This window comes from Rhinoderma darwinii, chromosome 1 (genome assembly GCF_050947455.1).
Source record: "Rhinoderma darwinii isolate aRhiDar2 chromosome 1, aRhiDar2.hap1, whole genome shotgun sequence".
NCBI classification, from domain to species: Eukaryota; Metazoa; Chordata; class Amphibia; order Anura; family Rhinodermatidae; genus Rhinoderma; species Rhinoderma darwinii.
The window spans coordinates 395,825,053-396,325,152 of record NC_134687.1 but is presented as its reverse complement, the minus strand read 5'-3'; the positions used below and the strand labels follow the sequence as shown (position 1 = coordinate 396,325,152).

Below are 500,100 nucleotides of genomic sequence, written 5' to 3'. Positions count from 1 at the left end.
GTGAACAGACAAATGTCAGCCCATTGCTTTCAATGGGCAGATGTTTGTCAACGCTATCGAGGCGCATTTTTCGGACGTAATTCGGGGCAAAAACGTCCGTAATTAGTGCGTGTGAACATACCCTAAGAGTTTTAGAAGGCACCAATCTCGGCTAAACGGCAGGACATTTAGTTTGGATTAGGCCCAGTTTACATCACGTTTGTCATTTAAATTTTGCGTGTACTTGGTGAAAACTCCAGAGAAACACGCTATTCGCATCCATAGGGCTCCTTTGTCCGACAGAAGACAATAGTGTTCTTTTGGCCTCCGTTTAACTGGAATATGTCAAATATCAATTTGGTGCAGATTTAGACATTTTCCACAGCCATTCCGATACATGAGAACTGTTTACAACCCAAATATCTATATAGTGCCATTTACAGTACTTTGCTCCGGTTTCTATTTTCTATTTACACGAGCGTGTGCGTTTTGCGCACGCAAAAAACGCACCATATGATGCGTGGCTGCGTGATTTTCGCGCAGCCGCCATCATTATGATACTCCATTTAGATGTTTGTAAACAGAAAAGCATGTGGTGCTTTTCTGTTTACATTCATAGTTTTACAGCTGTTGCGCGAATCACGCGCGTCCCACGGAAGTGCTTCTGTGTGGTGCGCATGATTTTCACGCACCCATTGACTTCGATGGGTGCGTGATGCGTGAAATACGCACAAAGAACGGACATGTGAGTTTTACGCAGCGGACATACTCTGCGTAAAAATCACTGACAGTCTGCACTGCCCCATAGACTAATATAGGTCCGTGCGAGGTGTGTGAAAATCACGCACGTTGCACGGAGGTATATCACGTTTGTCTGAATAAGCCCTAAGGCTCAAGCTATAGCCTAGATAATTTAAAGAGGCGATGCGTGGCATAATATTCTCTGTTTGATTCTAGTGGAAAATATCCCTAAAAGATGCCATGTGATAAAACACGGCAAGAGTCTTTTTCTCACTGCGTCTTTATGAAATCCACACAGCTACGCAGATCCGTAATACGACCGTGTGCATGAGTTCTTACAGCTGAGAGTTCACTGCTATTGTATCCAGTCTAGGCAATACTCTGTGAGCTAAAGACGATCTGTCACTAGTTTATTAATTCCCTATCTCTTAACTAATCTAATAGGTGCGATGATGCTGATAACTACAGTGTAATTTTTTTTCAATAACATTTATGATTTGCAAAGTTATAATCATTTTTCTGAATATGCTAATTTGGCTACACTTGCCAAATAGGAGGTTACTCTCTTTTCACTCTGGGCGGTGTCATGTTTTCTGTATGACGCTGTCCAATAAGGGTCATACAGTCAGGGCCGCCATCAGGAATTTCAGGGCCCCATACAGCTAAATTTTCTGGGCCCCCCTTTTACTGCTCGCGGGAAAAAGACGCCGACGCCTCCCATTGAAATCAATGGGAGGCATTTTCAGGCCGTTTTTGACTAATTTTGCGACGTGGTTTCTGCGTCAAAAAACTTGTCAAAATACTCGGTGTGAACATAGCCTTACACGTATAAATTCCCTGCGAGTGGTGCAGCACCCCAGCCTACTGTATAATGACATTCTGCAGCTTTCTGTCTTCCTGCTTCAGTTCCTCATGATTTTCAAGATCTCTGCCTGCTGTCTGTGAATGAGAACATTAAAACCAGTCCTGGCTTATTACTTTCACAGCTGATGGTCTTGTTACAATGAATCAGTGTAGATAAGAGCCATCTGCCTGGAGTCCAGCACAGGAGAGGGGTTTGTGCTGTTGCTGCGTTTAGCTCACAGATGATTGACTGATATATTGTAACAAATTTTCTTATATACAACTTTAACGCCATACAGCCCCCACTGTAGAGAACGCCATACTGCCCCCCTTGTAGAGAACGCCATACAGCCCCCTCTGTAGATAACGCCATACAGCCCCCTCTGTAGAGAACTCCATACAGCCCCCCTTGTAGAGAACGCCTTACAGCCCCCTCTGTAGATAACGCCATACAGCCCCCTCTGTAGATAACGCCATACAGCCCCCTCTGTAGAGAACTCCATACAGCCCCCCTTGTAGAGAACGCCATACAGCCCCCTCTGTAGATAACGCCATACAGCCCCCTCTGTAGATATCGACAAAGGAGGACTGTATGGCGTTCTCTACAAGGGGGGTCTGTATGGAGTTCTCTACAGAGGGGACTGTATGGAGTTCTCTACAGGGGGGGCTGTATGGCATTCTCTACGGGGGGGCTGTAAAGCGTTACCCACATGGGGGGGGCTGTATAGCGTTACTTACAGGGGGTGCTGTATAGCGTTACCTACAGGGGGTGCTGTATAGCGTTACCTACAGGGGGCTGTATAGCGTTACCTACAGGGGGGCTGTATAGCGTTATCTAGAGGGGGGCTGTATCCTCGATCTATCCAAGTTCTTATGTTTGAGGGCCTAGGCCCCAGGAAGCAAAGAACCCTTTCCATCCATAAGAATGTGGCCAGCCTAATTGAATGGGAGTGGAAAAACCCTGACAGGAAGTTTGGTATCCCTAAAATCTTAGAAAGAAAATATCCTTTTGAGGAAGAAGTCTGCAAGGATTGGGACAGAATTCCTAGGCTAAATGCCCCACTAGCCAAGCTATCCAGGAAGAATGCACTACCATTTGAAGATCTAGGATCCCTTCCTAACCCAATGTAAAGACTTAGACAGGCATCAAGGCAAGGGTTTTATTGACGAAGGCTACGCGTTTCAACACCGGACTGGTGTCTTCATCAGGCCAATACAGAATGTGCGGTTCAGGCACATTTATATACACAGAAGGGAAGAAAAAACCGCCAAGGGGACAGGTCAAAGGTCAACCGCATTACAGAAGTAACATATATCATGTTTAGAATAAATACATAAATAACGTTTGGGAAACATTTGTGACATTATAATTGACATAAATACATAAAAACGAGAGTAACAAGAGTAACGGTGGTACGGCTTATAATGCCGTTTGTAAGTCGGTTTGTGACACAGATAAAAGTCATCTTATTACCAATGATCGCAGTTTAATAACGTAACGCTAGACGATGGATTCTGCATGTCTGTATAAAATTGCAAGGAAACGTAATTAAATTGATGTGACAACTAAAATGCAGAGACGCTAGATGAGCGTCCCTGGTTGCTAGGTGACCTGAAAAGTACGGTGGCCGAAGGCGACCAAAAAGACCAGGCGCTGGAGCGCATGGTGGAATGCTCCTAGCTGTAAGACAGCATTAGCGAATCAATGAAGGGAGGCGAGCGATGGACAGTGAGTGCCAATCGATCGATCAAAATAGGTATTTAAAAATAAGAATACATTGTTAGATAAAACTATGCTAGACAATTAGACATATTTGGGCAGCATAAAACATGTTTAGAAATAATTTCTTTAAAAAATGGCTTAGAATGAAAAAACATTTATAGTTGCGATCATAATAACCCCATAATCGTAATACAATAGTCATGGTGTTTTTTTCAAAACTAAAACATTGGTCTCCCTGGGTATTTGGGTGGCAAGAAGAATATAGTGGCCGAAAAAGTGAACCAAGTGTTGGAACACATGTAAATATAGTACGGGAAGGGGCAACGACCCGAACAACCAGGCGATGGGACACATAAGTACAACGAGCAGTGAGTATCAATCAATATATTAAAAATATATATATATAGAATGAGCTTACATTATCTATCAGACCTAAATAAAATGTTGTAAAAATGTTATGTACAATTATTAGTGACAGCATAAGACGATAAAAATTAAATATATACTAAAAATTGTATTAGACGAATTTCAAAAGAATTTTTTTCAAAAATAAAGGTTGCAGGTGTTATTACTGAAAGGGCAACAATCGGAAAAATCATTTATAATGTTAGTGGCCCTATGATGGCAATGGAAGGGGGATTGAAAGGGGGATTGCTATTTATTCCAGAGAGGATTCTGTAAGGTCATTCAACCCATTGGGATGTAGAGTTCCCAGTTTGTATATCCAGAAGTTTTCTCTCTGTTTGAGCCTGGTAAATCTATCAGACATGTCAACAGGTATTTGCTCAATAGGGGTGACCTTGATGTTCACAAAATTGCAATTATGTTTAAATGTGCAATGTTGTGACACACTTTGTTTAAAAAAACCTTTGCTTACATTGAACCTATGCTTATTGATACGGTTCCTCAAAGTTTGTGTGGTACGACCCACATATTGTAGATTACATGTGTATTGGAGCACATATACTACATAGGTACTCCCACAGTTGAGGTGGTTTTTGATCGGAAATCTTTCACCCGTTAATGTGGAAAAATATTCTGTACATTTGTTGGTGATATTATTACAGCAAAGGCATCTATTGCGACCACAGCGAAAAGAACCTTTCACATCTGTTGGTGTGTCTTGGTTTGTCCTTTTAGTACTACACATTTTACTGGGGGCTATTAAATTTTTTATTGTTTTAGCCCGTCTATATGTAATTGTAGAATTTTCAGTAATTAAAGGTTTCAGAAATGGGTCGTTGGTCAGAATGTGCCAATATTTCCTTAGGATAGACGTGATCAAATTGCTACCTTTATTGTATGACGTTATAAAGTTGATGTTTTGTTCAACATGGTTAGAGCTCTCATTGGTAGTAAGTGTTTTAATTTGAATGCATTCTTTTTGGGTCAAAGCCCTGGCTTTCAACTCTGTGCCCTTGATTAGACTCCTTGGAAAACCTTTTTCCAAGAATCTTTTGTTAAGGATCCCACATTCTTTATTGAAATTCGATTCATCGAAACAGTTTTTTCTGATCCTACGGTATTTGCCGAAGAGAACATTTTTAAGCCATGGAGAGTAGTGCGCACTTTTAAAATCAAGATAACTGTTCACATCTACCGTTTTGAAATGTGTCCTAGTCGAGAAACGGCCATCCTTTTTTTAAATTGTTAAATCTAAGAAATCAATGATATTATCTGAAAACGTATGCGTAAAAGACAGGCCAAAAACATTGTTGTTTAGATAATCGATGAAAGCATTTGCAGTAGATGAGTCTCTCTTCCAAAAAAAAACAGATCGTCGATATAGCGTCTGTAAAGTACAATTTTATCTCTGAAAATGTGTTTCCTTCAATATGAGGGATTCTTCAAAAGACCCCATATACAAATTGGCGTAGGAGGGGGCAAAACGCGACCCCATTGCACAACCTTTGATTTGTCTAGAGAAATTGCCATCAAAACTGAAAACATTATGGGTTAAAATGAACTCAACACAGTCCATAATAAAATTGAGTTGTAAATTGGAAAAACGTGGATCATTTATAAGAAAACTAGAGATAGCTTCTAGGCCTTGTGCATGTGGGATATTTGTATACAAGGAAGACACATCAGCGGGGAGGAAGCTGATGTCTGACATGTCATTAGCAGAGTGTAGTTCAAATAGATCTCTGATGAGTTGTGTAGAATCTTTCAGGAATTAAGGTAATTTTGAAACGAAGGGTTGGAGATGGATATCCACAAAATGCGATAGATTGCTGGTTAATGATCATATGCCCGAAATGATTGGTCGGCCGGGTGGGTTGGACAAAGCTTTATGTATCTTCGGAAGATGATACATAAATGGGATGGTTGGGAAGGGAACGGTCAGAAATGCCCTTTCTTTTTTACATAAGAGATTGTCATTGAATGCAGTCTCTATCAGAGATTTATACTCGATTTCGAATTTGGAAGTAGGGTTAAACTTCAGTTTCTCATAAAATAGCTCATCTGAAAGTAACCTAAAAGCTTCTTTATAGTATTCAGGTCTGTCTTGTATAACAATACCCCCCCCCCCTTTATCTGCTGACCGTATCACAATATCCTGCCTCTTTTGTAGGGCTTTTAAAGCTCTACGTTGGGGAATGGACAGGTTGTCCCTATTGGAGATGGGTAGTTTCATATTTTTGAACTCAGTGCTTACTAAATTGGAAAATGTTTCCAAAGCCGGGCCCCTATGGTGTAACGGGTAGAACAAGGATTTTGGTTGCAACTTGGTCCTAACTGGCGTGGAATTATCTGTAGCAATTTGATCAGGCAAAGCGAGTGGTGGAGACATAGCAAAATGGCGTAGGAGGGTCATTTTACGCATGAATTTGTTCAGATCCATGAAAAGTTCGAATCCATCAGGAGATGTAGTAGGATAGAATGAAAGCCCTTTAGATAATAAACTAATTTCATCGGCATTTAAGATATATTTGGACAGATTGAAGATTTTTACTATGTCAACTTGTATTTCTTTTTCAGTGATAGGGGCAGGATCTTTGGTATGATGTCTCCCCCCTCTACAGCCTCTGTATATGCCCCTAGTTTTCTTTTTGAGGGTAATTTTGGAATTGTCGAAAAATAGGAATTTATGGTCTGGGATGAGGGGCTTTGAGGTCCCCGAGACTGAGGGATTTGAAGGATGGGGGGGCGGTCTAAAAAAGAAGAACCAGTGGGAATAATGGGATCAGATGTGGAAAACGAATTGGCAGAATGGGCAGCCTGAGAATATGGGGAGGAGATGATGATAGGGGATGATGATGGATGGGTAGTTAGATCTAAAAGGGTGGGTGAAACAGCAGAAATAATGGTAGTATTGATGGAATCGTTGAACATTAAGGAATTGGAAAATTAACCTGAGGGTGTGTCAGGGATGAGGTTGAAAAGTCTAAGATGTGCATCTAGATCACAGGATTTGAAAGCAAATTGTGGAATAGGTCCTGGGAGCTTTGAGACATTAGATGGACTATCAGGAAAAATGTTGATGAGAGCGGGCACCTCAATTGGAGGAAAGAACACGTTGTTCGAAGCTGACTGACTGGATTTGGAAGTAGGAATGGGAATCATATTTGAGATGGAGGACACTTGGAATGGAGGAGGGATGGAAGGGTTACAGGAGTTACGATTGGGCCCTAGAATGAACAGGGGTGTGGGTTTGGATTTGGTTGATATTTTTGAGCGATGAATGGGAGTGAACATTTTTTTGTAATTATTAATGTTGGTGACTGGAGGGCGGGACACAGTCCAGTCACCAATTTTATTGTTGGCGTAATCCTTCCTATCACGTATGAGTTTGCGCATCTTTTTGGAGATAAGCATTTTTTCGAATCCTTTTAGCCGATCCAGGGTTGATTTTTCCAATTTTTTAAAATCAGGGTGAAGGGAATATGGGGCAAAGTGTTCAATGAGGACCTCAATGTGCGAGGGATAGAATCAACTCGGACCTTTTATATACTAGGCGATCTATAAAACCCAGACTGCAGTGTTCAATATAGTTGAACCAGTTGGAACTAAAACCAGAGTCAGCAGGATATGGGGATTTAAACAACAACCTGAGTCCCCTGGGGGCCATTTTCTCAGATAAATACACATTTAAAAAATGGCAATCTATGCTATGGAATGCTTCCTCTTTCAGGAAATCTTCCAAACGTAAAAAGAGTTCAGTCATAACCCTAGTCTGGTCTGTACTGAATGGATTATTGTTTGAAACAATCACATCATCATCCCCCGATTTCATATCAGTCATTTGTAATATGAGGGAATCCCGGGATTTAACCCTCTCTACCACGGATTCCATCATGATAAGACGTGGAGTAAGAACCAACATCCAGATAGTAGCTTGTGATCAGTGGTTTATGATCACTGGGTGTGAATAGTCAACAAAGTACAATCAAATCCTGAGTATAGGTTTAGAGATGTTGAGGCAGCCAATGTCCGAGGCTCATAAACAGTCGTAAGACTGTATCCAAATGTAGAGCTCCTCGAATACCAGGGACGAACACCCACAGGACCAGGTGTGGAACGCCCAGCGAATATGAACTAAAACGGGATAGAAAAAGAGACACGGCGCCACATAGTGCAAAATAAAGGCTGGGTGAAGCAAGAGAGCACACTTGTTTGGAATATGCTCACCTTGAACAGTGGACACTGGTATGTGTCAAAAACGCATTGGAGCTGCTGCCAGGTCCATAACACAGCAAACAAAGTTTGTTGTCCAAATTGAGACTTGATAAAATGAAAAAGATGGAACCACCGGCGCTGCTATGGTGAACAGTAATGTAAAGACTTAGACGGGCATCAAGGCAAGGGTTTTATTGACGAAGGCTACGCGTTTCAACACCGGACTGGTGTCTTCATCAGGCCATTACAGAATGTGCGGTTCAGGCACATTTATATACACAGAAGGGAAGAAAAAACCGCCAAGGGGACAGGTCAAAGGTCAACCGCATTACAGAAGTAACATATATCATGTTTAGAATAAATACATAAATAACGTTTGGGAAACATTTGTGACATTATAATTGACATAAATACATAAAAACGAGAGTAACAAGAGTAACGGTGGTACGGCTTATAATGCCGTTTGTAAGTCGGTTTGTGACACAGATAAAAGTCATCTTATTACCAATGATCGCAGTTTAATAACGTAACGCTAGACGATGGATTCTGCATGTCTGTATAAAATTGCAAGGAAACGTAATTAAATTGATGTGACAACTAAAATGCAGAGACGCTAGATGAGCGTCCCTGGTTGCTAGGTGACCTGAAAAGTACGGTGGCCGAAGGCGACCAAAAAGATGACTATTCCATTGCCCCCCCAAAAAAGTCATAATAAAAGTTAATTAATAAATCCCATGTATCCCAAAACAGTACCAATCAAAACTACATTTTTTCCCGCAAAAAACAACCCCAAAAACTCACTACATTGACGGAAAAATAAAAAAAATTACGGCTCTTGGAAAGAGACGATGCAAAAACAAATAATTTTAGTTCAAAAGTTAATAAAAGTTAATAAAAAAATTATATGTACCCCAAAATGGTGCCATTATAAAGTACAACTAATCCCGCAAAAAACAAGTCCTCATACAGCTATGTCGACAGAAAAATAACAAAAGTTATAGCTCTTTGAATGCAATTATAGAAAAACGAAAACAATTGCTTGGTCATTAGGGCCTAAAATAGACTGGTCACTAAGGGGTTAAAGGGAATGTGTCGCTAGAATTTTTTATTTTTTTTAGTTAAACAGTTAGTGTATAAGTGATTAAACATTGTTCTAATTTTTTTTCACGAGTCAGGAAATATTATAATTTAGATTCTAATTTATAACATTTCCCAGTGCTGGTCACTAGATGGAGCAATTCCCAAAATTGCAGCATTGGCATGTGGTAAAGCAACCACATTGCTTTATGCTGCAAAATTTGAGAAAACTCACTCGCTCTAGTGAGCTCACAGAATCCCCCCTCCTTTATCCTGGCTAGTGCCAGGAGAAAGGAGGGGATTGAACGGTCAAACCTCCTACACTGTGTGTCGCCACTTTTTGAGCTAACACACAGTGTAGTAGGTTAACATACAGTAGTAATCACACACTAAAACACGTACATACACAGACCTAACTTACCTGCTCCTGTATTCTAGCTGTAATGTGTGTGGGCGCAATTCAGATCCAAAACTCTTCAACTAGATATTTTGAGAAAGCGGGACAAAAGCACATTCTCTTTGGATCATCTACGGCCAGGCTCTCAGGTGTTGGATGATGAGTGAGAATCTCAAAAGCGGATTTCATGGGTAATATCACCTACAATCAACCTAGCCACAGATGGAAGCCCCTAGGGTTGGTGAGCCCACTGCAACTCCTACAGGGAGTTCAGTGTCCATAAGTGTCCATAAGATTATCAAACGTCTATGATGTCTTCAAATTTCAAGGAGCTAGCCACTATTTTACAGGCGCTGAAGAATCTCATACCTCTGGTCTCAGGACAAAATATAAAGATTTACTCGGACAATACAACAGCAGTGGAATAATTCAGGGAGAAACTAGATCGGACTCATTGATGGAACTATCCGTCAAGATATTTTCTCTAGCAGAGCTCTACTTGTTGTACTATTCAGCAGTCCACCTCAGGGAAAAGGACAATCAAATTGCAGATTTTCTAAACAGAAACTAGTTACATCAATTAAGTGGTCCCTAAACCCAGAGGTCTATTGGTTGATAGTATCCAAAAGGGGAGATCTCTCCGTAATCATCACTACCAAGGAGAATAGGAAGTTCAGGAGATTTTTTTCCCCAAGATCCTATGGTTTATACTGTAGCAGTAGACGTGCTTGCCAAATTATGGAGTCGGAACAGAGCTTATGCTTTCCCTCCCCTATGTCTGCGACTGAGGGTGATAAGGAAGGTCAGGTAAGACAAGACTTTAGTTATCCTAATTGTGCCCTTTTGGCCAAAATGACCCTGGTTTACTTGGTTGAGGAGGATGTTGTCTGATCAGCCGTAGATTCTCGTGGATTCTCCCAGACAGGTTGGATCTTCTGTCCCAGGGGCAAGTAGTTCACCCTAACATGTCCAGGCTACACCTAACAATCTAGAAACTGGGAGGATAATACTTAGGAAGATGGAGTTTTCAAAGTCAGTTATTTCTACCTTACTAGCCAGCAGGAAGAAGGTTACTTCTAATATCTATTTGAGGGTTCAGAGGGCCTTTATCTATTTTGTAGGTATAGATCAGGACCCCCTAACCAAGCCGGATATCTCATTGATTTTAGATTTTATCCAGCAAGGGCTGGATAAGAGTCTTAAACCAAACATTTTGAAAGTCCAGGTCTCCGCACTTTGCTAGTTTTTTTTAAATTATTTTAAGTTGGCAAAGCACCCCTGGTTCAGGAGATTCTTGATAGCTTCCTTTAGACTTATGACTCAAATTAGACCATCAGTACCCCCTTGGGATATAAATACTGTTTTGCCGCCCATGACAGGCTCTCCCTTTGAGCCCTTAGATTCTATATCTATCAAAACACTAACGCTCAAGATGACATTCCTACTAGCTGTTACTCCTGCCCGTAGAGTTGAGTGAGATACAAGCCCTTTCTGCTTCCCCTCCCAACACTTTAGTTCTGAATGATATACTTATCATGAAAACTCTACCAGGTTTTTAACCTAAAGTAGTCTCCCCCTTCTATCAGAAATCAGGAGATCATATCTTCCTCTCTTTAGGGTTCTTGAGAGAACTGCAAAGAGCAGCAGTTCAAATGCCAGGATGTATGGAGGTGCCTGGACCAATACTTAGAGGTCACCAAGGCTTGGAGATCCTCTGAGAATAATTTTATTCAATTCCAAGGACCTAATATGGGTTCGGCAGCTAGTAGACTTACTGTGGCTAGATGGATTAAACAGGCTATCCACATAGTTTATATAAATCAGATTGTTTCGCCTCCAGAATTCTACAAGGGCAGTATTCACTTTCTGGGCCAAAAGAGCTAATGCATGCCTATATCAAATTTGCAAGACTGGTACATGAAGTTAACCTCACACCTTCATTAACCCTTAATGACCGGGCATGTTTGTACCTTAATGACCAAGCCAGATTTGTCAAATCTGGTATGTCTGACTTTATCAGAGAATAACTCTGTGAAAGTTTTGAATATCCAAGTAATTCTGACATTGTTTTTTCGTCACATGTTGTACTTTATTTTAGTGGTAAAAGTAGACTGATACGATTTGCGGAAATTAATAAAAAAATAGAAAAATGGAAGAAATTTTGTAAAAATTACCATTTTCCCCTATTTTTAACTGCAATATGTCACATATGTACACACATACTGTAAAAAAATTTTAATTAAATATATATTTCTATCTCTTTACTCTATTTTGGCAGCACTTTTGAAAAAATAAAATAAATTTTCAGCAATTTAGAGGACTTACAAATTGAATAATAATTTTATAAATTTTGAAGTACATTTTGTTTTCCTGCACCAAGCCAGGTTTTCAGAGGCTCATAGGTCTCAGAGTGATGGAAACCCCCACAAATGACCCCATTTAGAAAACTAGACCCCTTAAGTTATTTACCTAAGGGTATAGTAAGTATTTTGACCCCACAGTTTTTTGCTAAATTTAATACATAGCAGGTGAAAAAAAAATAATTTTACTTTTTTTCATAAAAGTATCAGTTTGAAGACCAATTTCTTTGTAAAGCGACCATGAGAATGAAGAAACACACCACAAAATCTATCACCCTGTTTCTCCTGTTTTCAAAAATACCAACATTGTGGCCCTAATGCGCTGCCTGGACACACGGCAGGACCCAAAAGGAAGGGAGCACCCGGTGGCTTTCAGGACTCATATTTTGCTTGAAAATGTTTTAGGCCCCACTGTACATTTGGAGAGGCTTTGAGCTGCCAGAACGATAGAAACTCCCCATAAACGACCCCATTTAGAAAACTAGACCCCATAAGGTATTTATTTAGGGGTATAGTAATTATTTTGACCCCACAGTTCTTTGCTAAATTTAATGCATATCAGGTGAAAAAAAAAATAATTTCACTTTTTTCATAAAAGTATTTGTTTGAAGACCGATTTCTTTGTAAAGCGAACATGAAAATGAAGAAACACACCACAAAATCTATCACCCTCTTTCTCCTGTTTTCAAAAATACCCACATTGTGGCCCTAATGCGTTGTTTGGACACACGGCAGGGCCCCAAAGGAAGGGAACACCCGGAGGCTTTCAGGACTCGAAAATGTTTTAGGCCCCACTGTACATTTGGAGAAGCTTTGAGCTGCCAGAACGATAGAAACTCCCCATAAACGACCCCATTTCGAAAACTAGACCCCTTAAGGTATTTATCTAGGGGTATAGTTAGCATTTTGACCACACAGGTTTTTCGCTAAATATATTGGAATTAGTCTGTAAAAATTAAAATGTACTTTTTTTCTGAAACAACATAGAAATTTTTATTATTTACAAGGAATAATGAAGAAAATGCACCCCAAAATTTGTAAAGCAATGTCTCCCGATTACGACAATACCCCATATGTGGTAATAAACTGCTGTTTTGACCCACAGCAGGGCTCAGAAGGGAAGGAGCGCCATTTGGATTTATGATTTTGCTGGAATGGTTTTCGGTGCCATGTCGCATTTGCAATGCACTGGAGGGACCAAAACAGTGGAAACCCACCAAAAGTGACCCCATTTTGGAAAAACCTTCAAGGAATTTTTCTAGGGGTATAGTGAGCATTTACACCCAACGGGTCTTTTGCAGAGTTTATTGGAATTAGGGCGCGAAAATTAATATCAACATTTTTTCCACTAAAATGTTGCATTTTCTCATTTTCACAAGGGATAAAGGAGGAAAAAAACAACCATTTTTTATAAAGCAATTTCTCCCGAGTACGGAAATACCCCACATGTGGTCAAAAGTTTTTTCATTAGAAATGAATTAACCCTTTCAGGACTGATCCATTTTTTGCTTTCATATTTTAGATTTTCACTCCCCGCTTTCCAAGAGCCATAACTTTTTTATTTTTCCATCAATAGAGCGGTGTGAGGGCTTATTTCTTGTGGGAGGAGCTGCAGTTTTTATTGGTACCATTTTTTGGTACATAAAAAGTGATTCAAAAGTTGTATTACATTTTTTTTTTTAGAGCGAAGGAGACAAAAAAAAAAAAATAGCGATTTTGGCGGTTTCAATTATTAAATTTTTTTAAGGTGTTCACTGTGCAAATTAAATATTGGTATATTGTAATAGTTCAGACTTTTACGGACGTAGCGATACCAATTTTGTTCATTTTTTGACATTACTTTAGAAGAAAAATGCGAAAAGGTGTTTTGTTTTTTTAACTTTAAAAAAAAAATTCTCACTACTAATAACTATAATTCTTCTACACATTTTATTAATCAATCCCCTTAGGGGACTTGATCCAGCGATCATTGGATCGCTGGTACAATATACTGCAATACTAATGTATTGCAGTATATTGTTATTCTTACAGGCTTCTGTAACAGAGCGATCGCTGTACCTGTCCGTTAGTACCGAGGGGGCCTGCTGTAATACACAGCTGACACCCGCAGCGTATGGAGCGGGCTCAGCACGTGAGCCGGCTCCATACATCAACCGCTGCATCATGACGGGCAATTAAGTCATAGTGCGCAAAGGGGTCAATGCGCAGCGGATGGTTCAAAGTGAAAATTGCAATTTTCCACTGATACGCCATTTTAGTGCATAATATGTTGTGCCCAGTTTGTGCCACAGAAGACAAATACCTCATAAAACGTTAAGCGGGTTCTCTCAGGTATGGCGACGCCATATGTGTGGGCGCAAACTGCTGCTTGGGCATGCTGCAGACCTCAGAACGGAGGGACGCCATTTTGCTTTTGGAGCGCAGATTTTGCTTGGTAGGTTTCTGTTTTGGGTTTCGCTGGTATTTCAGTTTATAATGTGGGGGTATGTGTAATCTGTGCGGAGAACATCAGGGCATAATAAGAGGGTATAATAATGGGGTAAATAAATAATAATTCGCAGATATGTGGCAGGTGTCGCACTGATAAATGGTGCCCGATCTTATCCGCTTTTGGAACACTCTGCACATTTTGCATCGCCATATTCTGAGAGCCAGAACTTTTTTATTTTTTCACCACCGGAGCCCTGTGAGGGCTTATTTGTTGCGGGACAATCTGTAGGTTTTCATTGGTACCATTCTGGGGTACATGCGATTTTTTTTGATCACTTTTTATTCAATTTTTTTGCAATCCTGAGCAAAAAACAGGAATTCTGACACAGTTTTTTAGGTTTTCTTTTTGCGGCGCTCACCGTATGCTATAGGTGACATTTTTACTTTATTCTGCGTGTTTGTACGATTACGGCGATACCAGATGTATATAGGTTTGGTCCTTTTTTTTAGCATTTGCGCAATAAAATGTCTTATTTATAAAAAAAAAAAATTCTGTGTCACCATATTCTGAGAGCCGTAATTTTTTTATTTTTTTGTCAAAAAAGCTGTGTAAGGACTTGTTTTTTGCGGGATGGATAGAAGTTTTTATTGGTACTATTTTCGGGTACATGTGACTTTTTGATCACTTTTTATTCTTTATTTAGGGAGCGGTGGTGACCAAAAAAATTGCGATTCTGTCGTAGTTTTTTATTGATTTTTTTTGGGGTGTTCATCGTGCGGGAAAAATAACATTACAGTTTTATAGTTGGGGTCGTTACAAACGCGGTGATACCAAATATGTGTACTTTTTTAACGTGTTCATTTTTTTTCTTTAATAAAAGTCTTATTATAGGAAAAAAAGCATTTAGTGTTTATAGAACTTATAACTTTTATTTTTACACTTTTTTTAAAACATTTTTATTACTTTTTTTTACTTTTTTTACTTGTCCCACTAGGGGACATTTAGACTTGCAGCTTTGATCGCTGCTAGAGTACATTACACTACACACGTAGTGTAATGTACTCTAACTGTCATTGTGACGTGACTGTCACACTGACAGGAAGCAGAGGAGGAACGGCCGGAGGCTGTTCCTCCGAGGCTTCCGTACATGGCAACCCGGAGGTCATTATCTGACCTCGATTGCTGTGACAAGCATCGGTAGCCCCCACGATCACTTCGTGGGGGCTGCTGATGTGCTTCAAACCACTTAAATGCGGCGACGGCAATCCGTCGCCGCACTTAAGGGTTAACTGCCGAAAGCAGCGGCGATGGTCCGCTGTCCGGCGAGACTGATGTCTCAGCTGTCTAGGACAGCTGTCAGCGCGGGCCTTTCACTCTGTGTTTACACAGAGTGACAGTTTGAAATGCGGACGAAAATGAACGTCATGGTGCGGGAACTAGCAGCCGACCATGACGTTCATTTTCGTCCTTGGTCGTTAAGGGGTTAAGCATTTCTGTTTACAACTCTATACAGTCACTAACCTAGCATTTGGTAGGAAAGTCCTACAGGCTGTAGTCCCACCCTAAATTTACATTTCTAATCTACATCTCCAAGGATGCTGTCATGGGTGAGGAAGTAAAAGATTGATTACTTAGCAGTAATTCGTTTTTCCTGAATCCATATCAGCATCCCTAGTTTCCTTTTCAAGCCTTGTATTTTCTGTAGAATTCCGGAGGATGTGGAGATTAAAAATATTTAAATGGGTCTTTTGTATATATTGTAAATATTGAAGATGAGGGAACTGAAAAAAAATAAAAAAATAATATAAAGTTGAATATATATATATATATATATATATATATATATCATATAAACCAGACTATTTCTCATCCTGAGTTTTTGTTAAAGACTGGGTGTGGAAAGGTGTGTCCTTTTTAATCTCATGGGGCTTTCTGTCCAATGCATAGGATGTCTCTCTTTCATCGGTTTAAGGAAAAACAATTACCGGTAAGTAATCAATCTGTTCTTTCCTCCCTTTCTCTAGTTTTTCTTCCCTCATTTTCTGCTTCCTCTGAAATATGCAGTTGTACTATGTAAAAGGTACATTATGTGCAGTATGGCTGTTCTGCTGGTATTTTGATTTTGAGCTGCTTTGAGGCATTTTAGATGATTATGGTAGTGATGATTATGCGAAATGACATTTGATGTTTGCACATTGGGCTGTACCAGTCTATGCATTTCTAGTGCAAAAAAAAAAAAAAACTGTATAGAAAAAATAAAAACGTGAACAGGGCTTTAGTATCGGTTTTTAAGGGTTTTCTGAGATTGTAAATTCTGCTCAGACATGAATGTCAGTTCTTTTTGTTTACTTTAACTTTGGAATGTAGTCGTTGACTTTAAACTGCATGAGGATTGTATGGTCTAAATAAAGGTGCGGAACGCAGACATTGCTTTATTAGCATGTGATTAAATATCAATAGCTTTGAAACATACTATTTGCTTTAAGAACATTAATAACACTCGTTGACACAAGTATATTGTGTAGACATTAGCATATGCCAAAATATTTTATTTCTTTTCAGTTTTAAGTACCTGATCTGTAGGAGTAGTTTTTACAGACCATATTTAAGAGAAACGTTTGTTTGTATAGCATGTGTACAAGTAATTTACAGTACTCATTTGACCTTATACATACTTTTAAACCCACCCAGACATTTCTAGTACTTGATAAAAGGCCATTTTTTAATACATTTAAAAAAAAAACTGGTCTTAAAAGGAGTTTGGGCCAGGTGTACAAATTACTAAAAGACTAATTATAAAGTTACACTAAACACACTGACTAATCTATTTTTAAAAAAAATGCCCTCAAAGGGGTACATAGACTTTAAAAGTGTTTTTATTGTGCAAATATAGTAAAACATTTAAAATTTATACATACACTACCGTTCAAAAGTTTAGGGTCACTTAGAAATTTCCTTATTTTTGCAAGAAAAGCACAGATTTTTTTCAATGAAGATAACATTAAATTAATCAGAAATACACTCTATACATTGTTAATGTGCTAAATGACTATTCTAGCTGCAAACGTCTGGTTTTTAATGCAATATTTACATAGGTGTATAGAGGCCCATTTCCAGCAACCATCACGCCAGTGTTCTAATGGTACATTGTGTTTGCTAACCGTGTTAGAAGGCTAATGGATGATTAGAAAACACTTGAAAACCCTTGTGCAATTATGTTAGCACCGCTGTAAACAGTTTTGCTGTTTAGAGGAGCTATAAAACTGACCTTCCTTTCAGCTAGTTGAGAATCTGGAGCATTACATTTGTGGGTTCGATTAAACTCTCAAAATGGCTAGAAAAAGAGAGCTTTCATGTGAAACTCGACAGTCTATTCTTGTTCAAAGAAATGAAGGCTATTCCATGCGAGAAATTGCCAAGAAACTGAAGATTTCCTACAACGGTGTGTACTACTCCCTTCAGAGGACAGCACAAACAGGCTCTAACCAGAGTAGAAAGAGAAGTGGGAGGCCCCGCTGCACAATTGAGCAACAAGACAAGTACATTAGAGTCTCTAGTTTGAGAAATAGACGCCACACAGGTCCTCAACTGGCAGCTTCATTAAATAGTACCCGAAAAACGCCAGTGTCAACGTCTACAGTGAAGAGGCGACTCCGGGATGCTGGCCTTCATGGCAGAGTGGCAAAGAAAAAGCCATATCTGAGACTGGCTAATAAAAGGAAAAGGTTAATATGGGCAAAAGCACACAGACATTGGACAGAGGAAGATTGGATTAAAATGTTATGGACAGACGAATCGAAGTTGAGGTGTTTGGAACACACAGAAGAACATGTGTGAGACGCAGAACAACTGAAAAGATGCTGGAAGAGTGCCTGACGCCATCTGTCAAGCATGGTGGAGGTAATGTGATGGTCTGGGGTTGCTTTGGTGCTGGTAAAGTTGGAGATTTGTACAAGGTAAAAGGGATTTTGCATAAGGAAGGCTATCACTCCATTTTGCAACGCCATGCCATACCCTGTGGACAGCGCTTGATTGGAGCCAATTTCATCCTACAACAGGACAATGACCCAAAGCACACCTCCAAATGATGCAAGAACTATTTAGGGAAGAAGCAGGCAGCTGGTATTCTATCTGTAATGGAGTGGCCAGCGCAGTCACCAGATCTCAACCCCATAGAGCTGTTGTGGGAGCAGCGTGACCGTATGGTACGCAAGAAGTGCCCATCAAGCCAATCCAACTTGTGGGAGGGGCTTCTGGAAGCATGGGGTGAAATTTCTCCCGATTACCTCAGCAAATTAACAGCTAGAATGCCAAATGGCTGCAATGCTGTAATTGCTGCAAATGGAGCATTCTTTGACGAAAGCAAAGTTTGAAGGAGAAAATTATTATTTCAAATAAAAATCATTATTTCTAATCTTGTCAATGTCTTGACTATATTTTCTAGTCATTTTGCAACTCATTTGATAAATATAAGTGTGAGTTTTCATGGAAAACACAAAATTGTCTGGGTGACCCCAAACTTTTAAACGGTAGTGAATGTATGTACAGTATGGCCTCACGCACACAACCGTTTTTTCGCAGTCGTAATTTATCTGCATATTTGCGGATAAATTGCGGATCCATTCATTTATATGGCCCTATGCACATGACCGTGGTTTACATGGATCCGTGTGGGGGCCGCAAATCCGGACAGCAAAAACTCAAAACAAGTAATTTTACGGTCTGGATTTGCGGATTTACCAATAATGGTGAATTGTTGTGGATCCGTGAATCATAATGATACACAAATGCACAACTAACCAGTGCGGTCGTGTGCATGAGGCCATAGTGTGTGTAATTTATGTATGCGTCTGTGAGCATATATATATATATATATATATATATATATATACACACACACACACACACACACACACACACACACACACACACACACACACACACACACACACACCTGAGCACTTCTGCTGTTTCGTTTTAGCGATCAGGGGGTAATAAGTGCTCAGACCCCCAATGATCAAAACTTCTGACATTTTACTATGGCATGTCAAAGTTTTTTTTTAAAGTTTAATTACACTTTAAAGGAAAGTTGTTGTTTTTTAATGTGTTTTAAGTTATGAGCCTATTTTTTTCTAACTATTTTAATATGTTCCCTAATGTAACTGTATTTATTCATATATTTGTACTAATAAAGATGGGGCAGCCATCTTTATTAGCATCTGTGTATGTGTTTCTGCATGACACATACACAGGTGCTATATGGTGCACCCAGGGCATAGGGTCGGCTCCCATCCCTACTTTCCTATCTCCTGCTCGAGCCGTTCTAGCTTTGAACTGTGCATACTCTGTGGCATGTACGGTTCACAGGGACCCACAGTGACCCTTGCTTCTAGGGGGAAGACAGGTGCAATTTTATCGAAGAGCGACAACCACTGCAGTCATCACAGGAGTTGTCTGTCAATTGAAATGAATTGCCAGGCCCTGCCTGCTGTGAATGCAGGACCACCCGTCAATTCATTTGAATTGCCGCCTCCTCCTGCCTCACACCCTTAAGGCCTTATTCACACAACCGTGAAAAACGGCCGTGTGACGGACATTCTTTTAACGGCCGTCACGCGGCCATTTTCAGAACAATGATGTTCTATGGGTGTATTCACACTGCCATTTTTTTTAACAGCCCGTGAATAATGGCCGTCAAAAAATAGGACATGTCGGCCCCCATAGAAGTCAATGGATCAGTTTTTAATGGCTGTCAATACATGTAACAACCGTTAAAAATGGATCTGGGACATGGGGATTTGCAAGGGAACTACTAGTTTCCTTGCTGGCTATCGGCGATGACATGCTCACTGATGCAGACACTCACCGATGCAGCGCTGTCTACTTCTGGTGTGGTCGCTAGTCTGACAGGTTCTGCTATGGCATCATATATAGGGAGGTGCGTGGCATCATATACAGGGGGCTGTGTAGCGTCATAAACAGGGAGGCTGTGTGGCATCATATACAGGGGTCTGTGTGGCATCATATACAGGGAGGTGTGTGGCATCATATACAGGGGGGCTGTGTGGCATCATATATAGGGAGGTGCGTGGCATCATATACAGGGAGGTGTGTGGCATCATATACAGGGAGGTATGTGGCATCATATATAGGGATGCTGTAAATAGTGTCTAGGTGAACATGTGACCTTCTTTTGTGTGTTTTCAGTGGGTTGGGACAAAAAAAGCCTGACCAATGAAATTCATCAAGTTTTTTTTAACGGCCATGAAAAGCTGATGCAAAACGGATGTCAAACGGCCATTAAAAATAGACAGACTGACTGGAAATGGATGAAAATTTGGAGACACTGATGAAAAACGGCCAAGAAATACTGACAGTTAATCAGTTTTGATCATTTTTTTTCACAGTCGTGTGAATATAGCCTTACCTAACACTTCAATGTGACTGCTTGTAACCCCGGTCACGTAGCTAATACAGGGACTCTTCTGTCACTTTAGGAGTCCATGCATTAGCATTTTCTGCTGCATGGGACCTCCCAGATGCATCAGAATTATTAATAACAATTAATATTTCTGCCGGATCTCTAGTTCCTGTGTGCCACAATAGGAACTACAGATTATTGACCTCTAGTTTCTATTGCAGCGCAGGGGAGAAGAAATAAGACAGAAGACTGCAGTAGGTGAGTATAAGTATTTTTATTTTTCATACTGGTTTTGTTTTGCAGGTTCTGCTGGACCATTTGGACAAAGTCGTAGATTTGTTGGATTACTTCGATGATCTAAATTTTTTTTAAATAAAACGGTCAAAGGGTTATGTGAGGGAGTTTCTATTTAAATTAAAACAATAGTTTTTTGTGTCTTTTTTTAAATACTTTATTACCGTCTTTGTAATAGCCGCTGTCTGACAGCATTCATTACTAAGGCTCGGGCTTACTACAAGGCCAGTAAAAAGGCTAGCACCAACCTCCCATTATTACCCCAGTACCCACCACTATCAGGGGTACCAGGAAGAGCCGGGTACGATCCAGGACCCGACCATCTGAAGATGGTTCAGGTATTGGATCGTACCCGGCTCTTCCCGGTATCCCTGGCGCCGTTGGGTACCGGTGTAATAATGGGAGGTTGGTGCTAGCCTTTTTACTGGTTAACAGTAAGCCCCAGTCTTAGTAATGGATGCTGTCAATCAGATAGCAGCCATTACACTGGCGGTAATAATGTATTAAAAAAATAGATGGACATAAGAAACATTGTTTAATTGAAATAAAAACTCCCTCACACAACCCACTCTCACCATTTTATTTAAAAAATAGATTAAAAAAAACATAGATCCTGAAAGTAGCCCAATAAATCTACGGCATAGTCTAAACGGTCCATTGGAACCAAGCGGGGGAAAAAAAAAAAAGTGTATGAAAAATAAAAAAAATATACACTTTCCTTCTCCCCTGCAACGCACTAGAAACTATAGGTCAAAGAAAAATGATTCCCCATCATGTAAGTCTGCTATCTGTCAACTGAAAAGTCATTAGCCGGAGGGAAGAATGTTTCCACATGACTGCGTACCATGTCCTAGTCAAAGCTTTTTTTTAAGACTCCACCATTGGGAAACATTTTTTCCTCTTGTGGAATATTTTTCCATTGACATGTAGCAGTTCTATAGGGGTGGTGTTAGGGAGGACAAACTCAGCAATTGCACAGTGCCCCCAAAATGGTCCGCTACTCTTGGGCAAGTGCTGTGTGTTTGCTTCCAGGCTAAAATTTGCCAGCCAGCCCGGGCCGTTGGCTCCCTGCCCCACCGTTTTCTCTCGTATGCCACAGCATGGTTTAGGCCTGCGGTCTACAAAAGTCCAAGAGCACGCTATTGACGGCAGCGGCCTAGCGCGATCATGCCATCCGCCCTGGGCCGATGAACACAGCAGAATGTCAGAACGTTCGGCTGGGGTTACTCGGATAGATTTGAGGGGGGGGGGCGCCTTTCTATAGTTTGCCTCACTGAACAGTCACATCTTACACACAGGGTTCTGTCAAATCTGACTGTTCAGTGAGCAAATAACACAGACATTAGTACACGCAGAACAGTAAATCTGTGCAGGTACTGATCTGCAAGGACCTTCTAGCCATGCCCCCTCCTATGTACAGAGCAGCAAGAAGAGCAGATTCAACACAGTTAACTCCTGCGACTCAACTTCTCTGATGTCTGGTGAGTTCAGGGGATGGTGAGAGCAGTATAAATGCCAATATCTTGTATTTCTGTGTCTGACATTGTTATGGGGCACTATGACTGGCATTGTATTGGGGCACTGTGCTACCCTATTGTCTCAATATTACCCAGGAAATGTACAGTTAAAGGGAAAACCCTTTTTTTCTCCTCTTTTATGCTACAATTTATGGGTGAATCTTATGGTCCAGTGCGTCCTATAGTCCGTAAAATACGGTAATTATTTAAAATGCTACAAAAAAATGCTTTAATAAGATTTGACTTGTGCAGCACACAATAATAAAAGGAACACAAATTATGTTGTATTAAATGACATATTATTTATTTTTTAGTGATTCAGCAAAATCTTTTAATCTACAATGGAAAAAATACAGTAAACACATGTACCAGCACTACATTGCAAAGTAGGAACTTAACAAATATTTACACATCTAAACTGTATCATAAGCTTTTTTTAGTAAGTAAGAAATGTGCATTGATTTGTACAACAGTGAATTCAAGAAAACAGTAGTGAACAAGTAATAAAAATGTATTCCATACTTAGCAACATTATAATAATCTGCTTCGAAATCTATTTTTTTCTGGAACTATCCACTCTTGACAAACCCATTTTACATTATGTATTCTTTAAAACAAAGCTGATCACGTGGGGTCATGCTGCTGGACCCCTAAACAATCAACCATTAACTGCAAAGTTATTGGGCTTGTAATGTTTTATCATCAAAACACTAGTACTGTATGTCATCCAGGAACCTGGACTAGTGCAATGGAACGTAGAACCCATTAAAATGTCATGGTTTTCTGTTATAGAGGAGGTTGCATTCAGGGGACCCCTCTGATTCCTCAAAATACGCTATTGAGTCATATAAAGCGGGTATTCTACATCAGAATGTCTGAGAGCAATTAATTATAACTCTTGTATTAGCCGTTTTTTTATTGTTTAAAGGGAAGGTCTACCAATTTTTTTTTCATTGTTCTAGGGCATCTAAAATGGAACTTTGTGCAACTTTGTAAATAGTCTAATAATCTATTGTTTTGCGACTGCAGCTTCTCTGCAGACCTGTATGTCTCCATGGTAACAGACTACAAACAAACCCTGTGTGTAGTATAATCCTGCAGTAAATTTGACATTAATCCATCGCCTACTTCTTGCTAATCTACCAAACGTATACTATTGAGAAGTAGGGGCAGATAGAAGGGCGTGTGACTGCACGATTAGTCTACCGAGGGTTTGTTTGTATTAAGTTACCATGGTGATCCATAGGTATGTTTAGGAGTTGCAGACTAAACAATATAAGATTTTGAATTAGGACTCTTTGTAAAGTTTCTTAATTTTAGATGCACTGGTTGTGAAGTTTGAACTTCTCCTTAAACTTAATTCCATACTCCAAATCATAAAAAACAAAAACTGTTCTAATAAATATTACCAGAATTCTTTTATTAAAAAAATATATAAGTACCAAACACACATGCAGACCAGACGCACTTAAAGCATACTTAGAGCATATACTTCAAAAAGCCATAGAATTATTCATTAGTGGTGCTTAAGTGTTTTTTCTTGTTGCAATTACCACAACATTGCATAAAAAAATGCAGTTTTGTAGAACATTAGAAAATGTAATTTTTTTTCAAAACCACTGCCACGTGTGATGCATGTGAAAATACATCCTAACAGACAGAGGACTGGGACAAATAAAGTTGTCAGTCACCTTGTAAAGGTGCAATGGCTGTTAATGTATTACTAGACATCAAGAACATGTGAACGAAGTAGCAGAAGATTCTGCACATTAGGCGAATATATCTCTCTTAAAGCAAGTAACCTAATGAATAAAATAATGTTGCATAAAGGTTAACCCGTATTATGCAATCCTGTTTATCCGTAAATTATTTCATATATCAGTTTCTGAGGCATCCGAGGTGACCCTTTGCAGATACCATAAACACATTTTAAAGTACTTGGTTATTCAATTATTTTTTATAATAAAGTAGCTTATAAAGTGACATTATTTTAAAAATCTGTAGCTCTATTATCACTTTTTGCAGTTAAGCTTCACAAAATCTTGTCCCAAACTAATATGCACAATTCGTAGGACATTGTGCCCATAAATATAGCACTAGATGTGATGGACAGCTGTAGTGCCATAATGTTTGTTATGCTTGGCTTAAACAGATTGTTGAGTCAGTCCTTTCAATTTCTGCTTATGATGCACTCTTTGTATCTGATTTTAATTTGATCAAAATGACCTTCTGAATCCTCCCCAGCCAGGTCACTTAATGTTAAAGACAGGTACTCTAAAGTCTTAACTAGACTACTCAACTCACTCTGTTTAAATGTAAATGTTTAAGAGCCATTCTTATCATTTTTTTGTCTTTGTTTAATATTTCTTTTTTGGAACTACTTCTGTCTTCACCTGATATATTCATTGAATAACATGGGACTTGTTATATTGGTACTGACATCATAGAATATAATTTTTTTTATATGCTAAACTTAATACTTTATACATTGGAAGTAAACATCTACATAAATAATGACTGTAAAAAGGCAAATGTGCTACTGGTTCTGTCTCCAAAACACTGGTAATGTTAATAGTACTTAGATATCTTGTTGTTCATCAATCTTGTAAAAATCTTATTTAGCCTCTTTGAAGACAGCTGAAGCCAAATTTGAGCATTCAGGTTTGACTGCAACAAACTCCAATTTTCCACGCATCTCCCCAATATCCTAGTAACAAGTGTCCAGGAAGCCATACAGCTCTTGAGTGGGTCCTCACACTAGAAGGATAATTTATAATCTCACTGATATCATGGTTTCCATCAGCTTTCTTTAGTAGCTCCTGCTCGGTGAGAGAAATGGAAACCTGATAGATCCTATTACAGTGGTGCTCAAAGTTTGTGAACCCTTCAGAATTTTCTATATCTCTGCATAAATTTTACCTAAAACTACATCAGATTTTCACACAAGTCCTAAAAGTAGATAAAGAGAACCAAATTGAACAAATGAATCAAAAATATTAGATTTAGTAATTTATTTATTGAGGAAAATGATCCAATATCACATATCTGTAAGTGGCAAAAGTATGTGAACCTTTAGGATTAGCAAATAATTTAAAGGTGAAATTATAGTCAGGTGTTTTCATTCAATAGAATGACAATCGGGTGTGAGCGGGCGACTTGTTCTATTTAAAGAACAGGGATCTATCAAAGTCTGATCTTCACAACACATGTTTGTGGAAGTGTATCTGTAATGACGGGGTAGGGAGACAGACAGGTGAGCCCTAATCTACCCGCTACTCAGTCACTGCCTACTTGCACGACCCGTCCTAGGCGACGGCGTACAACTGGGCGACGGTCCCTACGCTCAGTATGTGCACGACAAACAAACAGACAAGGGTACACAGAAGCTAAGGGAAATGGGGCAGTTGCCCACGGCAACACCGTGCACAACAAGAGTAGAGAACGAGCCGAGTCAAACCAGGAGTGTACGAGGTACCAAATGCAGAGCAGGAGTGTAGTCAGTAAAGCCAGGGTCAAAATTAAGCAGAGGTCAATAGTAATAGCTGGAACAGCAGAGCCAGGAAACAAGAGAGAATCACAGGCAAAGACAAGAAGCAAATGAAGGTATAAATAGACCGAGGGCGGGAGCTAGAACTGTCTGGCCAGGGTGTGATAGGTTCTCCCACTCCTCAGCCTACCAGCCTGAGTGGTAGCAGATCGAGTCACTCTATCAGACCTAGGAGCTGATGTAGACTGATTAACCACAGGTGTCGACACAGAAGCTGTGTCTGGCAGATCCTTTACAGTATCATGGCAAGAACAAATGAGATTTCTGAGGACCTCAGAAGAATTGTTGATGCTCATCAGGCTGGAAAAGGTTACAAAACCATCTCTAAAGAGTTTGGACTCACCAATTCACAGTCAGACAGATTCTGTACAAATATAGGAAACTCAAGACCATTATTCGCCTCCCCAGGAGTGGTCGACCAACAAAGAGCGCTAAGAGCAAGGCGTATAATAGTCTGCAAGGTCACAAAGGAACCCAAGGTAACCTCTAAACAACTAAGGCCTTCTCATATTAGCTAATGTTAATGTTCATGAGTCCACCATCAGGAGGACATTGAACAACAAAGGTTTGCATGGCAAGACTGCAAGGAGAAAGTCGCTGCTCTCCAAAAAGAATATTGCTGCTCTTCTGCAGTTTGCTAAAGATCACGTGGACAAGCCAGAAGAATATTAAAACAATGCTTTGCTGACAGATGAGACCAAAATAGAGCTTTCTGGTTTATATGAGAAGACTTAGGTTTGGAGAAAGGAAAACACTGCGTCCCAGCATAAAAACCTCATACCATCTGTGAAACACGGTGGTGGTAGTATCGTTGTTTGGGCCTGCATCTGGGCCAGGACAGCTTGACATCGTTGATGGAACAATGAATTCTGAATTATACCAGCAGATTTGAAAGGAAAATGTTAGGACATCTGTCTATCCGCTGAATCTCCAGAGAACGTGGGTTATTCAGCAAGACAACGACCCTAAGCACACAAGTCGTTCCACCAAAGAATTGGTTAAAGAAGAATAAAGTTTTGCAATTGCCAAGCCAAAGTCCTGACCTTAATACAATAGAAATGTAGTGGAAGGACCTGAAGAGAGCAATTCATGCGAGGAAATCCTCCCACGTAACAGAGTTGAAGCTGATTCAGAGGAATGGTTTAAAATTCCTCCAAGCCGATGTGCAGGACTACTCAACAATTACCAGAAACGTTTAGATGCAGTTATTGTTGCACAAAGTGGTCACACCAGATACTGAAAGCAAAGGTTCACATACTTTTGCCACCCACAAGTATGCAATATTGGATAATTTTTCTTAATAAATAAATAAATGACCAAATCTAATATTTTTGACTCATTTGATTGATTTTGCTTTCTTTATCTTCTCTATATAGAAAATTCTGAAGGGTTCACAAACTTTCAAGCACCACTGCATAAGTCAATGGGATCTACTAGGAACCATTACAAAATGGATTAAGATGGATACGTCATATGATGGATCCTGTGAAACAGAACCCATGACACTAGTGTTAACAAAACCTTAGCTGTCCTTAATGCCTGCTGAACTGACAACAATGTGGTTACCGCTAAATAAATGTCCTTAAACTACAGGTTTTGTTGAAAGGAAAATAATATCATCCCTGTATCCATTCAGTGTTTTGTTAATGAAATTCACTGGTGCTTGCCTCGTCCTTTCCATGCCAGTTCTTTAAAGATAGGAACAGCTAAAGTAACTCCAGTTTGAGGATCCTACAAGAGAGCTCCCCAGATTCCTGTGAGCAGGAAATTGTTTTTTAATAACAATTAGAAAAGTATTAAAATACACCCTGATAAGTACTCATCTTATTTGTTACAGCAGTTTTTTTTAGAATACTTTCTTTTTTGAATTATATATTTTTTTAAAACCCACAAATATATCACCCGTCTGCATGACTCATGTGAAGTATGTTTATTATCGCATATCAGACATGTATATGATAGTTTTATAGAAAATGTAACTTTATACATATGATGTTCTTTTATACATTACAGAAGTTGTCCATTTTTTTCCAATTTATGTAAGTAATAGTAACAAAGTGATCATTACAACACAATATAACTTTACTACAGGTTTATGATACTAAATACAACAGTTTTTGGTGAAAAAGGTCAACACACCGTTTTTCATTGGGCTTCCGTTTTGTATCCCCTAAATCTGTAAATTAAGCGACACTTTTGTGGTATAACTGGGTGCACAATCTGAAAATAAAAATAACAACATTGACCTTATTGTGATTGAAGGAAACAGTAAAGGTATTCAAGAACACCTAGTAATAGATATAAAAGGTGACTGCACATTTTAAAAATACTGACTGCCTCACCTAAATACAGGGTCTTTCAGTGTGCGGAAGGTCCTGTAGAGTTGTCCAGTCAATACTGACTATGTTCCGCAAACTCTTATCACGAGTCTCAGCTTCCTGTGCCTATGTTTCAGACTCCAAATCCCAATACACAAAATAATCCTTTTTCAGGAAAGGCCCATATACAGCTCTGAGATGTTTGAGTCTATTTTGGATAGTGAAAATGGGAAGCTGCACATGTATAATCAAGATCAATACAAGGCACGTTTTATGGAGAACAATTATTATGTATGTCAATAAAGTAAGCAGGGACTGGTTGTGAAAAATATACATAACCTGTTTCATTCACATTGTTTTTTTCTGTAGACTTTGTGTTTTTTTCAAAAAATATTTGTAGTATCCCATAGTTGTAATGGACTAAACATATTGTACCTTTTTGCCATAAGTTTATGTGGAATAATTCATAAATACCTTTTCAGTATAAGGCAAATATATGGCATAAACTTGTTTGGAGCCTTTTAGATGCATTATGTAAGCATACATTTACAATGAATGCATTTTATTTTTGTCAAACATATTCCGTTTTAAAATATGGTCTGAGCTGACACCACGGAATGATCCCTGTCCCTCAATGAATCTTTTGTGTACTGGGTTTTTGAGCATTGTACTTGAATGCTGGTGGCATGTGTTCGCCCATATAGTAGGTGAAACACCAGATCGTCAAGATCCAACTGTGTTAAGATGCCCATACATTAGATAGCGGTTGGCCAAGCGGACGTTCGGCCGTCGGCTATTCCTCCAAACTCCACCATTAACAACCAAGCATTAATTTTATTTCAGAGGTAAGAGCGTGTAAGCTGCTGCCAGTCACCTCTGGCAGGAGTTTGTCTGCCAGGGGAAAAAAAGGATCAGGCCTGTTGAAATTCAACATACCCGATCTTCCATTTCCCTGACATCTGCCAACAGTGGAGAGGTGAAAGACCTCTATATAGGTTATATAGTCGTACAGTCCTGCCAAATTTAATCCAATATGTATGTATGTACCGGTTCCCTGTTCCATTTTATAACACCTTAAATAATACTTTCAGTGGGAAACAGTTTTTATCGTAGTGTACCTTTATTATCTTTTGGTGTAGTTCTTTTTAAACACTTTGATATCTTTGTTTTTGTAATATTAACCAATTAATTGAAACCAATACATTTGAATGTCTTGCCATTGTTTCTCTTCATCTGTGCTTGGCATGATTTGTTAAAGGAAATGTGTAATCAGAAAATGACCTATTTTTAAATAATGTTTTCTTGTTTAAAAAAATTAAGAATTTTTGGTGATTTTTTTTTTGTCATAGGCAGGATTGATAATAATAGGTAACACCTCTATATAGAAAACGCAAGATCCACCCTTGACAATAGGTGATGGACACAGCTCCCCTCCTATCCCTTCCTCCACAATGACCTCTGACCAAGTTACAGAGCATGCCTAGATAACTCTCCCATACAAGCCAATGGGTGTAACGGCCGCGGTTGCAGACCGCAGACCCCTTTCATCTTGCCGACGTCTTCCTCTCTGAGGATGCCAGCGTATGCGGCTGTCCCGTCCTGCAGTGACCACTAGGGTGCGCACACGAGCTCATTCCCAGCCTTAAAGGGTCTGCGTGCACACATGTTAAGAATTGACTAATTACTCAGAGATCACCCCTTGCCTGAGAGTTGTTAGTAATTCCCATGTTAGTCTTTGCAAATGGTCCATTAGTGTTTACCCTGTTCCAGTGTTCCCGTGCCTTGCTACCTGTATCATGTATCCCATGCTGTGTAATTATTCCTGAGCCTGTTAGTGATTGGAATCGTGTCCTGCTGCTCCTTTTGTCATCCGCCACATCTGGCACAACCTACTGCACCTGTTGTCGTCCGCCACGTCTGACACATCCTGCTGCAGTTGCTTTCTTCCGCCATTTCTGGCGCAACCTGCTGCACCCACCTCCATCCGTGCTAAAGCCTCTGCCACTGTCTGGACTATTCAGGTACCCTTGTGCTGGAGTTTGTATTGTTTGTGTGCTCTGTTGTGTGGCCAGCTGCCTCCCTGCTACGACGGTGCGGCCTAGTGGGTCCACATACCCACGGGCCGTGAAAATGGGTAATGCGTCTGAAATTCGGGCAAGGTCTCTTTGACTTGGAACTCCGTTATTCACCGTATTTTGCTTTGAAATCTCACATATTAAAATGTATATTATCAAACCTATTTTACAGCCACTAATAAATAATTTATCTGCATAGCTGTGTTTGTCATTGTCATTCCTAAATTTTAAACTCGCAAAGATCACATGTAATTTTGATTGTAAAGGTTCATTAACTGAAGCGGATACAAGCCATTACAGAGCAGGAGGACACCACTGTTGGATTGTGTTTCTGTGAGAGAGATTTACTAAAAATGGTGCAATGGAAAAATTGAGTAGTTGTCGACAGCAAACCGTAAGATTTTGCCTTAATTTTTTTCATAGGCCCTTTGAAAAAATAAAAAAAGTATCAACTTGATTGGTTGCCATGGACACTTACGCTACTTTTCCTTTGCTTTAGTTTTGATAAATATTTACGTATTTGTCTCTTTTTAAAATTTACTATGTATTTGATCACAGTAAAAAAATGCTTGAATTAAAAAAAAATAATGTAAGTAAATCTTGTGATTTATAAATATTTAGAAAACATCTTTCGTATACCCTATTTGGGTATATTGACATGCAGCAGAATTTTCGCAGAAATGTTTGTGATTGTCCCATTCATCTGAATCAATGAATTCATGGACATGCTGCAGAAACAGCTCCATTCTGATGAATGGACTGAAGTTTTCAGTCTCAATTTAATCTATTTGCATATGAATATACCCTTATCTTTGTTAAAAGAGGGGAATCCTTCGATTAGCTGGAGCACAGTGTGGCTAAAAAGATTGTCTCTTATTCTGGAGTACTTGTTATTTCCATGCATTGATTTCAATATGCACAATGTAATGCTTCATTTCAATTGTGGTGGTGTTGCATGGGAATTGAACACTTGCATCTGGGTTCTCTTGTAGATTACAGCTGATTGCCGAAGGTTCTAGCAGTGAGAACCTGTAAGCAATTTACTTTTGTGCGACCCTTCTAATTAAAAGGGATTGTAAAACGTGGACAAACCCTTTTAAGCAGCCATTTTTTTTCACCTTTGGATTATTTTTAGTGAGCTTGTTCTAAGAAATGTCAATGCACTTCTTATAAGCCTTTTATATGAAAATAAATAAATTAAAACAAACTGCTAAATGTATACTTATTTTATGTACTTTACCTCTTTCAACCAGATCTTTAATGTAGGATTTCATGAATTCTTTCTCAAACTGTTCACGGTCTTGATTATTTTCATTGTCATTCTGAATTTCTAAGCTTTCATTTCTTTCAATGGGATTATCAAGTAACTTGACATATCTAAGTAGAAAATGCAATAATTTTGATTTATCTAAACAATGATTATACATTACACAACATGTTTAACCTATAAAATACCCTAGTTAGTTCCTTTTTTGAATACATTTATTCACATTTACCAGCAATGTTCCCTCTAAGTCTTGGCAGCTCCAGAGCGGAGCAGTTAGAGAGCAGGGCAAGTCTCCACCAATGGTGGGCTATCTGATGACCAAAAGTAATACCCCCAGTAAATGCTAATACCCCCAGTCCCTGTAGATAGCGTCACACACAGCCCCTGTAGATAGCATCACACACAACCCTACCTATAAATAGCGCCACACACAGCCACCTGTAGATAGCGCCACACACAGCCCCCTGTAGATAGCGCCACACACAGCCCCATGTAGATAGCGCCACACAGACCCCCTGTGGATAGCGCCACACATCCGTCTCCTTTTTGTATATAGTGCCACACAGCCCCTCTCTTGTATATATTGCCACACAGCCCCCCTTGTATATAGTGCCACACAGCCCCCCTCTTGTATATATTGCCACACAGCCCCCCTTGTATATAGTGCCACAGTCCCCCCTTGTAGATAGTGCCATACAGCCCCCCTGTAGATAGCGCTACACAACCCGCCCTGTAGATAGCTCCACACAGACCCCCTGTGGATAGCGCCACACACAGCCCCCCTGTAGATAGCGCCACACAGCCCTCCCCCTTTTGTACATAGTTCCATACAGCCCCTTCTTGTATATAGTGCCACACAGCCCCCCTTGTACACAGTGCCACACAGCCCACCCTTGTATATAGTGCCACACAGCTCCCCTCTTGTATATATCTTGTAGTATCGGCTCTGCTCTGGGACTCTGTGGAATCCCCTGACATCGCTGTCCACATATGGACAGCAATGTCTTGGGCTTCCCCAGAGCGGAGTCCCGGGCAGAGCGCTAGTATAGGCTCTGCTCCGGGACTCTGTGGAATCCCCTGACATCGCTGTCCATATATGGACAGTGATGACAGGGGCTTTCCCAGAGCAGGAGTCCCTGATGTTAGTGATATCAGTGATATCACATTCCATTCCAGGAGGATCCCCTGACGTCACTGTGTATGGACACAACAGCGTCGGCAACGCTCTGGCTGGGGATTCCACTCCTAGAGGGAGCCCCAATGGAGCTATCTACTTTATGCGTGTGGCAGCGTCTGCGGAGGGCACTGTGGCAGCGTCTGCGGAGGGCACTGTGGCAGCGTCTGCAGAGGGCACTGTGGCAGCGTCTGCGGGGGGCACTGTGGCAGCGTCTACGGAGGGCACTGTGGCAGTGTCTACCGAGGGCACTGTGGCAGCGTCTACGGAGGGCACTGTGGCATTATCTACGGAGGGCACTATGGCATTATCTACGGAGGGCACTGTGTCATTATCTACAGAGGGCACTGTGGCACTATCTAAAAAGGGGCTGCCCAATCTTGACATGTGTGTCTGCCAAACACTGCCAACTAAGCCTCCGGACTGCATTTAGCGACACTTAAACTGAAAAACTGGATTGTTGAAATAAGCACGTGGAGAATTCTCTAAAATTTTAAACCTAGCTGTATTATTATAGTAATGTAGTCTTATAGTAGTTCAAATAACTAATTGATTAACAAGAATTTTGTATTGTATCAAATTTGAAAGTTAGGCGGCCCATCAACTTCCCATTTTTTCTATATGTGGCCCACTAACCCGGCCGAGTTTGAGACCCCTGATGTAGATGTTCATCTAAGACTTGTAAATCTAAAAATCATGGAAACCTTGAATGGCCGGATTGATTAGTATATTAGTTAGATATTGTGGTAATAATAAATGATGATACCATATTAAAGAGGTTGTCCAGAATTATAAAAAAACAGCCTGTTTTTTTTCCCAGAAACAGCGCCACGTCTAACTATTGTCTGTGCCTGGTATTGTAGCTCATCCCCATTCAAGTGAATGGAAATGGACTGCAGTGCCAAACAGCCTATGGACAGACGTGGGCCTGTAGTTCTGGAGAAGAAAAACAGATCTTTTTTTATAATCTTGAACAACCCCTTTTAGATATTTTATATTGCACTTTACATATAAATATGCATTATGAAGCAGTAAATGTATAGTTTTAATATCATTCCGGAACTATAATACGTACATTTTGTCGTCTTTAGTTTTCAGTCTATTTCATGTAAAGCGGGGATTAGAAGACGTGTTAAGTTAATTACACAAGAGAAAATCACAGGCAGTTTTCATATTTATGATTTCAATAAATATGGCAAGGAATTAATGCATAAATTAGAATTTGCATACATACATAAGCAATGTGTATACCCACAAGCCGTGAGTTAGGGTGCTTTACCATACTCACAACATTTTTCAGCATTTTTATTTCATTCTATTATCTGTAAGTGCTTATCAAAGACCCCCATGATCAAAATTCTGACATGTCAAAAGTTTTTTGAAAGTATAGGTACACATTAAAGTCATTTATGGAAATATGCATATTTTTGACAGTATACTAATAGATATTTATGTTCATTTAGGCAAGGGGCAATTACATGCAAATTGTGCAATCATCACTTCTCTTGTTCTTCCTCACCCCTGGAAGGTCCAGTAGATTGTTAATTTGGGGAGAGATCCATTGTTCTTTGATAAGTAAAAATGTAAAATGAACATGTATCTATTTTTTTCTATTATAACTGCACAACTTACTTCAGAGAGGGGGTTTCTACTAGCGCAGAGGGTATTTCAACTAAGTTGTCACCACTGACGACTAATAATTTCAAATGAGAAAGATTGGTAAGCTCAAGTGGCAAGTAGGTAATTCTATTCTTTTGCATCAGCAAGGTCTCAAGTTCTTCTAACCTGTAAAATAAAATACATTCTTACATCAATCTAACAAAAGCAACGATGCGGACAATGTGTCAGTTTTTACAGCATGAATAATCTGCAGATAATGATATATTAGTTGGTGGCCCTACTTTTCTACACTGATATTCTACTAAATCACCAAATACATAAAAGTAAAGCTGTTTTACTTTAACCACTGTAAATGACTCATTTTATTTAATTAAGCTCAGCTATACTACTAAAGTCCTAGAAAGGTGCATAAAGAGATTTAACCTGTTCCTAAGTGGGAAGTAAATTGAACGAAGGGCTGTGTAGGTGTGTGAATCACAGTTTCTTATTTTCACTATAAACTACTTTTAAGAATACAGTGGTGTGCAAAAGGGAGGTCAGGGTAATGGGGTCTAGCCCCCTTATTCTTATTCTTATTGCTATTTAAATCTGTTCCAGACTCTAATCTTGACCTTGCCCTTGTTCCTGGATTCCGCTCCTGTCTTTCCTTTTGGATTTGTCACTTCGTTCCTGTGGTTTCACTCCTGGTATCTACTCCTGGCCTAACTCCTGACTACGGGTCTGTCATCCTCCGCCTTGCTACTGCCTGACTATGTTCAGCAATCTGTGTCTTTTACTGGGATCGCGACCTGGGATTCTGACCTAAAAAGTCCATACCTCTTTACGGGGGGGGGGTTAGGGGTGAAGAATGTTAAGTCTCCTTAGACTGCCCACCCTTGTTTAGCTAACGCCAAACCGATTGTGGCTTAGTGGATACACTTCTCTGGAGAGAAATTTAACATTCTATACACTGCATGAAAAAACTGCCACACAGTTAAGTGGTTAAAGCAGATCTGTCATCAGCATAATATAGTGACCGATCTGCTGGGCTATTCTGCTAAAGAGCATAAAGAAATATAGTGCCCTTTTGGTTAGTAATCACAAAAAAAAAAAAGCATACAGTGGAATCATAGCTAGCTATACTCATAAGCCTGTTGCTCCCCCTGTCTCTTCCCATCCCAATTTGTGATTAAAATGTTAGGAGGTATTTGGTTAATGCCTTCTTCCTGGTCGTCTAGGGTAGTGAAGGGTAGTAAATGGCCTGTTGGTTAAGGGTAATATAGGTAATGCCTGTTTTCTTGGTGTTCTAACGTAGTGAACGGTTTTATTCTCATTACCATAGTGGTCAAGGGTAGTGGAAGGCTTAATGGTTGGTTTCCTGCAATTTTTATTACACAAAAAGTGGAATAAGAAGTGATCAAAAAGTCTCATGTACCTCAGAATATGGCGACAAAACTCAAATTTTATTTTTAACAATCCATTTTTTCCTTGTAAAAGTAGTAAAACATAAAAAAAAACAAATTGATATCACCATAATTGTATTGACTCGCAAAATAAAGTTAACATGCCGTTTTTTACCGCACGGTGAACGCCAAAAAAACAAGACCCCCAAAAGATTGGGGAATCGTTTTTAGTATTCCACCCCACAAATATTTTTTTTCCAGTTTCCCACTACATTATATGGTACAATAAATGGTGCCATGAAAATCTACACCTTGTCAAACAAAAGCCCTGATACGGCAATATTGATGGAAAAGTAAAAAAGTTATGGTTGCTGTGGGACAGGGTTAATAAAGTTTATAATAAACAAATAAAAATCCCAAGTAAAAAAAAAAAATGAAAATCCACTTTTTACCCTTACAAAATGCTTTATTATGAAAAAAAAAAAGTTTAAAAGTTACACATATTTGGTATCACCATGTCCGTAACAACCCAAACTATAAAACTATTACATTATTTAACCTGCACGGTGAACACCGTAAAAAAATAAAATAAAAATCAATGCCAGAATTGCTGTTTTCTGTTCATCCTGCCTTCAAAAATATTTGACAAATAGTGATAAAAAAGTCGCATGTACTCCAAAATGGTACCAATAAAAACTAAAAGTCATCCCGCAGAAAAAACCCTCATACAGCTATGTCAGCAGAAAAATAAAGTTATGGCTCTTAAAATATTGCGACAAAAGCAAATAATTTTACTAAAGTAGTAAAACATAAAAAAACAATATAAATTTGGTATCGCCACAATCTTAATGACCCACAGAATAAAGTGGTTATTTATACCACACGGTAAACAACGTAAATTTAAGATGAAAAAAAGAATGGCGAAATTTCGTTTTTTTTCCGTTACCCCACCAAAAAAGTTAATAAAATTGAATCAATAAATTATATGTACCCCAAAATGGTGCTATTAAAAAATACATTTTGTACTTCTCTGCATATGTGGTGGTCCTATATGGTTCCTCTGTGGATATATATATATATATATATATATATATATATATATATATCCCACTCACGCCTGCTTTAGCAGTACTCTGTTTAGGCCTAGATATTATTCCCCATAATGCAAGGGGGATCTGTGCACATATTTTTATGGCTTCTCGCAAGGTGATTGCTTACAATTTGAAGCTAGCTCTTACTCCTCAATTCTCGGAGGTCATAGCATTGGTAAAGCATTATATGCAGCATGACATTATATACGCATGTAACTTGCAATCCAGGACAAAACTGTACAGTCAATGGCGACCATGGCTGGAAAGTTCATATGTAATAAACTTACCTGTATCTGTATTATGATGCGTACTTATGATTAGAAAACTTGCTTACTTATCAATCTATGTATATATTTAAAATTATAAAGACCTGTTACTTGCACTGTGCTTTGGATAATAGCTTGCTGTATTATTATTATTATTATTATTATTATTATTATTTATTTGTTTAGTTAATATTTGTTTGGTATCCCTGGATATGCTTTGGATTGTGTTGTATATGCACTTATGGTATAGAAGTTATATATGACGTGAGTAAGAATGTACAGACTGAGGTCCATTGAATTTCTTACTTTCTATTCCCTATATTATTGTTGTATGTTTTAAAACAGGTTTTTTTCAAAATAAAAATGTATTGAAAGTAACTTCTTTTTCGTTTGAAGTTGTTTTTGCTTTTTGGGATTCGGCTGCTTTGTGTCCTGTTTGCGGAGCGGCTGTGTCTGGTTCTGAGACCTAGGTCCATCAGGGCTGGTGGGTTTGGTGGGGGCAGGTCCTGCGTGGTCTCTGGCGGCAGGTTCCACCTGTTGTTGATCACATCTGGGTTATGAACTTGTATATGGTTGGTCCTATGTGTATTGGCATGCTGGCGCTGGGCGGTCGATGGCGCTGGCCTGGCGGGTGCGGGTTTCAGCGCTGGATGCAGCTGATCTTTGTGCAGTGTGCGGTGCAGCTATGTCTCAAAAAGTTACGTAGTTAGTACTGCGAAAAAAAGACATATGTCCATAAAGTTCAACCAAGGGATGGGAAAAAGGGAAGAGATGAAACAAAATTTCTACACATTGACATAGAAGCTGATATGTTTTCGTTCTAGGACATTATCAAAAGCCTTTTTTAAAGCCATCTACTATTTCTGCTGTGACCAGCTCCTGTGGTAAGCCATTCCACAGATTTACAGTTCTCACAGTAAAGAAGGCTTGTCTCCTCTGCAGATTGAACCTGTTTTTCTCCAGACGGAGGGAGTGCCCCCTTGTCTTTTGAGGGGGTTTTACATGGAACAGGTTTTCCCTATATTTCTTGTATGGGTCATTCATATATTTATTTAAGTTAATCATGTCCCCCCTTAATCGTCTCTTTTCAAGGCTAAATAGGCTTAATATTTTAATCTTTCCTCATAACTTAGATTCTCCATTCCCCTTATTAGTTTAGTTGCTCTTCTTTGTATTTTTTCCAACTCCAGGGCATCCTTTCTATGAACTGGAGCCCAGAACTGAACTGCATTTTCTAGTTAAGGCCACACTAATGCTTTGTAAAGTGGTAATATTATATCCCTGTCCCGCGAGTCCATGACAATATCTTGCTGGCCTTAGAAGCAGCTGATTGACATTGCATGCTGTTATTTAGTCTATGGTTTACAAGTACATCCAGATCCTCCTAAACAAGTGACTCTACCAGTGTAGCTCCCTCTAAGACATATGATGCATGCAGATTGTTGGTACCCAGATGCAGAACTTTACATTTATCTACATTAAGTGGATGCCCAAACACTTAGTGTCCAAATCAGCTTGCAATTTATGAGCATCTTCCATAGACTGAATAATACTACATAGCTTGGTGTCATCTTCAAAAATAGAAATAGTTCTATTAATCCACATTCTATTTCATTAATAAATAAGTTGAATAATAGTGAAGATGATTTTTAATAAAAACTATTTAGAAGGTTGCACCAAAAATACAACTTGTCCCGTAAAAAACAAGCCCTTATACAGCTATGTCGACAGAAAAATAAAAAAGTTATACATCGTCACGATGGAAAAACGTAAAAAATTGCTTGGTCATTAAGGTTTAAAATACCTTCGGTATTAAGGGTTAATATAATGCATTCCACTTTTCTACTGCCTAGCACCGCCTATTTGGAGCAAAGGGACAACACAGTTCAAAAGTGGAGAGGAGCAGCCTGGGGAATTATTGATAAATCTGTCTCAATATATAATACAAATGTGCTTTAAATTTAACTTTATACATAGAATTAACCCCTTGCCACACCAGGACGCACCGCTACGTTCTGTATTGCAGTGCTTTAAGGCACTGGGACGTACCGGTGGGTCCTGGCTAACAACTGTCACCCTGTCGAAGAACAAGGTGGCAGAACTGTGCCATCAACTGTTTATGACAGTTGATCGGCACAGTAAGACGGCAGGGGACCAATCACAGCGGTCCCCTGCCGGCGATCGCTGTGATTGGTCAGTCACAGCAGACTGACCAATCACAGCTCCTAGAGAATGTGTATGTGATGGAGCTGGCTCAGCGCCATCTCCCCCGGGTGTCGACTGTATATTACAGCCGACACCCTGCTGTAACAGCCAGGAGCGGAGCTAGGCTCTTATCTGCCCGATTAACCCCTTAGATGCAGCGATCAAAAGTGAACTGCATCTAGGTGGCTTCTAGCCTGTCGGCACCCCTGATGGTTGCCATGGCCGCGAGTGTCAGCTGTTTGTCACAGCTGACATCCTGCTCTAATGACCAGGACCGAAGCTAGGCTCTGATGCAGCCGATTAACCCCTTAGATGCAGCGATCAAAAGCGATCACTGCATCTAGGTGGTTAGATCGCACCCTATGGTTTCTAATGGCAACCGGAGGCCTAACAATGGCCTCCTAGTACTGAAGCCTATTAGGCCCAGCCGGGAGGCGAAACATAATAGGCTTGCTGTTAGTGAATAGCTGACAGTTGTAATACACCGCACTATGTAGGTAGTGCAGTGTATTAGAATAGCAATCAGGGCTTCAAGCCTGTCCCCTAGTAGGACAAAAAAAAAGTTAATAAAAATGTAAAAAGTAAAAAAAATAAGTTTCACGTTAAAAAAACAATAACAGCCTTTTTTTTCCCCATACGCCTTTTTATTATATATATAAAAAAAAACAAAAAACATAAAAAAGGACACATATGTGGTATCACCGCATCCGTAACGACCCAAACTATAAAAATATCACGCTGTTTTACACGCACGGTGAACACCGTAAAAAAATTCCAGAACCGCTGTTTTTTAGTCACTACCCCTCCCAAAACAGAATAAAAGAATGTACCCCAAAATTATACAATTAAAATCTACAGCCCATGCTGCAAAAAACAAGCCCTCCCACAGCTATTTAGACGGAAAAATAAAAAAGTTATGGCTCTCAGAGTATTGCGACACAAAAAATAAATAATTTGAAACAAAAGGGATTTTATTGTGCAGACGCTGCAAAGCATAAAAAAACGATATACATATGGTATCGCCGTAATCTGACCTGCAGAATAAAGTAAAATTATCATATAATCGCATGTACCCCAAAATGGTACCAATGAAATCGACAGATTGTCCCGCAACAAATAAGCCCTCACACAGCTCTGGTGGCGAAAAAATATCAATGTTCTGGCTCTCAGAATATGGCGATGCAAAATGTGTTCCAAAAGCGGATAAGATTTTTTATTTATCAGTGCGACACTGGCCACACATCTGTGGATTATTATATCCCCTTAATATGCCCTGATGTACTCCGCACAGTTTACATATACCCCCACATTATAAACTGAAATAGCAGCAAAACCCCACACAGAACTGCCACTAAGCAAAATCTGCGCTCCAAAAGCCAAATGCCACTTCCTCCCTTCTGAGCCCTGCAGCGCACCCAAACATTAGTGTACGTTCACATATATTGCATCGCCATACCCGGGAAAGCCCACTTAACAACTTGAGATATTTTGTCTTCAGTGGTACGAACTGGGCACAACATATTGTGCACTAAATTGGCAGATACATGTGGAAAATTGCAATTTTTACTTTGCACCATCCACTGAGCGTTAGTTTCTAAAAAAAACCTGTGGGGTCAAAATGCTCATTACAACCATTAAAAAATGCCTTGAGGGGTGCAGTTTCCAAAATGGGGGTCACTACTTGGGGGTTTGTTTTACTATTTTGACCCCTGCAATTCTGGGCCAATGCTGCGAAAATCACCAAAATAGGCCTCACATGCGCACTTGCTCTTTCACTCCTAAGCCCTGTCATATTTCAGGCAAATGATAAATGCCTTGAGGGGTGTAGTTTACAAAATGGGGTCACTTCTCAGGGGTATCTAGTCTGGTACCTCAGGGGCTCTGCAAATGCGACATGGCGCCTGTACACCAGACCAGCAAAATCTGCGCTCTAAAAGCCAAATGGCGCTCCTCCCATTTTTAGCTCTGCCATGTGCCCAAACAGCCGTTTAGGGCCACAGATGGGGTATTGCCGTACTCGTGAGAAATTGGGTAACAAATTGTGTGTTGTTTTTTCTCCTATTACACCCTGTGAAATTAAAAAATTGGGCGCAAAACGACATATTTTTGGAAAAAAAAATGTTTCATTTTCACTGCCTAATTCTAATACAATCTATGAAACAACTGTGGGATAAAAATGCGCACTACACCCCTAGATAATGACCCGGAGGGGTATAGTTTCCAAAATGGAGTCCCTTCTCAGGGGTTTCTACGGTACCTCAGGGGCTCTGCAAATGCGACATGGCGCCCAAAAAACAATCAAGCAAAACCTGCCACACATGGGAGAAATTGCTTTATAATTGTTGGGGCACTTTTTCTCCTTTATTCCTTGTGAAAATGAAAAAAATTCAACATTTTAGTGGAAAAAATGTAGCTTTTCATTTTCACTGCCTAATTCCAATAAATTTAGCAAAAAAAACTGTGGGGTTAAAATGCTCACTATACCGCTAGATAAATTCCATGAGGGGTGTACTTTCCCAAATGGGGACACTTTTGCGGGGTTTGCACTGTTTAGGCCCCTCAGGGGCTTTGCAAATGTGACATGGTGCCGCAAAACATTCCAGCAAAACTTGAGCTCCAAAAGTCAAATGTCGCTCCTTCCTTTCTAAGCCCTGCCGTGTGTCCAAACAGCAGTTTATTACCACATATGGGGTATTGCTGTGCTCAGAAGAGTTTGCTTTACAAATGTTGGGCTGCTTTTTCTCCTTTATTGTAAAAATGAAAAAATATGAGCTAAAACTACATTTTATTATAAAAAAAATTAGATTTTCAATTTCACTGCAAAATTCCAATAAATTCTGCAAAAAACGTGTGGGGTCAAAATGCTAACTATACCCCTTGATACATTTCTTGAGGGGTGTAGTTTCCAAAATGGAGTCACTTTTGGGGGGTTTCCACTGTTTTGGCACCACAAGACCTCTTCAAACCTGACATGGTGCCTAAAATATATTCTAAAAAGAAAGGAGGCCCCAAAATCCAGTAGGTACTCCTTTGCTTCTGAGGCCTGTGTTTCAGTCCATTAGCACACTAGGGCCACATGTGTGATATCTCTAAAAAAAAAACTGCAGAATCGGGGCAATAAATATTGAGTTGCATTTCTTTGGTAAAACTTCTCTGTTAAAAAAAAAAATGATCACCAATAAATCTTGGCAAAAAAAATAAATGAAAATTGTAAATTTCACCTCTACTTTACTTTAATTCCTGTGAAACGCTTAAAGGGTTAAGAAACTTTCTGAATGTTGTTTTTTTTTTGTGCAAATTCTTTATTTCTCCAAATTTTTCACGTATAAACACATACAACAAAGCAATTAACATGCATATTTGTACCCAAAATCGTAGAGAAATATTACATATTGAAAGCATATATAAGTACAAATTACGTTATGAGTACAACAGTTCAGATTGCAATAATCTGTAGTTACACAGAAAAGAAAGGAAAGGAAAAGGTGACATGAACTATTTACATGAGAAAATTTTGTGCTCGTCTAGAGAGACCAATATAAGAGACGTCAACAGTCTACAACAATATCACATCTAGCATCCCTCCAGGGGCCCCAAATTCCAATAAATCTGGGATGCCTCCTATCCTCCAGCTGGCAAGCTCCTCCATCTTACATAGGTGGTCCATTTCGTCTGCCCACATTCGAACAGAAGGTGGATCAGTGGACTTCCATTTTACTGGGATGAGTAATTTTGCTTCAGTTATCATAACGGATGCCAAGTTGTTTTTTGGGGGATTAAAACCCAAGGTTGGTTTCCATAAGAGGACCAGAGCAGCATTGAGATCAATGGTAGTTTTGCAGATAGATGAGATAAAGGAGGAGATCGCCAGCCAGAAGGGCCGAACATGCAGGCAATCCCACCAAATATGCGACAGTGAGCCCGTATGCTTGTTGCAGCGCCAACACAGATCACTAGGGATGAGGCCTATCTTGAATAGAAACTCTGGGGTTCTATACCAACAGGTAAGAATTTTGTATGAATTCTCTTGGACCCTAACACATCTAGTGAATCTGTGTGAGTTATGTTGTATTTGAGAGATGTCCTGAGCCTCTAGAGATATATGGAGTTCTTTCTCCCATGCTAGTAAGAAGCGTGGTTTTGCAGGAGCTTTATTAAGTGTGAGATCAGAATATATTTTAGATAATAGTTTTAGCGGGGGGCAGGGAAAGCGAATTAGAATATCTAGCCAGGACGAGTCCGGAAGAGTTGTATACTTGGCTTTGAACTCCTTGCAGGAACTGCGGAAGCTTGATAAAAGCAAGAAATTAAGGTTGTTTGGCGGAAGAAAAGGAGTTGGGTCTAGTGTTTGAAGGTCATCAAAAACTTCCAAGAGGGGGCTTCCTTTAATAGTCTCCAAACTCCATCTAGTGGAGGTTTTGCTCCCAGAAGTATTGGTATAATGTTCAATCTAGAGTTTGGAGAAAACTGCTTAGGGGGGTCCAAGGACGAGAGAAAATTACGGAAAGCTAGGATTGTTCCCCTAGAAGGGGGGTTAATATCTTTTGTGACTGGTAAATGAGGAAGGAATCCCCAAAGTAACAGGTAGTGGGTATGGCCCAGTAAGTATCGTTCAACCTCTATATTTGGGGCGTTTTCAGTGTTCCTACATAGGGAAACCCACCTGCTCAGGTGAGTGGCCATATAGTTATCATACGGTTCTGGTAGGCCCATCCCCCCTTGCTGAGTTTTAAGAGCAAGTAGCGCATATACAGTGAAGGAAATAAGTATTTGATCCCTTGCTGATTTTGTAAGTTTGCCCACTGTCAAAGACATGAACAGTCTATTTTAGGCTAGGTTAATTTTACCAGTGAGACATAGATTATATTTAAAAAAAAACAGAAAATCACATTGTCAAAATTATATATATTTATTTGCATTGTGCACAGAGAAATAAGTATTTGATCCCTTTGGAAAACAAGACTTAATACTTGGTGGCAAAACCCTTGTTGGCAAGCACAGCAGTCGGACGTTTTTTGTAGTTGATGATGAGGTTTGCACACATGTTAGATGGAATTTTGGCCCACTCCTCTTTGCAGATCATCTGTAAATCATTAAGATTTTGAGGCTGTCGCTTGGCAACTCGGATCTTCAGCTCCCTCCATAAGTTTTCGATGGGATTAAGGTCTGGAGACTGGCTAGGCCACTCCATGACCTTAATGTGCTTCTTTTTGAGCCACTCCTTTGTTGCCTTGTATGTTTCGGGTCATTGTCATGCTGGAAGACCCAGCCACGAGCCATTTTTAATGTCCTGGTGGAGGGAAGGAGGTTGTCACTCAGGATTTGACGGTACATGGCTCCATCCATTCTCCCATTGATGCGGTGAAGTAGTCCTGTGCCCTTAGCAGAGAAACACCCCCAAAACATAATGTTTCCACCTCCATGCTTGACAGTGGGGACGGTGTTCTTTGGGTCATAGGCAGCATTTCTCTTCCTCCAAACACGGCGAGTTGAGTTAATGCCAAAGAGCTCAATTTTAGTCTCATCTGACCACAGCACCTTCTCCCAGTCACTCTCAGAATCATCCAGATGTTCATTTGCAAACTTCAGACGGGCCTGTACATGTGCCTTCTTGAGCAGGGGGACCTTGCGGGCACTGCAGGATTTTAATCCATTACGGCGTAATGTGTTACCAATGGTTTTCTTGGTGACTGTGGTCCCAGCTGCCTTGTGATCATTAATAAGTTCCCCCCTGTGTAGTTTTCGGCTGAGCTCTCACCTTCCTCAGGATGAGGTGAGATTTTGCATGGAGCCCCAGATCGATGTCGATTGACAGTCATTTTGTATGTCTTCCATTCTCTTACTATTGCACCAACAGTTGTCTCCTTCTCACCCAGGGTCTTACTTATGGTTTTGTAGCCCATTCCAGCCTTGTGCAGGTCTATGATCTTGTCCCTGACATCCTTAGAAAGCTCTTTGGTCTTGCCCATGTTGTAGAGGTTAGAGTCAGACTGATTAATTGAGTCTGTGGACAGGAGTCTTTTATACAGGTGACCATTTAAGACAGCTGTCTTTAATGCAGGCACCAAGTTGATTCGGAGCGTGTAACTGGTCTGGAGGAGGTTGAACCCTTTATGTTTGGTAGGGGATCAAATACTTATTTCTCTGTGCACAATGCAAATAAATATATATAATTTTGACTATGTGATCTTCTGTTTTTTTTTTAATATAATCTATCTCTCACTGGTAAATTTAACCTAGCATAAAAATTCTAGACTGTTCATGTCTTTGACAGTGGGCAAACTTACAAAATCAGCAAGGGATCAAATACTTATTTCCTTCACTGTATGAGCCTAGGGTGTTTTTTTGCCCAAAGGAACCAGGTAAAAAGACTTTTTAATTTCGTAAAGAAGGAATGAGGGAGGACGATAGGGACCGTCTGCAGAACGTATAAAATCTCGGGGAGGATATATGTTTTCAAGTAGTTTTTCCTACCTATCCAGGGTAAGAAAGGGAGATCTAAATCGGCTAATTGAGATTTAATCAGTTGAAGAAGCGGAGGGAAATTAAGGGGGTAAAGAAGAGATGGGTCTCCGGGCAGTATTTTATAGCTGTATCTGGCAATTTAAAATGGAAGTTCCTTTTTAGGGATTCTAAATCTTAGGGAGGGGCCGATACATTTAGGACTTCGGACTTACTGTAGGTGATCTTAAAATTTGATACAGAGCTATAGCCCTCAAAAATCTGCAAAATCTCCGGGAAGGCAGGACCAGGATTGGTGGTGAGAATCAACAGGTCGTCAGCAAAAGCCACAGTACGATGTAAAAAACCATAAACTCTTAATGGATGTTAAAGGAAGGTGATAGGGTGCCAGTTACCAAGTCCAGCCCTAGGAATGCAGTAAAGGTTAAAGATGGCTTGGATAAAACTAGAAGGGAAGCCAAATTTTTCTAATACCGCCCTCATGTAATCCCAGTTAACCCGATCAAATGCTTTTTCCGTGTCGGTACTTAGTAATACTAGGGGAATACTAGACTTCCGTTCGTGGTGAATGAGATGTACCAGGCGGGTAGTGTTGTGCCTGCCCTCCCTTCCCAGCACAAATCCCATTTTTTCAGGACCAATCAGAGTGCTCAAAGGGGGCTTTATTCTGTTGGCTAATAACTTGGCCCATAATTTTCCGTCTGAATTTAGTAATGAGATTGGCCGATAGCTACCACAATCCGCAAGGTCCTTCCCTTCTTTAGGGATAAGGGTAATATGAGCTTCTAGTGTTTGGGGAAGCAGGTGAGATCCCTGCAGAAGGTCATTGCAGAAGAACATTTGTGAGACGCAGAACAACTGAAAAGATGCTGGAAGAGTGCCTGACGCCATCTGTCAAGCATGGTGGAGGTAATGTGATGGTCTGGGGTTGCTTTGGTGCTGGTAAAGTGGGAGATTTGTACAAGGTAAAAGGGATTTTGAATAAGGAAGGCTAACACTCCATTTAGCAACGCCATGCCATACCCTGATTGGAGCCAATTTCATCCTACAACAGGACAATGACCCCAAGCACACCTCCAAATTATGCATGAACTATTTAGGGAAGAAGCAGGCAGCTGGTATTCTATCTGTAATGGAGTGGCCAGCGCAGTCACCAGATCTCAACCCCATAGAGCTGTTGTGGGAGCAGCTTGACCGTATGGTACGCAAGAAGTGCCCATCAAGCCAATCCACCTTGTGGGAGGGGCTTCTGGAAGCATGGAGTGAAATTTCTCCCGATTACCTCAGCAAATTAACAGCTAGAATGCCAAAGGTCTGCAATGCTGTAATTGCTGCAAATGGAGTATTCTTTGACGAAAGCAAAGTTTGAAGAAGAAAATTATTATTTGAAATAAAAATCATTATTTCTAACCTTGTCAATGTCTTGACTATATTTTCTAGTCATTTTGCAACTCATTTGATAAATATAAGTGTGCGTTTTGATGGAAAACACAAAATTGTCTGGGTCACCCCAAACTTTTGAACGGTAGTGTATACAGCACCAGAACAAAGCTCAGTACATATATACAGCACCAGAACAAAGCTCAGTACATAAATACGACACCAGCACAAATGCAACTCAATTTTCAACCCCTGCCGTATAGGTTTGCATTAAACTGTATGCAGCTCGCAGCATGGCCCAAACGATGGTAAGGATATGCTGGGAGATGCTGTTTCACTAAAAAAAATTCATACCACCCATCATCTCGCTGCACATCATACAGTGACTACAGTGCTGATTAGAGGCAGAATAAATGTTTACATTAAGTGACTCACAGGTAACGTCAGATTCTATTTTTTCTTTTTCTATTTTCTTCTTCATCCGGCCCAGACCTCTATGACGACTTCTCCCGGCCACAGCCCATTTCTGCAGTTTGCAACTCAGATGTCTTCAGCTTCTCACTTTTCAAACATTTCTGCACCTATAAACAAAGATAAAGTTCTCATGGTGCCAGACACTGTGCCCCTATATATAATAGCGCCATACACTGCACCTCTACTTATAATAGCACCATACACTGTGTCACACACACACACACACACACACACACACACACACACACACACACACACCGTGTCCCCTGTAGATAGTGCCCCCAGAGAGCCCCCTGTAGATAGTGGCCTACATAGATCACCCTTTAGATAGTGACCCCCATAGAGCCCCTGTAGATAGTGCCCCACATACAGCCCCCTGTAGATAGTGTCCCACATATAGCCCCCTGTATATAGTGCCCCACATATAGCCACCTCTGAAAATAGTGCCCCACACGTAGGCCCTCCTGTAGATAGTGCCCTACATATATCTCCCCCTATAAATAGAGCTCCACATCTAGCCCACCCCTGTATATAGTGCCTCACATATAGCTTCCCCTGTAGCATTCCATATATAGCCCACCCCTGTATTTAGCTCCCTTTGTAGATATAGCCCACCACTGTATATAGTGTCCAACATATAGCACACCCCTGTATATAGCCCCCATAGATTGAGCCGACCCCTGTAGATAGAGCCCCCCCTGTAGATAATGTCATTGACATTTTTATTAGGATAAAAAAAAAAAAGCTTTACATACTCACCTTAATCCCGTTCCCACGCCATCCGGTGGCAATGCAGACCTGCTCTTTTCTGAGCAGGTCTGCTGGGGTTGAATGACGCAAGCGGCGAGATGACCTCATTGCGCCGCTTGCGTCGTTGAAAGGCGATGATTGACAGGGCAAGTCATTCTGCCCTGCTAATCAGCGCCTTTCAAAGATGCGCGCCGCTTGCATCTATGAAAGGCGCTGATTGGCAGGGCACTATGACGTGCCCTGTCAATCAGTGCCTTTCAATGACGCAAGCGGCGCAAAGAAGTAAACGCGCCGCTTGAGTCTGTGAAAGGTGCTGAATGGCTGGGATTGCTCCGTCTATATTCATCGTCTATAGTGCAGGAGGGGGTGGCGGCGGCTGGTTTCAGTGATGCCATCGCCCCCTCAGAGAGGCAGCAGGCCACCGTCATGTACAGTGCAGCCCTGGCACCACCCAACTTCCCTCTTAGTTGCACCCGTGGCACGTGCCCCAACAGCCCCCCTCCCCTAGCTACACCCCATACTGGGGGCCTTCAATAGGCCTATACCTGCCATGGCAACCGATCTGCACCCCACAGTTTTTTCGCGGGCAGGGCCAATTGTGGGACAAAGGGAGCCGTGGCATCTGAGGGGTTAAACAGCCAGAATCATTTAGAATGCTTATTATATGAAAAATTTTACATATATCAATTGTTAGGATTTGAAGAAAAAGAGTTGTGTATTTTTAAAACATGTAGTAGTTTTAACAATATTTAATTGGTCGAGTTATGACTAAAATTCTTTTAGAATGTCTGCATATGTAAGACTTATTAGCTGTATCAACTCATTGCAATTTTAATAAAACTTAAATGAAATTTAGACCAAAAACTGACAGATTTACAGCTGAGGCCAGGGCTATACCTAGACTATTTGTAGTACTAAAGATTGATTTTAACTATTGAGTGACTGCTGCAGTCCAAGATTGCATTCAACTCAATGTACTCATTTGGACTTCAGCTGTAGCTCAATAGTTAAATCAATCAGTAGAACTACAAAAAGTCCAGATGTAGCCCTGGCGCAAATAGTAAGTCATAATTGAAACTTTTAAGTTACTATTACCTATAGAGATGTGGCCACAGTAAAGTAGCTAAGGAGTCTGTGAGATAATGCCATGTTTCCTATATAAATAATATTAATAATGCATCAAATTTAGATAAATCAATTATGAGGAATGTGATTTATCTTGGGAGATAAAAGAAGAATTAGTGTATGTTCTCAATCTATCCACTGGTACACATTGAAAACAATGAAAGGGGAACATAAATCCATTAATATAGTTATAAGTATTATTTACTAAATGAATGCTATAAAACTGTAAATATAGAAAAATGAAATCAGAAATTAAATTGTAAGCTTATAATCTTTTTTGTGTTTTCAGGAATTAGAGAAATTATGTTTTAGTGTAGACTAAGTATGAATCATAAACATTTCAAGTTCACCCACGGCAATAGGCAACAATATTAATATCTAACAATGTAACTTTTAATGTCAATTTTAAGAATAATAGTAGTGCTTCAGTCACTTTCCGATCTACCGTCACAATATGCCATGTTTGCAGACGTCTTCAGTAAGAAGGAGGCAGAGACGCTTCCCCCCATCGCATCTGTGACTGCCCTGTTGAATTACTTCCTGACGCCTCGCCACTTCGAGGTCGAGTTTATTCTCTCTCCCTGCCAGAGACTCTAGCCATGTCTGCCTACATTAAGGAGAACCTCAAGAGAGGGTTCATTCGGAAGTCATTCTCCCCTGCAAGAGCCGGATTCTTCTTCGTGAAAAAAAAGGATGAATCTCTTCGCCCATGTATCGACTACAGGGGTTTGAACCAAATTACGGTCAAGAATTGTCATGCCCATGGCCGTGGGCCGTCAGGCTCACTCACCTCCTGACGCCCGCAGCCATGGAACTGTGAGCGCTGGTCCCCATCTCCTCCTCAGGAGACTTCTTTGCCCACTTCCGCTTCTCCTGGCTGGGTCCTGTAGGAATTAAGTCAAAATTAGCCCATTATCCCCTGGACTATACGAGGGGCCCAGCCCCTTCCTCCCTTGCCTGAGCCTTGTCGTTACCCTAGTCTGTCTATGCAAATGGTCTCCTAAGTGTTTTTTAAGTTCCCAGTGTTTCCTGTTCCTGCTACCTGTAACCTGTATCCCGCGCTATCCTGGTCAAGTACCGTGTTGAGCTAAAGTCGTCCTGTGCTGTATACCACGCCTGTCCTGATAACCACGCCTGGCGCCTGCCTGCTGCCTAGTCCCAGCCGAGCCTGTCTTGCTACTGTCCGAGCTACCAAAGGTACACTATACGAACTATAGACTGTGACCTGTGTCCTGTTGGCCAGCTGCCATACTGTCAAGGCGGTATGGTCCAGTATGGTCCAGTGGGTCCAAAGACCATGATGACATCACAAGAGATGCGGGCGGATATGCTAGACCTCCGGTCTCAACAGGACCAACTCCTCCAGAGCTTGAACATTATTTCACGTCAGCCGGAGGTGCAAGCTGCCGAACCTCCTACTACACCTGCTGGCATTACTGATCCTCCAACTACACCTCCTGGCAGTGCAGATCCCCAATTTTCTTTGCCACTTCCTGACTGCTATGATGGAGACGCAAGGACCTGCCGTAGATTTTTGAACCAGCCAGATCCACTTTAGCCTGTATGCAAGGGCATTTTCGTCTGATGGCGCAAGGGACGCTTTTATCGTCTCTCTCCTCACTAGCAGGGCCCTTGCATTGGCGAACCCTATCTGGGAAAGACAAGGAACATAGATCGTGACTTCCAGGGGTTCCTACGGACATTTCACATGGTGTTTATGGAGCCTTGACGAGTCTTGTCTGCAGCCACTTCCTTGCTTAACCTACGCCAGGGAGACACCTACGTGGGCGAGTACGCCATCCACTTCTGCACCCTGGCAGGAGAACTGTTGTGGAACAATGAGGCCCCGGTGGCTACATTCTGGCAGGGACTGTCTTATTCCTATAAGGACGAGCTTGCCGCCCGGGATCTACCGTCTACGCTGGATGACCTCATCCTTCTGGCCGCCCGGATTGATATAAGGATCCGAGAACGGTTCCATGAAGCTCGTCGGGAGGGAAGACTCCCTATTCCGGTTCCTACTTTGCAGCAACCCCTGCTGTCCTCTGATGTTGATCCTCCTAAGGAGTCTGTGAGGACGGACCAGTTTAAGCTGTCTACCAAGGAGAGACAACACAGACGCACCTCGGGACTCTGTCTGTATTGTGGCCTCGGAGGCCATCTTGTGCGTCTGTGTCCCCAAAAGCCCCAGAGCCTAGGCTTGGTTGGAGAGACAACTGTTGGTAAAGAGGGATTTTCGTCTAACTTATTCATTCCCGTGACCATAGTGTCCGGTGAGAAAACGCATCGGGTCTCTGCATATCTGAACTCTGGATCTGCTGCTAATTTCATTCGTAGAAACCTGGTGGATCTTCTCCAATTGCCCACTACCCCTCTGGAGAGGCCGTTGATGGTTGCATCTGTGAATGGACTACCGCTGCCAGACTCAATTGTTGTTGTGACCAAACCACTGAGGCTCCAAGTGGGAGCCCTCCACTCCATTCTTTGTCCTGGCTAAAGCCGTCAATCCTGTGCTGCTGGGCCTGCCCTGGCTCAGGCTACATGCCCCAGTCCTGGACTGGAATTCTGGAGAGGTTCTCCAGTGGGGTCCCGAGTTTCAAAACCGTTGCCAGGTACAGATTCATTCGGCTCAGCCTCCTCTGCCTCGGTCCTTGGCAGGATTGCCCGGTCATTAGTCTGCATTTTCGGATGTCTTCAGCAAGAAAGAGGCGGAGATGCTGCCCCCACACCGGGCGTATGACAGTCCTATCGACCTAGTTCCTGGTGCATCCCTTCCCCGTGGTAGGGTATATCTTCTTTACCTGCCAGAGACTGTGTCCATATCCGCCTATGTTAAGGAGAACTTGGAGAGGCGCTTCATACGGAAGTCTTCCTCTACGGCAGGAGCCAGGTTCCTCCTCGTCAAGAAAAAGGATGGTTCTCTGCGTCCTTGCATCGACTACCGGGGTCTCAACCAGATCACGGTAAAAAATAGGTATCCATTGCCATTGATCTCTGAACTATTTGATCGCATATGTGGTGCCAAGATTTTTTCAAAGCTAGACCGGCATGGGGCTTACAACCTAATCCAAATTCGCCGGGGTGACGAATGGAAGACTGCATTTAACACCCGTGACGGATACTATGAATATCTAGTAATGCCCTTTGGCCAGTATAATGGTCCCACGGTCTTCCAGAAATTTGGTAATGACATCTTCCGTGACCTCCTCTATGTTTGTGTTTTGGTCTATCTTGATGACATCTTGATTTTTTTTCTCCAGATCCAATGACTCATCAGAGACATGTTTGTCAAGTTTTGCTGTGGTTAAGGGAGAATCGCCTGTACGCCAAGTTGGAGAAGTGCGTGTTTGAGAAAGATGCTCTACCCTTCCTGGATTACATCATCTCGAACCAAGGCCTTAAGATGTATCCTAAAAAAAGGTAAAGTCCGTCCTGGAATGGCCACGCCCTCAACGCTTGAGGGCCAAACAGCATTTCCTAGGATTCGCCAAATTCTACAGACAGTTCTCACTGACATCTCCTATCTGTACCCTCACCAAGAAAGGCATGAATGCCAAGGTGTGGACTCCCGAAGCAGAGGCCGCATTTAATAGCCTGAAGAGTGCCTTCATGTCAGCCTCTATCCTCCATCATCCAGATGTTTCTCTACAGTTCTCTTTGGAAGTGGACGCCTCCTCTGTCAGTGCTGGTGCACTCCTGTTCCAGAGAGGTTCCAAGGGCAAGTCAATGGTATGTGGCTATTATTCTAAGCTCTTCTTTTCCGCAGAATGCAACTACTCGATTGGGGATCAGGAGTTAGAGGCCATCAAATTGGCTCTGAAGAAGTGGAGACATCTATTAGAGGGTGCAGTTCATCCCATCTTGATATTTACGGACCACAACAACCTCACTTATCTCCAGACGGCCCAACGACTGAATCCTCGTCAGGCCAGGTGGTCGCTGTTCTTTGCCTGCTTTCAGTTTGCTCTCCACTACTGTCCGGTCGACAAGAATGTGAGGGCCGATGTCTTGTCCAGGTCATTCAAGACAGAGGACACTATGGAGTCTCCACAGAGTATCATTAACCCGTCCTGCATCATCCCTGTCAACCCTCTGCAAGTTAGAGACATTCCCCCGGGGAGGACTTTTGTGCGTCTGGCTGACAGAAGAAGAATTCTCCGCTGGGGACACAGTTCCAAATTGGCAGGTCACACGGGTGTCCGTAAGACCTGAGACCTGATTGCTCGTCAGTTCTGGTGGCCCACGCTGCCCAAAGACATCACAGACTTTGTCTCCTCCTGCACGGTGTGCGCAGCAAATAAAGTTGCCCACGCCAAACTGGCAGGCCTGCTCCAGCCGCTGCCTGTGCCCGATGCCCCCTGGCAACATATTGCTATGGACTTTGTCACGGACCTGCATCTCTCTGCTGGTTGCAGTATGGTCTGGGTGGTGGTGGACCGATTCTCCAAGATGGCTAATTTCGTTCCACTGACCGGCCTACTATCCGCTTCCCGACTGGCCAATCTCTTCGTCCAACACATCTTCCATCTGCACGGCTTGCCTCTACATATTGTGTCGGATCGGGGGGTTCAATTCACCTCAAAGTCCTGGAGAGCCCTCTGCGTACTCCTCGGTGTAAAGTTGGACTTCTCCTCTGCCTACCATCCCCAGTCCAATGGTCAATTTGAGAGAATAAACCAGATTATGGAGTACTATCTACGACAGTTTATCTCCAGGCAGCATGATGACTGGGTGCAGCTGCTTCCTTGAGCTGAGTTTTCCTACAACAACCACACCAGTGAGTCCACCGCTAAGAGTCCATTCCTCATTGTCTATGGCCAACACCCTCAAATAGCTCTTCCTGTTTCCACTACGTCCCATGTGCCTGCAGCTGACTCTGCATTGAGGGACTTTCTACAGATCTGGCAGCAGACGCGATCTTCTATTCTACTGGCGGTCGACCGCATGGATAGAAAGGCAGACACAAGAAGACGAGAGTCTCCCCAGTTCCTTCCAGGCACTAAGGTCTGACTGTCCTCTAGGAATATCCGGCTGAGGGTGCCATCATACAAGTTTGCTCCCAGGTTCCTTGGACCCTTCGAGATTTTGCAACAAATCATCCCTGTTTCCTACAAGCTTCGGCTGCCTCCTACCCTCAAGATCCCTAACTCCTTCCATGTCTCCCTGCTGAAGCCGGTGATCTTGAACCGCTACTCCAAGACTTCCACTCCTGCAGTGGCTCTCAGCAGTTCATCAGAGACTTTTGAGGTTAAGTAAATCCTGGACACCAAGAAAGTGGGTGAAATAACCTTTTATTTGGTGGATTGGAGGGGGTTTGTTCCTGAAGAGAGGTCCTGGGAGCCAGAAGAGAACCTCCATGCCCCTACCCTCCTGAAGAAGCTTCTCTCTAGTTCTGGCCCTAAGTGAAGGGGGCGTAAGATTGGGGATACTGTCATGCCCATGGCCGCGGGCCGTCAGGCTCACTCACCTCCTGACGCTCGCAGCCATGGAACTTTGAGCTCTGGTACCCATCTCCTCCTCAGGAGACGCCAGCGCTCACTTCCGCTTCTCCTGGCCGGGTATTGTAGTGTGCTCTTAAAGGGCCAGTGCGCGCACCTGAAATTAAGTCAAAATTAGCCCATTAGCCCCGGGACTATAAGAGGGGCCCAGCCCCTTCCTCCCTTGCCTGAGCCTTGTTGTCGTTACCCTAGTCTGTCTAAGCAAATGGTCTCCTAAGTATTTTTTCAGTTCCCAGTGTTTCCCGTTCCTGCTAGCTGTAACCTGTATCCCCGCGCTATCCTGATCAAGTACCATGTTGAGCTGAAGTCGTGCTGTGCTGTATACCATGCCTATCCTGCTACACCATGCCTGGTGCCTGCCTGCTGCCCAGTCCCAGCCGAGCCTGTCTTGCTACTGTCCGAGCTACCACTGGTACACTATACAAACTATAGACTGTTGGCCACTGTATCCTGTATCCTGTTGGCCAGCTGCCATACCGTCAAGGTGGTACGGTCCAGTGGGTCCACATACCCAACGTGACAAGAATAAGTACCCCCTACCAATCACCTCCGAACTTTTTGATAGAATTTGTGGGGCCAAGGTGTTCACAAAGCTGGATTTACGCGGAGCTTCTAACTTGATCCCTATCCGCAAGGGTGGCGAGTGGAAAATCGCGTTTAACACCCGAGATGACAATTATGAATACCTTGTGACGCCTTTTCGACTATGTAACGACCCAGCTGTGTTCCAGGAATTTGTGAATGACATTTTCTGAGACGTACTGTATGTCTGTGTGGTGGTCTATCTGGACGACATCCTGATTTACTTACCTGATTTGTTGACACATCGTAAGCACGTTCGCCAAGTCCTCCTGTGGTTAAGGGAGTACCGCCTATATGCTAAACTTGAGAAATGTGTATTCGAGAGGAACTCTTTGCCCTTCCTGGGCTACATCGTGTCTGACCATGGTCTCAAGATGGATCCAGAGAAGGTGAGATCCGTCTTAGAGTGGCGACCTCATGGTCTTCATTCCATACAACGATTTCTGGGATTTGCAAATTTCTAACGGCAGTTCATCCCGAACTTCTCATCTCTGACTGCCCTAATCTCTGCCTTCACTAAAAAGGGGGTGAACGCCAAGGGCTGGACTCCGGAGGCAGAAGCAGAGTTTACTGAGCTCAAGAGCGCTTTTACCTCAGCATCTGTTCTCCATCACCCTGATGCTTCTCGGCAATTTCTTCTGGAGGTTGATGCCTCTTCCGTAGGTGCTGGAGCACTATTGTGCCAAAAGAATTCCAAAGGCAAGATGGTGGCATGTGGCTTCTTCTCAAAATTATTCTCCCCAGCAGAGCGCAACTATTCCATCAGGGATCGGGAATTGCTGGCCATCAAGTTGGCCTTAGAGGAGTGGAGACACTTGCTGGAGGGTGATAGTCATTTGATTATCATTTACACTGTGTTCCAAATTATTATGCACATTGGATTTAAGTATCATAAACATTTAATTATTAGTTTTTCAATTAAACTCATGGATGGTATTGTGTCTTAGGGCTCTTTGGATCATTGTAATCAATCTCAGACACCTGTGATAATTAGTTTGCCAGGTGTGCCCAATCAAAGGAAAACAACTTAAGAAGGACGTTCCACATTATTAAGCAGGCCACAGGTTTCAAGCAATATGGGAAAGAAAAAGGATCTCTCTGCTGCCGAAAAGCGTGAAATATTGCAATACCTTGGACAAGGTATGAAAACATTGGATATTTCAAGAAAACTTAAGCGTGATCATCGAACTGTGAAAAGATTTGTGGCTGATTCAGAGCACAGACGGGTTCGTTCAGATAAAGGCATAATGAGGAAGGTTTCTGCCAGACAAATTAATAGGATTATTAGAGCATCTGCTAAAATGCCATTGCAAAGCAGCAAACAGGTATTTGAAGCCGCTGGTGCCTCGGGAGTCCCGCGAACTTCAATGTGTAGGATCCTCCAGAGGTTTGCAAGTGTGCATAAAGCTATTATTCGGCCACCCCTAAACAATGCTCACAAGCAGAAACGGTTGCAGTGGGCTCAGAAATACTTGAAGACTAATTTTCAAAACGTGTTGTTTACTGATGAGTGTCGTGCAACCCTGGATGGTACAGATGGATGTAGTGGATGGTTGGTGAATGGCCACCATGTCCCAACAAGGCTGCGATGTCAGCAAGGAAATGGGGGAGTCATGTTTTGGTCTGGAATCATGGGGAGAGAGGTGGTAGGCCCCTTTAGGGTCCCTGACGGTGTGAAAATTACCTCTGCAAAGTACGGAGAGTTTATGACTGACCACTTTCTTCCGTGGTACAAAAAGAAGAACCGTGCCTTCTGTAGCAAAATTATCTTCATGCATGACAATGCACCATCTCATGCTGCAAAGAATACCTCTGTGTCATTGGCTGCTATGGGCTTAAAAGGAGAGAAACTCATGGTGCGGCCCCCATGTTCCCCTGACCTCAACCCTATTGAGAACATTTGGAGCATCCTCAAGCAAAATATCTATGAGGGTGGGAGGCAGTTCACATCAAAACAGAAGCTCTGGGAGGCTATTTTGACATCCTGCAAAGATATTCAAGCAGAAACTGTCCAAATACTCACAAATTTAATGGACGCAAGAATTGTGAAGGTGATATTAAAGAAGGGGTCCTATGTTAACATGTAACTTGGCCTGCTAAGTTTTTTTTGATTGAAAGAGCTTTTGATTTCTGTAAATATGACCTCCTGATGCTGCAAATTCAACAAATTACCATTTTAGTTCTCTTTACAGCCTTTAACATGTTTTGATCTCTGTTGTGCAAAATAATTTGAAACAGTGCATTTTGAGTTTTTTACTTCTAAAAAAAAATCTGTTATCATTAGGAGATTTGTTCAATAAAATTTGCATTATACCCCAACGGGTGATGGCTTGAAGATTATACTGATTTTGTTCCATTGACTGGCCTTCCATCTGCCCCTCGCCTGGCAAATTTGTTTATTCTACACATCTTCCGCCTGCATGGTCTTCCCCTGCATATTGTCTCGGACCGGGGAGTACAGTTTACATTCAAGTTCTGTAGAGCTCTGTGCAACCTATCAGATGTAAGGCTGGACTTCTCCACTGCCTACCACCCACAGTCTAATAGTCAAGTGGAGAGGACCAATAAAATTTTGGGGAACTATCTCCGTCATTTCGTTTCTGCCCAACACGACAATTTGGTGCAACTTCTGCCTTTGGCGGAGTCTCATACAATAATCACACAAGTGAGTCTACTGCCCTTTTACATCGTTTATAGGCAGCATCCTCGAGTTCCTCTTCCTTTGCCAGCCATGACTCAGGTCCTTGTAGCCGATTCTTCTTTTGGGACGTTTATTCATATCTGGTAGGTAACTAAGTCTGCTATTCCCCAAGCAGTGGACCTCATTAAAAAAACATGCCGATAAAAGGAGAAAAGTTCCTCCTCAGTACTCTCCTGGAGTCAAGGCCTGGCTATCCTCGAAAAACATTAGTCTCAAGATGCCCTCCCACAAATTCGCTCCCAGGTTCCTCGGTCCTTTCGAAGTCCTACAACGGATTAACCCTGTGTCCTATAAAATTTGGTTGCCTCCCACACTCCCACAATCCCCAAGTCATTCCACCTATCCCTCCTTAAGCCTTTGGTCCTAAACCGCTTCAGTAATGCTCCTAGGTCTGCAGTTGCTCCCAGCGGATCGTCTGAGGTGTTTGAGGTAAAAGAGATTCTGGACTACAAGAAAATAGGAGGAAGAACCTTCTACTTAGTGGACTGGAGAGGGTTTGGTCCTGAGGAGAGGAGGGGGCATAAGGGGGGGGGGGGGGTACTGTCACGGCCTGCCGCCGTTCCTTACCTGGCGACGCCCACGACCACAGTTTGTTGTTCTCCTGCCGGCGTCTCCCTCCTAGGAGATGCAAGCACTCGCGGCCGGCTGGTGCTGCTCAGACTGTTATGGTGTGTGCGTGCATGAGGTCCCGGCCTTAAAGGGCCAGTGCGCGCACATGTTTAAAGTTCCCTTATCAACCTCTGCCCATCCTGGACTGTAAGAAGGGCTCTGCCCTTCCATTTCATGCCTGAGCGTTGTTGTAGTTTTCCCATGTCTGTATTGCAAACGGTCCCTTAGTGTTTTCCTGCTCCCAGTTTTCCCTTGTCCTGCCTCCTATATCCTGTATTCTGTGCTGTGCCTTGTTCCGAGCCTGTGTAGTACCTGAGCTGTACATTGCCTTGCCTGCTGGAATTCTCCATGTCGGCTGTTGTCTGTCCTTCTGGATATCATCCGCCTCGTCTAGTGCAACCCACTACCTCCAGCCCCATCTTTGCCAGAGCCCTTGCCGCCATCCGGACTATCCCACGTACCCGTGTGCTATGCTCCTACCATAGACTTTGTGCATAGACTGTGAGTTGGTCAGCTGCCTCTCCGCTATGGTGGAGCGGCTTAGTGGGTCCACATACCCCTGGATTGTGACAGCAGGTGAATCAGCTACCTTAAGTCCATCACCACTCTGGTCAGCAGAGTCTAAGGCTACTCTATGGTCTGCACCAGAGCCCACCGCAAGGCAGGTTGGATTTGGCTGCATAGAACCCAGGTTGCTTTTACAGTATACGGTGTTGAACAGGAGGTGCAATGCACTTAATACCAGAATGGATAAACAGACATGCCAGAGGGGTAATCAGCAAGCACAATACTAAACCAGGAGATACTAAAAGTCCAAATTGCAAAATAGAAGAATACCAGGAGTAGCAGAGGTCAAAATCAGCCGATAGCAGAATGTACAAATCAGTGAGCAGAGGGTAAATCCAAAAGACAAAGCCCAGTTCAAGTAGTCCAAACAGTCAAGGTGATAAAGAGTATAACCAGGAGCTTGATCTGACACATGTATACACAAGAAATCACAAGCAACAATGAGAAAACGCACCAGACTTAAATACTCCATCCTTGGCCCTGATAGGACGCAGACAGAGAAATGAGATTGGCTCTGCATCTCAAAATGGGGCCACCCAGAAGCATGGCTAGTAGTCATGACAACCGTAAAGTGACGGACGTTTCCTAATAGCAACTTCCCCAAAAGCATCCCTCAGCTAGCAGAAGGATACTTTGATCCATTGTTTTAGTTTTCTTCTATGACTTAAATGGTTACTTCTAAATAGATTAAATAAGGATACACTTGACGTGTACATTGGGAAGTGTTCCTGTTGTATACATCTAAAGCGATTATAGAGTTACAACAAACTATGTCTGATAACTAAACAGAAGTGAAAAGTGAGTTTCTGTGAATGATAAATGTCAATTAATAAATTAACATTTTGAAAAAAATATATGCATCTAGGCCATGGCGACTGTTCATTTACCTACCTGGCAGTGGCGTAACTACCGCTGTAGCAGCCGTAGCGGCTGCTACGGTGCCCGCGGCATGAGGGGGCCCATGTTGCCCGCCGGCACGGGCCCCCACCATGGCCTGAGGCTCCGCTAGCTGCCGCTATGGCTACTACAGCTCGACGCCACTTAACACTACGGCAGAGCAGGGAGGTATCTCCTCGCTCTGCCATTAAAGGGGTTGTTCCTACAAAAGACATGTATCCCCTATCCACAGGATAAGGGATACATGTGGGATCGCTGGCAGCGATAAGGAGAACAGGGGACCGAAAGTCCCCTGAAGTTCTCCATCACAAACCTCGTACTTCCGGGGTCTGTGTCGGCAGCTCCGTAGAAATGAATGGAGCACCGGTCGCGCTTGTGCGCATTCGTGACCAGCGCTCCTTTCATTTTTATTGAGCTGCGCAGATGCCGGAAGTCAGAGGTTAGTCATGGAGAACTTCGGGGGATTTTCGGTCCCCCATTCTCCCTATCGCTGCCAGCGATCACACATATATCCCCTATCCTGTGGATAAGGGATACATGTCTTTTGTAGGACAAACTATAGGTCGGATTTTTTTGGGGGGTTGGGGCTGTACGGCGTTACCTACAGGGGGGGCTGTATAGCGTTACCTACAGGGGGGGCTGTATAGCGTTACCTACAGGGGGGCTCTATGGCGCTATCTACAAGGGGGCTGTATGGTGTTACCTACAGGGGGGTTCTGTATGGCATTACCTACAGGGGGGGCTGTATAGCGTTACCTACAGGGGGGCTGTATGGCGTTATCTATGGGGGGGCTGTATAGCGTTACCTACAGGGGGGGCTATATGGCGTTACCTACAGGGGGGGCTGTATGGCGTTACCTACAGGGGGGGCTGTATGGCGCTATCTACAGGGGGGCTGTATGGTGTTACCTACAGTGGGGGCTGTAAGGCGTTACCTACAGGGGGGGCTGTATGGCGTTACCTACAGGGGGGGCTGTATGGCGCTATCTACAGGGGGGTCTGTATGGCGTTATCTACAGGGGGCTGTATGGCGTTATCTACAGGGGGGCTGTATGGCGTTACCTATAGGGGGGGCTGTATGGTGCTATTTACAGGGGCTGTATAGCGTTACCTACAGGGGGGCTGTATGGCGTTATCTACAGGGGGCTGTATAGCGTTACCTACAGGGGGGTCTGTATGGCGTTCTCTAAAGAGGGGGCTCTATGGCGTTCACTACAGGGGGGTCCATATGGCGTTATCTACAGGGGGGGTCTGTATGGTGTTATTTACAGGGGGGCTGTGTGGCGTTCTCTACAGGGGGGCTGTATGGCGTTATCTACAGGGGGGTTCTGTATGGCGTTATCTACAGGGGGGCTGTATGGCGTTATCTACAGGGGAGCTGTCTGGCGTTATCTACAGAGGGGGCTGTATGGCGTTATCTACAGAGGGGGCTGTATGGCGTTATCTACAGGGGGGTTCTGTATGGCGTTATCTACAGGGGGGCTGTATGGCGTTATCTACAGGGGGCTGTATGGCGTTATCTACAGGGGGGGCTGTATGGCATTATCTACAGAGGGGGCTGTATGGCGTTATCTACAGGGGGGGTCTGTATGGCGTTATCTACAGATGGGGCTGTATGGCATTATCTACAGAGGGGGCGTATGGCGTTATCTACATAGGGGTGTATGGCGTTATCTACAGAGGGGGTGTATGGCGTTATCTACAGAGGGGGCTGTATGGCGTTATCTACAGAGGGGGCTGTATGGCGTTATCTACAGAGGGGGCTGTATGGCGTTATCTACAGAGGGGGTGTATGGCGTTATCTACAGAAGGCGGTATGACGTTATCTACAGAGGGGGCTGTATGGCGTTATCTGCAGAGAGGGCTGTATGGCATTATCTACAGTGGGGGTCTGTATGGAGTTATCTACAGGGGGGGCTGTATGGCGTTATCGACAGGGGGGGCTGTAAAAAAGGCACTATCTACAAGGGGGGGGTTCGGCAACACCCAGGGGAGGGGGGAGGGCCCAAGTCAAAAGTTTGCTATGGGGCCCAGTCTTTCCTAGTTACGCCCCTGCTACCTGGCAAATGTCTTATGGGCGAGGAAACAAATGTATTTGGATAACTTGTAGTCTGTAATTAAAATGACAGAAATGCCAGGCAGTTTCTGTACTAGTTAAGATTCTGAGATGTAAAAAGCGACATATTTGCCATGAAATAAACATGCATTGGTGAGACCATGACTATAGTAATAATGATATACAAGTTTCTGCATATTTATATTGCTGAGTTTCTTGTCTTGTTCACTATAAACACAACTAGAATTGGTTGAATTTGACTTTGTAACTATGACATTATTCATTAGGTTAATGCCATAGTGTTCTTATTTGGTAGGCAGTCTCACTGTCATTTGACCTGTCATAGTAGAAAAAGTAGTTCAAATCATGGTGTCCATTTCTGTACATATTTCTCATTATACCTTCTATATGTCAGTAAATGATGTATGCAAGTCAATCACAAATATGAAGCTGAGTCTCATGACAGCATTGATTTTCAGCATGAATAACATTTACCTGTCTATATCCTGTGGAAGATCCTTTAAGTTGTTACTGCTGATGTCCAACCATTGCAAACTTGACATACGTAAGACACAAATTGGAATAGAAGGGAATTTGTTTGCCGACAAATCAACAAAAGTGACCTTTTTCAAATTACTCAACTGGAAAGGAAACCAGAAACATTCATGACAATGGAGATTGTGGAAATGGTACATCCCGTTAAAGAAGTGCACAAGTTATATAATCAAAGCAATAAAAAGTTTTATTACTTGTTATTATACTTTTGTTTAAAGAGGCTCTGTCACCAGATTAAAAATGCCCTATCTCCTACATCATTTTATCGACACTGGAATGTAGTTAACAGCGGTGTTTTTTATTTTGAGAAACGATCTTTTTTCAGCAAGTTATGACCTTTATTACATTTATGCAAATTAGTTTCTTAATGCCCTAGTGGGCATTTTTTTAACTTTTAACCAAGTGGGCGTATTACAAAGAAGTGTATGACGCTGACCAATCAGCATCATACACTTCTCTCCGTTACACCCAAGCTTGTTTCACTGAACAGCGTGATCTCGCGAGACCACGCTGTGACGTCACTTCCGCCCACAGGTCCTTCATCCCTGCGTCTGAAGACTGAACATAGATCGTCTCCAAGCGTATGAGAAGTTACAGTCGGATCTGCAGCAGCAGCGGAGGAGGCAGCATCACACAGTGCAGGTAAGCATATAGAACTCCCTAGAGACGAAGGACCTGTGGGCAGAAGTGACGTCACACGAGATCATGCTGTTTAGTGAAACAAGCTTCAGTGTAATGGAGAGAAGTGTATGATGCTGATTGGTCAGCGCCATACACTTCTTTGTAATACGCCCACTTGATTAAAAGTTAAAAAAGGCCCACTTGGGAATTGAGAAATGAATTTGCATAAATGTAATAAAGGTCATAACTTGCTGAAAAAAGATTGTTTCTCAAAATAAAAAACACTGCTGTTAACTACATTCCAGCGCCGATAAAATGATGTAGGACATAGGGCATTTTTAATCTGGTGACAGAGCCTCTTTAAACTGTGTAAATTTTTAGGCTGGTCAATTTTTTTATGTTTTCTAATATTCCATAGTACCACAAATTATATAATTCGGTTTATAATGCAATATCAAATAAATAACATTTCCAGCAAATTATACTTCAATTTTCCTTATAGAGTTTTGTGTTCACAAAACTGTTTACCATGCATTCAAAGTACAATACTTATCTACTGTAAGACAGCTTTCTTTATATTAGAGCAACTGTGTGATGCCCTAACAGAATTAGGCTCTATTCACACGACTGGGTCAGACTGTCGGTCGATAAAAACGGCCGCTTTGGTCCGTTTTTCTCGGCCGTTTTCATCTTTTTTGCAGCCGTTCCATTTCCTTTCCGGGCCGTGTTTCCGTTTTTAACGGCCGATTTTTAACCGTTTTGCATCCGTTTTTTCCCTGTCCGTTTTAAATACAGATGAATTTAATTCGTAATTTTTTTGACACACACTTCTCTCTGTAGATAATGCCACACACTACCCTCTGTAGATACTGAAGAAGTACTACCCCCGTACGAAGGCATCCGCCGAAACGCGCGTTGGGTTTGGCGTCTCCCCTATGCGGTGATATGAATTTGGGTACGTACTTTCATTTCCATCAGCAGACACTTTGGTTGTTATCCTTCTGGGCTATACCTTATGCCTATGAGCCTGGTCTTCTTTGCTGCTCATGCTCTGTACACTTGTACACATGTTATACTGCTATACCATTTAACCCGTTAGTGACCGCCAATACGCCTTTTCACGGCGGCCACTAACGGGCTTTATTCTGATGCACACGCCTTTTCACGGCACTGCATCAGAATAAAATTGCGGCGCCGTGAAAAGAGATAGCTCCCTGCTCTCAGCTACCGGAGGTAGCTGAGGGCTTGGAGCACAGTCTGGGGACCGTTGTTTGCGGTCCCCAAACCGGCGATCGCCGGTATTCAACGAATACCAGCGACCGCCGTTACAATGTATGCAGCGGTGGAAAAGTAACATTTTTATCTCCTCTCACCATGAATGTTTGGTGAAAGGAGATAAAAAACTAACCTGAAGGGCCTCCGATGCCCGCGATCGTGCCCCCCTTCTCTTCTCCCCCCGCAGCTGCCGGGAAGAGAAAAAAAATGGCGCCCGCGCATGCGCACACAATCTAATTAAGATTGCGGCGCCGTGCAGAGGGATAGCTCCCTGCCCTCAGCTACCAGAGGTAGCTGAGGGCTTGGAGCACAGTCTGGGGACCGTTGTTTGTGGTCCCCAAACCGGCGATCGCCGGTATTCACCCCAATCACCCCAATTCACCGTAATCACCCCAGATTACCCGTAATTACCCCAGATTACCCGTAATTACCCCAGATTACCTGTAATTAACCCAGATTACCTGTAATCACCCCAGATTACCAGTAATCACCCCAGATTACACGTAATCACCCCCGTTTTTTTGTTTATCTTCTAAATAAAAAAAAAAACAAAAAAAAAACAATTATTAGTGTAGTGAACATGAACCGCAGAAGCCGCATAATGTTCTCTGCAGAGCAGGCATACGCCATGCTGTGCTCTAGCGGTTCCGGCAGTGATACGGACACTGTGTCAGAAGCAGAACTTGGCTCAGAAAGCGACACAAGTTCTGCTTCGGCCTATGGTGCTGGATGCAGCGGTCAGCGGTGAAGCGTCAGGAGACGGGCCTAGTACTGCAGTCCCTTCCGCAATTTGGGATCCTGCAATTGCTTTCTCCCCCCAAGTTTTGCCATTTACAGCGACTCCAGGCATCAACGCAGATGTCTCAAATTTTAGTCCCTATAATTTTTTTCATTTGTTTATAGGCGATCAGGTCCTGGAACTAATCGTCCAGCAGACTAATTTATACGCCAGGCAATTTGGCACCCAAAACCCCAGGTCTTGCTATGCCAGAGGATGGATCCCCACAACAGTTTCTGAAATAAATTTTGGGGGGGAATTACCCTAAACATGGGCATAGTAAAAAAAACCTCTATCCGCTCCTATTGGGCTACCAGCGCTATCCATAGCACGCCTGTATTTGCAGCCGTTATGGCCCGAACGTGCTATGAGACTCTAATGCGTTTCATGCATTTTTCTGACAATACATAAATCCCCCCAAGAAGTGACCCAGCCTATGATCGCCTCAACAAGCTGAGACCCCTAATCTCTCTCCTATGTGACTCATTTTTCAATTTATACACCCCAGGCCAAAAACTATCGGTAGATTAGTCCCTTATGTCCTTCAAGGGCCGTCTATCGTTTCGCCAATACATCCCCTCCAAAAGAGCCCGATACGGAGTGAAACTCTATAAGGTGTGCGAGAGGACAACGGGCTACACCTGTGGCTTTTTCATTTATGAGGGCAGGGACCGCCACCTTAATCCCCCAGGATGCCCAGAGGATATTGGCATTAGTGGGAAAATTGTCTAGGAACTCATGGTGCCATTCCTACAAAAAGGGTACCATGTGTACACCGACAATTACTACACCAGTGTCCCCCTGTATAAGTCCCTCCATGCTGCGAATACAGGGGCCTGTGGGACGGTACGAAAACATAGAGTCGGCTTCCCTCAACGACTTGGGGTCCAGGCAACTAGTAAGGGGTGCGTCACTCTCATTTGCAAGTGACCAGTTGCTCGCTGTCAAATGGAGTGACAAAAAGGACGTGTACATGCTCTCCACCGTGCACGAGGACACCACAGTGGCAGTAAGAGAGACGGGCGCTACCTCTGATAAGAGGAAACCGGTCTGCGTGGTGGACTATAACAAGTTCATGGGGGGAGTCGATCTATCTGACCATGTCCTACAACCGTACGTGGTCAAGCGGAAAACTAGGGCCTGGTATAAAAAGGTAGCGATCTACCTTATCCAAATGGCCACTTACAACAGCTATGTGCTCTACAAGACCCAGGGAACGCTTAGTTTCCTCCAGTATCAGAAGAAAATTATAGAGCACCTCCTGTTTGACTCCCCCGCACCTAGAGACTCCTTCGAGTCAGAGGATGTCAAAAGGCTCACTGAGCGCCACTTCCTTCACACCGTCCCTGCCTCTGTGAACCAAAGATACCCCCAAAAGAGATGCCGGGTGTGCAGTAAACACGGAAGGAGGAGCGATTCCCGGTTTTACTGCCCCATGTGCCCTTCAAATCCAGGCCTGTGCAACTACCCCTGTTTTGAGACCTACCACACCGTTTCTAATTATTAATTTTATCTATAATTTAGGGAAAACCAAAAAGGGTGGGGTGGGGGGATTCTTTTTAGGGAGTCAATTTCATTTATGCATATTTTTTTGTTTAGTTTCTGGGTTTTCCAAGGGAGGGAGGGATTCTCATGGGGAGGTTTATTTATTTCAGACTGTAAAACTAAATTTCCCCTTTATGATTTTTTTTATACAATTCTTGGACAATTAAATCCTGGACTTGATCACTCACAAATGAATACAGTTTATTGTGCAGGAGCCCACATCTGTCTATTCAGAAAATGGACCCCACAAGTGTTCTTGAAATAAAAAATAAATGTGGGCATTGCATTTATTAGTAGATAAATCCAACACCTGCGACCCGTGCCGCCCCTGAATTAGTGGAAGTCGTGCATTTTAGCAATGGTTACAAGAATAAATTGGGGATGTATTTCCTTTTTCTTATGACTACGTCCTGCCACATACGGCTGTTACATTCCTAATTCTGTACCGTGATACGGGCATGATATTTTTTTTTTGGAGGATCTCTAATAATTGAGCTCTTCCTTATCAATACACCATGGGCTTTGTTACGGTTCTTATGGAAATACTGACATCATTTTGGGGATTAGTGATCCTTTACTGTTCCTATAGATGGTTTTGGACATTGCCTCTCTATATATTCTGTAGGTGATTGGTTGTTTTGTGCACATAGCGGTTCCTACCTTGCCGGGCAGGGGTCTGTTATGGTGTACCACGTCACTTGGCACGTTCGTCCCTCATATAAGGATTGATGGAGCTAAAGAGACGTTGTACAACCAGTCACTGAAAAAAAAAAACCTTGTCATGACAGCCCTGCAGGTGTTCTTCTATCTAGTGAACAGACTCGAGTTTGCAACATCGTTGGATACATTTTCCTCCATTTGTTTGAAGATATTGCCCGTCACTCCAGTACAGTTTATTTTTTCCTCTCTGACTGATTTTATATTAGGACAGAATTCTGTCCACAATGACATCATAATGGCACCAACTGCTTCTTCAGCAAGACATAGTCATAAGTACAAGCAAATACGTCTATAGCAACATGTATACACGGCTTCACTTCTCTTCACTTCTCTTCTGTATGCCGCACAAATTTATTAATGTGGCATATTTCTAACAAAATAACCTTCTACCACGTCTCCTCTATTTTATCTGGAAACGTAATAAAAATTTGAAGAAAACATTATATACCCATAGTGTCTGAAATAATACCCATTATTTCCTCCTTTAAAAAATGTTTGGTCCGCATGCCCACTACACCACTAGATGAATACCTTTAGGGGTTTCATTTTTAAAATGGGGTAATTTCTTCGTGGTGTTTTTTTTTGTTCAGGCTGCTCAATGCCTCTAAATGCATGATATGGGGCCGAGAATTGATTCAATTGTGCCCTGAAAGCCAAAGGGTGCTCCCTCTCTTTTTGGCCAAGCCACACGTCTAATAAGCAGATTTGGGCAACAATGAGAGTATTTTTGAAAACAGGAGAAACCGGGTGATAGATTTTGGGGTGTGTTTCTTCATTTTCATGTTCGCTTTACAAAGAAATCGGTCTTCAAAGTGATACTTTTATGAAAAAAGTGAAGTTTAATTTTTTTTCACCTGCTATGTATTAAAAAACTGTATGGTCAAAATACTTACTATACCCCTAGATAAATACCTTAAGGGGTCTAGTTTTCTAAATGGGGGCAATGCATTAGGGTCACAATGGGGGCATTTTTGAAAACCGGAGAAACAGGGTGATAGATTTTGGGGTGTGTTTCTTCATTCTTATGGTCGCTTTACACAGAAATCTGTCTTCAAAGTGATACTTTTATGAAAAAAGTGATTTTTTATTTTTTTTCACCTGCTATGCATTAAATTTAGCAAAAAACTGTGGGGTCAAAATACTCACTACACCCCTAGATAAATACCTTAAGGGGTCTAGTTTTCTAAATGGGGTTGTTTATGGGGAGTTTCTATCGTTATGGTAGTTCAAAACCTCTCCAAATATACAGTGGGGCCTAAAACATTTTCAAGCAAAATATGAGACCTGAAAGTCTCCGGGTGTTCCCTTCCTTTCGGGCCCTGCCGTGTGTCCAGGCAACGCATTAGGGTCACAATGGGGGCATTTTTGAAAACAGGAGAAATAGGGTGATAGATTTTGGCATGTGTTTCTTCATTCTTATGGTCGCTTTACACAGAAATCTGTCTTCAAAGTGATACTTTTATGAAAAAAGTGATTTTTTATTTTTTGTCACCTGCTATGCATTAAATTTAGCAAAAAATTGTGGGGTAAAGATACTCACTACACCCCTAGATAAATACCTTAAGGGGTCTAGATTTCTAAATGGGGTCGTTTATGGGGAGTTTCTATCGTTCTGGTAGTTCAAAACCTCTCCAAATATACAGTGGGGCCTAAAACATTTTCAAGCAAAATATGAGTCCTGAAAGCCTCCGGGTGCTCCCTTCCTTTCAAGCCCTGCTGTGTGTCCAGGCAATGCATTAGGGTCACAATGGGGGCATTTTTGAAAACAGGAGAAACAAGGTGATAGATTTTGTGGTGTGTTTCTTCATTCTTATGGTCGCTTTATACAGAAATCGGTCTTCAAAGTGATACTTTTATATAAAAAGTTTTTTGTTTTTTTTATTTCACCTGCTATGCATTAAATTTAGCAAAAAACTGTGGGGTCAAAATACTTACAACACCCCTTAATAAATACCTTAATGGGTTTCGTTTTCTAAATGGGGTCGTTTATGGGGAGTTTCTAGCATTCTGGTAGTTCAAAACCTCTCCAAATATACAGTGGGGCCTAAAACATTTTCAAGCAAAATCGGAGACCTGAAAGCCTCCGGGTGCTCCCTTTCTTTCGGGCCCTGCCGTGTGTCCAGGCAACGCATTAGGGTCACAATGGGGGCATTTTTGAAAACAGGAGAAATAGGGTGATAGATTTTGGCATGTGTTTCTTCATTCTTATGGTCGCTTTACACTGAAATCTGTCTTCAAAGTGATACTTTTATGAAAAAAGTGATTTTTTATTTTTTGTCACCTGCTATGCATTAAATTTAGCAAAAAATTGTGGGGTAAAGATACTCACTACACCCCTAGATAAATACCTTAAGGGGTCTAGATTTCTAAATGGGGTCGTTTATGGGGAGTTTCTATCGTTCTGGTAGTTCAAAACCTCTCCAAATATACAGTGGGGCCTAAAACATTTTCAAGCAAAATATGAGACCTGAAAGTCTCCGGGTGTTCCCTTCATTTCGGGCCCTGCCGTGTGTCCAGGCAATGCATTAGGGTCACAATGTGGGCATTTTTGAAAACAGAAGAAACAGGGTGATATATTTTGGGGTGTGTTTCTTCATTCTCATGGTCGCTTTACAAAGAAATCGGTCTTCAAAGTGATACTTTTATGAAAAAAGTGAGATTATATTTTTTTACGCCTGCTTTGCATGAATTCTTACAAAAAAACTGTGGGGTCAAAATACTTACAACACCCCTTAATAAATACCTTAAGGGGTGTAGTTTGCAAAATGGGGTCACTTGTGGGGGTTTCCACCATTCTGACACCTATGAGCCTCTGAAAACCTGGCTTGGTGCAGGAAAACCAAATGTACTTCAAAATGTATAAAATTATTACTAAACTTGTAAGTCTTCTAAATTGCTAAAAAAAAAAATTTTTTTTCAAAAGTGCTGCCAAAATAGAGTAAAGAGATAGAAATATATATTTAATAAAAAAAATTGTACAGTATGTATGTACATATGTGACATATTGCCGTTAAAAATAGGGAAAAATGATAATTTTTACAACATTTCTTCATTTTTTCTATTTTTTTCTATTTTTTATTAATTTCCGCAAATCGTATCAGTCTACTTTTACCACTAAAATAAAGTACAACATGTGACGAAAAAGAAATGTCAGAATTACTTGGATATTCAAAACTTTCGCAGAGTTATTCTCTGATAAAATCACACATACCAGATTTAACAAATCTGGCTTGGTCATTAAGGCCCAAACAGGCCCGGTCATTAAGGGGTTAAATGTGGTTGTTTACATAGAAAGCATTTTCTTCTGCACATTAGCACATTATTTATTACGTTTGGGTTAATTTTTGACCACTTCCTATAGGTTTCTCCCTCTGTAGATACTGCCACAGCCCTACTGCAGGTAGTGACACACAGCCCCCCTTGTAGGTAGTGCCACACAGCCAGTAGTGCCACACAGCCCCATGAAGGTAATGCCACACAGTCCCCTGTAAGTAGTGCCACACAGCCCCATGAAGGTAATGCCACACAGCGCCCTGTAGGTAATGCCACACAGCCCCCTGTAGGTAATACCACACAGCCCCCCTGTAGGTAATGCCACACAGCCCCCCTGTAGGTAATGGCACACAGCCCCCTGTAGGTAATGCCACACAGCCCCCTGTAGGTAGTTCTACACAGGACCCTTTTGCATAGCACCCCCCCATAAATGTCACCCCCTAACTTTCTGTAGATAGCGCCACCGTTCCAGGAGAAGTCCCTGACTTCAATGTCCATATATGGAGAGTGAAGTCAGGGACTTCTCTTGGAGCGGAAAAGCCGGCCACAGCACCGATGATTCCCCTTCAGAAGTCCCTGACGTCACTGTGTCCATATATGGCCAGTGAAGTCAGGGACTTCCCCTGGAGCGGAAACACAGGCCACAGCGCCGATGATTCCCCTTCAGAAGTCCCTGACGTCACTGTGTCCATAGATGGACAGTGAAGTCAGGGACTTCTCCTGGAGCAGAATCCCCAATCTCCGGCCACAGCGTTGCCGTAGCTGTGGCTGGGGATTGGGGATTCCGCTCCTACAGGGAGCAAAAAAATACCCTCCTCCTCCTCATCACGTGCACTTCGCACTGTGAGGAGGAGGAGAGAGCGAGCGACGGAAGACACGGTCACCACTCGGAATACATTCCAGACTTCTATGGGGCCAGGAGAACGGCCCAAAATAGGGCATGTCACATTTTTTGACGGCCCGGGCTGTCAAAAAGTCGGTCGTGTGAATAGCCCTATTTGGGGTCTATTGTTCCTACTGCAGCTGTTTGACGGACGTTTTTTGAATGGCCGTCACACGGCCGGGAAACCCTGTCGTGTGAATAGAGCCTAGCCATATATATAAGAAATCTGTCGGCCAACAGCTATCTCCCTCGACCTGATTATAAAGTGCAGCACTAACTGGTAATATTACATTTCCTGTAATTTTATTTACTCATACGTTTCTTCTAAATAAGCATTTTTCAAGCATACTGTAAATCTCAAGAGCACATTTAAATAGTCACATTAATCAAGTATCAACCAATAATATCTCAGTGTGTTAATAATTATATTGAGATACACATGTTGAAAAATATAACCCACTTCCTATATGGCCAAAGGTTTGTGGACACCTGACCATCATACCTATATGAGCTTATAGACATCCCATTAAAAAACCACGGACATTAATATGGATTTGGGCCCTCTTTTCTGGCTATAACAGCCCCCACTCTTCTGGGAAGGCTTTCCAAAAGACTTTGGAGTGTGTCTGTAGGAATTTGTGCCCATTTAGCTACAGATGTTGGATGAGAAAGTTTGACTTGCAAACAGCGTTCCAATTCAGGGTGAAGCAGGGCTCGAACTACTCAGCCCTTCTCCACCCACCTATTTTTTGGTGTAGCATCCATGGCCACGGACAGTCTGAATTACTCAGCCCCCTGCGGCCGCAGCCATAGATCTGTGCTGGCCCGCATCCCCTCCCCAGGAGACGCCAATGCTCACTTCCACTCCAGTCCGCTGTGACCCGTTGCGTGTGCGTGCACGCTCGAGCCCGGCTTTTAATTATTACTAACGTCCGTAAATAGGGTGTGTGAACCCAGCCTTAGTGTTATGTTTAACTAGGTGCAGTATTGACCGTGTGAGGCGGGATTGGCTCCACCAAGAGTCCAGTTGCAATGTGCTTTACACCACTCCACATGCTTAAGCACCCGCTCTGTGAGTTTACTTTGTCTTCAGCTTCATGGCTGAGCTGTTGTTACTTTTAGACAATTCCACAATAAAAGCTATGTTAGTTGACCGGGACAGATCTAGCAGAAATTTTACAAATTTACTTGTGGTAAATGTGGTATCCTATGACAGTGCCGCTTTTAAAGTCACTAAGCTTTTCAGTATGACCCATACTTCTAGCAATAATTGTATCTATAAATATTGCAAGGCTGTTTGCTTGATTTTATACACCTGTTTGTAATAATTAGGAGGGGTGTCCATATACCTTTGGATATATATTGTACATCACAACATTACAATTATATAAAAGTGTTTAATAGAGGGAATAAAAAGCCTATAATTATGGCTCTGTTTCTTATGTGCTGGCCAATTGATACCTTGACTGTCTGACAGCTTATGAAGTACAATGTATCAAAATTAATAACCATGTGTCCAAATGTTTTGCCACCTGTGATTTAGGATTCTCAAACCTACCTCTAATGTAACAAAAAAAACAAATCTTTCCAGTTAAGTTTACGTGTCTAAAAAATAACTGTGCAAAAAAATTACAATAAACACATTTTTTATAATACACTTTATTGAATAAACATCAGAAAACAGTAATTAACATAGACATATCTGGTATCTCAGAAACAATCTGTACAATGCAGTTAACATATTATATGTGGTGACTGGTATTTGCATAAAAAGAAATTTGGAATGCTTAGTTATCTTAATCAAAAAAATGTTGCCTAACAAAAATTTTCACTTGTTTCACATTAATCAATACCTCATCTATTTTGACAAAAAAAAGTTATGGCTGTTGTAATTTGGGATGGAAAAATGTTACATTTTTCCGGTCACTTGAACAAATATAGTAGCCAAATTTCTAACAGCAAGGCTTCTTTCACGCTACCGTTAGTATAGGTTTACCTCTCTTCCATCAGAGGAATAGAGGATTGATACATTAAACGGAAAGCAAGTTCTGCAGACTGCACTTTTGTTTCCGTTCAAAAAAACGGTAACCTAGCAAACGGAGACAAATGGAAAGCAACTGATACAAAATAATTACTATTGAAATCAATGGTAATTCTAACGGAACCGTTGCTTTCCGTTTAATGTATCGATCCTCTCTTCCTCTGATGGAAGAGAGGTAAACGTATAGGAACGGTAATGTGAACTAAGCCTTACAGGGTTAAACTATGCAACCTGCAATAGCCTCTCTCTCACTTAAGTTATTTTCATATGTGCCATTTTTACTGTGTTTTATGCAAATAGATTTTTTGCCGTTCTTTGGTAAAAATTACTAAAAAATAGCCATGTCCTTTTTTAAAAAATAAATAAAAATAATGCAAAAAAAATGCCACGTGTGAACAAACCTTTTGGGAAATTGAAACATAATGGGGCCGATTGTGTCTCAATAGCCCAAGGGCCAATGTAAAGCTGGAGCTGGACCTAGTTGGAACATACACTACCGTTCAAAAGTTTGCAGTCACCCAGACAATTTTGTGTTTTCCATGAAAACTCACACTTATATTTATCAAATGAGTTGCAAAATGACTAGAAAATATAGTCAAGACATTGACAAGGTTAGAAATAATGATTTTTATTTGAAATAATAATTTTCTCCTTCAAGCTTTGCTTTTGTCAAAGAATGCTCCATTCGCAGCAATTACAGCATTGCAGACCTTTGGCATTCTAGCTGTTAATTTGCTGAGGTAATCGGGAGAAATTTCACCCCATGCTTCCAGAAGCCCCTCCCACAAGTTTGATTGGCTTGATGGCCACTTCTTGCGTACCATACGGTCACGCTGCTCCCACAACAGCTCTATGGGGTTGAGATCTGGTGACTGCGCTGGCCACTCCATTACAGATAGAATACCAGCTGCCTGCTTCTTCCCTAAATAGTTCTTACATAATTTGGAGGTGTGCTTTGGGTCATTGTCCTGTTTTAGGATAAAATTGGCTCCAATCAAGCGCTGTCCACAGGGTATGGCATGGCGTTGCAAAATGGAGTGATAACCTTCCTTATTCAAAATCCCTTTTACCTTGTACAAATCTCCCACTTTACCAGCACCAAAACAACCCCAGACCATCACATTACCTCCACCATGCTTGACAGATGGCGTCAGGCACTCTTCCAGCATCTTTTCAGTTGTTCTACATCTCACAAATGTTCTTCTGTGTGATCCAAATACCTCAAACTTCGATTCGTCTGTCCATAACACTTTTTTCCAATCTTCCTCTGTCCAATATCTGTGTGCTTTTGCCCATATTAATCTTTTCCTTTTATTAGCAAGTCTCAGATATGTCTATTTCTTTGCCACTCTGCCCTGAAGGCCAGCATTCCGGAGTCACCTCTTCTTTGTAGACGTTGACACCTGGCATTTTGCGGGTACTATTTAATGAAGCTGCCAGTTGAGGACCTGTGAGGCGTCTATTTCTCAAACTAGAGACTGTAATGTACTTGTCTTGCTGTTCAGTTGTGCAGCCAGGCCTCCCACTTCTTCTTCTACTCTGGTTAGAGACTGTATGTGCGGTCCTCTGAAGGGAGTAGTACACACCGTTGTAGGAAATCTTCAATTTCTCGGCAATTTCTCGCATGGAATAGCCTTTTTTTTTTAAGAACAAGAATAGACTGTCGAGTTTCACATGAAAGCTCTCTTTTTCTAGCCATTTTTAGAGTTTAATCGAACCCACAAATGTAATGCTCCAGATTCTCAACTAGCTCAAAGGAAGGTCAGTTTTATAGCTCCTCTAAACAGCAAAACTGTTTACAGCGGTGCTAACATAATTGCACAAGGGTTTTCAAGTGTTTTCTAATCATCCATTAGCCTCCTAACACAGTTAGCAAACACAATGTACCATTAGAACACTGGAGTGATGGTTGCTGGAAATAGGCCTCTATACAACTATGTAGATGTTGCATTAAAAACCAGACGTTTGCAGCTAGAATAGTCATTTAGCACATTAACAATGTATAGAGTGTATTTCTGATTAATTTAACGTTATCTTCATTAAAAAAAACTGTGCTTTTCTTTCAAAAATAAGGAAATTTCTAAGTGACCCTAAACTTTTGAACGGTAGTGTATACCGTCTGGGATGAAAAAAAATAAAAAAATTAATATCACAATATAAAATATATACATATTAGCATACACAGCTATTCAAAAAGTTTTAGGGCTCATTCACGCGACCGTTGTCTTCTTCAGTGCCCTATCCATTTATTTTTTTTGCAGATAACATGCTAAACCATTCATTTCTATGGAGCCATGCACGCATCTGTTTTTTTTTTTTGCGGATACGTGTGTCTGTAAGGCAAAATTATAGAACATGTCAAATGGACGCCACTAGGATCCTTGTTTTGCGATATGCAAAACTGAAATGATTGTGTGCATGATGCATGATGCCTTACAAAAACCATAAGAAACCTAGATAAAGTGTCCTGTTTAGAATTTCAAATCTAACCACCGTGGATACATCCAGTTCAATAGATTTTCTCCATCACCTCCCTCTTGTAATTCAGGTATATGATCTATTATGATATAAGTGAGTGCAGCTGCTTTTTTCTTTTTTTGTGTGTATTCTACCCCGTTAGCAGCGTGTGCCGCTATATGATTGTCAATCAAGAGATAGCTCACATTATATAAATTCATTACTGGAACCAGACTTGTGCCAATTATAGTGGTTCATGTCATGTATATAGTGCTCTATGTTTGTTCTATACTACCTACTAACTTTTTGTTTCTGACTTACATTGGCCTAACCATGCTCAGGGCTGCTGGTACTACCGTCAGGGACCCTGCCTACAAAAGAAACAAGCGGGGCCCGCTGGCACTTTCCACCGCCGCAGCCCAACGTTAATTTGGAGAAGGGAACGGGCCCCATTATATTGCAGGGCGGCCTGTTCCCTTTTCCTAACTAACTAACTGGGCTCTACTTCACAGGACTGATGCCAGATAGCATCATGACTTTATATGCACATAAAGCGTCAGTCCTTTAACCCCTTCCCAACATCCGCCATATATATATGGCGTTGTCGGGCAGGGCATCCCGCAAAGCGGAGTACCATTACGTTGCGGTGATAGTGCGGGCTCAGGAGCTGAGCCCGCACCATCACTGCCGGGTGCCAGCCGTATGTTACAACTGGCACCCTTATGTAACAGCCAGGACTGGAGCAAGCCTCCGATCTGGCCAATTAACCCCTCAGATGCTGCGTTCAATAGAGATCGCAGCATGTGAGGGGTTTTTAGCGACGTGATCGCTGGGTTGCCGGTGGCTGCAATGGCAACCGGAGGCCTAATACTAGTATTAGGCCTCCTTGTCTGGCAGCAACGGAAGACTCCTATAACCCACTCGGAGGTGGGGTCTAAAAAGGCTTCCGGTGCCATCGGCAAGGTGGTGACGGCTCAGCTTCTGGCTCAGAAGCTGAGCCGGCATCATCAGCGGTGGGTGTCCACTGTATGTTACAGCGGACACCCCGCTGTAACGGAAGGAACCAGAGCTAACTCAGATTCCTGCAATTAACCCCTTAGATGCAGCGATCTAAAGCTACTATGGCAACAGGAGGCCTAACAATGGCCTCATGTCTGCCATTACGGAAGCCGATTAAGACTCTTACCGGAGGCGGAGCCTGATCGGTTTGCTATGAGTGAGTAACTGACAGTTGGACCCTCAAGTCCCCTAGTGGGACTAAAAAAAAAAAGAGTAAAAAAAAAAGTTAAAAAAGTTAAAATAAAAGTTGTAAAAACTAAAATAAATGTTTCAAGTTATAAAATAAAACACAATCGCCCTTTTTCCCTTGTAAGTCATTTATTATTCAAAAAATTATAAAACCATAAATATTTCATATCGCCGTGTCCGTAACAACCTGAACTATAAAGTATTATGTTATTTGTCCCCCGCAGTGAACGCCGTAAAAAAAAAACCTACAAATTACTTCCAGAATTGCTGTTTTTTTGGTCACTTTGTCTCCCAAAAATTGAAATAAGAAGTGATCAAAAAGTCGCCTGTATCCATATGGTACCTATAAAAACTATAGCTCGTCTTGCAAAAAACAAGCCTTCATACAGCTCTGTCGATGAAAAAATTCAAAAGTTATGGCGACATAAAAAATGCATTCTTTTTACAAATGTAATTTTATTGTGCAAAAAGTTGTAAAACATAAAAAAGTACTATAAATTTGGTATCGCCGGAATTGTACTGACCTGCAGAATAAAGTTAACATGTAATTTATGACGCGTCGTGAACGCTATATAAAAAAAACTAAAAAATCTATATCAGAATTGCTGTTTTTTTGGCACCTGGCCTCCCATAAAAAAGGATAAAGAGTGATCAAAAAGTCAAATGTACCCCAAAATGGTACCGATAAGAACTAAAGCTCGTCACGCAAAAATAAACAGCCCTCATACCACTACGTCTATCAAAAAATAAAATTAGTTAAGGCTCCAATAAGTCAGGAAACAAAAATATGCAGTTGTGCATGCCCGAGAGGAACGTTTCTTCTGTTTCAATAGGCAATTTATCAAGGCCCTAAAATTAGGGAAACAGGAAGGGTAGGGCCCAAACATATCTGCTGGAAGCGAGGGTACCCGTATTTTGTCAGGACAACACTTTCCCAGTACAATTCCCCAAACTGCAAAGCTGCAGAGTATGGACCAAAAGGGGAATATGTAAGGACCATTTATCAGTGCGACACCAGCCTGTGCATGAAGAATTGCTTCACAGCGTAATACACATCTATTGATTATTTTATTCTTTTTTTTACGCCATTATTATACAACCTGACTATGCCCCTGATGTACTCTGTCCAGCTTACATGTGCCCCCACATTATAAACTGAAATACCAGTAAAACTCCAAACAAAACTACTACCAATAAAAATCCACGCTCCAAAAGCCAAATGGTGTTCCCTCCCTTCTGAACCCTACAGCGTGCCCAAACAGCAGTTTACTTCCACATATATGGCATCGCCATACCCGGGAGAACCCTTTTAACAATTTTTGGGGTGTGTGTCTCTAGTGGCACAAGTTGGGCACGACATAAATTAACATTTTTACTTTGCACCATCCTCAGCACAATCATTTATGGAAAAGACCTGTAGGGTGAAAATGCTCACTACACCCCTTAATAAATGCCTTGAGGGGTTTAGTTCCCAAAATGGGGTCACTTCTAAGGGTTTGTTTTTATTATTTCACATCAGCGCACTGCAATTGTGAACCAATACTGTGTAAGTTGCCAATACTGTGTAAGTTGCATGGTACTCTTTCACTCCTGAGACTGGTCGAATGTCCAGGCAAAAGATTAGGGCCACATGAAGGGTGTTTCTAAAACCGGGAAACACAGCATAATAATTAGAGAGCTGTCTTGTTATGGTGGCACAAGCTGGGCGCCACATATTGGCATATCTATGGGGAAAAAAATCCCATTTTCACTCTGCAGTATCGAGTGCACACTAATTTCTGAAAAACACCTGCAGGGTTACCATGCACACTACACCCCTAGGTGAATACCTTGAGGTGTGTAGTTTACAAAATGGGGTCACTTCTGGAGGGTTTCCACTGTTTTGGTCCCACATGGGCTTTGCAAATGCGACATAACGCCCAGAAACCAATCCAGCAAAATCTGCACTCCTAAAGCCAAATGGTGCTCCTTCCCTTCTGAGCCCTGCTGTGTGCCCAAACAGCAGTTTATGACCACATATGGGGTATTTCCGTACTCGGGAGAAATTGCTTTACAAATGTTGTGGTTCTTTTTTTCCTTTATTTGTTGAGAGAATTAAAATTTTTAAGCTAAAGCTACGTCTTATTGAAGAAAAGGGATTGTTTTTATCTTCACTGCCCAATTCTAATAAAATCAAGGAAACATCTGTGGGGTCAAAATTCTCACTACACCCCTAGATGAATTCCTCCTAGGGTGTAGTTTCCTAAATGAAGTAACTTTTTGGGCGTTTTCTCTGTTTTGGTTCTTCAGGTGCTTTGCAAATGGGACATGGCCTCCGCAAACCATTCCTTCTAAATTTAAGCTCCAAAAGCCAAATGGCGATCTTTCCCTTCTGAGCCCTCCCCTGTGTCCAAACAGCTGTTTATGACCACATGTGGGGTATTGTTTTACTCTGTAAAATTGCTTTACAAATGTTGTACTGCTTTTTCTCCTTTAGTCCTTGTGGAAAAGGGAAAAAAAATAGCTAAACCTGCATTTTCTTTGAAAGAATGTATATTTTCATTTTCACTGCCTAATTCTAATAATTTCTGCAAAAAACCTGTGGGGTCAAAATGCTCACTACACCCCTAGATAATTTCCTCAAGGGGTGTTGTTTCCAAAATGGGGTCACTTGTGGGGGTTTTCCACTGTTTTGTCCATTCGAGGGCTTTGAAAATGCGACATGGCCTCTGCAAACCATTCCTGCTAAATTTGAGCTCCAAAAGCCAAATGGCGCTCTTTCACTTCAGAGACCTGCCCTGTGTCCAAACAGCCATTTATGACCACATGTGGGGTATTGTTTTACTCTGAAAAATTTCTTTACAAATGTTGTGCTGCTTTTTCTCCTTTAGTCCTTGTGGAAATGGGAAAACATTAGCTAAATCTACATTTTCTTTGAAAGAATGTAGCTTTTAATTTTCACTGCCTAATTCCAATGATTTCTGCAATAAAACTGTGGGGTCAAAATGCTCACTATACCCCTAGATAATTTCCTTGAGGTGTGTCGTTTCCCAAATGGACAAAAGTAGAGAGTTACCACAGCACCGAACCGCCAGGATGGTGCACGCCTCTTCAGAACCTGGTCCAAGGTCCTCAATATCAGGCAGAAAAAAGGACAAGGAGGCAGCACTTCCAAAATGTAGAAAAGGCTTTATTCACCAATGCAATAGACGAGTTACTGACCCGGTTATTAAGGGAAAATTCGGCGAGGGGAATGAATGAGACCCAATCATGTTGACAGTCAGAGATAAAACACCTTAAATATTGTTCTAGAGACTGATTAGTCCTCTCCGTTTGGCCATTAGTTTCAGGATGGAAAGCCGAGGAGAAGGACAGATCAATCTCCAATTTTTTACAGGAGGCTCTCCAAAACAATGAAACAAATTGTACCCCTCTGTCAGAAACAATATTGACAGGAACCCCATGGAGACGCAGGATGTGTTTGACAAACAAGGTAGCTAACGTCTTAGCATTGGGTAGTTTCTTGAGGGGCACAAAGTGGCACATCTTACTGAAGCGGTCTACTACAACCCACACCACCGACTTGCCTTGAGATGGAGGCAAATCGGTGATAAAATCCATGGAGATATGGGTCCAAGGTCTCTGGGGAATGGGCAAAGAACGTAGTAAGCCCGCTTGTCGGGACCTGGGAGTCTTGGACCTTGCACAAACTTCACAAGCGGGACGTAGGCCTTAACGTCTTTAGGCAACCCAGGCCACCAATAGTTTCTGGCAATGAGGTGCTTGGTACCCAGGATGCCTGGATGACCAGATAGTGCGGAGTCATGATTTTCCCTAAGTACCCTTAGCCGGAATTGCAGGGGAACAAACAGCTTGTTCTCAGGAAGGTTCCCGGGAGCTGAACCTTGATCAGCCGCAATTTCGGAGACTAAATCAGAATCAATAGAGGAAATTATTAAACATGGAGGAAAAATACAAGCAGGATCTTCCTCCGAAGGAGCGCTGGCCATGAAGCTACGCGACAGTGCGTCAGCCTTAATATTTTTAGAACCAGCCCTATAGGTGACCAAAAAGTTGAATCTGGTAAAAAATAACGCCCATCGAGCTTGTCTCGGGTTTAGCCTCCGGGCAGATTCTAAGAAAACCAGATTCTTGTGGTCGGTAAGGACCGTTACCTGGTGCCTAGCCCCCTCCAGGAAGTGGCGCCACTCTTCAAATGCCCATTTAATGGCTAAGAGTTTGCGGTTGCCAATATCATAGTTACTCAGTGGGCGAAAACATCCTGGAGAAGTAGGCACAGGGACGGAGATGGGTGAGGGACCTGGTACCCTGGGACAAGACAGCACTCACTCCCACCTCGGAGGCGTCAACCTCCACGATGAATGGCTCCATTTGGTTGGGCTGAACCAGCACTGGGGCCGAGATAATGCACTTCTTAAGGACCTCAAAAGCCTGGACAGCCTCAGGATGCCAGTGGAGGAGATCAGCACCTTTGCGAGTGAGATCCGTAAGAGGCTTAGCGATGACCGAGAAGTTAGCAATAAATCTCCTGTAATAATTAGCGAATCCCAGGAAGCACTGTAACGCCTTCAGGGAGGCAGGTTGGACCCATTCCGCCACAGCCTGGACCTTGGCGGGGTCCATGCGGAATTCATGAGGAGTGAGGATTTGACCCAAAAATGGTATCTCTTGCACTCCAAACACACATTTTTCGGTCTTAGCAAACAGTTTGTTTTCCCGAAGGGCCTGGAGCACCTTCCTGACATGCTCAATGTGGGAGGACTAGTCCTTGGAAAACACAAGTATGTCATCAAGGTACACTACAAGAAATACCCCCAGGTAGTCTCTTAAAATCTCATTTATGAAATTCTGGAAGACCGCGGGAGAATTACACAACCCAAAGGGCATGACGAGGTATTCTAAATGACCTTTGGGCGTGTTAAACGCAGTCTTCCACTCATCCCCCTCTTTGATGCGGATAAGGTTATAAGCCCCCCGTAGATCAAACTTAGAGAACCATTGGGCCCCCTGAACCTGATTGAAGAGATCAGGAATCAAAGGAAGGGGATACTGGTTCCTTACAGTGACCTTATTCAAGTTCTGGTAGTCGATGCACGGCCTCAGACCACCATCCTTCTTCCCTACGAAGAAGAAGCCAGCACCTACCGGAGAAGTAGAGGGGCGAATGTAACCCTTGGCCAGGCATTACTGGATATACTCTCTCATGGCTTCACGTTCGGGACAAGAGAGATGAAATATCCTACCCTTAGGGAGCTTGGCTCCTGGTACCAAATCGATTGCGCAATCGTATTCTCTATGAGGAGGTAACACTTCGGAGGCCTCTTTAGAGAAAACATCAGCGAATTCCTGAACAAACTCAGGTAGAGTGTTCACCTCCTCAGGGAGAGAAATAGAATTAACAGAAAAACATGACGTCATGCATTCATTACCCCATTTGGTACGATCCCCAGTATTTCAGTTAAACGTGGGATTATGCAACTGCAACCAGGGAAGGCCTAAAACCAAATTGGACGATAATACCTGCATCACCAGTACAGAGCACTGCTCCAAATGCATGGAGCCAACAAGGAATTCAAAAACAGGGGTTTTACTGTGTAAAATAACCATTAGTAAGAGGAGTGGAGTCGATACCCACTGCCGGGACAGGTTTAGGCAAATCAATCAATGGCATAGCTAGAGACATAGCAAATTCCACAGACATAATATTAGCAGAAGACCCTGAATCCACGAAGGCACTGCCGGTAGCAGACCTACCACCAAAAGAGACCTGAAAGGGAAGCAAGATTTTATTATGTTTCATCTTTACGGGAAATACCTGTGCGCCCAAGTGACGTCCCCGATGATCACTTAGGCGTGGAAGTTTTCCGGCTGCTTATTCTTATGCCTAGGACAGTTGTTCACTTGATGCTTGTCATCCCCACAGTAGAAGCAGAGATCATTCTTCCTGCGGAACTCTCTACGTTGTTGGGGGGACACGGAGGCCCCGAGTTGCCTAGGTACATCCGAGTCTTCCGTGGAAGAACGAAGCAACGGAACCTCGGGAGGCATCATGGGGGAGTCAGAGGAGAAGTCACAAAAACTTTCAAGTCGTCGTTCCCTGAGACGTCGGTCAAGTCGTACCGCTAAAGCCATAACCTGATCTAGGGAGTCAGAAGAGGGATAGCTAACTAGCAGGTCTTTCAGGGCGTTCGACAGACCAAATCTAAACTGGCACCTCAAGGCAGGGTCATTCCACCAAGCTACACACCACTTCCTAAAGTCAGAACATTACTCATCAACAGGTCTCTTACCCTGACGTAAGGTCACCAGCTGACTCTCGGCAAAGGCAGTCTTGTCAGTCTCGTCATAAATGAGCCTGAGAGCAGAAAAGAAAAGATCAACGGAGGAAAGTTCAGGGGCGTCAGGAGCCAAGGAGAAGGCCCATTCTTGGGGCCCATCCTGGAGCCAGGACATAATTATACCCACCCGCTGGCTCTCAGAACCTGAGGAGAGGGGCTTTAAGCGAAAATAGAGCCTACAACTCTCCCGATAGGAGAAAAAAGTCTTCCGGTCCCCTGAGAACCGGTCAGGCAACTTGAGGTGGGGTTCAAGAGGTGAGGCACTACCAGGGTAGCATCATGCAGGTTGTCCCTCTGAGCCAGGGCCTGAACCTGTAGGGAGAGGACCTGCATCTGCTGAGCCAGGGTCTCAAGGGGGTCCATAGATGTGTCAGGGACCAGGGTAGACTAGGTATATGGGCTTGTGATTATGTAATGATGGGCTAGGGAGACAGACAGGTGAGCCCTAATCTACCCGCCACTCAGTCCCTGCCTACTTGCAACAACCCGTCCTAGGCGACGGGGTACAACTGGGCGACGGTCCCTACGCTCAGTAAGTGCAAGACAGACAAGGGTACACAGAAGCTAGGGAAACGGGGCAGCTGCCCACGGAGACACCGTGAGCAACGAGAGTAGTGAACGAGCCGAGTCAAACCTGGAGTGAACGAGGTACAAAAACGCTGAGCAGAAGAGTGGTCAGAAAGCCAAGGTCTATAACAAGCAGACGATGAGTAGTACAAGCAGTAGCAGCAAGGCCAGGAAACAAGCAGAGCAGAATCACAAGCAAAGGAGGAACAGGAAAGGCAGGTATAAATAGACAGTGGGCGGGAGCTAGCTCCATCTGGCCAGGCTGTGATAGGCTCTCCCACTCCTAAGCCTGCCATCCTGAGTGGTGGAAGATGGAGTCAGTCTCACAGACATAGGAGCAGGTGCAGACTGATTGCCCATGGGCGTAGACAAAGAAGCTGTGTCTGGCAAATCCTTTACACAAAATGTGTTCAGCTGATACACACAAAGAAAAATGACACTTCAAGATCAAGCAAGGTATCATGAGATGAACGAATAGCAGTCAAAAAGGTGTTGTCAACACCTCATGGCCGCACCAACTTTAAAATCGATATTCAAACCCTGTGGAGCTAGGGAGTTTAACTTGAAGATCCATTCAAGCTCCCTATGTTTAAGTCTCAAGACTCGATCTCCACCCCTCCGATGTATAGGTATGTGGTCAACAATCCAAAACTTTAGATCACTCACCACATGCCCCGCTGAAACAAAATGTGACGACACTGGTAAATCCAATCTTTTACTTCTAATGGTAGATTTATGTTTGTTTAAACGAACTCGGCACACCTGAGTAGTCTCTCCAACATAAATTAATTTGCATCGACACTGAAGTACATATATGACGTGGGACGAAGCACAGGTCAAAAAATGTTTAAGGTGAAAAACCTTACCACTTATAGGGTGACAAAAAGTACTACCCTTGACCATATTACAATTTGTGCAATTCAGACAAGGGAAACATCCCAATTTTTTAGGAGCCAGGGTTAACTGGCGATTAGTACAAAGGGGTCCCACTTCAGCATGTACTAGTTGGTCCCGCAAATTTTTTTGACATCTGGATTGTTGGGCGCCACACAAGTTTTTGAGCTATTGCACATGTGCGAGATTTGGATTGCGTAGTCTCGCGGGATTTCGGCTCTTACTGTTAGATTAGATTCATTTCCGTATTTACACGTGGGATATACCCAGCTGATGTACAGGGATGCCGTAATCACACCTGGATCAAGTCCCTCCGCTATCTGCATAATGACAGTATGTAATTTGCTTTTTAACATGTACACCTGGTGATGTATTAATCACTTATTGACTGTTTACACTTGGACTGTTTTTTGTCTGTACCAGTCCCCTATTAAATTGTATGCACACATGTAATTATCACCCCTATTCATGTCTGTATTTTATGATTGCTTTATTTACAAATATTTATTTATTTGAGTAACATTTTTTACTTGATCACCGCTTTATTGCTTAATGACTCTGTGAGTCCTTAAAAAAACTGTGTTTGGATGTGTTTTATTATGCTTGAGAAAGATCCTGAGGGATTGAAACGTTGCATGGGTGAATAAAGGTTTTTCAGGTAATACAGGTGTCTGTGGGTGACACAACTGTCCGGATAGACAGACTGCGCGTTTATAGCAGAGTGTTGCGGACATCAACAGATTGCGTGTTTGTAGCAGAGAGTCTGGGACAGAAGAGTTGGAGGTAATATCTGGTAGTACCGTCAATACTTCTGTGGTTAAGTCCTGATCATGGGGAACTCAAAGAGCAGAGCGACAGGGGGTACCCAGTGGTATACAGCCAGACGAATCGTGACAAACAGGGCAGGCAGGGACACTACAACAAACGAGTAGAAAGAAGTGTGAAAGAATGCTTAAAAATGCAGGCATGTTGAAAGGTGGTTGTTTGGATGTTGATAAATAGTTTGTGGAGAGATAAACAAGGGATGGTAAATGATCACGAGCAAAAGTAAAGCAGAAAAGCAAAGTACGTGGTTTAAAGTGGCAGAAGTGATGGGGGTGACGTGTGCAATGTGCGTCAAGACGAGTCTGAGGTGCAGACTGCTGCAAATGAAAATGGACTGACAAATGTGGGAAAGCTCTTAACCAATGATAGAGAAACAAAAAGGATAGCAAAGCTTATAAATTCAGCAGGTATTGCATGACTGATGTATAAGGTTGATTTTAGATCTATACCGCATGCTCTCTCACTCGTACACCCAGCTGTACTGAGAACATTTGTGTATCTACTGAAATAATTGAAGTGTTAGTTATTTTAGTGTGTAAAAAAAAAACACATAAGTATTGCAGGGTATTATAACAACGATCCAACAATTGGATCTTCAAATCCCTAGACTAAAAAAAAAAAAGTTACAAAAAGTTAACCAAAAATGTACAAAAGTAAAAAGTCAAAACAATAAAATAAAAAAATCTCCCTTTTTCCCTTATAAAGTCCTTTATTATTAGAAAAATATGATTTTTTTTTATAAATTATGCATAATTGGTATCACCGCATCCGTAATAGCCTGAACTGTAAAAATGTAATGTAATGTAATTTATGCCGCACGGTGACTGCCATAAAAACCGGAATCTCTATTTTTAGTCACTTCAGCTCCCAAATAATTGCATAAATAGGGATCAAAAATTGTACCAATAAAAACTACAGTTTGTTCCACAAAAAAACAAACCGTCACACAGCTTTCCTGATAGAAAAATAAAAAAGTTGTGGCTCTTAGAATATGGCGACACAAAAACGAAAGAATTTTTTTAAAACGGTGATTTTATCGTTCAAACAACGTAAAACATAAAAAACCTATATACATATGGTATCGCCGTAATCGCATCGACCCACAGAATAAATTAAATATGTAATTTATAGCACACGGTGACCCGCCGTAAAAAAAAAAGAATAAAAAACAATAGAAGCTGTGACGGCCTAATTACACTAAATTCAGCAAAAAAACCTATGGGATCAAAATGCTCATGGGCTGTAGCTTCCCATATGGGGTCACTTCTGGGGGGTGTCCACTGTTTTGGTCCCTCAGGGGCTTTGCAAATGCGACATGACACCCGAAAACCAATTGAGTAAACTTGAGCTTCAAAAGCCAAATAGTGCTCCTTCCCTTCTGAGCCCTGCCGTGTGTCCAAACAGCCGTTTATTACCACATATGGGGTACAGCCATAATCAGGAGAAATTGCTTTACAAATCTTGGGGCGCTTTTTCTTCTTTATTCCTTGTAAAAATTGATAATTTCTACGTTTTATTGGAAGAAATTTAGATTTTAATTTTTACGGACTAATCCCACTAAATTCAGCAAAAAAACTGTGGGGTTAAAATGCTCACTATACCCCTTGATGAATTTGTTCAGGGGTGTAGTTTGCCAAGTGGTGTCTTTTTGGGGGGTGTCCACTGTTTTGGTACTACAAGACCTCTTCAAACCTGATATTGTGGCTAAAACAGGCCCCAAAATCCACTAGGTGATCCTTTGCTTCTGAGGCCTGTGTTTCAGTCCATTACCACACTAGAGCCACATGTGGGATATTTCTAAAAACTGCAGAATCTGGGCAATAAATATTGAGTTGCGTTTCTCTGGTAAAACCTTCTGTGTTACAGAAAAAAATGTATTACAAATGAATTTCAGCAAAAAATATAAAATTTAAAAATTTCCCCTCTACTTTGCTTTAATTCCTGTGAAACGCCTAAAGGGTTAAGAAACTTTCTGAATGCTGTTTTGAATACTTTGAGGGGTGTAGTTTTTAATATAGGGTGATTTATGGGGGTCTATCTAGTACATAAGGCCCTCAAAGCTACTTCAGAACTGAACTGGTCCTTAAAAAATAGCCTTTTGAACTTTTCTTGAAAATGTGAGAAATTGCTGCTAAAGTTTTAAGCCTTGTATCGTCCTAGGAAAATAAAAGGATGTTCAAAAAAAATACAAATATAAAGTAGACATATGGAATATGTGAAATAGTAACTATTTTGTGTGGCATTACTATCTGTTTTACAAGCAGATACATTTAAAATGAGAAAAATCATAATTTTTGCAAATTTTCTTTACATTTTGGTGTTTTTCACAAATAAGTAATGAAATTATTAACGGAATTTTTCCACTAGCATAAAGTACAATATGTCATGAGAAAACAATCTCAGAATCGCTTGGATAGGCAAAAGCATTCCAGAGTTATTACCACATAAATTGACACATGTCAGATTGGAAAAAATGGGGCTGGTCCTGAAGGCCAAAATGAGCTCGGTCCCGAAAGGGTTAAGCCTGATGACTTGTGCACCAGGTGTCATTCCCCAGGAGCTGAACTAATCCATCTACTGTGGAACTGTCCTCATAGTAGTGATTGACAGTATATTTGCAGTGCAACTGAATAGGGATATATCAATTTGTTTATTGGGATATGTTTCTGAGATTCCTATAATGGAGAGCCATAGGCTATCTCTGTTTTCTCTACCATGCTCGTAAATTGATTGCATTACACTGGAAATCAACTGCCACCTCCACAATGAAAGAAATATGTTGCAATGGTGAATCTACATCTGCGATTAGAGAAATTTGTGTACTCTAAGAGAAGGACTGTTAAAAAGCTTAACAATATTTGGGGCCCGTGGCTTGATAACCTTGGCTTAGCCCCTTTAACTTTGGCTAAATATAGAATACTAGGGCTGTAATGCTGAGTGATACAGCGGATGGAGGTTAGTGTATGGTACTCTTTTAAAATGAAGTATGTGATCAGAAAATGTGTTTTTCAATGTTTTTGTTCTGATATGCTGTCTGTACAGTTGTAATCTCAATTGTTGGTGTAGCTACAAAAATGGCTACTTGTTGACATGTTCATTCTATTTGACTATTTAGCATCCATGCCCGCGGGCCGTTGGGTTTACTCCCCTCCTGATGCTCACAGCCATGGATCAGTGAGCGCTGGCTCGCATCTCCTTCCTAGGAGACGCCAGTGCTAACTTCCGCTCTGGTCCGCTGTGTCCCGTAGGGTGTACTCGCGCACTTTAAGGGCCAGTGTGCGCACATGTGAACAATCATCTTTATCAACTACACATTTCCTGGAATATAAGAAGGGTCCTGCCCATCTGATCCTTGCCTGAGCGTTGTTAGTGTATCCCAGGTCTGTCTTGCAAATGGTCCATTAGTGTTTTCCCGTTTCAGTCGTTACACGTGTCCTGTTACTAGTATACTGTATCCCGTGCTGTGTTCTCATTTCTGAACCTCTTAGTGTTGGAGTCATGCCCTACTGCACATGCAGTGTCTTCTGCCACGTCCAGTGTCTTCTGCCACATCCAGTGTCTTCTGCCACGTCCAGCGTCGTCTGCCACATCTAGTACTGTCCGCCACGTCTGGCGGAACCTGCTGCATCTACCTCCATCCGTGCTGAAGCCACAGCCACTGTCTGAACTAGTTCAGGTACCCGTGTGGTACAAACTGCTATAGACTTTTGTTAAGACTGTGACTAGGCCAGCTGCCTCTAGCTATGGCGGAGCGGCCTAGCGGGTCCACAAACCCTGTGATCGTGACAGTACGCTCAGGCCATGGAACCCGCTGGCCAGCTCAAGACCGCAGTCCAGAAGATACAGACGGAGATGCATGACCTATGCACACGTCAGGATTAACTTCCTGAAGTGATAAATACTATCATGGCCCGTCTGGATCAACTCACTGTTCCTCCTCCGGTTCTTCCTCCAGAGGCTGTTGCTGTGCCACTGCCCGTTGCTCCCCCTGTATGTTCCGGATCCACAGTTCCTCTGCATCTTCCTCCTCGCTATGACGGTGATCCCAGAGCCTGTAGAGGATTTATTAACCAATGCACTGTTCATTTTAGGCTATGGGCTCATCTCTTCCCCTCAGAGGAGGCCAAAGTGGCATTTATTATCTCCCTCCTCACTGGCAAGGCCCTCGCATGGGCGAACCCAATCTTGGAGCAACAAGGACGTGTATCCTTGGACCTAGCTTTATTTCTGCAGTCCTTTTGTGCCGTGTTCGAGCAGCCGGGCCGAACATCCTCTGCCGCAGCCACTCTGTTGACCCTCAAGCAAGAAGGTTCCACAGTAGGGGAGTATGCTATCTCCTTCCGTACCCTGGCAGCAGAGCTGGCATGGAACAATGAGGTACTCGTGGCGACCTTCTGGCAGGGACTGTCCTCTCACATCAAGGAGGAACTTGCGGCCCGCGACCTTCCTTCTACCTTGGATGCCCTCATTTAGCATTCGGGTTGACATGAGAATCCGGGAGCGCACTCAAGAGGTTAGACAGGAGAGTCGGGGTCACAAACCAGTACCCTCGGTCCAGAGACCACTTTTGCCTTCCCCTAGTGCGCTACCTGAAGAACCCATGCAGGTAGACAGAGTCCGGTTGTCCGAACAAGAGAAGCAGCGCAGACGCTCCTCTGGACTATGTATGTATTGTGGCCTTACGGGTCATTGTGTGCACCAATGCCCACGGAAACCTTGAAACTCCAGCAACTAGGGTTGGTTGGAGAGACAACTCTAGGTCGAATGTCTCCAAACGTAAAAAACCTTTTCCAAATTATCGACTCCTGTGGCCATCGTCTCCGGAGAGAAGTCACATCCCTCCTCTGCCTATCTTGACTCCGGAGCAGCTACTAATTTCATCCAGCAGGATCTAGTGGATAGTTTACATCTACCTACAGTTCTCCTGGAGAGACCCCTGGCTGTTGCCTCTGTGAATGGTCTACCATTGCCCAATCCGATTGTGTTCATCACAGAGCTGTTGACACTACGGGTCAGGGCTCTTCACTCGGAGCAGATCGCCTTCCTTGTACTACCCAAGGCTATCAATCCTATCCTGCTGGGTCTGCCATGGCTTTGCCTACATGCCCCGGTGCTTGACTGGAGTTCCGGAGAAATTCTTCAATGGGGTCCCAGATGCCATAGTCATTGCCTGTTACAAGTTCATCCAGTTATGCCCCTTCTGCCTCAGTTACTCTCCGATCTACCATCTCAGTATGCCAGTTTTGCGGATGTATTCAGCAAGCGAGAGGCTGAGACGTTGCCTCTTCATTGGAATTATGACTGCCCCATTGAATTGGTTCCAAATGCTTCTCTTCCCCGTGGACTGGTATATGCCCTCTCCTTGACAGAGACTTTATCCATGTCAGCCTATATCAAGGAGAATTTGGAGAGGGGTTTTATACGAAAATCTTCCTCCCCAGCCGGGGCCGGGTTCTTCTTCGTTAAGAAGAGAGACGGATCTCTTCGACCCTGCATTGACTACCGTGGTCTCAACCAGATCACGGTCAAGAACAAAGAAATGTTGCCACTTATATCCAAGCTGTTTGACCGTATATGAGGAGCCAGAATTTTTTCAAAATTAGACTTGCATGGGGCTTATAATTTGATTCAAATTCGTCAAGGGGACGAGTGGAAGATGGCGTTCAATACCCGAGATGGACACTACGAATACCTGGTGATGCTCTTTGGACTGTGTAATGCTGCCGCAGACTTTCAGGAATTCGTCAATGATATTTTCTGAGATCTCCTCTATATCTGTGTTGTAGTCTATCTCGATGATATTATTATTTTCTCCCCAGATCTGATGACTCATCGGAGGCATGTCCGTCAGGTTCTACTGCGATTAGGGGAGAAACGCTTATATGGAGAATTGCGTCTTTGAAAAGCAGTCTTTGCCCTTCCTGGGCTACATCTTCTCGGATCAAGGTCCCAAGATAGATCCTGAGAAATTAAAGTCTGTCGTGGAATGGCCTCGTCCTCAAGGACTGAGGGCCATACAGCGGTTCCTGGGATTCGCCAATTTCTACCGGCAGTTTATTCCAAACTTCTAATCTCTGACGGCTCCCATCTCTACCCTTACCAAGAAGGGTGTGAACGCCAAGGTGTGGACTCCAGAGGCAGAGTCCGCATTAATTAGCCTCAAGAAAGCCTTCACTTCAGCCTCGATCCTCCATTATCCAGACGTATAGCGGCAGTTTTCATTGGAGGTGGACGCTTCTTCTGTTGGTGCAGGTGCCCTTCTATTCCAGAGGAGCACCAAAGGAAAGTCAATAGTATGTGGCTATTACTCGAGACTTTTTTCTTCTGCAGAGCGCAATTACTCTATTGGGGATCGGGAGCTACTGGCCATCAAATTGGCTCCGGAGCAGTGGATACATCTTCTAGAGGGTGCAGCTCACCCCATCTTGATTTACACCGACCACAAGAACCTCATCTATCTCCAGTCCGCTCAACGACTAAATCCCCGTCAAGCCAGGTGGTCGCTGTTCTTCATCTCTTTCAATTTGTGCTCCACTACCGTCCCACTGACAAGAATGTGAGGACAGATACCCTGTCCAGGTAATTTGAGACGGATGACATGGTGGAGCCCCTTCAAAGTATCATAGACCTGCATTGTCACAGCCAATCCTTTGCAGGTTAGAGACATCCCTCAGGGGAGGACTTTTGTTCAGTTGGCAGACAGGAGAAGAATTCTCCGCTGGGGACACAGCTCTAAACTGGCTGGGCACGCTGGTGTTCGTAAGACCCGGGACCTGATTGCTCGTCTCTTCTGGTGGCCCACGTTACCCACTGTAACGTCCGTCGTCACTGACCACAAACTCCTTCCATTCAGTCGACGCCCTTCTCTCCAGAGATGTTTGCACATGCGGCCGTCCTGTTCCACAGTGACCACCAGGGTGTGCTCGCGAGCTCAGTCCAGACTCAAGAAGCCAGAGCGCACCCATGTGGGAGATTGTGCTGATTGCACCCTGAGCACCCTGGGCTATAAGAAAGTCTCAGCCCCTTCCTCCCATGCCTGAGTGTTGTTGTCGTATCCTAAGTTTGTCTTGCAAATGGTCCCCTAGTGTTTCCTGCTCCAAGTGTTCCCTGTTCCTGTAGCCTGTATCCTGATCTAGTGCCGTGTTGAGCTGTTGCCGTACTGTGCTATATACCATGCCTGTCCTGCTACTCCACGCCTGACGTCTACCTGCTGCCTTGTCCCAGCCTAGCCTGCCTTGCTACTGTCCGAGCTGCCACAGGTACCCTATATGAACTATAGACTCTGACCTGTTGGCCAGCTGCCATGCCGCCAAGGTGGTACGGCTGTGTGGGTCCACGAACCCTACCTGACAGTACGCTCAGGCCATGGACCCCGCTGGCCGATCCAAGACCATGACTTCGTCACAAGAGATGCGGGCGGATATGCTAGACCTCAGGCCTCGACAGGACCAACTCCTCCAGGCCTTGAACATTCTCGCACGTCGGCAGGAGGCACGAGCTGCCGTTCCTCCTACTACACCTCCTCGCAGTACTGTTCCTCAGACTACACCCCCTGGCAGTGTTGATGCTTGTTTTTCTTTGCCACTTCCTGACCGCTATGATGGAGACGCAAGTTCCTGTCGTGGATTTTTGAACCAGTGCCAGATCCACTTCAGCCTGTATTCAAGGGCATTTTCGACTGATGGCGCAAGGGTCGCTTTCATCATCTCTCTCCTTACTGGCAGGGCCCTTGCATGGACGAACCCTATCTGGGAGAGACAAGGACCAGAGACCCGTGACTTCCAGGGTTTCCTCCGGACATTTTGCACAGTGTTTGAGGAGCCTGGACGAGTCTCACGAGCCTCCTCTGCTGCGGCTTCCTTGCTGAACTTACGCCAAGGAGACATCTCTCTGGGCGAGTACGCCATCCACTTCCGCACCCTGGCGGGAGAACTGTTGTGGTACAATGAGGCCCTGGTGGCTAAATTCTGGCATGGACTGTCTCCTAAGATTAAAGACGAACTTGCCACTCGAGACTTGCCGTCTGTCCTGGATGACCTCATCCTCATGGCTACCCGGATTGATAGAAGGCTCCGGGAACGGCTCCAAGAGGTTCATCGGGAGGGAGACCTTCCTAGTCTGGCCCCGACCTTGCAGCAACCCCTGTCATCCTCAGATGCCGATCCTCCTTAGCAGTCTGTGAGGATGGACCAATGTAAGCTATCTATCCAGGAGAGACAACAAAGACGCACTTCGGGACTCTGTCTTTATTGCGGCCTCAGAGGCCATCTTGTGTGTCTGTGTCCCCAAAAGCCCCAAAGCCTAGGGTTGGTAGGACAGACAACCTTGGGTAAAGAAGGACTCCCGTCTAAGTTGTCTATACCTGTGACCATAGTGTCCGGTGAGAAAACGCATCAGGTCTCTGCGTATCTGGATCCGCTGCTAATTTCATTTGTAGAGACCTGGTGGACTTTCTCCAATTACCTACTACACCTCTGGAGAGACCATTGATGGTTGCATCAGTAGATGGACTACCTCTGCCAGACCCAGTTATAGCTGTGACCAAGCCGCTGAGGCTCCAACTAGGGGCTCTCCACTCCGAACTTCTACCGTTCTATGTCCTGTTCAAGGCCGTTGACCCTGTACTGCTGGGTCTGCCTTGGCTCCGACTACATGCCCCAGTCCTGGATTGGAACACTGGAGAGACTCTCCAGTGGGGCCCCGAGTGTCCCAGCCGATGCTTGGTGCAGATTCGTTTGGTCCAGCCTTCTCTGCCTTGATCATTGGCAGGATTGCCTGGTCATTATGCTGCATTTTCGGACGTCTTCAGCAAAAGGGAGGCGGAGACACTGCCCCTACACCTGGCGTATGACTGTCCTATCGAGGTGATCCCTGGTGCATCCCTTCCCCGTGATAGGATATATCCTCTCTCCTTGCCAGAGACTCTGTCCATGTCCACCTATGTTAAGGAGAACTTGGAGAGGGGCTACATACGGAAGTCATCCTCCTCGGCAGGAGCCGGGTTCTTCTTCGTCAAGAAAAAGGATGGCTCCCTGCGTCCTTGTATTGACTACCTTGGTCCAAATCACAGTGAAGAATAAATATCCATTGCCGCTGATCTCTGAATTATTTGATCGTATACGTGATGCTAAAAAAATTTCCAAGCTAGACCTGCGTGCGGCTTACAACCTAATCCGGTTTCGCCAGGGTGACGAATGGAAGACTGCATTTAAGACCTGTGATGGACACTATGAGTAACTAGTAATGCCCTTCGGCCTGTGTAATGCTCCCATGGTCTTCCAGGAGTTTATGTCCTCTATGTTTGTGTTGTGGTCTATCTTGATGACATCTTGATTTTTTCTCCAGATCCTGTGACTCATCAGACATGTCTGTCAAGTTTTGCTGCGGTTAAGAGAGAATTGTCTGTACGCTAAATTGGAGAAGTGCATGTTGTAAAAGGATGCTCTGCCCTTCCTCATCTACATTGTCTCGAATAGAGGTCTCAAGATGGATCCTGAAAAGGTAAAGTCCGTTCTGGAATGGCCACGCCCTCAAGGCTTGAGGGCCATACAGCGCTTTCTGGGATTCGTCAATTATTAGACAGTTTATTCCTAACTTCTCCTCACTGATTTCTCCTATCTCTGATCTCACTAAGAAGGGCATGAACGCCAAGGTGTGGACTCCTGAGGCAGAGCCTGCATTTAATAGTGTGAAGAGTGCCTTCACGTCAGCTTCTATCCTTCATCATCCCGACATTTCTCTACAGTTCTCGCTGGAGGTGGACGCATCCTTTGTCGGTGCTAGTGCACTCCTGTTCCAGAGAGGTTCCAAGGGCAAGTCTATGGTATGTGGATATCTCTCTAAGCTCTTCTCTTCCGCAGAACGCAACTACTCGATTGGGGATCGGGAGTTACTGACCATCAAGTTGGCCCTGGAAGAGTGGAGACATCTAGTAGAGGGCTCAGCTCATCCTATCCTGATTTTTATGGACCACAAGAACCTCACCTATCTCCAGACGGGCCAACGGCTGAATCCTCGTCAGGCCAGTTGGTCGCTGTTCTTTACCAGGTTCCAGTTTGAGCTCCATTATCGCCCAACCGACAAGAATGATCTAGTGCCGTGTTGAGCTGTTGCCGTGCTGTATACCACGCCTGTCCTGCTACTCCACGCCTGACGTCTACCTGCTGCCTAGTCCCAGCCTAGCCTGCCTTGCTACTGTCCGAGCTGCCACAGGTACCCTATATGAACTATAGACTCTGACCTGTGCCCTGTTGGTCAGCTGCCATACTGCCAAGGCGATACGGCTCTGTGGGTCCACGAACCCTACGTGACACCCAAAGATTTTGTCAAATTTGTCTCTTCCTGCACGGTGTGTGCTTCTAACAAGGTTACTCACTTCAGGCCTGCCGGCCTGCTCCAACCTCTGTCTGTACTCAGTGCCCCCTGGCAGCACATTGCGATGGACTTTTTCACAGACCTTCCTCCCTCAGCAAGATGCAACACTGTCTGGGTGGTGGTGGACCGGTTCTCGAAGATGGCACATTTTTTAGCCCACTGACAGGCCTACCTTCTGCTCCCTGACTGGCGAGTCTCTTCATTCAGCACATCTTCCGCTTGCATGGCTTGCCCCTTCTCATTGTGTTCGATCGGATCGGTTCAATTTACCTCAAAATTCTGGAGAGCACTCTGTAAATTCCTTGATGTGAGATCAGACTTTTCCTCAGCCCATCACCCCCAGTCCAATGTGCAAGTCGAGAGGATCAACCAGATCATCGAGGATTATCTCAGCCACTTCATCCCCTTGCAGCATGATAACTGGGTACAGCTTCTTCCAGGGGACGAGTTCTCATATAACAACCACACAAGCGAGTCCACCACCTCCACTACGTTTTACATTGTGTACAGTCAACATCCTAGAGTCCCTCTTCCTGTTTCGACTACATCTCAGGTACCCGCTGCTGACTCTGCATTTGGGGACTTTCTGCAAATCTGGCAACAGACTCTGTCCTCTATTTTGCTGGCAGTCGATCGCATGAAGCCAGAAGTGGATACAAAGAGAAGAGAGCTCAGTAGCTTCCAGGTACCAAAGTCTGGCTGTACTCACGGAACATTCGTTTGAAGGTGCCTTCATACAAGTTTGCTCCCAGGTTCCTCGGTCCTTTTGAGATTCTGCAAGAGATAAACCCTGTCTCCTATTAGCTGCTTCCCACCCTCAGAATTCCCAACTCCTTTCATATGTCCCTCCTGAAACCAGTGGTCCTGAAACGCTACAGTAAGTCTTCCAGTTCCACAGTTGCTCCCAGCGGTTCTTCTGATGTGTTTGAGGTTAGGGCGATCCTGGACTGCAAAAGGGTAGGCGGAAGGACATTCTTTTTGGTAGACTGGAGAGGGTTTAGTCTTGAGGAGAGGTTGTAAAGGATCTGCCAGACACAGCTTCTGTGTCGATGCCCGTGGGTAATCAGTCTGCACCTGCTCCTATGTCTGTGAGACTGACTCCATCTTCCACCACTCAGGATGGCAGGCTTAGGAGTGGGAGAGCCTATCACAGCCTGGCCAGATGGAGCTAGCTCCCGCCCACTGTCTATTTATACCTGCCTTTCCTGTTCCTCCTTTGCCTGTGATTCTGCTCTGCTTGTTTCCTGGCTCTGCTGCTGCTGCTTGAACTACTGATCCTCTGCTTGTTTTTGACCTTGGCTTACTGACCACTCTTCTGCTCAGCGTTTTGTACCTCATGCACTCCTGGTTTTACTCGGCTCGTTCACTACTCTCGTTGCTCACGGTGTCTCCGTGGGCAGCTGCCCCGTTTCCCTTGCTTCTGTGTACCCTTGTCTGTTTGTCTGTCGTGCACTTACTGAGTGTAGGGACCGTCGCCCAGTTGTAGCCCGTCGCCTAGGATGGGTCGTTGCAAGTAGGCAGGGACTGAGTGGCGGGTAGATTAGGGCTCACCTGTCTGTCTCCCTACCCCGTCATTACAGAGGTCCTTGGAGCCGGAGGAGAACCTCAGTGCCCCTGCTCTCATTAAGAAATTTCTCTCTCGCTCTGGTTCCAAGAAGAGGGGGCATAAGAGGGGTTATACTGTAGCGTCCATGGCCGTTTCACCTCCCGACGCCCGCAGCCATGGATCAGTGCGCGCTGGCTCGCATCTCCTTCCTAGGAGACGCCAGCGCTCACTTCCGCTCCGGTCCGCTGTGTCCCATAGGGTGCGTGCGCATGCTTGTGCCCGGTCTTAAAGGGCCAGCGCGCGCACATGTGAACAATCATCATCATTAACTACACATGATTCCTGGACTATAAGAAGGGCCCTGCCCTTCTGATCCTTGCCTGAGCGTTGTTACTGTATCCCAAGTCTGTCTTGCAAATGGTGCCTTAGTGTTTTCCCAATCCAGTTGTTACCCGTGCCCTATTACCTGTATACTGTATCCCGTGCTGTGTTCTAGTTTCTGAGCCTCTTAGTATTGAAGTCGTGCCCTACTGCACCTGCTGTCGTTTGCCACGTCCAGTGTCGTTTGCCACGTCCAGTGTCTTCTGCCACCTCCAGTGTCTTCTGCCCCATACAGTGTCTTGTGTCCCATCCAGTGTCGTCTGCCACATCTAGTACTGTCCGCCACGTCTGGCGCAACCTGCTGCACCTACCTCCATCTTTGCTGAAGCCACAGCCCCTGCCTGGACTAGTTCAGGTACCCGTGTGTTACGAACTGCTATAGACTTTTGTATAGACTGTGATTAGGCCAGCTGCCTCTCCGCTATGGCGGAGCGGCCTAGTGGGTTCACATACCCTGTGATCGTGACAGACTGTCATGCTTCTATATGGAGGGAAAGCCATAATGTTGGGATTTGTTACTTTTCAAAATGTCAATAAAAATTAACTGATTAAAAAAAGATTTAGTGAGACCTATATACCAAAGTGGGTACTATCTAAAAGGGAGCAAAGCCTATTTCCTATCACTGTACATTGTTACATTTTGCTCACATGTCAGCACTATTTTCTCTGATGTCGCTTGCACCATTTTTCTATCGTGAAAATATTTATACATAACCTCAGTGGCAAAGCTATAAGGGGTGCAAAATTTGCAGTCGTACCGAGGCACCTTAGCTTGACGTGTCCCAATGATCCTCTACCTCATAAAAGGTCTGCAAACGTATATATTAAGCATGAGAGTTCGGGAACCCTGGTCAATTAAGTACTGGGCCCAGTAGTATATGCTGCACTCTGTTTTTTCTTTGACAGCGAAAGCAATAGATGCTTGAACGATACGAGTAATATATGGAACTTTAGTCTTTTAAACAATAGCTATTTTATAAATATGACACAAACCATGGCCTGTCAATATTTTACAACCTGAAATCATACATGGAGAGTTAAGTTTACATCTGCATTTGTATTTTCTTTTTTCTGTTCCATCGTAGAAACAGAAAAGTGAAAATAATGGCAGTGCCGGATCCATTACATGACCAACGGCGCCCGATGGACCCCATTGACTTTAGTGGTGTCCATCGGGTTTCTCTCATGGTGTCTGTCATTTTATTGGAAAAATAGTGCTGAATGCTGTGCTATTTTATCCCCACATTTTTTTTATTGACTCTGCAAAGGAGCCTCCAACACAGATGTGAATGAAACCTTATTTTATTTTTGAATAGTCTGCACATTACTGTTATATATTGTATGAAAAATTTAATAGACATTTAAATAAGCAGTTGAAGCCAAAAGTGCCTGGAAATGATTACTCATGCTTAACTTAAGGGTGTCTAATGTATTTTTACAGTCCTTTGTGCCCTCCTTAATGTCCTATGTGTGTATACTCTTATTGTTGGTGGGCTGTTAATAGCGGCCATTGTAAGTCAACGTTGTAGCTACTGGTTATACTATTGTCCGTCATCCTATTTTTATCTTTTGGAATTCATTCATACATTTATTTCTGACGTCTCTTTATCTGACTTTGAACAGAGAAGTACATGGCCTTTATTTAAGTTCCATTTAGAATGCTGTGTTTTACAATACTTTTACGCCTTCCACAGCAGCTCCCACTGTTATATTTAATCATTATTGTCATCTTTAGTTGCTAGGCTCTCAAATTGCTTCTTATCTTAATAATTTTAGAACTATAACTTTGCCATTAAAAAGCACCACTGGTTTCCTATTCTCTTTGACAGTTAGTTTCCGTTGAAAGCAAAGGACACTACGCCCCTGACTTGAACTAGGTGTTTGATTAATGGGTGTATTTTCATTTCTGCTCAGCTCTATTTTGTGCCATTGAAAGGGGTTTGCTGATAAGATTTGTTGCTTATGGTTTCAGCATGAAAGCTTGGCTGCACAGCATCAAACAAAACCAAAGGTCTAAATGTCAATATATTTTAAAAAAAAGTACGCCCAAGCTATAACTATATGCACATCCATTATGCACACCTTATTAGTACACGGTATGTAAAATAATGCCAATCCACAGCTGCTGTGAACACTGTAGGTGATGATCTATGCGTTTTAAATAATGTTATATACTTTAAATATTTATAAATAGCAAATATCAATAAAGGATGTAACCTTCTCATAGGAACATGATATGATAAAACCTGTTATATGAATATGAATAATGCATAATGTCAGATGTGCACTGCAGATGTATGGATTATAAAAAAAAGTTTAGAAAAAGATAGATATTAGATAGATTATTGATAAATAGATAGATGATAGATAAATAGATATGAGATGGATCATTTTACATTTCTGAATTTAAAATTAAAAAAATTATACTACTTGATCTATAAAACATATCAAAATTTGTAACCACAACTTGCAAATATTTAGCCAATGCAGGATCATATTTTCAATATTGCACATACATGTACTGTATGTTCTAGTGATCACATGGGCACAGTAGTTGTGCCCACACAATCGTTGCGGGAGGAAGCTGTATTCCTACAACAATGGCAAATATCGGCTGCTTAAAGCCACCCTCGTGTCCAGGGACAAAATTAGAAATGTAACGGTATATGGAGTAATATTATCTGGTACCGTCCAGTTGCACTCTTCTGCCACGGATCTGACATTTTAGGGTCGTCCCCCCTCTGTCTGACCATATACTCCATCACATTTTAAATGTGGTCCTTTGACCGGAGGATCACTTTATTTCTAAAAACATTGTGATCAATGCTCATAGCAATGTTAACAAAGGAAGGAATCTAACCTGTTTATATAGGTAGTCTATGAAAGGTTCCCCAGGGATGTCATTTGATAATGTCTATTAGGGCATACATTACATATGACTTGCAGATATATATTAACGTGCATTAGCAAAACCGACATATAAATACAGAACTGTTCAAAAGCCAAACTTGGCTACAAAGGTGAGGTTGTGGAAGACAGTTTCATGTCACATGTCCACCATTGCAAGACTGAGCACAGCAACAAGATACAAGGTAGTTATACTGCATCAGCAAGGTATAGCGCCAGAGGCTGCTGACCGCCGGCATCTTACTCCTATCGGCCTGCCAATTCATTTCTGTCAGCGTCTCCCTTCTCAGGGACGCCTGCACGCTCTGTTCCCTGCCTTCTCCCCTGTACTGTGCCCATATGGTGCGCACATTCGCTTTTACCATTATTAAAGGGCCAGCGCATACACATTAAAAGTGTCCCCAGCCTATCCCTGCACACCCAGGGCTTTATAAGTGAGCCTGCCCCTTGCCCCAGTGCCTGAGCAAAGTTGGACCAACCTTGTTTTTTCCTGCAAAGGCTCCGTATCTTGTACCCTGTGTCCGTTACCTGTTGGTATCCTGTGGTTGTTACCTATTGGTATCCTGTATCCTGTGTCCGTTACCTGTCAGTGTCCTGTATCCTGAGTCCGTTATCTGCTCATATTCTGTGGGTGCTTCTAGTAATCTGGCAACAGCGTGCTTCTAGTAGTCCGGCACCAGCCTGCTTCTAGTAATCTGGCAACAGCCTGCTTCCAGTAATCCGGCACCAGCTCATTTGAATGGGTTTGCCGACGTACTGTGCCGACGACCTGTCATTTACGCGTCGTCGTTTGACAGCTGTCAAACGATGACGCGTAAAATGACAGCCTCGTCAAAGAAGTGCAGGACACTTCTTTGAAACGTAATTTGAGCCGTTTTTCATTGAATTCAATGAAGAACAGCTCAAATGATCGGCCGTCAAAGACGCCTCACATAATGCGAGGAGGAGCTTTTACGTCTGAAACGATGCAGCTGTTTTCTCCTGAAAACAGTCTGCCTTTTCAGATGTAAAAGCCAGTTCTCGTGTGCACATACCCTTATCTGCGATCTGGACAGCTGGAACAATGACATGCAATTCTACGTCCCTTAATTTTGGGACAATTGCAGCCACTCTGGGCAGTTTCAGAGTTCATGGCCTACTACTGCGTTTGATGCCGCGGCCTCGAATTTCAGGCGGTGGGAGACGCACCACGTCCCGCGCGGTACTGTCATCGCTGGAGGGCACTTGGAGACTTGTGCCTAGTGATAATTGCTGGCAGGAACTGACAGAGGTGGCAGAACTTAATAGAGATGCTCACATTGGCTGAGGCCTCAGAACGCCTAGGCCTAAAAGAGGACAGCATCTCTCTCCACTGCTTCTTGCGGCCTAAAGTCCGGAACTTGCTGTTCCCCCTGCGGCTACTCCTTTACATTCTTTGGTAACTGTGCACTACCCTTGAGACAGGTGGGTGAATCCCCCCCCCTGAATACCTACCCTCCCATAGAATTTGGACTATGTCACCTATATTTCTTGTGAACTCATATGTGACCTGGCTGACTTTGGTGCGCAAGGGGTGTTCACACATACAGTGGATATACTATACCACTGATTACATTGATTTATATGACACCTCATTAAGCATTAAACGTCCTGTATCCCGATCCTTTATTAAAAAAGTACTGACGAAAGCACTAGAACCTGTAGTTAGAGAACTTCAAGATATAAAACATGAAGTCAGACAGCTCGGGCCACGAGTAGAGCAGTTGGAAAATACCCAATTTCAACTGATCGACTTCACTACAGCAGCCACTTCTTCTTTCTGCTCCTACCAATCTCACTTAAATACTCTAGCAGACTATATAGAAGATCAAGATAACTGGGATAGACGCAACAATATAAGGATTAACCCCTTAGTGACCACTAATACGCCTTTTTACGTGATTCACTAATGGGCTTTAGGCTAGGCTGACGCCTTTTCACGTCAGCCTAGTCTAAGTCCTGCACGGGTCTCCCGTGCAGGCAGGAGCCGGGGCTCTGCTGTCTGTTGACAGCTGAGCTCCTGCTCCAACGCCCGCGATCGAAGTTTACTTAGATCGCGGCCGTTTAACCCGTTAAATGCCGCCGTCAATAGCGACCGCGGCATTTAACTTTGTTTACAGAGGGAGTGCGCTCCCTCTGTCACCCATCGGCGGCCCACGAATGCAATCGCGGGTCTCCGATGGGGTGTCATGGCAGCCGGGGGACTGATAAAAGCCCCCAGGTCTGCCCTGGACATATGCCTGTTAGGACGCGCCGGAGGCACGTCCTAACAGATTGCCTGTCAGATTTACACTCACAGGCAATAATGTTCTGGTATACGAAGTATACCAGAGCATTATAGCAGCGATCGGAATATCGCACAGTAAAGTCCCCTAGTGGGACTAATAAAATAAGTCATCAAAGTGAAATAAAGATTATTAATAAAAAGTACAGTAAAAAAATAAATAAAACCATTTTTTTCCATAAAAAGTGGTTTTATTTAGTAAAAGTGTAAAAAATAAAAAATGTACACATATGTGGTATCGCCGCAACCGTAATGACTCCATTAATAAAGTTAATATGTAATTTAAACCGCAAAGTGAACACCGTAAAAAAAAAACGCAAAAAACTATGGCGAAATTGCAATTTTTTTCCATTGCCCCCCAAAAAAGTCATAATAAAAATGAATCAATAAGTCCCATGTACCCCAAAACAGTACCATTCAAAACTACGTCTTGTCCCGCAGAAAACAAGCCCAAAAAATCACTACATTGATGGAAAAATAAAAAAATTACGGCTCTTGGAAAGCGACGATGCAAAAACAAATAATTTTAGTTCAAAAGTGTTTTTATTGTGCAAAAGTCGTAAAACATAAAAAAACCTCCACATATGTGGTATCGCCGTAATCGTACCGACCCATAGAATAAAGGTAACATGTTATTTACGTCGCATAGCGAACGGCGTCAATTTAAAAACGCATCGAACAATGGCGGAATTTCAGTTTTTTTTATAATCCCCCCCAAAAAGGTTAATAAAAGTTAATATAAAAATTATATGTACCCAAAAATGGTGCTATTAAAAAGCACAACTAATCCCGCAAAAAACAAGTCCTCATACAGCTATGTAGACGAAAAAATTAAAACATTATAGCTCTTTGAATGCGACTATAGAAAAACGAATAAAATAGCTTGGTCATTAAGGCCTAAAATGGGCTGGTCACTAAGGGGTTAAAGGTGTCCCTGAATTAGTCCTACCCGAGTCTATACTACCCACGGTTAAACAAATATTCATCTCCAATCTGGGTGGCAGTTATCTGAATGAAATTACAATTGAATGCGCCCACAGGGCACTTAGGGTCAAAACCACACCACCTGACCCCCAGGGACATTATATGCAGACTTTTCAACTCAAGAGTCAGAGATGATATTCTATGCAAAGCCAGAGAGGGAGACAAGGTTATGTTCGAAGGCAGTGGCGTAGCTATAGGGGTCGCAGCGGTCGCAGTTGCGACCGGGCCCCTAAGCCTGGGGGCCCACGGGTCTCGTTGCCATACAGCATGCTTCCTAAATAAATCTTCTGTGCTGTGAAGCCGGCACTTCCTGGTTGCGGTCACATGGTACACTTAGTGTACCATGTGACTTTGTTGTCACGTGACACATCTTCCAGACAGAGCAGTGGAAGAGTCGGTGCGGAGGACTCCAGGTAAGCTGCAGTCTGTATTGTAATGTATTGTGTTGTGTTGTGTTGTAATGTAATGTAATGTATTGTAATGTATTGTGATGCCTTGTAATGCATTGTGTTGTATTGTGCTGTTTGCGGTGGAGAGGGGGGGCCTGTTAAATCACAGCCCCCCTCCTCTCTCCACTGCAAACTGCACAATACAACACAATACAGTATAGTAACACATGACTATGAGAGCGGGGCTGCGGCTGTGTAATACAGTCACTGCCCCGCTCTTGTGTCCTGACATGTGCGCGCCGTCAGGATGATGCGATGCGGCCGGCGCTGCACTAATGATCTGCGGCACTGAAGACAGAACAAGGCGGGCGCACTACAAAACACCCCCATGTTCTGTCTTCAGTGCCTGAACCGCCGCTCATTAGTGCAGCGCCCGCCACACCTCCTCATGCTGACCGTGCGCGCACTTCCTGTCAGGAGCGGGGCAATGGCTGTATTACACAGCCGCAGCCCCGCTCTTTAACGGCGGAGATCAGAGAAACCTCTCATCTCCGCCGCTATTCTCCTGAATGCTGCGATCAAAGCAGACTGCAGCATTCAGGGGAAAATGAGAAGGGGGGTTGCCCCTGGATCGCATCACAGGAATTCCTGTGATGCGATTGAGGACCATACCATATATGGGCAGACAGCCCAGGGTCCATTGAAGGACCCCAGGGCTGTCCCACCATATTTCCTGTTGTTAGGGCATACTTAGGTAATGTACTGGCATATAGATATATGCCAGTACATTAAAGTTTAAAAATAAAGTAAAAACAAAGTAATGTTAAAAAAAAAAAATACACATACACCTTTTTTACAATAAACATTAAAATAAGTCTCAATACATAAAATATACACATAATCGGTATTGGCACGGCCTGAATAACCTGCACAACTATTTTTTTGCATCATTTATGATGTGTACACTGTAAAAAAATAAAATAAAAACTGCTTTCTATCACTTATTGTGAGGCGCAAGGTGCGATGATGAATTTAACCTCCATGTGCCTCACATTAATAGTAATTAACCCCATCATGTACCTTACATATTAACCCATTATGACTGAGAATGGGGTTAATTACTATTAACCCCTTCCCGACATTTGACGTACATGTACGTCATGGAAAGCATTGACTTCCCGCAAAATGCCGTACATGTACGTCAAACGTTTGGCACCGGCTCAGAAGCTGAGTCGGTGCCATCATCGTCGGATCTCAGCTGTATCTTACAGCTGACATCCGACTGTAACGGCGGGGACCGAAATTAGCTTCGATCCCCGCCATTAACCCCTTAAGTGCAGCGCTCAAACGCGATCGCTGCACTTAAGGTGTTTGCAGCTCATCGGAGCCCCAGCAATGAAATTGCCGGGGTTCCGGTGGCTGCAATGGCAACCGGAGGCCTAATACTGGCCTCCCGGTCTGCCTAGCACCGAAGCCGGTCAAGATCCGCCCGGCGGCGGAGCCTGATCGGCTTCCGTAGCTGCCGGCAAGATGGCGCCGGGTCAGGAGCTGATCCGGCGTCATCAGCGGTGGAGGTCAGCTGTACTGTACAGCTGACATCCACCTGTAACGGCAGGAACCGGAGCTAGCTCCGATCCCTGCCATTAACCCCTTCGATGCAGCAATCGAAAGCGATTGCTGCATCGTAGCGGTTACAAGCAGATCGCCAGCCCTGACAGGCAATCGGGACTGGCGACTGCTGTTATGGCAACAGAAGACACAATGGTCTCCTGCTCTGCCATTACGGAAGCCGATTTAGGCCCCGCCGGGAGGCGAAGCCTAAACGGCTTGCTGTCAGTGAATGACTGACAGATCTAATACATTGCACTACATAGGTAGTGCAATGTATTAGAAAAAAAAAAATCTGACCGTTGGACCTTCAAGTCCCCTAGTGGGACTTGAGAAAAAGTGTAAAAAAAGTATAAAAAAGTGTAAAAAAAAGTGCAAAAAATAAAAGTTTGAAAACAATAAAAGTTTCAAGTAATCAAATAACACACAATCCCCCTTTTACTCTTATCAAGTCCTTTATTATTGAAAAATAATAATAAACCATATGTATTTGGTATCGCCACGACCGTAACGACCGGAGGTATCAAAATATTATATTATTTATTGCACGCGGTGAACAGCGTAAAAAAAACCCGTAAAAAACGTTACCAGAGTTTCTGTTTTTTGGTCACTTTGCCCTACAAATATTACAATAAAAAGTGATCAAAAAGTTGCACGCATCCAAAAATGGTACCTATAAAAACTATAGCTCGTCCCGCAAAAAACAAGCCCTCATACACCTCCGTCGACAAAAAAATTAAAACGTTATGGTTCTCACAACTTGGCGACAGAAAAAATACATTCTTTTTACAAAAGTAATTTTATTGTGCAAAAAGTTGTAAAACATAAAAAAGTGCTATAAATTAGGTATCGCCGGAATCGTACTGACCCGCAGAATAAAGTTAACATGTAATTTATAACGCATGGTGAACGCTGTATAAAAAAAACAAAAAAAGCTGTGCCAGAATTGCGTTTTTTTGTTTACCTAGCATCCCAAAAAATAGGATAAAAGGTGATCAAAAAGTTGCATGTACCCCAAAATGGTACCAATAATAACTACAGCTCGTCCCGCAACAAACCAGCCTTCATATTGATACGTCTATGAAAAATAAAATTAGTTATGGCTCCAATAAGTCAGGAAATAAAAAAATATGCAGTTGTGCCCGAGGGGAACATTTCTTCTGTTTCAAGAGGCGATTTATCAAGGACCTAAAATTAGGGAACCAGGAAGGGGAGGGCCCAAACATATCCGCTGGAAGCGAGGGTGCCCGTATTATACCAGGCTAATACTTTCCCAGCAAAATTCCCCAAACTACAAAGGCGCGGAGTGTGGAACAAAAGGGGGATGAGAAATGACACCATTTATCAGTGCGACACCGGCCTGTGCATAAAGGATTGCTTCACAGCGTAACACACATCTATGGATTATTTTTATTTTTTTATACCACCTGACTATGCCCCTTATATACTCCGCCCCGCTTACATGTACCCCCACATTATAAAACACCAGCAATACTCAAACAAATATAGTACCAAGCAAAATCCGCTCTCCAAAAGCCAAATGGTGCTCCCTCGGCCCTGAACCCTACAGCGTCCCCAAACAGCAGTTTCCTTCAACATATATGGCATCGTCATACCCGGGAGAACCCTTTTAACAATTTTTGGGCTGTATGTCTCCAGCGTCATAAGCTGGGCATGACATATTTGCCACTGAATGGCATATCTAGGGAAAAATATTTTTTTTTAATTTGCACCATCCGCAGTGCATTCATTTATGGAAAAGACCTGTGGGGTGAAAATGCTCACTACACCCCTTAATTAATGCCTTGAGGGGTGCAGTTCCATAGTGGGGTCACTTATCAGGGGTTTCTTTTTATTATTTCACATCAGAGCCTCTGCAGTTGTGAACCAATACTTTGTAAATCGCCAAATTAGGCCTCCACTCCGCATGGTACTCTTCACTTCTGAGCCCTGTCATATGTCCAGACAAAAGATTAGGGCCACATGTAGGGTGTTTCTAAAACCGGGAAACACCACATAATAATTAGAGAGCTGTCTTGTTATGGTGGCACAAGCCGGGCACCACATATTGGCATATCTATGGAAAAAAATCCCATTTTCACTCTGCAACATTGAGCGCACACTAATTTCTACAAAACACCTGCAGGGTTAAAATGCTTACTACACCCCTTGGTAAATGCATTGAGGGGTGTAGTTTCCAAAATGGGGTCAATTATGGGGGGTTTCCACTGTTTTGGGCCCACAGGTGTCCAGAAACCAATCCAGCAACATCTGCACTCCAAATGGCGGTCCTTCCCATCTGAGCCCTGCGGTTTGCCCAAACAGCAGTTTATGACCACATATGGGGTATTGCCGTACTCGGGAGAAATAGCTTTACAAATGTTGGGTTCTTTTTTTCCTTTATTTGTTGAGAAAATGAAAAAATTTGCGCTAAAGCTACGTCTTATTGAAGAAAAAGGACTGTTTTTTATTTTCACTGCCTAATTCTAATAAATTCTATGAAACATCTGTGGGGTCAAAATGCTCACTACACCCCTAGATGAATTCCTCAAGAGGTGTAGTTTCCTAAATGGAGTCCCTTTTTGGGCGTTTTCATTGTTTTGTCCCCTCAGGGGCTTTGCAAATGTGACATGGCCTCCGCAAATCATTCCTGCTAAATGTGATCTCAAAAAGTCAAATAGTGCTCTTTCCCTTCTAAGCCCTGCCGTGTGTCCAAACAGCCGTTTATTACCACATGTGGGGTATTGTTTTACTCGGGAGAAATTGCTTTACAAATTTTGTGGTGCTTTTTCTCCTTTAGTCCTTCTGGAAATGAGAAAAAATTAGCTAAACCTACATTTTCTTTGAAAAAATGTAGATTATTATTTTCAGGGCCTACTTCCAATAATTTCTGCAAAAAAACTGTGGTGTCAAATCGCTCACTATACCCCTAGATAATTTCCTCAATGGGTGTTGTTTCCAAAATGGGGTCACTTGTTTGGGGTTTCCACTGTTTTGTCCCCTCAGGGGCTTTGTAAATGTGACATGGCCTCCGCAAACCATTCCTGCTAAATTTGAGTTCCAAAAGCCAAATGGCGCTCTTTCCCTTCTCAGCCTCGCCGTGTGTCCAAACAGCCGTTTATTACCACATGTGGGGTACTGTTTTACTCGGGAGAAATTTCTGTACAAATTTTATGGTGATTTTTCTCCTTTAGTCCTTGTGGAAATGAAAAAAAATTAGCTAAACCTACATTTTATTTGAAAAAATTTAGATTTTCATTTTCACAGCCTACTTGCAAAAATTTCTGCAAAAAACCTGTGGGGTCAAAATGCTCACTATACCCCTAGATAATTTCCTCAAGGGGTATAGTTTCCAAAATGGGGTCACTTGTTTGGGGTTTCCACTGTTTTGTCACCTCAGGGGCTTTGTAAATGTGACATGGCCTCCGCAAACCATTCCTGCTAAATGTGAACTCCAAAAGCCAAATGGCGCTCTTTCCCATCTCAGCCCCGCCGTGTGTCCAAACAACCGTTTATTACCACATGTGGGGTATTGTTTTACTCGGGAGAAATTGCTTTACAAATTTTGCGGTGCTTTTTCTCCTTTAGTCCTTGTGGAAATGAGAAAAAAAATCGCTAAACCTACATTTTCTTTGAAGAAATGTTGATTTTAATTTTCACGGCCTACTTCCAATAATTTCTGTAAAAAACCTGTGCGGTCAAAATGCTCACTGTACCCATAGATAATTTCCTTGAGGTGTCTAGTTTCCCAGATGGGGTCACTTTTGGGGGATTTTGACTGTTTTGGCACCGCAAGAGCCCTTCAAACCTGACATGGTGCCTAAAATATATTCTAACAAAAATAAGGCCCCAAAATCCACTAGGTGCTCCCTTGCTTCGTAGGCCGGTGCTTCAGTCCAGTAGCACGCTATGGCCACATGTGGGATATTTCCTAAAACTGCAGAAACTGGGCAACAAATATTGAGTTGCATTTCTCTGGTAAAACCTTCTGTGTTATAAAAAAAATTGTATTAAAAATGTATTTCTGCAGAAAAATATGAAATTTGTAAATTTCACCTCTACTTTGCTTTAATTCCTGTGAAATGTTTAAAGGGTTAAGACATTTTCTAAATGCTGTTTTGAATACTTTGAGGGGTGAAGTTTTTAAAATGGGGTGACTTTTTGGGGGTTTCTAATATATAAGGCCCTCAAAACCACTTCACAACTGAACTGGCCCCTGTAAAAATAGCCTTTTGAAATTTTCTTGAAAATGTGAGAAATTGCTGCTAAAGTTCTAAGCCTTGTGAGGTCATAGAAAAATAAAAGGATGTTCAAAAAACGATGCCAATCTAAAGTAGACATATGGGGGATGTTAATTAGCAACAATTTTGTGTGGTATAACTGCCTGTCTTACAAGCAGATACATTTAAATTGAGAAAAATGCTAATTTTTGCAATTTTTCGCTAATTTTTGGTGTTTTTCACAATTAAATACTGAACATATCGAGCAAATTTTGCCAGTAACATAAAGTCCAATGTGTCACGAGAAAACAATCTCAGAATCGCTTGGATAGGTGAAAGCATTCCGGAGTTATTACCACATAAAGTGACACATGTCAGATTTGAAAAATGAGGCTCTGTCAGGAAGGTCAAAAGTGGCTAAAGAGGGAAGGGGTTAATGTGAGGCACATTCAAAATTCATCACACCTCATGCCTCAGATTAGAAAACGAAAGAACTTTTTTTTTTTTATTACTGTTGGCAAAGTAAACAAAGTATCGGTATCGAGGTCCAAATTTTGGTATCGTGACATCCCTACACTGTGGACCGCGTCCCTCTGGGGGTTCGTGTGAAGACCTCCGGGGGGTTGCGAGTCACTCACCGAGGTCCCGGTTCCATTCAATCCTGGAGCAAGAAGCTGACATCTCCTTGATCCAGCATTAACTGTGCACTGAGCGGCTCGACGCAGGCAGGCGGGATGTAGCAACATCATCGCGCCTGCCTGCGCTGAGTCACTCATAGCACACACCGGAGGAGGCGAAGGATCCTCCACCCGACGTGGGAACGTGGATAGGTAAGTAATTATGCTATTTTTCTATTATGCACATATGGGGGCATTATACTGTATGGGGGCTGATATTGCGAGGAGGGGGCATTATACTGCATGGGAGCTGATATGAGGGAATTATACTGTATGGGGGGCTGATATGGGGAGCATTATACGGTATGGGGCTGTTATGGGGGGGGCATTATACGTTATGGGGCATTATACTGTGTGGGGTTTTGAAACTACTAACATATGTCCTGAGTGAACGACGGATTCTCTATAGATGGCTATTTCCATTTAGCATCTCCTTCCAAGTGAACAACAAAAGGTTCCAAATACGCAAACATAAAGATCTGAAAGATGCTGTCTCAACTCTTCATTTACTTGATTTTCAGTTTTTGGACTGGGCGCAAGTTCAGTAACTAGCAACTTTACTCCACCTATACCTTGGAAAAGGGTTAGCTCCAGCAAAAATCCCGTAAAGGAGCAGGAAAGCTCACTCCAAAGAGGATCAACATGGACTACACCTGAATCACTCCGGGAATCGCATATCATTTATTGAATTATAATACTTTCTGGAGCAATCCATGGCTAATAAAGGCCCCCAGGTCTGCCTGTAGTAAATGCCTGCTAGGTCTTGCCTCTGGCATGACCTAGTAAATGCCTGTCTGTTTTACACGGACAGGCATAATACATTGCAATACAGAAGTATTGCAGTGTATTATAAATGCAATCGGATAATCGCATAGTGAAGTCCCCTAGTGGGACTAGTAAAAAAGTAAAAAAAAAGTTTAATAAAAAGTTTTAAAAAAAAAGTGGAAAAAAAATAATTAAAAATCCACTTTTTCCCCTTACAAACTGCTTTATTATTAAAAAACAAAATAAAATAAAAAGTTACACATATTTGGTATCGCCGTGTCCGTAATGACCCAAGCTATAAACTTATTATATTGTTAAACCCGCCCGGTGAACGTCGTAAAAAAATAAAATAAAAAAGCATGCAAAAATTGCTGTTTTCTTTGAATCCAGCCTTAAAAAAAATGTGATAAAAAGTGATCAAGAAGTCACATCTACTCCAACATGGTACCAAAAAAAACTACAAGTCGTCTCGCAAAAAAAAAGCCCTCATACAACTGCATCGGCGAAAATATAAAAAAGTTATGGCTCTTTAAATATGGAGAATTTTGAATTTTGAAAAAAAGTGTTTTCACTGTGTAAAAGTATTAAAACATACAAAGTCTATATAAATTTGGTATAGCTGCAATCGCAACAACCCGTTGAATAAAATTATTGTGTTATCTATACCACACAGTAAACTGCGTAAATTTAGGACGCAAAAAAGTGTGGCTAAATTGCAGTTTTTTTTCTATTCCCCCCCAGAAAAAATTTAATAAAAGTTAATCAATAAATTCTATATACCCCAAAATGGTGCTAATAAAAATTACAACTTGTCCCGCAAGTTATAGCTATTTGAATGAGACGATGGAAAAACTTAAAAAATGGCTTAGTAATTAAGGTCTAAAATAGACTGGTCACTAAGGGGTTAAATCACAGATTTAGGTACTGACGTTCATACCAGTAGATCCTTCTTCCACTCCTTGGGAAAGAGTAATCTTCCTTTAATCAGGTTAATTTTGTTTGTGATTTGAATATGTACTTTTGCATTAATCTTGCCTGTATACACCACTCTGTCTGTAAATACCTATATTATGCTAAGTATTTACAAAGTAGCAGCAAACACACTGTTAAACTTTATTTAAAAAAAACAACAAAAACCACATTCAAAGGTTTACATAGCCTTTAAACCTGAGGTGGGTAGTGAGATAATACCTAAGGGGCTGAAGAAGATATGATCCATATAATTTTTGTACTGTAAACTTAACTTTTATGACCCGTCCTCCCTCCCCACACAGCCCAAGCAAGTTATTTTACCTTAACAAAGCCCCTGTCATCTACTGTCTGCCACTTGCCCCCCCACAAAGCCCCTGTCACCTACTGTGTGCCACCCCCCCACAAAGCCGCTGCCAAGGTGCCCTCTCACCTACAGAGCCCCTTAATCTGTGTGCCCCCTGCACATGCCACATAGTGTCTACTCCCTGCCACTTGGCATCTCTCCCTTGCTACAGCCTTCTTCCCCTTACAGAGGCCATGTTACCTCACACCTCCACCCTGCCTCCACCACATAGCCACCTACTGTCACTCTTCGCTTACCATAGAGACCTAATCCCATGTAGTTATAAAGATGCCCCCATAGAAAATTGGGCATCTCCCCCGCAGAGCCTCTGCAGATCATCTCCACCAATATATCTTTTGTTATCAAATCCCATATCCACTAGATCGACCATAAAGGCCTGAATGCTAAACTGTGGTGGCCGGTAGGGGTCTGGTGGAAAGGTGTCTGAATTCCTTAAGAGGTCTGAATTTTTCTGGTTTGGAGTCTGACATTTTTTAGAGGTCTGGTGTCTGAGTTAATTTTGCCGTGTGGTGTCTACACAGATTACGTATGTACTGCGTGAGAAGAGAAGGTGAAAAACATCATCCAGGCGTGCCACGGCAGTGGGAGGACTGCAGCAGCCAGAACTACATTTTGGTGAGTGATTCTGCTGTGCACAGGCAGCATCTTCAGTGCAATCATTTTTGTTTATGTTGCCCCCTGCAACCAGATTCTCTGCACACACACTGTTTCCATTTTTACCCCCCCCAACAGTCTTTGTCTCTTCCTTGTCCCGCCACAGAGTCCCTGTCTCTTCCCTGTCCCTCCACAGAGTGCCTGTCTTTTCCCTGTTCCACCAGAGAGTCACTGTCAGGTTGCGTCTCCCCCCGGCCACTTTCCCACCCATGCCACTTTCTGTTCTCCCAGAAATCCCCATCTCCTTCCCCCAATGAGCTCTGGCACTTAGCCTTTACACCTTGCCCCCTGTTACTCACCAGCTGTCTCTGCCCTGCCCCTCCAAAGAGACCCTACTAGTTTCACTGCTGCCCTCCCAGCCCCAATAGTGTGGGGGGGGGCAGACTCCTTGGCTGTATGGGGCCCAGAAATTTCTGAAGGCGGCCCTGAGTACAATGGCTAGGTTCAGATGGGATCTTGGCAGAAGACACCAGGCATGTAACGCAGTAGGCGTGACTGGTGGCACAACACGACTCCAAATTTCTCAGGCACAGGAACAAAGGTAGCACGGGATACAGGATACAGGTAGCAGGGTACAGCAAACACTGGGAACAGGAAAACACTAAGAGACCATTTGCAAGACTAACAACGGTAAACACAACAACGCTCAGGCAATGAATGAAAGGGTAGAGCCAGGATGATCATGGGCTAATTACAGATTTTCCTCATGTGTGTGCACTGGCCCCTTAAGGCCGGAGCGCACGCACACCCTACGGGAACTAGGGAGATGCCTCCCTGCACTCACATGTCCATGGCCGCGGCCGTCGTGGGGCAGGTAAGCACGACGGTCCGCGGCTTTGGACGTTACAGGTAGTCACACCAAATATTGATTTTATTTAGATTTCTCTACTGTTCATTCACTTTGCATTTTGTTAGTTGACAAAAAAAAAATTAACACTTCTCTTTTTGAAAGTACTCTTACTTTGCATCATTTTTCCACAACTGCCTAAAACTTTTGCACAGCACTGTATATACCAGTAGATTAGAAGGTTAAAAAAAAAGTGTCACCAAAAGACACATAAATTACAATAAACAAAATAACAAGAAACATTATTCAGTAAAACCTTTCCAGGACATATGGACAATATTTGTTCTGATGGGGTAGCCTACAGTTAGCATAGATAGCATATATCTTGTAACATTATACAGGGAAGAATTAAAGGATTAAATTAAATGCTAACTTTTACTGGTTATACAAACGTTTTCCAATTTCTGTCCTTTTTCCCTATATGAAAGAGAAGCTCAAGAGTTTGCGGGCACATGTTCTCATTTGTTAAATGGACTTAAACCGCAATTCTTTTCATATGCCCTCTATTAGTGCATTTGGACATCATGGATGGAAGTTCCATGCTCGCGATCCCTCTATGAGTTTAGAAGCACCAACTCTTGCTCTGGTGGACATGGTCCATACAGGTATTATGTTGAAAGCCATTTGAAGGGGTACATTTAAATGCTACATTTATCTTCTGACAGCAGGGTAAACAGCCAACAGCAACTTCCCCTGGCTAATTTTCAGTGGTCTCTCAAGCTTTACTGCCAGGTCTCTTACTAAAGAGGATTTCTGTAATGAGACAACCCCTTTATTTAAAGTGATAAAATTTGTCTAAAGCAGGAGTGCACAACCTTTTCTTGTCTCAGGGCCATTTTTTGTCCATTGTCAGATTTCACCTCTTCCAAGGGCTGCAATAAATCTTTTTAAAGACCACTCTGGTTAATACTGATGCACTGTGTTATGCCTAGTCCAGAGCCTGAGGGGGAAATGTATGATGAAGGGGTCCCAAGATCATACCAAAAATGCACCGACCCCTCAGGCCTGCACTAGACATAACATAGGAACAGATTTATTTGGATTGCTTTATGTTGCTCAAAATAGAACTCCACATAGAGCCTTACAGTGCCGTCTATAACAGTACCATCCACACAATGCTGCTCATAATAGTGCAAGCCACCCAGTGCCCCTATACAACTGCCAGCCATACAATGCCCCTATAACAGCACCAGCCACATGTTGCCCGCCAGTAGTATCAGCCACATAGTGCCCCATAAGCGTTCCAGCCATACAGTGCCCAACTACAAAGTATCCTTTATTACTGCCAGCCACAAAGTGACTCCCATTAGTACCAGTCACACAATGTCCCCCATTAGTGCCAGCCAGACAGTACAGCCACAGTGAACCATTAGTATTTACCTGTCCCTGCTCCCGTGCTGTATGTAGGTCCTCTTCTCTCTGACATGGAAGATACTTGTTATCAACCACCAGAGGTTGCTCAAATGTATCTTCCAATATCTACACTGATATTTATTATCAGTGCAGGGAAGACAGAAAAGAGCTGCTGTCTATTGACAGCATTCCGTTCTCTGCATTAGAAGGATGCAGCTGTCCTTTGACAGCTGTGTCTTTCTGAACTATAAAAATTCACAAAAGCATTTCTGTGTCCTGATTGATTGGGGGCCACAAAAAAAAGGTATTGCGGGCTGCATGTGGCCCCTGTGCCCCAGATTGTGCACCCCTGGTCTAAAATAATGATTAAATCCTCTTTATAAAATATAGGTTACACTAATAAAATAAAGATCACCTTTATATCACTGTTACTTTTAGCTTGGAAACCAAGCATTCCTGTCACTTCAAATAGTTAACCAAAGCATAGTTTAAATTGAGATTGTAGTAATACATGTACTGGGACTAGTGCATGTAGCTAAAGTTACATTTGGCATATATAGAAAGCTACTGTTGTCAAGTACATGACCTTACATTTCTTATTTCATAAATATGTGGATAACTTGTCCCTGAACATTTCCTCTCGCTTGTTATAATTTGATGAACGGACGCATTTCACAGCAACAAAATCGTTTTTAAACCTGATTGTGCATTTTAAAAATGTTTTAATGTAGCATAAAGTTGCTGAGTGGTTTTCAACTATTCAGTTGGGATCTTAAGCTCTGTCAGTTGCACATAAAGATTTCCCCCATCAGTTTTAGCTCTTTTATGTTTCCGAAAACCAAACAATAACATATTGGTTTTTGTGCTGAAACACACTACATTATTCCTACTCACAACACAGATGGCTTTATGAAACACAACAAAAAAATCTCCCCTCTGGGCAATTTCCCATGAAATGTTCCAAGATAGATTGGTTTGAGATAAAATTTGAAAACATCGGTGAGTTTGTATATAAAGTAATAGATGTGAAAGTTTGTGAAAAATTAATAATGTTGATGCACATTTTTTGTCTTATACATTACATTTCTACATATAGATAAATTTTATATGCTGACGGCTAAGTAATGCCTTTCTTACTACTATAAGCGTATGTTCACACAGGACGGATACATTGCGTAAAAGCACACAGCGTATTTTCCCTGGTCGGCACAGGGAATTCCAGACGAAAAACTGCACCAAATTGTGGTGCAGTTTTAAGGTCGGAATCTTCGCTGCGTAAAAAATGCACATTAGAAATAAAGTTTCTTACTTACTCCTAGCTATGGCGCTGCTTCCCTCTGTCGTCTTGCAGCCCGGCCTCCTAGGATGACGTAGGCTGCAGCATTCACATGCAATGAAACGTCAACCCAGGAGGCCAGCCTGGATGAAGAAGTGCTGAATTCTGGGTAAGTATAAGATTTTTATTTTTTTTAAATTGCAATCTTTGCAGCGGAATCACAGCATTTACGCCGCAAAAATCGCAACATCTGTTATTTGTTTTACCTCCCCATTTAATTTAATGGGGAAAAACCGCAACAAAAGAGCAGCGATTCCGAAAATACAATTGACATGCTCCGGATTAAAAAAAAAATGTAAAGCAGATAATTTTCTGAACGTTTTTTCCGCTTATCATTTGCACAGCGTGTGGATGTGATTTGTTCAAATATCATCCACTCTGCTTCTAGTGTATTGTGCTGCAGATTTCCTGCAACTAAATACATTACGGTAAATCCGCAGTATTTATGCTACATGTGAACTTACCCTAAGAGTATGTTCACACACAGCATAATTGCTGTAAATTTTCAGTCTGAATTTGCGGACAGAAAATCTACAGTGTATTACAGTAGCAGCAAAGTCAAAGAGAGCTAATAAAATGTAATCCACACGCTGCAGAAAATTTCCATGCAGAAATTGACCTGCGGTGCAGATTTTTTTAATCCGCAGTATGGTTGCACATTTGTTGCACATTTTTAATATTGACTTCAATAGGGAAGGCAAAATCCACAACGAATGGCAAATGTTGCTTTTATTGCTGCAGAATAGCTGCATTTCCGGAGTAAAAATCTCAAATAGAAGAAAAAAAAAAACAATTTCCACTTTAAAATAATAAATACCATACTCCCCTCCCCTGGCGCTTCTGTAGTGATGCGTCCTTGCTCCCTGGGCTGGTTTGTGTTGATCCAGCCTCTTGGGACAACATTTTGTCCCAAGTGAGCGCTGCAGCCAGGGGCGTAGCTAAAAGCTCATGGGCCCTGGTGCAGGAATTCAGCTTGGACCCCCTACCCCTCCCCAACACCACCAGACCCCTGCACACGCCTGTGCCCAGCCGCCTTGACCGACAGCCCTCATGGATATCCTCACACAGTATAATGCCCCACATAGCTGTCCCCACACAGTATAATTCCCCCATAGCTGGCTGCCCCAACAGTATAATGCCCCCAATGGCTGCCCCCACAGTATAATGCCCCCAGAGCTGCTCCCTACATTATAATTCCACCGCACAGTATAATGCCCCCACAGCTGCCCCATACAGTATAATATTCTCCATAGCTGCCCCCAACACAGTATAATACCCCCATAGCGGCTCCCACACAGTATAATGCCCCCGTAATTGCCCACACAGTATAATGCCACCTATATCTGCTCCCACAGTATAATGCCACCCATAGTTGCCCCATAGAGTATAATGCCCCCATACAGTATAATGCCCCCATACAGTATAACGCACCCCATACAATATAATGCCCCCATAGCTGCCCATATCAGTAGAATGCCACCCATACGGTATGAAGCCCCCCATAGCTGCCCCATTCAGTATAATGCTTTGAACATTAAACATTCAGCATTGAATTGAACTGTATCTGCGTCCTGAGGGACTGTGAGAGAGGCCGACTGTGAGAGAGCCCGACCGCGTTGAAGAGTGTAAGGAGGAGGAGGAAGAGGTAATGGCCAGGCTGTGAGACAGCCTGACCGCGTTGACAAGCGTGAGGAGGAGGTAACGGCCAGGCTGTGAGAGAGCCTGACTTTATTGTCGAGCTTGTGGAGGAGGTAACGGCCAGGCTTTGAGAGAACCTACACGAGCTTTGACTGAAGATCGCAGGAGAGTGCTGGAACAGAGAGGGTCTGCGGTCTGAGGTGTCCACTGCTGTGCCACTCGTTATTGAGAGTAACGGCAGCTGTGAAGAGGAGATTGTGGAAGTGTCAAGGTCAGTTAATCCAACGTGGTTGCTGTAAACTGTTAGCCAGGAGTATCTACTATGAGGAGGAGGAGGAGGTAGTGGAAGTGCCAGTAACAATGTCCAGGTCAGTTACCTGTTGGCGGCAACCTAGACTAGCCGAATTTACCGGCCAGGAGGCATGGTGGACGAAGACACCAGACCGGGTGCAGGGTTTTTGGTGTTAAATATGCCTGTCCCATTGCCAACATCTTTTGTGCCGATACAGCAAACAAAACTAGTGCAAAAGAAGACGTAGGGATCAGGAGAGTTGTTGATGGCAATGCTATTTCCCATGCTAATTTTATTGCCCTTTTTTCTGCTACCAAGGGGACTTGGGAATACACTGGAGGGAAGGACGCAGGAAACTGTAGAGGATGTTATACCTGGAGCACAGACTTTTAATAATAATTGTGCTAGTGTAATGGTGGTTAAAGATATTCTGATTAGATATTCAACGAGAGAGGATAGGAAATTTTATGTCAAAGTATGTTACCAAACTAAAAAAGGTTCCCTTAGATGTATGGCGGCCCTTTAGGGGGTGTAGGGCAGGCCATAATGTGAGAGAAAAAACGAGAAGGTATAAACCGGCAATTCCCTCAGTATTAATGGGAAATGTTAGATCGATATGCAATAAATTGGATGAGCTTGTTGCTATTGGGATGAATGTTCGTGACGTAAGGGAATGTTGCCTTCTTGCTTGAGACGTGGCTGCACAGTGCGATCACGTATATGCAAATATCAGAGTCCCCGGGTTTGAAACTGTATGGGCGGATATAGGCTTTATGAGTACTGGAAAGAAGAAAGGGGGGGTTTAGTACTGTATATTAATTGTAAATGGCGTCATCCCGGGCATATAACTGTGAAAGAGAAATATTGCAGCAATGATATTGAATTGTTGGTAGTAGGAATACGACCGCATTACTTGCCAGGTGAATTTAATGTAATTATGGTGGTTGGGCTGTATATTTCACCGTCAGCTGATGCAGTTGCAGCAAGTGTGGTCTTGTCTGCTGCAGTGACTGTTATCCTAACCAAATATCCAGACAGTTTTTTTGTATTGACAGGGGATTTTAATCATGCTATAATGGGTGGGGTTTTTCCAAACACAAGGGGTGATAAAACATTGGATTTATTATATGCAAATGTAAAGAATGCCTATTGTATTAATTCTGCCATTGGTTCGTTCGGACCATAATTTGGTCTTGCGTCAACCTTTATATCTTCCGAAAGTAAAATCTAAACGTGTTGATGTTAAATTAGTAAGGAGATGGACTCCGGAAATTGAAGAAAAGTTACGGACTTGTTTTGAAATTACTGATTGGAGTGTTTTTGGATTAGAGACAGATGGAAATGATATAAATGATGCTACGGAATGTATAGCTGATTACATACATTTTTCTATGGTTCTAATTATTCCAGAAGTACAGGTGAAGTGTTTTAAAAATAACAAACCATGGGTGGGGAAAGATCTGAAAGAGCTATTAAATAGGGAGAAAAAGGCCTAGAGACAGGGACGGTGAGGAGATTGGGTTAGTGCAAAGGGAACTGAAGAGTAAAAGCAGAGAAAGTAAAGATGTGCATAGAAGGAAATTAGAAATAAAACTTGCAAAAAATAATGTGAGGGATGTTTGGTCGGGAATGAAGGCTATAACGGGGATGAGGACGCAACTAAGTGTTAGTGATGAGGAGGAAGGGAAAATGAATAAATTAAATCAGTGTTTTTATAGATTTTCGGATAATATTAAATTAGAGGGGGTTGTGATTGGTGTGAACAAAGTGCGGAAGAGGGAGGTCAAATAGATAGGGCTTTTGAAATTATTCCTGAGGTGAGAAAACATTTAATAAAATTACATTTAAGGAAAGCACCAGGGCTGGATAATATCAGTACAAAGGTTCTGAGAATTTGAGTGAATGAATTAAGTGGCCCTCTATCACATCTATTTAACTTAAGCTTAACCCAGCAAAAGGTGCCAAAGGTATGGAAAACATTGTGTATAGTTCCTGTACCCAAGGTTGCAAAACCAAAACCTGTAAACGATTATCGGCCGGTGGTGTTAAGAATGCATTTTTATATCTTTTTTTTTTTTAGAAATGAACGGGGTAACAATCAGATTAATGTGTGTTGATTTTTCGAGTGATTTTAATTTAATAAGACCCGACCTGATGAAAAACAAAATGGAATATATGCATATAAATAGGGGAATTTCAAATTGGATATGTGATTATTTGAGAGAGTGCCCACAGTACGTACGTAGTTGCTCATGTAGGTAAAGGATTGAAATCAGTAATATGGGGGTGCCTCAGGGAACTGTACTATCACCCTTTTTATTTACATTATATACAGGAGATTGTATGTATTGTTCTGAAAATTGCCATCTGCAGAAATTCAATCATGACACTATAATTATGGGGGCAGTAAAGGAAGGCTCAGAAAAAGAATATTGGGATCTGCTATCTGATTTTGTAGGTTGGAGTGGTAGTAACGGTTTAGAATGGAATATTAAGAAAACCAAATACATGATTATCGAGTAGAAAACCGGAAACAGTGGTGCCAGTGTCTATTTTTGTTTGGGAAGTGAAACGGGTGACATCTTATAAATACTTGGGAATATACTTGAATGAAACGTTTAATTGGATAGAGAATACGGAGAAGGTGTGTAGGAATGCAATAAGCGAGTTATATTTCTTAAGGAATCTGCGCGCCTTTTATGTCTGTAACAAACTCTTGATAATGTTCTATGATTCTGTGGTGGCGACTGTTATATTTTATGGTGCGGTATGTTGGGGGGGAAATATTAGAAGCTCAGAAATAAATAAGTTAAATAAGGTCCTTAAAAAAGGAAGATCTATCTTGGGAGGTGGAGTACCGATGTTTGAGGATATTTTAATAAAGAGAACATTAGTGAAGATTTATGCGATTATGGCTGATGAGTCGCATCCGTTACACAATATTTTGGTAGGGCAGCGCAGTTGTTTTAGCTAAAGACTGCTACAATTACAGTGTAGTAAGGAGAGATTTAGACTATCTTTTATTCCTACTGCAATTTAACTTTATAATATGTCTGTGATTAAGAATTAGTGTGAATATACAGCATGTTTTTATATTTTTAGATTTATATATGCGTATATAATCTTTGTATTGTATTTTAAGTACTTATGTATTGTAAATGGGGGAGTTATGACGATAAACAAATTTCCCCTTGGGGATAAATAAAGTTTTATCTATCTATCTATCTATCTATCTATCTATCTAGAAATAAATAGAACAACTTACATTTAAATATTATATATATATTGTAACTGCCATGGCCGCGGACCGTCGTTCCTACTCACCCCTCGACGGCCGGCCTAGGAGACGCCAGCACTCACTTCCGCCTTGCTTCACTCGGTCCCGTAGGGTGCTCGCGCCTGGCCTTAAAGGGCCAGTGCGCGCACATGAAAAGATTCCCTAATTCGGCCATGATCACCTTGGACTATAAAAGGCCCCTTCACTCATTGTCTGAGCGTTGTTGTGTTTACCCGTCTTAGTCTTGCAAATGGTCCCTTAGTGTTATCCTGTTCCCAGTTTTCCCGAACCTGCTACCTGTATACTGTATCCCGTGCTACCTTGTTCCTGTGCCTTAGAAAGTTGGAGTCCTGTTGTGCCACCGGTCATGCCTGCTGTGTTACGCCATGCCTGGTGTCTGCTGCCAAGGTCACATCTGAGTCCAGCCGTTGCTACTGTCTGAACTACTACAGGTACCCTTGTGCTTGGACTGTATATACATTGACTTGGTACACTGTAGTATATATATATATATATATATATATATATATACATATACACGACCGTTCAAAAGTTTGGGGTCACCCAGACAATTTTGTGTTTACCATGAAAACTCACACTTATATTTATCAAATGAATTGCAAAATGACTAGAAAATATAGTCAAGACATTGACAAGGTTAGAAATAATGATTTTTATTTCAAATAATAATTTTCTCCTTCAAACTTTGCTTTCGTCAAAGAATGCTCCATTTGCAGCAATTACAGCATTGCAGACCTTTGGCATTCTAGCTGTTAATTTGCTGAGGTAATTGGGAGAAATTTCACCCCATTCTTCCAGAAGCCCCTCCCACAAGTTGGATTGGCTTGATGGGCACTTCTTGAGTACCATACGGTCAAGCTGCTCCCACAACAGCTCTATGGGGTTGAGATCTGGTGACTGCGCTGGCCACTCCATTACAAATAGAATACCAGCTGCCTGCTTCTTCCCTAAATAGTTCTTGCATAATTTGGAGGTGTGCTTTGGGACATTGTCCTGTTGTAGGATGAAATTGGCTCCAATCAAGCGCTGTCCACAGGGTATGGCATGGCGTTGCAAAATGGAGTGATAGTCTTCCTTATTCAAAATCCCTTTTACCTTGTACAAATCTCCCAATTTACCAGCACCAAACAACCCAAGACCATCACATTACCTCAACCATGCTTGACAGATGGTGTCAGGCACTCTTCCAGCATCTTTTCAGTTGTTCTGCGTCTCACAAATGTTCTTCTGTGTGATCCAAACACCTCAAACTTCGATTGGTCTGTCCATAACACTTTTTTCCAATCTTTCTCTGTCCAATGTCTGTGTGCTTTTGCCCATATTAATCTTTTCCTTTTATTAGCCAGTCTCAGATATGGCTTTTTCTTTGCCACTCTGCCCTGAAGGCCAGCATCCCGGAGTCGCCTCTTCACTGTAGACGTTGACACTGGCGTTTTGCGGGTACTATTTAATGAAGCTGCCAGTTGAGAACATGTGAGGCGTCTATTTCTCAAACTAGAGACTCTAATGTACTTGTCTTGTTGCTCAGTTGTGCAGCAGGGCCTCCCACTTCTCTTTTTACTCTGGTTAGAGCCTGTTTGTGCTGTCCTCTGAAGGGAGTAGTACACACCGTTGTAGGAAATCTTCAGTTTCTTGGCAATTTCTCGCATGGAATAGCCTTCATTTCTAAGAACAAGAATAGACTGTCGCGTTTCACATGAAAGCTCTCTTTTTCTAGCCATTTTGAAAGTTTAATCGAACCCACAAATGTAATGCTCCAGATTCTCAACTAGCTCAAAGGAAGGTCAGTTTTATAGCGCCTCTAAACAGCAAAACTGTTTACAGCGGTGCTAACATAATTGCTAACATAATTGCACAAGGGTTTTCAAGTGTTTTCTAATCATCCATTAGCCTTCTAACACAGTTAGCAAACACAATGTACCATTAGAACACTGGAGTGATGGTTGCTGGAAATGGGGCTCTATACAGCTATGTAGATATTTCATTAAAAACCAGACGTTTGCAGCTAGAATAGTCATTTAGCACATTAACAATGTATAGAGTGTATTTCTGATTAATTTAATGTTACCTGCATTGAAAAAAACTGTGTTTTTCTTGCAAAAATAAGGAAATTTCTAGATGACCCTAAACTTTTGAACGGTAGTGTATATATATATATATATATATATATATATATATATATATATATATATACTAGTCCTTCTCAATGAATTAGAATATCATCCAAAAGTTAATTTATTTCAGTAATTCAATTTAAAAAGTGAAACTCATATATTATATAGATTCATTACACACAGCATTTTTTTTCTTTTAATGTTGATGAGTTTGGCTAGCAGTTAATGAAAACCCAAAATTTAGTGTCTCAAAAAATTTGAATATTATATAAGCCCAATTTCAAAAATGATTTTTAGTACTGTTGTATAGTAATGTTTTTAGTAATGATTTTTTAGTAATGTTGGCCTACTGAAAAGTATGTACAGTATATGCACTCAATACTTTTTCAGGGCTTCTTTAGCATGAATTACTGCATCAATGCGACGTGGCATGGAGGCGATCAGCCTGTGATACTGCTGAGGTGCTATGGAAGCCCAGGTTGCATTGTTGGGTCTGGTGTCTCTCATCTTCCTCTTGACAATACCCCATAGATACTCTATGGGGTTTAGGTCAGGCGAGTTTGCTGGCCAATCAAGGACAGTGACACTGTGTTTAATAAACCAGGTATTGGTACTTTTGGCAGTGTGGGCAGGTGCCGAGTCTTGCTGGAAAATGAAATCAGCATCTCCATAAAGCTTGTCAGCAGAGGAAAGCATGAAGTGCTCTAAAATTTCCTGGTAGACGGCTGCGTAAAGGCCTTGTGCTAAAATAAAAAATAAAAAAATGTCCCCATCATTCTGCACTCAACACCCCATAATAACAGTGAAAACAGAATTTTAGAAATGTTTGCAAATTTATTAAAAATGTAAATCTCACATTTTTCATGGACATAAGCATTTAGACCCTTTGCTTTGACACTTGAAATTTAGCTCTGGGCATCTTCCATTTCTCGAGATAATCTTCAAATGTTTCTAAACCTTTATTGGAGTCCACCTGTGGCAAATTCATTTGATTGGGCATGATTGGAAAGACACACCCCTGTCTATATAAGGTCGTACAGCTGACAATGCATATCAGAGCAAAAACTGAGCCATGAGCAAAAAAACACCATGTCGAGCTCAGAGACAGGATTGTGTGGAGGCACAGATCTGGAGAAGGGTACAAAAAATTTCTGCTGCACTGAAAGTTCCCAAGAGCAAGAAGTTGGAACAACCAGGACTTTTCCTAGAGCTTGCCACCCCACTAAACAAAGTAATCGAGGGCGAAGGGCTTTGGTGAGACAGGTGACCAAGAACCCAATGATTCAGGAGAAAACAGAAGAAAAAGTTGTGCATCGTTCGGGTCGCGGCGCCTGGCAGGTAAGTATGCACGGCAGATGTCTTTTTTTATTTTGTTAAATGTTTATTGCAGGACAACGCATTTCAGTACCGGACAGGTCCCTTCATCAGGTTCATACAATTGCACAAGGATAGAGTGCTGTTATATACGTTAAAATAATGGGGAGAAAAAACGGAGAAAAACAAATAGTTACACTTATTTTCAAAAAAAGAGGGAGGAGGTAAGGAGGGGGTGTTGATTCCCTGATGCCATTTATTCGTATGGAAAATAAATTAACCGTGTGTAGAAATGAAATTTTCATGAATGAAGATATTTGTATTGTATACTTTGCTACCATGTTAATTGCCGCTTAAGATGATAATTTCGCTGTTGCGCTGTCTGTTTGTATATACGTTTTCATTCTTAATATTGCAGTCTCCTAAATATCATAAAAAAATCACAAACAAGATCTAGAAGAGTTCTTCTTTTTCTAGTGATCCTGTCTAGAAGTACTGCAGACTAAGATGCGTCAAAGCCGTTTCAGAGGAGATCATCTCCTTTCATAAAAAAACGAATTTGTATAAAAATTATAAAAATGAGATATTTCATTTAATCACTGTTCTTAAAAACTAAAACTATTAGTTTTAAAACGAAAAAATGTGTTATTAAAAAAAGAAACAGAAAATGTTGAAACAAATGGGATTTTTAGTTTTAATTTCGTATCAGCAAAAGACCAATGATTTATCTAGATTAAAATGAGGGAGCGTGACATGTTCATCATTGTCCTGACGAAAAATAAGTTTGTTTTTGCGGGATTTTCAGTCATTAGTTAGTATTCTCCAGGGTCTCGTTCAGACCATTTGGCAAAGACTGTGATATTTATATATCCAAAATGATTCCCTGTTTTTGAGGACTAAAAATCTATTGTTGGCCTCAGCGGGGATTTAATCCAGGGGTGTAATTTTTGCATCAAAATGTCCCCCATGGTGTTGGTGCAGGTGTCTGGTGACGCTGTGGTTTAAGAAATGTCCTAAGTGTCTGTTTTGTCCCCCCTATGTACTGTAACCCACAGTCTCATTCAAGGAGGTAGATCACGTAATTGCAGGCGCAGTTGAAGAATTGTTTTATTGGAAATACTACCTCTGTTATGTTGCATTTTGATGTCAACTGTCTGTGATTGATATTGTCACAACACTGGCACCTGACCATGTTGCACCTATACGAACCTATGAGCTTTGGGAAGAGACCTAACGTTATCTCCCGTTTTAACATTTTGTCTTTTAGTCTGCTGGGGGAAATGATATTTTCAATATTCCTGCCTCTTCCATACGTGAGACTTGGTTTGCTAGGCAGACTTCCTTTTAGAACTGGATCATTTTGTAGTATACCCCAGTGTTTGTTTAGAATTTTCTTTAAAATGTTGTGTCCACTGTTAAAATCCGTGATAAAATTATATGTACGTTTATTGGTTGGCAACACATCTCTATTTTCTTTATGTTTGTACAATAATGTTTGTTGTTGTGTTATTAATGATCTGTGATAAGCACATTTTTTATATACCTATTTTTTATTTTTATTTTTCAACATTGAATTTTTATTGATTTTAAACATAGAAAACATAGAAAACATTGTTGTACATAAGCATATAAATTATACCATCAAGAAGATGAGCACAAAACAGAGTAATATCATCCTGTACAACTGAGGTAGGCAACCTGATAACATTATCTCGAAAGGGAAGGTGGGGAGGAAAGGGAGGGGTAGGGAAACAGGGAAAGCTTTCTCAGCACATTCTCATATCCTTTATTGTGTTCCACCATTATTATTAACCCCCTTCTCCTCTTATTGCATTGTAATCCCCGTGTAAGTCCCCTTTTACCTTCGTCTGTCCTAAACTGGGAACATGTCAGTCCACCTTTGCCACTGAGCTTCAAATCTATTCATTCTGTTCTGACGGAGTGCGAATAATCTTTCATATATACAATGGGATGAGACTTCTTCTATAATTTCCCTCAAAGACGGTACCGAGACTGACTTCCATTTTCTGGCCACCAATAGTTTAACCGACAGACAGATATGGCAAACCAAGGCTCTATCTTCCGGTGAAATTATTCCCATATTTAGGGACAGAAGGGCTAGATCTGCACTTGGTGTCACTTGAACCTCCAACAATCTGGAGGCCAGATTGAACACTGAAACCCATACCGAAGCGATAATGGGACATTCCCAAAATATGTGATGTAGGTCTCCCAGCCCTCCACACCCCCTCCAGCACTCCGCGTTAGCCCCTGGATATATCTTGGAGATCTGAAGGGGAGTATAATACCAACGCAACACCAGTTTGTGATGGACTTCCAGGAGGTTTGAGTTCATGGTGGACCTTAACGTCCACTTAATGGCCCTAGACCAGTCCTCCATGGTATAAATGGATCCCAGGTCCCTCTCCCATTGTAGCATGTGTTTATTTTTGGCCAACATCGTATCTCCCAATAGCACTTCGTAGAAGGACTTTGTTAAGCTAGATTCTATAACTGATGCCTCAAATAGCAGATGATGTATCCTGGAGGGGATGCAAACCTGTGCGTGTGCCCTTGTCGGGAGGAGATGCCGAATCTGCAAGTATTTAAAGAACTCGGAATGAGCCAAGGCAAATTCTTCTCTTAATTCTGAGAAGGGCTTAATACTGTCCTCTCCATACAGATCTGCCAGCGTTGCTACTCCTAACCTAACCCAGTTACGTAGATTCAGATCCGGTATTAACAGTCCAAGAGCATTTACTGGTAATAAGAGTTTGTACCCCGAATTAGAGGAGGGTGTCACTGTCAGGATATGCCTCCATGCTTGTAGCGACACTCTTACTGTAGGAGATTTAGGTAGTACCTTCCCAGGAAACTTTGCATGAATTAATAGTAGCGAGGTCAGAGGAATATCCCCTATCAGGTGTTGTTCAATCGTCGGCCAACTAGAGCCAGAGGATGCGGTGCACCAGTATCGCAATTGTCGTACTACTATGGCCTTATGGTAGGCCCCTAGGCTCGGTACTCCCATTCCTCCTCTCTGTCTATGTATGTATAAACTTTGTCTGGCTACCCGAGGTTTCTTATTCTTCCATATAAACCGCATCAGCTGATCTTGTAACTTACGGAGAATAAAGGCCGGTATAGGCACCACCACAGTCCTAAACACATAGAGTATCTTGGGGAGGATAAGCATTTTATACAGGATTATTCTGCCCATCCAGGATGGTTCTGTATCTGACAAACGATTTAATTCGTCTTGTAGTTTATCCTGAAGAGGTTTTTAGATGTTTGCGAGCACAATTTTATGCCTAAATAAGGGATCGACATCTCCTCCCAGCCAAACGGAAATTCCCTCTGTATATCTTGTCGCAGTGTCAATGGTATGGCCACTCCCAAAATCTGAGACTTGGAGGCATTCACCTTATAATAGGACACGTTGCCAAATTGTGCTAAAATCTCTGCTACTCTGTGAAGAGAGGACAACGGTTCTGTAAGAGTCAGTATGACATCGTCCGCAAACAATCCAATTTTATGCTGTCTATGTCCTACAGAAATCCCTCGCACCCCCATATCCATTCGTATCAGTTCCGCCATCGGCTCCAACACCATAGTAAAGAGCAAAGGAGACAATGGGCAACCTTGTCTTGTTCCATTGGTGATACTAAATGGCTCAGACAGCATCCCATTAGCAAACACCCGGGCTGAAGGTGCAGAGTACAAAGCCCCGATTGCCCCCAGTATGGCTCCTGAAAATCCAAATCTCCTCATAGTTTCAAAGGCAAATCCCCAGTGTATCCTATCGAACGCCTTTTCTGCATCCAGAGTGAGGAGAACAGAGGGCGTTCGACCTGCCTCCACCCTGGAAATTAGATTTATAATGCGCCTTGTGCCATCTGGCGCCTGCCTCCCCTTAGTAAATCCCACTTGATCGTTATGAATTACTGTGGGGAGTATCGTCAAAAGACGTTGGGCCAATATTTTTGCATAAAGCTTTGTGTCGCAATTTAACAATGAGATGGGTCGGAAATTGGCTGGGAGAGTCGGGGGTTTCCCCTGTTTAGGTATTGTTACAATAGTAGCCTGCAACATCTCGGCCGGGAGGCTTCCCCTATCTATGGCTACATTAAAAATACGAGCTAAGTAAGGGGTCAAAATAGATTCGTTAAATTTGTAATATTCGGATGAAAACCCATCCGGCCCCGGGGCCTTACCTGGTTTAACTAATTTTATAACTTTGGACACTTCGCCTGGCAAAATAGGAGCGTTTAGCTGCTCTAGTTGAAGAGGAGTTATTTTCGGCAACTGAATTTGATCCAGAAATATATCTATTGCCTCTGCTGTAGGTGGCACTATACTGGGGTCTCCTTGTAAGTTGTATAATTTGGAGTAGAACTGGCTAAACCTATCCGCTATCTCTTGGGGATTCGAGATTTTTGGCTCACTTCCTTCCGCTATCAAAAACGGTATCTTCGACTTCTGCCGTCTTTGTTTCACTCTATTTGCCATATATTTACTCGCCTTATTGTGTGAGGTGTAGTATGTCATGCGGAGGGAGGTTAAACTTTTATCAAAATCTGCTATCAGTATTTCTCTCAATTCCCGTCTTAGTTTAGACAGAGCATCGTGGACCGTAAAAGACGGGGAGGATTGCTGTTGCATCTCCAGGGATTTAATCTGTGCTAGTATGCGATCTGTGTTCAGCTGTTTTTGTTTTTTATAATGGGAGCTTTATTGGATCAACAGACCGCGCATCACCGCCTTATGGGCGTTCCACAGCACAAATGGGTCTATGTCCGGTGAATCGTTTAGGTCAAAATAGTCCTTTATCTGGGAAGAAATACACCCTCTATACTGGGTCAAGGCCATCAGAAAAGTATTGTTCCTCCATGACCTATGCGGCCGACTCCAGGGTGACAGCGCAACCTGCATGGAGACCGGGGCATGGTCCGACCACGTAATGTCTCCCACCTCAGCTTTTATCACTGAATTCAGCAACCACTTATCTACCAAAAACAAGTCTATCCTAGAGAAAGTGTGGTGACAAGGCGAGTAAAAGGAGAATTCTCTTGACGAAGCATTGTGACATCTAAACACATCATATATGTCCTGTTGCTGAACCCACTTTGACAAAGTGGGGAGAGACCTCCTGCTCCTACTAGTAGAATCTAAAGTTCTGTCTGGAATGATATTGAAATCTCCACAGAAAATAAGCTGTCCCTGCTGGATTTTGCGAACTTTCCTTATGGTTTTGTTTAGAAATCTAATCTGAGAAGCATTAGGAGCATATATATTGACTAGTGTGATTAGGGTATCGTTAATGGAGCATATCAGAGCAAGAAATCTCCCCCCCACATCCACCCGGGAGTCCACCAGTTTAAAATCTATCGTATCCCTGATAGCTATCAAAACTCCCGCCTTTTTTTTTCCCGCATTAGACATAAAAACATGAGGAAATTTAGCATTTGTAAAGGCCGGACATTTCAATTGCTGAAAATGCGTTTCTTGCAGACACATAATATCCGCCCCAGATTTCAGAGCCTCTTTCCAGGCTAACGACCTTTTGAAAGGGCTATTTAGACCTTTAACATTAAGAGACATTATTTTAACCGCCATAATCCCTATTACAGAGCTGCAATATAACATACATAAGGCACTGTATCATTTTTACATTACATCCTTGGACTGTACTGAAAAGGATATTCTTGAAAAAGCTGTTTGGATAAAACAGCCGGGAAGACAACCGGGAAAAACAAAAACATAAAAAACTGCAAACGTTTTTGAAAAACCACATTCCCCGGAACCAGGAACAGTTCCAGTAGGATCCCATCAACCTTGGCGATCCCGTAAAGATTTCGGGGGTGAAAGTTCGGCTAGATGAGACTCGACCTCTCATTTAGCCAATAAAGCCAGTCTTTCATCTAGTCTCAGTACTCCTGGACCACTCTGGGGAGATCCTCGCCGGTCCCCTAGGAGATATTTTCCGCTGTGGACCAGGGAGTAGGAAACCCCAGTCTGACATCAATTTTTCTCCATCAGCGGGTTTGAACAATACATGGGTGCGTTCATCTTTCCTTATCAACAGCTTCGTAGGGAAGCCCCACTTATAAGGTATTTTATGATTCCGAAGTACCAGGGTTACCGGAGAGAAGGCCCTCCTTGCTTGCAGCGTAGCTTGCGAGAGATCCGCATATAAGTGAACACCTCCAAATGGATCTGGTAATGGCTGCCTTTTCCGCGCAGCGAACATCAAGGCCTCTTTGACATGATAAAAATGAATGCGGGAGATCACGTCGCGTGGTATGTCAGCCGGCAGAGATTTGGGTTTAGGCAGACGGTGAGCACGATCAATGATCCAATCCGGAGGATGGGTGTCGGGTAATAAGGTTTTAATCAGCTTCTGGAGATACCCCTGAAGATCTGCTTGTGCCACTGACTCCGGAATGCCTCGAAACTTAACATTGTTCCGTCTATTTCGGTCCTCCATATCCGCCATTTTATTTTTCATAGCTTCCACCTCCTCTTCTAACACATAGTGCGCATCCACCAGATCATTATGGGCCTGTGTGAAATCTCCCATCTTGTTTTCCACGTGATCCACTCTAGTACCCAGATCTTCTATGGACGTATTTAGCTTGGCAGTGATTTTGGCCATATCCTGCTGCAAAGATCCTCTAAGCGCCATTACAATGCCTTTAATAAACTTTTCTGACGCCACCTGATCTGTGGTAGGCAGATTAGATATGGGGTCCCCTTCCCTTGCAGCTTCTTCCTCCAAAACCCCTGGACTCTGTCTGTCAGGGTTTACTATAGGCCCATCTTCCTCCCTCTCCAGCCTCTGATCTTCTGCCCTGTCAGCATGCGGTATCGGCAAAGGGCTAACTGCATGCACCCCATCTCTTTCTCTCTCCTTAGATCTCTGTCTGGGGCACACCGGAGTGTGTAATGACTCACCCAGAGAAGCTGTAGGAGAAGCTGGTCCGGAGCCTCTGCAACAGGCGCCGGAATCTCCTGGAGAAGTCTCGATGGCGCCATCTTGGATGTCGTCCCGCCTCATGCTGCGGGTGGAGAAGAAGTCCGTTAGGCGCTTCGGACCGGTTTTATTGCCCCTCTTCCTGGTCATCATCTCGCCTGCCCTCCAGGACTCCAGTACAGGTCAGGTAAGTCGGCTTTCTGTCGTTTATTTAGTGTCGCTTAGAGGTCTGAGGACGGAGCTCCGAATCAAGCGTCCGCCACGGTCAGCATCCAGGCCACGCCCCCCATATACCTATTTTTTTTAAATGATTACCTGCTGGCGGAAAATCTTCTGGGAACTGCAGTTTTTCTTAATACATTTGAACTGATTGTTTGGTATATTAGTCATCCAAGGTTTATAATGTGCACTGGTCTATATAGATGTTTACATCCACATTTTTGAAGTGTGTTCTAGTGCTTATTGTTTTCTGATGAATTGTGAATGTTAGATCCAAGAAGTCTATTGTATTATCTGATAGGCTCATTGTGAACTGCAGGCCCCAGTCATTTGTGTTCAGGAAGGTGACAAAATTATTGGCTTCTTTATCTTCCCCATCCCAAGGGAAGAACAAATCGCCTATGTATCTTTTGTAATATATGATGTTTTTGTTGTATGCGGTGTTCGTGTGAATGAAGGTTTTTGCTAAGTACCCCATGAAGATGTTGGCAAAACTAGGTGCAAAACGGCTCCCCATTGATGTCCCCCTTATGTGTCTGTATAATTTCTTCTGAAAGGAAAAAATATTATGTGTTAATATAAAATTTATTGCTTGGGTAATGAACGCTACTTGAAGGAGTTTCATGTTTCCTGCATATAATAATGTCTGGTGTACAGCTTCTATTTCTTTGTGATGGGGAAGATTGGAGTATAGGGATGTTACATCTAATGTTAATAGTTTGCATCTATCTGGAGTGGTTCTAATTCTCTAAGCAGTTGTGTGGAGATACGATGGTAGGGATAATACATATGTTTGCAGGTGAAGATCAATGAAATTAGACAGATTTCAGGTAAGGGAGTTGGTACCAGAGATTATGGGGCGCCCTGGTGAATTGGGGATGTCTGTGAATTTTAGGGAGGTGATAGTAAAAAGGTAATTGTGGTTCTTCGATGAGTATGAAGTATGCCTTTTTGATTATCTCAAATAATTCCATTTGGAATATTGGGCTGGGTCTTTAGAGATGATTTCGTAATAATTTGTGTCCGATAGAGTGCGATTGGTCTCGGTTATATATGACAGCCTATCTTGTATCACTACTGCTCCCCCTTTATCTGCAGCCTAATCATTATTTCTCTGTTGTCTTTGAGATTTTTCAGTGCTTAAAGGGGGTTTTACACTGGGCGATTATCGGGCAGACGAGTGTTCATAGAACACTCGTTGCCGATGATTGTCCTGTGTAAAAAGGGCAGCGATCAGCAGATGAACGAGTAAACGCTCGATCATCTGCTGGTCATATCGTTTAAAAAAAGTAAAAGATTATTGTTGTTGGCAGCACATCTCCCTGTGTAAACAGGGAGACGCGCTGCTGACATGATAATAATGTATGGGGAAGAGCGATCGGAGTAACGACCACTCATCCCCATCCATAGCTCTGTGTGACAGGAGCAAACGAGCGATGATCAACGATGTCTCGTTGATCGGCACTCACTGCATCGGCCTCCGGTGTAAAAGGGCCTTTAGTCTCGGCCCTTGTCAAATTCCCTCTGACTGATTTCTTATCTAATTCTTTCTTCTTTTTATATATTTCTCTTAATTAATTTGAAACTAATGCTATAAATGTTTCCAAGTAATGTCCCCTACTGTGTGTGGGGTAGAAGACTGATTTTGGTTTGATGGCTACATGTTGGTATTTTTCTTCAGGGATGTTTGTTTGTTCAGTAGTTTTGTAGTATGTGCTGTCTCTCCAATATAAGTCTTCTGATGAAGCTGTTTAGGTCTAAATATAGTCTGAAATTGTTAAGTTCAGAAGTGGGGCAAAAAGATAGGCCTCTGGATAGTACATCAATTTCTTTTTAATTGAGCACATATTGTGAAAAGGTTAGTGGTTTTATTTTGTTCATTCTGTCTTATAGGTCGTTTTACTGTCTCATCTTGGTCTTTTTGGTTCTTACACTGCATTTCTCTAAGGGTTTAGAAATGCCTTGTTTGAGTGTTTTTCCTAATGATTTTGTTTTTACCGATAACTGGGATTGTTTCATGCTCTTCTGCTCGAGAGGAATGATGGAACACATCATAGAAAAAAGGAACACGTTAAGCAACGACTTATACACTGAGATAAGTACCACGATAACCCAATTAGAAGATTTCAGTTCACATAGATTCCCTCTCACTGAACAGAGCCATCACTAAAAGACTACTAAAAATAGAAAGAGGGACTATAGAAAAGAAATCAAATAAATCCATAAGACCTAAATATGGGGATAGGAACCACGTCATGTCCAGATCCAAACATAATAATGACCCTATTATAATGGTAGTTTCTCCTGGCTAAAATACCCACAATATATCTCTCAGACCGGAGCAGGTAAAGCTAAACTGGGTATGATCCAACAAATACCCTAAATGACATATATAAAGTACAGTTAAGTTTACCGCTCATACGGCACTGGTAACAGTCTAATATCATTCAGTATGGACACTCTCTCCCAGAAAAATGCAGTGGACAATCCGCAATCCAATGAGGGTGTGGATGGTAATTCTTAATCCTGTAGTCCCACAGAGCTCTGTATCATCTCTCGACGCTCAAAGAACTCCTGGTAGGAAAATGATCTTATGTCTCTAATAGATGGAAAAAGGAAGACACATAGTGCAACACCCTCTGAAAAAAGATTGCTCCACGTCAAGTTTAATCCATACTCACAGCAGTAACAAGAAATAAAAGCTTCAAGGTAAGTAAAAATCTTTAAAATTTATAGGCGGCACGCTAAACACTCTCGCCCGACCCTGGAATCTGATGCCCCAGAGGAAGCCAGAGGGCGAAACCCAGAGTCGGGCGAGAGTGTTTGGCGTACCGCCTAGAAATTTTAATGATTTTTACTTACCTTGATGCTTTTATTTCTTGTTACTTCTGTGAGTATGGATTAAACTTGGCGTGGAGCAATCTGACAGACACAAACAGAAACCATAGGTTTCCATTTCAATCCCCATTCAATGGTGACGGATCCGGTGCCAATAGTTTGCGTTTGTCTCCGTTGTGCAAGGGTTCCATCATTTTGATGGAATCAATAGCGTAGACGACTACGGTATTGATTCCCTCAAAACGACGAGACCCTTGCACAACGAAGACAAATGGAAACCGTTGGCAGAGGATCCTTCCCCATTGAAATCAATGGTGATGGAAATGGAAACCTATGGTTTCTGCTTGTGTCTGTCAGAGCTACGTTCCGACGGAAAGCTCAGACGGAACGTCGGAACGGAGCCATAACGCAGATGTGAACGAAGCAAAAGAGGTGGGAAACACTCGAAAAAACAATATAAAAGAGAAATGCAGTGTAAGAACCAGAGAGACCAAGGTGAGAGAGTAAAACGACCTATAAGACAGAATGAACAAAATAAAACCACTAAACTTTAACCTTTCACAATATGTGCTCAATGAAAACGAAATTGATGTACTATCTAGGGGCCTATCTTTTTGCCCCACTTCTGAACCAAACAATTTCAGACTATTTTTAGACCTAAACATCTTCATCAGAAGATTTACATTGGAGAGACACTACAAACTACAAAGACATTAAAAAAAAACTACTGAATAAACAAACATCCTTGAAGAAAAATACCAACATGTGGACGTCAAACCAAAATCCGCCTTCTATCCCACACACAGTAGGGGACATTACTTGGAAATATTTATGGCATTAAGGGGGTTTTACACTGGCCGATTATCGGGCAGACAAGCGTTCACGGAACGCTCCTTGACGATAATTGCCCTGTGTAAAATGGGCAGCGATCAGCAGAGCAAACGCTCGATCATCTGCTGATCGTATTGTTTCAAAAAAGGAAAATATTATCGTTGTCGGCAGCACATCTCCACAGGGAGATGCGCTGCTGACATGATAATAACGACTGGGGACGAGCGATCGGAGTAATGATCGCTCATCCCCATCCATAGCTCCATGTGACAGGAGCAAACGAGCGCCGATCAGCAATGTCTCATTAATCGGTGCTCTCTACATCGGCCGAGTAAAAGGGACATTATCGGATAGTGTAAAAGGGCCTTTAGTTTCAAATAAATTCAGAGAAATAGATAAAAAGAAGAAAGAATTAGATAGTAAGAAATCAATCAGAGGGAATTTGACAAGGGCAAAGAGTAAACCACTGAAAAATCTCAAAGACAACAGAGAAATAGTGATTAGGGCTGCAGATAAAGGGTGAGGAGTACAAGATAGGCTATCATAAATAACTGAGGCCATTCACATTCTACCGGACACAAATTATTACGAGATCATCTCTAAAAAACCCAGCCAAATATTCCAAATAGAATTAAATGAGATCATCAAAAAGGCCTTTGACAAAGAGCTAATTAATAAAAAAGAGAGGGACTTAATACTCATCAAAGAACCACAATTACCTTTTTACTATCACCTCCCTAAAATCCACAAAGACATCCTCAATCCACCAGGGCGCCCCATAAACTCTGGTAAAAATTCCCTCACCTCAAATCTGTCTCATTTCATTGATCCTCACCTGCAACCATATGTATTATCCCTACCATCGTATCTCAAGGATTCCACACAACTGCTTAGATCATTAGAACCACTGCTGATCCCAGATAGATGCAAACTATTAACATTAGATGTAACATCCCTATACTCCAATCTTCCCCATCACAAGGAAATAGAAGCTGTACACCAGACACTATTCTATGCAGGAAACATGAAACCCCTTCAAGTAGAGTTCCTTGCCCAAGCAATACATTTTATATTAACAGATAATATTTTTTTCCTTTCAGAAGAAATTATACAGACAAATAAGGGGGACATCAATGGGGAGCCGTTTCATACCTAGTTTTGCCAACATCTTCATGGGGTACTTTGAAAAAGCCTTCATTCACACGCACACCTCATACAACAAAAACATCATATATTACAAAAGATACATAGACGATTTGTTCTTCCCTTGGGATGGGGAAGATAAAAAAGCCAATAATTTTGTCACCTTCCTGAACACAAATGACTGGGGCCTGCATTTCACAATGAACTTATCAGATAATACAATAGACTTCTTGGATCTAACATTCACAATTCATCAAAAAACAATAAGCACTAGAACACACTTCAAAAATGTGGTTGTAAACAGCTATATAGACTTTTCCAGTGCACATTATAAACCTTGGATGACTAATATACCAAACAATCAGTTCAAATGTATTAAGAAAAACTGTAGTTCCCAGAAGGTTTTCCGCCAGCAGGCAAACATTTAAAAAAAGAGGTTTATAGAAAAGAACTATCCAAGACCGTTAGTAAAATTTGCTTATCACAGATCATTAATAACACAACAACAAACATTATTGTACAAACATAAAGAAAATAGACATATGTTGCCAACCAATAAATGCAAATATAATTTTATCATGGATTTTAACAGTGGATACAACATTTTAAAGAAAATTCCAAATTAACACTGGGGTATACTACAAAATGATCCAGTTCTAAAAGCAACTCTGCCTAACAAACCAAGTTTCACATATAGAAGAGGCAGGAATATTAACTTGTTGCCGACATAGGACAAGAATGCTCGTCCTGAGCGGCGGGTACTTCGCGCATTAGGACGAGCATTGTCGCCTTGTATGACAGCCTCTCTCCGCCGTTAACCCTTTGAATGCCGCGATGAAAGCTGATCGCAGCGTTCAAGGAGGGGGGACTGCACTTCGATCGCGTCACAGAAAATAACTGTGACACGATCAAAGCCCATAACTTGTATTGCCAGACAGCCCAGTGTCCATTGAAGGACCCCAGGGCTGTCTGAACATATTTCTTGTTGTTAGGGCATACTGAGGTATGCCCTAACAATTGCCTGTGTACAATCAGTACTCAGGCTAATGTACTAGCATATAGATCTATGCCACTACATTACAGTTAAAAAATAAAAATCTAAATGAAAAATGCCTTTATGGGATTAAATTTTTTTTTTTAAATGAATGTAAAAAAAATGTAATGATAAATAAATAAATAAACAAAATACACAGAAACACAGATTTTTTTTTAATAATAAATAAACTTTTTAAAATATAAAACATGAAATAATATAGACATAGTCGGTATCGCCACGACCGTGACAACCTGTACGACAAATGTATAACATTATTTATTATGATCGGTGTATAGTGTAAAAAAAAAATATTAAAACTGCAGCGGAACTGCTTATTTTCTGCATTTTCGCCAAAATAAAAAATGTATATAAATTAAACGATAATGTATTTGTACCAAAAAATGGTACCTTCATAAAGTACAACTTGTCCCACAAAAAACAAAGTCTCATACAACTACGTCGTACAAAAAATAAAAAAGTTATGAGCGTCGGGATGCAAAGAGGGAAATATAAAAAAAAATGTTCTGTCCTCAAGGCCAAAATTGGCCGTGTCCTTAATGGGTTAAAAACATCATTGCCCCCAGCAGACTAAAAGACAAAATGTTAAAACGGGAGATAACGTTAGGTCTCTTCCCAAAGCTCATAGGTTCATATAGGTGCAACATGGTCAGGTGCCAGTGTTGTGACAATATCAATCATAGACAGTTGACATCAAAATGCAACATAACAGAGAAGTATTTGCAATCAAACAATTCTTCAACTGCGCCTCCAATTACGTGGTCTACCTGCTTTGAATGGCACTGTGGGTTACAGTACATAGGAAGGACAAAACGGACACTTAGGACAAGGATAAGCAAACATAGGTCCAACGCTAATAACCATTTCTTAAACCACAGCGTCTCCAGACACCTGCACCAACACCATGGGGGACATTTTGATGTAAAAATTACACCCCCGGAGCAAATCCCCGCTGAGGCCAACAATAGATTTTTAGTCCTCAAAAACAGGGAATCATTTTGGATATATAAATATCACAGTCTCTCGCCAAATGGTCTGAACGAGACCCTGGAGAATACCAACTAATGACTGAAAAGCCCGCAAAAACAAACTTATTTTTCGTCAGGACAATGATGAACATGTCACGCTCCCTCATTTTAATCTAGATAAATAATTGGTCTTTTGCTAATACGAAAAAGAAAACAAAAAAGTTCCTGTTTGCCTGTTACCCCTGAGAAAAAAGGATACTCAAGAAATCCCATTTGTTTGAACATTTTCTGCTTCATTTTAATTGAAAATCCTGTGTATAATAACACATTTTTTAGTTTTAAAAATATTAGTTTTAGTTTTTAAGAACAGTGATTAAATGAAATATTTTGTTTTTATAATTTTTATATGAATTAGATTTTTTTATGAAAGGAAATTATGCTTTGACACATCTTAGTGCGCAGTACTTCTAGAGGCGATCACTAGAAAGAGAAGGATTCTTCTAGATCTCTTTTGTGATTTTTTTTATGATATTTAGGAGACTGCAATATGAAGAATGAAAATGTAGACACAAACAGACAGTGCAACAGCAAAATGAATATCATCTTAAGCAGCAATAAACATTCATGAAAAGTTCATTTTTACACATGGTTAATTTATTTTCCGTATTAATAAATGACGTCAGGGAATCACCCTCCTCCTCTTTACCTCCTCCTTCTTTTTTTGAAAATAATTGTAACTCTTTTTTTAACGGGGTTTTTACCCCGTTTTTTTTATGTATATAACAGCACTCTATCCTTGTGCAATTGTATGAACCTAATGAAGGGATCTGTCCGGTCCTGAAACGCGTTGTTCTGCAATAAATGTTTTACAAAAGAAAAAAGACATCGGCCGTGCATACTTACCTGCCAGGCTCCACGACCCGAATGCTGCACAACTTTTTCTCCTGTCTTCTCCTGAATGATTGGTTCTCCCCGGGAACAAAGGATTCTATTCACCCGAGGGATAGCAGCAGGTGTCAGCTGGCATCCAGAGAAATTTCTATAACTCACTCAACGCCGAGCAGTAGCATTGTGCATACACTCGCACAGCTCAACTAGGTCAGTCTAAACCAGCTTATGTGCTAAAATTTTGTGGTGTAAATCAATATCACCTTAGAGGAGCACCAATTACTCTTCTCCCTCTTTTTCTTCCCTTCTACATTTAAGAAACCAATGGTCACTCTAGCTGAGCTCGGGGATGTGTGCAGATATGAGAAACTTCCAGAAGGTCAACCTTTAGTACAGCACTCCACCAATCTAGGCTTTATGGCAGAGTGGCCAGAAAGAAGCCTCTCCTCAGTAAAAGACACATGAAAGTCCACCTGGAGTTTGCAAAAAAAGCATCTAAAAGGACTCTGACTGTGAGAAACAAGGTTCTGTGGTCTGATAAAACCAAGATTTAACTTTTTGGCCTCAATTCTAAGCATCATATCTGGAGGAAACCATGCACTGTTTATCACCTGCCCAATACCATCCCTACAGTGAAGCATGGTGGTGGCAGCATCATGCTGTGGGGGTGTTTTTCAGCGGCGGGGACAGGGAGACTGGTCAGGGTTGAGGGAAAGATGAATGGAGCAAAGTGCAGAGATATTCTTATTGAAAACCTGATCCAGAGTGCTCTGGACCTCAGACTGGGCCAAAGGTTTACCTTCCAACAAGACAATGACCCTAAGCACACAGCCAAGAAAACATAGGAGTGGCTTAGGGACAACTCTGTGAATGTCCTTGAGCGCCCAAAGGTGCTTGAAATAAGTACTGAGTAAAGGGTCTGAATACTTATGTTAATGCAATATTTGGTTTATAATAATACAATAATACTTTTTCCTTTTCAATAAATTAGCAAAGATTACTAACATTCTGTTTTCACTTTGTAATTATGGGGTATTAAGTGCAAAATTATGGGGAAAATCTTGATTTTTTATTTTATTAAAATTGAAAGGGTCTGAAGACTTTCCGAATGCATTGTATACAGTATATACACAGTATATATAAATACACACACACACACACACACACACACACACACACACACACACACACACACACACACACACACAGTATAGCAATGGGTATACAGATATACTCGTTGGCAATAGGGGCATACAAAGAAGAATACAGTCATATAATCACCATAGGCAAGTATTCGTAATAAAATAGGTTTTATTGTTTTATTTACTATTAAGGCTTAGTTTCTGTAAATTTTTTACTGCAACTGCTGCTCCCTTTACCTTTGATTGCTTCTATTGTGAAGTTAAATCGTTTATGAGCAGCAACACTTTAGCTTTAAATCAGTAGGCCACACAATTTTGCAGACCTGAACCTTTGAGTTTTGAAGTTGGGAAAGAATAATAGTTTGGGCTGGGTTCCTTAGATCCGGTGAAGAAAAGTCTGACAGAATACAGATACATTATATTGAATTTCGTGCTTCTGGGATCCCTACACTTACGGTAACTGGGATCTGTCAACAATCCAATCTGTATGTGAACAGTCTGAAACCCAACATCTCTCATGGTAAGGGGAACGGGGAGGACAAGGGTTGGATATGTTGGATAGGTTGGATTTTAATCCATATGATCCGTTATAAGCCACACCACAGATATTTAAGTGCTTACTATCATTGTAATTCTGTTACTAAGGGCAAATCAGCCTGAAAGGCATAAGCAGGAATATCTTTGCTGTGGGGACTGTGATTGTATCACTATGGATAATTTCAATGAAGAATATTATATTTTAAACAACGTTGTGTTGGATCACCCTCTCTTCTTTGATCTACCTGACTGTGACTGCATAGGGGGACAGGCCCTCTATACCACCAAAAATAAAGATATCTGGTGAGCTGCACTTTACCTTTTTTATACTTTTGATGTGTATGGTCATCTTAATCCCAACCGACTGCTCTTGTAATATGATTTTCTCAGAAGAGAATAGTAAGATCTGTATCTTTTCCAATTCTGAGAGCCAAAGCCTTTTACATGATGTGAACACCTGGAGTGATCATGTTTTGTAGTGTTGTTGGGGAGAATAGGAAGAATATGGCTGAATATAGCCATGTGAGCAGCCTCATCCTTTGGGAATAGAAAATCAATTCAGCATGTACTCCTGATATGCAATAGATACATGTGAGAAGTCCACATTGTTGAAAGGCAGTTTGCTTATATTTGATCAATTTAAATGTCCTGTTCAATTTTCTGTTGTCAGATTTTCCGTATCTGAAAACTCTAAATAGTGCCAAAGTGTTTTAATTGCTCTATAAAGTCCTTTTGTTCTGGAAAACAGTGGAGGTCACAATATGATCTTCTTATATGTACCACACATGAAATTTAGTGGACATTTACTGGACTTACAGTACCCTTTAAACTACAAGTGCAGACAGAGCTACAAACACTATATCCATTACAAATTGTAATCACACTATGTACCTCTATTTTATAATGATGTAACCAGCTTTATTATTTGTATTGTTTGTTAGATTTCCATGTTCCATATTTTAAAGGAATTTTCTGGGTGATAATATACATGGCCTACACAGTGCCACTCACTTGAATGTGGTTGAGCAACCATACAAGTTACAGTAGCGTGGATATGGATGGCACTGTTTTGCTTACTGCAATGAAGGGGCCATGCAAAAAGAAAATAGAAAATAGTCACTTCCTTGGGAAATATCGTCAGAACAATGAATCTTCTAACCTTGCACAGTTGTGCTCAAAATAAGCACAACTCTACTACTGTGTGCATTAAGCGATGGAGAATCCCATCAATGGTGGTAGCTGCTGCCATAGACGGGACTTGCTTGAGAATCTAGAGGTAGACATGTAGAACAAGAGAGCGAACAGCTGGACAAATGGACACAACATCCACAGAAGTCTTCAACCTTTATTGAAGCTTTCCTATGCAATGAGTTGCTATCTCGTACCAAGATCTTTGTCAGATGCCTTGCAAAGAGCGCAGTGCAATGGCACTGTGGCAAGCTCCTTGGCCCCATCAATATAATATTCTAAATTGCGGACACCTAGCACTTTTCAACCTCGAACTATAAACAGGGCTGTGGAAACATACATACAGTTGGTGAGAGATAAAATGCAAATATTGAAGAATACTATGGGTAATACTATGTGTAAACCTAATTTGACTAATCAAGAAATAGAGGCCCTCGATGAACTGGTGCCCGTGACCTTACAATCCAACCCGCTGACAAAGGGGATGCGATTGTGGTCATGGACACCAGCAACTACATCGGGGAAGCCTTAAGACAACTGGGGGATAAACAGGTATATAAAATCTGAGTTAGTGTGAATAATGCCAATGCGGTAGACTTGATAGATGTCAAACTTTATAAGTATTTAAGGTTGGAGCACCCCAGAACACCAGTGTTATACCTGTTTCCTAAGATGCAAAAAAGTCTGTATAAAACCCCAGGAGACCGATAGTCTTACAAGTTGGTTCAGTATTTACACCATTCGCCACATTTCTAGATCCGTGTGCAAGGTCTTATGTTCGAAACACAACAGAATTTATTAATAAATTAAAAGACATTGAGGTTATTGATGATTGTTTTGTGGCTTCATTTAATGTGGTGTCATTGTATACAAAAATGTAACATTAAATATGTGCTGGCAGTGGCGGAGTTGTTGCGTTATTGGACCCTGGGAGATAAGCAAAGGGAACTTATTGTGGCCCTTTTGGCGCTTGTGTTATAATGTAACTATTTCCTGTTTCAGATTAACATTTTTATACAATGCAGAGGTACCGCTATGGGGTCCAATGTCGCAACAACTTGCGCCAGTATCTTTGTCATATTTTGAGGAGAAATTTTTCTACTCATCCAATCTCTTCCAGTTTGTGAGGGGCTTGATGAGGTACATAGATGATATATTTTTTGTGTGGAATAATAGTGAACAAATACTGTTGTAATTTAAATATGACATTAATTCCCATTTTCCGGAACTCCTATTCACTATAGTATACTCTAAGGAGAAAGTACAATTTTTGGGAACGCAGTTGTTACCAAAAGGGAGAATGTATTGGCCACTGATCTGTTTGTTAAACTGACAGACCAAAATAATTTACTACACTTTAAGAACTGTCATCCGAGGGGCAGAGTGGGATCTCTGCCCTATAGTCAACTACTTAGAGTCAGGAGAGTGGTATCGGATGATATAATTGGTGATGAGAGGCTAAACACAAAATGTATTACATTTATCAAAGCCAATTTTGGAGAGGGCTATGACTAAAGTGAGGGGCCTTGAACGAGGAGATCTTCTCAAGAATAACCCTAAGAAAAAGATACATAAAAGGATCCCTTTTGTATTCACTTATTTATCTATTAGTGGAAACATTTTCAAAATACTTAAAGATTATTGGCCTATACTAAGTGATTTCCAGAGACTATAAAGTTGTAAGATTCCCCAATGATGTCCTTTAGGAGATCTTCTAATTTAAGTGACTGACTAGTACGGGCAGATATAGGTCCACAAAATAACACAAATATCACTAATAAGAGATGTTTCCTTTGTTTGGAAAGTTGCAATTGCAACAGTATGTTGAGAGGTAACACCTTTGTGCATCCGAGGTGCAATTCTTTACATGTCAGTCTAGCTTTGTTATATGTCATCCAATGTCCCTGTGGATATTTGTACATTGGGGAGACGTAAAAAATAAGCATAAGTACACTATTAGAAGTGAGAAAATTGAATTACTTGTCTCTGAACATTTTATTAGATTTAGACATAATAGTTTGCAACTGCGTTTCAAAATTATAGATGGAGTGTTTCCCATGAGGAGTGGGGGTAATAGAGGAAAGGCTTTGAAGAAGCTTGATTTTTAATGGATCAATGAGCTTGATACCCTTGAACAAAAAGCACTCAACAGTGAGTTTAGGTTTACTGGTATCTGTTAGCTATGTGTTCCCGCGTGTGAGTCTAGTAGCATCATTATGGAAAGGTTAGATTTATGATGGAGTGCCCAACCAATGGTTGTGTTTTTTTAATGTAACTTTTCCTTTCTCTTTTTTATAGATGTTTATTGCGCTATTATTGAAGAGAACCAGGAATACAGTGTGCTATGTAGGCATAAGAATCTGGTATTGGTCGCGACCTTCTAGAAGATGTTCTGAGCTAGCTGAATTAAGTGGCTTGTGATATAAGTGGAGTTATAAAACCGGAGTTAAAATGGAGGAGTTAAAGTCCCTGTAAGTACTCTTCTTTTACTTTTTCAATTGTTCACTGTTTTTTTGTAACTGGGATAATGGACAGCAAGATTGGAGGTTTTCTTCAGTGCACAGTTTGTCATATGTATGCACGACTGGAGCCAGAGTTCAAGGGTGAATACCTCTGTGGCAGATGTGAGCATGTTCGTCACCTGGAAGCTCGCATTAGAGATCTGGAGGAGCAGAATGCAACACTGAGGACGATAGACAATCTTGAGCGGAGCATGATGCTGATGGAACAAGCTGTTAGTGGCGTAGATCTGGAGGGTGAAGACATGGGTCAGCAGGATCAGGCAAGTAGCTGGCTTAATGTAGTTAGGGGCAGTAGAAAGGGGTCCAAGAAAAGGAAGGCCAATCCTGTTTCTGATATTCCAAGCAAAATTGCCAAGTTGGGTGATGATGCGAGGGTGTCGGTCCAGAAATGGCAGCCCTAGTGGATACTGATCTCCCTAATCACCGGGAGAACCGCCCAGCTAGTAGTCGGCGGGATGGTAATGCAGGTCAGGCAAGACAATTGATAGTTGTATGGGATTCTATAATCGGGAAGGCGGATAGAATATTTTGTCACCAAGACCGCCTCAACCGTATGGTTTGCTGTCTCCCTGGTGCCAGGGTTCGGCATGTGGTGGAATGGGTGGACAAATTGGTGGGAGGAGCTGGTACCAACGACAGAATAAATTGTAGGTTGAGGAGCCTTAAGAATAATTTTGAAGAACTAGACTACAAGCTGAAGAGAAGGACCTCCAAAGTAGCATTCTCAGGAATACTGCCTGTGCCATGCGCATCACAGGAAAGACCGCAGGAGCTCTGGGAGTTAAAGGCATGGCTTAAGTCTTGGTGTGGAGGAGAAGGCTTTGGGTTCCTAGAGCACTGGGCTGACTTTTCATTGGGGTACAAACTGTATTCTGCAGATGATTTGCACCTAAATGGAAGGGGGTCCGCTGTGCTGGGGGAGAGAATTCTAGCTGGGGTGGCGGAGTATTTAAACTAGGGCTGAGGAGGGAGGTCAATGTAGAAAATAAAGGGGTAGTTAGGTTAGAGAGGGGTCAGACTATATTGGTAGGGGGAGAAACAGACTGTGGGGAGAGGACTAGGCAACAAGATAAGGAGATCCTTTCATTACAAAACAGCAATGAAAATAAAAATTTCCAAATAATCACATTTCTGATAATGAAAGTGAAACATTTAAAGGCAAATTAAAGTGTATGTTCACAAATGCCAGAAGTCTAGCAAGCAAAATGGGTGAGCTGGAGGCCTTTGTACTGGAAGAAAATATAGATATAGTTAGTTGGTGTTGCTGAAACATGGCTAGACTCTTCAAATGACTGGGCTGTAAATCTACATCTTGCTTAGAGCTCCTGAGCCTGCACTAGATTATGCCTAAGCTCTTGAGGCCCCCGCAGCCAGCCCTATAGACCCGACACACAGGTTGCACCCTGGGAGAACAGGTGCTGCACAAACTGCACCAAAATTTGAGTCCTTCTGACTCTTCCACATTTGCGGCCTAGAGCTGCTTGCAAAGCCGAGACCTGAATTTCTAAACCACCCAAACCAGAAGTGTGGGCCGTTACATCAGCCGTCCAGAAACTAGGTCATACATCACCTCCACTACCCTGTGACAAAGGGAAGACGACCGGATGCTGAGACAAGCGGCCAGACTATATTGGTGGGGGGGAGAAACAGACTGTGGGGAGAGGACTAGACAACTGGATAGGGAGTTCCTTTTGTTACAAAACAGCAATGAAAATTAAAATGCCCAAATAATGTCAAATAATCACATTTCTGATAATGAAAGTGAAAAACTGAAAGGCAAGTTAAAGTGTATGTTCACAAATGCCAGAAGTCTAGCAAGCAAAATGGGGGAGCTGTAGGCCTTGATACTGGAAGTAAATATAGATCTAGTTGGTGTTGCTGAAACATGGCTAGACTCTTCACACGACTGGGCTGTAAATCTACAGGGTTTTACACTGTTTCGGAAAGACAGGACAAATAGGAAAGGTGGTGGTGTATGTCTGTATGTGAGAAGCGATATGAAGGCGAGTGTGAAAGAGACATTAGAGGGTGAAGATTGTGAGGAGGTTTAAACCTTGTGGGTGGAATTAGAAAGGGAGGTAAACAATGAAAAATTTACTTTTGGTGTAATCTATAGACCCCCCAATATAACTGAGGAGAAGGAAGTTCAGCTATACAAACAGATGGAGTGGGCTGCACAGGCGGGTACCATAGTGATAATGGGAGATTTTAATTACCAGGATATTAATTGGTGTCATGGTTCGGCTTCAACTGCAAAGGGGAGACATTTCCTCAACCTAAATTGTAAACACATGAGAGAAACGGAGTCATGCACATTTTGATGTAATTATGAAAAATATCAAATCTTTATTAATACAAAAAATACTAGATAAAATCACATACTGAAGAGGATCCCATAAATACAGAGCTATACAAAGGCTGGACTATCAGTGTCAAAGTTGTATGCAACACAATGGTGTATTCCATGTCGGCAAATAGTAAGCAAAAAAGGGGTATAAGCTAAAAGTTAGCAATTTGTAATTTATATCCACATAGGGAGAATGGCAGTCAGTGGTTTCAGTATCAAAGCAGCACAATTGCGCCTCTATGGTTCAATGTCCAATCGGACAAGAGTGTATAGACAATAGTGACATAAAAACAGAAATTACACCATTGCTTCCTATTGATATAGCTTACCCATATGTGCTGAGATGTAAGGTGAGCCCAGGTATAGCGCCCCGCCCCTACGTGCCGTTCACGTTTAACCGCTTTCTCAAGGGGTACTTTCTCAAGCGATTAAACGCGAAACGCGAGTCGGGGCGGGGCGCTACAACTCGTCACGCAAAAATCAATGGAGAATCTAAGTTATGAGGAAAGATTAAAAGAACTAAACCTATTTAGCCTTGAAAAAAGACGACTAAGGGGGGAAATGATTAACTTATATAAATATATATTAATGCCACATTCAAAAAATATGGTGAAATCCTGTTCCATTTAAAACGCCCTAAAAAACAAGGGGGCTCTCCCTCCGTCTGGAGAAAAAAAGGTTCAACCTGCAGAGACGACAAGCCTTCTTTACTGTGAGAACTGTGAATCTATGGAATAGCCTACCACAGGAGCTGGTCACAGCAAGGACAGTAGATGGCTTTAAAAAAGGCTTAGATAATTTCCTAGAACAAAAAAATATTAGCTCATATGTGTAAGAATTTCTACCTTCCCTTTTTCTATCCCTTGGTTGAACTTGATGGACATGTGTCTTGTTTCAACTGTGCGAACTATGTAACTATGTATCCTTCTTAGCCCTGTCATCTGGGTAGCCTCTTGGCTCTGTGTGTGGCATTGTGCTATTTTCTTTTATTTTTTTCTTTTGAAAAAAATATTATGATGTTTTGTTTAACCCCTTCCTGATATTTTCCTTATGGATAAGTCATGGAAAGCTAGTGCTTCCCGCATTTTGCCGTATCCACATGCCAAGTTCTTGGCACCGGTTCAGAAGCTGAGGCGGTGCCATCATCGCCGGATGTCAGCGGTATCTTACAGCTGACATCCGGCTGTAATGGAGGGGACCGAAATTAGCTTTGATCCCCGCCATTAACCCCTTAAATGCAGCGCTCAAACGCGATTGCTGCATTTAAGGTGTTTCCAGCTCATCGGAACCTCAGCAATGAAATTGCCAGGGTTCCGGTGGCTGCAATGGCAACTGGAGGCCTAATACTGGCCTCCCGGTCTGCCTAGCATGGAAGCTGTTTAGGACACGCCGGGCGGCAGAGCCTGAACGACTTCCGTAGCCGCCGGCAAGATGGCGCCAGCTCAGGAGCTTAGCCGGGGTCATCAGCGGTGAATTTCAGCTGTATGTTACAGCTGACATCCACCTGTAACGACAGGAACCGGAGGTAGCTCCGATCCCTGCCATTAACCCCTACGATGCAGCGATCGAAAGCGATCGCTGCATCTTAGCGGTTGCTAACAGATCGCCAACTCTGACATGCAATCAGAGTTTCAAATTGCTTCTATGGTAACAGGAGACACAATGGCCTCCTGCTCTGCCACTATGGAAGCTGATTAGGGCCCGCTGGGAGGCGAAGCCTAATCGGCTTGCTGTCAGTGAATAACTGACAGATTTAATACATTGCACTATGTAGGTAGTGCAATGTATTAGAAAAAAAAACAGACAGTTGGACCTTCAAGTCCCCTAGTGGAGCTTGGAAAAAAAGTGTAAAAAAAAGTATAAAAAAGTGTAAAAAAAAGTGTAAAAAAAGTGAAAAAAATAAAAGTTTGGAAACATAATAAAAGTTTCAAGTAATAAAATAAAACACATGTAAAGGATCTGCCAGGCACTGCTTCGGGGTTAACTCCCAGAATTAATCAGTCAACACCTGAGTGTACATCCCTGAGACAGACACCAGCTTCCTCCACTCAGGCTGGCAGGCTTAGGAGTGGGAGAGCCTATCGCAACCTGGCCAGACTCAGCTAGCTCCCGCCCTCGGTCTATTTAAGCCTGCTCTTCCTGTCCATCTGTGCTTGTGAATTTCTTTCCTTGAGGTTTCCTGGCCCAGCTACAGCTCCTGCTATTTTTGATCCTGCTCCATACAGACCACGGCTTACCGACTACTCTTCTGCTTTTCGCTTTGTACCTCGCACTCTCCTGGCTTGACTCGGCTCGTTCACTACTCTGTTGCTCACGGTGTTTCCGCGAGCAACTGCCCATTTCCCTTGCTTGTATTCCCTTGTTTGTTTGTCGTGTTTGTCATGCACTTACTGAGCGCAGGGACCGCCGCCCAGTTGTACCCCGTCGCCTAGGGCGGGTCGTTGCAAGTAGGCAGGGACAGAGTGGCGGGTAGATTAGGGCTCACTTGTCCGTTTCCCTACCCCCCCCCACTATTACAAATTCACAAGCCTGATACCTAGTCTACCCTGGTCCCTGACACCATTATGGAACCCCGTGAAACCCTGGCTCAGCAAATGCAGGGTCTCTCCCTACAGGTCCAGGCCCTGGCTCAGAGGGTCAACCAGCCTGATGCTACCTTGGTAGTTCCCCTCACCGCACCCCTTGAACCCCACCTCAAGTTGCCCGACCGGTTCTCAGGTGACCGGAGGGCTTTTCTCTCCTTTCGGGAGAGTTGTAGGCTTTACTTTCGCTTAAAGCCTCACTCCTCAGGTTCTGAGAGCCAGCGGGTGGGTATAATTATGTCCCGGCTCCAGGAAGGGCCCCAAGAGTGGGCCTTCTCCTTGGCTCCTGGCGCCCCTGAACTTTCCTCCGTTGATCGTTTCTTTTCTGCCCTCGGACTTATTTATGACGAGACTGACAGAACTGCCTTTGCCGAGAGTCAGCTGGTGACCTTACGTCAGGGTAAGAGACTTGTTGAGGAGTATTGCTCTGACTTTAGGAAGTGGTGCGTAGCTTCTCGGTGGAATGACCCTGCCTTAAGGTGCCAGTTTAGGTTGGGTCTGTCGAATGCCCTGAAAGACCTGCTAGTTAGTTATCCCTCTTCTGACTCCTTAGACCAGGTTATGGCTTTAGTGGTACGACTTGACCGACGTCTCAGGGAACGACAACGTGAACGTTTATGTGTTTTTTCCTCCGACTCCCCCATGATGCCTCCCGAAGTCCCGTTGCTTCGTTTCTCCCCTAAAGACTCAGAAATACCTATGCAACTCGGGGCTTCCGTGTCCCCTCAACAACGTAGAGAATTCCGCAGGAAGAATGGTCTCTGCTTCTACTGTGGGGATGTCAAGCATCAAGTAAACAACTGTCCCAAGCGTAAGAATGCTGTCAGAGAGCTCCCGCGTCTAAGTGATCATCGGGGAGGTCACTTGGGCGCACAGGTATTTCCCGTAAATATGAAACGTACTAAGATATTGCTTCCCTTTCAGGTCTCTTTTGGTGGTAGGTCTGCTACCGGCAGTGCCTTCGTGGATTCAGGGTCCTCTACTAATATCATGTCTGTGGAATTTGCTATGTCTCTCGCTATGCCTCTGATTGATTTGCCTAAACCTGTTCCGGTAGTGGGTATCGACTCCACTCCTCTTGCTAATGGTTATTTTACACAGCATACCCCTGTTTTTGAACTCCTTGTTGGCTCCATGCATTTGGAGCAATGCTCTGTACTATTGATGCAGGGATTATCGTACGATTTGGTTCTAGGTCTTCCCTGGTTGCAGTTGCATAATCCTACGTTTGACTGGAATACTGGGGAGCTAACCAAATGGGGTAATGAATGTTGTACGTCATGTTTTTCTGTTAATTCTATTTCTCCCCCTAAGGAGGTGAATACGCTACCCGAGTTTGTTCAGGACTTCGCTGATGTTTTCTCTAAAGAGGCCTCCGAAGTATTACCGCCTCATAGAGAATACGATTGCGCTATCGAATTGGTACCAGGAGCTAAGCTTCCTAAGGGTAGGATATTTAACCTTTCTTGTCCCGAACGTGAAGCCATGAGGGAGTATATCCAGGAATCCCTGGCCAAGGGTTACATTCGTCCCTCTTCTTCTCCGGTAGGTGCTGGCTTCTTCTTCGTAGGGAAGAAGGATGGGGGTCTTAGGCCATGCATTGACTACCGTGGCCTGAATAAGGTCACGGTAAGGAACCAGTATCCCCTTCCTTTGATTCCTGATCTCTTTAATCAGGTTCAGGGGGCCCAATGGTTCTCTAAATTGGATCTACGGGGGGCGTATAACCTTATTCGCATCAAAGAGGGGGATGAGTGGAAGACTGCGTTTAACACGCCCGAAGGCCATTTCGAATACCTCGTCATGCCCTTTGGGTTGTGCAATGCCCCTGCGGTCTTCCAGAACTTCATAAATGAGATTTTGAGAAATTACCTGGGGATATTTCTTGTAGTGTACCTTGATGACATATTGGTGTTTTCCAGGGACTGGTCCTCCCACATAGAGCATGTCAGGAAAGTGCTCCAGGTCCTTCGAGAAAACAAACTGTTTGCCAAAATCGAAAAATGTGTATTTGGGGTACAGGAGATACCATTTTTAGGTCAAATCCTCACTCCTCATGAATTCCGCATGGACCCTGCCAAGGTTCAGGCTGTGGCTGAATGGGTCCAACCTGCCTCCCTGAAAGCGCTACAGTGTTTTTTGGGGTTCGCTAACTATTACAGGAGATTTATTGCTAACTTCTCGGTCGTCGCTAAGCCTCTTACGGACCTCACTCGCAAGGGTGCTGATGTCCTCCATTGGCCCCCTGAGGCCGTCCAGGCTTTTGAGACCCTCAAGAAGTGCTTTATCTCGGCCCCCGTGCTGGTTCAGCCCAACCAAAGGGAGCCATTTATTGTGGAGGTTGACGCGTCCGAGGTGGGAGTGGGGGCCGTCTTGTCCCAGGGTACCAGCTCCCTCACCCATCTCCGCCCCTGTGCTTACTTTTCTAGGAAGTTTTCGCCCACGGAGTGTAACTATGATATTGGCAACCGCGAACTTTTAGCCATTAAATGGGCATTTGAAGAGTGGCGCCACTTCCTGGAGGGGGCTAGGCACCAGGTAACGGTCCTTACCGACCACAAGAATCTGGTTTTCCTAGAATCTGCCCGGAGGCTAAACCCGAGACAAGCTCGATGGGCGTTGTTTTTTACCAGATTCAATTTTTTGGTTACCTATAGGGCCGGGTCTAAAAATATTAAGGCGGATGCACTGTCGCGTAGCTTCATGGCCAGCCCTCCTTCGGAGGAAGATCCTGTTTGTATTTTGCCTCCAGGTATAGTCATTTCCTCTATCGAGTCCGATTTAGTCTCTGAAATTGCTGCTGATCAAGGTTCAGCTCCTGGGAACCTTCCTGAGAACAAGCTGTTTGTTCCCCTGCAATTCCGGCTAAGGGTACTTAGGGAAAATCACGACTCCGCACTATCTGGCCATCCAGGCATCCTGGGTACCAAACACCTCATTACCAGAAATTATTGGTGGCCTGGTTTGCCTAAAGACGTTAAGGCCTACGTCGCCGCCTGTGAGGTTTGTGCCAGGTCCAAGACTCCCAGGTCCCGACCAGCGGGCTTACTGCGTTCGTTGCCCATTCCCCAGAGACCTTGGACACATATCTCCATGGATTTTATCACCGATTTGCCTCCATCCCAAGGCAAGTCGGTGGTGTGGGTGGTGGTAGACCGCTTCAGTAAAATGTGCCACTTTGTGCCCCTCAAGAAACTACCCAACGCCAAGACGTTGGCTACCTTGTTTATCAAACACATCCTGCGTCTCCATGGGGTCCCCGTCAATATTGTTTCTGACAGAGGGGTATAATTTGTTTCATTGTTTTGGAGAGCCTTCTGTAATAAGTTGGGGATTGATCTGTCCTTCTCCTCTGCTTTCCATCCTGAAACCAATGGCCAAACGGAGAGGACTAATCAGTCTCTAGAACAATACTTAAGATGTTTTGTCTCTGACTGTCAATTTGATTGGGTTTCTTTCATTCCCCTCGCCGAATTTTCCCTTAATAACCGGGTCAGTAACTCGTCAGGGGTCTCTCCCTTTTTCTGTAATTTTGGGTTTAATCCACGGTTCTCCTCCGTTTCACCTGGTTGTTCCAACAATCCCGAGGTGGAGGTCGTTCATCGGGATCTGTGCACAGTCTGGGCCCAGGTTCAGAAGAACCTAGAGGCGTCCCAGAGCATACAGAAGGCTCAGGCCGATAGAAGACGTTCTGCTAACCCCCTGTTTGTGGTCGGGGATCTGGTGTGGTTGTCATCCAGGAACTTGCGTCTCAAGGTTCCGTCCAAAAAGTTTGCTCCCCGGTTTATTGGGCCGTATAAGGTCATTGAGGTCCTCAGTCCTGTCTCTTTCCGGCTGGAGTTACCCCCGTCTTTTCGTATACACAACGTGTTTCATGCCTCCCTCCTGAAACGCTGCTCCCCGTCCTTGGCCCCCTCGAGGAAACCTCCTGTTCCCGTCCTCACCCCTGAGGGGGTGGAATTTGAGGTGGCCAGGATCGTGGACAGCAAGATGGTCCAAGGCTCCCTCCAGTACCTGGTCCATTGGAGAGGATACGGGCCCGAGGAGAGGACTTGGGTACCCGCCCGGGATGTTCACGCTGGGGTATTGGTCAGGAGGTTCCACCTGCGTTTCCCCAGTAAGCCAGGTCCACTTAGAAAGGGTCCGGTGGCCCCTCATAAAAGGGGGGGTACTGTAAAGGATCTGCCAGGCACTGCTTCGGGGTTAACTCCCAGAATTAATCAGTCAACACCTGAGTGTACATCCCTGAGACAGACACCAGCTTCCTCCACTCAGGCTGGCAGGCTTAGGAGTGGGAGAGCCTATCGCAACCTGGCCAGACTCAGCTAGCTCCCGCCCTCGGTCTATTTAAGCCTGCTCTTCCTGTCCATCTGTGCTTGTGAATTTCTTTCCTTGAGGTTTCCTGGCCCAGCTACAGCTCCTGCTATTTTTGATCCTGCTCCATACAGACCACGGCTTACCGACTACTCTTCTGCTTTTCGCTTTGTACCTCGCACTCTCCTGGCTTGACTCGGCTCGTTCACTACTCTGTTGCTCACGGTGTTTCCGCGAGCAACTGCCCATTTCCCTTGCTTGTATTCCCTTGTTTGTTTGTCGTGTTTGTCATGCACTTACTGAGCGCAGGGACCGCCGCCCAGTTGTACCCCGTCGCCTAGGGCGGGTCGTTGCAAGTAGGCAGGGACAGAGTGGCGGGTAGATTAGGGCTCACTTGTCCGTTTCCCTACCCCCCCCCACTATTACAACACAATCACCCTGTTCCCATATCAAGTCCTTTATTATTGAAAAAAATAATAATAAACCATACGTATTTGGTATTGCCGCGACCATAACAGCCTGAGCTATAAAAATATTATATTATTTATTGCATGCCGTGAACAGCGTAAAAAATAACCCTAAAAAAACTATACCAGAATTTGTGTTTTTTGGTTACTATGCCCTACAAATATTGGAATAAAAAGTGATCAAAAAGTCGCACGTATCCAAAAATTGTACCTATAAAAACTATAGCTCGTCTCACAAAAAACAAGCCCTCATACAGCTCCGTCGACGAAAAAGTTAAAAAGTTATGGTTCTCACAACATGGCGACAGAAAAAATACATTCTTTTTACAAAAGTTATTTTATTGTGCAAAACGTTGTAAAACATAAAAAAGTGCTATAAATTAGGTATCGCTGGAATCGGACTGACCCACAGAATAAAGATAACATGTAGTTTATAACGCATGGTGAACGCTGTATAAAAAAAATTAAAAAAACTATGCCAGAATTGCGTTTTTTTGGTTACCTGGCCTCCCAAAAAATAGGATAAAACGTGATCAAATAGTCGCATGTACCCCAAAATGGTACCGATAATAACTACAGCTCGTCCCGAAAAAAGCAACCTTCATACAACTACGTCTATGAAAAAATGTAATTAGTTAAGGCTCCAATAAGTCAAGAAATAAAAAATATGCAGTTGTGCCGGCCCGAGGGGAACATTTCTTCTGTTTCAAGAGGCGATTTATCAAGGCCCTAAAATTAGGGAACCAGGAAGGGTAGGGCCCAAACATATCTGCTAGAAGCGAGGGTGCCCGTATTATACCAGGACAACCCTTCCCAGCATAATTCCCCAAACTGCAAAGGTGCGGAGTGTGGACCAAAATACGGATAAGGAAGGACATTTATCAGTGCGACACTGGCCTGTGCAGAAAGGATTGCTTCACAGCGTAACACACATCTATGGATTATTTGATTGTTTGTTTACCCCATTATTATACCACCTGAATATGCCCCTGATGTACTCTGCCCAGCTCACATGTACCCCCCACATTATAAACGGAAACACCAGCAATACTCAAACAAAACTACTATCAAGCAAAATCCGCCCTCCAAAATCCAAATGGCGCTCCCTCCCCTCTGAACTCTACAGCATGCCCAAATAGCAGTTTACTTCCACATATATGGCATCGCCATACCCGGGAGAACCCTTTTAACAATTTTTGTGGTGTGTGTCTCCAGCGGCACAAGCTGGGCACGACATACTGATCTAATAAAATCTATGAAACACCTGTGGGGTCAAAATGCTCACTACACCCCTAGATTAATTCCTCAAGGGGTGTAGTTTCCTAAATGGAGTAACTTTTTGGGCGTTTTCATTGTTTTGTTCCCTCAGGTGATTTGCAAATGTGACATGGCCTCCACAAACCATTCCTGCTAAATGTGATCTCCAAAAGCCAAATAGCGCTCTTTCCCTTCTAAGCCCTGCCGTGTTTCCAAACAGTCGTTTATGACCACATGGGGGGTTTCCCCAGTTACACGCTGCTTCATCAGGGAGATATTGAGCATAGTAGCATAGCAGATCAGTTGGCAGTGGCCAAAATGGGCTCACTTGTGGGGGTTTCCACTGTTTTGTCCCCTCATGGGCTTTGCAAATGTGACATGGCCTCCGCAAACCATTCCTGCTAAATTTGAGCTCCAAAAGCCAAATGGCGCTCTATCCCTTCTGATCCCTGCCATGTGTTCAAACGTCCGTTTATGACCACACGTGGGGTATTGTTTTACTAAATTTTGTGGTGCTTTTTCTCCTTTAGTCCTTGTGGAAATGAGAAAAAATTTGCTAAACCAACATTTTCTTTGAAAAAACTTAGATTTTCATTTTCACGGCCTAAATCCAATAATTTCTGTAAAAAACCTGTGTGGTCAAAATGTTCACTATACCCCTAGATGTGTAAATTCCCAAAGGGGGTCACTTTTGGGGGATTTCCACTGTTTTGTCACCGCAAGAGCCCTTCAAACCTGACATAGTGCCTAAAATATATTTTAATAAAAATAAGGCCCCAAAATCCACTAGGTGCTCCTTTGCTTCTGAGGCTTGTGCTTCAGTCTATAAACATGCTAGAGCCACATTGTAATGACAGGGATAGGGAAACAGACAAGTGAGCCCTAATCTACCCGCCACTCAGTCCCTGCCTACTTGCAACGACCCGCCCTAGGCGACGGTGTACACCTTGTCGACGGTCCCTACACTCAATAAGTGCACGACAGACAACAGACAAGGAAACACAGAACAAAGGGAAACTGGGCAGTTGCCCACGGCAACGCCGTGAGCAACAAGAGTAGTAAACGAGCCGAGTCAAACCAGGAGAGTACGAGGTGCCAAACGGAGAGCAGGAGAGTAGTGAACAAGCCGAGTCAAACCAGGAGTGTACGAGGTACCAAACGCAGAGCAGAAGAGTAGTCAGTAAGCCAGGGTCAATACGAAGCAGGGACAAGTAGTTCAAGAAGCTGCAGCAGGGCCAGGAAACCAACAGAGAAGAATCACAAGCAAGGAGGAACAGGAAAGGCAGGTATAAATAGACAGAGGGTGGGAGCTAGCTCCATCTGGCCAGGCTGTGATAGGCTCTCCCACTCCTAAGCCTGCCATCCTGAGTGGTGGAAGATGGAGTCAGTCTCACAGACATAGAAGCAGGTGCAGACTGATTACCTATGGGCGTGGATACAGAAGCTGTGCCTGGCAGATCCTTAACACACATGTGGGATATTTCCTAAAACTGCAGAACCTGGGCAATAAATATTTAGTTGTATTTCTCTGGTAAAACTTTCTGTGTTACAAAAAAAATGGATTCAAAATTAATTTCTGCAAAATAAATGAAATTTGTAAATTTCACCTCTACTTTGCTTTAATTCCTGTGAAACGTCTAAAGGGTTAAGAAACTTTCTAAATGCTGTTTTGAATACTTTAATTGGTGGAGTTTTTACAATGGGGTGACTTTTTTAGGGTTTCTAATATATAAGGCTCTCAAAGCCACTTCACAACTGAACTGGCCCCTGTAAAAATAGCCTTTTGAAATTTTCTTGAAAATGTTGGAAATTGCTGCCAAAGTTCAAAGCCTTGTAACGTCCTACAAAAATAAAAGGATGTTCAAAAAACGATTCCAATCTAAAGTAGACATATGAGTGATGTTAATTAGCAACAATTTTGTGTGGTGTAACAAAAGCAGATACATTTAAATTTAGAAAAGTGCTAATTTTTGGAATTTTTCACAAAATTTTGGTGTTTTTCACAATTAAATACTGAACGTATTGAGCAAATTTTGCTAGTAACATAAAGTCCAATGTGTCACGAGAAAACACTCTCAGAATCGCTTAGATAGGTAAAAGCATTCCAAAGTTATTACCACATAAAGTGAAACATGTCAGATTTGAAAAATGAGGCTCCGTCAGGAAGGTCAAAAGTGGCCAAAGCGGGAAGGGTTAAAGATAAAAGTGGGGTTTGGGAGATTGTATGACAAAAACGTGTATCTGTGCAATAGTAGCAAGATAAGACTTTTCCCTGGCGCCTAGCCCTTCTTTGAGGATACTTATTCATGTATAGGCGTATAGGTCAACCTACTTAATGGCTTTACAGTCTAAACATGTTGTTTCTGGGCATGTATAAATGGAAAAGGCATTGCTTGTCGGATGATTGCCTTACAATGTTAGCTAATGCCACTAGTTATGCATGTGACCACTAAATTCCCCACACATTATTAGGCATGGCTGCACTATAGCTAATCTGGTTGGAACTTTGTGGAAGATCTGGGGGACCCTTTGAATAATATGGGTGGTGTGAAATACATTTTCTATTTCTATAATGGATTTAAACTCCCTGAGATTCTTTAAAGGTCTTATACCCGTCTTGTTTAAGGGACGCAGGCGCAGTTAGTTTATGCTAGCGTCCTAGGTTGTCAAACAACCTCATACACGTAGTGGGACGCTCTGTGCAGAGTGACAAAGGGTTGGCTAATGCTGATTGGTCATGTGCAAGCACAGTTCTTTCCATGTTCTATAGTAACCATCGGTGGTGGTCATGCGCAGTGAATGTAGATAGACGCTGAACGGATGATATGCTTACTTTTAGTCCTTCTTACACTGCATTTCTAGCAATCTCTATAGTAAATAATAATATATGTTTTACTAATATTGTGGGGATATTTTATAAAAGTATATTTTCTATATATAATGGCGATTAGAATATATTTATGAAAATTATGCACAGGAACTGATGTCACGGGCTATGTGCTATATATTGTCTGCACTGAATTATTGTATTTATGCTTGATAAAGACCCTATTTGGGATGAAACTGTAACGTCTATGGCCGAGGGCCGTCGTTCAGACTTACCCTCTGACGGCCCCGGCCATGGACATCTGTGTTCTCGGCGGCGTCTCCCTCCAGGGAGACGCCGGCACACACTTCCAGGTCCTGGGACTGGTTCCCGCAGGGCGCCCGCGCGTGCACAGCCTTAAAGGGCCAGTACGCGTCCATCTATCATTAATCAGTTATTAGTCCAGAATGCAGCTGGACTATAAAAGGAGATCCTTGCTTGAGCGTTGTTGTATACCTAAAGTTTGTCTTGCAAATGGTCTCCTAGTGTTTTCCAGTTCCCAGTGTTACCCGTTCCTGCTGCCTGTACCCTGTATCCCGTGATACCGTGCCTCTGTGCCATCTACAGTGAAAATCAAGTCGTGTCTTCCGCTGCATCTACTGTGACATCTACAGTGAAAGTCAAGTTGTGTCTCCACTACTGTCTACATTGCCCCAGGTACCCGTTCTGGACTATAGACATTGTTTTGTACCTAGTTGGCCAGCTGCTATCCCGCTACGTGGTACGGCCCGGTGGGTCTACACCCCGCACCGTGACAGAAACGTTGCAAGTTTTTTATGCTTGGTGAATAAATACCAATACCTTTTTCACTACTGGAGATCTGCAGCTGCTTTCATTTTTACGAATAATATTCCAAAAGCCACATTACCATCTAACATTATAACATTTTTAGCCTGGAGTTTGAACAAGCTAATGCACAACAAGGAATAACAGCAGCAGAATAGTTTGCAAAAACTAGGAGTGCACGGCTCAACAGGACTGGATCCAACCGTCCCCAACATCAAGGCAAAAAAGGAGATACAGGCATGAGAAAGGCTCTGAGGAGTTGAAACATCGCATGGGTGAATAAAATAAGTTCCTTCTTGTATGTGCTGCCTGTATCTCCTTTTTGAACAAGCTAAGCAGTCTGATTTTAATGATTTCATAACTTCAGCTGGGGCTTGTATAAAAAAAATAAACAAGCTAAGAAAATATCAGTTTTGACTAATAAAGAAGTAGATGTTTCTTCATTTCACATTATTCAGGGAAGAAAAAGCAATTTGTTTTATCCAAACCATTTGGTAGAGATAGGTGAGGCTTTGTTATTTCCTTATCTTGTTCTTTTAGACACAATTTTGTCAAAGTCTTCCTTTTTTATGTTTTTAATATTTATGAGATTTCTGTCACAGCTAATCCTTCACAGTTATGTTCTCCCTCTGACATCAGAAACCCTTTAACCTGTCCTTGCTATTCACATCATTTTCTTGCTAATAGCTGGAATTAAATCTGATTCCATTTTACCGACCAGCTGCTGTGTATTGACAATATCTTGGCAAATACCACTGCCCATTTACCCCTGAAACCATCCAATTATGAGGAAAATATTTTGACTTATATTTTCTGTCTTTTCAAAAGAATATTAATTCACTGATACATTGAGAAGCAGAAAATTGGTCTTTGGCAGGTCTGTTGGACGAGTTTGCAGCTCAAAACACATTTCCGTAAGAATGTAAATGGATGGCAGCGAATGCCAGTTGTACTTGCTGATATAAATAACATAGAGACATATTCCAAAAAAGCATTTACGTATGTGTTACCTAATCAAATGCATCAAAATAAAGGGTGCATGCAATTTACAAAAATATAATTTCTTCTAGATATCACTGACAAGTCACATATTAATTTATGCACATTCGAGCTTAAAAATAGAAAAGAGAAAATATAAGAAAAGTGATATTCTAGGTTGTTAAAGTGAAATCTTTTATTAAACAAATAAATTAACCAATTACTCCGTTAATTAGTAAAAAAAAAGAGTGAAAAAATAAATAAAAATAAATACTAAATTATCATGACTGTTATTCCTTATGCGATTGTCTCTGCTTATATGGCGGCCCTACGGTTTGTACTACAGAGTCATAATGTGTTCCCCAACCGTGGGAAATAGGCTCTCTATCACTATACACAAATGATTCAAAACCCACCATATGGTTGCACCATAGGGGGTTTTATAGGTGTGGGACGCACCCCTGTAGAGCCTGCTCTTTTGCAACATCCACTAAACTGTTTCAGAACTGTAACAGCGGCTACGTAATATATATAATAGAATGTGTGGATTGTAATAAGAAGTATCTGGGATGTACAACTAGAAAGTTCAAACTAGAATTCTTGATAATTTGTGGTACATTTCCATAAAAAAATTCTGAATATATTAAATGTGGCAAGACACTTCATAACATACCATGGTGGATCAACAAAGCCTTTCAGGCTATATGGCATAGAAAGCATTAGGAATCCCATTAGAGGTGCTGACCGGAGGCATACCCTTTTAAACAGGGAGGCCTTCTGGATTTACTATCTCACAGGTTTCCTGCATATTTGAACTTCAAAAAGGTACTTATGTTCCATTACGGAGGAAAAAGACCGGTCATAGTGATTAACAGAAAGCAACCATTGGAGTAATTATACTTGGAGTCTCTAAGGTCATACACTTACTAGTGGGTTTACAGTGAGATGTCCATCAGAAGTTTTTCAGTGATTGTAGTGTTTGGCCTCAGAGTAATTTCTTAGGCATCCAATAAGAATAACATTTGTAGTATGTCTTTGTAAATTTTGCATGTTTCACAGTTTTAAGCTGTTTGAATTGTCCATCAACAGGTCTCATATAGGTTTGTCAAATGCATAGAGTATACTCAGTGGCGGATTAAGTAGACCATGGGCCCTGGGCTGTTACCCAAACTTGGGCCCCCCTTCCTCACCGCCGCCCTGCCGCGCCGTAACTATTTTTGACACTACTTTTTTGGGCAAGCATTAACAGTGTTACGATTTCCCTTGTCACAGGGCTGTGTCCCTACATACTGAGAGTATCACACTGTGCAGGGACACAACCTCCTGACAAGGGGAATTGTCTATCAGTCCTGGACTGCAGAAAGACTTTTTGTGAAATACAAGGATTCCTATAATAAACATGTCAGGAGAGGTGACAGATTCTCTATAAATCTAGTGACTCACAGGTGACGACGTCTCAGATTCTAGTAGTTTTTTTCCTCTTTTCTTCTCCATCCGGTCCAGCGCTCATGACGACTTCTCCCGGCCATGACTCATTTCTGCAGAATTTGCCACTCAGACGTCTCCTCACTTTTCCAACATTTCCACACCTATAAACGAAAATAAAGTTATCATGGTGCCACATACTGTGCCCCTAAATATAATAGCACCAAACACTGCGTGCCTGAATATAATAATACCACACACTGTAAAACACCACATACACACAGCCCCCTGTACATAGTGCCACACATAGCCCCTGTAGATATTACACACCCCCATAGATATCGCCATACACAGCCCCCTCTATATATCACACATCCTCCCCGTAGAGAGCGTTACACACAGCCCCATATAGATAGTGCCATACAGCCCCCTGTAGAGAGCGCCACACAGCCCTCCCCCTCTTGTAAATAGCACCAAAAAGCCCCCCCCTATAAAGAGCGCCACACACATACCACTGTGGATAGCACTACACAGCCCCCCCTTGTATATAGTGCCACACAGCGCTCCCCTTGTATATAGTGCCACACAGCGCTCCCCCTTGTATATAGTGGCACACAGCGCTCCCCCTTGTATATAGTGCCACACAGCGCTCCCCCTTGTATATAGTGCCACACAGCGCTCCCCCTTGTATATAGTGCCACACAGCGCTCCCCCTTGTATATAGTGGCACACAGCGCTCCCCCTTGTATATAGTGGCACACAGCGCTCCCCCTTGTATATAGTGCCACAAGGTTATGTACACATTTAAAAACTTTATATCATAATTTTATATATATATATATATATATATATATATATATATATATATTACCCAATTACCCTAATATAGACATGTAATATATTACAATTTACGGTAAACAATGACGATTACAAATAAAAGGTCTATTTTAGGGTAAAACTATGTTATTACCAAAAAAAATAGCTGAAACGTAAAAAAAGCTTATTTGTTTACTATTATTTTCAAACTTTATGAATAAAAATTGTAAAATAGCAAAAAAGGTGTGTATAAAAACGATAAAAAACGAAACCTGTATTGTCTACGGAAAAAACGTCGCAAAAATCACGTCGTTTTTATTTATTTTTTATAAAAATGTGTGTTTGGTGCAACTTTGTAATTACGTTTTATTAAAAAATATTTTCACTTTTTGAGATACAGCTGCTTTGTATCCTGTATCCGTCAGGTCAGCAGGACTGACGGGATCAGTGACACGCAGGATCCACCTCAAATCTATCACATCTAAGATTATAATTTAGCGCAGGGCCCGTTTCACTGATCCCGTCAGTCCTGCTGACCTGACGGATACAGGATACAAAGCAGCTGTATCTCAAAAAGTGAAAATATTTTTTAATAAAACGTAATTACAAAGTTGCACCAAACACACATTTTTATAAAAAATAAATAAAAACGACGTGATTTTTGCGACGTTTTTTCCGTAGACAATGCAGGTTTCTTGTTTTTTATCGTTTTTATACACACCTTTTTTGCTATTTTACAATTTTTATTCATAAAGTTTGAAAATAATAGTAAAAAAATAACCTTTTTTACGTTTCAGCTATTTTTTTGGGTAATAACATAGTTTTACCCTAAAATAGACCTTTTATTTGTAATCGTCATTGTCTACCGTAAATGTTAATATATTACATGTCTATATTAGGGTAATTGGGTCAGCGCTAGCGTTACAACAATGATTGGCGGGGGGACGGACGGTTTTTATTGGGGTGGGTATTTTATGTGTATTTATTATTTCATTTTTTTTTGCACTTTACTTTCCTATTTTTTTATTACTGTGGTCTGTTCCTCAAAGGTCAAAAAAGACCTTTGGGGAACTTTATATATATTTTTTCTTTCTTTTACACCATCTTTCCCCTGTAACTGGAGCTGCACAGCAGCCCCAGTTACAGGGGAAATCAGCCCTCTCATAGTGACGATTGTCACTAATAGGGCTGTGCTGGGTCTAGTTAGACCCAGCAGCAGCCTGCCACTAACGGCACCCGGCGATCATGTGACCAGTCACATGATCACCGGGAGGAATAGAGACAGCGCCGCTGCTGCTGTCTCTATTCCTATACACAGCGTTCATTGAACGCTGTGTAAGAAGACATCGGAGAAGACAGAAGCAGCGAAAGCTGCTTCTGTCTTCTCCTCAGGGTCCCCGGCAGTCACTGACAGCCGGAGACCCGACATTCAGCTGCCCGATCGCGCGGGCAGCAAGTTAAAACCCGAACCGTAGAAAGTCTATGGCTCGGGTTTTAAGGACCCGTCCCTGACCGCTGGCCGTAAAAATACAGCCAGCGGTCGGGAACCAGTTGGGCAGGAGGATAAGCCTGCTGTACTGACCTCAGTGCCGGCGACCGACCGCCCGGCTCTTGTCTTGCAGATTCGGAGTAACAGAACAGCCGTCCGTCGCTGTTCTGTTACTCAATGGCGGCGGCCCGCACTTGTCAGGGAGGCGTGTCCTACCCCTTTCCCGGCCAATTCCCTGCTCCTCCCCTCCTCATCTTCGTTAGTTAGCAGCGCTAGCGCGCTGAATAGGTACCTTTGCAAGATGATGTGCGGTTCGGGCTGCCATGGGCCCCCTGGGAGCCTCGGGCCCCGGGCGGCCGCCCGAATCGCCCATATGATAATCCGCCACTGAGTATACTATCCCATAAACAACGTTATGCTAGCAGGATTAGGGTTAAAGGCATCTGTTACATGTTCGGCTATAAGAGCAGCTGACCGGTCACATGCTATCCTGCCACGGGGATGCATATACATGCAAGATTGACATAGCTCTGCTTAATGATAGTGCACACCTGCACTTTCCGATTAGAAGGTGTGACGACACTTGTTAACATTTGGACCAATAGGAGGGTGATACATCACTGAACAATCCCTTCTTTCTACACCCACCCCCTGATTTCGCTGTACAATTTTTAATCAACAAGAAATATAGATTTGACGTTTTACTCTGAAGCGCTGGATCCAACTTCTATCTATCCAAGGAGGAGAGCTGTTATGGAGACAGTTGCTGTAAGACGATCGTTGGGCCTGGGTGGCCGAGGTCCTGAAGCGCGAGCACTGGGTTCAGGCCTGTGTCTCCCATTGTGTGGTGTCCAATCCTATGAGCAGTGGTGAGTGCATGTAAGAGCCCGCCCAAAGAGCAACAAGTAGTGATCAGTGATTTTCCAGGCTACGAGGCCTTATTGCCAGACCAACCTCTGTACCGGAAAGGGACGACCTTGGCCCTGTCTGCGACAACTACTACAGCAAGACAGCTAGCTTAGCCTGCCTAAGCCGTGTCTAACTGTTGTACCTCCCATATTGGGAAGAACTGAATATTTGTTCTAGCCGTATGCATCATTGGCGCTGGCCTGAAATAAAAGATTTGATTTTACAACTGCCTCCTGTCTTTGTACCAACCATCCCATGACACAACATGCATCGGGCTCTATACTATTAAGGTGCCTGGATCTCTACAGGCTTGTACTTAAACTTGTAAAGGTGGTTCCCTGCATAATAAAATGACACACTTTGCACCAGTCACACATGCAAGCATACCGATGGTCGTAACCAGGTATTTTTAGTTCCCGAAGAGTAATGGCAATGTACTAGCTGGTCTCTCAAATTTCTTCCTGTTTTGTGTGTTAAAAGTCCAGCTAGTTTGAAGATGCTTATCTGATAGCACATGTGCAAATTGGTTCTAAGCACTTGATTAATACCGATGAGGAAAAGGTCCAGTGGTGACTGCCAATTTTAAGACATCAATGCTTTATTCCGAATCCATTAAGATAACTATAAGTGTTCAGAGATTGTAAAAAATAGACTCGCAGTTTATGCATTTTAATTGGATAATCACTCTTCGTCATAGCGTATTGATAGTATGTTAGGGCAAGGTATTAAATGTGGGTGTAACCAATCACAAACAAGAGACATGCCACATGTGCAACTAAAATGCAGCTGATGGTGTGCACATATTCTAATACTATGAAAATGCACACTTGGTTATTTAATTGAACTATCCAGAATGCCTCTCAGTTCAACAGCTGGCATTAACCATCTCAACGTCTTACTTTTTCTATAGCCTGTACATGAAGGGATCTCAGGCTTCTGTTGTGTTCAGTTATGAATGTTTTGCTGCACTAGAGATATTTTGTGGGTCCACAACATCATAATCTCTTGCCACCGCAGCCAGTTTTCAATTTTGAATTTTCGCTTTTTCCTTCCCGCATTTCAAAAGCCATACATTTTTTTAATTTTTCCTTCTACATAGTTGTATGAGGGCTTGTTTTTTGCAGAACAAGTTGTAGTTTTTAATGGCACCATTTAATGCACCATATAATGTACTGGGAAATTTAAAAAAAGAAATTAATTGAGCGTTGGAATAAAAAATAACCAGCGATTTCTCTATTTGTTTTTCAAATTTCTTCTTTACAGCGGTCACCATGCGGTAAAAAAGACAAATTAACTTTATTCTGGGGCTTAGTATCATTACGGCGATACCAAATTTATATCATTTTTTTTAATAATGTATAACTTTTACAAAGAAAAAACACTTTGTTAAAAAAGACAAATGGTTTTGTGTCGCCACATTCGGAGAACTTTTTTATTTTTCTGTTGATAGAGCGTTGTGAGGGCTTGTTTTTTGCAAGGCAAACTGTAGTTTTGATTGGTACATACGATTTTTTGATCACTTCTTATTCTATTTTTTTTTTGGGAGCTAAGGTGACCCAAACTGTTTTTGTAAAGGATCTGCCAGGCACAGCTTCTGTGTCAACGCCCATAGGTAATCAGTCTGCACCTGCTTCTATGTCTGTGAGACTGACTCCATCTTCCACCACTCAGGGTGGCAGGCTTAGGAGTGGGAGAGCCTATCACAGCCTGGCCAGACGGTGCTAGCTCCCGTCTATTTATACCTGCCTTTCCTGTTCCTCCTTGCTTGTGATTCTTCTCATTTGGTTTCCTGGCCCTGCTGCAGCTTCTTGTACTATTTGTCCCTGCTTCATACTGACCTTGGCTTACTGACTACTCTCCTGCTCTGCGTTTGGTACCTCGTACACTCCTGGTTTGACTCGGCTTGTTCACTACTCTCCTGCTCTGCGTTTGGTACCTCGTACACTCCTGGTTTGACTCGGCTCGTTCACCACTCTTGTTGCTCACGGTGTTGCCGTGGGCAACTGCCCCATTTCCCTTAGCTTCTTTGTACCCATGTCTGTTTGTCTGTCGGGCACTTATTGAGCGTAGGGACCGTCGCCCAGTTGTACCCCGTCGTCTAGGGCGAGTCGTTGCAAGTAGGCAGGGACTGAGTGGCGGGTAGATTAGGGCTCACTTGTCTGTTTCCCTATCCCCATCATTACATAATCACAAGCCCATATACCTAGTCTACCCTGGTCCCTGACACTACTATGGATCCCCTTGAGACCCTGGCTCAGCAAATGCAGGGTCTCTCCCTACAGGTCCAGGCCCTGGCTCAGAGGGTCAACCAGCCTGATGCTACCAAGGTAGTGCCCCTCACCTCACCTCTTGAACCCCACCTCAAGTTGCCTGACCGGTTCTCAGGGGACCGGAAGACTTTCCTCTCCTTTCGGGAGAGTTGTAGGCTCTATTTTCGCTTAAAGCCCCACTCCTCAGGTTCTGAGAGCCAGCGGGTGGGTATAATTATGTCCCGGCTCCAGGAAGGGCCCCAAGAATGGGCCTTCTCCTTGGCTCCTGACGCCCCTGAACTTTCCTCCGTTGATCTTTTCTTTTCTGCTCTCGGACTCATTTATGACGAGACTGACAAGACTGCCTTTGCCGAGAGTCAGCTGGTGACCTTACGTCAGGGTAAGAGACCTGTTGAGGAGTATTGTTCTGACTTTAGGAAGTGGTGCGTAGCTTCTCGGTGGAATGACCCTGCCTTAAGGTGCCAGTTTAAATTGGGTCTGTCGAACGCCCAGAAAGACCTGCTAGTTAGCTATCCCTCTTCTGACACCCTAGACCAGGTTATGGCTTTAGCGGTACGACTTGACCGACGTCTCAGGGAACGACAACTTGAACGTTTTTGTGTTTTCTCCTCTGACTCCCCCATGATGCCTCCCAAGGTTCCGTTGCTTCGTTCTTCCACGGAAGACTCGGAGGTACCTATGCAACTCGGGGCCTCCGTGTCCCCCCAACAACGTAGAGAGTTCCGCAGGAAGAATGGTCTCTGCTTCTATTGTGGGGATGACAAGCATCAAGTGAACAACTGTCCTAGGCGTAGGAATAAGCAGCCGGAAAACTTCCGCGCCTAAGTGATCATCGGGGAGGTCACTTGGGCGCACAGGTATTTCCCGTAAATATGAAACATAATAAAATCTTGCTTCCCTTTCAGGTCTCTTTTGGTGGTAGGTCTGCTACCGGCAGTGCCTTCGTGGATTCAGGGTCTTCTGCTAATATCATGTCTGTGGAATTTGCTATGTCTCTAGCTATGCCTTTGATTGATTTGCCTAAACCTGTCCCGGTAGTGGGTATCGACCCCACTCCTCTTGCTAATGGTTATTTTACACAGCATACCCCTGTTTTTGAACTCCTTGTTGGCTCCATGCATTTGGAGCAGTGCTCTGTACTGTTGATGCAGGGATTATCGTCCTATTTGGTTTTAGGCCTTCCCTGGTTGCAGTTGCATAATCCTACGTTTGACTGGAATACTAGGGATCTTACCAAATGGGGTAATGAATGCTTGACATTATGTTTTTCTGTTAATTCTATTTCTCCCCCTGAGGAGGTGAACACGCTACCTGAGTTTGTTCAGGACTTCGCTGATGTTTTCTCTAAGGAGGCCTCCGAAGTGTTACCTCCTCATAGAGAATACGATTGCGCTATCGATTTGGTACCAGGAGCTAAGCTCCCTAAGGGTAGGATATTTAATCTCTCTTGTCCCGAGCGTGAAGCCATGAGAGAGTATATCCAGGAATGCCTGGCCAAGGGTTACATTCGCCCCTCTACTTCTCCAGTAGGTGCTTTGCTTCTTCTTCGTAGGGAAGAAGGATGGTGGTCTTAGGCCATGCATTGACTACCGTAACTTGAATAAGGTCACTGTAAGGAACCAGTACCCCCTTCCTTTGATTCCTGATCTATTTAATCAGGTTCAGGGGGCCCAATGGTTCTCTAAGTTTGATCTACGGGGGGCTTATAACCTTATCCGCATCAAAGAGGGGGATGAGTGGAAGACTGCGTTTAACACGCCCGAAGGTCATTTCGAATACCTCGTCATGCCCTTTGGGTTGTGTAATGCTCCCGCGGTCTTCCAGAATTTCATAAATGAGATTTTAAGAGATTACCTGTGGGTATTTCTTGTAGTGTACCTTGATGACATACTTGTGTTTTCTAAGGACTGGTCCTCCCACATTGAGCATGTCAGGAAGGTGCTCCAGGTCCATCGGGAAAACAAACTGTTTGCTAAGACCGAAAAATGTGTGTTTGGGGTGCAGGAGATACCATTTTTGGGTCAAATCCTCACTCCTCATGAATTCCGCATGGACCCCGCCAAGGTCCAGGCTGTGGCGGAATGGGTCCAACCTGCCTCCCTGAAGGCGTTACAGTGCTTCCTGGGGTTCGCTAATTAGTACAGGAGATTTATCGCTAACTTCTCGGTCATCGCTAAGCCTCTTACGGATCTCACTCGCAAAGGTGCTGATCTCCTCCACTGGCCTCCTGAGGCTGTCCAGGCTTTTGAGATCCTTAAAAAGTGCTTTATCTCGGCCCCGATGCTGGTTCAACCCAACCAAATGGAGCCATTTATCGTGGAGGTTGACGCGTCCGAGGTGGGAGTGGGGGCTGTCTTGTCCCAGGGTACCAGGTCCCTCACCCATCTCCGTCCCTGTGCCTACTTCTCCAGGAGGTTTTCGCCCACTGAGAGTAACTATGATATTGGCAACCGCAAACTCTTAGCCATTAAATGGGCATTTGAAGAGTGGCGCCACTTCCTGGAGGGGGCTAGGCACCAGGTAACCGTCCTTATCGACCACAAGAATCTGGTTTTCCTAGAATCTGCCCGGAGGTTAAACCCGAGACAAGCTCGATGGACGCTATTTTTTACCAGATTCAACTTTTTGGTTACCTATAGAGCTTGGTCTAAAAATATTAAGGCTGATGCACTGTCGCGTAGTTTCATGGCCAGTCCTCCTTCGGAGGAAGATCCTGCTTGTATTTTGCCTCCAGGTATAATCATTTCCTCTATTGATTCTGATTTAGTCTCTGAAATTGCGGCTGATCAAGGTTCAGCTCCCGGGAACCTTCCTGAGAACAAGCTGTTTGTTCCCCTGCAATTCCGGCTAAGGGTACTTAGGGAAAATCATGACTCCGCACTATCTGGTCATCCAGGCATCCTGGGTACCAAGCACCTCATTGCCAGAAACTATTGGTGGCCTGGGTTGCCTAAAGACGTTAAGGCCTACGTCCCGCTTGTGAAGTTTGTGCAAGGTCCAAGACTCCCAGGTCCCGACAAGCGGGCTTACTACGTTCTTTGCACATTCCCCAGAGACCTTGGACCCATATCTCCATGGATTTTATCACCGATTTGCCTCCATCTCAAGGCAAGTCGGTGGTGTGGGTTGTAGTAGACCGCTTCAGTAAGATGTGCCACTTTGTGCCCCTCAAGAAACTACCCAATGCCAAGACGTTAGCTACCTTGTTTGTCAAACACATCTTGCGGCTCCATGGGGTCCCTGTCAATATTGTTTCGGACAGAGGGGTACAATTTGTTTCATTGTTTTGGAGAGCCTTCTGTAAAAAGTTGGAGATTGATCTGTCCTTCTCCTCTGCCTTCCATCCGGAAACTAATGACCAAACTGAGAGGACTAATCAGTCTCTAGAACAATATTTAAGGTGTTTTATCTCTGACTGTCAATATGATTGGGTCTCCTTCATTCCCCTCGCCGAATTTTCCCTTAATAACCGGGTCAGTAACTCATCAGGGGTCTCCCCCTTTTTCTGTAATTTTGCTTTTAATCCACGATTCTCCTCCGTTTCACCTGGTAGTTTCAACAATCCCGAGGTAGAGGTCGTTCATCGGGAACTGTGCACAGTCTGGGCCCAGGTTCAGAAGAACCTAGAGGCGTCCCAGAGCAGACAAAAAACTCAGGCAGATAGAAGACGTTCTGCTAACCCCTTGTTTATGGTCGGGGATCTGGTATGGTTATCGTCTAAGAACTTGCGCCTTAAAGTCTCGTCCAAGAAGTTTGCTCCCCGGTTTATAGGGCCGTACAAGGTCATTGAAGTCCTCAATCCTGTCTCCTTCCGACTGGAGTTGCCCCCATCTTTTCGAGTGCACAACGTGTTTCATGCCTCCCTCCTTAAACGCTGCTCCCCGTCCTTGGCTCCCTCGAGGAAACCTCCTGTCCCCGTTCTCACCCCTGAGGGGGTAGAATTTGAGGTGGCCAAGATTGTGGACAGAAAGATGGTCCAAGGCTCCCTCCAGTACCTGGTCCATTGGAGAGAATACGGGCCTGAAGAGAGGACTTGGGTACCCGCCCGGGATGTTCACGCTGGGGTATTGGTCAGGAGGTTCCACCTTCGTTACCCCAATAAACCAGGTCCACCTAGAAAGGGTCCGGTGGCCCCTCATAAAAGGGGGGGTACTGTAAAGGATCTGCCAGGCACAGCTTCTGTGTCAACGCCCATAGGTAATCAGTCTGCACCTGCTTCTATGTCTGTGAGACTGACTCCATCTTCCACCACTCAGGGTGGCAGGCTTAGGAGTGGGAGAGCCTATCACAGCCTGGCCAGACGGAGCTAGCTCCCGCCCTCTGTCTATTTATACCTGCCTTTCCTGTTCCTCCTTGCTTGTGATTCTTCTCGTTTGGTTTCCTGGCCCTGCTTCAGCTTCTTGTACTATTTGTCCCTGCTTCATACTGACCTTGGCTTACTGACTACTCTCCTGCTCTGCGTTTGGTACCTCGTACACTCCTGGTTTGACTCGGCTTGTTCACTACTCTACTGCTCTGCGTTTGGTACCTCGTACACTCCTGGTTTAACTCGGCTCGTTCACCACTCTTGTTGCTCACGGTGTTGCCGTGGGCAACTGCCCCATTTCCCTTAGCTTCTTTGTACCCTTGTCTGTTTGTCTGTCGTGCACTTATTGAGCGTAGGGACCGTCGCCCAGTTGTACCCCGTCGCCTAGGGCGGGTCGTTGCAAGTAGGCAAGGACTGAGTGGCGGGTAGATTAGGGCTCACTTGTCTGTTTCCCTACCCCCATCATTAAATTTTTTGTTTGTAATTTTTCAGAGACTTTTATGGACGCGGTGATACCAATTATGTTTATTTTTACATTACCTAATATGAAAAAATGGGAAAGGTTTTTTTTTTTTAACGTTTAATATTTTTTATGTACGTTACTTTATTTAACAGTTTTTTAGGTATTTTCTTTTAACTTAACCCCTTGAGGACCAAGCTCATTTTGGCCTTCAGGACCAGACCCATTTTTTCAAATCTGACATGTGTCACTTTATGAGGTAATAACTTGGGAATGCTTTTACCTATCAAAGCGATTCTGAGATTGTTTTCTCGTGACTTATTGTACTTTATGATAGTGGAAAAATTTGGTCGATAAATTCAATAATTTATTAGTGAAACACAACAAAATTTTGTGAAAAATTGCACAAATTAGCATTTTTCTAAATTTAAATGTATCTGCTTGTAAGACAGGCCGTTATACCACACAAAATTGTTGCTAACTAACATCCCCCATATGTCTACTTTAGATTGGAATAGTTTTTTTAACATTCTTTTATTTTTTTTATGACATCACAAGGCTTAGAACTTTAGCAGCAATTTCTCACATTTTCAAGAAAATTTCAAAAGGCTATTTTTACAGGGGCCAGTTCAGTTGTGAAGCAGCTTTTAGGGCCTTCTATATTAGAAACCCCCATAAATCACCCCATTTTAAAAACTTCACCCCTCAAAGTATTCAAAACAGCATTTAGAAAGTTTCTCAACCCTTTAAACGTTTCACAGGAATTAAAGAAACATAGAGGTAATATTTTCAAATTTCATTTTTTTTGCAGAAATTCTTTTTTAATCTATTTTTTTGTAACACAGAAGGTTTTACCAGAGAAATGCAACTCAATATTTATTGCCCAGATTCTGCAGTTTTTAGAAATATCCCACATGTGGCCCTAGTGTGGTAATGGACTGAAGCACTGGCCTCAGAAGCAAAGGAGCACCTAGAGGAATTTGGGGTCTCCTTTTTATTAGAAAATATTTTAGGCACCATGTCAGGTTTGAAAGGCTCTTGCGGTGCCAAAACTGTGGAAATCCACCAAAAGTGACCCCATTTGCGAAACTACACCCCTTGAGGAAATTATCTATGGGTATAGTGAGCATTTTGACCCTGCAGCTTTTTTGCAGTGGATATTGAAAATGGGCCATGAAAATGAAAATCTACATTCTTTCAAAGAAAATGTAGGTTTAGCTATTTTTTTCTAATTTCCACAAGGACTAAAGGAGAAAAAGCACCACAACATTTGTAAAGCAATTTCTCCCGAGTAAAACAATACCCCACATGTGGTAATAAGTGGCTGTTTGGACACACGGCAGGGCTTAGAAGGGAATGAGCACTATTTGGCTTTTGGAGCTCAAATTTAGCAGGAATGGTTTGCGGAGGCCAGGTCAGATTGGCAAAGCCCCTAAGGGACCAAAACAGTGAAAACGCCAAAAAAGTTACTCCATTGAGAAAACTACACCCCTTGAGGAATCCATCTAGGGGTGTAGTGAGCATTTTGACCCCACAGGTGTTTCATAGATTTTATTTCGAATTGGGCAGTGAAAATAAAAAAAAAATCCTTTTTCTTCAATAAGACGTAGCTTTAGCTCCAAATTTTTCATTTTCTCAACAAAAAAAGAAAAAAAAGAAAAAAAAGAACCCCAACATTTGTAAAGCAACTTCTCTGGAGTACGGTAATACTCCACACGTGGTAATAAACTGCTGTTTGGGCACACGGCAGGGCTCAAAAGGGAAAGAGCGCCATTTGCTTTTGGAGTACAGATTTTGCTGCATTTGGTTTCTGGTCTCTATGTCGCATTTGCAAAGTCCCTGTGGTGCCAAAACAGTGGAAACCTTCCAGAAGTGACCCCATTTTGGAAATAACACCTTCAAGGTATTCACCTAGGGGTGTAGTGAGCATGTTGACCTCACAGGTGTTTTGCAGAAATTCGTGTGCACACGATGTGGGAGAGTGAAAATGGGAATTTTTCCTTAGATACGCCAATATGTGGTGCCCGGCTTGTGCCACCATAACAAGACAGCTCTCTAATTATTATGCAGTGTTTCCCTGTTTTAGAATCACCCTACATGTGGCCCTAATCTTTTGCCTGGACATTCGACAGGGCTCAGGAGTGAAAGCGTACCATGTAATATTGAGGCCTAATTTGGCGACATATAAAGTATTGGTTCAAAATTGCAGAGGCTTTGATGTGAAATAATAAAAGAAACCCCTGACAAGTGACCCCATTTTGGAAACTGCACTCCTCAAGGCATTTATTAAGGGGTGTAGTGAGCATTTTCCCCCACGTGTCTTTTCCATAAATGATTGCGCTGCGGAAGGTGCAAATTAAATTTTTTCCCTAGATTTGCCAATTCCGTGGCAAATATGTAGTGCCCAGCTTGTGCCACTGGGGACACACACCCCAAAAATTGTTAAAAGGGTTCTCCCGGGTGTGGCGATGCCATATATGTGGAAGTAAACAGCTGTTTGGGCACACTGTAGGGCTCAGATGGGTGGGAGCGCCATTTGGCTTTTGGAGCGTGGAATTTGCTTGGTAATAGTTTTGTTTGGAGTATCACTGGTGTTTTCATTTATAATGTGGGGGTATATGTAAGCTGGGCAGAGTATATCAGGGGCAAAGTCAGGTAGTATAATAATAAGGTAAAAAAAATAATAAAATAATACATAGATGTGTGTTACGCTGTGATCGATCCTTTCTGCACAGGCCGGTGTCGCACTGATAAATGTCCTTCCTTATCCCCCTTTTGGTCCACACTCCGCACCTTTTGCCGGGAAAGTGTTGTCCTGGTATAATACGGGCGCCCTCGCTTCCAGTGGATATGTTTGGGCCCTCCCCTTCCTGGTTCCCTAATTTTAGTGCCTTGATACATCGCCTTTTGAAACAGAAGAAATGTTCCCCTCGGGCTGCACAACTGTTTTTTTTTTCTTTCCTGACTTATTGGAGCCTTAACTCATTTTATTTTTTGATCGACGTAGTGGTATGAGGGCTGTTTTTCTTTGTGGGACGAGCTGTAGTTGTTATTGGTACCATATTGGGGTACATGCGACTTTTTGATCACATGCGACAATTCTGGCATAGTTTTTTTAGTTTTTTTTTTATACAGCCTTCAACATGCGTTATAAACTACATGTTACCTTTAGGCTATGTTCACACTGAGTTTTTTGCAGGAGGAAAATTCCTCCTGCAAAAACTGCTCCAGACGTTTTTTGCACAGTGATTTGACGAAAACTCGTCAAAACACTCGTCGAGGCGTTTTTTTCCTCTTTCTGACTGATTGAAATGGGGTTTTGGAGGCGGAAACCACCTCAAGATGGGTCATGACGCTTCTTTTTACCGCGATGCGTTTTTTTTACTCACGGTAAAAAAACTCGTCCAACTCCCATTGAAATCAATGGGAGGCATTTTTGGGCGGTTTTTGACGAGTTTTGCGGCGCAGTTTCCGCGTCCAAAAACTTGTCAAAAAACTCAGTGTGAACAGGGCCTTATTCTGCGGGTCAGTACGATTCCGGCGATACCTAATTTCTAGAACTTTTTTATAACTTTTTGCACAATAAAATTACTTTTGGAAAGAGAATGTATTTTTTCTGTCGCCATGTTGTGGGAGACATAACTTTAAATTTTTTCGTCGATGGAGCTGTATGAGGGCTTGTTTTTTGTGAGACGAGGTATAGATTTTATAGGCACCATTTTTGGATACATGCGACTTTTTGATCACTTTTAATTTGAATTTTTGGAAGACAAAGTGACCAAAAAAACAGCAATTCTGGCATTGTTTTTTAGTTGTTTTTTTTACGCCATTCACTGCACTGGATAAATAACATAATATTTTTATAGTTTAGGTCATTACGGTCGCAGCGATACCAAATATGTATGGTTTATTATTTTTTTCAATAATAAATGACTTGATAAGGGAAAAAGTGGGAGATTGTGTTTTATTTTATTACTTTTATTGTATTTTTTACACTTTTTTTTTACACTTTTCTTTAGTCCCACTAGGGGACTTGAAGGTTCAACTGTTTGTTTGATGTTCTAATACATTGCACTACCTATGTAGTGCAATGTATTGGAACTGTCAGTTGTTCACTGACAGCAAGCCGATCAGGCTCCGCCTCTGGACGGGGCCTAATCAGCTTCCGTAATGGCAGACCGGAGGCCATTGTTACGGCTCCTGTTGCCATAGTAGCAGTCACCAGCCTTGCCATCGCATCGCAAGGCTGCCGATTTGCTACAAACCTCTAGGATGCAGCGATCACAATGGATTGCTGCATCGAAGGGGTTAATGCCAGGAATTGGAGCTAGCTCCGGTTCCTGGCGATAGATCGGTGTGTCTGCTGTAACATACAGCGGACACCCACTGCTGATGACGCCGGCACAGCTTCTGAGCCGGAAGCTGAGCCGGCGCCATCTTGCTGATGGTACCGGAAGCATTTTGGGCCCCGCCGACGAGCGGGGCATAGGAGGCTTCCGTTGCTGGCAGACCGGGAGGTAAGTATTAGGCCTCCGATCGCCTTTGCAGCCACCGGCAACCCAGCGATCACTTTGCTGGGGTGCCAGTGGCTAAAAACTCCTCACATGCTGTGATCTCTATTGAACGCAGCATCTGAGGGGTTAATTGGCTGGATCGGATGCTAGCTCCGGTCCTGGCCGATACCTCAGGGTGACAGCTGTAACATACAGCTGTCACCCGGTGGTGATGTTGCTGGCTCAGCTCCTGAGCCAGCTCCATCTCCATCACGTACAGTAACGTGAAAAGGCGTTAAGACACCAGTTTTCATCACGTTACTGTACTTGATTGGGCGGGAAGGGGTTAAGTGATCGTTTGATAGTAATGTAGAGCAGTGTATTTTAATCTTTACCTGCTTTTATTATACCCTGCCTCTGGCAGGGCTTGATAGGAGCAGAAATATGGCAGACCTCCGGTCCTTCATTAGGCATGACAGCCATCGGCTGAATCTTTTCTGTGAGATTTCCAGCAAGGGAAACGAAATCTCGTTTACCTCGTAATCTCGCGAGATTACGCGTGGCTTGCTGGAATCTCACAGAAAAGATTCAGAAGTGTCAGGATTCTGAATACACATGACGTCCAGGCTGGATGGTCATGTGTATTCATTATCAGGAAACTTGATTAACGTTAATGTCTGTGTATGTAGCTGCACATAGTGATATAACTATATCGCTAGTGCAGTGTAAATGAATGGAGAGGAGTGCATGATGCTGATAGGTCAGCGTCATACACTCCTCTGTACAACGACCACTTGGTCGAAAGTAAAAATACGCCCACTTGGGCATTAAGAAACTCATTAGCATAAAGCTAAAAATCGCTAATAAAGTGGTTTAAAATAGATCGGTTTTCTAAATAAAAAGCATTACTGTCACCTACATTACAGCGCCGATCTCCTTATGTAGGAGATAGGGCACTTAAAATGTGGTGACAGAGCCTCTTTAACTTTGCTTTAAAACATACAGATGTGTCAAACCCTAACTATGAATTCAATTAAGGACTCTAATAGCTCATTAAACATATTGAATACAATATTGCTACATGCTAGCATGATACTTGACAAGCTGCAACTCCAATCACAACCACTGGATGGTCACACATAGACACATATATCAAAGACATCTCATGAGAGAGTATCACAAACGAATTTTTTTTTTTTTTTAAAAACTGGTCATCACGCGCCACCCATCTTAGGATATTTTTAGATAAGAGGGAAGGACACATCTTTACTGCCAGCAGATTGGATTGCATATTTAGTATTTCATCAGGATAGATAAACAGCACTCCAGGATGATATGGTGCATGCCTCATTGCGAATGTTGTCCATATTATCCATGTGTATATCCATTGCAAAGGTAAATAAGGGATTTAATCCAGACATGGCATGACAATAGCTACCGCAGCATCTAAGGTGTTTGACAGAGGGAGCTCCCTCTGTCACTCCATTGGCACACCCGTGACATAATCACAGAGCGCCGATGGGTTACCATGGCAGCTGGGAGTCTAATAAAGGCCCCAAGGTCTGCCATCAGTGACTGCCTTTTAGGCCATGCCTAGGTTGCTTGCCAGTTTTACACTGACAGGCAATAATGCTTTGGTATATTAAGTATCCCACCAAAACATTATATATGCGATCAGAAGATCGCATATTGAAGTTACCTAGTGGGACTAAAAAAATGTATTAAAAACAATTAAATAATGTTTATAAAAAAAAAATATTACAGTAAAAAAAATAAAACATAAAAAGCGGTTTTATTTACTAAAAGTATCAAAATAATTACACATTTAAAGTTAGCACCTTGATTAAACTGCTGAATGAACGGCGTACAAAAAATGCAAAATAATTTTTTTTCCATCCCCCCAAAGAAAATGTACCCCATGTACAGAAAAATAGTACCAATGAAAACTGAACCTTGTCCCGCAAAAAAAAGCCCACATATGGCTACATCGGCAGAAATATAAAAAAAGTTACAGTCTTGAAATGCAGCGATACAAAAACAATTTTTTTTAAAGGGTTTTTACTGTGCAAACGTAGTAAAACATTTAAAAAAATACATATTTAGTATTGCCGCAATCGTACCGACCCATAGAATAAAGGTAACATGATATTTACACCGCATAGTGAACAGTATCAATTTAAAATGTGAAAACAAATTCTGGAATATCTGTTTTTTTTTAATTCCCTCCGCAAAAAAGTTAATAAATAAACTATGTGCACCCAAAAATGGTGCAATTGAAAAATACAACTCGTACCGCAAAAAAAAAGCCCTCGTATGGCTATGTCGATGGCAAAATAAAAAAGTTATGTAGCAGAGCGTGTGCTGTCCTCCATTCCCCAGCCACCGTCCTAAGTGGCAGTGGTACGCAACACGGGGATTTAAATCTATATAGCAAGTTAGTCAGACTTTCATACGAAGTCATAAGTGCACCTGCCAGTGCAGTGGCTGCATTACTCAGATATATATCTATCCACCAATGTGCAATCATCAGTTGAGAAGCGAAATAGTATATATGAAGATTTGGCGTCGACATTCCCCCCCTTCGTTTAGGGGCCTGCAATAGACTAAGGCTGAACCTAGGAACGCCACCATGCCAATAAAACTATCGCAGTATATTATCAAGCTGTTTAAAGAATTTCTTCTGCAAGAAAAACAGGACAGGCACGAAATAGGTATAAAAATTTAGGTAAGTATATCATCTTAAATAAATTAATCCGTCCATACAGTGACAGCGGAAGGTTCCTCCAGGCGTTCAACTGTCTCTCAGTGGCTACCACCAAAGGGTCAAGGTTCAGTTTCCCATATCTTGCTATATTAAGGGAGATCTCGATCCCTAGATATGCAAATTGGGAGACTATCTGCAATGGTACAGGGAGGCTCTGTTTGGAACAATAACCAGGAGCAAGTGGTAACATAACGGATTTGGCCCAATTCACTGCTAGACCAGAAAAGCTGCCGAATGTATCAATCAGCTCAAGAAGAGAAACCAAGGAATAGACCATCATCCGCCAAATACACCAAAGTGTCATCTGCATACAGAGATATTTTCTCTCCGTTATGCGGCCTCTAGGAATACCACGAATGTCAGTGGATTGGAGGACAGCCACTGCCAGGGGTTCTATGGCAAGGGAAAACAACAGCGGGGAGAGTGGGAATCCCTGACGGGTATCACATCCCAATAAAAAGGAGTCAGATATATCCAGATTCGTTCTCACCCTAGCACAAGGTCCCTCATATAGGAGACGAACCAAGGCCAGAAACCTTGGACCAAAATTTAACCTGGAAAGGAGCAGCCATAAATACCGCCACTCAACCGAGTCAAAGGCCTTATATGTATCCAGAGAGAGAATGAACCCAGGAGATATATCTCCCCCCGCCACATCAATATTCAAGAACAACCTATGGATGTTAATGTCCGTACTCTTCCCCGGCATAAAGCCCGTTTTGTCAGGGTGAACTAAAGACAATATAATCTTCTTTAATCTATTAGCAAGGATTTTGGCTAGTATCTTAGCATAGGAATTAATAAGTGAAATAGGACGGTAAGAACCTGGTAGAGTAGGGTCCTGCCCTAGCTTCAACACCACCACAATAAGTGCCTCCCTCATAGACACCGGCAAAACACCCAACTCCAGAGCGCTAGAATAGACGTCCCAAAAACATCACTATTGGCCCTATACCACTCACCCCCCAATCCATCAAGTCCTGGAGTTTTAGCCGAGGGCAAGGATTGAATAGCGGCCTCTATTTCCTCAACTATAATTGGGCTATCTAACTCAATTGCCGGAGCAGCTGACAGACGCCATAAGGGAAGGGAGTGTAAAAAACCCTCTACAGCACTTACTGGAGAAATATTCACCATCTATCACTTCAGGAGAAGCCATATAACCATCCTCGGACACATTGACCAAAAGGACTACCAACTGAAAATAAGGGGTAGGAGGGCAACCGCCCCAGGTCTTGTACTTTAATCTATATATGTGGTCCTTGCAAGAGGAAAAGATATTGGATAAACCTCCTGATGAAAGTGATTATAATACATCATAATACTAGGAAACCTTATTAAGGCGGACTGATATTTTTTTGCTGTCTTCAGAAATTTGTTTGATTTTGATATAAATCATTGAATACGAATTGGCATGCAGTATTGGCATTTGATAACCTTACTCATTGACACATGTTTGTTATCTATTTTAAACAAGCTCAGTAAAAGTTTATATTTTATTACTCCGGATCTATTTTCATTTCTTTCAATATTACGGAGAACGAATTTATCTCTATCCAGGTGGGGGATATACAATACCACGAATATATCATTTAATCTATTAGCAAGGATTTTGGCTAGTATCTTAGCATAGGAATTAATAAGTGAAATAGGACGGTAAGAATCTGGTAGAGTAGGGTCCTGCCCTAGCTTCAATACCACCACAATAAGTGCCTCCCTCATAGACGCCGGCAAAACACCCAACTCCAGAGCGCTAAAATAGACATCCCAAAGTCTCGGAACAAAAACATCACTATTGGCCCTATACCACTCACCCCCCCAATCCATCAAGTCCTGGAGTTTTAGCCGAGGGCAAGGATTGAATAGCGGCCTCTATTTCCTCAACTATAATTGGGCTATCTAACTCAATTGCCTGAGCAGCTGACAGACGCCATAAGGGAAGGGAGTGTAAAAAACCCTCTACAGCACTGGACCACAACATTTTGAACTATACAGTGCAGAATAAAAATCACAGAAGATCTTATTGATCTACTTCGGGGTAGTGCAGAGCACTCCGTCAAAGGAAAGAACAGATGGAATGAAGACACAGAGACATCTGAGCGCTATAGATATGCTAGGAGTTTCCCATTCCTATCACCAAACTCAAATACAGATGCTTCAGTAGCTAGCACTAATTTCTTAGTCTGCTCAGTATGTAGAAGGAGCAACTCCCTTTGGGCTCTTGCCCTTTGACTCTTTGTGTCAGGTTGGGGGTTTGCAATATAGTCTTGCTCAGCCTTTTGGACCTCACATGTCAGGAACCTCTCTTTGTCCCTGGAGGTTTTCCTATATTTAGCCACCCCTGTTATAAATGCTCCTCTCACTGTAGCTTTGTATGCATCCCACACAATTAGCGGGTCTAGGTGAGAGGAATTGTTTTCCCAATAAACTACGTGAGAGGATGAGATCTCCGACACCACTTCAGTATGACCAAGCCACGCCAGATGTAACCGCCAGACTGTAGGCAATGGGTGGACCAGTGGAAAATGTTAAGAGAAGAGCTGAATGATCAGAGATACACCTGGGAGTAATAGTAATGGAATTAACTGCAGGTAAAAAAATCCCCCGAGGCCATAGCAAGGTCAATCCTAGAAAAGTTTTATGAGTAGATCAGTAATAAGTGTATAATTTGTCAGACAGAAATTTCCAACGCCATACATCAGTGAGATGAAGTGCCGAGGAACAGGAATTAAGATAAGCAGATGCCTGGTCTGCTCCTCCTGTAAGATCCACCAAGGCATCTGGTATCGCATTAAAGTCACCCATACACAAAACTGGACAATTTCTTAGCCCCCAAGTCTAGCAATGCAGGATCCATAGGCGGGGGAACATATAAGTTAACTATATTGAAAATAGAACCATTAATCGAGCAATGCATAATAATATACCTACCAAAATTATCACAGGCCACCTACAGCACCTCCAGATGCAAATTCTGCCTATTAGGAGCAAAACTTCTCGAGAATAATTAGAGTATGAGGAGTGATATCCACTCCCTATCCAGGCACGTTTAAGACCCAGTACCCATTGACTGGTTAAATGAGTCTCCTGTAAACATATGATATGTGGGGAATGCTTATTCACAAAATTAAAGACAAGAGCTCTCTTAAATTTAGAGTTAAGCCCATTCCAACTTAGTATCTTAATTGAAGCCATAATGCATTCGGAGTTGATACAGAAGCCCGAGACCACAGGCCTTCATGAAACCTGGAAGGAGGGAAAGCCAGAGCACAACAATCACACAAGCAGACATCCACATTAACATATATAGCAGTACTATATAAACAATAGTATGCCCTGAGTAACCCCTGTCAGACCCTGTAACTAAAGAACTACTTGAGAACAGTGGTCTCTGACTAAACTAAACTCTACAACACTAGTACAGTCCCGAGACCTGACTCCCATAGCAAGGTAATAGTATTTCAGACGTATCACATATTAGGCCATAGCCACGCCCACCCACATCATATATATGAAGAGCAAAGCATGTATTACAAAAACTGGCATACAAGTCTTAGCACCCTGCCGTAAAACTTAGAACATCAGCACAGACTCTTGTCCATAAGATAAGTATTCAATCAGGAGGAGAAGCTACGCCAGAAGCACGTGGCACAGCCTCCGCCCATTCCAGAGCCTCAGTGGAGGACAGAAAGAATTTTGATGTCGGTCCGTCAATCACTCTCAGTTTGGCAGGATATAGCATTGCATATTTTTATCCCTTCTCCCGTAGTTTCTTACGGACTTCCATAAATTTAACACGTTGCCTTCTGATGTTAACCGAGAAATCCGGGTAGATGGAAATCCATTGAGAGTTGTATAGGATAGTCCCTTTTTTCCTTGCCGTCTGTAATACCGCATCCCTGTCTCTGAAGTGTAACATGCGTGCAAGCAATGGACGTGGAGGCCCACCCGGAGGACCCATACGTGCAGGGACCCTGTGTGCTCGCTCAATGGTAAAAAAGGCAGAGAAGTTTTCAACAGCCAGGGTATCTTTTAGCCATTGTTCCAGAAATTTGACCGCGTCCGCACCCTCAGGCTTCTCTGGTAAGCCCACTACACGGATATTGTTGCCGCGAAGATGATTTTCAAAGTCATCTGCTCGATCACCCGAAGTCAATACCTGTTTCCTCAAATCTGCAATTTGAGCCGGAATAGGGCGTAAAGTGTCTTCCACCTCAGATATTCTGCGCTCATTGTCAGTAGTACGTTCACGGATTTTCTGCATATCATGCCTCAGTATAACAAAATCCTGTCGCAGTTCATTAACCTTGGTAATGAGCTTAGACTGACAGGAATTGATAGCCGCCAGCAATTCTGCAAATTTTATATCCACATGTGAGGAGGAGACAGGCTGGTCTCGTGCGGTCTCGGGAGCCATCAAACATGGATAGTAAAGGATCAGGAGATGCAGGTAAGCGCAGAGGTCTGGAAAACTGCTGAAGTTTCTTTGCCGCATGAGCTTGAATTTTAGTGATATTGGCACCTGAGGAACCAGCATCCATATCATCCAGGGAGTGAAATAGAGGATCTTCCATTACAGAGTCATCATCAGAGGGGGGGAGAGAGTGTCCTGCCATGGATTTACTCTTCCTTTTTTTCCCCCTCCTTTTTTTCCCCATGTTACCTCCCATATTATAAGCACTAAGTTCCAGAGTGGTCCCAGACTGTGGGGACACAGGGGGGAGAGAGGAGGAGAGGGTCAAGCCAGCAGTTCGTATAGTGCAGTACAGCAGCGTGTGCGTCGTTAGAGCAGGGGTCCCAATGTATCCACACACCAAAATATGCACCAGCAGATGCCTCCTCACTCACTGAGGGAAGTGCGGTTATCTCAAGGCCCTGAGAGGGTTTCCAGGACAGTGCATCCACAGTCAGTAGCGTGGGATGGTGGGGGGGAGGAGGCCCCGCTGCTCACCCACCTTCCAGTCAGGTGATAATGCAGTCCTCAGGGCTCCTCAGCCAACACACTGCACATGCAGAAAGCACAGGGGAAGAGACCGCACCTCGTCAACCGTTCGCGCCTCCAGCTCCTCTCAGCCGCACACCACGCACCACCCGGAAGTACCAGGCCGCACTCCGTTCCCTACTGCAATCCCGTGTATGCCGGTCCACACCTCAAATCGTCTCACTGGCAGACACCGGAGGGTAAGTGGACACCTGTCCCCGCTGTGAGGCATTCAAATCAGCAGGATAGTTGTGATATTTGCAGGATAAGGAGTCAGGGCGCTCGGGAGCTCAATGAATCACGTCTGCTTAGTCAGATATCCGGCCACACCCCCATTTGTCACAGATTTTCAGTGCGAAATCTGCACAAAATGTTGGCATCAAATCTAGCCTAAAGGATCTGTCTGGTAAAATATCAATTAGATTACTGTCCATGATAAAGATGTCCCAGTGTTTCAAGGCTTCTCTAACCTTATCAATCTAACATAATTCTCCCTCTCTTATTAGATAAAACTCTCAGCACCATTATACCTTCTTTTATATACTGTCATTCCCTTTGCCTCTTGTGCTAAATTATTCTAAAGTTTGACTTTTCTTGTAGATTATTTTCTTCCACACAAGTGATATCCTCTAGTCTATTGCACAATACTTGGAATTATATAAACCTTTTTTTATATTGTCATTCCTAAACTTTATTCCACAGTTTGCCTTTTTGTTTTTTTACTGTAAATTATTTTCCTCCACACAAGCTACATCCTCTAGTCTGTTGCACAATTCTTGGAATTAATTATTCATGTGCCAATTCCTTACATTGATCATTTCTAGATTTATACATATTAATAAGATTACATCTATTACATCTCTATTCCAGGCTATTTTTTTCAAGTAATCAGTATTTTTAAGACCTGTTAATACTGTTTAAAGACCCATATTCAATTCTGTGCCAAAATGTGCTCAGTTGTTGAACCTTAAAGGCTATGTACACCTTTGAAAAGGCTTTATATATACAGCAGCTGTATCTTGCGCTGAGACCTCAATCCGTCAGGTCAGCGGTACTGAGCGGTTCAGTGAAAGCGGGTCCTGCGTGTCTCTTTACTAATTAGAGAATTTGTTATTTATTAAGCCATTGCTGTATAGTTTTGATGACTGTTATATAAGTAGATTTAAACCCAAACTTAGGAAAAAAAATTGAAATAACAGGCCTCTCAAATAATTAATGTTTATTTAAGTACATGTGAACAGATTTCTTACATGTAGTTTATTAAAATAGCAACAATAAATTAAGTGTTTCTTGTAATAATTCACATAAATAATTGCTTCAGGAAGTGCGGTTCACATTATTAACTATCATTTAATATAATCAGAACTCTAAATTGTTTTATAAATGCCTCTTTTCAGTCAAATAAATAGCACAATGCTTCAATTCTATAAGCTTGACTGTAAGTGCTACACTAAAGTGACTGTCTTAAAAATGTTTATTTTGTTATCAATCAAATACTAAAGTAATAATTGCGTCAAGTTATTTTCTACATTTCGTAGTTATTTTTTACTCATTTATTGAAATAATATTGTTTTAAGTTATTTAAAAAAAAATTAGAGCAGTGTTTCCCAAATTGTGGATCGCGACCCCCAGGGAGGTCGTGTGAAGACCTCCGGGGGGGTCGCGAGCCACTCACCAATTTCCCGGTTTCAACTGTATCTGCGTCCCCAGGACACAGATAAAGTTGAATTCAATGCTGTTTCAGAGAGCTGACGGCTCCTTGCTCCAGTATTCACTATGTAATGCCGGCCGTGAGCCCCACTCATCATGGGAATGGGGTTAGGTGAGTAATTATTATATTATTTTTCACTCAGATGTGTTTCACCCCCTCTGTGCTAAACCCCTAGCTATGCGTCTGATGGCCACTGATGGTCGTGTCGGGTCAAAAGACCCACTATCAGCGTCCATAGTCAGGCCTCAGAGACACACAGCAGCAGGATAACTTGAGCCCGCCCCCTTCTCCAACCACACAATTATCGTTGTTTTCGATGAAAAAGGGACTTATTTTTATAATGGAGCTAAGTACTGGCATCTAGCTACGAATGATGTTGACATACGTCTGGCGAAATGCGGCTAAGTACGGTAGTGGGGGGTCTCAAACAAAAGTCTTGGCCAAAAGTGAGTCCCAACCTCGAAAGTTTGGGAACCACTGCTTTGGAGCAACTATACCTTAAAAGAATGGTATTGTTTTTGGTCACATTGCAGTATTTTTGGTGGATTGGTAATTTACAAGGCTAAAGAGGTATCCAAGGGTTGATATTGAATTGGTTTATAGGAGAGAAACAATAAAATGTTAAACAAAAACACTCACTGTAGTCTAGATCACTCATTTAAAAGTCAAAATAAGGCAGTTTCCCTTCCCATTTGTCTGGCTCAAATTCGTTTTTCTAAAAAGTAGGGGTAGAGGTTAATAGAAAGAGGAATCAATGAATCAACTTTAAAGTACCATCACTTCAGCCTTGACATCCTTTCAAATGTAGGATCACTTTTAAAGCTTCCAGCATCATCCAAGAGGTAGTGGATGTTACCATAACCTTTAGACAACCAGTTCTCCCCGGTGGCAATCTGGGAAAAACCATAGTCTAAAAATGTGCTGATTCCTGTAATTAGAAGTAAGCACAGTCTAAGAGATTAGAGCAAGTGGGCAAAGAATCTGCCTGCCCAGTCACCAGCATCTCCTTACCCACTGCATTCTTAAAATGCCTTCAGTAAAAAACAATCCACCATCTCCAAATATTATACAGGGTGGGCCATTTATATGGATACACCTAAATAAAATGGGAATGGTTGGTGATATTAACTTCCTGTTTGTGGCACATTAGTATATGGGAGGGGGAAACTTTTCAAGCTGTGTGTTGACCATGGCGGCCATTTTTAAGTCGGACATTTTGTATCCAACTTTAGTTTTTTCAATGGGAAGAGGGTCATGTGACACATCAAACTTATCGAGAATTTCACAAGAAAAACAATGGTGTGCTTGGTTTTAACGTTACTTTATTCTTTCATGAGTTATTTACAAGTTTCTGACCAATTATAAAATGTGTTCAAATTGCTGCCCATTGTGTTCGATTGTCAATGCAACCCTGTTCTCCCACTCTTCACACACTGATAGCAACACCGCAGAATAAATGCTAGCACAGGCTTCCAGTATCCGTAGTTTCAGTTGCTGCACATCTCATATCTTCACAGCATAGACAATTGCCTTCAGATGACCCCAAAGATAAAAGTCTAAAGGGGTCAGATCGGGAGACCTAGGGGGCCATTCAACTGGCTCACGACAACCAATCCACTTTCCAGGTAACTGTGCATCTAGGAATGCTCGGACCTGACACCCATAATGACATAAATAACTAATGAAAGAATAAAGTAACGTTAAAACCAAAAGCACACTATTGTTTTTCTTGTGAAATTCTCGATAAGTTTGATGTGTCACATGACCCTCAGAAGCTGAGCCGGTGCCATCATCGCCGGATGTCAGCGGTATCTTACAGCTGACATCCGGCTGTAATGGCGGGGACCGAAATTAGCTTTGATCTCCGCCATTAACCCCGCTGCATTTAAGGTGTTTGCAGCTCATCGGAACCCCAGCAATGAAATTGCCGGGGTTCAGGTGGCTGCAATGGCAACCGGAGGCTTAATACTGGCCTCCCGGTCTGCCTAGTATGGAAGCTGTTCAGGACCCGCCCGGTGGCGGAGCTTCAACAGCTTCCGTAGCCGCCGGCAAGATGGCGCCGGCTCAGGAGGTGAGCCGGCGTCTTCAGCGGTGGATGTCAGCTGTATGTTACAGCTGACATCCACCTGTAATGGCAGGAACCGGAGCTAGCTCCGATCCCTGCCTTTAACCCCTTCGATGCAGCGATCAAAAGCGACAGGCAATCAGGACTGGCGACTGCTGCTATGGCAACAGGAGACCCAATGGGCTCCTGTTCTGCCATTACGGAAGCTGAGTAGGCCCCGCCGGATGGCGAAGCCTAATCGGCTTGCTGTCAGTGAATAACTGATAGATCTAATACAATGCACTACGTAGGTAGTGCTATGTATTAGAAAAAAAAAATCGGACAGTTGGACCTTCAAGTCCCCTAGTGGGACTGGAAAAAAAGTGTAAAAAAAAAGTACAAAAAGGTGTAAAAAAAATTGAAAAAAAAGTTTGAAAACATAATAAAAGTTTCAAGTAATAAAATAAAACACAATCGCCCTTTTCCCTTATCAGTCCTTTATTATTGAAAAAAACATAATAAACCATACATTTTTGAGATCACCGTGACCGTAACGGCCTGAGCTATAAAAATATAATATTATTTATTGCACGCGGTGAACAGCGTAAAAAACAAAAACAAAAACTTAAAAAAACTATACCAGAATCTCTGTTTTTTTGTCACTTTGCCTTTACAGATATTGTAATAAAAAGTGATCAAAAAGTCGCACGTATGCAAAAATGGTACCTACAAAAACAATAGCCCGTCTCGCAAAGCACAAGCCCTCATACAGCTCCGTCGACGAAAAAGTTAAAAAGTTATGGTTCTCACAACTTAGCGACAGAAAAAATAGATTATTTTTACAAAAGTAATTTTATTGTGCAAAACGTTGTAAAACATAAAAAAAGTTCTATAAATTAGGTATCGCCGAAATCGTACTGACCCGCAGAATAAAGTTAACATGTAATTTATAACTCATGGTGAATGCTGTATAAAAAAACACTGAAAAAGCTATGCCAGAATTGCAGTTTTTTGGTTACCTGGCCTCCCAAAAGATAGGATAAAAAGTGATCAAAAAGTCGCATGTACCTCAAAATGGTACCAATAATAACTACAGCAAAAAAACAGCCCTCATACCACTACGTCTATGTAAAAATAAAATTAGTTAAGGCTCCAATAATTCAGGAAAGAAAAATATGCAGTTGTGCAGGTCTGAGGGGAACATTTCTGTTTCAAGAAGCGATTTATCAAGGCCCTAAAATTAGGGATCAGGAAGGCGAGGGCCCAAACATATCTGCTGGAAGCGCCGGCGTCCTTATTATAACAGGACAACACTTTCCCAGCAAAATTCCCCAAGCTGAAAAGGTGCGGAGTGTGGACCAAAAGGGGGATAAGAAAGGACACTATATATCAGTGTGACACTGGCCTGTGCACAAAGGATTGCTTCACAGCGTAACACTCATCTATGGATTATTTTATTGTTTTTTACCCCATTATTATACCATCTGACTATGCCCCTTATAGACTCTGCCCAGCTTACATATGCCACCACATTATAAACGGAAATACCAGCAATACTCAAACAAAACTACTACCAAGCAAAATCCGCCCTCCAAAAGCCAAATGGCGCTCCCTCCCCTCTGAACCCTAAAGCGTGCCCAAACAGCAGTTTACTTCCACCTATATGGCAAACCCTTTTAACAATTTTTGGGGTGTGTGTCTCCAATGGCACAAGCTGGGTACAACATATTTGTCACTGAAATGGCATATCTAGCGGAATTTTTTTTTTTTTTATTTGCACCATCCACAGCGCATTCATTTATGGAAAAGACCTGTGGGGTGAAAATGCTCATTACACCCCTTAATAAATGCCTTGAGGGGTGTAGTTTCCAAAATGGGGTCACTTCTCAGGGGTTTCTTTTATTATTTCACATCTGAGCCCTGCAATTGTGAACCAATACTTTGTAAGTCGCCAAATTAGGCCTCAATTTTACATGGTACTCTTTCACTCCTGAGCTCAGTCAAATGTCCAGGCAAAATATTAGGGTCACATGTAGGGTGTTTCTAAAACTGGGAAACACAGCATAATAATTAGAGAGCTGTCTTGTTATGGTGGCACAAGCTGGGCACCACATATTGGTATATCTATGGAAAAAAAATCCCATTTTCACTCTGCAATATCGAGTGCGCACTAATTTCTACAAAAAACCTGCGGGTGTTCAAAAAACTATGCCAATCTAAAGTAGATATACAGGGGATGTTAATTATCAACAATTTTATGTGGTATAACTGCCTGTCTTACAAGTAGATACATTTAAATTGAGAAAAATACAAATTTTTGCAATTTTTCGCAAAATTTTGCCATTTTTCACAATTAAATACTGAACGTATCGAGCAAATTTTGCCAGTAACATAAAGTCCAATGTGTCACGAGAAAACTATCTCAGAATCGCTTGGATAGGTAAAAGCATTCCGAAGTTATTACCACATAAATTGAAACATGTCAGATTTTAAAAATGAGGCTCTGTCAGGAAGGTCAAAAATTGGTCAAAGATTGAGAAAGAGTGAGAGTGGTTTAAGATTACTTTGGTTTGTTCTGCTGAGAATTTAGTATCTAGGTTTTTCTCCCATCTTGAGATATAGGAAGGTGGATCTGAGGTTAATAATAATGACTTGTATAATTTCAAAATCATACTCTTGACCGGTTCTCAATCTCAACAAGAATCCAGGAACTTAACAATAAGATCATAGCGAGGTGGTATAAAACTCCGGAGGTTCTCAATAAGATTGATCCGTCTTACTCTCCCACTTGTTGGAGATTTGGAACAGCAGAGGGTACGCTTTTGCATATATGGTATGAATGTCCCTTAATACTCCCATTTTGGCAAAAGGTACAAGGCATCTTAAGAAAATTTCTAGCCAAAGACATTACCCTTACTCCAGAACTAACACTACTTAACCTAGACATGTCGTATCAGTATATAAATCGTAACTCTGCTTTACCACATCTTATAAGTGCAGCAAAGACCTTAATAGCTAGACACTGGAAAGAGGTTGATCCCCCTACAATCACTGAGTGGTTAAGAGAAATAAATATAATACAATCGTACGAAAAAACGAAATGGCTTTTGAACCAAGACCTAGACAAATTCCAACATATATGGGATAATTGGATAAAATTTTATAAATCTGTAGATTTATCCTAATTAGCTAATACTACAGCTTGATCCCACATTTATATAACCATCAAATTTTCTTCCTGAGGCAAGTCATCTACTCACAAGATTTTCCGTATATTGGTTGAAGGGATTTAATGCCACATTTTTTAAGGTCAACACCATATTGATTTCTCAATATAACATTATTATACCGAATTGTATTGTTTGAGATGCATTATTATATTAATAGATGTTTCGCATTGTGAGGATGATCTGTTACCCCCTCCCTTTTTTATTTTTGTACCCTTCCTTTTTGTTTGTTGGAAAACCCTAAAATAAAGAATTTACAAAAAAAAAAAAAATTGGTCAAAGAGGGAAGGGGTTAAACAAAAGCATAATGACAGCATCCCCGGTATAAACATATTTTTGGGGGTTGAAATTGTAATTCATTGGGGCAGGTTTTTTACTTTGTCTAGAATGTATAAAAAAATGCGCCAAATTTTGGCACAAATGGCCAAATTTTGGCGCAATTTGAGAAATTTTGATGTTTACGCCTCACTAGACAATTTTTAAAGTCCCGCATCTTATTGGGAAAGGGGTCTCTCTTACTAACAAAGCGCATGGCTTGAAATGCACCAAAAATACACAAAATACCAGGCACAAATTTCTGGCGCAAGATAAGCCACATCAAAGGTGGTATAAGGAAGAGAATAGTATCTCATATGTCAGGTAAGCTACTCAGACGGCCGTAGTAAATGTGGGCCATTGATTTTAAGATTAGAAGAATGGAAGAGTTTAAGTGCCAGTGAGGTGCACAGTGCTGAAGAGAAGAGATATGAAATAATAACAAATTTTATATTATATTTATATAGTGTTTAAGGCAGGGTTCTCAAACTCGGCCGGGTAAGTGTGCAACATATAGAAAAAATGGGAAGTTGACGCATTACTTTCAAATTTAATACAATACAAAATTATTGTTAATCAATTAGTTATTTGAACTACTATAACACTATATTACTATAATAATAATACTACATTACTATAATAATACCGCTAGGTTTAAAATTTGAGAAATTTCTCCACGTGCTTATTTCAGCAATTCAGTTTTCCAGTTTAAGTGTCGCTAAATGCAGTCCGGTGGCACAGTTGGCAGTGTTTGGCAGACACACATGTCAAGATTGGGCAGCCCCTTTTTAGATAGTGCCACAGAGACCTATTTAGATAGTGCCACAGAGTCCTCTGTAGATAATGCCACAGTGCCTTCTGTAGATAATGCCACAGTGCCCTCTGTAGATAATGCCACAGTGCCCTCTGTAGATAATGCCACAGTGCCCTCTGTAAATAATGCAACACACCCCTAGATAATGCCAGTGTCCTCTGTAGATCCTGCCATACACCCACTTGTAGATAATGCCACAGTGCCTTCTTTAGATACTGCCACAGTGCCCTCTGTAGATGCTGCCACAGTGCCCTCTGTAGATGCTGCCACAGTGCCCTCTGTAATGCTGCCACTGTGCCCTCTGTAGATGCTACCACAGTGCCCTCTGTAGATGCTGCCACAGTGCCCTCCGTAGATGCTGCCACAGTGCCCTCCGTAGATTCTGCCACAGTGCCCTCCGTAGATGCTGCCACATTGCCCTCCGCAGATGCTGCCACATTGCCCTCCGCAGATGCTGCCACATTGCCCTCCGCAGATGCTGCCGCATTGCCCTCTGCAGATGCTGCCACAGTGCCCTCTGCAGATAATGCCACACACACCCAAGTAGATAGCTCCATTGGGGCTCCCTCTAGGAGTGGAATCCCCAGCCAGAGCGTTGCCCACGCTTTGGCTGGGGATTCCTCTGCTGTTGGAGCACCTAAAGTCACTGTCCATACACAGTGACATCAGAGGATCCTCCTGGACCGGAATGTGATGTCAGGGGCAACCCCAGAGCCGGTGTCCTGGAGCAGAGCACTAGTATAGGCTCTGCGCCGGAACTTTGGGGAAGCCACTGACATCAGTGTCCATATATGGACAGTGATGTCAGGGGCTTGCCCAGAGCTGGAATCCCAGAGCAGAGCCGCTTCTAACACTCTGCCTGGGATTCCAGCTCTGCTCCTGACATCACTGTCCATATATGGACATGGATGTCAGGGACAACCCCAGAGCTGGAGTCCCGGGCAGAGCGCTAGTAGACTCTTCCTGGGACTCCAGCTGTGCTCCTGACATCATTGGGACTCCTGCTCTGGGGAAGCCCCTGACATCACTGTCGATGTATGGACAGCAATGTCAGAGGCTTCCCCATGAACCCGGAGCAGAGCCTATACTAGCACTCTGCCCGGGTCTCCAGCTCTGGGGAAGCCCCAGACATTGCTGTCCATATGTGGACAGGATGTGTAATGACGGGGTAGGGAGACAGACAGGTGAGCCCTAATCTACCCACCACTCAGTCCCTGCCTTCTTGCAACGGCCCGTCCTAGGCGACGGCGTACAACTGGGCGACGGTCCCTATGCTCAATAAGTGCACGACAGACAAACAGACAAGGGTACACAGAAGCTAAGGGAAATGGGGCAGTTGCCCACGGCACCACAGTGAGCAACAAGAGTAGTGAACGAGCCGAGTCAAACCAGGAGTGTACGAGGTACAAATCGCAGAGGAGGAGCGTAGTCAGTAAAGCCAGGGTCAAAAGGAAGCAAGGTCAATAATCATAGCAGGAGCAGCAGAGCCAGGAAACAGGAAAGAATCACAGGCAAAGGAGGAGCAGGAAATGCAGGTATAAATAGACAGAGGGCGGGAGCTAGCTCCGTCTGGACAGGCTGTGATAGGCTCTCCCACTCCTAAGCCTCCCAGCCTGAGTGGTAGAAGATGAAGTCAATCTCTCAGACTTAGGAGCAGGTGCAGACTGACTAACCACAGGCGTCGACACAGAAGCTGTGTCTAGCAGATCCTTTACAGTACCCCCCCTTTTATGAGGGGCCCCTGGACCCTTTCTAGGTGGACCTGGCTTATTGGGGAACCGAAGATGGAACCTCCTGAGCAATACCCCAGCGTGAACATCCCGGGTGGGTACCCAAGTCCTCTCCTCAGGCCCGTATCCTCTCCAATGGACCAGGTACTGGAGGGAGCCTTGGACCATCCTGCTGTCCACAATCTTGGCCACCTCGAATTCTACCCCTTCAGGGGTGAGAACAAGGACCGGAGGTTTCCTCGAGGGAGCCAAGGACAGGGAACAGCGTTTAAAGAGGGAGGCATGAAACACGTCGTGTATTCGAAAAGACGGGGGTAACTCCAGTCGGAAGGAGACAAGGTTAAGGACTTCAATGACCTTGTATGGCCCTATATACCGGGGAGCAAATTTTTTTGACGGGACTTTAAGGCGTAAATTTTTTGAAGATAGCCACACCAGATCCCCGACCACAAACAAGGGGTTAGCAGAACGTCTTCTATCTGCCTGAGTCTTTTGTATGCTCTGGGACTCCTCTAGGTTCTTCTGAACCTGGGCCCAGACTGTGCACAGTTCCCGATGAACGACATCTACCTCGGAATTGTTGGAATCACCAGGGGAAACGGAGGAGAACGGTGGATTAAACCCAAAATTGCAGAAAAAGGGGGAGACCCCTGACGAGTTACTGACCCGGTTATTAAGGGAAAATTCGGCGAGGGAAATGAAGGAGACCCAATCATATTGACAGTCAGAGATAAAACACCTTAAATATTGTTCTAGAGACTGATTAGTCCTCTCAGTTTGGCCATTAGTTTCAGGATGGAAAGCCGAGGAGAAGGCCCATTCTTGGGGCCCGTCCTGGAGCCGGGACATAATTATACCCACTCCCTGGCTCTCAGAACCTGAGGAGTGGGGCTTTAAATGGAAATAGAGTCTACAACTCTCCCGAAAGGAGAAAAAAGTCTTCCGGTCCCCTGAGAACCAGTCAGGCAACTTGAGGTGGGGTTCAAGAGGTGAGGTGGGGGGCACTACCAGGGTAGCATCATGCTGGTTTCCCTTCTGAGCCAGGGCTTGGACCTGTAGGGAGAGGCCCTGCATTTGCTGAGCCAGGGTCTCAAGGGGGTCCATAGTTGTGTCAGGGACCAGGGTAGAAAAGGTATATGGGCCTGTGATTATGTAATGACGGGGTAGGGAGACAGACAGGTGAGCCCTAATCTACCCGCCACTCAGTCCCTGCCTACTTGCAACGGCCCGTCCTAGGCGACGGCGTACAACTGGGCGACGGTCCCTACGCTCAATAAGTGCACGACAGACAAGCAGACAAGGGTACACAGAAGCTAAGGGAAATGGGGCAGTTGCCCACAGCAACACAGTGAGCAACAAGAGTAGTGAACGAGCCGAGTCAAACCAGGAGTGTACGAGGTACAAATCGCAGAGCAGGAGCGTAGTCAGTAAAGCCAGGGTCAAAATGAAGCAAGGTCAATAATCAGAGCAGGAGCAGCAGAGCCAGGAAACAGGAAATAATCACAGGCAAAGGAGGAGCAGGAAATGCAGGTATAAATAGACAGAGGGCGGGAGCTAGCTCCGTCTGGCCAGGCTGTGATAGGCTCTCCCACTCCTAAGCCTCCCAGCCTGAGTGGTAGAAGATGAAGTCAATCTCTCAGACTTAGGAGCAGGTGCCGACTGACTAACCACGGGCGTCGACACAGAAGCTGTGTCTGGCAGATCCTTTACAGGATGTCAGGGGATTCCACTAGCGCTCTGCCCGCGACTCCACTAGCGCTCTGCCCGCGACTCCGCCCTTGGGAAGACCCTGACAACAATGTCCATATATGGAGCGATGTCAGGGAATTCCACAGAGTCCCGGAGCAGAGCCTGTACTAGCGGCTCTGTGTCCCGCGGGCCGCAGATGACAGCCCCAGGGGCCGCATGCGGCCCGCGTGCCGCGTGCTTGAGCCCCTGGTTTAACCCCTTCCCGCTCCTGGACGTACTATTAAGTCATGGCAGCTGTATCGTTCGCGCTCCATGACCTAAGAGTACGTCTCGGGAGTAACGGCCGTTTCGGCCGACCTCCCGACACATACAGGAGCTGTGACAGCTGCTGTCTCGTACAGCAGCTGTCACAGCTCCTACAGCGGGGACCGATCGCTGTGTCCCTGCTGATTAGCCCCTTAAAAGCCGCGTTCTATAGAGATCGCGGCTTTTTAGGGGTTAAGCTGCCATCGCCGGCCTGCTACACGATAGCGGCCGGCGATGGTGACTATGGCAACCGGACACCAAACAATGGCGTCCGGCTATGTCATAGACGGAAGCCTAGTGGGTCCTGACAACGTCAGGACCCACTATGCTTGCTGTCAGTGAGTAGCTGACAGTTCTAATACACTGCACTACGCATGTAGTGCAGTGTAAAAGAATAGCGATCAGGGCCTCCTGCCCTCAAGTCCCCTAGTGGGACAAAGTAATAAAGTAAAAAAAAAGTAAAAAAAAGATGTGTAAAAATAAGAAAATAAAAGTTTTAAAAGTATTAAAAGTAAAAATCCCCCTTTTTACCTTATCAGTCATTTATTATTAATAAAAATATATAAACAAACAAATAAACTATACATAATTGGTATCGCCGCGTCCGTAACGGCCTGAACTACAAAATTATTTCTTTATTTATCCCGCACGGTGAACGCCGTAAAAGAAAATAATAATAAACCGTACCACAATCACAATTGTTTGGTCACTTCACCTCCCAAAAAATGGAATAAAAAGAGATCAAAAAGTCGCATGTACCTAAAAATGGTACTGATCGAAACTACAGTACGTTACGCAAAAAATAAGTCCTCGCACGGCTTTATTGATTGAAAAATAAAAAAGTTCTGGCGCTTAGAATAAGGTAACACAAAAAATGAATGATTTTTTACAAAACGTATTTTATTGTGCAAACGCCATAAGACATAAAAAAAAAACTATAAACATCTGGTATCGCCGTAATCGTAACGCCCCTCAGAATAAAGTGAATATGTCATTTATAGCGCACGGTGAACGCTGTAAAAATAATAGAATAAAAAAACAATAGTAGAATTGCTGTTTTTTAGTCACCACGCCACCTAAAAATAGAATAAAAACTGATCAAAAAGTCGCATGCACCCCAAGAAAACTACAATGGATTCCTCAAGGGGTCTAGTTTCCAAATTGGGGTCACTTTTGGGGGGTTTCCAATGTTTTGGCACCACAAGACCTCTTCAAACTGGACATGGTGCCTAATAAAAAAGAGGCCTCAAAATCCACTAGGTGCACCTTTGCTTCGGAGGCCAAGATAGGAAGAAATTGAGACAGCACTCCAAAATATTCAAAAATAAAGATCCGTTATGCTTGAGAAAGGCTCGCACTGAGCTGAAACGTTGCACACACGTGGAATAAAAGGATTTTTATTTTTGAATATTTTGGAGTGCTGTCTCAATTTCTTCCTATCTTGACTAAGGGGTCACTCTTGGACTGTGGCCTGGGAGACGTGCACCTGTTCGAGAGAATTAAAGCCGTTCTGTTCTGCTGATTTGCTTCTATCTTTTGCTTCGGAGGCCGGTGCTTCAGTCCATTACCGCACTAGGGCCACATGTGGGATATTTCTCAAAACTGCAGAATCTGGGCAATACGTATTACGTTGCGTTTCTATGATAAATCCTTTTGTGTTATAAAAAAAATGGTATAAAGAGGATTTTCTGACAAAAAAAAATGTAAATTTCACCTCTACTTTACTCTAAATTTCTGTGAAACACCTAAAGGGTTCATAAACTTTCTAAATGCTGTTGTGAATACTTTGAGGGGTCTAGTTTCTAAAATGGGGTGTTTGATAGGGGTTTCTAATATATGGGCCCCTCAAAGCAACTTCAGAACTGAACTGTAACCTAAAAAAATAAATGAATGAGGCAATACTTTGCTTCTTACATTATACTGATAAAGAGCCGTGCCCACCCCGTGATGACCCCAGTTTTGACCGTTTGTATAAACGGAGACCCCTATTAGACCGTTTCAGTGCCCGGTTTTCCCAAGCATACACCCCCCGAGAAGTGTATTTCTATTGATGAGTCCCTGGTACATTTTAAAGGGATGGTTCAATTCCGGGTAAGAGGGCAAGGTATGGCGTGAAGATGTATAAGCTGTGCGAGGGTGAATCAGGGTATACCTTCAGGTTTAGGATATATGAAAGAAAGGTCACCCCCAAACCAGACTGCATCCTGGACTACAATAGGTACATGGGAGGGATGGACTTGTCAGATCAAATCCTGAAGCCCTACAGCACCATGCGGTGAGGTATAAGAAGCTGGCCGTGCACATCATACAGATGGCATTGTACAATGTGTACGTGCTACATCGATGTGCAGGCCAGAGGGGAACTTTCCTGCAATTTCAAGAGGTGATTATCAAGAACCTAATCTTTAGGGACCAAGAAGGGGGGGGGGCACCAAGTACTTCTGGAAGCGGGGCCACACGCATCGTACCAGGGCAACACTTTCCAGGAGAAGTTCCCCAAACTGGCAAGAAGGGAAAAAGTCAAAAGAGGTGCAAAGTCTGCTATAAGAGGGCGATAAGGGATGACACAATATATCAATGTGACACGTGTCCCGAATAACCAGAGCTCTGTATGAAAGAGTGTTTTAAAATTTATCATACATCCCTTGGTTTATAATTTACCCCAATTTTACTTACCCTGATGCACTCCGCACAGCTTATCCCTCGTCTTTCCCCTCTGGGCCCTGCTGTGTGCCCAGGCAGCTGATAACAGCCACATGTAGGGTATTGCCGTACCCAGGAGAACAAACATTACAGTTTATGGGGTGTAGGTTCTCCAGTCAAAATGCTCACTACACCTCTAGATGAATGCCTTAAGGGTGTAGTTTTTAAAACGGGGTCACTTCTTGCGGGTTTCAACTGTACTGGTACCTCAGGGGCTTCTGCATACATGACTTCGCACTAGAAAATCCCCAGTAGGCCAAATGGTGGTCCTTTCCTTCTGAGCCCTCCCATGGGCCCAAACGGCAGTTTTTCACCACAAATAGGGTATTGCGGCACTCAGAACAAATTGCGCAACAGAATGGGGTATTTTGTTTCCTATGGAAATAAGAAATTTTCAGCCAAAACGACATATTATTTGAAAAAAATAATTTTGTTTTAATTCCCAGCCCAATTCAAATAAGTTCTGTGAAAAAACTATGTGGTCAAAATGGTCACAACACCCATAAATGAATTCCTTGAGGGGTGTAGTTTCCAAAATGGGGTCATTTGTGGTGGGTTTCCATTGCTTTGATAGCTCTGGGGCTCTGCAAATGCGACATAGCACCCGAAAACCAATCCAGCAAAATCTGGACTCCAACAAACACATAGCGCTCCTTTCCTTCTGAGCCCTCCCATGGGCCCAAACGGCAGTTTATCACCACAAATGGGGTATTGCCACACTAAGGACAAATTGGGCAACAAAAAGGGGTATTTTGTTCCCTGTGAAAATAAGAAATTTTGATCACAAATGACATTTTATTGGAAAAAATTACATTTTTTTCATTTCACAGCCCAATTCAAATACGTGCTGTGGAAAAACTGTGCGTTCAAAATGGTAACAACAACCATAAATGAATTCCTTGAGGGGTGTCGTTTCCAAAATGGGGTCACTATTGGGGCATTCCTACTGTTTTGGCACCTCAACACCTCTTCAAACCTGGCATGCTGCCTAAAATATATTCTAATAAAAAAGATGCCTCAAAATGCACTAGGTGCTTCTTTGCTTCTAGGGCTTGTGTTTTATTCCACGAGCACACTAGAGCCACATGTGGGACATTTCTAAAAACTGCAGAATCTGGACAATACATATTTAGTAGTATTTCTCTGGTAAAACCTTCTGTGTTACAGAAAAAAATTGAATAAAATTGAAATTCAGCAAGAAAAATGAAATTTGCAAATTTCACCTCCACTTTGCTTTAATTCCTGTGAAATGCCTGAATGGTTAAAAAACTTTCTAAATGCTGTTTTGAATACTTTGAGGGGTCTAGTTTTTAAAATGGGGTGTATTATCAGAGTTTCTAATACATAGGCCCCTCAAAGCCACTTCAGAACTCAAAAGGTACCTTAAAAAAAAGGCTTTTGAAATTTTCTTAAAAATATGAGAAATTGCTGTTTATGTTGTAAGCCTTGTAACGTCCAAGAAAAATAAAAGAATGTTCAAAAAACGATGCCAATATAAAGTAGACATATGGGAAATGTGAACTAGTAACTATTTTGGGTGGTATATCCGTCTGTTTTACAAGCAGATGCATTTCAATTCTGAAAAATGCTATTTTTTCCAAATTTTCTCTAAATTTTGCAATTTTTCACCAATAAACACTGAATATATCGACCAAATTTTACCACGAACGTGAAGCCCAATGTGTCACGAGAAAACAATCTCAGAATTGCTTGGGTAGGTTTAAGCATTCCGACGTTATTACCACACAAAGTGAAATATGTCAGATTTGAAAAATGGGCTCTGAGCCTTAAGGCCAAAACAAGGCTGCGTCCTTAAGGGGTTAAGGTTTATTTCTAATTTCAATTTTAATATATCCTGTTTTTTACTAATACTGAAAATGAATAACTTGTACTTTTTGACTAGAAATTAAATAAACAAGGGTGGTAAATAATAAATAATTGGCTTTAACATTTAATTGTTAGGGAGGTATTTTACACATATAATTATAGATAATTTGTTGTATATAGATTAACTTTAAATGTACTGCTGGTTGGTTCTTGTATTATGGTTATTTTTTTGTAAACCTCATTATTAAATGTAATTGGTTTAACTGGCTTGTTTCCCCAAAAAACGAATTCTCTGGCCTTTCCAGGCTTTAAAATCCATTAAACTTTCTTTTTGAAACTGTAATAGCAGTGTAGTGTCCACAGGCACGGATTATCAGGGATTACTCACCCCCTGCTGGCCGCAGCCATGGATCTGTGAAAGCTGGCCTGCATCTCCTCCCTAGGAGATGCCAGCGCTCACTTTCACTCCGTTCTGCTGTGTCCCGCACATGAAAATAATAATCAATTAGCCCATGATTCCCTAGACTATCTGAAGGGCCCTGCCCTTTACTCATTGCCTGAGCGTTGTTGTGTTTACCCGTGTTAGTCTTGCAAATGGTCCCTTAGGGTTATCCTGTTCCTAGTGTTCCCATACCTGCTACCTGTATCCCGTGCTACCTTTGTTCCTGTGCCTTAGAAAGTTGGAGTTGTGTTGTTCCACCGGTCATGCCTGCTGTGTTACCCCACGCCTGGTGTCTGCTGCCAAGGTCTCATCTGAGCCTAGCCATTGCTACTGTCTGAACTACTACAGGTACCCTTGTGCTTGGACTATATACACATTGACTTGGTACACTGTTTGGCCAGCTGCTATCCCGCTACGACGGTAAGGCACAGTGGGTCCACATACCCACAGATCGTGACAGTACGCTCAGGCCATTGACCCCGCTGGTCAACCCAAGACCTTGACGACATCAAAAGTCATGCAGGCGGATATGCTAATCTGCCAATTATGACAGGACCAACTCCTCCAGGCGGTAAATACCATTACACAATGGCTGGATGTGCAAGCTGCAGTCATCACAGCACCCATTCCTGTTGCTCCGGCTGTTCCTCCTGCTACACCTCCTGTCAGTACCAGTGCTGACTCCCGATTCCCACTGCCTCTACTTCTTCACTACGACGGAGACGCGAGGACCTGCAGGGGATTTCTGAACCAGTGCCAGATCCACTTCAGTCTACATGCCAGAGCATTTTCTTCTGATGGCGCAAGGATCACATTTATAGTCTCACTACGTACTGACAAGGACCTAGCATGGGTGAATCCTATCTGGGAATGTCAGGGACTGGAGACCCGTGACTTCCAGTTTTTCCTGTAACGTCCACAGCCGCGGACCTACGTGCTTACCTGCCCCCCGACGGCCGCGGCCATGGACAAGTGAGTGCCGGGCGGCATCTACCTCTGGAGAGTCACCGGAACTCACTTCTTCATTGCTGCACTTGTTCCCGTAGGGTGCACGCGCGTGCTCACACACAGCCTTAAAGGGCCAGTACACACACAAGGAAAATCTGTAATTAGCCCATGATCACCTTGAACTATAAAAAGGCTCTGTCCTTTCATTCATTGCCTGAGCACTGTTGTGTTTACCCGTGTTAGTCTTGCAAATGTTCCCTTAGTGTTATCTTGTTCCCAGTGTTCCCGTACCTGCTACCTGTATCCTGTATGGCATGCTACCTTTGTTCCTGTACCTTAGAAAGTTGGATTTGTGTTGTCCCATCGGTCACGCCTGTTGTGTTACACCACGCCTGGTGTCTGCTGCCAAGGTCCCAGCTGAGCCTAGCCATTGCTACTGTCTGAACTACTACAGGTACCCTTGTGCTTGGACTATATATACATTGACTTGGTACACTATTTGGCCAGCTGCTATCCCACTATGGCGGTACGGACCAGTGGGGCCACATATCCACAGATCGTGACAAGCAGCCAGTAGTAATTATCACTTTTAGAAAACTTTAGTAACTCAGAGATGTATGAATAATATTTTAAATAACTTGACAGGAGATGACAACTTAGCAATTTAGAATTAACGGTTACTAGGTGTGCTTTCACACGCATCTTTTGACTACAAATATTTTTGTGTGTGGTAGGAATTGGGCAAGGCAAAGCATATGGTCTTTGCGGAGACATTTGCTTTTCCATGGAGAGTTTTTTTCCAATAGGTTACTGAAGCTGAAATACCTTGATAGGAACTAAGCAATTGGCTAGTAGAGACAAGCAGGACCCATAATAGAACACAAGTAAATTACTTTTCAACTAAAATTTCCAAATAAATTATTTACGAAGAGGGTTTCCAACTAATGAGCATATTTTTTACATTTCTTTGAAATTGATGAGTAAAGTGGAAAGAAAAAACTTCAGCAGTTAAACTCATGTGTAATACTTATAAAGTAATACCTATAGTACAGATTCCATTCTCAGTATTAGATTGTATATGAATGAGGGAGACCTATCACCTGATAACACCAGAATAAGAATTTCAAGGAGAAACTGAAAATGTGGCTGTAATTCAGTCAACGATCTTTGACGGCATCATAAAGGTTTACGAGACCATCAGAACTGTGAGACTGAACTGTACTTCCAGCTATCAATCTCTCTTTCCCTCAATAGCATTTTTTATGGAAGATGCAGAGCAGGTCTAGGATTTTAAGCTTGTAAAATTTTTATTAAGGAATTGTAAGAAAGAAAAGGGTTTTTACAACATGAAATTGGTAAGTAGAGAAAAGAGGGACTTGTTTTATGATACAGTATGATGTCTAGGCTGTTTGCTGTTTTTCACAAGTATAGTGGAAGTATCATATTAACAGCCCAGTATGTGAGATAATATACCTGCAATGTGACACAAATTGAAAGTATATATTGAACAGAATGCAAGATAAACACAAATATCAACATATACAAACATAACACACATGTATAATGTAAGAATACTCAAGCCCTAGAATAAGGCCGGGTTCCCACGGGACGAATAAACTGTGTAAAAATCACGCAGCATGTCCGTCCTGGAACTCACGGAAATTCCGCTGCGGGAGAAAGCCATTCATTCTTACCCCCTCCCTCCTCTGACGTCTGCTCTGGCCACCCTGGATGACGTTGCAGGCCATGTAAGTCTTCAGCCTGTGATTGGCTGCAGCGGTCACATGGGATGCAACGGCATCCCTGGAGGCCGGACTGCTGGTAGAAGGAGTATGTTTTTTCTTTTACATACGACTTTGCGATTTTTGCGGGGTAAATGCTGTGATTAAGCCGCAAAAGTCGCAACACTTGGCTTTCTGTTGCGGGTTTTGCATCCCCGTTAGATTCAATGGGGAACACCTGCAACGAAAAATCATCAAAAACGCAGCATAACTTGACGTGCTGCGGAATTAAATTCCGCCCCACAGGTCAAGTTATTAACGTTTACACTAAAAAAAATTCCTGCACACAATTCCGTTGCGGAAATTCCGCAGTGTTTACACTATGTGGGAACCCGGCCTTAAAATCTGTGGATATGTCATAAATGTCCCTGATGGGAAAACCCCTTTAAGGTCCATTTACAAAGGCCAATAATTAGCCAAACAAGCGTTCATAAGAGCACACGTTTCAGATCATTGGCCCATGTAAACAAGACAGCAATCAGCCAACAAACGAGAAAACGCTCATATGTGGGCTGATCGTATCTTTCATAAAGCCTAAAAAATAATCGTTGTTGGCATCACATATCCCTCTGTAAACATGGGATGTGCTGCCAACAATATCTAAATGGTATTGGGACCGAATGATTGTATCAACGATAATTCATCTTCATACAGATTGTATCGGCCCGTGTGACAGGGCCTTTAAACGAACGCCAATCTACTTGTTATATCGTTGATAGGTGCTTGTTATGGCCAGAAATCTGGGGACAAAGGAGCCTTAACTGTTCCCATTGATAATCAAAATTTGTGTGATCAGTTGCTTTAAATCCAGTTTTCTTCCTTAAATGGGTTATCCGGAGGCAAAAAAATTACAGAGCATTGATTTCCTAACGTAATAAGAAAGCACTTACTAATATACCTGCACTTTTAATTCTGCATGGTGCTGCCAGATCAAAACCCAGTCATGTGGTCCCGAAAGCAGAATAGTTTCATCTGTATTAATGACGTGCCAACACAGCTTCATGTGACTGAAGGCTGCCTACCCCTCCAGTTTGTGTCAGCAGAGTGAGCCAAGGAGAGAGGGTAGGACTGGACGAGTGGCTTCAGAGTAGGTCCCTGGTAGAGACCTGTGTTCTGACAGCTATGACAGCTTGAGATGCTTCTCCGGAGTGTGTACTGTGTTGAGCAGCGGCTAATCGGACTCCTGCCTGTAATCATCATCAATAGCCACAACCGCTGTATGGGTGACACATGCCATGTATGGAGAGAATGGGCAGCCACTGCTCTGTCACTCTGTGTAGGGTGTGTAAGATGGTGGTGGCAGGGCCGATTCTAGCTTTTTTGCTGTCTGAGGCGAAAATTGAAATGGTGCCCTCCCCAGGTTGTTCTACATCACTAGCAGCCTCACAAAAAAAAATGTAAAAAAATCATACCACCAATCATCTCGCTGCAGATTATACAGTGACTACATTACCGATTAGAGGCAGCATAAACATTTACATTAAGTGACTCACCATACCGTCCAGATCTCTTTTATGACTTCTCCCGGCCATGGCCCATTTCAGCAGTTTTCCGCTCAGATGTCTTCAGCTTCTCACTTTTCAAACATTTCTGCACCTATAAACAAAGATACAATTCGTATGTTGCCACACACTGCACCTCTAATTATAATAACACTGTGTCCCTGCTTATAATAGCACCATAAACTGTGTCCCATACACACACACACACACACACACCACACAGTGCCCCCTGTAGATAGTGCCCCTCAAAGAGCCCCCTCCAGATAGTGCCCCACATAGAGCCCCCTGTAGACAGCGCCCCACATAGAGCCCCCTGTAGATACTGCCCCCATAGAGCCCCTGTAGATAGCCCCCTGTAGATAGTGCCCCACATATAGCCCCCACCCCCTAAAGATAGTGCTCTACATATAGACCCCTTACCCTGTAGATAGTGCTCCACATATAGCCCCCACCCCCTGTAGATAGTGCTCCACATATAGCCCCCACATACAGCCCTACCCCACTGTGGATAGTGCTGCACATATTGCCCCCACATACAGCCCTACCCCCCTGTAGATAGTGCTGCAGATATAGCGCCCACATACAGCCCTACCCCCTGTAGATAGTACTGCACACATAGCCCCCCACATAAAGCCTTAACACCCTGTAGATAGTGCTGCACGTATTGCCCCCGCATACAGTCCTACCACCCTGTAGATAGTGCTGCACATATAGCCCCCCCATATAGCCCTACCCCCGTAGATAGTGCTAAACATATAGACCCCCACATACAGCCCTGCATCCCCTGTAGATGGTGCTGTACATTTAGGCCCGCACATGCAGCCCTACCACCTGTAGATAGTGCTGCACATATAGCCCCTCACACTTTTAGCAAAAATAACAAAAACTTTACATACTCATCTAAACCCGTTCCCGTGCCGTCTTCTTGCAATGCAGGTTTGCTGGGGCTGAACGACTGAGTGGCAGGGCAGGTCATTCTGCCCGGCCAATCAGCGCCTTTCAACATTGCGTCGTTGAAAGGTGCTAATTAGCAGGCTGCCTTGCTCGGTCACTCAACGACGCAAGTGTCGGGATGATGTCATCATGCCGCTTGCGTCGTCAAAAGGCGCAGAGTGGCAAGGCAAGTCAATCAGCCCGGCCAATCAGCGCCTTTTAACATTGTGTCATTGAAAGGCGCTGATTAGCAGGCTGCCTTGCCCTGTCATTCATCGACGCAAGCGGCACGATGACGTCATCACGCCACTTACGTCAGTGAAAGGTGCTGAATATCGGGGCATGGAACGTGTCCCACCATTCAGCGCTTATGCATGTAATTGTATCTGTGTCCTATAGACACAGGCACAATTACAGTGCAGGAGGGGGTGGTGGCGGCTGGTTTTAGTGACGCTGCCGCCCCCTCAGAGAGGCAGCTGGGCGGAGCTGCCCTGTGTGGTGGTACCGTGCATATTGGCAGGAGTAGTACTGACACTCCTGCCGATATGGACGGCACCGTGCAGAATTGAAAGTGAAAGTTTATTAGTTAGTGCTTTCTTGTTATGTTAGGAAATCAATGCTCTATTCGTTTTTTGCCTCCGGATAGCCCCTTTAAAGCTTTGTGCACTTTTGCAACCATTTTTATTGTTACAATGCATCTAAAATAAAAATGAAGCTGCTTTGTAACTAGTGAAAATCTCATATTGCTAAGTGTGTATTGATAATTTCCAAAATAGCTCAATAAATATAAATATACTGAAAAAGCTCAAAATATATATATTTAAAAATATACAAAAGTAGGCAGCACTCCAAGTAATGGTGAAAATAGTGAGTACCTTTATTCGCCCTAGTGCAACGTTTCGGCTCGAACACTGGGGCCCTTCTCAAGCCTTTCTCTATTACTTTTGCATATTTTTGGATATTGAATAGGGAACTTTGGTCAGATCCCTGAGGCGTGCACCATCCCATATTTTAAAACACTGGTGCTGCTAGACAGTGGACTTGTGTGTGTGTGTGTGTATATATACACTACCGTTCAAAAGTTTGGGGTCACCCAGACAATTTTGTGTTTTCCATGAAAACTCACACTTATATTTATAAAATGAGTTGCAAAATGACTAGAAAATATAGTCAAGACATTGACAAGGTTAGAAATAATGATTTTTATTTTAAATAATAATTTTCTCCTTCAAACTTTGCTTTTGTCAAATAATGCTCCATTTGCAGCAGTTACAGCATTACAGACCTTTGGCATTGTAGCTGTTAATTTGCTGTGGTAATCGGGAGAAATTTCACCCCATGCTTCCAGAAGCCCCTCCCACAAGTTGGATTGGCTTGATGGGCACTTCTTGCGTACCATACGGTCAAGCTGCCCCCACAACAGCTCTATGGGGTTGAGATCTGGTGACTGCGCTGGCCACTCCATTACAGATAGAATACCAGCTGCCTGCTTCTTCCCTAAATAGTTCTTGCATAATTTGGAGGTGTGCTTTGGGTCATTGTCCTGTGGTAGGATGAAATTGGCTCCAATCAAGCGCTGTCCACAGGGTATGGCATGGCGTTGCAAAATGGAGTGATAGCCTTCCTTATTCAAAATCCCTTTTACCTTGTACAAATCTCCCACTTTACTAGCACCAAAGCAACCCCAGACCATCACATTACCTCCACCATGCTTGACAGATGGCATCAGGCACTCTTCCAGCATCTTTTCAGTTGTTCTGCATCTCACAAATGTTCTGTTGATCCAAACACCTCAAACTTCGATTCATCTGTCCATAACACTTTTTTCCAATCTTCCTCTGTCCAATGTCTGTGTGCTTTTGCCCATATTAATCTTTTCCTTTTATTAGCCAGTCTCAGATATGGCTTTTTCTTTGCCACTCTGCCCTGAAGGCCAGCATCCTGGAGTCGCCTCTTCACTGTTGACGTTGACACTGGTGTTTTGCGGGTACTATTTAATGAAGCTGCCAGTTGAGGACCTGTGAGGAGTCTATTTCTCAAACTAGAGACTCTAATGTACTTGTCTTGTTGCTCAGTTGTGCAGCGGGGCCTCCCACTTCTCTTTCTACTCTGGTTAGAGCCTGTTTGTGCTGTCCTCTGAAGGGAGTAGTACACACCGTTGTAGGAAATCTTCAGTTTCTTGGCAATTTCTCGCATGGAATAGCCTTAATTTCTAAGAACAAGAATAGACTGTTGGGTTTCACATGAAAGCTCTCTTTTTCTAGCCATTTTGAGAGTTTAATCGAACCCACAAATGTAATGCTCCAGATTCTCAACTAGCTGAAAGGAAGGTCAGTTTTATAGCTCTTCTAAACAGCAAAACTGTTTACAGGGGTGCTAACATAATTGCACAAGGGTTTTCAAGTGTTTTCTAATCATCCATTAGCCTTCTAACACAATTAGCAAACACAATGTACCATTAGAACACTGGAGTGCTGGAAATGGGCCTCTATACACCTATGTAGATATTGCATTAAAAACCAGACGTTTGCAGCTAGAATAGTCATTTAGCACATTAACAATGTATAGAGTGTATTTCTGATTAATTTAATGTTATCTTCATTGAAAAACACTGTGCCTTTCTTTCAAAAATAAGGAAATTTCTAAGTGACCCTAAACTTTTGAACGGTAGTGTATATACAAAATGTATAGACTTCATACAATAAAAGCAACATGCACATGCATATCTGTTTATCCAGTCATCACATAATATTTATGTAAAACTAATACAAAGTAAATAAGGTCAATAAAATACAATATTATTATCACTTTGACATCAAGGAGCTCTATTATTAAGACTTCTTTCTAATATTCATTTTAATTTAAAGCAACAGAGAGCAAACAGATATCATACCTCAAAAGGCAGTTCTGTGAGTTCAAAATTTCCAGAAACATCCAATTTCTCAAGGTTTTCACAATCTCCCAGCTCAGGTGGTATGTTTTTTAGATTATTGAAACTAACATTGAGTTCTCTCAAATTTCTCAGGCATCCTGTCAAACAGAACAAATATAAATCACTGGCTGCCATCAGTTGGATAAGGACAGTGATCCCTTGCTTTAAAAATGATTATCAAAGATTTGATTGATTGCTGCCACTCCAGCAACATAGGCAGATCATAAAAAGGAACATATAAAGCTTACCGGATAAATATATTAAAATTAATAAGAAATAAAAAAAATAGACAGAGATTTAAAAATTTTCATTTCATGTGATATATGCAAAGGGAATATGTCTTTTTTTGTGTATCTGTAAGCGCAGTGCATGTTTTTTATTCATTCATTGCTTGATGAAGCAACCAGAGAAAACTATTTCTGAAGATCTTATCTATGAAAAGCATTGTTATACAAGCTTATACATTTTAATTATTTGTTTTAGATACAGATAAAATTGTAAATAATAAGGATGGCATACCTTAGGATACACCCACCATGCACCATGTTGCATCTCCAACACTATATTTGGCTACAAGTGAATCCCCATCTTTTAACATCATGTTATTTTTAGATCTATGTCGATTAATTGCCTAAAACAGTTGTCTTATGCAGACAGACCCTTTTAAAAAAAGATGCCGGCTGATCGCTTTTTATCTGGCCTTGGTGATCAGCTGTTATCGTTGGATAAAACTGCAGCCAGTCAAAAATTCCCCCTGTATCGGGCCGCTTTAGGGGAGTCCACCTTAACCCGCTTCCCTACCAAGGATGTATCTCATATGTCCTGGAAGGGAAGCTCTTCAGTAGCCAAGGACGTATCTGATATGTCCTTGCTACAAGTGGCTGTAGTGTAAGCTAGATTTCGGCTAGAGCGGCATAACGTAGGAACTGCATAGCTTTGCAGCTTCCACTTCAGCCTATGTGAAGTAGAGGAGGGGGGCCAGCGAGAGGTGTGCTGACAGCATGCAGTGTGATCCTCCTACTGTCCCTGTATGACTTTAGATGACCATAGGGGTAATATAAACTTTTTTACACGTTATTACCGTTCTCCTTATCAATCAGAGAGCATATTTGCTCTCTGATTGTCACATATAGGGGGTCTGTATTTTTTTCCAGAGTCTAATGATGAACATTTTCTCAACCAATCACCCTTCTGTTCAAAGTTAGGCTGTTTGTACACTCCGCAACCCAGATGTTTATTAAGATCCAGATTGCAGTGTCGCACCAAGCACTCAAATCATATACACAAACATCAATAAAGTGTTTACATTTTACACTGTCCCTATCCTGTCCATACCCGAAGTTTAGAATAAAATCTCTGACCACTTCTCTAGCGAGCTACTTCTCTACGTGCTACGGTTGTAATGATAACTATTATCACTAAAGAAGAATGTCTAATAAAATTCTGTCAGTCAGAAATGACATTTTCACAAACTGACTGTCCCCAATAATTAATTTGAACTAGATATGCACAAAGAAGGTCAGTATTAATTAACGCATTAGATTAGTTTTAGGAATTTATTATTATTATTGAATTAGAGTTCATACTATTTTGTGAAGATATTTTATGTGTAGACATAGACCTAAGGGACATGTTTGAACTCTGCACGACATTAGAGGTGTTGTGTGTCTAATTTTTTTTTTCTTGGGTCAGACATTTAGCCACAAGCATGGTTTTTTTATGCATTTTTATGAAAAATTATACTTTGAAGCAAAATTTCAAAATTTGTCTGTGTATAAAGTTCTGAGTGTCATTTTAATAATGTGTCAGGTGTCTACTTTTAGAAAATATATGGGTATGTGGGTTTAATATGATGTATTTCATTTCAAGTTTTATTTGTACATGGCAAAAGAATGAAAAGTGTCCAGAAATCCATGGCAGCGAAGGGGTTATGCTGCAGTGCTGTCACTTAACCCCATAGACATAATAACATTATTGTGAGAGGCAATGTGCAGCAGTTTACCACGAATCTTCGCCATAACTCTATTTATCTGTATTAATCACCTATCACTATCTAAATAATATGTGAATTTTTTGGGGGGGTTTTAATGTAAACATAAAAACATTTTTCATATTTAAAAGTTTACTCCACAGCTTTCATCCATATCAGTTTTTATGAAATTGGATCAGGTAATAGCACTAGGCTTGTCCCTGGTTCTTTGCTTTGATGCTGCTACCTTTATGACAGAGCATATTGTAAAGAATAAGCAGCCATAGGCAAGAGTAACATGAAATATAGACTTTATTTTACCAACATAGGCCACATTTCAGTTTATCAAAGCTTCGTAAACCTTGTTAGGGTATGTTCACCCGGCTAGTATTTGCAACACGCAAATCCACTGCATGAGAATTTGCACGCAGATTAGCTCCAATGAAGTTCAATAGAGTTAATCCACAGCTTTTCAGCGCAGAATCCCCGTATTCCGGAGAAAGTAAATGTGGCATAAAAATGATTATTGACATAACTACTTAATATGAGCCAATTCAAAGGTTGAGCAGCAAAACTGCCAGTGGAGCAGAAAATAATTTACACAGAAATCTTCAGACAGGAATCTATCACTATGGGCTGGGTTCACACAGAGTTTTTTGACAAGTTTTGTTACGCGGAAACCGCGCCGCAAAACTCGCCAAAAACCGGTTGAAAATGCCTCCCATTGATTTCAATGGGAGGCGGAGGCGGTTTTCTCCCGCGAGCGGAAAAACTGTCTCGCGGGAGAAAGAAGGGACATGCCCTATCTTCGCGCAATTAAGCCTCTGACCTCCCATTGACATCAATGGGAGGCAGAGAAAGCGTATTTCGCAGCGTTTTATGAGCACGGCGCTCAATGGCCACAGGTGAAAAACGCAGCGAAAAACGCCACGAAAATCGGCGTGCAGGCAGAGGAATTTTGAGGCAGATTTTCCGCCTGAAAAAACTCAGTGTGAACCCAGCCTAATAGACTTCATCTTCTGTGCGATGAAGAAGTATTATTCCTTTGTTTTATACAGTATCATAGATTTAAACTTTTATTTATTCTGCATAACAGTGTTAACAGTTTACTGAGCTACTATACTGGTTTGGAGCATTGACTTGTACAGTGTTTGCTAATGATAGTTTGTTTTGCCTGGGCAATTTGCAATAATAGGAATTTGCACTGCAATCTTTAGTATCACATGGTGTTTCGATTATTGTCTACTACAGTGCTAAAGCCTGCAAACATTCAAAGGGAAGGTGTCATGATTTTTTTTTCTTATATTGCTTTTAATATAATGTAAACAAAATTTGTATTTATTTGTGTTGTCACTTTCTACTTTTTAATGTATTCATACTTTTACTTCTCTATATACTTTTTCATCTCTGTATGTGTCGATTAACGACACATTCAGAGATGGTTTATGGCAGCACAATGCATAGGACTCAATGAACGTGAGCCGTTCATTGCTTCTGCTATCTGGCTCTGTACTGCGCAGATACTGGTCAGAGTCACACAGCAGAGAAGCCAGTTTGTAGGGAGATAGCAGGCACCATTATGAAGATCAGCTGCACTGCAGGTAAGGTGTGTGTCTCTGTCTGTCCCTCTCTCTATCTCACAGACCAACGCTCTCGTGACCCCCGACACCCACCCTGGTGGGCCCCCCCGATTCCCCCCACCCCCCGGACGGGCCCTCCCCGATACCCCCCTCTCTAGATGTATTTTCAGTGTGGACGGTGTGCTGAGCTAAGCTTGTCAGATGTAGCAAAGCTGAGTGTGTGTGTCTGTGTAGCAGTGCTGAGTGTGTGTGTATGTATATAGCGGTGCTGTGTGTATGTATGTATGTAGCAGTGCTGACTATATGTATGTGTGTAGCAGTGCTGTGTGTGTGTGTCTGTATGTAGCAGTGCTGAGTGTGTGTTTATGTATGTAGCAGTGCTGACTGTGTGTATGTGTGCAGCAGTGCTTTGTAAGTGTCTGCATGTAGCAGTGCTGAGTGTGTGTGTATGTATTTAGCAGTGCTGAGTGTGTGCGTATATAGCAGTACTGACTGTGTGTATGTGTGTAGCAGTACTGTGTGTGTGTGTGTGTGTGTGTGTCTGTATGTAGCAGTGCTGAGTGTGTATGTATGTAGCAGTGCTGACTGTGTGTATGTGTGTAGCAGTGCTGTGTGTGTCTGTATGTAGCAGTGCTGAGTGTGTGCTTATGTATGTAGCAGTGCTGAGTGTGTGTGTGTGTGTGTGTGTGTGTATGTATGTATGTAGCAGTGCTGACTGTGTATATGCATGTAGCAGTGCTTTGTGTGTGTGTAGCAAAGCGGAGTATGCACGGGCGCCGCTGATACTTCATAGCCGCTTATCAGATGTTTTGAAGAATCAGCGGCGAGCAAACATGCAAAATCAAGTGTAATCAAGCGTAATCAAGCGTTTTTTGATGCGGTTTCTGGCACGTAAAATGTGCAAAAAAAAACTGTGTCAAATACACACCGTGTGAACCGGTCAACTGAATAGTCATTCACTTCACTTTCATCATTCTAAGGGTATGTTCACACGCAGTGTTTTCAGCCATTTTTCGGGCCATAAACATCCCAAAAAACGGCTGAAAAATCGTAAGCAGAACGCCTACAAACATCTGCCCATTGGTTTCAATGGGAAATACGGCTCTCTGTTCCGACGCGGCATTTTGTACACGGCCGTTTTCCAAAAACGGCACGTAAAAAGACGCCCGCCAAAAAGAAGTTCATATCACTTCTTGGGACGTCTTTGGAGCTGTTTTTCATAGCCTCTATAGAAAAACAGCTCCAAAGACGGCCGTAAAAAACGCCACCAAAAACGCGAGTTTGATTAAAAAATGGCTGAAAATCAGGAGCTGTTTTCCCTTTGTTTGGTAAGCGTGTGAACATATCCTTAGTCTTTTGATGTGTCCTATAGCTTCTGCCAGCTGCAGAATCACCACCAAAATTGCAGCCGGACACTGCTTAGCAATTTGAAGACACCTTTTCCTGGCTTGTAGGAGGGGGGGTGAGATTCCCTCCGACATTTACGGCAGCTGTGAGTCAGGTTGCTTTGCCTTATTCACCTTGCTGTAAGTCTGGCAAGTGCTCTCTCTGGTGGCCAACATAGGAAAACATGTCAAAATATTATTTAATTTTTTATTACTTTCCACCATGTGGAAGAAACAAAAAAATACGGCAAAAAACATAAAAAAATCGAATAGAAATAAGTAACTTACTTTAAAAAAAAAGGTTTAATTTGCGACACATTCCCTTTAAGTCAACCAAATAAATAGTACAAAACTATGTGCAGGAAAAAAAATTGGAAATTCTGGAGTAACAAAGAAGACTATAGTTATAATAATTAATGATACCCAAGTCTCTTCTTCTCATTCTTCTTTCATGCCAGCATCATTTTCTTCTCAGTGTGAGAATAGTCTCTCGGATCTTCTCACTATTCCTACCCTTAATTTTCTCTCTAAATAGCCTGTTATTTTTCTTTATAAAATGCTTCCTCTGGATTAAAATGAACCAAAATATATTGTATTCTGTGTGTTATTTATAGTGTGCTGTAGCTTCCCACAGTGTTAAAGAAGAGTAGGACAGCATGTGAGTTCCATCAGTGCAGACTAACCAGGATCACAGGAACCTGTTCAATCATATAGACTATTTAGTACATGTACTAGTGAAACAGCGGGGTAATGTGCTTCTTCACACAGTGCCGAGATAAATTTGTCCAACTCAATTGATATTCAATAGACATAAACGAAGGTGTTTACTTGGATAATGTTATCCTTTGCGTACAGTTATTCTTAAAGGCAACTATGTGCATATTTTCTTTTCATATGTTTTATTAAATAGAAATATGTTAATGAATTAAAAATGACAGGTTTAATGGCATTATACTCAAGTACTGGTTATAACAAATACATAAGATATTATCTTGGAAAATAAAACAAGTGATCATGTCCTAAAGATGTATAAATAAAGATTTATAGGACAGCTAAAGCCCTAGCAATTTACAAAAATATACTTAAATTCGATGTACAGTTGTGGTCTAAAATATGCTAAATATGTCTTTACATCTGAGTAAATGGGGAAGAAGGAAAATTGACTCACAGCGCTGTCGCAACATGAGACAATTCATCTCTTCACACAGATATTTGTGTTTTATTGAGTGTCTGTAAAGGGAGGTGTTTTATATATTTCTATCGATGTACATGTGAGTGTAGATATATATATTTTTCCCTCCAGAAAGGTGTATACTCCTCCCCTCACCAGGTAATGAGACACCCTGGGGGATGGAAGCCATAAGCAGTGAACAAATCCAGTAAGCAGGAAGTTCCAACTGCCCTTCCATCCCCCTACCAGGTAGTGAGATTCCATGAGGGAGCCATAAGCCCATGCCCTCCCCCTTGCATGTGCATGAGCATGTGATGTCACACGGATGTGCACGGGAGGGGGGGGGGGGTTAAAAGGACAAACGGTCCCAAAGTTATCTTTATTATTTCCTGCTCTCCTGCTCCCAATGGAAGCCCCTTTCTTCCTGGTCTGCTCTTGCCTCATGGCCCTTCCTGAGAGATCGCACCAACTTTGGACCACATGAACCGCTAAGTATGTTCTCCCCTATACATCCTAAGTAACCCATTCTCTCCATCTCCTCACCTGCACAGTGCCATACCCTGTTAACCCTTGTAGCCCTGAGTTCCCTAAGTAATCCTTGCAGTCCTGAGTTCCCCTACTATCCCTTGCAGCCATGAGTAACCCCTGCAGTAACCATAGTTATCCCTAAGTAACCCCTGCAGTAACTTGCTAGCCCTGCAGTACCTGCTATCCCCTGGCATACAGCAACCCATTCCCCTTGTTATCCCTTTTTCCTCCTGAGTTCCTAAGTTAACCCTTGCTGTCCCTGTTACCTGATTAACCCTTAGTGTACAGGGATAGTTATTGCTCGGTGGGTGTGGGACAGAAACAGTGAGCATGTGCATGTGTCTTGTGTTGTAACGTAACTTTTATGTTTGTTTAGGTAAGTGGGTGATGGTATAATTAGGATTGTGATACGGTGTTTATACTGTACTACGTATAGTGTGAGTATACTCAGTATATATTAACGTGTTATATGTATTGGGGTATGCTGATACTATACCGTGATCAGTTACTGTGTTCTGTGTTTGGTGTATTTTATATGTAAGTGTGATTATTTTTAGTAATAAATATTACCCTTTATTTACTATACAATTGTATTTATTGTACGGTCTTATTCCCTTGAGTAGCAGCAAAGCAAGTAGTTTAACGTTAGTATAAGGAAAAGGTAGGGGAACTAGGCATAACCCTAGTGACCCTGATTATAAAGGAGGTAGAAATGGTGGGCAACACTAACTGTTTCAGTGTCTCAAAATGGGGTGGATTGCTTCAGATTATGAGACAACATGTACATTTGAGAAATGCCTTCCTACTATTTCTCTTCAGTGTTCAGTACTTACAGTAGCTATTTTTTTTTAGCTTTGTTCCAGTATTACGGCACAGCTATGATCAGTGACTTCAGCTTTAGCTGCACTGTCCATAGGTAGTCTAAGATAGTCTGAAATCCACCTTCTGCCTCATCAGAGGCTAAAGATGGCCATACACATAAAGTGAATCTGTCACCAAGTTTATGCTGCCCTCAGATAGGGCAGAGATCCTGATTCCAACGCTGTGTTACTTACTTGTCAATGATTATTAGATTTTAATATAAGTCTGCAGATCAAACAAGTTAATGTCTACGTAGTTGGTCAGACCTTCCCCTAAAAGGTTATGCAGTCCCCTTTCATGGCTGGAGGTTGGTCATCCTTATATCACTGTAAATGGGAGTGTTAGAAATAGAGAAATGTGAGCATTTGTGTGGCTCTCCTCGCCCCGATCCATCTCTGCTCTCCCCCTGCCACCCCGTTATGGTGTCATCACATGAGCAGTGGCGGATTAAGTAGACCATAGGCCCTGGGCTGTTCCACAAACTTGGGCCCCCCTTCCTCACCGCCGCTCTGCCGTGTCTATAGTGAACACCAACTTTTTGTGCGAGCGTTGACAAATGGGTGTTACGATTTCTCTCGCCAAAGGGCTGTGTCCCTACATACTGACAGTCTCCAACCATCGCTGACAGTATAACACTGTGTAGAGAGAGACACATCCTCCTGACAATGGGAATGGTAACACGTATTTGTCTATTAGTCCTGGGTACACAATGACTTTATGTGGAATACAAGGATTTCCTACAACAGAAATGTCATGAGAGGGGACAGATCCTTTATAGATCCAGCGACTCACAAGTGACGTTTTCTCTGATGGGAGTCGTTCTCTTTTCTTCTCCATCTGACACAGACCGGTATAGCAACTTCTCCTGAGACATCTTTGCTCCTCACTTCTGAAGCTATGTCCAGCCTCTATAGAAACACAAAAATTCAGACACCAAGGCCCAGGACCATACATTAAAGGTGTTGTCCAGGCACAGGACCGTTTTTTATACTGATGACCTATCGATGTGCCCAGACAACCCCTTTTACTCAGACTAATTAATTAGAATACATACAGAACCCAGACCTTCTAAACTATTGCCGTCCCCAGACCAGACCCCCCCTAAGCAAATACAGACTCCAGGACAAGCACTCCAAATACAGACCTCATACCAGACCCCTCAATACAGACCACAAACCCTAACCCCTAAACTAATACAGACCCCAGGCCAGGCCCCCTAAATACAGACCCCTTTAAACTAATACAGACCCCAGACCAGACCCCTAAATACAGACCCCCATGAACTAATAAAGAGACCAGACCCCTAAATACAGACCCCCTGACCTGACCCCCTAAACTAATACAGACCCCAGACCAGGCCCCTTAAATACAGACCCCAGACCAGACCCCCTAAATATACAGCCCCCAGACAACTTAAATACAGACCCCAGACCAGACACCTAAATACAGACCCCAGACCAGACATCTAAATACAGACCCCAGACCCATTAAACTAATACAGGCCCCAGACCACCTAAATGCAGACCCCAGACCCCTTAAAAAAATCCATGTTCCCCTTATACTTACAGTGCTGCTGTTCCAGGAGCTGCGGTCATGTGACCTTTATGTCTGCAGGTCCTTTACAGGACATACACAATGTCGTTTTGTCAAAGTTCTTGCCGTGATTCGTGGCAAAAACGTATTGTACTTGGGGCGGCCATGGGCCTCCTGGGAGCCTCGGGCGGCCGTCCAAAACGCCCAAAGATGATCCGTCATTGCACGCGAGTAATGGCTTTTAAAGAGAAGATCCACCTGAATTCCCTTGCCTGTGAATCAAGGTACAGTACATTCTTTGTGGCTAGTTATCTGTATATTAACTCTGCCCTTAGTGTTGTCTCTGGATGTAACATTGTCTTGCTTCACCAGATTTGTTGCTTGGCACTTGTAGTTTGACCTTCCGGTTATGACCCCTGGCCCGTCCTCTGGTTATGTCTTCTCCTCTGGTTTGTCGCAGTCTTTACATTCTCCCGGCAATGATTCATGGCTTCTCTTCAACTCTTCATGTTTTTTGGGAGTTGTCGTGCAAGCACAGCCAACTTGGGGTTAGGACAAAATCTTAGGGGCTTCTTATTTTTGGTAATGGTGGGATCCAAAATATTGGACTTCTTTTATAAAAGAATAAAGAGTTGTCTTAAAAGTGTGATTTTTGTTGTGCCCACAGCTGGGGCTCCACAGATACTTCAAGTGAAGAAGCCCTCTTCTTTGTTCTCCGAAAAAAAGGTGGTAGTGCACATACATCTTGCATTGACATTAATCAGCATTACAAAAGCATCCAAGTCTCCTGATTGACATGTCATAAAATGTCTCACTGGAAAACGTAAACACATTTAAGAACGTAAAAGAGTGTCAATACTATTAAACAGAGTAGTACGCTTCACAGAAAAAAAATAATCTAGTAGAAGGAATAGTCTGAAACTGGTTGAAGAAAAGCAAAAATAAAAGGTTATTTTATTTCCAGATAGTGTATAAATTCCCATGAAACTAAGTGGAGAAAACCAATTAAATTCACACCTGACTGGATTAAACACTGATCTATCCCAAGATGATATCTTCACAAACCAATTTAAATTGTAAAGACAACGTTACATTGGCAGGCTATATGGTGACTAAATACCATTCTATATTTTGATGTGTACCCTGATCTAGTCATCAAATGTTAATAATGTTATGTAGTATCTTTCTTATTTGTAATGGCCTTAATTTCCTCATTTCATTGCTGTGATTGGCAACCAAAGCGGTTTGACCAGAGAGAAACTAATCAATGACTCCAGCTCTTGGAATAATCGTTGGCTTAAGTATGCTTTTCTTGTCACTGCTTACATCAGTTCTTTGTCACTTTCCCAAAGTCTAGTTTTACTGGATTGATTTTTATAGTTTATTTAATTAAGTAATTAAATAGACATTTACCTGTTACACAAAGGATGAAAAGGGATATCATAAATGCCATAAAAGGAAATAAAACAAAATAATAAGTTATGTGGTCTGAGAACAATTTTAAAATCGCTCCAAAATTCTAGCATCTAGCAAATAAAAGAAGAAATTACTAGCAAATCGCTTGACTGGAGAGATTTTCAAGCTTTTCATTGCAATTCTATAGACACCAATTTCAGAGCGATTTATTTTTGTAGTGGGAGATGAAAAGTCTAGGTGTGGTGCTAGCCTTAGGCTGGGTTCCCACGTATCGTAAACGCTGTGGAATATTATGCGGAATTACCGCATCATTTACAGTTGCAGCAAAGTGAAGGAAATTTGAAGAAATCTCATGTACACACTGCGGAAAAATAATCTGTAGCGAAAACTTTCATAAATTGACCTGCGCTGCGGAATTTAATTGCATGTCAATTTACGCTGTGTATCTGTTGCTATTCTGTTATGGGTTTTCCCCATTGAATTAAATCGGAATGTAAAACTCCAAACAAATAGCCGAGTATTGTGCAAAACTTTGTTTGTGTAAAATTAATAAAAAAAGTCTATACTTCCAGATCGGCCGTTGTCCTTAGCGACGCTTTCTTCTTTTATCTGTCCAGGCAGGCCTACTGAGATGACATTTCATCCCATGTGACTGATGCAGTCACATGGGCTGCAGTCCCATCCCAGGAGGTCAAGCTGCACGGACAACAGAAGGATGCCTGTGGTAAGTTTAGACTTTTTTTTTCAAGCGCTAGTTTTCTGCAGTGGAAATTGAGCCAGAAAAACTGCACCACAATTTGATGCAGTTTTTCAGGCGTAATTCGCTGGAGGCTCTAGGTCAGATATGCTGCATACTTTTACGCAGCATATCCCACCTGTGGGCAGGGGGGTAGCTAAATGCTCATGGCCCCGGTGCAAAAATCCTTCTTGGGGCCCTCCTCCAACTTTTTCGCATGGCTGAAGGCCTGCAGCTTTCAGCTGCATAGGGCCTCCTAAGTGAGAAGATACTGCACTAGCATTAAGGGGTGTCGCTAAGGTCTTAAAACGGGGCAATAGATCCAATACATACAGTTAGGTCCAGCATAATTTTGACAGTGACGCAAGTTTTGGCATTCTGGCTGTTTACCAAAACATATTGAATATACAGTTATATAATCAATATGGGCTTGAAGTGCAGACTCTCAGCTTTAGGCCGGATTCACACGAGCCGGATTCACACGAGTGTGGGTTTTGCGCGCGCAAAAAACGCGGCGTCTTGCGCAAGCAAAAGGTCCATAAAAGCTCCGTGTGTCAGCAGCATATAATGCGTGGCTGCGTGATTTTCGCGCAGCCGCCATCATTATCACACTCTGTTTTTATGTTTGTAAACAGAAAAGCACGTGGTGCTTTTCTGTTTTCAATCATAGTTTTGACTACTGTAGCGTGCATCACGCGCGGCACACGGAAGTGCGTCCGCGTGCTGTGCACGGTTTTCACGCATTCATTGACTTCAATGGGTGCGTGATGCGCGAAAAACGGGCAAATATAGGACGTCATGAGTTTTACGCAGCGGACATACGCTGCGTGAAAATCACGGACAGTCTGAACGGCCCCATTAACTAACGTAGGTCCATGCGAGGCGCGTGAAAATCACGTCCGTTGCACAGACGTATTATACGTTCATCTGAATAAGCCCTTAATTTGAGGGTTATCACATCCTAATTTGAGGATATGTAGCTGCCTATTTTTCAAGGGACCAAAGGTAATTGGACAATTATCTCAAAAGCTATTTAATGGGCTGCATGGGCTATGCCCTCGTTAATCCATCATCAATTAAGCAGGTAAAAGGTCTGGAGTTGATTCCAGGTGTGGCATGTGCATTTGGAAGCTGTTGCTGTGAACCCACAACATCAGGTCAAAGGAGCTCTCAATGCAAATGAAACAGACCATCGTTAGGCTGGAAAAAAATGTTAGGAGTGGCCAAATCAACAGTTTGGTACATTCTTAAAAAAAAAAAAGAGCGCATTGGTGTTTTCGTGAACTCCAAAAGGCATGGAAGTCCACGGAAGACAACAGTGGTGAATGATCGCAGAATCCTTTCTATGGTGAAGAAAAACGCCTTCACAACCCAACCCAAGTGAAGAAAACTCTCCTGGAAGTAGGTGTATCAGTATCTAAGTCTATCATGAAGGGAATTCTTCATGAGAGCAAATACAGAGGGTTCACCACAAGGTGCAAACCATTAATCAGCCTCAAAAATAGAAAGGCCAGATTAGACTTTGCCAAACAACATGTAAAGAAGCCGGCCCAGTTCTGGAACAGAATACTTTGGACAAATGAAACTAAGATCAACCTGTACCAGAATGATGGGAGGAAAAAAGTATGGAGAAGGCTTGGAACGACTCATGATCCAATGCACACCACATCCACTGTAAAACATGGTGGAGGCAGGTTAATGGCATGGGAATGCATGGCTGCCAAAGGCACTGGGTCACTAGTGTTTATTGATGATGTGACTGAAGACAGAAGCAGCCGTGTGAATTCTGAAGTGTTCAGGCATATACTTTCTACCCAGATTCAACCAAATGCAGCAAAGTTGATTGTCCATCTGTACTGTGAAGTGACATCCAATGACCCAAAACATACTGTGAAAGCAACTCAGGAGTTTTTTAAGGCAAAGAAGTGGAACATTCTGCAATGGCCAAGTCAATCTCCAGATCTCAAACCGATCGAGCATGCATTTCACTTGCTTGACCCCTTCAGGACTGAGCCTGTTTTGGCCTTCAGGACGAAGCCGATTTTTCAAATCGGACATGTGTCACTTTATGTGGTAATAACTCCGGAATGCTTTTGCCTATCCAAGTGATTCTGAGATTGTTTTCTCGTGACATATTGTACTTTATGTTAGGGAAAAAAATTTGTTCGATAAATTCAATATTTATTTGTAAAAAACACCAAGATTTAGAGAAAATTAGCAAAAATTTGCATTTTTCTAAATTTAAATGCATCTACTTGTAAAACAGATAGTAATACCACACAAAATACTTACTATTTTATATTTCCCATATGTCTACTTTATGTTTGCATCGTTTTTTGAACATTCTTTTATTTTTCTAGGACGTTACAAGGCTTAGAACTTTAGTAGCAATTTCTCATATTTTCAAGAAAATTTCAAAAGCCTATTTTTTCAGGGACCAGTTCAGTTCTGAAGTGGCTTTGAGGGCCTTATATATTAGAAAGTCCCCATAAATCACCCCATTTTGAAAACTGCACCCCTCAAAGTATTCAAAACAGCATTCAGAAAGTGTTTTAACCCTTTAGGCGTTTCACAGGCATTAAAGCAAAGTAGAGGTGAAATTTACAAATGTAATTTTTTTTTTTCGAAAATTAATTTGTAATACATTTTTTCTGTACCACAGAAGGTTTTACCCGAGAAACGCAACTCAATATTTATTGCCCAGATTCTGAAGTTTTTAGAAATATCCCACGTGTGGTCCTAGTGCGGTAATGGACTGAAACACCGGCCTCAGAAGCAAAGGAGCAACTAGTGGATTTTGGGGCCTCCTTTTTTTAGAATCTATTTTAGGTACCATATCAGGTTTGAATAGGTCTTGTGGTACCAAAACAGTAAAGACCCCCCAAAAGTGACCCCATTTTGGAAACTATACCCCTCAAGGAATTTATCTATGGGTATAGTTAGCATTTTGAACCCACAGTTTTTTTGCTAAATTTATTTGAATTAGTATGTGAAGATGAAAATCTACTTTTTTTGTGAAAAAACGTAAAGATTTTAAATATTTACAAGGAATAAAGTAGAAAAAACACCCCAACATATGTAAAGCAATTTCTTACGATTATAGCAATACCCCATATGTGGTAATAAACTGCTGTTTGGACCCACAGCAGGCCTCAGAAAGGAAGGCGCACCATTTGGATTTTGGATTTCTGATTTTGCTGGAATAGTTTTCAGTGCCGTGTCACGTTTGCGATGCACTGGAGGGATGAAAACCGTGGAAACCCCCCAATAGTGACTCCATTTTGGAAACTACACCCCTCAAGGAATTTTTCTAGGGGTAAAGTTAGCAGTTTGACCCCACGGTTGTTTTGCTGAAGTCATTGGAATTAGTCTGTAAAGGTAAAAATCGAAAAAGCACCCCAACACTTGTAAAACAATTTCTCCTGATTACGTAAATACCCCATATGTGGTAATAAACTGCTGTTTGGACCCACACCGGGGCTTAGAAGGGAAGGGGCACCATTTGGCTTTTGGAGCTCAAATTTAGCTGGAATAGTTTTTGGGTGTCATGTCGAATTTGCAAAGCCCCCGAGGGACCAAAACAGTGAACGCCCCCCAAAAGTAACCCCATTTGGGAAACTACACCACTTAAGGAATCTATCTAGGGGTATAGTGAGCGTTTAGGCCCCACACGTCTTTTGCAGAATTTATTAGAATTAGGCCGTGAAAATTAATATCAACATTATTTCCACTAAAATGTTGAATTTTTTTCAATTTCACAAAGGATAAAGGAGAAAATGCACCCCAACATTTGTAAAGCAATTTCTCCCGAGTACCGCAATACCCCAGATGTGGTCATAAATGTTTTTTCATTAGAAAATAAATTAACCCTTTCCGGACTGATCCATGTTTTGCTTTTGCTTTTTCGTTTTTCCTCCCCGCTTTCCGAGAGCCACAACGTCTTTATTTTTCCGTCAATAGAGTGGTGTGGGGGCTTATTTTTTGTGGGACGAGCTGTAGTTTTTATTGGTACCATTTTTTGGTACATAAGACTTTTTCAGCACTTTTTATTACATTTTTTGGTAGAGCGAAGGTGACCAAAAAACTGCGATTTTGCCATTTAAAATTCTTTATTTTTCACGGCGTTCACCGTGCGAGTTCAATAATGGTATATTGTAATAGCTTGGACTTTTACGGACGCAGCGATACCAATTTTGTGTATTTTTTTAATTTTTTTACCATTACTTTAGAGAAAAAATATGAAAAGGGTTTATTTTTGGACTTTAAATATTTATTTAATTTTTTCCACTAATAATAACTATTTACTTTTGTTTTTACATATTTTATTAGTCCCCCTGGGAGACTTGAACCAGCAATCGTTAGATCACTGGTAGAATACACTGCAATACTAATGTATTGCAGTATATTGTGATTTTTACAGGCTCCTGTAACAGCGCGATCGCTGTTTCTATCCGTTAGTCCCGGGTATCAGCTGTAATACACAGCTGACACCCGCAGCGTATGGCGCGGGCTCAGCGCGTGAGACGCTCCATATATCACCCCCCACACCACGACATGCTATTAAGTCATGGTGCGCGAAAGGTTTAATGCGCAGCCGATGGTGGAAAGTGAAAATTAAAATTTTCCACTGATGTGCCATATTAGTGCACTATATGTTGTGCCCAGTTTGTGCCACAAATACCACAAATAAAATATTAACAGGGTTCTCCCGGGTATGGCGATGCCATATCGGTGGACGTAAACGGCTGTTTGGGCACGCTGTAGGGCTCAGAAGGGAGGGATGCCATTTGGCTTTTGGAGCGCAGATTTTGCTTGGTAGAAGCTCTGGCGTTTTGCTGGTATTTCAGTTTATAATGTGGGGGAATATGTAGGCTGGGCAGAGTATATCAGGGCATAATAAGAGGGTATAATAATGGGCTAAATAAATAATAATCCGCAGATATGTGGCCAGTGTTGCACTTATATTATAAATGGCGCCCGATCTTATCCGCTTTTGGAACGCTCTGCACATTTTGCATCGCCATATTATGGGAGCTGGAACTTTTTTTATTTTTTCACCACCGGAGCCATGTGAGGGCTTATTTGTTGCGGGACAATCTGTAATTTTCATTGGTACCATTTTGGGGTACATGCGATTTTGTTGATCACTTTTTATTCCATTTTTCGGCAAGCAAGGTGACCAAAAACCATCAATTCTGACAATGATTTTTATTTATTTTTTACAGCGTTCACCCTGGGCTATAAATGACCGTTATATTTTATTCTGCGGGTCGGTACGATTACGGCGATACCAGATGTATATAGGTTTTTTTATGTTTTGCAGTGTTTGCGCAATAAAATAACTTATTTAGAAAATAATTTATTTTCTGTGTCACCATATTCTGAGAGCCGTAACTTTTTTATTTTTCAGTCAAAAAAGCTGTGTAAGGGCTTGTTTTTTGCGGGACGGGTTGTAGTTTGTATCGGTACAATTTCGGCGTACATGCGACTTTTTGATCACTTTTTATTGTATATTTTGTGAGGGGTGGTGACCAAAAAATAGTGATTCTCGCTTTGTTTTTCATTTATTTTTTGTGCGGTGTTCACCGTGCAGGAAAAATAATATTATAGTTTTATAGTTGGGGTCGTTACGAACGCGGCGATACCAAATATGTGTACTTTTTTTTTACGTGTTAATTTTTTTTCCTATAATAAAAGACTTATTATAGGAAAAAAAGCAGTTCTTGTTTATGTCACTTCTAACTTTTATTTTTACACTTTTTTTTAGACATTTTTATTCTTTTTTTTACTTTTTTCACTTTTCCCTCTAGGGGACACTTAGACTTGCAGCTCTGATCGCTGCTGGAATACATTACACTACACACGTAGTGTAATGCATTCCAACTGTCATTGTGACGTAACAGTCACACTGACAGGAAGCCTACGACGACCACCCTCGGGGTGGTCCTCATAGGCTTCTGTACATGGCAACCCGGAATCCATTGTCTGGCGTCCGGTTGCCATGGGTACGATCGCCAGCCCCCGTGATTTCACATGGGGGCTGCCGATCGGCGCTAAACACCTTAATTGTGGCGTTCAAATCGAACGCCGCAATTAAGGGGTTATCTGCCGAAATCAGCGGCGATAGGCCGCTGATCGGCAACGGGGAATGCAGGGCAGACGCCCTGCACAGTTAACCGCCGCTGCGCTGTAGCGCCGCGCGGCGGTTAGCTGTCAAAGCACAGACGTAACTGCACGTCAAGGTGCGCGAACTTACTGCACACATTGACGTACAGTTACATCAAGGTGCGGGAAGGGGTTAAGACAAAACTTAAGGCAGAAAGACCCACAAATAAGCAACAACTGAAGACAGCTGCAATAAAGGCCTGGCAAAGCATCACAAAGGAGGAAACCCAGTGTTTGGTGATGTCCATGGGTTCCAGACTTCAGGCAGTCATTGCCTGCAAAGGATTCTCTACAAAGTATTAAAAAAAAATAAAAAAAATATTTATGGTAATGTTTATTTGGGCCCCTGAAATGAGGAGGCTGTGTAGAAAAAAAGGTTGCAATTCCTAAATGTTTCACAGGATATTTTTGTTCAACCCCTTGAATTAAACCTGAAAGTCTACACTTCATTTGCATCTCAGTTGTTTCATTTCAAATCCAATGTGGTGGCATGCAGAGCCAAAATCATGATTGTGTCACTGTACAAATAATTCTGGACCTAACTGTATGTGTCCCCCCACAAAAAATATGTGTGCGTGTATGTATATGTGCATAAATAAATATATAGCACTACGACCCAATAGCTATGTATAGGATTATTCATCCAATAAGAGACAGCACTCCAATTTGTGATAGAAAAAACGGCTCTTTATTAGCCCCTGTGCCCTGTATAGGATTAGATACAGTGGCTCAGCAGACTTTATCACATATCATAGGCTAAGTTATAGGGCCCAGCTTGCTGACATTGCGGCTCCAGCGCTGGACCCAGGAAAGGTAAGTATAATAATTGCTTTTTTATGTGTTACTAATTTTGTTGACAGCGTTTTTTTTATTCTCAATAAAATGGTTAACGAGGATTGTGTGGGGCTTTTTTATTTCAATCAATATTTTTTCTAAGTTCTTGTATTTTTTTTAAACTTTATTATGACCGCCTTAGTAATGGCCACTGGCTGATTGACAGCATCCATTGCTAAGGCAGGGCTTAATGTTAGCCAGTGAAAGTCTAGCACTAAACCCCATTATTTGCCCCATTTTTACTCCGGTACCCACTGCCACCAGGGGTACTGGGAAGAGCCCGGTACGATCTATTACCCGACCATCTGTAGTGATGGCTGGGCACTGGGGCGGCCGCAGGCTGGTATTGTTAGACTGGGAAAGGCCAGAGACCTTGGCCCATCCCACCCTGGTAACGCTAGCCTGTTTAGTTGTTCCTAAGGCTGGACAGAAACGTCGCATCTCTGCATTTGATTGAATAAATCACTTTATTTTTGCCTGTTTTGGAGTGCTGCTGAATTTCTCTTTGATATACTATACAATCCATGGATTAGGATTATCTGCTGTGCACCCGCCACTATAGTGGGACTTGCTATAGAGTGCTGCTGTTTTCTATCAATATACATATATATATATAGTTATTAAATCATACCACTACACCAGATTAAATATTACCTGCATACTGTTACTGAACACAACTCACTATTATATGACCAATATTACCCATAATAACACAATATAAGGTCCCCATAATACCGCCACACCATATCCACGGTGACTGAATAATATCCCCATACTCTTACTGAATAAAAACCACTATACAAAGACCAATATTACCACCATGTAGTGACCATATAGTGGTAGATGCCAGTTATACACAGGATCTCTGCAGAAAGTGATTACAGCACATTAACATCCAGTGACTCACAGGTGATGTTTTCTTTGATTAGAGTCATTCACTTTCCCTTTTATTCTTCATACGGCCCAGAGAACTGTGACGACTTATTCTAGCCACGACTCGTCTCTGCAGAATTTGACACACAGACATGTTGGTTTCTTGCTTTTCCAGCACCCTCTACACCTATACCCCATTCTCTAAAGAAACTCGTAATCAACAGTGCCCCAGATGGTAATAATTATTCCTCAGTGCTTGACATACTAAAAGTGCCCCATCAGTAACCGTGCCCCCTTTGTGCCCCCACAGTCATAATTCCCCCTTTGTGCCCCCTGTATATAGCGACACACACAGCCCCCTGGAGATAGCGCCACACAGCCCCCTGTAGATATCACAAGGCACAATCCCCTGTAGATAGCGCCACACGCAGCCCCTTGTAGATACCGCCACACACCCCTCCTCCCTTGTATAAAGTGTCATACAAACCCCACTAGTAGATAGAGCCACACAGCCCCCCTTGTATATAGTGCCACACAGCCCCCTTGTATATAGTGCCACCCAGCCCTACTTGTATATAGTGTCACACAGCCCTCTCATTTGTATATAGTGCCACACATGCCCTCCCTTGTATATAGTGTCACGCAGCCCCCCTTGTATATAGTGCCACAGCCCCCTCCCTTCTATATAGTGCCACAGCCCCCCTCCCTTGTATATAGTGCCACACAGTACCCCCTTGTATATAATGCAACACAACTCCCTCCCCTGTATATAGTTCCACACAGCCCCCTCCCTTGTATATAGTGCCACACAGTACCCCCTTGTATATAATGCAACACAACTCCCTCCCTTGTATATAGTGCCACACAGCCCCCCTTGTATATAGTGCCACACAGCTCCCTCCTTTGTATATAGTGCCACACAGCCCTCCCTTGTATATAGTGCCACACAGCCCTCTCATTTGTATATAGTGCCACACATGCCCTCCCTTGTATATAGTGTCACAGCCCCCCTCTCTACTATATAGTGCCACAGCCCCCCTCCCTTGTATATAGTGCCACACAGCCCTCCTTGTATATAGTGCCACACAGTACCCCCTTGTATATAATGCAACACAGCTCCCCCTTGTATATAGTGCCACATAGCCCCCCGTGTATATAGTGCCACACAGCTCCCCCCTTGTAGATATTGTCATAAAGCTCCTCCCACTTGTATATAGTGCCACCCCGCTCCCCCTCCCCTTGTATATAGTGCTACACAGCCCCCTCCCATTGTATATGGTGCCACACAGCTCCCCCTCCCTTTGTATATAGTACCACACAGCCCCACTCCCTTGTATATACAGATAAGGTTGACACATGAGGAGCTCATCGCTGTTATTGGTATACAATGAGAACATCCCCTGTATTTAGTGCCACACAGCCCCACCTTGTATATAGTGCCACATAGCCCCTCGTTGTATATAGTGCAACATAGCTCCCACCTCCCCTTGTATATAGTGCCACGCAGCCCCTCCCCCATGGATATAGTGCCACACAGCTCCCCTCTCCCGTTGTATATAGTGCCACACAACCCCCCAAAAAATAAAAAAATTCTAATTACCTAGCCCTGTTCCCATGACATACAGAGCGCTTCACAGCCTCCGGACGGGACCCTTGCACAGGCCAACATGATTCAGTGATGTCATCACGCCGGCCTGTGCAGGGATACTTCCCAGTGCCTTATAGGCTGCAGGCCTAACGTGGCCTGTAGCATATAGTATTCAATTGTGTCTGCATCCTGAGGACGCAGGTACAATTAAATGTGGCTGTCGCTAGCATCGGGCCCTCCTCGGTGCTAGTGGCGCCAGTGGGTATGAGGGGGCCCGTGGCGTCTGGCCCATAAATGTGATATATCGGTCAGCTCGGGCCCCGTATAATGGGCAGGGGGCCGTAAGAGAATGGGGGATTTGGGCAATTAACCCAGTTTTCCCCTCCTAACGCTGGCCCTGTAGATGTGGTGCGTGGGGTCGCAGGCCCCCCTGGCTTAGGAGCCCGGTCGCAAATGCGACAGCTGCCACCCCTATAGCTACGCCCCTGCCTGTGGGAATCCAGCCTTAGGGTGGAGCTACATTAAAATTTATAGCATCTATCTGACATTTGTGACATATCTTGTGGATATGTCATAAATGTCTCTGATGGGAAAACCCTTTTAAGGACCAAGCCCCATTTTTCAAATATGACATGTCCGGTATATGTGGTAATAACTCTGGAATGCTTTTACTTATCCCAGTGATTCTAAGAATTTCACTTGAGTTACATTTATCTACATTGTTGGAGTACTACAAGGCACAGAGGATCCCAAGGGGCTTGAGATCACATCTACGCCCGAATCTTTTTCCAAACAACGAATACTTCTGTACGAAGTTTGAGCACATATCTAACAAATATGCGTTTGATTTGATTCTTCTCAATGTGGAGTATCTACAATCGGAAATTGTGTCGATTGCTAATAAATTAAAGGAAGTTGAAGCATTAATCGTCCAATCCTCTAATGAGCAGATCTTTGGTTCTCTAAAGGAGAAAATCTCTACTAATTTGGATAGAGTGAAGATGGAAATAGAGAGAACGAAGAGAGATAAATGGCATCATGATTTGGAGGACTATCGAAATGGTAAAATCTATAATTGGCAAAGCACCAATGCATATGGTCCTCCCCAGAGACGCAGAAAATCAAGGAAACAGGGGAGTGGCAATTTTCTGTATACCACAGGCGATTCCGATTCCACTGATGAAGCTAACCACGTACCTTTTTTAGACAAAGGCCCACTTGGAAACATGGACGGTCTAGGAGGTAGGGGAAGGAAACACCAACGGCAACGTAAGAGGCCAATTCCGCTCAAGATTGAGACCCCTGATGAGGAGGAATCCCCCAAGAACGAAAACATAGTGGTAAATATCTCTTCTATTGATCTTACGAATGACCAACTACAAGTATTACAGAAGGGACTTTCATTTTGCCTTGATACTAATGTTGATTGGTTCCAATTAGATTTGGACCTCAAAGGTTTTTTTAGACGTCTGAACCTTAAAGTGCTGTTTTCTAAAGAGAGTGTTACTGTTTGTGATAAGGTTGATTCGAATTGTATTTTTCAATCTAACAAATTAGGTCTTAGACCAATTAGCACATATATACCTCCCTCTAGCCCAGTCATTGAGACATTTTCCAAGATTGTGCTAGAAGAGATAAGGATATTAAAATAGAGTACAATCCATGATACTAGGATCAATTCAAATCTGTCTAGAAAGGAAAGGAAGGCTTTGAAGGAACACCTTAGCAATAAGGAGATTACCATAAAACAGGCCGATAAGGGCGGGGCCACAGTTATTTTAGATAGCAGTAAATATGAATCCGAGATTTATAGACAACTGGCAGACATGGAAATATACCAATTATTACCCAGAGACCCTAAACCTGATTTACTCAGAGAGATTAAAGTGATTATTGATGTTGCAGTGGAACAAGGTAATATTGACCAACAATTAGGGAATTTTTTGAAGGTAGAGGAACCCATCACTCCAGTACTATATACACTTCCTAAGATTCACAAAAATCTACATGCCCCCCTAGGTAGACCTATCGTATCAGGGAGAGGTTCAATTTTCAATAACATTGCCATTTTTCTTGATAAAGTTCTGAGAGATTTAGCCATCAAGGCGCAATCATATATCAAAGATACGACAGATTTTTTGAGTAAATTAAAGAACATTGAGGCTAGAGGTCCACTATTGCTAGTCTCGTTTGATATTGTGTCCTTATATACCAGCATCGAACACAATAGAGGTTTAAGGGCAGTCGAGAATTGTCTCGCCAGCGCCAGATGTGACCCAGGGTGTAGATGCTTCATCCTCCAGCTGCTTGAGTTGGTACTCGGGAGGAATTATTTCCTCTTTGGTGACCAGTTCTTCTTGCAGCTCAGAGGGACAGCGATGGGGTCCAATGTGGCCCCAACGTATGCTAACATCTTTATGTCCACATTTGAGGAGGAGCATGTCTACACCTCTCCACACATGGGTCACATCCGCTGCTGGTGGAGATTTATTGATGACATTTTTGTCATCTGGGAGGGGGATAGATTGTGTTTAGATCAATTTCTGTTGGAGTTAAATAGCCATATTCCAGCACTGCAATTCACTATGGTTTGCTCTGACCAGGAGTTGCAGTTCTTGGATACATTGGTACAACTAAAAGATGGAGTATTCTCCACGGATTTATTTGTGAAAGCCACAGACAGAAACAATCTCCTCTTATATAACAGTAACCATCCCAGACACATGATAGAGTCTCTACCATGGAGTCAACTGTTACGAGTCGACAGAATTGTATCAGACACAACACAGAAACAAATTAGTTTGACACAGATGTGTAATAAGTTTAAAAAGAGAGGTTACCCTAGAAATCTTGTACAGAAACATAGAGATAGACTAGACACTGATATCTTGGAATCTAAAACCAAGACTAAACAGGTTGAACGTATACCGTTTATTTCAACCTTTGGCAACCTGAGTGGCCATATTGGCAATATTTTGCTAAATAATTGGTCGATAGTATCGAAGGGACATAGTGAGATTGACACATTGAGTGTACCACCTATTATGTCCTATCGGAGGACCAAAAATATTAGAGATACATTGGTTAAATCAGATGTGGGCAGCAGAAAGAAGAACACTCAACTATTGCTTTGCCCCCCTAAAAATGGAAATTTTCCATGTTTAAATTGTTGCAATTGTAATAACATCTTGAAGGGGAACAAATTCCAGCACCCCTACACTGGGAAGACTTTTAACATCAGACATAGGTTCACATGTAATTCAGATTTTGTCGTGTACATGATCACATGCCCCTGCTCATTAATCTACATAGGAGAAACGACTATGCCCATTAAATTGAGAATGAATAAACATAAGAGCACAATCAGGAAGAAAATGATTTAATTACCAATACTGAGACATTTTATTGAGAAAAACCACCAGATGAATCAATTAAGATTCAGGATAATAGATTGTGTCCCAACACTTAGAAGGGGAGGGGATAGACAGAAATTACTGAAAGGGAAGGAATTGCGTTGGATCATTGAGCTGGATACCTTACACCCAAGAGGTTTGAATCTAGAATATAAGATAACACCTGGACTCTGAAACTTCATTGCTGTTTTTAAAATTTTCTATCAATATTGTACACTTTATGGGTGACCATCGAGATATGTTCATCTTCTTTCCCCTTTTTAAAAAAAAAAAAAATGTATACAAATATTTTGGATATTAATAAAAAAAATTTGTATATCTTTTACAGTTGGGGACTGTTCTCCTCGGAGGTTCGTTCACCACACACCAGCGGGCATACGACCAGGATAAGGACTATACATTGTTTTCTCTTCTCTTGTTTATTGCGAGTGTTTTTGCATTTATTATGGAGACCATAGAGGTCACAATGGGGACATTATAAGTGACGATCGATAATCAACTAGAAGTCTTGTGTATTATGCGGTATAACTATCCGATGTATTCCATCGAACATATGTTACGAGTAGAGATGAGCGAACCGGGACAACCGAACCCGGTTTCGGTCCGAACTTCCGGTAAAGTTCGGTTCGCAGCGAATCCGAACTTCACCGGGTTCGGCCGAACCCGTTTTGACCGAACCCGGTCAAAAACATTATACAAATCGGCAGCCACTTATCTCTATCAATCACTGATAGAGAAAAGAGGCTGCTGATTAAAAATAAAAAGCATTTCATACGTACCCGGTCGTTGTCTTGGTGACGAGTCCCTCTTCTTCCTCCAGTCCGACCTTTTCTGACGCGGCAGCCTGTGATTCGCTGCAGAGGCCTCTGCAGCCTGTGATTGGCTGCAGAGGCCGCGGCAGCCTGTGATTGGCTGCAGCGCTCCGCTCACATGGGCTGCATCGTCATCAAGGAATGTCGGGCCGGATGTCGAGAGGGACGCGTCACCAAGGCAACGGCCAGGAGACCGGACTGGAGGAAGCAGAAAGTTCTCGGTAAGTATGAACGTCTTTTTTTTTACAGGTGCTGTGATCGGTAGTCACTGTCCAGGGTACTGAAACAGTTACTGCCGATCAGTTAACTCTTTCAACACCCTGGACAGTGACTATTTAGGGTATGTGCACACACACTAATTACGTCCGTAAATGACGGACGTATTTCGGCCGCAAGTACCGGACCGAACACAGTGCAGGGAGCCGGGCTCCTAGCATCATAGTTACGTACGATGCTAGGAGTCCCTACCTCTCTGCAGGACAACTGTCCCGTACTGTAATCATGTTTTCAGTACGGGACAGTAGTTCCACGGAGAGGCAGGGACTCCTAGCATCGTACATAAATATGATGCTAGGAGCCCGGCTCCCTGCAGGGTGTTCGGTCCGGTACTTGCGGCCGAAATACGTCCGTCAGTTACGGACGTAATTAGTGTGTGTGCACATACCCTTACTGACGTCGCCTAGCAACGCTGCCGTAATGACGGGTGCACACATGTAGCCACCCGTCATTACGGGGCCTCATGCACACGACCATAAAAACACCCGTTATCACGGGTCGTAATTACGACCCGAAATAGCGGGCCCATAGACTTCTGTTAGCCACGGGTACCTTCCCGTTTTCTCACGGGAAGGTGCCCGTGCCGTTAAAAAGATAGAACATGTTCTATTTTTTTATTTTACGGGCCGTGCTCGTAATTACGACTCGTAACTACGAGCACGGCCGGCCGGCCACGGGCAGCCGGCCGCTTTTGCGAACCGTGCTGTCATTATAATTATAGCAGCACGGCCCGTAAAATAGAAAAATAGAACATGTTCTATTTTTTTAACGGCACGGGCACCTTCCCGTGAGAATACGGAAAGGTACCCGTGGGTAACAGAAGTCTATGAGCCCGTTATTGCGGGTCGTAATTACGACCCGCAATAACGGGTGTTTTTACGGTTGTGTGCATAATGGGAGCACGGCTCGGAAAAACGAACGGCTGCCCGTGCTCATCTCCTGAAATAATCTGTGCTGCCTTAAACTCTGTGGACAGGTCAGGATCCTGTTTCTTTTAAATGCTGCTGGGGAACCCGCTCGATCCACTATTTAAGGCTACGCTACAGTGCAGCATTTAAAAGAAACAGGATCCTGACCTGTCCACAGAGTTTAAGGCAGCACAGAGTATTTCAGGAGATGAGCGTGCAGATTCAGTGCTGCTGTGAACTCTGCTCTTACCATTACGTAGCTCTCAGTCTGTTACCTCTCCTCCACTCCTGTCCTCAAGAACACCTTCACATGATTGGCAAGTCACCACGTAATGGTAAGAGCAGAGTTCACAGCAGCACAGAGTATTTCAGGAGAGGAGCGTGCAGATTCAGTGCTGCTGTGAACTCTGCTCTTACCATTACGTAGCTCAGTCTGTTACATCTCCTCCACTCCTGTCCTCTATAACACGTTCACATGATTGGCAAGTCACCACCACGCACAAGATCCGCACGCTCATCTCCTGAAATACTCTGTGCTGCTGTGAACTCTGCTCTTACCATTACGTGGTGACTTGCCAATCATGTGAAGGTGTTCTGGAGGACAGGAGTGGAGGAGAGGTAACAGACTGAGAGCTACGTAATGGTAAGAGCAGAGTTCGCAGCAGCACTGAATCTGCACGCTCATCTCCTGAAATACTCTGTGCTGCCTTAAACTCTATGGACAGGTCAGGATCCTGTTTCTTTTAAATGCTGCACTGTAGCGCAGCCTTATATAGTGGATCGAGCGGGTTCCCCAGCAGCATTTAAAAGAAACCGTGTTTGTGTATGTGTGTGTTTGTGTATATGTGTTTGTGTATATGTGTGTTTGGGTATGTGTGTTTTTGTTTGTATATGTGTTTGTGTATATGTGTTTGTGTATGTGTGTATAACTGTGTGTGGGTGTGTTTGGATATGTGTGTTTTTGTTTGTATATGTGTGAGTTTGTGTATATGTGTGTGTTTGTCTGTTTATGTGTGTGTGTGTGTATGTGTGTGTCTGAGTATGGTTGTTTGTTTGTGTGTGCGTGTATATATGTGTGTAGGTGAGTAGAAGTATTGGTATTGTTCACATTGATAACTGTTTTTTTATGTTGTTGCAGATTTTGATGTACCGATTGGACTACGTCTTCGATTCGTTGGACTACTGCGTAGATCTGCGTTTTTTCAAATTTTAATAAAATGGTTAACGAGGGTTTTGTTGGGGATTTCTTATTTCAATAAAAAAAGAATTGTCTTTGTGTTTTTTTTTCAAACTTTATTAGTGCCTAGATAATGGCAGTTGGCTGATTGACAGCGTCCATTATTAAGGCGGTACTTAGTGTTAGCCGGTGCAGAGGCTAGCACTAACCACCCATTATTACCCCGGTACCCACCACCACCAGGGGTGCCGGGAAGAGCTTGGTACGATCCAGTACCCGACCATCTGTTGTGATGGTCGGGTACTGGGGCGGCCGTAGGCTGGTATTATGAGGCTGGGAAGGGCCAAAATCAGTGGACCTTCCCACCCTTGTAATGCTAGGCTGCTGCTGCTGTGTTGTATCGGGCTGGTTATAAAAATGGGGGGGACCCCCACGTCGTTTTTTTTTTGAATTTAACAAATTTAGCAATAGACGGGTCCCCCACATTTTTAATAACCAGCCATATACAAGGCCGCAGCAGTCTGGCATTACATGGGTGGGAAGGGCCACTGGTTTTGTCCATTCCCAGGCTAATAACACTGTGTTGTATCTGGCTGGTTATGATAAATTGGGTGGAACCCCATGTCTTTTTTTTAAAAAAAAATGTAAATAAATAAATAATTTAAAAAAATGACGTGGGGTCCCCCCCACTTTTATAACCAGCCAGATACAACACAGCAGCAGCAGCCTAGCATTACAAGGGTGGGAAGGTCCACTGTTTTTGGCCCTTCCCAGCCTCATAATACCAGCCTGCGGCCGCCCCAGAGCCCGACCATCACAACAGATGGTCGGGTACTGGATCGTACCTGGCTCTTCCCGGCACCCCTGGTGGTGGTGGGTACCGGGGTAATAATGGTGGTTAGTGTTAGCCTCTGCACCGGCTAACACTAAGCCTCGCATTAGTAATGGATGTTGTCACTCAGACAGCGGCCATTACTAAAGTGGTAATAATAAAATTTGAAAAGAAAAAGACAAAGATATAGATAAAATATTTTATTGAAATAAAGCACCCCCAACACAACCCTCATTAACCATTTTATTGTAGAAAAAAAAAAACGTCATCTAAGTAGTCCTCGAAACCGACGTAGTCCAAACACCAAACCTGTAAAAAAAATAAAAAATGAAATAAAACATGTCGTAGGCTTAGATTCAGTTTAATGTGTGATACTGACTGTTATACCATGTATAGAAGCCTGCCGCGAAGTTGACTTAGATACAGGGCGCCAGCAGACAGTATCATACATGGCCATACATACATATATACAAATATACATACATACATATATACAAACATACATACATATATACAAGCATACACATATATACATGCAAATATACATACATGCAAACATACACACATATATACATGCAAACTATCATACATACATGCATACACACACACATGAAAACATACATACATACAAACAAACATGCAAAGATACATACATACATATATACAAGCATGCACAAATATACATGCAAACATAAATACATGCAAACATAATTACATACATGCACATATATATAAACTTACATGCAAACATACATGCAAAAATAAAAACATGCAAACATACATACATGCACATATATACATACATACATGACAACATACATACAAACATACATGACAACATACATACATACATGCAAACATACATACATGCAAACATACATACACACATGCAAACATATATACATGCAAATATACATACAAACATGCACATGTATACATACATGCCAACATACATGCACATATATACATACATACATGACAACATACATACATGCAAATATACATACATACACACATGCACATATATACATACATGCCAACATACATGCACATATATACATACATGACAACATACATACACATATATATATATATATATACACACATGCAAATATACATACAAACATGCATACATACATGCAAACATACATTCATGCAAACACACATACATGCAAACATACATACATACATACAAATATACATACACACATGCACATATATACATACATGACAACATACATACATACATACATGACAACATACATGCAAACATACACACATGCAAACATACATACATACATGCAAATATATACATGCAAATATACATACAAACATGCACATATATACATACATGCCAACATACATGCACAGATATACATACATACATACATGACAACATACATACATGCCAACATACATGCACAGATATACATACATACATACATACATACATACATACATGCCAAAAAATAATAATAATACGTTCATACTTACTTTCCTCCTGTCCGGCCTCCAGCGATGACGTTTCATCCATGTCGCCGCTGCAGCCTGTGATTGGCTGCAGAGGCGGTCACGTGGGATGAAGCGTCATCCTGACGTGCGTGACCGCCACTACAGCCTGTGATTGGCTGCAGCGGCGAAAGGGATGAAACGTCATCGCTGGAGGCCGGACAGGAGGAAAGTAAGTACGAACGTATAATTTTTATTTTTTTATTACATTTAAAATAGTATTTTCCGCGCGCCGAGCATGTACTGTGAAGGTTGCTGAAAGAGTTAGTGCAGCCCATTAACTCTATCAGCACCCCGGACAGTAGCATGCTCGGCGCACGTAAGTGACAGGTTCGGTCAGAACTAGTTCGGTCCGAACCGAACTTTTTTGTGAAATTCGGCGAACTAGCCGAACCAAACTTTTGATAAGTTCGCTCATCTCTAGTTACGAGCATTCCCTGTAATCATTTTCTGACCACTTTTTGTGATCCAATTTATATAGGCGATCTAACACAACAGATGACTTCAAGATCTTACCACTTTTTGACCCGTACAATCGGCTGGGTGCAGGTTAAACTTACCTTCTCCTGTTCTCATTTTATTGGACGCCTGGACACACGTGACTTATCGTCACGTAGTGATGGCGTCCTTGACAACATGAGATTATATCCTATAGCGTTTCTCCATGTGATTGCTATCACATTGTGTGGATTGTTGCTTTTGAACCACATAATGTGAGATCGAGGATATTATATCCTCTATAGGCACCTGATTAAAAGAGATGTTTTTGTAATACTTCTGCTTCCATGGTGCCGTTAGGATGCACTGATTGCGGAGCATGCGCGGTGGCGTCCTGTGATCGGAGCTGGAACCTGGAGTGTGGTGGACTTCCCTTCTTCGTTTTCTACTCTAAGTTTAACAATTGATGTCTTAAATACTTACTATGGATTGAAGATGTATTGTATGTCGGATTTATACACTTTTGTATTATTATGTAACAAGTTGTTGGTTGTTATCAAGACTAATGTATGTATCACCTGGGAGACTGGGATCACGATTCTCACTGGCTGCAATGTACCATGTGATTATTTGAGTTCACCTATTTAGTATGATGTTTTTAGATGTAATGTTAGGCTTGACAAAGACCCCACACTCACTATGGGTCGAAACGTTGCCTGTTTGTCGTCGATGTTCTGACAATAAAACCACTTTGATTATCTGGAGACGGGTGCTGTTGTTCGACTATTTTACTTGGAATTCTACAACATGCCGGAGTGGGTTTGCCTGGCATGACGGCGTGCACCGCACCAGACTCGGGATTTGTGCTGCTTCAAAACCTTTCATTTTGCTTCATATCTTGTGGATATGTCATAAATGTCTCTGATGGGAAAACCCTTTTAAGGACCAAGCCCCATTTTTCAAATATGACATGTCCGGTATATGTGGTATATCCGGACCGGTATATCCCAGTGATTCTAAGAATGTTTTTTCATGACATATTGTACTTTATGTTAGTGATAAATTTTGGTCCATATGTTTTACGTTTATTTATTAAAAAATCCAAAATTGACAGAAAATTTCGAAAAATTAGCAAATTAAAACATCTGAAGCTCTCTGCTTTTGAGACATAAACTCATACCACACAAAATAATTAATATTAACCATACGTCTACTTTATGTTGCCGTCATTTTTTTTTAACATCCTCTTATTTCTTTAGGATTTTAGAAGGCTTGTAACTTTAGCAGCAATTTTTCAAGAAAATTTCCAAAATCTTCTTTTTTACTGACCATTTCAGTTGTGAAGTGACTTTGACAGGCCTATATAATAGAAACCCCCATAAATGACCCCATTTTAGAAATGGCACCCCTCACATTATTAAAAACAGCAGTTACAAACTTTGTTAACCCTTTAGGTGTTCTACAGAAGAGAAAGCAAAATGGAGGTGAAATTTCAACGTTTAATTTTTTTTACAGATATTCCAATTTGATACATTTTTTACTGTAACACAGCAAAAGTTAAAGCAAAACAAACCTCAATATTCATTACCCTTATTCTGCAGTATGTAGAAATATCCCATATGTGGCCCTAGTGCGCCTCATGATTTAAACACTGTCCTCTGAAATGAAGGAGCACATATGTATTTTAGGGCCTTGATTTTATGAGGATGTTTTTCAGGCACCATGTCGCATTTGCAGAGCCCCTAAAGTACCAGCACAATGAAAACCCCCAAAAATTGACCTCATTTTAGAATTTACACCACTTTAGGAATATATCTAGGCGTGTAGTGAACATTTTGACCCCACAGGAGTTTTCCAGAATTTGATGCAAATGATGAAAAATTACAACGTTTTCACAATTATGCCATTCCAGTGCCCAATATGTTGTGCACAGCTTGTATTATAGGAGACACTCCTACCATAGATTTTTATGCAGGTTCTCCTGGGAATGGCAATACCCCACATGTGACCATTATATGCTGCTCGAGCACACGGCAGGGCTCAGAAGGGAAGGAGTGTAATTTGGTTTTTGGAGTATAGATTTTGCTGGAATGCCTTTCAGGCTCCATGTTGCATTTGCAGAACCCCCAAGAAGTGACCTTATTTTGGAAACTACACCTCTTGAGGAATTTTGTTAGGGGTGTAGTGAGCATTTGGACTACACAGGTGTTTTATAGAAGTCATAAACACTAGGCCATGAAATGAAAAATTGGATTTTTTCCAATAAAACCGTTATTTAGCCCAACATTTTTCATTTATACAATGGGTAAAAAGAGAAAAAGCGCTTCACAATTTGTTATTCAATCTCTCCTGAATACGGCAATACCCAGTATGTGGTCGTAAACTGCTGTATGGACATGCGACAGGGCTCAGAAGGGAAGGAGCACAATTTGACTTTTGAGCACAGATTCTGCTGGAATAATTTTTGGATGCCATATTGTGTTTGCAGAGTCTCTGAGGTACTAATAGAGTGCAAATCCCCAAGAAGTGACCCCATTTTGGAAACTAAACCCCTCAAGGCATTTATCTAGGGGTGTATTGATCATTTTGAAAAAAGTTTGCGTCCGGCACACGATAAGGTAGGTAAAAACTGCAACGCTATTTATTGGTAACAAATAATAAAACCAGTATTAAAAATCCCGGGCAGAGAACGCCATAATAACAATATTAAACCTATAGCCAATCTAACCAAGAGAGAAGAGCAAGTACTTAGACAACTAAGAGATAACAACAATATTGTTGTCCGGGATTCGGATAAGGGGGGGATCAGTGGTGATATGTCAGTCTATATGAATGAGAAATCATGAGTATGCTGGGTGATAAACAAACTTACCGACAACTGACTAGTGATCCAACGAATATATTTAAAGAGAAATTAACAAAGCTCCTTGAGGAAGGACAAGCAGGGCCGATTCTAGCTTTTGTGCTGCCTGAGGCGAAAATAAAAATGGCGCCCCCCCCCATCCACACAAAACAAACAAAACGTAAGTAAGAAACAACTTGTAAAACTAAACAAAAAAATTCAAACTGTGTGAGGCTGAGGAGAGGTGCAGAGAAGCAAAGCCAGCCATACTCATTAGACGCGCTCTCTGTATCGTGGTCCACAGTTGCATGCGCTTCTCCTCTGCAAGCTCTGTTTTGAACTTGTGATATTCTGCACACATGGGCGGATATAGGATTGAAATCTAGGGCAGGGGTGGATATAGGATTGAAATCTAGGGCAGGGGTGAAAAAAACACAAACTGTGAACAGACCATATTTTCCCCCTCCTCCCCCTAACACCACCCTTATTGAACTCTCCCACCTGTCAACGGAAAAATCATCTGTCAGAAGGAAAAATGTTTCCCGATGAGTACAAGAAAGCCTCACCTGGGAATTAGACTTTCTTGTACTCCACAATGGGGAAACATTTTTTTCCCTCTGGCGGATGACTTTTCAGTTGACAGGAAGCAGAGTTACATGAATATAAATTATTTTTCCTTGACCTCTAGTTTCTATTGTGGCGCGGTGGAGAATAAAGTATAGGTTTTATATTTTTAATACTGCTAACTTTTATTTTTTTGCTATGTTCGGCAGGACCATTTAGACTGAGGACGGATTCAGACGAACGTGAGCGTTTAGCGCACGCACAAAACGCAGCGTTTTGCACGCGCGGCAGCAGCGTGTCAGCTCCGTGTGTCCTGTTCATATAGATGCTTTTCGCGCAGCCGCCATCATTATGACACTCCATTTGGATGTTTGTAAACAGAAAAGCATGTGGTGCTTTTCTGTTTACATTCATACTTTTACTGCTGTTGCGCGAATAACGCGCATCCCACGGAAGTGCTTCCGTGGGGCATGCGTGATTTTCACGCACCCATTGACTTCAATGGGTGCGAGGTGCGCGAAAACCGCCTAAATATAGAAGATGTCGTGAGTTTTACGCAGCGGACTCACGCTGCGCAAAACTCACGGACTGTCTGCACTGCCCCATAGACTTGTTTAGGTCCGTGCGACCCGCGGGCTGCACGGACGAAAATCACGTTCGTCTGAATCCGCCCTAAGTCATAGATTAGTTGGACTACTTCGATAATGTACGATTTTTTTTTTGTTTTTTTTTAATAAAATGGTGTAAGAGGGTTGTGTGGGGGAGTTTTTATTTCAATAAAAAAATTATATTTCCGCCTTTGTAATAGCCGCTGTCTGCTTGACGGCGTCCATAGTAAGGCAAGGCTTAGCGTTAGCCAGTAAAAAGGTTAACAGTAACCCCCCATTATTACCCCATTACCCACCGCCACCAGGGGTGCCGGAAAGAGCCGGGTACCACCCAGTACCCGACCATCTGTAGTGATGGTCAGGTACTGGAGCGACTGCAGGCTGGTATTAGAAGGCTGGAAGGGACAAAAACCCAAAAGGACCACAGTTTTTTGTTTTCCCACCCTGGTAATGCTAGGCTGCTGCTGCTGTGTACTGGCTGGTTATGAAAAATGGGGGGACCCCACGTCGTTTTAAAAAAAAAAAAAAAATTGTTGACAAAAAACTATGTGGGTTCCCCCTAATATTTCATAACCAGCCAGATACAACATAACAGCAGCAGCCTAGCATTACCGGGATGGGAAGGGCCAAGGTTTCTGTCCCTTCCCAGCCTGATAATACCAGCCTGCAGCCGCCCCAGTGCCGTCCATCACTACAGATGGCCGGGTACTGGATTGCACCCGGCTCTTCCCGGCATCCCTGGTGGCGGTGGGTGCCAATGTAATAATGGGTGGTTAGTGTCGGCCTTTTTACTGGCCAACGCTAAGCCCCGCCTTAGTAGTGGACGTCAACAATCAGACAACTGCCATTACTAAGGTGGTAATAAAGTATTAAAAAAAATATTAATAGATAATTCTGGCCCATCTGGGAGGTCCTGTGCGCCAGAAAAAGCTAACGCAGGGACTCCTCTAATAAAAATGATAACACCTTTCTTTTAAAGTGTAACTAAGCATTTAAAAACTTTTGACATGTCACACTGAGATGTCAGAAGTTTTGGCTGGTGGACGTCCGAGCACTGGGACCCCCACTGATCACTAAAACGAAGAGGCAGAAGTACTTGGGTGAGCGCTGTAAGTCTTTGAGCCCATACACCGATCCGAGAAAAGCCAATCAGTAACGAAGCGGCACAGCGCTCATCCGAGTACTACTGATGCTTCATTTTAGCTATCAGTGGGGATCCCAGTGCTCGGACCCCCACCGATCAAAACTTCTGACATGTCAGTGTGATGTGTCAAAAGTTTTTTTTAAAGTTTAGTTACACTTTAAAGGAAAAGCGTTACAATTTGAAGCAGTCAGACCCCCCCCCCGCCCCACCCCCTTGCACTATAATAACTACTGAGGATGCTATGGGGGAAATTATACTACATGGGGGGTCTGAGTGTTCGACTCTGATGGCTCTGTGGGGGGGGAGTTATCCCCCCCTCCGTAGAGCTCTCAGCAGTTAGTCAGATGCTCTGGCCCCCTCCCTTACAGTATAATAATAACTACTGGGGGCTCTATGGTGGGGATTATACTGTAGGGGGGGCTGAGCATCTGACTGACTGCAATACCCCCATAGAGCCATCAGTAGGTAATATACTGCAAGGGCAGATCACGCAGGGCCGGCCTTAGGTTGGATGGCACCCTGTACAGGGGGACTCTATTGCTGCCCTCTACAAATACAGGCAAATATACATATATATATATACACACACTGTCACGAAGGGTCTGTGGACCCACTGGGCCGTACCGCTTTGGCGGTAAGGCAGCTTGCCAACAGGGCACAGGTGAATGTCTATATTTCAAATAGGTACCTGTGGCAGCTCAGACAGCAGCAAGGCAGGCTCGGCTAGGACTAGGCAGCAGGTAGACGTCAGGCGAGGTGAAGCAGGTCAGACGTGGATACAGCACGACACGACTTTGGCACAGCACAGTGCTCGGTCAGGGTGGTATGGAATGCTAGAGACAGGAACAGGTACAGGAACAGAAACAGGTACAGGAACAGGTAACACACTAGGGCCATCACATAGACAAACTAGGGAACAACAACAACAACGCTCAGGCATCGAAGCAGGGGGCTGGATCCCTCTTATAGTCCAGGGTACTCACGGGTCTAAGTTAGTCAAAAGGTCCGGTGCGCATGCTGCCCCTTTAAGAGTGGGCACGAGCGTGCGCGCGCAGCCTATGGGATCTGCCTGAGGTGAGTGGATGCGAGTGCTGGCATCTCCTGAGGAGGAGGCTGGGGCCATCGCTTACCGACTCGTGGCTGCGGCTGTCAGGAGGGAACCGGAGCTGACAGCCTGCAGCCACGGACATTACACACACACACACACACACACACGCACACACACAGAAGGTATGTGTATATATACACACACACGGCATACACAGACAGACACAAAGCATGTATACATATACAGGAAAACAAATGGAAGACCCTAGTAGCTGGCAGGGATATAATTATAAAGAAGCAGCTAATGTGCAGAAGCACAGAGATCCCAATTTCCCAACTACTACTAGAATTAATTAGTGATAAAATATTACTTTTATTATTGAAATTAAAGATAAAGCAAAGGAACGTACAACATTTAGTTAGTTAAAAGCTTGCACATTGTCGGTTAGCATAACGTTTGAAATGAGGTGTGTGCTGAACATCTCATAGATTCAGTGTGACTGACACGGTCAGCAGCTGCAGACTGCTGAGAGACCCTATGCTTTATCTTTAATTTCAATAATAAAAGTTATATTTTATCACTAATTAATTCTAGTAGTAGTTGGGAAATTGGGATCTCTGTGCTTCTGCACATTAGCTGCTTGTATACATATACAGACACTTATATACACACACAGCATGTATACATATACAAACACATACACACACACAAACATAAATCATGTATACATATACATACACATATCTACACATACACACACAGCCACAAGGCATGCATACATATACAGACACATATATGCACACACAAATACACAGACAGACACAAAGCATGTATACATACAGTGAAGGAAATAAGTATTTGATCCCTTGCTGATTTTGTAAGTTTGCCCACTGTCAAAGACATGAACAGTCTAGAATTTTTAGGCTAGGTTAATTTTACCAGTGAGAGATAGATTATATATATAAAAAAAAAAAAAGAAAATCACATAGTCAAAATTCTATACAGTGAAGGAAATAAGTATTTGATCCCTTGCTGATTTTGTAAGTTTGCCCACTGTCAAAGACATGAACAGTCTAGCATTTTTAGGCTAGGTTACTTTTACCAGTGAGAGATAGATTATATAAAAAAAAAAAAGAAAATCACATTGTCAAAATTATATATATTTATTTGCATTGTGCACAGAGAAATAAGTATTTGATCCCTTTGGCAAACAAGACTTAATACTTGGTGGCAAAACCCTTGTTGGCAAGCACAGCAGTCAGACGTTTTTTGTAGTTGATGATGAGGTTTGCACACATGTTAGATGGAATTTTGGCCCACTCCTCTTTGCAGATCATCTGTAAATCATTAAGATTTCGAGGCTGTCGCTTGACAACTCGGATCTTCAGCTCCCTCCATAAGTTTTCGAAGGGATTAAGGTCTGGAGACTGGCTAGGCCACTCAATGACCTTAATGTGCTTCTTTTTGAGCCACTCCTTTGTTGCCTTGGCTGTATGTTTCGGGTCATTGTCGTGCTGGAAGACCCAGCCTCGAGCCATTTTTAATGTCCTGGTGGAGGGAAGGAGGTTGTCACTCAGGATTTGATGGTACATGGCTCCATCCATTCTCCCATTGATGCGGTGAAGTAGTCCTGTGCCCTTAGCAGAGAAACACCCCCAAAACATAATGTTTCCACCTCCATGCTTGACAGTGGGGACGGTGTTCTTTGGGTCATAGGCAGCATTTCTCTTCCTCCAAACACGGCGAGTTGAGTTAATGCCAAGGAGCTCAATTTTAGTCTCATCTGACCACAGCACCTTCTCCCAATCACTCTGAGAATCATCCAGATGTGCATTTGCAAACTTCAGACGGGCCTGTACATGTGTCTTCTTGAGCAGGGGGACCTCGCGGGCACTGCAGGATTTTAATCCATTACGAGCTCTCACCTTCCTCAGGATCAAGGATACCCCACGAGGTGAGATTTTGCATGGAGCCCCAGATCGATGTCGATTGACAGTCATTTTGTATGTCTTCCATTTTCTTACTATTGCACCAACAATTGTCTCCTTCTCACCCAGCGTCTTACTTATGGATTTGTAGCCCATTCCAGCCTTGTGCAGGTCTATGATCTTGTCCCTGACATCCTTAGAAAGCTCTTTGGTCTTGCCCATGTTGTAGAGGTTAGAGTCAGACTGATTAATTGAGTCTGTGGACAGGAGTCTTTTATACAGGTGACCATTTAAGACAGCTGTCTTTAATGCAGGCACCAAGTGGATTTGGAGCGTGTAACTGGTCTGGAGGAGGCTGAACTCTTAATGGTTGGTAGGGGATCAAATACTTATTTCTCTGTGCACAATGCAAATAAATATATATAATTTTGACAATGTGATTTTCGTTTTTTTTTAAATATAATCTATCTCTCACTGCTAAAAGTAACCTAGCCTAAAAATTCTAGACTGTTCATGTCTTTGACAGTGGTCAAACTTACAAAATCAGCAAGGGATAAAAATACTTATTTCCCTTACTGTATATTTATTTGCATTGTGCACAGAGAAATAAGAATTTGATTCCCTACCAACCATTAAGAGTTCAGCCTCCCCCAGACCAGTTACACGCTCCAAATCAACTTGGTGCCTGCATTAAAGACAACTGTCTTAAATGGTCACCTGTATAAAAGACTCCTGTCCACAGACTCAATTAATCAGTCTGACTCTAACCTTTACAACATGGGCAAGAGCAAAGAGCTTTCTAAGGATGTCAGGGACAAGATCATAGACCTGCACAAGGCTGGAATGGGCTACAAAACCCATAACCACAAAACCATAAGTAAGACGCTGGGTGAGAAGGAGACAACTGTTGGTGCAATAGTAAGAAAATGAAAGACATACAAAATGACTGTCAATCGACCTCGATCTGGGGCTCCATGCAAAATCTCACCTCGTGGGGTATCCTTGATCCTGAGGGTGAGAGCTCAGCCGAAAACTACACGGGGGGGAACTTGTTAATGATCTCAAGGCAGCTGGGACCACAAGAAAACCATTGGTAACACATTACGCCGTAATGGATTAAAATCCTGCAGTGCCCGCAAGGTCCCCCTGCTGAAGAAGGCACATGTACAGGCCCGTCTGAAGTTTGCAAATGAACATCTGGATGATTCTGAGAGTGATTGGGAGAAGGTACTGTGGTCAGATGAGACTAAAATTGAGCTCTTTGGCATTAACTCAACTCGCCGTGTTGGGAGGAAGAGAAATGCTGCCTATGACCCAAAGAACACCGTCCCCACTGTCAAGCATGGAGGTGGAAACATTATGTTTTGGGGGTGTTTCTCTGCTAAGGGCACAGGACTACTTCACCGCATCAATGGGAGAATGGATGGAGCCATGTATCGTCAAATCCTGAGTGACAACCTCTTTCCCTCCACCAGGACATTAAAAATGGCTCGTGGCTGGGTCTTCCAGCACGACAATGACCCGAAACATACAGCCAAGGCAACAAAGGAGTGGCTCAAAAAGAAGCACATTAAGGTCATGGAGTGGTCTAGAGAGTCTCCAGACCTTAATCCCATCAAAAACTTATGGAGGGAGCTCAAGATCCGAGTTGCCAAGCGACAGCCTCGAAATCTTAATGATTTACAGATGATCTGCAAAGAGGAGTGGGCCAAAATTCCATCTAACATGTGTGCAAACCTCATAATCAACTACAAAAAAACGTCTGACTGCTGTGCTTGCCAACAAGGGTTTTGCCACCAAGTATTAAGTCTTGTTTGCCAAAGGGATCAAATACTTATTTCTCTGTGCACAATGCAAATAAATATATATAATTTTGACTATGTGATTTTCAGTTTTTTTTTTTATATAATCTATCTCTCACTGGTAAAATTAACCTAGCCTAAAAATTCTAGACTGTTCATGTCTTTGACAGTGGGCAAACTTACAAAATCAGCAAGGGATCAAATACTTATTTCCTTCACTGTATACAGTGTGAGGGTTTAGCATCAGGAGAGGTTGGTACAGCGGTTTCTTAGTAGCCAGAGACAGGGACACCGTGCATTAAAGTTCATAACAGGGCTTTGCCTGTGTTTTATTCTTGTCAAAGAAACAGCCTCTTGTACAAGAAGGCAAAATACAAAATAAATCCTGCTCGTCTGAGCACTAATTAAACAAGATATTATCTAACTATACCAAGTGACTTCCTACCAGGCACTGGACACAAAGTAACACAGGTCTTTACTCACATAGAATACAGGCTACTCCAGACTTAGTAGTCTCCAGTCTGAGTCAGGGGTGAGACTCACACACACTGTGTCTGCACCTTTTTATACACAGGCTGCAGGTGCAGCTAATTGAGCAGCAGCCTTGTCCTACAAACAGAGATGGACTAGGGATTGGGGAACCCGCCCTGCTCTTCCCCAATCCAACTCCAGGCCCTTTTTCCGGCTTTTCGTTAAGCCGAGATTGGAAAGCTAGAGTTTTCTATTGCAAAAAATACTCATTCCCTGGAGCCTAGGATACATATGACAGGATTCTAGGGGAAATGTACCTTCCCTCAATGACTTTACCTGTCACTGTCTCACATACCCTCTTCCTCTGTTCGAGCCCGTGGGATCGGACACATTTAGTACAAGGCAGTGTGTCCTAGACAAAGCGTCAGCATTGCCCTGCAGTTTTCCTGCTCTGTGTTCCACAGTATATTTGAAGTTCTGCAAAGTAAGAAACCACCATGTAACTCTTGAATTTCTCTCTTTAGCTTGACACATCCACGTAAGAGGAGAGTGGTCTGTAACCAACCTAAACCGACGACCCAATAAATAATATCTCAGGGACTCAAGTGTCCACTTAATGGCCAAGCACCCCCCGTTCAACTATGCTATAGTTTTTCTCAGCCGAGGTAAGTTTTCTGCTCAGTTAGGTCACAGGATGTTCCTCACCACCCACCTCTTGTGACAGAACTGCTCCGAGCCCCACATCAGAAGCATCAGTTTGGACAACAAACTCCTTTTTGAAGTCAGGAGTGACTAAGACTGGTTGGTTACACAGGGCCAGTTTCAACTCTTGAAAGGCGCTTTCAGCCTTCGTGTCCCACTTGACCATGACAGACTTACTTCCCTTGGTAAGATCTGTCAGGGGCGCTGCTGTGCTGGCAAAGTTTGGAATGAACCTGCGATAATAACCTACAATTCCAAGAAAAGCTCTGACCTGCTTTTTGGTTGAGGGCTGGGGCCAGTTTTGGATAGCCTCAACTTTGTTGACCTGTGGCTTTATCACCCCTCTCCCAATTATGTACCCCAGATACCGTGCTTCCTCCAAGCCTAAGGAACATTTCTTTGGGTTTGCTGTTAACCCCGCGGCTCTGAGGGAGTTTAGTACTGCTTGTACTTTTGGTAAGTGGCTTTCCCAGTCATCACTAAAGATTATAATGTCGTCCAGATATGCCGAAGCATACCGACAATGGGGTTTGAGGACTATGTCTATTAACCTTTGAAAGGTCGCTGGAGCCCCATGTAGCCCAAATGGTAAACAAATATATTGAAACAGACCATCCGGGGTGATGAACGCAGTTTTCTCTTTGGCGCCCTCCGTGAGGGGTACTTGCCAATAGCCTTTGGTTAAATCAAGTGCTGAAAAATACCTTGAATGGCCCAGTCTCTCTATTAACTCGTCAACTCTTGGCATTGGGTATGCGTCAAACTTTGACAACTCATTTAAATTGCGGAAGTCGTTACAGAAACGTAATGACCCATCTGGTTTCGAAATCAATACACTGGGACTTGACCATTCACTTTTTGACTCTTCAATAATCCCAAGGTTTAGCATTTTCTTGACCTCCTCAGATATGGCTTGTCTACGAGCTTCAGGGACTCTGTAGGGTTTCAAGTGAACCCGAACCTGAGGCTCGGTCACAATGTCATGTTTTATTATACTAGTCTGTCCTGGCAGTTCTGAAAACACGTCTGTGTTTCTCTGCGAGGGATTCTGACACATACACATCTGGGTTAACACTATAGGGGTACTTACTGTCACGAGGGTCTCTCTTTCTTTCCATGGCTTAATTAATGGCTTGTCTACGAGCTTCAGGGACTCTGTAGGGTTTCAAGTGGACCCGAACATGAGGCTCGGTCACAATGTCATGTTTTATTATACTAGTCTGTCCTGGCAGTTCTGAAAATACGTCTGTGTTTCTCTGCACAAACTCTTTTGTCTCCTGTTTCTGTGGCTTTGCGAGGGATTCTGACACATACACATCTGGGTTAACACTATAGGGGGTACTTACTGTCTCTCTTTCTTTCCATGGCTTAATTAAGTTTACATGGTATAACTGCACTGTCTTCCTTTTACCTGGTTGGTAAACTTTATAATTTACATCCCCCACCTTTTCAATTATCTCATACGGCCCTTGCCATCTAGCAAGAAATTTGCTTTCTACGGTTGGCACTAAGACCAACACTCGATCACCAGAGTTAGAATTTCTAACTTTAGCATTTCGGTTATACACCCTGCTCTGAGCATCCTGAGCTTGCTCCAAGTGTTCCTTAACTATCGGCATGACCGCAGCAATTCGATCTTGCATCAACGTGACATGCTCAATTACACTCCTATAAGGTGTGGACTCTTGCTCCCAGGTTTCCTTGGCTATGTCCAGGAGACCACGGGGTGTCTGCCGTATACAAGTTCGAAAGGAGAAAACCCTGTGGATGATTGAGGAACTTCACGTACAGCGAACATCAAATAGGGCAGAAGACAGTCCCAATCCTTCCCATCCTTACTAACCACCTTCCTCAACATGCCTTTAAATGTCTTATTGAATCTTTCGACAAGACCATCAGTTTGAGGGTGATATATAGAGGTACGCAGGTGTTTAATTTTCAGCAGTTTACATAATTCCTTGGTGATTTTGGACATAAAGGGAGTTCCCTGATCGGTAAGGATTTCCTTAGGTAAACCAGTACGGGAAAACATGTAAAACAACTCTCTTGCAATGGCTTTTGAAGAGGAATTTCGCAAAGGGACTGCCTCAGGGTAGCGTGTGGCATAGTCCAACACCACTAGGATATATTGATGTCCTCTAGAGGATTTGACTAAAGGGCCGACCAGATCCATGGCAATTCTTTCAAAAGGGATCCCAATGATGGGCAAAGGCACCAGCGGACTCCTAAAATGTGGCCGTTATCTGACACTCCGGGCAGGACTCGCAATACCTCTGAACTTCCGTATGTACCCCCGGCCAGAAGAATCGTTGTAAGATACGCTCTCTGGTCTTTTCGCAACCTAGATGTCCACCCAGCACGTGTTTATGAGCCAGGTCCAACAGCGTTCTACGATACGGTTGGGGTATCACCAGCTGTTCAACCACCTCCCCACGTACGTTATCTATCCGATACAGCAAATCCTGGTTAACCGCCATGTGTGGAAACACCTTATCAGCCCCTGGATGTTGAGGCACTCCATTTAATACCTTAGTATTTTCCCTGGCTTTTACCAATGTGGGATCGCTAAGTTGAGCAGTCCCAAAATTGTTACGTGATACATTTAACTCTGGTATCTCAGAAATTTCCTCCTGCTCATCTGTTTCACCAGCAAAAACAGCCAGAGGAAATTTATCAGGCTCAGTGGTCACCCCTACTGCTGGCACCTCTGCATCCTCGTTAAAGGGTTCTGGGCTAATGACAGTGCACACATTAATACCATCATTAACATTTACAGTGGAGGTTACATCTTTCTTCCTCCACAAGTCCCAGAACACTGGGAAGTCTCTCCCCAGGATCACACTGTGCATCAGGGACTTGACCACACCCACTTCATGGCAAGTGGTTCCACAGGAAGTCTCTAGAGTGACCAAAGCGGTGGGGTATTCTTTAGTGTCCCCATGAATGCACAGGACCCCTATACTATGTCCTCTGAATGTTCCAGGGTCTATCAGGCTGGCATGCACCAGGGTAACCAGACTCCCAGAATCCAGCAAGGCACTCACAGTACACCCTTCCACTTATACGACACACATTTGTTGCTCAGTCTCGTAAACCGTCTCAGCAGAACAAACAGGACATGCAAACAAGGATATTCGCCTTGCTGCATCACACTCCGTTGGCTCAGTAGTCAGGGGACAATTGGCAGCAATATGCCCAGGTCCATAACACCGCCAGCACTGTATGCGGCCCCGGTCCCCAACTTGAGACCCTGGTCTGGCCTTCAGTGTCTCTCTGGGATTTCTTCCCTCCATCTGCTCCCCTTCTGAGCCACCTCCCTTAAAGACATTTCTCACCCCTCTAGTAAATGGAACAGTCTTACCGGGTGCTCCGCACGATTTGCTGTTCCTGTGGTTAGAACATCCAGGCGGTACCTCTTGGAGTAGATCCTGAGTAGCTCTGTACCTTTCAATCAGGTTCACCAGCTGTTCCGCATCTGTAGGATCTCCTTGACCGACCCAACGCTGAACCTTCGGTGGTAAGGAGCGGATGTATTTGTCAAGCACCACTCTCTCCACGATCTGCGCAGGGGTTGATTCCTCTGGCTGTAGCCATTTCCTTGCAAGATGGACAAGATCATACATTTGTGATCGGGCAGGTAGGTGTTCCACAAAAGTCCAGTTGTGCACCCGTCGAGCACGCACATTCATATTAACACCCAGACGGGCAAGGATCTCACCCTTCAGCTTGGAGTAATCCTTGGCATCCTGCTCATTGAGATCAAAGTACGCCTTTTGCGGCTCTCCGGTTATGAAAGGTGCCACCACTGCTGCCCACTGATCTGAAGGTAACTTCTCTCGTTCTGCCACTCGCTCAAACACCATGAGATAGGCCTCAACGTCGTCGGTGGATGTCATCTTCTGCAGAGATGTCTGTACCGCTGCACGAGTGGTTTGGCGCAAACCATGAGGCCCCGCTGACCTCTCCACTGAGGCCTGAATTTGGTCTTGCAAATAGCGATTAATTTGCTGCTGTTCTTTTAAGGCCAGTCTGTGGGCTTCACCCAGCAGAATATTGGTTTCAGCCTGTGCACGCATGGCTTCCTCATGCACCATTCGCTGAGTCGCGCTGGCTTCTTGCAGAGCTGTGCTTATCTTCCCCTGGTTGATATTAGCCTGAATCAGCTGTTTAAGTATTTCATCCATTTTAACAGTCTCTTTTTCTAGCCCTGTTGCCGCCTTCACCCAAGACATACACATCCAAGCCTTCTCGGGGAGAAAAAAAATTGTGTTGTTGCCCCTAGCAACTTTTTTTCGCTTGGAGCAGCAAAAGTCCTTTTAAATAGGTGTATGTCTCTTTAAGACTGTACCCGCATCGGCCATCGGTTTCTTAGTAGCCAGAGACAGGGACACCGTGCATTAAAGTTCATAACAGGGCTTTGCCTGTGTTTTATTCTTGTCAAAGAAACAGCCTCTTGTACAACAAGGCAAAATACAAAATAAATCCTGCTCATCTGAGCACTAACTAAACAAGATATTATCTAACTATACCAAGTGCCTTCCTACCAGGCACTGGACACAAAGTAACACAGGTCTTTACTCACATAGAATACAGGCTACTCCAGACTTAGTAGTCTCCAGTCTGAGTCAGGGGTGAGACTCACACACACTGTGTCTGCACCTTTTTATACACAGGCTGCAGGTGCAGCTAATTGAGCAGCAGCCTTGTCCTACAAACAGAGATTGACTAGGTATTGGGGAACCCGCCCTGCTCTTCCCCAATCCAACTCCAGGCCCTTTTTCCGGCTTTTCCTTAAGCCGAGATTGGAAAGCTAGAGCTTTCTATTGCAAAAAATACTCATTCCCTGGAGCCTAGGATACATATGACAGGATTCTAGGGGAAATGTACCTTCCCTCAATGACTTTACCTGTCACTGTCTCACAACAGACACATATATATATACACACACACACACACACACACACACACACACACAGCCACAAGGCATACATACATATACAGACACATATATATACACACACACAGACAGACACAATGCATGTATACATATACAGACACACACACACTCACTCACTCACACACAGCCACACACACACACACACACACACACACACACACACACACACACACACACACACACACACACACAAAGCATGTATACATATACAGCCAAACATACACACACACATACACAGATAGACAGACACAAAGCATGTATACATATACAGACACATACACACACATACACAGACAGACACAAAGCATGTATACATATACACACACATATACACACACACATACACACACAGACACAAAGCATGTATACAAATACACACACACAAACAAACAAACAAACATAAAGCATGTATACACACACACACACACACACACACAGCCACAAAGCATGGATACATATACAGACACACATATATATATATATATATATATATATATATACACACACATGCACACACATACACAGACAGACACAAAGCATGTATACATATACAGACCCATATATATGTAGAGCCTGTGCCAACATTTGTCGGGCAACCAATTTCTCCTCAGCGGATGGAGCACGACAGTTCGATATTCGTGAATATATCTCATGTAGCACGACACATGTGATATATTATTCCACGTGTGGGTGCTCAAAAATATATATAGGATTGACTTCTCGAGAGCTGAGAATTCGTACAAGAGAACACGTACGTGACATTTTGGGGGCTAGTGAGGTGGATGATCTGACACAGCTAAAAACTATACCTAGACACTTCAAGGTACATCATGGTTGCAATCCTAGAACCTTTTCATTTAGAGGTATTGACAGAATTCATTGTGGCATCAGGGGGGTAATGTGAAGAGGGTTTTGGCCCAAAGGGAATGTAAGTGGATTGTCATGCTGGGATCCATGACACCACAGGGACTTAATGAGAATCTCAGTTTTGTTCCATTTCTATAAATTCATTCCACAATCTCTACCGTCCATTCATTTTTACTTTTTTATACTAATTATGTGTTGTTTTGTATGTCCTATTTATTAGGTACTATGTGTGATACATCAAGCACCTTTTGTTTGTCTCCTGGAATGGGCTGGAATGCTGTGAACCCTCGTGGGACAATATATACTGCAATTGTATTATTGTTTTTAAAAAAGTGTATCTGTTACATTCAGGCTACGTCTAAATGTTCTCTTTTTGATCATGTAATTTAATGTATGGGGATTGGTATACAATAGTTATCACTCGAAAGTATTTGTTCATGTGTATTTATATAATACTGTACATATACAGTATAACTCTAAATATATTTTTATCTGAAAGTAATATATGGTTATCACGTGTATATTGATTTTCTTGTAATTATTTATTTTTTCCTTTATATTGTATATGGATTTTATTTATTTATATATTGGGTCATTATGTACCCCCTAATTTTTTGTTGTATTGTCCTTTTATATTATACACTGTTATAGTGGCATTTTTATACACTTTTCTTTTTTGTTTTGCCTTTTTTTCACTTCGACTTATTGGTAGTAGTTTCATAAACAGTCACTGTTTGTGATAGAGTATTGTTTTTACACTTACACTTCCTCACTGTATGTTTATGAAGTTATCTTTTTAAAAATATACAAATTTTCCCACACATATTTACATCCATTGGGATATACGATATAACCCCTACGGATACGTCTCACATATACTTGAGTATAAGGGGATTATGGTTATCCGGGTTCATTAATTAAACATATTGTAATGATGGGGGTAGGGAAACAGACAAGTGAGCCCTAATCTACCCGCCACTCAGTCCCTGCCTACTTGCAACAACCCGCCCTAAGCGACGGGGTACAACTGGGCGACAGTCCCTACGCTCAATTAGTGCACGACGGACAAACAGACAAGGGTACACAGAAGCTAAGGGAAATGGGGCAGTTGCCCACGGCAACACCGTGAGCAACAAGAGTGGTGAACGAGCTGAGTCAAACCAGGAGTGTACGAGGTACCAAATGCAGAGCAGGACAGTAGTGAACAAGTCGAGTCAAACCAGGAGTGTACGAGGTATCAAACGCTGAGCAGGAGAGTAGTCAGTAAGCCAGGGTCAGTATGAAGCAGGGACAAATAGTACAAGAAGCTGCAGCAGGGCCAGGAAACCAAATGAGAAGAATCACAAGAAAGGAGGAACAGGAAAAGCAGGTATAAATAGACAGAGGGCGGGAGCTAGCTCCGTCTGGCCAGGCTGTGATAGGCTCTCCCACTCCTAAGCCTGCCATCCTGAGTGGTGGAAGATGGAGTCAGTCTCACAGACATAGAAGCAGGTGCAGACTGATTACCTATGGGCGTTGACACAGAAGCTGTGCCTGGCAGATCCTTTACACATATCCTAAATACAATCTAAGGATAGAAGGTAGGGAGACAAATTAGCATAACATACTGGTCCACGTATTCACAATCTTTATTCACGATGTGGTGCGCATGCCTGCTGCGGCGGCTGTTTGCGATGCACTCCGCCTCCATGGGCGCACTGCGCATGCCCGAAACTCCCGTTACGCGTCGGGAATCCGGACACGTGCTGCCGTGCCCAGAGCCGGATGAGGGGCTTGCCTCGCTTCCGGCCGTTCCAGCGGAGATGCACCGCTGTACATCTAATTAATCACATTTTCCAGGGACTATATAAGGTTAGCTGCAGGGCACACATAATTACACATCTCCCTGAGGAAGCACACGTGGCGAAACGCGCGTCAGGGTTCATGTGGCGGAGCGGACATTGCTAACGACTTTCCTTGCTGTCTATGGGTAAGACTGTGATCATACAGATGACCTTCCTAAAGCACTGGTATTTTTATTACACTTTCTCTTGTCCATAACTATTCATCAGACCTGTACATCACACTTATTGTATTTGAGAGAATCTCTCCTTGTGAAGGAAGTTGTACTAATAATAATTTTTCTGTAATAGGTATCTGTCCAATTATTTACGTGTTTACCCATATACTTTAGTCAGCAACAATAACTGGTATTAGCTCTGCACTTCATACTAGAGTCGTATCTTTCTGTATTTTATATTGTCTATGATATATGTTTAATAAAAATGCAAAATTTTATATATATATTGGCGTCAAATGCTCTGATTGTTTCTCTGTGGTATATAGATACATATATATATATATATATATATATACACACACACACACACACACACACACAGCATGTATACATATACAGACACATATATACACACACACATACACCGACATACACAAGGCATGTATACATATACAGACACATATATATATATGTATATATATATATATATATATATATATATATATATATATATATATACATATATATATATATATATATATATATACACACACACACACACACAGGAACTTACCATCTCTCCAGGTGCACAGGTTTCTTGCAGGTCGGGCTGTGGGCGGAGCTTCCTCCTCGGCGCTGCACTTGCTTCCTCTGCTTCCTCAGTGTATGTGTAACGAGGAGCAGAGACTATAGAGTCCAAAGTACGGCCTGCACAGTTGCGCCCCCTACATGGTGGGAGGCTGCAGCACCATGTCGCACACCTCTAAGGCTGCCCAATGCAGTCAGTCAGATGCCCCCCTTTTCAGTATGGTAGCGGCACATCACTTTTAAATTAGTGAGGGCAGGAGGCTGAGCACAGTAATCGGCACTCTGCCGCTCTACTCTTTAATATGCCACCCTCCGTTTTTAGCTCGGTGGCGCCGCCTTAGGCGGCTGCCTCGGCTCGCCTCATGGCAGGTGCGGCCCTGAGGACAAGCTATGGGTATTCTCAATCATAAAGAAACGGAATATATGAATAAAGATTTTCTGATTATACCAATCTTGCATGCCTTACCAAAAATACACGTAGCCCAATTCCCTCCTCCGCTAAGTCCTATTGTATCTGGTATTGTCTCTCTCATGGAATGACTAGGAGCCTGGCTTGACACTAAACTGCAACCACTTGCTAAAAGAACACCAAGTTATATTAAGGACAGTACAGCAGTTCTGAAGATTATGGACAATCTGTCTTGGCAACCAAATAACACCTGGCTAATATGTGATATTACAGCACTCTATACGTCCATACCCCATGAGAGAGCTCTGACTGCTCTGGAACATCATTTGCACAAATATTCCAACTATGAACATCAACTGAAACAATTTATTCTTATGACAACGGACTTTCATTTGAAGCACAATTATTTTTCATTCAATAACACATTTTTCTTACAGTGCAAAGGTTGCTCAATGGGTGCCAGATTCTCCCCCTCATTGGCCAACATATATGTGGCAAGATGAGAGGAAGAATATATATATACGGTCTACAACCCTTTTATGTCTGACATCCTCTGGTATGGGCGCTACATCGATGATATTCTTATGGTCTGGCAAGGTCCCGTAGCGCTCATACCACAGTATGTCAGGGATATTAATAATAACGAGGACAACTTGATCTTCACTTCCATGAACCTTTCAGATCATATTCCATTTCTTGATCTAATCCTGACAGGAGATACAATCAGAAAAACCATCATATGTAGTTTGTATAGAAAACCCATTTCAAATTCAATATTACATGCGACAAGTTCTCATCCAAAACATGTAACTAGAAACCTGCCAATTGGAGAATATATCAGAGCCAAACAAATTTGCACCAATCATGATGATTATTTACAGGAGTGTGTCACTATATACACTAGATTACGTGCGAGGGGATATTCTAATACTAATTTTATTCGGGCGAAAAATATTACTGATACAAAAAGTAGGAAACAATATTTATACACGCCCAGAAAAACAAACCAACGAGAACATAATGAAGTAGTTTTTTCCACAGATTTTATCTCCGACTATAATCAAATAATTGGCATACCTGTGCTCTATGGGGACGACTCTCTTAAGAGAATTCTCCATACAGGATGTGGTTTTGTATCTAGGAATTCTATGTCTATTGGGAAACTAATTTCCCCAAGCGATTTCAATAGTCGACATACTAATAAGGAAAGGAACTGGCTAACAATATGGGGCTCATATAAATGTGCAGGTTTACTATGTGGATTCTGCCCTTTTATGTGTAACACTGATTCTTGTCAGTCATATTCCAACCAACAGAAATATATTAACCCCTTCCCGACATTTGCCGTATCGATACGTTATGGAAAGCTAGTGCTTCCCGCATTTTGCCGTATCCATACAACAAATGCATGGTACCGGCTCAGAAGCCAGCAGTGTATTACAGAAAACATCCTGCGGTAATGACGGGAACCAAAATTAGCTTTGATCCTCGCCATGAAACCCTTAGATGCAGCACTCAAACGCGATCGCTGCATTTAAGTTCATTGCAACTCATCGGTTGGGGTTTCCGGTGGCTGCAATGGCAACCGGAGGCCTAACACTGGCCTCCGGGTATGCCTAGCATGTACGTTTTTAGGCCCCGTCCAGAGGCGGAGCCTGGAAGGCTTCCGTAGCCAACGGCAAGTCGGCGCCGGCTCAGGAGCTGAGCCAGCGTCATCAGCGGTGGATGTCAGCTGTATGTTACAGCTGACAACCACCTGTAACAGCAGGAACAGGAGCTAGCTCTGATTCCTGCCATTAACCCCTTAGATGTAGCGATCAGAAGCGATCACTGCATCTTAGAGGTTGCTAGCAAATCGCTCCCCCTGACATGCAATCAGGGCTGCCGATGCTGCTATGCCAACAGAAAGCCTAAGAATGGCCTCCTGCTCTGCCATTATGTAAGCCGATTAGGCCTCGCCAGGAGGCGAAGTCTAATCGGTTTGCTGTCAGTGAATGACTGACAGATCTAATACATTGCACTACATAGGTAGTGCAATGTATTAGAAAAAAAAACTGGCCTGTGCAGAAAGGATTGTGTCACAGCGTAACACACATCTATGGATTATTTTACTGTTTTTTTTTAACCCAATTATTATACCACCTGACTATGCCCCTGAAGTACTCTGCCCAGCTTACATATGCCCCCACATTATAAACTGAAACACCAGCATTACTCAAACAAAACTAATACCAAGCAAATCCACGCTCCAAAAGCCAAATGGTGCTCCCTCCCCTCTGAACCCTACAGCGTGCCCAAACAGCTCTTTACTTCCACATATATGGCATCGCCAAACCTGGGAGAACCCTTTTAACAATTTTTGGGGTGTGTTTCTCCAGTGGCATAAGCTGGGCACGACATATTTGCCACTGAAAAAAAATTAATTTGTACTTTGCACCATCCGCAGCGCAATCATTTATGCAAAAGACCTGTAGGGTGAAAATGCTCACTACGCCCCTTAATAAATGCCTTAGGCCTCATTCACACGACAGGGTCCGAGTGTCGGCTGATAAAATCGGCCGTTTTGGGCCGTTTTTCCCGGCCGGTTTGCATCCGTTTTGCATCCATTCCGATTCCGTTCCGGGCCGTTTTGCCGTTTTTAATTGCCGATTTTGACCCGTTTTGCATCCGGTTTTTTCCCTGTCCGTTTTAAAATCGGATGAATTTCATTTAAATTTGTTGCCACATACAGCTCTCTGTAGATAATTCCACACAGCCCCCTGTAGGTAATGCCAACCAGCCCCCTGTTGGTAATGCCACCCAGCCCCCTGCAGGTAATGCCGCCCAGCCCCCTGCAGGTAATGCCGCCCAGCCCCCTGCAGGTAATGCCACCCAGCCCCCTGCATGTAATGCCACCCAGCCCCCTGCAGGTAATGCCACCCAGCCCCCTGCAGGTAATGCCACCCAGCCCCCTGCAGGTAATGCCACCAAGCCCCCTGTAGGTAATGCCACCCTGACCCCTGTAGGTAATGCCACCCTGCCCCCTGTATGTAATGCCACCCAGCCCCCTGCAGGTAATGCCACCCAAGTCTCCTGTAGGTAATGCCACCCAGCCCCGTGTAGGTAATGCCACCCTGCCCCTGTAGGTAATGCCACCCTGCCCCCTGTAAGTAATGCCACCCTGCCCCCTGTAAGTAATGCCACCCTGCCCCCTGCAGGTAATGCCACCCAAGTCCCCTGTAGGTAATGCCACCCTGCCCCCTGTAGGTGATGCCACCCTGCCCCCTGTGGGTAATGCCACCAAGACCCCTGTAGGTAATGCCACCCAGTCCCTTGCATGTAATGCCACACAACCCCTGTAGGTAATGCCACCCAGCCCCCTGCAGGTAATGCCACCCAGCCCCCTGTATGTAATGCCACCCTGCCCCCTGTAGGTAATGCCATCCTGCCCCCTGTAGGTAATGCCACCAAGTCCCCTGTAGGTGATGCCACCAAGTCCCCTGTAGGTAATGCCACACAGCCCATTGTAGGTTACACCCATCCCCCTCCCTTCCAGGAGAAGTCACTGACTTCAATGTCCATATATGGACAGATTAGTCACTGACTTCTCCTGGAGAGGAATCCCCGGCCACAGGGTCGGGGATTCCACTTCTGAAGTGAGTGACGTCACTGTGTCCATATATGGACAGTGTAGTCACAAACTTCTCCTGTAGCGGAATTCCCTGCCACAGGGTCGGGGATTCCGCTTCTGAAGTGAGTGACGTCACTGTGTCCATATATGGACAGTGTAGTCACTCACTTCTCCTATAGCGGAATTCCCTGCCACAGGGTCAGGGATTCCGCTTCTGAAGTGAGTGACGTCACTGTGTCCATATATGGACTGTGTAGTCACTCACTTCTCCTGTAGCGGAATTCCCTGCCACAGAGTCGGGGATTCCGCTTCTGAAGTGGGTGACGTCACTGTGTCCATATATGGACAGTGTAGTCACTCACTTCTCCTGTAGCGGAATCCCCGGCCATAGAGTCGGGGATTCCGCTTCAGAAGTGAGTGACATCGCTGTGTCCATATATGAACAGTGTAGTCCCTCACTTCTCCTGTAGCGGAATCCCCGGCCATAGAGTCGGGGATTCCGCTTCTGAAGTGAGTGACGTCACTGTGTCCATATATGGACAGTGTAGTCACTCACTTCTCCTGTAGCGGAATCCCCAGCCATAGAGTCGGGAATTCCGCTTCAGAAATGAGTGACGACGCTGTGTCCATATATGGACAGTGTAGTCACTCACTTCTCCTGTAGCGAAATCCCCGGCCATAGAGTCGGGGATTCCGCTTCAGAAGTGAGTGACGTCGCTGTGTCCATATATGGACAGTGTAGTCACTCACTTCTCCTGTAGTGGAATCCCCGGCCAAAGAGTCGGGGATTCCGCTTCAGAAGTGAGTGATGTCGCTGTGTCCATATATGGGCAGTGTAGTCACTCACTTCTCATGTAGCGGAATCCACGGCCATAGAGTCGGGGATTCCGCTTCAGAAGTGAGTGACGTCGCTGTGTCCATATATGGACAGTGTAGTCCCTCAATTCTCCTGTAGCGGAATCCCCGGCCATAGAGTCGGGGATTCCGCTTCAGAAGTGAGTGACGTTGCTGTGTCCATATATGGACAGTGTAGTCACTCACTTCTCCTGTACCGGAATCCCCGGCCATAGAGTCGGGGATTCCGCTTCAGAAGTGAGTGACGTCGCTGTGTCCATATATGGACAGTGTAATCACTCACTTCTCCTGTAGCGGAATTCCCTGCCACAGGGTCGGGGATTCCGCTTTTGAAGTGAGTGACGTCACTGTGTCCATATATAGACATTGTAGTCACTCACTTCTCCTGTAGCGGAATCCCCGGCCATAGAGTCGGGGATTCCGCTTCAGAAGTGAGTGACGTCGCTGTGTCCATATATTGGCAGTGTAGTCCCTCACTTCTCCTGTAGCGGAATCCCCGGCCATAGAGTCGGGGATTCCGCTTCTGAAGTGAGTGACGTCACTGTGTCCATATATGGACAGTGTAGTCACTCACTTCTCCTGTAGCGGAATTCCCGGCCATAGAGTCGGGGATTCCGCTTCTGAAGTGAGTGACGTCACTGTGTCCATATATGGACAGTGTAGTCACTCACTTCTCCTGTAGCGGAATTCCCTGCCACAGAGTCGGGGATTCCGCTTCTGAAGTGGGTGACGTCACTGTGTCCATATATGGACAGTGTAGTCACTCACTTCTCCTGTAGCGGAATACCCAGCCATAGAGTCGGGGATTCCGCTTCAGAAGTGAGTGACATCGCTGTGTCCATATATGAACAGTGTAGTCACTCACTTCTCCTGTAGCGGAATCCCCGGCCATAGAGTCGGGGATTCCGCTTCTGAAGTGAGTGACGTCACTGTGTCCATATATGGACAGTGTAGTCACTCACTTCTCCTGTAGCGGAATCCCCGGCCATAGAGTCGGGGATTCCGCTTCTGAAGTGAGTGACGTCACTGTGTCCATATATGGACAGTGTAGTCACTCACTTCTCCTGTAGCGGAATCCCCAGCCATAGAGTCGGGGATTCCGCTTCAGAAGTGAGTGACGTCGCTGTGTCCATATATGGACAGTGTAGTCACTCACTTCTCCTGTAGCGAAATCCCCGGCCATAGAGTCGGGGATTCCGCTTCAGAAGTGAGTGACGTCGCTGTGTCCATATATGGACAGTGTAGTCACTCACTTCTCCTGTAGCAGAATCCCCGGCCATAGAGTCGGGGATTCCGCTTCAGAAGTGAGTGACGTCGCTGTGTCCATATATGGACAGTGTAGTCACTCACTTCTCCTGTAGCGGAATCCCCGGCCATAAAGTCGGGGATTCCGCTTCAGAAGTGAGTGACGTCGCTGTGTCCATATATGGACAGTGTAGTCACTCACTTCTCCTGTAGTGGAATCCCCGGCCAAAGAGTCGGGGATTCCGCTTCAGAAGTGAGTGACGTCGCTGTGTCCATATATGGGCAGTATAGTCACTCACTTCTCCTGTAGCGGAATCCACGGCCATAGAGTCGGGGATTCCGCTTCAGAAGTGAGTGACGTCGCTGTGTCCATATATGGACAGTGTAGTCACTCACTTCTCCTGTAGCGGAATCCCCGGCCATAGAGTCGGGGATTCTGCTTCAGAAGTGAGTGACGTCGCTGTGTCCATATATGGACTGTGTAATCACTCACTTCTCCTGTAGCGGAATTCCCTGCCACAGGGTCGGGGATTCCGCTTCAGAAGTGAGTGACGTCACTGTGTCCATATATAGACATTGTAGTCACTCACTTCTCCTGTAGCGGAATCCCCGGCCATAGAGTCGGGGATTCCGCTTCAGAAGTGAGTGACGTCGCTGTGTCCATATATGGACAGTGTAGTCACTCACTTCTCCTGTAGCGAAATCCCCGGCCATAGAGTCGGGGATTCCGCTTCAGAAGTGAGTGACGTCGCTGTGTCCATATATGGACAGTGTAATCACTCACTTCTCCTGTAGCGGAATTCCCTGCCACAGGGTCGGGGATTCCGCTTTTGAAGTGAGTGACGTCACTGTGTCCATATATAGACATTGTAGTCACTCACTTCTCCTGTAGCGGAATCCCCGGCCATAGAGTCGGGGATTCCGCTTCAGAAGTGAGTGACGTCGCTGTGTCCATATATTGGCAGTGTAGTCCCTCACTTCTCCTGTAGCGGAATCCCCGGCCATAGAGTCGGGGATTCCGCTTCTGAAGTGAGTGACGTCACTGTGTCCATATATGGACAGTGTAGTCACTCACTTCTCCTGTAGCGGAATTCCCGGCCATAGAGTCGGGGATTCCGCTTCTGAAGTGAGTGACGTCACTGTGTCCATATATGGACAGTGTAGTCACTCACTTCTCCTGTAGCGGAATTCCCTGCCACAGAGTCGGGGATTCCGCTTCTGAAGTGGGTGACGTCACTGTGTCCATATATGGACAGTGTAGTCACTCACTTCTCCTGTAGCGGAATACCCAGCCATAGAGTCGGGGATTCCGCTTCAGAAGTGAGTGACATCGCTGTGTCCATATATGAACAGTGTAGTCACTCACTTCTCCTGTAGCGGAATCCCCGGCCATAGAGTCGGGGATTCCGCTTCTGAAGTGAGTGACGTCACTGTGTCCATATATGGACAGTGTAGTCACTCACTTCTCCTGTAGCGGAATCCCCAGCCATAGAGTCGGGAATTCCGCTTCAGAAATGAGTGACGTCGCTGTGTCCATATATGGACAGTGTAGTCACTCACTTCTCCTGTAGCGAAATCCCCGGCCATATTGTCGGGGATTCCGCTTCTGAAGTGAGTGACGTCACTGTGTCCATATATGGACAGTGTAGTCACTCACTTCTCCTGTAGTGGAATACCCAGCCATAGAGTCGGGGATTCCGCTTCAGAAGTGAGTGACGTCGCTGTGTCCATATATGGACAGTGTAGTCACTCACTTCTCCTGTAGCGAAATCCCCGGCCATAGAGTCGGGGATTCCGCTTCAGAAGTGAGTGACGTCGCTGTGTCCATATATGGACAGTGTAGTCACTCACTTCTCCTGTAGCAGAATCCCCGGCCATAGAGTCGGGGATTCCGCTTCAGAAGTGAGTGACGTCGCTGTGTCCATATATGGACAGTGTAGTCACTCACTTCTCCTGTAGCGGAATCCCCGGCCATAAAGTCGGGGATTCCGCTTCAGAAGTGAGTGACGTCGCTGTGTCCATATATGGACAGTGTAGTCACTCACTTCTCCTGTAGTGGAATCCCCGGCCAAAGAGTCGGGGATTCCGCTTCAGAAGTGAGTGACGTCGCTGTGTCCATATATGGGCAGTGTAGTCACTCACTTCTCCTGTAGCGGAATCCACGGCCATAGAGTCGGGGATTCCGCTTCAGAAGTGAGTGACGTCGCTGTGTCCATATATGGACAGTGTAGTCACTCACTTCTCCTGTAGCGGAATCCCCGGCCATAGAGTCGGGGATTCTGCTTCAGAAGTGAGTGACGTCGCTGTGTCCATATATGGACTGTGTAATCACTCACTTCTCCTGTAGCGGAATTCCCTGCCACAGGGTCGGGGATTCCGCTTCAGAAGTGAGTGACGTCACTGTGTCCATATATAGACATTGTAGTCACTCACTTCTCCTGTAGCGGAATCCCCGGCCATAGAGTCGGGGATTCCGCTTCAGAAGTGAGTGACGTCGCTGTGTCCATATATGGACAGTGTAGTCACTCACTTCTCCTGTAGCGAAATCCCCGGCCATAGAGTCGGGGATTCCGCTTCAGAAGTGAGTGACGTCGCTGTGTCCATATATGGACAGTGTAGTCACTCACTTCTCCTGTAGCAGAATCCCCGGCCATAGAGTCGGGGATTCCGCTTCAGAAGTGAGTGACGTCGCTGTGTCCATATATGGACAGTGTAGTCACTCACTTCTCCTGTAGCGGAATCCCCGGCCATAAAGTCGGGGATTCCGCTTCAGAAGTGAGTGACGTCGCTGTGTCCATATATAGACAGTGTAGTCACTCACTTCTCCTGTAGTGGAATCCCCGGCCAAAGAGTCGGGGATTCCGCTTCAGAAGTGAGTGACGTCGCTGTGTCCATATATGGGCAGTGTAGTCACTCACTTCTCCTGTAGCGGAATCCACGGCCATAGAGTCGGGGATTCCGCTTCAGAAGTGAGTGACGTCGCTGTGTCCATATATGGACAGTGTAGTCACTCACTTCTCCTGTAGCGGAATCCCCGGCCATAGAGTCGGGGATTCTGCTTCAGAAGTGAGTGACGTCGCTGTGTCCATATATGGACTGTGTAATCACTCACTTCTCCTGTAGCGGAATTCCCTGCCACAGGGTCGGGGATTCCGCTTCAGAAGTGAGTGACGTCACTGTGTCCATATATAGACATTGTAGTCACTCACTTCTCCTGTAGCGGAATCCCCGGCCATAGAGTCGGGGATTCCGCTTCAGAAGTGAGTGACGTCGCTGTGTCCATATATGGACAGTGTAGTCACTCATTTCTCCTGTAGCGGAATCCCCGGCCATAGAGTCGGGGATTCTGCTTCAGAAGTGAGTGATGTCGCTGTGTCCATATATGGACAGCGTAGTCACTCACTTCTCCTGTAGCGGAATCCCCGGCTATGGAGTCGGGGATTCCGCTTCAGAAGTGAGTGACGTCGCTGTGTCCATATATGGACTGTGTAATCACTCACTTCTCCTGTAGCGGAATTCCCTGCCACAGGGTCGGGATTCCGCTTCAGAAGTGAGTGACGTCGCTGTGTCCATATATGGACAGTGTAGTCACTCACTTCTCCTGTAGCGGAATCCCCGGCCATAGAGTCGGGGATTCCGCTTCAGAAGTGAGTGACGTCGCTGTGTCCATATATGGACAGTATAGTCACTCACTTCCCCTGTAGCGGAATCCCCAGCCATAGAGTCGGGGATTCCGCTTCAGAAGTGAGTGAAGTCGCTTTGTCCATATATGGACAGTGTAGTCACTCACTTTTCCTGTAGCGGAATCCCCGGCCATAGAGTCGGGGATTCCGCTTCAGAAGTGAGTGACGTCGCTGTGTCCATATATGGACAGTGTAGTCACTCACTTCTCCTGTAGCGGAATCCCCGCACATAGAGTCGGGGATTCCGCTTTAGAAGTGAGTGACGTCGCTGTGTCCATATATGGACAGTGTAGTCACTCACTTCTCCTGTAGCGGAATCCCCAATCCCCGGCGGGGGATTGGGGATTCCAACTCCTACAGGGAGCAAAAAAAGACCCTCCTCCTCCTCACATGCACTCTGCACTGTGATGAGTAGCAGAGAGAGCGCGAGCGATGGAATATATGGCCATCACTCGGGACACATTCCGGTGATGGCCGTGTATTACCCGGCACTATAGACTACTATGGGAGCCGGGCGGCCGGGTAAACGGCCGAAAATAGGGCATGTCCCATTTTTGACGGCCAGGTTTCCCGGGCCGTCAAAAAATCGGTCGTGTGAATAGCCCCATTAGGGGTCTATTGTTCCTACTGCAGCCGGGTGACGGCCGATTTATTAACGGCCGTCGCCCGGCCGGGAAACCCTGTCGATTTTAATTTTCACGGCCTAATTCCATTAATTTCTGTAAAAAACCTGTGTCGTCAAAATGCCCACTATGCCTCTAGATAATTTCCTCAATGGGTGTTGTTTCCAAAATGGGGTCACTTGTGGGGGGTTTCCACTGTTTTGGCACCGCAAGAACCCTTCAAACCTGACATGGTGCCCCAAAATCTTCTAGTTGCTTCTTTGCTTCTGAGGCCGGTGCTTCAATCCATTACCACACTAGGGCCACACTTGGGATATTTCCTAAATCTGCAGAACCTGGGTAATAAATATTGAGCTGCATTTCTCTGGTAAAACTTTCTGTGTTCCAAAAAATTGGATTAAAAATGAATTTCTGCAAAAAAAAAATGAAATTTGTACATTTCCCCACTACATTGATTTAATTCCTGTGAAACGTCTAAAGGGTTAAGAACCTTTCTAAATGCTGTTTTGAATACTCTAAGGGGTGAAGTTTTTAAAATGGGGTGACTAATTGGGGGTTTCTAATATATAAGGCCCTCAAAGCCACTTCACAACTGAACTGGCCCCTGAAAAAATTGCCTTTTGAAATTTTCTGAAAAATTTGAGAAATTGCTGCTAAAGTTCTAAGCCTTGTAACGTCTTAGAAAAATAAAAGAATGTTCAAAAAATTATGCCAATCTAAAGTAGATATAAGGAGATGTTAATTAGCAACAATTTTGTGTGGTATAACTGTCTGTCTTACAAGCAAATAATTAAAATTTAGAAAAATGCTAATTTTCAAAATTTTTTGCAAAATTTTGGTGTTTTTCACAATTAAATACTGAATGTATCAAGCAAATTTTGCCAGTAACATAAAGTCCAATGGTGTCACAAGAAAACAATCTCAGAATCACTTGGATAGGTAAAAGCATTCCGACGTTATTACCACATAAAGTGAAACTTGTCAGATTTGAAAAATGAGGCTCTGTCAGGAAGGTCAAAAGTGGCCAAAGAGGGAATTTATCAATTGTTACACCACATATGTGGTTTATGTTGATAAATGTGACACCTGCATGCTACAATATGTGGGCTGCACCACAAGACCCCTAAAAAGACGCATTGGTGAACATCTGTCTGATATTCATCACGTAAAACAACGCAATGTTTCTGGTTTTTCCATACACATTATTGAAATACATCATAGTAATACTAAATCAATGAAAGTTTTCCCCATAGAGAGGGTTTTGAAACCCAAGAGGGGGGGGGGGGAGGATTGGAGGAAGATTCTTTTAAATAGGGAAGCCATGTGGATAACAAAAATGGATACGAGATTTCCCAAGGGCCTGAGTTATAGGACGGACCTTATGTATATCTATTAGTGACATCACTACCATATATGGCCTATTTAATATAGTTCTTTCAAAGCTAAAATAGTATGTCAAATAATAAACATCGGTTTCATACACCTTATGGGTTAACACCTTATTAGCGCCATATACCATATACCTGATAGAATAAACTTCTACTTAATTGCTTTTGTCTGTGAGCACATGCACCGGATGCATATATATGCATCTGGTACATGATGCATGTATGTGCATCTGAGTCATGTATTCAGTCAGATATTGTTGAATTCTCTCTGATATTTGTAGATGTTTGCCCTCGTTTTTCCGCATATATTATTTTTGCAATATAGGGAGTGTACACGCTGATGCTGCACATCAGTTGCGGTTTCCATCTTTGGGATAACATATAAACCCAGGGGCGGCAGGCGGGGCATGTGCTAGGGGGGGGCAGGCGGGGCATGTGCCCCAGGTGCAACTTAGAGGGGGGCGCCAGCGCCACCCCCTCCTGCACTATAATTGTACCTGCGTCTATAGCACACAGGTACGATTAGAAGCAATGAATGGCCGGGTACATTCCGTGCCCGCCCATTCAACGCCTTTCTACGAGTGAAGCGGCGTGATACTTTGCGCCGCTTGCGTCGTTGAAAGGCGCTGAATGACAGGTAAAGTTATTCTGCCCAGCCAATCAGCGCCTTTCATAGACACTTCGTTCAACCTCAAGAGACCTGCTCAGAAGAGAGCAGGTCTCCATTGCTGTCGGACGGGATTAAGGTAAGTTTAAATAGTTTGTTATTTTATTGTAATAAAAAAGTGTGTGGCTTTATCTACGGGGGTGCCTTTATCTACAGGGAGGGCTTTATCTATGGGGGGCTATATACAGGGGTGGGCTATCTGTTGAGCACTATATACAGGAGTGTACTATATGTGGAGCACTATATACAGGGGTGGGCTATATCTACAGGGGGCTATATACAGGGGTGGGCTATCTGTGGAGCACTATATACAGGGGTGGACTATATGTGGAGCACTATATACAGGGGTGGACTATATGTGGAGCACTATATATAGGTGTGGGCTATATCTACAGTCGGGCTATATACAGGGGTGGGCTATCTGTGGAGCACTATATACAGGAGTGTACTATATGTGGAGCACTATATACAGGGGTGGGCTATATCTACAGGGGGCTATATACAGGGGTGGGCTATCTGTGGAGCACTATATACAGGGGTGGACTATATGTGGAGCACTATATACAGGGGTGGACTATATGTGGAGCACTATATATAGGTGTGGGCTATATCTACAGTGGGGCTATATACAGGGGTGGGCTATCTGTGGAGCACTATAGGGGGAGCTATTTGTGGTACACTATATACAGGGGTGGGCTATATGGGGTCACTATCTATAGGGGGCTCTATGGAGGGCACTATCTACAGGGGTCACGGTGTGTGGGACACAGTGTATGGTGTATGGTACGCTATTATATTTAGGGGCGTAGTGTGTGGTATAATGAGAACTTTATCTTTGTTTATAGGTGTAGAAATGTTGGAAAAGTGAGAAGCTGAAGACATCTGAGCGGCAAATTGCAGAAATGGGCTGTGAACGGGAGAAGTCATCATAGAGGTCTGGACCGGATGTAGAAAAAGAACTAGAATCTGAGACGTCACCGGTGAGTCACTTAATGTAAATGTTTATTGTGCCTCTAATCAGTAATGCAGTCACTGTATGATCTGCAGCGAGATGATGGGTGGTATGATTATGATATTATTCATTTTTTGTGAAACAGCATCTCCCAGCATATCCTTACTATTGTTCGGCCCATGCTAGGAGCTGGAAACAAATTAGTGCAAACCTATACGGCTGTGGTTGTACTAAATTGAACTGTATTTGTGCTGGTGCTGTATATATGTACTGGGCTTTGTTCTGGTGCTGTATATATGTACTGAGCTTGGTTTTGGTGTTGTGTATATAACTATATTGCTTGTAAAATGTACAAATGTCTTTATGCTCGAGTTACATAAAAAAAATGTGGAAAAGAAGGAGATGTCGGGAAAGAGGTTGGGGGTGGGGCACGAAACGGAATCTTTGCCCCGGGTGCTGGAGAACCTAGCTACGCCTCTGTATAAACCATTCTACACCAGTTTTGTGTACACCCTATAGGTTGAACATTGTTATCAGTCCTATATATATGAAACATCAAGTTTAGTTTAAATGTCTTTATTTATGTGTGCGTGCATTAGATAGATATATATGCATCTGATAGATAGTTTTGGTGAGATTCTTGTAAAAAAAATTCTGATACCTGTAGATATTCCTGCTTCTTTTCCCCTGAACACATCACATTTGTGACATAAAGAGTGCCCACACTATTGCAGTGCACCTGTTACGTTTTTTACACCAGACCGCTACAATCAATAAAAAGTCTGAATTTTGAATAGAGGAGAGATAGGAATATATTTGTTTGTTTACTAATGTTTATTATTGAAGTTTTTTCAATCATTCCGAGGATACATTACATTGCTTGGTACCTACTATTTAAAATATCGGAAAATCAATCTATAAATTAGGATGTGTAATACACATACCTAATAAAGCCAAATTAATAATGCCTGTGGGATTTCCCTGAGAGCACAGCAAGGGTTAATCTCCCCTCCCCACATGACCACACACCTTTCCTTTCCTGATTTATAAAGCAGCCTTGATACACTAGGAGAGTAGCTATGAATAAAATTCAAAACGTGTAGGCGTTCTGTGCCCGGGATTTTTAATACTGGTTTTATTATTTGTTACCAATAAACAGCATTGCATTTTTTACCCACCTTATCGTGTGCCGGACCCTAACTTTTTTGTTTGATATTTACCTACCTCCGTTGTGGATTCTTTGCCCGAGCACCGATTGATCATGGGTTGTGGCGTCTTCATCCTACTGCAATGGTGAGCGGACCAATATCTTTGTTTTTTGCCCAGCTACAGTGATCATTTTGACCCTACAGGATTTTTTCAGAATTTGATGCAAAGCATGGAAAAAAAACAATTTTTCACAATTATGCCATTTCAATGCCAAATACGTTGTACCTAGCTTGTGTTATCAGAAAAACTCCCACCATAAGTTGTTATGCAGGTTATCCCGGGTACGGCAATACCCCACATGTGGCTATTATACTTTATGCTGCCTGGGCACACGTCAGAGTTCAGAAGGAAAGGAGCGCCATTTGGCTTTTGGAGCACCGATTTTGCTGTAATAGTTTTCGTGTGCCATGATGCATTTGCAGAGCCCCTGAGGTACCATTACAGTGGAAACCCCCAAGAAGTGACCCTATTTTGGAAACTACACCCCTTAAGGAATTTAGGGGTGTAGTGAGTATTTGGATTCCACAAGTGTTTCATAGAAGTTATAAACACTCTGTGAACATGAAAAATTGCTGTTTTTTCTAATAAATTGTCGCTTTACCCCCACATTTTTCATTTATACAAGGAATAATAGGAGAAAAATCACTTCTCAATTTGTTATGTAATTTCTACTGAATACGGCATTACCCCATATGTAGTCGTAAACTTCTATATGGGCACACGGCAAGGCTCAAAAAGGAAGGAGCACCATTTGGTTTTTGAGCACAGATTCTGCTGGAATATTTTTCAGGCGCTATATTGTGTTTGCAGAGCCCCAGAGGTGACCCCATTTAGGAAACGACACCCCTCAAGGCATTTATCCAGGGGTGTAGTGATCATTTTGACCCTACAGGAGTTTTCCAGAATTTGATGCAAAGCATGAAAAATTGCACGTTTTTCACAATTATGCCATTTCAGCGCCCAATATGTTGTGCCCAGCTTGTGTTATCGTAGACACTCACCCCATGAATTGTTATGCAGGTTCTCCTGGGTACGGCAATACCCCACCTGTGGCTACTATCGCCTGCTAAAGCTCAGAAAGGGAAATAGCACCATGCCTACTTTGGTGATATTTACTGTATTGTAACGTGATTAGGCTCAGATTTTTTAAAATATTAGAAAACAACAAGAAGTGATCCCATTTTAAAAACGACACCCCTCAAGATATTCATCTAGGGGTATAGTGAGAAATTGAACAGATTTTTGTAGGAATTAAAACAAAATTGTTAGAAATTTTTTTTTTTTAATTTATGTTACAAACTTGTCAGTTTGATAAAACATTTTGGAGATGTATAAATCACCAATGGGAAAAAAGCACCTCACAATTAATTCTGATTTTTTTCCTGGGTTCATTGAAACGCCATATGTGACCATTTTATTGTACAGGCACGCGGTGGGGCCCAGAAGTGAAGGTGTACCATGAGGCTCTTTAAAGAGGCTCTGTCCCCACATTATAAGTGCCCTATCTCCTACATAATGTGATCGGTGCTGTAATGTAGGTAACAGCAGTGTTTTTTTATTTCGAAAAACGATCTATTTTCACCAAGTTATTTTAGCTTTATGCTAATGACTTTCTTAACGCCCAACTGGGCGTGTTTTTACTTTTGACCAAGTGGGCGTTGTAGAGAGAAGTGTATGATGCTGACCAATCAGCGTCATACACTTCTCTCCATTCATTTACTCTGCACATAGTGATCCTGAGTTAGTCACTATGTGCAGTCACATACTCACACATTAACGTGACTGAAGTGTCTTGACAGTGAATAGACATCGCGTCCAACCAGGACAGGATGTCTATTCACAATCCCGACACTTCGGTAACGTTTGTGTGGGACTTACAGCACAGCACATCGAGATCACCTTGTGCTGTCATTTACAGCGTGATCTCGCGAGATTACGCTTGCTGTGCTGTAAGTCCCACACAAACGTTACCAAAGTTTCGGGATTTCGTCCTGGCTGGAGGTGATGTCTATTTACTGTCAAGACACTTCAGTAAAGTTAATGTGGGTGTATGTGACAGCACATAGTGAACAACGCAAGATCACTATATGCTGAGTACATGAATGGGGAGAAGTGTATAACGCTGATTGGTCAGCGTCATACACCTCTCCACAACGCCCACTTGGTCAAAAGTTAAAACACGCCCAGTTGGGCATTAAGAAAATCATTAGCATAAAGCTAAAATCGCTCATAACTTGGTGAAAATAGATAATTTTTCTAAATAAGAAACACTGCTGTTACCTACATTACAGCGCCGATCTCATTATGTAACAGATAGGGCACTTATTATGTGGTGACAGAGCCTCTTTAAGGCTTAGTTTTTGCTTGGGTGATTATGGGCCACCATGGTGGTATTCATCTATTGGTATAATGTATTTTTGTTTTGTTTTTGGATATCCAATTCGTGCACAAGTGGGCATTTTTAAATGAAGGTGACAAAATTTAAGATTAAATTTATATCGACATTCTGAAAATGGCAAAAGGCATAAATAAAACTAAGGGTATGTTCACACGGCATATTTTCGGCCATTTTTCGGGACGTAAACGCCCGAAAAACGGCCGACAAAAAGTAAGCAGAACGCCTCCAAACATCTGACCATTGATTTCAATGGGAAAAACGGCGTTCTGTTCCGACGGGCCATTTTTTACGCAGCCGTTTTGAAAATGGCAGCGTAAAAAACTGCAGCGAAAAAGAAGCGCAGGTCAATTCTTGGGACGTTTTTGGACCCATTTTTCATAGATTCTATAGAAAGCAGCTCCAAAAACTGCCGTAAAAAACGCAGCGAAAATCGCGAGTAGCTTAAAAAACTTCTGAAAATCAGGAGCTGTTTTCCCTTGAAAACAGTTCCGTATTTTCAGACGTTTTTGAGTTTGTGTGTGAACATAACCTCATAATCCAATGAAGAATGGTAAATTCCGAAACATTCTTTCATGCAAAACCCTGTTTTGGAGGGGCAAGTTCTGCACTGATATATCGTATCGGATACCCCTTTTCGAGCACACGCGACATCGTTTTTGTGGATGGCCCTTTTTTTCCATTGGGAAGTGCTGGCCAGGGACAATTCTACTGGCCCCACTTCCTAAAGCCCCTCTTCTCGCTCCTTCCTCTGGTCTAACTAAAATAAAGGAATTGGAGGGCAATTTCAATTAAGTACACTGACGGTTTTTTGTACCATACTTTTGTATTTCACATGGCACAGTATGGCTTCATTAATTGATCTCCCATATGTTTGTTGTAGGCCTGTATGCATACAGGCTCTGAAACAGTGGGGTTTGCTCCATGCACTCAAAATGGGTTTGTGGTCTTGTCATGGATTGAGGAGAGCATGAGGACCTCTTTTTTGTCCCTGAATTTTACCAGGAGCATATTTTCATCGTATCGTGCCCTGGTTCAGCCAACTGAGTTTTCCTTTAAACAAGGCACATAAAAAGTCGAACACTTGTGTAGAAATTGTCAAGGTATAGGTGGTACCCCTTATCAATCAGAGGATGCACCTGGTCCCACACTATTTTACCGCTTGTGCCAAGAACTGGAGGGCACTCTTGGGGACTAATCTGTGTGTCTTTCCCCTCATACACACAAAATGAGGGTGTGTATCCAGACTGGCTCTCAGTCAGTTTATATAGTTTTATGCCATATCTGACTCTCTTGTTTGTGACAAATATTGACGAAAATGAAGCCTTCCCTTAAAATGGACTAATGATTCATCAATGGCTATGTTTGTTTCAGGGACATAAACTTCTGAAAAAAACTAATTAAAATGTGTGATGAGGGACCTAATCTTGAAAAAAAACTATCAAAATTTGGATCATCCGAGCGCTGTTCAATGTCAGCAAAATGTAGAAACTTTAAAAGGGCCTCAAAACATTTTTGAGGCATAACAGCACGGACTATAGGTGTTTTATAAAGGATGCTGGTGAACACTATAGTGTCACTAAAGGGTGGGCAGTAAAGGGTGCTGGTAGGCACTAAGGGTGCTGGAGGACACTATAGCGTCACTAAATGGTGGGCAGTAAAGTGTACTGGTGGACACTAAAGGGTACTGGTGGACACTTCAGCGTCCCTAAAGGTTGGACAGTAAAGGGTGCTGGTGGGCCCTAAAAAGAGCTGGTGGACACTAATTGGCACTAAAGAAGGCTGATATATATATTAATGGGCACTATAGAGGGCTGATGGGCACCAAGATAGGCTATATAGAGTGCTTTTTTTCCCCACTTTGTCGATATCTCTCTGATCTCCTTACAGATCTCACACAAATGAGGAGATCAGAGACGGTGACAGGAGCTTTCTCCTGCTTAGAACGTCATAGTGGGCTGTGATTGGTCAGTCTCTAAAGATTGACCAATCACAGTGATTGCCGGCATGGGAGCATGCTGATTGGTCCCCAGCCCGCCAACAGAGGCGGTCGGCTGTCAATGACAGCTGCCGTCGCTGTGTTATCACTATGTGATTTCACATAGTGACCATTTGTTCCTGCTCCGAAATAGTACGCCGCAGGTCTGCTTCAATAAGTGGCGTGTGCTGTACTATTGTGGAGCAGGCCTGCAATTGGTTAATGACGTTTTTAATGGCGTTTTTGGTGGCATTTTGCGTGTGGTGTCATTTTGTACATCTTTTTTTTTTCTGGTGTTTTTTAAGTCCTACAGAGAATCCTATGGGAAAAGCACATGAAAAAACACCATACCCAGAGCCAGTGGCGGATTAAGTAGACCATGGGCCCTGGGCTGTTACCCAAACTTGGGCTCCCCTTCCGCAATGCCGCCCTGCTGCGCCGTAACTATTTTTAACACTACCTTCTTTTTGGGCCAGCATTAAGAAATGGGTGTTACGATTCCCCTTGTCACAGGGCTGTGTCCCTACATACTGACAGTATCACACTGTGCAGGGACATGTCCTCCTGACAAGGTGAATTGTCTATCAGTCCTGGACTGCAGAAAGACTTTTTGTGAAATACAAGGATTTCCTATAATAAACATGTCAGGGGAGATTCTCTATAAATCTAGTGACTCACAGGTGACGACGTCTCAGATTCTAGTCGTTTTTTCCTCTTTTCTTCTCTATCCGGTCCAGAGCTGATGACAACTTCTCCCGGCCATGACTCATTTCTGCAGAATTTGCCACTCAGATGTCTTCGGCTCCTCACTTTTCCAAAATTTCCACACCTATAAACGAAAATAAAGTTATCATGGTGCCACATACTGTGCCCCTAAATATAATAGCACCAAACACTGAGTGCCTGAATATAATAATACCAAACACTGTAAAACACCACATACACACAGCCCCCTTTACATAGTGCCACACACAGCCCCTGTAGATATTACACACCCCCATAGATAGCACCACACACAGCCCCCTGTAGATATCACACATCCCCCCCATAGAGAGCGTTACACACAGCCCCCTGTACATAGGGCCACACACAGCTCCTGTAGATATTACACACCCCCATAGATAGCACCACACACAGCCCTCTGTAGATATCACACATCCCCCCTCGTAGAGAGTGTTACACACAGCCCCCTATAGATAGTGCCATACAGCCCCCTGTAGAGATTGCCACACAGTCCTCCCCCTCTTTTAAATAGCGCCAAAATGCCCCCTATAAAGAGCGCCACACACATAACGCTGTGGATAGCGCTACACAGCCCCCCCTTGTATATAGTGTTACACAGCCCCCCTTTGTACATAGTGTCACACAGCGCTTCCCCTTGTATATACTGCCACACAGCGCTCCCCCTTTGTATATAGTGTCACACAGCGCTCCCCCTTTGTATGTAGGACCACACAGTGCTCCCCCTTGCATATAGGGCCACATAGCACCCCCCCCTTGTATATAATGACACAGAGCACTCCCCCCTTTGTATACAGGCCCCCACAGCGCTACCCTCCCCTTGTATATAGGGCCACCCAGCACTCCCCTTGTATATAGTGTAACAGAGCAATCCCCCCTCCTTGAATATATACACAGTGATAGTCCCGACCTAAAAAAAATATATACAGGTTACTTACCTTACCCCGTGGCGGCCGCTCCAGCTGGACGTGTGTGAATCCTCCGGACTAGACGCATGCGCAGACCGGCGTGATGCAATACCACATTACGCCAGCCTGCTCAGGAAGTTTTCCCAGCGCCTTATAGGCTGCAAGCCGAACGTGACCGGCTGCAGCCTATAGTATTCATTTGTATCTAAGTCCTGAGGACTCAGATACAAATGAATGTGGCTGCCGCTAGCACCGGGGCCCCCTCCGGTGCTAGCGACGCCACCGGGCATGAGGGGGCCCGAGCGATCATGATAATCCGCCACTGCCCAGAGCATGCTCTGTTAGGCAAAACACGCCACTGACCACAAAATTGCCTTAAAAACTCCACAAACCAAAACGCAGTTGTGTGCAGTGGATTTTATATTTTACTGTAGACTTTAATGTAACATCTGGCGGCATTAAATATGTGAATCTAGCCTTAGGAATATTTCAGTTTCATGCAAGTCAGTGCACTTCTGTGGATGGTAGCTTTAACTATATAGTAACACTTTAAGTTTAAGCCATTACAACAGGGAGTTCTTTAATATATTGGCACCTGTGCATAGGAAAAGAAAGAAGGGGCATGCCTAAGTAAATATTAAAAAAAGAATATGTCAGCTATGGATTCATTACAGCACATACTGGTTTGCAGTGCGACCCATGAGTTGGCTATGGCATCCTCTTGATAAACAACTGTTTTTTATCACTGTTTTTTCTTAGCTACATCAATCTATTGAATCATATTTCTATTATCACTGAGAAGGTATCAATTTACTGCAGGGCCTACATTTAACCCCTTAATGACCAGCCTATTTTAAACCTTAATGACCAAGCCATTTTTTAAGTTTTTCCATCGTCGCATTCCAAGAGCTATAACCTTTTTATTTTTGCGTCGACATAGCTGTATAAGGTCTTGTTTTTTTGCGGGACAAGTTATATTTTTTAATAGCACCATTTTGGCGGACATATTATTTATTGATTAACTTTTATTAACTTTTATTTGGGGGGAAATAGAAAAACCTGAAATTTCGCCACACTTTTTCGCGTCTTAAATCTACGCCGTTTACCGTGTGATATAAATAACACAATAACTTTATTCAGCGGGTTGTTACGATTGCAATGATACCAAATTTGTATAGTTTTTGTATGTGTTACTACTTTTACACAGTAAAAAAACATTTTTTCAAAATTATTTGTTTTTGTGTCTCCATATTTGAAGAGCCGTAACGTTTTTATTTTTTCGCCGATGCGGTTGTATGAGGGCTTTTTTTTTGCGGGAAGACTTGTCATTTTTATTGGTACCATTTTGGAATAGATGCGACTTTTTGATCACTTTTTATCACATTTTTTTAAAGTCAGTATTCACAGAAAACAGCCATTTTTCCATAGTTTTTTATTACATTTTTTACGGCGTTCACCGTGCGGGTTAAATAATGTAATAGATTTATAGTCGGGGTCGTTACGGACGCGGCGATACCAAATATTTGTAACTTTTTAACTTTATTTTGTTTTTTTAATAGTAAAGCATTTTGTAAGGGAAAAAACTGGGTTTTTCATTTTTTTTCACATTTTTTTTAAAATTAACTTTATTAAACTTTTTTTTCACTTTTTTACTAATCCCACTACGGGACTATAATATGCGATTCTGCGATCGCTATTATAATACACTGCAATACTTTTGTATTGCAGTGTATTACTGCCTGTCCGTTTAACACGGACAGGCATCTGCTAGGTAATGCCAGAGGCATGATCTAGCAGGCATTCACTCCAGGCAGACCTGGGGGCCTTTATTAGACCCCCGGCTGCCATTGGAGACACAGACACTCGGCGATCGTATCGCCGGGTGTCGGTGGGAGAGAGAGGGAGCTCCCTCTCTCCAAAACCACTCAGATGCGGTGCACGCTATTGTGCACCGCATCTGAGGGGTTAAACGGGTGAGATCGATACTAATATCGATCTCACCCGGCAGACCAGGGATGCCCCAAGCCCTCAGCTGCCTCTAGCAGCTGAGAGCAGGGAGATTTGACAGCTCCCTGCTCTGTTTACTTATTCCGATGTTGCGACGTTAAAAGTCTATGGCATCAAAATAAGGCCCGTTAGTGTCCGGCGTAGAAACACGATGGGCCGGTCACTAACGGGTTAAAGAGGATCTGTCACTAGTTTATTATTGTCCTATCTCCTAACTAATCTAATAGGCGCTATGATGCTGATAACTACAATGGAATTTGTTTTCAAAAAGACGGGACCTCTAAAATAATACAGACCCTAGACCAGACCATTTAATTAAAAAAGACTCCAGACCAGACCCCATAAACTAATACAGACCCAGACCCCCTAAATACAGACGCTAGACCCCGTAAACTTATACAGACCCCAGACCTGATCCCCTAAACTACTACAGACCTCCCGCCAGACCCCTAAATCCAGACCCCCTAAACTAATAAAGACCCCAGACCAGAACCTCTAGACTACAGACCCCAAGCCAGATGCTCTAAATACAGACCCCAGACCCCCTAAACTAATACAGACCCGGACCTGACCTTAACTAATACAGACCCCAGAACAGACCCACTAAATGCTGACCCCAGACCCCTTAAACTAATTTTGATTCCAGACCTGCCCCCTAAACTAATACAGTGTCCTGTTCCCCCGAATTAAAACAAGTACTGCGCCACAAATATTGCACCTCGAGCTTTGAGCTAAGTAAATCTAAACTCTACTCCTGTATTCTGGATGTAGCAAGTGTTTAAAGAGGATCTGTCATCAGTTTATTGATTCCCTATCTCCTAACTAATCTAATAGGCACTATGATGCTGATAACTACAGTGTGATTTGTCTTAAATAAAAGTTTTTTGCAAATTTATAAGCATTTTCTTAAAATGCTAATGTGGCTCTAATAGCCAAATAGGAGGTGACTCTTTCTTTTCACTATGGGCGGTGCAATGTTTTCTGTATGACGCTGTCCAATCAGCTTTACAAACGTTTTGGGACACAATTTTCACTAGCATTATCAGTGTGACAGCGTCTATCAGATAAGCTAGGAGATAGGGCATTACTATTACAGATCCTCTTTAAGCCGATATGCAGATAGACCGTATTCTAAAACGAACCATACATTACATGACTCTCCTATACAACAAGCTGATGTAATAATGGCTGCTTCTGAATGCCCAAAAAAGTTTGTTATTGCACTTGTAGAAATATCTGTAAGGCTCAGTCTGTTTTTCCATAGAAATGTGAAGCAAAATGTTAAAGGTGAATGCGTTGCTACACAATGTGAGTTGAAGATTACAGTAAGTTCAAAGATTGGCATATGCCTCATTGTCCATTGTTCAAAAGGAAGGCATGGACGCAGATAAAATAAGAAATTGTCTACTTTTATGTTGCTGCACCAAAAAGCAGGACTATAATTATAGTGCCTATTAACCTTTTCACCACCGCCCATAGTCTTTTGACAACCTGCACTGCCAAAGACCTCATGGCAGCTCATAGTGTTTTTAAATCATGTGTAGTTTCTTCTACACAGGACACATGGAGATGTATGCCAAAATGGCTCCTAAAAAAACTACAGCTCTCCCTAAAAAAAAATAAAAAAGACCTTTATACAGCTAGGTCGACATAAAAAAAGAGCACCCACATTTCTGGTAATGAAATGGTTAAACCAGCAATGTAAAATAACAGTAGCTTTAATTTACGGTCGTTTTTTTACTGTATTAAATACAAAATGATTAACACCTTAAGGACCAGTCTATTTTGAGCCTTTAGGACTTTATGCATTTTTGTTTATTTGTTTTTTCAACTCTGCATTCCAAGAACCATAACTTTTTTTCCTCTCACCTACATCTTCTTACACATCAGTGAAACATGTCAGAAGATGCTATTGGTGGTCTGTGCCCTGTGACCCCCACCGATCACTACAACTAAGGGACCACTGCGCTCCTCCAAGAGCTGTGCCCCTTTGTCTTCTGACTCAGAGTTATTTAGATCTCCAAGTCTGTTGTTGAAGTCTCCTATGCATCCATTGGGCTTTGGAAGGGCCTGAAAATCTTTCCAGTGTTGTGCAGGATTGAATAATAAACCACACAAAAAGTATAGAAATGCTGTGGATTTCTGCTAGTCACTACATAGATACCTGTATAAATATTTATATCAATTAATAGATAGATTAACCCCGTCATGCTGCAGCCATTTTTGACCTTCCCGACAGAGCCTCATTTTTCAAATCTGACATTTTTCCCTTTATGTGGTAATAATTTTGTCGATACATTCTGCGTTTATTTGTTAAATTTAGAGAAAATGTGCAAAAATAAGCATTTTTGTAAATTTAAATGTATCTGCAGACAGTTATACCACACAAATAGTTACTAATTAACATTTCCCATACTTACCCTACTTTATGTTGGCATTGTTTTTTGAACATCCTTTTATTATTCTAGGTCATAACAAGGCTTAGCAGAATTTTCGCACATTATCAAGTAAATTTCAAAAGGCTATTTTTTTTAGCGACCAGTACAGTTCTAAAGTGGATTGAGGGGCCTATATATTAGAAACCCCCATAAATTACACCATTTTAGAAAACTGCACCCCTTAAAGTATTCAAAACAGCATTTTGAAAGTTTCTTAAGTTAAGTTACTTAACCCCTTCACGCTCCTTGACGTACTATTACGTCATGGCAGCTCTATCGTTCGCGCTCCATGCCGTAATAGTACGTCTTGCAGTTAGAACAGCGGTGCGCGCGCCCGGCGCGTTCATGCGCTGTGATAGCTGCTGTTTCTGACAGCAGGCTATCACGGCATAATGGGACGGGACCATTTACTATGGTCCCGCCTCGCCGATCGCCGCTATTGGCTAGTCAGTGAGTAACTAGCCAATAGCAGCGATCGGTCTCATTCAGCACAGCAGTGCTCGAGCCCGGCGTTCCTGAGCTGTGATAGCTGCTGTTTCTGACAGCATGCTATCACAGCATAATGGGCCGGGACCATTTACTATGGTCCCGCCTCGCCGATCGCCGCTATTGGCTAGTCAGTGAGTAACTAGCCAATAGCAGCGATCATTCTCGTCACTTCCTCTCTCTGACCTCACATCCTGCTGCAACCGCCCTGAACGCCCTGTTGGAGTTAGCGAGGCGTTGAGATCGGTTGTGAGCAGAGAGTCAGAGAGAAAAGAAGTGAAAAAAAGTGAAAAAAAGTTTCTAAAACAACGTTTTTTTTGCTTCCCACCACCCCATCCACTACCCACTCCTGTTCCCTTCCTCTTTGAGTTCTACCCACGTTTTTTGGTCAGTGATCTCCTATCACTGACCACTTTTCAGTCTTCAGGACCACATTTCTTGGTCCCTGGGGATTTTTTTTTCATTTTTTTCTATATAAAACATAAAACAAAAAAAAAATATAAAAAGAAAAAAAAGAAACAAAAAAAAATAGTTAGTTTAGCCAATTTTGAAAATTTAACTGGTTAGTTTAGTATTAGCCCCTTCCCGCTCCTTGACGTACTATTACGTCATGGCAGCTCTATCGTTCGCGCTCCATGCCGTAATAGTACGTCTTGCAGTTAGAACAGCGGTGCGCGCGCCCGGCGCGTTCATGCGCTGTGATAGCTGCTGTTTCTGACAGCAGGCTATCACGGCATAATGGGACGGGACCATTTACTATGGTCCCGCCTCGCCGATCGCCGCTATTGGCTAGTCAGTGAGTAACTAGCCAATAGCAGCGATCGGTCTCATTCAGCACAGCAGTGCTCGAGCCCGGCGTTCCTGAGCTGTGATAGCTGCTGTTTCTGACAGCATGCTATCACAGCATAATGGGCCGGGACCATTTACTATGGTCCCGCCTCGCCGATCGCCGCTATTGGCTAGTCAGTGAGTAACTAGCCAATAGCAGCGATCATTCTCGTCACTTCCTCTCTCTGACCTCACATCCTGCTGCAACCGCCCTGAACGCCCTGTTGGAGTTAGCGAGGCGTTGAGATCGGTTGTGAGCAGAGAGTCAGAGAGAAAAGAAGTGAAAAAAAGTGAAAAAAAGTTTCTAAAACAACGTTTTTTTTGCTTCCCACCACCCCATCCACTACCCACTCCTGTTCCCTTCCTCTTTGAGTTCTACCCACGTTTTTTGGTCAGTGATCTCCTATCACTGACCACTTTTCAGTCTTCAGGACCACATTTCTTGGTCCCTGGGGATTTTTTTTTCATTTTTTTCTATATAAAACATAAAACAAAAAAAAAAATATAAAAAGAAAAAAAAGAAACAAAAAAAAATAGTTAGTTTAGCCAATTTTGAAAATTTAACTGGTTAGTTTAGTATTAGCCCCTTCCCGCTCCTTGACGTACTATTACGTCATGGCAGCTCTATCGTTCGCGCTCCATGCCGTAATAGTACGTCTTGCAGTTAGAACAGCGGTGCGCGCGCCCGGCGCGTTCATGCGCTGTGATAGCTGCTGTTTCTGACAGCAGGCTATCACGGCATAATGGGACGGGACCATTTACTATGGTCCCGCCTCGCCGATCGCCGCTATTGGCTAGTCAGTGAGTAACTAGCCAATAGCAGCGATCGGTCTCATTCAGCACAGCAGTGCTCGAGCCCGGCGTTCCTGAGCTGTGATAGCTGCTGTTTCTGACAGCATGCTATCACAGCATAATGGGCCGGGACCATTTACTATGGTCCCGCCTCGCCGATCGCCGCTATTGGCTAGTCAGTGAGTAACTAGCCAATAGCAGCGATCATTCTCGTCACTTCCTCTCTCTGACCTCACATCCTGCTGCAACCGCCCTGAACGCCCTGTTGGAGTTAGCGAGGCGTTGAGATCGGTTGTGAGCAGAGAGTCAGAGAGAAAAGAAGTGAAAAAAAGTGAAAAAAAGTTTCTAAAACAACGTTTTTTTTGCTTCCCACCACCCCATCCACTACCCACTCCTGTTCCCTTCCTCTTTGAGTTCTACCCACGTTTTTTGGTCAGTGATCTCCTATCACTGACCACTTTTCAGTCTTCAGGACCACATTTCTTGGTCCCTGGGGATTTTTTTTTCATTTTTTTCTATATAAAACATAAAACAAAAAAAAAAATATAAAAAGAAAAAAAAGAAACAAAAAAAAATAGTTAGTTTAGCCAATTTTGAAAATTTAACTGGTTAGTTTAGTATTAGCCCCTTCCCGCTCCTTGACGTACTATTACGTCATGGCAGCTCTATCGTTCGCGCTCCATGCCGTAATAGTACGTCTTGCAGTTAGAACAGCGGTGCGCGCGCCCGGCGCGTTCATGCGCTGTGATAGCTGCTGTTTCTGACAGCAGGCTATCACGGCATAATGGGACGGGACCATTTACTATGGTCCCGCCTCGCCGATCGCCGCTATTGGCTAGTCAGTGAGTAACTAGCCAATAGCAGCGATCGGTCTCATTCAGCACAGCAGTGCTCGAGCCCGGCGTTCCTGAGCTGTGATAGCTGCTGTTTCTGACAGCATGCTATCACAGCATAATGGGCCGGGACCATTTACTATGGTCCCGCCTCGCCGATCGCCGCTATTGGCTAGTCAGTGAGTAACTAGCCAATAGCAGCGATCATTCTCGTCACTTCCTCTCTCTGACCTCACATCCTGCTGCAACCGCCCTGAACGCCCTGTTGGAGTTAGCGAGGCGTTGAGATCGGTTGTGAGCAGAGAGTCAGAGAGAAAAGAAGTGAAAAAAAGTGAAAAAAAGTTTCTAAAACAACGTTTTTTTTGCTTCCCACCACCCCATCCACTACCCACTCCTGTTCCCTTCCTCTTTGAGTTCTACCCACGTTTTTTGGTCAGTGATCTCCTATCACTGACCACTTTTCAGTCTTCAGGACCACATTTCTTGGTCCCTGGGGATTTTTTTTTCATTTTTTTCTATATAAAACATAAAACAAAAAAAAAAATATAAAAAGAAAAAAAAGAAACAAAAAAAAATAGTTAGTTTAGCCAATTTTGAAAATTTAACTGGTTAGTTTAGTATTAGGGTTAGTTAGTGTCAGGGAACCGTCAAAAAGCGTAGTTAGGTATAGTGTCAGGGAATTTAGCGTCAGGAATCGGTCACCGTAGATAGGCTTAGCGTTAGGGATCCATCACCGTAGTTAGGTTTAGCGTCAGGGAAGCTCGGAATAATTAGATAGGTTTAGTGTCAGGCACCCGTCACCGTAGTTAGGTTTAGTGTCAGGGAAGCTTGAAATAATCTAGATAGGTTTAGTGTCAGGGAATCGTCGCCGTAGTTAGGTTTAGCGTTAGGGAAGTCCACATAAAATTTAGTTAGGTTTAGTGTTAGGAACCCTCGCCCTAGTTAGCTTTAGTGTCAGGGAAGTCCACTTGCTCTCTAAAAACAAAACACACATTTGTGCTAGTTGTGCTATCCTATTGCTCCCAGTTAGGGATTTATTTTTTTGCAGTATATAAATTTTGTCTTCGCACAACAAGCATGTCCCAACGGACATTTACTGCTGAAGAGGCGTATGCATTTCTGGCCTCCGACACAGACTCGTCGGATGGCGATACACTATTTTATTTGTCTACCTCCTCATCCAGCGATGAAGAGGAGGGACCCCCTAGGAGACGCCCCAGGACCACCACCATAGTAGAAATCCCTGAGAGAAGTGACCCCACAACAAGTGATACCCCTGAGCGAAGTGACCCCATTTGGACGCCCACACCAGACCATTATGAACCCCAAATCCCTGAGTACACGGGCAGCCCAGGCATCAAATTTAACACGGCAGGGTTCAGTGAGATGGACTTTTTCAAGTTCTTCTTCACTGATAACTTTATAGAGCTAATGGTCACCCAGACTAATTTATATGCCCAACAGTATATCACCAAGAACCCCAACTCATTTTATGCCCAATCCCAGAGGTGGACTCCTGTAAACGCAGCAGAGTTGGGCAAGTTCTGGGGACTGCTCTTGAACATGGGGCTTCTAAAAAAGCCATCCATTAGGACCTACTGGAGCACGGACATCCTATACCACACCCCGATGTACCGTATGGCCATGTCCAGGATGCGTTATGAGGCAATACTTCGCTTCCTACATTATGCCGATAATGAGCAGTGCCCACCCCGAGATGACCCCAGTTTTGACCGTTTATATAAACTGAGACCCCTATTAGACCATTTCAGTGCCCGGTTTGCCCAAGCATACACCCCCGAGAAGTGTATTTCCATTGATGAGTCCCTGGTACATTTTAAAGGGAGGCTTCAATTCCGCCAATACCTGCCAAGTAAGAGGGCAAGGTATGGCGTGAAGTTGTATAAGCTGTGCGAGAGTGCATCAGGGTATACATATAAATTCAGGATATATGAAGGGAAGGACAGCAGTATTCAGCCCCCAGAATGCCCCCCCTTACTGGGAATTAACGCAAAAATTGTGTGGGATTTGGTGCACCCACTGCTGGACCAGGGTTACCACCTCTACCTGGATAATTTTTATACCAGCGTCCCGCTCTTCAAGTGCCTCGCTTCCAGAAGGACTGCGGCATGCGGCACTGCTAGAAAAAATCTTAGAGGCCTCCCTAAAACACTGCTTGGGCAAACACTCAGAAGGGGTGAGAGCAGGGCACATTCTAGTAGCAACATATTGTGTGTCAAGTACAAGGACAAGAGAGATGTCCTTGTATTGACAACAATACATGGCCACACCAGTACCCATGTACCTGTACGAGGTACCAGTACAGAGACCCCCAAACCAGATTGCATCCTGGACTACAATAGGTACATGGGAGGGGTGGACTTGTCAGATCAAGTCCTGAAGCCCTACAGCGCTACGCGGAAATCGAGGGTGTGGTATAAGAAGCTGGCCGTGCACATCATACAGATGGCATTGTACAATGCGTACGTGCTACGTCGATGTGCAGGCCAGAGGGGAACTTTCCTGGAATTTCAAGAGGTGGTTATAAAGAACCTAATTTTTGGCGACCAGGAAGGAGGGGCACCCAGTACTTCTGGAAGCGAGGCCACACGCATCGTACCAGGGCAACACTTTCCAGGAGAAGTTCCCCAAACTGGCAAGAAGGGAAAAAGTCAAAAGAGGTGCAAAGTGTGCTATAAGAGGGGGATAAGGAAGGACACAACATACCAATGCGACACGTGTCCCGAAAAACCAGGGCTCTGTATGAAAGATTGTTTTAAAATTTACCATACATCCCTTGATTTTTAATTTACCCTGATGCACTCCGCACAGCTTATCCCCCTCATCTTTCCCTTTTGAGCCCTGCCATGTGCCCAAGCAGCAAATAACAGCCACATGTAGGGTATTGCCGTACCCGGGAGAACCCACATTACAATTTATGGGGTGTATGTCTCCGGTGGCACATGCTGGGCACAATATATCGGACACTGAAATGGCATATATGTATAGGAAATTGCAAATCTCACTTTGCACCATCTACTGCGCATTACCTTTTACACAATAACTGTGGGGTCAAAATGCTCACTACACCACTAGATGAATGTCTTAAGGGGTGTAGTTTTTAAAATGGGTTCACTTCTCGGGGGTTTCAACTGTACTGGTACCTCAGGGGTTCTGCCTACATGACTTAGCACCAGAAAAGCTCCAGTAGGCTAAATGGTGGTCCTTCCCTTCTGAGCCCTGTCGTGTGCCCAGGCAGCTAATAACAGCCACATGTAGGGTATTGCCGTACCCGGGAGAACCCACATTACAATTTATGGGGTGTATGTCTCCAGTGGCACATGCTGGGCACAATATATCAGACACTGAAATGGCATATATGCATAGGAAATTGCAAATCTCACTTTGCACCATCTGCTGCGCATTACCTTTTACACAATAACTGTGGGGTCAAAATGCTCACTACACCACTAGATGAATGTCTTAAGGGGTGTAGTTTTTAAAATGGGGTCACTTCTCGGGGGTTTCAACTGTACTGGTACCTCAGGGGTTCTGCCTACATGACTTAGCACCAGAAAAGCTCCAGTAGGCTAAATGGTGGTCCTTCCCTTCTGAGCCCTGTCGTGTGCCCAGGCAGCTAATAACAGCCACATGTAGGGTATTGCCGTACCCGGGAGAACCCACATTACAATTTATGGGGTGTATGTCTCCAGTGGCACATGCTGGGCACAATATATCAGACACTGAAATGGCATATATGCATAGGAAATTGCAAATCTCACTTTGCACCATCTGCTGCGCATTACCTTTTACACAATAACTGTGGGGTCAAAATGCTCACTACACCACTAGATGAATGTCTTAAGGGGTGTAGTTTTTAAAATGGGGTCACTTCTCGGGGGTTTCAACTGTACTGGTACCTCAGGGGTTCTGCCTACATGACTTAGCACCAGAAAAGCTCCAGTAGGCTAAATGGTGGTCCTTCCCTTCTGAGCCCTGTCGTGTGCCCAGGCAGCTAATAACAGCCACATGTAGGGTATTGCCGTACCCGGGAGAACCCACATTACAATTTATGGGGTGTATGTCTCCAGTGGCACATGCTGGGCACAATATATCAGACACTGAAATGGCATATATGCATAGGAAATTGCAAATCTCACTTTGCACCATCTGCTGCGCATTACCTTTTACACAATAACTGTGGGGTCAAAATGCTCACTACACCACTAGATGAATGTCTTAAGGGGTGTAGTTTTTAAAATGGGGTCACTTCTCGGGGGTTTCAACTGTACTGGTACCTCAGGGGTTCTGCCTACATGACTTAGCACCAGAAAAGCTCCAGTAGGCTAAATGGTGGTCCTTCCCTTCTGAGCCCTGTCGTGTGCCCAGGCAGCTAATAACAGCCACATGTAGGGTATTGCCGTACCCGGGAGAACCCACATTACAATTTATGGGGTGTATGTCTCCAGTGGCACATGCTGGGCACAATATATCAGACACTGAAATGGCATATATGCATAGGAAATTGCAAATCTCACTTTGCACCATCTGCTGCGCATTACCTTTTACACAATAACTGTGGGGTCAAAATGCTCACTACACCACTAGATGAATGTCTTAAGGGGTGTAGTTTTTAAAATGGGGTCACTTCTCGGGGGTTTCAACTGTACTGGTACCTCAGGGGTTCTGCCTACATGACTTAGCACCAGAAAAGCTCCAGTAGGCTAAATGGTGGTCCTTCCCTTCTGAGCCCTGTCGTGTGCCCAGGCAGCTAATAACAGCCACATGTAGGGTATTGCCGTACCCGGGAGAACCCACATTACAATTTATGGGGTGTATGTCTCCAGTGGCACATGCTGGGCACAATATATCAGACACTGAAATGGCATATATGCATAGGAAATTGCAAATCTCACTTTGCACCATCTGCTGCGCATTACCTTTTACACAATAACTGTGGGGTCAAAATGCTCACTACACCACTAGATGAATGTCTTAAGGGGTGTAGTTTTTAAAATGGGGTCACTTCTCGGGGGTTTCAACTGTACTGGTACCTCAGGGGTTCTGCCTACATGACTTAGCACCAGAAAAGCTCCAGTAGGCTAAATGGTGGTCCTTCCCTTCTGAGCCCTGTCGTGTGCCCAGGCAGCTAATAACAGCCACATGTAGGGTATTGCCGTACCCGGGAGAACCCACATTACAATTTATGGGGTGTATGTCTCCAGTGGCACATGCTGGGCACAATATATCAGACACTGAAATGGCATATATGCATAGGAAATTGCAAATCTCACTTTGCACCATCTGCTGCGCATTACCTTTTACACAATAACTGTGGGGTCAAAATGCTCACTACACCACTAGATGAATGTCTTAAGGGGTGTAGTTTTTAAAATGGGGTCACTTCTCGGGGGTTTCAACTGTACTGGTACCTCAGGGGTTCTGCCTACATGACTTAGCACCAGAAAAGCTCCAGTAGGCTAAATGGTGGTCCTTCCCTTCTGAGCCCTGTCGTGTGCCCAGGCAGCTAATAACAGCCACATGTAGGGTATTGCCGTACCCGGGAGAACCCACATTACAATTTATGGGGTGTATGTCTCCAGTGGCACATGCTGGGCACAATATATCAGACACTGAAATGGCATATATGCATAGGAAATTGCAAATCTCACTTTGCACCATCTGCTGCGCATTACCTTTTACACAATAACTGTGGGGTCAAAATGCTCACTACACCACTAGATGAATGTCTTAAGGGGTGTAGTTTTTAAAATGGGGTCACTTCTCGGGGGTTTCAACTGTACTGGTACCTCAGGGGTTCTGCCTACATGACTTAGCACCAGAAAAGCTCCAGTAGGCTAAATGGTGGTCCTTCCCTTCTGAGCCCTGTCGTGTGCCCAGGCAGCTAATAACAGCCACATGTAGGGTATTGCCGTACCCGGGAGAACCCACATTACAATTTATGGGGTGTATGTCTCCAGTGGCACATGCTGGGCACAATATATCAGACACTGAAATGGCATATATGCATAGGAAATTGCAAATCTCACTTTGCACCATCTGCTGCGCATTACCTTTTACACAATAACTGTGGGGTCAAAATGCTCACTACACCACTAGATGAATGTCTTAAGGGGTGTAGTTTTTAAAATGGGGTCACTTCTCGGGGGTTTCAACTGTACTGGTACCTCAGGGGTTCTGCCTACATGACTTAGCACCAGAAAAGCTCCAGTAGGCTAAATGGTGGTCCTTCCCTTCTGAGCCCTGTCGTGTGCCCAGGCAGCTAATAACAGCCACATGTAGGGTATTGCCGTACCCGGGAGAACCCACATTACAATTTATGGGGTGTATGTCTCCAGTGGCACATGCTGGGCACAATATATCAGACACTGAAATGGCATATATGCATAGGAAATTGCAAATCTCACTTTGCACCATCTGCTGCGCATTACCTTTTACACAATAACTGTGGGGTCAAAATGCTCACTACACCACTAGATGAATGTCTTAAGGGGTGTAGTTTTTAAAATGGGGTCACTTCTCGGGGGTTTCAACTGTACTGGTACCTCAGGGGTTCTGCCTACATGACTTAGCACCAGAAAAGCTCCAGTAGGCTAAATGGTGGTCCTTCCCTTCTGAGCCCTGTCGTGTGCCCAGGCAGCTAATAACAGCCACATGTAGGGTATTGCCGTACCCGGGAGAACCCACATTACAATTTATGGGGTGTATGTCTCCAGTGGCACATGCTGGGCACAATATATCAGACACTGAAATGGCATATATGCATAGGAAATTGCAAATCTCACTTTGCACCATCTGCTGCGCATTACCTTTTACACAATAACTGTGGGGTCAAAATGCTCACTACACCACTAGATGAATGTCTTAAGGGGTGTAGTTTTTAAAATGGGGTCACTTCTCGGGGGTTTCAACTGTACTGGTACCTCAGGGGTTCTGCCTACATGACTTAGCACCAGAAAAGCTCCAGTAGGCTAAATGGTGGTCCTTCCCTTCTGAGCCCTGTCGTGTGCCCAGGCAGCTAATAACAGCCACATGTAGGGTATTGCCGTACCCGGGAGAACCCACATTACAATTTATGGGGTGTATGTCTCCAGTGGCACATGCTGGGCACAATATATCAGACACTGAAATGGCATATATGCATAGGAAATTGCAAATCTCACTTTGCACCATCTGCTGCGCATTACCTTTTACACAATAACTGTGGGGTCAAAATGCTCACTACACCACTAGATGAATGTCTTAAGGGGTGTAGTTTTTAAAATGGGGTCACTTCTCGGGGGTTTTAACTGTACTGGTACCTCAGGGGCTTCTGCCTACATGACTTAGCACAAGAAAAGCTCCAGTAGGCCAAATGGTGGTCCTTTCCTTCTGAGTCCTGCCATGGGCCCAAACATCAGTTTATCACCACAAATGGGGTATTGCCGCACTCAGGACAAATTGGGCAACAAAATGGGGTGTTTTATTCCTTGTGAAAATAAGAAATTTTGAACAAAAATTACATCTTAATGGAAAAAAATATCATTTTTTTAATTCACAGCCCAATTCAAATAGGTGCTGTGAAAAAACGGTGTGGTCAAAATGATAACAACAACCATAAATGAATTCCTTGAGGGGTCTAGTTTCCAAAATGGGGTCACTTCTGGTGGGTTTCCATTGCTTTCATACCTCTGGGGCTCTGCAAATGCGACATGGAACCCGAAAACCAATCCAGCAAAATCTGGACTCCAACAAACACATAGCGCTCCTTTCCTTCTGAGTCCTCCCATGGGCCCAAACGGCAGTTTATCACCACAAATGGGGTATTGCCGCACTAAGGACAAATTGGGCAACAAAATGGGGTGTTTTATTCCTTGTGAAAATAAGAAATTTTGAACAAAAATTACATCTTAATGGAAAAAATATCATTTTTTTAATTTCACAGCCCAATTCAAATAGGTGCTGTGAAAAAACGGTGTGGTCAAAATGATAACAACAACCATAAATGAATTCCTTGAGGGGTCTAGTTTCCAAAATGGGGTCACTTCTGGTGGGTTTCCATTGCTTTCATACCTCAACACCTCTTCAAACCTGGCATGCTGCCTAAAATATATTCTAATAAAAAAGAGGCCTCAAAATGCACTAGGTGCTCCTTTGTTTCTGAGGCTTGTGTTTTATTCCACGAGCGCACTAGAGCCACATGTGGGACATTTCTAAAAACTGCAGAATCTGGACAATACATATTTAGTAGTATTTCTCTGGTAAAATCTTCTGTGTTACAGAAAAAAATGGAATAATATTGAAATTCAGCAAGAAAAATGAAATTTGCAAATTTCACCTCCACATTGCTTTAATTCCTGTGAAATGCCTGAAGGGTTAAAAAACTTTCTAAATGCTGTTTTGAATACTTTGAGGGGTCTAGTTTTTAAAATGGGGTGTTTTATGGGGGTTTCTAATACATAGGCCCCTCAAAGCCACTTCAGAACTCAAGAGGTACCTTAAAAAAAAGGCTTTTGAAATTTTCTTAAAAATATGAGAAATTGCTGTTTATGTTCTAAGCCTTGTAACGTCCAAGAAAAATAAAAGAATGTTAAAAAAACGATGCCAATCTAAAGTAGACATATGGGAAATGTGAACTAGTAACTATTTTGGGTGGTATAACCGTCTGTTTTACAAGCAGATGCATTTAAATTCTGAAAAATGCAATTTTTTCAAAATTTTCTCTAAATTTTGCAATTTTTCACCAATAAACACTGAATATATCGACCAAATTTTACCACGAACATGAAGCCCAAAGTGTCACGAGAAAACAATCTCAGAATCGCTTGGATAGGTTTAAGCATTCCGACGTTATTACCACATAAAGTGAAATATGTCAGATTTGAAAAATGGGCTCTGAGCCTTAAGGCCCAAACTAGGCTGCGTCCTTAAGGGGTTAAGCAAAGTGGAGGTGAAATTTATAAGGTTAATTTTTTTGCAGAAATTCCATCTTAATCCATTTTTTTCTGTAACACAGAAGATTTTACCAGAGAAAGACAAATCGTTATTTATTGCCCAGATTCTGCAGTTTTTAGAAATATTCCACATGTGGCTCTAGTGTGCTAATGGACTCAAACACAGGCCTCAGGAGCAAAGGAGCACCTAGTGGATTTTGGGGCCTTCTTTTTATTAGAATATATTTTATTAACCATTTCAGATTTAAAGAGGTCTTGGGGTGCCAAAACAAAGGAAGCACCCAAAAAAGATGCCATTTAGAAAACTACACCCCACAAGGAATTAATCTAGGGGTGTAGCGAGCATTTTAACCCCACAGGTGGTTCATAGATTTTGTTCGAATTTGGACGTAAAAATGAAAAATTTTACGTTTTTCCAACATTTGTAAAGCAACTTCTCCAGAGTACAGAAATACCCCAAATGTGGTAATAAACTGCTGTTTGGGCACACAATATGGCTCAGAAGGGAAGGAACGCCATTTGGCTTTTGGAGCACAGATTTTGTTGGATTGGTTTCTCGGCAACATGTCACATTTGCAAAGCCCATAAGGTTCCCATTTCGGAAACTATACCCCTTGAGCAATTCATCTAGGGGTATAGTGAGCTTTTGACCACACTGGTGTTCCATAAATTTTATTTGAATTGGGCAGTGAAAATAAAAAAACTTTTTTTTCCAATAAGATGTTGTTTTTTCTCAACAAATAAAAGGAGAAAAAGCACCCCAATATTTGGAAAAGCAATTTCTCCCAAGTATGGCAATACCCCATATGTGGTCATTAACTGCTGTTTGGGCACACAGTAGGGCTTAGAAGGGAAGGAGCGCCATTTGGCTTTTGAAGTCCAGATTTTGCTGGATTGGTTTCTGGGCGCCATGTCACATTTGTAAACCCCTGTGGGACCAAAACAGTGGAAACCTCCCAGAAGGGACCGCATTTTGGACACTACACTCCTTAAGTTATCCACCTAGGGGTGTAGTGAGCATGTTAACCCCACAGGTGTTTTCCAGAAATTAGTGTGCAATCGATGTTACCGAGTGAAAATGTCAATTTTTCCATAGATATTCCAATATGAGGTGCCCAGCTCGTGGCACTATGAAAAGACAGATCTCTAATTATTATGCTGTGTTTCCCGGTTTTAGAAGCATCCTACATGTGGCCCTAATCTTTTGCCTGGACATTCGGCAGGGCTCAGAAGTGAAAGAATATCATGCGAAATGGAGGCCTAATTTGGCGATTTACAAATTATTGGTTCACAATTGCAGAGACTCTGAGGTGAAATAATAAAATAAACCCCTGAGTAGTGACCCCATATGGAAACTACACCCCTCAAGGTATTTATTAAGGGGTGTAGTGAGCATTTTCATAAATGCGCTGCGGATGGTGCAAAGTAAAAATTGCAATTTTCCCTAGATATGCTAGTTTAGTGGCAAACATGTTGTGCCCAGTTTGTGCCACTGGGGACACACACCCCAAAAATTGTTATAAGGGCTCTCCTGGGTAGGTTGATGCTATATATATGGAAGTTAACTGCTGTTTGGGCACAGTGTAGGGCTCAGAATGAAGGGAGCGCCATTTGGGTTTTGGAACGCAGATTTAACTTGGTAGTAGTTTTGTTTTGAGTATTTCTGTTTAGAATGTGGGGGCATATGCAAATTGGGTACGGTACCTCAGGGCATAATTAGGTAATATAATAATGGGGTAAAAAAAATAATAAAATAATCTATAGATGTTTGTGATGCCATGAAGCAATCCTTTATGCACAGGCCAGTGTCACACTGATAAATGGCGTCCTGTCTTATCCCCCTTTTGGTCCACACTCTGCACCTTTGCAGTTTGGGGAATTTTTCTGGGAAAGTGTTGTCCTGGTATAATACGGGCACCCTTGCTTCCAGCTGATATGTTTGAGTCGTCTCCTCCCTGGTTCCCTAATATTAAGGCCTTGATTAATCACCTCTTGAAACAGAAGAAATGTTACCCTCGGGCCTGTGCAACTGCATATTTTTTCTTTCCTAACTTATGGGAGCCTTAACTTATTTTATTTTTTCATAGACATAGTGGTATGAGAGCTGTTTTTTGCGAAACGAGCTGTAGTTTTTATTGGTACCATTTTGGGGTACATGCGACTTTTTGATCACTTTTTATCCTTATTTTTGGGAGGCAAAGTGACCAAAAGATAGCAATTCTGGCATATTTTTCTTACGTTATTTTTTAAACATACATACGTACACCATACATTCTGAATGACATGTTAACTTTATTCTGCGGGTCAGTCTGATTCCGGTGATGCCAAATTTAGAGAACTTTTTTATGTTTTACAACTTTTTGCACAATAAAATTACTTTTGTAAAAAGAATGTATTTTTTCTGTCGCCATGTTGTGAGAACCATAACTTTTATTCATTTTCTCATTTTATGAAGCTGTATGAGGGCTTGTTTTTTACGAGACAAACTATAGATTTTATAGATACCATTTTTGGATACATGCGACTTTTTAATCACTTTTTAGTCACATTTTTGGAAGGAAAGGTGACCAAAAACAGCAATTCTGGCATAGTTTTTAAAGTTTATTTTTAACAGTGTTCACCGCGCGGGATAAATAACATCATATTTTTATTCTTCAGGTCGTTACGGAAGGGGCGATACCAAATATGTATGGTTTATTTTATTTTTTCAATAATAGAGGACTTGATAAGTGAAAAATGGCGATTGTTTTATTTTCTTACTTGAAACTTTTATGTTTTTATACAACTTTTTTCCACTTTTTTTCACCCTTTTTTCCCTTCTTATTTTAGTCCCACTAGGAGACTTGAAGATCCAGCTGTCTGATGTGTATTTTAATACATTGCACTACCTATGTAGTGCAATGTGTTAGAACTGTCAGTCGTTCACTGACAGCAAACAGATTAGGCTCCGCCTTCTCACAGGGCCTAATTGGCTTCCATAATTGGGAGACCAGGAAGTCATTGTTAGGCATCCGGTTGCCATAGCAGCCGTCGGCACCACGCGATCGCATCGCAAGGGTGCCGATTTGCTACAAGCCACTTAGATGCAGCGATCGCATTTGATCTCTGCAGCTAAGGGGTTAATGGCCATTACAGAAGCGTGTCAGCTATAACATACAGCTGACACCCACCGCTGATGATGCAGGCTCAGCATCTGAGCATGTCTTTCGCCACCTGAAGATTTTAGGCACTGCCTCTGGGCGGGGCCTAGGCGGCTTCCGTACTCAGCAGACCGGAAGGCCTGTGTAAGGCCTCCGGTTGCCATTGTAGCCATCAGCACCCCAACGATAACGATTTGGAGTATCACTAATAATTGAGCTGTTCCTAATAAATACACTATGGGCTTACATTCGGGTTTTTGCATTACCTCTTGCACCCGAAAATGCTTCTGGAAATACTGACATAATTTTGGGGATTAGAGATCCTTTAGGGTATGCTCACACCCCCTATTTACGGATGTAATTCGGGCGTTTTAGCCCCGAATTACGTCCGAAAATACGGCTCCAAAGCAGCAGCAAACATCTGCCCATTCATTTGAATTTGCTTTACGATATTCTGTGCCGACGGTCATTTTCTTTACGCGCCTCTGTCAAAAGACGGCGCGTAAAAAAGACGCCCGCGTCAAAGAAGTGCCTGTCACTTCTTGAGACGTAATTGGAGCACTCCACTTTGCCACATAGTTGGATACATTTTCCTCCATTTTATGAAAATATTGCCCGTCACTCCAGTACAGTTTATTTTTTCCTCTCTGACTGATTTTATGTTAGGACAGAATTCTGTCCACAATGACATCATAATGGCACAGATGCGGGACAACGGCTTCTTTAGCAAGACATAGTCATAAGTACAGGCAAATACGAATATAGTGACATGCATCCGTTTTGATTACACGGCTTCACTTCTCTTTTGTATCCCGCACAAATTTATTATTGTGGCATATTTCTAACAAAATAACCTTCTACCACGTCTCCCCTATTTCATGTGGTAATGTAATAAGAATTTGAAGAAAACATTATAAACTCATGGTGTCTGAAATAATACCCATTATTTCCCCCTTTAAAATTTGATTTGGTCAGCATGCGCACTACACCACTAGATGAATACCTTTAGGGGTCTAGTTTTTAAAATGGGGTAATTTCTGGGTGATTTTTTTTTTTTTATTCAGGCAGCTCAATGCCTCTAAATGTATGATATGGGGCCTAGAATTTATTCAATTGTGCCCTGAAAGCCAAAGGGTGCTCCCTTTCTTTTTGGCCCAGCCACACGTCTAGTAAGCAGATCGAGGCCACAACGGGGGTATTTTTGAACACAGGAGAAACAGTGTGATAGATTTTGGGGTGTGTTTCTTCATTCTCATGCTCGCTTTACAAAGAAATCTGTCTTTACAATGACACATTTATGAAAAAAATTTGCAAAAAACTGTGCGGTCAAAATGGGGTCATTTATGGGGAGTTTCTATCGTTCTAGCAGCTCAAAGCCTCTCCAAATGTGCAGTGGGGCCTAAAACATTTTCAAGCAAAATATGTGTCCTGAAAGCCTCCAGGCGCTCTCTTCCCTTTGGGCCCTGCTGTGTGTCCAGGCAGTGCATTAGGACCACAATGGGGGTATTTTTGAAAACAAGCAAAACAGGGTGATAGATTTTGGGGTGTGTTTCTTCATTCTCATGTTCGCTTTACAAAGAAATATGTCTTTACAATAACAAATTTGTGGAAAAAGTGGAATTTCATTTTTTTCACCTGCTTTTCATGAATTCTTACAAAAAAACTGTGGGGTCCACATACTCACTACACCCCTAGATAAATACATTTAAAGGTGTAGTTTTCAAAATGGGGTCATTTATGGGGAGATTCTATCGTTCTAGCAGCTTAAAGCCTCTCCAAATGTGCAGTGGGGCCTAAAACATTTTCAAGCAAAATATGTGTCCTGAAAGCCTCCAGGCGCTCTCTTCCCTTTGGACCCTGCTGTGTGTCCACACAGGGCATTAGGACCACAATGGGGATATTTTAGAAAACAAGCAAAACAGGGTGATAGATTTTGGGGTGTGTTTCTTCATTCTCATGTTCGCTTTACAAAGAAATATGTCTTTACAATAACAAATTTGTGGAAAAAGTGGAATTACATTTTTTTCACCTGCTTTTCATGAATTCTTACAAAAAAACTGTGGGGTCCACATACTCACTACACCCCTAGATAAATACATTTAAAGGTGTCGTTTTAAAAATGGGGTCATTTGTGGGGGTTCCCATCATTCTGACACCTATGAGGCCCTGAAAACCTGGCTTGGTGCAGGAAAACAAATTGTACTTCAAAATGTCAAAAATTATTTTCAAATTTGTAAGTCTTCTAAATTGCTCAAAATTTATTTGATTTTTTTAAAAGTGCTGCTAAAATAGAGTAAAGAGATGTAAACATATATTTAATTAAAAAAATTATGACATATTGCAGTTCCAAATAGGGAAAAATTTAAATATTTAAATAATTTCACACATTTTTGTATTTTTTAATTCATTTACACAAATCGTATCAGTCTACTTTTACCACCAAAATAAAGTACAACATGTGACGAAAAAACAATGTCAGAATTACTTGGATATGTAAAACTATTGGAGAGTTGTTCTCTGATAAATTCAGACATACCAGATTTGACAAATCTGGCCTGGTCATTAAGGTCCAAACAAGCTTGGTCATTAAGGGGTTAAGAATTGTGGTTGTTTTGTTTTAGACAGATGTAGCAAAGTGTAATAACTTCCTGCAGTGTGATATGTCTGGGAATGTTTTCGTAAAGGTTCCCGACCTTGCAGTTGTTCTCTGTTATCAGCCATTATCACAGGATCACGATCCAAAACTATAAAAGCAAATACAGACATTCGCTATTATAGTATAGCTGTTTTTATCTGGCAGTAGCAGGTAGTTTACTTTACTTGATGATCCTAGATGGGAAGGTACAGTTGTGCGGTTGCCCATAGTAACCAATCAGGTTCATTTTCAAAAGGGCCTTGGAAAGAGTACAGCTGAAATCTGATTATTTGCTTTGGGCAATTGCCTAATTTTACACCAGTTTATAGTCATAATTTTCTATGGCCTCTTATGCTTTTTGGGCATATATTAAAGTGTTCAGTCATAAATCAGTCAATAAGATCAGGACATCATCAATTAATCTAAGCCATAGGAGAATATCATTCCCAATCAATATTTTGAGTAATCTTACTTAACAATACTCCCACACTCATGTCATTATATACCTTTACATCTGCCTTACACATTGTTCAACAATTATGCAACAGAGACTGAGATGTTGACCTTTGATCTTTCCTCACTGTCAGTGTCTTTTCACATTTTTTTCTGTATATATGTTTGTACCTTTTGCACAGTTCCTCTATCCTTGTGATACTGCCTGAGGAAGGAGCCGGTCCAGCTCCGAAACGCGTCGCTTTTATCGATTTATTTCATTAAGGAACTTTCATCTACATAGTGTTTGCCTCCTTGTCATGCGACTCTAAGAAACAAATATCACACCTCTTCAAAAGGGAACAGCGCCGATCGTAGGGCTGATTTTTGAGAATTGCTCACTGTACTGCTAACATACGATGGAAGAGCTGTGACAAAGGGTCTCAAAATGTTGTCAACATAGAGACTAGAATTCTGAGAAACACTGTTGATCCCGGAGACAATGGGATGACCTTTTAGAGGGTACAGCCTTATATCGATTTATGGAGACTATAATACCTAGCACATTGAGGATGTTCCCCAAGAATAAATGGCATCTCTTTGTCATCTATTATTCTCTTCCGTATGGCATCGTTCAGTATATTTATGAGCTTGTTTCGGTATCTTACCATAGGATCGTTTAGTAATATTTGATAACATGACCTATCTTTGAGAATACAAGGGCATATAATGATATAGAGGATGGGATTAATAGCACTATTTCTATTTTTGCAGATGACACCAAGCTATGTAATATAGTTCAGTCTATGGAAGATGTTCTCCCACTCTTCACACACTGATAGCAACACCGCAGAAGAAATGCTAGCACAGGCTTCCAGTATCCATAGTTTCAGTTGCTGCACATCTTGTATCTTCACAGCATAGACAATTGCCTTCAGATAACCCCAAAGATAAAAGTCTAAGGGGGTCAGATTGGGAGGCATTTCTTCTGTGGTGTTGCTGTCAGTGTGTGAAGAGTGTGAGAAGAGGGTTGCATTGACAATCCAACACAATGGGCAGCACTTTGAACACATTTTATAAGTGGTCAGAAACTTGTAAATAACTCATGAAAGAATAAAGTAACGTTAAAACCAAGCACACCATTGTTTTTCTTGTGAAATTCTCAATAAGTTTGATGTGTCACATGACCCTCTTCCCATTGAAAAAACTAAAGTTGGATACAAAATGGCCGACTTCAAAATGGCCACCATGGTCAACACCCAGCTTGAAAAGTTTCCCCCCTCCCATATACTAATGTGCCACAAACAGGAAGTTAATATCACCAACCATTCCCATTTTTTTTAGGTGTATCCATATAAATGGCCCACCCTGTAGAATAAAAAGTGATAAAAATTTGAATGTACCCCAAAATAATACCAATAAAAACTACAACCCGTCCCGCAAAAAACAAGCCCTTACATAGCTTTTTTGACTGAAAAATAAAAAAATGATGGCTCTCAGAATATGGTGACACAAAAAATAAATTATTTTTATAGAAAAAGGATTTTATTGCGCAAACGCCACAAAACTTAAAAAAAACTATATACATATAGTATCGCCGTAATCGTACCGACCTGCAGAATAAAGTAAAATTTCATTTATAGCGCACAGTGATTACTGTAAAAAAAAGGGCAAAAAAAATTGTGAAAATGTATGTTTTTTTTTTGTCACTTTGCTTGCCAAAAAATCTAATAAAAAGTGATCAAAAAAATCACATGTACCCTAAAATGGTACCAATGAAAACTACAGATTGTAACGTAACAAATAAGCCCTCGCACGGCTCCGGTGGAGAAAAAATTAAAAAACCTTCTGGCGCTCAGAATATAGCGACACAAATTGTGCAGAGTGTCCAAAAGTGGATAAGATTGGGCGCAATTTATCTGTGCGACACCGGCCACACATCTATGAATTATTTATTTACCCCCTTATTATACCCTCTTATTATGCCCTGATGTACTCTGCCCAGCTTACAAATGCCACCACATTATAAACTGAAATACCAGCAAAACCCCAAACAGAACTATTACCAAGCATAATCTGCGCTCCAAAAGCCAAATGGCGCTCCCTCCCTTCTGAGCTCTGCCGTGGGTCCAAACAGCAGTTTATTACCACATATGGGGTATTGCCATAATCGTGAGAAATAGCCTTACAAGTTTTGGGGTGCTTTTTATTCTTTATTCCTTGTAAAAATTATTTTTTGTAATATTTTTTCAGAAAATAAATTTATTTTCATTTTCACAGACATATTCCAATAAATATAGCAAAAGACCTGTTGGGTCAAGATGCTAACTATACCCCTAGATAAATTCCGAGGTGTGTAGTTTCCAAAACCACTTTTGGGGAGATTCCACTGTTTTGGCACCACAAGACCTCTTCAAACCTGACCTGGTGCCTAAAATATATTCTAAAAGAAGGAGACCCCAAAATCCTCTAGGTGATCCTTTGCTTCTGAGGCCAGTGCTTCAGTCCATTATCACACTAGAGCCACATGTGGGGTATTTCTAAAAACTGCAGAATCTGGGCAATAAATATTGAGTTGCATTTCTCTTGGAAAACATTCTGTTACAGAAAAAAATGTATTACAAATGAATTTCAGCAAAAAAAAAAAATGAAATTTGTAAATTCACCTCTACTTTGCTTTAATTCCTGTGAAACGCCTAAAGGGTTAATAAACTTTCTGAATGCAGTTTTGAATACCTTGAGTTGTGCAGTTTTAAAATTGTGGTGATTTATGTGGTCTATTTAGTACATAAGGCCCTCAAAGCCACTTCAGAACTGAACTGGTCCTTGACAAAATAGCCTTTTGAAATTTTCTTGAAAATGTGAGAAATTGCTGCTAAAGTTCTAAGCCTGTAACGTCCTCGAAAAATAAAATAATGTTCAAAAAACAATGCAAATATAAAGTATACATATGGGGATGTTAATTAGCAAAAATTTTGTGTGGTATTTCTCTCTGTTTTACAAGTAGATTACATTTAAAATTAGAAAAATTATAATTTTTGAAAATTTTTTGAAAAATTGTGGTGTTTTTCACAAATAAGCTATGAATTTATTGACCATATTTTTCCACTAACATAAAGTACAATATGTCACGAGAAAACAATCCAGAGTTATTACCACATAAAATGACACATGTCAGATTTGGAAAAATGGGGCTGGTCATTGAGGCATCAATGACCCTTCGTCCTGAAAGGGTAAATGTAGATAAATGTAAAGTTATGTATCTGGGTACCAACAACCTGCATGCATCATATGTCCTAGGGGGAGCTACACTGGGGGATTCACTTGTTGAGAAGGATCTGGGTGTACTTGTAATTCATAAACTAAATAACAGCATGCAATGCCAACCAGCTGCTTCAAAGGCCAGCAAGATATTGTCATGTATTAAAAGAGGCATGGACTCGCGGGACAGGGATATAATATTACCACTTTACAAAGCATAAGTGAGGCCTCATCTAGAATATGCAGTTCAGTTCTGGGCTCCAGTTCATAGAAAGGATGCCCTGGAGTTGGAAAAAATACAAAGAAGAGCAACAAAGCTAATAAGGGGCATGGGAAATCTAAGTTATGAGGAATGATTAAAATAATGAAACCTATTTAGCCTTGAAAAAAGACGACTACGGGGGACATGATTAATTTATATAAATATATTCATGGCACATACAAAAAATATGGTGAAATCCTGTTCCATGTAGAACCCCCTCAAAAAACAAGGGGGCACTCCCTCCGTCTGGAGAAAAATGTTCAACCTGCAGAGGCGACAAGTCTTCTTTACTGTGAGAACTGTGAATCTATGGAATAGTCACCGCAGGAGATGGTCACAGCAGGGACAGTAGATGGCTTTAAAAAAGGCTTAGATAATTTCCTAGAACAAAAAAAAAAATTAGCTCCTATGTGTAGAAATTGTTATCTTCCCTTTTCCTATCCCTTGGTTGAACTTGATGGACATGTGTCTTTTTCAGCCGTACTAACTATGTAATTATGTAACTATATCAGTATACTGAATTCGACTTATCACTACGATGTTACCGCCATTGTCCGAAGGCTTTATAATGATGGTATCATCCTTTTCAAGTGTTTGCAAACCCTGCATTTCATCTCTAGAGGTATTGTGTTGTTACCCCTTCTGAAGCTCAAGTTTTTTAAGCTGATCCACGGCTACCTCAAAAATAAAACCATCAATTGCAGTGTTATGATTTATTGGGAGATTTTTTGAAAGGGATCGTCTAAGGTCAGTGAAAGGACCTTCACGGTCACGATCTGGGCCGTACCCACGTAGCGGGATAGCAGCTGTAATGTCCGTGGCTGCGGGCTGTCAGCTCCAATCCCCTCCTGACAGCCGCAGCCACGAGTCGGCAAGCGCTGGCTCCAGCCTCCTCCTCAGGAGACGCCAGTGCTCACTTCCACTCACCTCAGCCGGATCCTGTAAGGTGCGCGCACACGCTCATGCCCGCTCTTAAAGGGGCAGTTCGCGTACCGTACTTGATGAACTTTTATGAACTTTGACCCATGAGTACCCTGGACTATAAGAGGGGTCCAGCCCCCTGCTTCTATGCCTGAGCGTTGTTGATGTTTCCTAGTTTGTCTATGTGATGGCCTCCTAGTGTCTTTCCTGTTCCTGTACCTGTACTGTTCCAGTTCCTGTTCCTGTTCTTTGCATTCCATACCATCTTGGTCGAGCACTGTGGTGTCATGCTGTATTCCACGTCTGACCTGCTTCACCTCACCTGACGTCTACCTGCTGCCTAGTCCTAGTCGAGCCAGCCCTGCTGCTGTCTGAGCTGCCACAGGTACCTATATGAACTATAGACATTCACCTGCACCCTGTTGGCCAGCTGCCTTACCGCCAAGGCGGTATGGCTCAGTGGGTCCGCAGACCCTTCGTGACAGCAGCTGGCTAAACAGTGTACCAAGTCAATGTCTATATTCAGACAGTAGTAACGTCTAGGCTCAGATTGGACCTTGGCAGCAGACACTAGGTGTGGTGTCCCACAGCAGGCGTGACCGATGGCAAAACGACTCCAACTTTCTAAGGCACAGGAACAATGGTAGCACAGGATACAGGTAGCAGGTACGGGAATACTGGGAACTGGATAACACTAAGGGACCATTTGCAAGACTAACACGGGTAAACACAACAACGCTCAGACAATGAGTGAAAGGGAAGATGCCTTTCTATAGTCCAGGGTATCATGGGTAAATTGATGATTATTTTCATGTGCGCACGCTGGCCCTTTAAGGCACCCTACGGGAGACAGCAGAACGGAGTGGAAGTGAGCGCTGGCGTCTCCTGGGGAGAAGATGCGGGCCAGCGCTCACAGATCCATGGCTGCGGCCGTCGAGGGGTGAGTAATCCTGATGGTCCACGGCCGTAGACGCTACAGTATCCCCCCTCTTACGCCCCCGCTTCTTGGGACCAGAGCGAGAGAGGAACTTTTTAATGAGTGCAGGAGATTTGAGGTTCTCTTCTGGCTCCCAGGACCTCTCCAATCCACTAAATAAAACGTTCTTCCTCCTACTTTTTTGAAGTCCAGGATCTCCTTAAACCCAAATACATCCGAAGAATCGCTGGAGCAACTGCAGGGCTAGGCGTTTTTGTGTAGCGGTTCAGGACCACAGGCTTCAGGAGCAACACATGAAAGGAGTTGGGCATCCTGAGAGTAGGAGGCAGCCGAAGCCTGTAAGAGACAGGTTTGATTTGCTGTAGGATCTCAAAGGGTCAGAGGAACCTGGGAGCAAACTTGTATGATGTCACCCTCAGCTGGATATTCCTTAAGGATAGCCAGACCTTGGTACCTGGAAGATACAGAGGTGGCTCTCTTCTCCTAGCATCTGCTTTTCGCTTCATGAGATCGAGTACCTGCAGAATAGAGGACCGGGTTTGCGGCAAGACCTGTAGAAAATCTCCAAATGCAGAGTCAGCTGCAGGTACCAGGGATATAGCCGGGACAGGAAGAGGAATTTGTGGATGTTGGCCGTAGACAATGTAGAATAGTGTGGTTGAAGAAGATGTACCCAATCATCATGCTGCATGGAGATGAAGTGGCGAAGATAATTCTCCATGATTTGGTTAATCCTCTCGACTTGGCCATTAGACTGGGGATGATAGGCTGAAGAAAAGTCTAACTTCACACCTACAGAGGGCTCTCCAGAATTTAGAGGTGAACTGAACCCCCCGATCAGACACGATATGAAGAGGCAAACCATGCAAATGGAAGATGTGCTGGATGAAGAGATTCACCAGCCGAGGAGCAGAAGGTAGGCCGGTCAGTGGGATAAATTGAGCCATCTTTGAGAACCAGTCCACCATCACGCAGACCGTATTGCATTCTGCAGAGAAAGGAAGGTCAGTGCGAAAGTCCATTGCTATATGCTGCCAGGGAGCATTTGGCACAGGCAGAGGTTTGAGCAGGCCGGCAGCCTTGGAGTGAGCAACCTTGTTGAAAGCACACACAGTGCAGGACGAGACAAAGTCCACAATATCTTTGGGCAGCGTGGGCCACCAGAAATGACGGGCAATCAGATCTCGGGTCTTACGAGCAGCGAATTTGGAGCTGGACCCCCAGGGCAGGATTCACCAACTGTCTGCCAACCGCACAAAAGTCCTCCCCGGAGGGTTGTCTCTCCAACCAATCCTAGGCATTATAGTCCTTTTGGCTTCTGAGGACACAAACGCACAACATGGCCAACAAGTCCCGAAGTGCGCCTGCATTGTTTCTCCTGTGCTGACAATTTGAGCTGGTCCACCTGCATAGGCTCCTCTGCTGGAACAACTGGTGAGGGCAACAGGGATTGCTGGAAAGTAGGAGTAAGCCTGGGGAATCGTCTCTCCCGACGAACCTCTTGGCATCGCTCCCGGATCCTCATGTCAATCCGGAGATGTCTCCCTGGCTAATCATCAGCAGAGATGCAGGTGGTGACGAGACTCATCCAGGTCCAGGTTCCTCATATACTGTGCAAAAAGTCTGAAGGAAACACTGGAAGTCACGGAACTCTGACCCCTGACGCTCCAAGATAGGATTCGCCCATGCTAGGACCTTGCCAGTAAGGAGAGAGATGATGAAAGTGATCATTGCGCCATCATAAGGAAATGCTCTGGCATGTAGACTGAAGTGGATCTGGCACTGTTTCAGAAATCCCCTTCAGGTACTCACTTCTCCGTCATAGTGAGGAGGTAGTGGCAGAGAAAATCGAGAGTCGGCACCGATACTGAGGAGGTGTAGTAGGAGGAACAGTCGGAGCAACAGGAATTTGTGCCGTGATGGCTGCAGCTTGTGCATCCAGTCGCTGTGCAATGGAGTTCACTGCTAGGAGGAGTTGGTCTTGTCGTGACTGAAGGTCTCGCAGGTCTGCCTAGATGGCTTGTGACGTCGTTATGGTCTTGGGTTGACCAGCGGGGTCCATAGCCTGAGCGTACTGTCACGATCTGTGGGTATGTGGACCCACTGGGCCGTACCACCGTAGTGGGATAGTAGCTGGCCAAACAGTGTACCAAGTCAATGTCTATATAGTCCAAGCAAAAGGGTACCTGTAGCAGTCCAGACAGTAGTAAAGGCTAGGCTAAGATGGGACCTTGGCAGCAGACACCAGGTGTGGTGTAACACAGCAGGCATGACCGATGGCACAACACAACTCCAACTTTCTAAGGCACAGGAACAATGGTAGCACGGGATACAGGATACAGGTAGCAGGAACACTGGGAACTGGATAATACTAAGGGACCATTTGCAAGACTAACACGGGTAAACACAGCAATGCTCAGGCAATGAGTGAAAGGGCAGAGCCCTTTTTATAGTTCAGGGTGATCATGGGTAAATTGACGATTATTTTCATGTGCACGCGCTGGCCCTTTAAGGCCGGGCACGATCGTGCGCGCACACCCTACGGGACACAGCAGAACAGAGGAGAAGTGAGCACTGGTTTCTCCAGGGAAGGAGATGCGGGCCAGAGCTCACAGATCCATGGCTGCGGCCGTCGGGGTGTGAGTAATCCTGACGGCCTGTGGCTGTGGACGCTACACTCACCAATTTCTTTCTGACCTTGATCCCATTACTTATCCAACACTCCCAAATGGGGCAAGTTTTCTTCCATAATGCCTAATTCTTGACATTGACGTTTATCATGGGTTTTGAATTTTTTTTCTACTTGAGCTTGCGTTCAAATAAATTGAAGTCTTTGACTAAGGAAAATAAATCTAATTTGTTGGTGGGGATGAATGATAGTCCTTTTTTCTTTAGAAGATGTGCTTCCTCATTTGTTCAAATATGTGCCAACAAATTAATAATTTGTAGATCATCCTCATGGTGGGGAACTCAGATTTTAAATATCCCTTTTGTCTCGTAGTGAAAACTCTGAGATGGGATGGCTCTTGGCTAAAAAAAAACGTCCTGGCTCGTTCCCTTGCCTTTTCCCCTGACTCGGGTGGACAGAGTTAATTATCTGAGTATTTCCGTCACGTTTTCTTCTTAGAGGGTATCTTTGATTATCGGAATCTGAAAATTCCTGCTCAGACGAGGAGTATTCAGTTTCAACTTGCTGATGTATATACATTTTTTAACTAAATTTAAAAAGGGTTTTCCCATGAGAGACATTTATGACATATCCACAGCATGCGAGCTACGCTATTTCCATAATTACCTTTCAGTTCTATGGGACTTACGGAGACAGCGTAGCTCAGCGAGCTACACTGTTTTCGTAACTCACTACCATATAACATACCCCCCAACCGTCCCGGATCCGGCTGGACAGTCCCGGTTTCTCACCTCTGTCCCGCCGTCCCGGCAGTCTGCAAAATGTCCCGCTGGGCGCTGCATCCAAGCAGCTGATTGCTGCTGACTGCAGCAGCGATCAGAAGAAGGCAGGAGTCTTGCGGCGGTGTTCTCACTGCGATTGATGCCGGCCCGGGAGTAGACCAGTCCAGTCACCTGACCTGTCATCTGACCTCACCGGTCAGGTGACTGGACTGGTCCACTCCCGGGCCGGCATCGACACCAGTGAGAATGCTGCTGCAAGACTTCTGACTTCTGACGGTTGGTGACGTCAAAAGCGGAGCGGAGAGTGGCAGCAGCAGGGCCGGCTACCTCTACCGCTCTCCGCTCTGGCAGCAATGTGGCACCTACAGGGGGACTATGTGTGGAGCTATTTACAGGGGGGCTGTATCTGGAGCTATCTACAGGGGGGCTGTATCTGGCGCTATCTACAGGGGGGCTGTGTCTGGCGCTATCTACAGGGGGGCTGTGTCTGGAGCTATCTACAGGGGGCTGTATCTGGCGCTATCTACAGGGGGGCTGTGTCTGGCGCTATCTACAAGGGGGCTGTGTCTGGCGCTATCTACAGGGGGGCTGTGTCTGGCGCTATCTACAGGGGGGCTGTGTCTGGCGCTATCTACAGAGGGGCTGTGTCTGGTGCTATCTACAGGGGGCTGTGTGGGGCGCTATCTACAGGGGGGCTGTGTCTGGCGCTATCTACAGGAGGGCTGAGTCTGGAGCTATCTACAGGGGGGCTGTGTGTGGCGCTATCTACAGGGGGGCTGTGTCTGGAGCTATCTACAGGGGGGCTGTGTCTGGAGCTATCTACAGGGGGGCTGTGTCTGGCGCTATCTACAGGGGGGCTGTGTCTGGAGCTATCTACGGGGGGCTGTGTGTGAAGCTATCTACAGGGGGGCTGTGTCTGGCGCTATCTACAGGGGAGCTGTGTCTGGAGCTACTTACAGGGTTGCTGTATCTGGCACTATCTACAGGAGGGCTGTGTGTGGCGCTATCTACAGGGAGGCTGTGTGTGCCGCTATCTACACTGGGCTGTGTGTGGCGCTATCTACAGGGGGGCCGTGTCTGGAGCTATCTACAGGGGGCCGTGTGTGGAGCTATCTACAGGGGGGCTGTGTGTGGAGCTATCTACAGGGGGCTGTGTCTGGCGCTATCTACAGGGGAGCTGTGTCTGGCGCTATCTACAGGGGGGCTGTGTCTGGAGCTATCTACAGGGGGGCTGTGTCTGGAGCTATCTACAGGGGGGCTGTGTCTGGGGCTATCTACAGGGGGCTGTGTCTGGAGCTATCTACAGGGGGGCTCTGTCTGGAGCTATCTACAGGGGGGCTGTGTGTGGAGCTATCTACAGGGGGCTGTGTGTGGAGCTATCTACAGGGGGGCTGTATCTGGCGCTATGTACAGGGGGGCTGTATCTGGAGCTATCTACAGGGGGATTGTGTGTGAAGCTATCTACAGGGGGCTGTGTCTGGAGCTATCTACAGGGGGGCTGTATCTGGAGCTATCTACAGGGGTCTCTGGTGGATGATTTTTCCATTGACCGGTAGCAGAGTTACACAACTGGAAAAAAAATCCCCATCATGTAACTCTGCTACCTGTCATTTGAAAAGTCATCAACCACAGGATCTCCCTCTTGACTTTCCTTGTTCTCAGCCTTTTGGTTTGTCCTGCAGCTGCTACTGCCGTGATGAGCAAATGTTATACCCAAGTTAGGAAAAGTAACACAAAGACGATATAACCTGAAATATAATATCTGTGATATCCAGACAGTCTAGAGATCCGCAGTGAGAATGCGCGTGTTATTTGCAGAAGGATCTGGCCGTGATTTGATGTGTTGATGCGGGATATTGGGCGTGGTTAGGGGGTGTGGTTTAAAATGTCCCTCTTTTACGAATTCAAAAGTTGGGAGGTATGATATATCCTTTTTCAAGGTCGGAATTCACCGGATTCAGCTGCAACACAGAGCGGCAGAATTGGGTTTAGGGGGTGTGGGTTCCAGAGGTGGGACCCGCATGTATCTGACATTTATGACATATCCTGTGGATATGTCATAAATTTCTCTCATGGGAAAACCCCTTTAAAGATCCTCTGTTCTTTAAAGCCCAGGGTATCCCTGACAAACTGGAAATGTTTCATCTCCTTTATATGTGCAGTGAATTTCTCAGTGGCTTGTTGCAACACCGTCTCCTTCCTCTCAAAATCAGGACTACTGACAATTTTTTTTTACAGACTTACTCCCCTCTTTAAGATCTTTAAAGCTACATACTAGGAGAATTTTTTTCCTCTTCTAATAGAATACTCATAAATCTGAGCGACGGCTCAATGTATTCTTTCTCCCATTTTTCCAGAAGATCCCCTGAGCGTAATTTTGATACTGGAATTAATGTAATCCGCAGGCCTCATGGTACAATTTGATGCTTGAAATAAGTCTCAATTGTTTGCACTTCCGACCACGACCTAATGTGATCTTTATAGGTCTTGGTCAGCTAATGAAATGAGGCTGTAATACTAAGATTTTGGGACGGAGACGTAAGCTCATTCTCTTAAAAAACTCTTATGACTCCACCTCCGACCAGTTTAGCTGTTAGGTATTTAGGAGGTTAAATTAAATAAACAGGTCGTAAGTGCTGGTGTATATAGGGCTACTAGCGATTTATCCGTAAACAAAAAAACAAGGTCTCCTGGGCACACTTGGTACAAATCCAATCAACACATAAACAGACAAACAGACAGACCGACACTTTATACCCGGGCAGCGCCGGGTACTTTTTCTATTATGTATAAATACGGATACTGGCTGGTGACCGGCTCATGCAGTTTTATGTGTACCACCCAATGTCTATAAAAATGGCTGGACTATTGTACAGAACAAACACTGTTACACTTTGTGTCTCCTTTATTTCCTCATAGATTGTAAGCTCTTGCGAGCAGGGTCCTCACTCATCAGGTCTGAATTGTAAATTAACTTTGTCACTATGTAATGTCTGATATTGTTTGTTTCATGTTCCCTCTAAATTGTAAAGTGCTGCGTAATATGTTGGCACTATATAAATAAAGATTATTAAATATAAATATATATATATATATATATATATATATATATATTCTAAATATATACAAGCAGAAAAAAGCCGCACTCAAAAAGGATTCAAAGCGTAGTAGCGGGAGCACAGCAGGTAATCCTGATCCAAGGATTATAAAATATTTGTGAAGAAATCCTGAAGCACTCCAATAGTAAAGGTTAAACGTGGTTTATTCAGTCAACATAATGATGTGATGCTACGTTTCTGTCCCATGCTTGAGAAAGGTCCCATGGAGGGACAGAAACATGGGATCACATCATTATGTTGACCGAATAAACTACGATTAGCCTTTACTATATATATATATATATATATATATATATCATACAACCCGAGCATATAACCTTGGTGTCTTTGTACCCAGTAAAGCAACGGTAATGTCAAATGATTAACTGAAAGCTTAGTGTCTCTAAATCCATGCTAAACTTTGTTGCTTCACGCTTAGTGAAGTCTAACATTTCCTAACTTAATAAACCACATTATTAATTAGAACTTAATTTTGTTTCCCTCTTATCCCATAACAAAATTGGCTTATCACTAATGGTAAATGTGCTAGTCTTGCAAAAGACAGAGTATATATTACATTAAAATGAAATTAATAGGCTTGCAAGAGCAGAGTGAAGGATTAATCCTTTCAAGCTTTGTATTTTGCAGAGCAACCAAAAAATATGTTCTTTGGTCAACGCTTCCTCTGCATAGCTATTATCTGAAAAATGCTCATTAAATATTTCTGAAAGAAAATTGAAGCTCTGATCATTTTCAGTCATGAAAGGGAAAGTAATCTCTGTAGCCCAATGATCTGCAATTTGTTAAAAATAAGTTGAGATTGAAAGTAGATGAAACTTTGGAAAAAAAAAAAAGCACAATAAAAGCCTATACTCTGTTGCTTCCTATTTAATTAGTGGTTCAGAACAAAATAAAAGTGAGTGGAAATCAATGGTTATGATTAAGCTTAAACCACTAATCTGGGGAAAATATTTTAATGAGTCAGTGAGGTTTAGTCCTTTGTAGTTGTCATGCAGATTAGAGAAATGCTTAGAAAAAAAAATCTCATTTTTTGTTCAGAGGCAGAAAAGCTTGGCAAGGTGATCTTATATAATATATTTCAAATCCAAGTTACTTAATATAAACCTAAATGACTAAATACAAATATTAATTGACATTGTACTCAATGGAATTGTTGCTATGCCTGGCTAAGTAACAGAAAACCATTATCATATCCTTACAGTCCTAGAGAAAGGCTTAAGGAGTGACTTGACTACAATAATAGCCAATTTCATATGGGTTTAAGCCGATTGTTTAGCAAAGCTGGTAAATTCTAGAGTTATAAACCTATTCAGCCCCCCTGAGAACTAACAATAAGCTTCTAAATAACAATATTTAAACATTTTTTTCTGTAATATTTATACTAATACTTTCCCCTGTTCTTTTATTCTATTGAACATCATCCCTGAAATATTATTTGGGACATAGTCTTAAAAAGCAATGTGAAGAAAGAAAACTACTGTACAAATAGTTTCCAAGCTTGAATACCTGAGTTACCTGCTATAGAATCTACTGATAACGTCGGAAGAAAAGTAGGAGTTTCTCATAAACAAAAAGTCCTAAAAAGAGTAAAGGTGGTTTTACAGTGGCAGATTTCTGCCGATAAATGATCGCCGATCGACGATATAGTACGTAGATCGGTGCTTGTTTAACTACATTTACATGGAGCAATTAGTGTACTGTATAAGGATGAACGAGATTGTTAAGTCCTATTGTCACGATGCGGGGTGTGGACCCACTGGGCCGTACCGCGTAGCAGGATGGTAGCTGGCCAAACAGGTAAGTACAGAGTTAAATAGTTCAGCGAGGATACCTGAGGCAATCGTAGATAGTAGCGAGGCAGGCACGTCCAGGCGGCGGAAGACGTCAGGAGAGGCGTAGCAAATTAAGCGAGACTGTAGCACAGCACGGCAACAGCACGGCACTAGAACTGGGTAGCACAGAAACAGGATACGGGATACAGGAACAAGGTACACTGGGAAACTGGAAGACACTGGGAGACCATTAGCACGACAAACTATGGGTAACAAACAACGCTCTGGCAAAGAGCAAGAGGGCAGAGCCCTTTTTATAGCCCAGGGCATCCTGGGCTAGATCGCAGACTTCCTGCAAAATGCACGCACTGGCCCATTAAGACCGTGCGCGCGCCCGCCAGAGATAGTGTCGATGTCCGGAAGTGAGTGCCGGCGCCTCACAGGAGGACAACGCTGCAAGCAGGTAAGATGTCCATGGCCACGGCCGTCGAGGATTGAGACAGAACGACGGACCGTGGCCATAGACGTGACACCTATTACATGGGCCGAGGTGGGCCAGGTAAACTGGAGCTAACCAACGAGACAGGTCGTTTGCTCTTTTCACATGGAGCTATGTTTGGCGACGAGTGATCGTTACTCAGATCGCTCGTCCCCCATACATTTTTTTCATGTCAGCAGTCCGTCTCGCTGTTTACACAGGGCTATGATCGGGAACAAGCGTTCTGTGAACACCCGTTTGCCCGATCATTGGCCCGTGTAAAAGGGCCTTAACACCCCATACAGTTTGCATCATTGACAGCAGGATATACCCTATTTACATGGGATTTGAAGGCAGTGAAAATTAAAGTGACTCAACAGATTGCAGATCCGGTGGTAGATTTTTTTATGCAGATTTTTGAGCCAAAGCCATTAGTGGCTTCAAAAGGAATGGGAAATATAAATTAAGAATTATACGTCTACTTCCTACCTTCAGGCTTTGGCTAAAAAATCTGCAACAAATTCTGAATCCAGCCTAGGAAACGACACACTATTAAGTTACTATAATAATACAAGCACAAAGCAGATTCTGTTCTTTCCCAGAATGCCTCTGCAGCATTACATGTGTGTATTTTATTGACAAGCAGCTGTACTAATCGCTGGTAATTGAATCCATTATTACTTAAAATAGGTGTGCGTTCAGACTTTAATCAAGAAAATATTGTCTCTTACAGTATATTATAGATATTATAAATCCACTTCATCAGCCTGTCTCTGATGACCTTATTCACACAACAATTTCATTTAAACTATGTTGCTTTAGTTGAAATGCAATGAATTTGAAAGGTACTACATACGGTTTTGAGTGACATATTTTAGAATCCAGCTAGACTATTAAATATAAATGATGTATTTTTTATTAGTACCTCTAATCATCAGATAATTCTGGATTATTTCCGGTCTTACCATTAGTATACGCTGCATTGTGCAGTCAATTGATGTAGTACAATCCTTATAGGTAACAAGTTTAGACATTAATGTAGCAGGTGACATAAGAAGTCAGAGGTAAATTCTTGAGTCATCTACGGCAGGTTTTATAAACGCTATGGACACAATATCATACTGCTGCAATGACAGTGACTTCTAATGACTTCAATGACTTCTAAAAAATATTGCTTAAAAGATTGTTTATAAAAAATAATGAGGCTAACATCTCTCTTCCTTCTGATCTGACTTCTGCAGTAATATATGTTCTGGGGTTTCTAAGTTTAGGATCATCAGACGTTCGTACATGAAGTTCCTGTCATGTCACTTCTTTTATGAATATGTTCTCATGGGTTCACACGACAGGAGTCAAGCAGTCAGTCTGTTGATAGTTCCATGGCCAGGGGCGTTGCTAGGGTCATATAGACATATATTTACCCCCCCCCCCCCGAAAAATATATATATATATATTTTTTAACATATATATCGGCGATAGCATATCTATAAGACTAAGGCTCATACATGAGTATCATGCATGATAGGCTTAGATACATGGTCCCAGCAGACAGTATCACACATGATAGGCTTAGATACATAGCCCCAGCAGACAGTATCACACATGATAGGCTTAGATACATGGCCCCAGCAGACAGTATCACACATGATAGACTTAGGGCTCATTCTGACGAGCGTGATTCTCGTCCGTGTGCTGTGAATTAAAACAATGCACAGCACATGGACCCATTGATATCAATGGGGCCATTCACACATGCGTGCATTTCACACAACGGGTATCCATTGCGTGAAACTCACTGCATGTCCTATATTGGTGCATTTTCACGCACCTAGTTGCCCAATGAAGTCAATGGGTGTGTGAAAACCATGGACAGCACATCCGTGTGCTGTCCGTGTTTCACGCATCAATTACACTGAAAAGAAAAAGACTTGCGAGTGAGTGAAAAACACACGCCACACTGATGCAAAATGCAACACACACGACCAGATTTACGTACATTTTTTATGGACTTAAATCTGTCACGCTCGTGTGAATTTAGCCTTAGATACAGGGCCCCAGCAGTAAGTATCCTTGTACTAAACCTCAGGGGCAAATTTGGCATTTCTGGGGCCCTAAGCAAAGTTATGTCTTGGGGCTCTAATCAAAGACACCTGTAGAGAGATCCCCACACAATGCCCCCTGTATATAGTGTCACAACCCCCCTGTATGGTTCCACACACAGTCCCCCTGCCATACATCCCCCTTGTAGGCAGTGCCATGCAGTCCCCTGTAGGTAGTCCCACATACCCACCTTGTCTCAGCAGACAATATCAAACATGATAGGCTTAGATACATAGCCCCAGCAGACAGTATCACACATGATAGGCTTAGATACATGGCCCAGCAGACAATATTACACATAATAGGCTTAGATACAGTGCCCAACAGTCAGTATCACACATGATAAGCGTTAGATACAGTGCCCCAGCAGACAGTATCACACATGATAGACTTAGATACAGGGCCCCAGCAGACAGTATCATACATGATAGGCTTAGATACATGGCTACCAGCAGACAGTATCACACATGATAGACTTAGATACAGGGCCCCAGCTAACATATGTTCACCCCCCCAAAAAAAAACATGTGTATGTATGTGTATGTGTATATGTGTGTGTGTGTGTGTGTGTGTGTGTGTGTGTGTGTGTGTGTATGTATATATATGTATATATGAGACAGCATGTCTATAGCACTACGACCCTATAGCTATGGATAGGATTAGAAACAGTGGCTCCGCAGACAGTATCACACATGATAGGATTAGAAACAGTGGCCCGGCAGACAGTACCACACATGATAGATTTAGATATAGGGCCCAACTCGCTGATATTGCGGCTCCAGCGCTGGACCCAGGAAAGGTAAGAATAATAATTGTTTTGCTTTTTTACATGTTACTAAGTTTTTTTGGTGTATTTGTGTTTTTTTACAGGTTCGATTCTTGAACTACGTCGGATTCGAGGACTACTTCGATTTTATACTCAGTAAAATGGTTAACGAGGGTTGTGTTGGGGGTTTATTATTTCAATAAAATATTTCTTCTATGTCTTTGTATTTTTTTCAACTTTATTACTATCGCCTGATTAATTACTGCTGGCTGATTGGCAGCGTCCATTACTAAGACGAGGCTTTTAGCCGGTGCAGAGGCTAACACTAACCCCCATTATTACCCCGATACCCACCGCCACCAGAGATACCAGGAGGAGCTGGGTACGATCCAGTACCCGACCATCTGTAGTGTAGGCTAAGCACTGGGGCAGCCGCAGGCTGGTATTATCAGGCCGGGAAAGGCCAAAAACAGCATCCCATCCCACCCTGGTAATGCTAGCTTGCTGCTGCTGTGTTGTATCTGGCTGGTTATAAAAAAAAAAATCTTGAAAATGTCTTAAAAATAAAAGGATGTTAAAAAAAGGATGCCAACACAAAGTAGACATATGGTTAATGTTAATTATTAACTATTTTCTGTGGTATGACTATATGTCTCAAAAGCAGAGAAATCTTGAAAATGTCAAATTTTTCCAAATTTTCTGTAGGTTTTGGATTCTGTAATAAACGTAAAACTTATGGATCAAAATTGATCACTAACATAAAGTACAATGTGTAAAAAAAAAAACAATCTCAGAATCACTGTTATTTCCACATAAAGTCACACATATCATATTTGAAAAATGGGGCTTGGTCTTTAATGCCAAAATAGGCTAGACACTCAAGGGGTTAAATAGAGTTTTTTTTAACTACAGCTATGTTCATCCTTATACCTTGTACTGGGAGATAAGATATATACAGTAAAATAATGACCTGTTACTATGGCTAGCAAATATGACTAAATAATAGAGAAATAAAAGATGATTTATTGATAACCCTTGTTGGGGACGGTTATAGAGCAGAGGAGGACACAGTTATTTGAGTGTTTTTGTTAGGACTCTGTCTATGGCTCATACACACTGCTCTATACCTTTACCCTACAAGGGTTAACAAGAAATTTCCTGTAAATTTTCTACCATATCGTGTTTTTTGCCACCATGGTTGTGAAGCTAGGAACCCCTTATTATACATCACTGGCAGGACAGGGAATGAGCGGCTGTGCTGGTAGTGACATATAATAAAGACCCCCAGTGCTCCAGTCCTGTCTCCCCCGCAGTGGTTGCACACTACAGAAGTACGGTACATTCAGACAGGCATATTCAAAAACAGAGAATTAATCTGAGCTCCTGATAGTATTTCTTTAGGGCTATGGCTTTGTTAAATATTGCTTCTTTTGTCTCTAATTCTAATAATATAGAGCCTGGAATACATGCGGCCCAGGGTCCTTTCACAAACCATTCCACTTACAACTTACTTGATTTGTTAATTCGTGTAACTAATTCCATGTGAAGCCATGAAGCTACGACCCAGACCACATCCCTTTATTGCGTGTATTAACCTGTCCTGCTATTTTTTTATGGAAAAGGCGGCAAACCTAATGTCGCTAGACTACAAGTACCATGTATGGCAGTCTGTATTATGTGAATAAACCAGAAATAGAGGTTTTGGTAACTGCCCCCTTGAGAGTTTAACTTACAGAATGTAGACTTTTGAGAAGCCACAGGGAATTTTACTTCACCACTGCTGCCTTCTCCATTATCAAAATTCTAAAAGGAGAGCAAATCCAGTAATAACATTAAGTTAGAGGATTGCTATTGATGAAATTCCCTAATAGGCAACTATAAAACGGTCTTGAACACCTTCTGTTTAGTATCTACAGCTCCTATGCATACCTGTGTCTCTCTATAGTTATAACTGACTACAATTAAACCCTGAGTCGTCTCATCCCGCAGATGCACTCCCTACAATCTATGCCTTACATCTTGTTAATATATATTTGTCATGGTAAAGCAAGAACTAGGGGCGGATGAATGTCAATATCACTGCAGGATCTGACTACACAAGAGTTTGTTTGTAGTATGTAACAATGGAGACACATAGGTCTGCTTAGAAGCTGTAGGCACAAAACGGTAGGATATTCTTACTCAAAACTATTTGCAAAGATGTTTTATTTTATTTCTATTTTTAAGATACATTGGAGAAAAAAAATGTTTGCAAAAGTAGACATAAACATTAAATTGACTCCAAGCCAGAACTTTAAAATATTTGTTTTTCCACAAAACTCAGTGTAGTTGAGTTGTAAGCATATAAATAGCATGGTATAGAGAGCAAAACTGTAGCCTACAGTAAAAAAAATAAATGCTTTTACTGTCCTGCCAAAATTAGATCAACTCAACACTTGTATAAGACTGAACGCTTCCAGAGATGATTGCTGTTTATAATGGTCATGTAGAGCAGGCTGTGCACAAAAGCAGCGTGAAAAAAGTATAAAGGCATCTGGTAACAGTTTGATACACAAGGTCTTTTCTTTGCAGACGAGCCATTTTTCATATTAATATTTTAATAAATATATCAATAAAATATAAATATTACAATGAATCACAATAGTGTAAACAGTGTTTGTTCTCGCAAAACATGGCAGCTTAAAAGTTTATTTAAACAAAACATTTTAAGGTGGAAGGAAGACCTCTTGCACAGCATTGCTCTGCCTGTATTAATTTACTACTAAAGGGGTTGTTCACTGGGATTAGGATTTACCGCAAGAGCAGAAAGTCACTGCAAAGAGTTCCTCTCACTGTAGATTACTTTACATGACATCTATTACTTGGTCGCCCATTGATTTCAGTAGATGCCACTTAATACTATACTTCCCTTACACAAATTTGTATGTGTCGGCGTCTTCCTCTGATGATAGCAGCTAGTCAGTGGAAATTCCAGCTTGTTGTTGGGGAAGCTACTCTAAAACAGGAAATTGTCCTTGCTGAACAGTCGCTTTAAAGTTAAAGTGTAACTAAATATTCAACAAACGTCTGACACGACATAGTGTCACATGTTGAAGTTTTGATTGGTAGGGGTCCGAGCACTGAGACCCCCAGCAATAGCTAAAACAAGACGGCAGAAGCGCTCGTGTGAGTGCTCAGCTGCTTCGTTTCTGTTCGGCTTTTTCCGGGAAAAGAGGAACAGAAACGAAGCGGCTTAGCACTCACACGAGCGTTTCTGCCACTTCGTTTTAGCGATTGGTGGGGGTCCCAGTGCTCCGACCCCCACCAATTAAAACTTCTGACATGTCACTACGACATGTCAGAAGTTTGTTGAATGTTTATTTACCCTTTAAAGGGTTTGTCCTGAGAAATAGGATTGATTGTCTATTATAGGGATAGGACATCAAGATCTGGTTGGTGGGGGTTTGACTCTCAGCACTCCCGCCGATCAGGTGTTTGAAGGGGCCGCAACGCTCGGATGAGCGCTGTTTCCCCTTCGATATTTACACAGCCCCATATTGTACAACACTGCCGCATTCCTAGTGGCAGAGCACAGTGTTACAGTTTTCTCGAATTCAAGTGAATTTTTTTTCACCGGAAAACCCCTTTAAAGGAAAGCCATGAACAAAACTAATATACTACGTTATGCCTAGTTCAGGGCTAGGCATTACAGTTTTGCTTTTTGCTTAGAGTGTTTATTTAACATGCAAGAAATACTATGTCAGATGCCGGTAAAGCCTGTAGAAAATTAATTTCTTGGGCTTTGTGTGTATGAAAGTCTAGGCAGAGAAACTTTAACCCTCATTGTATCAATAAAAGGAATAATCTTCCTCTATTAGGCATTCGCTCCTAATCTTGAATTAAATTAAACAATAGAAGGCTTTGTTCACACAGGGCAGTTTGATTACATTTTTGTGCTTAGTTTTTTGGCCAAATCCAGGTGTAGATCTTAAAAAGATGTAATGTATAAAGTGCTCCTTTTTTTAAAATTGAGCCACATTTTGGCTGATGTCATAACTGCCGCAGTGGTGTTAGTTCTAGGATTGCCATGGACAGGGGTGTTGCTAGCAACGGACCTCCGGAGCCCAATCCCCGGATCTTTGACAGGGGTCGCAGCAGTCACATTTGCAACCAGGCAGTGGTCTCGATTGCGACCGGGCCGCGGCCCCTGCACCGCGTCTATAGAAATTTACTATAGTAACTGAGGACTATGTCATAAAATACACGGGCCCCTGTTACTATAGTGATACCACTATACTTACAACGCTGGATGGTGTCGGGACATCTGCTGCACCGAAGAGCTGGGTAAGTGTAACATCATTACTGTCTGCTGGGGTCCTGTATCTAAGCCTGCCTTGTGGTAAGCTTAGATACAGTATCCAACAGGCAGCATCACACATGGGCCCATGTGTGATATGGTTTGTTGGACCATGTATCTAAGCTTACCACAAGGCAGGCATAGATACAGGACCCCGGCAGACTGTAATCTTATACTGTATAAGATTACTGTCTCCTGGAGCCCTGTATCTAAGCCTAACATGTGGTAGGCTTAGATACAGGGTCCAACAGACTAGGGATGTCACGATACCAGAATTTGGACTTAGATACCGATACTTCATGTAGTATTGCGATACTCGATATCAAAACGATACTTTTGCCAACAAAAACAATAAAAATAAATGTTCTTCCGTTTTCTTATGTGAGGCATGTGGTGTGATGAATATTGTGAATATTGAACCTCCACTTGCCTCACATTAATAGTAATTAATTCCATCATGTTCCTCAGTCATAATGGACAACATTGGGTTAATGTGTAAGGTACATTTATGGGGTTCATTATTATTAATGTGAGGCACGTGGAGGTTTAAAATTCATAATACCTCGTGCCTCACATTAATAAGTGAAAGAAAGCAGGTTTTTATTTTATAACGGCGTAAACATGAATGACGCTATAAATGTGTTATTACGGTCGTGACGATACAGAATATGTGTATATTTTATGTATCGAGACTTATTTTAATGTTTATTGTAATGTGTGTATGTTTTTTTATTTTATTTAACATTACTTTATTTATTTTTTTACTTTTTTATTTTTAAACTTTAATGTACTGGCATATATCTATATGCCAGTACATTAGCCTGTGTACTGATAGTACACAGGCAGTTTTTAGGACATACCTAAGTATGCCCTAAAAGGAAATATGGTCAGACAGCCCTGGTGTCCTTCAATGGACCCTGGGCTGTTTGCCCATATATGGTATGGCCCTCGATCGCATCACAGGAATTTCCTGTGAAGCGACCCAAAGGGCATCTCCCCTTCTAATTTTCCCATGAATGCTGCGGTCAGCTTTGATTGCAGCATTCAGGAGAATAGCGGTAGAGATGACAGGTTTCTCTGATCTCCGCCGTTAGAGCGGGGCTGCAGCTGTGTGATACAGCCATTGCCCCGGTCCTAACAATAAGTGCGAGGGTGCGGTCAGCATGAGGTGATGCGGCCGGCGCTTCACTAATGAGGCACAGAAGACAGAACATGGGGGTGTTTTGCAGTGCGCCCGCCATGTTCTGTCTTCAGTGCCGCCGCTCATTAGTGCAGCGCTGGTCGCATCACATCATGCTGACTACGCGAGCAGTTCTCAGGAGCGGGGGCAATGGCTGTATTACACAGCCGCAGCCCCGCTCTCATACATTCATGTATTACTATACTAAGCTGTGCGGCCGCACAGCTTAGTATCGAAATACATGAAATAACTGTATTAAACCGTTTGAGGATGCACGGTATCGAAACAGTATCGAAGTTTCGATGCATCGTGCATCCCTACAGCAGACAGTATCACACATTGGCACTGTATCTAAGCCACTGTGTGATGCTGTCTGTTGGACCATGTATCTAAGCTAACCACATGGCAGGCTTGGATACAGGACCCCAGCAGACAGTAATCTTATACAGTATAAGATTACTGTCTGCTGGGGTCCTGTATCTAAGCCTGCCTTGTGGTAGGCTTAGATACATGGTGTAACAGACAGTATCACACATGTGCCCTGTATCTAAGCCTACAACCTGTGTTATTAATGGGTTTTTTTTTGTGTTTGTGTTTTTTTACAGTTTGGTCGTTGGACTACGTCGGATTCGAGGACTACTTCGATGACAGCTTTTTTATTTTCAATAAAATGGTTAATCAGGGTTGTGTGGGGGGGTTTTCTTTCAATAAAATATATTTTTTCTTTGTATTTTCTTTTTTAAACGTCATTACTACCACCTTAGTAATGGCCGCTGGATGATTGACAGCGTCCATTACTTAGGCGAGGCTTAGTGTTAGCCGGTGCAGAGGCTAACACTAATCCCCAATTATTGCCCTGGTACCCACCACCACCAGGGGTATTGGGAAGAGCTGGGTATGATCCAGTACCCGACAATCTGTAGTGATGGTCAGGTACTGGGGCGGCTGCAGGCTGGTATTATTAGGCTGGGAAAGGCCAAAAATAGCATCACTTCTCACCCTCGTAATGCTAGCCTGCTGCTGCTATGTTGTATCTCGCTAGTTATGAAAATGGGGGGCCCACGTAATTTTTTATTAAATGGAATAATGACATCTTCGCACCGCTTGCGTCTTTGAATGGCATGGCAAGGCACCCTGCCATTCAGTGCCTTTCAACGACTCAGGCGGCGCGATGACGTCATTGTGCCGCTTGCATTGTTGAAAGGTGCGGAATGGAAGGGCAAGAATGTGCCTTGTCTTGCCATTCAGTGCCTTTTAATGATGCATCGTTCAGCCCCAGCAGACCTGCTCAGAAGAAAGAAGGCCTGCAATGCTAGAGGACGGCGTGGGTACGGGATCAGGTAAGTATGTAAAGTTTTTTTTCAGTTAAAAGTGTGAGTAGCTTTGTCTACAGGGGGCTTTATGTGGGGCACTATTTGCAGTGGCTATATGTGGGGCACTATCTACAGGGGCTGTATGTGTGGCATTATCTACAGGGGCCACTATCTACAGAGGGATCTATGGGGGCCGCTATCTACGGGGGGATCTATGTAGGACACTACCTCCAGGGGGGCACTATCTATAGGGGGCTCTTAGAGGCCACTGTCGCAGGGGGATCTATGTAGGGCACTATCTATAGGGGCTCTTAGGGGCCACTATCACAGGGGGGTCTATGTAGGGCACTATCTACAGGGGGCTCTGTAGGGGGCACTATCTACAGGGGGCTCTATGGGGGCACTATCTACATGGACTCCTTGGGGGGAACTATCTACAGGGGGCTCTATTGGGGGCAGTATCTACAGGAGGCTCTATGAGGAGCACTATCTATGTGGGGTACTGTCTGCAGGGTGCTCTATGTGGGGCACTGTCTACAGGGGACTCTATGTGGAGCACTGTCTACAGGGGGTTCTATGCGGGGCACTGTCTACAGTGGGCTCTATGAGGGGCACTATCTAGAGGGAGCTTTATAGGGGCACTATGTATGTGGGGCACTGTCTACAGGGGGCTTTTATGTGGGATACTATCTACAGGGGGTTCTATGTGTGTCACTGTCTACAGTGGGTTCTGAGGGGTACAATCTACAGGGGGTTCTACGGAGGCACTATCTACATGGGCACTGTGTGTGGGGGACACAGTGTATGATGCTATTATAATCAGGGACACAGTGTATGGTGCTATTATATTTAAGAGCATAGTGTGTAGCACTATGAGAATTTTATCTTTGTTTATAGGTGCGGAAATGTTTGAAAAGTGAGAAGCTGAAGACATCTGAGCGGCAAACTGCAGAAATGGGCCGTGGCCGGGAGAAGTCATCATAGAGTTCTGGACCGGATGGAGAAGAAAAGAGAAAAAGAACAACTAGAATCTGGGAAGACGTCACCTGTGAGTCACTCAATGTAAATGTTTATTCTGACTCTAATCAGTACTGTAGTGACCGTATGATCTGCAGCGGTGAGCGGTATGATTGTTTTTAATTCATTCTATATTTAATGGGAAACTGTCAGGTAGTTTTAATCCCTTAAACTGCCACCATGCGGTAATACATGACCTGACAATATTTCCAAACATTCCCTTTTATGTTTTTTTCAGATGCAGAAAAATATTTAAAATCAACTTTTAAATGACGCACACTATATGTTAATAACCCATTAAAGGGTCATGGGGCGGTGCCGCTATCTTGAAGAGTCACATAGTCCTGCCTCCAAACTCACCTTTCCATGCCTGATTGACATCCCTCTAGCTGTTATACATCAAAACCAGTCTCCTTCAACTTTTTCAGTTGCGCCATTGACTTGTACTCCTTAGGCACGCACCATACAGCGAGGTGTACTTTGCCTCGCTTCATCACTGCACCACGCATGCCAGGGGAGTACAAGGAAACGGCACCTCCGCAAGAGTTAGAGGAGGCTGCTAGTGATATAGAACAGCCAGGGGGATGTCAATCAAGATCTGGGGGCGTCATTTCAATTATCGCCTCAGGCAGCAGAAAAGCTAGAATCGGCCCTGCCAGCATGGGGGCATGCTGATTGGTCTCCAGCCTGGTAACAGAGACGGTCAGCTGTCAACGGCAACTGCCGTCACTGTGCTTTCACAAAGTGACAGTTTGTTTCTGCTCCGCAATAGTACGGCACAGATGTGCTGCAGTAGGTGGCGTCTGGCGTACTATTCCGGCGCAGGTCCGCAACAGGTTGGGTGAGGTTAGATCAGAGGCAGAGTGTGGTAGCCACATACAATATCCTAACATACGGGGAGGTGGGGGTTTTCACTCACATCTCTTTTCTCCTCCACTCTCTATCAGTGGCTGCTACTTTCATGAGTCCACTCATCCTCCTAACTAAGTTATGCTCCAACAGTCCGTGTGATCCGGCCCACGCAGGCAGAATTCACACCTCCGCCTTCTCTTTTCACCATGCTGCTGCTGCACACTGACCTCCTTCCTGCCGAGCTTACATGCTTCTGAGTCCCTGCAATCTGTGCATGCAAAATACTGGCAAATATTATTGGTGTTAAAAAACTTTTACCGGCACTGGCCTACTGATGATAATACTGACTGGGACAGTGGTTTACTGGCCGAGTGGCAACCCTAGCTGACAGTGCCTGCAGTGAAGCGATGTGGATTCAATATTACTATTAATAATCATAGAAATGTCTACAAGAGCTAATTCTGCTAATGACTTTAAATTAGGAACAGGGGTGGACATATAGTCCATGCAGCCTGTTCAGCTGCATAGGGACCCAGAGTGGGGAGAGGGGACAACTTTTGCCACAGTTGGTTTTAAAAACTCTGCATGTGTCTCTCATAGATTACACAGACACTGCAACATCCCAGTCAGCCAATCAGAGAGCCTCTATGATTGGCTGTGCTGCTCTGTTATTGGCTGATAGCTGATGATGCATTATCTGCGCATCTGAACAGTCTAGAGCCACAAATGGAGGAGCAAGAAGAAGGAGTCCTGCAGTCTTCCATACAAGGAGTTAAGCCCTTAACAGAGTTGACCCCTTTACTAACTACCCTAAACCACATTTTCATTAACCTCTTTACTGCCCTAGACCATCATGGTTGTTACCTATTGTTGCAAATAAAATTAGCACTATCAGAGATTTCTCCAGAGAGACTTTATGTTTTTACAGTCCTTATTTCAAATATAATGAGATGTAAGTTGTGCCAATGGGCCCACACGCTATTTCTGCACAGGGGCCCACCCCTGATTAAGAAATTGCTCATAATGTAATTCCATAATATAATAAAGAGGCTTAACACATAAACATAATGGTGTTATTAGTGTGTAATATATAGCTGCATGATTTGAATGGATTGGAATATGTAAAAATATATTCCTAAAAAAAATCTAGGGTTTCTTCTCTGCAGTCCAAAATGAAACATCCTTTGAACTCACCGATTTCAGGAGGAAGACATGTTATTTTGTTCTGAGACATATCCAAAACGTTCATATCTTCAAACATCTGAATATACTCCGGAATGGTATGTATTCGAGTTTTGTGAATATGCCATTCTTTCAGGTATGTCTGTTCTCTCAGGTAATCTGGTAGCTCCTAAGGGGAGAAAATTCAAACATTAGATTTTACATTTTATCAACATGACAACAATTATTTATTCTTTCCTTACAAAATTTATTGTCTGGAACTTCCCCCTTTTGTCAGTCTTAATAATAATGCATTTAAAAAGTATATGTTTTTGTTAAACAAGAAAAGTAAGGAGCATATGGATATTGAGACTCTTAGGCTGGGTTCACACATAGTTTATTGACGAGTTTTTTGACGCGGAAACCGCGCCGCAAAACTCGTCAAAAATGGCCCGAAAATGCCTCTCGTTGATTTCAATAGGAGGCGGGGGCGGTTTTCTCCCGTGAGCGGTAAAACCGCCTCACGGGAGAATGAAGGGACATGCCCTATCTTCGGGCGTTTACGCCTCTGACCTCCCATTGACTTCAATGAGAGGCAGAGAAAGCGTATTTCGCTGCGTTTTATGCCCGCGGCGCTCAATGGCTGCGGGCGAAAAACGTCACGAAAAACGCCCCGAAAATCGGCGTGCAGGGAGAGGAAAATCTGCCTCAAACTTCCAAATGGAATTTTGAAGCAGAAATTCCGCCTACAAAAAACTCTGTGTGCACATAGCCTTAAAGTTAAAACAAATTTAGTAAAATGGACGTGGTATGGCCATGTAACAAACTTGGGTCATTTATTCTTTCACTTGGGTCCCTCAAATGCTATTTTCCAAGGTGTGCTGTACATTATGGGACCTTAAAACCACAGAAAATAGCAAAAATATCATATTTTGTCCATGTTATCGGCTGTAAAGGAGAATTTGCCAAAACAACGCCCCCTCTATGATATTACTCAGTGCTTTGCAGCTATTGGCTGCAGCTGTACCTCACCGACTTCCTGCTCTGCCCACCCCCATGTATGCAGTCTGCACATAAAACTGGAAGTACTGAAAGCTCTTTGTTCTATTTTAGCTGCTTCCACCTGCATTTGGACCAGAAGTCAGATAGAATTATCTGGAAGGGAAAAAAGCTCTCTCAGTAACATTGAAATAATAAAACTAAAATAATCATTAAATATTGTATTAAAAGTGTTGCTTGGCATGTTTTTAGATAATAAAAGAAACAGGACCCCACAGAATATAAACCAGTTTATAATCTAATCCAAAATGCTAGGCATTAATGTTATGTATAGCATAGACTACATCCTACCCCTGCTTAATATCACCTGACCCATTAAAGTTCTGTGCTTTTTTAGGTCTCATAAATCAGAGTACGGTTAATGGATAGAAAGTGATACAAACATTAATTCACAGCAAGGACCTCCTAAAATAGAAAGTATTTGGATTGCGTCAATTCCAAAATGCACTTCCTGTCGGATTGGAAGTGATCGTGCATTACACAAACGGCTGATTGATTTCAATGGGCAACATGTAGTGCTTAATTTCTCCTGCATTGTCACTGTAGGGGAAATGAGGACTATCCAGACATTTCACCCAATGACAACTGATAGTATGGGGTCCCAGCAGTCGGCGACCTTTAGTTGCCCAACCTAGGCAGTGGGCATAGGCAATAAATCTAAGTCTGTAGGTCCCTATAGCTAACTGTGCATCCAGATCTTCTGGTGTTTAGCACATAATCCATTATCCCAACTTTATACAGCTGTTTCTGTCTTGTAAGCCCTCATCAGTACAAGATATGAAAACCATAGCTCTATAGAAATAAACTTTGAAATTATCCATGCAGACCCTGTAGTAATTAAATTTCCATGTAAAAAGTCAGTTTTCATCATATTCAAGATCTCTGGTCACTGTCAAGGAATGGAAACATCCTTGATCAATTCCAGAGGCATCCTCATCATGTCCTACTGGCCCAGCTTAAGGGCTTGTTAAATGTATTAGAGCTCTCTCTTGTAATAAGCCCTGTGTCAGTTGGACATGATCAGGACAAACTGTCAATCTTGAATGTATGATAGGTGCAAAACTTTGAATTATACGATGATTAAACTCACATAAAACCAGTAAATGCATTCAAAGGTACTAAGGTAACATCTGTATAAATGTGCATGCCATCCCTATATTTCGTAGCTTCAGGGTATGTTCACACGCTAGCTGTCATTTACGGCTGAAATGACAGCCTGTTTTCAGAAGAAAACAGCTGCGTCGTTTCAGCCGTAAATGCTCCTCCTCGTAATATACGAGGCGTCTATGACGCTCGTATATCTTGAGCTGCTCTTCATTGAGTTCAATGAAGAACGGCTCAAATTACGTGGCAAAGAAGTGCCCTGCACTTCTTTGCCGAGGCAGTCAATTTACGCGTCGTCGTTTGACAGCTGTCAAACGACGACGCGTAAATTACAGGTCGTCTGCACAATACGTCGGCAAACCCATTCAAATGAATGGGCAGATGTTTGCCGACGTATTGTAGCCCTATTTTCAGGCGTAAAACGAGGCATAATACGCCTCGTTTACGTCTGAAAATAGGTCATGTGAACCCAGCCTCAGTTTAAATACAGTATATGGGTAATTTAGTGGCAAGTGGCAAGCAAACAGCAGGGGGCAGAAAAGTGTACATTTTGGAGTCTAGATTATTTTAAACTTATGCATATTATATGGTAATAATTTCTTAATGAATAGCTTGTTAAAGCTGGTGAATTATACTTTTTTCTTTTACAAATGATTCGTAACAAGATACAATAGATCCGTTGGAAAAAACAGTTAAAAATGTTAGTAGCCCGTCACCTTGATGAATGATCTTTTATGATATAACAAGATTTTAATGCAGCACTTATTTGGGGGTTTATTTTGCATAGTCCTTGTTATTACTCATTACAAAGTCATACGAAGCAGACCTGGGCTGTAATATTTCTGCTAGCCCACATTTACTAGTGGGTCAACTAATATTGAAGGTATAACCTTTACTTATTTTGCTTTACTTCATATCTCCCTCTATACCTCAGGGTTGTTCTTATTATAAAAATCACAAGGGACTCTAATGAACTGAAAATAGCTACTTTGAAAACATTGACTCATACATTTTATTCCATCCGCTAGTTTACAGTATTCCTTTAAAAAGTTTCTAGAATAAAATAGGAATTTCTTTGAAGTTGAGAATCATATCCTGTAAAACTTTCTTTCATTATCAGCATTTTTTGTGATTTCTTGTGGCTGCATATTTTTCTAGGCATTAAAACATATTTACTGTATTAACATACCAATAAGCCGAAAACACATATTCCTTTATATGAAAGATTTGCTAAAAGTGGGTACAGATATTTCATTAATCTATCCATCTAATTCATGTTCTTTGTATATGGGACTTATTTAGTAGCAGCTAGAATACCTGCTCATCAAATGAATAGAAATATTCTACAATCTGAAGATATTTTAAATAAGGTTATTTTGGTTGGTAGAGCTTCATCTAGCCAAACAATATATATAATGTTGGTTCTTAACCATAGTTCCAACTAATCTAAAATGGGCTTAAGTACATGAAGTAATACCCCTATATATAGGGTGATATAGAACTAGGTTTGAGGAAGAAGCAAGTTAATTGGTGATATTATATCAATGGCCTATCTTTAGGATAGGTCATCAATATCAGATTGGTGGAGGTGATATCATTTCCTTTTAAATCTATATGTTAATACATGTATTGGATAATATTTTCTTTTTCAAGTTTCGTTACTAACAAAACATAATATTTCGTCTTCCTTCGGCTTTTATCAAATCAACAGCATTTAATATTTGTTGATCTAGAGTCTGAACAGCAATAAAGTAGGAAGTATTTAAATGAAGTCACGTAATACTATTACCGAGCCTGCATTGCATCATGTAACATGCTGATAACTCCAATTATGTGAAATGATACAAAGTTTTCCGATAGCAAGTAGAACTCTGCAACGGGGGGGATTCCATCCCCACTGCTTCTGAATCAGCATGATACTCTATTTGCTGATTACCATGTCCCTGGATAGAGTATGTCGGGTACATTATTCTTTTTATTTTTGTTTTTACATATTTGCGACCTCGGATGAAAACAAAATTTGATTTTTGCTCTAGAGCTATACATGATGATCATGAAATAGTCACTCTTATTTCTGTATGTTAAAATGCTTCCCCATTCAACGTATCTAATGCTGTTACAGATACATTTTAGAATATTTTTATGTGAAAATTTACTTAGGCTGCATTCACATCTGCCAAGACAACCTAACCAAAAACCTCGCACCATAGAAATGGCATGTAGTGGGGTCCCCTATAGCAATAGAACCTAACAACGAACCAGATGGGACATATCCCTTAAGAAAATATTGTACTCAATATAAAAAGCACAAAGAATATCTTTATTAAATATAATGACAAAATAGCACAGTAATAGAAAAAGAGAGATAATACAGCATATACGGAGACATATACAGCAGGGTCAGATAGAAAAGACCATGACCAACAGAATCAACCATATACTAATGATCACTCACACGCTCAAATAATATCCGATAATAACACAAGCCCAGGGGTGTGTAATATAAATCCCACATGTAGCAAATAAGAATGAGAAGGTGGCCTGTACAATATCAGAACCTGTACAAAAAGGGGAGGGCAGGATAACATGTGGCAGCATGCATATAATGATAATACGTCAGAGCCAACACAGAAAGAGTGCAGCTAAATCGATATGTATACAATAATACGTATAAAGACAGCGCAGTATAACTAAATAGATATATATATACTGCTAAATAGGAGTCAGCACAAGAAAAGAGTGTAGCTATTGACGTATATCAAGAGATAGTGTAGCTCAGATAGCTATAGAAAAAAATGCAGCTGCCATAGTTTAGACAATATAGCCCAAAAGTCAGTATAGGTTTAGCAAAAGCACATACACATACCCTGAGACATGTTGAAAGAGCGTGGAGGATCAGAAGATCTGGATGAACAAGCGCCTCGACGCGCGTTTCGCCCGATAGACCGGCTTCGTCAGGAGGCTAATTTAAAATGGTATTCCAGGGTTATAAATAGAGGACATAAAGTTAGGCTCACCTGTGATGAGCGCAAATCGGCGCTCAGAACACACGCCCAGTGACGCCCACATCACGGGACGCGCCGCGCGTCAGATGGAGAGGACGCCGCATGATGAAAGATCACCATAGCGACGTAAGACGCTAAGCGGCACTCCCGGATGTAGGCCACACTGCGCATGCGCAACCGAGCGTCTGTGCGGACACCACAGGGGAGACAACAAAAACAACACTAACACAATGGCAGTTTAGGAGTGGGGAGTAACTACGAGAATGCAATACATTCAACGGAATCTAGCAATAGAGGATACATATAGATAGAACAGGATGTAAAAAATACACAAAATACCGGGGGTCGCGTAACTAAAAGTGATAAAATAAAATAGGACGGGGGAAAGTACACATATAACAAGACTGTGCACAAAAGGAAAAAGTAAGTGGACTGTGATCCAGTAGAAAAGTGAAGCAAATATAAAAAAGGAGGGGGGGGGGCATTTAAATAAAATAATAAATATAATATATCGTGTGAAAAGTGGTATACATGAATGTGAATGGGCAATTCCCAAACACCCTATAAGAATAAATGTACATAGTACAAAAATTAAATAATGAAATGGTGACAAGTGAATACATATATATATATATATAAATAAATATACATGAAACAAAATACATCAAAATGTTTAAAATACATCAATATACTCCATCCTATATATCCCACTATATATAACAGATGGAAAGCCGACAAAGTGGAACCCAAAATATAATAATACAATGGAATCCACAGTATCGGCAAAAATACACACATATAGATACATTGGTGGATGTACAAAATGCTGCAACATCAAATATACCAAAAATAGATATAAAGTGCTACACAATATATATAAAAAATACATATATAAATAGAAATATATTCTTATATAGTTAGTTGAAAAACGCAGCAATCGCTCCAAAAAAAGTTTTTTTAGAAAAATACACACATTGGCAAAAATGATACAACAAATACATAATACATCAAAATTACAATATGTGTATAACTTCTCCACTTCTGGTTTGCAATAAAGGCCATATGCGATCCTCGTAGACATATAGAGAAGTAGACCCACTCACTGGACAAGATAAACTGCAATATACAAAAGTAAGTATAAAACACAAGAAAAAAACCCTAGAAAAAATAAAATTCACGCATGGTTAAAAAGATTACAAAAAAGGCCTAAAACTAGTGGCTTCATTTAAGCCAGATGGAGCTACAGTATTAAGTAACGTGATCCACTTCATCTCTTTTCTTAATAACGCCACACGTACATCCCCACCTCTACAGCCCAAAGAGATCTTGTCAATTCCACGTACCTCAAAACCTTTTGGATTACAGGAGTGGAACTCGCGAAAATGCCGGGCAACAGGCTGGAGTTTGTCAATGTCCACGACAGTAAGTGCCGATTTAATCTTACTCACGTGTTCCAGCACCCGCACCTTCAATTGCCTGGTAGTCATACCAACATAAATAAGCCCACACGGACAGGTAGCAAAGTACACCACAGCCACGGTATTACACGTGATGTGGTAGACAATTTTATAATCTTTCCTTCCACTTGAGCTATAAAAGTTAGAGGTACGTAGAATATATTTACAGGCAGAACAATGGCCGCAGTTAAACGAGCCCCAAGGAGGGCCTCTACTCCCAAACGGGTTGGGGGGAGCACTAGGAATGTAGTGACTCGCAGTCAGAAGGTCCTTAAGATTTTTAGACCGCCTCCAGGTAATGGAGGGATAACTGGGTAAGACCCCTGCCAAGTCGCGATCAGTGAGAAGGACCCGCCAGTGCTTTTGCAAAATATCACGAATCTCAGTCCAATGAGGGTTGAAAGTAGTGATAAATCTGACATTCTGATCTATTTTGTGTCTCTTGGGTCTACTCACCAGAAGTCCATCGCGAGTTGAGTTTTTAGCTCTTAGATAGCCTTTCTTAATGACCCTCTGACTGTACCCACGACTCTTGAATCTGGCTGTAAGATCCAAAGCTTGACGCTCAAAGTTGCTGTCACTGGAGCAGATACGCTTTGCCCTCAAAAACTGGCCCACGGGTATGGATGTTGTAACCTTTGGGTAGTGGGCAGACGTAGCATGGAGGAGGGCATTTGTAGAAGTTTTTTTTCTGAAAATATCGGTAGAAATAAAACCGCTATTATCTCTGCAAATCCTGATGTCCAGAAAGTCAACGCAAGTGAAGCTAAACTGCCACGTCAATTTGATGTTGATACCATTCCTATTAAGGGAATTGAGGAAAGATTCCAAGCTAGACGTGGAGCCCTGCCAGATGAATAGAATATCATCTATATACCGTGACCACAGGAGCACTGAATCATGACCCGGAGTCTGCTGCACAGTCTCCCACTCCCACAGCCCCAAGAACAAATTAGCATATGAGGGCGCACAAGTGGCCCCCATTGCTGTGCCCTGGAGCTGTAGGAAGAGACGGTCCTTAAATACAAAAAAATTGTGTGTTAGTGCAAAGTCGAGAAGGCATAGAATAAACTCAACAAGATCCGGGTCATGATTGGTCATCTGTAAAAAATGTCTAGATGCTCGGATCCCGTGGTCATGGCATATAGATGTGTACAGGGACTCCACGTCACATGTAACAAGAAGCATGTCATCCTCAAGATACAGCCCATCAAGACGTTGCAACATATCCGTGGTATCCCTAATATATGACGGCAAAGTTTCCACACATTTCTGTAGATAAAAATCCACGAATCTGCAGATGTTCTCACATAAGCCTCCAATCCCTGACACTATTGGGCGCCCGGGAGGGCAGATGACATTTTTATGCACTTTAGGCAGTAAATAAAAAGTGGGCTTAATGGGAAAGTCCACGGAAAGACCATCTCTTAATTTGGAGTTGATAATATTTGAATCCACACCACGTTGCAATAAACTATCTAGTTCTGCTTTAAAGGCTAGCGTAGGATCCGATGGTAACCTACGGTAACATTGGCTCATATCTAGTTGACGAAAGGCCTCACATTCATACATCTGTGCCGGCCATAATACAACATTGCCCCCCTTATCAGCTGGTTTAATAATAACATCCCTAAGTTTTCTAAGTTCCAGAACAGCCTGCCTCTCCTTATAGTTGAGATTGCATGATGTCCTAGACTCGGAAATACTTTCCAAATCCTTCTTGACTAGTTTGAAAAAAATATCCACTGAGGGGCATAGAGTGAAAGGGGGGAAATGTTGGGAGCGGCGGCACAGATGCATGGGAAGTCTGGGATCAGTGTGAGCCTCCTGTTCCTCTAGAAGTGATAGAAGGGCATCAAATGCCTGTCTCTCTGCCGGGGAACCCATAGCAGCACTATAATCCCTTCTACCAAAATGTTTTTTAAACAGTAGTTTTCTAGAAAAAAGAGCCAAATCCTTAATAGTAGTAAAGAGATCAAATTTACCCGTAGGGGAAAAGGACAGACCCTTTTGCAAAACATTTATTTGGGAGGACGACAAAGTATGGGAAGAGAGGTTAATTACCTTTAGAGCCTCCTGTTTCTCTTGACCCTGTTGAATACCCCTCTGGTCTTTCTTTTGACTGCCGGGGTTCTGGGGTCGAACAGGGGGTCTCCATCTCCCGTGGCCTGAGGTTTGTCTAAAAAACCGCCACATTCTTCTTCAGATACAAGAGAAGCAGAAGAGACAGAACGGGACAAGGACCGAGCTCTATCCCTTTTGGTATGCCAACGATAGATTTTATTTGACTGGAAATCACCCAAATCGCGCTGGAATTTTCTGGTTTTAAGATCTTGTATCTCTCTCTCCCACTTTTTCAGCTCCTCCTCCAATGCCTTATCAAAAGTGCCAAGCTCTTCTGTACTAAGAGATTGATGTATCTTTTCCTTAAGGGAATCAATTTCCTTTTCCAGAGAGTCGAGGGTTCTACGATCTGCCCCAATGAGCAGCTCAATAAGCGTGCGCGAACATTTAGTAAGGGAATCTTCCCATTTCGCAACAAAAGAAGGATCTTCCGTATCCAAAGTGGGGAACACCTGCAGGCGTAGGCCGCGAGGTATAATATCTTTCTGCAGATAATTTTCCAAGGCTGCCTTGTTCCACCAAACCTTGGTGCGTTTTTTGAGAAGATCACGTATTTTAAGTTTCAAGCCCTTAATGTTACTACTTTCTGTAGTCACTGCTGAATTCTCTCCGAATATGGTACCGAGTTGTGTAATCCAATCCTTATCTCTTTTCCTGAAATCCATAAATCCTGAGGTATTTTCTGTAAACACAGACAAGAATAGTCAAGACAACCTAACCAAAAACCTCGCACCATAGAAATGGCATGTAGTGGGGTCCCCTATAGCAATAGAACCTAACAACGAACCAGATGGGACATATCCCTTAAGAAAATATTGTACTCAATATAAAAAGCACAAAGAATATCTTTATTAAATATAATGACAAAATAGCACAGTAATAGAAAAAGAGAGATAATACAGCATATACGGAGACATATACAGCAGGGTCAGATAGAAAAGACCATGACCAACAGAATCAACCATATACTAATGATCACTCACACGCTCAAATAATATCCGATAATAACACAAGCCCAGGGGTGTGTAATATAAATCCCACATGTAGCAAATAAGAATGAGAAGGTGGCCTGTACAATATCAGAACCTGTACAAAAAGGGGAGGGCAGGATAACATGTGGCAGCATGCATATAATGATAATACGTCAGAGCCAACACAGAAAGAGTGCAGCTAAATCGATATGTATACAATAATACGTATAAAGACAGCGCAGTATAACTAAATAGATATATATATACTGCTAAATAGGAGTCAGCACAAGAAAAGAGTGTAGCTATTGACGTATATCAAGAGATAGTGTAGCTCAGATAGCTATAGAAAAAAATGCAGCTGCCATAGTTTAGACAATATAGCCCAAAAGTCAGTATAGGTTTAGCAAAAGCACATACACATACCCTGAGACATGTTGAAAGAGCGTGGAGGATCAGAAGATCTGGATGAACAAGCGCCTCGACGCGCGTTTCGCCCGATAGACCGGCTTCGTCAGGAGGCTAATTTAAAATGGTATTCCAGGGTTATAAATAGAGGACATAAAGTTAGGCTCACCTGTGATGAGCGCAAATCGGCGCTCAGAACACACGCCCAGTGACGCCCACATCACGGGACGCGCCGCGCGTCAGATGGAGAGGACGCCACATGATGAAAGATCACCATAGCGACGTAAGACGCTAAGCGGCACTCCCGGATGTAGGCCACACTGCGCATGCGCAACCGAGCGTCTGTGCGGACACCACAGGGGAGACAACAAAAACAAGACTAACACAATGGCAGTTTAGGAGTGGGGAGTAACTACGAGAATGCAATACATTCAACGGAATCTAGCAATAGAGGATACATATAGATAGAACAGGATGTAAAAAATACACAACATACCGGGGGTCGCGTAACTAAAAGTGATAAAATAAAATAGGACGGGGGAAAGTACACATATAACAAGACTGTGCACAAAAGGAAAAAGTAAGTGGACTGTGATCCAGTAGAAAAGTGAAGCAAATATAAAAAAGGAGGGGGGGGGGGCATTTAAATAAAATAATAAATATAATATATCGTGTGAAAAGTGGTATACATGAATGTGAATGGGCAATTCCCAAACACCCTATAAGAATAAATGTACATAGTACAAAAATTAAATAATGAAATGGTGACAAGTGAATACATATATATATATATAAATAAATATACATGAAACAAAATACATCAAAATGTTTAAAATACATCAATATACTCCATCCTATATATCCCACTATATATAACAGATGGAAAGCCGACAAAGTGGAACCCAAAATATAATAATACAATGGAATCCACAGTATCGGCAAAAATACACACATATAGATACATTGGTGGATGTACAAAATGCTGCAACATCAAATATACCAAAAATAGATATAAAGTGCTACACAATATATATAAAAAATACATATATAAATAGAAATATATTCTTATATAGTTAGTTGAAAAACGCAGCAATCGCTCCAAAAAAAGTTTTTTTAGAAAAATACACACATTGGCAAAAATGATACAACAAATACATAATACATCAAAATTACAATATGTGTATAACTTCTCCACTTCTGGTTTGCAATAAAGGCCATATGCGATCCTCGTAGACATATAGAGAAGTAGACCCACTCACTGGACAAGATAAACTGCAATATACAAAAGTAAGTATAAAACACAAGAAAAAAACCCTAGAAAAAATAAAATTCACGCATGGTTAAAAAGATTACAAAAAAGGCCTAAAACTAGTGGCTTCATTTAAGCCAGATGGAGCTACAGTATTAAGTAACGTGATCCACTTAATCTCTTTTCTTAATAACGCCACACGTACATCCCCACCTCTACAGCCCAAAGAGATCTTGTCAATTCCACGTACCTCAAAACCTTTTGGATTACAGGAGTGGAACTCGCGAAAATGCCGGGCAACAGGCTGGAGTTTGTCAATGTCCACGACAGTAAGTGCCGATTTAATCTTACTCACGTGTTCCAGCACCCGCACCTTCAATTGCCTGGTAGTCATACCAACATAAATAAGCCCACACGGACAGGTAGCAAAGTACACCACAGCCACGGTATTACACGTGATGTGGTAGACAATTTTATAATCTTTCCTTCCACTTGAGCTATAAAAGTTAGAGGTACGTAGAATATATTTACAGGCAGAACAATGGCCGCAGTTAAACGAGCCCCAAGGAGGGCCTCTACTCCCAAACGGGTTGGGGGGAGCACTAGGAATGTAGTGACTCGCAGTCAGAAGGTCCTTAAGATTTTTAGACCGCCTCCAGGTAATGGAGGGATAACTGGGTAAGACCCCTGCCAAGTCGCGATCAGTGAGAAGGACCCGCCAGTGCTTTTGCAAAATATCACGAATCTCAGTCCAATGAGGGTTGAAAGTAGTGATAAATCTGACATTCTGATCTATTTTGTGTCTCTTGGGTCTACTCACCAGAAGTCCATCGCGAGTTGAGTTTTTAGCTCTTAGATAGCCTTTCTTAATGACCCTCTGACTGTACCCACGACTCTTGAATCTGGCTGTAAGATCCAAAGCTTGACGCTCAAAGTTGCTGTCACTGGAGCAGATACGCTTTGCCCTCAAAAACTGGCCCACGGGTATGGATGTTGTAACCTTTGGGTAGTGGGCAGACGTAGCATGGAGGAGGGCATTTGTAGAAGTTTTTTTTCTGAAAATATCGGTAGAAATAAAACCGCTATTATCTCTGCAAATCCTGATGTCCAGAAAGTCAACGCAAGTGAAGCTAAACTGCCACGTCAATTTGATGTTGATACCATTCCTATTAAGGGAATTGAGGAAAGATTCCAAGCTAGACGTGGAGCCCTGCCAGATGAATAGAATATCATCTATATACCGTGACCACAGGAGCACTGAATCATGACCCGGAGTCTGCTGCACAGTCTCCCACTCCCACAGCCCCAAGAACAAATTAGCATATGAGGGCGCACAAGTGGCCCCCATTGCTGTGCCCTGGAGCTGTAGGAAGAGACGGTCCTTAAATACAAAAAAAATGTGTGTTAGTGCAAAGTCGAGAAGGCATAGAATAAACTCAACAAGATCCGGGTCATGATTGGTCATCTGTAAAAAATGTCTAGATGCTCGGATCCCGTGGTCATGGCATATAGATGTGTACAGGGACTCCACGTCACATGTAACAAGAAGCATGTCATCCTCAAGATACAGCCCATCAAGACGTTGCAACATATCCGTGGTATCCCTAATATATGACGGCAAAGTTTCCACACATTTCTGTAGATAAAAATCCACGAATCTGCAGATGTTCTCACATAAGCCTCCAATCCCTGACACTATTGGGCGCCCGGGAGGGCTCCGTTCCGACGTTCCGTCTGAGCTTTCCGTCGGAATGGAGCCCTGACTGACACAAATGTAAACCAGATGTTTCGGATCAGGTGAAAATGGTTTCCGTTTGTCTTTGTTTTGCAGGGGTTTTTGTCCTTTTGACGAAATCAATAGCGTAGTCGACTACGGTATTCATTCCGTCACAACGACGGAACCCCTGCACAACGGAGACAAATGGAAACCATTTGTACCGGATACGTCACCATTGAAATTAATGGTGATGGAAACGGAAACCTCTGGTTTCCGTTTTTGTCAGTCAGGGCTCCGTTCCGACAGAAAATTTAGACGGAATGTCAAAACGGAGCCCTGACGCAGATGTGAACGCAGCCTTACTTTCTTTAATTTACCATAAGTTGTGAATATGAGTCAAATCATTCTGTTTATGTCTACCTACATTTTTATTTTGTGCTATGGTGTTTTCATTGGCAAAAAAATATTTAGAAAATATTTAAAGCTGCAGTGATTTAAGATCTGTCACAGGAAATTAGGTATACATAGATAAAGTAACAAGTATGCCAGGTGGAAAAAAACATACTGCAATACATTATATAACAATTTTACTACTCAAATGGCTACAAATTATATCATGTATATTCACATGCAACACATAGAATGTAAACAACTGACTACAATATCATAATGCAGCAACTAATTCCCCCATGTAGACCCAGCCTATTATTTTATTTGTTAGAATTTCTGCATTTTAAAATATTGTATTAAACAGGTTAATTGTACGCGGATATAGTACATGAATTGATATGATGCAGCAGATACAGAAATCTTAAAATCTAATTCTAGGCAAAAAATGTTTTACTTCTTTTGGCCAAGTTATTGTGCTCTGCTTGCTGAAGTATTTACTGGCACTGACAACATGACAAATCAACAGCGCCATGCGAGTCTCCAAGACAACATAGGTACAGTAAAAGACAATATTCTATGTATGATAATATACCTCTAAATTATACAGTCATAATGTTACCACATAATACCACTATCGAATATACAATCACAAAATATTACCATACTGTTACTGAACTAAACCCAGTATACCAAGGCTAATCTTACCAATGATACCACTATACCAGGGACAAACAATAGTGCCACACCAAGACCACGTAAAATCACCACATAGTAACTGAATAATGCCCCCATACTGTTACTGAATAATACCTTCACACCATGACCACATAATGACTGAATAATACCCACATACTGTTACTGAATAATACCACCCCACCATAACCACTGTGAGGGTTTAGTATCAGGAGAGGTTGGTACAGCGGTTTCTTAGTAGCCAGAGACAGGGACACCGTGCATTAAAGTTCATAACAGGGCTTTGCCTGTGTTTTATTCTTGTCAAAGAAACAGCCTCTTGTACAACAAGGCAAAATACAAAAATAAATCCTGCTCGGCTGACCACTAACTAAACAAGATATTATCTAACTATACCAAGTGCCTTCCTACCAGGCACTGGACACAAAGTAACACAGGTCTTTACTCACATAGAATACAGGCTACTCCAGACTTAGTAGTCTCCGGTCTTAGTCAGGGGTGAGATCTTCACACACTGTGTCTGCACCTTTTTATACACAGGCTGCAGGTGCAGCTAATTGAACAGCAGCCTTGTCCTATAAACAGAGATGACTAGGGATTGGGGAACCCGCCCTGCTCTTCCCCAATGCAACTCCAGGCCCTTTTTCCGGCTTTTTCTTAAGCCGAGATTGGAAAGCTAGAGCTTTCTATTGCAAAAAATACTCATTCCCTGGAGCCTAGGATACATATGACAGGATTCTAGGGGAAATGTACCTTCCCTCAATGACTTTACCTGTCACTGTCTCACACCACATAGTGACTGAATAATACCACAATACTGTTACTAAATAATACCGCAACACCATAACCACATATTACCACCACATAGGGACTGAATAATACCACTATGCTGTTACTGAATAATACCTTCACACCATGACAACATAGTGACTGAATAACACCCAAATACTGTTACTGAATAATACCACCACACCATGATTCCTCACTCTGTGGGACCTATTGGTGTGCTGATCAGGCTTCACACTTGAAAGCCAAGACCACACCCCCCGCACTCTCTGGTGATTGCAGTGATGTTGGGGACACTGAGCACCAATAGTTATAGATTAGTTGCAACTTGCAAGCCTGGCCTAAAGTATACTAGAATCTGAAACTCTGTGCCACCCCAGAACTACAGTCCTTGTGATGCATGCTGTTTATGGTTCATGTATACAGCCATATTACAGCTCAGTGTATGATTTATATATTTAGAGCCAGGGATCGAATCAGAATCAGATCGAATCGAACCCGCTTTATGACCTGCTTGTTCTTAAAGACCACCAGAATAAATTTAAAGTAATGCAACTAGGCCACAGTAATAGTATTATTGCATGAACAAGAAATTGGAAGTTAGCTCTCTAATTATGTTGTCTTTGTTGTTGGGACGAGCACGCTGGTAATTTCCTAAATTCCAAGGAAATAGCAATGATCCCATAGAAAAATACAAATAGATACTTGCCCTAAAGATACCACACAGATGGGTATATATTTGGTGTTCTCTTAGGCTTCGTTCACATCTGCGCTAGGGCTCCATTCCGACGTTCCGTCTGAGCTTTCCGTCGGAACAGAGCCCTGACAGACACATACGGAAACCATAGGTTTCCGTTTCCATTACCATTGATTTCAATGGTGACGGATCCAGTGCCAATGGTTTCCGTTTGTCTCCGTTGTGCAAGGGTTCCGTCATTTTGCCGGAATGAATAGTTCAGTCAACTATGGTATTGATTCTATCAAAATGACAGAACCCTTACACAACGGAGACAAACGGAAACCATGGCACCGCATCCGTCACCATTGAAATCATTGGTGATAAAAACAGAAACCTATGGTTTCCGTTTGTGTCTGTCAGGGCTCCGTTCCGACGAAAAGCTCAGATGGAACGTCAGAACGGAGCCCTAGCGCAGATGTGAATGAAGCCTTATATATACTTCAGTATATATACAGCAGATGAAAGTAAGTTGGCTAATGAACATAGAAAAAAAAGATAATATAAAACATTAAAAAGATAATACCTAATGATAAATCTCAACAATCGCTAGTGATAAATCCCAGCAACAGATAAAATAGCAGCGTTCTACAATTCCCACATTAAACCTGGTCCAGGAGGCTTAAAACAATACCCTCCACAGGGCCCTTGCAGTACAGTACTAAATTGAGACTAGGAGCCACTGATTTATGTCAAACTATTTTAGGTAGTCAAATATAGATGTTGAAATAGAACAAATGTTGAATAGCCACACTAATGCATCAGAGTCACTGTCAATATCTTCATATACAGATAGATATCACCACGTTGTTAATAGTATATTTGAATAACTAAGTGCATTAGCATTTGTCAGCACTCGTGGAGACCTTTAAAGTATTGTCTAGGACTTCCGGTTCCGGCGCTGGCGATGCAGGACGCGTGTGACTGAGCTCCCGCTCCCGACTAGCCTGCTTAACTGCAAAAGCCACATCGGTGGCGACAACCGGCGGACAGACACCGGCCCTGCACTCAGGAAAGTACTCGGGGGTGCCTGCATGGACCGATACCTCCTCAGGAGCGCACATAAGCCAGTCATGGAGGATCTAGACGCGGTAGTAGATAGGGGAGGTAAGATGGCGGCGGTTCCCGCCACTGCTCCCCCGCTGTATTCACAGGATGAGGAGCAGCTACGGCCCCAGTCCCAGTCACCGATTCCAAGCCCAGCAGAGCCCACAACCTCTTCTAACCACGCACCTGTGGATTATATAGCATTGGCTCATGAAGTGGCTAAGCGCATAGCCCCCGACCTGCAGAAAGCGCTGGAAAAAACGGTGCAAGAGTCAACCGCATGCATGCGGACCTGGCACAAGTAACCTCCAGGACTAACGAATTGGAGCAACGTGTATCGCTGCTGGAGGATGAGAATGAGCGCCTGCAGTCCAAGCTTAAAACTGTGTTATCCAGTACCACGCAGTTGGGTGAAAAGGTGGAGGACCTGGAAAATCGCTCCAGGAGGAGTAACCTGCGAATAGTGGGCCTGAAGGAAGCGGTGGTCCCTTCTGAGTTGCAACGTATATGCGAGAGATCATTGCCGGCAGCATTGGGTCTTCCACGTCCATGCCGGGTGGAGAGGGCACACAGGGTGGGACCGGACCCAAGAAATCTCCCACCAGCGGACAACAGCAGCAGTTCGCTTCGCCCCAGACAAGTTATCTTTAAGCTGTTGGATTATAATGACAAGGTGGCACTGATGAAGGCATATCGAAGTAGATCCCGACCCTTGGAGATAATGGGCATGAAAGTGCTACTTTTTGAGGACTATTCTACGGAGGTCGCGAAACGTAGGCAATCCTTCAGCAAGATCTGTCCGGAGCTGTTTCAAGCGAAAGTGCGCTTTAACCTACAGTACCCGGCTATCTTACGAGTGCTTCAAGCAAACGGGCGGATCAAGACTTTTGCCACAGTGAAGGATGCGGAGGAAGCACTGGCAGAGCTATGTGGAAGCCGCCCCCTGCACGAGGCGCGACGCACTCCAGACCACAGCCCACGCCACAAGCCAAGAGAAGTCGGAGGGAGTCGCTTGGATATGGAGCGGACTTGGGCTGAAGCTTTATTGCCCACACCTGGCAGAGAACGCGGAGGAAGAGCCAGGAACAGAGGTGCATCTCCGAAGCCGCAGAGACGACCGCGTGATCGCTCCAGGTCCGTGTCCTCGGATTGAAGATTGAGGACTAAAGTTTTTTGAGACCCCCATACCTTATGCGAGGGTCCCGAGGACGCTGTAGATCAATTGCAGGCTCCGATCTTAAGCAGATAAGTTTACAGTTATTACAGATATTCACAGAAAATGATAAGGCTAGATGGTTGCACACGTTAGTCTTTTATTGCTACAATATTTCAGTCTGTTGCCAAATGTTTTCATGCCTAACTGTATGCATTCTGATATACTGCCCTACTGTTATAATATCGTTCTAATATTATAATGATGCAATGACGTAGTTACACTGCTAGGGGTTTGAGTTTGAGTTCGAGCTGGTTTCAAGGGTATGCAGTCCATGCTCGTTAGTGGGTGGGGCTCTTCGAGCGAGAATTTTACGAGGCTGGTCTCTCTAATGAGATTGGCTAAGACCGTTGCAGGTCAAATACGAGGGGAAGTCTCAGTAGGGGCTTCTGGATCGTTGCTCGGGGAAACCTTGAAGTGGAACAGTGATCAAGTCTAAATGCTACATGGTGAATGGAGCGGAAACTGGGGGGTTGACCCGTTGCTATCGGACCGGGTATCGGCTGCTAGAGATTGCTGGTCAAGGATGGGATGGTGGGCTGGTGTGGCTCGGTCGGTTTGAAATTTCTGCTACGCAGGTCTGGGAGGGGGTGGGAGGGAGGGACGTGTTGGTGCACAGCAGTAAAAGTGAAGTCTCTGACGTCAATGTGTACTAGGAAGATGACTGCCCTTGTCACAGGCGTTTTTTCAATGTTTTCTGAACAAAGTCTGAAGGCTTTGAGTTGGATTTTAGCTTTGTTTCCTAGGCCGGGTTTTGGCAGAGTTTTAAATGTTCATGCATGGCACTTAGGGAAAGATGGATCTGACTCCCCGACTCGGTCACGACTTTTGGACACCTTAGCTCACCTTAGACATAGCCCAATAACATGAAAATAGTTTCATGGAACGTTAAGGGGCTTAGATCCCCACAGAAACGGACCAAACTCTTACAACATATGAAGAGATTACATCCAGATGTAGCCCTTTTACAGGAAACCCACCTTACCGAATCTGAATTTAAACATCTACAAAAGTTTTGGGTGGGCCATGTTTTTGGCTCGGCCACAAGAGACGGTAAGGTGGGAGTGATAATATTGGTGCACAAAAACTATGCTTTTACGGTGGTGTCTCAGGACCGTGATGATGAGGGTCGTTGGATACATCTAGTGATGGAGCATGCAGGGGAAACTATTAGCATCCATAATGTTTATGGGCCTAATGCGGCCAACGCAGAGTTCTTTGGTAAATTGGAAACCCAACTCCAGCAGGATCGCACTAAGCTGTTGGTGCTAGGGGGAGACCTTAATACCGTAAGGTCCGCTAGGGAAGACAGAAGTGTAGGGTCCATTTTGCTGAGACAGAGGGATAGGATCCTGCCAGATTTTTTGAGACACACGGCCCTCACAGATGCTTGGAGAAGTTTGCACCCCGATGCGAGGGAGTACACACACTTTTCTCATGTACATCAGTCGTGGTCGCGCATCGATTACTTACTGGTGAACGACGCTTTCTCCCGCCGGCTACGTGACGTGGCGATAGAAGATATGGTCATCTCTGACCACTCCCCAATCACAATTATTTTGGCAGACACGGTAGCTAAGGGACTGGATTTTATTTTGCGGTTCCCCTCCTTTCTGCCGGCGGATGAGGGCTTTGTACAGAAGTTAAAGGGCTGGTGGACGGAATTTGACGGGGATAATGCATAACACCGTACGGACCCGCCGTTATACTGGCGTACAGCTAAAGCGGTAATTCGCGGGAAAATAATACAATTTATGGCCAATCTTAAACGTAAAACCACCGAAGGGTATAAGACAGCGAGCGACCGATTAAGGCGCGAATACACAGCGTTTTTACAATCTCCATCAGCGTCTCTGGGGGAGGCTTGGAGGGAAGCCAAGCGACAGTATGATCAATGGCTAGACAAATGAGAAAGCATCTATCGGTCTCAATTTGATGCTGACCTTATGCGTTTCGGTAATAAAGCGGGCAAATTACTAGCACGATTGGCGAAGGGGAGGTATACACCGTCGCACATTTTAACCCTTAAAGACGCCAACGGACTTCCTACAACGGATCCAAAAACCATAAACACTATACTGCGAACATATTATCAGGCCCTGTACTCAGACACGCCCGTCGACACCCAAAAAGGAAAGGAATTTTTGGAGAAGGTAAAGCTGCCTGGACTCACGCAGGAGCAGAACGATCTGCTGAGCGCAGAAATCACGGTGGAAGAGATAGCGAGTACCATTAGTAAAATAGCGCATATAAAGGTGCTGCCCAAAAAGGGGAAGGACCCTCTGGACCCGGGGTCTTATCACCCAATATCATTGATAGACCAAGACCAGAAACTACTTACAAAAATCTTAGCTAATCGTTTGGCCGTGTATCTACCGACATTGGTGGGAAAATCCCAAGTGGGCTTTGTAAAGGGCAGGGCAGCAGTGACTAATCTGCGTAAGGTGTTGACAGTACTAGAAACAGTCAGACACGATCCCCAGCCAGGTACCCGGCCGGCACTCTTAGCGCTAGACGCAGAGAAAGCGTTTGATAACATACAGTGGGAATGGCTGGGGATGGTGTTGGACAAGATGAATGTCCAGGGAGCCTTTCGTATCTTTCTGAAGGGGGTCTATACTAATCCCCAAGCGCGTGTCTACTCTTCAGGATTTCTGTCGGCTCCCTTCCAATTGTATAAAGGGACCCGGCAGGGATGTCCCTTGTCGCCACTTTTATTTAATCTAGCACTTGAACCAACGGCTAGATTTCTGGAAGAGTCGGCAGTGTTCAGAGGTATCCAGGTGGGGTCTTTGGCTGTCAAGCTAGCCTTGTTCGCTGATGATGTTATTCTGTTTATGTCGAATCCTCGAGAACACTTATTGCCGGTCTTTCACTTTTTGCAGGACTTTGGGCAATGCTCGGGATACAAAGTCAATATAGCTAAAAGTGAACTGCTGGAGTTGGGCAAACCATTACCTGGGACCTTTTGGCAATCCTTGGGATGCGGGATATCCCCGGTGAAACAATGCATCACTTATCTGGGAATTAAGATAGGGAAGGCAGCTGAAACCTTGTATGGCTTGAATTATCCACCACTGTTTAAAAAAATGCAGGCGGAACTCACCAGATGGTGTCAGTTACCGATATCCCTTCTGGTGAGGTGTCACCTAATTAAGATGGTCAGTTTCCCCAGATTGCTATATCCCTTTCAAACACTCCCGCTCTTACTGAAACATGGGGACGTCTCCAAGCTGAATTCGGCATTTACAAAATTCATATGGGCGAGAAAGAGGCCTCGCATTGCACTCAATAAGCTCATGAGGGACAAGCATGAGGGGGGGGCTGAAATTTCCTAATATTAGGGGATACAATGTGGTATGCCTCTTTCGACATGTAGTGGACTGGCTTCATGAAACGAACCATTATTCCAACTTAGATCTAGAGGGGGAGTATGCCTCACCCTGGAACTTAAAGGCCTTGCTGCATTGTCGGGTGGCCTCTCTTCTGTGCCGTCTCAAAACCTCCATTGTTCTGAGAGATACAGTCCTAGCCTGGAAAGTGGTTCGTAAAATTTTTGACTTGCCTCACCTGCTATCCAAGCACGCCGTTGTGTGGACACCCGGAATTCTTACCGGGAGTAGACAGTAGAGACAGATTTGCCTCTTAGGGGGATACAGGTATTAGTAATGCAGGGGACCTTATGCATACAGAGGAAAGGAGATGGTTAACCGGGTCGGAAATCAGGGCTAAACTCAGTCCCTTAGAGGACAACGCTAATTTTCTACAAGTTCTCCAGGTGCGGTCATTCTGTACCTCTAGGCTCAGAGATTTAAATAGGGAAGCCACCACTCATACGCTAGATGAGGTCATTGGCCCAACGGCTCTTCGGGCGACTATCTCGAGGTTGTATAGAGCACACGGGGAGTATTTTGTCCGCCCGCAACAACGGGTAATGTTCAAAGTCAGGGAACGGTGGACTCACGATCCGGCTATAGGAGAGACCATATTGGGGGGTTGGGAGACGGTACGGAAGGTGGTCATTAACGAGAGCTGGAGGGAAACCTATTTCAAACTAATGCATGCGGCTATATATGGCTTCAATATTCTGCCTTCACAGTCCTTCCCCGATCGCATTATGAGCTGTCCCAAATGCAATACCCCCCTGACGAATTTGTGGCACGGAGTATGGGGCTGTGCTCATACTGAACGGTACTGGGTAATGGTACACAGCTATATTTTAGATCATTGGAGGGCAAACCTTCCAATGACGCCCCAAGCGCTGCTGTTCCATCAGGCGCGACCGCCAGAAGAAGAGGTTGCTTTAGGAATGAGAGCTCCTCCCCCCTGGTGCACACTATTTTGTTGGTGGCCTTGAGATGCCTTTTATGCAAATGGCTGGAAGCTGATACACCGGACATCGACATGATCGTGTCCCGCTTGAAACAATTGTTAGCCCTTGAACGAGTGGAGGGAGAAAGAAGGAAAGAAACGGGAGCCAAAAAGTTGTTTGCTAAATGGCAGCTATTTATAGAAACGCAATGCACAGCGACTGAGGTGGTGGAAATTGTTATGCCTTTTAGACACACAGCGTGGTATCATACGCAGCTTCTGGCTGGCACTTTAGGAGGCTTGCAACTCCAGTCTAGTAGCAGATAAGGGATAGATGGGGCGGTGCTATTCTTCAATGATCTAAGTCGTGATTGGGAATAGGGGAAGTCATGTTAATTGCTTAACAGATGCAAGACGATATGCCATGCATGTATGTAATTATTCTGTTTCTGTTATACTCGCAGTTGCGAGCTGTTCATTGATGTCGCAATTTTTTTTGTGAAATGTTTGTACAAAATGTGAAAAATTTTAATAAAAAATGATGTTTTAAAAAAAAGTATTGTCTAATCATCCAGATGAAACCAGGCTTATATTCTTAGAATCCTGATAGTAAAAAGTGGCCGATGGTTAGTAGGATAACACCACTTTGTTGATCAGAAGAGCGGCGTCACATTGGCACAGTTGTTCTGAGATGCCAAGCTTTATGTGAGTATAGCCACAACTAGCTCCAACTACAACCGGGCAATCTCTTATATCGCCGCAACATTGGATAAACAGAGTATTTGCTGTTGCTCAGGAACCCAATAGCTGAGTGAGAGATTTAGTCCAAATTCACTACTGCGCAGATGCACTGACATAGCATTGTTCTGCTGCTTACCAAGCAAGCGTGCAGACTGTTGCAGAGCAACATACCAGCTAAGCAGTAGACGGTGTCCCAGGAACTACCACTGCGAAGCCGTGCCAATATGCCAAAACATTTCTATTCTTTTCTAATTAGTTATCCAGCTACTAAATATATAATACACACGCTGAATACATTTGTTTGGGTCCCTTTACTTTTTTTTTTTCATACTTTAAAATGTTTCTCTGTTCTTAAGTGTGACAACCTCTTACCCTTCGTTCTGGATACAAGTAATTTTCATAACATAGGTTTATAGAGATATAATGGAATTGTGTAAACTATCACAATAACAAGTGATTCCAAGTCTGTTATATTATGATATCTGGTATTTGATTTTACAGGTCAGGTTGATATTCATCTCATTGAAAGCTCCTGGTTTTGCTGAGAAATGACATTCGATTCATGCTCATATGTAAAAAGAAATGTTTCCTGACTCTTAAAAACAAGCTCTTTGATAAACCAAATTGATTTAAACTGATGTCTCAGAAAATGTCTATTTTCTTCATGCCATGGTTGGATGAAGCTATTTTTACTCTCTCTGAATGGTTCTTATGTGGAAGATATGAGATAACACTTAACAATAGGTCATCTGAAGCTGTTCCGTTACACTGTGAGTTAATATTCCAAAAGCACATTTTTTTCCCATATTTTATTTTCAGTTATTGCCATCTGCAATTTCAGTAGGGCCTTGTGTAGCTTATTAAATGACACTGTCAAATCATCTTCAGTTAGTAAATCTAGCAAGTAGCCACATCCAAACCATTAGAGTCCTGAAATAAAAGTAGAGAAATATAAAATATAAAAATATACAACTTTGTCTATCTATTTCCACTGATTATGGATGGTTAGTTATTTCAAATGATGCAATGAATCAAGTATCTAAGTCTTTGGACTCTTGTGTCTTTGGACTTTGCGACCAGGCATGACCCCCACGGCTTTCCTTCTGCCCGTCAAGGGTCATGTGAGGGATTGCACCCAACTCGTCACAGTGCTTTTTCTTTACGGCAGGGCGCTCATTGGCTCTGCTGGGACGAATCCAATTGCTAGGACAACGCGACAGCTCTCTGGTCTGCGCGGCTGATGCTGTCATAGGCTGGAGACATTAAAGGGCAACCGCTACTGGAATTCCTTGCTTGTTTCTCAATCTTAGAGGGAAGTTTCCAGGCATTTTTCATGTTTTTCTTTGTCATTTCCTGCGTTTGACCTAGATTTGTCTTGACTTTGCTTTATCTCATTATCCGTGTACCGACCTCTGGCCTGACCTTCATCTTGCCTCCTGATACCGTTTTCTGGACCTGGCGCTGCCCGCCTGTTACTGACCTAGACATTTTTTACCTTGATATCGCCTATACCCACCATCTGCAGCACTGACTGCTTATTGGGACTCTCCTGGGGACCACAACCTGGGAGTCGTACTGGAAAAAGCCCATGCATTTTTGTGGGGGTCAAGGGAGAAGAACGGGGGATTCCTTTGATTCCGCACACAAGGTTAGCCTGTAACCAACTCAATAAAGGTTCCTGTCATTTATTCTCTTTGCCTGCTGCAAAACTTCTCCTGCACTACAGTCAACTCAACTTTTGACTAGCTTATATAGTGCCACTGAAGTCAATTCCTGTTCTGCTGTTCTACTCTGCATCACCGCTCCTGAACCATGACCAAAGTTCCGACCTACGCTAGCCGGGGACTGGCATCATGGTATGCTCTTGAGCTCATTGTCAGTACGGAGCATTACACCTTGCTGATTAGAACATACATAAGTGACATACAGTACAGTTGCCATATCATAATTAAGCGGTTGTCCCAAAATGGACAATATCTGCCCATATTCCCATTATGGCATATTGGCAGCACAGAGACGCCACCCTACTTGAAAACACCCTCTATTAGCCACAGTGTAGAGCCACCGGAAAGTAAAATACATGGCCACCCAAAGTTTAACCTGAGGATATTGGTTGATCGCCATTTTCTTCCTTTTGCGAGGCCAAAAATGTACCCCTCTTAGTCTTTGCTATTCTATATATATTGATGAGAAATTGTCACTAATTCCACTGGTATTTACTATACAGCAATAATCGAATAGCTCCCTGTCATTATATAGCAGTTATGGCCCTGCAGAGAGAATGCACCAATGGTTATATGTTTATATCTAAAAATTACAGTCTGTTTCCCGAGGGCACTGCATGCTATTTAATTCATTTTATTCACATCATTGTTTAGAGATCATAGTATTATTTGTGTGGTAAACTTGCCTTGACCTACCTGAAATGTATTAATGCATGAGTTTGTTTCGTGCCTTCATATTGATCCGTCTGGTCTCGAGGACTCCCGCTCAGAATCTATGAATAGCCTAATGTTGTTCAATAGAAAATCCCAGCTTTCTAAAACTTAACAGACTCTCTTCTCTATCAGCTGGTAATGCTGCGAGTAGGGCTCCACATTACAAGTTTCCCTCCTAAAGATTTCTTTTGAAGTCTAATTTACATTCCTTTCATCTCCAAGGTGGATTTGATTATCACTATATTCACCTTCAAATAACTTGCTCCTTAGTTTTTGGCATTTTTTATACAGTACACATGCCGAACTGATCCTCATCATTATAACTTACATGATCATTTTTCTTCTATGCTACCTATAGAAATAACCATGCAGCAAAATTTGGTAGGAAGCAATTTATGAATAATATCCATACACTTTGTTTCTTTAAATCTGTGGACATTTCGCTACATTTTTCTCCTCTCTACTCTGATATGGATCATTTCATGTTTGCTTCATTTCCCACACGGTGCATGCTATGTTACAATCCATCTTCTATATTTGGCAGTTGATGGCAGCTTAAAAAATATAAAAGTATGAAGTGCCCGAGGGCTGGTTTTAATGAGAATCTCTCCTAACTTTCTTTTTTATTTCCTACATATTATTCTGCAGAAAAGAAAATTTACCCACTGCCTCCTTGTTTTACATTTTCTTCTCAATATTTTTTCTTTTGTATTTCTATATTAGAAATATGCATTTGTGACTTTATCAGATGAACTGGGAGAGTCGGAATAATGTAGCTGCTAGGGTTTCGTCTTTATTCTCATATTGGCTAACAAAGCTTCTCCAAAAATCTCACCATTGTCTATGTATGTAATGCAAAAAAAGGGTGTTTCTTGTGCCACATCTCCCCACGTGCCCTCCTACTACTACCATGTCTTTAGGTACAGTTTACTTATAATTATATTCTGGTGAGACTTTTCAGCCTATATTTAACCTACTATTTTCATTGCTGTTTTGGGGTCATACTTCATGTACATCCATCATCTTTTTTACGTACCTATAAGGTTTATATTTGACTTTCTGGCCATTGCTGCTTAGTCAGTCATGTTTTGTATTTCATGGTGAATTGGAGCATGGGACATTGTTGGTTTGAGATGGGTTGTTCTGTTTACCTCTGGGTATTATTACATCTATACCACTGATGCCGCTCTTCGTATATGACCTTTTCTACTATGTTCATTTCTATATTTATGTGATAGCATGTATTGTTATTTATCATTAATAAAGATTTCTATTTTTTGATACGTGGTAGATGCAGATTTCTTCTTTGAGTTTTTTTTGTAGGTTTACAATATGTATGTAATGCAACCACAAGGCAAAGCACTTGTTTGTATTATTCGGCACTATTGTATTACATCAATCCTTGAGTGGACATGGGCAAGCATGGGCTGATATGAGCACTCGCGCCCTACTTTCTGCTCGCCTGGCGACGAGGCCCGTCTGGAGCCATGGCATCACCAAGACGACATTACGCCATGGTGCTGCTTGTGGTGCGTGGCTATAACTTCAGAATTGGGATGCAGCATGTGACGTCACTACTCCTGGACCTTAACCCCTTCGCGCTCAGCGACGTAATATTCCGTCGCGCTAACCAATACGTTCGCACTCAGCGACAGAATATTACGTCGCGGGAGTAACGGCCATTTTGGCTGTCCTCCCATCACTTGCAGGAGCTGTGACAGCTGCTGTCTCGTACAGCAGCTGACGCAGCTCCTACAGCGGGCACCGATCTCTGTATCCCCGCTGATTAACCCCTTAAAAGCCGTGTTCAATAGCGATCACAGCTTTTTAGGGGTTAAGCTACAATCGCCAGCCTGCTACACGACAGCGGCTGGCAATGGTGACTATGGCAACCGGACACCTAACAATGGCGTCCGGCTATGCCATCGACGGAAGCCTAGTGGGTCCTGACAAAGTCAGGACCCACTATGCTTGCTGTCATTGAGTAGCTGACAGCTCTAATACACTGCACTACGCCTCCTGCCCTCAAGTCCCCTAGTGGGACAAAGTAATAAAGTAAAAAAAAGTAAAAAAAAGATGTGTAAAAATAAGAAAATAAAAGTTTTAAAAGTAATAAAAGTAAAAGTCCCCCCTTTTCCCTTATCAGTCCTTTATTATTAATAAAAATATATAAACAAACAAATAAACTATACATAATTGGTATCGCCGCGTCCGTAACGGCCTGAACTACAAAATTATTTCGTTATTTATCCCGCGCGGTGAACGCCGTAAAAGAAAATAATAATAAACCGTACCACAATCACAATTGTTTGGTCACTTCACCTCCCAAAAATGGAATAAAAAGAGATCGAAAAGTCGCATGTACCTAAAAATGGTGCTGATCGAAACTACAGTTCGTTACGCAAAAAAATACGTCCTCGCACGGCTTTCTTGATGGAAAAATAAAAAAGTTATGGCTCTTAGAATAAGGCAACACAAAAAGTAAATGATTTATTACAAAAAGTATTTTATTTTGCAAACGCCATAAGACATAAAAAAACTATAAACATCTGGTATCGCTGTAATCGTATAGCCCCGCAGAATAATGTGAATATGTAACTTATAGCGCACGGTGAACACTGTAAAAAATAGAATAAAAACCATGCCACTTAAAAATAGAATAAAAACTGATCAAAAAGTCACATGCACCCCATGAAAACTGCAATAAATTCCTCAAGGGGTCTAGTTTCCAAAATGGGGTCACTTTTGGGGGGTTTCCACTGTTTTGGCACCACAAGACCTCTTCAAACCGGACATGGTGCCTAATAAAAAGGAGGGCTCAAAATCCACTAGGTGCTCCTTTGATTCGGAGGCCGATACTTCAGTCCATTACCGCACTAGGGCCACATGTGGGATATTTCTCAAAACTGCAGAATCTGGGTAATAAGTACTAAGTTGCATTTCTCTGGTAAAACCTTTTGTGCTATAAAAAAAATGGTATAAAAAGGATTTTCTGACAAAAAAAATAATGTAAATTTCACCTCTACTTTGCTCTAAATTCCCGTGAAAGACCTAAAGGGTTCATAAACTTTCTAAATGCTGTTCAGAATACTTTGAGGGGTCTGGTTTCTAAAATGGGGGGTTTCATAGGGGTTTCTAATATATAGGTCCCTCAAAGCAACTTCAGAACTGAACTTGCACCTAAAAAAATAAATAAATGAGGCAATACTTCGCTTCTTACATTATACTGATAATGAGCCGTGCCCACCCCGAGATGACCCCAGTTTTGACCGTTTGTATGAACGAAGACCCCTATTAGATCATTTCAGGGCCCGGTTTTCCCAAGCATACACCCCAGAGAAGTGTATTTATATTGATGAGTCCTTGGTAGATTTTAAAGGGAGGTTTCAATTCCGCGAGTACCTGCCGGGTAAGAGGGCAAGGTATGGCGTGAAGATGTATAAGCTGTGTGAGAGCGCATCAGGGTATACCTACAAATTTAGGATATATAAAGGGAAGGACACCAGTATTCAACCCCCATAATGCACCCTCCCCCTTACTGGGAGTTAATGCAAAAATTGTGTGGGATTTGGTGCACCCACTGCTGGACCAGGGTTACCACCACTACCTGGATAATTTTTATACCAGCGTCCCACTCTTCAACTGCCTCGCTTCCAGTCCTGCAGCATGCGGCACTGCTATAAGAAATCTGAGAGGCCTCCCTAAGACTCTGCTTGGGCAAACAAGAGTCGGAGAGAGGGGGGCACATTCTAGCAGCAACATATTGTGTGTCAAGTACAAGGACAAGAGGGATGTCACACCAGTACCCATGTACCAGTATGAGGTACCAGTACAGAGACCCCCAAACCAGACTGCATCCTGGACTACAATAGGTACATGGGAGGGGTGGAGTTGTCAGATCAAGTCCTGAAGCCCTACAGCGCTATGTGGTGTGGTATAAGAAGCTGGCCGTTCACATCATACCGATGGCTTTGTACAATGCGTACGTGCTACGTTGATGTACAGGCCAGAGGGTAACTTTCCTGGAATTTCAAGAGGTGATTATCAAGAACCTAATCTTTAGGGACCAAGAAGGGGGGGGGGGCACCAAGTACTTCTGGAAGCGTGGCCACACGCATCGTACAAGAGCAACACTTTCCAGTAGAAGTTCCCCAAACTGGCAAGAAGGGAAAAAGTCAAAAGAGGTGCAAAGTCTGCTATAAGAGGGGGATAAGGAAGAACACAACATATCAATGTGACATGTGTCCCGAAAAACCAGAGCTCTGTATGGAAGAGTGTTTTAAAATTTATCATACATCCCGTGGTTTCTAATTTACCCCAATTTTACTTACCCTGATGTACTCCGCACAGCTTATCCCCCTCATCTTTCCCTTCTGAGCCCTGCTGTGTGCCCAGGCAGCTGTTAACAGCCACATGGGGGTATTGCCGTACCCGTGAGAACCAACATTACAGTTTATGGGGTGTAGGTCTCTGGTCAAAATGCTCACTACACCTCTAGATGAATGCCTTAAGGGTGTAGTTTTTAAAATGGGGTTACTTCTTGCGGGTTTCAACTGTACTGGTACCTCAGGGGCTTCTGCATACATGACTTCGCACCAGAAAATCCCCAGTAGGCCAAATGGTGGTCCTTTCGTTCTGAGCCCTTCCATGGGCCCAAACGGCAGTTTATCACCACAAATGGGGTATTGCTGCACTCAGGAGAAATTGGTCAACAAGATGGGGTATTTTGTTCCCTGTGAAAATAAGAAATTTTGATAAAAAATTACATCTTATTGGAAAAAATGAAATTTTTTTCATTTCACAGCCCAATTCAAATAGGTGCTGTGAAAAAACTATGGGGTCAAAATGGTCACAACACCCATAAATGAATTCCTTGAGGGGTGCAGTTTCCAAAATGGGGTCACTTCTGGTAAGTTTCCATTGCTTTGATACCTCTGGGGCTCTGCAAATAGCACCCGAAAACCAATCCAGCAAAATCTGGACTCCAAAGAACAAATAGCGCTCCTTTCCTTCTGAGCCCTCCCATGGGCCCAAACGGCAGTTTATCACCACAAATGGTGTATTGCCGCCCTCAGGACAAATTGGGCAACAAAATTGAGTATTTTATTTCTTAAGAAAATAAGAATTTTTGAGCTAAAACGACATATTATTGGAAAAAACTTTTTTTTCAATTTCCAGCCCAATTCAAATAAGTTCTGTGAAGAAACTATGGGGTCTAAATGGTCACATTACCCATAAATGAATTCCTTGAGGGGTGTAGTTTCCAACATGGGGTCACTTCTGGTGGGTTTCCATTGCTTTGATACCTCTGGGGCTCTGCAAATGCGACATGGCACCCGAAAACCAAACCAGCAAAATCTGCACTCCAAAGAACACACAGCGCTCCTTCCCTTCTGAGGCCTCCCATGGGCCCAAACGGCTGTTTATCGCCACAAATGGGGTATTGCTGCATTCAGGAGAAATTGGGCAAGAAGATGGGGTATTTTGATCAACAAGAGTAGTGAACGAGCCGAGTCAAACCAGGAGTGTACGAGGTACCAAACGCAGAGCAGGAGAGTAGTGAACAAGCCGAGTCAAACCAGGAGTGTACGAGGTACCAAACGCAGAGCAGGAGAGTAGTGAACGAGCCGAGTCAAACCAGGAGTGTACGAGGTACCAAACGCAGAGCAGGAGAGTAGTCAGTAAGCCAGGGTATATATGGAGCAGAGGACAAAAGTACAAGCAGCAGTAGCAGAGCAAGAAAACAGACAGAATCACAGGCAAAGGAGGAGCAGGAAGTGAAGGTATAAATAGACAGAGGGCGGGAGTTAGCTTCGTCTGGCCAGGCTGTGATAGGCTCTCCCACTCCTCAGCCTCCCAGCCTGATTGGTAGAAGAAGGGGTCATTCGATCAGACTTAGGAGCAGGTGCAGACTGACTAACCCCGGGCGTCGACACAGAAGCTGTGTCTGGCAGATCCTTTACAGTACCCCCCCCTTTTATGAGGGGCCACTGGACCCTTTCTAGGTGGACCTGGCTTATTGGGGAACCGAAGATGGAACCTCCTGAGCAATACTGCAGCGTGAATATCCCGGGCGGGTACCCAAGTCCTCTCCTCAGGCCCGTATCCTCTCCAATGGACCGGGTACTGGAGAGAGCCTTGGACCATCCTGCTGTCCACAATCTTGGCCACCTCGAATTCTACCCCTTCAGGGGTGAGAACAGGGACCGGAGGTTTCCTCGAGGGAGCCAAGGACGGGGAGCAGCGTTTCAGGAGGGAGGCATGAGACACGTCGTGTATTCGAAAAGACGGGGGTAACTCCAGTCGGAAGGAGACAGGGTTAAGGACTTCAATGACCTTGTACGGCCCTATATACCGGGGAGCAAACTTTTTGGACGGGACTTTAATGTGCAAATTTTTAGAAGACAGCCACACCAGATCCCTGACCACAAACAAGGGGTTAGCAGAACGTCTTCTATCTGCCTGAGTCTTTTGTATGCTCTGGGATGCCTCTAGGTTCTTCTGAACCTGGGCCCAGACTGTGCACAGTTCCCGATGAACGACATCTACCTCAGGATTGTTGGAACCACCAGGTGAAACGGAGAAGAACCGTGGATTAAACCCAAAATTATAGAAAAAGGGGGAGACCCCTGACGAGTTACTGACCCGGTTATTAAGGGAAAATTCAGCGAGGGAAATGAAGGAGACCCAATCATATTGATAGTCAGAGATAAAACACCTTAAATATTGTTCTAGAGACTGATTAGTCCTCTCGGTTTGGCCATTAGTTTCAGGATGGAAGGCCGAGGTGAAGGACAGATCAATCTCCAACTTTTTACAGAAGGCTCTCCAAAACAATGAAACAAATTGTACCCCTCTATCAGAAACAATATTGACAGGAACCCCATGGAGACGCAGGATGTGATTGACAAACAAGGTAGCTAACGTCTTAGCATTGGGTAGTTTCTTGAGGGGCACAAAGTGGCACATCTGACTGAAGCGGTCTACTACAACCCACACCACCAACTTGCCTTGAGATGGAGGCAGATCGGTGATAAAATCCATGGAGATATGGGTCCAAGTTCTCTGGGGAATGGCAAAAGAACATAGTAAGCCCGCTGGTCGGGACATGGGAGTCTTGGACCTAGCACAAATTTCACAAGCGGCGACGTAGGCCTTAACGTCTTTAAGCAACCCAGGCCACCAATAGTTTCTGGCAATGAGGTGCTTGGTACCCAGGATGCCTGGATGGCCAGATAGTGCAGAGTCAAGATTTTCCCTGAGTACCCTTAGCCGGAATTTCAGGGGAACAAACAGCTTGTTCTCAGGAAGGTTCCCGGGAGCTGAACCTTGATCAGCCGCAATTTCGGAGACTAAGTCAGAATCAACAGAGGAAATGATTATACCTGGGGGCAAAACACAAGCAGGATCTTCCTCCGCAGGAGGGTTGGCCATGAAGCTACGCGACAGTCCATCAGCTTTAATATTTTTAGACCCAGCCCTATAGGTGACCAAAAAGTTGAATCTAGTAAAAAATAACGCCCATCGAGCTTGTCTCGGGTTTAGCCTCCGGGCAGATTCTAGGAAAACCAGATTCTTGTGGTCGGTAAGGACCTTTACCTGGTGCCACGCCCCCTCCAGGAAGTGGCGCCACTCTTCAAATGCCCATTTAATGGCTAAGAGTTTGTGGTTGCCAATGTCATAGTTACTCTCAGTGGGTGAGAACTTCCTGGAGAAGTAGGCACAGGGACGGAGATGGGTGAGGGACCTGGTACCCTGGGACAAGACAGCACCCACTGCCACCTCGGAGGCGTCAACCTCCACGATGAATGGTTCCATTTGGTTAGGCTCAATCAGCACTGGGGCCGAGATAAAGCACTTCTTTAGGACCTCAAAAGCCTGGACCGCCTCAGGAGGCCAGTGGAGGAGATCAGCACCTTTGCGAGTGAGATCCGTAAGAGGCTTAGTGATGACCGAGAAGTTAGCAATAAATCTCCTGTAATAATTAGCAAACCCCAGGAAGCACTGTAACACCTTCAGGGAGGCAGGTTGGACCCATTCAGCCACAGCCTGAACCTTGGCAGGGTCCATGCGGAATTCATGAGGAGTGAGGATTTGACCCAAAAATTGTATCTCCTGCACCCCAAACACACATTTTTCGGTTTTAGCAAACAGTTTGTTTTCCCGAAGGGCCTGGAGCACCTTCCTGACATGCTCAATGTGGGAGGACCAGTCCTTGGAAAACACAAGTATGTCATCAAGGTACACTACAAGAAATACCCCCTAGGTAGTCTCTTAAAATCTAATTTATGAAATTCTGGAAGACCGCGGGAGCATTACACAACCCAAAGGGCATGACGAGGTATTCGAAATGACCTTCGGGCGTGTTAAATGCAGTCTTCCACTCATCCCCCTCTTTGATGCGGATAAGGTTATAAGCCCCCCGTAGATCAAACTTAGAGAACCATTGGGCCCCCTGAACCTGATTGAAGAGATCAGGAATCAAAGGAAGGGGATACTGGTTTCGTTACAGTGACCTTATTCAAGTTTCGGTAATCGATGCACGGCCTAAGACCACCATCTTTCTTCCCTGCGAAGAAGAAGCCAGCACCTACCGGAGAAGTAGAGGGGCGAATGTAACCCTTGGCCAGGCATTCCTGGATATACTCTCTCATGGCTTCACGTTCGGGACAAGAGAGATTAAATATCCTACCCTTAGGGAGCTTAGCTCCTGGTACCAAATCGATTGCGTAATCGTATTCTCTATGAGGAGGTAACATTTCGGAGGTCTTTTTTAGAAAAAACATCAGCGAAGTCCTGAAAAAACTAAGGTAGAGTGTTCACCTCCTCAGGGAGAGAAATAAAATTAACAGAAAAACATGACGTCATGCATTAATTACCCCATTTGGTAAGATCCCCAGTATTCCAGTTAAACGTGGGATTATGCATCTGCAACCAGGTAAGGCCTAAAACCAAATCGGACGATAATCCCTGCATCACCAGTACAGAGCACTGCTCCAAATGCATGGAGCCAACAAGGAGTTCAAAAACAGGGGTATGCTGCGTAAAATAACCATTAGCAAGAGGAGTGGAGTTGATACCCACTACCCGATGGTCACTTAGGCGCAGAAGTTTTCTGGCTGCTTATTCTTACGCCTAGGACAGTTGTTCACTTGATGCTTGTCATGCCCACAGTAGAAGCAGAGACCATTCTTCCTGCGGAACTCTCTACGTTGTTGGGGAGACACGGAGGCCCCGCGTTGCATAGGTTCATCCGTCCTGGAGCCGGGACATAATTATACCCACTCGCTGGCTCTCAGAACCTGAGGAGTGGGGCTTTAGACGAAAATAGAGCTTACAACTCTCCCGAAAGGAGAAAAAAGTCTTCCGGTCCCCTGAGAACCGGTCAGGCAACTTGAGGTGGGGTTCAAGAGGTGAGGAGGGGGGCACTACCAGTGTAGCATCATGCTGGTCGCCCCTCTGAGCCAGGGCTTGGACCTGTAGGGAGAGACCCTGCATTTGCTGAGCCAGGGTCTCAAGGGGGTCCATAGTTAAGTCAGGGACCAGGGTAGAAAAGGTATATAGGCCTGTGATTATGTAATGCCGGGGTAGGGAGACAGACAGGTGAGCCCTAATCTACCCGCCACTCAGTCCCTGCCTACTTGCAACGGCCCGTCCTAGGCGACAGCGTACAACTGGGTGACGGTCCCTACGCTCACTAAGTGCACGACAGACAAACAGACAAGGGTACACAGAAGCTAGGGGAACGGGGCAGTTTCCCACGGCAACACTGTGAGCAACAAGAGTAGTGAACGAGCCGAGTCAAACCAGGAGTGTACGAGGTACCAAACGCAGAGCAGGAGAGTAGTGAACGAGCCGAGTCAAACCAGGAGTTTACGAGGTACCAAACGCAGAGCAGGAGAGTAGTCAGTAAGCCAGGGTCTATATGGAGCAGAGGACAAAAGTACAAGCAGCAGCAGCAGAGCCAGGAAACAGACAGAATCACAGGCAAAGGAGGAGCAGGAATTGAAAGTATAAATAGACAGAGGGCGGGAGCTAGCTCCGTCTGGCCAGGCTGTGATAGGCTCTCCCACTCCTCAGCCTCCCAGCCTGATTGGTAGAAGAAGGGGTCACTCGATCAGACTAAGGAGCAGGTGCAGACTGACTAACCCCGGACGTCGACACAGAAGCTGTGTCTGGCAGATCCTTTACACTTACTAGCAAAGTTCAGGGGTTAAGGGTGATGAACTGGGGATTGCTTAGACTCTGCACCCAAGGTTAGCCTGCACCAACTCAATTATTATCTCAGTTGTTAATTGTTCTTGCTTGTTGCCAAACCTTTCCTGTTCTGCAGCGCAACTCTTTATCTGACAAGTCTGCTAGGTGACACTGAAGTCTTTTTCCACTGCACCATGCTGCTCTGTGTCACCACCCCTGAGATGTCACCCAAGTTCCAACTATGTTAGCCGGGGACTGGCATCCAGGTATGCTCTTGAGCTTATAGTCCAATAAGAAGCATTACAGTATAACCAAGCCATTAAAAAGCAACGTAGTATAGAGGCCAGTGAAGTTGTGGGGACGCTCACTGGGATTACTTAGTAGGTAGCTGGAATGGCCGCTATGCTTAAAGAATTGTACGGCGAATATGTGCAGCTATGGCAAGAGGTCAAGGAATTGCAGAATCCTGAGGTCTATGCCACTGCGCCTTCTCTTGACACACCAGCCAGCGGTGGCTGACTTGGTTCCACTGACCCCTGAACCAAAGGCACCGCTACCTGAAAAATTTTCTGGCAAAAGAAGGTACTTACATTTTTTTATGTACATCTGCCACTTGCTCTTTTCCTATGAAACCGGCCATGTAAAAATGGACACTATTATAACTTTGCCGTATAGAGGGTGACTCACTATTAGCATTGTGATCTTTGTGTGTGAGAGTGACACTGGTGAGTTCAATATCCAAAATAAATCTAAAATATGCACTAATATTACTTTGCTGAGAGGTGAACCTCTGTCCTGGGCACAAAAACTTCTGAAACAGGATAGCCCTCTCCTCCTGGATCATAATGCCTTCTTGGATTCTATGGCTTTGATCTATGATGACCCCCACAGAACAACATCCGCTGAGTTTCTGAGGTCCCTACTACTTCTGAACCGGAGACAATGCAGATCGGCTTAACTCGACCTGCTCTGACTAGTGAGGAGTGTTGCAGGCGAAAGCAGACCAATCTATGTAGTGTGAGTAACCCAGGCATTTTCTGAGCACCTGTCCTACCAAAACTCATCGTGAGTTTAAACCTACTCGTGCCTCTATTTGCAGTGCCACTCTATGCTCTCCTTCCGCTACTCACTTCACCTTGCCACATTCTTTCCAGTCGTCCCAGAACCTTTATAGTTGCCTCAGCAATTTTTGATTCAGGTGCCGCTTAATGGGTATTAGATTAGCTGAACTACAACGGATTCCTCTTCAACTCAAGAAAGACCCCGTCCTGGTTAAGATATTGAATGGTCCCATTCTCGATCGTCTGGAAGACTATTCCGCTGTTCACTATTCTTCAGGATTCACATAAAGAGTTGATGTTGTCAAGTCCTTGCTGTTCCCTGCAGTCCTGGATGCCCCCTGGCTGAGGACACATGACCCTCTCATCAATTAGACCAGCAATGCAATATTCTCTATTGTCTGCCTCCTAAACCACCTGTAACTTTGTCCAAGACCCTTCTGAGACGTTTACTTCCCCAGAGATCTCTTCACAGTTAGTTCCAGATGTCAAGTCGCTAATCCCCAACAATATTTTAAAAGATAATCTGCATAAGGGACTCATCTGACTGTTAGGGATCTGCCAGGTACTATGTCTAGGTATACTCCTGGGATTAATCAATCCACACCTGAGGCCAGACCTGTTCGACTGACACCATCTCCCACCAACCAGGGTGGCAGGCTCAGGAGTGGGAGAGCCTATCGCGGCCTGGTCAGTCGGAGTTAGCTCCGCCCCCTGTCCTTTATTACCTGCCGTGTTCTCCTCCTCAGTGCTTGTAATTCTTTTGGATTCCTGGCCCCACTGCTGCTTGCTCCAGCCTGCTTCTGCCGTGCTTCTGCCTTGCTGCTGTTCTGCTTAACCTGCTTGCTTTGCCTCCGGCTTGCTTCCTCCTCCGTGCTCACCTGTGTATACTCCACTTTATCCTGATCCTGACCACTCGTTCGCCGCTCCGTTTCCTCGCGGCGTTCCGTGGGCTGCTGCCCCTTCCCTTGCGTGTTCCCTGTTTGTTCTCCCGTGCACTTAGACAGCGTAGGGACCGCCGCCCAGTTGTACCCCGTCGCCTAGGGCAGGTCGTTGCAAGTAGGCAGGGACAGGGCGGTGGGTAGATTAGGGCTCACTTTCCCTTCACCTCCTTCCTGCCATTACATAATTACAAGCCCATACCTAGTCTACCATTTCTCCTACGCTGACGCTATCATGGACCCCCTTGAGACCCTGACCCAGCAGATGCAGGGCCTCTCCCTACAGGTCCAGGCCCTGGCCCAGAGGGTCAACCAGGGTGACGCTGCCTTAGTAGTTCCCCTCACCTCACCTCTAGAACCCGACCTCAAGTTACCTGACCGGTTCTCAGGGGACCGTAAGACGTTTCTCTCCTTCCGGGAGAGTTGCAGACTGTATTTCCGCCTAAAACCCCACTCCTCAGGTTCCGAGAACCAGCGGGTGGGTATCATCATATCCCGACTCCAGGAAGGGCCCCAAGAGTGGGCCTTCTCCTTGGCTCCTGACGCCCCTGAACTTTCCTCTGTTGATCGTTTTTTTCTCTGCCCTCGGACTCATTTACGACGAGACTGACAGGACTGCTTTAGCCGAGAGTCAGCTGGTGACCTTACGTCAGGGTAGGAGACCGGTTGAGGAATACTGCTCTGATTTTAGAAAGTGGTGCGTAGCTTCTCGGTGGAACGATCCGGCCCTAAGGTGCCAGTTTAGGTTAGGATTATCTGACGCCCTGAAGGATCTGCTGGTTAGCTACCCCTCTTCTGACTCCCTTGACAAGGTTATGGCCCTAGCAGTACGACTTGACCGACGTCTCAGGGAACGTCAGCTTGAACGCTTCCATGTGCTCCCCTCTGACTTGTCTGCGATCCCCCCCGAGGTCCCGTCTCCTCGCCCCTCCACGGAGGACTCGGAGGTACCTATGCAACTCGGGGCCTCCATGTCCCCTCGACAACGTAGGGAGTTTCGCAGAATGAATGGTCTCTGCTTCTACTGTGGGGACGACAAGCATCTTCTGAACACCTGCCCCAGGCGCAAGAATAAAAGCCGGAAAACTTCCGCGCCTAAGTGATCATCGGGGAGGTCACTTGGGCGCACAGGTATTTCCCGTTAATGTGAAACGCAATAAAATTTTGCTTCCCTTTCAGGTCTCGTTTGCTGGCCGGTCTGCCACGGGCAGTGCTTTCGTGGATTCTGGCTCATCTGCTAATATCATGTCTGTGGAATTTGCTAGGTCTCTTAAGATGCCATTTATTGATTTACCTTATCCTATCCCTGTAGTAGGTGTCGACTCAACTCCCCTTGCTAATGGTTATTTTACTCAGCATACTCCTGTTTTTGAACTCCTGGTTGGCTCCATGCATTTGGAGCAGTGCTCTGTACTGGTGATGCAGGGATTATCGTCTGATCTGGTATTAGGTCTTCCCTGGTTGCAGTTGCATAATCCCACGTTTGATTGGAATACTGGGGATCTCACCAAATGGGGTAGTGAATGTCTTATGTCATGTCTTTCTGTTAACTCTATTTCTCCCCGGGAGGAGGTAAACACGCTTCCTGAGTTTGTTCAGGACTTCGCCGATGTGTTTTCTAAGGAGGCCTCCGAGGTGTTGCCCCCCCATAGAGATTACGATTGCGCCATCGATTTGGTGCCTGGTGCCAAGCTTCCTAAGGGTAGGATATTTAATCTTTCATGTCCTGAACGTGAAGCTATGAGGGTGTATATCCAAGAATGCCTGGCCAAGGGTTTCATTCGCCCCTCGACTTCTCCTGTAGGTGCTGGCTTCTTCATCGTGGGGAAGAAGGATGGTGGTCTTAGGCCATGCATTGATTATCGTAACCTGAATAAGGTCACCGTAAGGAACCAGTACCCACTTCCTTTGATTCCGGATCTTTTTAATCAGGTTCAGGGAGCCCAATGGTTTTCTAAGTTTGATCTACGGGGGACATATAACCTTATCCGAATCAAAGAGGGGATGAGTGGAAAACTGCGTTCAACACACCCGAGGGTCATTTCGAATACCTGGTCATTACCTGGGTAATTTTCTTGTTGTGTACCTTGATGACATACTGGTGTTTTCCAAGGACTGGTCCTCCCACGTGGAGCATGTCAGGAAGGTGCTCCAGGTCCTTCGGGAGAATAATCTGTTTGCTAAGACTGAAAAATGTGTCTTTGGGGTACAGGAGATACCATTTTTAGGGCAAATCCTCACTCCTCATGAATTCCGCATGGACCCTGCCAAGGTTCAGGCTGTGGCGGAATGGGTCCAACCTGCCTCCCTTAAGGCGTTACAGTGTTTTTTAGGGTTCGCCAACTATTACAGGAGATTTATTGCCAACTTCTCGGTCGTCGCTAAGCCTCTTACGGACCTTACTCGCAAGGGTGCTGATGTCCTCCATTGGCCCCCTGAGGCCGTCCAGGCCTTTGAGACCCTCAAGAAGTGCTTTATCTCGGCCCCCGTGCTGATTCAGCCCAACCAAGAGGAGCCATTTATTGTGGAGGTTGACGCATCCGAGGTGGGAGTGGGGGCCGTCTTGTCCCAGGGTACCAGCTCCCTCACCCATCTCCGCCCCTGTGCTTACTTCTCTAGGAAGTTTTCGCCCACGGAGAGTAACTATGATATTGGCAACCGCGAACTTCTAGCCATTAAATGGGCTTTTGAAGAGTGACGGCACTTCCTGGAGGGGGCCAGACACCAGGTAACGGTCCTTACGGATCACAAGAATCTGGTTTTCCTAGAATCGGCCCGGAGGCTTAATCCTAGACAAGCTCGGTGGGCACTATTCTTTACCAGATTTAATTTCTTGGTTACCTATAGGGCTGGGTCCAAGAATATTAAGGCTGATGCCCTGTCACGTAGTTTCATGGCCAATCCTCCTTCCGAGAAGGATCCTGCTGGTATTTTACCCCCTGGTATAATCGTTTCTGCCACGGATTCTGATTTAGCTTCTGATATCGCGGCTGATCAGGGTGCAGCTCCCGGGAACGTCCCTGGGGACAAACTGTTTGTTCCCCTGCAATACCGGCTAAGGGTACTCAGGGAAAACCATGACTCCGCTCTATCTGGTCATCCTGGCATCTTGGGCACCAAACACCTCATTACCAGAAACTATTGGTGGCCTGGGTTGCCTAAAGACGTTAGGGCTTACGTCGCCGCTTGTGAGGTTTGCGCTAGGTCCAAAACCCCTAGGTCCCGACCTGTGGGCCTACTACGTTCCTTGCCCATTCCCCAGAGACCTTGGACCCATATCTCCATGGATTTTATCACCGATTTGCCTCCATCTCAGGGCAAGTCGGTGGTGTGGGTGGTAGTAGACCGCTTCAGCAAGATGTGCCACTTTGTGCCCCTTAAGAAGCTACCTAACGCCAAGACGTTAGCTTCTTTGTTTGTGAAACACATCCTGCGTCTCCATGGGGCCCCAGTCAATATCGTTTCTGACAGAGGGGTACAATTTGTTTCCTTATTTTGGAGAGCCTTTTGTAAAAAGTTGGAGATTGATCTGTCCTTCTCCTCCGCCTTCCATCCCGAAACTAATGGCCAAACGGAAAGGACTAACCAATCCCTGGAACAATATTTAAGGTGTTTCATCTCTGACTGTCAATTCGATTGGGTCTCATTCCTTCCCCTTGCTGAATTTTCCCTGAATAACCGGGTCAGTAACTCATCAGGGGTCTCCCCGTTTTTCTGTAATTTCGGGTTTAACCCAAGGTTCTCCTCCGCTTCCCCTGGTTGTTCCAATAATCCTGAGGTAGAGGATGTTCATCGGGAACTGTGCACTGTCTGGGCCCAGGTTCAGAAGAACCTAGAGGCGTCCCAGAGCGCACAAAAGATTCAGGCGGATATTAGACGTTCTGCTAACCCCCGGTTTGTCGTCGGGGATTTGGTCTGGTTGTCGTCCAGGAACTTGCGCCTTAAGGTCCCGTCCAGGAAGTTTGCTCCCCGATTTATTGGACCTTATAAGATCATTGAAGTCCTCAACCCTGTATCCTTCCGTCTGGAGCTGCCCCCATCCTTTCGCATTCATGACGTCTTCCATGCCTCCCTCCTTAAACGCTGCTCCCCGTCCTGGTCCCCGTCGAGGAAACCTCCTGTTCCCGTTCTCACCCCTGAGGGGGTGGAATTCGAGGTGGCCAAGATTATGGACAGTAGGATGGTCCAGGGCTTCCTCCAGTACCTGGTCCATTGGAGAGGATACGGGCCGGAGGAGAGGACTTGGGTACCTGCCCGTGATGTTCACGCTGGGGTATTGATCAGGAGGTTCCACCTTCTCTTCCCTACTAAACCGGGTCCTCTTAGTAAGGGTCCGGTGGCCCCTCATAAAAGGGGGAGTACTGTTAGGGATCTGCCAGGTACTACGTCTAGGTATACTCCTGGGATTAATCAATCCACACCTGAGGCCAGACCTGTTCGACTGACACCATCTCCCACCAACCAGGGTGGCAGGCTCAGGAGTGGGAGAGCCTATCGCGGCCTGGTCAGTCGGAGTTAGCTCCGCCCCCTGTCCTTTATTACCTGCCGTGTTCTCCTCCTCAGTGCTTGTAATTCTTTTGTATTCCTGGCCCCACTGCTGCTTGCTCCAGCCTGCTTCTGCCGTGCTTCTGCCTTGCTGCTGTTCTGCTTAACCTGCTTGCTTTGCCTCCGGCTTGCTTCCTCCTCCGTGCTCACCTGGGTATACTCCACTTTATCCTGATCCTGACCACTCGTTCGCCGCTCCGTTTCCTCGCGGCGTTCCGTGGGCTGCTGCCCCTTCCCTTGCGTGTTCCCTGTTTGTTCTCCCGTGCACTTAGACAGCGTAGGGACCGCCGCCCAGTTGTACCCCGTCGCCTAGGGCGGGTCGTTGCAAGTAGGCAGGGACAGGGCGGTGGGTAGATTAGGGCTCACTTTCCCTTCACCTCCTTCCTGCCATTACACTGACCTTATACTTTTTATGCTGGAGGTGAGATTTTCTTTGTTGAATAAAAAAGATGATTTGCTTTGGCAATGTATCCACTACTGAGAGCTCAAAAATATAACCATCAAAAATTGCTACTCCCTTCCACTCGTCCCGAATTCCTTCAAAGACTAAGGTTCTCTAGGAGTCTTTCTAAATTAATCCTGAGGGGTGCTTATACTGTAACCTTGCCGCATCCAGGAAGGCGACGAGTGGAAGACCTGTTTTTGCACACACTTTAGACATTTTGAATACCCAATGATGCCTTTGGAGCTCTGTAATGCCTCAGAGAGTGGGACCAGAAGACCTTAACCATCCCATCACCTTTTTCTTGATGAAACTTCTTCCAGCTGAAAGAAATTATGATGTCGCTAAATTGTAATGAATAGATATTGAATTTAGATTTGAAGAAAAACGGCATTTGTTGGAAGGGCTCACTTGTTTATAATCTACACAGACCACAACAATTTGGATACCTTATATCTACTAAGTGGCTAAAATTCGCTAGGCCCAGTGGGTTCTCTTCTTTTCCAGATTCTCATTTCATATTATGTACCATCCTGGATCAAAGAATGGTAAGGCTGCTGCCTTATCCCATTTACACTCCGCTGTCTTTCATCATACTGAGGTTCCAAACTTACAAGAGAAGAACTTCCTTGCTACCTTTTCCAATCTGATAACCCTTCTTAAGAGTGCTTCCTCACCACCCGCGATTGAGATAGGCAATCCACATCGCTTTAAATCCAAGATTCATCCATTCATCAAACTTAATTTTTTTTTCCATCCCGCGATAATTACTGGCATTCCACAAGATATTTCTGTACTACTGCTTAAGATAAGTTTAAATTTTTTCAGGATAACATCATTGGTCTCCATCAATTTCTCAAACAGACACAGGAACGTCACAAGTTGACTCTGCTTTATTCGACTTACCCGTGTATCGACCTCTCGCCTAACCTTGCTTGCTGATACTGATTACTGAACCTGACGCTGCCCGCCTGCTACCAACTTAGCTCTGTTTGACCATGAAATGGTTCACGCCAGCCGTCAGCAGCCTGACTGTCTATTGAAGACTATTCTGGGGATGGCGATCTGAGAATATTATTTGCAAATTTATTCCTCCTTGCTGGGTTAATGGTGCAGAATGGGGATTCCTTAGACTCTGCACCCTGGGCTAGCCTGCACCCATAATGGTCTCAGCCAATCATTGTCCCTAACTGCTGCCAAACTTCTCCTGCGCTGGAGTGCAACTCCTCTGACAAGTCTGCATGGTTTCACAGTAATAAACAACCGTGGCAATGATATACTTTATCTCCTTCCAAAGATCCACAAGAGTACATCCAATCCACCGGGATGGCCAATTGTGTCCGGTTCCAACAACATCGTTAAACCTTTATGTAAGTACATATATTACTTGCTTAAACCCATTGTTGAGACTTTGCCCTCCTATGTCAAGTATACCACTCATATCTTCACCAAAATCGATGGCTTACATCTTGAGCCTGATATGTACTTGGTAACTTATGGTGCGGAGGCTTTGTACACCTCCTTTAGACATAGTAATGGCCTTAGGCGGTTACATTTTTCTTAAATTCTAGAAATTTGGACATTCATTTACAAAAGCTTATATTTGAAGCATTGGCTTTTGTATTAACCCACATTTGCTTTTTTCTGTTCAAGGAATCCTTCTACCTACAGTTCCAGGACACAACTATGAGGGTGGCTTGTGCGCCTGCATATGCTAATTTGTTCCTGCGGCTGTGGGAGAGAGGGATTTTTTTTATCTGATCCATTACCCATGAATGAAAATGGGGGAGGTATATCGATGATGTGCTTATGATTTGGCAGGGGTCATTAGAAGACCTTGAGACTTTCATGGACCTCCTGAATTGCAATAATCTCAATGTCAGATTGACGTACCAGTCAGTCGGACTTAGGCCTCATTTACACGAGCGTGTGCGTTTTGCGCGCGCAAAAAACGCTGCGTTTTGCGCGCGCAAAAGGCACTTGGCAGGTCCGTGTGTCATCCGTGTATGATGCGCGGCTGCGTGATTTTCGCGCAGCCGCCATCATAGAGATGAGGCTAGTCGACGCCCGTCACTGTCCAAGGTGCTGAAAGAGCTAACTGATCGGCAGTAACTCTTTCAGCACCCTCGACAGTGAATGCCGAACACAATATACACCAACCTGTGAATAAAAAAAGACTTTCATACTTACCAAGAACTTCCTGCTTCCCCCAGTCCGGGCTCCCGGCCGTTGCCTTGGTGACGCGTCCCTCTCTTGTCATCCGGCCCCACCTCCCAGGATGACGCCGCAGTCCATGAGACCGCTGCAGCCTGTGATTGGCTGCAGCCTGTGCTTGGCCTGTGATTGGCTGCAGCTGTCACTTGGACTTTACTGTCATCCCGGGAGGTCGGACCGGAGTTATCGGTAAGTCAGAACGTCTTTTTTTTTTTACAGGTTCATGGATTTTCGGAGCGGAAGTCACTGTCCATGGTGCTGAACCAGTTTAACGCTTTCAGCACCGTGGACAGTGACTGTCTCCTGACGTCGCGTACCCGAACATTTTTTACCGGTTTCGGTCAAAACGAGTTTGGCCGAACCCGGTAAAGTTCGGTGCGCTCATCTCGAATTTGACACTCCGTTTGGATGTTTGTAACCAGAAAAGCACGTGGTGCTTTTCTGTTTACATTCATCCTTTTGACAGCTCTTGCGTGATTTTCGCGCATGCAACGCAGGACCGTCAGTGTGGCATGCGTTGTTTTCACGCACCCATTGAAGTCAATGGGTGCGTGTTGCGTGAAAAACGCAAGAATATAGAACATGTCGTGAGTTTTACGCAACGCACTCACGCAGCGCAAAATTCACGCATCGTCTAAACAGCCCCATAGACTATTATAGGTGCGTACGACACGCGTGAAAAGCACGCGCGTCGCACGCGCGTATAATACGCTCGTGTAAATGAGGCCTAATATTGAGTTTCTTGATATACAGATACTTGTGGACCAAGATGGCTATCTCCGCAAACACTGTGTTGCATGTTTCGTCGGCACATCACCTACATGAGCTTTTTTGACAGTACATTCTAAACTCATAGGCATTAATATGAAGTTCCCCCCCTTTGCAGTTAAAACAGCTTCCACTCTTCTGGGAAGGCTTTCTACAAGGTTTTGGAGTGTGTATGTGTTAATTTTCACCCATTCATCCAGAAGAGAATTTGTGAGGTCAGACACGGATGTTGGACAAGAGGGCTTGGCTCGCAATCTAGTTCATCCCAGAGGCATTTAATGGAGTAGAAGTCAGGGCTCTGTGCGGGCTAGTCAAGTTCTTTCACAACAAAGTCCCCCAACCATGCCATTATGGACCTTGCTTTGTGCACTGAGGCCCAGTCATGCTGGAACAGAAAAAGGCTTCCCAAACTTCTCCCAGAGAGTTGGCAGCATACAATTGTCCAAAATGTCTTGGTATACTGAAGTATTAACCGCTTCACGACTGCCCACAGTAAATCAGGACCTGATTGGTTCAGGTCCCGATCACGTGATCACAGGGAAAGTTTGTTGTAGCAACAAACTGGAAAGTTTGTTACTATAACAAACTGGAAACTTTGTTGCTACAACAAACTTTCCCGGGGACCGATTGCGGGTGCTGTAGTCGGTTGCATGGCAAAACCGGAGGCCATACAACAGCCTCCGGGTCTGCCATGCACGGCAGCCTATGAGGACCAGCCGGAGACCGGTCCTCATAGGCTTCTTGTCAGTGTGACTGTCAGCGTCACACTGACAGTTTATAATACATTACACTACCTAGGTAGAGTAATGTATTATAGCAGCTATCAGTGCTGCAGGTCTTCAAGTAAAAAGTAAAAAAGTAATAAAAATGTTTTAAAAAAGTGTAAAAACAAGTTATAAGTTACAAAAACAAAAAATGCTTTTTTTCCTATAATAAGTCTTTTGGAAAAAAACTAAAACGTTAAAAAAGTACACATATTTGGTATCATCACGTTTGTAACGCCCTAAACTATAAAGCTATAATATTATTTTTCCCACACGGTGAACACCGCAAAAAAATAATTAAAAAACAATGCCAGGTAATCACCCCACCCAAAATATAGAATATAAAGTGATCAAAAAATCGCATGTACCCCAAAATAGTACCAATAAAAACGACAACCCATCGCGCAAAAATCTAGCCCTTGCATAGCTTTTTTGACGGAAAAATAAAAAAGTTATGGCTCTCAGAATATGGTAACACAAAAAATAAACAATTTTATCGAAAAGTGATTTTATTGAGCAAATGCCACAAAACATAAAAAAATTATATACATATGTTATCGTCGTAATCGTATCGACCCGCAGAATAAAGTAAAATGTAATTTATAGTGCATGGTGAACACTGTAAATGAAAAAAAAAAGGACAAAAAACATTGTCAGAATTTATGTTTTTTTGGCACTTTGCTTGCCCAAAATTTTTTTATAAAAAGTGATAAAAAAATCACATGTACCCTAAAATGGTACCAATGAAAACTACATATTGTTCCGCAACAAGTAAGCCCTCACACAGCTCCGGTGGAGAAAAAATACAAAAGTTTTGGCTCTCAGAATATAGCGATAGAAATTGTGCAGAGCGTTCCAAGAGCGAATAAGATTGGGCACCATTTATCAGTGTGACACTGGCCACATATCTATGAATTATTATTTATTTACTGCATTATTATACCCTCTTATTATGCCCTGATGTACTCTGCCCAGCTTACATATGCCCCCACATTATAAACTGAAATACCAGCAAAACCCCAAACAGAACTATTACCAAGCAAAATCTGCGCTCCAAAAACCAAATGCCGCTTCCTCCCTCCTGAGCCCTACAGCGTGCCCAAACACCAGCTTACGTCCACATATATGATATTTTATATCCGGGAGAACCTGCTCAACATTGTATAAGGTATTTGTCTTCAGTGGCACAAACTGGGCACAACATATTGTGCATTAAAATGGCATATCAGTGGAAAATGTAATTTTCACTTTGCACCATCCTCTGTGCATTAACCACTTTGCGCACCACGACTTAACAGCATATCGTGGTGTGGAGGGTTATATATGTAGCGGGCTCATGCGCTGACACCCGGGACTAATGGACAGGAACAGCGATCGCAGGAGCCTTTAAAAATGACATTACACTGCAATACTAAAAAAATTTGTAAAAAAAAAAAGTTAAAAAAGTTATTATTATTGAAAAAAATATATAATATATTTAAAATACAAAAAATAAAACCTTTCCCATTTTTCCTCTAAAGTAATGTATCGCTGCATCCATAAAAGTCCAAACTAATACAATATACGATTATTTAACTCGCACTGTAAACACCGTAAAAAATAAAGAATTTAAAACGCAAGATCGTAGTTTTTTGGTCACCTTTGCTTCTAAAAAAAACATTAATAGAAAGTGATAAATTTTTTTTTAGATACCAATGAATGGTACCAATAAAAACTACAGCTCGTCCCGCAAAAATTAAGCCCTAAGACCACACAATCGACCAAAAAATTTAAAAAAGTGATGCCTCCCAGAATGTGGTGAAACAAAACGTTTTTACTTTGTAAAAGTAGTAAAATATAAAAAAAATGGTATAAATTTGGTATCACCTTAATTGTATTAACCCGTTAGTGACCGCCCCATAGGTTTTTTTACGGCGGCCACTAACGGGCTTTATTCCGATGAAATAGCCTTTTTACGGAGCTGCATCGGAATATATAAACAGAGCAGGAAACCGTTAAATCTCCCTGCTCGCAGCAACCAGAGGTAGCTGAGGGCTTGGCGCATCCCTGCTCGACCGGGTGAGATCGATATTAGTATCGATCTTACCCGTTTAACCCCTCAGATGCGGCGCTCAATAGCGATAACAAAGGCCCCCTCAATAACTAAGGCCCCCAGGTCTAGAAGGAAAGAAGGGAGGTAGGATCCAGCGCTGGGTAGCGTTAAAATGGAAATAGTTTTCCAAGTTTAATTGGTATAGGTTAAAAGGAAAGTCCAGCTGTATGATGTCCCGGGTGTGTAGGAAGTGGAGGGGTGGTATCCTCTGGGCCTACGCGTTTCGGACGACTGCCGCGTCCTTAAACCTATAGTATGTGCCTGCTAGATCATGCCTCTGGCGTTTTACACGGACAGGCATAATACACTGCAATACAGAAGTATTGCGGTGTATTATATATGTGATCGTATAATCGCATAGTGAAGTCCCCTAGTGGGACTACTAAAAAAGTAAATTTTTTTTTTATAAAAAGTGAAAAAAGTGAGAAAAAAATTGAAAAACCCACTTTTCCCCCTTACAAACTGCTTTATTATTCAAAAACAAAATAAAGTAAAACATTTCCACATATTTGGTATCGCCGCATCCGTAACGACCCCGCCTATAAAGCTATTACATTATTCAACCCGCACGGTGAACGTTGTAAAAAATAAAATAAAAAAAACATGCAAAAATTGCTGTTTTCTGTGAATCCAGCCTTAAAAAAAATGTGATAAAAAGTGATCAAAAAGTTGCATCTACTCCAAAATGGTACCGATAAAAACGACAAGTTGTCCCTCAAAAAAAAAGCTCTCATATAATTGCATCGGCGAAAAAATAAAAAAGTTATGACTCTTCAAATATGAAGACACAAAAACAAATCATTATGAAAAAAATAGTTTTTACTGTGTAAAAGTAGTAAAACATACAAAATCTATACAAATTTAGTATTGTTGCAATCGTAACAACCCGCTAAATAAAGTTATTGTGTTATTTATACCACACGGTAAACGGCGTAAATTTAGGATGCAAACAAGTGTGGCAAAATTGCTGTTTCCCCTCCCCCCCAAAAAGTTAATAAAAGTTAATCAATAAATTCTATGTACCCCAAAATGGTGCTATTAAAAATTACAACTTGTCCCGCAAAAAACAAGACCTTATACAGCTATGTCAACGCAAAAATAAAAAAGTTATAGCTCTTTGAATGAGACGATGGAAAAACGTAAAAAATGGTCATTAAGAGTAGAGATGAGCGAACCGGGACAACCGAACCCGGTTTCGGTCCGAACTTCAGGAAAAGTTCGGTTCGCAGCGAATCCGAACTTTACCGGGTTCGGCCGAACCCGTTTTGACTGAACCCGGCTACATTTTGGCGCCTGCCACATGTTACATCTAAAATGGAGGATTACAGAAGATCACCTGACATCAGGCTACCCCATAATGCCTTGCAAACGGCTCTCCCAGCCAATCGGGAGGCAGCATAGGGGCGGGCTCAAGCCTGCAATAAAAGTCTATGCACGGAGCTCAGCGGCCATTTTACAGACAGGAGCTGTAGGGATAGCATCTCTGTGCAGTAAGGGAAAGCTTTAGGAATCTAAAAGGCAGGAATTCAGAAATCGAAGGGGCTCATCCACTACTCACTACTCAGCCAGTGTGTGAATACGCTTTTATAAGGGGCTCATCCCCATTGCATCCAACTTGCAATACAGGCAGCCTTTGTAGTAGTGGTAGTAGTAGTACTACAAGGCCCAGCATTCCCTGAGTGCACTGCAGCGAGGCTGATTGAAATTCTCATTCATTGCCATTTGCCAAGCCAGTGTCCGTGTGTGAATACGCTTTTAAAAGGGGCTCATCCCTGGCCGTTATTAACAGGATAACAATCCAACTTGCCATACAGGCAGCCTAGTAGTACTACAAGGCCCAGCATTCCCTGAGTGCACTGCAGCGAGGCTGATTGAAATTCTCATTCATTGCCATTTGCCAAGCCAGTGTCCGTGTGTGAATACGCTTTTATAAGGGGCTCATCCCATTCCCTGGAATAACAATCCAACTTGCCATACAGGCAGCCTAGAAGTACTACAACGCCCAGCATTCCCTGAGTGCACTGCAGCGAGGCTGATTGAAATTCTCATTCATTGCCATTTGCCAAGCCAGTGTCCGTGTGTGAATACGCTTTTAGAAGGGGCTCATCCCCATTGCATCCAACTTGCAATACAGGCAGCCTTTGTAGTAGTGGTAGTAGTAGTACTACAAGGCCCAGCATTCCCTGAGTGCACTGCAGCGAGGCTGATTGAAATTCTCATTCATTGCCATTTGCCAAGCCAGTGTCCGTGTGTGAATACGCTTTTAAAAGGGGCTCATCCCTGGCCGTTATTAACAGGATAACAATCCAACTTGCCATACAGGCAGCCTAGAAGTACTACAAGGCCCAGCATTCCCTGAGTGCACTGCAGCGAGGCTGATTGAAATTCTCATTCATTGCCATTTGCCAAGCCAGTGTCCGTGTGTGAATACGCTTTTAAAAGGGGCTCATCCCTGGCCGTTATTAACAGGATAACAATCCAACTTGCCATACAGGCAGCCTAGTAGTACTACAAGGCCCAGCATTCCCTGAGTGCACTGCAGCGAGGCTGATTGAAATTCTCATTCATTGCCATTTGCCAAGCCAGTGTCCGTGTGTGAATACGCTTTTAAAAGGGGCTCATCCCTGGCCGTTATTAACAGGAATAACAATCCAACTTGCCATACAGGCAGCCTAGTAGTACTACAAGGCCCAGCATTCCCTGAGTGCACTGCAGCGAGGCTGATTGAAATTCTCATTCATTGCCATTTGCCAAGCCAGTGCCCGTGTCACGTGTGTGAATACGCTTTTAAAAGGGGCTCATCCCTGGCCGTTATTAACAGGAATAACAATCCAACTTGCCATACAGGCAGCCTAGTAGTACTACAAGGCCCAGCATTCCCTGAGTGCACTGCAGCGAGGCTGATTGAAATTCTCATTCATTGCCATTTGCCAAGCCAGTGTCCGTGTGTGAATACGCTTTTAGAAGGGGCTCATCCCCATTGCATCCAACTTGCAATACAGGCAGCCTTTGTAGTAGTGGTAGTAGTAGTACTACAAGGCCCAGCATTCCCTGAGTGCACTGCAGCGAGGCTGATTGAAATTCTCATTCATTGCCATTTGCCAAGCCAGTGTCCGTGTGTGAATACGCTTTTAAAAGGGGCTCTGAAATGTCTGGGGAAAAAAAGGTTGTGAAAGGACGGGGTAGAGGAAGAAACACCCATGCCGTCTCCTCTTCCAGTCCAAATGTTGGATCTGTTGGTGCCAGACCCAGTAGCAGCATTTGTGGCACAAGACATGTGCCCAGTTCCACTAGTAGCAGCTGCCATGTGGCTGCTAGTAGTAGTATCAGCAAGCCAGACATGTCCATCTCCTCCGGTGGGCGGGTTACTTTAGACAATACGGCCATTGTGGACTGGTTGGCTGGCTCGCGGTCATCTCAGCAGGAAGACTCTGACGATCTGGCTTCAAGCCAGGTTTCGTTGGATTCCAGATCCTCTACAGTTCCTTGGCACGGTGACAGTAGTAATATAGGTATTTCTAGCGTTTCCATTCCATCATCTCTGTCTTCGCTCCCCCTTCCTAGCGGGAAGCCATCTTTCCTGAGAGTCCTAAGAGACATCTCCTCGGGTGCGAAGGAAGATACTGAACAACATAGTGATGATGATGATTTGTTTTCCGCGAGTCAGCCAACGGAGTGTGTTGCGGCGGTGGTGGAGGTGGAAGCGGTGACCGAGACGCATAGCTGCGGTAGTGGGGGTGTTGGTGGTGGTAGCCGTGGTGGCAGACGCAGTAATGAGGGGGGGCATGGAGCCCGCCATGATGTCACATCACATTCACAACACAGTGACAGAAGTGGCAGGGATGATGAGGAAGGCTATGATGATGATGTTGTTTTAGACAGGACGTGGGAACCAGGTGACGAGGTGATGACGGCGTCAGAGGAGGAGGGTAGTAGTGGCGGCACTGGATGTGATAAACAGCCAAGCCAAGGTAGGGGCAGAAGTCAATCTGCAAAACGTTGCAGCGGTAGGGTCAGCTCAGGAGCCAGTGACGGCGACACAGATGCTGGTGTAGGTTCCCGAAAAAAGCCTGCCAGACAAGGGGCAAGCTCGGGTGGTTGTGGTGGTGGTGGTGGTGGTGGTGGACGTGGTACTACCTCTTTACGGTACTCTGCCGTGTGGCAATTTTTCTGTACCTTCCCGGAGGAGGAAAACATGGCACAGTGCCGTATCTGCAAGCAGAAAGTAAGGCGTGGGCAGGGCAGCAATGTAGGAACTACTGCTCTACGTAAACACATGGAACGGCATCACAAGGCCATGTGGGACAATCAACATGCCCCACCATCATGTACATCTAATGAAGACCCCTCTTCCGCTGCTGCTGCTGCTCCGAGTCCCTGTCATCTAAGTAGTAGCCAGGCCTTATCCACCATGTCGTTGTCATCATCATCATCACTGTCATCTAGTGCTCCTCCTATGTCCCGTCAGTTATCCATTACGGAATCGTTGTCCAATAAGCAACAATATATACCCAGTCATCCACTTGTCGTGCGGCTTAATTCACACCTGGCTAAGTTGTTGGTGGTGCAGTCGCTGCCGTACCACCTGGTCGACTCCGCCGGCTTCAAGCAATTGATGGTGTGCGCTCAGCCTAGGTGGCGAATACCTAGCCGACATTACTTCTCCAAAACAGCTGTCCCTGCCTTGCACAAGCATGTGGAGGAAAAGGTGTCCAAGTCCTTGCAATTATCCGTGTGCAGCAGGGTACATGCCACCGTCGACACGTGGAGCAGCAACTATGGGCAGGGACAGTACATGTCTTTCACGGCCCACTGGGTCAATATTTTGCAGTCCGATGCACCACCGCAGCAATGCCAGGCATTACCACCTCCACGCTTGTATGTTTCTAGTTCAACTCCGGACACCAGGCGCCTACCATCCTTCTCCTCCTACTCCTCCTCCTCCTCCTTGCCTTCCTCCTTGGAGGTCTTCCCGTCCCCGACAGGACACAGCGTATCTTCCACTCCTCCTCCCTCCTCTTTTCATAGGTGCAAGGTGAAGCGCCACAACGCTGTCTTACACCTGCTGAGCCTGGGCGAGAAAAGCCACACAGGGCAGGAGCTGCTGCTGTGCATCAAGGAGGAAATCGCACGCTGGCTGTCTCCTCTGAAACTCACACTGGGAAATGTTGTCTCTGATAACGGCAAGAACGTTGTGGCTGCACTGCGTCTAGGTCACCTGACACACGCTCCTTGCATGGCACATGTGATCAATCTGGTCATAACACGCTTCTTAAAGTCATATGTTGGTTTGAAGGGTGTGCTGGCCATGTCCAGGAGGGTTTGCGTTCGCTTTAGACGTTCGTATGCATTTAAGCACGCCCTCCTGGACTTGCAGCGTCAAAACAATCTCCCAGAACACAGCCTGATTTGCGACGTTCCAACACGATGGAATTCCACCCTGCACATGTTGGACCGTCTGTACGAACAGCGGAAAGCCGTGAATTATTTCCTGATGCAGCAGACGGGCAGCGTTTGGAGCCAGTGTAATTTCGAGCTCAGGCACTGGCTTCTGGTTAGAGACGCATGTCGCGTTTTGAGGCCCTTTGAAGAGGCCACACGATTTGTGAGCCGTGACGCTAGCGGAATGAACGATGTTATGCCGCTGATATTCATTATGGAGCAAACGCTCACAGCGATGATTCAGCAAAGGATGGAGGAAGGATCACATCTGGCTATGGGTGTTGAGGAGGAGGAGGAGGAGGAGGATGAGGAAACAGGACTTGAAGAGGAGCTGGATTTGGAGATGGAATCACAGGAAGGGATAGGGGACGAGGCAGCCGCACAACATGACAGTGATGGTGGTGATGACGAGTCTGACGACGACCTTGATGATGGACAACCATGGCAGTATGGGGCGGAGATGGAACCAACCAGGCCCTCTGAAACGCTGGCCAGGATGGCGAGCTGTATGCTTCGTTACTTGCGCGCTGACTGTCGTATTGTTAGCATGAAGCAAAGAGATGACTACTGGATAGCCACACTTTTAGACCCTCGGTATAAAGCCAGAATGGGGGAGTTTTTTGCGCCTTCCGAGAGGGAGGCAAAATTGGCTTATTATAGAGAGAAGCTATGCAGCCTGCTTGTCATGGCTTTCAAACGGCAGACACCCGCTGCAAGCATGTCTGACCGGGGGGACACTCTCCGCTCCCCACTGTCTCATCGTTCCACCGCCTCTGGCAGAGCTACCTCTGCAATAGGCGGCAGCCGTGGCAGCAGCGGCAGCAGCAGCAGCCAATTCAGTTTGGAAAATATGATGACAACATTTTTACATCCAATACCCCGACCTGACACACATCGTAGCACTAGTCACCAAAGGGATGTTCACCATCTCCAGGTGCAGCACCTAAACAACCAGGTTCACTCGTACTTGGACTGTGCCCTTTCTCCGTCAGAAATGCTGATCCCAGACCCCATGGACTTCTGGGTCAGCAGATTGGATCATTGGCAAGAACTGGCCCAGTTTGCCATGGGTGTACTGTCTTGTCCACCCTCCAGTGTAGCGTCAGAGAGGGTATTCAGCGCAGCAGGGGGCTTCGTCACCCCTAAGCGAACAAGATTGTCCGCCAACAGCTTGGAAAATCTCACGTTTCTGAAAATGAATCAAGCGTGGATCGGTGAGGATTTTAAAACCCCTGTGCCTGATGCCACTGATTAGATCTGACATTGCTGCTGCTGCTGCCGCTGCCGCCTGCTACTGCCGCCTGCTACTATGGGATTCTGTCCTGTCCACTCTTTTTTTAATGTGCTGCTACTACTGCTACTACTGCTTGCACCCTTGCTGTCTGTGTTGGCTACCTCGACTACTACCACCAATACACCTCCACTGCCGCCCGTCCGCTACAAGCAGGCCTGAGGCCTGCCCCACCACAGGGCTTTGTCCTCCTGTGACTGTCCAGTCTCTTTTTTTAATGTGCTGCTACTACTGCTACTACTGCTTGCACCCTTGCTGTCTGTGTTGGCTACCTCGACTACTACCACCAATACACCTCCACTGCCGCCCGTCTGCTACAAGCAGGCCTGAGGCCTGCCCCACCACAGGGCTTTGTCCTCCTGTGACTGTCCAGTCTCTTTTTTTAATGTGCTGCTACTACTGCTACTACTGCTTGCACCCTTGCTGTCTGTGTTGGCTACCTCGACTACTACCACCAATACACCTCCACTGCCGCCCGCCTGCTACAAGCAGGCCTGAGGCCTGCCCCACCACAGGGCTTTGTCCTCCTGTGACTGTCCATTCTCTTTTTTTAATGTGCTGCTACTACTGCTACTACTGCTTGCACCCTTGCTGTCTGTGTTGGCTACCTCGACTACTACCACCAATACACCTCCACTGCCGCCCGTCTGCTACAAGCAGGCCTGAGGCCTGCCCCACCACAGGGCTTTGTCCTCCTGTGACTGTCCAGTCTCTTTTTTTAATGTGCTGCTACTACTGCTACTACTGCTTGCACCCTTGCTGTCTGTGTTGGCTACCTCGACTACTACCACCAATACACCTCCACTGCCGCCCGCCTGCTACAAGCAGGCCTGAGGCCTGCCCCACCACAGGGCTTTGTCCTCCTGTGACTGTCCATTCTCTTTTTTTAATGTGCTGCTACTACTGCTACTACTGCTTGCACCCTTGCTGTCTGTGTTGGCTACCTCGACTACTACCACCAATACACCTCCACTGCCGCCCGTCTGCTACAGGCCTGCCCCACCACAGGGCTTTGTCCTCCTGTGACTGTCCAGTCTCTTTTTTTAATGTGCTGCTACTACTGCTACTACTGCTTTCACCCTTGCTGTCTGTGTTGGCTACCTCGACTACTACCACCAATACACCTCCACTGCCGCCCGTCTGCTACAAGCAGGCCTGCCCCACCACAGGGCTTTGTCCTGTGACTGTCGTCCAGTGTCTTTTAATGTGCTGCTACTACTCACCCTTGCCAATAAAAAGGGTCCATTTTTGGAGGGCTTGTGAAAAGCCATTGCTTGTTGCTTTTACATCCATGTATGGAAGAACCCCGGCAGGCATCTGCCAATAAAAAGGGTCAATTTTTGGAGGGCTTGTGAAAAGCCATTGCTTGTTGCTTTAATGCTTTTACATCCATGTATGGAAGAACCCCGGCAGGCATCTGCCAATAAAAAGGGTCAATTTTTGGAGGGCTTGTGAAAAGCCATTGCTTGTTGCTTTTACATCCATGTATGGAAGAACCCCGGCAGGCATCTGCCAATAAAAAGGGTCAATTTTTGGAGGGCTTGTGAAAAGCCATTGCTTGTTGCTTTTACATCCATGTATGGAAGAACCCTGGCAGGCATCTGCCAATAAAAAGGGTCAATTTTTGGAGGGCTTGTGAAAAGCCATTGCTTGTTGCTTTAATGCTTTTACATCCATGTATGGAAGAACCCCGGCAGGCATCTGCCAATAAAAAGGGTCAATTTTTGGAGGGCTTGTGAAAAGCCATTGCTTGTTGCTTTAATGCTTTTACATCCATGTATGGAAGAACCCCGGCAGGCATCTGCCAATAAAAAGGGTCAATTTTTGGAGGGCTTGTCAAAAGCCATTGCTTCTTCTTTTACCACCTTATATGTATGAACCCTGGCAGGCATCAGCCGCCTAAAATGGTTAATTTTTGTACCTTTTTTAACAATGCATTAAGCATACAACATGCACAAGTGCAGTGGTTTCTGTTAGTTATCTCCGTGTCCCATCCGTTTTCCTAGAGCCATACATGTTGGCGTAACTTTGACACCAACTTTGCATTAAAGACAGCTCAAAAGTACTTGGATACACTCATGGGTGACCTAAGAGTGTTATACAGGGCTTCTAGGGCTTTAAAACAGTGTTATACACGATTTTTAGGGGCTTTCTTGTATTACAGGTTCGGTCAGAACTAGTTCGGTACGAATCAAACTTTTGCACGAAATTTGGCGAACTTGCCGAACCGAACTTTTCATAAGTTCGCTCATCTCTAATTAAGAGGTTAAGTCTCAGAAAAAATTTAAGTTGTTGTTTTTACCGCGCGGTGAAAGCCGTAAAAATGAAACCCAAAAAACAATGGAAGAATCACAGCTTTTTCTAATTTCAGCCTGCAAAGAATTTTATTTTCAGTTTCCCAGTACAAAATATGGTACTTTAAATGGTGTCACTAGAAAATACAACTCCTCCCGCAAAAAATAAGCCCTCATACCAATCTACTGACAGAAAAAACAAAAATGCTATGGCTCTTGGAAAGCGGGGAGGGAAAAACTAAAATAAAAAAACAAAAAATGGATCAGTCCTGAAAGGGTTAATTAATTTCTAATGAAAAAGCATTTATGACCATGTGGGGTATTCAAATATCAGGCAATATTGGCACAAAACCTGCAGGTCTTGGGAGAAATTGCTTTACAATTTTTGGGGTTCTTTTTCTCCTTTATTCATTGTAAAAATTAAACATTCTTATGTTTTTTCAGAAAAAAGTACTGTAGATTTTCATTTTTACGGTCTAATTCCACTAAATTCAGCACAAAAACTGTGGGGTCAAAATGCTAACTATACCCCTAGAAAAATTCCTTGAGGGGTGTAGTTTCCAAAATGGGGTCACTTTTGGGGGATTTCCACTGTTTTGGTCCCTCCAGGATGTTACAAACACGACATGGCACTAAAAACCAATCCAGCAAAATCTGCGCTCCAAAATCCAAATGGCGCTTCTTCCCTTATGAGCTCTGCCGTGGGTCCAAACTGCAGTTTGTTACCACATATGGGGTATTGGCATAATCGGAAGAAATAGCTTTACAAGTTTTGGGGTGCTTTTTATTATTTATTCCTTGCAAAAATTATTTTTTTTTATATTGTTTCAGAAAATTCAAAAAAAAATTCACTTTCACAGACTTTTATGGTTAGCCAATAAAGGTATCATACCTATTATACGTTTGTCTTTTTTGACACAAAAGTATTTAACATTTTATATTGTCTCTGGCTAACACGGTACTACACTATTTTTTACTGTACTTCACTTTCACAGACAAACTCCAATAAATATAGCAAAAGACCTGTGGGGTTAAGATGCTCACTATACCCCTAGATAAATTGCTTGAGGTGTGTAGTTTTCAAAACTGTGTCACTTTTCGTGAGTTTCCACTGTTTTGGCACCACAAGACCTCTTCAAACCTGACATGGTGCCTAAAATATATTCTAAAAAATGGAGGCCCTAAAATCCTCTAGGTGCTTCTTTCCTTCTGAGGCTGGTGTTTCAGTCCATTACCACACTAGGGCCACATGTGGGATATTTCTAAAAACTACAGAATCTGGGCAATAAATATTGAGCTGCGTTTCTCTGGTAAAACCTTCTGTGTTACAGAAGAAAATGTATTACATATGAATTTCAGCAAAACAAATAAAATTTGTAAATTTCCCCTCTATTTTGCTTTAATTCCTGTGAAACACCTAAAGAGTTAAGGAACTTTTGAATGCTGTTTTGAATACTTTGAGGGCTGCAGTTTTAAAAATGGGGTGATTTATGGGGTATATCTAGTACATAAGGCCCTGAAAGCCACTTCAGAGCTGAACTGGTCCTTGAAAAATAGCCTTTTGAAAATGTAAGAAATTGCTGCTAAAGTTCTAAGCCTTGTAACGCCCTAGAAAAATAAAATAATGTTAAAAAAAACTATGCAAATATAAATTAGACATATGGAATATGTGAAATAGTAACTATTTTGTGTGGTATTACTATCTGTTTTATAAGCAGATACATTTAAAATGAGAAAAATCATAATTTTTGCACATTTTCTTTAAATGTTGGTTTCTTTCACAAATAAGCAATAAATTTATTGACCACATTTTTACACTAACATAAAGTACAATATGTCACGAGAAAACAATCTCAGAATCGCTTGGATACGCAAAAGCATTCCAGAGTTATTACCACATAAAATGACACGTCAGATTTGAAAAAATGGGGCTGGTCCTGAAGGCCAAAATGAGCTTGGTCCTGAAAGGGTTAAGATTTCCCTTCAATGAAACAAAGGGGCCTAAGCCATACCCTGAAAAACAACCCCATAGTGTTATCTCTCCGCCACCAAACTATACAGTTGGCACAATACAGTCAGGCAGATAACGTTCTCCTTCCATTCGCCAAAACCAGACTCGTCCATAAGACTGCCAGATAGAGAAATGTGATTTGTCACTCCACAGAACACGTTTCCACTGCTCCAGAGTCCAGTGGCGGCGTGCTTTAAACCACTTCATCCGACACTTGGCATTGTGTTTGGTGATGTAAGCCTGAAATGCAGCTGTTTGGCCATGGAAACCCATGCCATGAAGCTCCCGTGGCACAGTTTTTGTGCGGATTTTAATGGCAGAGGAGGTTTGGAACTCTGCGACTTTTATATACTATGCGCCTCAGCAATCGGGGACCCCACTCTATAACTTTACTTGGTCTGCCACTTCGTGGCTGAGTTGCTGTGGTTCCTAAAAGCTTCCACTTCGCAAAAATACCACTCACAGATGCTTGTGGAATATCTATTTTACAAACTGACTTGTTGCATCGGTGGCATAATATTACAGTACCACGCTCAAATTTAATGAGCTCTTTGGAATACTTGATTGTTTTAGTACCTTAAGGCCCTTTTACACGGGCAAATGATCGGGCAAATAAGCATTTATATGAACACTCGTTCCTGATCATTGCTCATTCATCGGCCGATCTGCTTGTTTTAACAGCCAGTAAAATGGTCGCTAGTCAGCAGCACATCTCCCTGTGCAAACAGGGAGATTTGCTGCCGACATGATGGAAATGTATGGGGATAAATGATCGTAGTAACGATAGTTTGTTGCCATACATTACCGATCATCGCTCCTTGTTAAATTAATGAAAGAGCCGATTGATGTGCTGACTGATCAATCAGAGCTCGTTTTCACGGTTCATATTACTTTGTCTAAAAGGACCTTAAGATGTAATGCTCATGGTCAAATTAGAAACAAAGAAAAAAGGAATTTAGAGTGAGAATGTGTCAGTAAATGCTTACATACAGTGGATATAAAAAGTCTACACACCCCTTTTAAAATGCCAGGTTTTTGTCATGTCAAAACATCAGTACAAAATTAATAATTTCAGAACTTTTTCCACCTTTAATGTGACCCATAATCTGTACAATTCCATTGAAAAACAAATTGAAATCATTTAGAGGGGAAAAATAAAAATAACAAAACTACAATAATGTCGTTGCATAAGTGTGAACACCCTCTTATAATTGGGGATGTGGTTGTCTTCAGAATTAGCCAATTACAATTAAACTCATGTTAAATAGTAGTCAGTACAGAGCTGCCATTATTTAAAGTGATTCTGAGTAACCCCATATAAAGTTTAGCTGTTCTATTAAAATTTTCCTGACATTTTCTTTGTTGCATGTGACAGCAAAAGCCATGGTCCGTAAAGAGCTTACAACACATCAAAGGGATCTGATTGTTGAAAGGCATCAGTCAGCAGTAGGGTACCAAAGAGTTTCCAAGGCATTAGATATACCATGGAAGACAGTGAAGACGGTCATCAAGAAGTGGATTCAATTTGGCACAAAAGTGACATTACCAAGAACTGGACGTCCCTCAAAACTTGATGAAAAGACAAGATGAAAAGTGGTCCGGGAGGCTACCAAGAGGCCTACAGCAACATTAAAGGAGCTGCAGGACTTTCTGGCAGGTACTGGTTGTGTAGTGCATGTGAAAACAATCTCCCGTTTTCTTCATATGTCTAGGCTGTGGGGTAGGGTGGCAAGATGGAAGCCTTTTATAACAAAGAAAAACATCAAAGCCTGGCTATGTTTTGCAAAGACCTACATTAAGTCTCACACAAGCATGTGGGAAAACGTGTTATGGTTTGACGAGACCAAGGTTGAACTTTTTGGCCAAAATTCCAAAAGGTATGTTTGGCACAAAGCCAACACTGCACATCCCCAAAAGAACACCATACCCAAAGTGAAGCATGGTGGAGGCAGCATTATGCTTTGGGGCTGTTTTTCTGCAGCTGGAACTGGGGCTTTAGTCAAGGTGAAGGGAATTATGAACAGTTCCAAATATCAGGCAATATTGGCACAAAACCTGCAGGCCTCTGCTAAAAAACTGAAGATAAAGAGAAATTTCACCTTTCAGCACGACAACGACAATATACCTCCAAATCAACAAAAGAATGGCTTCACCAGAAGAAGCTCAACGTTTTGGAATGGCGCAGCCAGAGCCCAGACCTGAATCCCATTGAAAATCTGTGGGGTGACCTGAAGAGGGCTGTACACAGGAGATGCCCTTGCAATCTGACAGATTTGGAGCGCTTTTGCAGGGAAGAGTAGGCAACAATTGCAAAGTCAAGATGTGCCATGCTGATAGACTTCTACCCAAAAAGACTGAATGCAGTCATAAAGTCAAAGGGTAATTCAACAAAGTATTAGTTTAAGGGTGTGCATATTTACGCAACCACAGTATTTTTGAATGCTTCTTAAATTTTAAGGCACACTTATTTTTCTGTTTCCCACATATAATGTAACTGATCCATATAAACTCCTTAATGGCGTATTTCAGCTTCATCAAATAAAAATGATTATTTGTATAATAAAAAATTATAACATTTTCCAATATACTTTCTGTTTTAATTTCTCATCAAGATCTTTGCTTGCTGTCATTAAATAGAAACCTTCAGTGTTTATTTCCAGCAGATAAAAATCAGTCCTGGTCATGTGATGAATAGAGAGTTCATTACAAGTCACATCTCTGGTAACTGTTCTTTAACTGTAATCAGTCCTGGACCTGTGTGTCCATCACAGGACCAGGACAGATTGTTATTATCTGGTAGTAAACAATGATGATTCCTATTGAATGACAGCAAGCAGAGATCTTAAAAATATGACAAATTGAGAAAGACATTATATTGTAAAATGTTATAACTTTTCATTATTATAAGCACAATATTTATTTGTTAAAACTGGAATACCCCTTTAAGTTGGAGTTTGCACGTTATAAAACTCTTGTAAATGGTACTACTGTGGAGTATATTCATTTATGAAGACTTATCCATGTAACTCCTATTCCCTGAGAAGCTTGGGGAAAAACTGCATTGTAGACAGACTTTAATAATGCAGCCTTTATCCCGTTCCCAAGATATTACTAAAATGACTTATTAAAATGTATCATGTTTTTCTTGAGTGATATGTAGAAAATACTTTAGATTATGTCAGCACTATTACAAGCCTGATTTTAGTCACAATGTTCATGTAAAATCTGAAATGGAGAAAGCAGAAGAATTGAAAGGAGTCGAATACAGAGGTGCCAATCAAGAACATGGTGGGTGTATGAAAAATATGGATGTCCTTAAGTGTTCTACTTGATCTTTAGTTGTGTGGTGGAGCAGATCAAGTTCCAAATCTTGGCAGACACTACTGGGGTCACTTGTCAGGCATAAAAGCATGTGCACCTATTTATATATGTGTTGGGATTACTCATACTTAATATCATTGCACCTACTTATACAAGTCACTGACCTCATGTGCGGTTGGGATGGCATTTATTGAGACGGCTTCTGTGTAAAGCAAGTGAAGCATATACTCCCATCTCATGTATTCATTGTAGTTTTTAGTTTTTTCAGGCCTGGATATATTAGGAAAAGATCCACTTTATATTACTGGTCGAGGGGAACATATACATACTGTATCATACCATGAAAGTTACCGTTTAATAAAACATATTTGAAATATAGGTCCTAAAATTAATATGAAACAACTTTGGATCAAATCAGGAGTAAAGGCCCCTTTCACACATCGACATTAAATATGAGGTTTAATTCCGGGGCAGAATTCCGAAGCATACACTTGGATTTCTGACGCAGATGTAGGAGTGCCATTCAGTTGGGCTAATCCTCAGCTTTTCAATTCAGAATCAACAGAAATAAGATTATGCTACTTATTTCTGTGGCTGATTTTTTTCCAAGGTGCAGCCAAAAGTGCCTGCGGAAATTTCCCGTAGCATGTGAACGAGATTGGGGAAATCCCATTCACATGCATGGGATATGGATTGTCAACGTATTGTCGCAAATTGTGGCGCAGAATCCACAATTAAATCTGTGTCAAATCCAATACGTGTGAGCCTTAGTTGAAGGTTTTTTTTTTTCCTCTTCTTGTATCATTCTTCCTTTGAAAAAACATACTGAAATATACAGATTTTTTTCAACATTTTGGATCCATTGTCCAACCAACACAAAAGATTCCTATTGGTCAGGAATGATAGTTTTTTTTTTTTAGCAATTTATATACAGTACCTGAAGTTTTGGTATCTGTGATATGTGACAAAATATCCATTCATAACCAACATAAAAAATTCAGCTCTTGAGCTAGTTTAACTTTTTAAACTCCAATATGTTAATTTACTGTATATCCTGCAATGTTTACATGGCATATCTACTGTAATAAGTAGTGACTTGATGTTAACCTAATACATTCAAGAGTCGTACAGAAAATATAGTATCAATAACTTTCATAAGGACCATTACAAATATCTGTTAAAAGCGGATCCATCAGCGCAAAGGAGTTGTCCCAGAATTAAAAATTATCACACAAGACAATTGTGTGATCACTGGGGGCCCCACCGCTGGAACCCCCAACTATCGCGAGAATGGGGGTCCCGATCCCCCAGATCCTCCTCACTACCCCTTACCGCAGTGAGAAGGAGCTTTAATGAAGCGGCAGTTGAGCACGCGCTTGCCGCTTCATTCAATGTCCATTCGCTATACTTGGCTGTTTCCATTATTACCTTAGACTTTGAATGACCGGCTGCATGCATGCTCGACCGCCACTCCATATAATGCCCTCCTCACTATGGTTGAGCAGTGAGGAGCAACAAGGGGTTTGGGATCCCTGTTCTTGTGATCGAGGGGGTTCCCAGTGATCAGACAATTGTCTACTATTCTGTGGTAATGGGCCTGTACATGTGCCTTCTTGAGCAGGGGGACCTTGCGGGCACTGCAGGATTTTAATCCATTACGGCGTGATGTGTTACCAATGGTTTTCTTGGTGACTGTTTTCCCAGCTGCCTTGAGATCATTAACAAGTTCCCCCCGTGTAGTTTTCGGCTGACCTCAGGATCAAGGATACCCCACGAGGTGAGATTTTGCATGGAGCCCCAGATCGATGTCGATTGACAGTCATTTTGTATGTCTTCCATTTTCTTACTATTGCACCAACAGTTGTCTCCTTCTCACCCAGCGTCTTACTTATGGTTTTGTAGCCCATTCCAGCCTTGTGCAGGTCTATGATCTTGTCCCTGACATCCTTAGAAAGCTCTTTGGTCTTGCCCATGTTGTAGAGGTTAGAGTCAGACTGATTAATGGAGTCTGTGGACAGGAGTCTTTTATACAGGGGACCATATAAGTCAGCTGGCTTTAATGCAGGCACCAAGCTGATTTGGAGCGTGTAACTGGTCTGGAGGAGGCTGAACTCTTAATGGTTGGTAGGGGATCAAATACTTATTTCTCTGTGCACAATGCAAATAAATATATATAATTTTGACAATGTGATTTTCTGTTTTTTTTTTAAATATAATCTATCTCTCACTGGTAAAATTAACCAAGCCTAAAAATTCTAGACTGTTCATGACTTTGACAGTGGGCAAACTTACAAAATCAGCAATGGATCAAATACTTATTTCCTTCACTGTATTACTAAATATATAGTAACATATGATGGGACTTGCAATATTGCATTACTTATCAAATTTATCATTCAGGAGTCAGTGTGTGTGATAACCCTTGTCAAAGCTTTAATGGCAGCCGTGAGGTTGGGCAAAAACATTTTCAGTCTTTAGTTTTCACAGATGAATTCATGCCTTTCTATATGAAGCGCCTCTTTTCTCTATGAGAATCTTTCGAACTACTAGGACAATATAAATCTCAGGGAATGTATACTGTCCCTCTATTAAACTATGCATACAGTCACTCCTGTGCCTATTGTGACATATTTTACCACCATTTGGGGCTTCTCCAGAGGAGTGGACATTCAGAAGTAGAGTACACTTTTTTGTTTTGACACGCTTCAGGTTCCTATTTTCATGCAGAATGTCTTTTAAAATTCTCCGTATCCTAACATTTACTGCACTGCATACCTAGCAAGCTCAATAGAGCAATAATGATGCTCCAGTCCCTGCTGCTGTTCTGTTAGTACATAATGAAGCCAGATCTGAAGGAAACTCTCCTTGATCACTATGACACTCTTGACCTGGAGTTAGCTCGTAGATATGGCTTTTGTACTTTCGGATTCCCTGAGCTTTGAGCCATGTGTCTGGAAATATGTTGTATAAAATGAATCCCAATGCAGCCAAATCCTTTCTTTAGAACCCTTCTAGCAGACTTTGAAGTGATATGCACATTCTGGCATTGTCATAGTGGAATGAAAACAACCCAAACCAGAATGTTTCTCTGCCTTCCTAATTAGAGTCTCTCTTAAAACCTTTGTAAACCCAGACCTCAGAGTAACAAGCCCATTGTGTGTGTGAGCAAAGACGGACTTACTCTTCTGAACTCCATGAATCAAAGTATCCAACAGTTGTAAGCATTAAAGCCCAGACTTTTTATGTGGTCATCTATTAAAGATATGATATAAAGGTTGGAAAGGCAAAACATAATGATCTTATAATGTGTATCATTATATTTATAAATTTTATATAGTTATTAAGAATGAAATGTCTAGTCTTGATATGTCTTATACTGTACACTAGTAATTTACACTATTTGGACAGAGTATGTGGACACCCCTCCTAATTCTTGAGTTCTGGTGTTTCAGCCACACCCATTTCAAGAAGGTGCATACACTTAAAGGCGTTTTTTACGTTTGGCTAAAAGGGGGCATAATGCAGAAAAACAATAAAAAAAAACTATTGATTGCCAGACAGATACCCTGGCAATTCAGCGCATCTGATCCGGTGCTACCCGTCGCTTTTTGTTGACAGTTCTGCATCGATGACATTCCTGTATGCCCACTTGATCGCACAAGCCAATCACTGGCCTCAGCGGTATATGGCACAAGACCGCTACAGCCCTTTCCTGATTCAGCATGACCATGTGCACGAAGTGAGGCCCATAAGACATGGCTTGGTGAGGAGGAACTTGAGTAGCCTGCACAGAGACCTGACCTCAACCCCATCGATCATCTTTGGGATGAATCGGAACACTGATTTATGCGGTTATTTTGTCCAAGTCACAGAGAAATGCTTAGGTCTCATGCACACATGATATAATGTATCTAATCAATTACGAGTTGTACAGAGCCATAATACAACACCCATAGCAGTCTAGGGGCTCATATGCCTTTGATTTCATATGGATGTTTTTCCTCTTGGGTTTATACAGAATTCGAAAAAAAATATATGCCATTTTCCATCAGATGACATATTATGGTGGTCTTCTCATCTAAAAGCATTGCTTCTAGGTAAGAATATCTCTGTAATAGTGCTGTACGGAGGCACTATACAGAGGTACACTGAGTCCCTACAGCTTCATAATGCTGAACCAAAGTGAATAAGCGCAGCCATACTAGCTTAGGCTGATACATTGTAACAAACTACAGATTTGAGGAGTAGAAGGTCAGAATGGGTCTTAAAATAAGAATGTTCTCATTTAAAGGTAGCAATCTCTATAAGAACATACAATATACACATGTGGCAATGCAATGAATAGGACCTACCTGCCAATCTGAACCATAAAGGTTAAACACAAATTTGTTGGTTTCAGGTTTCTCTTTTTTGTAAGGACTCTGTTTGGAAACAGAAGAATTCCTTTGATGTGTATCCAATATCTTGAGCTCGTTGTCTACAAACCCATTCTTTAAGTATTCCGACTGTGGTATTCCTTTATTTTTGCATTCCAACATGAAGCTCCATTCTTGTTTAATTCTGTAAAGAGAAGATAGACGGTGCATTATAATATGCTATGGTGGTGCTTTACCTAGGTGGAATGTCATCCTTTTATGACACATATCTGGACTGTTTAACAGATCAGATGCAGCAGACTTAAGTTTGTCATCAACTCATCGTACCACAGTATGTTATAGTAAATTTTCCATATAACTGAGGGTAAATTATTTATCTTAAAGTGACCTTCCTTTACAGTTAGAAGAATTAGATATTTGGAATGTTTTCCAAAAATACTTGGATGATCCATCAATATTACAGTCCTGTAAAACCCCTTTTACCTTGATGTCTCTATAGGTGATTTTAAGCTGTGTCCGAATGCTAAAGTATGAAGGCATGTTAAAAATGTATCAGAATTAGAATTCTTATGACCACAATATAAATAACACACATCTTTCTTCTATTCCTTGCAATTGTGTTTCTAAATGTTTGTCAAATGATTACATTTCATAATTTTAAACTACAATCATTCGCTATGGCATGTGATGTCACCAGTAATTGACATGAACATTTCTGTCCAGCAAATGACTCCTTAATATATTTGCATGATTTGTTAGATGCAACGTAAAGACCTGTAGTAATGATTAATGACGTGCCGTGCAGTTAAATGCTCATAGGTAAAGCCATTAACTCTCTTAAATGTATTTTTGGAATCATTAAACTTTTCAAAATGTTGTCAATTTTACAAATGTAAACACTAACTACAACACCAGGAAGTACTCGTAAAATGTTATCGTAATCTAAAAGAACATAAAAATATTTATTATCACTTTTAAGACCATAAAATATATGTTAAAAATGTTCATTCCTGAATTGTCCTCTTCTGTGAACATAACATTCTATTTAACCATTTCCAAATAGTTGGATAACAACCACTAATGGCAGCCATTACAGTCCCCATAAGAGTTGTGAGTCAGCTTTCTAAAGGGTTGAAATATAATATATATACATATTAACCTGCTTGTTATGGACAGGTACACCCCCTTCCTATGATCAGAAGATCAGCGATTTAGATCCCACCAAGATAGGAGGTTGTCCAGTTCTTAGTTGGATGACAACCACTAATGGCAGCCATTACAGTCCCCATAAGAGTTGTAAGTCAGCTTTCTAAAGGGTTTAAATATAATATACATACATATTAACCTGCTTGTTATGGACAGGTACATCCCCTTCCTATGATCAGAAGATCAGTGATTTAGATCACACCAAGATAGAAGGGTTGTCCAGTTCTTAGAATTCTTAGAATTGTGATAGAACACAGAATTTTTTTTTTGGTAAGATACATTGTAATTTTAAAGGAAACATAATTATCACCAGCAAGTAATGCTGTAATTGTGTCTGGATGCGAGGCATGGTATACAGCCCCAAACTCTGGTTCTAAGAGCCATATACTCTAGTAGGAACTCTTACTACTCACTAGTTTAACACTTCGTTTAAGATGTTCTTGTTTAACCCCTTCCATCCGCAGCCATTTTTCGGATTTTCAATAAAAAAAATTCCTCCTCGCCTTACAAAAGCTATAACTGTTTGTTTTTTTTTCGTCGATATAGCCATATGAGAGCTTGATTTTGGCGGGACGAGTTGTATTTTTTCATGGCATCATTTATTGCACCATATAATATATACCCTGCATTCGGAAATTCTTCAGACCCTTTCACTTTTTTCACATTTTTCCTTTCGCTAAAATATTTATTAAAAATGAAAAACTTGCGTGGATGTACGTATTCAGACCCTTTGCTATGACACTTGAAATTTAGCTCTGGGGGCGTCCCATTTATCTAGATTTATCTAGATCATCGCTGAAATGTTTCCACACCTTGATTGGTGTCCACCTGTGGTAAAATTATTTGATTGGACATGATTTGGAAAGACACATCCCTGTCTATATAAGGTCTCAGAACTGAAAATGCATATCAGTGCAAAAACCCAGCCACGAGGAGGAAAGAACTGCCTATAGAGCTCAGAGACAGGATTATGTGGAGGCACAGTTCTGGAGAAGGGTACAAAGGAATTTCTGTTGCACTGAAAGTTCCCAAAAGCACAGTGGCCTCCATAATTCTTAAACGGAAGAATTTTGGAACAACCATGAGTCTTCCGAGAGCTGGCCGCCCCACCAAACTATGTAATAAGGGGAGAAGGGCCTTGGTAAGAGAGGTAACCAAGATCCCAATGGTAACTCCAAAGATCCTGTGTGCAGATAGGAGAAACTTCCAGAAGGTCAACCATCACTGCAGCACTCCACCAATCTGGGTTTTATGGCAGAGCGGCGAGAAAGAAGCCTCTCCTCAGTAAAAGACACATGAAAGTCCATCTGGGGATTTCAAAAAGCACCTAAAGGACTCTCAGACTGTGGGAAACAAGAATCTGTGGTCTGGTGAAAATAAGATTTAACATTTTGGCCTCAATTCTAAGCGTGATGTCTGGAGGAAACCAGGCACTGCTCATCACCTGCCCAATATTCATGCTGCGGGTGTGATTTTCAGCAGCTGGTACACGGAAAGATGAATGGAGCAAAGTACAGAGATATTCTTAATGAAAACCTGATCCAGAGTGCTCTGGACCTCAGACTGGACCGAAGGTTCACCTTCAAACAAGAGAATGAGCCTAAGCACACAGCCCAGACAACAAAGGAGTGGCTTAGGGACAACTCTGTTAATGTCCTTGAGCCAGAGCCCTGACTTAAAGAGGCTCTGTCACTAGTTTAAACGTTTATTTTTTGACCGAGTTATGATGATTTTTCATTTTATGCTAATTTGTTCTAAATGCCCAACTAGGGCGTTGTTTTTTTACTTTTGACCAAGTGGTCGTTGTAAAGAGAAGTGTATCACACTGACCAATCAGCATCATACGCCTCTCTTCATTCATGTTTTGCTGTACTCACAGCACAGCGTAATCTCGCGAGATCACGCTGTGCTGTCACTTACTCCCACAGTAGCTTTACCAGAGTGCCGGGAGAATGAAAAGACAGCCAGGAGGCGATGTCTTTTCATTCTCCCGACTAGAGATGAGCGAACTTTTCAAAAGTTTGGTTCGGCTAGTTCGCCGAATTTCACAAAAAAGTTTGATTCGGACCGAACTAGTTCGGACCGAACCTGTCACTTCCGTGCGCCAAGCATGGTACTGTCCAGGGTGCTGATAGAGTTAATGGGCTGCACTAACTCTTTCAGCAACCTTGACAGTACATGCTAGGCGCGCGGGAAATAAAATTTTAATGTAATAAAAAAATAAAAATAATATGTTCGTACTTACTTTCCTCCTGTCCGGCCTCCAGCGATGACGTTTCATCCCTTTCGCCGCTGCAGCCAATCACAGGCTGTAGTGGCGGTCACGCACGTCAGGATAACGCTTCATCCCACGTGACCGCCTCTGCAGCCAATCACAGGCTGCAGCGGCGACATAGATGAAACGTCATCGCTGGAGGCCGGACAGGAGGAAAGTAAGTATGAACGTATTATTATTTTTTTTGGGCATGTATGTATGTTGTCATGTATGTATGTATGTATATATGTGCATGTATGTTTGCATGTATGTTGGCATGTATATATGTGCATGTGTGTATGTATATTTGCATGTATATATTTGCATGTATGTAAGTTTGCATGAATGTATGTATGTTTGTATGTATGTATGTATGTTTGCATGTATGTATGTTTGCATGAATGTATGTTGTCATGTATGTATGTTGTCATGTATGTATGTGTGTATGTATGTATGTATGTTGTCATGTATGTATGTATATATGTGCATGTATGTTTGCATGTATGTTGGCATGTATGTATATATGTGCATGTTTGTATGTATATTTGCATGTATATATTTGCATGTATGTATGTATGTATGTATGTATGTATGTATGTATGCTTGCATGAATGTATGTTTGCATGTATGTATGTATGTTGTCATGTATGTATGTTGTCATGTATGTATATATGTGCATGTATGTTGGCATGTATGTATATATGTGCATGTTTGTATGTATATTTGCATGTATATATTTGCATGTATGTATGTATGTATGTTGTCATGTATGTATGCATGTTTGCATGTTTTTATTTTTGCATGTATGTTTGCATGTATGTTTATATATGTGCATGTATGTAATTATGTTTGCATGTATTTAAGTTTGCATGTATATTTGTGCATGCTTGTATATATGTATGTATGTATCTTTGCATGTTTGTTTGTATGTATGTATGTTTTCATGTGTGTGTGTATGCATGTATGTATGATAGTTTGCATGTATGTATGTATATATGTGTGTATGTTTGCATGCTTGTATGTTTGTATATATGTATGTATGTATGTTTGTATATATGTATGTTTGTATATATGTATGTATGTATGTTTGCATGTATGTTTGCTTGTATATATTTGCATGTATGTAAGTTTGCATGAATGTATGTATGTTTGTATGTATGTATGTTTGCATGTATGTATGTTTGCATGAATGTATGTTGTCATGTATGTATGTTGCCATGTATGTATGTATGTATGTATGTATGTTGTCATGTATGTATGTATGTATATATGTGCATGTATGTTTGCATGTATGTTGGCATGCATGTATATATGTGCATGTTTGTATGTATATTTGCATGTATATATTTGCATGTATGTATGTATGTTTGCATGAATGTATGTTTGCATGTATGTATGTATGTTGTCATGTATGTATGTTGTCATGTATGTATGTATGTATGTATATATGTGCATGTATGTTGGCATGTATGAATATATGTGCATGTTTGTATGTATATTTGCATGTATATATTTGCATGTATGTATGTATGTATGTTTGCATGTATGTATGTATGTATGTATGTATGCATGTATGTATGTATGTATGTTGTCATGTATGTATGCATGTTTGCATGTTTTTATTTTTGCATGTATGTTTGCATGTATGTTTATAAATGTGCATGTATGTAATTATGTTTGCATGTATTTATGTTTGCATGTATATTTGTGCATGCTTGTATATATGTATGTATGTATCTTTGCATGTTTGTTTGTATGTATGTATGTTTTCATGTGTGTGTATGCATGTATGTATGATAGTTTGCATGTATGTATGTATGTACGTATATATGTGTGTATGTTTGCATGCTTGTATGTTTGTATATATGTATGTATGTATGTTTGTATATATGTATGTTTGTATATATGTATGTTTGTATATATGTATGTATGTATGTTTGCATGTATGTTTGCTTGTATATATGTCTGTATGGCCATGTATGATACTCTCTGCTGGTGCCCTGTATCTAAGTCAACTTCGCGGCAGGCTTCTATACATGGTATAACAGTCAGTATCACACATTAAACTGAATCTAAGCCTACGACATGTTTTATTTCATTTTTTTTTTTTTTTTTACAGGTTTGGTGTTTGGACTACGTCGGTTTCGAGGACTACTTCGATGCCGGTTTTTTTTCTACAATAAAATGGTTAATGAGGGTTGTGTTGGGGGTGCTTTATTTCAATAAAATATTTTATCTATATCGTTGTCTTTTTCTTTTCAAATTTTACTACTACCACTTTAGTAATGGCCGCTGTCTGAGTGACAACATCCATTACTAAGGCGAGGCTTAGTGTTAGCCGGTGCAGAGGCTAACACTAACCACCATTATTACCCCGGTACCCACCACCACCAGGGGTGCCGGGAAGAGCCAGGTACGATCCAGTACCCAACCATCTGTTGTGATGGTCGGGCACTGGGGCGGCCGCAGGCTGGTATTATGAGGCTGGGAAGGGCCAAAAACAGTGGACCTTCCCACCCTTGTAATGCTAGGCTGCTGCTGCTGTGTTGTATCTGGCTGGTTATAAAAGTGGGGGGGACCCCACGTCATTTTTTTTAAATTATTTATTTATTTTTCATTTTTTTTTAAAAAGACATGGGGTTCCACCCAATTTATCATAACCAGCCACATACAACACAGTGTTATTAGCCTGGGAATGGACAAAACCAGTGGCCCTTCCCACCCATGTAATGCCAGACTGCTGCGGCCTTGTATATGGCTGGTTATTAAAAATGTGGGGGACCCAACGTCTATTGTTAAATTAGTTAAATTAAAAAAACAAAACAACGTGGGGTCCCCCCCATTTTTACAACCAGCCCGATACAACACAGCAGCAGCAGCCTAGCATTACAAGGGTGGGAAGGTCCACTGTTTTTGGTCCTTCCCAGCCTCATAATACCAGCCTACGGCCGCCCCAGTACCCGACAATCACAACAGATGGTCGGGTACTGGATCGTACCAAGCTCTTCCCGGCACCCCTGGTGGTGGTGGGTACCGGGGTAATAATGGGTGGTTAGTGCTAGTCTCTGCACCGGCTAACACTAAGTACCGCCTTAATAATGGACGCTGTCAATCAGCCAACTGCCATTATCTAGGCACTAATAAAGTTTAAAAAAAAACACAAAGACAATTCTTTTTTATTGAAATAAGAAATCCCCAACAAAACCCTCGTTAACCATTTTATTAAAATTTGAAAAAACGTAGATCTACGCAGTAGTCCAACGAATCGAAGATGTAGTCCAATCGGTACATCAAAATCTGCAACAACATAAAAAAACAGTTATCAATGTGAACAATACCAATACTTCTACTCACCTACACACATATATACACGCACACACAAACAAACAAACAACCATACACAAACACACATAAACACAAATACACACATATAAACAAACACACCCATATATACACAAACACACACACATAAACACACACCCATATACACACACATATACACAAACACACACATATACAAAAACACACACACACACAAACATATACACAAATACACCCATATATACACACACATATACACAAACACATATACATAAACACACCCATATATACACAAACACACACATAAACATACACACATATACACAAACACACACATATACAAAAACACACACACACACACAAACATCTACACACAAACATATACACATACACCCATATATACACACACATATACACAAACATATACACATACACCCATATATACACACACATATACACAAACATATACACAAACACATATACACAAACACACCCATATATACACAAACACACATATACACAAACACACATATAAAAACAAAAACAGACAAAGACACATACCTAAACACACACACTGTTTCTTTTAAATGCTGCTGGGGAACCCGCTCGATCCACTATATAAGGCTGCGCTATAGTGCAGCATTTAAAAGAAACAGGATCCTGACCTGTCCATAGAGTTTAAGGCAGCACAGAGCATTTCAGGAGATGAGCGTGCAGATTCAGTGCTGCTGTGAACTCTGCTCTTACCATTACGTGGTGACTTGCCAATCATGTGAAGGTGTTCTTGAGGACAGGAGTGGAGGAGAGGTAACAGACTGAGCTACGTAATGGTAAGAGCAGAGTTCACAGCAGCACAGAATCTGCACGCTCCTCTCCTGAAATATTCTGTGCTGCTGTGAACTCTGCTCTTACCATTACGTAGCTCTCAGTCTGTTACCTCTCCTCCACTCCTGTCCTCAAGAACACCTTCACATGATTGGCAAGTCACCACCGCGCACAAGATCCGCACGCTCATCTCCTGAAATACTCTGTGCTGCTGTGAACTCTGCTCTTATCGTTACGTGGTGACTTGCCAATCATGAAGGTGTTATTGAGGACAGTAGTGGAGGAGAGGTAACAGACTGAGAGCTACGTAATGGTAAGAGCAGAGTTCACAGCAGCACTTATATAGTGGATCGAGCGGGTTCCCTAGCAGCATTTAAAAGAAACAGGATCCTGACCTGTCCACAGAGTTTAAGGCAGCACTATCGAGGCGCTATTTTCGGGCGTAATTCGGGGGGAAAAACGCCCGAATTACGTCCGTAATTAGTGCATGTGAACACACCCTTAGGGTATGTTCACACGCACTAATTACGGACGTAATTCGGGCGCCTCGATAGCGCTGACAAACATCTGCCCATTGAAAGCAATGGGCAGACGTTTGTCTGTTCACATGAGGCGTATATTTACGCGCCACTGTCAAATGACGGCGCGTAAATAGACTCCCGCGTCAAAGAAGTGACCTGTCACTTCTTTGGCCGTAATTGGAGTCGTTATTCATTGACTCCAATGAATAGCAGCGCCAATTACGTCCGTAATGGACGCGGCGTTCAAGCGCCTGCACATGCCGTAACGGCTGAAATTACGGGGATGTTTTCAGGCGGAAACATCCCCGCAATTTCAGCCGTAACGGACGCTGTCGTGTGAACATACCCTTATAATGACAGCACGGCTCGCAAAAGCGGCCGGCTGCCCGTGGCCGGCCGTGCTCGTAATTACGAGTCGTAATTACGAGCACGGCCCGTAAAATAAAAAAATAGAACATGTTCTATCTTTTTAACGGCATGGGCACCTTCCCGTGAGAAAAACGGGAAGGTACCCGTTGCTAACAGAAGTCTATGGGCCCGCTATTTCGGGTCGTAATTACGACCCGTAATAACGGGTGTTTTTACGGTCGTGTGCATGAGGCCCCGTAACGACGGGTGGCTACATGTGTGCACCCGTCATTACGGCAGCGTTGCTAGGCGACGTCAGTAAATAGTCACTCTCCAGGGTGCTGAAAGAGTTAACTGATCGGCAGTAACTGTTTCAGCACCCTGGACAGTGACTACCGATCACAATATAGAGTACCTGTAAAAAAGAAAAGACGTTCATACTTACCGGGAACTCCCTGCTTCCTCCAGTCCGGTCTCCTGGCCGTTGCCTTGGTGACGCGTCCCTCGCGACATCCGGCCCGACATTCCTTGATGACGATGCAGCCCATGTGAGCGCTGCAGCCAATCACGGGCTGCAGAGGCCTCTGCAGCCAATCACAGGCTGCAGAGGCCTCTGCAGCCAATCACAGGCTGCCGCGTCAGAAAAGAAGGTCGGACTGGAGGAAGAAGAGGGACTCGTCACCAAGACAACGACCAGGTACGTATGAAATGCTTTTTATTTTATTTTTAATCAGCAGCCTCTTTTCTCTATCAGTGATTGATAGAGATAAGTGGCTGCCGATTTGTATAATATTTTTGACCGGGTTCGGTCAAAACGGGTTCGGCCGAACCCGGTGAAGTTCGGATTCGCTGCGAACCGAACTTTTCCGGAAGTTCGGACCGAAACCGGGTTCGGTTGTCCCGGTTCGCTCATCTCTACTCCCGACACTCCGGTAAAGTTACTGTCCCCCCTTAGTCATCTCTTTTCAAGGGTAAATAGGTTTAATTATTTTAATCTTTGCTCATAGCTTAGATTCTCCATTCCCCTTATTAGCTTCGTTGCTCTAGTTAGTATTTTTTCCAACACCAGGGCATCCTTTCTAAGAACTGGAGCCCAGAACTGAACTGCATGTTCTGGATGAGGCCTCACTAATGCTTTGTAAAGTGGTAATATTATATCCCTGTCCCGCGAGTCCATGACTCTTTTAATAAACAACAATATCTTGCTGGCCTTTGAAGCAGCTGATTGACATTGCATGCTGTTTATCTACATTAAATTTCATTTGCGAAGTGGATGCCCAAACACTTAGTGTGTTCAAATCAGGTTGGAATTTACCAACATCTTCCATAGTCTGAACTATATTACATAGCTTGGTGTCATCTGCAAAAGTAGAAATAGTGCTATTAATCCCATCCTCTATATCATTAATAAATAAGTTGAATAATAGTGGTCCCAGCACTGAACCTTGGGGTACACCACTTATAACCGGCGACCATACAGAGTAGGAATCACTAACCACAACTCTCTGGATACGGTCCTTGAGCCAATTATCAATCCAATTACAAGCGATACTTTCTAAACCCATAGTCCTTAATTTACCCATTAGTAGTCTATAATTGGTCAGCCTCATACACTTCTCTTCACAACGCCTACTTGGTCAAAAGTTAAAACACGCCCAGTTGTCTATTAAACTAATTATCATAAATCTAAAATTGCTCATAACTTGCTAAAAAATAATCGTTAATCGTTTTTCAAAATAAAAAACACTGTTGTTATCTACATTACAGCGCCGATCAGATTGTGTAGGAGATATACAGAGAGGCACTTATAATCTGGTGACAGAGCCTCTTTAAAACAAAACTTAAGTCAGATAGACCCACAAACAAGCAACAACTGAAGACAGCTGCAGTAAAGCCCTGGCAAAGCATCACAAAGGAGGATACCCAGCGTTTGGTGATGTCCATGGGTTCCAGACTTCAGGCAGTCACTGCCTGCAAAGGATTCTCTACAAAGTATTAAAAATGTTAATTTGTCCAATTACTTTTGAGCCCCTGAAATGAGGAGGCTGTGTAGAAAAATGGTTGCAATTCCTAAACGTTTCACATGATATTTTTGTTCAACCCCTTGAATTAAACCTGAAAGTCTAAACTTCAATTGTATCTCAGTTGTTTCATTTCAAATCCAATGTGGTGGCATGCAGAGCCCAAATCATGAAGATTGTGTCACTGTCCAAATAATTCTGGACCTAACTATACATCTATAAGATCCCACAGATGGTGTCGATGAGGCCTGAAGTCAAGCATTAGCCTCACTGACTACCAGCTTATTTATAGTGCAGATTTTTTGGTCTGAGGGCAGCAATGTCAGATTTTACTGCTTGGAGGGGGCGTAATTAAAGTATCAGTAAAACCTATACAGCTTACTTCAGGATCATCTGTCATAGCCAAAGAACCTGCAAAAAGAAGAAATAAATGTGTCTATATAGTAAGCCTTATGACAATGTAGATAGAACAAGTGAACACAATAAGCAGGCTCACATTACATGCTTCCAGGGGACTGCAAGCAACTACAACATCTCAGTCTATGCTATTAGTGACACAGTATTAAGCTCCTAGTTCTGCCCCTCTGTTGTATCATACCTTGGGAGGACCACCCCTCCAAAAGACCACCACTCACTACAGGTATGGGTGGTTGTTTGGTCTCTCACATTGACACATGTAAGGGACAGAGAAAGGCTTAATTGTTGTTTCTGTCCTACCTGTATGGGCTGCACAGAAAGACATTATGGACTATGTACGCTCGCTAATAAATTAAGGTCCAAATATTTGACAATTCAAAATAATTTTTATTTACCTAAAAGTCTCATCCCCTAAATGTTTCTAAACATAAATAAAAACATGTGTTGCCTTCATGTGGCCATGTGATCAGAATATTAAACACACTCAAACGTCAACCGTAAAAAAATATATTGGTGTACTAACCCTTCCCCTACTCTTGCAAATGTGTTACTGTTACTTTTATTATTTGTTTGTGTGTCTTATTAATTTTCCAGGAAAACGTTATGACACATCACTATAAAGATATGTTTGCAAAGCTGTCTCACTTGTCAGAGAAAATTATAAGTTGAAATGTAATGAAAGTAGTAGCTAGTAAAATAAAGTAGTGATTTTTACTTTGAAGCTCGGAATGGTTGACAATGTGGTTTGCTTATCAGAATAATTTCTAGCGATAAATTATACTCTACACTTTAAAGGATTTTTAGACTGTTAAACCTTAAATGCATGTTAATCCACAGTGTTATGAAGACATCTTTTATGTTCCAAAATATATACAGCAAGAAATGTTTTCTGAACCAAGAGGGGAATGTAATTTCACCACAAAGCTTAGTGCACACTACATGTTTCTATAGTAAACCCTTAAAGGGGTATTCCGGTTACAACAAATTACCCCCTATTTGAGAACGCTGTCCTGAGCTATTTCCGGCGCTCCCATAGAGAATGAATGGAGCGGCAGCACGCATGAGCGACCTGTTGCTCCGTTCAAATGGGGAGTACGGGATCCCCGTTCTCATAATCAGTGGGGTTCCCAGCTGTCGGACCCCCACTGATCAACAAGTTACCCCCTATCCTATTGATAGGGGGTAATTTGTTGTAACCGGAATACCCCTTTAAAGACACGGCATTATTTTGGGGTACAGATAACTTATTGATGTACTTTTATTAATTTCTGTCATTTCTGTTCACAGTGCGGTGCACATAGCAAGCTGACTTTATTCTATGGATTATTACAATGATGGAAATACCAAGTATATATTATTTTTATTTTTTTCCCCCCACTATGGGATTTGAATCTGTAATCCTGCAATCGCTTCTATATTAAATTGCAATCTTACTGTATCGCAATATATGAAGCCTGTCAGTTTTATAGGCAACCTATTAGGCCTGCCTTAGAGTTTGGTCCTGATCTGCCATGCTAGCTACCACAGCAACCAATCGGTACCCTGCAAACACGTTGTGGGGGCACCGATGGTACGGCAGAGCGAGCCCCCTCACTGTGTCAAACCACTTAGGTGGCACAGATGCTATTGACTGAATTATCTAAGGGGTAAACCCCTGAGTTACTCCTGATGCTGACCATTGCATCACCATCTTGCACTGTATAATACAGCTGACACCTGCTATAAATATATAGAAAAGTGTGCTAAAGTACTAATGCCTGAGTCATTCATGTATGGCACGGTGAGAGTAGAGGTTCATTTATCAAGAATTATTTTCTATGTGTCCCAGGAGATAGGACATTTCCCACTTCTCCATTCCACAATCCTGTATCAGGCTGTAAGACAACTGGCTGTAGCAGGAGCCTACCCCTTCTGCTTTGACTGCAGTATGAGATAAAGAATGTTAAACCTGCCCCTTGACTAATCTGTATGACTGCACCGTCTGTCAGACAATAATGGAAGGAAATTAACCATTGTGTTCTCTGCAAAATATCTACAAATGTGATTGCTTCAGGTACATTCAGAAAATCCTGCCAACTGATAAACACTGTGGAGAAGATCTCTTGTTTACTTTTATCATTAATATCTAGGCTTAGTTTTCCTTTAAAGTGAATGTATCATATATTTAATTTTAATTTCATGCATTAGATGCAAATCTGTAGAAGAGATATAATGTTTTTTTTGTTAGCTTTTTTAAATATTGTAGCTATTCAAAAAAAGCAAAAAAAAAAAAACAACAACACAACTTTCCTGAGAGAAGCCATATTGGACATACACACTTCCGTTTTGTACTTCCTCTGTAGTCAGTACAACAGGGTGTGGACTTTATGGCAACTGAAATAAAACGGTTCAAATTTCTAAAAGGTTTTGGATTTACCGAATTCCAAGACTTTTGTGGTTTGTGGCGCATGAATTACAGCAAGTGCCAGCCACCTTTTTACAGATTACAAAAAGGATGACATGACCTTGGGCGGGCTGCCCCATAATGCCTTGCAGACAGCCTTCCCAAAATGCACTATGGATATCCCTCCCATATATGTTGCTGCCACTTTAACATCACATGCTGGCTTGGCAAGAAAGAGCTTGAAAGGGTTTGGATATAACTTGGATACAGTCCTAGAAGACATCAGAGAGACAGACAGGAGTTTTAAGGGCAATTGGAGCACTTTCGATCTACGGTGAATTTGTTCGGACCAAATCTAATTGGACTTGAAACCAATTTAGTCTCCATTCTCTGGGAAGTGATGGGATACAGTGCCTCTCAAATACCAGGTCATGGCAGGGGAGATGCATACAGTCTTAATTGTGTGTACAGTCTATAGTATTACTATCCTGCCTTGTCTAATCCTCCAGTAGTACAATAGAGCTAACCCACCATCTATTGATAATGAGATGACTCTTCTCATCCTGTCCTGGTCTATACAGCTGACAAGTGAGCTGCAGAAAACAGGAATAGCCAACCTATCGTGACTGCTCTAGTGGTCAGTGTCAAAACTGTAATATTTAAATTTTATTTTTAATGTGGATAGTAACAAAAAACAAAAACAAATTAGCAGTAAAAAATTATGTTTATAATAAAAACCTGATTAAAATAATGTAATTTTCTGATTATACATTCCCTTTAACGCAGATATGTAAACTTAAAATGATTCAGAGGCAGCTATGACTTAAATACATATTATCAAATACATAGCCTGAATATTTTAAATGCTATTGTCATTTTAAAAATATAAGGAAACACTCGGTGATCATTTCTGAGTGTGTAACATAATAATTGAGAGGCTGTATTCACTGATATTTATTTATTGGTACTTTGGAAGGGTCTGGATAATAGAATTCCAGGTAAAATGGAAACTATAGCAAAAAGCAATTACAAATGCCAATCTCCTTCTATTTACCTCTTGTAACAATACAATTTTACATGATTATTTTGTATCAGAATCTAGTGCTGGGCCCTAGCAGCCATCTTCCTCTTCATGGTAGCAGGCATTTGAAGTGCTAGTGGCCCTTAGGAATACATAATTACATAGTTAGTACGGTTGAAAAAAGGCATCTGTCCATCAAGTTCAACCAAGTGATGGGAGAAAGGGAAGCAATGGGAGAAATTATAGAACTTTGTTTTACCCCTATTGATCCAGAGGAAGGTTAAAAAAAAAAACCAACTAAGTAAATAAATATAAAAATTACCCATAAGGTATTAACCAATCTTCCCTAAAAAGGAAAAATTCCCTCCTGATCCCAAGTAGCAATCAGACTGGATCAACATTCAAACAACAATACTATATATTAATATACTGTATGCGCTGATATTTTTTAATTCTAGGAATTTATCAAAGCCTTTTTAAAAAGCTATCTACTGTTGCTGCTGTGACCAGCTCCTGCGGTCGGCTATCTCACAGATTCACACTTCTCACAGTAACGAAGACTTGTCGCCTCTGGAGATTTAACTTTTTTTCTCCAGATGGAGGGAGTGCCCCCTTGTCTTTTGAAGGGATTTTACATGGAACAGGTTTTCACTCAGGGACGTAACTAGGGAAGACTGGGCCCCATAGCAAACTTTTGACTGCCCCCCTCCCCTGCGTGCCACACACAGCCCCCCTTGTAGATACTGCCCCCTGTAGACCGTGCCATACAGCCCCCCTGTAGATTGTGCTATACAGCCTCCCTGTAGATAGTGTCACATCCACGTGTAGATAGCGCCATATAGCCCGCCCTTGCAGATAGCTGGCTCCCTATATGAGTGGAATCCCCGGCCAGGCATCGGCAATACTCTGGCTGGTGACTCCGCTGCAGGACGTGCCCCTGACATCACTGCCCTTATATGGACAGTGAAGTCATGGGCTACTCCTGGAGCGCTGGAATCCCTGTTCAAAGTGTTGCTGTAACGTCTATGGCCACGGCCCGTCGTTCTGACTTACCGCTCGACGGCCGTGGCCATGAACATCCGAGTTCCTTGCAGCGTCGTCCTCCTGTGAGGCGCCAGCACCCACTTCCGGATATCGAGACTGTCTCCGGAGGGCGCGCGTGCACGGTCTTAAAGGGCCAGTGCGCACATAATTGCAGGAAGTCTGCAATCTAGCCCAGGATGCTCTGGTCTATTAAGGGGCTCTGCCCTCTTGTTCTTTGCCAGAGCGTTGTTCGTTACCCAAAGTTTGTCTTGCTAATGGTCCCCTAGTGTCTTCCAGTTTCCTAGTGTTCCCTGTTCCTGTATCCTGTTTCCGTGCTATCCCAATCTAGTGCCGTGCTGAGCTGTTGCCGTGTTGTGCTGCATTCCACGCCTGTTCTGCTACGCCACGTCTGATGCCTACCTGCCGCCTGGTCCCAGCCGTGCCTGCCTTGCTACTATCTACATTGCCTCAGGTAACCTCTCTGAATTATAGACTCTGTCCTTTACCTGTTTGGTCAGCTGCCAACCCGCTACGCGGTATGGCCCAGTGGGTCCACACCCCGCATCGTGACAGTTGCTGACCCCCTGGCCGGGAATTCCGCTCATAGAGAGAGCCCTGACTTCACTGTCCATATAAGGGCAGTGATGTCAGTGGCACCTCCTGCAGCGGAATCCCCGGCCAGGGTGTCGGCAACGCTTTGGCCGGGGATTTCGCTCCAGGAGGAGTAACTGGCAGAGCAGGAAGTGGATAGTTTCCTGCTCTGCCATAGTATTCAATAGTATCTGCGTCCTGAGGACGCAGATATAATTGAATGTAGCAGTTGCCGGGACAAGTCCCAGGGCAGTAATTTGCCCTGACTGTCTCTGTAAATTCTGGGCAGTCCCAGCAAATTCTGGACATTTGGCAAGTATGCACATGTAACCCCTATCCTATAATTTCATTCCCTTGACCGGTCTGCCTTCTGCTACACGATTGGCTGACCTCTTCATTCAACACATCTTCCGTCTGCACGGCTTGCCCCGGCATATTGTCTCGGACCGAGGGGTCCAGTTCACCTCAAAGTTTTGGAGGGCACTCTGCGGTCTCCTCAGTGTATAGTTGGACTTCTCTTTGGCCTATCATCCCCAGTCCAATGGGCAAGTCGAGAGGGTTAACCAGATTATGGAGAACTATCTGCGTCACTTTGTTTACAGCCGACATGATGACTGGGTGTAGCTGCTCCCGCTGGCAGAGTTCTCCTACAATAACCACATTAGTGAGTCTACCACGTCCAGTCCGTTCTTCATCATCTACGGCCAACATCCTCGTATACCTCTTCCTGTCTCTACTATGTCCCAGGTGCCTGCAGCTGACGCTACCTTCTGGGACTTTCTGCAAATATGGCAACAGACCCGATCTTCTATCCTGCCGGCGGTGGACCGCATGAAGAGAAAGGCAAATACAAGAAGATGGGCCCCTCCTCAGTTTCTTCCAGGTACAAAGGTCTGGTTGTCTTCAAGAAATATCCGGCTGATTGTGCCGTCCTGCAAATTTGCCCCTAGGTTCCTCGGACCCTTTGAAATCCTGCTACAGATCAACCGGCTGTTTTACAAGCTGCGGCTGCCTCCTACCCTCAAGATCCCTAACTCCGCCCATGTCTCCTTGCTGAAACCCGTGGTCCTGAACCGCTACTCCAGGACTCCTAGTTCCGTTGTGTTCCCTGGCGGTTCATCTGGGACTTTTGAAGTAAGGGAGATTCTGGCCACCAAGAAGGTGGGAGGAAGGACGTTTTATTTAGTGGATTGGAGGGGGTTCGTTCCAGAAGAGAGGTCTTGGGAACCAGAGGAAAACATCAATGCCCCTGTCCTCATGAGGAAGTTTCTCTCTCACTCTGGTCCCAAGAAGAGGGGGCGTAAGAGGGGGGATGCTGTAACGTCTATGGCCACGGCCCGTCGTTCTGACTTACCCCTCAACGGCCATGGCCATGGACATACGAGTTCCATGCAGCGTCGGCCTCCTGTGAGGTGCCGGCACTCACTTCCGGTTATCAAGACTGTCTCCCGGAGGGCGCACGTACCCGCGCACACGGTCTTAAGGGGCCAGTGCACGCATAATTGCAGGAAGTCTGCAATCTAGCCCAGGATGCTTTGGGCTATAAAAGGGGCTCTGCCCTCTTGTTCCTTGCCAGAGTGTTGTTCGTTACCCAAAGTTTGTCTTGCTAATGGTTCCCTAGTGTCTTCCAGTTTCCTAGTGTGCCCTGTTCCTGTATCCTGTATCCTGTTTCCGTGCTATCCAGATCTTGTGCCGTCGTGCTGAGCTGTTGCCGTGTTGTGCTGCATTCCACGCCTGTTCTGCTACGCCACACCTGACGTCTTCCTGCCGCCTGGTCCCAGCCATGCCTGCCTTGCTACTGTCTACATTGCCTCAGGTATCCTCTCTTAAATATAGACTCTGTACTTTACCTGTTTGGCCAGTCCCAGCAAATTCAGGACATTTGGCAAGTATGCACATGTAACCCCTCTCCTGTGGATAGGGGAAACATGTGTTTTGTGGGACATCCCCTTTAATGGCAGGGCGGGGAGATTCCTCCCTGCTTTGCCGTAGTGTTCAATAGTATCTGCATCCTAAGGACATGGGGGACCCGTGACGGCGGGTGGCACGGTCCCCCTCATGCCGCGGGCCCCGTTGCAGCCGCTATGGCTGCTACAGCGGTAGTTACGGCACTATTTCTTGTATGGGCCATTCATATATTTATATAAGTTAATCATGTCCCCCCTTAGTCATCTTTTCAAAGCTAAATAGGTTTACTTCTTTTAATCTTTCGTCAAGGCTACGATCCTACATGTCCCTTATTAGTTTAGTTGTTTTTCTTTGTATTTTTCCAACTCTAGGGCATCCTTTCTATGGACTGGAGCCTAGAACTGAACTGCATATTCAAGATAATGCCACACTAATGCTTTGTAAAGTGGTAATATTAGATCTCTGTCCCGAGAGTCCATGCTTTTTTTTTTAAATACAAAACTGTATCTTGCAATCCTTAGAAGCAGCTCATTGACAGAAGAGCAACGTGAGCACTTTTCCCTTGAGAAACGGGTAGCAGAGACTACTCTACTTGTCAGTCACTGAGCAGCAGGCATATATTTTTCTGAAAGTAATATAATGTACCTTGGAGTCAAGAGTCATATTTAGGGATCCAATAATATGCCATATTTATCACCACTGTACTACATGACACAGCATTTTCTTACAGTAAGTTTACCACTGTGTATAGCACTGCTGCAGTGTTGTAGTAGGGCTTTCTTCCCTGTGCAAAGATTAAATTTGCTGACCTAGCCCTGTATCTAAATACTCTGGCCAAGGCAGAGTGGCTTGTTGGTGACTCACTGGCAACGAGAACCCAAGGCGCATGGCTCGCCAGATCGCCATAGCTACACCCTAGCCCTACTATATCAACTCACTCAAGTTGCAAGGGTATATTTATTCATGCATTTTGCGAGAGTATATTTCATTCATGCATTTTTGTTGGGATTCCAGTTGTAATATAGAAAAGATCTTACAAAAATGTTCCTAAGGCTGCTTCTATTTAAAACTATGGAGAAAACAGCTGCAAAAATTCTAGGAAACCATCACCTATGGGGCATCCTATCGTTTAAAACAAAAACACAGCATGCCCTAAAAACAGCTTGTTTTTTTATAAAATCCGATTCTCTTTTGCAAAGATGACCTATAGTAACCAGCGGCACTCCAGCTGTGGCAAAACTACAGCCTGCAGCTGTCAGGGTGTGCTCGGATATTTCGTTTTACCAACACTTGATAGACACAGGTTGGAGACCACTGCTAGAGTGTAACATCCGGCAGCCGTGCACAACATAAAAATGCTGCAAAAAAAACTTTTGTGGATATAGCCAAATAATTCTTGCCTAGTGCAGCAGTGAATTGCGTTTGAATGTAGAAACTAGGTGGATTTATACTATAGTTCCTTAAATAGTTTTTCAGAATCAGGCTTTTCATAATGAATTCCCTTTAATGTGAAAGTTGGGGCTTTTCATCTTTGGCCATACATTCTGAATGCTGATTTCTATCTGAGCTTACTTTATCTGGTGTTCAGGTGCTTTGACTTGGTGTACCTGTCACAACGGGAATTTGTTAGGTAACACAGCTGATTGTACAAGCATCATTTTCACGTTGACTGTTCCTGTCTAAGAAAATAAATTGCTGCAACCATTTTGGTCAGTATATTAGAAAAAGGCACCTAAATCCTGGCTATACACTTAGCTGTCATTCCTGTATGCAGGAAGGAAAATGAAGATTACTTTCTAGATCAATGATGTTTTATATATAGAAATTCAATTTATCATTCCTAATATTATTTATGTCTATGTATATTGCCCTCGTGTGTGTTAGAGGAACAGGAAAGCTCCTATTAAAAAAACTAATATGCTTAAGAATATTTGATTTTTACATCTAATCTTCTTTAACCAATATGTCAGTAAGATAACTTCTAGATAGAATATTTTATGGTATTTTAGGGCAATCTTTCATATTGACCCTGAGGGACTTGTCATTCTCAAGAGCAGATATTAATCTGTCTGAGAAATATTGCATGGCAAATACAGTGGCAAAGTTTGTATAATTTATATAGCTTTAATGCAATTTTTAGTGTCGCAGCAGAAGCCGAATAAAGATCTAACGGGAAAAAAAGTAAAAAGTAACATGATAGGCTGGCAACTAGGGCACCTCGACTATTTAGAAGTGAGGATAATTTTATTTTAATTTTAGCTTTCCTTAAAAACATTTATTGCTTGAAGCAAAATCCCTCCCCAGAGCACAAGCTCTCTGATGTGCTGCCCAAAAAAGAAGCTTTCAATTGAAACCTAACCAGTTGTTTGCTGCTGGCAAACCATTGATCTTTACAGCTCCTTTTAATGTGTTATACAGTATGTTTCTTAATATGTAAAAAAAAAAAAGGTTATTATCATAAATCTCTGTTAATGTGCCATATTGTTCCTTATATTTTGGTCTGTGTATACCAAGATAAAATTAATGTATTTGTCCTATTGTTGTCAAATCTCTAAACCAAAACAAATTCAAGAAATGAGTAGTGTATGAAACATGATACACTTTACAGCGCCATTTATCCTAAAGTATTAAGAATAGGTTGATATCACAGTTAGACATGGACATTTTCCTATAGCATAACGGAACTGGAGATAATGAATCTGCTCTATAGTAAAGTATATTAAACGGGTTGTCCAAGGATACAAAAAAAAACAGGCAGAAGAAAAAGTAATAAAATAATTTAAAAAAATCATTACTCATCTGTTAAATTCCCCGATGTTCCAGTGGTACCTTGCTATTCTTTATTCATGTTCTAGCTGCGATGACATGCCATATCAGCCTGTGACCACTGCAGTCAATCACTGGCCTTAGCGGTCACGTGCCGTACTTACTAGTCCCACCGCTGTAGTCAATAACTGAAGACCACCTGAGACCACCGAAGCATCAGCGCTGGAGTAGCAGAGGATATAACAGGTGAATGATGTTTTTATTTAAATTGAATTAAAAAAATGTGCTGTTATATTTTTTTCGGACTCTTGGGCAAACTTTTCAAAGTCATGACAACACCAACTAACGAGGCCATCTAATACAGGTTCAGCCATTAGTGTTAATGCAAACTGTGAGCAATTTCCCCCCCCCCCCCCTGCAAGATGTTGGGGAGTGGCAAAGCCTGCACCACCCTAACATACTAGGAACAGTACAAAATAAACATTTAAGGGCTTCATCCATGCATAGATACAGCCCTCAACTGACTTATATTTTCATCCTGTCTATACACTATCCAAGAATGTTGTGACCCCTACAAAATCACAATTCTATTGTAGGGGTCAGGTGCATAGCTTGTTAAAAAAGAGAGCTCTGATGCAATGGGCCATGCAGCGGAGTAGCACATCAGGATAGGATTCCAGCCTTAATTAAAAACTGTTTCTATTCAATAACTGCAAGAAAATATCTTAGAAAATTGTGAGGAATTGAAATATACAGTTATCTACACACACACTATATGGCCAATCACACCTAGGTCCAGAATTATTTGGACAGTAACACAAGTTTTAGCATTACAGCTGTTTATCAAAGCATATTGAGTATACAGTTATATAATCAATATGGGCTTAACTGGTTCCCGACCGCTGGCTGTGTTTTTACGGTGCCGTTAGTGACAGACTGCTGCTGGGTCTTACTAGACCCAGCATAGCCCTATTAGTGACAATCGTCACTATGAGAGGGCTGATTTCCCCTGTACCTGGGGCTGCAGTGACGGAGCTGTTTTCAGATGAAAACAGCTCCTGAATTTCAGACGTAATGGCATGTGCAAGCGTTTTTCGCAGCGTCCATTACGGACGTAATTGGAGCTGTTTTTCTATGGAGTCAATGGAAAACAGCTCAAATAACGTCCTAAAAAGGGACATGCACTTCTTTGACGCGGGCATCTTTTTTACGTGCCGCTGTCAAAATACACTTACAGTGGAAAAGCATGGTGTAAAAGAAAGAAAAAAAATATATAAAGTTCCCCTGTAATGACGGGGTATGGAGACAGACAGGTGAGCCCTAATCTACCCGCCACTCAGTCCCTGCCTACTTGCAACGACCCGCCCTAGGCGACGGGGTATAACTGGGCGATAGTCCCTACACTCAATAGGTGCACGACAGACAAACAGACAAGGGTACAAAGAAGCCAGGGAAATGGGAAAGTTGCCCACAGGAACACCGTGAGCAACAAGCGAGGTGAACGAGCCGAGTAAAAACAGGAGATGAGCGAGGTACAAAAACGCAGAGCAGAAGAGTGGTCAGTAAAGCCAAGGTCAATAACAAGCAGAGGGTCAGTAGTTCAAGAAGCTGCAGCAGGGCCAGGAAACCAGCAGAGAAGAATCACAAGCAAAGGAGGAACAGGAAAGGCAGGTATAAATAGACAGAGGGCGGGAGCTAGCTCCGTCTGGCCAGGCTGTGATAGGCTCTCCCACTCCTAAGCCTGCCATCCTGGGTGGAGGAAGATGGAGTCAGTCTCACAGACATAGAAGCAGGTGCAGACTGATTACCTATGGGCGTTGACACAGAAGCTGTGTCTGGCAGATCCTTTACAGTACCCCCCCCTTTTATGAGGGGCCACCGGACCCTTTCTAGGTGGACCTGGTTTATTGGGGAAACGAAGGTGGAACCTCCTGAGCAATACCCCAGCATGAACATCCCGGGCGGGTACCCAAGTCCTCTCCTCAGGCCCGTATCCCCTCCAATGGACGAGGTACTGGAGGGAGCCTTGGACCATCCTGCTCTCCACAATCTTGGCCACCTCGAATTCTACCCCCTCAGGGGTGAGAACATGGACCGGAGGTTTCCTCGAGGGGGCCAAGGACAGGGAGCAGCGTTTAAGGAGGGAGGCATGAAACACGTCGTGTACTCGAAAAGACGGGGGCAACTACAGTCGGAAGGAGACAGGGTTAAGGACTTCAATGACCTTGTATGACCCTATAAACCGGGGAGCAAACTTCTTGGACGGGACTTTAAGGCGCAAATTTTTTGACCATAGCCACACCAGATCCCCGACCACAAACAAGGGGTTAGCAACACGTCTTCTATCTGCCTGAGTCTTTTGTATGCTCTGGGACGCCTCTAGGTTCTTCTGAACCTGGGCCCAGACTGTGCACAGTTCCCGATGAACGACAACTACCTCGGGATTGTTGGAACTACCAGATGAAACAGAGGAGAACCGTGGATTAAACCCAAAATTACAGAAAAAGGGGGAGACCCCTGACGAGTTACTGACCCGGTTATTGAGGGAAAATTCGGTGAGGGGAATGAATGAGACCCAATCATATTGATAGTCAGAGATAAAACACCTTAAATATTGTTCTAGAGACTTATTAGTCCTCTCAGTTTGGCCATTAGTTTCAGGATGGAAGGCAGAGGAGAAGGACAGATCAATCTCCAACTTTTTATAGAAGGCTCTCCAAAACAATGAAACAAATTGTACCCCTCTGTCAGAAACAATATTGACAGGAACCCCATGGAGATGCAGGATGTGTTTGACAAACAAGGTAGCTAACGTCTTAGCATTGGGTAGTTTCTTGAGGGGCACAAAGTGGCACATCTTACTGAAGCGGTCTACTACAACCCACACCACCGACTTGCCTTGAGATGGAGGCAAATCGGTGATGAAATCCATGGAGATATGGGTCCAAGGTCTCTGGGGAACGGGCAAAGAACATAGTAAGCCCGCTGGTCGGGACCTGGGAGTCTTGGACCTAGCACAAACTTCACAAGCGGCGACGTAGGCCTTAACGTCTTTGAGCAACCCAGGCCACCAATAGTTTCTGGCAATGAGGTGCTTGGTATCCAGGATGCCTGGATGGCCAGATAGTGCAGAGTCATGATTTTCCCTAAGTACCCTTAGCCGGAATTGCAGGGGAACAAACAGCTTGTTCTCAGGAAGGTTCCCGGGAGCTGAACCTTGATCAGCCGCTATTTCAGAGACTAAATCAGAATCAATAGAGGAAATGATTATACCTGGAGGAAAAACACAAGCAGGATCTTCCTCCGAAGGAGGGCTGGCCATGAAGCTACGCGACAGTGCATCAGCCTTAATATTTTTAGACCCAGCCCTATAGGTGACCAAAAAGTTGAATCTAGTAAAAAATAACGCCCATCGAGCTTGTCTCGGGTTTAGCCTCCGGGCAGATTCTAGGAAAACCAGATTCTTGTGGTCGGTAAGGACCGTTACCTGGTGCCTAGCCCCGTCCAGGAAGTGGCGCCACTCTTCAAATGCCCATTTAATGGCTAAGAGTTTGCGGTTGCCAATATCATAGTTACTCTCAGTGGGCGAAAACTTCCTGGAGAAGTAGGCACAGGGGCGGAGATGGGTGAGGGACCTGGTACCCTGGGAAGGGGCAGCCCCCACTCCCACCTCGGACGCGTCAACCTCCACGATAAATGGCTCCATTTGGTTGGGCTGAACCAGCACCGGGGCCGAGATAAAGCACTTCTTAAGGACCTCAAAAGCCTGGACAGCCTCAGGAGGCCAGTGGAGGAGATCAGCACCTTTGCGAGTGAGATCCGTAAGAGGCTTAGCGATGACCGAGAAGTTAGCAATAAATCTCCTGTAATAATTAGCGAACCCCAGGGAGCACTGTATCGCCTTCAGGGAGGCAGGTTGGACCCATTCCGCCACAGCCTGGACCTTGGCGGGGTCCATGCGGAATTCATGAGGAGTGAGGATTTGACCCAAAAATGGTATCTCCTGCACCCCAAACACACATTTTTCGGTCTTAGCAAACAGTTTGTTTTCCCGAAGGGCCTGGAGCACCTTCCTGACATGCTCAATGTGGGAGGACCAGTCCTTGGAAAACACAAGTATGTCATCAAGGTACACTACAAGAAATACCCCCAGGTAGTCTCTTAAAATCTCATTTCTGAAATTCTGGAAGACCGCGGGAGCATTACACAACCCAAAGGGCATGACGAGGTATTCGAATTGACCTTCGGGCGTGTTAAATGCAGTCTTCCACTCATCCCCCTCTTTGATGCGGATAAGGTTATAAGCCCCCCGTAGATCAAACTTAGAAAATCATTGGGCCCCCTGAACCTGATTGAAGAGATCAGGAATCAAAGGAAGGGGATACTGGTTCCTTACAGTGACCTTATTCAAGTTTCGGTAGTCAATGCATGGCCTAAGACCACCATCCTTCTTCCCTACGAAGAAGCCAGCACCTACAGGAGAAGTAGAGGGGCGAATGTAACCCTTGCCAGGCATTCCTGGATATACTCTCTCATGGCTTTACGTTCGGGACAAGAGAGATTAAATATCCTACCCTAAGGGAGCTTAGCTCCTGGTACCAAATCAATTGCGCAATCGTCTCTATGAGGAGGTAACACTTCGGAGGCCTCTTTAGAGAAAACATCAGCGAAGTCCTGAACAAACTCAGGTAGAGTGTTCACCTCCTCAGGGAGAGAAATAGAATTAACAGAAAAACATGACGTCATGCATTCATTACCCCATTTGGTAAGATCCCCAGTATTTCAGTCAAACGTGGGATTATGCAACTGCAACCAGGGAAGGCCTGAAACCAAATCGGACGATAATCCCTGCTTCACCAGTACAGAGCACTGCTCCAAATGCATGGAGCCAACAAGGAGTTCAAAAACAGGGGTATGCTGTGTAAAATAACCATTAGCAAGAGGAGTGGAGTCGATACCCACTACCGGGACAGGTTTAGGCAAATCAATCAATGGCATATCTAGAGACACAGCAAATTCCACAGACATAATATTAGCAGAAGACCCTGAATCCACGAAGGCACTGCCGGTAGCAGACCTACCACCAAAAGAGACCTGAAAGGGAAGCAAGATTTTAGTACGTTTCATATTTACGGGAAATACCTGTGCGCCCAAGTGACCTAACCGATGGTCACTTAGGCGTGGAAGTTCCTCCGGCTGCTTATTCTTACGCCTAGGACATTTGTTCACTTGATGCTTGTCACTAATCTACCTGCCACTCAGTCCCTGCCTACTTGCAACGACACACCCTAGGCGACTGGGTACAACTGGGCGACGGTCCCTACACTCAATAGGTGCATGACAGACAAACAGACAAGGGTACAAAGAAGCCAGGGAAATGGGGAAGTTGCCCACGGGAACACCGTGAGCAACAAGCGAGGTGAACGAGCCGAGTCAAACCAGGAGATGAGCTAGGTACAAAAACGCAGAGCAGAAGAGTGGTCAGTAAAGCCAAGGTCAATAACAAGCAGAGGGTCAGTAGTTCAAGAAGCTGCAGCAGTGCCAGGAAACCAGCAGAGAAGAATCACAAGCAAAGGAGGAACAGGAAAGGTATAAATAGACAGAGGGCGGGAGCTAGCTCCGTCTGGCCAGGCTGTGATAGGCTCTCCCACTCCTAAGCCTGCCATCCTGGGTGGTGGAAGATGGAGTCAGTCTCACAGACATAGAAGCAGGTGCAGACTGATTACCTATGGGCGTTGACACAGAAGCTGTGTCTGGCAGAACCTTTACATCCCCAATGGTCTTTTTTGACCTTTGAGGGACAGACCATAGTAATAAAAAAATAAAAGTAAAGTAAAGTGCAAAAAAAATAAAAATAATAAAAATACATAAAATACCCATCCAAAAAAAACGTTCCCCTCCCGCCAATATTTGTCGTAACACTAACCCGGACCCAATTACCCTAATATAGACATGTAATATATTAAAATTTACGGTAGACAATGATGATCACAAATAAAAGGTCTATTTTAGGGTAAAACTATGTTATTACCAAAAAAATAGCTGAAACGTAAAAAAGCTTCTTTTTTTACTATTATTTTCAAACTTTAAGAATAAAAATTCTAAAATAGCAAAAAGGATGTGTATAAAAACGATAAAAAAAGAAACCTGCATTGTCTATGGAAAAAACATCACAAAAATCACTCCGTTAGCCCAACAAATAAAAAAGTTATAGCCATTTAACTAACACGTGCTAAAAAGGGCTAAACGGTGTCTGGTCCTGAAGGCTCAAAATAGCCCGGTCCTGAACTGGTTAAAGTGCAGAATCTCAGTTTTATTTTGAGGGTATTCACATTCTAATTTGAGGAATTGTTTAGGAATTACAGGTCTTTATTTTGTAGCTGCCTCTTTTTCAAGGGACCACAGGTAATTGGACAATTATCTCAAAAGCTATTTAATGGGCTGCATGGTCTAGTCCCCCGTTAATCCATCATCAATTAAGCAGGTAAAAGGTATGGATTTGATTCCAGGTGTGGCATTTGCATTTAGAAGCTGTTGCTGTTACTGTGAAACCACAAGATTTAAAGGAGCTCTCAATGCAAGTGAAACAGACCATCGTTAGGCTGAAAAAAAAATGAAGAAATCCATCAAAGAGATAGAATAAATGTTAGGAGTGGCCAAATCAACAGTTTGGCACATTCTTGAAAAAAAAAAAAGAGCGCACTTGTGATCTCGTGAACTCCAAAAGGCCTGGACCTCCACCGAAGACAACAGTGTTGGATAATCGCAGAATCCTTTCCATGGTGAAGAAAAAACCCTTCACAACATCTACCCAAGTGAAGGACACTCTCCTAGAAGTAGGTGTATCAGTATATAAGTCTACCATAAAGAGAAGACTTCATGAGAGAAGAGGGTTCACCACAAGGTGCAAACCATTAATCAGCCTAAAAAAATAGAAAGGCCAGATTAGACTTTGCCAAACAACATGTAAAGAAGCCGCCCAGTTCTGGGACAGCATGAAACTAAGATCAACCTGTACCAGAATGATGGGAGGAAGAAAGTATGGAGAAGGCTTGGAATGGCTCATGATCCAAAGCATACCACATCTTCTGTAAGACATGGTGGAGGCAGTGTGGTGGCATGGGCATGCATGGCTGCCATAGGCACTGGGTCACTAGTGTTTATTGATGATGTGACTGAAGACAGAAGCAGCCGGATGAATTCTGAAGTGTTCAGGGATATACTTTCTGCCCAGATTCAACCACATGCAGCAAGGTTGATTGGACGTCGCTTCACAGTACAGATGGACAATGACCCAAAACATACTATGAAAGCAACCCAGGAGTTTTTTAAGGCAAAGAAGTGGAATATTCTGCAGTGGCCGAGTGAATCATCAGACCTCAACCTGATCGAGCATGCATTTCACTTGCTTAAGTGCTTAAGACTGAAGCAACAACTGAAGACAGCTGCAGTAAAGGCCTGGCAAAGCATCAAAAAGGAGGGAACAACCCAGCTTTTGGTGATGTCCATGGGTTCCAGCCTTCAGGTAGTCATTGCCTGCAAAGGATTCTCCACAAAGCATTTAAAAAAACTTTTTATTTATGGTAATATTAACCCCTTCCCGACATTTGACGTATCCATATCCATATGCTCGAGCGCGATCCTGCTCGTTTAACTCGTTAAATGCTGCGGTCAATAGCGACCGCAGCATTTAAATCATTAGAAAGAGGAGGTCAACCCCCTCTAACAGCTCATCGCGCCCCCCGCAATGCAATCGCGGGGGGGGGGGGGCGATGGTTTCTATGGCTGCCTGGGGCTTAATGATGACTCTAGGTCCGCCTCTATTTTTTGGTCACCTAATCTCCCACAAAAATGAAATAAAAAGTGATCAAAACGTTGCATGTACACCAAAATGGTATTATTAAAACCTACAGCTTACCCCGCAAAAAAATAAGCCCTCATACCACTTAATCGACGGAAAAATAAAAAAGTTATAGCTCTCGGAATTTGGCGACACAAAAGAAATTTTATTTTTTACACTTAGGTTTTTACTTGTAAAAGTAGTAAAATATATAAAAAACTATATATATTTGGTATCGCCGTAATCATATTGACCCACAGAATAAAGTTAACATGTTGTTTTAATTTCACAGTAAATTCCGTAAAACCGGCGAGCAAAAAACCATGGAGGAATCGCTGTTTTTTTCATTTTCTACCCCATAAATATTTTTTTTCCCATTTCCTAGTACATTATATGGCAAAATAAATGGTGCTACGAAAAGCTACAACTCACCCTGCAAAATATCAAGCCCTCATAGGACTATATCGACGGAAAAATAAAGACGTTATGGCTTTTGGAAGGTGGGGAGGAAAAAACGAAAATGAAAATCTGAAAAAGGGCTGCGACGGGAAGGGGTTAATTTGTCCAATTACTTTTGAGCCCTGAAATGAGGAGGCTGTGTAAAAAAGTGGTTGCAATTCCTAAGCGTTTCACAGGATATTTTTGTTCAAACCCTTGAATAAAACCTGAAAGTCTACACTTCAATTGCATCTCAGTTGTTTCCTTTCAAATCCAATGTGGTGGCATGCAGAGCCCAAATCATGAAGATTGTGTCACTGTCCAAATAATTCTGGACCTTCAAGTTTTATGCAGTTGTGGAAAAGTGCTGCAAAGCAAGAATGCTTTGAAAAATATGTTTGTTTGTTTTTTAGCAATTAACAAAATACAAAGTGAACGAACAGAAGAGAAATCTAAATCAAATCAATATCTGGTGTGACCACCCTTTGCCTTCAAAACAGCATAAATTCTTCTAGGTACACTGGCACAAAGTCATTGATTTTGTAGGATTATAGCTAGAGATGAGCGAACTTATCAAAAGTTCGGTTCGGCTAGTTCGCCGAATTTCACAAAAAAGTTCGGTTCGGACCGAACTAGTTCTGACCGAACCTGTCACTTACGTGCGCCGAGCATGCTACTGTCCAGGGTGCTGATAGAGTTAATGGGCTGCACTAACTCTTTCAGCAACCTTCACAGTACATGCTCGGCGCGCGGAAAATACCATTTAAATGTAATAAAAAAATAAAAATTATACGTTCGTACTTACTTTCCTCCTGTCCGGCCTCCAGCGATGACGTTTCATCCCTTTCGCCGCTGCAGCCAATCACAGGCTGTAGTGGCGGTCACGCACGTCAGGATGACGCTTCATCCCACGTGACCGCCTCTGCAGCCAATCACAGGCTGCAGCGGCGACATGAATGAAACGTCATCGCTGGAGGCCGGACAGGAGGAAAGTAAGTATGAACGTATTATTATTATTTTTTGGCATGTATGTATGTTGGCATGTATGTATGTATGTATATCTGTGCATGTATGTTTGCATGTATGTTGGCATGTATGTATATATGTGCATGTTTGTATGTATATTTGCATGTATATATTTGCATGTATGTATGTTTGCATGTATGTATTTTTGCATGTATGTTGTCATGTATGTATGTATGTTGTCATGTATGTATATATGTGCATGTGTGTATGTATATTTGTATGTATGTATGTATGTTTGCATGTATGTTTGCATGAATGTATGTATATTTGCATGTGTGTATATATATATATGTATGTATGTTGTCATGTATGTATGTATGTTGTCATGTATGTATATATGTGCATGTATGTTGGCATGTATGTATATATGTGCATGTGTGTATGGATGTATATTTGCATGTATGTATGTTGTCATGTATGTATGTATATATGTGCATGTATGTTTGCATGTATGTTGGCATGTATGTATACATGTGCATGTTTGTATGTATATTTGCATGTATATATGTTTGCATGTGTGTATGTATGTTTGCATGTATGTATGTTTGCATGTATGTATGTTGTCATGTATGTTTGTATGTATGTTGTCATGTATGTATGTATATATGTGCATGTATGTATGTTTGCATGTTTTTATTTTTGCATGTATGTTTGCATGTATGTTTATATATATGTGCATGTATGTAATTATGTTTGCATGTATTTATGTTTGCATGTATATTTGTGCATGCTTGTATATATGTATGTATGTATCTTTGCATGTTTGTTTGTATGTATGTATGTTTTCATGTGTGTGTGTATGCATGTATGTATGATAGTTTGCATGTATATATGTGTGTATGTTTGCATGTATGTATATTTGCATGTATATATGTGCATGCTTGTATATATGTATGTATGTTTGTATATATGTATGTATATTTGTATATATGTCTGTATGGCCATGTATGATACTGTCTGCTGGCGCCCTGTATCTAAGTCAACTTCGCGGCAGGCTTCTATACATGGTATAACAGTCAGTATCACACATTAAACTGAATCTAAGCCTACAACATGTTTTATTTCATTATTTTATTTTTTTACAGGTTTGGTGTTTGGACTACGTCGGTTTCGAGGACTACTTCGATGACGGTTTTTTTTCTACAATAAAATGGTTAATGAGGGTTGTGTTGGGGGTGCTTTATTTCAATAAAATATTTTATCTATATCTTTGTCTTTTTCTTTTCAAATTTTATTATTACCACTTTAGTAATGGCCGCTGTCTGAGTGACAACATCCATTACTAATGCGAGGCTTAGTGTTAGCCGGTGCAGAGGCTAACACTAACCACCATTATTACCCCGGTACCCAAAACCACCAGGGGTGCCGGGAAGAGCCAGGTACGATCCAGTACCCGACCATCTGTTGTGATGGTCGGGCCCTGGGGCGGCCGCAGGCTGGTATTATGAGGCTGGGAAGGGCCAAAAACAGTGGACCTTCCCACCCTTGTAATGCTAGGCTGCTGCTGCTGTGTTGTATCTGGCTGGTTATAAAAGTGGGGGGGACCCCACGTCATTTTTTTAAATTATTTATTTATTTACATTTTTTTTTTAAAAAAGACATGGGGTTCCACCCAATTTATCATAACCAGCCACATACAACACAGTGTTATTAGCCTGGGAATGGACAAAACCAGTGGCCCTTCCCACCCATGTAATGCCAGACTGCTGCGGCCTTGTATATGGCTGGTTATTAAAAATGTGGGGGACCCGTCTATTGCTAAATTTGTTAAATTCCAAAAAAAAAACGACGTGGGGGTCCCCCCCATTTTTATAACCAGCCCGATACAACACAGCAGCAGCAGCCTAGCATTACAAGGGTGGGAAGGTCCACTGATTTTGGCCCTTCCCAGCCTCATAATACCAGCCTACGGCCGCCCCAGTACCCGACCATCACAACAGATGGTCGGGTACTGGATCGTACCAAGCTCTTCCCGGCACCCCTGGTGGTGGTGGGTACCGGGGTAATAATGGGTGGTTAGTGCTAGCCTCTGCACCGGCTAACACTAAGTACCGCCTTAATAATGGACGCTGTCAATCAGCCAACTGCCATTATCTAGGCACTAATAAAGTTTGAAAAAAAAAACACAAAGACAATTCTTTTTTATTGAAATAAGAAATCCCCAACAAAACCCTCGTTAACCATTTTATTAAAATTTGAAAAAACGCAGATCTACGCAGTAGTCCAACGAATCGTAGATGTAGTCCAATCGGTACATCAAAATCTGCAACAACATAAAAAAACAGTTATCAATGTGAACAATACCAATACTTCTACTCACCTACACACATATATACACGCACACACAAACAAACAACCATACACAGACACACACATATATACACAAACACAACAAGATATACACACACACATAAACAGACAAACACGCACATATACACAAACTCACACATATACAAACAAAAACACACATATCCAAACACACACACACACAGTTATACACACATACACGAACACATATACACAAACACATATACAAACAAAAACACACATACCCAAACACACATATACACAAACACATATACACAAACACACCCATATATACACACAAACACACACCCATATACACATACAAAAACACACACAAACATCTACACACAAACATATACACAAATACACCCATATATACACAAACATATACACAAAACACATATACACAAACACACCCATATATACACACACACACATATAAAAACAAAAACAGACAAAGTCACATACCCAAACACACATATATACACAAACACACACATACACAAACACGGTTTCTTTTAAATGCTGCTGGGGAACCCGCTCGATCCACTATATACGGCTGCGCTACAGTGCAGCATTTAAAAGAAACAGGATCCTGACCTGTCCATAGAGTTTAAGGCAGCACAGAGTATTTCAGGAGATGAGCGTGCAGATTCAGTGCTGCTGCGAACTCTGCTCTTACCATTACGTAGCTCTCAGTCTGTTACCTCTCCTCCACTCCTGTCCTCCAGAACACCTTCACATGATTGGCAAGTCACCACGTAATGGTAAGAGCAGAGTTCACAGCAGCACAGAGTATTTCAGGAGATGAGCGTGCGGATCTTGTGCGGGGTGGTGACTTGCCAATCACGTGAAGGTGTTATTGAGGACAGGAGTGGAGGAGAGGTAACAGACTGAGCTACGTAATGGTAAGAGCAGAGTTCACAGCAGCACTGAATCTGCACGCTCCTCTCCTGAAATACTCTGTGCTGCTGTGAACTCTGTTCTTACCATTACGTAGCTCAGTCTGTTACATCTCCTCCACTCCTGTCCTCTATAACACGTTCACATGATTGGCAAGTCACCACCCCGCACAAGATCCGCACGCTCATCTCCTGAAATACTCTGTGCTGCTGTGAACTCTGCTCTTACCATTACGTGGTGACTTGCCAATCATGTGAAGGTGTTCTTGAGGACAGGAGTGGAGGAGAGATAACAGACTGAGAGCTACGTAATGGTAAGAGCAGAGTTCACAACAGCACTGAATCTGCACGCTCATCTCCTGAAATACTCTGTGCTGCCTTAAACTCTGTGGACAGGTCAGGATCCTGTTTCTTTTAAATGCTGCACTGTAGCGTAGCCTTATATAGTGGATCGAGCGGGTTCCCTAGCAGCATTTAAAAGAAACAGGATCCTGACCTGTCCACAGAGTTTAAGGCAGCACAGATTATTTCAGGAGATGAGCACGGGCAGCCGTTCGTTTTTCCGAGCCGTGCTCCCATCATGCACACGACCGTAAAAACACCCGTTATTGCGGGTCGTAATTACGACCCGCAATAACGGGCTCATAGACTTCTGTTACCCACGGGTACCTTTCCGTATTCTCACGGGAAGGTGCCCGTGCCGTTAAAAAAATAGAACATGTTCTATTTTTCTATTTTACGGGCCGTGCTTCTATAATTATAATGACAGCACGGTTCGCAAAAGCGGCCGGCTGCCCGTGGCCGGCCGGCCGTGCTCGTACTTACGAGTCGTAATTACGAGCACGGCCCGTAAAATAAAAAAATAGAACATGTTCTATCTTTTTAACGGCACGGGCACCTTCCCGTGAGAAAACGGGAAGGTACCCGTGGCTAACAGAAGTCTATGGGCCCGCTATTTCGGGTCGTAATTACGACCCGTGATAACGGGTGTTTTTATGGTCGTGTGCATGAGGCCCCGTAATGACGGGTGGCTACATGTGTGCACCCGTCATTACGGCAGCGTTGCTAGTCGACGTCAGTAAGGGTATGTGCACACACACTAATTACGTCCGTAATTGACAGACGTATTTCGGCCGCAAGTACCGGACCGAACACCCTGCAGGGAGCCGGGCTCCTAGCATCATATTTATGTACGATGCTAGGAGTCCCTGCCTCTCCGTGGAACTACTGTCCCGTACTGAAAACATGATTACAGTACGGGACAGTTGTCCTGCAGAGAGGCAGGGACTCCTAGCATCGTACATAAGTATGATGCTAGAAGCCCGGCTCCCTGCACTGTGTTCGGTCCGGTACTTGCGGCCGAAATACGTCCGTCATTTACGGACGTAATTAGTGTGTGTGCACATACACTAAATAGTCACTGTTCAGGGTGCTGAAAGAGTTAACTGATCGGCAGTAACTGTTTCAGTACCATGGACAGTGACTACCGATCACAGTACCTGTAAAAAAAAAGACGTTCATACTTACCGAGAACTTTCTGCTTCCTCCAGTCCGGTCTCCTGGCCGTTGCCTTGGTGACGCGTCCCTCTCGACATCCGGCCCGACATTCCTTGATGACGATGCAGCCTTGTGAGCGCTGCAGCCAATCACAGGCTGCCGCGGCCTCTGCAGCCAATCACAGGCTGCAGAGGCCTCTGCAGCCAATCACAGGCTGCCGCGTCAGAAAAGGTCGGACTGGAGGAAGAAGAGGGACTCGTCAACAAGACAACGACCGGGTACGTATGAAATGCTTTTTATTTTATTTTTAATCAGCAGCCTCTTTTCTCTATCAGTGATTGATAGAGATAAGTGGCTGCCGATTTGTATAATGTTTTTGACCGGGTTCGGTCAAAACGGGTTCGGCCGAACCCGGTGAAGTTCGGATTCGCTGCGAACCGAACTTTACCGGAAGTTCGGACCGAAACCGGGTTCGGTTGTCCCGGTTCGCTCATCTCTATAGCCATAAGTATGATTAACCAATTATACCAAAGAGTTCACACAACCTATTTTCAGACGTAAACGAGGCGTATTATGCCTCGTTTTACGTCTGAAAATAGGGCTACAATACGTCGGCAAACATCTCCACATTCATTTGAATGGGTTTGCCGACGTACTGTGCCGACAACCTGTCATTTACGCGTCGTCGTTTGACAGCTGTCAAACGACGACGCGTAAATTGACTGCCTCGGCAAAGAAGTGCAGGACACTTCTTTTGCAACGTAATTTGAGCCATTCTTAATTGAAGTCAATGAAGAGCAGCTCAAGATTACGGGCGTCAATGACGCCTCGCATGATGCGAGGAGGAACTTTTACGTCTGAAACGACGCAGCTGTTTTCTCCTGAAAACAGTCTGTCTTTTCAGCCGTAAAAGACAGTTCTCGTGTGCACATACCCTAAGGGTATGTTCACACGCAGAGTCAAAAACGTCTCAAAATACGGAGCTGTTTTCAAGGGAGAACAGCTCCTGATTTTCAGAAGTTTCTTGTGTCATTCGCGATTTTCACTGCGTTTTTAACGGCCATTTTTTTAGCTTTTTTCGATAAAGTCAATAAAAAACGGCTCCAAAAACATCTCAAGAAGTGACCTGCACTTCCTTTTCGTGACCGTTTTTTCACGCGTAAAAAACACTGCGAAAAACGCTCCTTCGGAACAGAATGCCGTTTTCCCATTGAAATCAATGGGCAGATGTTTGGAGGCGTTCTGCTTCCGATTTTTCGGCCGTTTTTCGGCCGTTTACGGCCTGAAAAACGGCTGAAAATAGGCCGTGTGAACATACCCTAACAGAAACAGCTCTGTGGGAGGCTTAAAACAGGGTGAGGAACAGCCAAACTCGAATACAAAGGTGGGGTTCTAGAAGAAAATTTCATGTCACAGGTCCACCATAGCAAGACTGAACACAGCAACAAAACACAAGGTAGTTATACTGCATCAGCAAGGTCTCTCCTAGGCAAAGATTTCAAAGCAGACTGGGGTTTCAAGATGTTCACAAAGAAACGGGCAACGTTGAGGTCCGTAGACGGAGTGGTTGTCCAAGGAAACTTAGTTCAGCAGATCATATACACATCATGCTTACTTCTCTTGGAAATCAGAAGATGTCCAGCAGTGCCATCAGTTAAGAACTGGCAGAAACGAGTGGGACCCAGGTAAACCCATCCACTGTTCGGAGCAGTCTGGCCAAAAGTGGTCTTTATGGAAGAATTTTGGCCAGAAAGCCATACCTTCAATGTGGAAACAAGGCCAAGCGACTCAACTATGCACAAAAACATTGGAACTGGGGTGCAGGAAACGGCAGCAGGTGCTCTGGACTGATGTGTCAAAATGTGAAATATTTGGCTGCAACAGAAGGCAGTTTGTTTGCCAAAGGGCTGGAGAGCGGTACATTAATGAGTGTCTGCAGGCAACAGTAAAGCATGGCGGAGGGGCCTTGCAAATTTGGGGCTGCAATTCAGCAAAAGGAATTGGGGTTTTGTGAGGATTAATGGTTTCCTAAAATGCTGAGAAATACAGGCAGATACTTATTCTCATGCAATACCATCAGGGAGGCGTTTGATTGGCTTCAAATTTATTCTGCAACCAGAGAATGACCCGAAACATACAGCCAATGTCATTAAGAACTATCTCCAGCATAAAGAAGAACAAGGAGCCCTAGAAATAATGATATGGAACCCACAGAGACCTGATCTCAACATCATTGAGTCTTTCTGGGATTACATGAAGAGCCCGAAGTATTTGAGGAAGTCTACTTCACAGAAGATCTGTGGTTAGTTCTCCAAGATGTTTGGAACAACCTCCCTGCCAAGTTTCTTCAAAAACTGTGTGCAAGTGCACTTAGAAGAATTTATGCTGTTTTGAAGGCAAAGGGTGGTGACACCAAATACTGATTTGATGTAGATCTATTAACTTTTAACACTTCTATTTTTTAAAGCATTCTTACTTTGCAGTAATTTGAACCATCTTCTTTGAACCATTTTCAAGACAAACACTGGGAAAACACAACATTACTCAGGCAAGTGGGCAGGGTTCCTTTTAAAGTCCTGAGTATGCTGGGATTGTCTTGGGGTGAGTTTTTGAAGAAACTTGGCAGGGAGGTTGTTCCAAACATCTTGGAGTAGTTGCGTTCTGCAGGAGAGAAGAGTTTAGAGAAGAAGCCACAGTATACTGCCTTACCCCTGGAGTTTCTTTGAAAGGGAGGTGTTCCAGCACCAATGGAAGGAGCGTCAGCCTCCAAAGAGAACTGCAGAGACACATCAGGATGGTGAAGAACGGAAGCTGAACCTCTCTTGAGGTTGGTGAATGCCGACTCTGCCTCAGGGGTCCAGACCTTAGCTTTTACTCCCTTCTTGGTGAGAGCTGAGATTGGAGCAGTACAAGACGAGAAGTTTGGGATGAATTGATGGTAGAAATTGCCGAACCCAAGAAATCTTTGTATGGCACGGGGACCTTGAGGACATGGCCACTCTAAGATGGACTTCACTTTCTCTGGATCCATCTGGAGTCCATGGTTTGAGATCATATAGCCCAGAAAAGGCAAGGTTTTAATTTCGAATACGCACTTTTCGAGTTTGGCGTAGAGGTTATTCCCCCTTAAACGCGACAGGACTTGGCGAACATGCTTCCGATGCTTTGTCAGATCTGGTGAGTAAATCAAAATGTCGTCCAGATATCCCACAACAGAGACATACAGTAGATCCCGGAAGATATCGTTTACAAATACCTGGAACACAGCTGGAGCATTACACAGTCCAAAGGGCATCACAAGTTATTTGTAGTGACCCTCTCGGGTGTTGAATGTAGTTTTCCATTCGTCACCCTTACAGGTACCTATCAAGTTAGAAGCCCCACGTAGATCCAGCTTTGTGAAAATCTTGGCTCCATAAATTTTGTCGAGGAGCTCAGAGTTTAGCAGCAAGGGGTATTTGTTCTTGACAGTGATTTGGTTTAAACCACGTTAGTCTATACATGGTTGGAGAAATCCATCCTTCTTTTCTACGAAGAAGAATCCTGTTCTGGCTGGAGAAGTAGACTTTCTGATGAACCCTCTCTCTCGAGGTTCTCCTTGACATATGCCGACATGGCCTGGTTTATCAGGCAAGGAGAGGGGATAAACCCGAGGAGGTGTAGCTTCAAGTAGCAATTCAATGGACAATCGTAGGGATGATGGGGAGGAAGGACCTCAGTCTCCTTCTTGCTGAAGACATCCGCAAAACAGGCATACTGTGGAGGCAGTCCAGAGAGTGACTGACAAAAGATAGACAAGGAGATAGCACTTCCAAAAATGTAGAAAACCTTTAATCACCCATGCCGTGATTAAAGGTTTTCTACATTTTTGGAAGTGATGTCTCCTTGTTTATCTTTTGTCTGATACTGAGGACCTTGGACCGGGTTCTGAAGAGGTGTGCACCGTTCTGGCGGTTCAGTGCTGAGGTAACTCTCTACTTTCAGAGAGTGACTGAGACACTGGGGACAGGACAGGACAAATCTGAGGCAGGCAGTGGTTAAGACAACGGGATCTACATTGGAGGACCTCTCTGGAATTTCAGTCGAGGACAGGAGCGCTTTGGTGAAGAACTCCCACTTGCAAGTTCAGAGGTTTGGTGATGAAAAGAATTGGATCAGGTAGAGGTTGACTGTTCACAGAAGCGTCCGCCAGAGGTTTCTCCAGAGGAAATGTGGTCAAGTGGAGACGGTGTGCAAAGGCCTGTTGGATGAAATTTGCGGCTGCTCCAGAATCCAGATAGGCAGGAATAGAGTGTGATTCTTCACCAGTGAGACTGTCACAGGAATTGATAGCTTGGGAGAGAGTTTTGTAGTTGGCGTCAATCCACCTAGGGTAGTCTTTCCTACTAACCCTAGGTGCTGAAGTTTCCTGGATTCTGGGGGCATCGATGCACAAAATTACCCTTATGGCCACAGTACAGTCATAATCCTGCGGATCGCCTGTGCTACCACTCCTGGTCAGACAGTCTGTCCACCTGCATCGTCTCTTCAGAGACAACAACCGAAGGATGTAGCAGAGGTCGCTGGAACCTAGGCATCAGTCTGTAGAAATTTTTTTCCTACGAACTTCCTGGGTGCATTCTTGGAACCTCATGTCGATCCGTGTAGCCAGGAGAATTAGGGCATCCAAGGAAGATGGAAGATCTTGGGTCGCTAGCTCATCTTTTACTTAAGGAGCAAATACTTGCCAGAAGTTTGCCACCAAGGCCTCATTATTCTATGCAAGCTCTGCTGCCAAAGTACGGAACTGGATAGCGTACTCTCCTACTGTCGACTCCCCTTGGCAGAGAGTTAGAAGTGAAGCAGCTGCAGAAGACATTCGGCCCGGTTCTTCAAACACAGTGCGAACATTTTGCAGGAATAGCTATTGTCTCAGACACAGATACTGGATATGGGATACAGGAAACGGGATACAGGATACAGCTAAGGAACCATTTGCAAGACAAACACTGGGAAAACACAACATTGCTCAGGCAAAGTGGAAGTGGGGTCTGATTTAGTTTATATGATGTGGGGTATGAATAAATTTAGGGGTCTTAGGTCTGAATTAATTTTAAGATTCTGGGGTCTGAGATAATTAAGGGGTCTAATTTCTACTCTTATGGCTGATAGTTTGTGTGGTACCATTTTCCTAGCATGCTATGATCATTTATTAAGTCATACTGGGCATTTTTGCAGAAGTTGTGTTTTTTTCTGTGTCTCGGTCAGCAAGTGTGTTCTCACCCTTTTTACATGGAGCTGATAAATGCTCAGGAGGGGGGCATTCAAAAGTTTGGTATGGGGCCCAGCACTCTCTAGTTACGCTGCTACACTGAGATCTTCAGTATGACCCATACTACTAGCAATGTTAGTCTATGGAGACTGCATGTTTGGCTAAAACACCTGAATTCAAAAATTATGAGGGGTGTCCACACACATGCTTTTGGCAATATAGTGTGTGTACATATATTGCGTGTATATATATATATATATATATATATATATATATATATATATATATATATATATCTATATCTTTAAGTCTATATATATATATATATATATATATATATATATATACATACATATATATAGAAAGTCCACCGTCCAGCAGCACCAGCTTGAAATATAGATGGGTTGCACGACTTGGGAGCCTGATCACGATTCCAACTCTTCCAATATGTGTCCAAAAATAGGCAGCACTCCAATTCAAAGTGGAAAAAAAGTAGCTTTTAATAGCCCTCATGACAAGGGCTATTAAAAGCTATGTTTTTCACTTTGAATTGGAGTGCTGCCTATTTTTGGACATATCTACACTACCGTTCAAAAGTTTGGGGTCACCCAAACAATTTTGTGTTTTCCATGAAAACTCACACTTATATTTATCAAATGAGTTTCAAAATGACTAGAAAATATAGTCAAGACATTGACAAGGTTAGAAATAATGATTTTTATTTGAAATAATAATTTTCTCCTTCAAACTTTGCTTTTGTCAAAGAATGCTCCATTTGCAGCAATTACAGCATTGTAGACCTTTGGCATTCTAGCTGTTAATTTGCTGAGGTAATCGGGAGAAATGTCACCCCATGCTTCCAGAAGGCCCTCCCACAAGTTGGATTGGCTTGATGGGCACTTCTTGCGTACCATACGGTCAAGCTACTCCCACAACAGCTCTATGGGGTTGAGATCTGGTGACTGCGCTGGCCACTCCATTACAGATAGAATACCAGCTGCCTGCTTCTTCCCTAAATAGTTCTTGCATAATTTGGAGGTGTGCTTTGGGTCATTGTCCTGTTGTAGGATGAAATTGGCTCCAATCAAGCGCTGTCCACAGGGTATGGCATGGCGTTGCAAAATGGAGTGATAGCCTTCCTTATTCAAAATCCCTTTTACCTAGTACAAATCTCCCACTTTACCAGCAACAAAGCAACCCCAGACCATCACATTACCTCCACCATGCTTGACAGATGGCGTCAGGCACTCTTCCAGCATCTTTTCAGTTGTTCTGCATCTCACAAATGTTCTTCTGTGTGATCCAAACACCTCAAACTTCGATTTGTCTGTCCATAACACTTTTTTCCAATCTTCCCCTGTCCAATGTCTGTGTGCTTTTGCCCATATTAATCTTTTCCTTTTATTAGCCAGTCTCAGATATGGCTTTTTCTTTGCCACTCTGCCCTGAAGGCCAGCATCCCGGAGTCGCCTCTTCACTGTAGACGTTGACACTGGCGTTTTGCGGGTACTATTTAATGAAGCTGCCAGTTGAGGACCTGTGAGGCGTCTATTTCTCAAACTAGAGACTCTAATGTACTTGTCTTGTTGCTCAGTTGTGCTGCGGGGCCTCCCACTTCTCTTTCTACTCTGGTTAGAGCCTGTATGTGCTGTCCTCTGAAGGGAGTAGTACACACCGTTGTAGGAAATCTTCAGTTTCTTGGCAATTTCTCGCATGGAATAGCCTTCATTTCTAAAAACAAGAATAGACTGTCGAGTTTCACATGAAAGCTCTCTTTTTCTAGCCATTTTGAGAGTTTAATCGAACCCACAAATGTAATGCTGCAGATTCTCAACTAGCTCAAAGGAAGGTCAGTTTTATAGCTCCTCTAAACAGCAAAACTGTTTACAGCGGTGCTAACATAATTGCACAAGGGTTTTCAAGTGTTTTCTAATCATCCATTAGTCTTCTAATACAGTTAGCAAACACAATGTACCATCAGAACACTGGAGTGATGGTTGCTGGAAATGGGCATCTATACACCTATGTAGATATTGCATTAAAAACTAGATGTTTGCAGCTAGAATAGTCATTTAGCACATTAACAATGTATAGAGTGTATTTCTGATTAATTTAATGCTATCTTCATTGAAACAAAACTGTGCTTTTCTTTCAAAAATAAGGAAATTTCTATGTGACCCTAAACTTTTGAACGGTAGTGTGTGTGTATATATATATATATATATATATATATATATATATATATATACATATATATACATACAGGTGTGTTCATCCTTACCTTTGCTTGAATTTGGTTAAAGACTGAGATTTCTCATGCTACTAATTCAATTCAATATTGCGACATGTTTGCAAAACCCCTGACAGGCTGCAACTTACATCACAACCACTAGGTGGCCTCACATTGGTCCATGCATAGAAAATCACAGCATTCACTACTTTGGTCCAATTCTCACACTGGTTCGCCCATACAAGTCAATGGTTCAGTGAAAAAAATCGGACAGCACACGTACGACTTCCGAGTGAAATCCATTTTTTACGATGAATTGATGATTACTAATGCTACTCGGAAATGAAAAATGGATAAACGGAATGCACAGTGGCTCAGTGGTTAGCACGGACAACCAAGGACAACATCTGCATGGAGTTTGTATGTTCTCCCTGTGTTTGTGTGGGTTTCCTCCCACACCTCAAAAACATACCAATAGGGAATTTAGATTGCGAGCCCCAATGGGGACAGTAAAAGAGGACCTCTGTACAGCTCTGTGTAATATGTTGGCGCTATATAAGTAACTGCAATAAATAAATAAATAAATAATGCATTTCGACAATACTGATTAAACTCAAATGTAAAATGTAAAATTTTTCCCTGATGAAATAAAGACGAGTTTTACAATGCTCATCTGAATAGAGCCTAAGCCTAAGAAGGGGATCAATTGGAACAACCACTTTAACTAAGACTAGCTAGGGATGTATTAGCATTTTAAACCTACAGCCAACTTTTAATCAAATTGTCAAATCCAACTCCTATAGTGGCATCTCTGTTGACTTTAACTTATGTTAAAATTGAAAGCATAACTACAGTAAATACTAATACCAATATGGCTTTACCGCAATAATGAACCGCCACCAATCTACTTTTAACGAAGAATGAATTCACTACCGTCACACGCTCATTTTGACAACCTACTTTCGAGTATATGAAGTTGTATATAGTTTTATTTAAATATATGCAATCCATATAAAATGTTATTAATATTTTACGTTTAAGATGAGGCATAAACATATATAACTATATATATGACCCCAACAATAACAAAAAATCTGCAAACAATTAAATATAAAATTTGCCATTTTTACTTGTTGTCCTAGTGAAACTAACCAGTAGAGATTGCCACAGAACTTCCTTCGGACTGGCAGATAAAGGCACCCTGTGGGTATCCGATATTGAAAGATTCCCTATGGTTTGTGAAGTAGAGCTTTGCCCCAAATCTACTCTTTGAAAAAGTGAGAGGTATTTTTAGTGGTAATAACAAGAACAATATGGCCACACTTACTTTTGCAAGGCACTAGTTTCCAGTCTTTCCTTCTCCATTTTGCATCGTTCTTTATGCTTTCTAACACGAGTTTCCCAAAGCCCTCTTATTTGGGAGAAGTCAACAACAATGACTTCAAACGTCATGGCCTTACATCCAAACTGGCTGAATATGAGCTGTGAGATGGGAAGAATAGTTAACACAATTGTTATATTAAGAAACAATTTTTCATTATAACAAAATTATTATTATAATTATGTATGTCACTAAACCGTGCCTTGTTCATCAGAATGTAAAGCCCCATCGATAGCATTTGTTTTGTTCAGACAACAATGTCGAGGGCTACGGCCGTCAGTAGAAATGGCCTTCAATTTATTTAAAACAGCTTTTCGACAATCATAGTATTGTCACAAGACCCAGATCACCCCCTGCGGTTCTACTGAACTGAGATTAAATCCTCATTAGGTTCTAAAGTGATTCAAGTTTAGTTCAGTAGTACCATGGGGGAAGGGGGAGCTAGGCCTTGCGTCCATAATATGAATGGAAAAATATATTTTTATGACAGCCATTGAATTCCACTGACTCAATAACTGCAGAGTTCCAAACCTCCTCTGGCATTACCATCAGCACATAAATTTGTTTGCATTGATTTCCATGGCCGAGCAGCTACATGCAAGCCTTAAATCACCACGCACAATGCCAAGTGTCGGATGGAGTGGTGTAGAACATGCCACCACTGGACTCTTGAGCAGTAGAAACGTGTTCTGTGGAGTGATGAATCACATTTCTCTGTCTGGCAGTCTGATGGATAAGTCTGGGTTTGGCGAATGCCAGGGGAACGTTACCTGCCTGACTACATTGTTTCCACTGTAAAGTTGGGTGGAGGAGGGATAATGGTATGGGGCTGTTTTCCGGGGGTTGGCCTAGGCTCCTTAGTGCCAGTGAATGAAAATCTTAATGCTTCAGCATACCAAGACATTTTGGATAAATAATTGTATGCTGCCAACTCTGTAGGAACAGTTTGCGGTAGTCCCTTTTCTTTTCTTTAGTGCACAAAGCAAGGTCAATAAATGACCAATAATTCCCACAGACACACTCCAAAATCTTGTAGAAAGCCTACCCAGGAAAGTGGAAGTTGTGGTGGAAAGGGGGGGGGGGAGGACTCCATATTAATGTCTACAAATTCAGCATGGGATGTCATGTAAGCTCCTGTAGGTGTAATAGGTGTCCTAATACCTTTGTCTATATAGTATTATATAGATAGATAGATAGATAGATAGATAGATAGATAGATAGATAGATAGATAGATAGATAGATAGATAGATAGATAGATAGATAGATAGATAGATAGATAGATACAAGATCTAGCAGCAGCGGCAGCGTGTGGGTGCAAGCTCTGAGTGACAGACCAAGTCCCAGATACACAGAAGTAAAAAAATGAGCAGCAACTCCAAATATCAAAGTGAAAAAAGTGGGCATTTTATTGCCCGTGCAACGTTTCAGCTCCGTCTACTGGAGCCTTTCTCAAGCTATATATGGTACTGTCGCAATCGGAACTACACGTAAAAAAATAATAACACATTATTTAAAATATATTGCATACGGCGTGAAAAATGCAAAAGCAATTACCGGAATTGCTGGTTTTTCTCCCATTCCTTCCATAAAGGAATTAAAAATCTAACTAAACATTTAATGTACCCCAAAATGGTGGCAAAAAAATACAACCTGTCCTGCAAACAACAAGCAATCATATGGCTATGTCGCCAGAAATATAAAAAAATTGTGGGTTTTAAAATGCGGTGACACAAAAAATAATTTTTTCAGTGAAACATGTTTTTAGTCTTCAAAAGTAGTAAAACATACAAAAAAAACTGATAAATATTTGCTATCGCCAAAATCGTACCGACCATAGAATAAAGAACATATTATTGATGCCAAACGGTGCATGGGGTAAAAGAAAAATGCAAAAAAAACAATGTAATTATCCAATAAATTTTAAAAATGGTCTAAATAAAAACCACATATCGTCCCGCAAGAAACAAGTCACCACACAGCGTTGTTGACAGAAAAATAAAAAAGTTATAGCTCTGGAAACATGTTGATGATAAAAAAAATTATAAATAGATCAGTCAAGACTGAAGGCCCAAAATAGGCTGCGTCCCTAGGGGCTTAAAAAGGCTCTGTCACCAGATTATAAGTGCCCTATGTCCTACATAAACTGATCGGCGCTGTAATGTAGATAACAGCAGTGGTTTTTATTTTGAAAAACGATCATTTTTTAGCAAGTTATGAGCAATTTTAGATTTAGTTTCTCAATAGACAACTGGGCGTGTTTTTACTTTTGACCAACTGGGCGTTGTACAGAGGAGTGTATGACGCTGACCAATCAGTGACCAATCAGTGTCATACACTTCTCATTGTTCCAGTCCAGCTTCTTTCACTGCACAATCACACTGTAACAATGGCTGGAACAATGAGAAGTGTATGACACTGATTGGTCACTGATTGGTCAGCCTCATACACTTCTTTACAACACCCACTTGGTCAAAAGTAAAAACACGCCCAGTTGTCTATTGAAAAACTAAATCTAAAATTGCTCATAACTTGCTCAAAAATGATCGTTTTTCAAAGTAAAAACCCCTGCTGTTATCTACATTACAGCGCCGATCAGTTTATGTAGGAGATAGGGCACTTATAATCTGGTGACAGAGCCTTTTTAAGATTAGTGTCAGTCATATAGGAGGAACGAAATTGAAGATGTAGAGCAGAGATCGGAACTCTAGGAAGTGACATCTGTATCTGAGTATCTAGACAATGCTGATACTGTGGCTAAAATGCTATTTTCTTTAGGAATAGATTGCTAAAATCTTTGAGGGAGAGGGTTCAGAAAAGAGATTAATGGGGTACCCACAAGTTGTTCTGCTATAGAAACCCAATGCTTTCAGAATCTTTCATGCCACCATTATTTGGCATGATCCAGTCATATAATAGAAGCCCAATAGTACCATTTAATATCAAGGACATTCAGTCCTCCTATATTCGAAGGATAAGACATGGTTAGAAAGTTAGTATGTGCTTTTGATCCTGCCTAAAAATATATATTAAATATAGTTTTTAGTTTAGATATGAAAGATAAGGTAATTGGTATAGGAATACTGTAGTTTGGAAGACATATTGTATATGGGGATGGACCATCAGTTTTATAACAGATACACGACCTGCCCATGAAATTATTTTTTTTTTTAAAATAGTTTCAAGAGACGTGGGATTGAGGAGAGAAGAGTTGTGCAGTTTTGTTCTTAATGTTGCTAAGCTAGGACTAGTGAGGATTTATACGACTTTTATTACAGGAATAAGGGAGTTTAAGTGACCAGAGGGTCTAGTATTCACATCTATTCCAATATTTTAAATTATTTCATAATTAGAATTATTGATTTTGCAGTAGGAGATAGCGCCAAAATCATCAAGTATATTTTGTACATGGTAAATAATTCCTTGGATTTCTGATAGCTAAAATAATTTAATTGGCATAGAGTCCGATCTTATGTTTTTGATTGCTAATTTGCATGCCATAAATGTTTTTACCAAATCGAATTAACCCCCGCCAGGGGCTCCATCATCAGGGAAAAGATGACTGTCTCTTTCCGTTTTTATTCTCAAAAGGATTGGAGAGAATAACAGACGCGAAGACCCTGGCGGATGACGTAGAATATAAAGTCATTATTGCTGACCTGATTGGGCCATTAAATTCAATTTTTTTTGAGTATATTCCAAATGCCGCCAATGAATCTGGTCCAATGTCTTCTCCGCATCCAAAGACATTAGCAAAAAAGGCAATCGACCAAACTCCACCGAACAAATTAAGTTAAAAAAATGTGTTTTACCATCAGGAGCCTGACGATTAGTAACAAATCCAATCTGATCTGGGTTGATCAGATAGGGTAAAATGTTGAGCAGATGGTGGGAAAGAATTTAAGCGTACAGCTTAGGGTATGTTCACACGAGGGCGTCCGTAACGGCTGAAATTACGGGGATGTTCAGCCTGAAAACATCCCCGTAATTTCAGCCATAACGGCATGTGCAGGCGCTTGAACGCCGCGTCAATTACGGACGTAATTGGCGCTGCTATTCATTGGAGTCAATGAATAACGGCTCCAATTACGGCCAAAGAAGTGACAGGTCACTTCTTTGACGCGGGCGTCTATTTACGCGCCGTCATTTGACAGCGGTGCGTAAATTACGCCTCGTGTGAACAGACAAATGTCTGCCCATTGCTTTCAATGGGCAGATGTTTGTCAGCGCTATTGAGGTCGCTATTTTCGGACGTAATTCGGGGCAAAAACGTCCGAATTACGTCCGTAATTAGTGCGTGTGAACATATCCTTATTGTCTGAATTCAAAAGTGAAATGGAAAGCAAATTTGTTGATGACACAGGGACCTTCCCAACCTTAGGAAGAGCCACTATTAAAGCCTCAAGCATCTCCTTTGGGAATGAGCTTGTACCAGCCGCGAAGTTGAAAACAGACGTCAAGTGTGGGGCCAATACATCTTTTTAAAAAAACATTTTCAAGCCCCTCTGGGCCAGGGGATTTGTAGGATTTTAAAGTTTTAATTCATTTACCATCTCTTGTTTTGAAATAAGTTTAGAAATTTGCTGTGCTTGAAACCCGGAGAGAGGTAGTTGTATTTTTTCCGAAAAGGATGACGTTTTGTTACTTTTACTTAATGAATATTTGAATCATTATGCAAATTGTATAACGATGAATAGTAAATTGAAAATTGATTAGCTATGTGAAATGGATTTGTGATTTTCTGACCTTTAGCAACATAAACAAAGACAATTTTATTTTTAATACGTTTTGCCTTCAATTGTTTTGCTAATAAAGTTCCTGGTCTATTGTCATGAATATAGAAGTTAATTTTCATAAATTTTTATGTTAATTCAGATGAATGAGCTAAAAGGAATGTAACTTTAGCCTAGGGTTACATAGTTCAGCGGAAAAATTGATGGAGTGGCTTTCTGGCTTGTTCACACGCCAGTTTTAATAAACAGTTTGCTATCAAATGCCTCTTAATAAATGTGTTGCATCTTTCGGCTGGCCGCGCGACACATTTGTAGCAAAATAATCGGAGTAGCAGGGAGAGTGACCGCGGCAAGGCCCTAGCCCTCTTTGCTCCCCTTCTTGATCGGACAAAAAATAAAAATATGTGCTTCTCCTCCCACCCAATCCTCTCAGGCCCTCACTGCCAAGGTGCATACAAGGTCCTGATGCCGAGCAGCTTCAGGTTCTTATATGCAATGCAGGACTTAACATTCTGAGTGCTGCGCCACATACCATGTCCTGACGCTGCCCAGCATTAGTACCTTGTATGCTCCACAGCCTGCAGTGAAAGCCTGAGGGGATTCGGGGAAATCAGAGTACTGAGTACAGATTATTTATTTTTATTTATTTTGTTGTCCGATCAGAGGGGGGCAGGTACCTTGTTACGCCCCAAAGAGTGAAATAAGCATCCAACGTAAATGATAGTTAATTTTTCGGGTTTTGCCCCTTTCCAAAAGCCCTGCTCACTGTTCTCCCCGTAAATTGTGACTATTGGGCCTTTTGCGACTTTTTTACCTCAGAAAACGGGCATAGAAAAGTTTATAAATTCCCCCTCAAGTTCTTTATCCTTCTGTTTTTCGACACTGGTGCATGTAAAAATAGACCTCTCATGAACGCCTTATGAGAGTTTCATATAATAAAAGGATCTGTTACAGAGCCAATGTTAAGTTTTAATTCGGCCTCTAGGTTTTTCAGAGTATGGCCTAGGCCCCTTTGTTTCAGTGAAGGGAAATCTTAACCCTTTCAGGACCAAGCTCATTTTGGCCTTCAGGACCAGCCCCATTTTTTCAAATCTGACATGTTTCATTTTATGTGGTAATAACTCTAGAATGCTTTTGCCTATCCACAATTCTGAGATTGTTTTCTCATGACATATTGTACTTGTATTGCTTATTTGTGAAAAACACCAACATTTTATGTTTTATGTTTTATGTTGATCACAGCCAAGTTTAAGGACGCGGATAGCCGTCCGAAACGCGTAGGCCCCCGAGGACACGCACCTCCACATTTCCACACACCCAGGACTAAAATGCAACTGGACTTCTTCCTTTTAACTTCGTTCCATTAAACTTGGAAAAGAAAAATCCATTTTAATTGTACCCAGCGCTGGATCCTACCTTCTTCCTTGCTTGTCAAACTACCGTTGTGCCGACACGAGGATCCGAGCGCTACCTACAAATCCACATCACACTGGAGTGTTAAGGTGAGCTGGAGGTTCCCTCCCCAGTTTCTATCTACTACACAAAATAGTTACTATTTCACATATTCCATATGTCTACTTCATATTTGCATAGTTTATTGAACATTATTTTATTTTTGTAGGACATTACAAGGCTTAAAACTTTAGCAGCAATTTCTCACATTTTCAAGAAAATGTCAAAAGGCTATTTTTCAAGGACCAGTTCAGTTGTGAAGTGGCTTTGAGGGCCTTATGTACTAGATATATCCCCCATAAATCACCCCATTTTAAAAACGGAACCCCTCAAAGTATTCAAAACAGCATTCAGAAAGTTTCTTAACCCTTTAGGCGTTTCATAGGAATTAAAGCAAAGTAGAGGGGAAATTTACAAATTTTATTTTTTTTGCCAAAATTAATTTGTAATGCATTTTTTTCTGTAATACAGAAGGTTTTACCAGAGAAATGCAACTCAATATGTATTGCCCAGATTCTGCAGTTTTTAGAAATATCACACATATGGCTCTAATGTGGTAATGGACTGAAACACCGGCCTCAAAAGCAAAGGAGCACCTAGTGGATTTTGGGGCCTCCTTTTTTTTAGAATATATTTTAGACACCATGTCAGGTTTGAAGAGGTCTTGTGGTGCCTAAACAGTGGAAACTCCCCAAAAGTGACACGGTTTTGGAAACTACACACCTCAAGGAATTTATCTAGGGGTATAGTTAGCATCTTGACCCCACAGGTCTTTTGCTATATTTATTGGAGTTTGTCTGTGAAAATGAAAATCTACTTTTTTTCAGAAAAAATATCATTTTTTAAAATTTTTACAAGGAATAAAAATAAAAAGCACCCCAAAACTTGTAAAGCAATATCTCCCGATTACGTCAATACCCCATATGTTGTAATAAACTGCTGTTTTGACCCACGGCAGTGCTCAGAAGGGAAGGAGCGCCATTTGGATTTTGGAGCGCAGATTTTGCTGGATTGGTTTTCAGTACCGTGTCGCGTTTGCAACGCCCTGGAGGGACCAAAACAGTGGAAACCCCCAAATAGTGACCACATTTTGGGAACTAAACCCCTCAAGGAATTTTTCTAGGGGTATTGTTAACATTTGTACCCCACAATTTTTAAAGAAATTAATGCAGAACTGGTGGAAAAAAATATTTTACTTATTTTCACAATTGTGTCATATTAAAGTCAGATTATTTCACAAAGCAAACATGAGAATGAAAAAACACACCCCAAAATGTATTATCCTGTTTGTCCGGTGTTCAAAAATATCCCATTGTGACCCTAATGCACTCCCTGGTCACACGGCAGGGCCCAAAAAGAAGGGAGCACAGTGTGACTTTCAAGACACAAAATTTGCTTGAAATTGTTTCAAGCCCCATGACACATTTCTAGAGGCATTGAGCAGCCAGAACTATAGAAAACTCCAAGAAATGACCCCATTTTAAAAACATGACCCTTTGAGGTATTCATTTAGGGGTGTAGTCAGTATTTTTGCCCCACAGGTTTTGCAGGAATTGATGCAGGTGAAAAAAATTAACATTTTACTTATTTTCACAAATGTGTCATTTCAAAGACAGACTATTTTATAAAGCAAACATGAGAAAAGAAAAACACACCTCAAAATGTAACACCCTGTTTGTCCTGTGTTTAGAAATATTCCCATTGTGGCCTCAATCTGTTTACTGGACACACGACTGGGCCTAAAATGGAGGTAGCACTCTTCGGCTTTTAGGGCACAATTGAATGGATTCCAGGCCCCATCCCATGCTTGTAAAAGCATTTAGCTGCCAGAACAATAGAAACCCCCAACAAATGACCCAATTTAGTAGTTTAAGCCTTCGTGATCAGGCCAAATATTGCTGTTTTGACATGCTTCAGTTTATTGAAGACTAAATTCTAACCCTCCGATGGCAAAACCTAAGTATAATCCCAAAGAGTTATTATTGACAATTGTACTGCTGCTGGCTTTATCAAAAGATTAACACTATATAGTTTTTATCTAAAGAAATAAAAGCTTTAATTCACTAAATAAAAAGTTGCATTTCGATCTCGGTAAGGATCTTTGTCAGATTTAATTTCCGCAATATCAGCATAATAAGCAGCCCAAGCTATTCAATAAGGGGTATATTGTAAATTAAAAAAATTTGAAGATGGTGTAAAAGGAAGGGATTTTTTTTTTATGGATTTAGGCCAAGGTTAATTTTTGGGATGAAAGGTTGAAAATCTTTAATTTTAGAATGAATCATATATTTTTGGTAATAAATAAACGGAAAAAAAAAATTCTGCTTGAATGTCTGAAATTGCACAACTTGAAAGACTGTTCAAAACCTTCGCTGTGTGTGATACATTTTAAAACAGTCATGGAGGCACAGGGCTGGCAATGAAGGGCAGTCTGGGCAATAATAACGTGTTTCACGCCTCCTTCCTCTTTTAGAACATACCTGACATCTTCGTTGGGGGTACTTTCTGGACTCTGCTGAGGCGATTACAGAATTGAAATGTCGCTCTGTAAGCCTTCTGACATCTTCTGATTATAATGGATAAGATGGCCCAAAATTTGTGAAAAGGAGATCCTCAATTACTTTTTCCTGGTAATCGAGGAATGTACCTGAATGGCTTGATTTTTTATATAAAATAAAAGAGTTATACGTAGCCACTTGAAACAGATATATCACTAATTTCTTGTACCAATTCTAGGATTTTCTTGATATCTGGTATGTCTGCAAAACCTGGTCTGATATGTCCACTCCCCCCATGTACATCAAGCTGGCTCTGCAGGAGTGGAGACATCTACTGGAGGGCGCGGTTCAAACTATCCTGATCTTCACGGATCACAAGAATTTGACCTACCTACAGACGGCCCAGCGGTTGAATCCTCGCCAAGCCAGGTGGTCGTTGTTCTTTGCTCGGTTCCGGTTCGAACTCCGCTACCGACCCGCCAACAAGAATGTGATGCCTTGTCTAGATCTTTTGAAACTGAAGACGCCATGGAATCTCCACAGAATATTATTGACCCATCCTGCATCTTCTCTGTGAATCCCCTGCAAGTTAGAGACATTCCTCCGGGTAGGACTTTTGTACGTCTGGCTGACCGAGGAAGAATTCTTCGCTGGGGTCACAGTTCTAAGCTGGCAGGTCACACGGGTGCTCCTAAGACCCAAGATCTAATCACCTTTTTAATTCTCTTATAACAACCACACCAGTGAGTCGACCACTTCCAGTCCAATCTTCATCGTCTACGGCCAAAATCCTCGGATACCTCTTCCTGTTTCTACTATGTCCCAGGTGCCTGCAGCCGATTCTACCTTCAGGGACTTTCTACAGATATGGCAACAGACCCGATCTTCTATCCTGTTGGCGGTGGACCGCATGAAGAGAAAGGCAGATACAAGTAGACGGGTGCCTCCGCAGTTCCTTCCAGGGACTAAAGTCTGGTTGTCTTCTTGGAATATCCGGCTGAAGGTGCCGTCATGCAAATTTGCTCCTAGGTTCCTCGGACCCTTCGAAATCCTGCTACAGATCAACCCGGTATCCTACAAGCTGCGGCTCTCCCCTACCCTCAGGATTCCTAACTCCTTTCATGTCTCCTTGCTGAAACCTGTGGTCCTGAACCGCTACTCCAGGACTCCTAGCTCCACAGTGGCCCCTGCCGGCTCATTAGGGACTTTCGAAGTAAAGGAGATTCTGGCTACCAAGAAGGCGGGAGGAAGGACATTTTATTTAGTGGATTGAAGGGGGTTCGGTCCAGAGGAGAGGTTTTGGGAGCCAGAGGAGAATATCGATGTTCCTGTCCTCGTGAGGAAGTTTCTCTCCCGCTCTGGTCCCAAGAAGAGGGGGTGTAAGAGGGGGGATACTGTAACGTCTATGGCCACGGTCCGTCGTTTGGTCGTTAACCTCGACAGCCGTGGCCATGGACATCTTACCTCGCTGCAGGGTCGTCCTCCTGTGAGGCGCCGGCACTCACTTCCGGACTACGAGTGTCTTCAGCGGGCGCGCGCGCCCGCGCGTACACGGCCTTAAAGGGCCAGTTTGTGCATTTTTGCAGGAAGTCTGCCATCTTGCCCAGGATGCCCTGGGCTATAAAAAGGGCTCTGTCCTCTTGCTCTTTGCCAGAGCGTTGTTTGTTACCCATCGTTTGTCGTGCTTATGGTCTCCCAGTGTTTTCCAGTTTCCCAGTGTACCTTGCTCCTGTATCCCATATCCTGTTTCCGTGCTACCTAGTTCTAGTGCTGTGCTGTGCTATTGCCGTGCTGTGCTACAGTCTATGCTTGATCTGCTTCGCCTCATCTGACCACTTCCCGCCGCCTGGTCCTGGACGTGCCTGCCTCGCTACTGCCTACGATTGCCTCAGGTAACCTCGCTGAACTAATTGAACTCTGTACTTACCTGTTTGGCCAGTTGCCATCCCGCTACGCGGTACGGCCCAGTGGGTCCACACCCCGCATCGTGACATTTATCTACATACAGGATATAGCCTTTTTGTAGGAATGGGAAAACCAGCTCCCAAACTATTTTTCCACTTGTCCCTAGATAGGGAGGGCATCCTGGTGGATTTAGTTTGCTGTCTTTCCCTTCGTAAATACGGAAAGCTGACGTGTAACCTGTTGAACTCTCACACATTTTATAAAGTTTTATTCCAAACCTTGCCCGCTTAGATGGAATAAATTGTTTAAAGTGCAGTCTCCCTTTAAATTTTACAAGGGACTCATCAATGGAAATGTTTTGGGTAGAGGTGTAAAGCTTTAAAAATAATTCTGACAGTTCTTTCAGAATGGGCCTAATTTTGTATAATCTGTCAAATTCTGTGGCGTTTTTAGGGGGACACTGGTTGTTGTCATTGAAATGCCAAAATCTCATTAGAATTTCATACCTTGCTCTTGGAAGAATGGCAGAAAAGGTAGGGGTAGTAAGTACAGGACGGGTAGACCAGTAAGAGTGTATACTGGGTTTTTCAACAAGCCCCATGGAAAGTGTGAGGCCTAGGAATTTTTTCATCTTCTGAACATTTGTTGGCGTGCCTATGTTTTGTCTGGCATAATAGGAGTTTGGATTTTTGTGATAAATTGGGCTGCATAAACATTTGTTTGTGAGATAATGTGCTCTAATAAATCATCTGTGATACACAGGTTGAAACAATTGACAGGTACAAAATCTTCCACCTCGACATTTATACCTGGGATGGCATTAAAGTCAGGGACGAATGGGGTAGCAGAATTTAACGTTTCCCATCTTGGAAATGCCACATCTGATGGTATACTAGATTGCGCCCCTTCACTAGTACTGGGGATCTCACTTGTGCTAGGCATTGTACTCTGATTTGGAGAGGTTTCTCCAATACCCCTCTCTGCCTCCACCGTACGTGTCCTTGGAATTTTTTAAGCCGGACCAGAATGACTGCTACTTTCTGAGCTGTCACTGTCGCTGAGCGCAAAACCCTCAAAATCATCATCCCCATCTGAAACAACACTCTCTTCACTGTCAAAGAATAACAGGGCAAACGCCTCATTTGCAGTGTACAACTGACATGCCATTGTCTTAATTGTATCTTTTTTTATACTGAGTAACTTAAATTAACTAATAATTATATGTTGAAAAAAGTTAATGAGGAATTTGAACAAATTAAATTGTAGCTAATTAGTATAAACACACCCTATAAAATTCTGTAGAATTATATGTAATGTAGCACAAAAGTAAATTTATATAAGTGGTATTAAAACGAGCTGAATTAATTTATAGAAGAACTAAATAATGGATGGACTGACACGACACTCCCTATATAATTACGGTATGTATATTATAGAACAGAACTGATATAAGTGGTACTAAAACTAGGTGAATTAATTTATAGAAGAACTAAATAACGGATGAACTGACACGACACTCCCTATATAATTATATATATTAAAGATAGAACAGAACTGATATCATTGGTACTAAAACTAGGTGAATTAATTTATAGAAGAACTAAATAACGAATGAAGTGAAACGACACTCCCTATATAATTATATATATATTATAGAACAGAATGTATATGAGTGGTACTAAAACTAGGTGAATTAATTTATAGAACTAAATAACGGAAGAACTGACTCGACACTCCCTATATAATTATATATATATTATAGAACAGAACTTATATAAGTGGTATTAAAACTAGGTGAATTAATATATAGAATTAAATAACGGATGAACTGACACGACACTCCCTATATAATTATATATAAGTGGTACTAAAACTAGGTAATTCACTGTATTTCTTCGATATATATTAACTTGTGCTCCCACAAAGTATAGGAAATTGTAATTCACTGAAGTGATATATGAGTAAAACGTATACATTTTATTTCATAACTCTCTAAAAACAGGGGTATAGTCACCACTGTGAAAAGCCCCACCGTGTGCATTAAAAATGTATTAAACACATACTGCAAGTCCTGGTTCGTTTGTGAACCCTCTCTGACTGGGTATACTCGATTGATGCAAATATGGGATCAACGTTTCAACATTGGTGTAACAGTGGATTAGACCCTAAAACACACCGGAGCCTGCAGTTACCGCTCCTAAATCTATTGGTGCTAAGGTACACAACAGTGCCACTGTTCCCTACGCTATGATCCCTCACTAACCTGACCCTACGCGTTTCTATACATATCATCAGGGGTCTGTAACTTGGTCATTCTGGCTAGGATGCCAGCGACATTGATTCATTAGCAGATATTCTGCAGTACAACACGGAAGCGTGCACGCATAGATGTCAGCGGCACGCTTCACTTCGGGACTCAGAGTTGATATAACTAATACTCCTCCCCCTGGCCTCGGCAGTGCACTTCAAAACAGCCAATCACACTAGCCCACCTCATTCGTGACGCCTGACCATGTGACTCCCGGCTGTCAGCTGACGTACCCGGAAGTAACATCGACCACATCAAACGAACGCGCAGTCGCAGTGGGAGGCTGTAGGCGCATCTCCTTACTGCACATAAGCCCATTCTCATCGAGGATGGAGTATGATAATAGCAAATATGGTAGATATTGCAGATCAGCTCAAAACCGCAACTCGGCTGCCATAGATAAAGCACCTTCTCTGTAAATACACTTGGTATGGATAAATAAGCGATATTTATATTTGCCACTCTTTAGAATTTTAAAACACTTCTCTTGAAAGGAACGGCTATACCTGTTAGCAATGAATGGTGTACTGCAAGTAGCTGTATTGTGACCAGAATTAACAGCCACACACATACTTTAACAACCATAAATAGTAACATTGAAATGTGTATTTAAATGAAACAGGTATAGTTTGTTTGCTCATTTAGACCTTCAGGCTGTACACAAGCCAGTCTATAAATCCACTGGGCCTCTTTACGCAGAATAAGATTGTCCCAGTCCCCTCCTCGTTTTGGAGGATGCACCAGTTCAATCGCCTGGAATTTTAGGCATTCTGCTCTGCCTTGATGTTTTGCATGTACATGTTTGGATATGGGAGTATCTCTTTCATTTGTAAGATCTCCAACATGTTCTCTAATCCGGCGCCGAAACTGCCGCACCGTTTTGCCCACATAATTCAGTGGGCATGGACATGTTATCAAATAAACCACCCCTGCCATTTTGCAATTGACAAAGTCTCGAATATCATACTCGACCGTGGTGGTAACACTTTTAAATTTTCTCCCATTCTGGATAAAGTCACAAGCTTTACAACTGCCACATCTATGTGTGCCTGGTATCTGCCTATCCAGCCAGGTTCCTTTTTGTGTTATAGGGTCAAAGCAGCTGTGCATCACCCTATCCCTGATGTTTTTGCCTCTACGGAACGTGACTGAAGGCCATTGTGTAATCTGATCCACCAAGTCCACATCTGCACCTAGGATACGCCAGTATCTTTTTAATATTTGCATGATCTCAGATTGTTTGGAGTCATAAGTACCTATAAGTCTCGTAACCCTTTCCTCTTTTCGTTGTCTAGGGACTAAAAGACTCTGCCTGTCTGCATCCCTCGCTCCCTCATAGGCCTTTCTAATTACCCCCTTCGGGAAGCCTCTCTCCTTCAATCTATTTGTGAGATCCTGTGCCTGTATCTCAAAATCATCCATCGAGCTACAATTCCGGCGTACTCTCATGAATTGGCCTCTCGGGATACCTCGTTTGAGGGGATAAGGGTGACAACTATTCCATTGTAAAAAGCTGTTAGTTGCTGTCTCCTTTCGGTGTACTTTAGTACGTATTGTGCCTTCCTTAGTTTTCATAATCTTTAGATCTAGAAAAGATAATTCCTGATCACTGATTTCACATGTAAACCTCAGCCCTAGATTGTTTTCATTAAGGGCTGCCACAAAGGCATTGAATTCCTCCACTGTGGAATTCCAAAGCAACAACACGTCATCAATGTATCTAATCCAGATACCTATTGATGAAGTCCACTTAGCAAATTTATCCCCAAACACTACTGTCTCTTCCCACCAGCCAAGATATAAATTTGCATAGGTGGGAGCAGTAGAACTCCCCATTGCTGTGCCACGTTGCTGGTGGAAGATGCGGTCCTCAAAGATGAATACATTCCTTTCTAACACAAAATGTAACAGTTGCAACACAAGCTGATTGTGAGACACATATTGAGTGCCTCGAGATTTAAAAAAATATTCCACTGCCTCACAGCCAAGTCCATGTGGAATAGAGGAGTACAATGCCTCCACGTCCAGGCTAGCCAAAAATGTATTCTGTTCCAGCGTAATGCCATCAATTTGTTTTAAAACATCCATAGTGTCACGTACATATGATGTAAGACCTAGCACAAACGGACGCAAGACCTCATCTATATATGTACTCACATTCTGGGTTAGATTATTGATACCTGATACAATAGGTCTGCCACGTAAGGGAGGGTACCCTTTGTGAATTTTGGGCAGGCTATAAAAGCATGCCATGATGGGAAATTGTGGAAACAGAAAGTTAAATTCACTAGCACTAATCAGGGAACTACTCTTTGCATCACGTAGGATGCCTAAAAGCTCCTTTTTGAACAGTGCTGTGGGGTTCTCTTTTAAAATGGTGTAACAGTCAGGATTGAGCAAGATGTCCTCACACATCTTCTTATAGTCTTCTCTACTCATAACCACAATGTTCCCACCCTTATCGGATGCTTTCAGAATGATGTTTTGTCTTTTTTCCAAAGTGGTAAGAGCTACACGTTCAGACCAAGACAAATTGTTGTCTATTCCACTCACATCCTGACCCAAAGCCTTAATCTCATCTCCCACCAATTCAACAAACAGATCTACATTTCTAAAGTCTCCCAGTGGCGGTAGTTTCCTAGTTTTTAAATTGGTAAATGGACCTAGTCCTGGAGCTCTACTTGATTCCTCAAGCAACCCTTCCAAGGCTTCTAGGCCTTCCAAATCAGATTCTTCTAAACCCATTTCCAGACATTTCTTTCTATTGTGATGCTTAAAAAACTTTATCCATTTCAATTTACGAGCAAACAAATTCAAATCCTTCACCCAGGTAAATGAATCAAATTTCACTGTGGGGACAAATGAAAGCCCCTTCTCCAAAAGCATGATCTCAGATGAACTTAGATTGTATTCAGATAAATTGATAATTTGTAACTTATCTGTTCCTCTTCCCTTTATAAATCCTTTTGCCCCCTCAGCATGTAGCGGGAAATGGGGGGATTGTTGGATAAAAAATTACTGCCACTGTTGGAAGAAGCTCTTGCCCGGCCTCTATTCCTACCTCTGGCACCCCCCCTATATTTTTGTCTACCGCCACTAGTCCCAAAGAATGGGCCCACTCTTTCAGAGTCTGTAGTTTCACTCTCAGATGTGGAAGGGTCAGATTCTCTTAAACCCCTACTTTGCTGCTGCTGTTGTTGTTGTTAATTAACAAAATCATAAGCTTTTTTCTACCTAAACTCCTGCAGTTCTCTTTGGAACTGGAAGTGCTTACGCTCTTTTAGATGATTAGTAAACCTCTCTAAAGATTGTTGCAAGGTTTTGTCTTTTTTGTCAAAGCCTGGGGTGTCTACCAGAGTCTTAACTGTATCAATCTCCTTTTTCAATTCAACACTGATATATTCAAACTGGATTTTCTCTTCCTCTACCAAAATTTGCATTAGTCTCAGTGAACTCCCTGTGATCTCCTGCTCCCACCTCTCTTTTATATTAGGTGTCTTTAATCTAGAGGCTGGAGCAATTGGGACTCTCAGGCCTCTAGGTACTATTTTATTCTTGAGATAGTTCTCCAGACTCTGAATTTCCCACCAACTCCTTGTATAATCCTTGTGCAATCTAGTGAGGTTTTTAAAAGTTGATTTAAGGGACGCACCCTGTGTCGTATACACGAGTTCACACTCAGAGAAGACGCTTTTGGCCTCACTCATCCATCCTTCTGTACTCAGATCAGAGAGTGCAAAGGCTGCCATACCCAGATATAATATATAATGAACTGTACTAATTCGTAATAATTCACTGTATTTCTTCGATATATATTAACTTGTGCTCCCACAAAGTATAGGAAATTGTAATTCACTGAAGTGATATATGAGTAAAACGTATCATTTTATTTCATAACTCTCTAAAAACAGGGGTATAGTCACCACTGTGAAAAGCCCCACCGTGTGCATTAAAAACGTATTAAACACATACTGCAAGTCCTGGTTCGTTTGTGAACCCTCTCTGACTGGGTATACTCGATTGATGCAAATATGGGATCAACGTTTCAACATTGGTGTAACAGTGGATTAGACCCTAAAACACACCGGAGCCTGCAGTTACCGCTCCTAAATCTCCTGGTGCTAAGGTACACAACAGTGCCACTGTTCCCTACGCTATGATCCCTCACTAACTTGATCCTACGCGTTTCTATACATATCATCAGGGGTCTGTAACTTGGTCATTCTGGCTAGGATACCAGCGATATTGATTCATTAGCAGATATTCTGCTGTACAACACGGAAGCGTGCACGCATAGATGTCAGCGGCACGCTTCACTTCGGGACTCAGAGTTGATATAACTAATACTCCTCCCCCTGGCCTCGGCAGCGCACTTCAAAACAGCCAATCACACTAGCCCACCTCATTCATGACGCCTGACCATGTGACTCCCGGCCGTCAGCTGACCTATGAATCAGCAGGGCTTCATAGGGGAGTGTCAGTATAACGATATACTGCAATACAATTGCTGGTTCCAGTCCCCTAGGGGGACAAGTATATACATATAAATGTAAAAATATATATTAAAAGTTAAAAAAATACCCTTTCCCATTTTCCCTCAAGCACATTGTAAAAATTTTAAAATGAACATACAGTTAGGTCCAGAATTATTTGGACAGTGAAACAATCTTCATGATTTGGGCTCTGCATGCCACCACATTGGATTTGGAATGAAACAACTGAGATGCAATTGAAGTGTAGACTTTCAGGTTTAATTCAAGGGGTTGAATAAAAATATCCTGTGAAACATTTAGGAATTGCAAAAAATTTTCTATACAGCCTCCTCATTTCAGGGGTTCAAAAGTAATTGGACAAATTAACATTACCATGAATAAAATGTGTTGTTTTTTTTAATACTTTGTAGAAAATCCTTTGCTCCTTTATGATGCTTTGCCGGCCTTTACTGCAGCTGTCTTCACTTGGTGCTTGTTTGTGGCTTTCTGCCTTAAGTTTTATCTTAAGCAAGTGAAATGCATGCTCGATCGGGTTAAGATCTGGTGATTGACTTGGCCATTCCAGAATATTCCACTTCTTTGCCTTAAAAAACTCCTGGGTTGCTTTCGCAGTATGTTTTGGGTCATTGTCCATCTGTACTGTGAAGCGACGTCCAATCAACCTTACTGCATTTGGTTGAATTTGAGCAGAAAGTATATCCCTGAACACTTCAGAATTCATCCGGCTGCTTCTGTCTTCAGTCATATCAGCAATAAACACTAGTAACCCAGTGCCTGTGGTAGCCATGCGTGCCCATGCCATCACACAGCCTCCACCATGTTTTACAGAGGATGTGGTGTGCTTTGGATCATGAGCCATTCTAAGCCTTCTCCATACTTTTTTCCTCCCAATATTCTGGTACAGGTTGATCTTAGTTTCATCTGTCCAAAGAATACTGTTCCAGAACTGGTCTGGCTTCTTTAGATGTTATTTGATAAATTCTAATCTGAACTTTCTATTTTTGAGGCTGATTAATGGTTTGCACCTTGTGGTGAACCCTCTGTATTTGCTCCCATGAAGTATTTTCTTTATGGTAGACTTAGATGCTGATACACCTACTTCCACGAGAGTGTTCTTCACATAGGTAGATGTTGTGAAGGGGTTTTTCTTCACCATGGAAAAGATTCTGCGATCATCCACCACTGTTGTCTCCCGTGGAAGTCCAGGCCTTTTGGAGTTCACGAGATCACCAGTGTGCTCTTTTTTTTCAAGAATGTACCAAACTGTTGGTTTGGCCACTCCTAACATTTGTGCTATCTCTCTGATGGATTTCTTCATTTTTTTCAGCCTAACGATGGTGTCACGGCGTGGGGTGTGGACACACTGGGCCGTACCGCGTAGCGGAGTAGCAGCTGGCCAACAAGGTACAAAACAATGTCTATAGTTCAGAACGGGTACCTGAGGCAATGTAGACAGTAGCGGGAGCACGACTTGACTTTCACAGCAGGTGACGCCGCGGATAGGCACGACTTGACTTTCACTTGTAGATACAATAGCACGGGATACAGGGTACAGGCAGCAGGAACGGGTAACACTGGGAACTGGAAAACACTGGGAGACCTTTTGCAAGACAAACTTGGGTATACAACAACGCTCAGGTAAGGAACCAGTGGACAGGGCCCCTTATTATAGTCCAGCAGCCATTTGGGCTGATAATTGATGTTAGACAGCTGGACGCGTGTTGGCCCTTTAAGGCCGTGCACACGCGGGCGCGCGCGCCCTGTGGGAAACAGTCTCAGGACCCTGAAGAGAGTGCCGGCGTCTCCCTGGAGGGAGCGGACGCCGAGAAGAGAGACGTCCATGGCCGGGATCGTCAAGGAGTAAGTCTGAACGATGACCCCCGGCCATAGACGTAACAGATGGTCTGTTTTACTTGCATTGAGAGCTCTTTGACCTCATGTTGTGGGTTCACAGCAACAGCTTTACAAATGCAAATGCCACACCTGGAATCAACTCCAGACCTTTTAGCAGCTTAATTGATGATTGATTAATGAGGGAATAGCCCATGCAGCCCATTAACCCCTTCCCGCATCTTGACATAACTGCACGTCAATGTGTGCAGTAAGTTCGTGCACCTTGACTTGCAGTTACGTCTGTGCTTTGACAGTTAACCGCCGCGCGGCGCTACACCGCAGCGGCGGTTAACTGTGCAGGGTGTCTGCCCTGCATTCCCCGTTGCCGATCAGCGGCCCATCGGCTCGGATTTCGGCAGTTAACCCATTAATCGCGGCGTTCGATTTTGAACGCCACAATTAAGGTGTTTAGCGCCAATCGGCAGCCCCCATGTGAAATCACGGGGTCTGGCGATGGTACACATGGCAACCAGACGCCAGACAATGGCTTCCGGGCTGCCATGTACAGAAGCCTATGAGGACCAGCCGGAGGGTGGTCGTCATAGGCTTCCTGTCAGTGTGACTGTGACGTCACAATGACAGTTGGAATACATTACACTACGTAGGTAGTGTAATATATTTCAGCAGCGATAAAAGCTGCAAATCTATGCGTCCCCTAGTGGGACAAGTGAAAAAAGTAAAAAAAAAGACTAAAAATGTTTTAAAAATGTGTAAAAATAAAAGTTATAAGTGACATATAGTTACATAGTTACATAGTTACATAGTTAGTACGGCTGAAAAAAGACACATGTCCATCAAGTTCAACCAAGGGACGTGACAAACAAGAACTGCTTTTTTTCCCATAATAAGTCTTTTATTATAGGAAAAAAAATGAACACGTAAAAAAAAAAGTACACATATTTGGTATTACCGCGTAACGACCCCAACTATAAAACTATAATGTTATTTTTCCCGCACGGTGAACACTGCATAAAAAATAAACGAAAAACAATGCCAGAATCACTATTTTTTTGGTCACCACCCCTCCCAAATATACAATAAAAAGTGATCAAAAAGTTGCATGTACACCAAAATAGTACCAATACAAACTACAACCCGTCCCGCAAAAAACAAGCCCTTACACAGCATTTTTGACTGAAAAATAAAAAACTTATGGCTCTCAGAATATGGTGACACAAAAAATAATTAATTTTATCAATAAGTGATTTTATTGCACAAACGCTGCAAAACATAAAAAAACGATATACATATGGTATCGCCGTAATCGTACCGACCCGCAGAATAAAATATTATGGTTATTTATAGCCCAGGGTGAACGCTGTAAAAAATAAATAAAAATCATTGTCAGAATTGATGGTTTTTGGTCACCTTGCTTGCCAAAAAATGGAATAAAAAGTGATCAACAAAATCGCATGTACCCCAAAATGATACCAATGAAAATTACAGATTGTCCCGCAACAAATAAGCCCTCACGCAGCTCCGGTGGTGAAAAAATAAAAAAAGTTCCGGCTCCCAGATTATGTCGATGCAAGATTTGCAGAGCGTTCCAAAAGCGGATAAGATCGGGCGCCATTTATAAGTGCGACACCGGCCACATATTATTATGCCCCTGATGTACTCTGCCGAGCTTACATATGCCCCCACATTATAAACTGAAATACCAGCAAAACGCCAGAGCTACTACCAAGCAAAATCTGCACTCCAAAAGCCAAATGGCACTCCCTCCCTTCTGAGCCCTACAGTGTGCCCAAACAGCCGTTTACGTCCACCGATATGGCATCACCATACCCGGGAGAACCCGGTTAATATTTTATGAGGTATTTGTGGCACAAACTGGGCACAACATATAGTGCACTGAAATGGCACATCAGTGGAAAATTTTAATTTTCACTCTGCACCATCCGCTGCGCATTCAACCCTTCGCGCACCATGACTTAATAGCATGTCGTGGTGTGGGGGGTGATATATGGATCGTCTCACGCACTGAGCCCGCGCCATACGCTGCGGGTGTCAGCTGTGTATTACAGCTGACACCCGGGACTAACGGACAGAAACAGCGATCTCGCTGTTACTGGAGCCTGTAAAAATGAAAATATACTGCAATACATTAGTGTTGCAGTGTATTCTACCAGTGATCTAACGATCGCTGGTTCCATTCTCCTTGGGGGACTAATAAAATATGTAAAAACAAAAGTAAATAGTTATTATTAGTGGAAAAAATTAAATAAATATTTCAAGTCCAAAAAGAAACCCTTTTCACATTTTTTTCTCTAAAATAATGTAAAAAAATAAAAAAAAATACACAAAATTGGTATTGCTGCGTCCGTAAAAGTCCAAGCTATTACAATATACCATTATTGAACTCGCACGGTGAACGCCGTGAAAAATAAAGAATTGTAAACGGCAAACTCACAGTTTTTTGGTCACCTTCGCTTTACCAAAAAATGTAATAAAAAGTGCTCAAAAAAATAAAAGAATGTTCAAAAAACGATGCAAACATAAAGTAGACCTATGGGAAATATAAACTAGTAAGTATTTTGTGTGGTATTACTATCTGTTTTACAAGTAGATACATTTAAATTTGGAAAATTCAAATTTTTGCTAATTTTCTCTAAATCTTGGTGTTTTTTTACAAATAAATTTTGAATTTATCGACCAAATTTTTCCCCTAACATAAAGTACAATATGTCACGAGAAAACTATCTCAGAATCACTTGGATAGGCAAAAGCATTCCGGAGTTATTACCACATAAAGTGACACGTCAGATTTGAAAAATCGTCTTCGTCCTGAAGGCCAAAACAGGCTCAGTCCTGAAGGGGTTAAATAGCTTTTGAGATAATTGTCGAATTACCTTTGGTCCCTTGGAAAAGAGGCAGCTACATATTAAAGAGTTGTAATTCCTAAACCCTTCCTCAAATTAGGATGTGAATACCCTCAAATTAAAGCTGAGAGTCTGCACTTTAATCCCATATGGATTATATAACTGTATATTCAATATGTTTTGGTAAACAGCTAAAATGCCAAAACTTGTGTCACTGTCCAAATAATTATGGACCTAACTGTAACTGGTATCGACACATCTGTAAAAGTCTGAACTATTACAATATATCGTTATTTAGTGTAGGCCGTAAAAAATAAAAACACCAGAATCGCTGTTTTTTGGTCACTTCATCTCCCACAAAAATAATAATAAAAACAGAATAAAAAGTGATCAAAAAGTCTCATGTACTCCAATATGGTACCAATAGAAACTACAGCTCGCCCCACAGAAAAATAATCCCTTATACCGCTCAATCGACGGAAAATTATAAGAGTTATGGCTCTCAGAATGTGGCAACAAAACTCAATTTTTATTTTTAACAAATAATTTTTTTCCTTGTAAAAGTAGAAAACTGCTGTTGCTGTGTACCGTAGGGTGCATGCGCACGCTCGTGCCCGGCCTTAAAGGCACATGAAAATAATCATCAATTAACCCATATTCACCCTGGACTATAAAAGGGCTCTGACCTTTTCCTTATTGCCTGAGCGTTGTTGTGTTTACCCGTGTTAGTCCTGCAAATGGTCCCTTAGTGCTACCCTGTTCCCAGTGTTCCCGTACCGGCTACCTGTATCCTGTATCCCATGCTACCGTTGTTCCTGTGCCTTAGAAAGTTGGAGTTGTGTTGTGCCATCAGTCATGCCTGCTGTGTGTCACCACGCCTGGTGTGTGCTGCCAAGGTCCCATCTAAGCCTAGCCTAGCCGTTACTACTGTCTAAACTGCTACAGGTACCCTTGCGCTTGGACTGTACAGACATTGACTTGGTACACTGTTTGGCCAGCTGCTATAACGCTATGGTGGTATGGCCCAGTGGGTCCACCTACCCACAGATCGTGACAAGAACTCATCACTGGATCATTTGTTAACAGCATGTAAATGGCAAACATTATTCATTTTTATGATCCATATCATGAATATTATACTTGATTTTACATAGTTACATAGTTAGTACGGCTGAAAAAAGACACATGTCCATCAAGTTCAACCAAGGGAAGGGAAAAGGGAAGGAAAATTTTCTACACATAGGAGCTAATATTTTTTTGTTCTAGGAAATTATCTAACCCTTTTTTAAAGCCATCTACTGTCCCTGCTGCGACCAGCTCCTGCGGTAGGCTATTCCATAGATTCACAGTTCTCACTGTAAAGAAGCCTTGTCGCCTCTGCAGCTTGAACCTTTTTTTCTCCAGACGGAGGGAGTGCCCCCTTGTTTTTTGAGGGGGTTTTACAAGGAACAGGATTTCACCATATTTTTTGTATGTGCCATTAATATATTTATATAAGTTAATCATGTCCCCCCTTAGTCGTCTTTTTTCAAGGCTAAATAGGTTTAATTCTTTCAATCTTTCCTCATAACTTAAATTCTCCATGCCCCTAATTAGCTTCGTTGCTCTTCTTTGTATTTTTTCCAACTCCAGGGCATCCTTTCTATGAACTGGAGCCCAGAACTGGACTGCATATTCTAGATGAGGCCTCACTAATGCTTTGTAAAGTGGTAATATTACATCCCTGTCCCGCGAGTCCATGCCTCTTTTAATACACGACAATATCCTGCTGGCCTTTGAAGCAGCTGATTGACACTGCATGCTGTTATTGAGTTTATGATTTACAAGTACACCCAGATCCTTCTCAACAAGTGAATCCGCCAGTGTAGCTCCCCCTAGGACATATGATGCATGCAGGTTGTTGGTACCCAGATGCATAACTTTACATTTATCTACATTAAACTTCATCTGCCAAGTGGACGCCCAAACACTTAGTTTGTTTAAATCTGCCTGTAATTCATGAACATCTTCCATAGTCTGAACTATATTACATAGCTTGGTGTCATCTGCAAAAATAGAAATAGTGCTATTAATCCCATCCTCTATATCATTAATAAATAAGTTGAATAATAGTGGTCCTAGCACTGAACCCTGGGGTACACCACTTATAACCGGTTACCATTCAGAGAAGGAATCATTGACCACAACTTTCTGGATACGGTCCTTGAGCCAATTCTCAATCCAATTACAAACTATATTTTCTAAACCTATAGTCCTTAATTTACCCATTAGGCGTCTATGGGGGACAGTGTCAAATGCCTTTGCAAAGTCCAAAAACACTAAATCCACAGCGGCCCCTCTGTCTAGACTTCTGCTCACCTCTTCATAAAAACAGATTAGGTTAGTTTGACAACTTCTGTCCTTAGGAAAACCGTGCTGGCTGTCACTTATAATGCTATTTATTGTCACATAATCCTGTATATAGTCCCTCAATAGCCCCTCAAACATTTTCCCCACGATGGATGTTAAGCTTACTGGTCTATAATTACCTGGGGAAGACCTAGAGCCCTTTTTGAAAATAGGCACTACATTTGCCCTGCGCCAGTCCCTTGGCACTATACCAGTCACTAGAGATTCTCTGAATATTATGAAAAGGGGGACAGAAATAACTGAACTAAGCTCTTTAAGAATTCTAGGGTGTAACCCATCTGGTCCCGGGGCCTTGTGCACATTTATTTTATTTAATATAGCTTGGACCATCTCTACATTCATCCAATTCAGTATATCAACTGATATATTAACAGCACTGGCACCGGCTACATCAGCTGCTCCTTCTTCAGTTGTATATACAGAGCTAAAGAACCCATTTAGTAACTCTGCCTTCTCTTGATCCCCTGTGATCAACTCCCCATTACCATTATCTAGGGGTCCTACATGTTCAGACCTGGGCTTTTTTGCAATTATATGCTTGAATAATTTTTTAGGATTTGTTTTACTATCCTTGGCCACCTGCCTTTCATTTTGTATTTTTGCTAATTTTATTACATTTTTACAGATTTTATTAAGCTCTTTATATTTTACAAAGGCTACAGCTGTACCCTCAGATTTGTATTTTTTAAATGCCCTTTTTTTGTCATGTATTGCCCCTTTCACAGAAGGTGTAAGCCATGTGGGGTTTAATTTGAGTCATTTATACTTGTTACCTATAGGAATACATTTTGCACTATAATAACTCAAAGTAGATTTGAAAATCTCCCATTTATCATTTGTTCCATTATTTGACATTAGTTCTTCCCAGTCTATATCCTGAATTGCAGCCCTCATCCTGGGGAAATTGGCTTTCTTAAAATTAAATGTTTTTGCCCTCCCAGCCTGCGTTTGTTTTTTACAGTATAGGTAAAATGTAACTATATTATGATCACTGTTACCGAGGTTTTCACGAACATTGACATTCCCAACAAGATCTGCATTATTAGAAATGACCAGATCCAACAGAGCTTCACCTCTAGTCGGGTCTTCCACAAACTGGCCCATAATATTTTCCTGCAACAGGTTGAGGAAATGTCTCCCCTTTGCAGTTGAAGCCGAACCATGACACCAATTAATATCCCGGAAATTAAAATCTCCAATTATCACTACAGTACCCGCCTGTGCAGCCTGCTCCATCTGTTTATATATCTGACCTTCCATCTCCTCAGTTATATTGGGGGGTCTATAGATTACACCAAAAGTAATTTTTTCAGTGTTTACCTCTCTTTCTAGTTCCACCCACAAGGTTTCAACCTCCTCACAGTATTCACCCACTATTGTCTCTTTCACACTCGCCTTCATATCATTTCTCACATACAGACATACACCACCACCTTTCCTATTTGTCCTGTCTTTCCGAAAAAGTGTAAAACCCTGTAGATTTACAGCCCAGTCATGTGAAGAGTCCAGCCATGTTTCAGCAACACCAACTATATCTATATTTTCTTCCAGTATCAAGGCCTCCAGCTCCCCCATTTTGCTTGCTAGACTTCTGGCATTTGTGAACATACACTTTAACTTGCCTGTCAGTTTTTCACTTTTATTATCAGAAATGTGATTTGACATTAATCGGGCCTTTTTATTTACCCTGATGTTTTGTAACGAAAGGATCTCCTTATCTTGTTGTCTAGTCCTCTCCCCACATTCTGTTTCTCCCCCCACCAATATAGTCTGACCCCTCTCTAACCTGGCTACCCCTTTTTTTTCTACATTGACCTCCCTCCTCAGGGGGGCTGTCCTGGTAGCATATTCCTCTAACAAACATAACATGAGCAGGCCAAGGCAAATATATAAATTATTTAGATTGAATACATTTAGGAGTCTTTGCAGCCCGTCTGTCATTTTCGTTATATCTTGGCATATTACTATTCCACATTATATTTACATTTATGTTCCTATTCCACATTATATTTACAGCTTATATGCAGACAAGAAGAATATGTAATACAGTATAAGGCGACATTCACACGAGCGTATCAGATTCACGCTCGTGAAAAATGCATGTGAATCTGGTCCGTGTATGTTGTGTTATTGCATTCATGCTTTGCGAGTGGCATGCGTTATTCACGCACTCGCAAAGCACATCTTTTTTTAAATTATTATTTTCAATTGAATTGATGCGTAAATCAGGCACAGCACACAGATGTGCATCCTTGTGATTTTCACGCACCCATTGACTTCAATGGCGATATGTGCGTGAAAAACGCATCAATATAGGACATGCAATGAGTTTTACGCAACGGACACACGCTGCGTGAAAACTCCTGCATGTGTGAACGGCCACAAACGGCTTTGTTATTAAAAAACAAAATAAAGCAAAAAAGTTACACATATTTGGTATCGCCAAATCCGTAACGACCGACTATACATCCATTACATTATTTAACCCGCACGGTGAACGTCGTAAAACATAAAATAAAAAACAATAAAAAACAATGCAAAAATTGCTGTTTTCTTTGAATCCTGCCTTAAACAAAATGTGATAAAAAGTGATCAAAAAGTCGCATCTACTCCAAAATGGTACCAATAAAAACTTCTTGTCGTCCCGCAAAAAAACAAAAACTCATATAACTGCATCGGCGAAAAAATAAAAAGTTATGGCTCTACAAATATAGAGACACAAAAACAAATAATTTTGAAAAAAAAAAATTTTTATTGTGTAAAAGTAGTAAAACATACAAAATCTATATAAATTTGGTATAGTTGCAATTGAAACAGCCTGCTGAATAAAGTTATTGTTTTATTTATACCACACGGTAAACTGCGTAAATTTAGGACGCAAAAAAGTGTTGCAAAATTGCTGTTTTTTCTTATTCCCCACCAGAAAAAGTTAATAAAAGTTAATCAATAAATTCTATGTACCCCAAAATGGTGCTATAAAAAATTACAACTTGTCCCGCAAAAAACAAGACCTTATGTAGCTATGTCGACGCAAAAAAAAAAAAAAAAGCTATAGCTCTTTGAATGAGACGATGGAAAAAAACGTAAAAAATAGCTTGGTCATTAAGGTCTAAAATAGGCTGGTCATTAAGGAGTTAAGGCTGCAATTGGCCTTTGATAAGTCAAATCAACAAACATACTTAAAACCCCTATTATTAGCTGTGCTTTGACCACTGCCCATTTATGCCCTTATTTACCACAGCTGCCGTTTTGTTTTTCTATTCCATTATGTTACAAAGGTATTATTATTTCTCAGTGACATTCTTTGTAAGGCCCCATGCACACAACCATAATTTTGGTCCGTAATTATGGACCGTAATTGCAGATCAAAATATAGTTCTATTCATTTCTATCGCCCACAGACACCTTCCGTATATTTACGGGAAGGTGCCGGGCCGTAGGAAGCTTCAGTAAAAAATAGGACGTTTCCTATTTTTTTATTGTACGGACTGTGCTCCTATACTTTATAAATCGGAGCACGGCCCGCAAATACGGGTGACTATCCGCGGGCACGGTCGTGTACATGGTGACTTAGATAACATCACCCTCATCTGGTGCCATTAACAATTATTTGGCTATAATGTATGACATACATTGAATAAATGTACTTATTTGGTGAATACGCACATACTTAAATAACCAAAGTAATTTCCTCGTCTGTGCCATTACTTGTGCGACTTTGATAAATGGCTCTTATAGGTAGCCTGTATTATGAACATGCTGCTCCAGATAAAAGATTAAAGAGGCTCTGTCACCACATTATAAGTGCCCTATCTCCTACATAAGGAGTGACAGTAATGCTTTTTATTTAAAAAAAACAATCTATTTTTACCACTTTATTAGCGTTTTTAGATTTATTCTAATGAGTTGCTTAATGCCCAAGTGGGCATATTTTTACTTTAGACCAAGTGGGTGTTGTACAGAGGAGTGTATGAGGCTGACCAATCAGCCTCATGCACTCCTCTCCATTCATTTATTCAGCGCATAGGGAGCCTGTTAGATCCTTATGTGCTGTCTTTATACTAACACATTAACAATACTAAAGTGTTTAGACAGTGAATAGACATTCCACGGGATGTCTATTCACAATCTCTGCACTTCGTTACTGTTTCTATGGTAGTTACAGCAGAGGAGGCGTGATCTCGCGAGATTACGCGATAAATGACAGGTTACAACGAGATCACGCTTCCTCTGCTGTAACTACCATAGAAACAGTAACGAAGTTAGAAACATTGTTTTCCGTATCTATAATCCTAATAGATTAAGAAGTGGTATTCAATCAAAGAATAAATCTAAAATGCAGATCTAACTGAGACCGGTTTCTGTTGTAACTCTTCTAAAATGGTAATATAACTTATTTCCCCATCTCACATAGATAAATATGATATCTACAAAAAAATAAAGATTATGAGAATCATTGAGCATCATTATCATCACTGCAATAATTTATTAGAGTGTTTTGATTATAGCCATTATTGTAAATTTTAGCAACTACTTGTAGGGAGTTCTATTATTAAAAGCAAGACTGACAATGAGAAATGTAAAGGGATACTCCCATCTGAGGCAGGATATGCCATAAATGCCAGATCTGAGACCCCCACCTATCAGGAAAACTGAGTACACTGACTCCTATTTCCAGGTGCAAAACTGCACCTTTTTGCACTTCTTTCAGTGGAGAGTTGGCGGCTCTTGTGCACGGCTCTCTCCATTGAAGTCTATGGCTCTTTTTGTAGATCTCATAGACAAGCGCAAACACCTCTCCATTGATTTTAAGGGTAAAAGCGGCCACTGATGGCTGCATTCAAATAGAGAATGAGGGTCACGCAAGACCACCGTTCTTCTGATCTCCTTTGAGATTAACTAACTAATGGGATCTTAATTAGGAAGAACAGAAACAAAGTCACACACCAACCTTAAATTAGTCAGCCAATGTACAGGTGTGTCCCCCCCCCTTATCATTTCTCTTGACTCAAAAAATTTCCGAGATGAGTGGCGTGAGATGACATAGGTTTCCATATTAAAGAAATATATAACTCCGATGGATGGCTCCGACAGACACCATCTCTTCGGCCATCCTTTGCCCATAGTTTCCCATGTTAAAAAAACTATACAACCCAATATATACTTTTGTTTTACCTTATCTGTTACTGATTACTATCTGTACATATATATTAATTATTAATGCAGAGGTCTAGATGATGTAACGTCCCTGGTCGCTGACCACGAACTCCTTCCATCCAGTCAACGCCCTTCTCTCCAGAGATGTCTGAACATACGGCCGTCCTGTTCCACAGTGACCACCAGTGTGCGCTCGCGAGCTCAGTCCAGACTTAAGAAGCCAAAGCGCACACAGGTGGGAGATTGAGCTGATTGCTCCCAGAGCACCCTGGGCTATAAGAAGGGCCCAGCCCCTTCCTCCCATGCCTGAGCTTCGTTGTCGTACCCAAAGTTTGTCTATGCAAATGGTCTCCTAGTGTCTTGCAGTTCCCAGTGTTTCCCGTACCTGTATCCTGTATCCCGTGCTATCCTGGTCAAGTGCCGTGCTGAGCTGTAGTCGTGCTGTGCTGCATAACACGCCTGTCCTGCTACACCACACCTGATGTCTGCCTGCTGCCTAGTCCCATCTGAGCCTGCCTTGCTACTGTCCGAGCTGCCACAGGTACCCTATATGAACTATAGACTGTTACCTGTGCCCTGTTGGCCAGCTGCCATACCGCCAAGGCGGTATGGCCCAGTGCGTCCACAAACCCAATGTGACAGATGATAATCTCTTTATTCTCAGGTCAGTACCTATAACAAGGAGTCACCCACTACAGTGAGAAGGTTTCATAGAAAATAGTTTTCACTATAACAGTAACTACACTATGGAACTCCCTGTCACAGGATTCATTTTTGTAGTTGAGATGGGTAATAATCCAGAGATTTATTCTATTTGACATATTTGGAGTTGGGAAGAAATGTTTTCTCCTTACATGAAGCTACTGCCTGGAGGATTGTATTTGCCCTTCTCTTGATCAACATAACATGACGGTAGATTTAACCAGATGTTTTCAGTACTTTTTTTTTTTAAACCTTAATGACTATATGATGCTTGTCAAAATGATAAGGACATCAGAAGTGACATCTACTTAAGGATTTTGTCCAATTATCTATACTTTACAATGACCCAAAAGAAGACACAAAATGTTCCTTTAAGTATATCTCCAACATGCAGTACACAAAATTGATGTTTTAATCAGCTACATACCAAAATAGATCATTTTTGGAGCAACAATATTAACGATTGTGTAATTAATCATCATGCACCTAGTCATGTTCAAGGAGCCTGCATGGAGGTAGTGCTATACTACAAAGCTGTAGGCAAGTGGTGTGCTGCGGTATGGTGCCTCCGTATGCCGCCATATTCCCAAGATACTTTCCCCTAGATGCAATGTTTCTAGGATAGAATACCACCATCTAAGGCCTTATTTACACAAGTGTATTTCACGTCCGTGATACGCGCGTGAAAATCACGCGCGTCTCACGGACCTATTCAAGTCAATGGGGCCATTCAGACATTCAGTGTTTTTCACACAGTGTGTGTCCGCTGCGTGAAACTTACTGCATGTCCTATACTTGTGCGTTTTTCGTGCATCACGCACCCATTTAATTCAATGGGTGCGTTAAAATCACGCACAGCACACGGACGCACATCCGTGTGCTGTGCGTGATTCACGCAACAGATGCTAAAGACATTATGAAAAATAAAAAAAACACCTCATTCAGTTTATTTTGCCGACGTGATACGCGTGACATACTGACGACATACGCGCGTAAAAAACGCAGATACGCACCATACACTGATGACACACGGAACTGCAACGCAGAAAAACGCTGCATTTTTTTAAACGCGCAAAACTGACATATTCGTGTGAATTAGGCCTAATGGAGTGTGCCATGATCTTTCTTCTGTTGGATTCATATGCAATCCGACAGAAACAATCCTGTATGTCTTTGTAAATTTGATGCATACTGAGGTACACTAGGGTCCCATAAACTTTTATGGGTTATGGGTGCTGTATTACAATTCAGAGGTTCTATGTAGCTGTGGTACAGCCGTGTGCTTGAGGCGACAGACAGACAGACAGATAGAGAGAGAGAGAGAGAGAGAGAGAGATAGAGAGAGAGAGAGATAGATAGATGGATGGATAGACTTATCGAGCTCTGATACAGCAGTGTGTATGAAGCAATAGCAAGACAGATACCGTAGACAGACAGACAGACGGTTTTATATCTGGAATACAGTTCATACAAAATATTGTCACATTTGCCCTTGACATGATTATTTACGAGCTGATAGAAAGTGCCGGCATTATAATTATTGTGTATCTGACTAAATTATACATCATCTAGTTCATGAGGGAACCAGCTCATTTCTTTGCAAAATGAAACATTTTAGCTCTTAGTATCTTAATTAGACGTTAAAATGAGAAAGCTGCAGCTAATCTACTTATATGATATGAAGAACATATTGTATTAGGGCTATTACGTGATTCATAAGTGTACTATTGTGGATGGTTTCTATACTTAGGAGACTTTTAAAACCTGCAATCAGCACAGAGTAGGGATAATTTGTACCTTCAATGTCACTACACTAAATATGTAAAACGATTCTGATTTATTACCCACAATCCGGGGCTGCTCTAAAAACAGCATTGCATTCCGTTAAATAGTCTAACAACTATAACAACATTACATCAAGAGAAAAAAATGCATAATCTCAGTGTAGATGCAAATATTATCAAATACAATTGTTAATAAAAATTATATTTTAATAAATGTTTTCACAATTGTATAAAGTACAAAAAAATTGAGAAATATATTTTGGAGTTAAAAGAAATATTTGTAAGGAAAATAATAATAATAATAATTATTATTTTTTTCTGTAGATTTATTTTTATTGAAATACAGTACAGTATATTGTTAAAAATGTTAACTGAATTGCAGTTTCTTCCTTCATGACCCTACAAATGCTGGAACACTTTCCCTGAATCAATTTATCACAATTCACCCAATTAATCAATTTTATAAGTTATAAGATAAAAAAAAATGTATGTAGAGAAAATCAACTTCTCTCATCAGAATGGGATCCACATAACATTTATTCGATTTAGTTAATATAATCAATGAATATTAGTAATACTTTATTACAGTGCCAGTCTCACTAACTTGCTTTTTATTTTCTCTCTAATTCAGACGAACGTAAAGTAAGTCCGTGTGACGGCCGTTAAATCATGGCGTCACACAAGCACACGTATTTCAATGGGGCCATTCACACGACCGTTGTTTCAACAGACCGTGTGAAGGGTCCGTTGAAAAATAGAACATGTCCTTATTTGTTCCGTTTTCACGGATCCCTCCATAAACTCAAGTCTATGGTGATCCGTGAAAATGAAACCCGCACCACGGCACCTCAGACGTGAAGAGTTTCCCCACGTTCATGTGAATCTGGCCTTACAGTAAAGAAACATTTCCTATATTGATGATTAAACCGCCGACATTACATTATCATTAAGTTCTCATAAATCCTATTACTATAACATACTTTATATTGGTAGAAAAATCCCTTAAATGCCACACGTTTGCGTGCTTCCAACTTTGTGGCAATGGTTTGGGGAATGTTCTTTCCTGTTCCAGCATGACAACGCCCCCATGCACAAATTGTGATCCAAAAAAAAAAATTGATTAAAAAGTTCTGATGTGAACCCCTTTGGGCTGTGTTACAATGGCAAGTGTAAGGCAAGCCTTCTTGTCCAACATTGGTGTAATGTAATTACCTAAATTCTCTAAAATGCTATGTTTATTTTGTTTAAATTGTATGTTAAAATTTAGTGTGTGATTTGGCTAGTATTTAAAAAATATATATTTTATAAGGTTAAATTAATTCTCCTGAAATTTAACTTTTATTTTAATGCACTTAAAATAATCTTATGTGCATTTATAAACAAACAAGCAGATCTTCTATTCAGAACAACAGTCTTTTTAGTATATGTTTACACATGACAGATTTGTTGCAGAGTTTTCTGCCACCTAAAAACCCATTCTAATCATCTGAATGGGGTCGTTACTGCAGCATGTGCATGGATTTCTACAGGCCTCATTCAGATTAAGGGTATGTGCACACACACTAATTATGTCCGTAATGGACGGACGTATTTCGGCCGCAAGTCCCGGACCGAACACAGTGCAAGGAGCCGGGCTCCTAGCATCATACTTATGTACGATGCTAGGAGTCCCTGCCTCGCTGCAGGACAACTGTCCCGTAGTGTAATCATGTTTACAGTACGGGACAGTTGTCCTGCAGCGAGGCAGGGACTCCTAGCATCGTACATAAGTATGATGCTAGGAGCCCGGCTCCTTGCACTGTGTTCGGTCCGGGACTTGCGGCCGAAATACGTCCGTCAATTACGGACGTAATTAGTGTGTGTGCACATACCCTAAAGGACATCCACAAAAATGACTGCATCAAATCTGCTGTGTGTGAACATACCCTAAAGATAAATGGTAAATAATCTTTCCAGGGATTCTCACCATGCATGGGATTACTTGGGATCTAAAGTCTTTTACAAACTATCCCCACTTTATCCCTATTATAGTGTCTTGGTGGTATAGGTTAGGGGTGTAGCCCTGAAAAGAGCTCCCAGTCTGCCTACTTTCCTTATAAGGGCAAAGCCCCACGTGGCGGAATTGCTCTCGAATTCCGCTGCGGACTCTCCGCAGCGTTAATCCGCAGTGGACCCGTTTCTCCATTGCCTTCCACTGCTTTTTAGTAGTGTTCGTTTAGACGATGCGGAAAATTCCGCTGCAGAGCATAGGCTGCGGTGCGGAATTTGGTGTCCGCAGCATACAATGGATGTTGTGGACCTGTGGCGGACTGGTTGCGGACTCATTGCGGAAGTTCTCCATTGACTTCAATGGAGATTCTAAATTCCGCAATGAAGTTTGCAGATGTCATGTACATGTTATGTGTGCTGCGGAGCGTATTGTTTTTTTAACATGACATTTCTTCATTCTGGCTGGACCTATGTATTTCTAGGTCTACAGCCAGACTGAGGAAGTCAATGGGGCTCCAGTAATTACGGGTGACTATGTGTATGCACCCATAATTACGGGTGACTATGTGTGTGCACCCATAATTACGGGTGACTATGTGTGTGCACCCGTCATTACGGGAGCGTTGCTAGGCGACGTCAGTAAATAGTCACTGTCCAGGGTGCTGAAAGAGTTATCTATGACGCTACGAGTCCCTGCCTCTCTGCGGAACTACTGTCCCATACTCAAAGCATGTTTTCAGTACGGGACAGTTTTCCCGCAGCGAGGCAGCAACTCCTAGCGTCATAGATAACGATGACGATAAGAGCCCAGCTCCCTGCTGTGTTCTCAGTCCGGGAAATACTGCTGACCTGCGGACCGTATATCACGGACTAAACACGCTCGTGTGAATCCGGCCTTAGGGTAAGACCACACGTTGCGGCCACGTTGCGTTTAAGTCATTTTTCAATAGAAGTCAATGGTGACATTTTTGTTATAGACAGACTGCTGCTATTATATTACAATGTATTTTTTGTGCGCTTGAACGCATCTTCATAATGTCCGACCGCATGCAGTTAATGACGGTGCTGCCAATGATGTTGCTGAACTGCTTGCGTTTTTGCTAACAGTTCTGCAATGCATTGTAATGAACTGTATACAGGAGGCAACTAACAAACTTCAACACCAGTGAAAACTATGTCCCTAAACTATGTGTTTAAAAAAAACGCAACAGAACTGCAGCATTACAGAGACAAAAAATGCATGCAGTTGACCGCATGCGGTTTTTAAAAGCAAAAAAAACGCATCAACAATGCACCGTGTGGCCTTACCCTAATAGTTAGACAAGGTAAACTAAGACCAAGCAGGCACAAAATGCACCAAATTTATACCAGTGGTGCATACTTGCATGACCTGTTAGACAACTTTCTCTTTCTTATACCACTTTTGATTTAGCTTATTTTTTGCCACAATTTTGTGCACGTTTTTTGGCACACATTGGCACATTTTATGCCGCACCCCTTTCTGACAAGCCATGCACCTTTCTATCTTAGCTACACCCCTTCTTGGAACACTAATAAAATGTGTCTAGTGAGGTGCCGAACCCATCAAAATTGTGTCAACTTGTGCCAAAATTTGGAGCATTTTTCAACACTTTGGAGACCCAGCCACAGTAGTACATCTGCCCCATATAATATCTGTTTGTTTATCATATAGATAGCTAATGGCTTCTCTTACTGTATATAATGTAATTAAACATTACTATGACAGAAAAATGTATGTATAGGATTTTATATTTCTTAATCTTAAGTAAAACAGACTAACTGCATAACAATGCCAGATTTAGAAATGCAAACCTCATTTCAATTGACCCCGCTATTACATCTTAGCTAGCTAGGTGAGATGTCGGCTGTGTGTTACAGCCGACACTCTGCTCTAACGGCCAGGAACAGCAGTAGCGCTGTTTCTGGCCATTTAACTCGTTAAATGCCACGGTCAATAGCGACCACAGCCTTTATAGGGGTCTTCCCATGAAGGACATTTATGACATCCACAGGATATGTCATAAATGTCAGATATATGTGGGTTCCACCTCTGGGACCCGCACCTATCTCTAGAACGGGGCCCCCTAAACCCCGTTCTATCTTACCCTGCTCCGCTGTCTCCCGGCCACTTCCTGGTTGGGTGGTCGGGAGTTACAGAAACGCTGAGCTACGTTGTTTCTGTAACTCCCATAGAAGTGAATGGGAGTTACGTTAATAGCGTAGCACCGCGAGCTACGCTGTTTCCGGAACTCGGTAGCTACGAAAACAGCGTACATGGTCTAGTTACAGAAACAGAGTAAATCGCTGAGCTATACTGTTTCCGTAACTCCCATAGAACTGAGTAGTAGTTACGGAAACTGCGTAGCATGCTATGCTGCTTCTGTAACTGAAATTCACTATTATGGGAGTTATGGAAACAGCGTAGCTCAGCGAGTTACGCTGTTTCTGTAACTCATCCATGTATTGCAGTGTATTGTACCAGCGAGCTAATGATCGCTGGTTCAAGTCCCCTAGGGGAACTAATAAAATGTGTAAAAAAAAAAAAACGTTAGATAATTTTTCAGAAGTGTAAAAAAATATTAATATTTTTCCCCAAGCACAATGTAAAAATAAAAAAAATTGGTATTGCTGTGTCCGTAAAGGTCCGAAACGATTACAACATATCATTATTTGACTCACATGGTGAACGGCATAAAAAAAAAATATTAAAACCCCAGAATCTTTGTTTTTTGGTCACATAGCGCTAAAAAGAATGAAATATAAAGTTATAAAAAAAATCGTATGTACCAAAAATTGGTGTTAATAAAAACTACAGCTCGTCCCACAAAAAATAAGCCCTCACACCGCTCAAACGATGAAAAAATATAAGGGTATGGCCACACGGAGCGGCCTTGACACAGTCGCAATGAGGCTAACAACCGCGCCGGCACCATGTTCGGTGCGGCTGTCAAACAGCCTGTTAGTGGCTGGTAAACCGTCCCTTTATCTGCAAAATCATTTTAGCTTTGAGGGCCTTATATATTAGAAAGTCCCCATAAATCACCCCATTTTAAAAACTGCACCCCTCAAAGTATCCAAACAGCATTCAGAAACTCTCTTAACCCCTTAGGCAACGTAGAGGTGAAATGTACAAATTAAATTTTTTTGCCGAAATTCATAAGTAATAAAAAAAATTCTGTAATACAGAAGGTTTTACCAGAGAAACGCAACTCGATAATTATTGCCCAGTTTCTTAATTTTTTAGAACGCACCCCAACATTTGAAAAGCAATTTCTCCCGATTATGGCAATACCTCATATGTGGTCGTAAACTGCAGTTTGGACACACGGCAGGGCTTAAAAGCTGGAATGGTTTTCGGGTGTCATGTTGCATTTGCAAAGCGCCTGAGGGACTAAAAACAGTGGAAAGACCCCAAAAGTGACTCCATTTGGGGAAACTGCACTAAGGAATCTATATAGGGGTATAGTGAGCATTTAGACCCCACAGGTCTTTTGCAAAATGTATTAGAATTTGGACGTGAAAATGAATATCAAAATTTTTTCCAATAGAATTTGAAAAGGGATAAAGGAAAAAAAGCACCCCAACATTTGTAAAGCAATTTCTCCTGAATACGGCAATACACCATATGTGGTAATAAACTGCTGTTTGGACACACGGCAGGGCTCAGAACGGCAGGAGCGCTATTTGGCATGCAGATTTTGCTGGATTGTTTTTTTGGTGCCATGTCATATTTTCAAAACACCTGAGGTACCAAAGTAAACTAATAAAATGTGTAAAAAAAAAAAAAACGTTAGATAATTTTTCAGAAGTGTAAAAAAATATTAATATTTTTCCCCAAGCACAATGTAAAAATAAAAAAAATTGGTATTGCTGTGTCCGTAAAGGTCCGAAACGATTACAACATATCATTATTTGACTCACATGGTGAACGGCATAAAAAAAAAATATTAAAACCCCAGAATCTTTGTTTTTTGGTCACATAGCGCTAAAAAGAATGAAATATAAAGTTATAAAAAAAATCGTATGTACCAAAAATTGGTGTTAATAAAAACTACAGCTCGTCCCACAAAAAATAAGCCCTCACACCGCTCAAACGATGAAAACGATGAAAAAATATAAGGGTATGGCCACACGGAGCGGCCTTGACACAGTCGCAATGAGGCTAACAACCGCGCCGGCACCATGTTCGGTGCGGCTGTCAAACAGCCTGTTAGTGGCTGGTAAACCGTCCCTTTATCTGCAAAATCATTTTGCAAATTACAACAACTTACCTCCTATTCATTCTCTATGGCAGTGCCAGAAAAAGCCGAACACTGCACTCGGCTATCTCCGGCACTCCCATAGAGAATGAATGGAGCGGCAGTGCGCATGCGCATGTCACCAGAATAGCTCTTAATGAGGTATTTGTCAGCCGCTCCTACATGGTGCCGGCGCGGTTGTTGGCCGCGTTGCGACCGTGTCAGGGCCGCTCCATGTGGCTGTACCCTAAAAGTTATGGCTCTCAGATTGTGGTGAAACCGAAAAAATTATTTTTTTAACCAATAGTTTTTTCTTTGTAAAAGTAGTAAAATATGAAATATTTTCCTATTTTCTGTTGTCTAAAACCTGGGTGCGTCTTATAGTCAGGTGTGTCTTATTGTAAAAATACGTTACATCCTTCTTATTTTATCCTGTGGTGAAAAGGTGCTCATAAAATGAGAAATCACAAAATAATATTTGTTTTCTCTATGTAGCTGCAAGCAATATACACAGGTTCATGTCTTCATTTCTATCATAATAGGGATTACTATGCCCTCCTGTCTAAGCGAGAACCGCTAAACATTAAAATATGCAACATTTTAAAATGTCGCTCTTCATAAACATGCCTTATCGTTGTACGTCTTTGTGACCTACTTTACTTGTCACTGAAAGGGTAGGGCCACACGGAGCGGCCCTGACATGGTCGCAACGCGGCTAACAACCGCACCGGCACCATGTTCGGTGCGGCTGTCAAACAGCCTGTTAGTGGCTGCATGTTAACACGGGTAAACCGTATCTTTATCTGCAAAATTGTGCGGCCATGAATTAATACACCCTTTATGGGCGCACGATTTTGCAAATTACAACAACTTACCCCCTATTCATTCTCTATAGCAGCGCTGGATAAAGCAAAACACAGCACTCGGCTATCTCCGGCGCACCCGTAGAGTATGAATGGAGCGGCAGTGCGCATGCGCATGTAACCGGAATACCTTATAACGAGGTATTTGACAGCCGCACCTACATAGTGCCAGCGCGGTTATTGGCCACGTTGCGACCGTGTCAGAGCTGCTCCATGTGGCCGTACCCAAACTACGAAGATGGTGTAAGGTTAAGGCCACACGTAGCGGCATGGTTTTAATGATCATAAAAAGTAAGGAAATTGAACTGTATAGAACATTCAATTGTAAGAGACCACAGTGTTGGCCTATCATACCAATAACTATCATATACAGGGGATTACAGAGAAGAAGAACATGCAATTTATGACTAAAATACTATTTCTCTAAACATTATTATGGATTATACTTCTCAAAAACAAATCATGGCTACCACTGTGCCAATACATATAAACAACCATCGGACATCCTGACATGAATGACCTTTAATCTATGCTTTTTATTATTATTCAATTCACTTTTGCAATTAACCAAGGAATCATATTAACAAGATATGCTCTGAGACTAATCTCAGGGCCGTTCCTGAAAATAATGCGCCTTGAATAAATAAGACCGATAAAGAATTTATTCAGCAAGCACACATTGCAAGATTTCCTTTGGTCTAAGCTATTGATAGAATACATTCAACTTTTTCTAAAGCATTTTAAATGCCCATGATATGCAACAAACATAAAAGTGTTTAGAGATAATGCTTGCATTCATTAATGAGTCCTTATTATTAGCCAATGTCCTATTCATAAAGTAGATTATATCCCAAAATCCATGGATTCTTTATCTTACATTTTAGCTAATTAATGTTTCGTAAATTCTAAACATGAAATATTCCTTTTTATTGTTCCATTGTGTAAAACTCTGATCCAGTTGTCATTGAGGATCTATGACTACAATGACTAGTTATTGTGTCATTATAATGATAATCACTGGTAATGATGCCTCCGTGAAGTGCAAACAAATTAATTTACTTTAATTGACTTTCCATTAGCAATCTCCAAAGGAAAGCATGGCAATGCTAATATAAATTGTGTCCATGGTACTTCAGCTGAATTCTAGCTAATTAATGTTCTACTGGCTCATGTCCAATGTTACACTTGTTATCAGGTCTGAACACGTAGAAAAAATATATAGGGCACTTTGGTTAACATTCTTTAAGTAGATTGGTTTTAAACACCTCCTATGCAGTCATACATTGCATATTGGAGATATTAGGGGTGAACAGACTTTTCATAATTTGCTTTACCAATCCTTCTCTGAATCATGAATATTAACCCCTTGAGGATACAGCCTGTTTTGGCCTTGTAGACACAGCCGATTTTTTCAAATCTGACATGTGTTACTTTATGTGGAAATAACTTTGGAATGCTTTTACCTATCCAAGCGATTCTGGATTGTTTTCTGGTGACATATTGTACTTTATGTTAGTGGAAAAATGTGGTCGATAAATTCTGTATTTACACCAATTTGCAAAAATTAACATTTTTCTAAATTGAAATGTATATGCTTGTAAGACAGACAGTAATACCACACAAAATAGTTACTGGTTAACATTTCCCTATGTCTACTTTATGTTTGCATCGTTTTTTGAACATCCTTTTATTATCCTAGGACGTTACAAGGCTTAGAACTTTAGCAGCAATTTCTCACATTTTCAAGAAAATTTAAAAAGGCTAATTTTTCAGGGACCAGTTCAGTTCTGAAGTAGCTTTGAGGGCCTTATATATTAGAAAGTCCCCATAAATCACCCCATTTTAAAAACTGCACCCCTCAAAGTATCCAAACAGCATTCAGAAACTCTCTTAACCCCTTAGGCAACGTAGAGGTGAAATGTACAAATTAAATTTTTTTGCCGAAATTCATAAGTAATAAAAAAAATTCTGTAATACAGAAGGTTTTACCAGAGAAACGCAACTCGATAATTATTGCCCAGTTTCTTAATTTTTTAGAACGCACCCCAACATTTGAAAAGCAATTTCTCCCGATTATGGCAATACCTCATATGTGGTCGTAAACTGCAGTTTGGACACACGGCAGGGCTTAAAAGCTGGAATGGTTTTCGGGTGTCATGTTGCATTTGCAAAGCGCCTGAGGGACTAAAAACAGTGGAAAGACCCCAAAAGTGACTCCATTTGGGGAAACTGCACTAAGGAATCTATATAGGGGTATAGTGAGCATTTAGACCCCACAGGTCTTTTGCAAAATGTATTAGAATTTGGACGTGAAAATGAATATCAAAATTTTTTCCAATAGAATTTGAAAAGGGATAAAGGAAAAAAAGCACCCCAACATTTGTAAAGCAATTTCTCCTGAATACGGCAATACACCATATGTGGTAATAAACTGCTGTTTGGACACACGGCAGGGCTCAGAACGGCAGGAGCGCTATTTGGCATGCAGATTTTGCTGGATTGTTTTTTTGGTGCCATGTCATATTTTCAAAACACCTGAGGTACCAAAGTACAGTGGAACCCCTCAAGGCATTTATCATTTGTCTGGATATATAACAGGGCTCAGAAGTGAAGAGCTCCATGCGCATTTGAGGTCTATTTTAGTGATTTTCACAGCATTGGCCCACAATTGCAAGACTCTGAGGTCAGATAGTAAAACAAACCCCCAACTAGTTACCCCTATTTTGTAAACTACACCCCTTAAGTCATTTTGACCCCACAGGTGTTTTTTCATTAGAAATGAATTGACCCTTTCAAGACTGAGACATTTTTTGCTCTTTCATTTTCGTTTTCATGCCCCATCTTCCAAGAGCCATAACTTTTTTATTTTTCCCATCAATAGAGTGGTGTGAGGGCTTATTTTTCACAGAATGAGTTGTATGTTGTAACATTTAAAGTACCATATAATGTACTAGGAAACTGAAAATTCTTTGCGGGCTGAAATTGGAAAAAACTTTTTGATCACCTTTTATTAAAATTATTTTGAGATGTAAGGTGACCAAAAAACAGCGATTTTGGCGGTTTAAATTTTTTATTTTTTACGCCATTTACCCTGCAGGTAAAATAATGGTAAATTGGAATAGTTCTGACTTTTACGGATGCATCGATACCAAATTTGTTTATTGTTTAATTTTTGACATTACTTTAGAGAAAAAATGTGAAAAGTTTTTTTTTTTAAACTCTTAACTGCGAATAAATTTATTTAACTTTATTTCATTTTTTTTTACACATTTTGTTATTCTCCCTAGGGGATTTGTACCAGTATATTGTAATCTTTACCGGCGATCACTGTTTCTGTCCGTTAGTTCCAGCAGCGTATGGAGCTGGCTCAGCTCGTGAGCCCGCTCCATAATCCCCCTCCGCACTATGACGTGCTATTATGTTGTGGTTCGCAAAGGGGTTAATGCGCAGATGGTGCAAAGTAAAAATTGCAATTTTCCACTGATATGCCATTTTAGTGCACAATATGTTGTGCCCAGTTTGTGCCACTTTAGACAAATACCTCATAAAATGTTAAGTGGATTCTCCCGGGTATGGTGATGCCATATATGTAGACGTAAACAGCTATTTGGGCACACTGGTAGGGTTCAGAGGGGAGGGAGCGCCATTTGGCTTTTGGAGTGCATATTTTGCTTGGTAGGAGTTCTGTTTGGGGTTCTACTGGTATTTTAGTTTATAATATGTGGGCATATGTAATCTGTGCGGAGTACATCAGAGCATAATAAGAGGGTATAATAAAGGGGTAAATAAATAATAATCCGCAGATGTGTGGCCAGTGTCGCACTGATAAATGGTGCCCAATCTTATCTGTTTTTGGATCGCACTATGCACATTTTGCATCGCCCAATTCTGAGAGCCAGAACTTTTTTATTTTTTCTCCAACTAAGCTATGTGAGGGCTTATTTGTTGCGGGCAATCTTTCGTTTTTATTGGTACCATTTTGGGGTACGTGTGATTTGTGATCACTTTTTATAAAAAATTTTTTGCATGCAAGGTAACAAAGAACAAGCAATTCTGACAATCTAATCTTTTTTATTATTTATTTTTTTTGTTCACTATGGCTATAAATTCCATTTTTATTTATTTTGCGGGTTGATTACAGCAATACCATAAGTATATCGTTTTTTTATGTTTTGCAGCGTTTGCACAACAGTTTTCTCTTAATTATTTATTTTCTGTGTCACCATATTCTGAGAGCCATAACTTTTTTATTTTTCAGTCAAAAAAGCTGTGTAAGGATTGTTTTTTTGTGGGACAGGTTGTAGGTTTTATTGGTTCTATTTTGGGGTACATGCAACTTTTTTACTTTTTATTCTATGCTTTGGGAGGGGTGGTGACCAAAAAATAGCGATTCTGGCAAAGAAGGTGGCAAACAAAAAATATTGTTGTTATTTTGCTGTTTTTTGTTTGCGGTTTTCACCATGCGGGAAAAATAACATTATAGATACAAGCGCGGTGATACCAAATATGTGTACTTTCTTTAACGTTTTAGTTTTTTCTTATAATTAAAGACTTATTATGGTATGTTCACACGGCTGGTTTTCGGCTGTTTCTCATGCCGTAAACGCCCGAAAAATCGGAAGCAGAACGCCTCCAAACGTTCTGTTCCGACGGGTCGTTTTTTTACGCGGCCGTTTTGAAAATCTGCCGCGTAAAATAAGGCCCGCGAAAAAGTAGTGTATATCACTTCTTGAGCTGTTTTTGAAGCCGTTTTTCATGGACTCTATGGAAAAACAGCTCCAAAAGCCACGAAAACGCAAGTGACTTAAAAAACGTCTGAAAATAAATTCCCTTGAAAACAGCTCCGTATTTTTAGACGTTTTTGAGTTTGCGTGTGCACATGCCCTTAGGTTCCGTGCACACAGAAAATCAAAAACGTCTGAAAATATGGAGCTGTTTTCAAGGGAAAACAGCTCCTGATTTTCAGACGTTTTTTAAGCCACTCAGGTTTTTCCCGGCGACAGCCATCCCCTCTTGCAGTAATTGTACCTGCGTCTATAGCACGCAAGTACAAATACATGCATTAGCGCTGAATGGCCAGGCATGTTTGCCCGACCATTTAGCGCCTTACAATGATGCTGATTGGTGGGAAAAAATTACTCTCCCCGCCATTCAGCGCCTTTCAACGACGCTAGCAGTGCGATGACGTCTTCGTGCCACTTCCGTGCTTGAAAGGCGCTGATTGACAGGGAAAGTCATTCTGCCCTGCCATTCAGCGCATTTGAACGACGCGTCGTTCATCTCCAGCAGAGCTGCTCATAAGAGAGCAGATCTGCATTGCCACAGGACGGTGCGGGAACGGGATTATGTGGATATGTAAATGTTTTTATGTCTAATAAAACTGTGAGTGGCATTATCTACAAGGGGGGGGGGTTATATGTGGGGATGTGGGCCACTGTATACAGGGGGGTCTATAGGTGAGGATGTGGGGCGCTATCTACAGGGGGGTCTATATGTGGGGATGTGAGGCACTATCTACAGCGCTGGTCTATATGTGGGGCACTATATACAGGGGGGTCTATATGTGGGGCACTATCTACAGGGGGGTCTATAAGTGGGGATTTGGGGCACTATATACAGGGGGTCTATATGTGGGGATGTGGGACACTATCTACAGGGGGTCTATATGTGGGGATGTGGGGCACTAAATACAGGGGGAGCTATATGTGGGACACTATATACAGGGGTGGGCAGCTCTGGAGTCCATATCTGGGCACTATCTACAGAGGGCTGTATGTGGGGCACTATCTACAGGGGCTTCTATGTAGGGTACTATCTACAGAGGCTCTATGGGGGTCACTATCTACAGGCGGCTATGGGGGCACTATCTACAGGGGGCATGGTGTGTGTGAGACACAGTGTTTGGTACTATTATAATCAGGGACACAGTGTATGGCGCTATTATAGTTAGTGGTGTAGAGTATGGCGCTTTATTATATTTAGAGGTGGGTGTTGAAAAATGTAACTTGGTTTATAGGTGCAGAAATGTTTTAAAAGTGAGAAGTGAAGACATCTGAGCGTAAAACTGAAGAAATGGGTCGTGGCTGGAAGAAATCCATCATAGAGGTCTGGACCGAAGGGAGAAGAAAAGAACTAGAATCTGAGACGTCACCGTTGAGTCACAAGGTAAATGTTTATTCTGCCTCTAATCAGTACTGTAGTTGCTGTATGATCTGCAGCGAGATGATGGGTGGTACGATATGTTTTTTGTGAAACAGCATCTCCCAGCATATCCTTACTATTGTTCGGGCCATGCTAGGAGCTGTAGTTTTACGCCGTACAAACCTATACGGCAGGGGTTGCACTAAATTGAGCTGTATTTGTTTTGGTGTTGTATATGTTCTGAGCTTGGTTCTGGGGCTGTATTTATGAACTGAGCTTGGTTCTGGGGATGTATATATGTACTGAGCTTTGTTCTGGCTCTGTTTATATGTACTAAGCTTGGTTCTGGGGATGTATATTTAAAGGATCTGCCAGACACAGCTTCTGTGTCGACGCCTGTGGTTACTCAGTCTGCAAATGCTCCTAAGTCTGATAGAGTGACTCCTTCTTCCACCACTCAGGCTGGGAGGCTGAGGAGTGGGAGAGCCTATTACAGCCTGGCCAGACGGAGCTAGCTCCCGCCCTCTGTCTATTTATACCTTCATTTCCTGCTTCTCCTTTGCCTCTGATTCTGCTTGTTTCCTGGCTCTGCTGCTGCTGCTTACTATTTGTCCTCTGCTTCATATTGACCCTGGCTTTACTGACTACTCTCTTGCTCTGCGTTTGGTACCTCGTACACTCCTGGTTGACTCGGCTCGTTCACTACTCTTGTAGCTCACGGTGTTGCCGTGGGCATCTGCCCCTTTTCCCTTAGCTTCTTTGTACCCTTGTCTGTCTGTCTGTCATGCACATAGTGAGAGTAGGGACCGTCGCCCAGTTGTACGCCGTCGCCTAGGACGGGTCGTTGCAAGTAGGCAGGGTCTGAGTGGCGGGTAGATTAGGGCTCACCTGTCTGTCTCCCTACCCCGTCATTACATAATCACAGGCCCATATACCTTTTCTACCCTGGTCCCTGACACACTATGGACCCCATTGAGACCCTGGCTCAGCAAATGCAGGGCCTCTCCCTACAGGTCCAAGCCCTGACTCAGAGGGGAAACCTGCATGACGTTACCCTGGTAGTGCCGCCCCACCGCACCTCTTGAACACCACCTCAAGTTGCCTGACCGGTTCTCAGGGCACCGGAAGACTTTTTTCTCCTTTCGGGAGAGTTGTAGGCTCTATTTCCGTCTAAAGCCCCACTCCTCAGGTTCTGAGAGCCAGCGAGTGGGTATAATTATGTCCCGACTCCAGGACGGGCCCCAAGAATGGGCCTTCTCCTTGGCTCCCGACGCCCCTGAGCTTTCCTCTGTTGACCTTTTTTTTCTGCTCTCGGGCTCATATATGACGAGACTGACAAGACTGCCTTTGTCGAGAGTCAGCTGGTGACCTTACGTCAAGGTAAGAGACCCGTTGAGGAGTACTGTTCGGACTTTAGGAAGTGGTGTGTAGCTTCTCGGTGGAATGACCCTGCCTTGAGGTGCCAATTTAGATTGGGTCTGTCGAACGCCCTGAAGGACCTGTTAGTTAGCTATCCCTCTTCTGACTCTCTAGATCAGGTAATGGCTTTAGCGGTGCGTCTTGACCGACGTCTCAGGGAACAACGACTTGAACGTTTAGGTGCCTTCTCCTCTGGCTCCCCCATGATGGCTCCCGAGGTTCCGTTGCTTCCTTCTTCCACGGAAAACTCGGATGAACCTATGCAACTCGGGGCCTCCGTGTCTCCCCAACAACGTAGAGAGTTCCGCAGGAAGAATGGTCTCTGCTTCTACTGTGGAGATGACAAGCATCAAGTGAACAACTGTCCTAGGCGTAACAATAAGCAGCCGGAAAACTTCCGCTGCTAAGTGACCATCGGGGAGGTCGCTTGGGCGCACAGGTATTTCCCGTATACATGAAAACCGTATACATGAAACCTATTAAGATCTTGTTTCCCTTTCAGGTCTCTTTTGGTGGTAGGTCTGCTACCGGCAATGCCTTCGTGGATTCAGGGTCTTCTGCTAATATTATGTCTGTGGAATTTGCTCTAGCTATGCCATTGATTGAATTGCCTAAACCTGTCCCGTTAGTGGGTATCGACTCCACTCCTCTTGCTAATGGTTATTTTACGCAGCATACCCCTGTTTTTGAACTCCTTGTTGGCTCCATGCATTTGGAGCAGTGCTCTGTACTAGTGATGCAGGGATTATCGTCCGATTTGGTTTTAGGCCTACCCTGGTTGCAGATGCATAATCCCACATTTAACTGGAACACTGGGGATCTTACCAAATGGGGTAATGAATGCATGACGTCATGTTTTTCTGTTAATTTAATTTCTCTCCCTGAGGAGGTGAACACTCTACCTGAGTTTATTCAGGACTTCGCTGATGTTTTTTCTAAAAAGGCCTCCGAAGTGTTACCTCCTCATAGAGAGTACGATTGCGCAATCGATTTGGTACCAGGTGCTAAGCTCCCTAAGGGTAGGATATTTAATCTCTCTTGTCCTGAACGTGAAGCCATGAGAGAGTATATCCAGGAATGCCTGGCCAAGGGTTACTTTCACCCCTCTACTTCTCCGGTAGGTGCTGGCTTCTTCTTCGTAGGGAAAAAGGATGGTGGTCTTAGGCCATGCATCGATTACCGAAACTTGAATAAGATCACTGTAAGGAACCAGTATCCCCTTCCGTTGATTCCTGATCTCTTCAATCAGGTTCAGGGGGCCCAATAGTTCTCTAAGTTTGATCTACGGGGGGCTTATAACCTTATCCGCATCAAAGAGGGGGATGAGTGGAAGACTGCGTTTAACACGCCCGAAGGTCATTTCGAATGCCCTTTGCCCTTTGGGTTGTGTAATGCTCCCGCGGTCTTCCAGAATTTCATAAATGAGATTTTAAGAGACTACCTGGGGGTATTTCTTGTAGTGTACCTTGATGACATACTGGTGTTTTCCAAGGACTGGTCCTCCCACATTGAGCATGTCAGGAAGGTGCTCCAGGCCATTCGGGAAAACAAACTGTTTGCTAAAACCGAAAAATGTGTGTTTGGGGTGCAAGAGATACCATTTTTGGGTCAAATCCTCACTCCTCATGAATTCCGCATGGACCCTGCCAAGGTTCAGGCTGTGGCTGAATGGGTCCAACCTGCCTCCCTGAAGGCGTTACAGTGCTTCCTGGGGTTTGCTAATTATTACAGGAGATTTATTGCTAACTTCTCGGTCATCGCTAAGCCTCTTACGGATCTCACTCGCAAAGGTGCTGATCTCCTCCACTGGCCTCCTGAGGCGGTCCAGGCTTTTTTTTATATCAATTTGCATTTAGTGTTTTATTATAAAATCTTTTATTTATGTGTGTGTTTGTGTTTTACTTTTTTCTTTTTTCTAACTTTTACTTCACTATGGGGGCTGCCATTTTGTTTTTCATCTCTGTATGTGTCGATTAACGACACATACAGACATGGAATACGGCAGCTACAGTGCATAGGAGTCAATGAACGGGAGCCGTTCCATTGACTTTGCTCTCTGGCTCTGTACTGCGCAGACGCAGGCCAGAGTCACACAGAGAAGAGCAGCTGTTTGCAGGGAGAGAGCAGGAGCCATCTTGAAGACCAGCTGCACTGCAGGTAAGGTCTGTGTCTCTGCATGTCCCACTCTCTGTCTCACAGACCCCCGCTCTCATGACCCCCGACGCCCCCCCCGACGGCCCCCCCTAATGCCCCCGACGGCCCCCCCATGCCCCCTCCTAACGCCCCCCCCTAACGGCCCCCCTCCGACGTGCCCCCCCCTTGTATGGAGGACACATGATGCAACTGTACTGGGAAAGCCCTGAACAATAAATCTCTAGTTGTGCTGAGACTGCTTGGGGATGTGACTAATGAACCTCTCAGTCTCAGCACAACTAGAGAGATTTATCGTTCAGGGGTCTGGGAAAGCTGGGTGACCACCATTACCCCTCCTACTGGAGTGTGAGATTCATTAGTCACATCCCCAAACACACTCCAGTAGGAGTAATGGTGGTCACCCAGCTTTCCCAGACCCCTGAACGATAAATCTCTCTAGTTGTGCTGAGACTGAGAGGTTAATTAGTCACATTCCCAAACAGTCTCAGCACAACTAGAGAGATTTACCGTTCAGGGGTCTGGGAAAGCTGGGTGACAACCATTACCCCTCCTACTGGAGTGTGAGAGGTTCATTAGTCACATCCCTAAACACACTCCAGTAGGAGGGGTAATGGTGGTCACCCAGCTTTCCCAGACGCAGATATAACCAGGAAAGGGCTGGATGGACGGGCTGAGGATGCACAGGGTTTTTGGTGATCCCCCTCTATCATGTGATCGGACCTAGGTTACCGATTCATCAGACGGGGTTCATGTGACTATAAATCTGTCCATAACAAGAGACAGTGCACTCAGGACAAGCCCTGCCCTCATGCCGTAGTTGTGTGGTTCTGTCTGCAGTGATGGCGGTGGGTGGCTCTGACACCCGCCTCCCCCGTCGGGTCATCTCCGGACAGAAGGGGTGTCCGGATTGGAGACACAGCGCCGCACCTGTCCTCAGGTTGTTTCTGTTATTGCAGTTCACCTCTATTGAAGTGAATAGGACAGAGCTGTAATACCACACACGACCTGAGGACAGGTGCGGCACCATGTTTTCCTGGACGACCCCTTTAAGACTTTTCCCATGTGTGTGTGTGGTAGAGCGGAGTGTGCACGGGCACCGCTGATACTTCATAGCCGCTTATCAGCTGTTTTGAAGAATCAGCGGCGAGCACCCCCCCCCCACACACACACACAAATCCCCCAAACACGCAAAATCAAGTGTAATCAAGCGTTTTTTATGTGTTTTTTTGCACGTAAAATGTGCAAAAAAAAAACATGTCAAATACACGGCGTGTGAACCGGTCAACTGAAAAGTCATTCACTTCACTTTCATCATTCTAAGGCTGGGTTCACATGACCTATTTTCAGGCATAAACTAGGCGTTTTACGCCTCGATTTACGCCTGAAAATACGGCTCCAATACGTCGGCAAACATCTGCCCATTCATTTGAATGGGTTTGCCGATGACCTGTAATTTTACGCGTCGCTGTCAAAAGACGGCGCGTAAAATAACAGCCTCGGCAAAGAAGTGCAGGACACTTCTTGGGACATAATTTGAGCCGTTTTTCATTGAATTCAATGAAGAACAACTCCAAATTACGGCCGTAATTGACGCCTTGCAAAACGCGAGTACGAGCAATTACGTCTGAAATGACGGAGCTGTTTTCTCAGACGTAAATGCAGTTAGCGTGTGCACATACCCTAAGGGTATGTTCACACACAATGTTTTCAGCTGAAAAATCGGAAGCAGAACGCCTACAAGCATCTGCCCATTGGTTTCAATGGGAAATACGGCGTTCTGTTCCGATAGGGCGTTTCTTACGTGGCAGTTTTCCAAAAACGGCACGTAAAAAGACGCCCGACCAAAATGAAGTACACATCACTTCTTGGGACGTTTTTGGAGCCGTTTTTCATTGACTTTGTAGAAAAACAGCTCCAAAAACGGCCATTAAAAAACGCGAGTTTGATTAAAAAATGGCTGAAAATCAGGAGCTGTTTTCCCTTTGTTTAGTAAGCGTGTGAACATACACTTAGCCTTTTGGTGTGTCCTATAACTTCTTCCAGCTGCAGAATCACACTCAAAATGGCTGCCGGACACTGCTTAGCAATTTGAAGACACCTTTTCCTGGCTTGTGAGAGGGGGTGTGAGGTTCCCTCCCACATTTACAGCAGCTGTGAGTCTGGTTGCTTTGCCTTATTCACCTTGCTGTAATTCTGGGAAGTGCTCCCCCTGGTGGCCCACATTGTCAAATTATTATTTAATTTTTAATACTTTCCACCATACGGGAAAAAAAATAAATACAGCAAAAAACGTAAAAAATATAATAAAAATAAGTAACGACACCTTAAAAAAAAGTTTTAATTTGCGACACATTCCCTTTAAGAAGTGCTTTATCTCGGCCCCAGTGCTGATTCAGCCTAACCAAATGGAGCCGTTCATCGTGGAGGTTGACGCCTCCGAGGTGGGAGCGGGTGCTGTCTTGTCCTAGGGTACCAGGTCCCTCACCCACCTCTGTCCCTGTGCCTACTTCTCCAGGAAGTTCTCACCCACTGAGAGTAACTATGACATTGGCAACCGCAAACTCTTAGCCATTAAATGGGCATTTGAAGAGTGGCACCACTTCCTGGAGGGGGCTAGGCACCAGGTTACGGTCCTAAACGACCACAAGAATCTGGTTTTCCTAGAATCTGCCCAGAGGCTAAACCCGAGACAAGCTCGTTGGGCGTTATTTTTTACTAGATTCAACTTTTTGGTCACATATAGGGCTGGGTCTAAAAATATTAAAGCTAATGCACTGTCACGTAGCTTTATGGCCAGCCCTCCTTCGGAGGAAGATCCTGCTTGTGTTTTGCCCCCAGGTATAATCATTTCCTCTGTGGATTCTGATCTAGTCTCCGAAATTGCGGCTGATCAAGGTTCAGCTCCCGGGAACCTTCCTGAGAACAAGTTGTTTGTTCCCCTGTAATTCCAGCTAAGGGTACTCAGGGAGAATCATGACTCTGCACTATCTGGCCATCCAGGCATCCTGGGTACCAAGCACCTCATTGCCAGAAACTATTGGTGGCCTGGGTTGCTTAAAGACGTTAAGGCCTACATCGCCGCTTGTGAAATTTGTGCTAGGTCCAAGACTCCCAAGTCCCGACCACCGGGCTTACTATGTTCTTTGCCCATTCCCCAGAGACCTTGGACCCATATCTCCATGGATTTTATCACCGATCTGCCTCCATCTCAAGGCAAGTCGGTGGTGTGGGTTGTAGTAGACCGCTTCAGTAAAATGTGCCACTTTGTGCCCCTCAAGAAACTACCCAATGCTAAGACGTTAGCTACCTTGTTTGTCAAAAACATCCTGCGTCTCCATGGGGTTCCTGTCAATATTGTTTCTGACAGAGGGGTACAATTTGTTTCATTGTTTTGGAGAGCCTTCTGTAAGAAGTTGGAGATTGATCTGTCCTTTTCCTCTGCCTTCCATCCTGAAACTAATGGCCAGACTGAGAGGACTAATCAGTCTCTAGAACAATATTTAAGGTGTTTCATCTCTGACTGTCAATATGTTTGGGTCTCCATTTCCCTCGCTGAATTTTCCCTTAATAACCGGGTCAGTAACTCGTCAGGGGTCTCCCCCTTTTTCTGTAATTTTGGGTTTAATCCACGGTTCTCTTCCGTTTCACCTGGTGGTTCCAACAATCCCGAGGTAGATGTCGTTCATCGGGAACTGTGCATAGTCTGGTCCCAGGTTCAGAAGAACCTAGAGGCGTCCCAGAGCATACAAAAGACAGGCAGATAGAAGACGTTCTGCTAACCCCTTGTTTGTGGTCGGGGATCTGGTGTGGCTGTCTTCTAAAAATTTGCGCCTTAAAGTCCAGTCCAAAAAGTTTGCTCCCCAGTATATAGGGCCGTACAAGGTCATTGACGTCCTTAACCCTGTCTCCTTCCGACTGGAGTTACCCCCATCTTTTCGAATACACGACGTGTTTCATGCCTCCCTCCTGAAACGCTGCTCCCCGTGCTTGGCTCCCTCGAGGAAACCTCCTGTCCCTGTTCTCACCCCTGAAGGGGTAGAATTCGAGGTGGCCAAGATTGTGGACAGCAGGATGGTCCAAGGCTCCCTCCAGTACCTGGTCCATTGGAGAGGATACGGGCCTGAGGAGAGGTACCCGCCCGGGATGTTCACGCTGGGGTATTGCTCAGGAGGTTCTATCTTCGGTTCCCCAATAAGCCAGGTCCACCTAGAAAGGGTCCAGTGGCCCCTCATAAAAGGGGGGGGGGTACTGTAAAGGATCTGCCAGACACAGCTTCTGTGTCGACTCCCGTGGTTACTCAGTCTGCACCTGCTCCTAAGTCTGATAGAGTGACTCCTTCTTCCACCACTCAGGCTGTGAGGCTGAGGAGTGGGAGAGCCTATAACAGCCTGGCCAGACGGAGCTAGCTCCCGCCCTCTGTCTATTTATACCTTCATTTCCTGCTTCTCCTTTGCCTGTGATTCTGCTTGTTTCCTGGCTCTGCTGCTGCTTACTATTTGTCCTCTGCTTCATATTGACCCTGGCTTTACTGACTACTCTCTTGCTCTGCGTTTGGTACCTCGTACACTCCTGGTTGACTCGGCTCGTTCACTACTCTTGTAGCCCACGGTGTTGCCGTGGGCATCTGCCCCTTTTCCCTTAGCTTCTGTGTACCCTTGTCTGTCTGTCTGTCTGTCGTGCACATAGTGAGAGTAGGGACCGTCGCCCAGTAGGGCGGGTCGTTGCAAGTAGGCAGGGACTGAGTGGCGGGTAGATTAGGGCTTACCTGTCTGTCTCCTTACCCCGTCATTGCAGTATATATGTACTGAGCTTGGTTCAGGTGCTGTATTTATGTACTGAGCTTGGTTCTGGGGCTGTATTTATGTACTGATCTTTCTTCTGGTATTGTATATATGTACTGAGCTTTGTTCTGGTACTGTATTTATGTACAGAGCTTGGTTCTGGGGCTGTATTTATGTAATCAGCTTGGTTCTGGGGCTGTATTTATGTACTGATCTTTCTTCTGGTATTGTATATATGTACTGAGCTTGGTTCTAGTGCTGTATTTATGTACTGAGGTTGGTTCTGGTATTGTATATATGTACTGAGCTTGGTTCTGGGGATGTATATATTTATGAGCTTGGTTCTAGTGCTGTATTTATGTACTGAGCTTGGTTGTGTTACTGTATTTATGTATTGAGCTTGGTTCTGGTGCTGTATATATGTACTGAGCTCAGTTCGGGGATGTATATATGTAATGAGCTTGGTTCTGGAGCCGTATATGTCAGAGCTTGGTTCTGGAGATGTAATTATATAGAATATATTTATAATAACAAAATTGCAGGGCAGATGGAATTGTTCTCAATTTATTGTATATTCATGGGAACCTGTCTGGTAGTTTTAACCCCTTGAACCGCCATCATGTGGTAATACATGACCTGACAATATTTCCAAATGTATGTTTTTTTCAGATGCAGCAAAATCTTTAAAATCCACTTTTAAAATGGCGCACACTATATGCTAATTACTCATTAAAGGGTCATTGGTCGGTGCCACTATCTTGAAGAGTCACATAGTCCTGCCTCCAAACCCAATTTTCCATGTTTGATTGACATCCCCCTGGCTGATACAACTTTCTCGGATGCGCCATTGCCTTGTGGCACTATACACAAGGAGGGGGGGCTGTGTGGCACTATACACAAGGTGGAGCTGTGTGGCACTATACACAAGGGGCAGCTGTGTGGCACTATACACAAGGGGGAGCTGTGTGGCACTATACACAAGGGGGAGCTGTGTGGCACTATACACATGGGGGAGCTGTGTGGCACTATATACAAGGGGCTGTGTGGCACTAATAAGGGGGTCTGTGTGGCATTATGCACTAGGGGGACTGTGTGGCACTATTTACAAGGGGAGGGCTGTGGCTCTATCTACATGGGGCTGTGTGTGGCGCAATCTACAGGGGTCTGTGTTCGGCACTATCTACTAAGGGGGGCTGTGCGGCACTATATACAAGGGAGGGGGCTGTGTGGCACTATATACAGTCGGAGCTTTATGGCGATATCTACAGGGGGGCTGTATGGCACTATCTACAAGGGGGAGGTGGGGTACACTATCTACAAATGGGGTGTGACACTGTCTATAGGCGGGTCTGTATAGCACAGTCTACAGGGGGGCTGTATGGCACATTCTACAGGGGGCACTATCTATAAGGGTGGCTGCTTGTGGCACCTGGGGGACCCCAGTCAAGGGTTTGCAATGGGGCCCAGTCTTTCCTAGTTACGCCCCTGATCCAGTGGCGGATTAAGTTTACCATGGGCCCTGGGCTGTTGACACAACATGGGCCCCCTCCTTCCCCCTCACACACATTCCAACCCCCCCAACCTGCTGACACTGTACCTGTCAGTGCCACTGACCTGAGGGATACCGGTTTTAGCACTAGATACAGCTGATCTGTATTCAGGATATAAAGAAGCTGTATCTCAAAAAGTAAAAATCATTTTTAATAAAAAGTATTTAGAAAGTTGCACCAGACACTGATACACTGTTTTATTAAAGAAAAACGAATAAATAATAACAAAAATAAAAAAAATTGTAACACCTCTCTTTATAGTGTAACTAAACTTTTAAAAAACTTTTGACATGTCATATTGATATGTCAGAACTTTTAATCGGTTGGGGGTCCGAGCACTAAGACCACCACCGATTGCTAAAGTGAAGCGGCAGAAGTGCATGATTGAATGCTGCGCCGCTTCATTTATTATCGGCATTCCTCGGAGTGGTGTACGTCCGTACACCGCTTGCTCGGCTTTCCGAGAAAAGCAGATCAGAAAGGAAGCGTCACAGCGGTCACCTGAGCGCTTCTGCCACTTTGTTTTAGCGATCAATGGGGGTCTTAGTGCTCGTACCCCCACCGATCAAAACTTCTGACATTTCGCTATGACATGTCAGAAGTTTTTTAAAAGTTTAGTTACACTTTAAAGGAGGGAAATTTATGACATATCCTGTGGTTCCTGTCAGATAGATGTGAGTCCCAGCTCTGGGACCGGCACCTATCTCTAGAACAGGGTCCCCTAAACCCAATTCTACCTCTTTCTGCTATCGCTGCCCCCCGGCCACTTCCTGAGTTCAAGGACTTTCTGTAACTTTCATTTAGTGCTATGGGACTTACGGAAACAGCGTAGCTCAGCAAGCTACGCTGTTTCCGTAACTCCCGACTATGTAATCAGGATGGGGCCGGGAGGCAGCAAGAGCAGAGACAGGTAGTAAGGGGATTAGGGGCCCCCGTTCTAGAGATAGGTGTGGGTCCCAGAGGTGGGACCTACATCTAGCTGATATTTATGACAAATCCTGTGGATCCTGTGGATATGTCATAAATTTCTCTCATGGGAAAACTGAGGGCTGTATGGGGGAGATTATATTGCAAGGGGAGGTCAGGTTGTCTGACTGACTGCTGTGGCCTCTATAGGGGGGTCTGAGTGTCTAATTCTGATGTCTCTGGGGCGGAGGTAGAGCCCTCAGCAGTTAGTCGCTCAGACCCCCCTATAGAACCCCCAGCAGTGAGTTAGAGAATCTGACCTCCCCTTGCAATATATTAGTAACTACTGAGGGCTCTATGGGAAGGGGGGGATTATACTGAATGGGGGGGTCTAACCATCTAAGTCCCCCTCATCCCCATAGAGCCCTCAGTATTAATTATACAGCGGGTGTGGGGGGGTTGAGCATCTAACTGACTGCTGAGTGTCTATGGGGGGAAATTATTATCCCCCCCATAGAGCCCTCTGCAGTGAGTTAGACGCTCAACCCCCCTCGCCCCCTGCTGTATAATAAATCCCCCCTTAGCATCTGCCGTCAGTCAATTGTTGCTTGGGACAGGAGGCGAATAGCAGACTAACCTTCCTCATCGCTCGACCACCGCCCTGCTCTTCTGTTCCTCACTGGCGGTACGTGCAGCGACAAAGAGGGGCGTGTTCTACCACAACTAGCAGACGCACGTCTGCTAGTCCTATCCAGCCCCTGCTATTACTGTCCCTCCCCGTCCTCCCCATCAACAGCGCCGGCAGCTCTATTCCATCCCAGTCTGCCCCTCCCTCCCGCCAGAACCGCCCATATGATAATCTGCTACTGCCCTGATCATATATCTCCATAATACCTATCATTGCTCTCTTCAACTGGAGCAAACGAACACCGATTAACAAGCTTCATTGTCAGTCGACACTTGATTTGACCAAACAGAAAATCTGCCTGTGTCAAAGTACCTTTAGTCTTTGCCCACGTGCACATCACCATTGATACTTGAAGCAATAACAATGGTTTGGACTAATATATGTCTTTTATGGCCCAGCATGTCAGTCTAGAGATTTCTCAGTCTCACAAAGAGGTATGAGCTTTGCTGAAGAGAATCTTCAGGCCACAATTCTAAATTAGTCTCTAATAGAAACAGCTGACAGACGGGTAAGTACCCAGAATCAAGAATCAGAAGCATACCATCAAAATTAACATAAGCCTGAAAGAACTTGCTGTTCAGGCAATGGTGTAATAAAGGTTAGGGTTGTCCAGAAAAGGCTTGGGATTGCTTGCATCCAATGCACCTAAAATCTGTGATATTTGACCAAAAAAAAATGTCAGCAGACCTAATCTGGCTTTAAAAATAGAGTAAACTTTTAACAAATTTGTTGGTGTACTCAGATTACAGTGGAAACTGTACCAGAAAGGCTGCTGTTACAGTGCCACAATTAAACTTAAAATAGTGTAAAATAGTCCTAAAGCATAACATAGCAAATTTTGTTCATATGGCAGCAATGTGTACCCAAAAAACTGAGATGTTGGTCTAGAAATGCTGTTTAAGCCCATCAGAATAAAACGTAGATTTATGAGAAGAAAGCCAAATTGCAAAATAAAGTAAACTTTAAACATGCTTCTTTGCTAAAAGTAGGCCCAACACAAGGACAAAATCCCCCCCAAGACCTCTTTAGTCCAAGACCCCTAATAAGTAAAGTAATAGCTAGTAGGAGAACAAACTAGAAAAAAAAAACAAGATCCTAAATAGCTTCTCCGCTCTGGACAATCCCTTTTTGTTAGAAGGGACCTTTGACAATAAAAAGATCACAAAGTGTCCTCAGCTGAAAAAATACCAACGAGCTGCTATTTGTCGGAAACCTGGCAATACGTGTTCAGTTACCCTGCAGCGCCCTTACAGGAAAAACGAAACATTACACAGTACCTATTCATATCAATAGACTGTATGTGTAATGCAGGTACGGCAGGTCCTCCAGAGAGAGAGAGAGAGAGAGGGGGACGCTCCTTATAATTGCTCTCTGGCCA

General features: G+C 42.9%; 2 protein-coding genes across 2 annotated transcripts; both read right to left on the bottom strand.

The window, feature by feature from the left end:
- Positions 1 to 27,974: 27,974 nt before the first annotated feature.
- On the bottom strand, positions 27,975 to 64,673 carry LOC142757856 (leucine-rich repeat-containing protein 2-like). Its single transcript, XM_075860654.1, has 5 exons — positions 64,638 to 64,673; positions 62,945 to 63,090; positions 34,417 to 34,569; positions 31,584 to 31,720; positions 27,975 to 28,170 (listed from the first exon to the last, which is right to left on the bottom strand). The coding sequence occupies exons 1-5, from the start codon at positions 64,671 to 64,673 to the stop codon at positions 28,121 to 28,123; spliced, it is 522 nt and encodes a 173-aa protein (XP_075716769.1). The 3' UTR covers positions 27,975 to 28,120.
- A 146,803-nt stretch (positions 64,674 to 211,476) lies between these two features.
- On the bottom strand, positions 211,477 to 458,152 carry LOC142757698 (uncharacterized). Its single transcript, XM_075860641.1, has 6 exons — positions 457,947 to 458,152; positions 457,266 to 457,473; positions 441,765 to 441,919; positions 398,318 to 398,525; positions 331,173 to 331,329; positions 211,477 to 211,619 (listed from the first exon to the last, which is right to left on the bottom strand). The coding sequence occupies exons 1-6, from the start codon at positions 458,150 to 458,152 to the stop codon at positions 211,477 to 211,479; spliced, it is 1,077 nt and encodes a 358-aa protein (XP_075716756.1).
- Positions 458,153 to 500,100: the final 41,948 nt, after the last annotated feature.

Excerpts from the sequence above, each read along its gene's own strand:
- LOC142757856 (XM_075860654.1), bottom strand. The coding sequence starts at position 64,673 with ATGAGCAGCAAAGAAGACCAGGCTCATAGGCATAAG. Across the intron at positions 34,570-62,944 it reads CTTCCACAGGATATAGACAG|GTTAGAAGAACTTGAGACCT; the intron begins GTAAATGTTATT and ends TTTATTTTACAG. Across the intron at positions 31,721-34,416 it reads GTAGAAACCCCCTCTCTGAA|ATATGTCAAGTTACTTGATA; the intron begins GTAAGTTGTGCA and ends TTTTCTACTTAG.
- LOC142757698 (XM_075860641.1), bottom strand. The coding sequence starts at position 458,152 with ATGCAAATTTTGGTAGAGGAAGAGAAAATCCAGTTTGAATATATCAGT. Across the intron at positions 457,474-457,946 it reads AGAGAACTGCAGGAGTTTAG|AAAGAAATGTCTGGAAATGG; the intron begins GTAGAAAAAAGC and ends GCATCACAATAG. Across the intron at positions 398,526-441,764 it reads GAAACTAGTGCCTTGCAAAA|AATTAAACAAGAATGGAGCT; the intron begins GTAAGTGTGGCC and ends TTCTCTTTACAG.